General features: G+C 44.1%; 3 protein-coding genes across 5 annotated transcripts; 1 reads left to right on the top strand and 2 right to left on the bottom strand.

Annotated features, from left to right (window-relative positions):
* Window positions 1-6,754: 6,754 nt before the first annotated feature.
* On the bottom strand, window positions 6,755-82,597 carry NOD2 (nucleotide binding oligomerization domain containing 2). 2 transcript variants are annotated; one of them, XM_029608523.1, is made up of 12 exons: window positions 82,422-82,596; window positions 76,633-77,142; window positions 75,692-75,797; window positions 54,877-56,668; window positions 37,591-37,674; window positions 36,764-36,847; window positions 33,334-33,417; window positions 24,668-24,751; window positions 24,485-24,568; window positions 19,079-19,162; window positions 15,951-16,034; window positions 6,755-7,742 (listed from the first exon to the last, which is right to left on the bottom strand). In XM_029608523.1, exons 2-12 carry the CDS (start codon window positions 77,089-77,091, stop codon window positions 7,670-7,672), a joined length of 3,018 nt encoding a protein of 1,005 aa, XP_029464383.1. In that variant the 5' UTR covers window positions 77,092-77,142; window positions 82,422-82,596; the 3' UTR covers window positions 6,755-7,669. The 2 variants fall into 2 exon arrangements, with proteins under 2 accessions (XP_029464383.1, XP_029464384.1); XM_029608524.1 differs by lacking the exon at window positions 33,334-33,417 and having other exon boundaries at window positions 82,422-82,597.
* Window positions 82,598-91,405: 8,808 nt separating this feature from the next.
* On the top strand, window positions 91,406-118,818 carry SNX20 (sorting nexin 20). The gene is made up of 4 exons (XM_029608522.1): window positions 91,406-91,499; window positions 102,838-102,962; window positions 113,277-113,428; window positions 116,813-118,818. The coding sequence occupies exons 2-4, from the start codon at window positions 102,845-102,847 to the stop codon at window positions 117,479-117,481; spliced, it is 939 nt and encodes a 312-aa protein (XP_029464382.1). The 5' UTR covers window positions 91,406-91,499; window positions 102,838-102,844; the 3' UTR covers window positions 117,482-118,818.
* Window positions 118,819-241,817: 122,999 nt separating this feature from the next.
* Window positions 241,818-483,151, bottom strand: NKD1 (NKD inhibitor of WNT signaling pathway 1). 2 transcript variants are annotated; one of them, XM_029608520.1, is made up of 10 exons: window positions 482,988-483,151; window positions 482,796-482,828; window positions 482,482-482,615; window positions 345,265-345,322; window positions 302,098-302,192; window positions 289,435-289,530; window positions 262,770-262,917; window positions 254,041-254,125; window positions 245,442-245,572; window positions 241,818-242,921 (listed from the first exon to the last, which is right to left on the bottom strand). In XM_029608520.1, exons 1-10 carry the CDS (start codon window positions 483,010-483,012, stop codon window positions 242,350-242,352), a joined length of 1,377 nt encoding a protein of 458 aa, XP_029464380.1. In that variant the 5' UTR covers window positions 483,013-483,151; the 3' UTR covers window positions 241,818-242,349. The 2 variants fall into 2 exon arrangements, with proteins under 2 accessions (XP_029464380.1, XP_029464381.1); XM_029608521.1 differs by lacking the exon at window positions 289,435-289,530.
* Window positions 483,152-576,716: the final 93,565 nt, after the last annotated feature.

Below are 576,716 nucleotides of genomic sequence, written 5' to 3'. Positions count from 1 at the left end.
TGCAACAAAACATTTATTGTAAGTTCCTTCACCTAAACTGGCTTACCTGGATGTGGCAAGAAGCAGGCACCTGTTGCTGGAACTCTCTTCCAAAGGAATTGCATTTCCCTTCCATGCCTAAAGAAGTTTAAGACCGCTCTAAAAAGTTATTTACTCAGGTCTTTGGCACTGAGCGTGCCCAGTCTAGATCACAGCAGGATATGAGTTCTGCTGCTTGCATCTAGTCTTTTCTTTCTAATCATGTATGAAGGCACATATCCAGTCTCTTCTTTACAAATACGTACAAGGGTGATGCCTATTCTTTTTCATTTATTCTCCCTCGATGCCCTTTTTCCGATAAGCCAATTTCACTTTGCAAGTTCTTGTTTGTGTCATGATGGAAGTTTGATATTGTATATGTACCCTCTACGCTTCACCTCCAACATACCATGTGTAAGTGTGGAATTGAAGACTTAAAATAAAAATAAATAAAATGTCAGCCAGAGCACCAGCAATGAATTAACTTGGACCCTGAAAGACTGATGTGATTGCATGGGGAGGAAAAGCTCTCGCCCCAGGAACCCGCGGGGAATTCATGTCTTCAACAGGAGGCACTGACCTGGTTCTGAATACGGTGCAAGGGTCCAGAGGGAACAGATGTCCTCGAAGACCCAGTGGTGCCATCCTGGATCCCTTGGTGTAAAAACCTCACTCGATGCACCTTGGGTAGACTATTAATGGTTCAAACCTCAGAGGGGAAGCCACCACAGACATTGTGTTCTGTACGCCGGCAAGAACTCGACTGACCTGGAGTAAGAGGTCTAGCCCAACCACACAAGGGGCACTAAACGTACAGGCCCCTGGCCGCCTCAGATCAAAGGCAAAAAACATGACTCGAAGACTGGAAAAAGCCCTGACCACTGGGGCACAGAGTCTGTGTATCATTGCTGGACAAAAATAAAAAGGTTAAACATCAAGAAAAAAAAAATCAAAACAGACAAAAAAAAAAAAAAACCTTACCTAGGAGAGGACTACAAGGAGAAAACAAAATCTGCAGGGCCCTGTGACAAACAGGTCCTGCAATTCTAGAAACTTTCACTGCAATAACTGTGTAGAGAAGAGCTGTGGCTTACAGGTTCTGTAGAAAAGATAAGACTGGCAGGGTGCTAGCCGGTACTGCACATGACCCAGCAGGGCATGCTCAAATCTTCTAGAAGCTTCTGTGCCAGGCTCCATCTGATGTCGTCTCCTGTGCGCGAGGACTGCCATCCTGCTTGTCCTTGGAGAAAAAGTAATTTCCTATCCTCGTCAGAATTTCTCTGTTGGTTACAGATCCACATTAGATGCAGTGATAATTACAATCAAAAGTACTCACCGTTATGCCTTCTTGCAGAATTAAGGACTAATAGAACACAGTTGGTGCCGCGCAATGCACTATGAAACATATTCATAGTTTTCTGTGGTATGCAAACATTAATGACAAAATAAAAACAAAACAAAAAGATTGGGGGCCTAGTTCAGATGGTACAGACTCCTCTGGCAACTCAAAATGCAAATTCTGCAAGCGACAGAAACCTCTGCAGCGATTCTATGGTATATTTGCATGGAACTTACATTATTTAACATTGGGCAAAGCCAATTTTTTTTTTTTTTAATTAGAAATTTTTCATTTAAAATGTTTCATTTTAAAAATATTCTCTTATTGCTTGGTAGGCTTCTCATAAGATTTAGTATGGCCCTGGGTCTGGGCCAGTAGCAGCAACATTTGTACAGAACCTTATTATTTGTGCACAACATAACATTTCATCGGTTACCAAAAGATCTTCAACAGAATGCCCTGCCATGATGGGCCACCCTTTGTGCAACTGCAAACGAACTTTACGCGTATGCCAAAAGCCCAGGGCTACCAGAATTGCTTGGTAATAGTGGACAGGTTCAATGGAAGAGGCCTATCCTTCAAGAACCAATACTGCTGCCAGAGTGACAAAAGACTATTGCTCAAGGAATACATTCCTCGTCGGGGGTGGCAGAGCCCAGCACATGCTGGAGTCCAGTTAGTATCCAAAATTTTTTTTTTTTTTTTAAAAAGAGCCACTGAATTTTAAACAGTGCACAAAACCCTCTGAGTATTTCGTTTAAGAATGGAAGTTCTGTTAGTACAGCACAATCATTCTGCAGGTCTCTGATCAACGACTGACACTGCTTATATTTCACAGTCCTCATGAGTTAGATCTAAATGCACAGGGTATTTTCCTACAGGTCTAAAATGATGCAAGGAATAAGCAGAATGCAAAAAAATAAAATAAAATAAAAAACAAAACACACACAACCATGCATAACTTTTTCCGTATTCACATAACCAGCATCTAATCCTTAGCAAATGAAATAATCAGCAAAGTAAACCAATATATGCTTACAGCAGGAATAATTTATTTCACAAGATACATACTAGTATTTAAAAATGCAAAACGAAAAGATAAACAAAGGTTGACAAATCTGTACATCTAAAAAAATAACTTAGTCCCTTCCATTCACAGAGCTGACAATAGAGCAAGAGACCTAAAGATAACCATTTATGGCACAAACATTTATAATTTTTTAAAAATATTTACATTGAAATTATTTAACAAAATACAGCTGGCATGTACTGTCACGTACAGTACTGATACATGCCATGTGACAGTACATGTCACATGGCATGTACTGTCACATACAGCTGGCAAGTACTGTCACGTACAGTACTGATACATGCCATGTGACAGTACATGTCACATGGCATGTACTGTCACATACAGCTGGCATGTACTGTCACGTACAGTACTGATACATGCCATGTGACAGTACATGTCACATGGCATGTACTGTCACATACAGCTGGCATGTACTGTCACGTACAGTACTGATACATGCCATGTGACAGTACATGTCACATGGCATGTACTGTCACATACAGCTGGCAAGTACTGTCACGTACAGTACTGATACATGCCATGTGACAGTACATGTCACATGGCATGTACTGTCACATACAGCTGGCATGTACTGTCACATACAGTACTGATACATGCCATGTGACAGTACATGTCACATGGCATGTACTGTCACATACAGCTGGCATGTACTGTCACATACAGTACTGATACAAATAATTAACCTGTGGCACTAGGTAGCTTAATGATGATTACACAGCATCAATTTAAATGTTAAACCGATACAAATACAAAAAATTGCACTGACATTCAACACATTTTGGGGTAGATTTTGAAAGGTGCGCGCACACTTGTACGCCCGATTTTATAACATGTGCGTGCAGATGTTATAAAATTGGGGGCTGGCGCGCGCAAGGGGGTGAATTGTGCATCCTGCGCGCACCGAGCCGCGCTGTCTTCCCCCGTTCCCTTCCCCCTAAGCCTGACCTTCCCACCCCTTCCCCTAACCTTTCCCCCCCGTCCCTACTCTACACCCCCCCCCCCCGCCCTTTGTCTTACCTTTTGCGCGCGCACCGGCAGCCTGACGGCACGCGATCCTCCGACACAGCGGCAATGACCACTGTGTCGGAGGCCTCTGGCCCCGCCCCCGGACCGCCTCTTTAGTAAAGCCCCGTGACTTACGCGCGTCCCGGGTCTTTTTTAAATAGGCCTGGCGCGCGCAGGGTTTTAAAATCCAGCCCTTTATTTGTGTGCTAAAAAATGTGTTACCGTTTCCTTACCGCATCATGAGTTATGTTAATGCGCGGGTTAAAAAATGCAAATACAAAAATATGTGCACAAAATTGTGCATAGTGTGTACAAAACATGGTTTATTTCCTGTTTAGGGGAAAACGATTGCCAATAAGCTAGCCTTGAAAACAGGCTTGTAATACAACACTCCCATACAGTACTGGTCACAGTCAAGGTTTAATTCAAGGGTGAGCACAGTTTTTGGCCAGAGGACCCCAACAGGGTCCCAGGCAGGATGGGAGGGAGCATGGCCAGAACACAATCTCACTGCTGCAGGCTGCATGGTAACACCGTGTGGGCCATCATTCACCCCCTCCTTGTTCGCTATTTTTGGCGAGGGTATTGCGTTGGGATCAAGGATTTTAGCAGAAAAGATGACAAAATGTTTAGTGTCATATGTGCCACAGCATCACAGATGTATTCAGCTCAATGTAAAAAAAAAAAAAAAAAAATTTTAATATTTGTAATATATTATTTTAAAAATACATTTTTTCTTACAAAACACATGCCCAAAGAGAGTATTTAAAAAAATAAAATTATATATTGCAATCATTTATTTTGCTCATAGTTATACCAGTGTGTTGCGCTGACTGGTCCTGTTGGTCAGAGTGATCAGTTATCACTCTGGTTTAGGCTTTTCACCAGGCCAAAACATTAAAGGCCTGATTTTCAAAATCATGTATACACTTAAAACTTGGTTTTACATGTGTAAATGCACTTTACCCCAGTAAGGGGGCTTCTGAATTGTCAATAGGTTTTACCTACATTAAGTGTAGTTAGTATGCTACCAGTGTAAGTTACATTTACATAAGAAAATGCCATACTAGGTCAGACCAAGGGTCCATCAAGCCCAGCATCCTGTTTCCAACAGTGGCCAATCCAGGCCATAAGAACCTGGCAAGTACCCAAAAACTAAGTCTATTCCATGTTACCATTGCTAATGGCAGTGGCTATTCTCCTTTAAAAATTCACCTGCAAGACTACATAATCTTACAGTTTTACTGATAAAGAGATTATCTCCTAAGCATAAGCCTGTTACTACTTCAAAACAGAGACCACTCATTTATCTGACAACTTACAATTTGTATTTGCAAATATATTATATAAAAGTGTTCAGTAGTTAATAAATTAGGATAGATCGGTATTTACACAGAATTAATTTAGTTCCAGTGTATGACACCTCATTCAGTCTTGTCACTCCAGAACATGAGATCTACTACATGTTAAGTGAATGTGCACCCAACCCCCCCCCCCCCCCCCCATCTAGCCACGCTCTCTGTATTTTAATGGAAGATGGAAATTACTGGCGTTTAGCAATTAGCTCCATTTTACAGCAAACAGAGTGATGAAGTCCTGATTCTACGCCATGGCATGCATGCAGCTTACATAAGAACATAAGACCTGCCATGGTGAGTCAGACCAATGGTCTATTGAGCCTGGCATCTTGTCTCGGTGACCAATCCATGTCACAAATATCCAGCGAGGGTGTCCACTTCCTGTTGCTCACTCTTTCCCAAGTCTACCTGGCTAATAGTGGTTTATGCACTTTTCCCCCCCTGACCACATCCTTTCACAACCAATTCTACAGCTCCACTCTGCACGGAGTAAAAACAGGACTAAAACTGGCTAAGCCAGAACAGTCGAATTATGTGCCTTTTCTAGTTTCACTATCTCTTTTTTGAGATGGGATGCCCAGTTATGCACACAATAAAAAAGTGTGTTTGCACCATGCATTGATACAGAGGCTCTCTCTATTTTATTCCCCATTCCTTTTCAAATAATTCCTATTTCTGTTTTTTGACCACTGCTGCACATGGAGCTAAGGATTTCAATGTATTCTCTACAATGACTTCAAAGATTGTCTTCCTGGATGCATGTTTTTACTGAGCCCAGCCTTGTGTACTTATAGTTTGCACTATTTTTCCCTATACCGACATTCAATATGGAATATCACATCGGTTTACGGAGTAACGTGGGATAATATGACAAGGGTGTCTTATTATTTTGCATCGTAACAGAATAAATTAAAAGTTTAACAATTAGGAACTATCGTATAATATATGATATACACAGAAACAAAGTGGCTTAGTTTAACCATTTTGGAACATAGAGGGAGCGTGAGATGCATCACTTTGCACTTGTCCATAATCCTTTGCTGTTTTAACAACTCTGAACAATTTTTGTATCTTCTGCAAATCTGCTCATCTTACTTGTTGCTCTCTTTTTCAGATCAATTCTGAAAATGTTAAAAACAGCACTGGTCCCAGTACAGATCTCTGAGGCACTCCACTGTTTACCTTCCTCCAATGGGAACACTGCCCATTTACTCTGTCTTAACCAGTTACCAATTCACAGCAAGGTCACTGCCACTTATTAATTTCCTGAGGAGCCTCTCTCATGAGGAAGTTCATCAAACGCCACCCGAAAATCCAGATACCATAATCGACTGGCTCGCCCTTACCTTCATGTTCATTAACACCTTAAAAAAAAATCTAGCAAATTGGTAAGGCAAGATTTCTGTTTGCTAAATCCAAGGTGGTTTTTCAAAAGATAGAAAATAGCACACGTGCGGTTGTAAAATGGCCTATATGGAAGTGTGTGTGCTATTTTAAAAACCGCAACATACGTACACATGTCAGGGACCGTGAGTAAAGTTACATATGCAAGAAAGGAGGAGCCAACATTTGCTCGCAAACCTTGCTAAAGCGATGCGCCTCTCTTACTTGGTCATATATACTCCTGCTCGATATCCGGTGTACGTGATCATAGACATCTCAAAAGTGAACAGATGTCTGGGGGAAGCTTCAAGCTGAAGTGCCAGGGAGGCCTGATTGGGCGAACTGGTTGACTAATTGGTAAAACGGGGTAATTTCATTACTGCTCGCATGTTATAAAATTCCAACTTATGCATGTAAAAAGCTGACTCATAGGGCATAAATGCGTCTAAATAACGCAGTAAGATCTATCCCTTGACAATTGGAAGTACAAATACGCGGCTATATCATTTGCGTACACTTACCCAGCTAAGTAGCACCTTTGCTGCTAAGTGGACAAAATTTGAACTTGTCTGGATAAATGGCTTTTTTTTTTTTTTTTTTTAAATATCCGGTTATCTTACATACCTGGAAAGTGCTAATTAGACAAGTATTGTTTCTCAGACTTCTGCCAGATGAGCAATGGAAAAACAAAAAAAAACTTTGTGAAACAAGGCCTTACGTGGTTTGTTTTTTTCTCTTTCCAGTGGCAAGGCCATGCTATCCCTTACCAAGCCTCAAGAGGGCCATATTTACAAAGGCACAGACAATACCTTTTCATACCAAGCCTATGCTTGGAAACTTAGGTCAAGCGACAAATTGTAGGCAATACTTTTTTCTTAGACCAACAGTGCATTTGTGACGAACACTACCTCCCGTCAGGGGTCTCTAAAAACCTGCTCTTTGACCTTTACAGAACCACCTATTCTAATGGACTGGCATACCAACCCCAACAGACATGCAGGACAGACTATCCTTACGCTTGGTGGGAGTCTAGACATTTTGGAATCCACGTGTCTTTGCCAAAAACATTATGGGCTGACTCACTAAGGCTTTTCCTCCCTTCCACGTCTATTGAAACCCACGGAAATAATCACGGTTTTTCCCGTACCCCCAACATCAACACAAAAACAGTTTGCTCACGGACAACACAGTGCTAGAGTCTGAAACATGGAAACATCCAAGAAAAAAAAAAAGCCTTGGCACTGGAGTGGACCTGCACTTCCCAAGGCATTTTACAGAGAAGTAAAAAAAAAAAAAAATACTAGCTAATACCTTGTAGGTAAAGTGGCCAAAATGAAATCAAATGTAAATACTCTATTCACTGTAAAACTAGAATTCAGCAACAATAAAAAACCAATACCAACTGAATGTCAAATAAGAAGTGAAATCATTTTGTGAAATAGCTTGTGCCGCACTGCAGCCACAGGTTTACAGTCAGAATGAGAGCCTGGGGTCCATCTTGGCAAACTTCTCCGTCTCTTCTGGTGCGAGGGCATTTCCTCTTAACCTAAACAGAGAAATCAAAAGCGATAATGAGCTGAACTGAAACTGGCATCTATTTAAAATTAAGAATACAGAATCCGACAGCCCGCTTAATGAAAGCACATTAATAAGCAGAGACCAACGATTAGACGCGCAAAGCGACGCGGTTATTCAGTCAGACGGTAACCGAAAGGGCCGAGCGGGCGCACGCGTAGCTTGTGCGCAGAGATGCGGCCGTTCACGCTGTATACGGGCGTAGGATTATAAAATCAGCTGTACGTGCCAACGCGTGCACGCAACTTTATACGGACGCACTCGTGCGCGCGAATGCCGGCTCTACTACGTAAGTGGGGGGATTTTATTAGGTACGCGCGCCAATGTAGTTACCAGTTTCCCCAACTCACCCAGGTAAAGGCTAGGACTTCCTACCCCCCCAAGTTAATCAGCCTCCAACCCTTAAAACCCAGCTAACTAGCCTCGTTTGTTTCATTACTTACACGCTATCCATAGCGGAAGTAAAGTTACGCAGTAGGGGGACCCTGGCACGCGCGACTGTGTGCGTAAATACTTATACGCGCATTTCATGTTACATACCCGGACAGCTCGCGTCCCATCCATGCCCCGCCCCCTTTTTTTTTTTGCCTTTCCCATTTGTGCGCTACCGGGAGATACTCCGGCGCTTCTTAAAATACGTGCAGCGGCACCAAGATACTCATGTATCTCTCAGCTTCCGCGCACGTAGGGCATTTAAATTTTGCCTTTATGATTTTTCTTATGAAGTCGTGTCTCCAAAATGCGCTGGTCCTGCACCTACCACACGGGAATGAACTGCGCTCTTAAACCAAAGTATGCTGCTTTATGATCTGAAATCTCTCCAATTTACAGGAAAAACACACACACACACACACAAACACACACACACACACACACACACACGTGATTAGCCAAAACAAAACATACAAATTACTTTAATGAATGCTAGCAACCTCTGCCCTCCACATTATATTTACATAACAATTAAGATGTATGTTTTCAAAATACGGAGAACGTCAGCAGATAAAAGGCAGTCTGTCTCCACCTGCTGCAATACAAAAGACCTTTCTTGAGCTCTAGCTTTTGTGATAATTCCCCGCAGCCAAGTGCACTCTGTACCTGCCCAAGTTTTTTCACTTCCTATCTGTTCCATATATATATATTCACCACCCTGTCTGAGAAAATTGTCTTTCATGATGCCTATCCCCTTCTGGCTTCATAACATGATCCCCTGTTTTATAACCTCCTTTTCACCAATAAAATGCTCACTTCTTGTAGATTTATACCCTTTGTGGTATAATATTCCTCCTCTTTTCCATAGTACACATATTAAGGTCTCACTTCATAAGGCTTATGGGACAGAGTTTCTCTCTCTCTCTCCTCTGGATCCCCTCAACTGCGGGTCACGTTAGAGATGCGTCCTCTAGTATTCCAGATGAGTCTTACAATGATTTCTACAGTAACCACTCGGGGTCTGCTGTGCTGTGCTGATGGCCCAAGCTGGCCGTCTTCCTTGCTAAGACAGGACACTGATTCTCCAGAAGGAGACAGTCTTTCTGACGTCTTCATTTACTCCTGATTAATGTAAGAAACTGACTAAATTACTACTTCAAGCTGGGTAGTTTACTGGCAATCCTTTTGAAATATGCAAGTTAACTTGAGTTAGACGCAGGTGTTTTCATAACCTTTGTAAAAAAGAGCGATTTACTCTATTAGACCAGAAACAAATACAAATCTCTGCCGTATATAAAACCATTATATATTTTATGCTGCTGCAATAAAACTCATTATATACCTCTAAAAGTTGCAGATATTCTGCTCCCTTTACATAAATCGGAGATGCTTGCTATCTGATAAGTCAATAATCTGTAACTAAGAAATCCTTACAAACCAAGTGTCATAAAAATCTTAGTGCAGAGATGCCAGCATGAATACAATAAATCAATACCTTCAATGCATCATACCCAATTAAATAACTTAGCTATTAACATTCTGAAGAAAAAGCCTACTGAAATAAAAATGTCTAATGTTTTCCTAAAGAGCCAAGTGTCCTCTAGCATCTGTAAAAAGTCTGGGAGGCTATTCCAAAAGACAGGACCTGCATTAGAAAAGGCCCTGTTATGAGTCTCAGCCAGACAAGCTGAACAGGTGGAGGGTATATCCAGAAAACCAGATCTTAGGGCTCAGGTGGGTTAATAAATATGGCACAAATCATTGACCCAAGGAGAGGTATTTACACTCAAATGTTTGTGAATCAGCATTGCCAATTTATACTTTATTCTCCACTGGATTAGCAGCCAGTGGAATTGATATGCAGGTCAATTTATGCACCTGTTATGTTGGTGCATATGTTTACCCAGACTGAGTGCAGGTGTTCCTGGGGGCAAGATTGTGGAAGGATTTGCACTTATGCAAATACTTTTACATTTTCAAAAAAATATGCGTATAAAAACAAGTTTGCTTACCGAAAACCGTGTTTTCTATAGATGGGTGAATTAGCCATGCTGTCTTGGGTGCAACGTCATCTGGTGGCGTGCAGCTCAGAACCTTCTCAGAGTAGTAGAGCTTGATGCTCTGCCCATGCACGGCTGCCCATGCACGATTACTTCAGTCATTGGTCTTCAGTTGATAGCAAAGATTCCGGACAGTGTCCGGTCAAGTTATCTGGAGTCTACCAGGAAGCTGGGTGGGTCCGCATGGCTAATTCACTCTGCTATCTATGGAAAACACTTTACAGTAAGCAAACTTGTTTCTTTCTGTCCGTAAGCGAGCGAGTTGGCTATACAATCTTGGGGCGTCCCAAGCTGAGGGTTGCTGTTTTCTGAGAGGAAGCCTCCTAAGTCCCTTCTGTAAGATATAGGTCATTCAAATTGTAATTCGTACGTATTGCTCTGCAACCTGGGTCCCTAAATGGCAGTATATAATTTACTCCTACAGTGGTCAATACTGCTTTGCCCACCACACCGTCTAACTCGGAAAGTCTGTCCAGGCAATAGTGAGACATGAAGGTGTGGATGGATGACCATGTTGCAGCTTTGCAAATGTCCGTTATAGGCACATTTTTTAGGTGTGCTAAGAATGAGGCAGCAGCTCATATCTGATGCTCTTTTACTGTTCCCGAGAGAGGTATGGAAGCTGAAGCATAATAGTGACTGATACAACTTGTTAACCAATTAGCTAGGGTTCTCTTTGAGATTGCAATCCCTATCTTGTTAGGATTATAGGAAACAAAAAGTTGTGGAGATTTTCTGTGTCCTTGTGCTCTCTCTTTGTAATACACCAGGGCTCGCTTGCAATCCAGAGTATATACATTTTTTCCCCTTTTGTTTTTACACGGTTTCGGGAAATATGTTGGTAAGGAGATTGATTAGTTCAGATAAAAGGCAGATACTAGTTTAGGGAAGAATTTTGGGTATAATACTTTATCATGGAAGAATTGTAGATAAGGAGAAAAATGAACTAGGGCTTGTAGTTCACTGATTCTTCTTGTAGAAGTGACTGCTACCAGGAATAGAATTTTCTATGTATGGACTTGAGGTCTGTTGATACCAGGGGTTTAAAGGGGCTCACCATGAGAGCTGTTAGCACTATGTTAATGTCCCACGGAATCAGTGGTTTCAATACTAGTGGGAACATGTGCAAGAGGCCTGTAATTAAACGATCTCTCTCAACACACCTGTTGATATCTCATCTATCCACTTGGAGGTAAGCAGCAATTGTGCACAAATGCACCCTTACAAGATGACGTTTGAAGGCCTGTCTGGGACAGAAGGTAAGAGGTAGTTGAGTAGGAGTTTTGGAGAACATTGAAAGCAGGTCAATCGACTGCGCATGACACCATTGTACATCACGAGATCATTTGAAGGAGTAGTATTGGTAAGTGGAGGATTTTCTTGAGGGCAAGAGAACCTCTTGAATCAGGCGTGGGAAGCATAATGGCTCTAAGACCTGGTGCTCAATCTCCAAGCCATGCAACCTCTTGCGTCAAAAGGCTGGGTTGCTTTCCCAGGGGCCTCGGTGGTTGTGATGACAGTTGTATAAGATATGCACATCATGGCTGCCTCTGCCATGCTGGAGCTATGAGGCTCATTTCCACTCAATCCTGGATGCATTTTTGTACTGTTCGTGTTAAGAGTGGAATTGGCAGAAAGGCGTACAGTAGACCCCAGACCACAAGAGAAGGAACGCAAATTAAAACTCTCTCCTCGGACTGGGAAGAAGAGAGCAAAATCTTTGCAGTTTTGCACTGTATTGAGTTGCAAAAACGTCTATGTAGGGTTTGCCTCATTTGTCGAAAATGCTGTCTGCTATTAACTGATCTAGAGCCCACTCGTATGGATGAAAAAAACTCTGCTGAGTTTGTCTGCTTATATGTTTGCTATTCCTGGCACTGCTTGCAAGGAGATAAAGCTTGCTGGTTTGCTCATTCCCATATCAGAGTTGCTTCTGTGCAGAGGCTCAATGAAACTGACCCTCCTTGCTTGTTTATGTAAAACATGGCCACCTGATTGCCTGTTTGAACCATGACCACTTTTTCCCTGTTAGGATGTGTTCAAATGCTACTAAGGCATTGAGAATTGCCCTGAGCTCCAGGAGGTTGATCTGATATGACAATTCTATGGTTGACCACAACACTTGAGTTTGGTAATGGAGGAGATGCACTCCCCAACTTGTGGTGGTGGTGGTGGTGTCCATGATGAGAATTAGCTAGTGAAGAGGAGGTTGCAGGGATGCTCCCTCTGCCAGAATTTTTGGTTTTAGCCACCAAGTCAAGTCTTTCTTCATTGAAGCCATGATGAAGACTTTGGCGGAAAGAGGATGAGTCAATTGAGACTATTGTTTCTTTAAACCCCATTGTAATCTGCGCATATGCAGATGGGTCAGAGATATTACATGGATAGCTGCTGCCATATAGCCCAACAGTTCTAACAGCTTGTGTACCGTTGTTCATGTTTTGCTTCTTAGATGTAAAAGCTAGGAGTCGCAAGTGTGTCACTCTGTCTTTGAGTAGGAATGCCCATTCTCACATGGAGTCTTATGCTCGCACCTATGAACTGCAAGATTCTGGTTGGTTGGAGGATTGACTTCTCATAATTGATGAGAAAACCTAGCTCCTCTAGGCATTGGATTGTGGTGCGAAGTGTCTGTGGAGATCTAGTGGATTGGATGAAACTATCAGCCAGTCATGCAGATACAGGAAGATTTACAATCCTTTGTGATGAAGATGTGTCACAGCCACTGCCAGACACTTTGTGAACTCTCTCGGAACAGAGGAGAGTCAAAAGGGGAGTACTTTATATTGGTAATGCATATTCTCTATTTAGAAGCAGAGGTACTGCCAGCAGGATTGGTAGATTGGAATACGAGCATATGAATCCTTTAGATTGAGTGAGCACATCCAATCGCCCAGTTGTATGAAGGGCAAAATGGACCTCAGAGTTGTCATCATGAATTTCTCCCTTTTCAATGTTTTGTTGAGAGGACGGAGATACAGTATTGGGCGAAGATCCCCAGTTCATTTGGGGATGAAGTATTGGGAGTAGAGTCCCTTGTTGTTGTAGGAAGGTGGGATGCACTGAATGGCTTTTTGCTCCAATAGTGTTTTATTATTTTAAGAGATGAATTTAAATTTAGTTAAGGTGCCTCATCGATGGAGCTAGTCAAGGCAACCTTGGGGGGAATCTTGAACTGCAAATGACAATCCCGCAGAATTATTTTCCATAGCCATTAGTTGGAAGTCACTTCGGTCCAAGCTGAGAAGTGATTAGTAACTCTGCCCTGACTGGAGCTGGTGGTTGTGGCTTGGCTCTCTTCAAAAACCCTGTTGATTTTTTGGGTTGGTGTGCTGTTGTGATTTTTCATGTCTACAGTCTCACTGACATCCTCTCTGTGGCACCTGTGGAGACTAGTCGAGGCTGCTGGTAGATTGGTGCCCTATATTGGATTTACTGTTTGTAGGGTTTCTATTAGTAATATGGCTTTTCATATTGAGAAAACAGCCGTTTAAACAGGGTGGATTGATCTGGTTGCAGTGTGAGAGACTACACCGCCACATTCTGTTCCTTTATCTGTGCCACTATTTTACGGAGCTTGTCTCCAAACAAGCTGTCTCCTAAGCAAGGAAGATCTGCAAGTTTTTCGTGCACATCCTCCCTGAATGCACTTGCTCATAACCAGGTAGTTCTATGGGCCACTACTGAAGATTAAGAGGTCCTTATAGTTGTTTTGAATACCTCATAAACTGAGCGGAGGAGAGGTCAGATTCCTTCTTCTAGATCCTGGAGTGGTTGAGATGTCATTTGCGTGCCAGTGTTGGAGTGCACAAAGGGTTTGAGTTATTGTAAGCACTCATATGTATTGCACCATGTAAAATTGGTGCTGCTGAATGTGCAAGGTTAGCATGGAGCTTTGCAAACTTTTTCTTGCAGAGTCTTCCAGGATCTTATCTTTACCTGGAGGGGAGTTTAGATTTCTTTGCCCTTTAAGGCTAATTCCACCATGACTGATGCATGTGGTAGGTGAATTAGTCCATAATACAGACATTTTGAGGCGAAATGTCAAATTCCTGGCCACCAGTAGTTTGGATTGTGGAGACTCCCAAGATTTCAGAAATACTGCGTCTAAAACTGAATGTGATGGCAGGGCTGCTGGCTCCGAAGGGATTCTAAGATCTTGAAGATTCTGAAGACTTCTTTGTGGGAATCTGGGATCTTCTGATTTCTACATTTAATCTTCCTCCCATCTTTTCTATGAATTTTGAATATGTCAGAACCTCCAAGAGAAATGTATGTTCCAGAGGTTCCTCTGGTTCGTCAGACAGAAGACTTGTAGATGAGGTAGGAGATAACAGTGGAGAGTGATAAGAGAGGGGAGTCTGCTCTAGCTGATTCTTCCCTATGTGTAGGGGAACTGTCTGGTGATCCTAGGCTCCTTGGGCTGTCCACCTTGGGTTGAGAATAGACCTGCCCCTGTCGGGTGTAGGAGCATGAACGTTTGGTGGGCTGACATTTGGATATCAGGATGAAAAAAAAACCTTTTAAAATAGATGAGATCTGAGCCATTGCCTCAACTGAGCTCAGTCTCTGGAAAACCAGAGCAGGTCTCGTCATCACTTCTCTGCATGTTAGAGATGAAGGATCTGGTCTTTTACGTGGTTTTGACATAGGAATGGTCACAAGATATATATATATATATATATATATATATATATATATATATATATATATATATATATATATATATATATATATATATATATATAAAATCAGAGATTGGAGAATGTCAAGGTCTAAGGCTAAGGCTTCCAGGCTCTTCGACATCTCTTGTCTCTGAAGAACATCACCACCTGAAGCTGGGGTTCTTCATGTTTCTGTCTTGACACCCTGGACATGTCCAAATATACTGGAAAGCCATTCTGTGATGATCCTGATAAGATAATTGAAGGTGATCTCAACAGAGACAGCCATGGCCTGGGCGCATAAGTCTGTAGGATAGGCTCCACATCCACCAAGACATCTAGAGGTTCAGAGATGACCTTCCTCTCGGCAATTCCCGAGGTGCCAAGGCCTCGTTGGCCAGCCATGCATGGGCAAAACATCAAGTTCTGCTACCCTGAGAAAGTTCCGAGCTGCGTGCCGCCAAATGACATCGCACCTAAGACAGCATGGCTAATTCACTCACTTATCAACGAAAAACTCTCGAAAAATTTCTGCACATGATTTAGCAAGTATAACTCTGTGAGGGTAGTTTCAGTGGGATAATTTTGAAAAGGAAAAGTACACATGTAATTTCCCTTTGAAAACTGGGGTCACTTATGCGTGTATTTGCTATCTAATTTTTGCAGACTTACAAAATTACCCCCTTTAAATGACATTAAATATAACCTCAGATCCCTCTCCTGGAGCACAACAGCAGCGAACAAAGCATGTGGCTCCACGCGATGCAGACAGAAGCCAGATGAAGTCATCCAAGCCACAACACAACACAGAACCTCTGCAGCTGATGCAATCATGTTTTCTGAAGCCATCCAGAAAGAGAAGAATTCAAAGCCCACGCATACGATGCAGCTACTGCTGTCCATCTCAGGTTCATGCAATCTCACAAACGTTACCATAGTGATATTCTGAACTGTAAATTAAAATGTATCTTACATTCACTAATCTGACAATAAAGTACAGGTATATGTCAAAGTAATACTTGCCAGACTGAAGTAACAGAGCAATTGTGTTCAAGAGCTTTAAGGAGCGATAGGACACCTCGCTCAGTAATCCCATTGTTAGATAGCCTAGAAAAGGTTATAACAAGATTATAAAACACGTCAATTGATTTTGCAATATAATTTTTGTGGCATTAAATTTCTTTTCTACTTAGCAACTAATATAAAGCTAAAAAACCACGACACACAAAGCACCAGTAATTACCGTATTTTTCGGACTATAAGGCGCACCGGATTATAAGGCGCATTATCAATGAGCGCCTGCTAAGGCGTCCAGATTCATATATAAGCCGCACCGGATTATAAGGCACAGCAGTGGCGCAGCGAGGGGTGGGCGGCTGCCAAGAAAAAAATTGCGTTTAAACGCGCTGATGCTCCTCCTCCTTCCTGTCTGTGCGTCCCCGGAAGTAAACGTTGCCGGAGCCGCGTGGGCAGGAAGGAGGGGAAGCATCAGCGCGTGCAGACGTGGAGCAGCACTTGTGTTTACGGACCGCTGCGAATCTCAAGTCACAGCGGCCCGAGAAGAAGAAGAGGCCCGGTAGCAGGGCCACTGCAGAGCCCATCCTGCGGCGACCCGTGAAGAGGAGGCCTAGAGGTGAGTGAGAGCCTGTGCTTGAGCAAGACAGCATGTGGGAGTGAGAGACTGAGTGTATGAATGATTGTATGAGACACAGCATGTGACAGTGAGAGCCAGTGTGTGTGTGTGTGTGTGTGAGAGAGAGAAATGCATGTGAGAATGAGAACCTGTGTGTTTGAGGGAAGAAGATGGAGAGAAAAGAAACAGAGTGGCAGCAGAAAAATTCACATATAAGCCACACCGGATTATAAGGCGCACTTCCGATTTCTGAGAAAATCGTAGGTTTTTATGTGCGCCTTATAGTCCGAAAAATACGGTACATGAAGGGGAAAAAGCCTCTCACTGCATAATGCCTGTAAAATCAAATAAGTTAAATTTAAGGGTACAGCAGCTTTGTCAGCCAGTCACTATCAGTAAGCAAATTCAAGGCAATCTTTCAACTTTAATAGTAAATATTAGCTCCATTTTGTTTTCTATTTTAAAAATGACTGAGTATAAAAGAGCTGTGCTGAGGAATCTGGAGAGCCAATTTGGGTTCCCATTATGTGCTTACTGTACAATATGTACCTCACAGGCAATCTCAAGTGGTACTTCTAGTTAAGATCCTTTGCTTATCAATGCATGCTTCCTTATAAAAAGGACTGCGCTTACTGGAATCAAAATTTAATGTTGGAAGTGTGTCTTTCTTGAATCCCTGAGATTTTGGCATACTGTCATTCAAACAGTAAGTAAACAGTAAGCATACAAAAAAGAAGCCTATATAAGCAAATGTTCAAAATTATCCAGCTGCAATAAGAAAGCATCTAAGATACTAATGAGAAAACTTGGGTCACACTGCATAGTAACAAAGTAAATGATGGCAGAATGGTCAATCCAATATGCCCAGCGAGGTGTTTAGGGTTGTAATTGCCTGTGAGGGAGGAGTGTACAGAAAACTCCCTCAGACTACCGTTAAGGGAGCAGGCACAGCTGTCTCACCCGGTCCTCAAGACTGAGACCCACAGGTAATCCTGGGTGAAGGGAAGAGCCCTTCTCACCAGAGTATTATGATCTCAAGGCCTAGAAGGGTCAAACAGGCCCCCAGGAGGAGACAGAGCCCCACTGTACAAGGAGAGCTGCTGCAGTTAAAGGTTTGAGAGTGACAACTGTTAAGACCTGCTAGGTTTAAATTTAGGACTTGCCCGACATCAAGGTGAGCTGACTGCCCGTGATTGACCTGCTTTACATTAGCCTTTGTTATTTGTGAGATACCTGAAGCCAAGGTGAGTTGCCTACGTTGTTTTGTTTGTCTGCACTGTAAATAAACTGCACTTAAGAAACAGCCAGAGTCTGCCTCCTGTTTTCCTCTGGCTGCTCCCAAGCCGCTATCGCTCAAGTTACCACATTGCTACTCTGTGCAGGTTACCCCCATGCCTTTTTGTTTAGGGCTGCAACTGCCACTCAGCTGTTTGAGTGTCAGAAACTTGAGAACTCTGTGGTTCCACCCAAAGAAGGACATGTAGAGTTTTTTTTCCCAAATAAATACATTTTGAAAGCATACAGCATATTAAAGTAGGTTTTATTGTTGAATGGAATTTATGACAAACACTGATAAGATAATTTCACCAGATTTGTATATCTATGGTACAGGGGATCTTACACCAATCTGTGTACAGGAACCTCTTAACATGAAATGGACAAAATGAAGGCATTGGATCAGCACATCATTTGATAATGATCCATAAAATGGTAAAATGGGCTGACTGGCCTCACCTGTAATATCATGTCTGACATTTTATCCAGTCATTCCCCATGAAACTACAGAAAAAAGGGTTCGCACTCACAAAGCGGGGAGTAGCTGGCTTGTTACGGCGGTTACTACCCCAAACCAAATGTGCCTGATACTTCACTTTCAATGTCTTACAATTCATTGTAAGACATTTACTTGTCATTGTTATTGTTGAGAATGTAAACCGAATTGATCAATAATTCTGTTATTGGAAAGTCGGTATAGAAAAATGCTAAATAAATAATAAATAAATATCCAGCATGGCTCTCTGCTTCAACGGCATGGGAGAAAGACTGATATATCACGCATTTCCAGCATAGCTCTCTGCTTCAACGGCAGGGGAAAAGAAAAACAACCAATAAGGGCTGTATAACAGTCTGGGTAAAACAAATAAGCATGGGTGTAGCTTGCTTATTGCGGCGGTTACTACCCCTACTACCCCTAACTAATCAAGCTAGACATATCACTTGGATGCAGCTCCATCACTGCTCTCTACATTAATGGTGGGGGTGGAAGGGAAATAGAACCAAGAGCTAAGAGAAACAGATAAGTATGAGAGAAAAAATGTGTGAGGCTTGCTGGGCACACTGGATGGGCCGTTTGGTCTTCATCTGCCGTCATTTCTATGTTTCTATGTAAGATATTTTTTTAGATTTCAAACTATGTAATAACTTGAAAAATATTTGTTTCAGTTTACATGTGATGACTATTACTTGTCCACAAGTGCATTCTGCCATTTTTAAATTTAGCTATAGACGCAGGTCATACTTTAGTACTTTCAAGGCTGAGTTTTTGTAAAGTGCTCTTGCAAAGGAGAATGCATCTTCGTCTACAATTCTGTTTTCTTCAAGGCTGCCAGAAAAAAAAAGAAAAATTCTTGAAATCACAACATTCAAGAACATGTATTTAACTCATTAGAATTTTTAAACAAGAGAAAAGAAATTCAATGTGTAAATAAAAATAAGAGCTACCTCCTGGATAGAATTAAAAACCAATCTATAAAGAAATACTTTGTAAATTGAATACAAAGACACATTGATTTTTGTACAATAACCAAACATTTTGGCAATATAACCAACAATTCATGGATAAAGCAAAGTTGCTTACCTGTAACAGGTGTTCTCTGAAGACAGCTGTTCAGACACATGTTGGTCACATGACTGTACTCATCAAGCTTTCTTTTAAGGCCAAAAGGCCTTTACTATAAATACATGAGAGATTTCAAGATGCAGAAGCCCTTCTATCCCACTCAATTCTGACAGTTTTGAGCGGCAGAGAATAAATCCAAAAAGGTGATGGAAAGGTTTGTGTGATGGACGAACAGCTATTTTCAAAGAATACCTGTTACAGATAAACAACTTTGCTTTCACGCAAGACAAGCAGTTCACCATAAATCACAGAAATGGAATTACCAAAGCTAAGGGGCATCTTATTAGAGATTTGTAGCACAATTGTTTGTGTTGATAATGGAGAAATTACTTACCTGATAATTTTGTTTTCCTTAGTGTAGACAGATGGATTCAGGACCCCAGTGGGTTATGGTTCCTCTGCTAGCCGGAGTCAGATTTCAAAGCTGGCGTCACCCTAGATAGACCCCTGCAGTGACTTCAGCTCTTCAGTATTTTCTTTGAAAAGCCACTGTGGCCATATATATCGAACAACTTGATTAGAATTTGGATACAACCTGATTAAACCCTTGGTTAACAAAACTTGATTAAAAACTGGAGACCGCCAGTGTACTCAACCAACGTAAGCATCAAAACCAGCCATATTGTGGATGCCCTGAACTAGGGGTAGGGCATCGGCTTACCCATATTCATATGGAATAGAGGTTCACCTCATGGGCGATTCCTTGGTGCCTCTCCTGAGCTGCTGAGTCCATCTGTCTACACTAAGGAAAACAAAGTTATCAGGTAAGTAATTTCTCCATTTCCTAGCGTATAGCCAGATGGACTCAGGACCAGTGGGATGTACAAAAGCTACTGCAGAATGGGGCGGGAGGCTGTCCATGTTCCAGTTAGCACTGCCTTGCAAAGGCTGCGTCCTCTCGAGCCTGGACGTCCAAGTGGTAGAACTTGGAGAAGGTGTGTAGGGAACACTATGTCGCTGCTCGACAGATGTCAGCGGGCAACAGTAGCTTAGCCTCCGCCCAGGATACTGCCTGGGTCCTAGTAGAATGAGCTTTGACCTGAAGGGGTAAAGGCTTCCCTGCCTCTACGTAAGCTGCCTTGATGACTTCCTTGATCCAGCAAGCTTTGGTAGCTTGTGAAGCCACTTTGCCTTGTTTCTTCCTGCCATGAAGAATAAACAGGCGATCTGTCTTGCGCACTGGTTCAGAGTGCTCCAGGTACTGCACTAGGAGTCTGCCAATGTTTAGATGGCAAAGAAGGCGGGTTTTCTGTGTCCTTGTGTCCCTCCGGTGACTGTAAGGAGATGGATTGATTCAAGTGAAACTCAGAGACCACCTTTGGTAAGGAGGAGGGGACAGTGCAAAGCTGTACTGTTCATGGAGGCAACAAGTTGAAAATTAGAAGCCAAAATGTCCAATTTTTGGATTCTTTATTATAGAAACAAGTGTCTTTAAAAAGCTAGACTCTGGCCGAGTTTCGCCCTCTTACAGTAGGGCTGCGTCAGGGGCTTGAGTTCATCAAATAAGAATACTGAATGCACGGATTAAATATAAGGGAGATGCATCTGATGGTCTCTAAGACTTTATACCAGACTATGTTGTGCTGTAATCGGTTTGTATGCCAGACAATGTTGTGCTGGATTCTGGTTGTGTAAAAGTTTATTGCCGCGGTCAATGAACAAAAGGTCGCCGGCAGTGTTAACAGCAATTTGCATTGTTTTAATCGCTAAGGAAAGCACTGCACGTAGTGAATATGGTACCAGTGACTCCGTCTCTCTTGCTTCCTGTCCTAGTCGATCTGTGGGATGGGAGATGGCGGTGCTTCCTTCCACCCTGCACAGATTGGCATCATACTATGGTTTCTTTTCTCCTTCCTTCATAAGATACATCTCCTTGACCTTATATCCAAGGAAATTACCCTCACTGCCAGGCATGTCAGCGAACCTTTCCTGCAAATCCTCCCTGAAGCTCCCCGAAGCTGCAGGTGTCAATGCTTATAGCAGAGGCTCTTGATACCATCTCAAAAGCATCACAGGTCCAACAGACCAAGTGCTTTTGGCATACCTCACTAGCCTTGAATAAACTGAGAATTCCACCCATTTCTTCTGGTTTCTCCTTCAAGCGAATTTCTAAGCTTCTTCCAAAAATGGTGTAAAATGACTGCATCATATAGAGCATCATACAGATTTAATACAATGCCATTTGAGACTGGAGCATAGCATTTTTAATAAAAAAAATCATCATAAGGTTCAGGATTTCAGAATCCCAACCTAGAGAAAATGAAGCATGAGTTCTCAATTTCCTGGCCCCTTTTAGGGCAAATTTGACAACTACACTTCGGTGTGGCAGTTGGAGCTTCCCAAAGCCTTCAGCTGACTAGACATGGCACTTGGTATCCGCATTCTTACTGACAGAAAGTGTACTGTGCAATTTCCCACATCCTTTTCTGTATAACCTGAAGGTGGACAGGGGCTGCCACCTCATCTTTGAGAGCATCCAGGTATTTGAGGAGGCAACGAAGAACATTTCAGATTTATATGCAGAGCCACAGGATTCTTCAGAACGATAGAGAACGGATGTACTAAACATTAAGTCTGAGAGGGCTGATCCTGGAGTCGAAGATTGACAGAGCCTAAAATTTTGCTTCCTGCAGCATGAGAACCAGGCGGCACCAAGGGGTTTGTAGAACTGACCTCTCTCTCTCTCTCTCTCTGTAAGGTTAACGAGTAGCTATCAGGTCTATCAGGGATCAACTAGAGAAGGCGACCCTGGAGGGAAGGTGCGTATTTTGAAGAGGCAAGGCTGAGGCACAATGTTGGATGGAGAGCATTTCAACAGGGCAGATACCAAGAAGGTTGGTTAGCCTTCTGAAAGTTTTATATGCTGGTGTTAATTTGGGGCACACCCAGTGCTGGTCCAACTGGACTGATGCACAGGCCTGCCTAATTCTTTCTGCTACAAAGGGTAAGATTAGTAGGACTCTCTGGAAAGCCAGCAACTCTGCAGCCCCACTGCCTGAAAATCCAAGGACCATGGCGCAAAGCACTCTGCGCAACGCTAGTGTGTAAATATTTGTGGCATCGTAGCCTTCTCCCAACTATTTGTAGCAACTTTGTGTTGGACATCATCTGTTTCTACTTGGGGCAAAACTTGAAGCCAACATGTTTAAAAAAAAAAAAAAAGAAGGAGAGAACACAGCAAAAGCAAAGTAATAATCTTCAAAGAAGATAAATAACTGAAGACATGGAAAAAAACAACAAACAATGCTAATTGTCTGGAACAAAGAGACAAAACTCCCAAATCCTCATGTCAGCTAAGAGAACAAAGATGTGTAAAAAGAAAAAGGTGAAACAACTGCCAAAAACCTGCGTAAGATATCAAGATGTATTTGTTTTGAAAATGAAGACAAACACCAAATGCAGGACCATAGAAGATGTCTCCAGCAGATGAGAACAGGGATGGGGATGGGGGCTGCACTAGCATGGGAACTCTCGCACGCGTGTGATGAAGCTGTGGAACAGTGGTCTATTCAGGGCAATCGTGTGATCCACTTATGAGACTACACTGAACTGAGAACTTCGTGTGTAACAGGTATATCAGGTTTCTTAATGGCAAAGACCAGAAGTGCCAGATCTTCATCCAGTGTCCTGACCCCTATATCAGAACTAAGATAGTCAGGTTAGCAATAGGACTCCTAGGGAATACACACCAAATCCCTTGAGAACAGTAACAGTAACATGGAACACAATAAGGATATTCATTGTCTTTGAGCATTTACAAAAGTAAATGGTCACTCTGTAAATGACTGCAGAGAAAGACCATCCAGCCTGCCCAGTTCTGTCCACACTGCTAAAAGATACAACCGAGCTGCCAACCTGTGTGTGTGACCACCAGCAATATTTCTCTTTATGCAGGTCAGTCTATCATCCTCTTTTGTAATCCACCATCTTGATTAGAAGAGCATAAAAGATCTCTGCTTAACTTCCTTTAGCATCCACTGTTTCCATGCCTAAACACAAAGCTCTGCAATAATCAAAGTAACCAGAAATACCAGTGTGACTGTTGTCCAAACATCCAGCCTCTTAGGCCTCCATGCAGCCCAGACTCAGCTGCTAATCTGATGCCATCATCACAGTGTAATCTAAAACTGGGCAATGGTGGTCATCAGGGGCTCCTAACATCCCTAAGGAATATGCATTAGATAGATCTGCATGCAAATCTATTTCATGCATAGTCATTAAGGCTATCCTGAGAATCCAACTGGTTAGGGACCTTCAAGGACTGAATGTTCCCATCCCTGATCTGAACAAGCTTTCCAAGTCCCTTACATAGCCTGCTGGTCAGACCCAGCTATACGATCGCCTACATTCCCACTGGGTCTTCTAGTAACTGTAGAGTGTGCAGCCTGCCAGTCCCAGCTGTTAGTTGATTCTACCATCACAGTCTGTGAGGCAACCCGGCCATGTGGATGCCTGTGTTTCCATTAGGATTTCTAACATTACATATTAACCTCTTTGTCATATATTCTGGCAGCTCCACACTCATTGCTGAGCAGGCGAGTACAACACTATGAATGCTAGGTCATGTTTTCTGCTCTCTCCATTTTTTTACAAACTCAAGAATCCTCTCTGCTTATCCCATTCTACAACCTTAGTCTCTTTGGTATCCGCTCTTTTCGTATAGGGGCCGCAGCCTACTCAGCCTCAGGTTCTGCCTGCGTCAGCCATTAAACATATAGGGCACTGGCACTCAAATAGGTTTTAAGGTTATGTTAGGGTAGGAAGCAACCAGGCAGGCAATTAAGGTGTGAAATGAGATTTTGTGGTACTCCCGAGAATGACTCTTTATCAAAGGAAGGAGAAAAGAAACCATAGTATGATGCCAACCTGTGCAGGGTGGAAGGAAGCACCGCCATCTCCCATCCCACAGATCGACTAGGACAGGAAGCAAATTCTGCTCATGAAGGCAAGTAGAACTTTGTAAAGAAGTGAAACAATGTGGTTAGTTTATTATAAAGATGTAAAAAAAATACAATTTCTACTTACCAAAGTTCTTCTAATGTTGTGTTCTTCTCCAGCATCAAAGCTAACGACTGAGCACCAATATTCCCAATGTCATTACCAACTAGACTAAGCAAAGCAAAGAAAACATAAAAATAAGACTGAAACTTTGCTGGTGGCTTTGCATTATTTCATGTATGAAAAGAAGATTTATGGTCTATGTTTTACCTCAGCCAGATTAAGCTCCTGTTGTCGTGTAGAACTTCTGCAATCGCTTGAGCTCCATTATCGCCAATTTTGTTACCCCATAGCCTAAAAATTCCAAACAATTAAATTAGCCACAAAAAAAAAAAAAAGTTACTGCTCTAATTTTGGAAATTGGAGGGAGGGAGGCACATGAATAAAACGAGTCTTTCAAGACTTCTGCAAAGGTTGACGCCAGCATTATGCCTACAGGAAAATTACTGATGGTAGAACCAAGGGCTAACCTCTATATGATTATTCTATTTTAAAATATCTAAATGTTTGAAACAGAATATAAATCAAGCTAACAAACAAATTTGGTTGGCAACGAACTGCACTGTTATCGTCATGCCAGTGTTCTGCCAATTGCATCTTTATAATTCTGCTAGTAGGTTTTATTCTTGTGCAATTAGCAGCATGAAAATACACGTTATATTGCAATTACAAAAAAAACTTTCCATCTTTACATTACAACTATTTTATCTCTTTGCTTACATACAGTTTACTATATACTCCATAGATCAGGGCTTCCCAAACCTGTCCTGGGAACCCCACAGCCAGTTGGGTTTTCAGATATGCACAATGAATATGCATGAAACAAAATTTGCATATAGTGGCCTCCCTTGTATGCAAATCCATTTCATGCATGTTCATTGCGGATATGCTGAACATCCGACTTGTTGCAGAGGACAGGCTTGGGACGCCCTGCCAGACAGGCCGATACAGTACAGTGCGCTCCGACGGAGCGCACTGTTAGCCTGCTCTTGGACGCGCGTTTTCCCTTACCCCTTATTCAGTAAGGGGCGGAAAACGCGCGTCCAACCCGCGGCACCTAATAGCGCCCTCAACATGCAGCAGTCATAAAAGCAAATAGAACGTTAAGAATTATTAGGAAGGGAATGGTTAATAGAACGGAAAATGTCATAATGCCTCTGTATCGCTTCATGGTGAGACCGCACCTTGAATACTGGGTACAATTCTGGTTGCCGCATCTTAAAAAAGATATAGTTGCAATGGAGAAGGTACAGAGAAGGGCAACCAAAATGATAAAGGGGATAGAACAGCTCCCCTATGAGGAAAGGCTGAAGAGGTTAGGGCTGTTCAGCTTGAAGAAGAGACGGCTGAGGGGGGATATGATAGAGGTCTTTAAGATCATGAGAGGTCTTGAACGAGTAGATGAGACTCGGTTATTTACACTTTCGAATAATAGAAGGACTAGGGGGCATTCCATGAAGTTAGCAAGTAGCACATTTCAGAAAAATCTGAGAAAATTCTTTTTCACTCAACGCACAATAAAGCTCTGGAATTTGTTGCCAGAGGATGTGGTTAGTGCAGTTAGTGTAGCTGGGTTCAAAAAAGGTTTGGATAAGTTCTTGGAGGAGACATCCATTAATGGCTATTAATCAATTTTACTTAGGGAATAGCCACTGCTATTAATTGCATCAGTAGCATGGGTTTTAATGTTAGGGTAATTGCAAGGTTCTTGTGGCTGGTTTTGGCCTCTGTTGGAAACAGGATGCTGGGCTTGATGGACCCTTGGTCTGACCCAGCATGGCAATTTCTTATGTTCTTATATTCTTATGACCTGCAGAAGGGACAGAATCTCTGGGAAGAACCTCCCCTATCAGACCAAAAACACTGGTAGTCTCCAGAGTGACCACTTGCCCGAAAAGTCCAGGAAACTGGCATCTTATCCTTGAGCAAATGAGGGACCTGGGTCTCTCCCCATTTACATGCCATTTTTTCCAATTCACTGCCAAACAAAAGCAAGCCTTTGAAGTATCAGACTGGATTTTGAAATAGTATCTGCGGACCAGTTGTGCAGCCACAGCTGCCTCCTGGCCAAAATAACTGAAGCAGCTCCTCTGGAGGCTGTGCGTACAAAATCACACCACGCATCAGCCAAGAAGACTGCTCCTGGTTCTACCATAGGTCCCAGATCGGACCCAATGCCACCAGATTCTTGACAAAGATGCAAGGTAACCCAAGCTACCAAGGGCAACAAGAAGCAATTTATAAATTCATTGTTAATGCCTCAAGGGCTTGCTTCAGGATAGCCTCAATCCTCCTATCCTGAGCATCCTTCAATGCTGCACCTCCCTCTACCAGGATGGTGATACATTTCGTGACAAAACACACTAAAGCATCCACCCTAGGGAAATGCAACTGCTCTCTGACCTACGGATCCAAAGGGTATAAACCTGCCAAGACACTTCCCCCTTTAAAAGATGCCTCTGGCATACTCCATTCCAGATCAATCAACTCCTAGATGGCATCCAAGAGGGAAAAGAAACAGGAAGCATTGCACAGGGTGACCAAAACAGGATCCTCCTTCTGTGTCCCCAAGGAGTCAGACCCAGCCACTCTGAAGGTCTTCAGGGTCTGAGATATCAGACCTGTCAACTCATCTCTCTGTAGAACAGTTCTATATGGCTCCAAATCTAGGGGAATGTCCCCTTTCTCACCAGGAGAGCCACCACCATCATCATTGGTATTATCCTGATCATCCTGCATGCGAGCTCTGTCAGACCGCACTGCGCCATGGCAGTTGATCGTGGAGACAGGCGAAGGAGCATTCTGTTCATGGACCTACCTTAGCAGGAACTGCTGTTTCAGAAGACCGGCCCTGTAGAAATTCCTCCCAGGAAAAGGACTGATCCATTCCAAGCCCCATAGGCACGAACCTGACGACCTGTGAGCCAATGTCCCCTGAGGATTTGACCCCGTGGACCAATCAGGGGAGGGGACACCCCTGCAGGATCTCCCTCGGTCCCACTTTCCTCAGACCGAAGAGATGGACCATCGTCGGCAAAATCGGAAGGAGACAAATTTTCCTGGGCATCCAGGCAGCGCTAACACAGGCTTAAAGAAAGCTCCAGCTGAATGGCCCTGGTGGGGCATGCAGCACAGATAGATAGGCACTTAGTTTTCTTTGCCGTGGGCGTCATGCTATAAAAGAGTACAGTCCAATGACGAAGGCTCATGCCTAGCTTTCCCAGAGCGTACAAACACGCCCAAAATGGACGCCCAAAAAATGTGTCCAAGCCCACGCGCCTAGGCTGCTCGTCGAACTGGATGCCCAGTACAGTCCCCTAAACTAGATGCACTGCATGTGTCCAGAAGGAAGAGCGCCCAAACTGAACACACAGATGCGCAAGTGCACGCAGACTGCCTGCAGCAAAAAAGCGTGCAAAACTACTCCATGGCCTACCGCGTGGCAAAGTGGGAAAAGAACAGGAGCAGGGCCTACGAAAATGGCTGCTCAACCCGCCGTACCTGCACTCTCTCCTCACAGAACTCCCCAGAAACATGAATGAGACAGCCGAATGCCGAGAAAACGGACCCTTCTCTTGCTGGGTTGGTTTTTTGTGGGGTTTTTTTAAGTTAACTTTCACCTAAAGCTCAGCTCTCCCTGGCTGAGAACAGAACAGATCCCAGCTACACAGGGAGTGGGCTAAAGTCTTCATCGCCGCTAATTGGAATTTAGGTCCACGCCAATTGAGGCTACCGGACTGAAGGCACTCTGAGGGAGGGACCACATGGTATCACTTCAGAAGGCAAGCAGTGCTACACAAACATCTCCTTTCCAAGTCCACCATCTGCTGGAGAAGGAGAATACTGATGGGGCAGGACCATATAACCATGATGTCAGCTTTTGCTCTGTCTCCATCTGCTGGCAGAGGTCTATAACCCACTCGTTGGGACCGACCTACCCGAACGCTAAGGAATAATGAATTGTGACTTTGTTGCAATCCAGTATGCTCTTAAAGGAAATTGTCAAACATACTGTCAAACAATCTGAGTAAGTGTCATTTGTAATACACACATCTGCTGACTTTTTAAGAGGTCAAATACTTTTGCAAGCCACTGTATCTCCAATTTATGTTCACTAGCAAAGATTTTAGAAAACTGGGTCTTACAACAACTCTATGGGGTTTTTTAATGGATTACTGTATTTTAGATGACTGTCAGTTTTCTGTTCCTCTACCTTTTCGGAACACAACCTTATTAGTTTCACTTTGATACGATTTCGCATTTAGAATTGAACAAAAGGCTGTCTGAGATTGGTATCAGAGGCAGTGTTTTAAAGTGGTTCATTTATTTTCTTTATGGAAGAACTCAGCAGGTTCAGGTGGATGACAATCGATCTGGCTGGTATTTTAAAACACACAGGGGTTATCCACATCTGCAGTTCTTTCCAACTTTTTTTTTTTACATAAAACGTTTAGGTGCGATATTATCCTGAATACAAATATATCTGATTTATGCCAACGATGTCCAATTTTATCTCCCAGGTAACAAGATCTGAGAATTCCTTGCTGACTCTTAATCAGCAATTTAAGAGTATAAAAATTAAGAACTTAAATCATTCTCTCCAAACTAATTACACTAAAACTTCAGTGTTGTGGTTAAGATTTCTACCCTTTCCAGATGTCCCATTGTTACCTGTACTAGGCCGTGGTGCATTACAGTTTGTAACTGAAGCACAACATTTGGGGTAGGACTATTGAAACCTTTGCATGACGTTCTTCTCTTGATTTTCGGTTAGTAGTTCTTGTACTATCACATTTAGATTAGTGCAATTCGTTACATAGGGGTTTTCCTAAATATTTACTGTGGGGTCCCTAATCAGCCATTTAGATGGATAACTATTAAGTTATCCATCTAAACGGCATTTGAATGTAGACTTTTATATGTTTTACAATTAATCCAAAATGCTGCAGTTAGGACAGTTCTTAGTTTACAAGTCAGAGATAGCATTTTTCTCCTCACTTAAGATTTGCACCGATTGCCAGTTACTCAAAGAATTAAATTTAGTTTATTCATATATTCATTAATTTAGATTGTCTAAAGCATATAATGAAATGTTATATGCCAAACCATTCATTGCACTCTGCATCTCTGTGTTTTTACTTTGTCCTAGCATTGTCAGCAGCTAACCTGAATGTTACAGGAGTTGAGGCTTTTTCAAATTTTAGGTCCTGAACTTGAAATTCTACGCCCTGGGAGAACACACAGTGAATCAGACTATTTAAAATTTAGAAATATGGTGAAAGCATTCTTATTCTTAGAGGCTTTTAATAGTTAGGTTGTATTTTATATTTATGTATGCTTTTATTGTATGTATTTGTTTTTAAATGTGTATGTTGATTGTAATCCACAATGATTTATGAAGAACTGCAGAATAAGTAGCTTTATTTATTCTAATAAAAATAAAATGTAGTATGAAGAATTCTGTTGATGTTGCATGTAGCTTCAGCATACATCAGTTTATATATTCAGAGACACAATGAAGACTCTCAGGAAATTATAAAAAGAATGATTGCATTATATTTTAATTCAAAATAAAAGTGATAGTGTTCAATTAAATTTTGAACTTATGTTTACTTGACGAATAGCTGATTTTTGTAAATGGCGAGTTTTGTATTGTATGCAGCTTAAATATAGTTTAAAAATGTGAATGTTTTCAATAAAATGTTGACTTTTTTTTTGCATAGTCAGAATGGCAAATCTTTATGCAAAATTGTGGAAATTTGCCAAAGAATTTGGAATAACCTGCCATATAGTTTGCATCCCTTGCCACAGAATCCTGAAAAATCTGCCACAGGAAACAGTGGCTCTGCTAATAATTTGGGGTTTGATGCCTTACCCAGTCCAAGACATGTATAGCGGGACAGTATTTTTTTCAGATCCATATACAGTTGTGTTCATAAGTTTACATACCCCTGGCAGAATTTGTAAAATGTGTAGCATTTTAAGAAAACATGCGTGATCAGACAAAACACGTCTGTTATTGTTAATGTGTTTCAAATTAAACTATTATGCATTACAGAATAGCACAATCAAACAAACCATAGTAATAAGGGAAATAAAATGGTCCTAGTCAAAAAGTTCATGTTTTGTCTTATGCATCAATTACAGCTTGCAGTCTTTTGATAGTTGTGAATGAGGCCCGTTATCTTCTCATGTGGTAAAGCTGCCCCATTCATCTTGGCAAAAAGATGCCAGATCCTGTAAATTCTTTGGTCGTCTAGCACGAGCTGCATGTTTGAGCTCTCCCCAAAGTGGCTCAATGAAATTGACGAGAGGAGACTGTGATGGCCACTCCAGAACCTCCACTGAGGGGGGTCGATTTAGCCTTATGTTTCGGATCATTGTCACATTGAAAAGTCAAAGTGCACCCCACATGCCCAGCTTCTTGACTGATGAATGCAAATTCCCCTCCAATATTTTCTGATAAGATGCTGCATTCATCCTGCCATCAATTTTGACTAAATTCCCTGTGCTAACATACCACCAAAAACAGTAGAGATCCATTTTCATGCTTCAAGGTAGGGATGGTGGACTTCTCTTCACAGATCTTGTTGTTTACGGTCACAACCATAAAGTTCAATTTTGGTCTCATCACGCCAAATTATTTTGTTCAAGATATTTTGAGGCTTCTCTAGGTGCTGTTTGGTGTATTGTAAGCAAGCTTTTTTCTGGCAAGTCTACCATGCAGCCCGCTTTTGTTCAAGTATCTCCTTACTGTGCATGCTGAAACACCCACACCACTTTGTTTCAGAGAATTCTGTATTTCAGTAGAAGTTACTTGTGGGTTTTTCTTTGCATCCCGACAAATTTTCCTGTTGTGTCTGAAATCTCTCTCTTGGTCTACCTTGGTATTAACAGAACCCATAACTTTCCACTTCTTGATCAGAGCTTGAACAGTACTAATTAGCATTTTCAAATCTCTAGATATCTTTTTATATCCTTTTCCTGATTTATAACGTTGAACTACTTTTGCAGATCCTTTGACAGTTCTTTTGCTTTCCCCATACTTCAGTAACCACCAAATTCGGTGCAGCTCTAGATGAAATGCACAAGCTAAGAAATTCATTGACTATAAACAAACATTAATTACATTAAACAAGGCACAGGTATGGATACCCCCTCTCTCTCTCTCTCTCTTTTAGTTCTGGGTGGAGCTTCTTGTTATTTTAACAATCTTACCTAGTCAATGAATCAAATATTTTCATGCTTGGCTAGTGTTTTAAAAATTGCAGCAGCGACAACTTCAAAATTAATCTGGATCCAAGATGGCGACCTAGCTCTGCACAGGGTTGCAAACCTCTTTTCTTCTCGAATGTACTTCGGGTCTGCGATGCCTCATTCCGGCCGCAAGAGAAGGGCTAAGGATAGGGAGGTCTCGGTTGCCCCTCCAGAGGGTCCCTTTGTTGGGCGAAAGGTTTGTTTGCCGGGAAGGGAATCGCTGGAAGTCAGCTGAGAGGAAGAAATACTTGACTCCTTCCCTGATTCAACAACATCTTTATCTCTGGCTGAAAGGACAGCTCCTGTAAACCCTGCTGTGGCACGACTCCTCTTACTGCGATCATACTCGGTGCGTACTGATGACGCCGCAACCTGTGAGCCCTGTCCTGAGACCAGGGGGTTCTGTGACAGTTGCCCCAGAGCCCGGCACGAACATTGCTGGCTCTTCAGGAGCAGCTAGTCAGAGAAGTCTCGCCATAGTACTGGTTTCTTTAACGGAAAAATCTTCAATCAATCCCTTTGTCATGGTAAGTGATTGACTTTCAACTTCAATTTATTGACTCAGTTAAAGCTAGTGGTGAAAAAACTTACTGAGGTTAAAAATAAAGTTAAATCCTTAAATAGAATATAGCTACTAGGTGTTTGAGTGAGTCTCTAAAACAAGATTATGGGGAATACGATGGAACAACAACAAATGCTGATAAAAGAAAATCAGGCCTGACAGACAGGACTGAAAATCTGAAGAATCAAATCCGGGGAAGGAACTTACATTTTATTAACTTTCCCAGAGTTCCTTATACCTCGGCAAAAGATATGTGGAAGAGATATGCAATGGAGGCATTACAAGTGCTGGAACAAGCGATTCCTCCTACAAGAATTTACTATTTACCACCTTTTAAGAAAAAACCTGAAGGACAAAATATGCAGGTTTTGCCACCTGTACATTCTGGTAATTTGAATATCTCAGAGGTCCGATAAAGCTCGGCCAGCAACTTTGCCTCCGCCTTACTTGAATCAGATAGGGACTTGATTCTTAAAATGTTTTTTTTAGACATCGTTTGGAATCTTTTCTCCATCTAAAAGTTCGAGTGTTTCCAGATTTAGCAAGATAAACGCAGAAAAGGAGTAAGCAGCTCCTCCTAACCAGGCCCAGAGTATTGCAGCTGGGTGCCCTTTTCATTTTGAAGTATCCATGCGAACGTCTTATAAAATATCATGATGTTTCTTAGATTTTCTTTTCACCCATCTCAATTGTCTAAATTTCTTATTGATCAACTGCCTACTGTGGAAGAGATTCTGTCTTTGAGTGCCAGCTGACCTCATATTGGTTGGACGTAGTCCTTCATAAAGGATTAATATCCCCCTCATGCTAGTATTACCTGTAAGATATTTTATATTTCTATATGGAAACGTGTCTGGATCATATATATGGCATATATGATTTCTTATTTGTTTTAATTGAAGATTTGGTTTCAGGTTATTGCTTGTTAGGTTGCTGTAATGTCGTTGTTTTCTTCTCAAGTTTTTGCTTGAATGTCTTTATAAAATGCAATAAATAAATTAAAATTAAGCTTCAATGCCCTCTGCTGTCAAGCATTACATTTAAAATTGCTACTCACCCTAAATACTGAACAGATTTGTTAACTTTTAATCCTGTGGCTATCACTTCTGCTCCAACTGCAGTGATGTGATTGTTTCCCAATCTTGAATAAGGCAGAACATGTAAAAGAATAAGAAAAAAAGATATGCACTTATATTCCAAATTGCATTTTCAGGAATTAATAAATACTTGGCAGCACTTCAGGATTTGCACCTATTCTGCGTCATCCAGGCCAGTTTACAATCATATGTACTAATGGAAAAGTATAATCACTAAAGAGGCTGTAGTACTTGAGGACTTGGGACCACAGATGAAGAGGCTTATGTGGTCTCAAAAGTTAAAGGTGCTACATCTTTTTATGTCGGTCCAATAAAAGATAAATCACCAAAGCAACAACTCACCAGTGCTACCAAACAGTATCAGAACCAACAAGCTACCACAACCCCCTCAATTTCTATTTTATAGCCATCAGAGCTCTGCACAGGTCCATATGGACCTCTTTCCTTTAAGAGCGGCTAAGACCGGTTGAACGGTTGCGACAAATAAAAACCATGGGAGTTTCACAGAATTCCAAAAAGGATCTGCGAGCAAAAGCAGTTCAACTTTATAAATCAGGAAAGGGATATAAAAAGATATGCAGGGATTTGAAAATGCTAATCAGTATTGTTCAAGCTCTGATCAAGAAGTGGAAAAAAATTACAGGTTCTGTTAATGGAAAAAAATTAGTGGAAAAAAATTACAAGTTCTGTTAATACCAAGGTAGACCAAGAAAGCAATAGCAACATTTACTCCTGGGGAAATTCTGTGCCAAATAATTTCAAATTCCTCTTATTTTGTCAAAATGGCACAATATATTCACCGTTTTTGGGCACTTATTAATTTAAACTGCAATACCAAAATGAAGGTATTACTCAAATATGCAGAATTTTAAACATTTTCTGCTGTGGAATTCAAGGACTGTAATAATACATCATAAGCCTGCTCCCATGACCTCCTTTGCCTGGCCCTACCCATCCCTTTCTTTTTATCCTCCACCTAGGCCTGATGCTGTCCACCCCATTTTACATTCTCCCACCTCCCAGCCCAACCCCCACCATCTCCCCTCTCCCTCCACAGGCTACACCCCTATCTTTTTGTTCTTCACTTTCCCCCACTCCCTACCCCCTTCTCTCTCCTTCTCCCCCACAGCCCAAACGCCACTCAGCTCCTCTCCACTCTCTTACCAACTGAACCTTAGCTGCCCATTACTCTCCCAGCTTGGAAGCTGTCTACTTCCTTCTCATCGATGTGGCCTGAAGCCACCATCGCTGCCGTCTCCTTCCAGCCCACGCCGGACTGATAATGGGGCTGCTGTCCTTACCGTTTCCCCACCTGCCGTGCCAGATTCTGCATAGAGTTTTCAAATTCTGAGAGGGAGGGGAATTTTCCACCGCATCTGCACTGCACAGTGGGATGGATTTTTCCCCCAAGAATCAATGTTGCTCTGGATAGTTTAGTTGACAGCTAAAGAGTAAACAAGTTTATCGAGGTCTTAAATTCTAGATTTTATTTCATTCCTGTTTAACCACTTCCATCATTATGAGTTTAACGGGAGGTGCTGCAATGCTGATCCTTATCAGCATCCTATGTATGCATCACATTGATACACATAAACATGGCGTATTCAACCAAAGAGTGGATTCAAACTGAACATATTTTATTCCAAATAAGTATGAAAATATAATTAATAAAGGTGCCCACGCACTAAAGTGTTATGGCTAACGTGCATGTTAAGCAATGCTGATGTAGCGATGTTGCTAACGCGACTTTAGTACATCAGACATGGTTCACAGTGTGATGAAGCAAGGCGACTGTTTGAAAGCAGGCGGACTACTTTCCTTCTTTCCCTCCTCCAACCTTACCGGTTCTGTGGAGGTAGGAGCCTTACCAGGTGTAAGACGGGGGGAGAAGAGAATTGTGGTAATAAGGTGGACTTAGAAGAGGAAGGGAGGTTGACTTTGGTGGAGGGGAGGCTCTCACTGACTGGCCCCCTCCACTTTGGGCAAATTCGAGAAGCGATGTCTGCTAATGATATGCAAGGCACTGGTGCGCTACACGTGATGTGCTCAATACAGCAGTGCTCTGCATATCATTCATTAGGTAAATACCCCCTTAAACAGCAGTTTATCACAGATGTGCATTAACACATAGGCCCCCCAAATCTATTAGCAGTATAGGAAATAGACTTAAAGAAGAAACTGATCCAGAAACAGTCAAGATGATATTTTGAAGATTATGGGACTAAAAACTGAAAATATTGGAAAAGTAAAACCAACACCCCAGTGGTCAACTCTGACATCTTTAAATTGCTTATAATACCATGTTACATATCATAACAATGGCACATGATTGGCTAATTGCTTTCTTCACACAGTCTATAATACTAGCAAAGGTAGCTGGGCCTCATACATTATCCAATGCCCTTGTCCAAAGATCTACGTGGGACGGACCTCTAGGGCAATAAAATCTAGGTTAATTGAGCATAGATCAAGACTCAATACAAAAAACTATGGAAGCCCCAATGGTTGAGCACTGTGTAGTCCAGAAACATGAGTTTGAAGATCTTCGATGGACAATCATCGATCTAGTGGAAGAAAATATTAGAGGAGGTGATTTGAAGAACAGTTTAAACTTTCGGGAGCAACACTGGATATTTAAACTCAAAACTATTATCCCCTTGGGACTAAATGAAGAACTAGAATGGGCATCATTAACCCGACAAGCTACGAGGAAAAAATCTCCACAGCTGAATGAATAGAACTGAACTGAAGGTATATGATTGGTTTAAGACACGTAGACGTAATTGTAGTACCTCTCCATTGGTGCAATACAGATCTGCTGGCTAGTTTAAAAGGACAACAGTTCACAGAAGAGGAAAAGCAAAAAAAAACGCCATTCGCATCAGGGGACGAGACCCGACAGCGAGGAGATGAGATGAAATAAGGACTCCCCTGATGAAGAAAGTTGGGAGAAACTGACAGCTAAGTGAATCGGGGACATCTGAAGTGGTTTAGAAATAGCAGTGGCGTATGCAAAGCTGGTTTAGATTGCACTTAAATGAAAGTATTAACAGAGCAATAAGCTGGGTTTTAAATTTTCACAAGACACAAAAATTCACATAAAGAAAAAAATTCAAAAACTAATTGAGGATGGGAAGGAGGTAGGTTCATGATTACATTTAAGAAAATTCTGTGAGCAAGGCCGTGGAGGCATGCAACAGATAGTGTACGAAACCTTCCTCATCCCATATCTATCATTTATTGTTGGTGGGGTGTATAGTAGTTAGTACAAATTTTACCTCACTACAGGCGGAGATTTATTGTTTAGATTGTGCTTAAATAAAAAAAACATGTATTCCATAGCCAAGTTGACAGTGGCAAATAGTATAATTTAAACATCCATTTTTTTACCTTAATGCTAAGAAATTCTGTTTCTGCTTCAGAAGGTTTGCAAAACAGTATGCCGATCCATCTGTTAAATGGTTATTGAACAGCCTGGATTAGAAATAAAAATCCTATAAGAAATAAATCCCAAATAGACAAAATACCTTTACAAGTCCTGGAAAAGTATATCAACTGTCCCTTTTCTAGCAACATGGGATTTTTAATTGATAAAGATACAAATGAAGGAAGTGTCAACACTTTATGACCAATCCCACCTAAACCTTACCATGCGCTGATCCATTTTATTGGGAGATGGAGAGTGAAACGTGTCCTCTCTCCTCTTTGGTAGCTTTCCCCGTCTGTAATACACGGTACCACCCCTAGACTCCCACACTCAGGCACTCCCATCCTGAAATGTTAAGATATTCCTTCCTTTTCATAAGCTAACCCAACTATCTCATGTTCCCTCCCCCCAGGTTATTTTTTAAATTTTCTTACTGTTATCTCCCGGCCCTTTTGTCATCAGTGAAAGATACGAGAGTAGAAAAGATTTTTTTCTATTGAATGTCTGACTTATATTAGATTTTATTACACCTGCATTTTTTTATTTCACTGATTTATAGATTAAATAATTGAAAAATACTTTTAGTTTTACGGATTTTATGTTGATCTTATACTGGAATTTATTGTACTTTTTTTTCCTTTCTAAACTATGTGATGATTTTTTTGATGTTATATGTAAACCGTAGAGATAGAAACTTGCTTTCTGTGCAACGGTATATAAAACTTGCATGCAGAAATAAATAAATACTGTTTTGCCACTTCTGTTAATTTTGTGCTTCTCTGGTACTTACGCTATCTTTTGAAAGTTCTTCCAGTCAACAGCTTGATCAATCAGAGCGCAGATCCCGCTATCAGAGATATTATTGTCCCGTAAGCTAAACACATTAGGGAAAAAAAACAAAAAAAACCACATCTTTAGTATGCATTCCAGGGTTTAATATACCCGCACAAGGCTAATGCAATCTTTCACTGCATTTTTCATGGTGCTGCATACACTGAATTTCTCACTGTACTGCGTGCAAGGAAATCTGTTCTCAGTACGCACATTTTAAAAGGGTACAGTCGCAGGAATTAAAAAAAAAAAAAATCAAGAGGGAGAGGGAGGCTGCTTTAAAACCGGAATTTTACAATACAGCATCTCATATCCCAAGAATGTTTGGCTTCTTGACAAAATTTGAAAAAGGAAAAAAAAAAAAAAACCCCAAACACTACAGAGAACAGGAAAAAAAGCGGTTTCACAACAATCTTCTCTAAATTGGTCCATTACTGTCAGTTCATGGCTTGTCTACAAAAGTGAACTCATGACTCAAAAGAGGAGACAGCACAGTTAAGACAAACAGAAAAGAGATAGTGAAAAAAAAAAAAAAAGCAAATTTACAAAAATCACTCACCAGGTTTCCAATGCATCTACACAGTTGCCACTCAAACTCAACATACAACATTCCTTTTGATGGTATACAGATGATGTTTTAGTATATACTAAAATGGAGAATCTTATAAAAAGTCAAGCTACTAAGAGACCAGTGCTATAAGCTAAACATTTACCCCAAAAAATTAGTTTAAAATATTCATAAAAGTAATCCAAATCTTCAGCAATATAATAGAAGTATATTTACAAATCTGAGAGCTTGAGCACTCTGGGGAACAGAAATCAGTGCGGTCTCTACAACTCCTCACATCATAAAAAACTAATTCAGTAGTCATATGGACATGCAATGTCTCGCACGTATTTGTTGGTTTGTACTGTTCCCCCTCCAGTATATACATAAAAACATCTCAATAAATTGAGTCCGAGAAATAGTGCATTCACAGATGTTGGTGCTTGAGGTGTTCGAATCACTCTCCATACCTGGAAACTTTGATTTCCAGTCACCCTGAGATTGTAATGGATTAGTGGGGGAAAGTGGGAACACACAAACTTCCTCCTCTCTCACACACACACCCACTTACCCTTCTACCTTTTCTTCTCACTGCCCTCTTCCACTTCCTCCCTCCCCTTTCTTTTACTCAATCATTCACCCCAAAAACATGAAAGCAGAGAAAGTCCATAAGGCCCATCCATCCAATTAATTTAGCATTAAAATTTCCATCACTTCCTTAGAGATCCCCTGAACTTATTCCATGCTTTCTTGAATTCAGATACTGGTTTTGTCTCCACCACCTTTCACTGGGAGGCTGTTCCACGCATCCACCTCTTTCAACATCATCCCATAATCCCTCATTCTAGAGCCTCCTTTCCACTGAAAGAGGCTCAACTCCTCTGCATGGAAACCTTTGAGTTATTTGAATGTCTCAACCATATCTCCCCTATCTAGTCTTTCCTCCAGGAGGTATGTTTAGATCTTTGTCTATGTCCATATGTTTTACAACAAAGTCTACGGACCATTTTAGTAGCCACCCTCTAGAATGATTACATCCTGTTTATATCCTTTTGAAGGTGCACCTACAGAATTGTACACCGGTATTCCAAGTAAGGACGCCCCCACCTTCCAGTCACCCACCCCCCTTTCCTCTCACTTACCTCCTCTCATCCCTCAGTAACTATTCTACTCAGTTATTCAACCCCCTTCCCTACCCTCTCCTCTGTCACTCACCTTCTTCCCTTGCCTCCCTCTCACTTTGTTTTCCTGTCATCACCCCTTTACTCCCTTCCCTCTGAATCATGCACCCTCTCTACCATTTACTCCCTCTCTCCCATTACTCCCCTTTCCTTTCTTCCTGTCACCCCCTCCTATTTACTCCTTTCCCCGATACTCACCCTCCCACTCAGTCACTCCCTTCCCTGTGTCACCTCCCTCCCCTCTCAGTAAAATCACTCTCTCCCTCTCATTCACCCTCCTAACTCAATCCCCTTCCCTCTCACTCATTGCCCTTACCTCCTTCCCTTGCTCTCTCTCCCCCTTCCCACTCCTCACTCACATCCCTATTCTCCTTTCAGTTACACCTGCTATATAAAACTCACTCCTGCTCTCCAGGATGTCTTCTACCTACCGGCTGGATACCAGAAGCCTGCCAGCAAGTCACCATCAGGCCACAGCTGTGCGGCTCCTCTCCTCGCTTGAGGGTAGGGGTTGAGAACCCCATCAGCACACCATTGCTATGGGGGGCCTCTTCTTGCTGGCAGGGGTGGGAACACCATCTCCAAGCCCTTGTGCAGACAGACACTCTGACCTGTCGGCTCATGTGCTGATGTCATTCAAGGCCACCATCGCACATGTCATCACAACAAGGGGGATTATATTTTAAAAGGTTAATTTGTTGAAATTTTTTGATTTTGTATATAGATCGCCCAGATGCAATGATAAGTGAAACTTTGTTGACACTGGCGTTTATGTGAGATGATCAAAATTATTACCATCCGTTTAGGATATGAAGAAGAAAGTCCTGTGTTGGGCAAAATTCAGATAAGGGGACAAACTAATCTTTGATTCACGAGATGTAAAATTATTGGGTGATTTAAAATCAGCTATCAACAAATAAGCATAGCACATCAATGATCCTGTGGGATTTATGAGAAAATACATCAGGACATACTGTTTGGAAAAGGATTTTATTAAATTAAGAAAGAATCACTGTTTTTCCAAGTTAAAATAATAAAAATGAAAGGTTTTTTGACTAGTGATTGCAACAACTGGCACAGAACTCAGTTTGTTACATTTTCAGCAAGTGCTGAAGTCTTTCCTCTCCAACAATAACAATTTTTTAATGAAATCTAGTAAAAATAAAAAAAGATTTGAGTTAAAGATCAATATAGAAAATGTCTTGTTTATTGTTGATACAACATATGGGCTTACACTATCTTGTTTGTATTGGTTTGTTAGATACTAGTGATTGTATATTTTTGCAGTCAAAAAAGCAAACAATGTTAGGAATTATTAGAAAGGGAATGGTTAATAGAATGGAAAATGTCATAATGCCTCTGTATCGCTCCATGGTGAGACCGCACCTTGAATACTGTGTACAATTCTGGTCGCCACATCTCAAGAAAGATATAGTTGCGATGGAGAAGGTACAGAGAAGGGCGACCAAAATGATGAAGGAGATGGAACAGCTCCCCTATGAGGAAAGACTAAAGAGGTTAGGACTTTTCAGCTTGGAGAAGAGATGGCTGAGGGGGGGGGATATGATAGAGGTGTTTAAAATCATGAGAGGTCTGGAACGGGTAGATGTGAATCTGTTATTTATTCTTTCGGATAGTAGAAAGACTAGGGGGCACTCCATGAAGTTAGCATGGGGCACATTTAAAACTAATCGGAGAAAGTTCTTTTTTACTCAACGCACAATTAAACTCTGGAATTTGTTGTTAGAGGATGTGGTTTGTGCAGTTAGTATAGCTGTGTTTAAAAAAGGATTGGATAAGTTCTTGGAGAAGTCCATTACCTGCTATTAATTGAGTTGACTTAGAAATTAGCCACTGCCATTAGCAATGGTAACATGGAATAGACTTAGTGTTTGGGTACTTGCCAGGTTCTTATGGCCTGGATTGGCCACTGTTGGAAACAGGATGCTGGGCTTGATGGACCTTTGGTCTGACCCAGTATGGCATGCTCTTATGTTCCACATGTACTTTGTACCCACAACAATTTGCAAAGTGAAAGTACATGTATACCTTCGCTTTGAGAATTGGTGCACAGTTAGAAAGTACACAGTCTTTGTCCCAGTGCCAACAGTATGCAAACTGCTCCCAGAAGATCTATATGCAACATGACATGACAGCAGATTAGAAACCACTTGGGCCATCCAGTCTGCCTAGTCATATCTCCTATTCAGCTTTATAAGTCTCTTCCACTCTCTCAGTGATCCTCTATGCTTGTCCCAATTTTCTTGAACTCTAATACCTTCTTACGGACTTTACTTCCACCATGCAACCCATATATTTTTGTACAGTGGAACACAGTTTGCTCTGGACACAGCAAGATAATTCAAGAGGATCTCTCCAAATCTCCAATCTATATCCCCCTGAATTATGTTGCTGTGTCCAGAGCAAACTGTGTTCCACTGCAATATCCAGTGTAAAGACAGCCCCAACGGCAGCTGCTCTAAGTTGAGCAGGAAGGTTGAATTCAACATGCGATTCGACGTTTTTCCTGGAAGATTACTTTTGTAATAAAGAAAACACTGAACTCAATGCTCTGCATTAACAGCAAGCCGATCAATTATTTACGCATCAAGATCTCCCAGCTCAAGAGTATCAAATGCAGCAGCATCACATTATGATATCTTACGGAAAGCAATCAAATTCTTTGCTTTAATCCTGCTCAGAAAGGCAAAGTTCTCATTCATGTAAATTCTTTCAACAAAAATCCTTTCCCCACTTCAAACCAGCTTCAGATGTTCCACAACACAGAAACCGGCCATTGAAGAAAAGTGAAACTGTGCAACATAAGCTTTTGCATGCGTCTCAGACGTGACTGGTCCCATGACCGAACCAGTTCCTTCAGTTTCCTTAAAGCTAGGGCACTTCAAGCAATTCCAGGAAACAAGCACCACTCACATCTAATACAAGCACAACTCTCATCTCCCAGTACACCAGGACAGGTCAGGCTGCATGGTTTTCACGGGGTGCGACCGAGTGGAAGGATAGCTGAATTGTTATCACCCGGCACAATATATCATTTTATTTTGGATAATTTCTGTGTGTGCCCTGTGTGCACGATGTGTCGTTAAGTCCAAGTATGAGAATGTGTAAACACAATAGTACTGTATATCCTATGTTGGAGTGTGTATAGGGTAGGAATGTGATATATGAATGCTGGGGGCATCTATAGTTACAGAATGCTTTGGGGTGCTTGCCAGATAAGTAAGGACTTTCAGCACTGGTTTTCAAGACAAAAAGTCATGATTTGCTGCAATTATTACAGTACTTGCACATACACGCATAAGAAAGTGTGCGCAACTTTATGCCCGCATTTTCCAAACGGTGTGGCAGAAGCTGGACTATTGTTTACCCAGGGCTGCCAGTTTCTTCGTTGAAACCTCTACAACCAGGGGCAGACTGCAGGAAAATATCAGCCCGGGGGATTTTGTCAAAACCAGCCCACGGGGGTATCAGACTCCCTTGTGCATTCTCTCTGCAGTACGTGTCAACAGCTCCCTAAAGCACACCAAGTTGACTCTGGAACCTGTCAGAATTAATCCTAAATATCTCCAAAATAAATTTCACATTTTTCCTAAATAACTAAAAAAAAATAGAGCGTACTCTACAAACAGTGATAAAACAAAAGCTGTAGACCCCCATTCCATCCATTCAAATCGGTTAACATACACACGAATATCCTGGTCTGGACAACCAAGCAGCACTTGAACTAGTGAAAGTAATGGGACACCTACATCTACACCCACACCCACCTCTCAGGCATCCTCCTTCATATTGGGCCTTGGCCACTCCCGAGATATTAATTCTTTAGCGCAGAAGGAGGCGGCTCTGCTACTGCCAGATACTTTCTGCTGACCCCAGGCCGTAAGCCTCTCTCCTGTCCGTGGCGGACTGAGCTCTGTCGCAGCCCTGCGAAAACCTCGCTCAGGCGTGGCCCTGCAGAGACCTCCTCAGGGCCACGAGAGTCTGGATTCTGACATGGCCCTAGTCCGCGGCTTCGTCTCACAGGAGCTGAGATGAAGGCCACATGACCAATGCAACCGGCCCGATCCCACGATAGGTCAAGCCGCCCGTCTACAATTACTTCTGTTTTCTACAGCTCACCTGATCAGTGTAAGAAAAGCACTGATCATATCACACAAACGTGTTCAGTTTCAATGGTTACCTATTCATTTTCAAGTACTACTCATAAATCATAAGCTCCTCAGCACCAATTCCTTTTCATGGACAAATATTTATTATGAATACATCAGCCAACAAGAAACCTTAGATCTATCCTTGAGTTACCTTCAGTGAAAGCAGCAGGCTTGGCTTTGACACCAGACTGTGCCTTCTTTGTGGTCGCACCTTCTATCTGGAATACAACACCTGAAGCCTTAAGACCGATTGAATGTATGAACACTTAAAACGTGCCTAAAATCCTTTTTTTTGCTGGGACTAGCTTTTGCATGAACTGGTGCACTTGAAACTTATCAAGTTTGCAGCATTTTGATGACCGACAATGGCTGATTTTGCTTCAGAATTGTTAATTGTTCAGTTCTGTGATATTTTGTTTTAGTTTGGAGTTTTGTAAATATTTATCTACATTATTCATAACGCTTAGGGAATAGACATAAGCACTTAATAAATACAATTACTACTACTTGTGTGGCCCAAAAATGCACACATTTTATACACAAAATAAACTTTACATGCGTGTGTGTAATTACTGTAGTTTATGTGCAGAGGAAAGTATTTTATAAACTGCTTGTACTTTGCTTATTAAAACACTTTACTTGATTGCATACTTTTAGAGGGTCATATTCAGCAGCTCATATTTTCAAAGCAAACATATATATATATATGCTTTGAGAATATAGGCAGCAACTTACACCTGCTTGTACACTTACACGCACACTCAAGAAAAATCACAGGCACGTGCACAGTTTCCCTACCCCATTCCGCCTCTAAATCGTGTTCTGCGCATCACCTTTTCCCAGACCACCGCCGGGATAAATTTTCAAAGGCCGATTTACACACAGTAACAGAGGTTTATGCAAGCAAATTCTTTTGACAGTTACCCCTCTTAGACACCAGTTGTCCAACACCTCTACCGTTTCACCTAGACCCTCTGGCATTTTACCCTCCCCCCAACCCACTTAACCCAAACCTCCAATCCAAAACCTGCAGACGAAAAGCAAGAGTAAAATGTCAGTTCCGTGATTCAAGTATTAGGTGTAAAACCATGCGTAGACGTTCGGTAATGGATGACTATAATAACAGCTTACAAAATCCTAGGGATGTGCAGAGGGACGCCATACGTTGCATTCGGGATTCGTATTCGTCGGGGGGCAGATAGGTCGGCAAGGGCCGGGCCGGCCGCCGCCCCCCCCCGATACGTACATGCGTTAATTCTTATTCGTTTCCCGGCTAAAATTGAATTAAGTACGTGTGGTTTACGTTTTATGAATCTCTACCATCTAATATCCAGCAGCTGTTTCCTTTGGAATCCGCGGCTCCCATGGGAGAGAGTGCTAACTCTGCTGCTTGAATGCACATGTGTATATTTTTCCTTTTTGCCTTCCTATGTTCCGTTTTCATTTATGTTTGTTGTTGCTTTACCATATTCATATTTGTCAAAACTACATATAGATGTTATTGTGTTAAGATTGTATACTTCGCAATGCTAGGAAAGGGGGGGGGGAAGGGTGGGTGTTTATGCAGGGGAGAAAATATAAAATCAATGTCCATTTGCTGTTATATACGGCTGAGTGCAGATCAGTCGCGTATTGAAGCCACGGTAGTGGCAGTTTTGTAACTGGTTTTGTCTGTGATGTAATTGCTTTAATCATTGGACCAATAAAATACTTTGGGGAAAAAAAAATTGAATTAAGTCCAACCCCCCACCCTCCTGACCCCACCCAAGACATACCAAAACTCCCTGGTGGTCCAGCGGGGGGTCCGGGAGCCATCCCCTGCACTCACACCCTCGGCTGCCGGTATTCAAAATGGCGCCAATAGCCTTTGACCTTCTATGTCACAGAGGCTACCGGTGCCATTGGTCAGCCCGTCACATGGTAGGAGCAATGGATGGCTGGCATCACCCGGACCCCCCGCTGGACCACCAAGGAGTTTTGGTAAGTCTTGGGGGGGGGTCAGGAAGGTGGGGGGTTTATTTAAATTCGCCTCTTTAGGTGGCCGAATAATTCGGCGAAGATTTGTGGTATTCGTGGGGAATCGTGATACGTTTCGCTTCCCCATGAATACAACGAATATGGCCCTATATGTTGCGGATTACAAATACGTAGGAAACGAATGCCCACCCCTACAAAATACCAACTTGTATGAAAACTACTGAACCCCACCCCAGAATCTCTCTAAACTGCCCAGTTTTCCCTCTAACGTTTACACGCAGCACTGCCAATATGCTCATAGTTCCTGCTTCTGCCCAATACTAACTTCCAATATTACGTGCTCAAACCCTTTTAAAAATGAGCCCCTAAACCCAGCAGGAAACGACTCCAGAACAGGACATTTTTAACTATCTCTTTCCAAAGTCACTTTTCTGATCCATTCCACTGAATCACGTCCTAGGAAAATGCAAGTTACTTACCTGTAACTGGAGTTCTCCGATAGACAACAGGAGGTCAGTCCTCCAATGTGGGCGAGCCCGGCAAGGAACTTTGATTTCACAGTTTTAAGTTGTCTACTGAGCAACTCCAAGAGGAGGTGGGAAAGAGCCAGGACGACCCAACAGCCTGCTGTCCATCAGAGAACTCCCCTTACAGGTAAGTAACTTCATTTTATCAGAGGACAAGCATGATGGCAGTCCTCACATATGGACAATTCCCAAGCTACAGGCTGCCTCAGACAAAAAAAAAGGGGAAAAAATATAACCATGCCAAAAGCACTAAATGTTTTAGTTGCCCAATCTTGTTTAAAAAAAAAAAAAAAAAAAAAGGGTAAAAGCAGATTAATGAGGAGTTTGACCAATAATGGGCCCTAGGAGGGAAGAGAGTTGGATTCTACACCTCAAAGAGACTCTATAGGACAGACTGATTTAAAATACACCGTTTTGCAGCAGGAGCCCTGCCAAAAACAGGGGAACTGTAAATGTATGACGAAAATCCCAATTTGCCACTTCAAAACACCTCCAGTCCACTGAGCTCTTACATGGCCTGCTAAACCCAGGTCCTCATGGGTGAAGGAAAGAGCACAAGTCATTAACCAAGAGGACTAGAGCTCTTGGCAACAGACTTTACAGATTTCTTGATGTCAAGAAGTAACCTGGGTAGACTATCTGGGGCTGTAGAGCTTCCCAGAAGAAAACTGCAGATTACAATTATCCGAAGATTAACAGAGCGTCTGTCCAGATTTCTGCATGATGTTAGTCAATGACAAACAATGGGGCAGATTTTCAAAGGGATACGCGCGTAACCCCCAAAAAGCTGCCCCTTCCACCCCCTGCGCGCGCCGAGCCTATCTTGCACAGGCTTGGTGGTGCGTGCAAGCCCTGGGACTTTCCTGGGGGGGGGGGTGTTTCCACTATAAGGATCATCAGATCCATTGAGCACTTAAGTATTGAATTCCATTTCGCTACAAAATCTTTGTCCTCAGAGAACAAATGCGGTTCTTTATACACACGCAACCCACGTGGAATTCTTCTTATTCTCAAATACTCAACTAAAGTGGAAGCATGTAAATCGGAGCGAACAAAGCGCTTTTTCAACTGACTTAAATCAGACCAGGTGGGAGAATTATGGGATGAAATTTTCTAAATTTAAAATAAAATTATTTCTATCTTGATCTGATTCGCTATAGGCAATATGTAAAGGAACGGTACGCTGTATTGAAAGAGTGGTGATTCATCTGAGAGGGGTTGGAGAGCAAGAGTCGAGACATATCTGTGTATGCCAGTTTTTTCTGGACGCATAGGTAAAAAATGATAATGTGGTTTGAAAGAGAAATTGTTGACTCAAAAGATTTGAAGTAAAGCATTTTTTTAATCAAAATTAATTTGAATTTTTATAGAGGAAAACTGTACGGGAATATGTTGGAAATGTCTAAGCAGTAGGATATTCTTTGAAACTCTCTTGAAGAAGCCTGTGGCAAGGCGAAACATGTTGAGAGGATGAAGAGGCAATAAAAGAATTCCGTTCTAGGAACGAGAAAAAAAAATCGTGGAACAGTATACTTTCTGCTTATGAACAAATTGATTTTGAAAGATTAGTACTGTATTGCAATGAGGATTTTCATTTGTATGTAAACAATTTGTTTTGAACGTGGAGGAATTTTTTTAATGTTGTGAGATAATAGATAAAAATGAATGTGAGTGTGTAGTATGAATGTGTGTGAGTAATGTGGGATGATGGGTTGGGATTTTTAGATAAATATTCCTTGGGGTGATGTTGTGAAGATTCAAGTATTGAGTCCTTGGGAATTTTTTGTTTGAAATAAAGATTGTAATCTTACATATGTCACTATTTGTGGTTTGGTATTAATAATTTTGTGATATATATTGAGTAGCCAAAATAGTTGTATCTTTTAGATTATACCAGCAGGCAGGAGGGGAGGCTGTCATCGAGGGCACTAGATGTGATTAACTTGGGCCCATGGAGACTAACGCGGCTCCCAGGAGCATGGTGAAGACGAGCTCTCCTCCCCATGTGAATGCTCCAGTCCTGGAATCCTTCGCTATCTGAGTCTCTGTCGATGCCCAGGGATGGGACAAAAATCCATGGAACTCCGGCAAGTCACCAGGCTACAGGCCTACCCAGACCATGCAAGGACCCTGCAAGGCTGCTGGTCCCATGAGGCACAGTTACAGGCAAAAAAAAGAAACAGATGAAAGCGGAGGAAAAAAAATAAAACTCCTGTGCTGGGCACCAGCCCACATAACATGCAACCAAAAGACAGAACGTATTAATAAAAAAGAAATCGAGAAAACTCAAATAAAACAAAAAAATGACCTATCGGTACCTGAGGGAGAAAACAAAAAAAAAAACCTACAGCGCTTGCAAGGAAAAACAGCTGCAGCTCCAAAAACCTTCACTGTTGTAGCTGTGTGTGAGAGACAGCACTAAGAACCATGACTTGCAGTCTCAGCAGAAAGAATGAGACCTAGGGATCCTGACTTGGAGGCGGGGAGATGGCTATAACTGCACATGCTCAGTAGCGTGCACTCAAAACTACTAGAATCTTTGAAATCAGAGTTCTGCGGTCAGATGACGTAACCCGTAAGTGAGGACTGCAGTTCTGAGAAGGAGATGAAACAGGCCAGCTACCATGGTTTTCCCATGAGAAGAAAAAATAAAAAATTTCCTCCCATAGGAAATAATGGGAGCTACATTGTCAAAAGCAAATCCTTACTGAGGTGGATAAAAGCCACTTCTTTAGGTGGTGAATGATCCTACGGGAACAGGACCAAAAGAGGGACAGGGCCTTTAATAGAGATTATAAGTGGGCTCTGCGTCTTGCGCACTTGGAATATCTTATTTGGCCCTTCCTGTTGAGTATTTTAAAACAGCACAAATAGTAACAAAATATTCCTTTTTGATGAGAGTAAATATTTAGGAAAACTCAATATTCCATCTGCTCTTAAAACTAGCAGAGGGCCAAATCTCTGGGGGGACTGAACTCCAAAATATCTGACTGTATTGCCATCCACTTAATCCCACCCCAATAGGAAATATTTGAATTGTTGGCATTAGGGATATTCTAAAAATCATGCCAATTTATACCCCCTGGGGACCAGAATTGAACACCCCTGCTATATATTAAAAGCCAGTAGGTCTGTCAAGCTCTAGAAGCCTTCCTATTGGTAAAATTTAGGAATATCCTATTAGTCAAAGGAGCCCCAGCTCTGTTATATCAGCTGAGTAGAATTTGGACTTTGTGCCAGCAATTATGTGAAAGTGGGCAGCCTTCTCTGTAGCTCTCTTTGCTGGTACTGTTCCCCTCCTTGAACCAGCACCTACACCTAACCAATTCCTGCATGCTCTTCAGGACCACATGTACCTACTCTCAGCTCCTGGCAAAGTATACCGCCAGATAACACATTCTGTGGGCAACTGGCAGGCTGCATCATGAATTCCATGGAGAGGGTGCCCTTGTCCCTTCAGCTGGCAGGAGTGGGTTGACATTCCTGGGTGCTTGCCCAATTATGGAGGAAAGGCACCTTCGCATCTCTTTCTCTTCTACCATTCAGCCAGGCAAGCAAGGGGACATAGAAGAGAGAGCTACAGGCAAAGCCTGTCACCTCAGCTATCCATTCCCTGCAACTCCATAGCAAAACAGTACAGATCTGGAGGACAGGGAGAGGGCCCACTAAACACAGTCAGCTCTCCACAGTGAAATACAGTCATTTTGACTGTTACTTCCATCTAAGAGATCAGCTAATGCCTTAGCGCTACCCATAAAACTAATTTAGTGTCAAACCTATGGACACTTGGGAAAGTCCTGTAAGCAATTCTCAGGCCCATCTGTACCTATGCACATGCTCCTACACTGGCAAACTCCTACCCTGCCCACAAGCTATCCTCTCTGGTAATTTTAAGACACACACAGACACCACAAAAATCAAGGGTCACAGACCCTAGAAACACATCTACAGATCAAATACAAAAAATGCTGGGGATTACCAATCAATCACAGAGACAGAGCTAACAAAGTTTTATAAGCAAAACTGTGAACAGAAAAATAATTTTAATTTTTAAATAGTCAACAAGTAAAACAATAAGGATTCATACAGTTTACACTAACCAAGCAAGTTTCATTGTACTCAGTCAATACCCAATAAAGTTCAGAGCAGGCTTTCCTCACAAGAATGTGAAGAATTGGTACAGGGCCTTGGCATAGATCTGGTTCCTCTGCACTCCCGGCTAAGACTTGAAAGCTCTATTAAGTTCTGGGATAGTCACCCTTACAGCTGATACTGTATTATAACCAATGATATTTCAAGCCACTGACTTCCTAACCAAACCACATTACATAATTTTGCAACATTACACCTTCTTATGGAGACTGAGGGGCATGCCAAGCCTCACTTTGATGTATGCAGCAAGTTAACCAATTTAGTTCTAGCTGCCAGAAACTGCAGAGAACTATAGAAGTCAGGCTTCAACCTACCTGCCACTTCAATGATTGCAAGGGAAAGGAGGTCTTACTGGGGAAACAAAAAGGTCTCAGTGCATAATAAAGAATCTCAACAGGCACAAAAGGTTCCCATTTTGCTTCAAATAGTTTCTCCCATAGGGACTGCCCCATCACTTCCTGAGTAAACTTGAAGGAATGCGCAATTGTCCAGGCCATGGGACACCAGCCCTTGGGAGAGGTTTCTGCTTGCCTGGGTAGTCAGCATGATGCCTAGAAGACTTACAATATAACCAAGAAAGACGGACAAGCAACATGGCAGATTCTACTCATGAAACACAAAAATACCATGTGCTTTTCCATTGTATGCAACTCCCAAAGTAAAGAAAGGAAATAATCCTACACCCAGGACTGCCAACTCGTGAAAATGGCTTCCGAGTCTGTCAGATTTCTACCAACAGTCAAAACTTTTTACCATTGTCGTTTTGGGGTCAGTTTTCAAAAATATACTCAGTACCTATCAGGCACCAAAATTAAGGAAGATTTTCAGTCAAATTTAGAGATTTAGGTTTCTAGCTGAAAACCGAGCTAAATACAAGTACCTAAAACTTGGATTGCAGTCCTAAACTTAGAAATCTATTTGCCTAGATTTAGGAATCTACAGCAAGTTAAAAATCTAAGACGGAAAGTCAGTTTCTCCACCCCTGTAACCACCACTAATGAAATTAGGATCTTACATTTGGGTGCTCAGCCACAGTTTTCAAAGGGGCCAATTCAGTTTCCTTTCCTAAGTTAGGCACCTAAACCGTTAGAAAATGATCCCCTTTCTGCACGGCTGGGATTACTATGCTGAGGGTCAGCAGCCACAGTCTGCTTGGCTTGTTTATACACACGCGATATATCCAATCCAGCAAACAAACACAGGCCCCCCCCACCTGCTCTGATGTGTGAAAGGGAACTGCAAGCTTATCAAGTCAGGACTGTAACGCAGGTGTGGAGGACTGCGCGGTGCGTGTGAGGGAAAGGCGCACGGCCAGAGTCCTGTGTTTGCTATCCCTTCATGGACAGGACAGGCTGGAGGAGGAGGAGAATAAAGAAGAAGGTGTAGATGGGAAAAGGATGGGGGATTTTTACATTTGAGCACAAGATGATCTTCTATGTCAGCAGTTCTTCATGCAATGGAATTTGCTAAGGCACTGGCAAATTTTTTAGCTGACTAATTATGTCTGTGAATACTACGGAGCCAAGAATGGGGGGGGGGGGGGGGGGAAATAAAAAGTATTTTCAGAAACAAGGAGATACAGTGAGATGGCATGTGAAGTATGCTTCTTGCCCTCTGTCTCCACTTCTCTATAGTGGTTGGTATCACCTGAACTGCAGGTCCAACAGGGGATATTCAGGCTTGTGTACAAAGCCTTCTGCAGCAGCCCTGGGATAGACAGCTCTGCAGCACCGCTGCACAAGTCTGCAAATACATTCCCCAATATGTATTTACATAGCTTAAAATATTTCCTTATTAAAAGAATAATTCTCACCTTTGTGTGCATCTAGATAAAGAAACAAACAGAAATTGAACAAAAAAAAGTCTCCATTTAAGTTCTCTCTTTTTACGTTCTTTTTCTGTTTCTCTCCTTCTCTTAGGTACCTCTTTCTCCGCTGTGAAGGACTTCAAAGGGGCGTGGGATAAACACTGTGGATCCATAAGAACATAAGAAAATGCCATACTGGGTCAGACCAAGGGTCCATCAAGTCCAGCATCCTGTTTCCAACAGTGGCCAATCCAGGCCATAAGAACCTGGCAAGTACCCAAAAACTAAGTCTATTTCATGTAACCATTACTAATGGCAGTGGCTATTTTCTAAGTCAACTTAATTAATAACAGGTAATGGACTTCTCCTCCAAGAACTTATCCAATCCTTTTTTAAACTCAGCTATACTAACTGCACTAACCACATTCTCTGGCAACACATTCCAGAGTTTAATTGTGCGTTGAGTAAAAAAGAACTTTCTCCGATTAGTTTTAAATGTGCCCCATGCTAACTTCATGGAGTGCCCCCTAGTCTTTCTACTATCCGAAAGAGTAAATAACCGATTCACATCTACCCGTTCTAGACCTCTCATGATTTTAAACACCTCTATCATATCCCCCCTCAGTCGTCTCTTCTCCAAGCTGAAAAGTCTAGAGGACGTGAATGAAGAGTGGGTGGCTCACGGGAATGACAGCTACTGCCTGGTGATAATACCCTTATTCAATAAACATACACACGGTTAATGCGACTCCAACATTACCTCTTGCCGTTGAAGCTTAGAGTAATGTGGGAAAAAAAAAAAAAAAAAGGATTTCCAGTCACAAAAAATGTGGGGAGTAGTTCGCTGGTTACTACTCCTAACCAAATAAGCCTGATACTCACTTTCAATGCCTATCCAGCATAGCTCTCTGCTTCAAACAGCAGGGGAGAAAGTCTGTTACTTCACTTTCAATGCAAGTTAGCTCTCTGCTTCAACGGCAAGGGAGGAAGACTGATACTTCACGCATATCCAGCATAGCTCTCTGCTTCAATGGCAGGGGGGAAATGAAGTAAAGTCTTGAGGATGTGAATGAAATGACGAGGAGAGACATGGGGGTGCCTTGCGGGAATGATGGCTACTACCCTTATTCAATAAACATACACACGGTTAATGTGACTCCAACATTGCTCTATGCTTCAATGGCAAGAGGAAATGTGGGGAAAAGGATCTGCATTCACAAATAAGCGTGGGAGTAGCTTGCTTGTTGCGGCGGTTACTACCCCAACCCAAATTAGCCTGATACTTCACTTTCAATGCATATCCAAGCAGCTCTCTGCTTCAATGGCAGGGGATGAAGAAAAGAGGATTTATATTCAGACAACAACCAACAAGAACTAAATTGCAAAGGCTGGGTAAACAAATAAGCGTGGGAGTAGCTTGCTTATTGCGGTGGTTACTACTACTACCCCTAACCAACTAGGCTTGATACTTCACATTGATGCAGGTCCAGCACCGCTCTCTACATCAATGGTGGGGGTGGAAGGAAATTAGAACCTAAAAGTTGCCAATATGGGCCCTGACCTCAGTGGTCAGAATAACAGATAAGTATTTTTCTCATAAGTATAAAGCTTGCTGGGCAGACTGGATGGGCCATTGGTCTTCTTCTGCTGTCATTTCTGTTTCTATGTTATCTTTTCCTCCCATCCCCCCCCCACCTCTTCTTTCTCATTGCTCCCTCACATCCTTCTCTGTCTTCCTCCTTCCTGCTTTCTATCCTCACCCTTCCATCCTTCTCACCCCCACTCTTGCCTCCTACTACCACCACCACCTCCTCTACTGATGCCTAAAAGTAAAACAGCAATGGTGGAGAGGAGTGAAGCTGCTGCTGTGGAAAGTGAAGACAGCAGAACTGCATGCTCTAGCAGCGGCAGCAGGGAGGAAGACCCACGTGAAAGCCAGGAAAGAGAGGTAAGAGATGGGAGGGGGACCTGCGGCGGCCTGCATTCATGGAGGTGAGGGGGACACAGAGGGATGCCTGGAAGCAGCCTGCACGTGCACAAACAGAAGGCACTCACCACAGCATCGACAGGGTTAGAGAGAAGCAGGCAGGCAGGTCATGTTAAAGCGAGGAGGAGATCCGTATCAGCGATAGCGCCTAGAACAGGAGGAGACCAGGTACTTTCCTGAGATTCCATGGCAAACAGCAAAATTATGCAGCGCTTGCTGTAGCACTGTGGGGAAACTGGGGGCCCTGATCTAATGCATTTTGAGTCTTGGAGCAGGGACCCCACTTGCATTTTTATAAGTTCATTATCACCCAATTTGCTGCTTTTAGCCCTCCTGCACTGCCTCTACTCCAGCTCAGAATACAAAGTCCCCCACACACACACACACACAAACTACAGCCTTGTTTCTGTCCTCAAATTGGGTGAATCAAGCCCTTAAGTCTTTTGTAAATAAAAACAATGCAACAACTCCTCCTACAAGGGACTGTTTTCCCTCTTAGTATTTTGTGCCTGGCAGTAGATAGGACCAAAAGACAAAAGGCACAAATTCTGCAAACACTCCCGAGCTGTGTTAAGTGGTTAAACATTTGGATCTATTCAGTCTGCTTAACTTTGTCTCATGCCGAACAGACTTATTACAGCTAACTCAAAGGATAAAGAGCTCTCTACCTTGGAGATTTACTTATGGGTATGATTTCATAAGAGAGACCTAGAAGTAACAGGTATACATATGTTGATGTTACCGAGCCATTTAAAGCAAAAAAGGTTACCTACCCTCCTCACCTCATGTGTGTGTGCTGTGAATTGCCCCCTCTTTATCCCTTCGTTCTGCTTGGACTCTCAGACATGGCCCTATCAAAAGCTGGCAACACAGAGCACGGAAACGAGTTACTTACTAGAGAGCCTGGCAGATATTCAGGCAAGGCAAGAGCTGCTGAACTCCTAAATCTCCAACAGAATTGTAATCCAACTGCAGCCCAACTGGGCTCTTCAGGTATTTGAGCACGAAGGCAAGGGCAGTGCATTCGACCGGACCTATGCCACAGTAGGTCAGTTTCAAATGTTCAACTTCAAGTTTACTTATTGCAGACTTGGCTAGATTGGCATCTTGCATTTCATAAAGGCACTTTATCAACCAGATAAATTCTGGCATCGCATGCATGCTTTTCTTCTCACCAGGCACAGCAGGTGGAATAGATTTAAAATATCTCTGTATGCTTTTTACCAAATACTTCCTGGCAGACTGCTGCTTCTTGGGCAACTTCTCACTTGGCCAGGATTCAAGTAGTAAAGCACAGTGTTTCCGAGACAGCAGGCCTGCCAGAAACGTGGCAGTTATCTGAAGGTTGAGGACTTCAGCCTTTTGCAACAGGGTATTTTCTTCTTGATCAGCGAGCCAAAAGCAAGCTGGAGAACAAATGTCACCTGCGTATCCTTTTGTGTTCCTGCTGGTATAGTTGAACAAATGACAAAGCATTCTTGGACTAAGCTGATCATTCATTGTAATATATAATGCTACAAAAAAGCACTGGAAAGTAATATGAAGAAATTCATACTGTTGGTTCGATGCACCGTCATCCGGGGAAAGGCTCTTGGAGAGGACCAGAAAACCAGCAGAAACATCTTCTTCCGTTACCCCAGCTTCTCTAAGCTGCGAGAGTGAAAACACATAACAGCAGGAACCCAAACCATCAAAAGCCAATTTCCCAAGGTGCTTGATCGTGCTGTACATCTTTTGCAGTACATTGTCCTCACGCTGCTTTTCGTGTGCACTGTGCAACAAGAAATGCTGCAAAATTAGCAGGTACATATCCGTTATGGTCCGAGGAGAGCAACTACTCAGAATGAGTTCCTTATGGCATTTAGAAACTATCCAACAAAAAACAGGAATGTGACAGAGGCCATGGAGAGAGGAGTTTGCTTTCACCAAGTCTATCATTTGCTGTGCAAGCCTAGGATCATTATGGTGCTTCTTCATAAAGAATTCAATTCCTTCTTGAGAGAAACCTTTCACAGTGACCTCCTTCCGAACGTACTTCCGAAGCGAGGCCGTTATTGCGCTGGGTCTGCTGGTCAAGACCTTGGTGGCGTTCTTCAGCAGGTTTCCTTGGATAAGATTGAAAAAAACGCTCTGGACCCGGGTGGGGTCTGTAGGAGAGCAATGCCTCTCTTCCTCGTCAAAGGCGAACTTGAACTCATCAAAGCCGTCAAATGTCAGCAGCACCTGGTCGGGGTGCTCAAGGACGGACAGGAAAATCTCTTCTTGGTGATGATCAGGCCAACAGCAGTGTTCAAACAGCAAGGTTTTCAGGGAAACCTGCTTTTCGATGCCGTGCAGCCGCCTGCAGCTAAACGGGAAAATAAACGAAAAGTTGGGAAAGGCTTTGCCTGTGGCCCACAACAGGTGCATGTGTTGAAGCAACGTGCTTTTGCCACTTCCTGCTTCCCCCGATACGAGCACCGTGTCTGCATCCTTGTTCAGAAGGCTGCTGGCAGCAAAGATGTCGGCGAGTCCCGAGAGGCTCTGGGTGGGGGCAGCCCCGCCGGCGTTCGTCACCGTCTCCAAGACGTTCTCCGTGTAAACGTCCTCCAGGCATAAATTCCCAGCTCCGTCATACGTGCTGAGAAAACGGGACTGTGCAGAAATGGTGGTCTTCAACTTCCTCTGGTATTTCAGACAGGCAGGATCTAGAAAAAGAATTGAAGAAAAAAAAAAAGAATGATGTTTTGGTTGTGGGAGATTCTGCAATTGTTACCTATCTTGATGGAGTCACAATCTGAAAAGCAAGTCCCAAATTACTGTAACCTGGAAGAATGTTCAAAATGAATGTCCTCTCACTTTGTACCCCTTATAAAAAACGAATACTTAGAATTAATAATTATTGCTACCCACACTAAAACGTCTTTAAAGAAATTTCAAAAGGATGGGTTCTGGTCACCCAAATTTGATTTGGACTTTGGAAGATGAATAGTGGAAACAAAAAAACAACCACCTCTGTCACAGCGACTGTTATAAAAGTAGATATTCAGCAAAGAAGGGAAATATTCATTAAGGTCTGCATAAAGATCATAAACTGTGCCGTGCTGGGTCAGATCAACAGACCACTGAGGCCTGTCTCCTATGCTGGCCAGTCAGGCTTAGCTGAAATACCCAACACATCCCAAAGAACTCAACCAAGCTTCCCCCAACTCTCTGGCTAAGAATCATTGGTTATGAACTTTTCCCACCAGAAATTTCTTCAACCCTTTTTAAAACCCAGCTGGGCTATGTCTTGACCGCATCATCATCTACTGCTTAAATTGTCTATTGGGTGAAAAATGACTCTCCCAATTTGTTTTAAAATTGCTAACATTTAGTTCCGTGATGTATTCCCTAATCCAAGAGATATTTAAACGTAAACAACTGTTCCCCCATTTACCTGTTCCATCCCAGTCAGGATTTTATAAATCTTCTATCATATCCCCTCCAAGCTGAAGAGCCCTAGCGTTCCCTTTATCATTTCTGTTGTTCTTCTCTGTGCCTTTTCCAGTTCAGCGGTATCCTTTGTGAAATAAGGCAATCAGAACTGCACACAATATTCAATGCCTGGTCTCACCAAAGATTTATTCAGAGGTATAATATTGAGTTAGATGCTCAAAAGAAAAAAAAAAATCTGTTAGCCAGATAAGACTTACAAGGGATATTCAGCAACACAGCTATGCTTCTCAATATCCACAAATAAGTTAGAACTGCTTGATAATGACTTATCTGGTTAACTTAAGTAGCAATATTTAAATTATCGGTTATTTAGCAGATAAGCATCTCCTCCCTGAAATGCCCATTTCCCACCTACCACTTAGCTGGATAAGTAATTATGGGGCACTACGGCTACTATTTATGGAAGCTGGGATTATAATGGAGATTGCCTCAGTGCAGTAGTGCTCCTCCTCAGAGTTATAGCCTTGAACAGAAACTAATATAGTCCGATCTAAGAGCTACCAGAGTCTAAATAAAGACGGGTATGAGCACGTAAGCCATTGTAGGCCTGCCTAAGGTCAGAGCAGAATGTTTTAATGGGATGCAAATTCTGGCAGCTCCTCTTGCATTGAAACTCTCAGCTCAGTGTGCAATAGTGGTCAAAAAAAGCTAATAAAATGTTAGGAATTATTCAGAAAGGAAAAGAGAATAGAACATAATGAGATCAAAATTCAGCACCACTTAGCCAGATAAGTAAGGACTTCTCGAGCTTAGTGGCGGGCAGCTGCATATAGCAGCTGCCACTTATCCGGCTAAGTAGTGCTCCATTGCACTATTTTCTTACTGTACATATAAGAAAAGCCTCTAGACTTGACACTTCAGGATTTTTTTTTTTTTATTGAATTTTAAACAAATATACAGAACATTTGTTCCAGAAAACAGATAACTTAAAACAGTAATACTCTCGTATTAATAAAACGAGAAAAAGAAAAAACAAATCTAGAAATACCTTCTAGTTATCTGAAATAATTATAGGTAAACGGGGATCTTAAATTAACAATGAGCAGTTAATAATAAGAAAAATTCTAACTTACAAAACTTCCCTGTAGAAGTGGTTCAAGAGAACTAATATTTACCAACACCTGAGACAAATTTCAGGAATGAGAATCCAGGTAACTTCGTAACCGAGCTGGTTCTAAGAAAATATACCTGGAATCACGATAAATCAAAATACATTTGCAAGGAAAACGCAAAATAAATTTTGCGCCCCTATTAATGACTTCAGATCTCATCTGCAAAAAAACTCCAGATTCTGTATCCATGAAATATTAACTCCTGATTCCTAAGAAAATCTCTCAAAACAGTGTCTCTCTCTGAAATAAATACAAATGAAACTATCAGGGTTTCCCTTGTAGCAATTACAGTGTCCAAAGTCATTTCAAGGCGCGCAGTAGCGTTCAAAGACTCTTCTTTCCCATTTTGAATTTGTTGAATATTTTCTGGCTTTTTTTTCTTTAACCCCAGGAAAATAAAATATTTTTGAAATTGCAGGTATCGCTTCTTCAGGATATTTCAAAATATCTTTAAGATAACTTTTGAACAAAATCATGAGGTGATAGACCTTTCATCTTCGGAAAATTCAAAATCCTCAGGTTAACCTTTCTGCTCTCATTTTCCATTCTCTCAATCCTATTATAAGATATAGTCTCTGATTTTATCAAATTATTTTGGACTTCTTTTATATCGTTAATAGATTATACATTCTCTGCCACCTTCTTTTCTAAAGCAGTAATTTTTTCATCTGCAATCTTAGAATGCTGTAAATTTTCTTTCAATAAACTCGATAAAGTTTTTATAGAGGAATCCATTGATAGAAGCATATTCCAAATCATATCTGTTATCTCTTGGGGTTTAATCAAAGGAACCATACCAGTTACTTGTATTCCCGGGTTTTTCCTCCCTGTTGCCTCAGGTGCCCCAGGCTTACCATCCGCCGGGATATTCATGGCTTCCAGGTCCCCGGAGCCCCTCTCACCTTTGCTCACCGAAAGGAACGCTTCTCTTGCGTCCTCTCTCGGGACAGCTGTCTTCTCTGTTGCCATTTTGCCCTCCAGCCATTCTGCCGTGGCCTCTCCGGATAAGCTGAAAATTTTGGATGGTGGTTCTGGGGGATCTGGTGCGCCGGAACTGAGGTATAGTTCCTCCACCTGAACTCCCAATGCCTGCTCTGCATCGGGCGTTTCCGCATTTCCTCCTGCCGGCTGGCTTCTCACTGAACCTGCAAGCAGCGACTCAATCCGTGGTTGTCTGAAGTCCAACAAAGGAGTAGAAGAAAAGGAAGGCTTCAGTTTTGCCTTTCTTTTTGTGTGTGGCATGGTAAACAAAATAGGAAAAAAAATCGCTAAAGAAAGGCAATTTCAAGTAGTCACCCGCGGAGCAGAGCTGCACGCGTCCTTCCTACAGGGCGGCCATCTTGGATCCCCTCGACACTTCAGGATTTTTTTAAGTTCTGCATTCCACTCTATTTGGCCCATCATGCTACCAAGATAGCAACACAAGATCAATTATCTTGTCTTACAGTATATCAAGTAGCTCTAGAATATTGCTTACTGCATGGACCATAAATCTGACGCAACCCAACAACTTAGTTGGAAAACACTGATCCAAAACACTCAAAAATGGGATTTAAGATGTGACAAATATATCTATCCTGCAGCAATACAAATTGTTATAATGCTGGACTATAAATATTTCCTCTGCCTATACTCTTATTATCCACATTTGAAGACCATTGTTTAGACAAATCATCTTATTCAAGAAACTGCAGACAAGCTGCATGCAAGCTGTCTAACCAAGACAAAATTCACTGCCATTTATTCCCTATACTGTATGTACATGCCTGCACAGAAAGAGTAGCTAAGAACATAAGAAATTGCCATGCTGGGTCAGACCAAGGGTCCATCAAGCCCAGCATCCTGTTTCCAACAGAGGCCAAAACTAGGCCACAAGAACCTGGCAATTACCCAAACACTAAGAAGATCCCATTCTACTGATGCAATTAATAGCAGTGGCTATTCCCCAAGTAAACTTGATTAATAGCCATTAATGGACTTCTCCTCCAAGAACTTATCCAAACCTTTTTTGAACCCAGCTACACTAACTGCACTAACCACCTCCTCTGGCAACAAATTCCAGAGCTTAATTGTGCATTGAGTGAAAAAGAATTTTCTCCGATTAGTCTGAAATGTGCTACTTGCTAACTTCATGGAATGCCCCCTAGTCCTTCTATTATTCGAAAGTGTAAATAACAGAGTCACATCTATTCGTTCAAGACCTCTCATGATCTTAAAGACCTCTATCATATCCCCCTTCATCCTGGCTAAACCTCAGTTCCCTTGTATTGAGCTTCTCTGTCTGTCTGCCATTCCAGTGCTACTGACAGAAGTCTGGGCTTGCACCACAATGCTGCCACACATTATTAGTCATTTAAGAATGCTTCCCATAGAACTGTAGAAGATATGGTATATGAGGAGTCCTCCTATCTTTTACTTCCCCATCTTGCTGCGCTTCTGGTCCTTTCTGTACTTGGTCCACGCTTGCCAGTAGCTAGTGGAGCCTCTGCATTCCTGAAGCTTGAAGGCTGGCTAAAATCTTGGCTTCTGGAACAGACAGGCCACCCTTCCCTACAGGGTATGCGCTCCCCCTGAAAGTGGAGTCTTCATGGTCATTAACTTTTCTTCTGGTGCATCTCCTCTGAGGCAGATGTGGGTTATGTACAGGTGGCTCTTATAAGTAGCTGACAACCTGTTAAGCATATGAAGGTGTTAATTCACTGATAAAAGGTCCAGCTGATTGCTAAACATAGGAAAATAGACATAGTTTAGCAATCTATCCATGTTCTCTTTGCCACATCCTCATCAATTGGTCATTGAGAGATGCCTTCATAGTTTCCAGGGCTGTGAGCATAATTATGTAGATGCTCCTTTCCCCAATTGCTTTATTTTTTTTCCAGTTGGTTTCAATTTCTTTTCAAGTTTACAGATTTAGCAGATGTGATTTTTTTTTTATCTACAGGAAATTGGGTTTTAGAGTAGCAGCTTGAGAATGCCATACTTTTTCTCTTTGCATCATGTGCAAAGAGATTAAAAAGTGATCTTGAGCATATTTAAATGAGGCAGTGCAGTGACTAATGTGTGGGCAAGCATTCCTAACTTCTTGCTCTTAGTTCAAGCTGAGATTGCAGCATAGGCCTGCTCGGTGCGTTGCCCCTACCCAATTCCAGAGCTTAATGACAGCAGAAGAGCAATTCTGTATAATTGGGGGGGGGGGGGGGGGAAGAGAGATGGACATCCAATGATGATCCAAGAGAAGTGGACATTGAGTGGCAAAGTCTTGCTATGAGCCATGGGTAAGTTTGTAGGCAAAGAACCCCCCCTGAACTGTCTTCAAAAATCATAAGACACCTAAAGAAAAGCAAAAGGAGACCTAAACAAAAATTGCAAGAGACCCTGAGAAAAACCGGATGCTGCTTTCAGAAGAAGCAATAAGATAAAGCAGCAACAGCCAGACTGTCAAGATCACAGTCGATTGACTGGGTAAAGGAAAGGTTTGAGCCCCGTGCTGTAAGTGAGACCGAGAACAGAATTTTGGCTCAAGAGGACTTAAGTGACACTTTACAAGAACGCACGGGAGAATTAGAAAAATAGAATGCTGTCTAAAAAAAAAAAGGAATAAAGAATCGAGAAAATCGAGGAAGGCACAACAATGTTAGAATAATTGGTCTCCTGGAGTCTATGAAAGATGGAAAATTGGTACTGATCTGTGAATCTTGGCTCCCTGTAAAACTTGGGTTTGCCAGTAGGAGATAATCCAATTAAAGTATAATAGGAGCAGAGGATCAGAATACAGAGAAATGCTGCTCTATCACTTCCAGTCATCGCCCACGTACTCAACTAGAGAGACAAAGCACATTTAAACGGGAGTGTATAAATCTAAAAAATAAATATTAGAATACGATAGCAAGCATGCACTATTATTTAACAATTATCCGGCGAAAGCACCTGAGATCAAGAAGGAATTAAGGCTACGTAATAGGATTCATTTTGCTCTATAGTTCCTGGCAAGAATCAGTTGCAGATAAAGGTCAGAATCTGACAGTCAAAATGAGAAAAGCTCCACATCCGTTTGCAGAAGGATTAAATAATTCACAGTAATATGTTTAACAGCTGTTTACGCTGATGGATCTCTTCACCAAACACTTGCCATATAGTTCAGTTTACCATGAATCACACCTTCAAGGAAGGCATGGGATAGACTGGGCCGAGCAGAACAGAACCAGAAATGAAGGAGTACCTTAGGAGCGGCAGTATGAGAAGCAGGGAAGGCCCAGGGTTCAAATCCTACGCAGGCCTCCTTGGGAATGTGGGCAAGTCACTTTACTTTCCATTGCCAAAAAAAAAAAAAGGTACAAACCTTAGGGGTCACTTACTAAGATGTGGTATTTACCCCCGGGAGGTCCCGCAGCTTAGTAAACCCCTGAAGTATTTTCTCCTTGTGTGTGCAGAGGCCTCAGACGCTGCACAAGGCCGGGTCCTTCGCCCCGGGGCCACCATATTGTTAAAAAGGGCCATATCAACCCGACTGACCCCACCCCCACGTGTGTAACCTCCCCTAGAGGTCTTGCGGACAGTCCTGCCCACTCCCTGCCACATCTAGGGGCAGCCCTATTGTTAAACCAAAAAAAAAAAAAACTGTTAAAGTTGATGTGGTGAATGCTGCTCCCTTTACCCAACCCCTCCCCCCTTCAGCACACCTTTAATACCGGATGGCTTAGAGGAGAGGGTATAAACAGACATGTGGAAGAAGGTGAGCCAGTTGATACGGTGTATCTGGATTTCCAGAAAGCGTTTGACAAAAGTCCCTCATGAGAGACACCAGGAAATTTTTTTTAAAAAGTCATAGGACAGGGGGGCAGTCTCTCCTATTGTGGATTGCCAGCTGGTTAAAAGATAGAAAACAGAGAATAGGGCTAAATGGTAAATTTTCCCAAAGGAGAAAAGGTGAATAGATAGAGCGACCAGAGGATCTATTCTGGGACCACTGCTTTTTAATATCTTTATAAAACAACCTGAAAAACGTGATCAAATTTGCAGAGGACACAAAATTATTCAAAGTTGTTAAATCACAAGAGGACATTGCAAAACTGGGAGACTGGGCAAGTGAAATTTTACGTGGATAAATGCAGAGTGATGCCCTTAGGGAAGAGTACCCCAAATTATGGCTACAAGATGCAAGATTCCACATTAGGAGTCTCCATTCGGGAAAAGGATCTTCTGCTCAGTGGGCAGCAGCAGCAGCCAAGGCAGCAAATAGAATATGAAAATTATTCCTTACCTGCTAATTTTCGTTCCTGTAGTACCATGGATCAGTCCAGACGGTGGGTTATGTCCCCTGTCCAGCAGATGGAGTCAGAACAGAATTTTGGGAGAGGTTCTATATGACCTCATAACCCTGGTCTCTAACTTCAGTATCTAGTCTAGCCAAGCCAAACCGAAAATAACAGAGGGATCAAGTAAATATTCCGTAGAAAATTACAAACTGTATTGAAATTCAACATTAACAGTAATATGGAACTTGCCAAAAGGCAGAACTGATAAATAACAGACCCTGGCAAAAGAAAATCAGAAAAGCCAGGAGAGGATAGTCGAGCAGAGGTGACCCACCCAATAATATCTTCAAATTTATTTATTTTATTTATTTATTTAACAATTTTTATATACCGGCATTCGTAGGACACATCATGTCGGTTCACATTTAACTGAGAAAGGAAATTACAATGAACGAGGATAGAGAGAGTCAACGATATTACAATGAACTAGGAACAAGGATAGAGAGAGTCAACGAGCAAGGATACAACTTTGTAAAACGAACTGGATGATGATTATGCATGTTAAGAGTAGGTATGCATCAGGATGTAAAGGATGCATGTACCCTTAAGAACTTAACATATGAAATTATTTACAATAATAATATTAAATGTAGGGGCAGGGAGAAAGGGAAGGGGGTAGCGAGGAGGGGAAAGGAGAGGAGGGGGTAGGGGTATAGGAGAACGTTAAGGCAATGGAAGGGGAAGGGTGTCTGGACTGATCCATGGTACTACAGGAACGAAAATTAGCAGGTAAGGAATAATTTTCATTTCCCTGTACGTACCAGGATCAGTCCAGACGGTGGGATGTACCCAAGCTTCCCTCCTATGGGCGGGCTGTGGAGAGCCCTGCTCGAATAACTATCTCCGAAAGAACCGCCTGGAGGCGCTTGAACATCCAGGCGATAATGCCTCGCAAAGGTATGTAACGACTTCCAAGTCGCTGCTCTACATATCTCCTGAGGTGAGACTGCGCTATTTTCCGCCCAGGACGCCGCCTGTGCACGGAGAGAATGAGCTTTAACCCCTAGAGGAGGTTGTTTACCGACTCCAATATATGAGCCAACGATTGTTCCTTTTAACCAACGAGCGATGGAAGTCTTGGACGCCATTTGACCTTTTCTAGGGCCCGACCAAAGAACAAAAAGATGATCAGATGTACGGAAATCATTCGTAACGTGCAGATATTGCATCAAACACCTTTTTACATCCAGCTTGCGTAGCTCCCTAGACTCGTTCGCCTCAAAAGAAGGTAAATCTACCGACTGATTAAGATGAAAAGCCGAAACCACCTTAGGAAGAAAAGATGGAACCGTGCGCAAAGACACCCCTTCCGTGGAGAAACGGAGGTAGGGCTCTCGACAGGATAGCGCCTGAAGCTCCGATATCCGTCGCGCCGAACTAATTGCCACTAGAAAAATAGTCTTGAAGGTGAGATCCTTGAGAGAGGAGTTACGCAGGGGTTCAAAAGGTGGACCACTAAGTGCCCTCAGGACTAAGTTCAGATTCCAAGATGGACAAGGAGAACGTAATGGAGGTTTAAATGTTTAACCCCCTTAAGAAAACGAACAACATCCGGATGGGAAGAAAGAAGCGAGTCCGTCCCGGAATGTAAGAACGCACCTAGAGCCGCCACCTGAACTCGAACAGAGTTATACGCGAGGCCCAAGTTCAGCCCCTCGTGTAGGAACGAAAGAATCTGAGGGACCGACGCGTTAGAGGGCTGAATATCATGCGACCCGCACCAAGTCTCGAATACCTTCCAGACCCGGATATAAGTTACCGAAGTAGACTGTTTGCGCGCCCGCAGTAGAGTCGAAATGACTTCTTCTTGGTAACCTTGTCGTCTCAGTTTGCGTAGCTAAGAGAAGAAGGTCCGCAAACCAGGGACGACGGGGCCATTCTGGGGCTACCAGAATCACCGGACCTTGATGGATCTCTATCCTCCGTATTACCTTTCCCACCAGAGGCCATGGAGGAAAAACGTATAGGAGAACGTGCCTTGGCCATGGAAGAACTAGAGCGTCGACCCCTTCCGCTCCATGCTCCCTTCTGCGGCTGAAGAAGCGTGGGGCCTTTGCATTGCTTGCGGTGGCCATGAGGTCTAGGTGAGGGCGCCCCCAGCGAGAGATTATCAGATTCATCGCTTCGTCCCATAATTCCCACTCCCCTGGATCCAAGCGCTGTCGACTGAGAAAGTCTGCCTGCACGTTTTCCACGCCTGCGATGTGGGAGGCTGCGAGACGCAAGAGATGTCGTTCCGCCCAATGCATCAACTTGTCCGCTTCCAAGGAGACTTGGAGACTTCGCGTGCCTCCCTGACGATTGATGTAGGACACCTTGGTCGCATTGTCCGATAAAATCCGAACCGCCCTGTGATGCACTCGAGGGAGAAACCCTTTGAGAGCTAGACGAACCGCTCTGGTCTCCAACTGATTGATGGGCCATCGTGACTGTACCATTGTCCACCGGCCTTGAAGTGAACTCTCTTGACAGACAGCCCCCCAGCCGACAAGGCTGGCATCTGTGGTGACAACAATCCAATCCGGGACCTCCAAGGAGAATCCCCGGGCTAGGTTTTGAGGGTCCAGCCACCACTGAAGACTGTCTAGGGTTTCCCTCGGAATTGGAAGGAGCACCCGATAGTCCCGCGACGCTGGTTTCCATCGGGATAGTAGGGCTTTTTGCAGAGGACGCAGATGAGCGAAAGCCCACGGTACAGGATCAATAGTGGAGGCCATGGTTCCTAGTAGCTGCAGATAATCCCACACCATGGGTTCCAGTAGAGACGAGAAAAAAACAACTAAAAACTTGGCTCTTTAGACTTGCGTTCCCAGACCTATAATGTAACCAGGATCGGAGCTACTTACTCTGAGCTGTTTATTCAACAGTAATTCTATGTTTATCTGTTAATGTAAATAAGCCATGTTTAACGTCTTCAATGTAAAAAGTTTCAAAGTTTCAATGCAATGTTATGTAAGTTTAATGTTTTAAATGTAAACTTAATGTTTTAATGTAAAAAGCCCTGGCCAGACAAGCCCCGGGCGAGTTCCCGTTCTCTGTAAACCGGATTGATTTGTATCTCATACAGGAATTTCGGTATAAAAAAATTAAAAATAAATAAATAAATAAATAAATAAAATCAGAACTTGATCCCGGAGAGCCTGTGCTCTTTCCTGCTTGAGGAACACCATGCCCTCCCTTGTGTCGAAACGTGCCCCCAAAAACACCAAGGACTGAGAGGGAACTAGATGGCTTTTGGCATAGTTGACAATCCAACCGAGAGACTGGAGTAGTCGAAGTACTCTGCTGACTGCTTGACAGCCTTGTTTCAAGGACTTTGCTCGAATCAGCCAATCGTCCAAGTAAGGATGGACTAGAATGCATTCTCGGCGCAAAGCCGCCGCCACCACCACCATGATTTTTGTAAATACCCGGGGCGCCGTGGCCAGGCCGAACGGCAAGGCGCGGAACTGGAAATGACGACCCAGAATCTTGAACCTGAGGTAGCGCTGATGCTCCCTGCAGATAGGAATATGAAGGTAGGCTTCTGTGAGATCCAACGACGCCAAAAATTCGCCCTGATGTACCGCTGCCAAAACCGAACGAAGGGTTTCCATACGAAAACGAGGAACCTGTAGAAACTTGTTCACCGTCTTGAGGTCCAGAATAGGACGGAAAGAACCCTCCTTCTTCGGTACCACGAAGTAGATGGAGTAATGACCGCGACCCAACTCTGAGGCGGGAACCGGCACTATTGCTCCGAGGGCGCAGAGCCGGTTGAGAGTGTGACGAACTGCCAGTTGTTTGGAACGGGAACCGCATGGAGAGAAGAGAAACCTGTCTCTGGGCAGATGGACAAATTCCAACGCGTAGCCGTGCTTTAGAATGTCTAAGACCCACTGGTCCGATGTCAGCTGGACCCACTCCTCGTAAAAAAGGGCAATCCGGCCCCCCACTTTGGGGATCGGATCGTGGCTCCGCCTGGCATCATTGGGTAGTCTTGAGGGAGGTGGAATTAGCTGAGCTCCGTCCCTATCCCCCCCTACCGGAACGGCGCCCACGAAAGGGCCGGTTCCAAGAACCTGAACGATATGACGGATTACGAGGAGTTTGACGACACGTGGCCCGGGTCTTCCGCTGAATTCTGGCAGTATACCTAGCTGAGGAATAGAAGGACCTCAAAGTCCTCGGACGGTCTTCAGGGAGTTTGTGAACAGCGTTCTCGTTGAGGGACTTGATAATTTGGTCCAGATCCTCACCGAAAAGGAACCTTCCCTTGAAGGGAAGAGACCCTAGGCGTGTCTTAGAAGAGGCATCTGCCGACCAGTTCCTAAGCCACAGGAGACGCCGAGCCGAGACCGCCGCCACCATGGAGCGCGCAAGGACCCTGAGGAGGTCATAAAAGGCATCTGCCCCATAAGCTAGGACGGCCTCCAGTCGGTCCGCCTGTTGGCCTTCCGCTTCTGGCAATTCCTGCGAAGTGAGAAGTTGTTGTACCCATCTTAGACCCGCTCTCTGTGCCAAGGCGCTACAAATAGCTGCCCGCATCCCCAATGCCGAATCCTCAAAAACTCTCTTGAGGTACACTTCTAGTTTTCTATCCTGGGTGTCTTTCAAGGCGGTCCCACCCGTGACAGGGATGGTAGTATGTTTTGTAACCGCCGAAACCGCCGAATCCACTGCAGGAACTTTTAGGATATCCAGAAAATCTTGTGGTAGGGGATAGAGCTTCTCCATAGCCCTGCTGACCCTGAGGGTCACCTCAGGGGTATCCCACTCCCGGGAAATGAGCTGGAGAAAAGAAGGATGAGTACGAAAAGCTTTAGCCAGGGGCCGAAGCCCCGCTAATAGAGGGTCTCCCTTTTTGACATTAGGATCCGGACCGACCGGTTCCGGAGGAGGGTCGATGTCCATTTCTCTCAAAATGTGAGGAATAAGATCCTCTAATTCTTCAGGTTGAAAAATGCGGAGAACCCTCGGGTCATCTCCTTCCATTGGAGCTGCTAAGGTGGGATCATCCCCTGAAGTATCCCCCGAAGGGATCCCCCCCTGACCGTCAACGAGGGGTCTAGGGGGCAGAAAATTGCTCTTGGAGGGTTCAGGATTGCCTCCCGAAGGTTGAGCTGTAGTTTGAGAGGAAGGTCCCCCCAGAGGGGCTGACAAACGTACCATCTTGGGGGGCGTGGGTCCCGGGAGATCCAGCGGTGCATCCTGGTATTGCAGAAAGGCTTTGTGCATTAAAACAATAAATTCGGGGGAAAAAGAAGGTACTCCGCCGGTAGAGACCCCCGGGGGTTCCCCCTCCCGGTGTCCAGTCTCTAATTTGTTCGAAGATGTTCTTGGAAGCGGCGCTGAGGTAAACAGGGAATCCTCCTCAGACATTTCCCCCTCAGAGTTGAATTCCAAAATGGCCGCCGTTCCCGCGCTCAGTGGGAATGGGGCCTGCCGCTTCCTTGCTGCGCGGTCTGAACCGCCGCTAACGTCCCCCGCTGGAGGGCTGGCTTCCCTTTCGGGAAGGCAGCCTGAGCACTTCCCCTCAGAAGATAGGTTTTCTCCCTGCCGGCCGCAGGAAACGCAAGCCGCGGAACGCGGCATCTGACCCGGTGAGGGGAAGAAGAAAATGACTGCAAGCGCGGCAAACTCCCTCGCGCAAAAGCCTGTGCTCAAAAGAACCAGCTGCCCCCGCTAACCCGAAGAACCACCGAGGAATAGTCCCTCTCGGTAGCTGGCGGTCCCGGGGAATTGAAACGTCGCGGGGCCGCAGGTAAGCAATAATGTCCGTTGAGGGGGGGGGGGGAGGAGCTGGCACCACCAGCGTACACCCCAATGAAAGCTTCGAAGTAAAAAATAAGAAAAATGTCTACCTGAGGAAAAAAATAAAACACACTTACCCCAGTACTAATACCCCCGAGAGGGAAAGAGAATGCAAAGAAGAAGAGAAGGCAGGCCTGTCAGCAAGCTCCAGTGAAGGAATTTTTTTTTTTCCAGAGTACTAACAGTGCTAATAAAGCTTCTCTAAATTTAATAATAATAAAACACTCCCTTACTTGATCCCTTAATACTTTAAAAAGAAAAGAGCCTAGAGAAAAAACTAAGCTACCAAAGTGGGGAACTCTGGGTTCCCTGCTCTCATCTGCTGGAGTCAGAACAATACTGAAGTTAGAGACCAGGGTGATGAGGTCATATAGAACCTCTCCCAAAATTCTGTTCTGACTCCATCTGCTGGACAGGGGACTGATCCTGGTACGTACAGGGAACCTAGGGATTATTAGGAAAGGAATGGAGAATAAAACAGAGAATATCATAATGCCTTGTATTGCTCCATGGTGCGACCTCATCTTGAGCATTGTATGCAGCTCTGGTCACCACATCTCAAGAAAGATATAGCAGAATTAGAAAAGGTACAGAGAAGGGTGACAAATGATAAAGAGGATGGAACAGATCCCCTGTGAGGAAGGACTAAAGAGGTTAGGTTTCTCCAGCTTGAAAAAAAGATGGCTGAGGGGAGATACAATAAGAGGTCTGTAAAATAAGGCGTGGAGTGGGAATGTGAAATCGGTTGTTTACACTTTCAAAGAGTACAAAGACCAGGGGACACACAATGAAGTTCCTAGGTGATACATTTAAAATTAAGAGAAAATATTTCTTTACTCAATATATAATTAAGCTCTGGAATTCTTTGCCAGAGGATGTGGTGAAAGCTATTACTGCAGCTGCATTTAAAAAAGGTTTAAGATGAGTTCCTGGAGGAAAAGTCCATAAACCATTATTAAGGTAGAGTTGCAGAAATCCATTGCTTATCCTTGGGATAAGCAGCTTGGAATCTCTCTACCCCTTGGGATCCTGCCAGGTACTTGTGACCTGGATTGGCCTCTGTTGGAAACAGGATACTGCATTGATGGATCTTTGAGCTGACCCACAATGGCGAGTCTTATGTTCTCATGGTGCCCACAACACCCTCTAGGCTCCAAGGCACAATCAATTACTACTTACCTGGCAATTTCCTTAGGACAGTCAGATGAATCCAGAACAAGTGGCTTATGCACCTCTACCAGCAGATGGAGATGAACAAGCTAACATCACAGTACATATATTCCTGAAGCGACCTCAGCCCACCAGTATTCTCTTCAAAAGCCAACTGTGGACAGACTAGCAAAACACTTGATGAAAAACAGATAACCACTGCAATCCTCAGCCAACAGGCAACATTGAGCTCAGACAAGAATGTAATAACACTAGTCTAGGGACTGGAGTAACACGTAGGCACACAGGAGGATCATTAGGCGATCATATGGCAGCCAAGGGAGGGAAGCTGGATTCATCAGACTGTCCTAAAGAAAAGGAAACCGTCAGGTAAGTAGTAATTTCTCATTTCTTAGCATCCAGTCAAGTAGGATGTACCCAAGCTACTCCCGAATAGGGCGGGAGGCTGCCCGCGGTCCTGTCAAAACCGCACGTGCAAAAGTTGAGTCCTCCCAGGCTTACCCATCCAGACGATGATACCTGGAAAGGTGTGTAAGGAGGACCGTGTCACAGCTCAGGGCACCCACAGGGCAAAGGATGGTCCTGGTCCCCCAACAATTCAGGGGGGGGGGGGGGGATGGTCAGAAACTGCTGCAGAGTCCAAGCAGGAAGAGTTTCCTCCCCGACTTCAGTGGGGTGAATGTACCACCTGATGCCAGTCCTACTCGCAGACCCTCATTACTGGATATCATGTGAGGAGCTGGGTCAGGCACGGCAAATTTCAGGATGAGGCCATCACTTCCCCGGGCTCCGATCCTCTGCCTCTACCCACCTGTGTCTCCTTACAAGACAACAGAGGCACAACTTGTGGTCTGGGGCTTCCCCCCCCCCCCCCCTCTCCTGGAAGTCTCTTCTCGTCTTTCACTTCCTCTTCTGAGGTTCAGGCACTTTCCTGCTTTCAACACTGCCAGCCAGCACCATGTGCCAGGCTTATATAAAAGTAAGTTTGCAGCAAGAATGCTGGGCCATGAGGAAAAAGGTCTGCACTTATTCAGTTTAGGGTATGTACATTTACATCTGGAGCAGGATTCACGTGCTATTTAATCAGCATGCATATTAATATGTACATGCTACGGAGAATTTTTTTTTGTTAAGCATGTGCTGGAAGTTAAATGGCATTTTAAGACATGCATGCTACAACTATTTTAACTTCAGTTTTAGGACACGAGTCCTGGCGCTTTTGATAATCCAGTCCATAACCACAGTCCTTTCTCCACAGTTTGATTTACAGCCGAGGTGCCAACTCACGGTCCTCAAGAGCCACAAACAGGCCTGGCTTTCAGGATATCCACAATGAATATGCATGGACTGTGGATATCCTGAAAGCCAGGCCTGTATATGTGGCTCTTGAGGAACAGAGCTGGCCACCCCTGATGTACAGTGCTAAAAACAGCAACTAAAAAAAAATCTAAGTTAGCAAGGCGTACACGGGCAAGCACTGCATATGGATTTTATTCCCCCTAGTCTTGTACCTATAAAAATAAGAGCTTTTCAACAGCTACCACATCAAAAAAATGTACTCAGCTACAAAAGGGAAAGAATTCAGAATCACTCTGCAAAGACAAATCAGCCATTCAAGATCCTTTCATTTCAAAAAATCAAAATGAAGTGTTTCTGTATTTACAACTGTGATAATGTTACTTCTGCATTACCAAAATAGCTCATGCCATAAAAACGAAAAGGTGAAAACCTGTTATCTCAGGAAAAGAAATTTACAGGCAGATAAAAATGCTGAAGCTCCACTTTAAAAGCCTTCGTAAACTATCAGTATGGAGTACAGTAATGTGTCAATGCAAATAATGAGAGTGGATAAAGCCAGGGGAGTGGACAGGATGCATCCAAGGATATTAAGCGAGGTCACACTATTTATTTATCCGATTTTTATATATCAGGCTTTTCGGCACTTCAGAGCAGATTACATTCAGGTACTGTAGGGATTTCCCTATCCCCAGAGGGCTTACAATCTAACAGGGTCATTTATCAAATCGCGTTAGGGCCCTAACACCCGCGATAAATAACGCACTGAGAGATGCGTTTGCAAATTTTAAAAATGTTTCCCGAATGGGAGGAGTTTGGACAGAGTAAATTAAAATGAGGGGCGCTTAGCGTTGCATGCGACAGCGTAACACGTTATCGTGGGTTTTAGCACCGGATCTACACCACACCTTTTTTTTCCTGGTGTTATGCCCCAAAACGGGATTCATGCTTACAATCGAAAATCCCGGGGGGGGGGGGGGGGGGGAGGAGACAGAGACATGGACTCTCTGGAGAGGCACACATTAGTCCACTGTTTAATACCAGTGCCGGAGCAGCAACTAGTAACTCGGGGTGAGGTTTGGGGGGGCACTTTTACACACACACAGAGAGGTACGAACAGCACAGTGCACATCAGTGAAGATTTGGAGCGAGGAAAGATACACAAAGACAAGAGCTGGACAACATATTCTCAACCTACTTTGATGCACTCTCTACCTAACTACTCTCAAGCTAGAGCGAGAGTACATTGTACAGATCTCGTCTTTGTGGTCCTTTCCTCACTCCAAATAACATCAAATCTTCACCGATGTGCACTGTGCTGTTTGTACCTCTGACTATGCATGTAAAATTGCCCCCCAAAACCTAATCCCGTTACTCGTTTCCCTTCCTACAGTGGAGAGAGAGAGAGAGAGAGAGAGAGAGAGAAACACACTGCAGTATTTCGAAAATTACCCTAACCACATCCCTCCCCCCCCCTTTTGTTTTTTTACATCAGACACTATTCTTGCAAAATGATGAATCTAGGTCTCAGTTTGTATTGGAGGCAATGGAGGTAAAGTAAGCTGCCCAAAGACAAAGCAGTCGTTCTGGCATGTCCAATGAGGGCCCTTTTCAATGAGTCTTTGGGGACAGGAGCAGGGTAGATAAAAAGTGGTAAGAACATAACATAAGAACTTGCCATACTGGGTCAGATCGAGGGTTCACCAAGCCCAGCATCCTGTTTCCAATCCAGGTCACAAATACCTGGGGCAAGGTCCCAAACAGTAAACGTATCTCATGCTACCATCAGGCAGTGATAAGCAGTGGCTATTTCTTAAGTCTACTTAGTTCATAATAGTTTGACTTCTCCTCCTGGAATTTGTCCAAACCTTTTTTAAACCCAGCTACGCTAACTGCCTTAACTACAGCCTCCAGTAATGAATTCCAGAGTTTAATTGTGCACCAAGTGAAAAATAATATTCTCCGATTTGTTTTCAACATTCTTATTAACTTCATGGAATGTCTCCTAATCTTTGTATTTTTTTTTTTTTTTTGAAAGAATAAACAACAGATTTACATTTACCCATTCGAGTCCACTCATGATTTTATGGACCTCTTATATCCCTCCTCAGCCGTCTCTTCCCCAAGCTGAACAGCCCTAACCTCTTCAGCCTTTCCATCTCTCATGGGCCGACACCACTGCTCCCTGTAAGCTGTGCGCACAGACTCAAGTTCACACAGGAAAATGTAGCACACAAGGAAGGGAAAGGGAGGCTGTAAACCGTGATCTGATAAATCCCCACTAAAACTACTACAAAAAAACATTCCTGAACTAAACCATTATCCAGCAGCCTCTCAGAGAGAATTTTTCTCTGGATCTTTTGGTTTTGGGGATTCAATGTTCAGACCCTATCAATTGTGGGCCTCCCTCCTGTGTCTTTTCAAAACAGGGCCCGTGTCGGGGAACCGTGAAGTTTCTGACAAGAATGATTTGGCTTGATGCTGACAATTTGAGCTTTTTGCTTGTCTCAGAATACAATAAAACCTTGAACCTTATGGACATTGTTTTGAACCTTTGATGTACTTCCTCTACCTTAAGATCTGATACAAATAAGTGGATAAAGTTTCGGTAAAAGCCAGAAAGATGCTTGGCTGCATAGGGAGAGGACTGGTCAGCAGAAAAAGGGAGGTGACGTTGCCCTGGTGAGACCTCACTTGGAATACCGTGTACAGTTCTGGAGACCCCACCTTCAATAGGATATAAACAGGATGGAGCGGTTATTAACATGGTCAGTGGTCTTCATTCTAAAATCATATGGGGATAGACTTAAAGATCTAAACAAGTATACCCTAGAGGAAAGGTGAGAAGAGGAGATAGGATACATTCAAATATCTCAAAGGTTTCCATGCACAGGAGGGATCATGGGATGAGGGCGACAGGGGGTAGACTCAAGAGTAATCCTAGGAAATATTTCTCTACAGAGAGGGTGGTGGAGACTTGGAACAGCCTCCCAGTGAACATGGTGGAGCAAAAACCGTATCTATCCAATGCTTTATTGAATTCAATACAGAGGATCTTTAAAGGAAGTGATGAGAATCATAATGCTATATAAATTGAACGGATGGGCCTACTGGATGGGCCATAAAGGTATTCTGCCGTCATGTTTCTATCTTTCTTATTCAATATAGATTTTTTCTATAGGTACCACATGGGAAAATGTTTTTTGAACAAGGCCCTATGTTAGCAAAATAGAGATTTTTTTTAAATACTATAGTAGTGCTAAAGCAGATTTCACTTATCACACACATTCTGGTCATAAAACACCTTAAACTGCTATGGAGGCATTGCATTATTCCCAAAATATTCTCTCATTAGCATTCTTACAAGAAATTCGCCCGATTGCTTTTTAAAAGAAACAACTTTTCCTTTTTCAGTAATAACGTAATTTGGGAAAAAAAATATGCAGGCAGCATTGCGCAATCTGAAAGTGAAAATGTCAGTGGAAAAAAAAAATATAAACACAAACCAGGAGTCATGAAAGGGAGGGTAGGTTTGTGTGTGGCTCACCATAACGTAAAGGGGATGATCTGTCTTCCAAACGCTGAATGTGTTGAAAGAGGCACCGAGCCGCTTCATTTCCTTTTGCTTTAACCAGATCGAGGAGCCTTCTCGCCTTTGGAAATATCAAACAAAATTATTGTCCACAGAAGAAGGTACAGTCAATGCTTGCAGCTTCTAACAGTCTGCACCCCGCTTACTAAGGAACCTGCAAGCACAGAGTCACCGACAGATACTGAACGATGGGACCACAGGGCTCTTTAATCACTTGGGGGTTTACAGCTCGAATGGCTCATGAAAAGCAAGACAAACGTCTGAGAATGCTTTGGAACGAGCGTAAATAAAACAGGACTGGGCTGAAACGTTCACGCAGTCATCTAGGAACTGTATATTAGATAGATAATTATATTAGCATTGCTGCGATAGCTTACATAGGACAGACATGTCCCACTAATGGAGTCTACCGGTTCATACTAATACCAATTCTAACTTTTCTCAACACATACATTGGATGGGTGAACTAAGATTCAGTTTCCCAAAGACTAGAGCCAGGTGTGTCCAAGGACATTTAACATTGACTTTTCACATCTAACATTTCATGTCTGGCAGCAGATGTTTTTACAGACAGTAATGGAAAGCACCTTAAATTACTAGAATCAAGGCTTTAAAACAAAATTGGTTTAAAAAAATTTAAAAAAAAAAACCCCACTTTTAATAGCTTCTCACTTCAACTAAACATACTCTCTTACCATAATCTTTGCATTTTAGAAGGATATTTGTGTTCCATTTTAAACTCCTAAAAAAAAAAACAAAAAAAAAAACTTCTTGGGCAATTATGACCCCCAAAACGAGTTTCATTTTAAGGAGGCCAAATACATCCCTCAGCATCATAGAAAATGGTATTGTAATTTTATTTTTTTTAATATACAACAATGGACGTCTGATCTCACCTGCTGTGACGGCGTGTATATCGGCAGCTGAATTTCATCACACTCGTACCTCGTAATAAAGCCTCGGTCCAGTAAAAATATCAGCACATTCTGGACATGCCCATGTATCTTTCTGACAATAAGGGGTCTGTGTTTCTGCAAATTCTTCGAGGCGGGAGAAAAATCTTCAAAGCCTTGCAAGGCTAAGTCAAGCCCTGCAGACCCCCTCTCGGCCGCCTGGAGGGCAGCTCCCAAGAGCTCACCGCTTCTCTCGCCCTTACTCCAGATAATGTCCAAAAGGTTTCGCGCCCACCTGCACAGGGTTTGCCCCTGAATGCTCACGTTTTCATAGTCTTCCCACGTTAGCACGTCCCAGGCTATCAGATAATCGAGCACATTTTCAAAGTTCTCCACCGAGCCACCGCCTAGGGTGGAAACCAGATGACTTCTCTGTCTCTTGAGAAACTCCTGTGCACACATTACACATCCTAATGATCCTTTAGAGCTTCAGAGGGAGGGAGACTCGGGTAACTGAAAGAGAGAGAGACAGATAAAGGTTCTTTCACATGGTTTCCCGGATTCACAATGAGGCACGTGCTCCTTTCTGCTTTAAAATCAGTCAGTAATGTTGTGTCACCCTTCAATAAAACCATACAGAAATCAGATGCTATGAAAAAAGGTATAGGGGGTTGGTTATCAAGTTCAGTTAATAGAATAATGATTAAAGCTATTTCATGGCTATCAAACTGAAAGGCACACATCTGCTTTTAGCTCTCCAGCTAATGCTGTTTAAATGATCTTCATTTCCTGAAATAGTTTCTGGTGCACATACCGGACGTGCACAGAGTCGTGGCCAGCGTCTACTCCTGTGAACTCACAGTTTCAGTCAATACCAGCAGACAAGACATACAACAAAGAACAAATCAGAGGTTTTGTTCTAGAGCAGCAAAGGCTGTGGTTATAGGTGGGGATTAAACTGTGCATCAAATATGGTGGTGGAACTGAAAGCGTGTTAAAAAAAAAAAAAAAGAAGAGAATTTCAACCCCAGTACTGACTTAAGTTGAGACAGCTCATATGTTGTGACGCAAGGAACCAAAATAACCTGTTTTAGTGAAATAACGATGCAACTTAATATTGTGCAAAAATAAAAATGTATTAGCTAAAAGACTCTGTCAAGTCACGAGGGACCAGATGTACAAGACAGGATTTATCTCCTTAAATGTCCATAGGCCAGATTCACTAAACATTTTCCTCACAGGCATAGAATGGGGAAAAAACCCTTAGCTTTAAGGGGGGGTCATGTCAGCGAACAGAAAGCCTGTGGGTAGGTTTGACCCGCTGATTCTAAACTAATTTAGAAAGTGCAAGTATGCAGGAACTTTCACTTTGTGATTCCCAGGAAAATTTTTGTTTTTATTGAGGTAATACTTTGCTAAAGGTTCCTTGGACCTTTAGCAAAGGGAGGGAAAAGAAACAGGATGCTTGACTTAAAGTTGACCACCAGCCGTACTAAAGCCCAGATGCATCCTGGCCTCCCCCAGTTCCCCCAACCTCCCTTCCAAGAAGCCTGGGACTTGTGCGTGTACTGGGCTTTACGCGCATGGCTGGGACCCTTCGAAATTGGCTCGGGAGCACAAGGCCTGGCCACGCGCACTAGTGCCGGGCTTCTTCGAAGGCGAAGGCCAGGATGCATCGCTGCACAGAAATTGCAGAAAGCCCCCCTTTGCGTGCACTGCTTGCACATGGATTATAAGATCCGGAGCGCATGCGTGCACGGCCCACGGATTTTCCACCATGTGCGCGCCGGCACGCACATGGTGGAAAATCCGTGGGCCGTGCACAAATAGAAAATCTATCCCTAAGCGCGTTCAGGATCTGAGCCAACAAACTCAGCAAGACATCTCTGGGAAAAAATGAGGAGAGATCAAAGTGGCTCTCGATCACATGCAATTTCTCTCTCTTCTAGAAGTGAGAAAGCCAATTCTCCATCAGAATCCTCTGATGTCTCATGATCCACACCCCTTGAACTTTACCAGGGACAGCCTTCCTGCAGCATTTGCCTAGCGTAACTGACAAATGGGAGGCCAAAGCATGTGATCTCTACATAGTAGGTTGCTTTGCTTTCACTGGGCACCCCTGTAGAAAGGTCTGCAGGCCCTGGAAACATTTCACCCAGGAGGAGAAGGATCTATACCAGAGTCCATAGGCCCAACCTTGCCCTCTCTAACCTCTCTCGGGGAAGCCAAGGGGATGACCCAACTTGAGCAAAAGCTGTAGTAGTCAAATTGCTTTGAACATCTAAACAGCACTGACACAAATAGAGACAGAGTGAGGACTGAATTGCTATTAGACGGCAATCCTCACAGATAGCAAGGCACTTGAACCTGTTCAACCCTGGAGCCTAGCTCTCCAGAACTTTGGCTCTAGGCAGCCTCCTGTGCACACATCAATGCCACCTAGGCGTACACGTACACCCTCCAGGATGCATGCAAATACGCGTTCAACACTAGGTCGCAGTCATACGCACACAAGTACGTGTGCAAATACGTGCTCGTGTAAGCCATGGTCGTAGCCACACAAGTAGCTGTGCAAATACGCACTCAAATCTATGTCGCAGGCATACACGCTCAAATCTAGGCTGTGGCCTTATGCGCACAGGTCCCAGCGCATGCAACCGCCATGCAGTGAGAATGCACGCACACGCCTGTGCATGTGAGAAAAGAACCGCCGCAGTGGCCTACCACACAGCTAAGAAATGCCTGCACCTTCATTGCGTTTAGGCCTGGATCCGTTTAAACATCTGGCACTGAAATCATCGTCCTGAAGAGCTTCTCAACAGCTCAGGCCTCTTGACTGGCTGAGAATCCATGGAGACTGGGGCCAAGAGCCAGCATCTCGATAAACACGCTCTGCGCATAAGTAAATTGAAACCGGAAGAAGACCTCTACGCCTCCTCAGTACAAGTGCCTCTCTGCACCTCTGCGGAACAGGGAACTGCCAGCAGTAGTTGAGGAGGGGATTCCCCCGTCTCTCCCACCAAGGCTGCTAGGGAATCGAAAATGGCAGCCGTTTCCATGCTAACGGAGAAAGCCTCCAACCTAGAACGCGTCACCCTGGAGGCTTGCTCTACCAGTGCAGCCATGCTTGATGCAGACCCCTGAGTGCTTTTGCTGCATGCACGCGCTGTTCCTCCCCCACACCCACAGCACCTCAACGGCAAGCAGGGGGAACAGTCTCTCAGTGCCATGAAGCCAACACCTGGTCTCCTCCGCAGGCAGAGAAGCTGCTGAAAAACCCCCCATCGCCGAGCTCCCCTGGAACCTCGCTGCTGCACAGATTCCTCTAAGTAGCTCCTTGTTTGTTTGTTTTTAACTCTCTGAGAACAAATAAAGATAATAGAAACCAATACTTTCCAATGGTGTAGAGGTTCAGGTTCCAGGTGTGCAGGCTGCGTGGCAGATCAGAAAAAAGCCAGACTTTTTCTTCTTCAAAACTTTATCAAACTTACAATACCTACTCCCTAGAATGCTAGCAGAAAAAAAGAAAAATCAACCAAATATAAAAAGGGACAGTCTAAAAGAAAACAGCCACACTGAGCCTGTAGCTGCCTCAACAGCCTGACTGCAGAACTGCAGGTTTTGCACCATCTACCATCTGTTGGAGACAGAAAAATACTGAGGGACTGCAGGTGGCACACTGGGTTATGTAAAGTGTCGGTAAAACTTTCTCTATTTCTATCTGCTGGCACGGAGGCAAAACCCAGGAGTCTGGACTGATCTGGGTATGTACAGGGAACTCTGTTTATCCATTTGATTTACTTCTAATCTTATCTTCTATACTGGTTAAAAAAAAAAATGGCATCACAACCTCAGCACTGGTCTGCCATCATAAACAGTTATTTAAAAAATATATTTCTATACTGCTACTCAAGCCATCATAGCAGTTTACAAGAATACCATACAGATTAAAAATTGTGTAACAAGTAAAACAAAATTACTAAAACATATCTAAAATGGTGCAGAAAAAAAGGTTTCTGCTACAGAATAATTCAACACAGTAAATTTCAAGTCTGCTTTGACACACATAAAAACCACCAAGAACTTTTAATCTCCACAACTGATGTCAAAAGACCAGTGAAAATTAAGCACCACCTTTGCTATTTTGGTGTTTGTTCACTTTCCATCTGCATTTAACTATAGTTTGACTCTGTTACACAGGTTGTCACAGGAGGCATTCAAATATATATCTTGAAAATTAAAAAAAAAATGAAACAAACAGTAATATTAATGATAATATTAAAATCATCACCCCCTTTTATTGACAAACCTAAGCGCTATATAGATTAGTAATACCTGGATAGATGGTCTGGCTGCACATATTTCAGGCACTAGGACTACATAAACATTTTTAAAAGGGAGATAGGAGCTGGAGCTGTTTTCTTTATTATGATGATTAATAATAATAAAAAAAATAAACAAACTGAAGGGCAGGGAAATGAAGTAGGGTTTGTACAAGATCAGTGGTTGAAGGGTTTCTCAAATGCAATCGATATTTACGCTTACTCTGATTGCCAGCCCCTCTCCTTACTATCAAGAACAGTTGTGCATCTATATCTGAAGTTATGCATCTAAATCTTACACATGTGGATTGGAATTTCAAGACTGCTACACATTCAGTCCTGATGCTGAAAATACCCCCAGTTAGATTCAGATGATTTTGAACATTTAAAACAGAAAGGCACTTCCTTTCTGCCACTTGTGTACTATTTCTTTTACTTATTATCTATTTATATGAAAAAAAAATATATGTTTGTAAGTTTTTTGTTATACACCCTGAACTTTGGAGGAGCAGAATACAAATAATTTTAAATAAATAAAAATAAATAAGTCAAACCTCAAAATGTTAGTCACTTATGTGATAATATCCACTTGAATGAACTTGGGTGTCCAAGTTCTTAGCATATTTTATTCATAGAAACATAGAAATGAATGCAGAAAAGGACCAAACGGTCCATCCAATCTGCCTAGCAAACTTATGGTAGCTTCAAAAGTATCAGGCTTATTGGTTATGAGCAGCAACAGCAAGTTATCCCAGACCTTAAAATTTAGTGTCCTTATTGGTTGCTGTTTAAATGAGATTCCCCCTTTTTTTTCCTTTTCCCTCTATTATTAAAGCAGAGAACAATGCATTTCCAAGGACAGTTATTCTTTTTCTTAAGACAACTATCAAGGAAACTTATTAGGCAAGTACAACAGAAAGAATTATTCAGATTTGAAGTTTAAATCTGAAAATATATTTCAAATATTCAGTCATCACCAATCCATATTAGCTATAAAATGACAGACCACAATTATCAAAATAAGACTATTTTATAGTAATTCTAACAAGGTCAAAATTTAAAATTAAGTGAGAATTAAGCAAAAACAAAAACAACCCCTAAAACTAATACATCTGTGTACACCTGGGAGTCACAGAAACTTGTACTATGAAGTTAAGGGGAAAACCTACATAGTCACAAGCAGCAGCACCTAAATTAACCTTGATATTGTCAACTATCCTCAGAGGAAGGAAACGACCTACAAGTTTAAACAGTCACATCTTTGACATCCCCTGAGGCAGGAGTAACAAAGACAGAACCAAATCAAAAGGCAAGCAGACCGCTGACGCCTGGACTTGGCCAGCAAAGGAGAACGCAGATTTAATAATACACAGGCATGCAGGCACATACTTCTCATGCACAAAGGCACCTGCCAGCTGATGGCAGCAAAAAGAAAGCTCATTAATCTAAAGACACTAAATCAATGCTTACCAAATCTGCAATACCCCTGCCAGCACTTCCCGCGTTCCAGGAACAGTAACAGCGCGAGCCAAATCACAGGGCGCCGCCTCCCTCGTCCCTCCGTCCGGACCATCAACCTTGCGTGGGATGTAAACAACTTCCTGATTGGCTGATTAGACATCCGCTCCTGATTGGTGCTTTCGGATTCTTGCCCGATTGGTGGAGAAGACCCCCCCCCCCCAAAAAAAAGTCATCCGGGAAGGGCGGGGCAGGTCTGTTCGGGCGGACTGACGCGAGTGGGCGGCGGCTGCTGCTGGGTTTCGGATGCAATAGCAGGGGCACCGGTTCTGATGCCGCACCAAACTGCAACCCCAGCGGCTGTAGCTGTTAAGTGTGCGAGAAGGCTCACGCAGAATCTTGCTAGGACTCTCTAAATCAGTGGTTCTCGACCATTTTCCTGTCAGGACACACCTGAGAAGTGACGCTCACAAGCCTGACACACTGAACACATGACGATCATGGGACTAAATATAAGCACATGCTCTGCAGCCACAGGAATCTCTGCTTTCTAACAGAGCAGAACTAAGACATTGCCCTGTACACCTCACCATACAAAAAAAAAAAAATTCTGATTCTGGTGTCATCTTAATAACAGCATCACAAATTTCCTCTGTTACCAAGTGCATTGTAAAATAATACAAACAAACCCCACTCTGCACACGTCTATCAAATCTGCCATACCTCAGCAGCACTAACTCCAAGAAATTAAACAGCAATAGCCCTACCCATGAAAAGACAGAAGTTCACCGCCAGTGCAATATAATATTGAGAAAATACAACAAATACAAAAAAATACTAACTACTACTAAACTACCTCATCTCAGTCACATACACACAGAACACAGAACATCAAATATTGAATAAAAGACCACAAATTACAAATGTGGAAACAAACCTGGAATAGAAACCCCAATACCTCCTGCATGCAGGGCAAAAATGGAGACTAGAAACAAAAATATGTTTCCTCCTATACTAAGCAAAGCTCAAAGAGAGAAAAATTCATATTCTCAAAACTGACATAGGATGGCCCTTGTACCCACTCACTCCCCTTCATGCCCCCATCACCCCTCACTTCTCCCAACTACTCAATCATCCCTTCACATGCTCCTATCCCTGACCAACATTCCCGACACCCCCTGTAACCGTATCCAAAAGTCAGTAAGGAGGCCCAGACAACTGATCCGCAAAGATAGACTTTTATTGCCAGCAAGATGCAGCTAAGACAAGGGCTTAGTACAACTGCATGCCACGCCCCCTTAGGAGCAAACTTTTATACACTTTACAGTTCTTATCTTTCACACATGCGTTCTACTAACTGCTGAACAAACAATTTACAAACTGCTGAACAAGCACTTTCTAGCGTGGTCTTCTAGTAGGTGTAGCTTATGATCAGACTATTGTTTCGTCATTTAATTGACGTGTTAGACATTTTATAGCGGCGATCGTATTAATACAATACAAATTATTATTCCAAAATGGAGTCACGTTCCACTAAATGTCAGTATGTAACAGCGTCACTACGTAATACATGCCGTTTGCGTTTCAAATGTTAATACATTCAAGATGGCTGTGCGTTTCACTGCTGGCATGGTTAGTTGAAAGGTTTTCAGTCGTCTCATTCTTCAGACGTTCACAAAATCGAACTCCTTCACCCCCACCCCACATCCTCTTCCCCGTGCTCCCTCTCTCCCCTGCTCATCGCTCCCAGCTCTTCCCTCTCCCCCTTCCCTACCCAGAATACCTCTGACCACCTCTTTCCTACCCCTTCCTGCTCAGCATCCCCTACTCTCTGCTCCCCTCTGCTCCCCTCTTCTCCATCCCAGCAGTCCCATATCTCCATCTCTCTCTCCAACCCAGCAACCCCCAACCCCTTCCTCCTCCACCTCTCCCTACCCAGCAACCCCAACCTCCTTTCCCTCACCCCTGACTCCCTATCTTGCCATGCCTTCCTGCCGAGTGCATTTCCCCCTCTTCCTGGCTCCCAGCCAGCAGAAAAGACTTCAGTCCAATCCAGAGTATCAGCAGCAGATGAGGGCAAGAAGCATTGAGGAGGGGGAAGATGAGGAGGCAGCAGCAGAGGATCTATAAAGCATGTACCTTTCTCCCTCAGGCTCCTGCTTTCACATCCAGGCCCCATGGGGTGAAGAGAGCAGCAGCAGCCTCACTGCCAGGCCAGGCAGAGGAAGATAAAGTTGCTGTCCTGCCGGGCCCATATGAACAGGAGTTGGTGATATCTCGCTCTGATCTGGGTGAAGGAGGAGGGAACAACCTCCCACTGGCCAGGAAGAGGAGAAGGAAGCAAGAACAGCTTCCTATCCTACCCAATAAAAGAAGTCAGCTAACTCCTGCCCTGGCTGATGAGGAAAGATCAGTCTTCTGCTGGCTCTGCGACACACCTCCCGGGACTTCGTGACACACTAGCGTGTCCTGACACACCTGTCGAGAACTTCTGCCCTAAATGATAGATTTTATGAGAAGCAGGAAGAATTGTGCGCTCAGAGCAAGAAAATGTCGCGAAACCCACCGCTGTTACTTTCCTTATACAATTCTTTCTGGTAGGCGGCCCAAAAGGCACGGTACAAACTTTTCTTAGAAGTCTGTAAGAGATAATGGCATTCAGTGTTCCCTGTAAGCTGTGCATGCGCACACAGGAAAACAATAAGCACAAGACAAGCAAAATCGGTGCGTATACAGTCCACAAAAAAATAAATATTGCTCATGATTCTGTACGTGCACAAACTCTTTGGAGGCTATTTGTCTTGGACACACATTCCCTGTTATGTGTCCCAGCCGCGGTAGGCCCACGCCCGGGCCTTCTCACCCCAGGAATCCAGCTGCCAGCTGTGGTTCACCTTCACTCGTGGCGGTGGACAGCTGCCGCTGTTCCCCGAGCGCCTGCAGCCGCCTCTGTCGCTTCTGACTCCTCCGTGGTTCCTCCCTGCGCCTGGAGGGCCTCCCCGCGAGGGCCGAAGAGTGATGCTGCCGTCCTGCTTCCTCCGGGTCCTGACTTAGGTGTGCACGCGACTCACGCACTCTTAAAGGGGCCGTGGCGGGAAAGTAGCCTGTGGCCCTGGATGATTTGAATGTGATATTTGAATGTGATTTTAACGTACTGTTCCCCAAAATCCTTAGAACGTGATTTATCCCAGTTTTTAGAAATTATTTCATCGGTGATGGTGAATTTAGAGGAAACAATTTTAATAGGCGATTTCAACTTACAAATAAATAACGATCCTCCTTCTAGCCAAGTTTCTTCCTTTTTAAATGCTATGCTTGGCTTAGGCTGGGAACAACTGATCTCAGGTCCCACACATAATAGGGGTAACACCTTGGATTTGGTTTTTCATAATCCTTCATTATATTAATATATTACCATCTAGCTTGAAGTCCGAGGTAGTTTATGGTCAGATCATCATTTGATTTCTTTCTCAGCATTACCAACTAAGAATAAACCTCAAAATCTTTCAGTAAAGCAATTTAAAAAAAGAAAAACTGTATCTCTTGAAATAGTCATAAATGAACTAACCTCCAACTTACCGAATGAATTGGCTGAAAAAACGTAGATAAATCTTTAGAGAACTGGGACTTGGCTATTATAAAGACATTAGATCTGGTCGCCCCTTTCAAATTGATAACTCAAAAGAAAAATCCTAGCAAACCAAACTTCCCATGGTTTAATGATAGGCTTCATCTCTTAAAGACTGATCTTAGGAAAAAGGAACGTATCTGGTTAAAGCAAAAAAACTTAAATACAAAAATGGATTTTTCTGACACTTTAAAGCTATATAGAAAAGAAGTAAATATAGCAAAAAAAACATTATTATGCGGAGAAAATCGCAAAAGCCAATAATGATCCTGCTGTACTATTTAATATAGTTAAAACATTAACGGGCGGATTTTAAATACCCTGCTCGCATAAATCCGACCGGATTTATGCGAGCAGGGCCCTCGCATGCCGGCGCGCAGAGCCCCGGGACGCGCGTAAGTCCCGGGGCTTTTTAAAGGGGGCGTGTCAGGGGCGTCGCCAAATGACGCGGCGTTTCGGGGGCGTGACGCGGCATTTGGGGGCGGGCCCGGGGGCGTGGTTTCGGCCCGGGGGCATTCCAGGGGCGTGGCCGTGCCCTCCGGAACAGCCCCCGGGTCGGGTCTTGGCACACCAGCAGCCCGCTGGCGCATGCGGATTTACGTCTGCCTCCGGCAGGCGTAAATCCATGGATAAAGGTGGGGGGGGGGGGTTAGATAGGGCCGGGGGGGTGGGTTAGGGAGGGGAAGGTGAGGGGAGGGCGAAAGAAAGTTCCCTCCGAGGCCGCTCCGATTTCGGAGCGGCCTCGGAGGGAACGGAGGCAGGCTGCGCGGCTCGGCACACGCAGGCTGCCCAAAATCGGCAGCCTTGCGCGTGCCGATCCCGGATTTTATAAGATACCCACGGCTACGTAGAAATTACAAACGAAACTTGTAACCAAATTGCAAACTTTTTTCAAGGAAAAATTGAAACAATAACCCAAGAATTCAGCAACCTGCCGTATCCCAATTATGAACAGAAAGCCTTTAATGCAGAATGGTCTGAGTTTCAGGCAATTTCTTTGGACATTATACAAAAATTGTAAGCAAACAAAAAGTTTCAAATTCACCTTTTAATTCTTGTCCAGGTTCATTGTTTAGGGGCATCATTGAGAATTATCCTGATTATATATGCCAAACTCTTAACCAGTCATTAGAATTGGGAAAATTCCCAGATGTGCTAAAACAAACCTCAGTATTGCCTATATTGAAGAATAACTCTCACCCATTTTCGGAATTCTCAAATTTGAGACCTATAGCCTCTTTATCATCCTTAGCAAAAACTCTGGAATCCGTTGTTTTATTCCAGCTTAAAGATTACTTGAATGAACACAGTATTTTAAACCCTAATCAACATGGATTTCGTAAGGTCTATTCTACGGAAACTCTTCTCCTTTCATCCTTCAATAAGTTTTTAAGAGGTTTTGACTCCAACACAGACTATTTGGTAATCTTTTTGGATATCTCAGCTGCATTTGACACCTTGGACCATAAAATTTTACTATCCATTTTACATTATATAGGACTTCGTTCCACAGTATTGAATTGGTTTAAAAGTTTTCTTGAACATCGTCATTGTCAAATTAATATAGGTTCTCATTCTTCTTCCATTATTCCCAATCTACAGGTGTACCTCAGGGTTCTTCTTTATCACCAATATTATTCAATATCTACTTGCTTCCCTTGTGTCATATTCTTTCATCACTGAATGTACAGTATAAGATCTACGCTGATGATATTCAACTCTTTGTACCGTATAAATCTTCTTGGGCAGAAACATTGGCTATGGTGCAGTTATATATAAGTACCATCGAAAAATGGATGGCTCATAACCGTTTAAAACTAAACAAAAAGAAAACAGAAATTCTGCTACTGAGCTTTATATCAAATTCTAATAATGCTCCTTCTGCAAATATTAAGCTGGGTAAAGATACCATCCAAATCACCAAAATCACCCGGAACCTGGGAGTCTGGATCGATTCAAATTTATCACTTTCACAACACATTTCTAAGGTTGTGAAAAATTCATTTTTTAAATTACATGTGGTAAAAAGATTAAGACCTTTATTACTTTTTAATGACTTTAGATCAGTCTCGCAAGCTTTAATTCTTTCCGGCATAGACTATTGCAATGGTTTATATTTAGGCTTACCCGAATCCTCCATTAAGCTGGCCAAAAGTCCCTGGGGGTCCAGCGGGGGTCCGGGAGCGATCTCCTGCACTCGGGCCGTATTGCCAATATTCAAAATGGCGCCGGCGCTTACTTTGCCCTGTCACATGGTAAGGGCAAAGGGCCATCGGCGCCATTTTTTTTAGCGCAGCTGATGGCCTGGGAACGGGAGATCGCTGCCCGCGGCCCCCCTGGACCACCAGGTATGTGTAAAAAGTTTTGCGGGGGAGTCGGGAGAGTGGGGGAGGCTAAGGGGGTAATTTTAAAGGGTCGGGTGGGGTTTTTTTTTTTTTATCGGCGCAGGCCTCACTAAAAAAAATTAGTGATGTGAATTGGAATCGGAACCGATCCCAATTCACATCTCTAACGATCAGATTTCCCCCCCCCTCCCAGCCGAACCCGATCGTTAAAACGATCGGGCACACAATTCACATCCCTAATGCTGATTACATAGCCAGTAGTAGATGACAATCTCACATGAAATCTTAAGGAGGCTCAGTAGCTGGAAAGAGTTAGGCCCTCGAGGAGCGAGTACCTGGTCCCAGGGAAAGCTCTGAGAGAGCGGTGGCAACTCACGATTATCTGTATCTGTAATAGCTTCTAGGCAGTAGAGAATCTTCAGAGTCTTCAGGAACATGGGCCCTCGAGGAGCGAGTACCTGTTCCTATCTGCAATCTGAAATAGAGAAAAGAGAGCGAGGCCCCCGAGGAGCGGGAACCCTGGTAAGTCCGAGGAGGTAGAGTAGCTTGGACGAATCCGTATACCTAGACCGAGTTCGATTCATAGTCCGTAGTCCGAAGTCCTTGCTAACTCGAATAGTAAGCACAAGTGAAGACCTTTTGGGGTAGATTTTAAAAGCCCTGCTCGCGTAAATCCGCCTGGATTTACGCGAGCAGGGCCTTGCGCGCCGGTGCGCCTATGTTCCATAGGCCTACCGGCGCGCGCAGAGCCCCGGGACTCGCGTAAGTCCCGGGGTTTTTCGAGGGGGGGCGTGTTGGGGGCGTGTCAGGGGCGGGGCCGATTGGTGCAGCGTTTTGGGGGCGGAACGCGGAGTTTCAGGGGCGGGCCCGGGGGCGTGGTTTCGGCCCGGGGCGGTCCGGGGGCGTGGCCGTGCCCTCCGGAACTGCCCCCAGGTTGCGTCTCGGCGCGCTAGCGGCCCGCTTGCGCGTGGGGATTTTCTTCTCCCTCCGGGAGGCGTAAATCCCCCGACAAAGGTAGGGGGGGGTTTAGATAGGGCCGGGGGGTGGGTTAGATAGAGGAAGGGAGGGGAAGGTGAGGGGAGGGTGAAAGCAAGTTCCCTCCGAGGCCGCTCCGAAATCGGAGCGGCCTCGGAGGGAACGGCGGCAGGCTGTGCGGCTCGGCGCACGCCGGCTACACGAAATCGGCAGCCTTGCGCATGCCGATCCAGGATTTTAGCGGCTACGCGCGTATCTACTAAAATCCAGCGTACTTTTGTTGGCGCCTGATGCGCCAACAAAAGTACGCCAAGGCGCGCTTTTTTAAAATCTACCCCTTTATGTTGGAAGTGGATGATGTCAATACAGGGGGACGCCTCTGAGGTTCGCGCCCTTGCTGGTACATACTTCGGAGCGCGCGCGCGCCCTACGTCATCAGGAACCTCGCGGATCCGCAGCATTGAGCCGGTCCAGGGACGCCGGAAAGAAGCGGCATGGAGATGCCGCGGCAGCAAGCCGTCCATCAGGCCCGGAGGGAGTCGCCCCAGAGGTAGAGAGGGCGGAGCGAGAGTGAAGAGCAGGCCCGAACGCAACACCCCCCCCAAGAAGGCAATGGGGTTCTGTGCTTGCCCATGAGTTTCCCAATGAACTCCTGTGCCCAGTGAAAAGTCGGGGCAGTGGCTACATATGTATATATTTTATCCTCCACAGACTCTTCCATAATTCACATTTATCAGGGTTGGTGTTAGACACACTGAAGTCCAGGGCAAAAACTAAGGAGCGGTCCCAGTCAATGTCAGGTGCCCTGAAGCTCTGCCTCAGTAACATGACTCGGCTATACCATGGATGCTTCTTGAGGTGCTGGGACCCCGGTCAATTGCCCTTCTTGTCCCTCCCCCTCAACTGACCCTGACTTGTGAAGAAAAAAAGAAGATGATAACATAATTGCCATGTAAAGCTCTTTATTGCTAGGATGGCTCCGTGGCTCAGGCCACAGTGTTGTGGCACTAGGGATCCATGTTCGAATCCCCCTTCCACTGTGGCAAGTCAAGCCCAAATGTGCAGTGGAAATGGTGTGCTCAGACCTGAGCAGAGAAAGAAGATGGCGGCTGTTACCATGGCAGCCTCTGCTGGCCATAAGGCAGAACTGGTGGTATACCTCAGAGGAAGCATCCTTCTTGGGTCAACCAGGATCTGCCAGAGCCACAGGGCAGATCAAGAAAGGGGGGGGAAAAAAACAACCTTTCACCATTTCTTTAAAAGAAATGTATTTAGGTCTGTGTGAGAGAAATATAAACAGAATAGATAATGAACAGAGTGGCTGTTTGTACTGTGATTAATACGCCTAGTTGATATGCTTGTAAGAGCATATACAGTGCATCCCTCAATGGTTAGATCAAATTACCCTATTCTTGTTTTTGATTCTTTGACTTTTCGGCTGTTTTGTGACAGGCAGTACTAGCTTTTGAAAATATACAGAAATACCAAAGTTTATATGTGCAGGAATACAGAAGCTCATTTGGTCTCAGTCTGGGCATGTCACTTTTTGGGGAGAACATCTTGCTGAGCTGAAATTAGGCACAAAGAGCAAGGCAGGTTGCACTGCACTATTTTCAAGGGGCCTAGTTATGGTCAAGGCCTTGATGAGAGGCGACGCCAGTGCTCACAAGCTTCAAACTTCTGACAGTTCTATGTACAAAAAGAAGGATTGGCCTATGGCAACACATGACAGGTTGGACTTCATTTTAATTCATAGGCCGAAAACAGGAAATAAATCTGCGTGTGACTTGTAAAATGGTTTTAGCGAAGAACAAGAATAGTACAGGACAGTTTCCTGCCAGGGACTATGTATTTAATCCTCTTCTGAGTAAATCAGATTAGCAAACCCTGCTGGCTGGATTTCACCTATTTGTAATAAATAAAAGCAGAAGTCAGTGCAAGGTACCTTTCTGCTTTCGGTTTGTAGTAGCCACCCACCGCCCTCCGTCAGAATTATTTGTAGATTGTGGGGGAAGGAGGACAGAGAAGAGTTTAACTTCCTTTTTTTTTTTTTTGCTCTGTGCAGACAAGGTTTGCAAAGCAGAGCTGCTGCAACCAGAATAAAGCATGAACAGAGTTCCTAGTGCGGGAATTATTTAACAGGTAAGACTGGCTGTTACTCATGGTTCTTCTGATCCAGAGCGCTTTGCCACAATTCAGAGGTCAGTTGCTTTCTGGTAATGTAAGCTTTTTCTTTACAACCTTTGACTAACAATATGTTGAAAGAACAGCTTGTGTGAAACAGGAAAGATCTGCTTTCTGGCAACTATGTGCAGAATAAATTATTAGAGATCTCTTTGTTTTCAGTTTTTATTTTATGCTTTCCTGGAAATCTATCCGTGTGTATTACAAAGAGAACAAAAGCAGGTGAAATCAGTGCTTCTTATTGCGTATTACCTCAAAACTGCAAACGAGCCACAACGTAGCTCTTCAAAATGAGAAAAATTGACCTGTATGCACATCGTGTTTAATGCTACGTTGTGGCTCGTTTGCAGTTTTGAGATAATACGCAATAAGAAGCAGCTCTTTTTTTCGTTCTGTAGAACTTTGTTAGACCCAGTTCTATTGTTTGGTTCTTCTCGCTGATCCAGAAGTTCAAACCGAGGCCAAGTCAGAAGGGTGACGAGGGCTGTGGGGCACCAGAGTCACAAAAAATGGTTTCAACTGTATTACTCTACTATATCAAATCGGTTTTCAGTTCAGTGTGCGTATGAAAGGGCCTAGCATTCTCATGTTCTCACCGGTCACAGTTTTACTGGAGCATTTTCAGCTTCAGAAAGCAGAGGTCCATATTCAGATGGTTTGTCAGACTGAGTTCGGGTCTTAGCCGAGAAACCGCGGATTTTCAATTTCCTGCCGCATTCACCGCCCCCAACCTATCCAGATAAAAACTTAGCCAGATAAAGCAGGGGTATTTGAAGGTGGGGCTGACTTTATCTGGATACTAGCTGATATTCAGCATTATAGGGTATCGGGATAGGGTATCTCTGGATTAGGATTAACCTATTATAAATATGCAGACGGATGTCCTATTACAGGCTCTCTTGAGAACTCTCTCAAATTATGGGAAATATACCTTGCCTCTATAAAACAGCCCTTAACCCATATGTGTTTATCTTTAAACCAAGCCTAAACAGAAGTACTTCTAATATGCAATAAATGGACGAAAGGAGAATACTGGACATAAAAAATGTTCAGCCTGGGTATACTATAGTCAATGAAGTTAGAAACTTAGATTATAGATAGCGAGCCGAATCTAAACAAATTTATTAATACGCTTATCAGAGATGGAATTTTTTAAACTTCAAGTTTTGAAGAAATGAAACCTTTTTTTTTTTTTTACACACAAAGGATTTTAGAACAGTCCTGCAAGCACTGATTTTTGCGAAAACAGATCATTGTAATGCTCTGTTGTTAGGCCTTCCGGTATCTACCATCAGACCCCATGCAACTCCTCCAAAATGCAGCTGCACGAATACTGACTAATAGTAGAAAATATAATCATATTACACCAGTTCTCCAGTTCTGAAAGAATTGCACTGGCTACCAATTACATACCGAATGCAGTTTAAAGTCCTTTCATTAAATCACAAAACGATATTCAATGATAAAATAGATTGGTTCAACGCAGCCCTTCACTTCCATACACCGCAACGGAACTTGGGATCAGCAAACATGTCTGCTAACAATACCATCCCCATGGCTAGCACATTTAAATACTGTAAGAGAAAGAGCTTTATCCCTAGCAGGACCCAAAATATGGAACTCATGACCATCCGAACTAAGACTAGAGGCAAACCTGCAGACATTTAAAAAGAAGTCGAAAACCTGGCAGTTCCAACAAGCATTCGCATGACAACATTTGAAACCTCGACCCAATGATAAACGCCGAAATAAAGCAGTATTAAACTAAAGCTTTTACTGTTATTTTATTGTTATGTTTTTTAAGGATTTTAAGTTCGTTGTATTATGTTATTTTAATGCAGTTTAGTCATTTTATGTGTACATTGCATATCTTATTAATAATAACCGTTGTGATGGCTTCACCGAATGACGGTATATAAAACTCAACACATAAATAAATAAATAAATAAATAAAGATGTATTTTATGTATTTGCTGTATATTTCATTGAAATGTATCTGTAAACCGGTATGATTCTCCCACAAATATCGGTATATAATATCGGTATCCAGATAACGTTATTTATCTATTTATTTATTTTTCCGGTGATAAACTGGCTGAATTAACCATTACATGCGTGATGAAGTCATCTAGTGGCATTGAATGGATTTTTCTCTTCAAGGGGGCCGATGCAATAAAAGCGCATAGAATACGGGCGCTGAACTGTCAGCACCCGCTTTCTTAACACACCCCAGGCACCCCCAAAGCGGCGCCATGCAATATTTAAATTAGGGGATCGCGTTAGCAAGGAGGCGCTCGGGTCGCTTGCGTGCCCTTAGCGCCTTCCTTGAAAACCGCCTTCCTTGAAAACCGCCTTCCTTGAAAAACGCCTTCCTTGAAACCGACGCAGAGTTTATCAGCATCAGTTTTCCTAACTTGGCCATTCGCCGGTTAGGTGTTTATTTTTTAAACATTTCTTTACGTTTTTCCTCCTACTTAATATTACAATGATATTAAGTAGGAGGAAGTACTGAAAAGCAGTTTTTTCTGCTTTTCTGTACTTGTTTTAAATGGGCTCAGTTATTAATGCCTGCTCCAGGCAGGCATTAATAGCCGATAGCTAAATGTGCATCCGAGACGCACATTATTTTTTTGCATCGGAGTGAATGCCTAATAGTCTCATTCACATGCATTTGCATGTGATGAGCGCTATTAGGTTCACTCCACGTTGGACGCGCATTGAATAGGCGCTAATCCCCTTATTGCATTAGGGGATTGATTAGCGCCTATTCAACCCGCGTCCGACTGCGGGTTATATAGTGCGCTCGGCTGAGCGCACTGTATTCCATTGGCCCCCAAGATAGTAGAGGTTTGAGCTCTAGTTAACATGTGTAGGAGCTCCCGCATGGGTGTTGCCTTGCGAGCCTTTTCAGTCATTTTTTTGTCTGAGCACTTGCATGTTTGTGTATTCTGTCTCTCCTCAGAATTTTTCATAAAATCAAAATTTTCCTTAATAACTTATTCTCGGGCCGATACAGTAAAGTCCGCGGGAGAGCGGGCGAACGCCCGCTCTCCTGGCGCGCGCACCGGCCACTTGCCGGTGCGCGCAATTCTGTATTTAAATTAGGCCTGGCGGTAAAAACGGGCAAAAGGAGCAGCGGCTGTCAGCGGGTTTGACAGCCGACGCTCAATTTTGCCGGCGTCGGTTCTCGAGCCCGCTGACAACCACGGGCTCGGAAACCGGACGCCGGCAAAATTGAGCGGCCGGTTTTCGGCCCGACAGTCGTGGGCCTAATTCAAATTTCTTTTTTTTTTTTTTTTTTTTACTTTTTTTTACTCTTCGGGACCTCCGACTTAATATCGCCATGATATTAAGTCGGAGGGTGCACAGAAAAGCAGTTTTTACTGCTTTTCTGTGCACTTTCCCGGTGCCGGAAGAAATTAGCGCCGACCTTTGGGTAGGAGCTAATTTCTGAAAGTAAAATGTGTGGCTTGACTGCACATTTTACTTTCTGTATTCCGCGCGCATACCTAATAGGGCCATCAACATGCATTTGCATGTTGAGGGCGCTATTAGGTGCCGCGGGTTGGACGCGCGTTTTCCTCCCCTTACTGAATAAGGGGTAAGGGAAAATGCGCGTCCAAGAGCAGGCTGTACTGTATCGGCCTGTTAATCTGTTGCCTCACTGCCTTGGCAGCCCCACAGCAGCACTTTTCAGTGCTAACTAAAAGAGAAATAGTTGTAAGAGGGAAGGAAAACACCTACAGTTGTTTTCCCTCTAGGAGGCCTTGCCTCCTCGAGTTATCACAGAAGAAAGAGCCAACAGTGAGCAGATTTAAATGGTGCATATGCAGAAAGGCAATGCCCTTTACCGATGGCCATGAGCTGTGCTATATCTGCTTAGGCTTTGAGCAACAAAATTGTTATACCTGTGGATGGATGCCCCCACATTCAAAACAGTCCAGGGCACTCCTTAGTGAGAAGCTGTGTAAATTTCTAAGGAGTTGCAGCAGATCCTCCTCTTGCAGTGCAGCATCATCTGCATTGCTGGGAAAAGAACTGAGCAGAAGCTCCTCTGACTCCCCCAATCTGCGCAGGCCAGAGCTGTTGGGTTGTTTGGACAGCTACCCTACGTTGAAGAAAAAGTGCCACTAGTCACTGGAGCCATTGGAGCCTGCACTGAAAAAGCATAAGCACTTGAAGTGCAGTGTATCAACACTGGCACCTTCGACGACCATCATCAGCGCCATTGGTGCAGTCTACATCAATATATGTGACACAATCTGTATCAAGATGCTTGATGCAGAATTAATCGATGCATGGAGCATCGAAACGCTTAATGCACAGTGCATCAAAGCATTCGGAGCATGATAAAATTGAAGCATTCAACGATACCTTGCCACTCAAGGCAGACCGTATCAAAACACGCTGTATCAGCACACTTGATGTATATGCACCGAAGACAAAGCACTGTGCCTTGATGCATTCTAAGCATCAGCGCTCCAACTATTCCATGCACCCGGATCCATGCACTTGGGTCCCGAGACAGGAACATACAGTGCAGTGATGATGCAATTGGCTTTTTCATCAACACAGCTTCAATGCATTACTCCAGATTCTTCAACACTATCAGAATAACATCCATCAAAACAAGGTAAGTTTAAGTCGTTGAAATCCTTGAAGCATTCTACTCCATCAAAGCTCTTGATTCTAGCAGCTACTCTATCAACACAGCTGTATATGACTGATCCTAGGTCAGCCGAGGAAGGGATAAGACTACCCCTCCCTCCTCCAATCACCAGAGCTCTTTCCTTGCCAAGGTTGATGGTGGAAAGGTTCTAACTTGAGACACTAGGACCTATATGTTCTATAGTTCCACTAGCTTCGAGCCAATCCTGGTATCAGAAGAGGATGTACCACTGTCTATGGCTTATCAGAGGCCATATCAATCTCTGGATCAAATCACAATTTTGTTGAAAAGTTTCTTTACCACCCTTTCCAAGCAATCAGATGACTCACTTCAGCCTATTCTTCAGAACCTAGCATCGGCAGTTCCACTAGTAAAGCCCCGGTTTCACCCATTGGGCTGAACATGTCATCAGAGCCAAATCTTCAGGCTTCTTCTTCATCTCACTCCATGGCAGCGGAATCTAACAGGTCAGAGGTAATACATTATTCATCATCACCTCCACTTTTACCAGAGGAGCCTCCTGATTTGTCCTCATCTTAGTTACAGTCCTGGGTGAGTGACTCTGTGCTTTTGGGTTTTGACAAAGATTCTACAGGCATACCTTCCAACCCACTGCCAGAGCCACCAGACCAATTCTCACCTCTGGAAGGCCTCTCATACTCAAGATTGATCGAGAAGCTTGATCGAGAAGCTGGGAACACTCCTTGGTGTTCATACTGGGCTTACTACAAATTCTCAATAATCCATCTGAACCATGACATTACCTGATCATATCAATCCAAATACTTTACAGCTGAAAATGTGGGAGATGCCAATTCCCTGCAAGTCAAATGAGAGAAAACTAGATCTAAAATACAGGGTTCAACAATCTTCAGGATATGATGTCATTCAACTGCTACACCATTCAATAGGTGTTGAATCTACTATGAAAAAGGAGAAGATGTGAATCCATTAAAATTCACCACCAAGAAAGGCCCACAAGATTTTGGACAACTTTGGCAAGAAAGTGTATCAAGCTTTTATGATGACTGCATGCATTACCATTCATCAGTGCAGTATATTCATGTCTGTCTCCAAAAGCTGAAGCCTTTCCTCCAATCTAAGGAAGGATTTACCAGTTATCCCCAGGCATTTTTGAGTGCAGAAGAAGGCATCCTCAATTCAGTTTACAAAGTTTTTTATTTTGTTTCTAGAAAATCTGCAACATCGATTAGAGCATGTCATATGATATGGCTTTGGGCTAGCAGCATATGGGAAGACGTTCATGAGAAGCTAGCGGACCTCCCCTGTCTCAGGGATAACTTCTTTGGAGAAAAGCTTAGGGAGACGGTTGAACAGATAAAGGACCAAATCATAGCAGTTTAGACCCTTTTGATGGACTTTAAACAACCAACAGAACCGAGACTGCCCTTCTATCATTATATACAGCTGTATTTCCACAGGTTATCCTTCCAGTCTTATCAACAGTACCGTCTCCATCTTCTTCTAACTCAATGCCAATAGCCTCTTTCCACTAGGCCTAGACAAAAAGAATGCCATCAGCCAAAGACCACTCAGCCTAAACCTGGACCCAGATTTTTTTATCCCGGACAATCCATATGCAACTGATCTAGTCGGGGGCAGAATCCAGCTTTTTCTGGACAGGTAGCACCATATAACCAAGGACTCTTTGGTCTTGCGCATAGTGCAATCTGATTCCAGTTATGTTTCTCCCATCTGCCACCCCTTTCACATTATTCAGTGATCCAGATGGATCCATCACATTGGCCACACTTTGCCTAAAAGCTCAGTCACTTCTGCAACAGCAGGTGATAGACCAACTACCAATATCTCAAAAAGCACAGGGGTTTTACTCCAGGTACTTCCTCATCCTGAATAAATCTGGGGATTGTAGCCTATTCTGGACTTGAGGCAACTGAACAAGTACCTGCTATAAGAGAAATTCAGAATGAACTCCCTCAGCACGATTTTATCTTACATTCAGAAGGGTGAAAGGATGTATGCCTTGGACTTCAAGGATACTTACCTGCACATACTTATCCTTTATTCACATTAGCACTATCTTCAATTCAAGGTGAATTCTACCCATTATGCATACAGAGTTCTCCCATTTGGTCTGTCCCAAGAGTCTTCACCAAATGTCTAGTGGGAGCAGCATATTGGTGATGCCAGGAGATTCAAGTTTTCCCTTATCTGAACAACTGGTTAGTCATAGCAAGATCTCAGGTGAATATAATAAAACTCTACATGAAACAATTTCCCTCCTGCAGTGTCTAGGTTTTCTCATCAACTTCAAAAAGTTGAATCTAGTGTTCGCGCAAAGACAAAATGTATAGGAACCTGGATAGACTCAATGCAAGAAAAAGTATTTCTACCCTCAGATCGAGCAACCACCATGCATTCACTTATCTACAAATAGCTCTCTTCTCAGTGATCAACAGCAAGATCTCTGCTGGTCATACTGGGTCATATGGCACCAGCTTTCCATGTGGTTCCACTGACCTGCCTCCATTTTGATCATCTTCAATGAATCCCATGTTCCCAATGGGATCAACTATTCCAGCCACTCTCTAATGTAGTCTATAATTCCTGGGGAGATGGCTCAGGCGCTTAGGTGGTGGCTACAACCTCATGTCCTTCGATAAGGTGCTCCCCTTCATCAGCTTCCTTACCAAATAACTGCATCGACATCTCAACAAAGGGATGGGGCACTCACATTGGATCCTGTTGAACCTGGGGCAATTAGTCTCTTGAGGAAAATTAATATCAAATCAACCTGCTAGAATTATAAGTGATAAGAAATGGTTTGCATTCATGTATCTTCTTAAAGGCATGAGCATCCAGATTCAGACTAACAAGCAGGTGACCATGTATTATGTCAACAAGCAAGAAGGAACACTATTATGGCCCCTCTGCCAGGAAGCACTCAAGATCTGGAATTGGGTAGACAAGAATTGGGTTATCTTATATGCCTCCTATTGTTACGGGGAGCACTGGGAGAGCGGTCCCCATTTGAGGGAGTGTGCCCTTGGGCCCCTGGCATGATCACACGCCAAGGGTAGGTGTAGCGTGGGTGGCGAGAGACAACCTGACCCCCAGCCGGACCTGCATGCCTCTGGAACCAACTGTGGAGTGTTGGTGATGAACAGTCCTCCGACCGTTCCCGGCCCTTTCGGACCTGCCCCTGGGATGGCAAGAGGCAGCAGGCTGGACTCAGGGCGTGGGCAGACGAAGGTTCAAAAACAGACGACAAGACTCAGGAACCATAGACTGTAGACGTAGACTCTGAAGCAGGATACTGTAGACATAGACTCTGAAGCAAGATACTGTAGACGTAGACTGAAACAAGTAGGGAGGTTCAGACGTTGGCACTGTCCCTCAGGGCGCCCTACACAGCCAATACAACTGGTCTGTCACAGACCACCCTGTCCCACATCCACGGGAGTGGAACCAGTGCAGGAAAGGAAATATGCTGCACGAAGCAGTCCAGGGTAATGTACTGCACACTGGCAGTTAAAAGCGAAGTACTGCACACCGGCAGTCTGAAACAGGAGGCTGGCCACCGGCAGTCTGAAATAGGTTACTGCACACCGGCAGTCAAAAGCAGGTTACTGCACACTGGCAGTCTGAAGCAGGTTAAAACATCAGGGTCAGGAACAAACATCAAGGAACATCATGAAACATCAGGACATGCAAGACACCGGACAACAAGCTGAGACAAAAACAGAGACCTGATGGAGCGCTGGAAGAGGAGACATCCAGAGTCGAATAACTCCAATGCAAGCAAAGCATGAGTGCTGGAGCAAGGCTTTTATAGCCCAGAAGCAGGCAACTCCCTGGGAGGAGTCCAGATGGTCTGCCCCTTGCTGGCTCCATAAAAATGGAGAGGAGCCATGGGCCCGCCCCTTAGGAGAAGGGCGTGGCCCATACCAGAGCATCCAGGGTGCAGTGGAACAGGCCTCGAGTAGGCCCCAAACAACACCGAAGGCTTCCCAGACCGTGGAGCAGAATCCGGACAATTGCTCAGGCGAGGCCCTGGCTTCGGAGCAGCCTCCAGAAAAAGGTGAGATGCCTCCTGTGGCGCAGCTACAGGAGGAATCGTAACACCTATCTCCCAAGAATGTCCAACACCTTGGCAGATCAGCTCAGCTGAACTTTTCATCCACACGATTGGTCTCCTCAACAATCTGTAGCAGACAAAATCTTCAGATTGTGGAATCAGTCATCAGAGAAACATTTTGCCTCACAGGAAAACAGCAAACTAAATCAATTCTGCTTAATTCTTTCAATCAATCTCAGACTGGCACAGGACACGTTCTTCCTTGATTGTAGGACAAACCTCATGTATGCTTTTTGACCAATGCCACTCATCGCCAGGACTCATAGTAAACTGTTCTTCAAGATCATGCTTGACTGATCCTTATAGCTCCAGTATGGCCCAGACAAGTATGATATACATATCTCATACATCTTTTCAGCAGTCCTCCAATTCCTCTAGGAACATATTTTGGATTGCAAACAGGCCTTGGCATATTACAAAAGCCAAACTCAGCCACATCATCAAACCAATCAGCCTTTTGTTTCCTACGACCCGAAGCATCTGGGAATAGCAGTCCCCAAGCATACTTTATCTAATTGATTGGTTAAGTGCATTCATCACAACTATGCTTTAGCAGAGTTACAACTTACAGAGTCAGTTAATGCTCATCAAGTGAGAGCTGTGGCTTCTTCTGTCACTCACCTTTGTGAAATGCCCATTGAGGATAGCTGCAAAGCTGCAACATGGACTTGAGTTCATATCTTCATATCCTATTGCTGTATTGATAAAATATCTCAGAGTGACTGTAAATTTGGGCAAGCATTATGCATAATTTTTTCTCACTGTACTCCTATCTCCGTGATGGACTCCAGGTTGTTTACTAAAGAAACACTCCACTGCAACCCTCATCTTGGGATTCTCCACATGTAATAGTTAATTCAGCCTGCTTATTGAAGAAAAAACCAAGTTTGTTTCCCATAAATAGTGTTTTCTGTGGATAGCAGGATGGAATACCTGTGCATAGCCATGGAATACCTGCCCGCCTCCCCAGAGAGTTGACTACATAGCTAGACGTAGCTCTGGTACTGACTGAGGAGGTTCACAATGTACTGACTGAGGAGGTTCACAATGAAATGCTTGTGCAGGAATTCCCTGCACATGCTCAGTAGAGCTCAGAGCTCTACTGCACGGAGCGGCAGTAGCCACAGCGGCATTCAAACACTGCACGGAGCGGCAGTAGCCACAGAGGCATTCACGGAGCGGGATGCCAGTGGCCAGTAGTTGGTGTTCCACCTTCACGGAGCGGAAGGATGGAGGGCTGCTATTTCCAAAAAAAAAATAAAACAAAACAAAAAATAAAAACAGGGGTGGGTAAGAGTATGGGGCAAGGGGGTGGCCTGCTTGTTACAGCGGTTGCTACCCCTAATTGAGCTGGACGTTCACTTGGATGCAGATACAGAGCTGCTCTCTAAATTGGGTGGAGGGGAATTAGGGCTGGAGGGTACTGGAAGCCAATAGTAACAGGTGGGAGAGAGAAAAAGGGAAAAAAAATGGATAAAGTGCGTAGCTTGCTGGGCAGACTTGATGGGCAGTTTGGTCTTCTTCTGCCGTCATTTCTATGTTTCTATGTTTCTATGTTACTTTCTTGGAGAGATGAGTCTGTTCAGTGCTAATGGATGTTATCACCCCACATGTAATGATTAATTCATTCTACTATCTATGGAAAAAGTTTACAGTAAGCAAACCTGATTTATTTATTTAAATCATTCACTTTCTGCTTATAGCAGATTTGTCATACTAAGCGGAGCATCATAAAAATCAAAATACAATAACTTAAAATATCATATTACATAAAAAATAAATGACATGCTCGAGTATTTACACTCACAATTTTGATTTATCTGGGTATATTCAATGTTGTAGCCATGCCCCTGAATATCCGATTTATTTTAATTTATTGCTCTCTCTGAGTAAGAAGTTCATACAAGATGGGGTACAATATATTAGAGGAATAACATACATTTATCTGAATAACTTGCCTGGTCTGCCTGTGGCTGAATATGGACCTTATATTACATTAGCCTACCAAAACCAAAAAATACACAAGAAGAAAGCCACGTGGACTTTAGCCCTACATGGACCACTGAAAATTGCCCCCTCGGTTCTCAGCAGTTTCATTGCAGTGTCATCTTGATTGCCTCTTGACTTTATTGCTTCCCCTTTTTATCTTATTTCTTGTTCTCCTATGATTGTATTAGTTTAGTTTATTTCTTAAACATTTCTCTTTACTTGTGCTGAAAATGGTGAAACTCTTCTTCTAAAAATATTTTCTTCCCTTATTGCACGCTTCACTTTACATATATCAGGGTGATAACTTCAAGGGTTTCTGATGGGGCTCAGCATAGTAATGCCATGACCTCTTCATCTTAGCAGGAAGAGTTTTCAGAAGCTCAAAATACTAATAATTTCAGAAAATCAGAATGAAAAATGGATATTCATAATTTAGTATGATTTAGTTGCCAAATGAATTCTCTGTTATTTTTTTTTGCTAGTGCTATCACTTACATTTCTCTGTATTTTTCCTACAGCAGGTATATGATGGAGACTGACAATCGGTACCCTCCAGTAGATGATGTCACTAAATTATCCGTTACTTCTGCTAAAACTGCCACTGAATTTCACACCAATGATCAAGAAACTTCCAGTCTTTCAGGTTGAGCACGGATATTGCATTATGTTATTATTCTTAAGAACATGAGCACTGCCATAGTGGGTTAGATCAAGAGTCCATCAAGCCTAATATTCTGTTTCCAATCAGGGCCAGTGCAAGGGTTTTAGGCGTTCTAGGTAAACCTTCTGCCTTGTGACCCCTCCCCAACACCAGACCTGACCTCCCCCCCACCCCAAACATATAAGTAAACATTATGCATGTATAATAATAGGACATTCAAAATATAGTTTTCTGAAATAAAAATATTACTTATAGCAGTGCATGTAATTGTAATATTCATATTATATGTTTGAAAATTCTGCTAAAAGGCAAAAAACCCACTTGGAACCCATATGGTATTAGACCTATTGTAATGCATGGTGGGTATATAATGTGTGCTTGGTATTCAAAGCCATGAGTAAAAGGAATTACAATTACAATATAGTAAACCTCCCATACCGAAACAGTACTAAGTACTAGCACTCAAACAGTAACAACTCTACTTATGAAAAGGCAACGCTAAAATACCTATACACCTCCTATTAGAAAACAGAACAAGCCCAGCTACTATAGAACCCTACACAGAAACTACAAACTAGGAGAATACCTCAAGTTTGATGACACATGCAGATCACAGACAAAACCTCACCAAATACAGAATAGAGACCATAAGGTAAAAATGAAAAAATGTGCAGACAAAAACTGAACTGGAAACCATAACAGTAAACTCTGGATGGAGCACACCACCTCCATTCTTCATATAAATCAAACAATAAAATGAAGAAATATAAAACCTCAATAACAGTAAAACCATACTAGTAAATAGAAGATTTCAAAATAGCAGACAAGCAAAATGACATTCAGTAATTAAAAACTCTTAAAGACAAAATGTTTCAAATCCAAAACAAAAATTGAAGAACAGCGCAAACATTAAATATTAACACTCAATGATTAAAACTAACAGGGTACCTGGAACTTCTGATTTCCAGATACCCTGAGATTGTTGTGGATCAGCTGATGGGGTTGGGGAGCGGGAGTTGTTGCTCACAACGTTCTCCTTTCTCTCTCATATACGCACATATAATTATGCACATTTGTTCTCGCTCACACACAAACACACACAGGCTCTCCCACACATGCACACTCTACCAAACACACCAAATGCTTGCAGCCCGCCAAGTGGGATGGGTTCCGCTCGCAGCCCCACACCGATGTTCTTTGCCGCTCCCTAATGGTTGGCGCCCTTGTTCACCGTTTCCAGTGGTGGCTAATCCAGGTGACGAGTACCTGACAGGATCCCAAATAATAGATAAATTCTAGGCTGCTTATGCCCAGGGATAAGCAGTGGCTTTCCCCAAGTCTGCCTGGTTAATAACGGTTTATAGACTTTTCCTCAGGAATTTATCCAAACCTTTTTTAATCCCAGCTACACTAACTGCTTTTACCACATTCTATGGCTATAAATTACAGAGCATACTTATGATTTGGGTGAAAATATATTTTCTCAGATTTGTTTTAAATGTGCTATTTAGTAATTTCATGGATTATCCTCTATTCTTTGTATTTATTTTTTTTTAAAGAATAAACACTGATTTGCATTTACCCGTTCCACTCCACTCATGATTTTATAGACCTCTCTCATCTCAATTCAGCCATCTCTTCTCCAAGCTGAAGAGCCTTAACCTCTTTAGCCTTTCCATGGAGGGGAACTAATCCATTCCCTTTATCATTCTGGTCTCCCTTCTTTGCACCTTTTCCAGTTCCATTATATCTTTTTTGACATGCGGTGACCAGAATTGCACACAGTACTCTAGGTGTGGTCACACCATGGATCAATACAAAGGTATGATATTCTTTATTGTGTTCTTCATTCTTTTCCTAATAATTCCTAATAGTTTGCTTTTTACTTTTTTTTTAACTACTGCCACATGCTGAACTAAGAATTTCAATGTATTGTCCGCAATGATATCTAGATCCTTTTCCTGGGTGGTGACTCCTAATATGGAATCTATTATCGTATATAACTATAGCTTGGATTACTTTTCCTTATGTGTATTACTTTGCACTTGTCCAAATTAAATGTCATCTGCCTTTTGGATGCCCAGCCTCACAGTCTCACAAGGTCTTCCTGCAGCTTTTCACTATCTGCTTGTGATTTAACAACTCAGAATAATTTTGTGTCATCTGCAAATTGGATCACCTCATTCTTTGTTCCATTTTCCAGATCATTTATAAATATATTAAAAAGCACTGTCCCAGTGCAGATCCTGGGGCACTACAAAATGTACCTTCCTCCATTACAAAAACTGACCATTCAGAATGGGAGGCTACCTGGGATGGGTGTGTGAATGGGGAGCCTGTCTGGGGTGGGTGGGTGTGTGTGAATGGGAGGACTCAATCTCTGAAAGCCAGGAGTTCTTTGCATTGAGTGCAAACATACAACCCCTTACCAACTGGTAGATAATCATACATTTGGCACTTGGTGCAAAAAATCTGGAAAGGCCCCCATCTCACCACTGGACTGCTGACAGCATTTTAATATCCTTGAGTTTTTCATTATTAAGGTTGCTAACAGAGCAGGGATGCTTAATCTAATGTAAGTCCTTTAAATTTATTTGGTGTATTTAATGTTCGTTTAGAAATGACCAGCAAGGTCATTACCTTGAACATTTTTCTCATTTCATTGAGTCAATGCATCAGAGCTCCATGTATTTTAATGGGGACTTTTTTTTATAATCATCAACACACCATATTCCACACCTTTCAGGGCCAAAAATGTTTTACTGGGGACAAAAATATATATTCAAAAATAAAACTTCAATCAAACAATTGGATGTCGCCACCCTCATGAATCAATCCTTGGTGGAAGCACCTTTGGCAACAATTTCAGCTGTAAGTGTGTTGGGATAGGTCGCCACCAAATTTGCGCACCTAGATTTTGCATTATTATGCCGCGCTTCGTTACAAAACTGCTAAGCCACTTGGGAGCATTGATGGACAGCAAGCTTCAAGTCATGCCACAGATTTTCAATTGGATTTGAGGTCAGGGCTCTGACTGGTCCATTCCAGAACATTTATCTTTTTGCTCCTTTGTCAATCCAGCATAGCTTTGGCTGTGTGGTTTGGGTCTTTGTTATGCTTCTGTCCCTAGTTGAGCTTTCTTGCAGAGGGCAACAGGTTTTCTTCAAGGACTTTACTTTTCTCCATTTGTCTTTTCTTTCCTGACAAGTGCCCCAGTCCTTACTGATTAGAAACATCCTCATACCATGATGCTGCCACCAACATCCTTTACATTAGGAATAGAGTTCTCTGGGTGATGTGCTGTGTTGGATTGGCACCAACCATAACACTTTGCATTCAGGCCAAAATGTTCTATTTTAGTTTCATCAGACCACATGGCTACAATATCCCTGTAGTGTTCTTTTGCATACTTCAAAGGAGATTCTAGGTGGGCTTTCTTGAATAATGGTTTCCTTCTTGCTACTCTACTATACAGTCCAGATTTGTGGTGTGCTTGGGATATTGCACACTTTGTCCAGACATGGCTAGGAAGCCTATAGCTCTTTCAAAGTTGCCATTGGTCTCTTGGTTGCACCCCTGCTCAGTTATCCAATTTGGAAGGGTGGCCTGATCTAGGCAAGCTGTAGGTGGTGCCATACACATTTCACTTCTTAATTATCATCTTAACCTTGCTCTAAGGAATTTGTAATTCTTTTATCTGTACCTTTCCAAAACTTTGTTCCGGAGTTCTTTTGACAGCAACTTGGTGCTCATAATTCATCTTTGCTTTGAAATACACTATCCAGCAGAGAAAAACAACAGGAATTGTTGAATTTATCCTGTTATCCTAGCAATCAGTACAATTATGGACAATTAACTTGGTGTGTGCTTTTGAAAGCAATTAGTTTAGAACATAAGAACATGCCATACTGGGTCAGACCAAGGGTCCATCACGCCCAGCTTCCTGTTTCCAACAGTGGTCAATCCAGGCCATAAGAACCTGGCAAGTACCCAAAAAACTAAGTCTATTCCATGCTATTGTTACTAGTAATAGCAGTGGCTATTCTCTAAGTCAACTTAATCAAAGCAGGTAATGGACTTATCCTCCAAGAACTTATCCAATCTTTTTTAAACACAGCTACACTAACTGCACTAACCACATCCTCTGGCAATAAATTCCAGAGTTTAATTGTGCGCTGAGTGAAAAGAACTTTCTCTGATTAGTTTTAAATGTGCCACATGCTAACTCCATGGAGTGCCCCCAAGTCTCTATTATCCGAAAGAGTAAATAACTGATTCACATTAACCTATTCTAGACCTCTCATGATTTTAAACACCTCTATCATATCCCCCCTCAGCTGTCTCTTCTCCAAGCTGAAAAGTCCTAACCTCTTTAGTCTTTCCTCATAGTGGAGCTGTTCCATTCCCTTTATCATTTTGGTCTCCCTTCTCTGTACCTTCTCCATCGCAATTATATCTTTTTTGAGATGCGTCGACCAGAATTGTACACAGTATTCAAAGTGCGATCTCACCATGGAGCGATACAGAGGCATTGTGACATTTTCCATTTTATTCACCATTCCCTTTCTAATAATTCTGATTTTTTGACTGCCGCAGCACACTGAACCGATGATTTCAATATGTTATCCACTATGATGCCTAGATCTCTTTCTTGGGTGGTAGCTCCTAATATGGAACCTAACATTCGGGCCGATACAGTACAGTGCGCTCCGACGGGTGTACGCATGTTTTCCCTTACCCCTTATTCAGTAAGGGGCCGAAAAAGCACGTCCAACCCGCCGAACCTAATAGCGCCCTCAACATTCAAATGCATGTTGATGGCCCTATTAGGTATTCCCGCGTGATTCAGAAAACAAAATGTGCAGCCAAGCCACACATTTTGCTTTCAGAAATTAGCGCCTACCCAAAGGTAGGCGCTAATTTCTTCGGACACCGGGAAAGTGCACAGAAAAGCAGTAAAAACTGCTTTTCTGTGCACCCTCCGACTTAATATCATGGCGATATTAAGTCGGAGGTCCTGAAGGGTAAAAAAAAAAAAAAAAAAAAAAAATTGAAGTCGGCCCGTGGTTGTCTGGTCGAAAACCAGATGCTCAATTTTGCTGGCGTCCGGTTTCCGAGCCCGTGGCTGTCAGTGGGCTCGAGAACCAACGCCGGCAAAATTGAGCGTCGGGTGTCAAACCTGCTGACAGCTGCCGCTCCGGGCCAAAAGGAGGCGCTAGGGACGCGCTAGTATCCCTAGCACCTCCTTTTGCCTGTTTCTACCGTCGTGCCTCATTTAAATACAGAATCGCACGGTAGGGATGTGAATCGTTTTAGGACGATTAAAATTATCGTCCGATAATTTTAATATCGTCTTAAACCGTTATGGAACACAATACAATACAGATTCTAACGATTTATCGTTATAAATCGTTAGAATCGTGAGCCGGCACACTAAAACCCCCTAAAACCCACCCCCGACCCTTTAAATTAAATCCCCCACCCTCCCGAACCCCCCCCCCAATAACTTAAATAACCTGCGGGTCCAGCGGCGGTCCGGAACGGCAGCGGTCCGGAACAGGCTCCTGCTCCTGAATCTTGTCGTCTTCAGCCGGCGCCATTTTCCAAAATGGCGCCGAAAAATGGCGGCGGCCATAGACGAAAAAGATTGGACGGCAGGAGGTCCTTCCGGACCCCCGCTGGACTTTTGGCAAGTCTCGTGGGGGTCAGGAGGCCCCCCACAAGCTGGCCAAAAGTTCCTGGAGGTCCAGCGGGGGTCAGGGAGCGATTTCCCGCCGCGAATCGTTTTCGTACGGAAAATGGCGCCGGCAGGAGATCGACTGCAGGAGGTCGTTCAGCGAGGGTTCCGGCGCCTCGCTGAACGACCTCCTGCAGTCGATCTCCTGCCGGCGCCATTTTCCATACGAAAACGATTCGCGGCGGGAAATCGCTCCCTGACCCCCGCTGGACCTCCAGGAACTTTTGGCCAGCTTGTGGGGGGCCTCCTGACCCCCACGAGACTTGCCAAAAGTCCAGCGGGGGTCCGGAAGGACCTCCTGCCGTCCAATCTTTTTCGTCTATGGCCGCCGCCATTTTTCGGCGCCATTTTGGAAAATGGCGCCGGCTGAAGACGACAAGATTCAGGAGCAGGAGCCCGTTCCGGACCGCCGCTGGACCCGCAGGTTATTTAAGTTATTTGGGGGGGGGGTTCGGGAGGGTGGGGGATTTAATTTAAAGGGTCGGGGGTGGTTTTTAGGGGGTTTTAATGTGCCGATTTTTCGATTTTTCGATTTTTAACGATTTTTCACGATATTTTACCCCCCCAAACGGCAACAATACGATTCCCTCCCCCTCCCAGCCGAAAATCGATCGTTAAGACGATCGAGGACACGATTCACATCCCTATCGCACGGACTTTACTGAATCAGCGCAATTGTGTAACTATAGCATGGGTTATTTTTCTCTATATGCATCACCTTGCACTAGGGGTGTGCATTCGTTCCCTACTAATTGGGAATCCGCAACGTATAGGGCCATATTCATTATATTCATGGGGAAGCGAAATGTATCGCGATTCCCCATGAATACAACGAATCTTTGCCGAATTATTCAGCCGTCTAAAGGAGCCAATTTAAACAAACCCCCCACCCTCCTGACCCCTCCCCCCAAGACTTACCAAAACTCCCTGGTGGTCCAGCGGGGGGTCCGGGAGCCATCTCCTGCACTCACACCCTCGGCTGCCGGTATTCAAAATGGCGCCGATAGCCTTTGACCCACTATGTCACAGGGGCTACCGGTGCCATTGGTCAGCCCCTGTCACATGGCCATCGGCGCCATCTTATGCTCCTACCATGTGACAGGGGCTGACCAATGGCACCAGTAGCCCCTGTGACATAGTAAGGGCAAAGGCTATCGGCGCCATTTTGATTTCTGGCAGCTGACGGCCCGAGTGCATGAGATCACTCCCGGACCCCCGGTGGACCACCAGGGACTTTTGGCAGGTCTTGGGGGACCCTCCTGACCCCCACAAGACTTGCCAAAGGTCCAGCGGGGTCCGGGAGTGACCTCCTGCACTTGGGCCATCGGCTGCCAGTAATCAAAATGGCGCTGATAGCCTTTGCCATTACTATGTCACAGGGGCTACCAGTGCCATTGGTCAGCCCCTGTCACATGGTAGGAGCACAAGATGGGGGGGGGTCAGGAGGGTGGGGGGTTGTAGTTAATTTAATTTTAGCCGGGAAACGAATAGGAATTAACGTATAAACGTATCTGGGCCCCCCCCCGACAAATATGAATCCCAAATGCAACGTATGGTGTCCCTCTGCACATCCCTATAATCCACATTAAATTTCATCTGCCATTTTGATACCTAATTTTCCAGTCTCACAAGGTCTTCCTGCAATTTATCACAATCTGCTTGTGATTTAACTACTCTAAACAATTTTGTATCATCTGCAAATTTGATTACCTCACTCGTCGTATTTCTTTCCAGATCATTTATAAATATATTGAACAGTAAGGGTCCCAATACAGATCCCTGAGGCACTCCACTTCCCACTCCCTTCCACTGAGAAAAATTGTCCATTTAATCCTACTCTCTGTTTCCTGTCTTTTAGCCAGCTTGTAATCCATGAAAGGACATCGCCACCTATCCCATGACATTTTACTTTTCCTAGAAGCCTCTCATGAGGAACTTTGTGAAACGCCTTCTGAAAATCCAAATATACTACATCTACTGGTTCATCTTTATCTACATGTTTATTAACTCCTTCAAAACAGTGAAGCAGATTTGTGAGGCAAGACTTGCCTTGGGTAGTCATGCTGACTTTGTTCCATTAAACCATGTCTTTCTATATGTTCTGTGATTTTGATATTTAGAACACTTTCCACTATTTTTCCTGACACTGAACTCAGGCTAACCGGTCTGTAATTTCCTGGATCACCCCTGGAGCCCTTTTTAAATAATGGGTTACATTAGCCACCCTCCGGTCTTCAGGAATATGGTGATTTTAATGATAGGTTACCAATGTTTACTAATAGGTCTGAAATTTCATTTTTTAGTTCCTTCATAACCCTGGGGTGTACCCCATCCAGTCCAGGTGATTTACTACTCTTCAGTTTGTGAATCAGGCCTACCACATCTTCTAGGTTCACCGTGATTTGATTCAGTCCATCTGAATCATTACCCATGAAAACCTTCTCTGATACGGGTATCTCCCCAACATCCTCTTCAGTAAACACTGAAGCAAAAAAATAATTTAATCTTTCCGCGATGGCCTTATCTTCTCTAATTGCCCCCTTAACCCCGCGATCATCTAACAGTCCAACTGACTCCCTCACAGGCTTTCTGCTTCGGATATATTTTAAAAAGTTTTTACTGTGAGCTTTTGCTCTACTGTTGTGCTCCTCCCGTGGCAGGAGCCATGGGAGGCGCTTATCCGCGCAGCTGGAGACCGCAGAAACCGGGACCTTGCCTGGTTCCCGTGCCCGGGACCGCCATTGTACTGATGCGGCAGGAGCCGCGTCGGGGTTCTTCTCGTGGCACTGAGCTGCGCCTGTCTTTCCTCCACAGCCCAGAGGCCGCACCCGACATCTGCTCCTCAGTGGCCCTGAAGCCATGGTCCCTGGACTCGGTTGGGTGTGGAGCCTCTCCTGGAGGCCTTCCTGCGGCCTGGACAATGCCGCTTCCTCATCGGGGGCCTGCCCTGAGGCCCAGCTTCTTCCGCTCCATCTCTCCTCCTCACAGCGGCAGCATGGCCGCTGTCCAAGGTCCTGCCCCTTGCTTCATCCCACATTTAAAGGGCCAGTCAGGTGTAGCCCTCCTGGACTCCTCCCCTACTTCCAGTCCTATAAAAGGGCTCTTCAGTCAGTCTGTCTTTGCTTCGGCAAGGGGCTTGTCCTCCCAAGGACGTCTCGTCTCCAGCTCCTAACCAGGCATCCTGATCTTCATCCATAGACTTCCTATACCTTCTTGGTCTATGCCCTGATCTTCCTGATGTTCTGTGATGTCCTGATCTTCCTGATGTTCTGTAGGACCCATGCCTCCGGAGATTCCCTGCTTTTAATCTGAGATTCCACGTTCCAAGTTTTATCTTCCAAGTTCCAAGTCCTGACTCCAGAGGATCCAAGGGGTTACTGCACCTTTAAATGAGGAGTCTATATAAAAAACCCCAATTTTTTTATTTTTGCAATCAAAAGATGTTAGGACACCATCACTGGTTATAGGGTAAGCCCCAGGCCAGGAACAGGAGTTGCAGAACAGGATCTTCTGCTTGACCAGCCACCTCCCTCTCGGGTTCAGCCTTCAGATTCCGGTGGCCAGCAGGACTTCACTGGAGGTGCTGGCACAGGGACTAGAAGGCACCTATTAAGAGCAGGGCTGGAACAGGGACAAGAACACAAGGGTGCCCACAAAACCAGGCAAACAAAATACACAACAACAAGAAGGCCAGCACACACAAGAATTGGACAAGGACAAGAAGTAGACAAGGCAAGAACAGAACAAACAACAAGACAAACAAATACTAGAAGGCTACAATAAAATGGGACAAGAACAAAACAAGAATACAAGGCTGAGAATTATGGAGGTCCCGACTAGGTCTAAAGTTAGACCCAAGTTGAGTCAGTGTGTTGAAAGCCAGGCAGGCTTAAATGGGTATGGAAGTGCTGAGTCATGCGCAAACATGGCCACCAGAAAGTCCTCTAAGTTATAGGGCTTGGAGGACTGAGCAGCCAGGACCATAGTTCACTGAAGGCCCTGGCTGGAAGGAGGGCAGCACTCACAAAAGACAAGGGGCATCATTTAATACAACCCCTCAGGCAAAGAAGGGTAACCAAAATGATAAAGGAGATGGAACTATTCCCCTATGAAGAAAGGCTAAAGAAGTTAGGACTCTTCAGCTTGGAGAAGAGACGGCTGAGGGGGGATATGATAGAGATCTATAAAATAATGTGGAAGGGAACCAGCAAATGAATGATACTTAAGGTGTATGAACTGATAATCGCTTGTGGCCCATTGAGATCATAAGGATTGCATTCAATGGGGTGGAGCTGGGAGACAGAACTGTTACCCCCCACTACTCTTGCCACCACTGTTGGTGCTTCTTCATGGGTGGTAAGGCATCACTAAGAAAGGCCTATAAAGCGAAGAGACATTGAAATGAACCCAGCCGATGTATCCCATGGCCAAGAGCTATGTACAAAGAACATATAGTCTTAGATGATGTAATTATATGCTAGAAATGAACCATTTCATGTGAGATATTTATGAGTTTTTCTCTACAGTGTATTTGCTCTGATATAAATGTATTCTTTTAGATGCAGATAACACACCAAGCCCAAACTCTTCTATGACCACAAAGGAACACCAAGAATACTGGAAAAAGGTCAATTGCCAGCAAAAACCAGTCAAGCTCCTATTTGAAATCTCATCTAGCAGAATTGTAGAGGATTTCTTTTCTAAATATGTGGTAAGACAGACCATTGACAGGATATTACAGGGGTCAGTTTCTGAAGGGATCTAGCAGGCCGGCTGAGGAGTGGAGTCAGCTTAAATAAACAGGAGGTGTGGGGGGTCGGGGGAGGGAAGGAAACATGCAACGTACACTAAATTTTCAAACATAGGCGTGCATTTTCAAGCTGCAGTGGGAGCTAGAACAAATATGTGCAGCTGCTTTTACCCCCGCACTGCTTTTTATAGCTCAAAAAGGAAACTGCCTGAGAAATTCAGTAAAACTTACGCAGTGCAAAGGTACGCCCATGTAACTTGCCCCCTGGCAGTTTGTTGAAAACGGCCCCATTTATGAATATAATCATTATTTTGTAATCACTATGGACTTTCTGATTAAGAAATTTAACTCCAAGGCCAGTAGAAAACCGTGGCACTGACATTTCTAAAACTCTGTGCAATAATAAAGAGGAAGCTGGTGAAAGGGCTGACAGAAATAAAATTAATTAAAACCTAATCTGAATGGGACAAATCCAATCAAACATCTTTTTTTACAGCATGAAAAGAAAATCAAGGGCCAAATGTTTCCAGACATTCAGGCATCTCCACTGCTCAGACATTTCATGGACGTGAGGCCTAATCCGCCACTTGATCAAGTTTTTTTTTTGTTTTTTTTTTTACTTTTGTAATGCAAAGATTTATCGATCAGCGTTTACCAGAAAATTCTGCTTCTGGATTTTTCGTATGGATTTCTAACTTACCTGCGGTTGTTCAGCGATCTTACTAATGAGGCCACTGATTTGCAGTTCGCTCGGGTAATGACAGGAGACATGTTGGAGTGCTTCATTAGGCTCACACCCGAATTTTTCTCACTAGGAAGATAATTTCAGCACACGGCGTCAGTAAGGTGATTACTCGCGCCTTTATGCATGGATTTAGTTCTGCAGATCATTATTTTTAACTGAAAAGGGTTTCGCATTTTGGGAGAAGGGTTAGTTAAGATATGACTTTCTCTTCAAACCCATGCTACTAGAAGTTTTTTTTTTAACGTTTTGCCCCACCCTAGATTTAAATTCTTTTTCTTTCTTATCCCCCATCATACGTCAGAGGCTGTAAGGAATCAGGGGCTGGTTGTAAAGCATCCATGCCTGGGTGATGCTGGATGGCCCTGATGCTCCTTTCCTGCTGTAATATTTTATGAGAATGGTAGGAAGGGGCTTAAAGGCTTGCAGTATCCTTCACTCCCTGCGGAGCGGAGGCGAGGAGGGAAGAGGTGATAAGGATAAAAAGATAGGATGGATAAAGGATGCACGAACGAATGCTGCTTCAGACTGGTACCAGCAAGCTACAATGCCCCAGAAACAAACCGTGTCAGAACCAGCGGCTTGCTCGTAGCTCAGGGTATTGGCTGTAGATGTTCAGGCAGAAGCCTCTCTAGCTGATAGTTGTTTAAATGGTTACAACGCATGTTGGATTTCAGACATGGTGGGGGGGACAGGGAGGGTGGCTGTTTGAATTTGGTATGGGATCCTCTAGGCTCTTCTTTTCTTGGTTGGGGGGTGGGGGAATTGGCAGAATCCAAGAGAAAAACAAAACCTGGATAAGGAATGATGTCCTACGAGCAGTCATGCTTCTATGGCTGGCAGCTGGATGGGCCAATTGGTCCTTTTTTTTGTTTTGTTTTTGCCATCACCTACTATGTTGTTACTATATTGAAGCAGCTTGTGTTTGCCAGCGCATGGAAATCTAGTGTTCATTAACGCCATTTACCGGTCAATCAACCTCTCACAACAATATTAAAAGAGGAGAACCAGTTTTAGGTGCCCACTCTTCTTACAAGCATAAACAGAGTTTGTATTTGAAATCTATACAATGCAACCCTCTTGTTCAGAAAAAGCGACAGTGCATAGCGGCTTTGTGAGGTTTCACAGAGTTCACAATTTGCTGTCATTTCCTGCTTGAGAATGCCCAAAAAGCAGCTTTGCAAACGAGGACACGAAGAGGCACCTTTAATATATTTCTTGTAGGCATTCCAAGAAAATAAGCTGTGAGACAAGAAATAAAAAATCTTCACAGCTGCTTTCTGAAATTTCCTTTTTTTTCTTCCACATCTCCTCGGCAGCTCTTTCCTCATCTTCCTGAGCATGAGTAATACCTGGAAATCCCCAGAAGCAGATGTTCAAACACAATGTGCGTCTGTTTCCACCAAAGATAAATACGTCAGTATGAATTCAAAGAATTCGCATTTCTGTGGCTCATCACTCTCTTGCAGAACTGGGCAAATGATCCTTATTTGAGTGAAATAACAAGGGGCAAGCAGATCAATGTTTTGCTTCTGCGCAGAAACTACTCCAGATTTTGGTAAAGGACAAGTGCAAAACTGGAGAAATGTTTGCACTGAGAATCAAAACTATACCAAGGCTTTGAAAAAAAAAGTCTACCGAGCATTGAGATGATGGGGTCGGTTGTCAAAGGTTTTAGGTGCCTATGTGGCACCGTGTGCAGTCGGAATGGCCGGAGATTAGACGCAGGCTAGGCCGTGGCTGAAAATTCAGAAAGTTTGTTACTTCACTACAATAAAAACAACTCTGTATATCTTCACAACTTATAAACAAAGAAGCAGAGTGGGCCTTTCTAAGGTTCCTTCTGTTCCCTCCTGGGCCTGGCTAGACAACTTCCTAGAGGCCTCTTCCCGGACCAGGATTCCCTGTTGCCTGGGCTTAAGGTGGACCGGGCCGGATCTCCGGATCCTGTCCCTTAACGCATGCTGGGGTTTCTTGTGTATACCCCGTTACAGCCTATCTTCCAAAATTGACTAGGGCAGAGCATCTAAATTTCTAAAAAGAAGGTGGCCAGAGTTAGGGCGCGGAAAAAAAAATATAGACACGATTGATTTTTTTTTACCCCTTTACTTGGGCTCCTAAATCTAGGTAAGTGAACTGCAAGTCTAAGATTTAAGGTCGTAAGTTCTAGGCCTTTAAATTTAGATGAATTTTAAGTTTTACCCAATTAGATTATCTTTTGAAAATTGCCCTTTTCAAATGTGGCTAAAAGTACATGTGGGTTACATAGCCCGTGGACTTTTAGCAAATTAAAAGGAGGCATTCCTTTAGGCAATTATTAAATCAGGGGAGAATAACAGCTATTCACTGGCCCTCAGCTACCCACACGTATAGCAGCTGCAAAGCATAGGAATGCTTTTAACATGCATGCATTGCACTTCCTGATGTTCAAAGGGAAATCATACGTGTACTTTCTCTTTGCAGACAGCGTACGCATCAGAAGCAACTACACAGTTTATAACCTCTGCAGGCTGTTTGAAAATTGCCTACATAATGCTAACAGGAATATGTTTTTTCTCTCTGGAATAAATTCAATGTTGTTTTTTTCTTCCCCCCTCCTTCAGATGTACCAAGTCGTCATCATTAGAACAGGGAGTTTTGATAGCAAGAAGGCCTTTATCGAGCGTCGATACTCTGATTTCGAAAGACTACACAAGAATCTTTGGAGAGACTTTAAGGACGAAATGGAAGAGGTTGCGTTTCCCAAAAAAAGATTGACTGGAAACTTTACAGAAGAAATGATCAACGAGAGAAAATTGGCCTTCAAAGATTATCTCAGAGCTTTATATTCGATTAAGTGCATCCGGAGATCCAAGGGGTTTATCGACTTCTTCACAAGGGTACAGCTGCTAGAAGCTTATGGCTGCCTCAGAGGTGGACAGTACACCAAAGCATTGGAAATCCTTCTGCAAACTCTTCCTCTGCAAGAAAAACTGACCCAGCATAGTCCTTCTCTAATTGTGCCTTCGCTCTGCGCAATACTCGTCTGCCACAAAGACTTGGAGAACTTTACAGATGCCTGTGAAGTGGGAGAGAAAACACTGGCTCTGCTAGAGAAGCACCAGAGGCACAAATATTATATTCCATTGCTGGAGGCAATGATTGCTTTGGCCTATATACTGGGGAAAGATTTTGTGTCTTTGCAAGAGAAGTTAGAAGAAAGCAAGGCCAGAAGAGACCAGACGAAAGTGTTGACCCTAAAAGAACTAGCTGTTAAAGAATATGTGCACTGAGTGGAAAGGTAACAATCAGTGGATGCTGTGGAGGTGCGTTGACTTTTAGTGGGTCAACAAAAAAAACCCAAAACAATCATGCGTAGCAATGCCTGTTCATGGAAATATATAAATGCAAAAAAGAAACCTATAGAAATATGTTATTTCATTTAGGATTTCATTTGAAAAAGAAATGCAGTTCATACATCTTCATGCCAAACTGTAAAAAAAAAAAAGTAAAAAGCAGCAAATCATATGGAACCATCTCAACTGTGCTTATAATCAGCCATGGTTACAAAAAAAAAAAACAAAACAGACTACAATGCAAAAAAAATGAGTGAAACGATTTGAAAAACAGCATTCAAAGCAAAATAACTACTCTAAGCTTCAATCGCTTGTTGGTATCGGTATCTCGGAAAATTGTTTCCATTTAATATGTATATCTGCCACCCCGCTAATAGGGGGATCATAAACTATGTCGTGCAGTGATCTAGGCATGCCACAGCTGATTTACATTGTGGTATGGAAGACATAATGTAGCAGTGTATTATTTATTATTTTTTTTTTGCCGTATGTTTTATCCAACAAAGAAAAATCAGATGTTTGTTGAGCCCTGTCAGCCGGAGATGCAAACATCAAAAGATGTTGGACTTCAAAGACAGCTTGGATCTGTGTTTAAGTCTCTACCCCGCCCTGTTCTCCGCTGGCCTGCTAAGAAGTTAGTTAAGGAGATGGTTAGGAAGAGCTGAAGGCTCAGAATCAACTTTTCTGGCCAATGTCTGATCTCTGTCTATAGATTCAGAAAAAGGCTCTGCTGAGCTCTTGGTTTTTAGGCAACGTCTCCCTTTTGATGTGTTTGTTGTTAAAGCAGCAGTACTAGAAAAAGATATACGTTTATAGATTTCATACTTGACAACTAATACAAACAAGATTATTGCTCCCCTATTTCTTTTTGATTTATGTTTTTTTTCCTGAGGAGGTATTAGTGTGTAAAGCTGTGGAGAAGGCCTCCTGTTAAGCCACTACCCTTATAATGCTAAGTAAATCTGGGCACCGCTGTGCTGATCGATAGCAAAACCCCGTGCAGGTCTCACACTGGCACATATAAAGTATCACTACAGCATGAGCAATTGCTTGAAGGTGGAAGAATAAAAAAAAACCCAGGAATAAGATCTTAACAAATTCTGCTTTTCGTTTCAAACCAGTATGAGAAAAAATATTTAAGAGTATATATTTGAAAGAAAGAAGACACGGAAAAAAATGAAAAGAGGATTTAAAGGCAAGAAACAGGCAAGCATTTTGGAAGAATATAGCCATTACTGCTGCTTTAAAGTTTGCAATCACAGTTGCTGGCAGTGTGCATGCATGCACAGAAATTAGTTTTTGCATAGTTGCACAGCTGATTAAGCAAAATTAAGAACGGAGATTGTTCTATTCCAATCTTCCAGTTATTGTTCAACATTATAATCTAATACAAAGGAAGGTGAAAAAAAAACAAAAACAGAATTCTGATCTGTAGTCACTTTTAAAGTTGTGTAGTGTTGCAGCCATGACTATCTCCATGGACAAAAAAAATGTTACCTTTCTATGAAAGCTTTCCATTGAAAATTTGAGAAATATTTATTTTAGGCTCATGGCGAGTTACATTCAGATAGAGGAGGTATTTCTCCATCCCCAAAGAGTTTATATAAGTTTGTACCTGAGGCAATGGACGGTGACATGACACCCAAATTCACAAAGAGCATTGGCAGGATTTAAACACTGACTTACTGCGTGAAAGGTGGGCTGGATGGTGTTATATTACGCCATAGAAAACACACACACACACACACACACACACAATCTTATAAAAGCAAAACTCAGTTTACTAAATATGGTAAAGATTGGTAGAAAATTGTATAATCAGCAAAGATAAAATGAAAGCGAATAATCAATAATAAGCAAGCAAACAGCATCACAATAAGCATGGACTCTACACCTCCAGTAACACCCCCTGCTGCTGTTCAGTTGCTGAGCCTCGGACCTGCGACCTCCACACAGTTGCAAGCTCCGCCCAGGTACTCAGGGGAGGCCAAACAGTGCCGGTGGTTCTTCAACCAATGTTTTGTACGCTTCAGCCTACTTCCATCACAGTTCTCGTCAGATCTGGTGAAGACCAGGTATATCATTTCTCTGTTGGAGGGCAGAGCCCTGGCCTGGGCCTCGCTGTTATGGGAACGTAAAGATCCCATCCTGGGAAACTTGGAACAATTCGTATCTACCTTTAGACAGATCTTTGATGAGCCTGCTCGCAAATCTACAGCGGTTGCAGAGTTATTACGGCTACGCCAGAGTGCCCATTCGCTAGCCGAATACACGGTTGAATTCCGCACGCTGGCAACCGAGCTAGACTGGAGGGAGGACAGCCTCCACGGGATATTCTTGGAAGGACTGTCTCCACACCTTAGAGATGAGCTAGCGGTAAGGGATCTTCCAGATGATTTAGATGGAATGATCGACCTGGCAGGAAGGATCGACCGTCGACCAACACTTCCATGAAGGGAGATCTGTCCAAAGACCGGCAAACCTAGCACCCGCATTTTCTCGGCCGATGGCTCCCCCCTCCCCAAGTCTTCAAGCAGCCAAGGGATGGAGCCCATGCAGTTGGGGCGAGGCCCTCTTTCCCAGGAGGAAAGAAGATGCCGACGCTCACTAGGCCTCTGTTTGTATTGTGGCAACAAGGGGCATTTCTTGGCTCCATGTGGCGAACAGCTGGGAAACGCCAGGTCCTAGGTCTCATCGGGGAGCTGACCTTAGGAAATGCTAATATCGCTCCTCAATGCACCGTACCGGTGACTTTAGAATATCCTGGCAGTTCCTTCACTACATTGGCATTTGTTGACTCCGGAGCCGGAGGGAATTTTATCCTCTATGACCTTGTCCAGCAATTACAGCTTGATGTGCAGCCCCTTCTCCCTCCACTCCGAGTTTCTTCTATCCAGGGAACCCCCACTTCCGGGGAGTATTTCCACCAGCACTAAGCCCTTAACTCTTCGCACCGGCCTCCTGCACACTGAAGAAATATTCCTTATATTGGAGAGAGCCATTCATCCAATCGTTTTGGGCCTGCCCTGGCTCCAGAAGCATTCCCCAATTATCCACTGTGATACTTTTCAAATTGCAGAGTTCGCCCTGTTTAACTCCTGCCTGACTACGGTCTCACGGCCCTGTGTTCCGCTCTTGACTACCTCGGTGTCTAAACCCCAAGCCTACCTGGACTACATAGACGATTTCTCTAAAGAAAAAGCCAAATTTCTCCTGGAACACGGGCCCTTCGATTGCGCCATAGACTTGCTACCGGGTACCACACCTCCCAGAGGGCGCATATACCCTTTATCACTTCCAGAGACCCGGGCTATGTCTAGCTATATTCGAGAAAACTTAGACCGTGGCTTCATCCGACCCTCCAAATCTCCAGCAGGACCCGGATTCTTTTTTGTAGTGAAGAAGGATGGATCACTTAGGCCCTGTATCGACTATCATGGTCTCAACGCCATTACGAGACGAGACAGGTACCTGTTGCTGCTGATTCTGGAACTCCTAGAGTGACTACAAGGAGCCAAGATTTTCTTCAGATTGGACTTTCGTGGTGCGTACAAACTGGTAAGGATACGACCAGGCGATGAGTGGAAAACTGCCTTCAACATGAGAGACGGACATTATAAGTACCTGATCATGCCATTCGGCTTATGTAATGCCCCGGAGGTTTTCCAAAACCTAATGAATGAAGTGTTCATTCAAGTGTTGCACACTTCCGTCATAGTATATCTAGATGACATACTGATTTATTCCAAGGATCTGGCCACGCACCGCCTGCACGTTTGACAAGTGTTACAAAAACTTCGAGACAATCGTCTGTTTGCCAAATTGGAGATCCTTGGATACATTGTGTCCTCCATGGGCTTCCACATGGATCCAGATAAAGTAGCGGCTATTAAGGATCGGCCTCGATCAGTGGGGGTTAAGGCTCTTCAATGCTTCCTGGGGTTTGCCAACTTTTACCGCCAGTTTATACCGCATTACTCCCAGATGATGGCCCTGCTCACTGCCCTTACCAAGAAAGGAGCAGATGCCAAAAATTGGTCTCAGGTGGTGCAAAGTGCCTTCCAGGAACTGAAGAGAGTCATTCTTCAGGACGTATGTCTCCATCATCCAGACCCACAACGTCAGTTTGTTGTGGAGGTGGACGTGTCTGACCTTGCGGTAGGAGCAGTCCTAAGCCAAGTATCCAGTAAAGGTAAATCGCTGCCATGCTCCTACTTCTCTCGGAAGTCCTCACCTGCTGAGAAGAATTACGGTATCGGGGACAAGGAGTTGTTGGCTATTAAGCTGGCATTTGAAGAATGGCATCAGTGGCTAGAAGGGGCCCAACATCCTGTTCTTGTTTATACGGATCACAAGAAACTAGAGTTTCTGTGCCGAGCTCAAATCCTCAACCCACGGCAAGCTCGATGGTCCCTTTTCCTTAGTTGGTTCAACTTTCTCCTCCGCTACAGACCAGCATATAAGAATATTTGGGCAGATGCCCTCTCTCGCACTGCAGAGACTGAAGATACCTTCAATCCACCTTAATACATCCTAGACCCTACCAAGGTCCTCCTTGCAGCCTCAGAGGTGGTTGCCATAGGTAAGACGGATGTGCCTGCTCGCCTGCACAAGAAAGTGTTGTCGTGGGCCCACGACTCTTTGCGGGTCATTCTGGAGTCGCTCAGACCTTGGAACTATTGACTGAATACTATTGGTGGCCTCAAGTAAAGAAAGACGTGCGTCTATATGTCAATTCCTGTCCTACTTGTGCTCGACAAAAAACCCCTGCCCGGCCCGTCCCTGGGGTCTCCTCCAACCGTTACCCATTCCAACAAAGCCATGGACCCATCTCTCCATGGATTTCATAGTAAACTTGCCACCTTCAGAAGAGAAAACTGTGATATGGGTCACGGTTGACAGATTTTTGAAAATGGCTCACTTTGTGCCTCTAACCAAATTGCCGACCACGCCTGAACTTGTGCAACTCTTCACTCAGCACATCTTTCGTCTACACGGACTCTCCCTCCATTTGCCTTGGACAGAGGTTCGCAGTTCACGGCCAAATACTGGAGAGCACTCTGCAAAAAGTTTGGGGTCCAACTAGACTTCACTACGGCCTTTCACCCGCAAGGCATTGGCCAAGCAGAATGCACGAACCGAACCTTGAAAGCATTCCTTTGAGCCTTTGTAGGGGACCAACAAAATGACTGGGTGGCTTTACTGCCATGGGCAGAATTTTCCTATAACCACCATCGACATTCTGCCACCAATAGCTCCCCCTCCAGTTGGTCTATGGGAAACAACTCAGACCTCCTTTGCCCTTGCCTCTGATGGTTCCGTCTCCTGCAGTGCAACTCATAGCCTGACAGCTACGAAATCTTTGGAGGTCCACTCAGGAGAAATTACGACAGACCACTGCTACCACAAAGAAACATGCAGACTGCAACGCCCTGCTCCTGTATTTTGCCCTGGAGATAAGGTGTGGCTGAGCACCAAGAACATTCAATTGTGGATTCCCTCCATGTGCCTGGCCCCTAGGTATATCAGCCCATTTTCCATAACAGAGCGTGTAGGTGCTGTTTCCTACTGTCTACGCCTCCCGACCTCACTAAAGATTCATAATGTTTTCCATGTGTCGTTACTCAAGCCTTTGATCCTGTCAGTCTTCCACAACAAGCCTCCTGAGCCCACCCGGCAGCTGAACAAGACATCATCTTTCAAGTGAAGGAGGTCTTGGATGTGCGGTTCCTTCATAGAAGATGGGATTACCTCCTCTTCTGGGAAGGGTATGGCCCCAAGGAGAATACTTGGGAGCCGGACTCCAACATCCTGGATAAGACCCTTCTTCACCAGTTCCACTTAGACCATCCTGCAAAACCCAGGTCCCCAGGAAGGGGGCGTAAGAGGGGGGTACTGTTGCAGTCCCAGGCCATGCCCCGGTTCCCCTTCATACCTCTGGGACGCTCCGGGATGCTGCGGCCTCTCTGGGGCCTGTGCGGGCCTGGCTGACTCCTGCTCGCGGCACTCCCTTGGTAAGGGAGATGCTGCCGACGTCCTTCGAAGGGTCCTGCCCCTCTAGGCATGCGCGCAAGGACTCCAAATTTAAAGGGACCAGCGCGGGAGAATATGGCTCCGCCCCCGGCTACTCATCAGATGCCAGCAGAGATTTAAACCCTGCAGTCCAACCTTACCTTGCCTTGCAATGAGGTTCTTTCTTTGAAGTTGGCTAGTTGCTTTGTCTTGTTCCTGCATCTTCCTGGCTCCTGACCTCGGCTTGTCTCCTGGCTTTGTCTTCAGATTGTCTTCCTCGCTCTTGACCTCGGCTTGTCTCCTGACTTTGACTTCGGATCGTCTTCCTGGCTCCTGACTTCGGCTTGTATCCTGGCTTTGACTTTGGATCTTCTTCCTGGCTCCTGACCTTGGCTTGTCTCCCGGCTTTGACTTCGGATCGTCTTCCTGGCTCCTGACTTCGGCTTGTCCTTGGTCTCTGCTGTCTACTGCCTGACCTGACCCTTGGCCTGGTTCTACTTCTGGCATCTCTGCAGCCCGCCTTGATTTGGAGTTCTTCTCGACCTTCGTCCTCCGGAGACCGATCCTAAGTCCAAGCGGCTTGGGTCCTCACGGGCTCCTGCCGGGGGGATCGTGGGCTTCCAGTGGTGAAGTTCCTGTTGGCCTCCCGACTCCTTCTTCCTTTCGCCTGTCCAAGCGGCTCGAGTCCCCAAGGGCTCCTCCCGGGGGGATCTCGAGCCTCCAGTAGTGAAGACTCTCTTGGATCTCTGCTTCAAGTCCGCTTCCCGGCTACAACTCCGCTGTGGGTTTTCCTCCAGCTTTGCATCACCACCTTCTAGCCAGCCCAAGGGTCCACGATCATAACAGGACATCACTGGAAAAGATGAGGATGTTGTCCAAGTATACGACCACACACTGGTATAACAAGTGTCGCAGGATGTCGTTCATCATATTTTGAAATACGGCCGGGGCATTGCACAGGCCAAATGGCATCACTAAATACTCGAAGTGGCCATCGCGAGTATTAAAGGCCATTTTCCACTTGTCCCCTTGACGGATGCGGACAAGGTTGGAGCAGATCAAACAACTCTGAAATCAATGGCAAAGGATACCGATCCTTGATGGTAATTTCGTTCAGACCTCTATAGTCAATGCTAGGGTGAAGGGATCCATCCTTCTTGCAGATAAAAAAGAATCTTTCTCCCGCCGGTGACTTAGATGATCTAATGAATCCTTTCTGTAGATTTTCTTGAATATAGGCTGACATGGCCTCAATCTCAGATAACGAGCGTGGATAAACTCTTCCTCTGGATGGTTCTGTGTTGGGCTTCAGGTTAATTGCACAGTCAACTGATCTGTGTGGTGGAAGTACATCCGCTGCTTGTTTGGAGAATACATCTTGAAAAGACGTGTACTGGGGTGGTAGACCAGGAGGGGCAGTAGTGGTAACTGTTATGGAAACGTGGGTAGCGGTTCCATCTCTGGTGTTTTCATGTGCCCCAGAGGAGCTCCGGCAAGCACTGAGGCAGGTGAGAGGTGCCCCAGCATGAGCTGAAGATGGAGACCGATGACCTCAACCACAGCCACACCTGTATGCAGCAGAAGGAGACCCAAACAACGTAATGTTGGTCTCCGACTACTCCAAGCCCTTTCGGACCTGCCACATGGAGCAGCAACTGTGACAGGGCAGACAGTGGTCAGAAGATGAGGACATCAAATATGAAGACTTGAAGTGACACAAGACTCAGGATATGTGAAGTGGAACATCACTCTAGATATGAAGTAAGATGAGACTTCAACACATGAAAAATGCAATCTGGATATGTGGAGTGAAGAGGAACTCTGGTCATGTATATGAAGAAACTTTGGAAGGCCATGAGTTGCTTGAAGAGGACCTGGTCGGTACTGGACATCACGCGCCCTACACAACCTAGCTGGACTGGTCTCGGACCACTCAGGCAGCGTGCCCTACACAGCCGGGGTAGGCTGGTTGCGGACCACGCTAGTGGTTCCTCACACAAGTTGACAGAGATGAGTCGGTACTGCACAACACACGCCCAAATACTCAGCCAAAGAAGACAGGTCATGGACCACGCTGGTGGTTCCCCACACAGGGAAGCTAGTAGTTGAAGTGAAGACTCCGACAAAGCCTGTTCCAAAATACACCCTGCACAACTGATAAAGGCCAGGCGAGGCCATGCCGGAACAGATCGGATAATAGAGTTCATTCATGAAGTGGAGGCAGGGTGCAGACTCCGAGGATCCAGGTAAGGTTTAGGATTCAAGGGGATACCGCTATGACGATAGTTAAAATAAGAAGGTGGAACCTCTTGGAGACTTGTGCTGACAGGACGAAGATGTACCGGAATAAAGACGACATCAAGATGAGACATCTGGAGACCTTGCAACGATGAAGATGAAGACGTAGCGTGAGAACATCATGAAGACACGGGATCCCACATAGAACGAAGTGCCTTGAGAAGCAGATGACAAGAAGTCCTAAGGAGGACTGGCTCCTTACGAAGGCAAGGAAAGAATGAAAGCTGGGCCTTTTTATACTGCAGAAGAGGTGGATCCATCGATGACATCAGAGCTGGGCTTCCTCCCTCGCTGTTCCTTTAAATGCTGCAGAGAGAGCCAGCCTCGCCCCCTAGAAGGAAGCGGCAGGACCCTGGACAGTGTCCATGCAGTAACACTGAGTGCAGCAGGAAGAGCAGGCCCTGAGCAGGTCCGACACTGGAAGGAAGCTTTCCCAGCCGCAGGAGGTGGAGGAAGGACGGCTCCTTACCGCAGGAAAGCCCAGGGTTTCAGGCCCTTCCCCCAGAGGGGAAAAGGTAATGTCAGTGGCTTCCGGGACGCATGGGGGATGTAGCAGCGCGGCTCTGGCCGCGAAGGGAGGGTGTCGGAGGCCTCTGGGCCGCGAGCAGGGAACAGCATGGCTCCAGCCATGCAGAAGGCATGGCGGCGGCTCCAGTCGCAATGGCAAAATGTTGGCAGCCTCCGGGCTGCAGAAGATGGCAGAAAAGAAGGTGGAGAAGCTGCCCAAACAGGGCAGAATCGCAACAGTTACCATACATGGTAATGGAGTTACCTTTTTCAAGCATCTGTCATGGCAAGTCGGGCCCCATTGTGATAACTCCATAGAAGACCAGTTGAACTGGGGAGAATGGTCTTGCAACCATGGGATGCCAAGCACTATGGGGTGGATAGCTTTCTCGAGGATTAGAAATGTGATGGTCTCAATATGCAGGGACCCAGTGCGTAGACAAATGGGTTGTGTGGTGAGCGAGACGTCTCCTGGCAATGGCTCGCCGTGTAAGGAAGAGAGAAGCAGCAGTGTGGGTACCGGTTCAGTAAGAATTCATAGATGCTCTACTAATCTTTTCAGAATAAAATTCTTACCTGCACCAGAATTGACTAGTGCTTGTGTGGTGAATTTGAGAGGCCCAGAGATGATGGAGACCGGGAGAGTCAGTGGAGGAGATGGTATAGTCAGACCTAGGAAGAGTCCTCCGGTGGATCCTAGGTCTGCATGTTTCCCGGACAGATGGGACAAGTTTGGATTGCATGGCTGGTTTTCCGCAATACATGCAAAGGCTCATCTTCTTGCGAAAGCACCTCTCTTTTGCGATCAAGTGGCTATGGCCTAATTGCATGGGTTCGTCTTCTTCTTCAGGATTGGGTAATGCCTGGACCAGAGCTGAAGGCAAAGAGCGAGGGCGATTACCTCTGGCAGGGGTGTTTCTTCAGAGATTTTATCTCAGTAGATTGCTCTCGTATAAGGCGGTCAATCCGTCCAGCGAGGTCAATAAGAGAACTTAGAGTGTCTGGCAGCTCCCGTGCCTTCTAAGAAGATAGCTCGTTAACAACCCAAATCCCATAAAAGTTCAGAAGACAGGGTTTTAAATTCGATCACGTAGACCGGGAATGGCTTAGTCCCTTGTTGGAGGTGTAGGAGTGCTGAACCAGCTATAGACTTGCATGCGGGGTCATGAAAGACAGACCTGAAGAGAGTCAGAAAGCCAGGCGTCATTCAGGACTGGATCATTGCCATGGGACCTGATGAGGTTCATCCCAGGATACTGAAGGAGCTCAGAGATGTGCTGGCGGCTCCGCTGAGTGATCTGTTCAATAGATCCCTGGAAATGGGAGTGGTCCCGAGAGACTGGAGAAGAGCGGTGGTGGTCCTGCTTCACAAGAGTGGGAGCAGAGAGGAGGCTGGTAACTACAGGCCGGTTAGCCTCACCTCGGTGGTGGGAAAAGTAATGGAGTCGCTGCTGAAAGAAAGAATAGTGAACTATCTACAGTCGGGAGAATTGCTGGACCAGAGGCAGCATGGATTCACCAGGGGAAGATCCTGTCAGACAAATCTGATTGACATTTTTGACTGGGTGACTAGGGAATTGGATAGAGGAAGAGCACTCAATGTCATCTACTTGGATTTCAGCAATGCTTTTGATATGGTCCCGCACATGAGGCTAGTGAGTAAAATGAGAAGCTTAGGAGTGAGTGCCGAGGTGGTGGCCTGGATTGCAAACTGGTTGACGAACAGAAGACAATGTGTGATGGTAAATGGAACACTCTGAAGAGAGAGCAGCGTTAAGCGGAGTGCCGCAAGGATCAGTGTTGGGACCGGTCCTGTTCAATATCTATGTGAGCGACATAGCAGACGAGATAGAAGGTAAGGTTTGTCTTTTTGCGGATGACACTAAGATCTGCAACAGAGTGGACACACCAACAGAGTGGAGAGAATGAGATAGGATTTAAGGAAGCTGGAAGAGTGGTCGAATATATGGCCGCTGAGATTCAATGCCAAGAAGTGCAAAGTCATGCATATGGGGTGCGGAAATCCGAAAGAACTGTATTCGATGGGGAGTGAAGGGCTGATGTGCATGGGCAGGAGAGAGACATTGGGGTGATAGTGTCTAATGATCTGAAGTCGGCGAAACAATGTGACAAGGTGATAGCTAAAGCCAGAAGAATGCTCGGCTGCATAGAGAGAGGAAGATCAAGAAAGAAAAGGGAAGTAATTATCCCCTTGTATAGGCCCTTGGTGAGGCCTTACCTGGAGTACTGTGCTCAGTTTTGGAGACCGTATCTCCAAAGGGACAGAGACAGGATGGAGGCGGTCCAGAGAAGGGTGACCAAAAAGGTGGAAGGTCTTCATCGAATGACTTATGAGGAGAGATTGAAGAATCTAAATATGTACACCCTGGAGGAAAGGAGGAGCAGAGGTGATATGATACAGACTCAGATACTTGAAAGGTTTTAATGATCCAAAGTCAACAACAAAACTTTTCCGTTGGAAAAAAATAAGCAGAACCAAAGTCAGGAAATATTTCTTCACAGAGAGGGTGGTGGATGCCTGGAATGCCCTTCCAGAGGAAGTGGTGAAGACCAAAACTGTGAAGGATTTCAAAGGGGCCTGGGATAAACACTGTGGATCCATAAAGTCTAGAAGATGTGAATGAAGAGAAGAGGCATGGGGGAGGCTTGCGGGAATAACAGCTACTACCTGGAGATACCCTTATTCAATAATCATACCCATGGCTAATGCGACTCCAACATTGCTCTATGCTTCAACAGCAAGAGGAAATGTGGGAAAAACGATTTGCATTCACAAAAAAGCGGAGGAGTAGCTTGCTTGTTATGGCGGTTACTACCCAAACAAAAAAAGGCTGATACTTCACTTTCAATGCATATCCAGCGTAGCTCTCTGCTTCAACGTGTTACGTTTCGGGAATGCTAGGAGAGCGATCCCAACTTGAGGGGATGTGTGCCCTTGGGCCTCGGCACAACCCCAGAAGACTCCAAAAAGCACCGAGGGTTGGCGAGGCGTGTCCTAGCATGGATGAAGACAAAGTCTAACTCTCTGCCGGACCTGCATACTTCTGGAAGCCAACAACATTATGTTGGTTTTGAACAGTCCTCCGAACATTCCCAGCCCTTTCGGACCTGCTGCTGGGTATCAGCAAGAAGCAGCAGGCTGGACTGAGGATGAGGGCAGATGGAGGCCTTGTAACACAGAAGACTCAAGACCTGGACGAGAAGACTCTGGACGAGATGAGGCGCTCGTAAGGTTCAGACATTGGCACTGTCTCTCAGGGTGCCCTACACAGCCCCCGACACGCGTGGACCCAATGGGCTGGTCACGAACCACCCTTTCCCTGTAGCGTGCCCTACACAACCTAGAGAAGCTGGTCATGGACCACGTGGAGAATGAGACTAGCACAGGAAGGGAATCTAGCAGAGACGAGACTCCAATGACAAAAACAGGAACCGACGAGATGGATTTACCCCAACAAGGTGTCATCTGGAGAACCAAAGGAGCTGGAGGGTCAGGAGGACTCAGAATGAGCGAAGGAGGAGTGGAACCTTGAGGAGGAGGAATAGCCTAGTGGTTAGAGCAGTGGACTATGAACCAGGAGACCAAGGTTCAAGTCCCGCTGTCACTCCTTGTGACCTTGGGCAAGTCACTTTACCCTACATTGCCTCAGGTACAAAAACTTAGATTGTAAGCCCTCTGGGGATAGGGAAATACCTACAGTACCTGAATGTAAACCGGTGTGATATCTCAATTGAGATGAATGTCGGTATATAAAAATAATAAATAAATAAATAAACATCAGGAAGTGAAACATCAGGAAACCTGGACTAGGAACCTCGGAACATGAAGACATGGAACATCAGGAAACCACTGAGACGAATACTCAGGAACCAAGACAAGACATGGAGTTCCAACGAAGGCGAAGACCTGATGGAGCACTGGAAGATGAGACTTCCAGGAGCAAAGAACTCCAATGCAGGGCAAAGGCTGACATGAAGAAGAAGCCCTTTTATAGGGCTGAACCAGGAAACCGGGTGGAGCTGATTTCCGATGGGGCTAGGAGGACCCCACCTACGCTGCCCCTTTAAGAAGGGGAAGGAGACGCAGGCCTGCCCCTTAGGAAGGCAGGAACAGGAAGTCCAGCACTGAGGATACCGGCCATGCTTGCCGCTGCATCACTGGAGAGCAGAGGGGCCGCAGAGCAGGCCCCGTTGTCGGCAGTGGCTCCTGCAACTGCAGGAGAGGTCAAAGGTGGCTCCAGTCGCCAGGGGAGACTGGGGACTGCGACCTCTGGGCCATGAAGATGGAGAGAAGTCGGAGGCGGCCCCAGCCGCGTTGAGACACGGCAGCAGGGCCCGCCATGCCGGAGAGGCACCCCGAAGTCCGCAGCTCCTGCCGCGGTGAAGAAGACAAGCTGACTGCGGCTCCTGCCGCAAAGAACGACGGCGACTCTGTGCTGCGTTGGTAACAAGCAGCACAGGAGGTGAGAGGTCTGCTCGTGGGGAGTAGCTCCGCGGGCAGGGGGAAATGAAGAAAAGAGGATTTATATTCAGACAACAACCAACAAGGACTGAATTGCACAGGCTGGGTAAACAAATAAGCATGGGAGTAGCTACCCCAAACCAATTAAGCTAGATCCTTCACTCAGAGGCAGCTCCAGCACTGCTCTCTACATCAATGGCGGGGGTGGAAGGTAAATAGAACCAAAAAGTTATTAATAAGGGCCAAGAGTAACAGATAAGTATGAGAAAAAAAAAAACATGTCAAAGCTTGCTGGGCAGACTAGATGGGCCGTTTGGTCTTCTTCTGTCAACATTTCTATATTTCTATGTTTCTATGTATGTATGTATTTTTTAAAAGAGTAAATAACCGATTCACATTACCCGTTCTATTTCATGCATGATTTTCTAGACCTCTATCATATCCCTCCTCAGCTGTGTTTTCTTCCAGCCAAACAGCCTTAACCTCTTTAGCCTTTCCTCATAGTGGAGCTGTTCCATCCCCTTTGTCACTCTTCTTGGTACTTTTCCAGTTCAGCTATATCTTTTTTGAGATGTGGCCCCCAGAATTACACACGGTACTCATAAATGTGTTCTCACCATGAAATGATACAGAGGCATTATGACATACTCCATTTTATTCTCCATTCCTTTCTAATATTTGCTAACATTGGGGCGGATTTTCAGAGCCCTGCTTGCGTAAATCCGGCCAAAACCGGGCGGATTTACGCGAGCAGGGCCCTGCGCGCCGGGAAGCCTATTTTACATAGGCCTCCCGGCACGCGCAGAGCCCCGGGACTCGCGTAAGTCCCGGGGTTCTCGGAGGGGGGCGTGTCGGGGGGCGGGCCCGGTCGTCGCGGCGTTCCGGGGGCGTGTCGGCAGCGTTTTGGGGGCGGGTACGGGGGCGTGGCTACGGCCCGGGGGCGTGGCCGCGCCCTCCGTACCCGCCCCCAGGTCGCGGCCCGGCGCGCAGCAGGCCCGCTGGCGCGCGGGGATTTACGTCTCCCTCCTGGAGGCGTAAATCCCCCGACAAAGGTAAGGGGGGGTGTAGACAGGGCCGGGTGGGTGGGTTAGGTAGGGGAAGGGAGGGTAAGGTGAGGGGAGGGCAAAGGAAAGTTCCCTCCGAGGCCGCTCCGATTTCGGAGCGGCCTTGGAGGGAACGGGGGGAGGCAGCGCGGCTCGGCGCGCGCAGGCTATACAAAATAGATAGCCTTGCGCGCGCCGATCCAGGATTTTAGTGGATACGCGCGGCTCCGCGCGTATCTACTAAAATCCAGCGTACTTTTGCTTGAGTCTGATGCGCAAGCAAAAGTAGGCTGATCGCGCTTCTTTTAAAATCTACCCCATTCTGTTTGCTTTTTTGACTGCTGCAGCACACTGAGCTGAGGATTTGAAGTATTGCCCATGATGACGCCCAGATCCTTTTGCTTAGTGGTAACTCCTAATATGGAACCTAACATCATGTAACTACAGTGTGGGTTGTTTTTCCCTTTGTGCATCACTTTCTATTTCTCCACTTTAAATTTCATTTGCCATTTGGATGCTCAATTTTCTAGTCTCGCGAGGTTTTCCTGAAATTTCTCCCAATTCCCTTGTGATTTTACTACTTGGGATAATTTTGTGTTATCTCCACTGAGAAAACTGACCATTTATTCTAACCTCTCTGGTGAGCAAATCAATGGAATCACTGCTAAAACAGTGGATAATGCAGTTTTTGGAATCCAATGGATTGCATGATCCGTGGCAGCAGGGTTTTACCAGAGGCAGGTCTTGTCAGACATATCTGATCAATCTCATTGATTGGGTGACCAGAGAGTTGGATCAGGGGAGAGCACTAGATGTAGTGTGTTTGGATTTCAGTAAGGCTTATGACACAATTCCACATAGGCGAACTTATAAGCAAACTGAGCGCCCTTGGTATGGGTCTTAAAGTGACTAACTGGGTTAGAAACTGGTTGAGAGTGGGAAGAGAGAAAGGGTAGTGGTACTCTGAGGAGAGGGGTGTTCCTAGCAGTGTGCGGCAGGGATCAGTCCTTGGACCAGCTCTTTTCAACATTTTTGTGACGGACTTTGCAGAAGGATTTATCAGGAAAGGTTTGTCTTTGCCGATGATACCAAAATCTGCAGCAGGGTAGGCAGCTAGGTAAGTGTGGAAACAATGAGGCCGGATCTAGCAAAGCTTGAGGGATGATCTAAAGTCTGGCAGCTAAGATTTAGTGGCAAAAAATGCAGTCATGCATTTGGCCCGCAAAAACCCATGGGAACAGTACAGTATAAGGTGCGAAATTCTTCTAAGCATGAAAGAAGAGTGAGATCAAAGGAGTGATCATATTGGATGATCTTAGGGTGGCCAACAGGTGGATAATGCAATGGCAAAAGCTAAAAGGATACTTGTCTGCACAGGGAGAAGAATGGCCAGCAGAAAAAAGGCAGTGAAATTGATCCTGTTTAAGTCCCAATGAGACCTCATTTGGAATACCGTGCACAGTTCAGGAAACTGCATCTTTAAAAGGATATAAACAGGATGGAGTCAGTTCAGAGGAGTCAGGATGGAGTCAGGAGGAGTCAGGAGGAGGAGTCAGTTCAGAGGGTGGTCAGTGGTCTTCATTCTAAAGCATATCAGGACAGATCTAAAAATCTAAACATGTATACTCTAGAGGAAAGGCAAGATATGATAGAAACATTTGAGTACCTCCAAGGTTTTCATGCATGGGAGGTGACCTCTTTCAAAGGAAAGGAGGCTCTAGAATGTGGGTCATGGGACAAGGGTGAAAGGGGGAAGACTCAGGAATAATCTAAGGAAATATTTCTTTGCAGAGAGGGTCATGGATGTATGGAAAATGGGTCATGGAGATAACAGAGTCAAGGATGGATCTGAATTCAACAAAGCGTAAACACAGAGGATCTCTGTGGTAGGGATTGTAAACGGCCCTGGATTTGTCAGTAGGCACCCATTATGCTTGTGCCCAGGGCAGCAACAATTTAGGGGCAGCAAGCTGTCTACAGTGTCCTGCCTTCTAGCCCCGCTGAAGCTCATTCAGCAGAGAATATCCCTCTGCCACGCTGAAACAGATCCTTACGCAAGATGAGGGGAGTGAAAACACCAAAGGTGCATATAAGTGGCAAAATCCTAAATCTGTCCCTCATTCTAAAGCTGATTACAAGTTGACTAGATAGGCCATATGGTCTTTTTCTGCTGTTATGTTTCTGTGTTTCTTTACATTTGCTTTTTCAACCAGTCTTTATCCAGGGCCTCCCATACCTATTCTGTTGATCCCACAGCAAATTGGGCTTTTGGGATATCCACAGTGACTATGCATGAGATAAATTGTGTTGCCACTGTATATAAATATGTCTAATGCATATTCATTGCGAATATCCTGAAAAACCCAAATGGCTGTGTGTTGACTAGGACAGGTCTGAGAAGCCTTGCTTTATTTTCAACAATTAAAACACTGTCACACCACTGGGTGGAGCTGATGCATTTCTTCAAGAAACTATTTCTGTCTTGTTCCAAACCGTAGTGCTGAAACAGGAATAAAGCGCAAAAAAAAAATATTTAATGTCTGATGTGAACGAAATAAAGACATTTTCAATTAAAATTCTGCAACATTAAATGTTGGATGCACTTAAAATTTCATAAAGCAATTTTATTGCGAGGCAGATAATGTCGTTTAATACCTTTCTGCAGTCCTTAAGGACAATTTAACATATCCCTTTATCAGGCAGCTAGAAGCATGATAGAAAGCTAAAAAGAAAAAAAAATATTCTTCTAAGCTTTTAGACCTAGAGAGTTCAAAGGCACAGCCACTGCTGTGTTTCAGTTCTTCCAGTACCACTTCTCTCAGATCAAAAGAAACCAAGTAAAACTTCCAACTCTTAACGTAACTACCAGATAATGTGGGGGAAAACAGTAAAACTAAATGAATCTGTAAGGGAGTCAGAACAGTTCTATGGGGAGCTGAAAAAAAATATTTGCTTGTTGAATGTTCATGCTTCCAAATCAAGGTAACTTCTTTTAATTATCGATTTAAATCAGGAATCCCCCAAACTCACTCCTCAAAAGACCATGGCCCAGTTGGGTTTTCAGAATTTCCACAGTGAATATGCATGAGATCTATTTGCATGCACTACGCCTTGTTGTATGCAGATAGATCTCATGCATATTTGTTGAGGAAATCCTGGAAACCTGACTGGATTATGGCCCTCAAGAATCAAGCTTGGAGACCCCCTGATTTAAATGTATTATTCCTCTTTTCTTGACTGTCTCCTCATTGTATCTCCTTTATGTTATTCTTGTGCAGATGAGGGGTCATAGATAACAGGACAGCTCTTTTTATTGAGGAGGATGATTCTCAAAACTGTTGTAAGCTGACAGTTTTTTCTAAGGACTTTTAGCCTTCCCTCAATATGGCTAAATGTCTGCGTGATGTTGCACCCTTCCTTGCGTTTAGGTAAAGCATCCGTGGGAGCATGCTTTTGGGCGAGGTTGGAAAATAATGCACGTAGATTGCATTTTCAAGTCTATGCACAATGGAAGTGGATATTCAGCACTGCTTAGCCGGATAAGTACTTAGTGGTCACCACTTATCCAGATAAGTACTTATCCAGCTTAAGTGGTAGGCGGGAAATGGGTGTTTTGAGAAAGAGTTACTTATCCAGTTAACTCAGCTAGGTAAGTGCTGATATTCAGACCTGCTCAATAACAGGTCTAAAGTTAGCCGGATAAGACTTATCTGGCTAACTAGCGATTTTTTTGGGGGGGGGATAGTTAAGTTAACCGGATAAATCTTATCCGGTTAACTTAACTAAATGTTCATCTTTGAATATTTACAAAATCAACCCGCACAGAAATATGGTGCCTAAGCCAGCAGGCAGAGGTTTCAAAGGAAAAGTACCCGCAGACTTTGATGCAGAGCAGTTTGACGCTATTATTGTTACTGCTATTACTGAGATTATTAATTCTTCTCCACTATTTTTAGACGGCTGTGTACCTGGGATGCTTTTGCAACACAAGTTACGAAAAAAAAAAGGTCAAATTGGCTTGACTTTGACTTCACTTGGATTATTTTGACGGTTTATATAAATTGAGTCACTATTAGCTGCATTAAAGTTCTGATCGTGTGCTCCTCCCAGAAAAGCACGCGGCATTTGAATGATGATGCGCTGGGACGTTCCAAATAGAATAAAATATGGAATTTTATGCCAATTATTCTATACATTTTTCCAGCAGACATAAAAATTAAGTCATAAGCTAAACAAAAACTAAAAAGGAAAGAGGAGCAGTTGCACTATCATGGTGCATAATAAGTAGCTGAGGTGTGAAGGGGGATTCAGTTTGCAGATTTTGTTTCTTAAGAAACCATCACTTTCCATCACTTTCCTCTCTGTTGTCTCAGGTACAAGCTTGATTGTAAGCCCTGTGGGGATATGGAAATAGCTACAGTGCCTGAATGAAATCCACTTTCAAGAGCCTGAAAAAGCAGACCATAAATCAAATAAATAAAAAAAAGTCATTAAAAATGTGCCCTAAGAAATAATACCAAATCTTATTTACTAGTATTGCAAATCTGGCAGAATTTCTGCATCTAAAAGCAAAACTTGGGGAGTTTGCACGACACCAAAACAAAACCAATGATGCATTTTTGTAAAACCATCTATGAAATTAATATTGGTTTATTTGCTTCTATTTGTTAGGTGCTTTAGCAGAGAAACTGATTTTAGGCCAAAAAAAAATTAAGATAAAAAGTATAACTTTTCGAGAGAAATTTGCGCTGCCAAAAAATGTGCAATTAAAGAGTGAAGAGCGAGTCCGCATTACCAAGGTTTGGGAATCCTCAGCTCAGGGTATCAGGAGACTCAAGGAGGTTGCTGGTTCCCAGCTCTCCAAATAGGGGCAAAGTTTGTTTCCAGATTGGAAACCTGAAGGAATTGCATCTTGATGTCTGCGGAACTTGTAGCAACCCCTATGAGGTTTTACTGCTCCTCATCTAGTCCAACACAACAGTTGGAAATGACTGACGGTCTTTACTAGAGGACAAAAACTGTACTGTGGAGACCAAACTGGAAGTCTGCATTGCTTCTTCCTGCTAGAACAGGTGATATCTCAAAGCCAAAAACCCGACAGTGGGTGTTATGGTTATTACTTTTTCAGACACCATTATCCAAGACAGCACATATTACTTAATAAACCCATACAGCGTTTAATGAAGTGGGGAAAGAATGATTTATGGAGTGGAGAGGTCCCAACAATTAAAAAAAATATAGCATTGGAAGGTGAAGAATACCACAAGAGCTCTAATCTAAGACCCCTGAACAAATTGCAGTGCAGATGAGTTTCTGCTGGTGCTCCTTGAAATTGCAGCTGTGAGGCAGCTGGACCAGCCTGACCATTTTCCTTCTGACTCCAGAAATAAATCCACTTTGTAAGACAGTTAATATAATAACTTTAAGTAGACAAGGAGTCTGGAACTAAATCTCCTTTCACCACAGATCACTTCTGGTCCTCTCAATCTTAGGATCCTCCTAGACCCTAAGAAGTCTTCCAACTGCTGGAGACCTGGAAAATCTAGCCTTGTGCCCCAGTCACCCTCGTAGGATAGGAGCTAGAAGATAAGGGCAAGAAACTATGGGGTTATTTTCCAAAGGCTTATCGCACGTGATACTGCCGTATCGCGTGAGATAAACCTCTATCGCACGCGAAAAGGCCCTTTTCGCGTGCGATATCATGCAAATTAGATTGGGGGTGGAGTCGTGGCGTGGAAGGGGCAGAGTCGGCGGTGGCTTCGCTGCCAGCGATAATTTTACTTCCGTTATCGTCGACAGTAGCACGCCGAATAGAAGGTGGCGCTATTCGGTGCGAAAGCCGGCACACCATGGCCGCCAAAATCGCACCACCATGGTGTGAAGGCTGCGGGCTTTTGCAGGCCCGCCCCCCGTTTCGCAGGATTCATCATTCTGCAAAGAATGATGAATCCAGGCCTATAAAATCAGCATTCCCTGCAAGACGCCTCCCATTGGGGAGTATCTGTTGAATCTCTATAGCCTTTACAATACATCACTGACAAGAACCTGTGGAGTCACCTAGGCAAATATTAAAAGGCTTTTCAGAAACCCTTATATACACACAGTCCTTCTTCCATGAAGCAATCTAGTCAAGAACACAGACAAGATAAATAAGAAGTTCTGAATGATCTGTTTATTTAGAAAATGGTTAACTTCAAGAAGGCCATGCTCTGGAAGAGTCAGGGTTTAAATGTTAAAAGCAATCTTTAAAAGCGAGATTTGAATTCAGTAAGAAAGGGAGTATGAAGCAGCAGATCACAAAGGCGACAGCAAGCAGATGCAATGTACAGAGGAGAGATCATGTGATGGAGGAGAAAGTTCCAAATAAAAGAATATTGTGCCTGATGAAATTTGAGAGGAGGGGATGTATGGAGAAATGAGAGAGAAAAAGTATGGAATAACTGCAGAAAGAATGCACTTGTGAGTGAATATAGATATTTGGAAGTCCATATTCAGAAGCATTTAGCCGGCTAACTCCAATATTCAAAGTTAGTTGGCTAAGTCTAGTTTGGTCCAAAGAGCTGCTCTAAAGTTATCGGGATAAAATTAGCCAGCTAACTTTAAGATAGGTGGCTATACTCAATAATGTACCTCCAAAGTTACCCAGATACATTTACGGAACAAATGCAGTGATTTGAGAAGAGGAGTCATAGCAACAGCAGAGGAAGATAAGTTGTTCGGCTGAATTTTGACTAGAAACACAGATCATTGATAAGGCCTCACCTGGAGTGAGGCCATATTTCAGAAAGAATATAGAGAGGTTATGGATGATCCAGAGAAGAGCAACCAAAATGGTACAGTGTTTGTACCAAACATCCTAGTAAGACTTAAGGAACTTAATATGCATACTCTAGAAGAGAGGTGAGACAGGGGGATATGATGCAGACATTTAAGTAACTGAAAGATATTAAAGCACAGGAATCAAGGCTTCTTCATGGAAAAGAAGCTATGGAACTAAGGGTCACAATGTGAAGCTCCAAGGCAATGGATTCAAGAACAATGTAAGGAAGTATTTTTTCACATAGGAATAACTGCAGATAAAGATCAAATGGTCTATTCGGTCTGCCCAACAAGTTGCTCATGGTAGTAAATGCTGCTTCATACAAGTTACCCCCATGCTTTCTGTTATGGGTTGTAACAGCCTTTCCGTACAAGTCATCCCCACGCCTTCCATTAAGAGCACCTTTCTTCATTTCCAACATCTACGGCTCTGTAGTGTTTATCCCATGCCCTTTTGAATTCATTTACTGTTTTTGTCCTCAACATTTCCTCCAGGAGGGCACTCCAGGCATCCACCACCTTCTCTGTGAAGAAATATTTCCTGATGTTGGTTCTGAGTCATTTCCCCTGAAATTTCATTTCTATAGTTTCCTTTCAACAGAAAAGGTTCAATGTTTGTGCATCAATACTTTTCAGTTATCTGAAGGTCCGCATCATATCTCCCCAGCTTCTCCTTTCCTTAGAAAGGAGAAGCTGGGGAGATTCTTCAGCCTATCCTCATAAGTTTTCTGTTACAGAACCTACACCATTTTGGTTGCCCTTCTCTAGGCTGCTTCCATCCTACCTCTGTCGTTTTTGAGATACATTTTCCAGAACTGAACATAATGCTCCAGGTGAGGCCTCACCAAGGACCTGTACAAGGGCATTATCACCTCCTTTTTTTATTGGTCATCCCTCTCTCTATGCAGCTCAGCATCTTTCCTCTCTATGCAGCTCAGCATCCCTCTCTCTATGCAGCTCAGCATCTGGCTTTAGCTATTGCTTTGACACATTGCTTTGCCGTCTTCAGATCGCCAGACTCTATTACCCTAAGGTCCCTCTCCTAGTCGATGCACATTGGTCTTTCATCCCCACATTGCAATCAGTTCTTTTGGATTATTGTACCCCAGATGTATGACTGTACTTCTTGACATTAAATCGTAGCTGCCAAACTTTTGATCAAGCTTTCTTAAATCACTTTTCATATTCTCTACTACTTCAGGCATGTTACAAATCTTAGTATCAACAAAAAGGCAAACTTTACCTTCTATCCTCTTTTCAATGTTGTTCGAAAAGATATTGAACAGGACCAGCCCCAAAACCAAAACCTTGAGGCACTCCACTTAACACTGTTCTCTCTTCAGAGTAGGTTCCATTTACGATTGCATTTTGTCTCCTGTCAATCAACCAGTTTGTAATCCACTCAACCACCTTAGCGCCCACTCTCAAGCTTCTGATTTTATTCATGAGATTCCTCTGCGGGACCATATCAAAAGCTTTTCTGAAATCCAAGTAGATCACATTGAGTGCCCTTCCTTGATCCAGATCGCTAATCAGCCAATCCAAAAATTCAATCAGATTTATCTGACAGGAACTTCCCCTGGTGAATTCATGCTGCCTCAGATCCAGCAACCAACCAGAGTGTAGATAGTTTACTATCCTTTTCTTAAGCAGAGTTTCCGTTAATTTTCCCACAACTGAGGTGAGGCTAACTGGCCTGTAGTTTCCAGCTTTCTCTTTTTTACCGCTCCTGTGAAGCGGGACCAGAACTGCTCTTTCTCCAGTCCTGTGGCACCACTCTTGCTTCCAGGGCTCTATTGAATAGATCTTTCAGCGGACTCGCCAACACATCTCTGAGCTCCCTTAGTATCCTGGGATGTACTTCATCTGGCCCCATGGCCTTGTCCATATTCAGTTTTCCTAGCTCTTCCCATGCATTCTCTTCTGTAAACTGGGTTGCATTTACCTCACCCAGTCCATGGTCTTGTCAACCAGCATTGGTCTTTCTCCAGGGTCTTCTTTAGTGAACACCAAACTGAAGTATTTGTTTAATATTCCTGCTATTTCTTAATCTTTTTTTCATACATTGCTCCTTGCCACTTTTCAATTTTACTATATCACCTTGGGCCTTCCTCCTTTCTCTGATATAGCTGAAAAATGTTTTGTCATCTTACTTTACCTCTTTGGCAAGCCTTTCTTCTGTGTTTTTCCTTTTGCTTTCCTGATTTCTTGTCTTGTTTCTCTCAGCTTCACCAGATGCTCTTCTGTTTGGGATCCTTTGTACTTCTTGAATGCTGTTCTTTTTGCCTTTATTTTTTCAGCTACCTACTTTGAGAACCAGTTAGATTTCTTTATCCTCTTACTTTTGTTTACTTTTCTAACGTTTAGATTTGATACCATTGTAATAGCGCCTTTTAATTTGGCCTAGAATGCCCTCTCAGAGGAGGTGGTGATCAATGGTGTCTCTAAACATACGCAATTGGGGAGGGAGGGGTCAATGGGGGAGCAAGCAAGTGTGGAGGTGGGTGGGCCAAAATGACATTTCCATACTCATGGCCACCCCTACAACATGCCCTCTTGCCTTTAAATTAGCTATGAGACAATAAGAAAAAGTCTCAAAGGCCTTCTGTGCAATTTGAAAAACCCCGACTAGTTTTAACCATATAGAATACCATTAAAATTATTTGATAATCTCATTCAACCAATTCTTACATAAGGTATTAGAATAAAGTCGGTATAGGAAAGGACAGAATCTCAATATAAATCCTTCACTTACAGTTCTGAAACACACTCTGCATCCACAGAAATTCCCACAACAATGGATCTAGGGCACTGACCCATACAATTCTCCATACAAAAAAATATATATTCAAATTTTGGTGTCACCTCAGAAATATTCAGTACCAATATAGCAAACTTATCATATCATAACAGCACTAACTTCATTTTTGAAAATGCAATATTGCAAATATTACACTGGGCCCTAGTATACCAATATACCTCTTATTGCAGAAACAAACCACACTCAACATATATGTAGCAAATCTTCCATATCAAACCAGCACTGACACTCAGAACTCAAACAGTTACAAACTGGCCTATGAAATGGCAGCAATGTAAAATGTTGTGATGTGCCCTAGAATACCAATATACCTCCTATTGGTACGTGCAGAATGGAAAACAGAAAAAATGGGAGTGCTAGAGAATCCCTCACCTCAGTCACACATGCAGAGCTTCATCTAAAACAGAATAAAGGACCACAAAATAGAACCAAAAACATGCAGACAAATAGAAATCCCGAGAAACCAGAGCCTATGAGCAGTGCGGTACTGGAGAAAGGGAAAAAGAAATGCATTTTCTCCCGTACTTTGCAAGATACAAAACTTTCCCAAAGCTGGCATAATCCAATCTCTAAAAACTGAATATAAAATCTTTTCTTTTCTACCAGAATTGTTGTTTGGGAATTTTTTTTCCATAAGTGGGTGGGTCCCGTCTCTGCTTTCCTCATACTTGCTGTCAGTCTTCTCCAGGATCTCTTACCATTTTTCATTTCTTCTCTCTCCTCCTGTCTTCTTTCCCTTCCTTTTCTATACTGATCTCCAATATTGATCTTTCCCTTTAATCTTTTTCTCCATTTTTCTCCACTCAGTGCTAGATTTTAACTGTATTCTCCCCTTCTCTCACCCTCCAGTCCGTAGTCTTCCTATCAACTTTCTATCTCCCATTCTTCCTGTCTCTCCTTCCCTAGGTTCCTATTCCCCCCTCTGTCTTTCATCCACTGTCTAGCCCCCCACTTCCACCTTCTTTATGTTTCCTCTCCCTAGCCCTTATCTATCTTCCTCATCAGCCCTATCTCCTTCATCCTAATGTATTCCCGCCTGGCATCCAACCCCCTTTCTTTTTTTCTCTTTTCCCTGTACCCAACTTCCCATTCCTTCCTGAGTCATGCTCTGACATTCTCAGCCCTTTCACAGACCTGTCCCTTTCCATTTTCTTTCAACTTCTTTCCAAGTCCTCTAGATCCATCTCTCCAGACATCCTCACCCCTTCTCACCTTCTCCCTCCCTTTCCTCAGACACTGTCACCCCTTCTTTCCCTCCAGAAACCTTTCCCCCTTCCCTTACTACCTCAGCTCTTCCCTCCCCATCTCGGCTCTTCCCCTCGCCTTCTTACCCCTCATTATTTTGGTTTGTCCCTACCTCTTTTTCTCACTACCTCAGCTCTTTCCTCCCTTTTCACTCCTCAATATCTCAGTTTTTTCCCCTTTCCCCTTTTTCAACCTCTTCCCTCACTATCTTGGCTCTTCTTCCCCCTTTCCCCCCTTGCCAGGGACTTTTGGCAAGTCTTGGGGGGGTCAGGAGGCCTCCCCCCCCAAGACTTGCCAAAAGTCCTTGGTGGTCCAGCGGGGGTCCTGGAGCAATCTCCTGCACTCAGGCTGTCGGCTGCCAGTATTCAAAATGGCGCCAATAGCCTTTGCCCTTACTATGTCACAGGGGCTACCGGTGCCATTGTCACATGGTAGAAGCACAAGATGGCACTGGCCATCCATTGCTCCTACCATGTGATAGGGGCCGACCAATGGCACTGGTAGCCCATGTGACATAGTAAGGTCAAAGGCTATCGGCGTCATTTTGAATACCGGCAGCCGACGGTGCGAGTGCAGGAGATGATCTAGGACCCCCGCTGGACCACCAGGGACTTTAGGCAAATCTTGGGGGGGGGGAGTCAGGAGGGTGGGGGGGTTGTAGTTAATTAAATTTAAAGGGAACGAATGCCGAATGCAATGGATTGGGCTTTCCCCCCTTTGACCGAATGCAATGTATCTGGGCCCTGACGAATACATATCCCGAATCCAACGAATACTTTCCGGCTGCACATTCTTAATTTCTATGACTTATAGAGCACTTGGCTCCATGTCCTAGGCCCTGCTAGAGTTCCATCATACCTATGTGTCTATCTTGCAACATATGAGGGCTAGGATGTAGTCAAGTCAAGCAAGAAGGCACAAGCTATGTACACTGTGTTGGCAGTTCCTACACAAATGCTATGGTAAGACATGATTCTTTTGGACTGACATTCAAACTGAATACATCTCTTTGGTGTTAGGTTTCTTTTGTGTCTACTTTGTCTACTACTGTCTATTGCACCTATTGCTCCATTATTATGATATTGCCTAACTAAGCCTAAGTAGTTTCTGTTATACATTGACCCAGACAGAGGACCTGTGAGTAAAAGAAAGAGATGAGACCAGGTAGAACCACTTTGCTGGGCTCTTTTTTTATGGAAGGGGAAGGACTAGATGAGGACTAACAGGTAAAGTAGCATTGTATAAAACTTTGCTGAAACTGCCAGTCCATGTGATCTCCCCGGCTTCTGCAAGAGGACATGGAGGATCCTTGGGTAGATCTGGAATGATGTCTACTGAGATACAATAGCATAGAGCCAGATTATGGAATACATAGCAAAGCAGCACTATCTCAGCAACTCTGGTTGGGGGCATTCATTAAAGCCCCCCCTGTTTTGTCCAAACAGCGAAATCTACTTTTGAGGACTCCGAAGGTGCATTCTATGACACAACAGGTAGAACATTAGGCCTCATTGTACCTCATCTCCTCTGGCATGTAGGGAATAGCAATGGGTGTGAGAATCCAAGTCCTGCAACCATATCCCAAATCTCCTGCAGCAAAGAGGGAACGGCTGCATCACTCACACCATAGTGACTTTGTGATATCGCTGTTTCAATTTAGAAGCTAAGCTATCGCTTGACATGAGCCTTAAAAGGCTATTTCTAAACCCAAAGTCCATGCCGCCTTTTGCTGTGATACTATATGTATGCTATAGCTCTTGCTTATGCTGTGTCAGATATTCCTGAATGGAAAACAGCATCTGGGGTTCCTACACAATGTGTCCATGTCACTTACAACCAAACTATTCCTACCCACTTCTAGCACTCCTCTAATACTGAAACTGTACATCACAGCTGCCACACATGTCATTGTAGAAAGACATCAACCTTGCGGTATGATTGTGCATGTTGTGGACTGTTCTGCAGTATGTCCTCCAGAGACACATTTGATTGACATGATACAGAGACTAGGATTGGGCCAAAATGCACAGTCCCCAGCTTCAATTGAGCCAGTGTACCCCTGTAATTGTCAAAACAAACTGTGGCTGACATCCTGGCTGATAGAGCACTAACAGGTCACACCTGACCTGGGAGTCCCTGTATTGTGGAAACAAAAAGGTTTTGGTTGACAAGTGACATTTCAACAGCTCCAAGATGAGGGATTTGAACAGCTACTTGCTTAAAGTTAACAAGTTGACAGTCTGTAGTGCTCACGCACAGCTTTGTGACAAGTGCATTGTTTGGGCATGCAACATTAGCAGATCTCTACAGCATGAAGAGAGAAACCTGGTCGTGGCACTATGGCTTGTAGACTGAGCTGTGCAAGCCACTTGTCATGTAACCAATGCAGTTACATCCCTGACAGCTCCCCGTGTCAGTGGTGTTTGCTGTAAACACATAAAAGAAAGACTATAGAAAGAAACAGGTTCTTACCTATGAGCCAACTGTCACCATAAAGACCATCTTCAAAATTTTCAAACAGGCCTGATGGCCTAAATATAAAGGAATCATGTGCAGCTCCCAGGTACCTGACGATCACGTTGAGGATGCGCAGTCGAGCGTCACAGACCACTTACTCATTGATGAAGTGGAAGAGCTTTCTGATGTGATAGATCTCCTTCCTGCCACAGGGTTGAATGATGGGTGCGTGAGTGCAGTCAACAGCTAAAATTACATTAGGAAAGTTGGCAATGGCATAAAAACCTCTCTTCAAGTTCAGGAAGTCCTGCCTTTCACGAGAGAATCTTAATTACAATTAATGCGGCTAAGTACAGCTGGTATGACCTGACCCAGAAAGCGGGAAAATGATGTTCGGGACATTCTCCTAATGACCCCCAACTGTTGTTTAGAAAGGTCCAGATGCCATAAAATGCAGGGCAGACAATAGTTTGGTGAGGCCTGGTATAGTGTGGGATCTTTCAATGACCGGATCCAGATCCCCTCTGAGTTCTTGATATAATTCCATGATGGCCTGAGCGTTCAGGCAATACCTCATAACCATGTGTTCCTCTGGCATCCCCAGCAATGTGGTTCGTCTGTGCCACCTGCAAGCCCTCCTGTATGCAAGCTCTGCCATGGGCCAGAGGGCTCCACCGGTGGGGCTTGCAGCTTTAGCTCTGGTGCGGGTACTTCCCTAGGAGGTCTTTGAACCTCCCTTGCCTGTTGTAGTCGTTATTGTTGTTGTTGAGCAGCCAGAAGCAGCCAGTATCCCACTACTAGTACACGTTCCCCTAACATTGTAGCTTTAGGAAGACAGCACAGGTAGGAAAAGCTGTTTTTATTGGGCTAGCAGGGCTCTCTAGGTGTGCTAAGACAAGGCCTCATTTTATCATGCGTGATAATAGTCGCGATCCACGATAACGGCGGCTATGGTGCAATAAAAACCTTTTCCCAATCTACCGCAAAAAAAAAATTATTTCCATTAAATCCCGCATTATTATGTTATTTTTACCACAAAATGTGGTAGGGGTCCCTCATTTGCATAATTTCCCTCGTTTTGCATACTCATCATATTTACATGGTAACACGTGATGCAATAAACATCGCGCATCTATCACATGTTAGACCCCACTTATCGCGCCATAAAGCCCAAATGCAGCTTCATGAATGACCCAGTTAGTCAGCTAAATTCTAGCCGGCTAGCTTATTAGCCACCTAGAATTTACCAGAGACATGCCCAAAAATTCATTTAGCCGGCTAACTTCTGAGTTTAATACAATTTACACAATAGAAATATATCATTAAAATACACAACCTGACATGGCTATGCTTCAGCAATAATGCCTGCATTAGGGGTAAATTACATTGAATCCACAAATATAATGTAGAGTCTGAATAGCTGGTACACCTCTGAAATAGGGAAAACCGATTCTGAACACCTCAAACCTAGAGGTTTCATCAGGCACTGTATCTACCTCAAAAGTCATAAAACCAGAGCACATGGATGGTGGTGCTTGAACAGCTAATATAATTCAACTGTAAATCAATATGAAAAGGTCCTCCAAGCATAAAAGATTTTTTTTTTAATTAAAAAAAACTCTTAAAAACCAAAATATCCTAAAAAACGAAATATCTTAAAAAAGGAAACATAACAAAATGAAAAAAAACAAAAAGCATAAAGGTCATTCCAAGCAAGCGCAATAGATGCTGCTTCAAGGCTAGCCTGCAGGGCTCTTCTATAAAATGAAATCACGCTTCTTTGGTAATATTATATAAAACACAGGGAAACATGAAAAAAAAAAACCCTTTGTATCAAAACTGAATATAAAACCAGACCATGAATGTATGGTCAAAAATATAATTATAAAATATTAAAAAGTAGGGAAGAAGATGGAAACAGAGAACTAAAAACGGGGATTAAAATTTAATTTCAAACAAAAAAGATGTATAGGGTAAATATACAAATGCAAAGAAAATATTAATAATTGAAGATTAAAAACAAACTTCTAAAAACTGTTTTAAAACATAAATTATATGTATAAGCCATTTGCACTCTCATCTAAGAGGTATAGTGGAGCCTAATACACAATAGCATTAAAAATATATATAACCTAGAGAGGCTTTGGATAAAAACTGGAGGACCATAAATACGAGCCTTAGCATTAAAATCAAAAGAAAACAATAATGTGAAATACGATTACCTTGTGAGCAAGCCCAGGATCCAAATTCTGTGCAAAGAGTCTGTAGCACTGATATAACACAGTTACTGTTACTGTCCCAGAAGTCCCTATGTAAAGATGTTTTCCCTCCCAAAGTAAATGTCAAAAATTTCAAATGCCAATTAGACTGAATAAAAGCCAAGGAGAAACCAACCTAACAAAAAGCTACTTAACAACAACAGAAATAACCACACTGCAACCGAATGCCCTAGCTCAGCAAAGAAACCATGTACACCAAGTCCCAATAGTCAAGGGATCAAGACCCAATAAGGTCTGATATTTCATTTATCAATGTGAATTTAAATAGTTTAAAAAATAAAGAAGAAATACTACTACTACTACTTAACATTTCTATAATGCTACTCAATGTACACAGCACTGTACAAAAAATATCCAAGAAACAAACCCTGGGCAGTGGAGTTTACAATCTAATCAAGACAAGCATGCAGGACAGAAAAGGAAGTGAGGAATTTCATTTATTAACATAATAATGGTTAAAAATCAATGAGGCTGTAAGTGGGATAGTCAGGGTTAAGATTTAAAAGCGGCCTCAAAAAGGTGGGTTTTTATATGGGATTTAAATAAGGCAAGAGAGGAAGCATGATGCACCAACTCAGAAAGTCTTTTCCAAGTATATGGAGCAGTCAGTTGAAAAGCATAGAGTTGCCAATTGGCAGTAGAGGAGAAGGGCATAGATAGGAATGACTTGCCTGATGAGCAGTGTGCACGAGGAGGGGTGTAGAGAGGAAAGGTAGTGAGGAGCTGCAGAGTAAAGGCACTTGTAGGTAAGAGAAGCTTGAACTGTACGCGGATGAGATTTGTACAATGTTCTCTCAACCTAGCTTGATGTTACCCAGGTAGAGAGTCCATCAAGGTGAGAGAAAATTGTACAAATCTCATCTTTGGGTGAGTTTTCTCAACTCCGAAGGACATCAAATCATCACAAGAGTGCACTGTTCTGTTCGTACATCTCACTCTGAATGTCAAAGTGGCCCCTAACCCCTAGACTACTACCTAAACCTCACCTCGAGTAACTAGGTGGGCCTCATATAGAGGTATAAATACCTATTATGAGGCTCTTATAGTCTCTCTCTCTCTCTCTCTCTCTCTCTCTCTCTCTCTCTCTCTCTCTCAGTGCTATAAAGCCATAACACACATGAAAGATGTTTAGTTAGACTTTGCAACTTGTGAAGCCAGCCCACTTGACCAGCAATCACACCCATAATGCAGCTTGGAAAATAACCCCCTTAGACAGTAACTTTTAAACTGGCATGCGGGTACACATGTGCATGCATATGTCAGCCCATGGGCATTTTATATAGCCTGCCCTCCTGCCAGTTACTACCGACGTTTTAAACCCCTCAGGAATGTCTTTTATTTCTAACTTACACCTCATCCAGAGCAGAAGTAAAGTTATGCCTGGGCCCAGGTGCGTAAGTATTTGCGTGCACATCTCTTGGCCCAGACCTGGAACACCCATGCCTGCCCTTCCCACACCACACCTCTTAAATAAGAGAGAGATGTGCGCACTGCAGGAGATGCACGCGCACCTGGGAGGCTCTTGAAACACGGCAGGCATGCATAAGCCCTACATGCGCAGAGATCTCCCAATTTTGGTGCGCGCTGGGCTTTTAAAATTCACGTCATGGTTTTTATTTTCAAGTGCATCTATGTTTCATAACGCCCAATAATGGAAAGTGTGAATAAGAGGTTTGAGGGCCCTTTGAATTCATCCTAACAAGGGAATCTTCCTGTGTCCTTGGAGAAAAAAATGTGCGACACGCAGCTTCCTAATGAATTTAAGCAGGTCAACTCTGTAGTCTGAAACATTATATTTTGCTATAGGTGCACAGGAAAGCCCTTTATTAAGAAAGTTCTGCTTCAAAAGCACTGTGTTAGGTTGACGACAGGTGGAGCAGTTACAATTGGAGCCCCCTGTACCATCCCCTCCCTCTTATGTATCTGCTTTGCTTGCCCAGGTGAGACCATCCACGCATACATTATTTACAGTAGATCCATCATTTTTGTCCAAAAGCAATCTGTTAAAAAATCACTAGATGTAGACTGATGTTGGATGGTTGGGGTGCGAGTCTGAACAGATGGGAATAAAGAAGCAGAAGGATCATGAAGACTATTCCCTCGTGCATTTCTTGCTATGTTTTTCATTCATTATCAATTCTCTGTTCTCTGCTTCTGCAAAAGACACCCCCTTTGTTATAAAAACGTGTGGGTCTGTTCCTAGACCAGTGATAGATGAAACCTTTTTTTATTCGTTACCATAACATTTAAATGTTTCATATTTCAATTTCTTTTCTAAAATCCTCCATTCTCTCTGGTATTCAGATCACTAATTAATGTGTCATGACTCAAATCATGTTCTTTGGTACCTTTAACCACATTATCAATGTCTATTTTAATATTCTAGAAAACTGTGGAGTCCGAGGGATTCCTCAAGGTCTGTGCATAGTCGAGGAACCAAAGATCTATGATGATGAGGAGGATTTTATCAGATGTTGGAATTCCATTGGACTTGATAATATTACTGATAACTTCTCCCTAATTAACCCAGACCCCTCAAACACTTCACAGATGCCTAGAAATAGTTTTACTGAGCCTTACATCTCCATAACAGAAGAAACTTTACACTCACATATACCTGGACGCTCGCCCAGGAGCATAGGTTCTTGTGTGCACCTCTCTTGCCCCCCCCCCCCCCCACTGAAATGCCCACACCCATCCATACCACGCTACATTCTGCCTCCTTTTCCCCCCCAATTCAAGATATTCACGCATGGAAACTTGTGCCCGCGTGTGGGTGGCTTGTAGAATTCGTTGGATACGTGCATGTGCCACACGCGCGTCCACCTCCTGATATTGGCATGCGCTCAGTTTTTTTTAATTCCCCTCTTAAAATAAAGTTAAAATAAAACAGTGTTGTATACATAACCCAAATAAATGATTAAAATCCACAACCAGACATGGCAAAGTTTCAGCGACAGTGCCAGCATCAGGGTAAATTACATTGAAAACATAAAAATAAACACCTCAGCTATATACCTAGAGCTGATAATCTAGGGATCTCAGCCACTGTACCTACCTTAAAGGTCATACAATCAGAGCATATATATGGTAGTGTATGAACAGCTAGCATAATCCAACGGTAAATCTGGTATCGATCATCAGAAAACTGATAATGCAAAAAAATATATGTATAGACGAACAGAAAAGAGGTAATTGCTAAGGTCAAAATACACATGAACAGCACAAATATAACATATTTATTGAGGTTCCAAAAGAGAAAATGCTAATGTGGTGAAAGAGATGACTGTGGAAAATATAAGGTATGAGGATAGTCCCAAGGTTCCCATCAGAAGAGAAGGCAGTTCCATTTGAGACTGAGAAAGGGAGAGTGAGAGAAAGATGGATCAGTGGAAGGAGCCGAAGAAGAAGCAAATCAAATAATTAGAAGAACATAAAAGATTCAAAAAAAGAAAGAAAATGTTTAGGGAGGGAATAATGATGATGAAAAGAGAATATAAAAGTAGTACAAGTAGTACAAGGATCTAAAGGATGGGATTCAGACGGAGGGAATGAGTGTAGAGGTGATAAAAGAGTGCCAAGTGCAGGACTCTGGAGACCCTGACAGATAAAAGTCCATGAGAGAAACATGGAGCTCTCCAAGAGGACCACAAGAAACCTGACGTGTTAGGAAAGAAACTAACTTCTCTCCTGGGTCTTTGGGACTTATTGTGGGTTGTCTGTTTAGGGATTGGGGGCAGGGAGTGGGCCAAGCTCAGCTGAGCAAGACTTGTCTGTGTTTCTATTACGTCTGTATATTGTTTTATATCCATTATACATGTACTTTTTGTTCGTCAATGCTGAGAATGGCAGATTAGCGGGTTATAAATGTCAAATAAATAAATAAAGGCCAGATTCGCTAAGTTTTTTGTCCCACTGACACAGAATAGGAGAAAAGCCAAAATGGTAGATTTTAAAAGCCTTGCGTGAGCAAAAATGGCCACATATGAATGTAAGTAGGCCGTGCAGGAGCTACGCGAATTTTAAATAGCTGGGAAGGGCAGGCAGAAATTGAGATATGTGCACCCAGAAAAGACAAAAGCATTGTGAGAGCGTGAGAGAGAGAGAAACTCTTTGAAGGGCTCAGTCTGATACTCTATATATGGACCATTGTAAGGGGGCACTTTGATTCGGGGTGAGTTTTCGGGAGGTGGATTGGGGTTGGGGGGGTGGGTGTTACAGACACATTCAGAGGTATTCATTTTAAAATTGACATCAGTAAAGAATTTTAGACCTTATAAGTGATGAAAAGGTGTTTATTTGTACACTGCAGCTAGCAGAGACTTGTTAGAATTTTCATAAGGTCAAAAATTCTTTACTGATGTCAATTTTACAATGGATACTTCTGAATGTGTCTGTAACACCACCCCCCTAACCTCAACCCACCTCCCGAAAACTCACCCCTAACCAAATTGCCCCCTTACAATGGTCCATATATAGAATATCAGACTGAGCCCTCTAAAGAATTTCTCTCTCTCTCTTTCACCAGACTCCTGCACCTAACAGGGAACAGTAGCAAAGTGGTGATAAAACAGCATATATTTTTGTACATAGTGAGATACACACATTTTTGGGTGCATGCGCAGCTCTTTTAAAATCTACATTTTAGTGAATCAGGTCCTAAGAGAATAGTGCATTGTATAAATAGTCAGATGTTAAATACATACTTTAAGTAACAGCTTGATTTTTTCATCTGGAACTTCATAGACAGACTTCCAAGAGGCATTATTTTCACAGTCCATTGGGCCAGCAGTGAACTTTTGTTTCTATTTTTCATTACCAGCTGCCTTGTTGGCTTCACTCATGCTGTTATTCTGGGAATCTTCAACATTTGTCCTTGCAAACATTTTTTTTAAACTTTTTATTTATCATTTTAAATATAATACACAAGCATACACTTGCAGACAGAAATAGCCAATTGCATGATAATAATCACAGGAAAAATAAGAAAAACTAGAAAAATCACATGCCAGCTAACAGACCACCATAAGAAAGAGGGGGGGGGGGCCCAGAAAGGGAGTAATATACAGGAAAAAAGAAAAAAAATTACATTATAGGACAATATGAATCTTCCAGTGAGAACGGAATGTCAATCCAACATGTTATAAAATAGAGAAGAGCCAGCCCATACCAAAATATCCTTCAACAGAATGGAAAATCTCATATTAAACTTGATCCAGAGCTCGGGAATTAAAGGATCTAAGCTGAGTAGGATCCAGGAAAACAAATTTCTCTGAGGAAAAATTAACAATTCATTTACAAGGAAATAAAAAAGAACCAAGCCCCGAGATCAACAACCTCTTGTGGCATATCCAGACAGGCCTTCCTGCAAGCTTGAGTAGCCCCGGAAAAATCGGGAAAAATGTGAAGCCTGCTACCCATGAAAGAAATATTCATAGCTTGAAAATATAAATGAAGAATTGTCCCGATGAAAATTAGAAGAGAAAGTCACAATTAAGGTAGATCCACATGTCGTGTCTTCTGAGGAAGTCTTCGAGAATAGTAGAAATTCCCAAAGATTCACCTCCAATATTCCGAACATCTTGAGCAACACCTGATCCAATGGACCTTTTAGTTGGAAAAAGATAATAGGCCTTATGGATCGATGGAAGAGCAGATTAAGAAAGCCCTAGAACATCTTTCATATAGGTCTTGAAAAGTTCTGAAGGAGATATCATCAAGACCACTAGAAAATGTAATATCTTGAGATTAGATGATCTGGCAAAATTCTCTAGTGACTCCATCCTTTGATGCACTACAGAATTATCTTTAATTAAGATGTTATGAACAGACAAAACTTTATCGTTCTTTCCATGATGGATATTTTTTCCATATAAACAGAGGCAAGAGTCTCCTGAGTCTCTATTCTAGATACAAAAGTATTCACGATGGCTATTAGGGATTAGTACACAGAAGCAAGGAGAGTCCAGATCTTCTCCAAGGTTATGGGAGAGGAAGCAGGATAGGAAGAGCTCAAAACGGAGATTGCAGCAGGCTCACCTTGATGTAGTTTAGTTGGAACTCCTCCTTCAACAGGTTCCACGATTGTGACTGGAGATCCAAAAGAAGGCTGAGATGTCCCTGAGCCTTTATAAATCTGCAATGTTCCTGTGCCAAGTCCCTGCTCACCCGGGCTTCGGGCAACTGCTGTCGGCACCCCTTGATCGAAGTCTGGGCCATCCTGGCCCAGAGTAACAACAACAGACAGCGGCGTTTCCTGCAGCCATGTCAGGAAAGGCAAGATCTATCATCGGGGCTGAATGAGATATCCGTAAACACTTTAGGCCTGCACTCCGCTCCCTCAGAGATGGTGGCATTGAAGGCTGGCCCCAACGGAGTTGAAATGCAGAGCAGTTCCGGGATCGTTCATTGACACAGTAAGGCATTTTGCAAGGGGGCAGGGGGATCTCCTCAAAGCCTTCCATGTCTTCTAACCATACTATAAAGTAGGAAAAAGAATAAGGAAAAGAGTAATTCCAGAGCGCTCTTACATAGCATCCTCACCCGATGCCGTCTTGGATCCCACACCATCCTTATAAACATAGATTTAACTGGAGGGAAACCCACCTTTTCTACCTAGAGCTAGTCTGCCTGCTTGAAGTGGAAGGATGCCTATAGAATTTGCATCATTAACACGTCTATAATATATGCAAGCAAATCTGTCTACTTTGAGTCATGTTAGTTCTCTGAAACATGCCACCAACTGTCTTTTCTCACTTTCAACTTAGCAAATCTTCATATGGTCTTTAATACTCTTTCTACTTTTGCCATGATCAAAGAAATTGCTCTGCATTTGCTTGTTCCTCTGATGAGCGATAAAAGATATCAGGGAGACTAATGAGTAGTGCCTCCAGTTTTCCTCCAGAAAGCCCTGTAGAAAAGAACTCACAATGTATCATCAAACCTACACAGCTCTTTCATGAAATAAAGAGCGGAAACACGTTACACACCAAGGCACAGAAAGAAAGGTCTTGGCAAAAGCAACAGACTGCCACGGTGACAATCTCTGGAAATACCACTGCACTGTACAATAATAAAGAAGCAGCATTCCCCTCTTCCAGGTCTGCAGCGGCTCACCTTCCAATTTACATTATCAAGCCAACTTGTTCTGATAAATTGTTCCCGCTCCACCCTTTCCTAGTCTTCCTGGAGCTTACAAAAATTCTGATCTTAGTACGCCTGCTATTTGCAGGCTTCATTGGTTTAGCCTGTTTCCCACAACATGTCCACCACGAAAGGGAGCACCTTCAGCAACAGAATATCAGTCACGTTGTAAGAAATGAACTTTCCAGTTTCTTATGTTAGCGTGCTTTAATGCTTTCCATGTTACACTATACATAGCCAGTATGGAGATAATTTTGTAATATTGCAAATAATCTAGCTGGCATGGATGTGCACAAATGACATGGTTTTTTAAAAGTGGATTTATGTGCATAAGTCTGCTTTGAAAAATATTCCAGCAAAACTATGCACACACAATTACATTTACTATTTGGTGCATGTCCCTTTGCCAAGAGAATTCAATGCACATATTTTTCTTATGCTCCCAGATGCCATATCCTGAAATACGTCTCCCCTATGGGCATACAATTATGCACATACAAAGGTGAATTTTCAAAATGTTGTGTGCAATAAATATAGCATATATGCACCTAAGTAGCCTCTTCTCACAGACAAAGTAAAAAATATGCACGTGGTCACTTTCGCATGCACATATGTGTGTAAGTAGCTATTTTAAGACACTGATGTGTATTTTTACACCTGCTAATTATCTGGTATGTTACGCTTGGGCTCCGGTCAGGAGTCGTGAACACCACCCAGCAGTGTGGCTCCAGGTGGAGAGAGACAGGAAGCTAGAAACAGTGTCTGGTTCCAGGCTGGGTCAGGGCAGGCAGCAAGTAGCAGTGTCTGGGTCCAGGCTGGGTCAGGGCAGGCGGCAAGTAGCAGTGTCTGGGTCTAGGCTGGGTCAGGGCAGGCGGCAAGTAGCAGTGTCTGGGTTCAGGCTGGGTCAGGGCAGGCGGCAAGTAGCAGTGTCTGGGTTCAGGCTGGGTCAGGGCAAGGCAGGTCAGAAGGCCCGTAGGCCACACACACACAGAAGGCCCGTAGGCCACACACAGTAAGCAGGGCAAGGCAGGTCAGAAGGCCCGTAGGCCACACACACACAGAAGGCCCGTAGGCCACACACAGTAAGCAGGGCAAGGCAGGTCAGAAGGCCCATAGGCCACACACACACAGAGAAGGCCCGTAGGCCACACACCATAAGCAAGGCAAGGCAGAGAAGGCCCGTAGGCCACACACACACACCGAAGGCCCGTAGGCCACACACCGTAAGCAGAGCAAGGCAGGTCAGAAGGCCCATAGGCCACACACACACAGAAGGCCTGTAGGCCACACAAGGCAAGGCAAGACAAGGCAAGGAATAAGGCCCGAAGGCCGCGCAAGGCAAGGCAAGACAAGGAATAAGGCCCGAAGGCCGCGCAAGGCAAGGCAAGGCAAGGCAAGGAATAAGGCCCGAAGGCCGCGCAAGGCAAGGCAAGGCAAGGAATAAGGCCCGAAGGCCGCGCAAGGCAAGGCAAGGCAAGGAATAAGGCCCGAAGGCCGCGCAAGGCAAGGCAAGGTAAGGAATAAGGCCCGAAGGCCGCGCAAGGCAAGGGAAGGTCCAGGGACCAAATGCACAGCAAGCAAGGGAGGCTAGAGCAGGGAGCCCAGGCGAGCTCGATGCCGAAGCCCTGAGGGAACTGTCAGGCAGGGTTATAAAGGGACAGCCCAGAACATAGAGAGGAGAAGGGAGATGGACTGGGCCTGTCAGGAGATCCAGCTCTAGAGGGACCCCTGGTGGTGAGGCGGTTGCACAGCAGTCATAGCCGTAACATGGTATGTGTGATATTAAACGTACTTAATGTGTAGTACCGACAGGGTGGGAGGTCTGGGGGAAGTTCAGACTAGAGAACCAGGAGGCTCTTGATAACCTGGAGAAGGACTGAGCTAACTGGTGGACTAATTGGTAAACTGATTAATTTCTTTGATGTGTGCGTGTTTTAAAATTGACCAACTTATGCGTGTAAATCGGGACTTATACGAGTAAGTTCTAGTTTATTTCCATATGTAAAATATAAACATATATAGGTTTAAAATAGGTGGGTAAAGTACATGTGTTCAATACATTGATATACATGGTTTCAATGCATTGCATATATTCATGTTAAGCCTATTTACACGTGTATGTTGCATGGTAGAATTACATGTATTTTATAAAATGCGCCCCATTGTATGTGCACATTATAAAATACTATAGCAAATATGCGCATGGCTACATTAATGTGTATATGCCACGCACAGTTGTCTGATGTTGGGATCCATGGGTTAGTGGACCCTTGGCCTGAGGTGAGAGTTGGTACCGCCTGCAGGGAAGGAGGCCCACAGATCCTCACCATCGGGAGGCGAGGTCAGCTGCAGCAGGGACACAATTCACAGTATAATTTATTTATTTATTTTTATTTATTGAAGGCTTTTCTTTACCGCCATTCGTCAGTGACATCATGCCGGTTTACATTGCAAACAGGGAGAAAAGAAAGAAATCAGTTACAAAAAATAGGGATCAGCAAAACTGGGAGAAGTGAAATTGACATGCATAAAGAGGCAGGGATAGATGCATATGTAGGATATCATAAAAACTAAAACAGCAGCTTACAACAGCAGAATATAACAGTAGAGAACACTATTTACAGGCTGTAGATGCAGGTGCCAGATGCTGTAGATGCAGTAGATGCAGGTGCCAGAGCTGTGTCCCAGCCGCCATGAGGAATCCCTTTTAATTTGATCCACTGTTGTTCTACCTCACCCATTTTTTCTCCAAGACTTCTAGTTCTTCCTCCAGGTATGTCTCTGTTATAAACTAGCTCCTGCGAAGGCAGGAGTTAGCAATTTGTTATGAACTAGCTCCTACAAAGGGAGGAGTTAGCAATCTGTTATGCTTCGACTCCTGAGGAAGGGAGGAGTTAGCACTCTGTTAGGTTTTGGCTCCTATGGAAGGAGGAGTTAGCAAACTGTTATGATCTACTCCTCAAGAAGGGAGGAGTTAGCAATCTGTAATGAATCTGCTCCTGTGGAAGGAGGAGGTAGCAATCTGATATGCTCAGCTCCTGTAGAGGGAGTAGTAAACAATCTGTTAGGGTTTAGACTGCGGAGTAGCAATCTGTTATGAATCTGTTGCTGAAGACTCCTGATGGAGAAGGAGTAGCAATCTGTTACCAGCGGAGTGCTTGGAGAGGGCACTCAGCTGTAGAGGAATGTGGATAGGTGGATCCTTGGGCCGATGACAGATGACTGCGCCCCCAGGAGGATATCCTGAGAGGGACCACCAGCTAGGCTTGAGTATGGAGACAGACACAGATAATTCTTTTATTAGGATAGTAGAACCACCAGAGGTGGCAATAGTGAGCGATCCCAGGGTTGCTGAGCTGTAGAGAAACTATAGATAGTGAGTAGTCAGGGTATGCTGTGATCATAGCCAGAACTAGATGACAAAACTCACATAAGGTCTTTAGGAAGCTCAGCAGCTGGAAAGGGTTAGGCCCTCGAGGAGCGAGTACCTGGTTCCAGGGAAAGCTCTGAGAGAGCATTGGTAACTCACAAATGTCTGTATCTGTGATAGCTTCCAGGCAGTAGAGAACCTTCAGAGTGTTCAGGAACATGGACCCTCGAGGAGCGAGTACCGGTTCCTATCGGCAATCTGAAATAAAGAAAAGAGAGTGAGGCCCCCGAGGAGCGGGTACCCCTGGTAAGTCCGAGGAGGCAGAGTTGCTTAAGTAGAGGAACCCTTGCTAACTCGATTTGTTAGCAAATTCTGAGACCTTTTATATTGGAAGCGGATGACGTCATCTCAGGAGGACGCCCCCGAGGTTCGTGCCCTTGCTGGTACATCAATCGGAGCGCGCGCGCCCTACGTCATCAGGAACATGGCGGATCCACAGCATTGTGCACGTCCGTGGACGCTGGAGGGAGACAGCAAGAAGTCGCCGTGGCAGCTAATCGTCCATCAGACCCTGAGGGAGTCGCCACAGAGGTAAAGAGGGCAGAGTGAGGGTGTCGAGCAGTGACAGATGCAACAGTCTCCATTTTGACAAAGCCTGTATTTTTAAAATTCAAAACTCAGATCTTGTGTGACTTCTCTCTATCCTATTTGTGATATCAAACCATACCTTCTGATAATCACTGATGCAAAGACATTATCCCCATTAGTGAGCATTAGATCAAGTATCACACCCTGCCTCATGGGTTCCATTATCATTTGTTTAAGCAGAGTCCCTTGAAGGGCATCCTCTAGCTCTCTACTTCTTGTAGATTCTGCAGAAGGGATACTCCAATCCACATCCAGCAGATTAAAATCTCCACTGAGCAATACTTCTCAATTCTTTCCCACCTTTTAGATGTCTTCAACCAGATCTCTGTCTGGTTCTTCTGTTTGAGTAGGAGGCCTGTAGACCACACCAGTAAAAATGGAAGCACCATTTTTTTTCTGAGGACGGCCCATAATGCTTCTCCTCTGCCCCACATCTCTTGCAATTCAGAAAGAACTGAATCAATTGGCTTTAGCAATGGTGCCATCTAAATGAGAAATACATAGCTGTAAAGAATTTAAATCATCTTGCACCTTATTAGTAAAAGAGAAATGTTGGAAATCACCAAACAACTCTCATATGTTTTATTGAGTAGTGGCTTCATTCTTGTTTATGCTGTTAACTTCAGTGTTGTGTGCAAAGACCTTAACATGGGAAAAACTAAGAGTAATGTGAAGGGCCTTAGAAACATAGAAACATAGAAAATGACAGCAGAAGAAGACCAATCGGCCCATCCAGCAAGCTTCACACTTCTTTTTTCTCTTACTTATCTGTTTCTCTTGGATCTTAGTAACCTTGGGTTCTATTTCCCTTTCACCCCCACCATTAATGTAGAGAGCAGTGATGGAGCTGCTTCCAAGTGAAATATTAAGTTTGATTAGTTGGTTAAGCAGCAGCATAGCTCTCTGCCGTTGAAGCAGAGATATGCGTGAAGTATTAGTTTTACTTCTCCCCTGCCGTTGAAGCAGAGAGCAATGCTGGATATGCGTGAAGTATTAGTTTTTTTTCTCCCCTGCCATTGAAGCAGAGAGCAATGCTGGATATACGTGCAGTATCAGTTTTTCTTCTCCCCTGCCGTTGAAGCAGAGAGCAATGCTGGATATACGTGCAGTATCAGTTTTTCTTCTCCCCTGCCGTTGAAGCAGAGAGCTATGCTGGATATGCGTGAAGTATCAGTTTTTCTTCTCCCCTGCCATTGAAGCAGAGAGCTATGCTGGATATGCGTGCAGTATCAGTTTTTCTTCTCCCCTGCCGTTGAAGCAGAGAGCTATGCTGGATATGCGTGAAGTATCAGTTTTTCTTCTCCCCTGCCGTTGAAGCAGAGAGCTATGCTGGATATGCGTGAAGTATCAGTTTTTCTTCTCCCCTGCCGTTGAAGCAGGGAGCTATGCTGGATATGCATTGAAAGTGAAGTATGCATTGAAGGTCACATTAACTATCATCTAATATTGAAAAGCCTAATAATTGGTAATTGAATAAGCCTAATAATTGGTAATACCTATAGCCCATGAGCCCACCCCTGTTTTGTTTTTTTTTAATTGGGAGATAGCAGCCCTCCATCCTTCCGCTCCGTGAAGGTGGAACACCAACCACTGGCCACTGGCATCCCGCTCCGTGAATGCCTCTGTGGCTACTGCCGCTCCGTGCAGTGTTTTGCTGCCTCCTCTTTATACGCTTCCTCTAGACCTGATGGAGCCTTGAAAGGAAACTTCCCCCCATGCAAGAAAACCATGAATTATACTTAAAATAGAAATTTGAGATATGGCCTCAGGAACTAATATCAGGGTTTAACCATTACAGAGGTTACATTAACAAGGTATAACCTGGGATGGCCGTATCCCAATCATGAGAAACAATGAACCATGTATCTGTAATAGCAACAATGTCCAAGTCTGCCTCCACCATTATGGCCTGCAGGTCTAGGATTTTCTTGCCCAGATTACAAGCATTTGTGGTCATAGCTTTCCAACTTTTCTTCTTTGCTTTGCTGCAGAAAGGAACAACTGCAAAGTTAAGGTGTGAAGTCTTAACCTGTGCAGTTAATCCTTTCAGTTTTTTCCTAACCATTTTTATAATAGTCTCCCTTTTCAAAGTTAAATGATATCGCAGTAGAAGTGGTGATCGTGGGTGACTTTAATATGCCAGATGTAGACTGGAAAATCCCATCTGCAGAAACTAAAAATAGTAGAGCAATAATGGATGCCATGCAAGTATCTTTGTTCAAACAAATGGTGTTGGAACCCACGAGAGAAGGTGCTATACTCGACTTATTGCTCAATAATGCAGATAATGTCTCAGATGTCCAGGTGGGCGCCCACCTCAGCAGCAGTGATCATCGAACGGTATGGTTTAATATCACTAATAGAATAGGGAAAAGAACCACAAAGACCCGAGTTTTACAGTTCAAAAACACAGACTTTGAGGAAATGGGAAAGTACCTGGAGGAAGAACTTAAAGGATGGGAGAACGAGAGAGATGCGGATCAGCAGTGGACCAATCTAAAAGGAGCAATCACCAAGGCAACTGCTCTATATGTTAGAAACATAAAGAAAAGCAAAAGAAAATTGAAACCTATCTGGTTCTCAAAGGAGGTGGCTGACAAAATTAAAGCTAAAAGAACAGCATTCAAGAAATATAAAGGATCCCAAAGGGAGGAGCACAAAGAAGAATATTTGTATCAACTGAGGGAGACGAAGAAAACAATCAAGTTGGCAAAAAATCAAGCAGAAGAGAGGATTGCCAAGGAGATAAAAAATGGTGACAAAACATTTTTCAGATACATCAGCGAAAAGAGAAAGGTCCAAAGTGGTATAGTGAAATTGAAAGGTGGTAATGATCAATGTGTGGAGACAGAAGAAGAAATGGCAGAAATATTAAACGAATACTTCAGCTCTGTGTTCACTAAAGAAGACCCTGGAGAAGGACCATCTCTACACAACAAGAAACTGGAGGGAAGTGGAATAGATGAAAATCCTTTTACAGTAGAAAATGTGTGGGAAGAGCTAAAGAACCTGAAAGTGGACAAAGCCATGGGGCCTGATGGGATTCATCCAAGGATATTGAGGGAGCTCAGAGATGTTCTGGCGGGTCCGCTGTGTGACCTGTTCAATAGATCCCTAGAAACGGGAGTGGTGCCGAGAGACTGGAGAAGAGCGGTGGTGGTCCCGCTTCACAAGAGTGGGAACAGGGAGGAGGCTGGCAACTACAGGCCGGTTAGCCTCACTTCGGTGGTGGGAAAAGTAATGGAGTCTCTGCTGAAAGAGAGAATAGTGAACTATCTACAGTCCGGAGAATTGATGGACCAGAGGCAACATGGATTCACCAGGGGAAGATCCTGTCAGACAAATCTGATTGACTTTTTTGACTGGGTAACCAAGGAATTGGACCAAGGAAGAGCGCTCGATGTCATATACTTGGATTTCAGCAAAGCTTTTGATACGGTTCCGCACAGGAGACTGGTGAATAAAACGAGAAGCTTGGGAGTGAGTGACAAGGTGGTGACCTGGATTGCAAATTGGTTGACGGACAGAAGACAATGTGTGATGGTAAACGGAACCTTCTCTGAAGAGAGAGCGGTTTTAAGTGGTGTACCGCAAGGATCGGTGTTGGGACCGGTCCTGTTCAATATCTTTGTGAGCGACATTGCGGACGGGATAGAAGGTAAGGTTTGTCTTTTTGCGGATGACACTAAGATCTGCAACAGAGTGGACACGCCGGAAGGAGTGGAGAGAATGAGACGGGATCTAAGGAAACTGGAAGAGTGGTCGAAGATATGGCAGCTGAGATTCAATGCCAAGAAGTGCAAAGTCATGCATATGGGGAGCGGAAATCCGAATGAACTGTATTCGATGGGGGGGGGGGAAAGGCTGACGTGCACGGAGCAGGAGAGGGACCTTGGGGTGATAGTGTCTAATGATATGAAGTCTGCGAAACAATGCGACAAGGCGATAGCAAAAGCCAGAAGAATGCTGGGCTGCATAGAGAGAGGAATATCGAGTAAGAAAAGGGAAGTGTTTATTCCCTTGTACAGGTCCTTGGTGAGGCCTCACCTGGAGTACTGTGTTCAGTTCTGGAGACCGTATCTACAAAAAGACAAAGACAAGATGGAAGCGGTACAGAGAAGGGCGACCAGGAAGGTGGAGGATCTTCATCGCATGACGTACGAGGAGAGATTGAAGAATCTAAATATGTACACCCTGGAGGAAAGGAGGAGCAGAGGTGATATGATACAGACTTTCAGATACTTGAAAGGTTTTAATGATCCAAAGGCAACAACAAACCTTTACCATAAGAAAAAAATCAGCAGAACCAGGGGTCACGATTTGAAGCTCCAGGGAGGAAGATTCAGAACCAATGTCAGGAAGTATTTCTTCACGGAGAGGGTGGTGGATGCCTGGAATGCCCTTCCGGAGGAAGTGGTGAAGACCAGAACTGTGAAGGACTTCAAAGGGGCGTGGGATAAACACTGTGGATCCATAAAGTCAAGAGGCCGCCAATGAAGAGTGGGTGACTCGCCAGAATGATGGCTACTGCCTGGAGACAATACCCTTATTCAATAAACATACACATGGTTACTGTGACTCCAACATCACTCTAAGCTTCAACAGCAAGAGGAAATGTGGAAAAAAGGATTTGCACTCACAAAGACGGGAGTAGCTGGCTTGTTACGGCGGTTACTACCCCAAACCAAATGTACCTGATACTTCACTCTCGACGCATATCCAGCATGGCTCTCTGCTTCAACGGCATGGGAGAAAGACTGATACATCACGAATTTCCAGCATAGCTCTCTGCTTCAACGGCAGGGGAAAAGAAAAACTGATACTTCACGCATATCCAGCATAACTTCAATGGCAGGGGAGAAGAAAAAAGGATTCACACTCACAAAGCGGGGAGTAGCTGGCTTGTTACGGCGGTTACTACCCCAAACCAAATGTGCCTGATACTTCACTTTCGATGCATATCCAGCATAGCTCCCTGCTTCAACGGCAGGGGAGAAGATAAACAACCAATAAGGGCTGTATAACATAATCTGGGTAAAACAAATAAGCAAGGGTGTAGCTTGCTTATTGCAGCGGCTACTACCCCTAACTAATCAAGCTAGATATTTCACTTGGATGCAGCTCCATCACCGCTCTCTACATTAATGGCGGGGGTGGAAGGGAATTAGAACCAAGAGCTAAGAGAAACAGATAAGTATGAGAGAAGAAATGAGGGAAGCTTGCTGGGCAGACTGGATGGGCCATTTGGTCTTCTTCTGCCGTCATTTCTATGTTTCTATGTTTCTATAATGCTGTCTCTCCAATTATCTAGCCAAATTTGACCTAGAGCCTCAGTCACCTTCCCAGGATGGAAGACTGGATGAAAGAACATGAGCCACACGGAGCACATGAGTTTTGTTAAATTACCGTCCTTGATAGGACACCTCTCACAGGGAACACTATACATTCCTACTCCCTCTGACTTCATATGTTCAGTAGCTGAGGAACCAACCAGACAAGGGGTGGACATCACTCTTGTCTTATGTCTATTATGACTCAAGATGAGCAGTGTGTCGTTAATAAAGCTGCAGCCCTTCTTTGCCAGATCTGTGTGTTGCCTTTATTGAGCTATTTTGAGAGAGGGTGAGAAGCCCCAATTGTCCCAGCTGCTCCTATTAAATGCATGACCACACTTGAAAGTTTTAAATGACACATACTTCCAGGTAACCAATTAACATCTTTCGATTTATCCATTACAAGCCCTGTTTTCAAAGGATTTGTCCCATAAACACAGAATCTAACAAAGTTTGCCTTTTATGAGTTTTCACTTAGTGCATTGCCAATGTTAAATGATAATAGTTTGCATTTCATTCTACCCAAAGATCTATTAAAAAAAATAGCTCCAAACTGTGAAATACAGCTGGTAATCGCAAGCTCTTAATACTTCTGAAATGGTGTTAAAGGAGAGCGAATCCCCAAACCAAACACTGACATGGAGGTGGCATTGGTAGATGTGTCGGGTTTCTTTAATTATCTGATCACAATAGTCTAAAAGAGGATTTCAGAGTCTACTTGCTGTCCCCATAATGGAACAGAGGAAATTGCAGCTCTCTTCAGACGGGGCTTCAGTTTGACTGACTCAAATGTCAGCTTAGAGTTCATCGTATTATTTTACTTTGTAAGACTATAAACCCTTTGGAAGAAAAACAAAACAAAACCCCATATAGATAGATGACCACATTGCAAGGGTAGCCTGCTCTGAGGATCATGCCCTAAAACAAGAGTTTTAGGGCATGATCCAGCAGTTCCAGCAGTTCCTCCTAAAACACGGACCCAGCAGAGGTCCCAGTAGGTGCCAATTCCTAGCAAATGAAGCCAAACAGCATGCGTAAAGGTGCCTTTACATCCCATGAGTACTTTCCACAACAAACAACACCGTCCCTCTTTCTCTGTACACATGTCAGGCATATGCTGTGTGAATGTGCCTAATTTGTGGTCAGTGTGTGCAGTTCCCCAACCGGGCTGAAATGTAGCACTAGCCCGATGAGTATAATAAACAGAGCACATCTGTAATAATAAACATTTTTTAAAATGTTTTTATTAATAATATAGTTTAACCCTCCTCACAGTTGCCAACAAGGCTCCATGCAGTGTGAGTAATGATGTATTCAGACCGTGGTATCCAAGCTGCCATCATTTTGCAACAGAAAACATTATCTTTGATTAGATCACCACCTTCCTAGTGTCACAACTTTTATTGTGAGTAGCTGTGCCAGCAATGCCTTGGGCCTAGGAGTAGGCCACTTCCTCCCATCTGGAAGAACCCAACGGGCCAACATACAGGCCGATACAGTAAAAGTCGCACAGGCCACTCTCCTCTGCACGCGATTTAGTGTTCAAATAAGGGCCCGCGGTAAAAAGAGGCGCTAGGGACACTAGCGCATCCCTAGCGCCTCTTTTTTGACAGGCGCGGCGGCTGTCAGCGACTTTGACAGCCGACGCTCAATTTTACTGGCGTCGGTTCTCAAACCTGCTAACAGCCAGGGGTTCGGAAACCGGACGCAGGCAAAATAATATCACCATGATATTAAGTCGGAGGGTGCACAGAAAAGCAGTTTTTACTGCTTTTCTGTGCACTTTCCCGGTGCCGGCAGAAATTAACGCCTACCTTTGGGTAGGGGCTAATTTCTGAAAGTAAAATGTGCGGCTTGGCTGCACATTTTACTTACTGAATCGCGCGGGAATGACTAATAGGGCCATCAACATGCATTTGCATGTTGCAGGCGCTATTAGGTTTGGGGGGTTGGACATGTGTTTTTGGCGCTCTATTACCCCTTACTGAATAAGGGGTAAAGCTAGCGGGTCAAAGACGCGCATCCAAATGCGGGTTAACAGTGCACTCCACCAGAGCGCACTGTACTGTATCAGCCTGAGTGTTTGTAAGGACTCAGCAGTGCCCAAAGGTGAACCTCTTTTCCTAGGGGAAGACCCTGAGACAAGGTGGAAAATAACACAGATGTGATGCTGTTAAGCAGCTGATCCATTTAATGTTTTGATTGTAGACAACTCTTTGAAGCCAAGTAGAGAAGCCATGTCCCTTTAATGTAACTTTTACAATGAGCTATTTATTAATGAATATGGTAAAATGGCAGGTTTCATGCCCTATAAATTTATTTGAAAGAATATATGCTTTTCTGTAACTTCAGGCAATGTCCTAAGATACAACTTTGGAATCCATGGCCCTAAACAATTCATAGCTAACGGTTTTCTGTCTTCTTTTTTTCAAATGACTGTGTCCGCTAGGGGCGCTGGAATAAATGAACTCCAGCGTATCCTCCCCAGTGGGTAGAGTTGATTTACTCCAGTGCGTCCCTAGCGGACAGTCATTTGAAAAAAGAAGACAGAAAACTGTTAGCTATGAATTTTATAGGGCCATGGGCTCCTACGTTGTATCTTAGGACATTGCCTGTACTTACAGAACAGCATATGTACGGTAATTAACTGAACTGCCATACACCAAAATGGTGCCCCCCGCTGGAGAGGATGTGCTGGAATTAATTTACTCCGGCATGTCCCCAGCAGATGTTTTCATTTGAAGAAGAAAAATAAGAGAGAAGAGGACCTACATGGCCTGGGCTCCAGCCTTCAGGCTTGGACCTGACTCTGGGCTGAGGCCCTGGCATTGGGACCCGGCCTCTGAGCTAGGCCCCAGGATCAGGACTGGGTCTGGTCTAAGGACCAGGCATCTGGACCCAGCCTCTGGGCTGGGTTCTGGCACTGGGCCCGGGTCCAGGCCGAGTCCCAGGTGTAGGGACCCAATCTCTGATCTGGGCCCCGGTGTCAGGACTGGGTATGGTCATGGCGTTGGATCCTCAATAGATAAAGTAAGTGGAGGTAGGGAGATTTCCCAACCCCGGAAACATTTTTCAAATCTGGGCCTTTGCTTGGGTCTTGGTCAAGGCCCCAGCGTTAGCCAGGGCCTAGGCTGAGACCCCGTTGTCATGCTCAGGCATAGGCCACAGCCCCTGCATCAGGCTGCAGCCTATGCCTAGGCCAGGCCCTGGCCTTGGGCAGGGTCCTAGGCCGAGGCACTGGCGTCACTTGGGCGTAGACCGTGGCCCCTGTTTTGGGTCTCAGCCTATTTACTATGTGAGGCCCTGGCCTAATCCTAGGCCCAATGGGTGACTTTTTTTTTATTTTCAAAAAGAAACTCTGATGAAATTTCATTGGAATTTAAATCTTTTCATTTTGAAAACAATCTGAAATGAAATAGGAAATGAAATAGGAAATTTCATTCTCATTTTCTATTTCGTTTCTCCTAAATGCATATCCCTGCTGCTCAGTTTATAAGTGAAGATTTCTTGTATTTTCTACCTGAAGGGTACATTAACTTTTTTGAACTATGAAAATACTTTGAGATGTTTAGGTTATGCATAGTCTTAAAGTTCATGCATTGTCAACAGATTATCACCTAATATGTAGTATTGATCCAAAAGCAAGGCGCAGACATAATCAATCTTTTGATTTTCATGCCTTGAAATCTTGTAGCTATTACGTACCCAAACCATATCCAGTGAAAAATGGAAGAAGCTAGACTGAGCTGTTGTCAGGAGGAATAGCCAGTCTTAAATCAATACCATGAAGTAGATCAACTTAGAAGGTATTTCACAGTGCTATTTAGCCATCTGGTACCAGATGTTTCTAATATGCTCATCACATCATCGTGAACCTGCCTTCTATCTGCCTGTACTGTTGTGCTGTTTGTTTTCTGGGAACCAGCCCTTCTTGATCAGGTTATATGACTTCCAGGTGAGAAATGGTTTCATTCGAGTAGAATAATTTAGATGCCTGTGCCATGCCTTGTCTTGCTGTCAAACTAGTTTCAGTCTCTTCCTGCTTGTTCCTGGTCCCTGCCTGATTCTGCATATTCTTCCCAGCCTTTGCCCAAATCGGTTTGACTGCTTCTCACATCTGGCACAAACTTGCCTTGGAATCGTGCTAGATTTCACTTGTTCTGCCCTACTTTTTTCAAAATTTTCCAAGCATTTTTTCAGATTGTTTTTGATAACTTTCTGCTTTTCATACCCTGACAACCAAGGAAATCAAAGTACTGTGAGAGAGCACCATGTTTAAAGGATGAATAAACAGTTTAATTGCTCCTACATTTGTTTGTTGGCGCTTAGATTGTACTCGTGGAAAATCTTTTTACTGTTCAGTCTTCAAAAAAAATGGTTTCCCAGGTGTCTGAATTATTTATCTTGTCTGGTGTATATTATTCTCTGTATGTTACAGATCTTTTTGTACATCGCCTTGATTATCTGTGAAGAAAGGCAATTCATCAAATATATTAAACATTATACAATGTATTTTGGAATTATTTTGTTTTATTGATGCTTTATGGATCTTGATGTTCTATTTTTTTTTTTTGTGCACTGTTTATGGTGGGCTAACTTTACCCCTGAAAGGTGGTTTAGGAATTCCTAAATTAAATCATTATTCTTATAGTTATATCCCTGTTCAGCATTTTAAGATTACATTCATTAAAACAGTACATGATATACATTTACTATAGTGACAGGTCTACCGGTTAGCCTGTGACTAAAAGATCTGAATTACTTTGCATATTGTGCAGTCCCATTTGTATCTTTTTTGTTTTTTCTTGTAAACTTCTCACCGTATACTGATTTTTTTTTTTTTTTACGGATTACTAAGTAGTTTAAATCTTGACTACATCTACGAATTAACAGCTTTGGAAAGCTAATGCCAGCCCTGTACGTCCTCATACTTGCTGGAAAAATGCCACAGTCTTTCTGCACTTTTAGAGCCCCTCTCTCTCTCCTTCCTGCTGATAGCACTGTTGCGTTTGCATGTTGAACATTAGTTGCTGTCATGCTTCATAAAAAAGAAGGGAGAGAGTGCCAAAAGCCCCACAAAAAGGAAGCTTGCCTTTCTTTTATGGCCAAGTTGCATCTTTGAGGATATATTTTTTTTAATAAGCACTTGAAAATGTGCAAAATATTCATCAGCACCCAAATGCCTTGTTAAACTGTAACTCAAATTTTGGAAGAGCTGTAATTTTGGAGCAGTTGCTCCAAAAAGAACATTTCCCTCCCCCCCCCCCCCAAGAAATGTCAATTGTGTTTTCTAGTTGTAAAGTACTGAATCAAAAAAGAAATGCAAACTGCACTGCTCACAAAAAGTGTAAATGTACTGGCAGACACAGACAAAAAACTCCCATGAATTAAAAAAATAATTTGGGATAAGTGCGCCAAGTGAAAATGATAAGCCCAAGCATACATTAATCATGATGACAAACCAAAAGCCAGCTATGACATCTAAAATAAAAGGAATACAGGTTAACAAATATAACAACGATATCAATATTTATTTATTTATTTATTTATTTAAAAATTGATACCATTTTATGGGACTAACTTTATATATTTTTTGACTAGCCTTTGAGAAATAATACTCTCTTCTTTGGGTCAGAATTCAAATGAGCAAAAGATGGCATTACCAGGAAATATAAAGTAGTGTTGGTGCTATAAGTGATTCGTAAAAGGCATTCCAGTGATACGTGAAGGGGAAGTAGTGAAGGGGGTTTGATGGATGATGAAAAGGTGACAGGCAGTATATAATGTTATGGTTCATAATGTAATAGAAAACACGGTAACACTGTACATGCTCTGATCCGACAGGGGCAAACACCTTAAAAGTCCTGAATCGATCCTTCAGACAAAAGTGCTACCACCCAGAAATCATCTCCAAGAAGAACGCTTGCTCACTTAAAACTCCCGGGACAAATCTATTGCAACATGCAGAAAGGAAAACCGCCGAGCGAGTTAGCTTGCATACAATCCAGAGCTGGGAAAACTAAGAAAAATCATGAAAGAGATCCTGGAGGATGAAGCATTGACAGAAATATTTTCTGCCTTTGGCCTTCAGGCAACCATCTAATCTGAAGCAAACAAGTTTTTAAAAAAGTAAAAAGCAAGCTTCTAATAGAAGAAAATGGCACATGCTCCGGCCATGCACCATGCTGCAAACCATGCCAGCACATATCAATGCACCCCATAATCACCCACATGGGAAAAAACGTTCAATATGATTGGATCCAACCCATGCTTCTTCTCTAACATAGTGTACGCATACTAGTCAATGCAGAGAATGTGAAAAAGCATGTTACATTGGTGAGACAAGGCAAATATTAAAGACAGGAGTACATTCACACAGACCCAAGATGAAAAACCGCAGTGAAGACCAGGCCAACAGCTCCATGGGAGAGCACGTTCTACAGACAGACCACTGCATCTATGAGCTTATGATCAGGATAATCAAAGGAACATTCAAAACAATCCAGAAACATAAGACTTCTGAAGTCAAAATGATCAGACACTTAATAATGGATACAAAAGGACTCATTCAACGAGCCATAAAATTATATTGCCTGTCCTTTTCTGATCACTCATCAGACTCACCTCCTTCCTTCCTTCCCAGCTGTTCTCCTACATCCTATCATTGAAATGCCTTTTATGACTTCACTTATGGCAGGCACTATTTTATATTTCCTGTTAATGTAATCTTTTCTTTATTTGAATTCTGACATGAAGAAGAGAGTATTAGCTCTTAAAAGGTAGTCAAGAAATATATTTATTCCAGTAAAAAGGATAATAGGTGTTATGGGCTGTGGGCCCAGCTAGGGCTGGCGAACCCCCCAGAGGGCAGGTCAGGACATCAGGACAGATGCAGGCAGGTCTGAGGATCTTTGGCCTATACCAGCCACCTCCCCCACAGGTTGAGCCCTTGGGATCTGGCGGCTGGTAGACTGAGGCTGACTTAAAGGTGGTGCAGAACTGGAGACTTGAAACAAGATGAGGCTGGAATCAGGCAGACGTGGAACTGGAGTCTGGAACCAGATGCAAGTAAGCGTGGAACTGGAACAGATTGGAACCCTGGAGCCGGGTGTGATTAGGGCTGGAACAGACTGGAACACTGGAATAGACAGAACAGACAGACCAGGACAAGACAAGGACAGGACAAAACAGAACAAGGAACACAAAAGCCTGAAGGCAACAAACTAGAAAACAGATCTGAGAAGGCCATCAGGCAGGACTATAGCAGAAGGCCTGAGAAGGCCACAGGACAAGGCAAGGCAGAAGGCCTGAGAAGGCCAAAGTGCAACCCAATGCTGGACAGGGCCAAGCATAGAGCTAGCGAGACTCAATGACAAGTCAGTGAGCATAACCAGAAGCAGGGTTAAATAGGAAGAATCCGACTGAGTCATGGGATCACGGAGACTATGAATGAAGTGAGAGTAGGAGCAGCTCCATGGGGACCTCTGGTGGTTAAGAGGTTGCATAACAGGCAGGATCATAGCAATAGGAGAATGGGTTAATTGAGGGGAGGGGGCTGAGAGAAGTGGGGTGAGTGAGAGGGGAGGGAAGGAAAGGGAGTAAATGGGTGGAGAGGGGCAGGGGAAGCAGAAGGAGAAGCCATGGTGCAGGGGTCTCAAGAGTGTGTTAGGGGAAATCTAGAAATATTATTAATAATATTATTGGAATATTATCTGCTACACTCCTGGGAGACATGTTCTCTTCCTTTTTCAGTATTTCAAATCATCAAAGGGCCAGATATGCCCCCTGGCTCAGTAAACTGTGAGGTAGCGAGGTCCATCCCCCAGCTCCAGCCCTCTCGAATTGAAATTTCTTATGTGGCCTTTCCCTTGAAACGTTTGTGGACCCCCTGCTCTAGAACAAGAGGTCCCGGTATGAAGCTTCCACGAAGCACCGTCAGAAAACATTTCTTCATGGAAAGCATGGTGGATGCATGGAACAGCCTTACAGTGGAGCCCGTGACGACAAAAACAGCAATGGAATAAAGACGGAGAATCCCTAGATATGAACAAGTGAGTGGAAAATAACAGAGACCGATTGGCTGTATGGGTTTGCACTAGGAATACAATTCTTATCTTCTAACATGCTCCGTGGTTCTATTCTATATTTCGAGCGGGCGCACATTAATCGGTGCAGGGCTGTGCATCGCAGAGAGGCTGACCAGCTGTTATGACTGCGCAAAAAAACATTTCCATCCTTATAATGTTAACAGTCAATCCACGAAATCCAGCTGCGTCATCACGGTGAAGACGCCATCTTCCAACGTATCACCGGCTTGGCCGAGCAGATGGACCTTAACATCCCGCTTTTCAGAAGCGTACGTGCTCAGACCTTTCATCCTGTGAAACAGAACGCTGTTGCCGTTCGTCCCCCAAACAATGCAGCTGCCGTAATCAAGGTGATCCTCCCACCAGCCTGTGGGGATGTGCAGTCCCCAAAATTTACACTTTGGTTTGTTTTTTCTCAATTTTTTTTTTGGGGGGGGGGGGGGGTGGATGTTTTTATTCAGTTCTGTTAATATTTTTTTTTTTCTTGGTTCAGTTCATTTGGCAAACTGAAAAAAAAAAAATTAAACAAGAATAAAAACCCTAATCAGAAAAAAACCTCGAACTGATTTTAAAAAAAGAGGCCTCTGGAGGTCTTCCTGGGCCAAAAAACTGCCCTGAGCTGGGCCTGGTGCGGTGGTCTAGTTCTGAGCCAGGGCCTGCCTGGAGCCCAGCCAGTGCCAGGTCCTTCCTGACCCCAGGGTCACAGAGCTCCTACTTCGGCGCTCACTTACTCCCGTCAAGGATCCTGGTTGCAGAAGGCCACAAAAGCAAGGCCCAGTCACTGCCACCTGCATCCCCGTGCTTTCAAAATGGCATCGTGCTCGGAGGGTGTCGCTGAAGTGATGTCACTTCCGCACTTTTCTCCGGTGCAGATGGCACCGTTTAGAGGCGTTTTTGGCATTTGTTAGACATGGAGACACATTTCTACCATCTGATCCAGAATTTATTAGGTGTAATACAGAAACATAGGGGGGGTAATATTCATTCACTGGCCAGCTTGCAAAGTTAGCTGGATAAACTTATCCCGCTTTCTTTGGAGGGATTTTTAAAGGTGCAACCGCACTATTGAATATAGCCGGCTATCTGTAGGACTACTCTGGATAAGTTATTTGGCTGACTCTGACTTTCAGCCAGATAACTGATCCAGCTAACTTAACTCCAGCCCGGAAGGTAATCCATCCAAATTTTAGCAGATAAGGGGGGGGGGGGGGGGGGGGGGGGCGGGGAATATTGAGGAGTCAGCATTTAGTCAGATAACTTGTGTTATGCGGCTACATGCCTCTGAATACCGATCTCACAAACTAGAATGGCAGATGAAGACCATAAGGCCCATCTGCTCTGCCCAGTGTAATTACGATTACATTTCCATAGGCCCCGGTTGATCTCTGTGTACTTATCCCATTCCTTTTAATACTCTGTTACTGTTTTTGCCTCCATCGCCTTTTCCGAGGCCTTTCCATTTATTCACCATCCTTTCTGTGAAGAAATCTTTGCTAAAGTTACTCCTGAGTCTATCCCCTTTCAGCCTCATATCGTGATCTCCTGTTATGGAAATTCTTTTCAGTTGAAAAATGTTTGCTTCTTATGCATCATTTACACTTTTGAGTTATGTCCAGGATACTTTCAGCTGTCACTAAATGGATGCTAGGTAGAGGCGTAGATTGAAGAGGCTGGCCCGCTGGCTAAAAGTCGAGCAAGACTGGATGCAGATCTGCAGAGCTGGATGCGCAGCAGAAACACTAGAGCAGGAGCGTAAGGTTCAACGTAGATGGGCAGAAGCTCCAGGGGAAGTATTCCTGCAATCTGTTGAGCCTCTGTTTCTGTTGGAAATCGGGACACACCCTGTGCTGAGAACCAATGGGACTTTCCAAGGGCATGTCTAACTTACCTGGCAACTGGAGGATAAATATACCCTAGCCTTTCCCTGCAGCTTCCTGTTCCCCTGTCTTCCAGCCCCGTCAATCCTAAGAACATAAGAAAATGCCATACTGGGTCAGACCAAGGGTCCATCAAGCCCAGCATCCTGTTTCCAACAGAGGCCAAACCAGGCCATAAGAACCTGGCAAGTACCCTGATAGGTATTTGAATGTTTCTATCATACCCCTCCTCTCCTCCCAAAAAAAACTGAGCTGATCTGGGCTGCTAAAATTGCTAAACCTGCCCTGGTTATACAAGTTACTATTGATGGCATTCTTGCCCATTAGTCACAAGCTTTAAACATAGAAATATAATTACAGAAGAAAACCAGACAGTCTATCCAGTCACACTAACTATTCAGATTTACAATCCCTGCCACTCCCTTGCGGATCCTCTCTGTTTAGCCCATGCTTTCTTAAATTCAGATAGTGCCCTTATCACGCAGAGGCTGTTCCTTTCATCCACCCCCTTTCTGTGAAGAAAACATTTTTTTTTCAGATTACTCCTGAATCTACCCCTTTTTACATTCATTACATGACCTCCCATTCTAGATCCTCCTTTTCTTTGAGAGAGGCTTGCCTCCTGTGCACGGAAACCAGCAGGGTATTTAAATGTCTCTGTCATATCCTCCCATCCGGCTTTTCGTCTAGGGTTTAAATATCTCCCCTATCCGGCTTTAAGTCCGTCCCCAATATGCTTTAGAAAGAAGACTGCTGATTATTTTAGTAGCCACCTCTGGACCTCGAACAGATGTATATCCTTTTGAGGTTGAAGTTCCCAGAACGGTACACAGTATTCCAAATGAGGTCCTACCAGGGACTTATGCAGGGGAAATAACGCCTCCTTTTTGCTGTTGACCATTCCTCTCTCTATGCAGCCAAGAATCTTTCTGGCTTTAGCCATCGCCTGTTTGGCCACCTTAAGATCATCAGATGCAATCACCCCAGATCGATCCTTCTTTTATGCACAGAAAAATTTCACCTCCAATACTGTACTTCTCCCTTGGGTTTTTGCAGCCTAAATGCATACCATAGCTCTGCATTTTATAACATTAAGTCGTAGGTGCATGATCCTAGACCATTCCTCGGGTTTCGCTAGATCCAGCCTCATGTTTTCCACACCTTCCTTACTGTCTTATCCTGTTGCAGATTTTGGTATCGTTAACAAAAAAATAAACCTTTTCTGATAGTCCTTCCACAATATTGCCTACGAATCTGTGGGGAAAAAAACTGGTCCGGTGACTGATCCCTGTGGCACACTGCTAGTAACACCATTACCCTTTGTCTCCTCCCATTCAACCAGTTTCTAGCTCAATCAGTCACTTCTGGGCCCAAACCAAAGGTGCTCAGTTTATTTATAAGTGGCGTTTGCAGAGATGTAAGACCTTCCTCTGGTAAAACCATGCTGCCTTGAATCTTGTAAGCCATTGGACTTCAGAAACTGCACTACCCTCTGGTTTTGCAGCACTTCCATTAATTTACATGCTACAGAGGTCAGAGTAACTGGCTGCACTCCCCAACTTCCTCACTTCCCAATTTTTTGAAGAGGAACCACATCTGCCTGTCTCCAGCCCTCCAGAACTGCTCCCAGCTCTAAAGAAGCATTGACGACATTAGCCAGTGGAGCTGCCAGGGCCGGAATCTGTCTAAGTTCCCTTAAAACCCTTGAATATATCTCATTCCCCCCCCAACTTGTTTTCAGAAATTGGATGCAAAACCCATTCCTCGGGGTCCCATTTATGCCCATTTTAGCCCTTCCTCTCTGGAATCTAAAAATATTTTCCACACCCTACTGCATTGGCTGCTCTGACCCAGGACATCTTCTGGATTTCTGCCAACTAGCCCATTGTTTTTTGGCTTTCTTCTCTGGACCACGGTACTGCTCTCACGTACAGGTCGATACAGTAAAGTGTGCTCCGTCGGAGCGCACTGTCAGCCTGCTCTGGACGCGTGTTTTCCTTTACCCCTTATTCAGTAAGGGGAGGAAAACACGCGGCCCACCCGCAGCACCTAATAGCGCCCTCAACATGCAAATGCATGTTGATGGCCCTATTAGGTATGCGCGCGGGATCCAGTAAGTAAAATGTGCAGCCAAGCCGCACATTTTACTCTAAGAAATTAACGCCGACCCAAAGGTCGGCGTTAATTTCTTCCGGCGCCAGGAAAGTGCACAGAAAAGCAGTAAAAACTGCTTTTCTGTGCACCCTCCGACTTAATATCATGGCGATATTAAGTCGGAGGTCCCCAAAAGTAAAAAAAAGTAAAAAAAAAAAAAAAAAAATTGAATTCGGCCCGCGGCTGTCGGGCCGAAAACCGGACGCTCAATTTTGCCGGCGTCCGGTTTCCGAGCCCGTGGCTGTCAGCGGGCTCGAGAACCGACGCCGGCAAATTGAGCGTCGGCTGTCAAACCCGCTGACAGCCGCCGCTCCGGGCTAAAAGGAGGCGCTAGGGACGCGCTAGTGTCCCTAGCGCCTCCTTTTCCCCGTTTTTCCGGCGTCACCTCATTTAAATACTGAATCGCCCGCACCGGCGAGGGGCCGGTGCGCGCGCCGGGAGAGCGGGCATTCGTCCGCTCTCCCGCGGTCTTACAGTATCGACCTGAATGTCTTCCTCCTGTGCATACACCTAGAGAAAAGGGAAATCAAACTGCAAATTATTTTTCTTTCACACTTCCCCCTGTACTGGCTACTATACACTCACCTTATCAAACAGCAGGAACATTCAGCCTTTTCCCTTCTACTCCAGCACATCCAGCAGTCCCGAGATATGACTATGAAAGTCAGGACAAAAGCAAGCAGTTTTAATTTTTCCAAGCCCCCCTCCTATCTGCTGGCGTCTAGACCCTTTTCTGGATCCTTCCAAACAACACTGGCAGCCACTGTTCTTCAGCCAGCATCAGATGAATCTGGCTCTCTATCCCACCGGTGAGGTAGCACGCGTCACAATAAACAAGGTTTGCTTCTATAAACTGGCAAATTGTTTAAATTCCTAAATAGTCTGGTATTTAACTGGAATCTCCCTGCCAGTGTGTTTGCTTTCAGGCTCCTCTCTATCTCTTGGCCTCCTCCCCTCCCCCCCCCCCCCCCCCTCTCTCACTCTCTATTACCATGTTTCTTACTTTTGCTTCCTCCCTGCTTCTTTGCTGAATGTTTGCCCTTCTATTCTGCTTCCAGTTTGCTGATTTCCTCCACCTGGCTCCCCAGACTAGATTGTCCTGAAAACTACGCCACATCTGCCTTTGTCTCAGCTAGCAGAGGCTGCAGTGCACAAATCAACTCTTCTTTTTAGAATTTTCATCACTTATAAGGTCAAAAATTCTTGAATGAGGTCAAGTTTACAATGGACACCTCTGAATGTGCCACCTTCCCTAATCCCAACCCACCTCCCGAAAACTCACCCCGAATCATAGTGCCCCCTTACAATGGTCCATGTATAGCATATCAGAGTGAGCCTTATAAAGTGTCCCTCTCTCTCTCCCCCCCCGCATGTTCACCAGACTCCTGCAGGTCCTTTGTGATAGGTTCAGATGGCTCTCTTGCCCTCTTTTTTTTTTTTAATTTTGAAGAAAGACTGGTGGGGTTCACTGCTTCCCTAACTCTTCTTATGGCCATATGAGTCCTCTGTATCTGCTCTGCCCGCTCACAGCATTGCTGTTAAAGTAGATGTGCTTTGGGCGAGAATAGGTTGCCTGTTCTCCATACTAACATCAGTACTTGAGGCATGCTGAGCAGTGTCACTCTGCAGGGTCTTTGTTAGGAGCAAGCAGCAAGGGTACCTGCCTGGTGTTCATAGTTGCTCGGGGGGCATGGAAAGATGGAGGCAAGAGGGGCAACCCCTGCATCTTCCAGCCCACTTCCCTGCACTTCCAGAGCTGGTCAGTAGTGACCTTTCCAGCTCCAATGTGCAACTAGTCAGGTAGGGTAAGTGCTATAGTGAGGGGAGGTAGAGCCAATGGCAATCCTTTCCCAGGGTGCCATTTTCCACACCAGTGGTTCTGTCCTCCTGCCCCTTGTTGCATTCGGCAGTTCATGGGCTGCTCCCGAGAATGGCCAGGCTGGCCACTCTGCCTCTCATCGTGGCCGGGCGCCGCCAATGCGCTGCTGAGCACCATGCTCCAGGACGCAGCCAGCCCCAAACAGCCTTAGGTGGCGCACATGACTGACATCATCTGGTTTAAAGGGCCCATGGCAGTAAAAGCCCCATGGCTCCTCCTGATGACTCACAACCTCAGCCCTCTCTGACTCTCCCTCATTGCCTCAGCAACAGATCCAGCTACCGAGCGCAGTGCATGTTACTTTCCAAGCCTAATACTGTCTTCGTCTTCAGCCTGCCCCAGTCCTCGTCTGCCTGACCTGCTCTTACCTTGCTCCTACCTTGCCTGTCTGCCTGCCCTGCTCCTACCTTGCCTATCTGCCTGCCCTACCCATTTCTCTTCCTCTCTCTCGGACAGATACCTGGCTTGACCTTTTGCCAGGATCCCAGATACATTTGACTGCTGCCTGCCTCTGACCATTGCCTGGACTTCAGCATGTCTATTTGCTGCCTTGTCTGCAACCTTCGCCTAGCCTTGGACAACATCTACGGTCACCAGCAGAGGCCCTCATCCAAGTCCGGCTGGCCCCGACACCCAAAAGCTCAACTCAAGGGCAACATGTGCTGATAAAGGTGAAGCTATTGTCTAGCCTCTGCTTTGCCAGGGTCCGCCCGCTGATGGCGAGAACCTGCAGGCCTCCTCACTAAAGGTAGAGCCAATCTCACCTCAGCCCAAGGGTCCATAGACACAACATCCCTACTCCAGATGTGCAATATTTCATCCAGCATGGGCACATATCCAAAAAAAGGGATAATAAGCTGAAGCAAAAGATAATTGAGGCAATGAATGAAGCACAAGGCTGACACAGCAGGAGCCAATGTACAAGTTCCTTAAACCCCCTCCTGCAGAGTTACGCAGACGCTTCTAGCCCTATTTCTGAACTGAAATGCAGATGACGTTATTCCCTGGTCCCTCTGAATATCCCTGTGAGTTACATTACACACTGCTGAGATGTAGCAGTTTGTATATATATGTGTTATTACTGTAAAAGCCAGTCCCAGCCGTGGGCACAAACCTTGCTTGGTAGCTTCCATACTTCCTCGTGTTACCTCATGGATACGTGCTGCAGGGTCCCAGCCAGCATGTGGCAAGCACGACACGCAGGGTCAATTCATGTTCATTTGCTGCAAACGGAGGGGAAAGCTAGCCACGTAATGAAACTTGGTTATTTCTATCCAGAATTTCAGCTGAAAGTAGCCAACTAGGTTTTGGGCTGAAAATTGTCCTAAATCCAGCCATGCGTTTTTCCATGTAGAGTACTAGGGTAACTCGACTGACTAGTGCTAAAAAGCGGCGCCAACTGACTAAAATTCAATGCCAGTGACTTAAACACACCTTTGTCCCCCAGCCCTTTTTTAAAATCGGCTAAATGTATGCACCTCGTGCATTTAACAGGTTAGATTTAGCTGGTCAGAGGGGAAACATTTTTACCTGGTTAGGATGAACCAGCTCACTCCCAACGAATGAGCCAGGTCGGACAATCCACCAAAAGTGTCCAATAGTGTTTTTTGCAAAGGAAAGTTGCAGCAAAAGATTTTTTTTCCCCCAGTGTTTTTATTTTGTCCTTAAAGACGGTAAGGTTGTCTTTTTTTTTTTTTTTTAAGTTTCAACAAATGAATTAAAAATAAGAGCCATTCAATGGAAAGAAAAAAAAACAACAAAACTTCAATCTACTGCACCTGTATCATCTTTGCCTAACTTTTCCACACGGGAAGCACAAAGCTATTTTCCACCTCCCAGCAGTAGTGATCCACAGACTTAGATGTTACTAAAAAGCTTACAGTATCAGCAGGACAACTGCTGCCTCCATTAGAAACCTGATACTAAGATGCTGATTAATACCAGGAGGGGGGCTTTAATCAGCAAAAGCCATATGCTATTTAACTTAAGATGAAAGTGCAAATGATAATCATTATTTCAGAAAGGATGTAGTTAAAAGAAGCACTGAACAGCAAGTGGCATCTTTTTATCATTAGAGTTTTCTTCGTGCAGTTTTCTTTTTAAACTTTAGTTTAATGCTTCGTAGGCTTTCATGAACATCTGGATCATTTCTTCATTCTAAAGGCTTCCAATATTGTCATGTTTGATGTAGGAGTTTCAGCATAGCTCCAGTAAACTTCTAAATAAGCAATTAATTCCTAATAATTATAGCCTTCAAACTGGTAAAATTATCTTTCATTAACTTAATCGGGTCCTCCATTTTTATCTGAGAGTTGTCTTCACTTTTGTGTAATCCCTACAGCCGAAGCCCTGTCTAAAAGCTGTGTGTGTGATGTTTTGTTTGCTGGTGACAGCGAGAGGCTCACAGATGATCTTCATTCCCTTCAGAATTACAGCAGGCAGTGAAAGACCTTTTCAAGTTTAAAAATCCAAATTGACTTTATTCTTGACCAAGCAGCACTTGGTGAAACTGGAGCTTGTACCAGCAAGATCCTATTCTGCCTGATAAAAACTTTTAAGTTCATTTTCCCATCTGCCAGGGTGGGGAACTCATAAAAATGAAGGAGACAAGCTGAGAGCTATTCACAAGCTGGGCTCGGGCTTCCACGCCACGTAGCACTAATTCAGCACAGCTGGGTATGTACCCCACGTGATTTATGGGCCTTCACAACTAACTACCATGGTACGAAAGTTAGCCCGTGGACTAGGGATGTGAATCTTTTTTGACGATTTAAAATATCGTCTGATATATTTTAAATCGTCAAAAATCGTTAGAAGCGCGATACAATAGGAATTCCCCCGATTTATCGTCAAAAATCGTAAATCGGGGGAAGGGGGGAGGGGAAGGGGGAGGGCGGGAAAACTGGCACACTAAAACATCCCTAAAACCCACCCCGACCCTTTAAAATAAATCCCCCACCCTCCCGAACCCCCCCAAAATGCCTTAAATTACCTGGGGTCCAGAGCGGGGGTCCCGGTGTGATCTTTACTCTCGGGCCTGCGGTGCGTTGTAGAAATGGCGCCGGCGCTACCTTTGCCCTGTCATATGACAGGGCAAAGGTAGCGCCGGCGCCATTTTGTTTTTTGTCCCCCGACGTCAGGAGCATAGGAGATCGCTCCCGGACCCCCGCTGGACCCCCAGGGACTTTTGGCCAGCTTGGGGGGGCCTCCTGACCCCCACAAGACTTGCCAAAAGTCCAGCGGGGGTCCGGGAGCGACCTTCTGCACTCGAATCGTTTTGCCGTACGGCCGGCGCCATTTTGCGCAAAATTTTGCGCAAAATTTTGCGCAAAATGGCGCCGGCCGTACGGCAAAACGATTCGAGTGCAGAAGGTCGCTCCCGGACCCCCGCTGGACTTTTGGCAAGTCTTGTGGGGGTCAGGAGGCCCCCCCAAGCTGGCCAAAAGTCCCTGGGGGTCCAGCGGGGGTCCGGGAGCGATCTCCTATGCTCCTGACGTCGGGGGACAAAAAACAAAATGGCGCCGGCGCTACCTTTGCCCTGTCATATGACAGGGCAAAGGTAGCGCCGGCGCCATTTCTACAACGCACCGCAGGCCCGAGAGTAAAAGATCACACCGGGACCCCCGCTCTGGACCCCAGGTAATTTAAGGCATTTTGGGGGGTTCAAGAGGGTGGGGGATTTATTTTAAAGGGTCGGGGTGGGTTTTAGGGTTGTTTTAGTGTGCCGGTTTTTCCGCCCTCCCCTGATTTACGATTTACACGATATTTACAAAAACAAAACCGCGACGATCCGATTCCCTCCCCCCCTCCAGCCGAAATCGATCGTTAAGACGATCGATCACACGATTCACATCTCTACCGTGGACAGCATCAGGGTAAAATGCATCTGTAAGAATAAGGAAATAGCCATCACCCGTGGATTTGTCTTAAAAGACCTCTACAGTTTGTGCCTTCTGTATTGAAAATCTCTATTCAGTGGTTTGTTTTTTTTCTGTGAGTAAACCTTACCCTAGACTAAGAAAATTTGCTTAGATTTCTGCCTACTAGCACATGTTTCAGTTATGAAACAGTAAATGCCCATTTGCTGCCCTGTTTAAAATTCTCAGGGCCCAGATACTAAGGTGCACTTAAACTCGCAAACACAAGTACATGTGGAAAAGGTGCAGTTAGCAACGTGTAAGGCAGGTCTTCCTGCTGGAACAGTGCTTTTCATGCACACATTTTTAACTTTTGTGAGTTTACATGCAAAAACCCATGCTGATAAGGTTAAGGGGATGAAAACTTATGCAAAACAGCTCATTACCTATTAGTGCAACGATGAATGATATCTGCGCTAACTGCTTCGTAAATGCATTATTTCAAGAAAGTTCACTGCACCGCAGGAGGGGAGGGGATGGCTCGTTTTTTTGAGATAGTCTGTACCGTCTGGGATCCTTTGCATGTCTCTAACATTGGCCATTAGTGGGTGCGATCAACACATGCATAGACGCGTATGCACATGATATTATGTGGATTTCATTGCATGAGCTTCTCAGCTATTTTATCTGCCGTGAACAATTGTTACCTTAAAAGGGGTTACAGGCGAAAATGTTTGCTGAACAAATAAACAGTTCAGCAGTTAATTGTTTCTTAGTCTCTCTGCCTTGCCTTAGGGGGGGGGGGGGGGGAAGCAGTCACTCTGGAAATAAAGCACAGCGAAGGCTCCTATTTCGGAACTGCTGCTCTAAAAATCATAAAATCTTTCGTTCCCTCTTTCCCCAAGTAAAGAAAAAGCTGCAGCTCCACTTTGCAAACAAACCTAGAGAAAGATGAGAGGTGCCTGATGGCCTCGGGCAGGGATTTGAGTGCTGATGCTCTGTAACCACAAACACATGGCCACCTTTGTCCAAAAGAAAAAAAAAAAGAAAAGAAAGAAGAGGCTTCTGTGAGACTCTGGTTATTGTAGAGGAAACACACACACACAAAAAAAGGCTTCAAAGAGACTCCAGACACTTTAGTTCCAATTTTGTCAGAGACGGAGCGGGCAGCTTGCGTTCTGCACATCAAAACCCAGGATGGAAAGTCTGGCCTTTTATGACCATTGCTGAAAGAGCACCTGCTTTGTGTGTTTCAGGATTTATAGGGGAGAGGACGGTCGTCTTTAGTGTTCTGGTTTAAGTAAAGGCCCTGTGCATTTGCTCATAGGTCATCCCATCCACTAGCCTGTCCATTAACCTTTCTAGGTGCATACAGCAAGCTTTTCATCTGCAATTTTACTCTGAATAACCGGCTTATTAAAGTGCCAATTCTTTATTCCTGGCTGCCGCTCCACGCGTGGGGAAAACGTGACAGGCGCGCCCTGTGCCTGATGGCCAGCCAATAGTAACCGGGCAGCCTGGACACCCTGGGGCTCTAATCCGGCCCCCACCACACATGCACGGAAAATGCGACACATTATTTGGATGGAAAGGCTGCAGCACTTTATGAGAATCCCTAACATGGGAGTCTGATGAAATCCTGAGACTGGTCCATAACGTTTACAGAAAATTGTGTCTGGGCAGGTGCCGATACTTTAATTTCTGCCCACGCAGAGCTATGAGGGTCCTGTCCCTAGCGGGACCCCCCCCCCCCCCCGGAACAGGCGTCATGACCGCCAAGCACTGGAAGGGCTCCCCAGCCCCTGATGGACCCCATCCTCCAGAGGGGATCTCGGCCCAGTCGTTACAAAGTAAACCATGCTGGAGCCCCTCCCCCACGTATCAGCCCTAGATCCATCGAGGCCGTGCCCAGGCCATCAGTGGCAACGAGTGAAGGCCCAACGAGTGAAGGCCCTTAGGCCTCTCGTGCACATACTGGCACCTGCCAGTTTACTTTTAATGCCTTTGCATTTACAAATGCTCTCCTGGACTTAAGAACATAAGAACATGCCATACTGGGTCAGACCAAGGGTCCATCAAGCCCAGCATCCTGTTTCCAACAGAGGCCAATCCAGGCCATAAGAACCTGGCAAGTACCCAAAAACTAAGTCTATTCCATGTTACCGTTGCGAGTAATAGCAGTGGCTATTTTCTAAGAGGCAGATTTTATAATCTACGCGCGAGCGTAGATTTCTTCACGCAACCCGGCATGAACAAATCTACGCCTGATTTTATAACATGCACGCGCTGCCGCGCGCAGGTTATACAATCCAGGGTAGACGCGTGCAAGGGTGTGCACAATTGTGCAACTTGCATGCGCCGAGCCGCACAGCCTGCCTCCATTCCCTCCGAGGCCGCTTTGAAATCGGAGCAGCCTCGGAGGGAACTTTCCTACCGCCTCCCCCCACCTTCCCCTCCTTTCTCCTCTCTAACCCACCCCCCAGCCCTACCTAAATCTCCCCCCACCTTTATTTGAGAATTTTTGCCTGACTCTGGGTAGGCGTAACTTGCACGCGCCGGCCGGCTGCCAGCGTGCGGTCCCTCGGCATGGCAACTGTTCCGGAGGCCTCGGCCCCGCCCCAGAACGCCCCTTTTTCAAAGCCCCGGGACATACGCACGTCCCGGGGCTTGCGTGCATCACCGAGCCTATGCAAGATAGGCTCGGCACGCATAGGGGCAGCTTTTCGGGGGTTACGCGTGTAACCCTTTGAAAATCTGCCCTAATGTCAACTTAATTAATACCAGGTAATGGACTTCTCCTCCAAGAACTTATCCAATCCTTTTTTAAACGCAGCTATACTAACTGCACTAACCACATCCTCTGGCAACAAATTCCAGAGTTTAATTGTGCGTTGAGTAAAAAAGAACTTTCTCCGATTAGTTTTGACTTTATTTATTTATTTTATTTAAATTCTTTTAATATACCGATGCTCAAGACCAGGTCTTATCGTACCGGTTTACAATGAACTAGGGGGAAAAAACCAGTTAACAATGAAAGCAAGAAATTACATTATAACAGGGAATGTGGAACTTGGCTGTTAGAGAAAAAGAGGAAGAGGATAGGTTAAACAATTTCTAACTGGAGAGCAGAGCAAATAAGCAGAAACGTAAGTGCTTACGTGGTAAGCATTATATACAAATTTACATCGTGTGTAATATTAGGCAAGTTATATTAAAGTGCAGTTAGCTGAAAAACAGTTCCTTTGAGTTGCTGAAAGAGGACGCAACCGCGGGGTATGTGACTGTGAGGGTGACCCTGAGGCTTCTTCAGGGGAATGCTTGGGCGAACAGCCAAGTTTTTAATTTTTTTCTGAAAGTGATATGGCAATGTTCCTGGCGGAGATCTGGCGGGAGAGAGTTCCAGTGATGCGGACCGGCAATTGATGCACGTTTTTCAATGGTGATGTGGAGAACGGATTTTTGGGGGGGAATCTCTGTATGCAGATCTGGTGGGTCCTGCAGAGGAGTGTGGTTTGAGGGGTAGGGTAAGTTGGAGCGAGGATTTCTGAAATAAGGTTTTGTGGATAATAGTAAGTGTCTTGAAGAGAATTCTGTAGCGAATGGGTAGCCAGTGGAGTATTTTTAGAATCGGGGTGATGTGATCCATGCGGCGAGAGTTTGTGAGGATCCTGGCTGCAGCGTTTTGCAGCATTTGAAAGAGGTTTGGTAGAAGAGGCCGGGAGACCAAGCAACAACGCATTACAATAGTCAATCTTTGAGAATAGTATGGCTTGAAGGACCGAACGGTAGTCGTGGAAGTGTAGGAGAGGTCTTAACTGTTTTAGTACCTGTAGTTTGTAAAAACCTTCTTTGGTGGTGTTGTTGATGAATTTTTTGAAGTTCATTCTGGAGTCTAGGAATGCCCCAAGGTCTCTCACTTGATTTACTAGAGGTTGATTTACTAAATGTGCCACATACTAACTTCATGGAGTGCCCCCTAGTCTTTCTATTATCCGAAAGAGTAAATAACCGATTCACATCTACTCGTTCTAGACCTCTCTTGATTTTAAACACCTCTATCATATCCCCCCTCAGCCATCTCTTCTCCAAGCTGAAAAGTCCTAACCTTTTCAGCCTTTCCTCATAGGGGAGCTGTTCCATCCCCTTTATCATTTTGGTTGCCCTTCTCTGACCCTTCTCCATCGCAACTATATCTTTTTTGAAATGTAGCGACCAGAATTGTACACAGTATTCAAGGTGTGGTCTCGCCATGGAGCGATACAGAGGCATTATGACATTTTCCGTTTTATTAACCATTCCCTTCCTAATAATTCCTAACATTCTATTTGCTTTTTTGACTGCCGCAGCACACTGAACCGACGATTTCAATGTGTTATCCACTATGACACCTAGATCTCTTTCTTGGGTAGTAGCTCCTAATATGGAACCTAACATCGTGTAACTACAGCAAGGGTTATTTTTCCCTATATGCATCACCTTGCACTTATCCACATTAAATTTCATCTGCCATTTTGATGCCCAATTTTCCAGTCTCACAAGGTCTTCCTGCAATTTATCACAATCTGCTTGTGATTTAACTACTCTGAATAATTTTGTATCATCTGCAAATTTGATTACCTCACTCATCGTATTTCTTTTCAGATCATTTATAAATGATGCCTTTTGGGCATAGGGTTGGGTCCTCTGATTGGTCTGAAGCTGGGGTGATCTTAGCTGTGATGCATTACTTGATGGTGCTGTAAATGTACCAGGCTCCTCAGAATGCCAGTGCGAATGCAAGCTGGAAGATTGTAGTCTTGAGCTCACTTATTGCTAATGGGGAAAGACGCACCATAGCCGTAAACATAGGTCATAGGTCAGTGGCATTTGTACGTCACCCCGAGGCAGGGGAACCCCCTTGGTCTCACCAAGCATTACCCCTGGATGAGGTATTTGATATCTTGCCCAAATTTCACTCTCGTGGTCGTTTTCTGGGCGAGCGTGACGAATGAATGGCAGAATATCCACACAGAACGACATTAGATGACATTGTATGACAGTGGTGAGTGGAAGAACTTAGATCTTAGCATGCGGAATGAGCGAGCGCCGAAACATTTGATCTGCGGCCCTTCTTCCGCAGCCCTTCTTCCGGGAGAGTTTTCGAGCAGAGTGCCAAAAAAAACCTGGTACTGGCTTAATGTGAATTTATCACGGTGAAATCAAACAGACCATCACCCCCCCCTTTTTTTTTCTTGGTGTAGGAATGGGTCCCATGATCAGTCTTGGGCTGCACTGGTAATCTTAAGCATAAGGTACCCTCACATTAAGCCACGTAGCTGTGATATAATGTGCAATGGCTCTGTAAATTCACTAACATGTGAAGGCTCCAGAGAATGCCAGCATGAATGCAACCCAGAAAGGCGTAGCCTAGAATTCACCTATTGCTACCGGAGAGGTGCTAGCATGGATGCAATGTGGAATAGCATAGTCTTGAACTCATATATTGCTACTGGGCAAGAAGCGCCAGTGCCGTGACAGTAGGTCAGTGGCCTCTGCACGTCACGCCAAAGCCGGGGACTTCCTAACCATGTCTAGCATTGCCCTTTCTACGGCGAAGTACTGCACTGTACAGCCCGCTTCAAAGGATTCTGAAATGCAAACAGACTTACAACCTTACAGTCATATCTGTATGAGCATGTTCACCTTGCAATTTGATGTAGTAGCATTAAATCTAATCAGAAGTGTTCTACCTTGAATAAACCATTGTCACACAGGAAACAACCCAATATTGCATCTTTAGTTGCAAATAAGGGTTGGGGGGAATACAATGTTTTCCTAAATGCATATGGCCCGATTTTAAAAGAGCCATGCGCGTAAAAACGGGCGGTTATGTGCGTGGCCGGGCATTGTGCGAACCATGCGCATTTTCGGAAGGGCCCAGCCATACATGTAAACCCCGTTATGCGCCGAAGTGCTGGGCCTTTCCCAAAGGGGCAGGCTGGGGGGCATGGTCTGGATAGGGCGGGGCGGGCCAGGACTGCGCCATTTGCCGCTGTCCCGGGGGAAGTGTGCACCGACAGCCATCCTGCTCTCGGAGTCTACTACTGCTCCAAAGGAGCAGTAAGGTAAAAAATAAAAAAAATTCTAAAAGTTAGGTAGGAGGTAGGGGTCGGGGAGGAGAGGGGAAAGGTAGGAAGGTTAGATAGGGGTATAGGGAAGTTCTCTCCCAGCCCGCTCCTTAATTGGAGCAGACTGGGAGGGAACTGGGGAAGTCCTACTCGCTTCGCTGCATGTTGCTTTCTAAAATCCCCCCCCCCCCTCCCGCGCCAGCATGTGCGGGCCACCTGTGCATGCCAGCACGCCCACGTGTGCACGCCAGGAACCGCGCGCGCATTGATGCGCATGGGTGGGTCTTAAAATCGACCCCATAATTTCTTCCTCACCATGAAAATAATAATTACGCATCAGCTAACTTTCTCTGGCTGCTTTGGCCCCCCCCCCCCCCCCTCACCTTAGAAAATGTTCTGAACATTTCCCACTCATGGCCAAGAATTCACAATGCGATTGAAACAGAAAATGCTCTGCTGTGCACTTAAATGTAATCCCAGTTTCGGAGGGAACTGATTGCTATTTGTAGGCAATTAATTTTCCACTGTCAATCATGACTTTCTGGGGGGGGGGGGGGGGGGGCAGTGTCTTACGTATGGCTCTAACCAGAGCCAGTAGAGCTAATCAAGATGTCCTCTGTAACCTGGTGACCTGACCAGAGGTTCCCAATGAGAAACGCCTTCGCTTTGTTGTAGTTGCGAACGCAGGCCTTCTTACAAATAAGCCGACCCGAAGGTTCCCACCTAATTCTCAACAGACATTACATATTTGGGGCTATTATTTCTGCTTGGCGCCTTTCTATAGATTTTGCTTCATGCCAAATGTGGCCTTGGTTCGGTAACCCCTCCGGGGCCGGAATCATCTCAGCCTCGCCTACACAACTTCGAACAAGTTTGCGAGCCTGCGCCAGAACGCGGGAACCCTTCCGTCGTTTCCACGTTGATAAGGGGGGGGGGGGGTTGCCAACAACACTCTCCGGCTGGGAGTGTGGCCAGAGAGAATCAGCTGCGTATGTTAGGTGCAAGCCCCAGAGCAGCAGTGAGAGGGCAGAAGAGAAACGGGTTCTCGGTCGAGGATTTGTGACAGGAATCGCGGATTTGTGAGGAATCGGTGAGAAGCGATGCTGGCGAGAGCCCCAGAGGATGCAAGGCGGGATGGGCGGAAGGAAATAGAGGGTGGGCGCGTGCGTCTTGATGAAAGAACCTCCCTCCTTGCATAAAACAAGCAACTTTACCTTGCAGAAAACAAACGGCTTTAACAAGCGACTTCGAGATTGGCCTAGGACACAGTCCTCCGCATACCGCACAATTGACAGGAACGCTGAAGAGTCAGAACATGAAGCATGGCTGCACCACAGCCACCGGAGATGCTGTTTTTTTGTTTGTTTTTTTTTACTTGCTGCGGTGGAAATTGGTCATTCCCATTTAAGAGTGGGCCCGGACCGGCTTACCGATTTCCCGGCCTCACGAGGGAGCCGCCGGAGTGGTGGCACATCTCAGGCAGAGCTTCATGCCACCGGGGCCGGCTCCGGAGATCGTCAGCCGCAGTTTTACTTATTCATGCCCACAGATGGGGTAAGATGGGTTCCAAAGCCGGTAGCAGTGCCAAGGTTGCATTCCAGCAGGGGTGCATTTTGAAGCAAAATGTTTGAAACAACGTGAAACAGAGTGGGTTTTTTGCATTTTTCTTATCATTTCAAAATGAATGCGCGACCCTAACCAGTGCCGGATTTAAGCATAAGCTACCTAAGTCAGAGTTTCCCAACCCTCTCCTGGGCCTTATGGATATGCATAAGGTAGATTTGCAAACACTGGTTCTCCAGGGTCTGGAAACATATCTCATGCATATTCATTGTGGATATCCTGAAAACCCGACAGGCTCGGTGTGCCTCCAGCAGAGGACTGGGAAACATTGACCTAAGATACAGGACCTCAGATTATGAGAGGCGTCTACACAAAAAATTTCCTAAATTTTAAGTTGTATTTTTTTCTTGATATATCTTAGGGCATTAGTATGTCTTAATCCGGTCCTGATTGGGACACCTATATACAGTAAATCCAACTGTCTTTCTCTCCAACTTAATACATAGCAAACTGGATTTTTGTGGCTCCCAACAGTCTCCTTAATGAAGAATATTACAGCAAATTAGCCATGTAATATTCTCCGCTGCGATGGAGATAGGGCAGGATGAATTTATTAATGAACAACATTGTACGATTTATGCACAAGTAGTCTCCTCACTGAACTGCTGGCAGAAAGAATCCACAGGCTGATGCAAATTATTTCACAACCGCAGAGTATCTTCAGTTTCGCAAATATCTTTGTTTATTGCAGAATCTCCCTGTTCCTTATTTATCACTTAAACTTCTTCCTGAAAGTCATTTCCTTTCTGGCTTTCAAATAATTTGGCTTATTTCCGTGATGGGATTCCTTAAATAAGGCCTGGTCCTTATTACAAATTTGTCCTTGGAGACGTTCTGGGGGGGGGAATGTCACTTAATCGCTCTTCGCAGCAGAGGTAATTGCAATTGGGGCAGAGGTTATCAAGGATATCTGGTGTATTCCTTTAAGAGAGCAACCAGAACGAGATTAGATACATGTCAAAAGATGCTTTTATTATTATAAATGGTAGAACACAATTGCCCGACTAGGGCCAAGTTTCGCCCCCTACAACGTGAGCTGCTTCAGGGGTTACACAAACAAATAAATAAATATGCTAATATAATATTAAGATCCATAAATATGTAAAAAATATTTTAAAAGTACACACATACCATCTGAGTCCATACAACAAGGAAAGAGGACCATTCAGACAATATTTTTTAAGGATGACTTCTTCCCCATGGCTACAGGGTAGATTTTTTAAAAAATATGCGCGCGTCCATGGGCGCGCGCTACCCAGCGCACGCAATTATATAACATGTGTGCGCACGTTATAAAATCACGGGCGGCGCGTGCAAGTGGGGGGGGCAGAGTTAAGCAAAAATCGAGCGGTGACGCATCGTCAGGCTTCCCCAGTTCCCTCCCAATCCACTCCAATTAAAGAACGGACTGGGAGGAAACTTCCCTACCCCCTACTCTAACCTCCCTTCCCCTCTCCCACCCACCCCCTATCCCTATCCTAGGTACCCCGAATTTTTTTTAATTTACCTTTTGCTCCTCCAAAGGAGCAGTAGCAGGTTGTGTGTGCTGGCATCCTGCCGGCAGGCGATCCCTCGGCACAGAAGCAAATGGCCGCTGTACTGGCCGTCTGCAGCCCCGCCCCCTGGACCAATTCCCCGCCCCCCTCCCCCAGACCTCACCTTTGCCGAGGCCCGGCTCTTGTGCGCGTAACAGGGGTTACGCGCGCGGCCGGGTCCCTTTTAAAATGCGCGTGGCGCACGCAAGGCCTGGCCGCAAAAGTAATCCCTGTTTTTTTACGAGCACGGGCCATTTAAAATTGGTCTGTAAGAGTACAGCGTCAGACGTTATTCTATTAAAATCATATGTATTGTTCTCATTATTTCACATTATAGATTTAAAAAGATGATAAAATGGAACCTATGCACAGTGTCTTATAAAATGAAATATGCATATATTTCTATTTACATATAATAAATTCAGGTGTTTCCAAGCTAAATAGTTAACAACATCTAGGCTAGCAATTAAAAAAATCTATCGATGTGACACCCCAAACTGTTGCGATCCCGGGTCGGCCCCGGGATCGGCGCCTACCCGCTCGCAGTTCCGGCACCAGCCCGCGCTCCTCGGGCCCCCAGGGACCTCCACCTTTGCGGCCCCGACGTCGGCCTATCTCTCCTGGGCCTGCAGACCCCTCTACCGCCGCGTTTCTGCCCCGCCGGAGCAGCCGGCGTTCCTCGGCGGCTGGCCCCGCCCCCTAGACGCACGCGCGTGTCTCAGTCTGTAATTTAAAGGGGCCAGCGCGGGAAAATGCTGGGTCTGCCTCCGATGACGTCAGACGCTGCAGGGCTATTTAAGCCCTGCAGCTGCTCCTCTTCAGCGCCTTGCAACGAGGTTCCCAGGTTTACCTGTCTCCAGTTGCTGCGTTCCTGTGCCCTCTTGATCTCCTGTGGTTCCTGATCCCGGACTGGCTTACGGTGATTCTTGGCTTCTGACCCCGGACTGCCTTACGACGACTCTCTGGCTTCTGACCCCGGTGCGGCTTACGGTGATCCCTCTGGCTCTTGACCCCGGACTGGCTTACGACGACTCTCTGGTCTCGGACCCCGGTTTGGCTTACAGCGATCCTTTGGCTTCTGATCCTGGACTGGCAAGCGACGATTCTCTGGTACACGACTCTGGACTGGTGAGCAACGACCTTGGACTCCGTCTGACTCAGCCCCCGCGGGCCCTCCTAAGTCCCAGCGGCCGGGTCCCTACGGGCTCCTCCTGGGGGGACTCCGGCTTCCAGGGTGAATCTCCTAAGTCCCAGCGGCCGAACTCCTATGAGCTCCTCTCGGGGGAGGATTGGCTTCCAGGGCGAAGATCCTCTCACCATTGTACCAGCTCCACCATTTCATCCTTCCTTGCCACGGCCCTTGGACCACCGCTGCCACCTCGCTCAGCGGCTCACCCTCTGGTTCCGATCGGCCCAAGGGTCCACGACTCCTACACAAACTGTGAAATTTAAAACGTAAAATAAATAAGCTAGTTACTTTTAGATTGTTAAACCATTAAACTTAATGCTTAATCTAATGGAGTTCATTGCTAAGGGTATTATTTAAGTATTAACTCAGATACCAATCTCATAACCAGTTATTTATTATTTATTTGTTGCTTATTTCCGCCTTACCTTTCTTCCTGGCTACTCTAGCCCCCAAGTTCAATGCCCCTGTTTTATGTAACTTTGCTTGATTCAGCCTTCTTGTTCTTGGTTACACTTGTTTTTCCCCCAAGTTCCATGTAAACCGGCCTGATGTGAATTTCTATTCGTGAAGTCCGGTATAGAAATATATATTAAATAAATAAATAAATAAATACCATTTTATGAGCGGTTCGGATGCCCAATGAATGTCAGCTATATACATGTGCAGTCACACCGCCACTATTCAGACTAACACTGTATTCACAAACAAATTATTTTGTATTAAGACAAAACCATAACCCCTTAGACTGAAGAACTATTGTTGCATATAAGTGTTCTGTCAAACCTAGAAAAATCAAAATAAAGGACTTACTTTAGCTTAACAGCTGGTCGCAACATCTGTGCACCGGTCGGTGTGTCAGCGGACTGGAAATAAACAGCATTAGATTTCCCACCGAAATCTGGCTTTATCAACATTAAAAGAGGTGAAAAGAATTAAAAAAAAAACTAAAACAGTTAAAAATATGCTAAAAATGATAAAAAAGTCAAAAAATGTTCTAATTAAAAATAGTAAACTTAATACTTAATCTAATGTAATTCATTACTAAGGGTAGTATTTAAGTCTTAACTTAAATACCATTTTTTGAGCGGGCCTGGTCACTACTAGAAATTTGCCCTTGGAGAAGTTCTGGGGGGGAATGTCACTTAACCGCTCTTTGTGGCAGAGGTTATCCAGGATATCTGGTGTATTCCTTTAAGACAGTGCATGAGGGAGAGCCACGTGAAAGGTTTCCGTGGCTTAATAGAAGACAGTGTTGAGTATGGGAAAAGAAAAGACTCCTCCTGCAGGGAGGAGAAAGGGAGCTGTGGAGGTTCCTCTGCAGTCCAGTGCGGCCTAGACATGGGAGCTCAGTAAAATGTGCTGGGCTCCTGGGAGGTGTCTGGTGGATAGCCTGGGAGGATTACGAGGCAGAACGTCCAGGTGAGGAGCCTTTTAGGCGTGTTTGAACTACGCTAACGAGGTTCATGGTTGAGAAGAATTATATGGGTGATGTGAAAGTTGAATTTTGTTCTGAACTGAGGAAGAATTGGGCATAATTTTTGAGCTGCATGATTACTGAAACAATGTTTTGTTGTTGCTGATGTTACTAATGCTGTAAGAAGCCTGAGAAATCTGTAATTTGTTTTTAATTCCGACTGCAGATATCCCCAGACTTTGGTGAAAAAAAATAAAGGTTTGTTTGAAGATACCCTTGTGTGAGACTCTCCTTAATTCTAAGGTGTGGGAATGAAGAGGCTTCTCTCAGTGCATGGAAGGAGATGGGGAGGCTCAGTCAGAAGGGTCACAGAGGGGGGTGGAGATTTCCCTGTCCAGCATGGCAAATACAGGCTTTGCCTCTGAGCCAGCTCCACTACACCATCTGCTTGACCAGTTTTGCTATTGAACTCACGAGAGATGGGTGCGCAGGTCATAAAAACAGCATCAGGCACCCCCTCATGTGCCCCGTCAGGGGGACTACTTTTCAAATTAGGAACTATCCAAGTTTAGGACAAGCTCCCTTCACCCTAGACTCAGGTCTCCCTTTTTCCTTGGAATTCCAAGTTCAACCTCAGTATTTTCTCAGTGCCTTCTGGTAGAAGAACTAACTTTTTCATTCTTCTTTCAGGAACAGCTCAACACTTGGAGATCTGATTCTTTTGAGGGGAAAACAGGAATTAGCTTTTGTAGCCTTTCCCCAGGAAATCTTGAAGAATCTGGTCCAGGCGTTCCCAGAGTGGTGTTGCCCAATCTAGGCCTTACCGTCCAGAAGAGAGAGAATGAGGGTGATCTTAGTGACTTCCACTGGAAAAAGAGCTGGCTGGAGAGAGAAGTGCATGTAGCATTAATTAATAAAGCCCCAACATTGCTTCAGATTTCCGGCATAACGGGGAAGCACCGGCATGGAATAGAGGGGCGACTGGGAGCTGCTGGAGCGATGGACATCGCCCTGTGGTGGTAGCGGTGCAACTGGAATTGCCATAGAATCCAACCGGGCATTGAAGCGCTCCATGGAAGCTGCCAGAACCTCAAGGAAGCACTGCTGCTCCTGGATCTGGTGGGCGAAGCCTGGAATGCCCTGAAGAGTGGTGGCATCTGCCAAGTCCATGGCCTTAGCAATCTGTTAGAAATGTGAACCCTTAGACTGAGGCGGACTTGATGCAACCTGTAGGAAGGAGCCCTGCAGGTCTCCACCGTCGACATGTAGAGCTGGCAGATACAGAGGCCCAACAGGAACTTCACCAGTACCAGTCCTCATTCCCCTTAGGTTGAGCCCTCAGGTGCTGGGACCGGCTGGATTTAGGCACGGGCCTCCGTGGAGGTAAAGATCCATAATGGATAGATGAAGCCGGCCAGCACAGCAGGAAGAGAAACTGGGCAGACCACAATCTGTACAGGTGACAAGCAGCAGGGGTGGAATGAGGCAGAGGTCGGGGTAGGCAGACTCTGGAGAGGGGGGACAATTTTATCCAGGAATCACTGCTATGCCAATGTGGTTGCCCTACTATCAACCTAATCTCTCCCTGTGTCATTTCATCTGCGTACAAAGAACCTCTATCTGGTCATTTGGCCACAGCTTCCTTGCCTATTATAATGCAGATTGGGTTTTACTGAGACTATCTTCAGTTTTATGTGCTTTCTAAGGCATCTAGCCCTCTTGAACTTGTACTACCTTTGCTTAGACTCCATCAACCATCCATTGACTGGAGCACCTTACAGATTGATCAATATGAGTCCATCCTGCCGGGAGCATTGCGCTGTCTCATCATTAACTCCGGGCACTTCACTCCAAACCACCTTGCCTGACGTATCATACCTGCTGCTCCAGTGTACATCCTGTTCCTACTTGAGTTCTGATTTATGTTGTCCCTCTGCCAATGGATCCTTGCCTACAGATCAGGATCAGCCCCTGTCTTCGTCCAAGCCTCCAGCCTTGCTTTTGTCCAATTCTTCAGCTTTGAATGGCTCTTTGGTCCAATCCCGAAACCAAAGAATCTCTGGATCTCATGCCAAGACCCCCAAGCTCCCAGTTGGTAAAGAGGTAACTTCATCTCCTCAGAGGCTGATAAGAGACCTGAGGAGGGGGCTTAGAGGAGGGGGGTACTGTTACATTTGCCACTCACAAGACCTCCCCTCAAATGGTTTCACTCACCAAGATGCCACCAGTCTAACACTGCTGCTTCTCGCAACAGGGAAACGCTGCTCCTGCCCTGCCAGTAGGACCAGGCTATGGAGGCCCCGCAATGGAAAACCTCTCACCGTGCTTCCCGATGACATCACGCCGCCGTGTATTTAAACTCTGGCTGTGCAACTCAGTGTTGTCTCAAAGGTCTCCAGTCAGCCGTGCTTCAATCCTGTTTCAAGTCTTCAGTCCTGGTTCTAGCCTTCAGTCCTGCTTCCTGCTTCTTTCAAGCCTTGCTTCTCTCCAGTCTCCAAGCTTTACTTCACCAAGCATTCAGCTTCAGCCTTACTTCACCAAGCCTTCTGCTTCAACCTTGCCTCCATCAAGCCTTCAGCTACAGCCTTGCCTCCATCCATTCTTCAGTTAAAGCCTTGCTTCGCCATGCCTTCTGCTTCAGTCTTACTGTCGTCAAGCCTTCAGCTTTTATTCTTGCATCTGCCTTAGCCTCTTGGACTCTCTCATAACTTGGCCCATGCTAAGACTCACTCACCCACCATCGGCGCAAACCTTAGGGCTCAGCCCAATGGTTACACCAATTGCGCCATGGCAAGAGGAGCTACATGTTCACAACATGTAGGTGCTCACAAAGGCAGGTCTGGATGATAGAATTAATTAGCAGCTGGGTTTTTCTGTCAAGCTACAAGTACAGTAAAAACTTGAAGTCCTAGTGTAAACACCATCAATTCTGTACCCTGGTCTGTTTGGCAGGTTACGTGCTCCTTTTGTTGACTGGATTGGTGTGGTGAGTGGATGGTAGCAGGGAGCCTTCTGGAAAGGCCACAGGGAACCTAAGATGTCAGATATTCAGATAAGAGCTGCACTGGTGTTGGTGTACATAGCTTGGGGAGGTTGCAGCACATCTGCATGCTTGTCCCACCTGCCTCAGTGGTAAACTCCATAAGTCACCACAACCCACCTCAGGGTTGAGCTGCTCCCACTCTTGGTCTTCACCAGCTGGCCAGAAGGTGAATGCCATAGCATTACCTCAGGTCAGTAGATTTTTCCCTCTCTATTTCCTATGGCTCTACTACATCTAGTCTTCCTGATGCAAATCCTCCCCATTTGTATTCCCTGCTGCAAACAGCTACTAACATCAACTCTAGTCCCATTCTCTGCACTCTTTACTCCACCTGCCATTCTGTTTTCTGTCCTGTCTACTGCTCCTGAGCTTCAAAATTTTCTTCTTCTCATTCAATGCTTTCCACTCTCTGACAACATCTTATCCTTGATGCTGTCTTCATACCTCTACCTCTCTTCTCTGTATTCTCCTGCTTCTCTTCCTATTCTCTTCTGAGGATATCAATCCCAATCCTGGACATCCAACGCAATTTTCACCCCAACTGTGCATATCAAACTGTTACCCATCCAATCTTTTCCCTATCCACCTCCTCCCTCATCCCTCCTTCTTCTCTTCCTTTCTCTTGCTCTGTGGAATTCATGCTCTGTTTCCAACAAGCTTGCCTATAATCATGACCTATTCCTCTCTCATACTCTTCATTTTTTCCTTGACTGAGACTTGACTTTCCTGTGAGGAATCTGCTTCAGTTGCTGCCTTCTGTCATAGACATTATCTTTTCTCCCACTCACCTTGCACAGTAAGCCTCAGGGAAGGTGTTGGATTTCTGCTCTCTCCCTCCTATAGGTTTCAACTCCTTCTTCCATCTCAATTCAACTTTTTTTCTTCCTTTGAGGTCCACTCCATCTGCCTATTCACCCCACTACCTGTCATTTGTCAAGCCCTAATAGCCCTACCTTCTCCTTTCCAACTGATTCTGATTCTTTGAAACATCTTCCCTTTCCCTTATTCTTGGAGACTTTGACCTGTATGCTGACAACCTCCCTGACTCTTATGCTTCAAAACTCCTTTCCTTAACCTCCTGATTTAACCTCCAACTCTGCTCTACTGTTCCTACTCATAAGCATGGCCACTGCTTTGACCCAAACCTTTCTTCCAACTGCTGTCTCTCAGACTTCTCCATTTCAGTTCTCATCTCAGACCATCATCTGATAATCTTCAAACTATCCCAATCCTCTCCCTCAGCCTCATCCAGTCACCACCAGCCACCTCAAGAATCTCCAAGCTGTCAACTCTTGTATCCTTTCCACTAATGTCTTCTCTCCAATATTTCTGAGTCAATTATAAGGCAGTTTTTTCTTACAATACTATATTCTCTGCTTTAGTCAGTCACTCTTGTCCATCCCCTTATCCATCCCTGTATGGCACTGCAAGCCCCAGTCTTGGCTAATCCCTAGCATTTGCTCCTTATGTTCCTCTGCTCGCTCTGCAGAATTGTTCTGGCTAAAGTCTCATGTCAATGTCTTATATAACAAATTCATGCTGACCTTCTTCCAGTCTGCTATTGCATTTGCCAGGAAAGGCTACTATGTCCATCTGATAAACTCTTCCATCCAACGCTCACCATCTCTTTGCCACACTCAGTTCCCTCCACTTTCAGTCTTCTCTTCATTCTCTGCCCAGACTATGACTGACTATTTCCATGACAAGGTTCACAAAATTAGTCTTGAGTTCTCAAGCAGGTTACCTCTACTTCCCTGTCCTCTGCTTCATTCCTTTACCCTTCCCCTGGCCCTTATCGCCTTTTCCTCTTTTTTTAAAATCACAGTGGAGGAAACTTCCCATTTTCTCTTCTCCTCCAAACTCACTAACCTGTTCCTCTCACCACATTCCCACTCAGCTCTATTTCCCCTGCAATCATCTCTTCCATCTGTCACATCCTCAGTCTATCATGTTTCATTGCAACAGTTCCTGCTGCCTTCAAACATGTGATCACACCACTCCTCAAAAATTCCTTACTGGACCCTACCTGCTCTTTTAACTGTTATCCCATCTCACTCCTCCCTTTTGCTTCTAAACTACTTGAACATGCTGTTTAGCTCCACTGTCTTGTCTTTCTTTCATCTCAAGCCATTCTCAGTCTACTCCAATCTGTTTTTTTTCCTCTACAGTCCTCAAAAAGAGACCTTCCCAAACTCTCTAATATGGCTAAAACCAAAGGCCTTTACTCAGTCATCCTCTTTGACCTAGCTGCTGCTTTTGACGCTGTTGATCACCACCTACTCCTTGATACCCTGTCCTCACTTGGATTTTGGGTCTCCATCCTGTCTTTGGTTTTCTTCTTACCTCTCTCATTGAACTTTTAGTATTTCCTCTGGCAAATTCTCTTTTACTACCATCCCACTTTCAATTGGCGTGCCTCAATGCTCTGTCCTGGGCCCTCTTCTCTTCTCTCTGGATACTAATTCCCTTGGTGCTCTGATTTCCTCTCATGGCTTTCAATACCATCTTTATGCTCATGATTCCCTGATTTAGCTTCCCTACACCAGAAATTTCATCAGGAATCCAGTCCCAAATCTCAGCCTGCTAGTGTGATAGTGCTACCCAGATGTCCCCACTTAAACACAGCCAAAACAAAAATCCTTCTCTTTCCACCCAAACCCACTTCCCATCTCCCCTCTTTTTCTGTTTTTGTGGATAACACTGTCATCTTCCCAGTCCCCAAAACCTTGGAGTCATCTTCGACACCTCTTTCTCCTTCTCTACGTATATCATTTCTTTCTCTATAATATCACCAAAATTCATCCCTTCTTTTCTGAACAAACTTCCAGAACCTTTATCACTCTCTTATTACCTCCTGCTTAGACTATTGCAACCTGATCCTTATAGGTCTCCCAGTGATCCATCGCACTCCACTAAAATCTATCCAAAATTCAGCTGTGTTACTTATCTTTCACTAAAGTCGCTACTCCTCAAGTCACTACATTGTCTCCTTATTCATTTCCACATACAGTTCAAGCTCCTGTTACCTATAAGAGCCTTCAATCTGTAGCTCCTCACTACCTCTCCTCTCTTATCTTTCCCTATATCCCTCCTCAAGAACTCTGCTTATCAGGGGTCACTTCTCCTCTACCGCCAACTCCTGACTCTGTGCTTTCCTACTGGTTGCACCGTATGCTTGGAATAGACTTCCTGAGTAGATGCATCATGCTCCCTCTCTTGCCTTATTCAAATCCAAACTAAAAACCTATCTTTTTGAGTCTGCTTTTAAACCTTAACCCCTGATTATCCCATTTGTAGCTTTATTGATTTTAACCATTTTCTTACTAAATGAAATTCCCAAAGCCTCTTTTGCCCTTTTTGTTTGTCCTGATTAGACTGTCCTCTCTCTGTAGAGCTTACAGTATCATATTTTTGACCGGTTCTGCGAATCCCCATTAGTGCACGCTCATATTTCACTAAATCCCCATTAGTGGCCGAACCAGGACGAATTAGGCAATTTTATTGAAATTGCCTAATTCGTTCTGGGCAAATGCACATCCCTAAAGGTTAACGCTACATATCTACCCTTAACAGAAGGCATGGGGATTACTACCCTTAACCAATCTAGCTTTCATGATTTTGACGCAATGCAACACTGCTCTCCACTTCAATGGTAGGGGAAAAAAAGGGGAATTGGATTCAGACGACAACCAAATTGGATCCTGACTTTTATGGTCTGGGGTACTGATATGCAAACTTTAGGGGGAAAAGCAGGAATGTTTCTATGGACAAGTCCAAAAGCATAACACATCCACGTAGCATTGTCTGAATTATCGAGAAGGCTGCTCACCTTGTAAAAATGTTACGAGCAATAATTTTGTTATGGGTTTGACAATTGCTTGGATTTGATTGATAATATTATTACCCTTAAATATAAGGCTTGGAGGTAACCTGCACAGATCGGCAGTTACTAACATAAAATACTTGCTGGGCAGAGTGGATGGACCATTTGGTCTTTTTCTGCCATCATTACTACTATGTTATGTATGTTACTATATTACATGTTCGTGCTTTGTTCTTCATAAAAGTTCAGACCACACTGCACTTCAGTGATGGTCCCTGTCTTCTCACTCAGGAGACCCCCTTAATACTTTTCAGCTGTTGGAATGTGCAGTGTGTAGCAGCGGCAGCTAATACAGGAACAAGCAATGGAGTGTACGTGTGTGGACAACTATGTGTGTGTTAATAAGGCAGGCATGGTACTGATGAACGTGTGAAAAGTGACTGCTTCCCAAGAGGGCCTCAGTAAACCAGAAGCTAAAGTCATCCTTAATCTGGAAGTAAAGGGATCTTGGATATCAGACTCTTATGGAAAGAAAAAAAAGACATCTGTAGAACTAATTAACCGCGACTAGACAGGAATTTATAGTGTGGATTCAAATTACTTTATTCTGCAATGAACCTTTGACTCTTGTGGAGAAACAGCCATGGCAGAGAATTTATCCTGCAGTCCTGAAGAAAGCAAGCCAGAGTTTTACAGCATAAGTATACTGTTTCTGCTCTGGTTTCTATAAATTTGTACTGTTCCAAAGGTTCCTGTACTAGTGACTTAGCTTGTATGCTCCACTAATATTACCACTGGCTTCTGAGAACATTTTGAAAGGCAAAAGATGATACAAATCCTGTTTTGTACGAACAAGTCAGTGGTCTACCCTGCAGTGTAACATAGTGGAAACCGGTTAAAGCAGCGAAGCTTTTTCATATCCTCAAGACGTCAACTCGTTTTTAGGAGCTTTTTGTTCTCCTGCATCACAACTGTTCAGCTCCAGCTAACTGTGCCTGAGCTCTTTAGGAAAGAACAAGGAAGGAATAATCCCACCAAGGAGGTGGGTTGGTTGGGCTAAAAGTGTCACTGTTGTGTGCTACTTTAACAAGCCATTCTGTTTGCATCCCCTTTTGTGGTTTAATGTGTGAGCCCTATAGGTTCTTGTGCTAGACTAAAGTTGTTCCTAGACAGCATACTGATATGCACACATCCAAGTTCACAGTCCTCCTAAGTGAAGGTATTGCCCAAGTGCCATATCTCGTCATCAAATAGTGTCTCTATGAGACATCCTCTAGAGCTCCTGTTAAGATCATCAGAAAGGCCCTTTATAATATGAAATAAGGGGACTGGCTAGTGCAAGGAAATTGATACAAGTCCTTTTACCTCCAGGTGACAAACTCATATGCAGCTCTGGTCAACAATGACCAAAAAGTATTACCGTCTGAAAGCTGTTTGGTGAAATGTGAAATAAGACAGTGGCCTCGCGCCAATTCCCAGTGGAAGAGCATTACATCACAAAAAAACCCCACAATCACAAGCTTACACTATTGTTGGTAGTCTCAGTAGAGTGACCATGATCACATACCGTAGTGATGGCAAATTAAGTCTCCTAACGGGCCGATACAGTAAAGTCTGTGGGAGAGCGGGCGAATGCCTGCTCTCCCGGCGCGCGCACAAGCCACTCTCCTGTGCGCGCGATTCTGTATTCAAATGAGGCCCGGCGGTAAAAACAGGCAAAAGGAGGCGCTAGGGACACTAGCACGTCCCTAGCGCCTCCTTTTGGACCGGAGCGACGGCTGTCAGCAGGTTTGACAGCCGACGCTTAATTTTGCCGGCGTCAGTTCTTGAGCCCGCTGACAGCCATGGGTTCGGAAACTGGACGCTGGCAAAATTGAGCGTCCGGTTTTCGACCCACGAGCCGCGGGCCGACTTCACATTTTTTTTTTCTTTAACTTTTGGTAACTTGGGACCTCCGACTAATATCGCCATGATATTAAGTTGGAGGGTGCACAGAAAAGCAGTTTTTACTGCTTTTCTGTGCACTTTCCCGGTGCCTGAAGATATTAGCCTGAAGATATTACCTTTGGGTAGGCGCTAATATCTGACAGCAAAATGTGCGGCTTGGCTGCACATTTTGTTTTCTGAATCGCGCAGGAATACCTAATAGGGCCATAAACATGCATTTGCATGTTGAGGGCGCTATTAGGTTCGTGGGGTTGGACGCGTGTTTTCGGCCCCTTACTGAATAAGGGGTAATGCTAGCGCGTCGAAAATGCGCGTCCAACAGAGGGTTAACCGTGCGCTCTGTCGAAGCTCACTGTACTGTATCGGCCCGTAAGCGAGGCACCCTGTAAGGGCAAGCACAGTGAGAAAACCTTCATTGGCATTGGCCACATTGTGCCTGTTCTGTGGATAAATGGAAGACACTGGTTTCCAGGACTATCAGTCTGATACCTGTTTACATTCAACATTTAGAACTTTTGTTTAGTGAAATTGTAACTTGAAAAAAAAAAAAGGGGAACACCAGGATCCTCAAATTTGAGCCAGGTGATCTGGTATTTGTTAGGTAAGCCCTGCTAGGGGTATATAAAATGAAAACTATGTGTTGGGGGGGTTCTGATCCTCCCTGGCACGAGTCGGTGGTTTTAACAGAAAGAGAACGGTCAAGCAGATGGCGTAGCAGACGCAGCTTCTCTAGGCTTCTTGCAGTGATCCTTCTGATTGGGCAGGGAAACCCTTCACCCTCTGTGATTCCACCTTACAGATTATGGATACCTCTCCAGACCTGCCACAATGCACAATCATTTTGCACCTCAGGTGATCCTAAATCACAGGGGACCAGGATTCATTTGCACAACCTGGGGTTGGTGGTTCCAATAATGCCAAATTTGTTACACACCAAACAGGGTGTATCCAAGCAGTCCCACAGTCTCCCGCAGCAGCAAATCTAAACGGCATTTATGAAAATAAAACACCTTAGCAGCGTACCAAAGGTCTCACTATAGGGGATTCATTCCCCACACAATCCAGCCCAGTTCTTCTGAGAAAATCAGTCCTGAGGTTTGAGAAAGAATGAAACTTTCAAAACAGGCTACTCTCTTTGACGACATCCCCATAACTCCTCCTGAAAAATAGAAAAAAGCCTAGGAGTAGGGTATACATTTTACTCCCTCTACAGAGAAAATGTGCTTCCCTAGGTTTCTGGGAGTCAAAAAGACAGCAAGCAGGTGAAAAGCTAGGCAAGAGCCTTCCTATACAAGAAAGGGAGAGAAAAGGCTTCTGCACACAGTGCAAGTCTCAGCCTTTATAGATGTCACCCTGGGACTTCATCCAGGCTTGAAAGCACACATTAGACCATCTACCACAGGAGACAATGCAAGCTGATGCTTTCTATAAGTGTAGGCAGGGCCCCTGGTCTCCGGTGATTCCGCTGCCACGGAAAGGGCCACAGAATCTGCCCCTTCCCGTGGAACTTTCTGCTGCCTGTAGAATCACCGCAGGAGAGCAGGGAAGTAGCCCTTGCTTTGTCTTGTGAGTGCTGCCAAACTCCTTCCTGCTCTCCTTTCTTTGCACACACCGATGAGATTGGTATCTCTTTCTTGCTTCCTCTGAATGCACCTAAAATCACGCGCACTGCGGGAAAACTGCCCAGACTTTTACTTTCCTTGAGGAAGGGGAAAGCACCTTCCATCCTCGCAGACTGCTTCGAAAATGGTCCTCCCCCAGATTAACCTTGGCTGTTTCCAGTTGATCCCATAACCTATTTTTTTTTCCTCCCTTCTGTCATTTTAGGTCTTCACACCGAGTACATTCGTAAGCGCATAATTCTTTTTTCATTACGTTTCTTTGTTCAGAAATATGGTGGGGCCAAACGCCCTCTTTAGTTCTCCTTCCTTTCTGTGCTTTTTTTGTTTTTTTTCCTCCCCCTAGACTTCTAAAGTTGGTCTGAGCAGTAGTGGAAGGTTTGCAGAGCAGTTCTCCAGCTGAGTGTTCCCTTTCAGATATGCAATGCCTCCATGTTGGACATTCATTATCAATCCTTCCATTTGCCTTTTATCTACAAGTTCTCCTCAGTGTTAAGCATAAACTACACGGACACCTTGCAGATTGACATTTCTTCATTCATGCTTTACCTTAAACAGCATGCGAAGACATCAAAGAAGAGCAGCTGCCTTTGATGTTACAAAATGCAAAAAACGCCTCATGATTTGCCAGGATCAGGGGAACTTCTAGTCTGCACTTTTTCCCTTAAAGGAAGAAAAAAAAAATTACTTTACCCGCAGACATCTGAAAAAATCTTTGTCTGTTTCACCAAACTACTGAAAATAAGCATTTTATTCACAGCATAAAATGAGCCCGGGAATGCCTTATCCCCTTTAGAATGCTTTCCTGGTGTTCCTCACTTTTGTATTCGCTTTAAGAAATATCACTGTGTTCTCCAAGGCACTCCGGGATGCTTGCAAAGAGTGACTTATCTCGTCTACAGCAAACCTATAGGACAGTGGTTCAGGGAGCTACAGCTTCATCCCTGCCCAAAACCTCTCCAAAAAAAAAAGGAGAAAACACGCTTACTGATTCCTACGACCACTCTGCCAGGATCAGGTTTGAAAACATTATTTTCATTTTTTAATCTAAGGCTTGTCGTTTGCTGTCGTCAGAAGATGTCTTCAAAAAGAATTAAAAAAAAAAAAAAAGATGCTCATTAAGCACTGAACAAATCATAGCACTAGGAAGGAAAAACAACTGACAGCAAATCCATTCGCTGGAACTGTTTCTCGTACAAGAGAAGAACTTTATGAGCTGCCAAGAAAAAAAACCCCCAAAGACAGTTTTTCAGACATCAACCCTAGTGCTGACTTTTAAAACCCAGTAAGTCAGTAAGCACTACAGAGAATGTTCTGGAGAGAGAGAGAGAGACTGGAGCACTGAGCTACTCAAGCAACCCTAGAAACCAGTTAGCATCCACCATTAACATCCGTAAACGCAGTGTTTAATGCACATATGCAGTGATAATTAGACGCAGATGAGGCAGGTGTTACTACAGATGGTAAAGTGCATGCGTTAGTGCGGACAGTAATGCAATAATGTAATACACCTCTTTGCGTCTGCCTTGCACTTTGCACCTTTGAATATATGTACGTTTCTGATGCACAATGGGCATTTTGAGGGCCTCTCATTGCCACAGGGTTTGCATTAGCACTCATTTGCACTCTTTAAAACAGGTAATTTGATATGCATTAGCCTAGTGTGAGGGACCCTACGGGTTTTGTTGCAATTAAGCCCTGGGTAAATCCTTGTACCAGTTAGTTCAATTAGTGAAGAATGATTAGGGGAGGATCCAGTCACGTGCTGCCCCTCCCTTTAAGGGTGCTAGAGTGAATGTCCCACTGCAGAGGTTTTAGAGGCGCTCTCCCCTTAGAGCTCTGGGGGAAGGGGGCAGTACATTTGCAGTTCTGGAGGAAGGTTGTAGATTTTCTTCCTCTACCTGGGGACCTGGGCTCCATCCAGCCCGGGATCCTTCGGGATGGGTCAGGGGCTCCACTGCTGTACTCTTCTCCCAAGATGCGGAGTGGTTGTCCTGGGAATATTTTGGATTGGGGGCTTTTATAGGGTAGAAGCCTTGCTGGACACCTGGGTCTTTCTTGAACTCAGGGAACAGGGAACCCTGTGTTTGGGACGCCCAGGGATAGGGGAAGACCTGACCTCCGAGGTGATGACCCACGGCAAGAGGGGTGACTCTGGTGTTATTTCCTTTTTGGGGAAGAGAAGAAATTGTTTTATGACGATCTGGGGGGGGGGGGGGGGGGGAGTGTTTTGCCCCTCTTCCTACTCACTGAAGAACCTATGAAACTGCAGTTCCACGTCAGATCCTTCCCAACAGGGATCCCTATCATGTCAAAAGGAAAGTCCACTAACCACGAGTAAGAACCTGTTTAATCTTGGAAGCCACCCATCCAAAGTTTTAACACCCAGGAGACAGAGAGGGTTGGACTCGTGGACAGGATTTTGGACTATCTTAGGGTTACCCTGCCCACTGGGCCACCACGTTACCTAATCCAGGAGAGTGGATGGCTCTCTTCCCTGTTTAAAGATTTCTGCACAGAGAGGATAAAGAAAGCCTATGGTGCTGGTCGATTCATATTTATTATTCACTACTAAAACCACAGACCTTGAATCACTTATACTTTGGGATGGACCGTTGGTAAATACTGACTCACAATCGCAAAGAATACCAAAGTGCCCAAAATATTACTTCATTCACCAAGAACCTATGGAATAAGTGATCTTATTACTAGGCTTCATTGACCATCATAAATCGGCCCTGAAAGTAAACCTACCCCCCACCAACCAAAAGGATCCACACCCTGGGGAAAGGGACACAAAGAAGAGCTAGCCAAGGTTCCTGCCCTGAAGAGTTTACAGATTCTTGTAGGGCCCCACCCCTGCAGGACAGTCACACCGAGGTGCGATTATAACGGTTTAAGTACATTGGCTCCATAATTTGTCAAGGAGAGCTCACTGGTATAAAGAATAGGCAGACGCTTTAAAAATATCCCAAAGCAGATAAGTATGATCATATCCGTGTGTCACTAAATAGGTGAGCACAACCTTCCTTGAGTGTGAGCAGGGTTTCCAGCTGGCTCCATTTTTTTTTTTTCCTGATAGGCTTACCCGGTCTTGCTGTTAAGCCCATTGCAAGAATGGATTCATAGTTGTGATTGCCTAAGAAGAGCAGGACTGCATTTATGTGCATGCAATAGGATAACTACCAGTACTGGGTCAACCAACTACAGCCATGGAAGTGCAGTCCTGTTCTCCTGACTACGAGTCCATTCTTGCAATGGGCTAACACCAGGACTGGGTAAGCCTAACAGGAAAAAAAGAATGGAGCCAGCCTTTCACCCTGCATAAAATATTAATTACAAAACTCGGCTATTGCTGTTTTTTTGTTTGCTAAACTATTTTTAAGGTTAAGATTTTTTGAACTTTATTTCTTATTAATTATGCCACTCTCTCCCCGCCAAGAGTGCTAACTGATGGTAATAAAGACAGGAGCTGAGAATGTGCTAAATTATTTACATCTGCCTATTACTCATCTTCCTGCTCCTCTGCAAAATTGTCCTTGTAGAAATCTACGACTGTTAAAACACCGGTAGACATCACTGTTTAATGTCAAAGCAGACTTCGGGGCCTCATTCAATAAAGATTTTTTCCATAGGCACAAAATGGGAAAAAAAAGTCCTTTTTATTTTGCTTTCCAACACATGGAATGTCGAAAAAAATAAAGAGGAGGCCAGGCTCTTGTCTGTCTGTCCATCTGGGGGCAAAAGAATTCTCCAAAGAAGGAACGGAAAGTCAGCAGATTTGGCTGGCTGGAAGCAAACTGGAATATCTTAGATGAATTTGAAAATCAAAAACATCAGTATTTTGGGAGAATGAAGCCTCTCTCGAAATCTCCATTGCTCTACTGTCAATTTTAGCAAAGTGGAGTCTGTAAGGGGGAGACATGGTCTGTAGAGAATAGTGCAACATTCATTGCTCCTAACTAACCAGCACAATGCATAGAAATTTATTCTCCAAAGCACCTATTTTCTCAAAATGTATTTTCTCTCCATCCTGCCCCCTTCAACATGGAATAGACGTCATTTCCGGCTTTGTAGTTTCTAAGAAGTTTATTAATGGTGACACATTAAATTTAAGTGTTACTTGGAAGTGCCCCCCGTTAAAGAACGGGTTGAACTTTAGAGTGGGTTGAGATATGATGATTTTAGGATCCTCCTTGAAGGGATTTCATGCTGAACATATTTGGAAGTATTTGATCGCATGTTGGAAGACTCGTTAATTATTGAAGCTACGAATTTATACAGTTGGTGTCACTCATTAATATTTTGAGACGATAGCTGTTATTCATCTAAACCAGTCCTATCCCTGATGAAGCCATTAAGATAAGCTTGGCGAAACGAAGATCTTTGTTGGACATTTTGAGGACTGACTCCTGGTTTATTTATTGTATAATGTTTAAAATATGATGTGAGCATTTGCACTTTATATTATAATTGAACTACTTGATAACATTTTTGATTTTCATGTTTTTGAAGATGTTTGTTTTTAGATGTGAGTGCATGAGTATAGGTATGAGTGTGTTAGATAGTTTTAATGTTAGATAGGCTTATAAAATGCAAATAAAATATTGATGCAATTTATTGTATTCCTCTTCTGATGTATGTTGTGTAGTACTGTGGTGAAGAGGTTCTTTTCTTTGTATTGACCCTTGTGTGATTATACCCTAGAGGAAAGGCAGGATAGGGGACATTTAATGGAAACATTTAAATATCTCCAAGGCATTATTACATATGAGGCAAGCCTCTTTCACAATGGAAAGGAGACTCAAGAATGAGGGGTCATGGAATGAGGATGAAAGGGGGTAGACTCAGAAGTAATCCTAGGAAATATTTCTTTACAGAGAGGGGAGTAGATGCATGGAAGAGCTTCCCAGTTAAGGTGGTAGAGACAAGGAGAGCATCTAATTTCACGTGAGCATAGAGCAAGCACAGGGGATCTCTGAGGAAGTGGGAGAGATTGTAGGGCTGAGCAGTTAGCATAGATGGGCAGACAAGATCGGCTGTAAGGTCTTTCTCTATCATGATGTTTCTATGTAACTTCTGGAGTTAGACAAACCCTAAGATTTTTTCTCTCCTTTCTCCAACTAAATTTTGGCTTGGGTGGAAAGTGCCAGGCCTTGCAATGCAACAGGTTCCTGGTTTGATTCCCGGTTTGAGGACTTATCGATGCATTTCTTAAGGAAAGCAAATCTATAAGTCCCTGCTTGTAGTGAGGTAAAACCAGGACTGTATCAACCTGTCTTAAAAATCTGGAGCCAATTGGCATGCTTGTTTTCGGTAGCAAGTCCTCTGTGAGTTTTTCCTGTATTCAGAGAGGCAATGAGAGGAAGCAGCACAAACAATATTTCCTTTCTCATTCCCCCTTTCACTTTTACAGCAATCTCTAAGCTGGGGTAAACTCTCCAGGTTTAGAGTACACAGTGACCTGTGTTGTTTCACTGGCTTTCTCAGTTCTCATTCTGTGCATCAGTGCCTCTGAAACTGATGAACTGACTTGTGTCCAGTACGGCTTGTACCACTATACCAATGACCACTATGGTCTGTATATAAGGGTCTGACATGGGAACAATGCACTGCAACAATGTGGCCCCCACACGCATGGACCTCTTCTTTTTGATTGATGCTAGTGTCTCATGAAAAAACAAATGCTAATTTCACAAAAAAAACAAGCCCAAGTACATGTCTGTCCCCCACACACTCATATCTCCCCCCCCCCCCAGCACATCTGTCCCCCACACACTCATCTCTCCCCCCAAGCACGTCTGGCCCCCCCACACACTCATCTCTCTCCTCCCCCCCCCCCAAGCACATGTCTGGCCCCCCACACACTCATCTCTCTCCCCCCCCCCAAGCACGTCTGGCCCCCCACACACTCATCTCTCTCCCCCCCCCCCAAGCACATGTCTGGCCCCCCACACACTCATCTCTCTCCTCCCCCCCCCCCCCCCAAGCACATGTCTGGCCCCCCACACACTCATCTCTCTCCCCCCCTCCCAAGCACATGTCTGCCCCCCACACACTCATCTCTCTCCCCCCCCAAGCACATGTCTGGCCCCCCACACACTCATCTCTCTCCCCCCCCCCCCAAGCAACATGACTGGCCCCCCACACACTCATCTCTCTCCCCCCCACAAGCACATGTCTGGCCCCCCACACACTCATCTCTCTCCACCCCCCCCAAGCACATGTCTGGCCCCCACACACTCCTCTCTCTCCCCCCCCCCCACGCACATGTCTGGCCCCTCACACACTCATCTCTCTCCCCCCCCCCCCCAAGCACATGTCTGGCCCCCCACACACTCATCTCTCTCCCACCCCCCCCAAGCACATGTCTGGCCCCCCACACACTCATCTCTCTCCCCCCCCCCCCCCCCAGCACATGTCTGGCCCCCACACACTCATCTCTCTCCCCCCCCCCCAAGCACATGTCTGGCCCCCCCACACACTCATCTCTCTCCCCCCCCCCCAAGCACATGTCTGGCCCCCCACACACTCATCTCTCTCCCCCCCCCCCAAGCACATGTCTGGCCCCCCACAACACTCATCTCTCTCCCCCCCCCCCAAGCACATGTCTGTCCCCCCCACACTCATCTCTCTCCCCCCCCCACAAGCACATGTCTGTCCCCCACACACTCATCTCTCTCTCCCCCCCCCCCAAGCACATGTCTGTCCCCCCACACACTCATCTCTCTCCCCCCCCTCCCAGCACATGTCTGTCCCCCCACACACTCATCTCTCTCTCTCCCCCCCCCCCAAGCACATGTCTGGCCCCCCACACTACTCATCTCTCTCCCCCCCCCCCCCCCAAGCACATGTCTGGCCCCCCCACACACTCATCTCTCTCCCCCCCCCCCAAGCACATGTCTGTCCCCACACACACTCATCTCTCTCTCCCCCCCCCCTCCAGCACATGACTGGCCCCCAGCCTCCTGTACCTCTTCTTTTTGATTGTTGTTCACTCCCTTCAGGGTTCAAGCGTGCCGTGGTGCATAAAACCTTCCAGGATCACCAGACACTGTTTGCAGTCAGTGCTCCTCGTGGCCAGGCCTCATCGGCAGCAGCAGCAGCAGCCAATGACCGGGACAGCTGGGCTCAAGTCCCACCCACCAAGCCCAAAAAACCCCCCACGATTGACAGCAAAAAAATCGCCCAATAATAAGCAACCCACGAACTGAAAAAAAAAAAAGAAAAAGTGACTCGCTGGAGGGGAGCGGCTATGTGGACCGGGCTTGCGTGACACACTAACGTGTCACGACACACAGTTTTGGAAAGCTCTGCCCTAGACCCTGTAAACTCCTCCAAAACGGCTGTTTTGTTTTATTTTATTTTATTTATTTTACGACTTTCACCTCCTGCATAACTGAAGTAAACTTATGCATCAATGCACCTGGATGCAGGCCGGGCGTGGAAGCATTTAAGTGCCAAGCCCTGAAACGTCCACACTCTGCCGAGACCGCACCCTTTCTCGAAATCGAGTGAGACGTGCCTGCAGTGGGAGACACGTGTACACCCGGGCAGCTCTTAAAACTCGGTGGCGTGTGCAGGTCCGATTGGTACGTGCATCCTCTGATTTTGGTGCGCACGCCGAGCTTCTAGAATTCACCCGTAAGAGTCAGTTTCCTGAGGAATGAGTGCTTGAGCTGCAAGGGTAGGACTGTTGCTGAGGGGGGGGGGGGGGGGAGAATGTTTAAAATGTAAAATTCAAGGGTTTGTTGCTGGGAGCTGCCGCATACTTACAGGCCCTGGACGATCTGCCCCTTGCGGGAAGAAGTGGTGGGTCTGCTCTAGGGCCTGTGAGTTTGTGCCAGCTCTGCCCATCAGGTCCCTCTTGTTCCTCATCTATCTCATTTCTGGTATGAAAAGGCACATACAAAGGGGTTTCCGACAGCCTGGGACCTGTCGGCAACCTTTTTTTGGAACACAGAATACAATTACATTCATTAGTACCCGGCAATTACATTTTTACTGGAAATGTTTCTGAGCGGGACTGGACCGAGTACTCAGGAATCATATGCTGCAAAATCCCTGAGCTTGAAAAAACAGCTGACGAACCTGGAACAATTCAGCTCACACAGTAGATGCTCTCAGACTGCAAAAAAAGTGTATTGGGAACTAGGGATGTGAATCGTTTTTTGACGATTTAAAATATCGTCCGATATATTTTAAATCGTCAAAAATCATTAGAAGCGCGATACAATAGGAATTCCCCCGATTTATCGCCAAAAATCGTAAATCGGGGGAAGGGGGAGGGGGAAGGGGGAGGGCGGAAAAACCGGCCCACTAAAACAACCCTAAAACCCACCCCGACCCTTTAAAATAAATCCCCCACCCTCCCAAACCCCCCCAAAATGCCTTAAATTACCTGGGGTCCAGAGCTGGGGGTCCCGGTGTGATCTTTTACTCTCGGGCCTGCGGTGCATTGTAGAAATGGCGCCAGCGCTACCTTTGCCCTGTCATATGACAGGTCAAAGGTAGCGCCGGCGCCATTTTGTTTTTTGTCCCCCGACGTCAGGAGCGTAGGAGATCGCTCCTGGACCTCCGCTGGACCCCCAGCGATTTTTGGCCAGCTTGGGGGGGCCTCCGGACCCCCACAAGACTTGCCAAAAGTCCAGCGGGGGTCCGGGAGCGACCTCCTGCACTCGAATCGTTTTGCCGTACAAAATGGCGCCGGCCGTACGGCAAAACGATTCGACTGCAGGTCGTTCCCGGACCCCCGCTGGACTTTTGGCAAGTCTTGTGGGGGTCAGCGGGGGTCCGGGACCCCCAAGCTGGCCAAAAAGTCCCTGGGGGTCCAGCGGGGGTCCGGGAGAGATCTCCTACGCTCCTGACGTCGGGGGACAAAAAACAAAATGGCGCCGGCGCCATTTCTACAACGCACCGCAGGCCCGAGAGTAAAAGATCACACCGGGACCCCCGCTCTGGACCCCAGGTAATTTAAGGCATTTTGGGGGGGGTTCGGGAGGGTGGGGGATTTATTTTAAAGGGTCGGGGTGGGTTTTAGGGATGTTTTAGTGTGCCGGTTTTCCCGCCCTCCCCCGATTTACGATTTACACGATATTTACAAAAACAAAACCGCGACAATCCGATTCCCTCCTCCCCCAGCCGAAATCGATCGTTAAGACGATCGATCACACGATTCACATCTCTATTGGGAACAGCTCTGGCTATTCGGGATTTGCTAACATTAACAATGTTTTCAATGCTTCTGGATTTTTATAGAGCAGATGTCCGATTGCATTCCTGCATTTATGTATCTATGCTTACCATGTACCATCATGCATAAGTGCTACAGGAAAAATAATAGGTGGAACGTTGGCTGGAGTATAGCCTGAGATCTCCTCTGAAAGTCTTCCCCGAGTCCCTGCTGGATGTGCTTATAAACCACCCTGCTAGAGAACTAGACAGATACCGACCTTTGGCGTAGTAGTTTTTAAATAATTTAAACCGCTTCTTGAAAGATCTTATTAGATAAATACAAATTACCAGAGGGGGGGGGGGGGAACAGGACTGGCAGGCTGTGTGTCAAGGCAACATCTGGAAGAGGTGGTATTGATAAGAACAGGTATTTATGGCACAAGATCACCTGATTTATGGCACCAAGGATCACGTGAAAACTGCTGAGTCCAGATACTGAGATTGAAGCATCATAAAAATCAAGAGGGCAAACCTTAGCTCTATTTTTCCCAGGAGTTATGAACTTTAACAAGCACCTCTTTGCGCAAGGGCTATTGCCCGTGGCATAGAATTAACTCAGACTCTCAGAGGGCATTTTTAAATAGATGTTGTCCTGGGGAAGTACTGATTTAGCCAGGTTAATTGGTCTGTCTAAAAACTGGGAGGGGAGGGATAAAAGTTCATATGGGCTTCCATAGCCTGTGAGTGTGTGTGGTTTTCTGAAGTTGTTTTAGGTGTTGGGAGGAAAACAGGGTGCCTCCATGGGATTTTCAAATGCATATGTGTTAATTTGCCCCTCCTCCTCACTCCTCTCTCCCCGGCTACCCGCACAAACAGCAGGCGCGACACACACTTTATGCTAGCTAATTTTTAACGGGAAATGAACCAGGCAGTTTCTCTTCAGTAATTAGCTATGAAGTGGCCTTGGAAAAAGTAGCCGCATACTTTGCGACTATGAAGGCCACCTAAAGCTGCCCCATAAAATTTAATTTTGGTGAGTGTATTCCAGAGCCGTAGCATGCCTATGGGCAACATGGCCACGGCCACAGGCACTGCTATGAAAGGGTGCCAAGGAGAGCAGTGCGACCAGCGGGTCCTCAGAAAAACAAAAGCAGCACGATGCCGTTGAAATGGACAGCGTGGTCGGCACGGCTTTAGTAAGTGGAAAAGCAGTGCAACCCCATTGGCAACGCTGCTGATTTTGGAGGGGGCCGCGCTGCTTTTCCACTTACTAAGGCAGTGCTTAACATGCCATCAATTTTGGCAGGGCCGTGCTGCTTCAGAGGAGGAGGAGGAGGAGCGCGCGCCCTGCCGGAAGTACTCCAGTGCCCTGTGGCCAGAAGTTGTTCCCTTGTCCACGGGGGCTGAAGAAGGAGACTGCTGCTGTCTGCTAAATCAAGGAGGAAGTGAGTGAGAGAGAGAGAGCATGTATGCTTGTGTGTGGGAGAGTGAGAGATTATGTGTATGAGAAAGCATGTATGCTTATCTCCGACCCTATTTAATATCTATCTTCTTCCTCTCTGCCAACTTCTCACCAACCTCAATCTAAAGTACTTCCTTTATGCAGACGATATCCAAATCATCATCCCCATCAAAGATACATATTCTGAAACTCTTGACTACTGGGAATCATGCCACCTGAAAATCAAACAACTACTAAACAACCTACACCTCATCTTAAACTCTTCTAAGACAGAAATCCTTCTCATTTCTCCGGAAATCAACATCTCCAACACTACTCTTCCCACCAACCTACCTACCACACAAGTTCGAGACTTAGGAGTGATAATAGACAACCGGCTAAACTTCAAGGCCCATATCAACAAAACAACCAAAGACTGCTTCTATAAACTCCAGGTTCTGAAGAGGATAAGACCTCTTTTCCATGCCCAAGACTTCAGAACGATCATCCAAGCAGTCATTTTTGCAAAATTAGACTACTGCAATTCTCTATTGCTAGGTTTGCCCTCTTCCTACTCCAAACCACTACAGATGGTTCAAAATTCAGCAGCTCGATTACTAACAGGCGCAAGAAAGAGAGACATATCCCCCATTCTGAAAGAGTTACATTGACTACCCGTCCACTTCCGTATCATGTACAAAGCCATTTGTGTCATCTTCAAAACTATTCATCAACGCATCTCCCTCGATCTACAAATCCCCCTCCAAGTATACAACTCGACAAGACCTACCAGAAATGTCTACCGAGGCGCCCTCAAAGTTCCCCCTGCGAAAATGACCAAACACATCACTCTAAGAGATCGTGCCACCTCCACTGCTGGCCCTTCTCTGTGGAATTCCATTCCCACAGATCTCAGACTGGAACCCTGCCTCTTAACTTTTAGGAAAGGACTTAAGACTTGGTTATTCAAGCAAGCTTTCCCAGACACAATCTAATATCACGTCATAGATACAAACCAAGGACTTCAAATATTCAGCCATTAATCATGCCATTTTTACATAGCATTTAATTTATTTGTATACCGTTCAACCGTTTATTCTTTCCTATCTCTTCCTTCTTATCCAAGTTCTGCTACCCTTGTTATTTGTAACTGCTCCTTCGATCACCACAGTTCTAGTTGATGTATTTAATGCACTCCCGTTTCATGTAAACCAGCAAGATATGTGCTCATGATTGCCGGTATATAAAAACCTTAAATAAATAAAATAAAAATAAATAAAATGCTTGTGTGTGGGAGAGTGAGAGATTATGTGTATGAGAAAGCATGTATGCTTGTGTGTGGGAGAGTGAGAGATTATGTGTATGAGAAAGCATGTGTGCTTGTGTGTGGGAGAGTGAGAGATTATGTGTATGAGAAAGCATGTATGCTTGTGTGTGGGAGAGTGAGAGATTATGTGTATGAGAAAGCATGTGTGCTTGTGTGTGGGAGAGTGAGAGATTATGTGTATGAGAAAGCATGTGTGCTTGTGTGTGGGACAGTGAGAGAACATGTGTGCTTCTGTGTGGGAAAGTGAGAGAGCATGTGTGCATTATGTGGGGGAGTGAGAGAAAGCATATGTATGTATGAGAGGGAGCATGTGTGTGCACAACTACTCCAGTTACTCTCTGCCTGCTAATCCAAGACAATTTCAGGGCATCCGGAAATCAAAAGTTCCAAGGTATGGATAACGGGGAATTTTTTTTAAATAGTTATTTTAACTGTTGGGTGGTGTTTGATGTGTCTGTTTTGAAATATTTTATTGATGTTTGGAAGATTTTTGAGTTTTTAGTTATTAAATATTATTCTATTCATTAACTGTTTTGAATTATTCTTTTTATTTGTATGGTTTTACTAATTTTGTTTTATGAGGAATGATAATGTTTCTGTTTTTTACATTGTTGCAGTGCATATAGAATTTGGCTTGTTGCGGTTTCCAGTTCAATTTTTGTCTGTACATTTCTATTTATACTCTATGGTCCCTTTATTCTGTATTTGAAGGCACATGTTATAAAATCCAATGGCCGTGCACACACACGCACTGGATTTTAAAATCTGCACGCGGCCTGCGACTCGCACATGCAGGGGGATGAAATTTTAGAAAGCAATGCATGGTGACGCACTCGGGCCTCTCCCAGTTCCCTCCCAGTCCGCTCCAATTAAGGAGCGGACTGGGAGGGAACTGGGGTGCTTTTCTGTGCACCCTCCGACTTAATATCATAGCGATATTAAGTCGGAGGTCCTGAAGAGTTAAAAAAGTGAAAAAAAGAAAAAAAAATTTGAATTCGGCCCGCTGCTGTCGGGCCATAAACCGGATGCTCAATTTTGCCGGCGTCCGGTTTCCGAGCCCGTGGCTGTCAGCGGGCTTGAGAACCGACGCCAGCAAAATTGAGCGTCGGCTGTCAAACCCACTGACAGCCACTGCTCCTGTCCAAAAAGAGGCGCTAGGGACACGCTAGTGTCCCTAGCGCCTCTTTTTACCGCCGGACCTAATTTAAATAAATTAACTTACTGTATCGCACGCACAGGAGAGTGTCCTGTGCGCGCGCCGTGAGAGAGGGCGCTCGCCCGCTCTCCCGCATTTTTTACTGTATCGGCCCGATAGGTAGGGTTGTTGCTGTTTGAGTGGCGTCATACCCATGCCCAAGATGCATTTCAGTAGGCCTAATACTATATAGGTTCCAAGTATCTCTTGCTTTTCTGCAGGGTTTTCTGGTTGGCACCTCAGGAGTGCATGCAAATATAATATACATATTGTAAGTGATATTTTTACCTCCGAAGACTGTGCTTTGCATGTTCTTTTTCATGTAAAATCTGTTATTATAAATGCATAATTTTTAATTGAGTGTGATGGGGTGGGGTGTGCAAGGCTGTTAAGTTTTCTTAGGGCACTTAATACCCTTTTCACTGGCCATGGGCATTGCCATACAAACATTGAACAGAGCCTCCCCAGCTCGTGGATACAGCTCTGGTGCATTCCCTAAATTTACTTCTTGCTTGACAGCAAAATCTCCTCTTGGAATTTTGCCGCCCAGCTAAGGCTCTGCACTTACCAAAAGCATGATCGTCTTTGATACAATTACAGCTGGGACTTGTGTCTTAATTTAGGGCACGATTTGACTGAAATGGCAGATAAATGCATAATTCAAAGGGCATGGCGTTGGAGCTCGGAGGCTCCATATGAAAATGAAAGATTAATATTTGCTCATCACTTATTTTTTTTTTAAATCAATTTTATAAAGGTTTTTTTTTTTTCTTTTTTTAACATTGTACATAAAAAAGACCGTGGCATCAATTACCCGTAATTCCTTTTTCCTCTCCTTTTTTTTGGAAACCTCTTTGTAAGAAATTCTCATATTTCAGCAATTTGCATTGTCCGCGCACAATCTGCTTTGAAGTTCCAAGTTGTGGCAAGAAAAGGATCCACTTATCTGCACATAAAAAATGTTCAAAGCCTATAAATTCCCTGAAACAGATGCACATTATCATTGGATTTGCCTTTCTTCCTTTGCTGTTGCATGGCTAATAGAGTTTCACATGCCCCCCCCCCCCCCCCCCATCCTCATGATTTACCATCTATTCTCTACAGCAGCAAGCACCCTGCTGGGCCTATCCACACTTCAAAGCCTTCTGTCTATCTATTAGAAACAAAGCCCAAAGTGAGGACATATGGCCACTTTTAAATTTCCCACATTTAAGTCGATATCGTTTCTTTTTCTCCTTCGGCAAAGAAACACAATAAAGGTTTATCTCCTCCCTTGTCGGAGCTGCCGGCTTTTGGGGAGAAACCGCTTGTGCACGTTTCCAGTGCCATCAGGCCTGGCAGGCTCAGAGAGAGACAAATACAAAAAAAAAAAAATCTCTTCATTTTGTCAAGCCTGCTTTCATTGCATGCCATCAAGGAGATGCGTTGACGTGATACTAATTGGCCAACTGTAACTGCCTGCTTTCAGATAAGTGGATTTGAAATGCATGAAAAGGTTGCAACAAGGAGTTCAGTAACAAATAACCTCATTGTTGTCACTGCAACATCTGCCTCGGTGTTTTCTATCAGAGGGTATAGGATAGAGAAAGGCTGTTTTTTTTTTTGTCGATTCTTCCATGCATCGGATTGCATGATCATGTTTTGTTTTTCTCGACAAGCATGGCATTCCCAAGCAAAGAAGGATAGTGGGGTGCTAAGTTTATTCAGCCATAAATGCATTTGGGAAGTTATATTATTTCAATATCTTCTTTCTGGCTACAGTTTTTAAACCCCTGTGGCAGCCACCTCAAATCATTTTCAAACTTTTCGGTTAGTTCTTTCTGCAGTGCCTCTGTGTCATTGGCTTGTTCCTGAAGCAGCCATATTATCCAGAACGTCACACATGAAATCTCATACAATGACTTCTGATCAAGGACTGTGTGTATGATGTCCCTTTCAATATAAGAGCCAATTGGACTATTGGGAGTATCTGCCAGGAGAGGAAGATTTTGCTGGCAGCTAAAGAGGATTGGTAAATATTGCTAGCTAAGTAATATCACGACTTAAGTTTGGGGAGAGTAAATTGTTGGGTAAACTAACTTCAAGTGTGTATGTGCCTTGACTAAAAGTCAGGAAACGTTATTTCTTTTAATGTGGGTTTGTTTGGGTGTGGGGTTAATTAAAAAAAAGAAAAACTAGAGAGCTAAGTAAAATCTTTTCCAGGTAAGTCTTTCCCTCCTTCCCACCCACCCCTAGCTCATCCTTGGATTTATAGCAAGAGACACTTTCACATTAAAAATCAATCAGCCTTTTATCTAAAACACAGGACTGCCCCTAGCCCTTATTAAGAGTTTAATTATCTCAGTGCACGTCATTACCAGATTAATAGAGAATACACCAATAAATTTAAAGGACTCTAATTTACACATTCTTACTCCCTTAGCAACCTTAACTAAAAACTCAACAAAATTAAGATGAAGGCAGCAGTCCAGCAGCAAGGAGGCGGGGGCGGGGGCGGGGGGGGCCTTCCTGTCTTTTGCATTGAGTGTCACATGTATGATATGCACCCGGTGAAAAGTTGTATGTGTGCACCCGGTGCAAATAGCTCCTAGCTCTTAGAGAAGAGTCCAATTTCTAGAGGCTAGAATGGCAGACCTGGAAGAGCAGAGGAAAACAGAGAGGTATTTAGAGGAAACCTTCACACAATAGCCAAATCCCAACTCCAGTCTGCCAGCCCTGATGCTTCCTTGGAGGAGGAAAGTCACATGATTGGAAAGTATCAGTGTAGCAGGAAGTGATTTTAAAGCAAGGACCTACTCTCCAGTTGATGTGTTGTCCTCTCGCACCAAGGATGAGTTTCCGAGGGTTACTGCCCATGAGGGAAGGGTTAGATTGACAGTCATGGCTCCTGGTTGAGGGAGCACTGGATGGCCGGCACCATCTTTAAAAATGGCGCGGGCCATCCAGTGCTCCTACCATGTGACAGGGGCTGGCCAAGGGCACTGATACCCTGTCACATGGTAAGGGCAAAGGGCCATCGGCGCCATTTTGATTAGTGGCAGCCGACGGCCCGGGCACGGGAGATCGCTCCCGGACCCCCACTGGACCACCAGGTACCTGTAAAATGTTTTTTTTTTTGGGGGGGGGGGGGGGGTCGGGAGGGTGGGGGAAGCAAAGGGATTAGTTTTAAAGAGTTGGGATGGGTTTAGGGGTTATTTTTGTGTGCCGTTTTTCCTGCCCTCCCCCAAAACGATAAGAGAACCCCCACGATCAATATCATGGGGTTTTCCTATCGTTTCGGGGGAGCCCCCGATTTCTGACGATTTTGAAAATATCGACGGTATTTTCAATCGTCCGAAGACCGATTCACATCCCTACTAACCAATTTGGCAATGCAGTAATAATGGGAGATTTCAATTACCAACCAAACAGAGCATGAAGCAGAAAGTCCTGCACAACAATTAAATCCAACACATCCGACGTGCAAGGAATAAGTAGCAAAGTCCATCAATGAATTTATAATAAAGTTTTTAATTAAACCAAATTTTAAGGCATCAATCGTGGCAACTCCATATCATTTCAAAAGGAAAGAGTAAAGGAGTCCCCCGACACGGTCCGTGTTTCGCGGTAGCTGCATCGGGAGGGACCCGCGGATAAATTTCATCTAAAACATAAAAGACAATAAATAATGGACCTTATGAAGTGGCTAGAAAGAGCTACAACTAATAACAATTGAACATACCTTACACATTCATCCTAGGAGCGCAATGGCTCGTACATCAGGTGAATTATTTAAAGAGGCAGTTTTGGCGCCAAAGACAGAGAATATCGCGATAGTGTCAAGGGCAAAGGGCAGAAGTAGCAGGAACCCCGCCCCCACTAGAGACAATTCAGGTAAATGGAAGCAGGAGACAATTCAAGTAAATGCCGAAACCCCGCCCCCGCTGGAACCAATTCAGGTAAATAAAAGCAAGTCAGGTAAACAAGAAAGTCAGGTAAACAAGAACCATTCGATGTCTTTGTTAAGGCCATTCGGATGGACCGAGGACAATTTAAAAATCCACTTTTGTTCCCGTCGACCCAAAATTTCAGAGAAATCCCCTCCCCGAATCGGGGGTGACACAACCTCTAAAATGGAAAATTGTACATCAGCAATATTGTGGTAAAATTGGACCCAATGTGTAACAAGGGGTTCATCCATCCTGAGTAGACGGATGTTAGAGCAGTGTTCTATGATTCTAGTCTTCACCATTCTCGATGTTTTCCCCACATATAGCAAGGGGCAGGGGCACTGTATAACGTATACTACACCCTTTGTAGTACAGTCTGACTGGCTTCGAAGTTTAAACACACGCCCAGTGTTGGGATGGATAAAAGAGTCTGACTGTGTGGTATGACAACATACTGAACAGTGTCCACAGGGGCTATGCTGGCCATCCCTACCCTCCCTTAATTGTCTGTTGAAACTTGCGTGTACTAGCTGGTCTCGGAGATTGTTCCCTCTCCGGAAAGTGAACCGTAGTGGATGAATGTGTAAGGTATGTTCAATTGTTATTAGTTGTAGCTCTTTCTAGCCACTTCATAAGGTCCATTATTTATTGTCTTTTATGTTTTAGATGAAATTTATCCGCGGGTCCCTCCCGATGCAGCTACCGCGAAACACGGACCGTGTCGGGGGACTCCTTTACTCTTTCCTTTTGAAATGATATGGAGTTGCCACGATTGATGCCTTAAAATTTGGTTTAATTAAAAACTTTATTATAAATTCATTGATGGACTTTGCTACTTATTCCTTGCACGTCGGATGTGTTAGATTTCAATTACCCCAATATTGACTGGGTAAATATAACATCAGGACCTGCTAGAGAGATACAATTCCTAGATGGAATAAATGACTGCAATTGGTTCATGAACTGGCAAAGGAGGAACCTACAAAGGCCAGGGTATGCACAATGAAGTTACATTTAAAACTTATATGAGAAAATATATTTGTACTCAACACATAATTAAGCTTTGGAATTCATTGCCAGAGGATGTGTTGAAAGTGTAACTGAGTTTTAAAAAGTTTTAGATAGGTTCTGGGAGGAAACGTCCATTAACCATTATTAAGGTAGAGTTGCAGAAATCCACTGCCTATTCTTGGGATAAGCAGTTTGGAATCTATCTCCCCACTGGGATCCTGCCAGGTACTTGTGACCCAGATTGGCCATTGTTGAAAACAGGATTCTGGGCTTGATGGACTTTTGGTCTGACCCAGCATAGAAAGTCTTATGTTCTTTTTTTAGATCTAATTCTTAGTGGAAGGCAGGATTTGGTGAGAGGGGTAACGGTGATGGGGCCACTTGGCAATCATGATCATCACATTGTCAGATTTGAATTAATGGCTGGTAGGGGACATTAAGTAAATCTACAGCTCTAGCAATAAACTTTCAAAAAGGAGACTTTGATAAAATGAGGAAGATAGAAAAAAAACTGAAAGATACAGCTACAAAGTTTAAGAGTGTACAATAGGCATGGAAATTGTTTAAAAATGCCATCTTAGAAGCACAGTTCAGATGTATTCCATGCATTAAGAAAGGTGGAAGGCAGTCCAAATGACTGCAAGCTTGGTTAAAAGGCAAAGTGAAAGAGGCTATTGTTGTGCTTCCTGGCCGTGACCGCTCCGAGGACAGTCCTGCTCACCTCTCCCATCTGTGTATCAGCTCTGGGCTCACTCCCTCTGCCGCAAGTTCGCGGCGTCCTCGGCTCCCCCGCTCACCATCTCCGACGCTGACCTCACAGCGGAGCTCCCACAGGGGCTCTGTGTCTTCCTGCTCCTTGGCCCTGCCCCAAGGTGCACGCGCAGCCGACATCCTCCATTTTAAAGACCCAAGCGTGGGAAACCCAGGCCCAGCACTCACCAATGTCGTCATGACTTTCTAGTATAAAAAGGAAGGCCCGTACACTTGAACGGTGCCTTGGCAATCGGCTTGTACACTCCGGTGTCTCTAGTTTGCATTCCTGCATTCCAGTGTCTTTGCTCCTGTCTCTCCTGTTCCAGCGTCTCCTGTTCCTTCATCTCTCCATTCCTGGTAGTACCCTTCGGACTGATCTCACGGTACTGACCTTTGCCTGTTCTCTGACTACTCTTGATTGCTGCCTGACCTGACCTCTGCCGGAACTCCGACTACTCTTCATCGTGCCTAGAACTTGACCTTTGCCTGATCTGACTACGCCCGGATTGACCACTGTTACCGACCCTGCTTTGGCTAACCATTCTGGACTGATACTCTGACCTTGATCCTCGCTATAACACTCGGACACTCTCTTCTGGCCTCCTGTGACCTCTGGACTTCCCTGTTTGAACACAGACCATGCACCCTTGTTTGTAGTGGGCACTCCCTTGAACTTTCTCTCTAGGAGACCCTGCGAGGCCCACCTAAGACCAGGTGGCCCGGGTAACCAAGGGCTCAACCTGAGGGAACCCCAGGTTGCTATTGGCGAAGCTCCAGCTAGCTTCCTGTGCTCCGCCTACTGGTGGCAGGTGCTCTCCGGGTCCAACCAGAGGGCCATAAAAATCCTGCACCAGGCCAAATGTCCACCTCCAGCGCAACAAGTTGCCAAGGCCAGGGACTCTGTGGAGTCTCCCATCATGCAGGCCATCCTTGGCCTAGCTACTCATGTTCGAGAACAACAGCGAACCCTAGAAGAATTGACTTCGTCTGTGGAGAGACTACGGTCTCAACTTGAGGATTCTGTTAAGGCCAACTCAAGGGGCTGGGTTCAACCCGTGCCTTCACGAGCTTCTCTGGCCCTTCCTGCTCCACCCCATTTCAATGGGGATCCCCGCCTCTGTCGAAGTTTCCTCAACCAATGTTTTATGCAATTCGCACTACAGCCTGAATTGTTTCCAAGTGAAAATACCAAGATTACCTTCATCCTCTCACGCCTTTAAGGGAAGGCCCTGGCATGGGCTTCCCCACTCTGGGAACGTTCAGATGACATCCTCCATCATCTACTTTATCTCCGTGCTCAAGCGGACCTTCCAGGACCCCGGCCAACAGGCGGTTGTGGGTCACCAGCTCCTCCATCTCCGTCAAGGCTCGCATTCGCTCACTGAATTCATGGTAGAATTCAGGACACTAACCACAGAACTGGGATGGCAAGAGGACTGTCAACGGGCAATCTATCTGGACGGCTTATCTCCTGCCCTCAAGGACGAGCTGGCTGCTCACGAGATTCCCACATCTCTAGATGATATCATCTCCTTGGTTGGCAAGATCGATCACCGCCTACGTCAACATCAGGAGGTAATTTTTATTTATTTATTTAAGCGTTTATTTATACCGAGGTATAGCTAGCAGCCTTCACCCCGGTTTACAAGTACAACAACTTATTTCATTTAACCAGTACAGCAACCTATTACATTTCACAGTGAACTGAGATAAACTGGGGGGAAAAACCTGGAATTAACTTATTATATGCAACTTCAAACATTTATAATAGGGTATATCTGTGCTCAACCATTAAATTCTTTATTTAAGCGTTTTTTTATACCGAGGTATAGCTAGCAGCCTATAGTCTCTCGATCTCCTGCCATACGCCCAGTCTTCAGTTAAAGGCCTTACCAGCGCTTCCTCCATCACCAGAGGAACTGATGCAGATCAACCACAGGCGCTTGTCTCCTGAAGAGTGCCTTCAACATAAGAAGGAAGGTCTTTGTCTGTACTGTGGCGGTTCCGGACATCTCCTGCAAGCCTGTCCAGTTCATCCAGGAAACTGCAGAGCCTGAGCCCAGTGGGGGGCCCGAGCTTGGGCGCTACTGTTACTGGCCCCCAATTACTACTCTCTGTGTCTTTCAGAGAGTCACGGTCCTTTGCCACAACCGCCCTTGTGGACACCGGGGCGAGTGGCAACTTCATTCTGGATGATATTGTCAAACTGCTCCAGATCCCGCTCCAGCCTCTGGACATTCCTCTTCACATTGCGTCCATCCAAGGAGAGCATCTTCCTGGACGTATCACCCATTGTACCATAGTCTTCCGCCTCTCCGTGGGAACCCTCCATGAGGAGGAGATCTCGCTATATGTCCTGAAGCGCTCTACACACCCAGTAATCCTCGATCTTCCATGGCTCCAGGTGCACGGACCTCAATTCAACTGGCAAACCATGCAGTTAATCCAATGGGGACCCCAGTGCCAAAACCACTGCCTGCATCAAGTGTCTCCAGCGGTCACCGTTCTGAACTGTACAACCCTGACCGGGTTACCTGCTCCGTAAATAAACTTCCAAGATGTATTCTCCAAACAGAATGCGGACATTCTGCCTCCACTCCGGGAGTTTAATTGTCCTATTGAGCTCCTACCAGGTACCACACTTCTCAAGGGCAGAACCTACCCTCTCTCGCTGATGGAAACTAAGGCAATGTCCGTACATTAAAGAGAACCTGGATAAGGAATTCATAAGACCCTCCGATTCCCCGGCAGGAGCCAGATTCTTCTTCGTGAAGAAGAAAGATGGCAGTTTACGTCCTTGCATTGATTACTGTGGGCTAAACGCCATGATCTGCAAGGATTGCTATCCTCTGCCACTCATTAGCGAACTCTGATCGCCTCCAAGGAACCCAGATCTTTACGAAGCTAGATCTCCGAGGGGCATACAATCTTGTAAGGATCCAGCCAGAGGATATTTGGAAGACCGATTTCAATACTAGAGACAGCCACAACGAGTACAGAGTGATATCCTTTGGACTTTGTATTGCCCCCGCAATCTTTCAACGCTTGATGAATGAGATCTTCCAAGACGTACTATACTCGTTCATCATAGTATATCTAGACGATATACTGATCTTCTCCAAGGACCTGAAATTCCACTGTTCACATGTTCGAACAGTCCTCCAGTGTCTCAAGGACAACCGTCTCTATGTGAAACTAGAAAAGTGCATCTTCGAATAGACTCGTCTTCCTTTTCTGGGCTACATTATCTCCAATTGTGGTTTTACCATGGATCCTGAAAAACTCCAAAGATTCTGAGATTGGCCTCAACCAGTAGGTCTCCACGCCCTGCAAAGGTTCCTTGGATTTACCAACTATTACAGGAACTTCATCGCCAACTACTCCACACTAGCTGCCCCACCCACTGCCATGACTAGGAAAGGGAGCAACCACCAAGTTTGGAGTCCCAAAGCTCCATCCGCCTTCCACGCCTTGAAAGAGGCCTTCTGCACCGGACCTTGTCTACGTCACCCAGATCCTAATCGCCCTTCATCGTCGAAGTTGATGCCTCCGCCATTGGGGCAGGGGCAGTTCTGAGCCAGTATTCCTCCAAAGAAGCCTTAGTACCCTGCTCCTTCTATTCTCACAAATTTTTCCCCACAGAGCAAAATTATACGATCGGAGATCGTGAGCTCCTAGCTGTGAAATTGGCTCTTCAGGAATGGCGCCCCTGGTTAGAAGGAGCGCAGCATAAATTCACGATCTTCACAGATCACAAAAATCTTTAACACTTGAAGGAAGTCCGGTTATTTAACCCCAGACAGGCCCTCTGGGCATTGTTCTTTGAACGTTTTAATTTTGAACTTCGTTATCGTCCTGTAGCCAAGAACACTCCAGCGGATGCTCTCTCCCGAACCAGTGGATACACCTGCCACTCCCAGGCACATCATCGACCCAGCCTGTATAACCCTTGCAGTCACCAACACTGTGCCAGCTGGGAAGACTGTGGTTCCACCTCGTCTCCAAGAACGCGTCCTTCGCTGGGCTCATGACTCGAAGTTGGCCGGTCATCCCGGCCGGTCTCGGACCCTTGAGATGCTACTGGTGGCCTAACATGGTCAAGGACTCCCGCAGTTATGTGGACTCATGCCCCATCTGTGCACAACACAAACCTCCCACTAGTCGCCCTTGGGGCCTTCTTCAACCCCTTCCGGCTCCCACTGAGTCCTAGTCAAGCATATCTACTGACTTCATCGTTGATCTGCCCCCATCAAAGGGCAACACGGTCATCTGGGTCATTATCGACCGCTTTTCAAAAATGTACAGCTTTGTTCCACTACCAAGTCTCCCTTCAGCTCCTGAACTGGCAAAACTCTTCCAGAAGAACATATTCCGTGTACATGGTCTCCCCAAAGAGATTGTTTCTGACCGAGGGCCACAATTCGCTGCCAAATACTGGAAGTCTCTGTGCAAAATATTTGATATCTCGTTGAATCTGACTTCGGCTTACCACTCCCAGGCGAACGGCCTAGCCGAGAGGACAAACCGATCCTTGAAGACATTCTTAAGGAAGTACGTCAACGACCAACAGGACGACTGGGCTAACCTCTTGCCCTGGGCCGAGTTGTCCCACAATACCCATGTCGCTTCAGCTACTGATGTCTCTCTCATTTCCGTGGTCTTCGGTTGCCAACCACGCCTGACTCTGCCAGTACCACTTTCTGTACTCTCACCCACAGCCCAGTCTATGACGCATCTGGAATAGAGTCAAGGAAAGACTGAGCCAGGCTGCTGAGAGAGCTCAACGCTTCACTGATGCTCACCGTCGCACTGTTCCTCTATTCCACCCAGGCCAGAAAGTTTGGCTCAGCATGAAACACATTAAGCAACGATTACCTTCGCAACGCTTGGCCCCCCAGATTCATAGGGCCATTTCCAGTTATCAGACGCATCAGAGCCATAACCTATCAGCTGCAGCTCCCTAGTTCCATGGGAATCCACAATACATTTCACGTTTCTTTATTGAAGCCCTTGGTCCTGAATTGGTCCTCTCACAGACCTCCTGAACCGTCACAGCTCACCGCGGAACCCAAGGACATTATCCAGGTCAAAGAGGTTTTAGACGTCCAACAGAGGAGAGGCCATTGGGAGTACCTCCTGTTGTGGGAGGGCTTCGGGCTGGAGGACAACTCATGGGAGCCCTCCTACCACATTTATGACAAGAACCTCCTTGCGGTGTTCCACAAGGCCCATCCTGACAAGCCCAGGCCGGTAAGGGGGAGGCCTAGAAGGGGGGCTACTGTTGCGCTTCCCGGCCATCCATGTCTGCTCCGCGGCCGGTCCTGCTCACCTATCCCGTCCGTCTACCAGCTCCGGGCTCACTCCCTCTGCCGCAAGTTTGCGATGTCCCCGGCTCCCCTGTTCACCATCTCCGACGCCAGCCTCACAGCAGAGCTCCCGCAGGGGCTTCACGACTTCCTGCTCCTCAGCCCCACCCCTAGGTGCGCGTGCGTGTGGCCAACATCCTCCATTTTAAAGACCCAAACGCGGGAAACCCAGGCCCGGCACTCACCAATGACGTCATGACTCTCTAGTATAAAAAGGAAGGCCCGTTGCCTTGAATGGTGCCTTGGCAATTGAGTCGTACACTCCTGTGTGTCTAGTTTGCCTTCCTGCGTTGCAGTCTTTGCTCCTGTGTCTCCTGTTCCAGTGTCTTTGTTCCAGCGTCTCTCCATTCCTGGTAGTACCCTTTGGACTGATCTCACGGTACTGACCTTTGCCTGTTCTCTGACTACTCTTGATCGCTGCCTGGAACTTGACCTCTGCCTGACCTGACTACACCTGGATTGACCACTGTTACCAACCCTGCTTTGGCTGACCATTCTGGAGTGATACTCTGGTCTTGATCCTTGCTATAACACTTGGTCACTCTCTTCTGGCCTCCTGCGACCTCTGGACTTTCCTGTTTGAACACTGACCACGCACCCTTGTTCATGGTGGGCACTCCCTTGAACTTTCTCTCTAGGAGACCCTGCGAGGCCCACCTAAGACCAGGCAGCCCGGGTAACCAAGGGCTCAACCTGAGGGAACCCTGGGTTGCTATTGGCGAAGCTCCAGCTAGCCTCTGTCTCCTCCTGTGCTCCACCTCCTGGTGGAAGATGCTCTCCGGGTCCGACCGGAGGGCCATACCAATCCTGCACCAGGCCAAGGGTCCACCTCTAGCGCAACAGCTATTTTAGTCAAAAAACTTCCTTCAAAAATTGGAAGGAGCCATTTGAAGAAAATAGGAAAAAGCATAAACATTGACAAGCCGTGCTCGCTCAGGAGAGACCACGCTCAGGAGAGACCGCGCATAATGAAAAAGAATACAGAAGCCAGAATTTAAAGTGCTGTATCACAGAGGATGGTCGTGGACGGTTGCTATGTTGATATTGAAGTGAATCCCCTGAGGCAGGACGCTGTCCGAAACACGATCGTGTCGGGATTGGAACTCTCAACGGATGAGTATTTAAGTCCTTTTCATATTTGGCAATATAGCAAACTGTGAGCCAAAAGTTGGCGTTAAAAATCTGGTCCAAAGTTGGCGTTAAAAATCTGGTCCTTCAGCAGCATGTTGTGGAAAAAGGTTTTAAAAAAATGGACAAAAAATTAAAAAATTCATAAGAAAGTTGTTGTAAATAAAAAGTAAGGTGACCCTATACCAAATTAGAGTCTGTAGTCAACCACAGACCCTTAGAGTAAGGGGCCTACATATGTAATTTTGAATTGGCTAGGGTATTGTGTGAAATTGATATCAACCAGTTGAACCACTGTTTTTGAGTTGTGGATATACATTTGGGTGACTGGAATACATTGGTGTTGGGGTAAGATTTGTGATTCATGGGACACAGCCAGCATGGATTTAACCAAGGCAAGTCTTGCCTCACAAACCTGCTACATTTGTTTGAAGGAGTTAATAAACATGTGGCTAAAGGTGAGCTGGTAGATGTAATGTACTTGGATTTTCAGAAGGAATTTGACAAAGTCCCCTATGAGAGGCTTCTAAGAAAATTAAAAAGTCTTGGGATAAGAGGCAATCTACTTTTGTGGTTTGCAAATTGGTTATAAGACAGGAAATAGAGTAGGATTAAATGGTTTGTTTTCTCACTTGAGAGAAGTAAACAGTGGAGGTGCTTCAAGGATCTGTACTTGGACCAGTGCTTTTTAGTATATTTTTAAATGATCTAGAAAGGGGAATGACGAGTGAAGTGATTATATTTGCAGATGACACAAAATTATCCAGAGTAGTTAAATCACAAGCGGTCAGTGATAAATTGCAGGAGGACCTTTGAGACTGGGACATTGGGTGTCCAAATGGCAGATGAAATTTTTTTTTAATCCTTTATTTTCCATTTTCCAACAATTACAACAAACCAAAATAGAGTCAGGAATAAAGACTGGATGCAATCATAGACCTCTCCTCTTATGCCTTCCCCCTAACCATAGTGCTGGCAAGACCAATATTGGTACAATGGAAACATAGCTGTCCTTTAATATTCCACCTCATACTTTAACAGGATCAAGGTTTTTAGGAATGTGCCAGGAATCAGGAACTAGGTGCAAGATCTTCCATTATCGTAGTGCTAGAAGGTTATTTCTTGCTTTGGAATCTAGAGATGTTAAATAGGCACGCCAGATATCCATGAAAGAAGCATATTTCCGTGACAATGACTGGTGTGCTGACAAGTATTAAAAAATCACCAGTTTATGTAAACGTATTCTCCAGTATGTCAAAGATGGAGCCTTCATGGCAAGCCAATGATCCAAAATAGACTTTTTGGCCAGTAAAAATGCTTTTCATAGAAATATCAGTCAACACACAAACTCTGGAATTTGTTGCCAGGGGATGTGGACTGGTTAGTGCAGTTAGTGTAGCTGGGTTTAAAAAAGGATTGGATACGTTCTTGGAGGAGAAGTCCATTTCCTACTATTAATTAAGTTGACTTAGAAAATAGCCACTGCTGTTACTAGCAATGGTAACATGGGATAGACTTAGTTTTTGGGTACTTGCCAGGTTTTTTGGCCTGGTTTGGCCACTGTTGGAGACAGGATGCTGGGCTTGATCTTATCCACTGTGGTTCAGTAACAAAATTTTCAACCTCCTCCAAATGTTCAAATAAACACAGCAAAGGAGATACTAGTACCACCCAATGGAGCGAGATGCTTAAAAAACCTAGAATCTTCCTCCCAGAAGCAGTGAACAAAGGTTCCTGGAGCATCACCACATTTTATGCAAAGATCAGAACTGTCTAATTTGGCTTTAAATGCCCATTCAGTCGGTACATACATATGGCGAAAAAATTTGATATGCACTTCTTGTAGTATCACATTCTCAGAAACTTCATTAAGATGTACAAAGCAATCTTTAAGCAACTGGATAGAAACTGGAGTTAATAGCTCCTGATTCCAGCGAGTGGCCAATATTGGTATATCATGAGAAACCCACACCCTTTTAAAAGCTGCAATAAGAAAAGCACAAGACATCTTCCTCCACCATGGTGGTGAGAAAAAACGTGCCAATTTAGTTTTATCAATGAATGGAGAACATTTAAGAAGGTCGGCTACAATAAAATGCCGGACTTGTAAATAAGCATAGAATTCTCTGTGAAATAATGTAAATTCCTATTGAAGATCACTAAAACTGTGAACTGAACCCCCATCTTCTTGGACAAACTGATGCATGAAAGTCAGCCCCTTATGAGCCCATGTTAGAAAAACGGTATTACTGATGCCCGGGGAAAACCCTGGATGACCTACAATGGACAGCATAGGGGAATCAACCCAAGCGATATATAGTTTGGTACACAACATCTTCCAGGCCTGTCTATTCACCCTATTGGGTTACATTGGATATAACCAGGAAGCAGATGGCCAGGGACATGTAACAAATGCCCCACTTGAAGAGGACTACACCAAGCCTGTAAAAAAGAAAGGGGGGAAAAAGCTCCGAATCCCACACTCAATCATGAACATGTCGCAAGGGGCAGGCTATATTATACATCTGCAAATTGGGGCAGTTCATCCCACCTGTCTCCCAAGAAAACTGTAATTTAAACAAAGCTAGCCATGCTCGTTTGTTGCTCCACAGAAAACTACAAAGTGCTCTATCAAAACCCAGAACATGCTTCCGTTTGATCCAGACTGGCAGCATTTGTAAAACATTTAACCACCTCGGCAGTTCCATCATTTTAAATAGATGAATCCGCCCACTGAGTGACAGGGGTAATAACCGCCACATCTGTAACCTCCCCTTGGTCTTTCGTAACAATGGGAGTATAGAACTATCATAAATGTTCTTGATGTCAATGGTTATGTTGATCCCCAAATACTTCATCTGTTTTAGCCCAATATTTTTTCTCCTGCTGTGGTTTGCTGGTTAGGTCCCTGCCGCTGTGAAGCAGGAATTCCTTCGATTGATGTCTGGGAAGCCACGGGTAAGCTAACCTGTGGCTTGAGCCCGAAAAAAAGATGTGAAAAAAGGTAGTTTTTGGAGGGAGCCCTGGGAGCGAGCAGATCGCACAGCTCACTTGCTCTTTGGGTCACGTGGTCTCATGGCAGATGAAATTTAATGTGGACAAGTGCAAGGTGATGCTATAGGAAAAAATAACTCATGCTGTAGTTACATGATGTTAGGTTTCATGTTAGGGGTTACCACCTACGAAAAAGATTTAGGCATCACAGTTCACAATACATTAAAATAGTCTGCTCTTTGTGCTGTGGAGGTCAAAAAAGTAAACAGAATGTTAGGAATTATTAGGAATGGAATTATGAATAAAACAGAAAATGTCATAATGCTTCTGTCTTGCTCCATGGTGAGACTGCACCTTGAGTACTGTGTTTAGTTCTGGTTGTCGTATCTCAGAAATGATAGAGATGCACTGGAGAAGGTACAGATAAGGGCATCCATAATGATAAAGGGGATGGAATGGCTCCCCTATGAGGAAAGGCTAAAGAGGTTTGGGCTGTTCAGCTTGGAGAAGAGAGGGCTGAGGCGGGATATGATGGAGGTCTACAAAATCATGAGAGGACTAGAACAGGTAAATGTGAATTGGTTGTTTACTCTTTCAGATAACAGAAGTACAGGGAGGTACTCCATGAGGTTAACAAGTAGCACATTTAAAATAAATCAGATTCAATTATTTTTCATTCAATGCACAATTAAGCTCTGGATTTTGATGGCAGAAAATGTGGTTAAGGCTGTTAGCTTATTTGGGTTTAAACTTTAAAAAGTTTGGTTAAGTTCCTGGAGAAGTCCATTAATAGCTATTAGTCAAGTTGACTTATTTATTTATTTATTTAGAATTTTTATATACCGACATTCTTGATACAAATATGAAATCATATCGGTTTAAAGGCAAATTTTAAAAGTCCAAGCCTGGAGATATGCAAAATCAGGCCATTGTGTGCTGTGTGATTTTAAAAAGCTTGCGAGTGTGCATGAATCTCTTGTATGCACACAAAAAAAGTTTTGCAAAAAAAGGGGTGGGGTATGGGTGTTCCTAGATTTCTCAATGAAATCTGCGTATATGTACACGTACAACCAGGTAACTTTACTTCTGCTATGGATGGCAGGTAAGTCCTGAAACAAAAAAAACCTGAAGATGTTAGCAGGGTTTTAAGCATTAGGGCCAACAGGTAAAAGGTAGGCTAGTTAACCAGGGATTTAGGAATCCTATCCTTTAACCTGGGCGATCTGGGAACGAACTGTGGAAACTGGTAATTATGTTGGCACACATATCTACTAAAAATCCCCCCACTTACTTGGTAGACGTGGCCTTTGTGCTCACACGTGTGTATCCATATAAAATTGCGCACACGTGTACATGCATACAGCCTATTTTATACCATGCGCGCATATACATGCGTATGTTATGATATTGCTGCGTACTTTGGTGCGAGGTGGTATACGTGTGTACATGTGCGCCTGCACGGCTGTTTTAAAGTCACCTTCCCTGGGAATAGCCAGTGCTTGTTAACTGCATTGGTTGCATGGGATCTTCTTAGTGTTTGGGTAATTGCCAGATGACTGTGTCCTGGATTGGCCTCTGTTGGAAACAGGATGCTGGGCATGAGGAATGCTCAGTCTAACCCAGTCTGGCAACTTATGTTCTTATGGTCAAATTGCACGCCAGTTTTCTTTGCAAAAGGCTAATGAGTAACTAAATACATGCAAATTAACAATACTAATAATTTAGGGGTTTTTTTCCCTTCAGAAGGTGACCTAGGGGATTAGTAGTATCGACTCAGTCTACCATAACGTAACATTTTTGAAGTGCTATGATGGGAAAGCATTCCATGTTCTAATTTGATGAATGATGCAAGAAAAGGTGCTATCGTGCAATTGCAAGATGTCTTCTAAGTTACACACTCCTTATTAAGGGCGCATTAAATCATTTATAGATCTCCATCTAGCAGTCACCAACTTCAAAAGAAATGGCTGCTCTGCTTTGTAATATTTCAGCAAAAATCACAATGCCCTGTTTGGATGAGATGAAATGCCAAGGTAAAGCCAGTGACATTAAGCATTAGTAAATGCCTGAAGGGTTCTTGCTATTAGAAATCAATATTTGGTCCAAGATGGCAGACTTATGGCTGCGTGGTGTTGAGCTTTGAGAGTGGGCCAGCATACAGTGTGCACAGGTACCTAAAAGAAACAGCACAACCCTGTCCCACCCCCCCCCCCCCCGCTAGACTACCAGGGAGCATTTGGCAAGTCCGGGGGTGGGGGTGCGAGAGATTGGGCTACGGTGGCCTGCAGGGGCACTGGTTCCCAAGGCCTTATTTCTTAACAAAGGGAAGGGCTGGGGGGGGGGGGGGGGGGGTGGGACAGGCCCTATGACCAAGGGTTTATTTTACATAATATTAATTTTTGGAGGGAAACATCTACCTCCGGAGGTGGTGGGGAGATGGGGGTGGGGACGGGACAGAAGTTCTCTGAAGAGCTCTGGCATCTTCTTTTTGGTTTGAAAAAAATAATGCTTGCAATTGCATAAAATGCACACTATTTTCCAACATGCCCCAAAAAACCACAACTTAAAAAAAAAACCATAAAAAAACCCACCCAAACAAAACTAAAAAAACCCCAAACTTTGCTGCGCGCATCTCTATTTGTCTGCGGTGTTGCATGAGGAGAGTAAGCACCGATAAGAATGTAACCTCTGTCCACTTTCTTTTTCTTCTTTTAATATAACGTTGTCATCTGGCTCCTTTCTGTTCTTTTTTCTCTTTGACCCTCTAGTGTTGTGGTCTTTCCTACAAGGCTCTTTCTTACCATTGCATTATATGGTGGCTTTTCCTTTCTTTTGTTAAGCAGTGTACGTCAGTACATTGGCTTTTCCTATTATTAATTATTAAATAATTTCCTATTATTTTGAATATTCAATAAATAGAAAATGAAAGAAGTCAGTAGTTGTAGGCACTCATCTTTTTAAAAACAAGACACAAAAACACACATTCGCTTTTAGGTCAGATTGCAAGACAGATATTCATCGGAATTCTTGGTATCAAACCGAACATTCTCTTCAACTTCTAATAATATTTAACACAGCTTGGGGAAATGTATTACCCAAGACATGATCTCCATGGTTTTTGACCATTTATCTTTCCTGAAGTAATATTTCAAGGGCACATATTAAGAGCCTTAAGTTGTACGTCAGGCATCTAGTCAGTCTGAATAAATTACAAGTTGGTGTGTAACAAAATATCCTCTCCAAATTCACTTCACCAGAGCAAAGGGCACTGAAAGACCTGGGCACTTACAGGAAAAAGTGGTTAAATATTGAATTTACAGATTTGGGGAATCTGCAATGGCTTCAATCATTGTCCAAAGTTTAGTTGCCTTTTATGTTTGTTTCGGCAATGACCTAATGTGGCAGTGTGCATTGAACAAAAGTTAATAGCAATGAAATGCCATTGGGCAAGCTGGGGATAAAATCATTTGCCGCCTGAGAATGGTCCATCAGAGTGTAAAGCCAAGCCAATCTCTGGCAGACCCAACTTTCATGATTGGCAACCAAATATTATAATCCAGCAGCCAACTGAATCATTTACCACATTTTGGTTGCCAGGATTTCCTGTGGCACCAAAACATGAACTTCACCACCAAGCTCCAGGAAGAGCTGAGCAGACAAAGGGGTTAATTTTTTTTTTTAAAGCTAGCGCACGTGAAAAGGGACGTTTTGCACGCAGAGGTGCGATCGCTGCCGGCTTTCGCAGGTCCGCCCCCCCCGTACCGCGCGATTCACACTGCTGCAGTGTTTTAGAAAATATAGGCCAAAGTTAGCAGGAGGCGTAGCTCCTAATTCAGTTGCTCATTTATCACCTCACTCTATCACAATATCTACAATTAATTCAAGCAAAGGAAAAGGATATCTTTTGGGGAGGAGGAGAAAGGAAGGAAGGATATGTGACCATTCACTCAGCAACTTGAGTTATGAATTGAACAATCTGAAGCTGCGCTCAAAATCAATTTCCTTCCAAAGATAATTCCACTGGGGCAAGATATGCATGGCATTGATCAGCTGTGTATATAGTGATATGGACCCACATAACTGGCTATTTTGTGTATCCCTTCAAGAGAATGTCTCTAGTGCTCCTAGAAACTTCACATCTGGAGGGTAACTTATATATGGGCCTGTGTGGGTGCAAATGCTCATGTGCATGAATTTTATATTGTTCATGCAAGTGCACGTTATATAAAAGACGCTTAATTTTAAGCGTTTACACGAGATGTTATTTGCATATTTTCCTTAGCGCTCGTTGGCTTTTACACGTGCAAGTCAGCACATTTTTTTTAACATGTGCGCATGAAGGAAATTACAAGTTTTACCAATTAGTCCACCAGACTGCTCAGTCTATCTGTGGTTCATCAAAACCCATTTGTTATTCAGCCTGCATTCCCCGCAGTTTACCCTGACCATTCGCCCAATCAGTATTTGGCTATAAAGAGTTTTATTCTGACTTATGCCTGATAAATAGCAGAAGTAAATATGTGCAGGTACCAGCCCTATGCATCCTGCGTTCACAGGTTATAACACTGCCATTTGTGATCATAAATGTTGGCCCTGCCCTGGACCACCCTTAACTCACCCCCCCCCTTTTTTTTTTTTTTTTTTTTAATTTATGAGGAAAGTTATTTATGCACTGGTACTTGTGTACAACTTTCGGGCCGATACAGTAAAAATCGCGGGTTTGACAGCCGACGCGCAATTTTGCCGGCATCAATTCTCGAGCCCGCTGACAGCCACGAGTTCGGAAACCGGACGCCGGCAAAATTGAGCGTCCGGTTTTCAACCTGCGAGCCGCGGGCCCATTTAAAATTTTTTTATTTTTTACTTTTTTTTTACTCTTCGGGACCTCTGACTTAATATCGCCATGACATTAAGTCGGAGGGTGCACAGAAAAGCAGTTTTTACTGCTTTTCTGTGCACTTCCCCGGCAGAAATTAACGCCAGCCTTTGGGTAGGCGCTAATTTCTTAAAGTAAAATGTGCGGCTTGGCTGCACATTTTACTTTCTGTATCGCGCGGGAATACCTAATAGGGCCATCATCATGCATTTGCGTGTTGCGGGTGCTATTAGTCTCGGCGGGGTTGGACGCTCGTTTTCGACGTGCTATTACCCATTACTGAATAAGGGGTAAAGCTAGCGCGTCAAAAACGCGCATCCGAATGCCGGTTACAGTGCGCTCCGTCGGAGCACACTGGACTGTATCGGCCTGTATGTGAGGTTTATAAAATAGGACGAGCACGAACAAGCGGTATTTGCACATGCATCGGCTAATTTGAGTGCGCATATCGGGACAGATTTTAAAACCTGCGTGCAGGCACAGATTTGTTCATACAACCCGGCGCAAACAAATCTATGCCCGATTTTATAACATGCGCGCACTGCCGCGCGCATGTTATAAAATCCAGGGTCGGCACGCGCAAGGGGGTGCACAATTGTGCAACTTGCGCGCGCCAAGCCGCGCAGGCTGCCTCCGTTCCCTCCGGGGCCACTCCAAAATCGGAGCGGCCTCGGAGGGAACTTTTCTATCGCTCCCCCCCACCTTCCCCTCCCTAATCTAACCCACCCCCCCAGCCCTAACTAGATCCCCCCTACCTTTGTTTCAGAAGTTACGCCTGCCCGAGGCAGGGGTAACTTGTGTGCGCCATCCCCCGGCACAGGCCGCTGTGCCAGAGGACTCGGGACTGCCCTCAGACCGCCCATTTTTGAAAGCCCCGGGACATGGGCTCGGCGTGCGCAGGGGCATCTTTTCAGGGGTTATGCGCGTGACCCTTTGAAAATCTGCCCCATCTCTTTTAGGGTACACAGCATAAAATGTCCGGCACGAGAGTCAACTAGCCAATCCCCTGTGCAGATACCAGCAATTTCACGCCCAGCTCAATGGCGTGGTGGTAGTAGGGCTAATAGGATCAAGAATGACGGAACCACATTCCACCCCTGCTCTCACCTGAAAGACACATTTGGACCAGGATTTTAATGCAGTTCTTTCATTTGCTTTGTTGAATATCCTCAAGGGTCTCTTCATTCAGCCATCATGCTGAGAGTAATGATTTTGTTTCATTAGCAAAACGTTGAGAAAGAAACTATACTTCTATAATCTCCAGTTATCAAAGAGCATCGTACAAAAAAATGAGCCGAAAGTGCTTACTGCTACAACAAGCAACAGAAATCAAGAGAAAATGAGAGAGATTTTCCAAACTAGTAAAACTTTAATTAAACAGGGGTTTCTCTTGGCACAGTTTTGCTATTAAATAAATAAAGCATTCAATCAAAACCATCTATATTTATCATACAAAATACTGAAAAGCAAACATTGTTGAAAGATTCGGCAACTTAGAATTCTGTGAAAAGAAAATTTAAACAGAAATCTGGGCTACATGAGCAATTATTCATGCTATCTGCAACAGTATATATAAATACTGTATATGTACACATTGGTGTAAATTATTTATCGCGGGATGTCATATTATTAATATTTATGTAGATTTCACAGAATCACAGAACATTCTCTTTTGGACGATGATGAAATCAAGATCAAAGATGTAGTTTGCCACGAACCACAATACCTTATTCAAGAGCAATTTGCATTCACTTTTATTGAAATTCCTATCCAAAGCTGCTGCTGGTTTTGACAATATATTCCGTGACAGAATATGCTTGGGGTTTTACGTCCTCTTTATTCCATCTTTGCTCAAACATTAAAGCATTTCTCAAAATCTTTTCTCTTTCTTTCTTTACAAGGTAATGAGAGATAAAATAGCTTTTTCAGTTGCTATAGCTGCCATATTCTAACTTCTAAAAAAAAACTATGTAGAGCCTTTTAGGGCTGTCTCACATGGCCGTTGTCATGACACCCTTCAACATAAAAAAAAAAAATGGTACCCAGAAAAAAATCCTGTCTGTTCATTGTTCCGAGGGGGGGTCTATCAAGTTGTCTGTTTAGTATGGAAATAAATGGGGTTTGTTTCTGTGATATCTCCCATTTACTGTAATTTATGTTGAAATCAAGTGGACATGTGTTTGTACTATGAACTTCCACGGACATTGATAGTCTAAAACCTCTTCTTTCAGCATTTGTAATACTTTTAGCCATCTTGGGAGTGGGGAAGCAAGGGTATAAAGGTTGGGACACCACAAATGATTAAGTGATACATGTGGCAAATCATACTGCAAAATTCCTCTCCACCATGGAGACCATCGTAAAAAAAAAAAAAACATCAAGGTGTCAACTGCATATTTGTGCATTCAGGACAATAACAAAAACTGTAGAGTAGCAACTACCAGGACCATAGATGGAGAACCCAATAGAGTGCTAGTACTCAATGAATTGAGAAATGTTGGAAGGACATCTAGATCCCTTCTCTCAAGGTTGGCATCTCATTGATTAACATCATTATCAAGAAGATTTAAGTTTGCTTCAGTGTCCAAAAAAACAACACAATAGCACAATAGATAACTCTGAGAAAGGTAATACCATGACAGCGCCTACTAGATGGAATGTAAATTTGTGGTTTTTGCATGTGGTATAACCTAAGCCACTTGGGTATATCATACTGTTAACACTATGATACAGATAAGCTTATTCCTTCTAAGAAGCATCAGTGTGCCCAATCCATAACTATATACACATTGAAAATAAAAGTGATAAAAGAAGCAGCAAAATAGGCATATATTAGAAGAAGTCAGTGGTAACTAACCAAATGCATGTGACCTTTTCATATTTTCAGTACAGAATATTCTACATATAAATATATTTGGACTTTTTAGGAAGTTAATAAATTGAACACTGCAACCATATAAAAGTTCTAATAAATTTTAAGGAAATCATGTTGAAAATCTTTTAACAGAACACAATACTAGTAGCTTTAAAAATGGAAATTTAACAGAATCTAAACAGCCGGAGGGAACAGACAAAAAACGTGTTGGTTTCAGAAAGACAAGGCAAAATCTTACAACAATCAATAATTTAAGTCATTTTCTCCTAAGCCTGCAAGTCTACTTACAACCAGCTCTTCTAATCATCCTTAACCCAAACTGAAGGTGTTAATAATATACTCTTTCAGCATAAGGACCACTGCTTATGTTACGCATGACGATAGTGTGGCTTCCTATCCAAAGGTGTCTCAAAAAATACATTCCAGTCCTAACGGAAGGTTCCTAGGTTACCTTTCCTGATTTCATCACTACCCTAAAAGGGTACCCTCACCCTAAAATCCTATAACCTCACAATTAATATGGACAGAAGCAAAGACTATGAACAATAACAGCAATAATAAAAGAAAATTCCTGAAGTACATATATTTGAGAGAATGGTTAAGTTTTTTTATTTCACTACAACAAATGACAAAAATTCAGAAAGTATTTACTACTTGTTTCTGCTTTCATATCTGCATCCACTTGGCGGGATCTGGGGTTCCGCAAAAGGGCAGGTACCCCCAATTACCACAGCTCTCGTAAAACTCTTTTCCAACCGTGCACTCAACCTTCAATTCCTCAATAACAAAAAAAACGATCTCACAGCACTTGGGGAGGTTTCTTGTACTGGAGGGGAATGGAAGCCCCATTTGCCAGAAAACACAGGACGTTTCTCAAGTCTCTGATTGCTGTGTTTAGGAGACTAGGTCTAGGCAGAAATTACTGGATAGACACCAAAATAAGGGTAATCAAAATCAGAGTGCTGCAGGTGTCCTTATTACAAAGTCGCTGGTTTTAGAAAACAAAATTATGTTAAGTATCTTAAAACCACAGATTTTTAAACAAAAATGTACCTGAGAGTGTATAGCTATATATTTATTTATCTACAGATATCTATATATCTATCTAAAGAGATACCTCTATAGATATCTAGGTATATATAGAGACAGACTTATATATAGATATATGTATTTGCCAACATTTTAAAGTAAGAAAGTATATTTTCCGTATTCTTTCAAGGAACTAGACAGAAGCACAAGAAAGGCATTGCTCTCCTATAGCGTCCATGCACTACTAGCTTTGACAGGCATCTCCAACTTCTGCCTATTATTCTCCCAAGTGATTTCCAAGGACAGAACGCCCCCCTTAAATATCCATAAACATTAACCCATGGGAAAACATACTTACTTCCCCTTAATGAGCTGAGGAGAAATATTTTACAATCTAGCTCTGTTGACAAACACAACCCACACTTCATTATCATTAGGATAGCTGTATAGAATACTAAAAGTACTACACAAATAGGTTACATGAATACAGTATATTAGGCTCCCTCCCTCTCCTTTCTTAGCACATTACAATCAATAAAGGAAAATAAAAATCTGAATAATACTAGAGGTAGCAGCTGTTTGTATTTTCTGTTTTTTTTTTGTTTTTTTTTTCTGAGTATTTCTGGAGTCGAACCAAAGAGCGTTGCTCCCCTGATAGAAGGTTTGCGTGCAAGGAACCTGCAAGTGGCAGACGAAAAGTGCCAAATGCCTGCAGGGCTGTTTGACCATCCTCATCAGTACAACAATGGAAGGACTTGCAAAGGAAGTGCTTTGATGACTTGCATGAAATCACAACTCTAACGCTACATGGGGGGTTTTTTTGTTGGGTTTTTTGTTGTTGTTTTTTTTTTTTTACTGTTTTACAAGCTACTTGAATCCACAAGTTGTTAAGTAAGCTATTCGGTTTCACAAAACATAAATAGTATACATTTCAACGTTTTCATATAGTCTCTAAAATATTATGCGCTAGCTGAGTATTAGTGGAGTAACAATAATAAGAATAATGCCTTAATCTCAAATCACATAAAAAGGTTCCTTCATATGGTTTATTAACTTCATTGTCTTCCCTGGATCCCCCACGGTTCGCTTTTTTTTTTATGTTTGGTAGAAGTGATGGTAGTGGTGGTGGTGCTCGTGGTGGTGGTGGTGCTCGTGTCTCTGTATCATGTGCCCAACGTGGCCCTCGTACAATATGACACTCGGCAGGTCTCTCACGTGCTCCTTCTCCACGGCTGTGGCTGGGGATGGAAGGGCTCTGCACATCTGATGGCTGTCCTTTGACTTTTGCTTGTGTTTCTTGTGCGGCTGCATGGGATGGTACACAGGATTCTGGCCCACCGTGGCCGCGGCGGGAGACGCCACGGGGACAAACTGAGCCTGAAGGGGCTTGTTCCTTCCTACTTTCCCAGGTTGCACAGGAGCAGTCCCGTTTTTGCTCTGAACCTTTGGCGATCTAACCAAGTGTTTGTTGGGGTCCTGGTGGCGCGGCCTTGGCTGTACTTCAATATTCCTTGTGTGCAAAGCATCAATCAAATTGATATGGCCTGGGTCCACCGCTTGAGACCTCCTATGATGGATATGGATGGTCTCGGGTTCATGAGAGCGAGATCTAGTTTGGTTGGTAACCCTGTTTGTTGGATCATGCTTTTGAGGAGCTGGAGGAGATCCTAGGAAAGAACAGGCAGATGGTTATCCATCACCAACACGTCAAAATGTTAACTTTCAGCATTAATGACGGAGCTGGTGAAAACTGTTTTTAGAACCAGAACACAAAAATGTAAAACCAAACAGCTGAATTTACTACTCCAAACAAAATACATATATAAAACCTAACAACTGATGTTTATTTTTCTTACAGGAAACTCACAATTGCTGCTACTACTACTACCACTACAACTTATCACCAGTGCCCCCAGTTTCCTGAGGCAGATTTTTCAAAATTCTGCAGCGATTCTGAGGCAATTTTATGTAGCAAATTGGTATTTGCATAAAGCGTCACACCTAGGGAGGGCCCAGATGGGAGCAGCGGTTGGCAGCGTCTCGGCCGCCATGCGATCTGTGGGAGGCCCGGGCCAGAGTCGGAGCGCGGTGGGAGAGGCTCGGTGCTGACACGAGGATGCCAGGGGGCTGGAGAGAGCGAGAAGTGGTGGGTGAGCGATGCCGGCTGTGGGTTGCCGCGGCTGGCGAACATAAGTCCTTGTCTCCTTTCCGAGTATATGAAAATGCCCTGAGTTTCAGCAGTTTATCATTCTGTTAATTATAAACCGTATGATATGTGCACATATATTGGACACGTGGTAACAAATACAAAAAGGGGTTTAATTAGCAGAAGCTGAAACTTGTCTTCAAGGCTTCTAAGAATTGACATTAATGCATTCTCTGCCAGCTATGAATCACCAGCAGCTGCTGACTTCCAAAATACATCCAGGTCTTTCTAAATGGAGTATGACTGGCCACATGCACAGATGGATACAAGAACTAAGAGTGATATCAAAATCATTTTTGCTCTGATAAGGATTTAAGTGGTCTTTAAAAGGATCAACTATTCTGACTGCTTTCTCTGTCCAGGCCAACTTCACTGCCCCTCCCTCACCCTTCACTTCAGGACAGGAGGAAGTGGGGGGTGGGGAGGGAACAAGAGAGAGAGAGAAGGGAACGAGAGAGAGAGAGAGAGAGAGAGAGAGAGAGAGAGAGAGAGAGAGAGCTGAAACAGAAGGCAGGCAGGTTCCCTGCAGTTTTCTTCAAAGGATTGAATTAAGAGCTGTTAAAGCTTTCAAGAATGTTGATTCTCTGGCAGACTGTAAAATACAGGGCAACAAGCTTATTATGCAATTTCTCCCAGGGACTGGGACTGCATAATCGCAGGAGCCTAAGGCCACTGCTTATCACCTCTATCGCATTACCTGAAGTATGCAGCTCTTTGGAAAAAACGATTGTATTATTACAGTGTATCGGGAAGTTTGTTATTAGAAAAGATTGTATTTTATCCCTATTCTGGTTGGAAGCATACATTAAAAAAAAAAAAAAAGTATGTCAGGTTGATTTTAAAAGCATTGCTCATGGAAAAATGTCCACACACGTGCGAATGTTGGCCGAGCGGGAGCAACGGGGATTTACAAAAGCTGCAAAATACATGTATTCGGGTGTGCGTGAGGAATAAGGGGATGGGAAAGGGGCGGGGCCTGAGCATTCCAGGGTGGGGCCAAGACTTACGCATGTACTGAGGAAATCTCCAATAGTAATTAGGTCTTTGGTCCTCAGATGAAATAAAAATCACATCCCGAGTTAACGGCAGTAGGTACTGCCGTTTATTGGATATGCACACATCAAGAGAATCTCTTGACATGAACCAGTCTTATCACCAGTTTGCCGATACCTCCGCCAGTTCATCCAGCCCATCTCCAGTTCACCTAGATCCTCTAGCACATCACCCTGAACCCCCACAAGTTTACCCAGACTCTTCCACCCATAACTGCAGCCAAGAGACATGCCCGATATTATGCGCGCCAATCAATGAGCAGGTGTAAAAGTGTATGAATACGTTTGGTAAGGTAGACATGTATATCTCTTACAAAATAGCAGCCACACGTATGCACTTCTGAAGCTCGCCTTGGAATGCCTCAGCCTGCCCGTTTCCTTTTCTGCCGGTATGCACAAAACGGAAGACACGCATGTACTCTCAAGTGTTTATAAAATAACATATCCGTGTGTGCATGTTATTTTTACGCACAAAAACTCTTTTGAAATTCTACTCCAAAAGTTACAGCAATTTTCGAAAAGGAATTTATGGACATCAGTTCGCTTTGAATATTATCCGAAATTACACACACAGACTAACCTGCACAAAGTTATACCTGACCTTGGCAGAGAATAACATGTGTGGGATAATTTATGCACATGTTTTTTTTTAAAAGCAACCGTATGTGGGTAAATCTCAACTCCGCCAGATGAACATTCTGTGGTCAATCATGTTGAATGTGGCCGAGATGTCCACATGGACTGATAAATACTATTCATATATAAATATCTACGTATACATATATATTTATTGTACACACACACACACACACATATATATATATATGAATAAAAATACAGCATCTAATAACTATAATGGAATTTAACCATTTAAAAAAAACCAAAAACATTTACATTGTGTAGTAACATCTGACAAAATAGTACATTACCTGGTCCAAATTTTGATGTATAGTTTTCTATTCCTGCAAGATCTAAATAGTGGTTTCTCCTTTCAATGTTCTCATCGACACATTGACGATAACATCCGTTCTGTTCAGGATGATTGTCCCCGTGCTGATGTCTATGAAATTTCAAGAGAGGAAAAGGTCATAAGCACAATAGCATTTCAACCTCAACTGCAATCTGTAGACAGATGTTTTATCTTATTAATGATAGCAAGTATGCTTACCGTAATCGGGGTTCTCCATAGACAGTAGGATGAATTAACCATGACAAGTGGGTAATGTCATAAAACTATGCAAAATAGACACATCTCTCTAGCTCAGTAAAGTTTTCACTATGGAGCATGCGCAGGAGTTCCTGCACACATGCTGCTTCGTGAGTTCTTCAGTCAATAGTAGAGTTTAGCTTTAGCTAGGTAGTAAACTCTCTAGAGAGGGGATGGTTTAAATTCATCCTATTGTCAAAGGAGAAACCCATTTATAAGCAAACCTGCTGTCTCCTTCGACAACAGGCTGAATTAACCATGACACATGATGAGTCCCAAACTGAGGGTTGCAGTGGAGAACTTACTGAATAAGCAACTGGACTCTCCATCGAGAGAAGAATACTAAATGAACAAGCTGCACAAAACTGCTTGCCCAATGTTACTGTCAATTTGGCCAACAGTATAGGGACATGAAGGTGTGAAATGATGACCAACCTGCAGCTTTGCAGATATCTTCAATGGACATGGCTCATAGGTGAGCCATGACTCGTACTCGATGAGCCTTAATAGAGTTTCTGATCTGGAGGCCAGCCAGCGCATAGCAATGCATGATACAATCTGCACTTAGCAACAGCTATTCCCAGGGTTGTAAGAGAGAAAAAGTTGAGAAGCTTGACAATGTGGCTGAGTTCTCGGCAGATAAATATGCCAAAGCCCTTTTATAGTCCAGTAAATGAAGGGCCATCTACCCTTTCGGCCAGATTTTACAAAGCATTTACACGCTCTAAATTGTGTTTTATACATGTAAATACACTTTACTTGTGTAAGTGGACTTTTGAAAATTGCTACAATATTTGCCACTGAATTGTCAATAGGATATTTACTTGTAAGTGTACCTCGTATTCATAAATGGCTTTTTAAAATTGCTACGATAGTATGTTACACTTACATGAGTAACTCCTTTTAAAATTACCTCCTATGGGTAAAGAGAATTGCTCATAGTTCCAAGAGACTGATCTGAAAAAGATATTCTGTTGCCAACCAGATCCCTTAAGTTCAGCAAGGGCCCCTCCCCCTGGTGGACACATCTGTCTCCAACACCACCTGATGAGGCGCAGTTCGAAGAAGAGCATCTATCTCCAGGACCTGTGAATCTGGTCACTACAGAAGAGATGTTTTTCTCTCTTCAAAAAGCTTTCACAGAGTGTGACAAGGGTTGGAGTAGCTGAGGCATGGAAGCCCCACTGGAGAAAGCTCTTTTTTTTTTTTTTTTTTAATTTAATCTTTATTCAGTTTTTTTTAATATAATTACAAGACAGCTACAAGCATGTCCAAGATTTTTCAGGAAGGGCATAACATAATCAATCTCCATTAATGGAGAAAAAAATAAAAGAAAAGATTACAATTTAAACAGCAATAATACTATTTCTTCTGTCCTAAACCTGTGTTACAATGTAAAAGAGGGGGAGAACAGAATAATACAGAAGCAAAAAAAAAATTAAGCAATTACATATCCCTTTAAACTAAGTAAGAGGGAAATAGCGGGTATAAATTTAAACGCTAGCGTTTCCAGATGAATCTTCCCTGGTATCCATATGTGAATTCAAAAATAGCTCTAACTGAGCAGGTTCCATAAAGACATATCAAACATCATTCATTTTTATTATACATTTGCTAGGAAATCTTATTGTTATCTGAGCGCCTAATTGGCGAGCTCTAGGACATAACGATAGAAACTTTTTACGGCGTAGTTACTATATCCAGGTAAACCCAAATCTTTTGTCCCAAATACATCTTATTTCGATTCTGAAGAAAAGACCTTAACACACTCTCTCTCTCTGCTGGTAACTTAAATTTAACAATTATATTCCTCTTTTTTCCCACTTGTTCTTCCTGTGTTGTTTCTAAAAAAAACGGATAAATCCATCAGTGGAGATATAGTCTCAGCAGGTCCTATTCGGGTTTCAGTGCTCGCATTCATATTACCTCGCCCTTGGTTAACTTCTGAGAGGAAATACATTTTTGAAATAGTTGGTAATTCTCCAATTGGCCAAGTCAATATGTCCAGCAAGTAGTTTTTAAATTCTTCCTTAGGAGAGATAAGTTTGCATTTGGGAAAATTTAACACTCTCAAATTGTTATCTTACACTGTTTTCCAAATTTTCCATCATAGAGCCCTCCTGTATTAAACTTGCTAGTATTGTTTGAATCTGATTTATTTGGGAGTCCATTTCTTGAATTTTATTTGAATGGGCTAAAACCACCGGATTCACTGCATTAAGCTGAATTTGTGATTCTTTGATCACTACTGTTAGTGAAACTATTGCATTCTCTAACAGGGATACCGCATTCCACAGAGCTTCTAGAGTCACAACAGGAGATTTAACAAGTAATTTTGAGGAAATATTTACCAGTTCTTTTTGCTGTTGTTCACTGGGTTCCTGGGTTGATTCCATCTGGCTCCTTCCTTGTGTGACCGGTGCTGGCAAATCCACACCAGTACCACTCAACATTCCGATGTTTGCTTCATTCAAGGCAGTTAAAGCTTCTCCGCCTTGAAACTGCCCCGTCAGACTTGCAAAAGGACCTCGCTCGCAAGCCATTCCCCCCCTTCAGATGCCTTCTGTCCAGGGGTTGTGGCCAGTCCAAACGCTCTGGTATAGGCAGGGGGTGAAGGAGTCGCCGGTGCTCTGGGGCTCAAAGATATTTCGCCGAGCAGCGTCAAAGCCTGCTCCTCCTCTGGCACTGCAGCCGGCTCTTCCGGAACATTTCCTGCAGTGGCATAAAACTCCTGAATCTTTGTTTGTTGTAAGGTAGGCTTTAAGGGGAGTTGAGGTTCCCTCCCTTACCTTCCCTTTTCTTTTTTGTATGTGGCATTATTTCGAAGAAAACAGAGAACAACAAAAATTAGTCAGGAGCTCCTTCTCGCCACGTCTTTCCCTCACAGCGCCATTTTGTTCTCCCAAAAAGCTCATGTTGAGGTATGTCATCTTCTGGCATAGAAGAATGTTCCAGGTAACAGCTCTGAAAGTAAGAGGTCTAAAGTGATGCTCATAGATCCTTGCTTCCAGTCTAGAAGTGGAGAAACACTAGCCCATGACTAGTGGTGTCCTGGACTCCATCCTTGGCTTGGTTGGATTCCTCCACCCAGAGAGAGGGCTAGATCCTACTACAAGTATCTCTAAAGACGGCTCTCAAGGCATGGAGGCAAATGGGACTCCCCCTTGTGGGCACAAATGCAATATTTTGGGCAGGAGAGGTTGAATGGTGTCCTCTTTTTCACCAGCTGCTAATCAAGTAAAGGAAGTCCTCACCAATCCAGCTACCTTTTCCATGGACCACTGTGGCTTTGGCCCAGAATTGGGGAAGAGACATCTTTTTCTGAAACCAAAAGAGCAGGACTTTCCAAACCTGTCCTGGTAACCCCACAGCCAGTCAGGTTTTCAGGATATCCACAATGAATAAGGATGACATAAATTTGCATATAATGGAGACTCAGTACATGGAAATGTATCTCATACATATTCACTGTAGATATCCCGAAAACCCGACTAGCTGTGGAGTCCCCAGGACAGGTTTCGGAAGCCCTGAGGTATAGGACCATCTTCATACTGGACTCTAGGATGGGGCCCCCTTCTCATGCCAACTGTGCTGATAGTCGCATAGAGACCAGAGGCACAATGGAGCATATGAGCACCGGAATCCCCAGATGAAGCCCATGGGCTGACAGAAGTGAAGCAACTCCAGAAAGCCCAGTGTCAAAACCAAGGAAGTGAGAGGAAAACAAGGGCACCAACTTGGGAGGAAGGTAATTATAAGGAGTCTCCTCCAGGTCCTCCCAATGCTTGCTCCTGCATTGAGTGCATTGAATCCATCAATGATGCCAGGGAGCTTGGCCAAGGTCTCTGAAAAGTGATATATGAACAATACTGAGGTCCAATGTGTCAATGGTGCCGAGGCCAAATGTGTCAACAGCGCCAGAGGCCAATGCGTTTATGGTGCTGAAGGCTGGTGCATTGACACCTGCTTTGGTGCTGACTTATGCCTTAGCACTGACTGCAATGCTGGTCCGAGGAGTTGTGCTTATTTTCTTCTGCATCAATATGCCCCTAGAAGCAGGGGAAAGACCCCGGTGTACCAAAGAGTGTGCAGGCTCTTGTGCGTGATGCTTCTATACTTTACTTGACCCCTGAACTACAGTGGATCTGCAGCCTTGGGCAAAAGTTGGGGGGATTTTGCTCAAGGGGCTCTATCTTGTTTTGGTGCAGAGGGAGCCCAAAGAGGCCCTACTCTGGGAATGGCTCTGACTTTGTACTGACCTGTGAAGTTCCTCCATCTCCCTGGCCCTGTTGGGACCTCAGTGACATTCAACCACAGTCACAGCAGCTGGCTGAATGCTGGTCAAGACTGAGGCATCTTTTAGCTACAGGCTCTGTCCTTGAAGCCACTGGATGTGATCTTTTTGGAGCTGGACATAGTTATTCTTTTGATTTTTTGCCACAGCGCTGAAAAGTGCTGTTGAAAGGCTTCCAAGGCAACTTTGAAATAAGCTAGTTGAAGAAAGGAACTTCAGAAAAATGAAAAAGTTACAAAAACAAGAGAGTGTTTACATGTCCATGCAGAAGCTCGGACAAAAAAACAAAAAGACTGAGGATCTCATGAGGTAGCATGCATGCAGGAACTCCTGTGCATGCTCATAGTGAAAACTTTACTGAGCTAGAAAGATGGGTCCATTTGGCATTGTTGGATGACCTCACCCATGTGTAGCCTTGCCTGTCTTTACAAAGAACTTTGTTCTTACAGGAATAAAAGCATTTATGGTGAAACCACTGGATCTTCTACTATGCAGTGCAGTGTCGTTCCTTTAAATTTACAAATGATTTGTGACTCGGTAGACTATAAGGGCTGAATTTTCAAAATCATTTACATACATAAAACTGTGAATTATATAAGTACATGGCTGCTAGAAAAATAGCCTGGGGTTCTGTACAGGTAAAAGTATGTGCCTAATCCAGTTACACATGTACTTTTCTCTTATTTAAAGCTTCCATGAAAATCAGTTTCCTTTAGTCCCTCCTCACTCAGAAGAGGCGTTCCAGGGGAATGGGGGGTGGAGTTGGAACTTGGGACACAGACATTTTGATTTTATAAAGCTTGCACCCATGCAAGTGGGCTTTTGAAAACTGCTACAATATATGCCCACTGAATTATCCATAGGATATTTATGCGTTAAGTGCACTTTATGATAGTAACTTTCAAACCGGCGCGCAGGTGCATGTCGGCATGCGTCCAGATACGCGGCCATTTCATAACTCGTGCACACGTATGCATGCATGCTAGAAAACAGGCTGACCGCGCGTACATCTCGCTTCTACCACGCAAGTTAGGGAATTTTAAAAGGGGCGCGGCTCCATGCCACTGCCAGTTTCACCAGTTCATCCACCAGTCTGCCCCGTTAACAGCTAGGTCCTCTAATCTAAAGCCTCCCTGATTGAATAGTTTACACTCCTCCAAGTTACCCCAGACCCTTCAAACCCCTCAGGTACTGCTAGTTTTTTTTATTTATTTATTTTTTTTTTTTAAATGTGCACCTCGTCCCTGTCAGAAGTAAACTTACACGGCAGGGGATCTGGGCCATGTGCCCTGGCACGTAATTATTTACCTGCACAGCTGTGGCTCTGAAACTTTCCCGCCTCTTTTTGAAAAAGATGTACGCACAGCAGGAGATACGTGCGCATCTGGGTGGCTTCTAAAATACGGTCTGCACGTGCGAGCCCGACTTGAGCACGCACACCCCAGGGAATGCATGCACCGGGCTCTTCAAATCTGATTTTCAGCAGGTAATTGGCTTTTTAAATTGCTACGACAGTGCAGTATGTTACATAACTCCTTTTAAAATTACCCCCATGCAGGTACATTTTCAAAGGAGTCACAGAAACGTAATATACTATTGTAGCAATTTTCAAAAGCCACTTACATGGGGTAAAGTGCATTTACAAGTAAAAAACACAAGTTGGAATATCTGTTTTCTATGAAAACAAGGGAGGAATATTCTGTAAATCATAACACTTTAAACGAATTGAAAGCATAGGCTACACATCTGTAAAATATGGCTTAGAATGCAAAATGAATGCCACAGATTGGACGGCCAGTATATTGCGTAGCCAAGGGCAGAAGGAAAGAATGGCAGAGCCCAGACACGCTCCAATTACTAACTTCCCCCACCAATGACGTGACGACAACCTTTCAATGGAAAGAGGGCGATTCTAGATTGGAATCCAAAATATTATACATTCCTTCAGCGAGAAGCTCTAAACATTGCCTGCTTTATCTAATCTCTAGAAGGCAGTAACCATAAATGCAGCTGTGTATGAAACGTTTACGCCACTGGAGCCTTCCAAGCCACACTTGCAAAAACACCAATAGGAACAAAATGATTGTTTTTATGGGGGATTTTTAAAAAACATTTTTAAGGGCGAAGGGCATGTAGAAACTAAAGAAAATTCCTTTTTCTTGAAGCTTTACCGTAATAAGAATGAACCTGAAACTATTCTTAAATACTGGGGAAAGTGACAGCAATTATTTTGCTGCTTCCGTTAGGTGATTTTTCCGGCTTTCTAAGATCTGTTTAAACTAATACATTACTACCTCTGGAATGCTGAAGGCAATTACCATATTCACATTTTCAATTAGCGGGGTGACTCTTCCATGGCAAATATCTGTGCTAAAAGGAACACTTTGGATCACAAATTTTTAAACTTTGATATGGCAATCCAGTTCTGCAACCAGTAAGTAGATACAGTGCTGAGAAAAAGTTTGCGAACCCCCTAGGATGGTCTATATTTTAGCACCATTTATACTCAACATGATCAGATCTTAATCTGAACCCTGATAACCCCATAGAATAAATAACTTGGACAAAAAGAATATATTTTGATTCAATAAAAAGGTTCAACAGTAAGTATCTATGAGTGACAGAGCATATGAAACCTTCATTTGGCAACTGGTGGCACCTCCTTGAGTAGCAATAACCGCAACTAAATATGTTCATCAGTTCCTCACATCACCTTTGAGGAATTTGGGTTCATTCAATGCAGAACTGTGTCAACTCTGTGACAGTCGAGGTCTTCCTTGTATGAAAGTGCTTTCTTCAGTTCTTGTCACGACATCTCAATAGTATTGGCCAATCCAAAGCATAAAATCTCTTCTTGTCCAGCCATTCTGCACTAGCTTTACTTGAATGTTTAAGATGGTTGTCTTGCCGCATAACCCACTTTCAGCTCAGCTTCAGCTCACGGATGGACAGCCTCACATTCTCTTCTACAATTTTCTGATATAAAGCAGAATTCATGGTTCCGTCAACGATGGCAAGCCATCCAAGGTCCTGATGCTCAAAGCCATCTCGCACTATGATACTTCTACCTCCAACGCTGGCCAGTCGAGATGAGGTTCTTACTTTGGAAAGCAATGTATGGCTTTCACCAAATAAAAAGATTTAATGTGACTGAAAAGTTCAATTTTTGACTCATCTGTCCAGAGAGTGTTATTCCGGGAAGTCTTGTGGCCTCGGTCACTGAGATACTCTCTGGCAAACCTGAGGGGTGCAGCAATATTCTGTTCAGAGAGCAGTGGTTTCTTCTTACCTGTCCTCCTATAAACATCACTCCCATTCAGGCTTGTTTTTTCCCCTAATGGTAGTAGACGCATTAACCCTCACATCAACTGCAGAGAGAGAGGCCTGCAGATCATTAGATGTTTATCTGGCGTTCTCTGTGACTTTGTAGATAATTTTCCAGTTGGCTCCAGGGGTCATTTTAGCAGGATGTCTGCTCCTGGGTAGAATTGCCATAGTCTTCAGTTTTTTTACCTTTGTAGACTGTCTGACAGTGGATGGATGGCGCCTCAAATGTTTAGCATGCCTTGTAACCCTGTCCAGACAGGTGAGCACCAGCTTCTTTTTTTTCCTAGGTCTTCTGAAATGTCTTTTGATCATGGCATGAAGAGTTCCCACGGACTTTTAGGGTGAAGATCAAACTGAAAACCTTTTGGGCCTTTATACAGGACAGGATGCCCAAATCCAGTAGATGTACTCTGCAAGCTGGTTTACTCATTACCCAATTATTTAAGCATCTGATTCTAGTTACCCAAGTAATTGTGTTAAGCAATCTAGGGGCTTACTCGCTATTTCAAACACACTGATTTTTAATTAGTTGTATTGTTTCTAACTTTGCCCATTACTATGTCTCAAAACACACAGTTTTGATTTATACCTTTTAGTGCATTAAAAAAGGCAGGTTTCAATTAACGCTGCGTATCGCAGTAAAGACCTTTTTCTCAGCGCTGTACATTTCTCCATCGAAAGGTAAGTCTGCCAAACCCACCTGGCAGAGGCTCGCTGCTTCTTTTCAGCGCTTCGCATTTCTTCATTGGCTTTGCTCTCCGTTCGATGTCTTGCGCTCTGCAGATCTACCCAGCACAAAGAGAAAGACATTTTCTTATCTTACGGGAGACTTTGCTGCATTCAGCCTATCAAATATGTCTATCTGGGATGTCGTGCTGCTAGAAAACTTTGCAGCATAAAAGCGTGGTCTTAGGTGCACTGCCCCGTTTTGCAAAACAATTGCAGGCATGAAAAGGGTAAGCTGGACCGAACCCCCCCCCCCCCCCCGACAAACCTTGCTTTTTGTTACACTTGTAGGAATGCATGCCTTATGAAAAACATACAGTAGTTCAGTGACAGCAGATTCAAAACCAGGTGACATTCCAGAGAATATGAGGAAGCATTTACAAAGCAAAAATCACAATCTGGAGAACAAATCATCTGTATTTTAACGAGGCACTTCCTGTGGATAAGTCTGCTCCAAAAAATGCAATGGCTGGGAAGGTTTTTGCTGAGTTATTGTTCTGCAGTCGGGTTACTCCAAAATGACAACATATTGGGAGCAACTGTCAGTAGCCCACAGATTCCTGGGTGCACAAGGACCTGATAGGCAATTATGCCTTCTGAGAATTCACTTAAATGGATATAAGGGCACAGAAGTCCCTGCAAATGTTGTACCCCCTTTCTTCTGTGGGTGGAAGAAAGGGGGGGAAATACATACGCAATGTGAAAATACAATTCTGAGCCTGTGCTTTATTCCCCTGACCTAAACACTCCCTCAGGAATATCCGTTTTTAATGGAGATATAAGTGTGCATGTTTTGAATCCTAGACGTACTTCACAGCTGCTCTGGGGGGAGGGACACTTTACAGTCAGGCCAATTTATGCAGATAAACTGCTGTTTACCTGAGCAAATGGCCTAGAAAAATGTACCAAAGTCAGCTGGAGAACGTATGTTTACAAAAGGTTGCAGGACAATCAGCTAAATACTCCACGGGGCTCTGGCAGGCGTCAACCACCGCCGTTTCTGGACGTTATCTTGAAGCATTGCGCATCAGAATCTCGTTTCACTGTGGCACTGCCCCCGTCAACCTCAGCAAGAAACAAGAAGCTGGCACACCCAGCTCTTTAAGCAAGAAGCAACATGGCTGTGTCTGACTGCTGGTGGAACCCCATGGGGGCGCTTACCTGTCCCGTATCAGCCGTTTGCAAATATAAAATCAATTCAAAATAATAAGTTGTATTCTGCAGCAGCCACATGCTCAAGAACCAACTTATGAAAAACTCGTTTCTCATTTGTTGAGAGGACACATAAGCAGGTTGTTAATACAAACAAAAAACAGGCTTTGAAATGTCTGTATACAAATGCCAGAAGTTTAAAAAATAAGATGGAAGAGTTAGAGTGTATAGCACTGGCTGAAGAGGTAGATTTAATTGGCATCTCTGAGATCTGGTGGAAGGAGGTTATTCAGTGGAACACTGTGATACCAGGGTATAAATTGAGAGAGAGAGAGAGAGAGAGAGAGAGAGAGAGAGAGCTCTGTGGGCGGAACCCTGATGGGAATGTGAGCCTCGCTGGGATCAGGAGGCCCCCGCGTCTCCAGGAGTTTGAGCTCCTGACCCTCTCCGGGGTTTTGTGTTATAAGAGTACTGCAAAGGTAAGCAGTTATTGTTGATATCATTTGCTGGTTATGTTAATAAAGTGAAATTGCATGAGAAAGGGCTGGAGTCGGCATGGTTCCTGCTCTAGCCCAAAAGATTATCCCTCTGCCATCCTCACATATGCTGTCGGATTGGGGATTTTCTCTCTGCAAGGCACAGAGAAAACAAGTCCCCAGGGAAGACTGTAGAAGAAAATTTGTTGAGTGCATGGCCTGCCAAAAAGTTGGGAGGCAAAGCGGTGTGCACAAGAACACACAGAAGTGAAAGTAGAAAAGAAAAAAAAAAAGTTTGTGCAACGCTGCCTAAGGAAGGGGGCTGGGACAGACAAAAAAGTGATACTAGGGCTGCAGAGCACGGACACTTTAAAGCTTGCTGGCTCCAAGAAGAGCACCCAAGAAAAAAAACAAAGTGAAACAGCCTTTAAAACAGATATGTGCGGAGCCCGGAAGGAAATCAGGTTTAGGTTTACAGCAGGCAAAGGAGACCAGCTCTGTCCAGGCTGCTACTCAGTGAAGTCCATGCTGGAAAGGCACAAAGAAGCTGACAGAAACAGGGCATGTTCGTGTGTGTGTGTGTGTGCGCGTCTGTGTGCATGTAGGGTGTGTGCGCGCGTCTGTGTGCATGTAGGGTGTGTGCGCGCGTCTGTGTGCATGTAGGGTGTGTGTGTGTAGGGTGTGTGAGTGTAGGGGGTGTGAGTGTAGGGGGTGTGAGTGTATGTTTGTGTGTGTGTGTAGGGGGTGTGTGTGTATGTGTATAGGGTGTGAGTGTGTGTGTGTGTGTGTGTGTAGGGTGTGTGTGTGTAGGGTGTGTGAGTGTAGGGGGTGTGAGTGTAGGGGGTGTGAGTGTGTAGGGGGTGTGAGTGTGTAGGGGGTGTGAGTGTATGTTTGTGTGTGTGTGTAGGGGGTGTGTGTGTATGTGTATAGGGTGTGAGTGTGTGTGTGTGTGTGTGTGTAGGGTGTGTGTGCGCGCGCACAGGGTGTGTGTGGCCTCTAGTAGCAAGCTTTGGCTCTGCACAAAGCACCAGAATTCAGACAAGGGGAAAGCAGGACTTGAACAGATACGCAAGCCTTGGTTCAGAGCCTCCTAGAAGGGCAGCAGCAGCTGAAGGACACTGTCCTGAAATACCAGCGACTACGGATGAACACCTGGGGAAAACAAGAAGCAGGCAGGGCATGTACAGCTACTGGTCTGACTAAAGTAAAACCGGGACTGGACTCAATACGGCTGGCAGCAGAGAGGGTGGCAGAGCTAGCCAAGTCATCTGTCTGCTCTACCTTGGAAAGGGACACTGCTTCGGAGGAAGCTGGAAGCAGCAAGGCCGCTGACATCAGACCAGGCAGAGACGTGTGCAATGGGACAAAAAGCCATGCGGGACCTTAAGGTCCGGGAAGAACACAGGTCACAGGTTACTGTCTGCCTTGCGGAGATAAAGACAGAAGCAGAGGCTGCACCGAGGTTGACTGAGTCACCTGTCTGCAGCTCGACCCTTCAGAGGGACCCATCTCCAGAGACAGCTGAAAGCAGCAAAGGACTGGAAGGCAGAACAGACCCTGAGCTCCAAGAACAGCTTGGAAGAAAGTTGCTGTGACGGAGTTTGGGATACCAGAAAGCTCGTGGTGGAGTTTTGTAGCCTGGTCTGGAGAAGACAGAGTGCCCAGAAAGGGGCAATGCAGCAGTGATTGGCCTGTGGGAGACGCTGCAGAGGAACTGGATACAGGCACTGCAGAGAGGCCAGAGGGAGGCGCTGCCATGGGGCTGGATGCAGGTGTTGCAGCACTACAGGAAGCCCAGAGGGAGGCGCTGTAGAGTGCCCAGACACCAGCACTGCAGAAGGACCAGAGGGAGGCGCTGCAGATGACGAAGGTGTGCAGAAAAGTTAGGAAAAGCCAGGAGCAAAGTTTCTGGTGCAACACAGGGAGACGGGAGCCGAAAGAGCAGCAACAGCCCATTCAGGACATTCCAGGTTTCTCTCAGCCGGGACCTGCTCGAGTTGCTAAGGCCACCAGTAATGAAAGAGAGATGGGACCCTCTACTGGTGAGGAGTGCCAGAAGAATATGAGTCTGCACAATGTGACTGACTTACAAGTGGGCTCAGAGAGAGGAGCCACGGAGAGCCCAGAAAGGGTGTGTGGAGATCCCAGAAAGAGATGCCACGGAGACACCAGCAAGAGGGCCTGCAGAGGAGCCAAGGCACGTCATTATAAAGCAGGATCTCAAAGCAGTGCATGAATTACAAAACCCAAGTGGTGGGTTTGCAGACGGAGCTGACCGCAGAGAAGCAGTCGCGCTACCAAGCAGAGAAGCAAGAAGAGATCCTGAGGCTGGTCCTGGAAGTGATGGCATTAGAATTAAATAGCTGCCAGACCAGAGAGGACCATGGGGAGCTCAAGGGCCAGATCTCCATGCCGACCCAAGTCCGTAGCTCTCTGGCAGAGGATGCCCGAGCATCCAGTGAGCAGCTGAGTCAGGAGACTGCACACTGAGCTAAGGAAAGCATACGAGGTCACAGTCGCTGGCCTGGAGGTACAGTTGGCAGACGCAACCAGGAAGCAGGAAAACAGCCAGCTGGAAAAAAGGAGCAGCTCTTCCAGAGTGTGGACCACCTGCAGGCAACCTACGTCCTTCACCAGAGATGCATGACAAGGGAACTGCTGCCATGAAAAGTAAAGTGGTACAGCTGCAGAGGCAGCTGGGGCAACTCGTATGGAGCCACAGCCAGGAGTCAGCCAAGGCACAGGAACCGGAGGTCGCCAATGCTGAGCTTCAAGCCCATGCACAGAAGGTAGAGAACAGGGCCTGAGAGAGAGAAGGGTGCACAGCTGACTGAAGTGTATGTGGTGTTGGCACAGAAGCTAGCGGACTTGCAGCGCCGGACCAGCACAGAGTACGAGAAAGTGGCCGATCTGGAAACCACCGTGCAGGTACTGCACAAACAGGTGGCACGGGCCACAAATGTGAGCGTGATCAGGGGGGGAGATTGAAGCTCTGCGCACAGCCACCAAGGCACAGATCCGGGGAGCCAGAGCAGCGTCTCCAAGTCACGGTGAACAAACTCAGGCAGCAGCAAATGGAGCAGGAGGAGAGACTGCAGGCTGAAATGCTGCCCATTTGGGACCGGGAGCAGGTACTCGTGGCACCAGAACTGAGCAATACTCTGCAGCAGCTGCCGGAGAAGGTGACTGCTGTCCAGGTTAACCACACGGACCTAGAGTTATACCTAAGCCTGCAAGTGAGGGAAGTAGTAAAGCTTCAGCAGGAATGAGTGTCTACTAAACTAAAGGATGCCGGAGACGCTTCTATTTTTTCCAGTAAAAAAGTTAGCAGCGTGCATGAACAAAGTGCCCCACTGAACCAGGAGAATCAACAGAAGGCAAGAATGTTTAAAAGATGCTACAGAATCTACTTAAAAGGAAGTTAATGCCCTGCAAATTAGAGTGGAAAAGATTTCCAGAGAGAAGGAATCTGTGCAAGACAAGCTTGAGCGTGCCAACAAAGAGAATACAGAGGGTGACAGAAGTTTGGAAATCAAAGCTGAAGTCGGAGTCGCAAAATGTAATGGGAAGTTTAAAGATCAGCCAAGATGCAGAGCGTTCCGCTATTGCTTTGGAGCTTGATGTTCTGGAGAGTTCGCATTTAGACACCATGGAAGGGAGAAAGAAACTCGGAGCAGCAGAGACGCCAAGAAAGAAAGTGGAAATGGGAAATGTCTGGCTTCTCTGAGAAACACCGGAGATTGCCAGGACAGGATGAGAAGCCCCGCTAGTCCTGAGAACAATACGTCTGCCGAGGGTCGGTTCCAAGATTCTGCGGCAAAAGAGCTCCAGGTGCAGAAAAGACAATTGGGAGCTGTGAGAGCAATGAAGAGAAGCCACAAGAGTCCCTATTGGAGGAAAGGTGGAACTCAAGAGCTCCAGATGGTCTCAAATAATGGTCTATGGGTGGACACTGGGCAAAAGGCGAACTGGGTGGTAGCAATAGTGCTACCTGGGGTAACCCTGACCCCATGCCTAGCTGTGGGAGACCAGATGACAGAGAGTGGGGTTGTGTGCTACTTCCCTGGATGGGATCCAGGGGGAAGAAATAACGCTCAGGCTGATGGAGCTGCGCTGAAGGGGGTGTGGTGTGTAATGGAGTGATCCTCTGGAACAGAAGTCATCTCCGCACGCCAGCCCACTGCTGGCGCTCACTTCCCCAACCTCCCAGCCCACCCCTTTCTTTGGGTGCGGCACTTTGGCGTGAAATGGGGGTTAACACGCGTGGCCGGGCCCCTTGTAGAATGCGCAGGGCGTGCGCAAGGCCCGGCCACGCGTGTTAACCCCCCCCCCCCCCAATCTTAGGCACGTGTGGCCTTTTAAAATGTACTTGTTGGAGCATACACAGTAAGCAATAAAGAAATGTTAACAAACTAAACTAAATTCAATTACATTTAACGTGGACACCTAGAGCAGAGTAACCCAAATTATAGCTACTGCCAAGAAGCTGCTCTCCTCGGGGTGTTGTCCTCAGCAATTCTTTTCTTCACAGTCTGAAAATCTGTGTCCAAACACAGTCTGGGCTTCGAGATGTAAGTTAACTGTGCAGTATTCAAAAGTTCAACCAGCTTTACCTACGGCAGGCTTCTGAAATACCTGCCGATTTCAGCCCAGCAAAAAGGGTCATCACTCTTGATTCAGTTCCTTAATCATTTTACCATCCATGGTCTGGAGAGTAAATCCGAATCCCGCAAACAAACAAAAACAAATACAGGTCTAATTTTGTACAGCTTGCAAACAGCTTGTAAGGCACTCTCTAGAGTACCAGCACCACCCATGGTAATCCCAACAGACTGAGTGACTTCCATTCACCTGCAGTGGTAGGCACAACCCTCCCACAATAAGACTATTTTAACTTTTAGCCAAATGAGGCAGAGAAAGAAAACGATCCCCCCTTACTTTAAATATTGCAGGGCTGCCAGTCCCGTTATATATTCCATCTCTTCCACACCCACCTCTGGAGGATTCTCAGGCAGTTCAATCTCCATATTCTTTGCTTCACTCCCAAGGTCTGTTCCAGCTCTCGAACCTAACCCTGAGCTCTCCTCCTTCTGTCTCCCAAGCACAGCTCTCCTCCTCCTTCCATTGCTCACTAACCCCATTAAAATCACCTGATGGCAGTGTTTCCCCCTCCCGCCTGTCAGTCAGGTGATCCAAACCCATCTCCCAAGGATTCCTGGGAGATGTATTTTCCCATGACGGTTCTATCCTCTTAGCCCAAACTTTCAAGGTACCTTCCCTCTTAACGTAGCTTCTCTGTTTCCCTTTTAGCTCTTTGGGAACCAACTGTGACGAGTACAATAGCAACTCATCACATTACAAAATGCAAGGTTCCACCATTAGGAGTCTCCATTTAGGAAAAGGATCTAGGGGTCATCTTAGATAATACGTTGAAATCTTCTGCTCAGTGTGCAGCAGCAGCCAAGAAAGCAAAGAGAATGCTAGGGATTACAAGGAATGGAATGGAGAATAAAACAGAGAATATCATAAGGCCCCTGTATCACTCCATGGTGCAACCTCATCATGAGTATTGTGTGCAGCTCTGGTCGCCACATCTCAAGAAAGATGTAGCAGAATTAGAAAAAGTACAGAGAAGGGCGACCAAAACGATAAAGGGGAGGGAACAATTCCCCTATGAGGAAAGGCTGAAGAGGTTAGGACTCTTCAGCTTGGAGAAGAGACGGCTGAGGGGAGATATGATAGAGGTCTATAAAATAATGAGTGGAATGGAATGAGTAAACGTTAATCTGTTGTTACTCTTTCAAAAGAGTACAAAGACATATAATGAAGTTACTAAGTGATACATTTAAAAGTAATAATAGAAAATAATTAAGGATAATTAAGCTCTGGAATTCATTGCAGGAGGATGTGGTGAAAGCTATCAATATAGCTGTGTTTAAAATCGGTTTTGACAAGTTCCTGGAGGAAAAGTCCATAACCATTAAGGTGGAATTGCAGAAATCCATTTCTTATCCCTGGGATAAGCAGCTTGGAATCTCTCTAATCCTTGGGATCCTGCCAGGTACTTGTGACCTGGATTGGCCACGGTTGGAAACAGGATCGTGGGCTTGACTGACCTTTGGTCTGACCCAATATGGCATGTTCTTATGTTCTTATCACATTCCAATATGAAGCACTTCTTCAGGACCAGAAAAATAGACCATATATACTGTATATCTAATTTTTTTTAACTTGAAGAGTGGTTGAACTGTAAACATACATGAACAGAAATTGCTTTTAAAGGCATACACCCAATGCTGTTTTAACTCTTCTTACTCTTAAGTTGTTTCATTTTTAGTGAGATGTGTTTGTAGATCACAGACTATATAGATTCAGCCCTGGAGGTTTAGGCCTCCATTATCCGCTGAGCTCCTACTGTGTCTCCTGTTCACTCACCACGTCACACACACCTGATTATTCACTTCCCTGAGCTTTACAGCCTGAATACATGGACTCCTGCTCAGGGGGGCCTTTCTCTGCCCACGTAAGCTCACGCCTCCTTTCTTCCTTCCTCTCTGACTTCACTGGAATGGCATAGGAAAGAGTTGGGGGAGGGGGAAGGCTGCTTTCAGAGTCCTTTCTCGCTCAGTGCTTTCTGTGGCAGGACTGTGGCACTTATATCCCTGGAAAGGTCCGGACGGTTTGCTGCCTTCCTGGCAGACATTCCACTCCTACCGACCCCGCGCACCCCTCCAACCCACCCATCCAGCATTCGCACATCTCCTCCCATTCGTTCTCACAGCCACCGTTCCTGCTTGCACTAAACCTACTCAGTAACACCCGCAAAACACACAAGTCACATCAAAACCGTGTTTTCTGGGGAGGAAAGAAAAAATCCATGTCTTTCTGGTGTCTGAGAAACAGACTTTCTCAAAAATCTCTTTTTTTTTGTATAATTAAATCTACCATATGCTATATTTTGGTTTTTAAAGTGAATATTTTGTTATTTTTGAAGCTTCTGATAGGTAAAAACATCAAAAAGGTTTACATTTTCAAGCGTGCCCGAAAAAGCACGAGTTAAATGCTAGATTCTTACCTGCATGGTTTAGCACAATTGTCTTTTTTCTCTGACTGGCATCCGGTGCTACTGAAAGTTTCACCCGCAGTGTTTTGCTGGAGCTGGGAGAGTGGTTCACGGACGCATCTACTACTTCATAGATCGTGTGGAGAAGGCTGGTAATATCCTAGAGTTATCAAAACAAGAGAAGACAAGTTTGGAAACAGGTTGCATACGCCTTTGCTGAAAGAGAAAGAATAGATTTTTCACGGAAGAGAACTGAGGCACGTGGCTAGGTTTCCTTTATCAATAGGTAAGAAGTTTCACAACAACTAGTTAGATTTCTGATGTTGTGTTTCAATTCATAATTACACAGCAGTGGAAACTACCATCCCTGGAGACATGTCTTAAGGCCACAGTATTGCCTGCTTCAATGGCCTTTCTGATGTACTCTCCCCACAGGCTCGATCACACACAGGGGGGGGAGAGACCCAACTCTCTCCCCCCAGCAGGCAGCGACCCTCTGTGCTAACCTGCTCACCGGCAGACCAGTGCTTGTGCCGAGGAAGGGAGGAAGCTAGTGAGGGAGTCCAGCGTAACGGAGCCATCCTCCTCAGACATCAGTCCTGCAGAGCCAGCAGGTGGCGCTGCACCCTAACGGTCCCTACTGGGGAGGATGGCCACAGAAGCCTTACATTACGGAGAAAACGGCTACTATTGCGTGCTAAGAACATTATATTTTAGTGCAGCCAACTTTGCGACCTAGATCGCGCGCTTCTTTAAATGGACAAACCAAAATCCTATTGTTAGCACTGTTAGCTGTATTGGTTTCCTTTAAAGGAGTTATCCGTGCAGCGTGTTATGAACAGGACCATTTTACTCCGAAAACTAGTTATGAATCCATGCACGTTACTTTCTTCCCTTCACATTACTTTACTGTTCTACACTATTCACATGGAGATGTCAGTTTCCAATGCAAAATCAGCTGGGGTTTCATCACCATCCTTTGCATAGGGCATACCTTCCTTTCAAGTGCTTATACATCTTTTTGTCCAACAGGTGCTTGGACAAAGAAACCTGTAAGCGCTTGCTGACAGCCCTATGAGGAAATAATGAGACCGCGTTTCTGCCTCTCTCTGCAGCTAAATTTTCCCATGGGAAACAATGGGTGTATTTTCTAATCATCAAAACCATATGCGTTATTGCAATCTCTGCCCTCTCTCCGTTCCTGGGACCGCCCTCTCCAGTCCATGGACAAAAATGTCCATACTGTTGAACAACCCGCAAGTGGTGAGCAATAGTCAAAACCTTGATTTCTGCAAGTAAAACACATTGCTCTCCTCATACATTAGAGGTGCATAACTCCGGTCCTTGTGGGCCGCCAAGCGGTCAAGGCTCTCGGGTAACAACAGCATGCAAAATAATCTGGCTGTCAGATCAAAATGTAGGCAAATATTCCTGATGAGTATTCCTGGTAAATATCCTGATAAACAGGCCTGTTTGTGGCCCTCAAGGACAAGGGTTATGCATCTCTGATATAACCACAGTGGTAATGTGGTTTGCTAGTCTGAATTGTTTTGCTGGTATTACATGCTATTGTTTAAAGCATATATTTCTTATGATCGATTAAAGTATACTAATAAGTGAAGAGTTTTAGATGATAAAATGAGAAAAATTGTTAGAAAAAAACTGAAAGGAGCAGCTACAAAAGTAAAAAATGTCCAAGAGGCGTGGTCATTGTTAAAAAATACCATTCTAGAAGCACAGTCCAGATGTATTCCACACATTAAGAAAGGTGGAAAGAAGGCAAAACGATTACCGGCATGGTTAAAAGGGAAGGTGAAAGAAGCTATTTTAGCCAAAAGATCTTCATTCAAAAATTGGAAGAAGGATCCAACAGAAGAAAATAGGATAAAGCATAAACATTGGCAAGTTAAATGTAAGACATTGATAAGACAGGCTAAGAGAGAATTTGAAAAGAAGTTGGCTGTAGAGGCAAAAACTCACAGTAAAAACTTTTTTAAATATATCCGAAGCAGAAAGCCTGTGAGGGAGTCAGTTGGACCGTTAAATGATCGAGGGGTTAAAGGGGCACTTAGAGAAGATAAGGCCATCGCGGAAAGATTAAATGATTTCTTTGCTTCGGTGTTTACTGAAGAGGATGTTGGGGAGGTACCCGTAATGGAGAAGGTTTTCATGGGTAATGATTCAGATGGACTGAATCAAATCACGGTGAACCTAGAAGATGTGGTAGGCCTGATTGACAAACTGAAGAGTAGTAAATCACCTGGACCGGATGGTATACACCCCAGAGTTCTGAAGGAACTAAAAAATGAAATTTCAGACCTATTAGTAAAAATTTGTAACTTATCATTAAAATCATCCATTGTACCTGAAGACTGGAGGATAGCAAATGTAACCCCAATATTTAAAAAGGGCTCCAGGGGCGATCCGGGAAACTACAGACCGGTTAGCCTGACTTCAGTGCCAGGAAAAATAGTGGAAAGTATTCTAAACATCAAAATCACAGAACATATAGAAAGACATGGTTTAATGGAACAAAGTCAGCATGGCTGTACCCAGGGCAAGTCTTGCCTCACAAATCTGCTTCACTTTTTTGAAGGAGTTAATAAACATGTGGATAAAGGTGAACCGGTAGATATAGTATACTTGGATTTTCAGAAGGCGTTTGACAAAGTTCCTCATGAGAGGCTTCTAGGAAAAGTAAAAAGTCATGGGATAGGTGGCGATGTCCTTTCGTGGATTGCAAACTGGCTAAAAGACAGGAAACAGAGAGTAGGATTGAATGGGCAATTTTCTCAGTGGAAGGGAGTGGACAGTGGAGTGCCTCAGGGATCTGTATTGGGACCCTTACTGTTCAATATATTTATAAATGATCTGGAAAGAAATACGACGAGTGAGATAATCAAATTTGCAGATGACACAAAATTGTTCAGAGTAGTTAAATCACAAGCAGATTGTGATAAATTGCAGGAAGACCTTGTGAGACTGGAAAATTGGGCATCCAAATGGCAGATGAAATTTAATGTGGATAAGTGCAAGGTGATGCATATAGGGAAAAATAACCCATGCTATAATTACACAATGTTGGGTTCCATATTAGGTGCTACAACCCAAGAAAGATCTAGGTGTCATAGTGGATAACACATTGAAATCGTCGGTGCAGTGTGCTGCGGCAGTCAAAAAAGCAAACAGAATGTTGGGAATTATTAGAAAAGGAATGATGAATAAAACGGAAAATGTCATAATGCCTCTATATCGCTCCATGGTGAGACCGCACCTTGAATACTGTGTACAATTCTGGTCGCCGCATCTCAAAAAAGATATAATTGCGATGGAGAAGGTACAGAGAAGGGCTACCAAAATGATAAGGGGAATGGAACAACTCCCCTATGAGGAAAGACTAAAGAAGTTAGGACTTTTCAGCTTGGAGAAGAGACGACTGAGGGGGGATATGATAGAGGTGTTTAAAATCATGAGAGGTCTAGAACCGGTAGATGTGAATCGGTTATTTACTCTTTCGGATAGTAGAAAGACTAGGGGGCACTCCATGAAGTTAGCATGGGGCACATTTAAAACTAATCGGAGAAAGTTCTTTTTTACTCAACGCACAATTAAACTCTGGAATTTGTTGCCAGAGAATGTGGTTCGTGCAGTTAGTATAGCTGTGTTTAAAAAAGGATTGGATAAGTTCTTGGAGGAGAAGTCCATTACCTGCTATTAAGTTCACTTAGAGAATAGCCACTGCCATTAGCAATGGTTACATGGAATAGACTTAGTTTTTGGGTACTTGCCAGGTTCTTATGGTCTGGATTGGCCACTGTTGGAAACAGGATGCTGGGCTTGATGGACCCTTGGTCTGACCCAGTATGGCATTTTCTTATGTTCTTATGGTGTTGAGAAGGTGTGACCATCCATTATTCAAGTCTATAAGTATTGAAATGGGATCTGTTATGATGCATTGTGGCCTTATGTAAAAGCCTAGGTAAAGAAGTGCATATGACAAATTATAGCTTGTTCCTCTCCTGGTGTTTCGCCAACTGACCACTGAGACTTCAAGAGTTCCCCAATAAGCTGTCAAAGGGCAGGCAGGTATACATTTTGTGGAAAGGATTTTTAACATTTTTCTTTTAGTATCTCCTCCTATTTTAGATCCCTTCCCTCACACTCCCTCCCCCAAACCCATAGAGACCAACCATCATAGTGACGGTTCCTTTTGGAACTTGGTAAAAACAAGTCTCCTTCGGCATGTTTCATTCACCCCCTCCACCTGACCCAGCCAGCGTTCTTACATCGAGGTTACTGCTGGAGCTCCCCCCCCCCCCCCCCCGATGCTGGTTCCCCAGTCCCCTGGTAATCTGATGAGCATCAGACGCTTCTGGGCATGAAACCCAACTCTCTTGCACGACAGGACACACCACTGCTGCTGGATTCCAGGAAAGATAAAGCCATTTAAAACCATTTTGAGTTGGGTGCCATTTTTTTGAAAGGAAACCCAACTGATTTTTAAAGGCATGTTATTGTGAGAAATGCTATGTATCGTTTCCATAGACCCGTGCCTGCTCAGCTCCCGAAATTCCTTACTTATACTGGACAAGTTAGGGAGAGGACTTTTAATACCACACACAAAATTGCATGAACTCTCTTCTTGCCCAAAAATACAATATGAGATCGTTTGGCCAGAAATGATGACCCATAAACCAAAGAATGCAAAGTAATGGCGAAGCATTATTAGCAGACATTTTTTTAAAGGAAGATATGATACAGCATTCCCCATTTAGGTTTCTGATAGATGTAGGAATGCTCACTGGCACAGCTGCCTGAGTACTGTGTGGCTTTCTAGGCCAAACAGCTGCAACTCGCATCTATTTATCAGAAATGCTAAGTGGCCGGAAGATTTCGGATTCGAGTAACTTCTTCTTAATATATGCAGGAGTTAAAGAAATCAAGCTACAGTCCAGTTCTGAAACTGAAAAAGTAAATGGTCCGTCTCTAAAAGACACCAACAAGTGGAGAAGATCAGGAGGATGTTAGCTACTCTTTGCTGTCTTGCAGAAATTATTGCTAAAATATGATGGCAACAAAGCAGTAATAAGTAGCAAGACAGAGCCTGAGGATTGATTAAGATCACTAATCCCCTGATCCATACCTGTCATCATTCAAGTGTGGAAATAAATCACCTCTGGCCAAATCTCCACCACTAAAATTAACTAAATTCAAACTTCATATGGGAGACCTCCCGCTCTCAATGTCTGGGACCGAGATTGCCTTCAAATAATTGGGGGTTTAACAGAACTGCAGGTTAACATATCATTTCCATGTCTGCAGGTCTACAGATTGCTCATAAAAGCCAGCAATATGGCACCACCATTTCATTTCCCTTGCAATGAAGCAACTACATATGCGCAGAGAGTCCAATTTTGAAAGCAGCCTGCGGTTGGTATACAATTTGTGTTAGCATTTTATTCACTGTATGGCAGGAGCCCTACAGTTTATAAAATATTTTGCATTTCTGCCCTGAAAGTGTGCAAGTATGTTGAAATATTTGCTTATATTTGGAATGCAAGCACACATATACTTTCTCTACCCATTAAAAAAAAACAAAAACGAAAACAAACGTGTATATTTTCCGGGCTAAATAATTGTAACAGAATAAAAAGCAGAGGCAGGTATATTTTAACGTATGCACATATACTCTTCTGAAAATATTTCATTGCAAACATACTTGGAATCTCCAGTGGGCGTGTACTTCCACCCAGTTCACCTACTCCCTCTAGCACTTCACCCTGAATCGCCATCAGTTCACCCAGACTTTCCACCCAAAGACTGCAGACAAAAGCCTTGTCCAAATTTCAATGAAGCAGGAGTAAAGGTGTTCAGACAAGCTTGTACTCTACACATGTAGACGTCTTACACGCATGCTCTGGAACCCTCCTAGACCCACCCCTTCTTTTCCCGTTAAAATGCACACAAAACACTTATGCATATGCATATATTCTGTTTGTACATGGGTGACCACCACATAACTCTGAAAATTCCCTCCAGAGTGAATGGAAAAATTAGTGGGGCAAAGGCTTGGAGAACGGCGTTTTAAACAAAGTGAGAACTGCAAAGCTTTTGAAGAAAGATCTAAAGCTGGCAAGCCCTGCTCAGGATAACATTTCTTGTTTGAAAGTTTTCTGGCGCGATTTCCGATCACCTTGCTTACTACATGGTCAGTTCGTTTCAGCACCTCTCAGACTGCGAGGGGACGGACGCCACATTTAGCAAAATGCTGCATCCCAAGAGAGGAAAAATCCCTCCCCCTTTATTCACCAAACCCTGACATGGATGAGTATTTAAGATTACACGAGAAAGCACAAAAACAAATTACAGTGCAGAAAAAAAAACCAGTATGTGCGGGGGTAGAGCACTGAGAGAATGGCAAATGTTCTTTAAAAGCAGCAACCAATGTTGAAGGAACTCAATACAAAACCGCATTAGCTCAATTATCCAAGTTTCAAGTCACATTACCAATTTCCCTATGAAGATAATTACAGTGTAGCTCGTCAGTACTCAAAAGGCCTACAGTAAGGAATGAAATCTACTGGCTAAAATTTCTTATTCAATATATAAGGTATTAAAGACTTGAAAGCTTTGGCTTCTTACACAGCCAAAGAAATATAAATGACTCTTCAGGGACATTAATATTTTAAATCTAAATAATGTAAGAAAATTATATCATCTGGTAGACCAGTGATTGTGCTCACGAAAGACCGCTTGGTTTCATTTCAAACAAATCTGACCAGGCCTCATCATGGTGGGGATGAGGTACAAGCCGTACCTGCTTCAAAAGAAAATAAAAAAACGATGCATTTAGGGCACGGATGTTTTCAGTTCCCACAGAGAAACCACCCTATAATTGAATTTCGGCATACTTGTGAAGACAAGTTATTATGGGGAGTCTTGTGGGCAAAAGTACATCCTTAAAATCCTTTTTTACATGTGAGATGTAAGTTTTGAAGATGCATCCCTTACTCATCCATTTATTTTAGACAGTTAAGAATACTGTATGTACACTTTCATGGCTCTATTGGATGGATGTCCTTTTTTAACCAAAATGATTTAAAAAGAAAAGAAAATGGGAAAAGCCCACATGTAATTTAACAGATGAATTGCGATTTGAAAGGAACTCTCATGCTCAAAATTTAAGTTGTCATAGGGGCCTATGCACAAAGGGGTAGATTTTATAAAGTTGCACACACGTACTTTTGTTCGTGCACCAGGCGCAAACAAGAGTACGCGGGATTTCAATAGATACGTGCGTAGCTGCGCATATCCATTAAAATCTGGGGTCGACGCGCGCAAGGCTGCCCAAAATCGGCAGCCTGCGCACGCTGAGCCACGCAGCCTCGGAGGTAACTTTCCTTCGGCCTCCCCCCACCTTCCCCTCCCTAACCCACCCCCCCGGCCCTATTTACACGCTCCCTACCTTTGTCGCGAAAGTTACGCCTGCTCGAGGCAGGCGTAACTTGCACGCGCCGGGCCAGATGCCGGCGCGCCATGTTCCGGTCCGGGGGCTGGTCTGGAGGCTGCGGCCACGCCCCTGGATGACGCGCCGCAGCTTCACGCCCCCCGACACACCCCCCCCAGGAAAGCCCTGGGACTTGCACGCGTCCCAGGGCTTTGCGCGCGCCGGAAGCCTATGCAAGATAGGCTCGGCGCGCGCGCGGGGGGGGGGGGGGTTTGGGGTAGGTTTTCGGGGGTTAGGTGCGTAAGTTCGCGCATAACCCTCTGAAAATCTACCCCAAAGCATTTTTCCACAGACACAAAATGGGAAAAACCCTTTAGTACATCAGGCCCTTATTGTCCAGTCAGGTATAAATACCTGTTCGTAACAATACGTTGTTTTCTGAGTCAAGCCTGCTAATTTTGGGGCCCCTTTATTCTGCAGTAGAATAGGGATAGCTGTAGTACGCTGAGATCAATAATTTCTCTGGCCCAAAATGGGTGCTTCCAGAAATCTAGCAGGTACACATTAGCTCAGGACCTCCATGGGTTTAAAATGTATTGTCCAGCCAAAACAGCGCCATCACTTGGTTGAACAACAAGTGACTTTGAGCTCTGAGCATGGACGTTCTCTTTTTAGGTTTTCACATTCTGTACAACTCTAGCCACAATACAACTCAATCCAAGCACAGCTTGGGGGAGCCCAAAATAAGCTGCTCACCAGTTGGATCAGAGAGAGACCCTGAAAGCAAGCATTCAAATTCAAAACCCAGGTCTTAAAACCTATTTGTGACAGGCCCACTTCTAGCACAGGACCCGCATACAATGTTATGGCCAGATGCATTTAACACCTAATATGCACTTTAAAAAAAGTTTCCAATCCACTATTCATCAAGAGGCTATTTATGGGCTAATCACTATTATCAAAATAAAAATGAAAAAATATAGAATCCTCATCCTTAAACTTCTTCTAAAAAAAACCTAACTTAGATCCCAATGAACCTAACAACTTCCACCCTATTTCTAATTTACCTTTTATAGCCAAGATAATGGAGAAATTAGTCAACTCACAGCTATCGGATTATCTCGAAGACCACAAAATACTCTAATCTACCCAATACGGGTTCCGTAACGCACGAAGCACCGAAACCTTACTCATCTCTTTAACCGACCACCTCATCATGGGATTGGACAAAGGACAATTCTTCTTACTAATCTCCTTCTTGACCTCTCCGCGGCATTCGACACTGTAAACCACTCCATCCTCCTCGACCGTCTAGCAGACATCAGAATAACAGGAACGGCCTTTAGTTGGTTCAAATCTTTCCTTAGTAACAAAGGCTTCAAAGTCCGAAACCACAACAAAGAGTCCCCGCGCATCAACTCCTCCCAAGGAGTTCCTCAGGGCTCATCCTTGTCCCCCACTCTTTTCAATATATATCTACTACCTCTGTGCCAACTGCTAACCAACCTAAAACTAAATCACGTCTTATACGCTGACGACGTACAAATCGTGATCCCAATAACAGAATCCATTACAAAAACAATCAAATACTGGGAAAATTGCCTCCAAGAGATCAACCACCTCCTCTCTAGCCTAAACCTTATACTCAATCCAGCCAAAACTGAAATCCTCCTCATCTCTCCTGAAGACAGCAATACTCCTCAAAAGTCACTCAAAAATAACTTTGTCACTCAAGCTAGAGACTTAGGAGTTTTAATCGATAACCAACTGAATCTAAAAACATTCATTAACAACAAAACCAAGAACGGCTTCCATAAACTGCAAGTACTAAAAAGAATTAAACCTCTTCTTCACTTTCAAGACTTCAGAACGGTCCTCCAAGCTGTCCTATTCTCCAAGATAGACTACTGCAATTTCATTCTGCTAGGTCTACCCACCTCATCAACCAAACCGCTTCAGATGCTTCAAAACGCAGCGGCCAGAATACTGACAAACTCAGGCAGAAGACACCACATCACCCCAATCCTAAAAAACCTTCACTGGCTACCTATTCATTTCCGAATTCTACACAAGTCCCTTACAATTATCCACAAAACCATCCACAACCCAGCACCTCTTAACCTTCAACTCCCACTCAGACTACACACCTCATCAAGACCGATCAGAGAGGCCTACAGAGGAACCCTACACGCCCCTCCAACCAAAGTGACTCACCACATAACCACAAGAGAACAGGCCTTCTTTACAGCGGGTCCAACCATTTGGAATACCATTCCCACTGAACTTAGACAAGAACCCTGCCTAATGACTTTTAGAAAAAGGCTTAAGACTTCGTTATTTCAACAAGCCTTTACATAAATTTACTGATTACCAGAACTAAGGCCCCTATGCACCACAATGAATATTTCTAGAACTCGTAGAACTCTCCAAATAACTGGCGTTATGTTTCAAGTTACCTATGCTCTGTCTTCTTCTTCCCCCAGTTTGCTCACCCCTGTTTTTTACTTCTTTACTATGTTAACGTATTTAAGGTTATCGTTCCCCAGTTTTCTGTAAACAGACATATGACTCTGTCATGAATGCCGGTATAAAAAAGCATCAAATAAATAGAAATAAATAAAATAAATCCTAAACATCATCAATACATTTGGATAAGATTCTGTTCTCATATTTGCAATCCCTAGAATGTCCAAGGGAGTCAGGAATCTTTTTGCTTGGGATATGTATTTGTTTAAAACAAATACGGAAAAGGAGCTGAAAAAGTACTTTTTTGGCTCAGTTTGTTTTAAACTAAACAAATGTCCTGTGGCATCGAAAACCAGCCCAATATTTGGGTTATTCATTTTGGGAAATAGCACACTTTTTTTTTGCAAAGAGGTCACACTGTTTCTGAATAGCGTGTGCTAATTTGTTTCTTGTAGTATTTTTTTTTTTCTAATTGCAAATAGCGTACACTATTTGGAAATATTGCACACTATTTCCCAAAAGAAATAAAACACACAAAAAAAGTCCCACCCCAATGAAATGAAATTCAGACAAAAATCAACCTCCCTGCACACTCATATTTTCCGCTTGCATAATCTGAATACGCTCTTGTAGTCAACATTGTAAAATGAAATTCTTTATGCAAATTTAATATGCTTACTTTCCATCTGAATCAAAATGTATGCCATGTACACCTGTCCTTGCAGGAACCCTGAAGTCAAGCCATGATCTAATCACTGGGGTGCACTGGCTGGGACTCTTCCCTGCCCCCGGGGGGGGGGGGGGGGGGCTATGAACTCTGCGCCTCTGTAGCACCCCCCGGCCAGCCCACCGAGTCCAAGCCAAACCCAGCCCTCCTTCATGGTCTAAAGGTTACTGAAATAAATTCTAGTCATGAAAAAAAAATGTAGGTCAACAATTCATATACAAATTACAAAGACCTTTTTGCTGGCTGTTTGATTTTTGCTCCAGACCTTCCATGATTAACTTGCATCACTGAAAATAAAAGTATTTATTTTATATGCACCTCTTCTTCACATGCCGTTTGAAACTGCAGGATAAGTCTAATTCAGAACTTTTGTTTGCTTTACTGCCCATTGCACCATGGGTACAATTATTATTGTTGTCTTTATTTATTTATTTTAAAAGACTTATTACTTGCACTTTTCAAAAGTTTAAGGCAGGGAACAATCTAGCAAACATAAAATTAAAAAAATCCAACTAACTAAAACAACATTAATCAAGGACATACTCTGCCACTGAGCATGGAGTGACCTCATGCATGAATTAAAGTACTTTACAAAATCACGTTTCATATTTTGCAATAACTTCAAGCAGTGGTGCCTGTTACTTGTGTCAAAATAAGAACAAGTAGCAAAAGTGAGAGTTCAAATTATACTAAGTCAACGAGCAGGAATCACTGTGACCATTTTTTCAAGAGTCATTTCTGATTTAGAAAAAAAAATATTTCATATCACATCAGGGGTGGCCAACTCCAGTTCTCAAGAACGACAAGCAAAGCAGATTTTCAGGATATTCACAATGGATGTAACATTTTATTTTATTTATTTATTTATTGAAGGCTTTTATATACAGACTTTCTTGATACAAATCAAATCAACTCGGTTTACATCGAACTAAGCAGTAACTATAACCAACCATTCAACAAGAGATATATTAAAAGGAGCATAAAGTTACATTATAACAAGGATGCCTTAACTGGGAGTAGGAAAAAAAGAGAGGGAGAACAAGATAAAGTACTATATACAATAGAGTATGGGAGGGAGGCAAGGAGCCGATGAGAGATTGGCATAAAATGGAGGGCACACATCTATCTCATGCAGTTTTTATTGTGGACATCCTGAAAACCTGGAGTTGGCCGTTCTTTTGCATTAAATTATCTGAGAACTAAGAAAGTGACAAGAGTCTTCCTCAGCCATCTTTTTCATCGTATCCCATGCCATCCGCATCCACCCTACCCCCACGATCAACCGGATGCAACTTCCAAAGCAGCCAGGGTGTGGTTGATGGTCAGACGTGAACAAAGGGTAAATTATGCCACCATAGGCCATTTTCCTGCACCCCAGTTAATTTAACTTAAAACTGTCTTAAGCTGCTGTAAATAAAATGTACTATTGTGAGCACCTAAGGTGAGGTAAAATTTATGAAACCTTGAGAAAAACTTGAGGAATGGTCGAATACTTTGCAGTAAGGATGTGCAAGCTCCAAATCTTCATTTCATTTTTATCTTTTGTTTTTTTAGGCGGGGGAGTTCTACAATTGTCATTTCGTTTCTGTCCCTTATAGAAACAAAAACATAAAAAATTAAAAAAAAAAAAATCCCCAGGGTCTTCCCAGGCCCCCTCCCATAAAAAGTCCTGATGCTGGGAAGCACCAGGGCCCCCACTTACCTCGTCTATAGGGGGTCCCATCTTTCTAGGCGGGCAGGAAGGAGGCCCACTCACCTCCTGCAGTAGCTCCTCTGCATTTCAGTGGCATACTGCGACGTTAAACGGCAACACCTAAGGGCTGGCTGGCATCATTTTATTGGACGGCTGTGCAAACAGTAGCCTTACAAGAAAATGGGCTCTGGCCAGCCCCTAGATGTCGCCATTTTACGTCACAATACGGCACTGGTCTCAGGGCCAACTAGTGCCATTGAAATGTAGAGGAGGTAAGTGGGCGTCCTTCCTGCCCTCCTAGACTGATGGACAGGTAAGTGGGAGCTGAGGTGGTTCCCGGCTCCAAGACTTTTTTTTTTGGGAGGGAGCCCCGGGGGGACGGACGGACGGACTGGAGGCCCCAATACGCTGGCACCGTGGAAGCCTGGGAGGCCTCAGAAATGTTTCTGGATTGCTGCGGGGAGTTTGTCTTTCTTCCATTTTAAATGTTTGAAATGAAAAGGAAGAACCCAACGAAATTCCACTGGCTTTTCTTCTGTTTTGTTTTGAAAATGTTATGAAATGAAATATTTTTAAATGAATGCAAATCCCTACTGTGCAGTTAAGATTCAATGCAAAAAAAAAAAAAAAGGTGCAGTCAAGGACTTGGGGGTGCAGAAAACCAAGGGAGTGAGTGGTACATGATAAGGAGTGAGAAACTTGACGTGCATTGACCAGGAGAAAGGCTGGAGTGACTGTGCCTAATGATTTCATGGAAGTAAAACAGTGGAATAACGTTGTAGCCAGAGCCAGTGGCCTGGGAAGATGCATAGGGAGAGGCATAACCAGTAGAAAAGAGGAGACTATGATACCTCGTGCACAACGCTAACTGGTGCTCTCCGCAAAACCTGAAATTGGTGCTACCTACTCCTCCGGCTTCACTCGGGCCACCACCTGCAGACTCTCGCTGCCACAGCTCCACTCCCTGACATGATCTCTACTCGGTCATTCCTCATGGGGGACACATTTAGGTTTTTTTTTACCACACCTAGGCATTGATGGGGCCACTAGCTCCCACTCCCAAAAGGAGAGACAACACAAATAAATAACAATAACGTCTAAGGTCTATTCAGGATGGGAGAGAATCCCAATACAAACCTTACACCGAAAATTAATTTACACTGTGTGCACAGAAACACCCCCCTCCCTCCCAATGGGTGCGGAGCAGAATTCAAAGGTTTTCCTTACAACTCACAATACAAAAAAAAAATGTAAATTCTGGTGCCCCCTCAGTAATGAAAACAAACTTCCTCTCTTATCAGTCACTTTGTGAAGTAAACGCCAAACAAAAATTAACTCAGACTATACTGAGAAATTACTAATTACCTGTTAATTTCCTTTTCTTTACTACAGTCAGATGAATCCAGAACAAGTGGGTTAATGCACCTCTACCAGCAGATGGAAGCGGAACAAACTGACGTCAAAGTACATATACCTCTGCAGTGACATCAGCCTGGCAGTATTCTCTTCAAAAGCCAACTGTGGACAGACTAGCAAAAAACTTGATTAAAAACAGATAACCACTGCAATCCTCAGTCAACACGGAGCTCAAACAAGGAGGCGATGTCCTCTCGTGGATTACAAGCTGGTTAAAAGACAGGAAACAGAGAGTAGGATTAAATGGTCAATTTTCCCAGTGGAAAAGGGTAAACAGTGGAGTGCCTCAGGGATCTGTACTTGGACCGGTGCTTTTCAATATATTTATAAATGATCTGGAAAGGAATACGATGAGTGAGGTTATCAAATTTGCGGATGATACAAACTCACAGACTGTGATACATTACAGGAGGACCTTGCGAGACTGGAAGATTGGGCATCCAAATGGCAGATGAAATTTAATGTGGACAAATGCAAGGTGTTGCATATAGGGAAAAATAACCCTTGCTGTAGTTACACGATGTTAGGTTCCATATTAGGAGCTACCACCCAGGGAAAAGATCTAGGCATCATAGTGGATAATACTTTAAAATCGTCGGCTCAGTGTGCTGCAGCAGTCAAAAAAGCAAACAGAATGTTAGGAATTATTAGGAAGGGAATGGTTAATAAAACGGAAAATGTCATAATGCCTCTATATCGCTCCATGGTGAGACCACACCTTGAATACTGTGTACAATTCTGGTCACCGCATCTCAAAAAAGATATTGTGATGGAGAAGGTTCAGAGAAGGGCAACCAAAATGATAAAGGGGATGAAACAGCTCCCCTATGAGGAAAGGCTGAAGAGGTTAGGGCTGTTCAGCTTAGAGAAGAGATGGCTGAGGGGGGATATGATAGAGGTCTTTAAGATCATGAGAGGTCTTGAACGAGTAGATGTGAATCGGTTATTTACACTTTCGAATAATAGAAGGACTAGGGGGCATTATTAGCAAGTAGCACATTTAAGACTAATCGGAGAAAATTCTTTTTCACTCAGTGCACAATAAAGCTCTGGAATTTGTTGCCAGAGGATGTGGTTAGTGCAGTTAGTGTAGCTGGGTTCAAAAAAGGTTTGGATAAGTTCTTGGAGGAGAAGTCCATTACCTGCTATTAATCAAGTTTACTTAGGGAATAGCAACTGCTATTAATTGCATCAGTAGCATGGGGTCTTCTTAGTGTTTGGGTAATTGCCAGGTTTGGCCTCTGTTGGAAACAGGATGCTGGGCTTGATGGACTCTTGTCTGACCCAGCATGGCAATTTCGTATGTTCTTATGGCTAATACTTACCAGTAACACCCCGCAACACGTAGGCATAAATGAGGATCATTGTGCAATCATTCGGCAGCCAAGGGAGGGAAGCTGGATTCATCTGACAGTCCTAAAGAAAAGGAAATTATCAGTTAAGTAGTAATTTCTCTTTTCTTAGCGTCCAGTCAGATGAATCCAGAGCATGTGGGATGTACCCAGCTTACCCCCTGAATAGGGCGGGAGGCTGCCAGCGATCCTGTCAAAACCGCACATACAAAGTCTGTCTCCTCCCGGGCCTGCACATCCAGATGATAATACATGGCAAAGGTGTGTAAGGAGGACCACATCACAGCTCGGCAAATGTCGATGGGAGATAGCAACCTAACTTCTGCTCATTATACTGCCTGAGCCCTAGTGGAATGAGCCCTAACCTGACTAGATAACGGCTTGCCAGCATCAATGTATGCTGCCGTGATTATTTATTTATTTTATTTATTTAAAAGTTTTTATATACCGCACAAAGGGTAAATATATATCCGTCTAGGCGTTTTACATGTGGTCAGACATACATAATTTAAAATACTAACAATTGTTAATAGATTAAAACATAATATTGTTCAAATTTAGAAAGCTTGGATAAATAAGTACGTTTTCAGCGATTTTTTTAAAGTCTTTATGGTTAGAAGTTAGTCGGATATAGTCAGGTAAAGCGTTCCACAAGGTTGGGCCTGCAACTGAAAAGGCACGTTTACGGATCAAAGATAAGCTTACAGATTTTACATTGGGAATTTCTAATAAGCATTTGTCAAAAGAGCGTAACTGTCTGGAAGGTTTATAAATTCGTAGTAGAGAACATAGCCAGATTGAGTCATTGCTGTAAATCAGATTGTGTATAGTGGATAAAATTTTGTATGTTATGCGGTATGATATTGGGAGCCAATGTAGTTGTTGTAGAATTGGAGAAATATGTTCACTTCGACGGATATTATATAACATGCGGGCAGTCGCGTTTTGAATTAGTTGGAGTGGATGAATTGTTGATTGAGGTAAGCCAAGGTATAAAGCGTTGCAATAGTCTAATGAAGACAAGACAAGGGTTTGAGTGATCAGACGGAAGTCGTTTGGGAGAAGTAATGGTTTTAATTGCTTGAGCATGTACATTTTGTAGAAAGATTTTTTTACAATTTCAGATATGTTGTTTGTCAATGATAATTTGGAGTCAAGAATAACACCTAAATTTTTTGCGCGTGTTTTTATGGGAATAATTTGGTTTTCAAAAGTGAATGTTGCTGGGGGTCTGTGAATTGAGTCTGGAATAGTGGATAAGTAGATTAATTCTGTTTTGTTTGTGTTTAGTTTTAGTCTATTATGAGAAAGCCAAGTTTTTATTGAAGACAAATATAAGTGCAGTAATGAGAAGGTTTTAGACCAGGAATCAGTGAAAGGAATGGTAAACTGGATATCGTCAGCGTAAATTTTGAAATTTAAGTTCAAACCATTCAGAAGTTTGCACAAAGGTAACAGATATATATTAAATAGAAGGGCTGATAAGGCTGATCCTTGGGGTACTCCTGTAGAAGTGGAGTACCACTGTGATGATTGGTTGTTTGTTATGATTTTTTGTTGACGGTTGGATATAAAAGATGTAAACCATTGTAAGGGAGGACCAGAAATGCCTATTTGAGTTAGATTAGTGATAAGAATGTCATGATTTATTGTATCAAATGCGGCGGAAATATCGATTAATACCAGTAAGTAGTTTATGTTGGAGTCAATTCCTCGGATTATGGTGTCAAATGACCTCTTTAAATCAGCGAGTTAGTGTGACCCGCGAGGCCAGCTCTCCTTGCTTAGTACCACCGTGAAGGACAAACAGGCAATCCGTTTTCCATAAACTTCCAAATACCGGGCGATATGTCTCTTGACATCCAAGGGTCACAAGAGACAATACTCCTTTATCTCTCTCTCTGTCCAGAGATGGCAGGGAGATGGACTGATTCAAGTGAAATTCAGTGACCACCTTTGGTAAAAAGAAGGAACAGCACACAGCTGTACCGTCCCTGGAGTCACCTGGAGGAATGGTTCCTGACAAGGCAAGACCTGCAGCTCGGAAACTCTCCGTGCAGAACAAATTGCCACAAGAAAAACGGTTTTCAAGGTCAGTGATCACAAGGACAGGTTATGCATTGGTCTAAACGTAGGACCTGCTAAGAAATCCAAGATCAAATCAAGACTCCGTAAGGGTACCGGAAACCACAAGGGAGGACGAAGATGTTTCGCTCCTTTCAGGAAACGGGCCACATCAGGATGAGCCGACAAGAAACCACCATTCACCTGGCCCCTGAAACAGGCATCTGCTGCTACTTGTACCTTTAAGGAATTAACGGCCAAGTCATCCTGCAAAAATGTCAAAATGAGCGGGATCTTGGCTGAATCATCCTCGATCCTCACACCAGGCCTCAAACACTCACCAAACCCGCACATAGGCCAAGGAAGTAGAGAACTTTTTAGCTCTAAGCAAAGTGAAAATCACTACCCCCGAGTATTCATGTTTCAGCAATCGAGCCCTCTCAAATCAGATCTTTATGAACAACCTTAACAGGTTCCTGTGTGCCGGAAGTCAAAGAGGCCATCCCTTAGGAGCCACCGCAAATCCACATACCACTGACTCCTGGGCCTATCTGGAGCTACCATCCCTCTGTGGTGAGCAATCCTTTGGATCAATCTGTCTAACATGAACCATGGAGGAAAGGCATACAGCAACTTTGTCTTCCGGCCTCTCTTGCACTAGGGCATCAAGCCCCAATGACTCTCCTGCGACTGAAGAATCACGGAACTTTCGCATTGTGAGAAATCGCCAGCAGGTCTAGGAATGGGGGACCCCAGTCATCCAGAATCAACTGAAATGCCTCATCTAACAATACCCATTCTCTCCTGGTTCCAGACTCTTCCTGCTGAGAAAGTCTGCTCTTACATTGTCTTTTCCTGCTATGTGTGAGGCTGAGATCATCTGGAGATACACTTCTGCCCATTCCATAAGCTGATCTATTTCCCTGCAACATTTGCTGGCTCTTGGTTCCTCCCTGCTGATTGATGTAAGTCACAGTTGTTGCATTGTCTGACATTATCTGGACCGACCAATCCTGCAGCCTGTCGCTGTACTGCAAACATGCCAACTGGACCGCCCTGGCTTCCAGCTGATTGATATTCCAGAGAGACTCCTCTGCATTCCAGCGCCCTTGCGCCATCAGCTCCTGACAGTGAGCTCCCCAACCAAGGAGGCTTGAATCTGTGGTCAGTACTAAACAGTCCAGAGGTGCTAGGGAAACTCCTTTCCTTAGATGAATCACCTGCAGCCACCACTGCAGTTGGGAGGAGACTTCCATCGTCAGGAGAAACTGAATCAAATTGTCCTGAGACTGTGGGTTCCACCGAGACAACAGGGAGCGCTGAAGAGGATGCATATGCGCCCTCGCCCACGGAACCACTTCCAGGGTCGCTGCCATCAAGCCAAATACTTGCAGGTAGGACCATATGATTGGGTGCAAAGTGTTCAAAAACAGACGTAGCTGTGTCATCAACTTGTGAATTCGAGCTTCCGGCAGGAAAACCTTGTCCTGCTTCATGTCAAACTGAACCCTGAGGTATTCCAACAGCTGAGCAGGCTGGACTCCTCTTGGCCAGGTTTACCACCCAGCTGAGCTCCTGCAACAGGGAGATCACCTTGTGAGTCTCTTCTAGCGACATGGCTCGAATCAGCCAGTCGTCCAAATACGGTGTACGAGGATCCCATCCTCTCTCAATTCTGCCGCCACTGCCACTATTACCTTGAAAAAGGTCCTTGGGGCAGTGATCAGACCAAAGGGCATGGCTTGAAACTGATAATGGCGTCCCACAACTGTGAACCGCAGAAAACATTGATGCCCTAGTCAATGGGAATATGAAGATACGCCTCAGACAGATCCAAGGAGGTCAGAAATTCTCCCGACTCTATGGCCATTATTACCGAGCGCAATGTTTCCATGTGAAAATGCGTCACAAGCAGATGACAGTTGACTCCTTTGAGATCCAAGATGGGACGAAAGGAGCCCTCCTTCTTGGGCACAATGGAAATAAATGGAATATCGACCTGTATTTTCTTGAGACGTGGGCACTCCCTTCCCCACTGTAGCCCAGAAGGCCGAAGAGTTGCTGCTGTCCCTGCAACCCAAGAGTTGCTACTGCCTTTCCCCTGCAACCAGGCCCTACCAGTAGAAGTCCAGCACTGGAACCCAGCACTTCTAAACTTCTCCTCCTGCTATCAGTGCTTCTTTCCCAAGGGTTCGTACAAACTGAACTGAGTGGAATAGAGAGGCACCAGTGGCAGGAGGCCTTTTAAGTGCCAGACTTCAGTGCTGCTCTCCTTATGTTGGGCTGGCCTGGGGGAGGAAGAAAGCAGCTATTCAGGGGCCTCATGGTAAGCAGCTTTTATTTGACACTTAAGGGTAGTGGGGGGAAAAAGAATGGGTGTGGGAAGCAGCAGCAGCTCTTCGGCTTATGATTCCTATCAGCAGGGAGATTATCTTCATTGGTCCAGCTGGCTCCCCTAGTAAATGATGCCCTGTGCAACTGCACAGGTCGCACATTCCAAAAAACTGGTTCTGTCTGTACAGAGATCTCAATTACAATATTGTGTCCAATTTTAGAGGCCATACCTTGAAAGGATATAGACAGGCTGGAAATAATCCAGAGAAAGGCTAACAAAACAGAACAGGGTCTGCACCAAAAGTCACATGAGACATAAGGATCTAAATATGTATATATTAGACGAGACAAGAGGCAAGAGAAAACTGATAGACGTTACTCTCTTTAGGGCAGAGGCAAGGGTTGAGATGATATGAATAAAAGAAAGGGCAGATAAAGAAAGCATGACTTGAGGATACTGTAGACCTCTAGCATATTTTCTCTTTGAAAGCTGCAAGGGGTACCAAATACCTATGGACTTTTGCATCTATGTTTTGTACAGGTAGGAATTTTAAAGGAAAATAAGGTGTGAGGATTTGAAAATACAATCTGTGTGTGTTATTTCTGATCCTTCCCAAAATACGTCTCTCCTAAATGCAGCTAAAGGTAACACATGCTGTTGAACCCCATGCAGACTTATAGCCAGAATGAAGGAGGACTATATCCAGATGGCCGATTTACCTGAGTAAATGACCTTGAAAACTGTCCTCTAAAACTGCTGAGGAAAACATAAATTTACTGGGAAAAGACTGCTACCAATTATTTATATTCCTTTTCCATTCAATCATCACATTGCCCTGACCCACACTCTGCCTGCAGTTAAAGTAAGGTCAGTCACTGCTAAGGTGTTTCTATGACTGCAAAGCATGTTGGGATCCTATATGCGTTTTGTTCCAATTATTTTTTTCTGTTGGGGGGAATTATTCATTTTTTGGTTCATTTGATAAACCAAAATAAACAAATTAAAAAAAAAACAAAACTTGCTTGCTTCCTGCCAATAATCGGGTGCCTGGGCTAAGCCCTCCCTAGGCTGCGGTGACAGTCTACCTGGGCCCCTCACAAATAAGGTGGGGTCAAGGCTTCTCCCGGCCCCCACTTACCCCCTTCTGTGGGGTCTTCATCCACAAAAGGGGCAGGATTGATCCCCCAGTTGCTCCTGCTGGCTTCCTCTTTAAAAATAGTGCTGGCCTCATTTCCAATATGGCAGCTGCTAGAAAAGATGTGTGTGGGGGGGGGGCAAGATGGCCGCCGTGTGAGACGAATGGTTAGAAGGCTCTCTCTGTGTTAACTCTAAACTTATTACCTCTACGAGATATGCTGCATACTAAACGGAAAGCAAGGGTAAGGGAAGCGACAACATCTTCACCCTTTCCCAAGCAGACACAACCCAGGATAGTCCTTTTTTACCGTTCTGGCAAATTTAACGCCGGTGGAGGGGGCCACGGTTGCAGTCGGTACGGAGCAGGCACTGACTGCGCTGGCCGCTGACATCACATTGAGATCCCGGTGCACCGAAAACTCCTTCTCCTCCCATGATTACTCCTGAGGTGGAGGAAGTGTTGGGGGTTAATTCAAAGGAAGGCCGAGCCAACGCTTGGAATTCCAAGTGAACCCGCCAGGATGGAAACAACAGGAGCTGGGAACCGGCTGAAGTTCAGGCTAGTGAGAGATTTGTCTTCAGGTGATTCTGTTACCTGATGAAGAGAACTTGAATGTGGACTTGGGGAACCTGGCAGCAACGGGTGAGGAGACGACCAAGAAACAGCTGGAAGTTTTCCCTCTTATGGTGAAACCAACGGTCATTACTATGGATTCCCTGTGGAGTACTTTGAAAGGTTTGGAGACTGCAATTGTAAATTTAACTAAGATTACATTACAATCAAACTTACGGTTTCAGAACATTGAGAATAAAATTGTTTCACAAGACAGGAATATGGGACAATTAGAGGCAAGAGTTGCAAAGGTTGAATCAATGCAGCAGGAAATATTGAGGGTAGAAGCAATGAACATTAAGAAAATTGAAAATATAGAGAACTCTGGAAAATATTCCAATCTTCTAATTTTCCGTTTGTGGAAATTATATCCCCTCATGATATGTTTAAAAATTATCTTGTTAACGTGTTAAATTTATCTTCTAATATGTTACCTGTGTTAAATAGAATTTATTATCTTCCAGTTAGAGAAGGAAAATTGAATGGGGAACAACCATTAGATGACACCTTGAATTTAACTAAAGTTCTGGAAATGTCGTTGGATATGAAACTTTCAAGAAGGACTTTATTTGTGTCTTTCACTTTACCTTCAGACCGAGATCTAGTGTTCCGAATGTTAATACAAAATAAGTTAAAGGAAGTTTATGGTGAAAAAATCTGGATATACCCAGACATCTCGAGGATCACACAAGAAAGAAGAAAAAAAGTTTCTTATTATGAGGGGGCAAGTTTACCTTAAAATTCCCTTGCAAATGTCTTGTGTATTATGAGAATAATAATTATGTGTTTCTTGACCCTTTCCAATTGCGTCATTTCTTAGACGCCCATACCCAAGAGGTTCCTGACCAGGTTTCGGTGGTAGAATAAATTAGTTCGCTGGGTCTCTACACTGCGGCTTTTTCAAATCAGAAATGTTTTATTTCCTTTTTCTAATTTGTATACCGCTAATTTACAACCCTCCTCTCCTTTTCCTAGAAATAAGTACAGGTAACAGATAATTAGGTTACAGAGAAAGTGTTTTTGTTGTAATTATTGTATGGATATCTGTTTTCTACAACAAATGTAAAAATTGTTGTATATTTTGAAAATGATAAATAAAATTTTGTTTAAAAAAGGTGTGTGTGTGTGTGTGTGTGTGTGTGTGTGTGTGTGTGTGTGTGTCTTGGCTCCTGAGATTCCCAATTTTCACGTTGTCTTTTTTGTTATTTTCTTATTTAGTTATTTATTTATTTATTTTTAGCTTTTATATACCGGAAGTTCCTGTATACAATACATATCATATTGTACATATCAATACAATACAACAATACAATACATATCGTATTGTTCCTGTATACAATACATATCATATCACAATACAATACATAGTTATAGTGGTGTGTAAAGGGAAAATCCTCATGACCCCAAGAGCCCAGCTCCGCCAGACTCTTATTTCAGAGCAGACCCACATTTTACTTATGCCCTCAAGAGCCTGGTGCTGCTGGCATGGGGCAGCTTCCTTACTGGTGGCTGATGTCTTTGAGCCCTGATAAGTTGTGGAATTTAGTTGCCTCTGGCGTGAAAGACCATAGTCTGGTTGAGGGTGGAAGAATTAAGGACCACAGAGGGAGTTCGAGCTGCATCTGATAAGGTCAATCGGGCACTGATTCTCCCAAGTGAGATGTCTAAAGAAGAACAGTGCTTGCACTAGGAATCAGCAATGAAGGAGAGGCCAGAGGTGGATGTTTGTCTCCCTGGATAATGAGAGTGGCAGATCAGAGTTCTAGGCAACTTCAAGGAGTTTCCGTCACAGACTCCCTAGAGCTCTTTTCAGTCATTGAGGGACAGAAGGTGAAGGCCTTGTTAAGCCTCCTAAAGTGATCCTACAGTGCATTTGGAACACCATGGCTTCTTTAGAACAAACTGTTTCTTCTTTAGCTTTACTTTCCATAGATATTACTTCCCAGTTTCAAGCTCGAGGCCAATGTGGTTTCCCAGGGGGAGAGAACTTGGAAACTGGAGACTTGTATTTAGACAAGTAGAGTCAGTCCAGTTGGGTTTGATACATGGGGACATTGTCGACCATGAGCTGGGAAACCTTGAGAACACAGCTAGATTTCTGAATCTACACGTGCTGAATTTTCCCATTATTCCTTTCCTTGACAGCGCTTTTTAAGAATTATCTTTAAGAAGTTCTAAGTGTTCCTGAAGGAGATGTGCCCCCTTTTAATAAGATTTTTTATCTTCCCGCTCAGAAGAAATCAGTAGAAAGGGTGGCAGGCGATGGGCCTTAGTGGATGTTTCAATAGAGTGTCTGGACTCCTTTCTTGAGAAGTCGCCAGATGAAGTAACTAGCAGGACTACCTTGCTGGTCCCTTTCATGTTCCCTCAAGATTGTAACTCTATTTTATATTTGCAGTTTTAGAACCATCAATTTTTATTTAAAGGTCAGAAGATTTAGATATTTCCTTATGACTAGGCCAATGCAAGAGCATAGAAAGAATTTTCTATCAATGTGCCTTAAGGTTTTGGCTCAAGGTGCATTGAAACATGTTTAATTTGCTTTCTTTGCAAATGTATAGTGGTTTTGACAGCAGTTAAATAGATTTTTTTTTGAGCCAATCTGGCTGAGATTTTTCTTGTACTCTAAGGGATAGATATTCAAAAGCCACCTTAATGTGTAGCATTGGATCATGGACTATTACTTTAGCCTAGTAATGACCTGGATCACGGTAGGATGCTTTACTTAGGGATATTCAATGGGATGTTTTTCCAACTGCATATCCAGGACAAATTATCCGGCTATTCTTAGCTGGATAACTTGTCCATTAAAAGACCTCTAAGAAATTAGCCACTAGTTAGTACTATGTTTATCTGTATTGCCATAAAGTGATAGGTAACGGCTAAATTCAGGTAACAGATAACTTTTTGTAATTTTTTAAAATATGTTCTTATGTGCTCCCTAGGCCTTTTCTTTCTTGGATCTCCCTAAGCAGGTAATTTTCAAAAGCATTTACACGTGTAAATTGTAGCAATTTTCAAAAACCATTTACTGGCACATATTTGGGTAAATTCTATGGACAACTCAATGGAATATATTGTAACAATTTTCAAAAGCCCAGTTACAAGGGCAAAGTGCATTGACATGTGTAAAACCCTATTTTAAGCATGTAAATAAAATCAGGCCCTGCGTGAGGACTCATGTGAAGTATGTATACGTTGCCTGATTATTTGATGATTTTTTTTCATTCTTTGTTTTCTAATTTTATTTATATGCACTTTTTTTCTGTTCAAATATCTGTATATCTGGATTAAATGGACATAAAGTTGAAAAAAAAAAATTGTGCCGCTGGCCCTGAGACTGGTGCCAAGTTTTACATTAACAAAATGGGGCTGATCGCAGGGCCGGTTGTATAACAAAATGGCTATTCCTGAGACCAGCTCCAATTTGTTGATGGCAAATGCGATGCCAGTCTCAGGGCCAGCCCGGTTTGTGACAAGGAAGCCGGTGCGATAAGGAGTGACTGGGGATTACTCCTGCTCCCTCAGCGGGGAGGGGGGCCGAGGGAGGCCGCAGCCCCAGGTTATTTGCGAGCCCCGGGGTATTTGGCTGGGTGGGTGGGGGAGGTAGGGTGGAACAGGTGCCTGGGGAGGTCGCAGAACCTCAGGAAGCTGGGGGGGGGGGGGGGGGGGGGGGGGGGGGGAGAAGCCAGGAAGGCTCCCTCCCTTTTTAAGTTTTATTTTTCCAGTTTTTAGAAACACCGAAAATATCCAAAAACTTTCATATATTTTTTGGGCAAATCTTTTCGGTTTCTCACGTTCGAAACAAACTAAAAAAATAGACGTTTTAATTCTGAAACTTCGTTCATTTACAAAATGAGCTCACATCCCTACAAATCATAATTATCCTAATACAGTTGATACAACATCTGTTCTTCCTTCTTATGTATTCAGAGCTCAAAACTCCTCAGGATGATCCTGCGGCTGACAGATGCAGATTTGAAAGAAGCAAATTCTTTATTTACTTCCGTAGAAAAAAAAAAAAAAGGGCCTACTGCTAAGGCTTTGTCTGCACAACCAAGGTTTCACAATCTGAACTTCATCCCACTGACTTGATGCTAGCAAAAAAAAAAATCTTCAACTGTTTCAATCTGAAAAGCAAAGGCAGTGCCATCTGATGTTCTGAGGCACCAGAAGAAAGTGTGGAGCTACTTCTAATAACACTCTCAAGTTTTGCAAAACAAAAGGAAACAAGCTAATAGAAAAAAAAACCAACCAAACAATCCCTTTACTCTATATGCCATGATGTTTGAACCAATTCATGCTTGAATGTTGTGCTTGAGCAAGATTCAGGGTTTGCCTTCTATGGGGAAGCATTCGAAGACTATTCATGAACCGGAGTGCCCACTGTATGGTTTTTATTTCTTTCAGCCAAATGCAGACACACATGATAATAACATGTTTTGTTTTTTTTAGCACATTTGCTCTAATAGATGTTCCAAGCCATCACTTTGAAGTGGGAGGCCCATGCCATGCCTAGCTGAAGCTGGAATTAAGCAGCATTCAGCGCAAAGGGGGGGGAGGACCCAGAACATCAGCTTAGTATTAGTCTGGCGGTGGTGACATCTAAACACCTCAGCACCTAGAAATGGTACCAGGACACGCTGGGACTCATTTTCAGCTCTAAGAGGCTGTTGCAGTACTTTACCTATTTTGGGGAAAAGAAAACATCAGAGAAGGTCTACGATGCACTTAGATGGGAACCCAACAAAGAAACAGAAGGTGCCACCCAAAAACACGAGGAACACAGCGTTAATTGTGGCACCAGCACTCATAAATTGAAAAGAGTAAACGACTTATGGGACCCGATGATTAAAACCTAGAGATGATGAATTGTGCTGGCATCCCCAACTTGCTCATGAGTTGTTCCCCCTATTCTTTTCAATTTTATGTGAGTGCTGAAGCCACGGTTCATACGATCCCCAAGGAGAATCACTTGAGGATGGAGTAAAAGAAGAGAAAGAAATGTCTAAAAAAAAAAAAAATAATTCTGCTGTTAATACATAAAAAGGACAACATATGTGCTGTTTAATGCCCATGAAAATGGCAGAACAGCACAATCGATACCACTAGAAAGAAGCTGCAAAGCACAGTTGAATCTTTTGCTCACTTAAGAGAGAAGGAGCCAACATGCTACATATTTAAAGGACTTTGATTTGTCAATGGGCTTTGAAGATGCCAATCAAGGCAACCATCTGAAACAGCCAACGCTTGAAATACACCAAGTCCCAAAACACATGGAAAGAAAAACAAGCCAGTGTGGAACTGAGGATGGGAGAGTTAGGTCTCGAGCAACTTCAACTTAGCTCATTTTGAAGACAAAAGTGCGTTACACAAAGGGACTCTACTGGTTTTAGCTTCAGTAGGGGGCAGCTGTACTTTGCTTACCTCGCGAGTGACTCTTCCGTTGTTATCAAAATCATACAGCGTGAAGGTCCACTCTTGCCTGTTATCTTCCTCTACAGACACATCACACTCCAGCTCCTAAGGGACATGCAAAGAGCAACGGGTTACCCTAGGCAGCAAGCTTCTCTGCGCCGGTGGATTCATTTAGGCTTTACTCCAGCACGGGGGGTACCAATGCTGTGGCTATTTTCCCCCCCACGCTACTGCTAAACGTGCGTCTGATCAAGACACACAGCCTGCTGATACCAAAATGTTAAAAACCACAGAAGACCAAATTCAGACCCAAGTCAGCTGGCCCTGAGCCACTTTCTCTCCCAAGAACCTGCGTGCCCCCAAGCTTGCCAGTCACCACAAGGCAATGAAGAAAGCTGCAGCGCAATTAAAAGAAAAGCCGCCGTAGACGTGTAAAACAAACAGCTCCAAATAGCTTCAGTATGACTGAGCTCAAAATACCTGCTTGATCTGCTGACTTGAAACCAGTTCCCTGGAGCAGTTCACGGTACCCCCCCCCCCCAGCCCCCCTGCTGATTTCAAAGGCAAATCTTCTCTCAGTTGTAACAAGCCCATCCGAAAGGCTGCCAAGAGTCCCACACACACACACTGCTGTGGAAACACTGGTTCAGATTACACAAACATTCCCAGCAGCCTTAAAAGCCAAATCACATCCACCTCGCATTTTAGACTTCTTGCCTTGACACACTTGCATTTCAGATTCTTTAATAAAACAAAAAGCATTTATCTTTTTCAAAGTCCCCATCGCTACACGGTTAGAAGCCTTTGATTTGAAGAAGAAGGTGAAAAAAATATCAATACTCCGGCTCTTGCCGTGCAGTAACAGTTCCAATCACACACACATTTTTTTGACACAAAATGTTTATGTGCGGATGTGCAGTGCTTAGCTAATAATGTGGCAGCCTTCCCTGCATTCGCTCTAGGGTCCTAGTCCTAGACAGCTAACCTTTCTGGGCATGCCAAAAGCTACTTGGGAACAAATATCATCTTTACTGCTTGTGGAAGCCTTCAAGTTTGACTGGCACCAACCCGGCTGACAGGTGTCCCCTAATTTCCCAGCGTCAAGTCACTGAGTGAGTTTCCATGAAAACACAGTACTAGCTGGGGCACATTAAAGCAGTCCTAATGGTGCTCTGCTGCAGCTGACAAGAAATACAAGGGCCTCCTCCTGAGAGCGCCCCTCTAATCCTTCTCTTAGAGACGGCACTAGCGCTACTGCACAACAAAGCCAATTCCTCTTTTCAGTTTGTTCAGAAGTCCTCGAACCTGAAATGCGTCCATCAAGTAAAAATATACGGTTAACATCACTTTGTTTTCCCCAAGCGAAATTTCCGCAGAGAACGCAGTCAGAAAAAACATTAGCAAACATCAAGACAGTGTGGAGCGTCCCGGTTCAGTTTCAAATGTGTTACTTGTCCAGGTGTCACAGGAGATCTTAGGAAGACCAAGGAGGTTATCAGCAGGAACATGAAAGTTAACCAAGCAAATAATCTGTGTCAGTGCCGTACAGTACAGTCACACATAGAACAGATCTCATGAAGCGTTTACTTTTCGATTCCAGTTATTCAGACTGTGGTAAAGGAAGGAGGCATTCTAGGCAGTCAGAATCTATCATGAAAGCTAATACTTTTCAAATACTGTAATAGCTGGTGGGTTCCATGCTCGTTCGTGCAACAGCCTCACAGTTGAGGAATCCAAGGATTTCCATTTATGCACACGCCTGCTAAAATGTAAAAAGATGAATTGCATGCTCCTCTCTGGTGTTCTGCCAACGCCTATCCCATGTGTGCCATGAGTGAACAAGGCAGAACACAAAACACATTCCATGATGCTCACATTTGTTAAATCATTCTCTGTTCCGCAACGGATAATATGAGTCTGGCACTCTGTGATGAGAATAAGCAACCAAATATACAGGCACCTCTTGATCGCAACCCATCAGGTCAAGGTCAGAGGAGAGTCCAAGAAGGAAGCAGAAGGTTAAACCACATGCATAGCCTAAATCTTCCAAATGGAAAAATAAAGATTAACAGGGAAGTCTACAAGAGTTAACTATAGACAGCCTGCAGGACTTAAGTCGAGCTGTACTGTGACTCATTCGCTTCTCATTTTCTACAGTTAACTGGCAATGTTTTAGAATCCCTAGGATAGTACATGACAAGCTTCTTATAAGAGAGAACAGAAATCAAGGCAAATCAAGAGTAGAAATATGGCCTAATGCTTAAAGCATTAAACCGTGGGCCAACAAAAGTTTTAGTACTCTAGTTCAAAGCTCCTGCAACTACAGACTGTGCGGTGTTCCTTAGTTTAGCAAACTGTGAATAGGCAATAATGTTGCTTTCCCTTCTTATTACTACAGTAGAAGAGTACCATTTATCCAAAGACCCTTCTATTCAGAAACTCCAGATGCCTCACCTCCCCTGTAGCTGACAAGATACCCTGATGAGTGGAGCTGGTGGAGTTCAGCACTTCTTCAGAACGTCTCTCACCTATACAGTTCATAGTCTCATCTAGGGAATACTGCATGCTTCAAACAGCTGATCTCCGACTTTGAACAGTTGGGAGGGAGAGATGCTGAAGGAGTGGGATTCAGAAGCACTGAACATGATTAGATCCTAATCTAAACTCTGACAAAAGAGCAAGAGAACTCTGTAGAATAAATAACAGAGACAAAAAAAAAGATATATTCAGATTATATTTGTTCAACAAAAAGATTCAACAATTGGTATCCTTGTGTGAAAAAGTATGTGAACCCTTCATTCAGTAATTGATAGCACCTCCTTGAGCAGCAATAAATTTCAACTAAACATTTCCTGCAATTGTTGATCAGTCTCTCACATTTCCCTTGAGGAATCTGGGCCCATTCTGCTTTACAGTGCTGTTTTAACTCTGTGACATGAGGGCTTCCTTGCACGGATAGATCGCTTCAGGCCTTGCTACAACATTTGAATAGAGTTTAGGTCGGGACTTTGAGTTCACCAGTACAAAACATGAAATCTTGACTTCTCCAGTCATTCTAAACTAGATTTATTTGAACATTATCTTGCTGCATGATCCACTTTTGGCTCAGTTTCAGCTCACAGACAGATGGCCTGACTTCCCTAAAGTAGAATTCCTAGTTTCATCAGTAATGGCAAGCCACTGAGGCAGCAAAGCAGCCCCTCACCATGTTACCTCTACCATCATGCTTGACAGCTGGGGTGAGGTTCTTACTTTAGAAGGAAGTGTTTGGTTTTCGCCAAAACAACCTGTTTGTTATTATGACTGAATTTCATTTTTCACATCTGTCCAGAGAACAGTAACCCATTAGTCTTGTGGGCCATCCATATATGCTCTCTGGCAAACCTGAGGTGGGTTGCAATGTTCTTTTTAGAGATAAGTTGGTTTCTTCCTAGCTAGCCTCCCATGAACACACCATTCTTATTCAGGTTTTTTTTTCCTGATGGTTGAAGCATGGATCCCCACACTAGCCCCAGCGAGAGAAGCCCGCAGATCTTTAGATACTAGACTGGGGTTGCTTGTGACTTTATGGATGTTTTCCTCGTTGCTTTTGGAGTGATCTTGGCAGAATGACTGCTCCTGGGTAGAGTCACTTTTTCCCATCTGTAGACTAGCCTCTCTTTCTGACAGTGGATAGATGGATACCTAAATGTTTAGAAATGGTCTTGTAACCCTGTCCACACAGATCAACATCAACTAATCTTTTTCATAGGTCCTCTGAAATTTCTTTTGATGGTGGCACGAGTCCCTAGTAACTTTTAAAGTGAAGACAAAACCTTTTGGATCTTTATATTGGGAAGCGTGCCCAAACTCAATCACAGAGATTTATTCTGCAGGGTTGTTTACTTGTTACCTAATTATTTAAGCCCCTGTTTCTAATGAACAAAGTAACATAGCAAATGATAGCAGAAAAAGACACAAATGGCCCATCCAGTCTGTCCAGCAAGATTTTTCAGGAATGTCACTACTGCCCTGTGCAGGTTACCGTCATGCCTTCTGTTTAAGTTTGAAACTGCCTCTTCATGCATGTTATCCCAGTACTAGGGATCTATTGTTTTTATCTTATGCCCTCTTGAACTCTGGTATTATATTTTTTTTCCAGCACCTCTACTAAGAGAGCATTCCAAGTATCCACCACCCTTTCTATAAAAAAATATTTTCTGATGTTGGTTCTGATTCTACCCCCTTGGAGCTTCATATCATATCCCCTAGTTCCAGAACTTACTTTCTATTGAAAAAGATTTGACTCTTGTGCATTACTAATACTTTTCAGGTATTTAAAAGTCTATATCATATCCCCCTGCTTCTCCTCTCTTCTAGGGAATACATTTTTAGATCCTCAAATTTCATGTCATAATGGCTTCTGATGCAGACCCTGCACCATTTTCGTTGCCTCTAGCCTCTATCTATCCTTTCTGAGATGTGGTTTCCAGAACTGAACACAGTATTCCAGATGTGACCTTACCAATGACCTGTACAGAGGCATTATCACCTCCTTTTTCTGTTGATTATGCCTTTTCTCTATGCATCCCAGCATTTTTCTGGGTCTAACCACTGCCTTGTCATACTGCTTCATCTCCTCCATACATCCAAGGTATTGGTGGTACTCAGAGTCATGCTCTTAATCGGGTGCCAGCTATGATTAGGTTGCCATGTCATGGCTCTTGAAGGCATTTCTCCTATCCAATCTTGTTCAGCTTGTACCCACTTTCACATCCTGTTTCCTATGCCAGTCTACAATAGCTTTTAGTTGGGATGCCATGTAGTAACAAATAATATTTGGAACACTAAGACCATCTTTTAATTTGGTTAGTTACATAACATGTCCAGAACCCGGACACTCACTCAGCAAACATCCACTTCCCAGCTCTCCAAAACCCGGACTCTCACTCAGCAATCATCCACCTCCACAGCTCGCCAGCAAGAACTACTCGCAACTATACCGCAGCCTCCCTCAAACCACCACTCATTTATCAGATTCCTTCGGAAATAGGAATAGTACCCCCCATTCCTTCACACAGCTTCACAACAAGAGAAGCATAACGCAAGGCTACCCAATCCCCATCTTACACCACCGTCTCCTCGCCACTGAAAAATCACCCACGCAATCCCGGACCCACTCAACCAGGACCCTCATCCCAATCATGACCTCCCCCTTTACTCAACTCCTAGGTCTTGCACTATTCTCATTGACACTCTTCAACGCATAATCTCTCACAAAGACATCGCACATTCTCAATGATTATCTTCTTGAATCAAAGCCAGACATCTGCGCTATCACGGAAACCTGGCTCAAACCTTCAGACATAGCCTTGATAAATCAACTACCTACTCATCTTTACGATTTCTTCTCACTGCCCAGACAAAAAAAAAAAAAAAGAGGCGGCGGCCTTCTTCTAGCTGCCAAAAAAGAGCTGAGGCTTACCCTACAGCCAGTCAAGTCTGCATCTAAACTAGAATTAGGCCTTTTCAAATCTAATCTGCTTCAAATCCTACTCATATACGCTCTGCCAGGACTTCTAGACACAGATGCCTTCCCCATTATAGAAACCATAGCTAAGTATATAAACTTGGATTCCCCAGCTATGATCTTAGGGGATTTCAACCTCCACGTTAATTCAACTCCACTCTCTACCAACTGCGATGCATTTCTCACTTCTCTCACGGCCATGGGCTTCCAACAAAGTATCAACAAGCCCACCCATAAAGCTGGCCACACTCTAGACCTTATTTTCATAAACTCTGGCTTCACGCACTCTACCCCTCCCGAATGTGTCCCAGTCCCCTGGTCAGACCATTCGCTGATCTCCACAACCCTCACGATGAAAGAAAGTCCTACCTCTCACCTTCCCCAATCTACCTTTCACTTCAGGAGACCGTGCACCCCAGATGTCCTCAGCGAACACTTAGCCAAAGAACTTCTTAACCTAGATGTCTCAAACCCTAACTCAGTTCTACTCTCATGGCACAGCATCACTGAATCGGTAGCCAACAAATTATGCCCACTGTCTGCCAAAAAAATCAGCCCGACCTTGAAAAGAAAACAACCTTGGTTCTCCAATGAATTCCAAAAGCTTAAGCAAGACCTTAGTCATAAAGAAAACAAATGGCACAAGGCCCCCTGCCCCAGCATGTTAGCTGCCTACAAATCCTCCCTCCACTTCTACAGGAACTCCATCATACGAACAAAGAGAGACTTTTACGCTCATAGAATTCAAGACCTCGCGTTCGACGCCAAGGCACTATTCTCCTATGTATCTGAACTCACGGAAATCACCACCCCGACCATACCAGAGGACCAAGCACAATCCAAGGCCAATGAACTCGCAACCTTCTTTCAGTGCAAAATCTCCAACCTCTTAACACTCCTACCCCCCAGGACTACCTCATCTATCTCCTTCTCCTCATTTTCAGATATGGGAGCCATACTTGACTCCTTCGAACCTACATCCTCCCTGGAGATTGAATCCCTACTAGAGAATGAAACCCTCTACCCATCCATCCGTCCAAATCCCAACTAAACTACTCCTATTGGTGCCGGACACTATCTCAAAGCCTCTGGCTGATATTATAAACTGCTCTCTATCGCAAGGAATCTTCCCTGACGTTCTAAAACTCACCACCCTCAAACCCCTTCTTAAGAAACCGAACCTAGAACCCAAGGAACCCAACAATTTCAGTCCTATTTCCAATCTGCCTTTTGTTGACAAGATTATGGAAAAATTAGTCAATACTCAACTTGCAGAATATCTTGAAGACCATAAAATCATCTACCCAACTCAATACGGCTTCCGCAAATCGCTAGGCACCGAAACCCTCCTCATCTCCCTCACGGACCACCTCATCATGGGTCTAGACAAAGGACACTCCTTCCTGCTAGTACTTCTCGACATCTCAGCGGCGTTCGACACTGAATCCTCCTAAACTGACTATCAGACACTGGGATAACAGGAACGGCCTTCAGATGGTTCGATTCTTTTCTCAGTAAGAGAGGCTATAAAGTCAAAATCAACAACAAAGAGTCCCTGCGCATCAATTCTTCACTAGGAGTACCTCAGGGCTCTTCTCTGTTCCCCACCCTCTTCAATATCTACCTCCTACCCCTCTGCCAGTTGCTAACAACCCTATCTTTACGCCGATGACGTACAAATTCTGATCCCTATAACTGAATCCCTAACAAAAACACTTAAGTTCTGGCTGCCTCCAAGCTATCAATCACCTTCTCACCAGCCTAAACCTGGTACTTAACTCAGCCAAGACGGAACTCCTCCTCATATCTCCTGACTACAGTGATATCCCTCAGCTGTCCCACCCCAACACCTTGGTCACCCAAGTAAGAGATCTTGGAGTGATAATTGACAACCATCTGAACTTAAAGTTCAATCACACAACCAAAGACTGCTTCTATAAATTACAGGTGTTAAAAAGACTTAAACCTCTTCTACATTTTCACGACTTCAGAACTGTCCTCCAAGCCATTCTATTTTCTAAGATAGACTACTGTAACTCCCTTTTGCTGGGTCTCCCTGCCTCCATCACCAAACCTCTTCAGATGCTCCAAAACACGGCCGCTAGAATCTTGACAAATACCAATAGAAGAGACCACATCATGCCCATCCTCAGAAATCTGCACTGGCTACAAATAAGCTTTAGAATCCTACACAAGTCCCTCACCATTATTCACAAAACCATTCACAACCAGGGCCCTATCGACCTTCAATTCCCATTCAGACTCCACACCTCATCAAGACCGATCAGAGAAGTCTACAAAGGATCTCTGCAGCCCCTTCAACCAAATCCACTCATCATTCTGCCACCAGAGAACGGGCCTTCTTGACAGCAGGACCAGCCATCTGGAATGCTATTCCCCCAGATCTCAGACAGGAACCCTGCCTGTTGACTTTCAGAATAAAACTCAAGACCTGGCTGTTTCAACAAGCCTTCCCCTAACTCAGGCCAGTCTCAGACATTCCACAGTTCATATACTAATTGACACCTAATCAGTGCACTCCATTTCTGACCCTCTATATTATTTGTTATAGTTACCAAGTTTATCTTCTGCTTCTGGCTTCATCTCCCTAGTTCCATTGCCATTGTTTTATTGTAACTTTGCCTCTTCTTCTATGTTAATGTTATAACCCCTTGTTCCATGTAAACCGATATGATATGATCTGTATCATGAATGTCAGTATAAAAAAGTACTAAATAAATAAATATATGTTCTTGCTCACAATGTGTGGTCCTTGTCCAAAGTCTTCATCAGTGAATATTGAACATAAATTGTTTTTTAGGATTATTGCTTTGATTTATCTCTTTCCACACACTGCTCCTTGTCACGCTTTCAACCTTGCTATTCTACCTGTGGTCTTCCTACTTTGACCAACATATCTGAAAAATATCTTGTCATTTTGCTTTATTTCTTTTCAAATTGACAATTTTTTATTATATCATACAACAACAGACACTGGAATGAATGGCATGGTTATAAGTGTTTATCATACATGATACAATTTATATTAGCTTACCAATGAACAATATCAATATATCCCATGCAAAAAAAACAGAATCACACAAGAATCCCTGCCCCTTCCCCCCCCCCCCCCCCCACACACACACACACTTCTCCCAATAGCCATCTATATATTCTCTGTATACAATGAGTTCTGGGAGTTCAAATACCCTATTCCATTACACTGTCAACCATGATGAAACCAATGATACTAATAGTAAATGTACCAATAATAACAATAAAATGCCAATAATCACCACAGCAGAGTCAAATTACTGATGCAAGGTGGCGTTCATTTTGGCATTCCACAAATCACATTTTTCGCAAATTAGTTCAAATTTGTGGTCCTTTTGTCTTTTGACAGCAGTCAGCTTGTTCATCTTATAAACCTGATTTAACCTCTGCACTACAGATGGAATAGAAGGAGCACTTAACTGCCTCCAACAGTTTGCGTCACTGCATCCATCACTGCTAAAAAGATTTGGTTTAATAAAAATTGAGTGTTTCATGCTTTTCCTTGGGAATCCCCAATAAAACTCATTTTGGATTTACAGAAACGATGTCTCCCACTACCTCTGTATACAACAGAGCAATGTCTTTCCAAAATGTGGCTAATTTAACACACTCCCAACCACATATGAAAGAACGCGCCTTTCTGTGAGAATCCCCTCCAAAATTCTTCTTTCACCTTAGGATAGAATCTAAGTAACCTTGCTTGCATAAGATACCATCTAAAAAAAGAACTTTGTAGCTATTTTTCATCAATATAGAAATGGAAGTTTTACTAGCATTTCAATGCGAGAAGGCCTACTCAGCTTCAGAGAGAATTTCTCCCAGGCCACTGTATGCATCGGGTTTTTTATTGTTTTGATTTCACCAAATCCAAATCAATATTAGCTTTGGTTGACCTCAAGACATGGTTAACCTGTAAGTAGGCTAGATATTCTTCTCTGGGGAGATGATACTTTTCCCTACAAATATTTCCATTTCCCCACAAACCATAAACGCTCTGTGTTATTCCACAATCTTTCCAAGCTTTAAAGGATCCCAAAGATAGGCATGAGATACATTTTTTTTTATTATGAAATAAATTGGTAGAGTAAAAATACTCCCTCCTACCACAAAACTTTGTCCACCATCTCCTCCATACATCCAAGGTATTGGTGGTACTCAGAGTCATGCTCTTAACCGGGTGCCAGCTTTGATTAGGTTGCCATGTCATGGCTCTTAAAGGCATTCCTCCTATCCAATGTGGTTCAGCTTGTACCCACTGTTTCACATCCTGTTTCCTATGCCAGTCTACAATAGCTTTTAGTTGGGATGCCATGTAGTAAAAAAAACCTAGGCACATTGGAACTGCTGTCTTCAATCCATCAATAACCTGCTCACCAGCCTGAACCTTATCCTTAACTCAAATAAGACCGAAATCCTCATCATCTCTCCAGATGAAAACCACAATCTCCTCAACTCACAAAGCGCATCCCAATTCGCAAAAACAACCATCAACCACTCCTCCTCTGTCAGAGACCTAGGGGTTCGGCTCGATAACCTATTGAATTTAAAATCGTTCGTCCTCAACACAACTAAAGAATGTTTCTCTAAACTTCAAGTTCTCAAAAATCTGAAACCTCTCTTGCATTTCAGCAACTTCAGACTAGTAGTACAGCCTATCATCCTTACAAAATTAGATTATTGCAATTCTCTTCTCTTAGGTCTCCCTGCAATAACCATTAAACCCCTTCAGATGGTCCAGAATGCTGCGGCTAGACTACTCACTAACTCAAACAAAAGAGCCCACATTACACCCACACTACAAGGCCTGCACTGGCTCCCTTTAAAATCCAGGATCACCTTCAAAATACTGTTGATGATCCACAAGGAAATTCACGGCATTGGTCCTCTCAAGCTAAGCTTTCAACTTCGCACACACACATCTACCAGACCAATCAGAAACGCCTACAAAGGATCTCTATACGCACCTCTGATCAAAACCACTTTAAGAAAACGCGCCTTTTCTACAGCCGGGCCCACCCTTTGGAACTCGCTTCCTCCGGAGCTGAGACAAGAACCGTGTCTTCAAACATTCAAGAAACACCTCAAAACTTGGCTCTTCAGACAAGCCTTCCCGGAGGCTCGAGAACATTCGGACACTGGTCAAAGGACATAACAGGACATTAGGGATACTCTGGTCAATGGACTTAACTGAACCGTAGAGAGACTCAACCTCTCTAACATATCCCCTGATCCGTAGAGAGACTCAACCTTTCCAGCATATTCCCCCGATCCTGATTTAATGCAATTCATCCCCCCCCTCCTCGCTCTTCCTTCCCCCATCCTCCTCGCTCTTCCTTTCCCCCATCCTTCAACCAGATCTTCTCAATCCATCTTTCAGCCTGAGCTTCTCAACCCTCTCCTTCCTCATGGCCACCCGATTCCTCTGGACCTCTCTTAGCTCCTGACGATTTTGCAAAGCGACATACCACAAATTGGCAAAAACAGCTACATTTTCCCCTTCCTAGTTCCAAACAGTTTTCCTCTGTGCAACAGCAAATATTTTTTCTTTTAATTTGAAAATTGTGGAAGCAGGTTATGATATCCCATAGTCTGTTATTTACTCTCTGGCCTAAAGACCGATACGCTCTGTTCACTTTTATTATCACATCGCTCACTGATGATTCTCTCTCTACTGCAGCAATGATAAATTTACAGAAACATTGTACCGTCTCTGCACAATCCTTATTTTCATCACTCGGCGATGCCCATGAATCTTAAATTGTTCCATCGCGATCTATTTTCCATCTCCGCTGGCTTCTCTTTCATTGCAGAAACTTCTGCAAATAACGTTTTGTACTGGGACTGTATTTGCGATACGTTCTCTGCCTGTCCATCAGCATTATCATCAATTTCATCCACCCTCTAACCGAGATCAGCCAAATCTTCTTTAATTTCAGATATAATGCCCATTAACTCCATTTTGTTATTTTTAATCTCTTTTTTTGGAGTTCACAGAACCATTCTCTGAACTCAGCTCTGGCTGGCGTTTCCTGGGCCCGCTCACTATCTACGTCATTTAGGCCTACTTCCTGCTGCTCGCAGTCCAGGGCCTCGAGCTTGCTGCACTCCCTGCTGGCATTCTCGCCCTATTTGGTGTGCAAAAAATGTCTAAAATCCACCACTTTTTTCCTTTGACGCCATTTCTAAGACTCTATTTTCACAAATGAACAGTTTTGAATCTCGTCAGCTGACAGATGACCACAATGAGTCAAGGATTAAGCCCGAGGAGAGGGGACCTCTGACCCTAAACTGCCATCGGGCCCACTGACGTCACTTCCTCCTCCATTTTGCTTTATTTCTTTGGCTATCTTTTCTTTTGTTCGTGGTTTTTATCATCCTGATTTCTTTCTTTGTCTCTTTCAGCTTTACTAGATATTCTTCCCAGTGGTGTTCTTAGGGAGAACCTTTATACTTCCAGAATGCCAAATCTTTTTTGCCTTTATTTTTTCAGCCCATCTTTGGAGAATTGCGTCACTTTCCTTTTTCTCTTATTTTTATTTATTTTTTCAACATAAGGATTTGTTACAATTTTTATGGCTGTTTAGTTTGCTCCACTTTTTTTTTCTCTACCCTACCAGCACCCACTTACGATAATTTGTAGCTCAGGACTTTGAGCCACTTAACTGTACTAAGGAAACTTGGGACTCGCTTACTATTTCACACACACATGGATTCGGAATTAGGTTTGTTTTTTTATTCCTACTTTGTACATTCTTCTGTTTTAAGAAACATGGAATTGTTTATTTTATATCCTTTTTACTACATAATTAAACAAAGGTACCACATGCTAATAACTTGTAATTCTCATTATTATGTGTTCACAAACTTTTTTCTCAGCACTGTAATTCCAAAATGTTCTTATAGCACAAAGGAACCAAGAATCTTGCCATGTACCCATCCACCGTGCGGGCCAGTAAGGTGTTCCCCCCCCCCCCCCTCCATTTTGCATCTATGGCAAAAATGCTCTTTAAAAGGTGGAGAAATTCATCGGAATTAGGTGATAGGAACACAGGCTGCATTAGCCAGTCTTGCTATTTAGTTACATCAGTCTTAAAGTCCAAGGAACTTACTTCAAATTTCAGCTGTTTCTTAGAGTCTGTATGCAAGTCACTTTCCTTCTCATATCCAGAAAAAAGTCCATCAGTCTTCTCTGGAGGCAAAGCAACTGAAAAATAAAGATACATTTTATGAAAAAAATGGCAGGCCTTTATGTTCTGTCAGTTTCCACCTGCTCCTCTGGGTTTCTGGTGCAACTGGAACTGGTCTCTAACTGAGGCCACAGTGGCACGGTTCCTAATTTACCACCACATTGAATTTTTTTTTTCTCTATTAATCCTGCCTTCACCCTTCCATCTAGCCCAACCATCACGGTGACAGGTTTCCAGCCAGGGTCCAGGCACCGTGGGCCCCGCCTCTGAAATCCGGAAAGCACACGTGCCAATTCAGATCACTGGAAGTTGCCACTGCGTGACGGATGACACTCCCTCGCTCCCCAAGGGGCTGGGACCACAGCCCCCCCGCCCCCAAGTCCCAGCTGGGCCCGAAGAGCGGAAATCAAGCCAAGACCTCTGGCACCGCAGCGGCCGGCTCCAGAGATTTCACCAATATAAAAGCCTGAAACTGGTTACACGTCGTCCCGTGGCACCCTGTTATGTGCCACGACACGGAGGTGTGTGTTGGGACACTTCATTTTTGTGCTCACTCAACTTTAGCACTTCTGAAGACTGGCTGGCAGTGCTGGAATATGAACTGTTTAGGGATGAAAACAGTTCCAGTAAAGGCAGACAAGCACAATCTTCCAGCTTCTACCCCACACAGGCCATCTCCAAACCTGAGTGGGCAGTTCATTGTGCATTTCATTTTTTATCTTTAGTTCAACTGACAAATACTGGCTCAGTTAGACTGATAAGTTTTTGGCCAACTTTAACTATGGAATAAACTTTTCTTAAGGTATCAGATATCATGAATTCTCAGAAATGGGTACTGTTGCTTTAACAGATAATAATACAAACGGGAAAATTGAACTTCTGGAAAACGGAGTTTTCAGTAACAGACGTCTACTGTACTAAAGAACAATGGGTCCCTTTAAAATGCCATTCCAACCACCTGACTCACTGCCTCATTCAACTGGACTAAAATACTAACGTATATAGTTAAATGGAATATAATTTCTCCTTTTAAGGCTACACAGAAGTGTATGAAACACACTCTAGGAGCATTTCAACCCAGCTGACTTTTGAGTTTCTTTTGGCAACTTATGTGCCACCTTCGCTCTTCACTGAGGTCTATAAACTTCGAACTATAAATACTTTTTGGTCCTTTTGTTAAACCTTTTTTTTTTATTGGACTAGGTTATTTGTTTTTACGTCAGCATGCGAGGAAGAGAGAACGGTTGAAACTATATTGCTGTCTTGCTCTACTTAGCAAAGAAAGTAAGGTCAAATGTTGACAGCTCCATAGTCACCCGCTGGGCAGCTAGCAAAGTTTGCTTTAAAAACTTATCCAGCAAAACCCTGCAAGGATATTCAGTGGTGGGGGCGAACCACTGAACTGTGTTAATGTTCAGCAGTGCTAAACTTATCTGGCTATCAGGCCAAGCCACACATTTTACTTTCAGAAATTAGCACCGACCCAAAGGTAGGCGCTAATATCTTCAGGCACCGGGAAAGTGCACAGAAAAGCAGTAAAAACTGCTTTTCTATGCACCCTCTGACTTAATATCATGGCAATATTAAGTCAGAGGTCCCGAAAGTTTCCAAAAGTAAAAAAAGAAAAAAAAATTTTAAGTCGGCCCACAGTTGTCGGGTTGAAAACTGGACGCTCAATTTTGCCGGCGTCCGGTTGCCGAGCCCATGGCTGTCAGCGGGCTCGAGAACCAACGCCGGCAAAATTGAGCGTCGGCTGTCAAACCCGCTGACAGCCGCCGCTCCGGTCCAAAAGGAGGCGCTAGGGACGCGCTAGTGTCCCTAGCGCCTCCTTTTGCCTGTTTTTACCGCCGGGCCTCGTTTGAATAGAGAATCGCGCGCACAGGAGAGCGGGCCCGTATGTTAGCCAAAAAATGCTGAAAGCTGGCATTTATCTGCTTCATTAAGCCGGATAGCTGGCTCTGTCCCGCCCTGCCCCGGGCTAGCTGAATAATTTTTTTTTTAGCTTATGAAAAAATCAAAAAGAGGTGGGGGGAGAAAAATAAATCATTCAGAACAACCTCCCTCCCAAATATTTCCCAGCAATAGCCATGACACTTCATTTCCCAATGCGCCCATGGCCACTTACTAACCTGTATGAACCAAACAATGTAATGGACCAAAGCAAACAGGAAAACGGAAATAAATATAATTTTATCCAAAAGAAAGGTAAGCAGTTGGGAAGGGTTGTATAAAATGTATTTATTCCTTTTAGACTGAACATTTGCAGGGGAACATAATAATAAAAAAAAAAAAGTGATTCCAAAATTCTTCCCGCTTCAATGTAATTGAAAGAGAAATTCAGATTTTACCAGCACCCAGGGAAACATCTCAGTTCCTAAAGTTACATTTTAATGCCAAGTCCTCCTTATCGGCATCCAGTCTGAAGGAGACCACCACAGTAGCATGTGTAGGGATCCCATCCAGAGCGGACTCAGGAAAAAAAAACATGTAGGCTTATCCACGGTTATTACCATATCAAAACTTCCCTCTTTCACATTAACAGCCATTTTAGAATTAGGGACATGGTACAGTTTGGTTTCTCTTGAGCGTGGATTTATAATAGTTCCCATGGGGAAAGAAGCTTCGTCTTAGGAAGAGTTAAGCCGTCTCAAGTTCCTAACACTGGATGAGTTCTCCACAGATCAGGAGTCTGCAACCTTTCAAAGAAAGAGTCATTTTTGATTTTGGCCAAAATATTTTGAGAAGCACAACATTGCACACTTGAATATTAATACCCAGACGCATACATGAAACATATGGGGGTAATTTTCAAAGGCATTTACTTGCATAATACCGTGATTTATATGCAGAAATAGCTCATTTGCAAATATGTCAGCCTTTACCTGTGAAATCTTATGAGGTAGATTTTCGAAGGCTTGTGCGCAGCCAAACCGGGAGATTATATGCAAGACTCGCACACACGCGGGCCCATGCAGGTTTTAAAAGGCCCACGGCCATGCTCGTATACGCCGGTACACGGATTTAAATGTTTGTTTTTTTTTTGAAAAAGGGACAGGGCATGGGAGTGGTCTGGGTAGGGCATGGGCGTTCCTGATTTTCTCAACGACACCAGCGCGTAACTCTTATGCACACAAGCGTGCGCCGGGGTCCCTTCAGCTCTGGATGGCATGAAAGTAGAAAAATAAAAAAAATCTTGCCTAGTCAGCGGGGTTTTAAGGGTCAGGGCAGGTAGAGGAAAAGAAAGGCAGGCTAGCTAGGGGAGTATGGAAGTCCTAGACTTTAAATGGGTAAAGTGGAAACATGTATTGGCGCCATCTACTAAAATCCCCCTCTCCACTTACACGCGCACATGTGCGTGTCCATATAAAATCGTACACTCGTGTATGCACAGGTAGCAGATTTGATAACATACACGCATAAACGCGCGCATGTTAGGCAATTGGCGTGTCAATGTGCGTGCGCTGGCAAACGTGCACACACGTGCGCACACGGGTTACTTTGAAAATGATCACCAAAGCATGTAACTCATTTTCGTGCGTCTTTTTTTGCATGCAAAAAAGAGGCGATCTGGGGTGGGGGGAGGGGCAGCGTTGGGATTTATGCGCATACTTTTCCATTTTAAAAAGTATGGTCAAGAGCAGCTGCAACTTTGTGCAGGGAGTCTCGGGGGGAGAAATTTTAAAAAGCCCGTGTGTGCAAAAACCATACAATTGGCACGTTCGTGCGCGCGCGCCGGGAACTGTGCGCACACGGACGTGCGCGGGTCTAAAAAAAAATCTACCCATCTGTGCGTACTTTCAAAGCGAAAATATGCACACGACTTCACTTTGAAAAGCTGTGGAAAGTGGGTGAAAATTCCTCTCTTCCTGAGGGCAACTTTCAAAGCTACTTCTGCAAGTAGAAATGTTTATCCGCGGAAATGAAAAAATCCTCACTCTCTACTGGAGTAACAGTACGCGTACTGCCCGCACGCACGGACGGAAACTTTCATACCGGCGCACGGTCGGTGTGTGCATGCTGGCACACCCAGGGATGTGGCAATTTTATAACCTGTGCATACATAACTTGCATGCGTTATAAAAAGGTCTGGACGCACACACACACGTGCCCCCAATTTTAAATGGGCATGCTTCTAGGCACGTCAGTCGGGGGATTTTAAAAGGGGGGCGTGTGCCCACGTCGTTGCTAGTTTCATCTGTTCGTCCACCAGTTCATTTACTAAGTCCTCCAAATCCCCTTTGCTTGAATAGCTTGCACTCCCCCCCCCCTTACCCCAGACTCTTAAAACCCCTCCTGAAAGGCTAGTTTGTTTTTTGTTTTTTTTTAATTTGTACCTTGTCCCTAGCAGAAATGAAACTTGTGCAGCAGTGAGATCTGGGCGTGCGCCCAGGCACGTTAAGTATTTATGCGCACATCCCTTGGCCACGCCCCCAAATGCTCATGTGCCGCACGGACTGCACCCATGATTCGCCCCTTTTTGAAAAGTTTTGAGATGTGGGCGCAACAGGAGATTCGCGCTCAGCTGGGCAGCTTTTAAAATGTGGTGGTCAAGCACAAGTCCACTTGTGCGCATTATCTCCCAAATTTAAGAACATAAGAAGTTGCCATGCTGGGTCAGACCAGGGGTCCATCAAGCCCAGCATCCTGTTTCCAACAGAGGCCAAAACCAGGCCACAAGAACCTGGCAGGATCCCAAGGGGGGGGGGGGAGAGATTCCAAGCTGCTTATCCCAAGAATAGGCAATGGATTTCTGCAACTCCACCTTAATAATGGACTTTTCCTCCAGGAACTTGTGCAAACCTTTTCTAAATGCAGCTGCACTAATAGCTTCCACCAAATCCTCTGGTAACAAATTCCAGATCTTAATTATGCGTTGAGGAACAATATTTTCTCGTATTAAACGTGTTACCCAGTAACTTCATTGTGTGTCCCCTGGTCTTTGTAGTTTTTGAAAGAGTAAACAACCAATTAACGTTTACTCTTTCCATTCCTCTGAGCTCCCCCAGGCCTCCCACCCAACCAAATATAAACAACAGATAAGTCTGATATCAATTGTGCAGATAATTAGCAAGTGTGAAATGATGAGAATAAGTTGAAAAATGTACACACAAGTCTCTTATAAAACAAAACCGTGTGTACATATTTCTTGGCCTCAGCACAGAGTGTCTCTAGACTGTCCCTTTTTTGGGGGGTGTAAATGTCCGTGCGAGATTGAAAATTTGTGCATACGTTTGACGTTTTTAAATAGCATGTACGAGTTACCTAGGTGCATATATGCTAATTTTACATACACAAATGTTTCGAAAATTCACCCCTAGGAGTATGTAACTTGATATTATGAGTGGCATATTTTTTGTAGGGGGATGGGGTGGCAGGGATTTTATAGGGATAAGTTTATGTTTATGAATGTGTATCATTATGTGACTAACATTTACTTGCTGCTATTGTATTCCATTTGGAGTGTATCTTTGGATTCATTAAGTGGCTTATAAATGCAAATAAATATATATTACAGTTCTTTCAATATAACCGAGACAGGATTTTAAAAAGTAATGAACACCAGCCAACACATCCTGAATGCTTAACATCTGGCTACATAGCTAATGGCTAGCTTTGTAACACATGCTGACATGTGTCAAATCCTATAGTTTCGTTGCAGTAGAAAATGCTGTGCCTTTACTGTTTTAGAAAATATTTTGCATAGTCAATACTGATTATCTGGTTGGCACTTATCCTACTCAAATATTCTATCGGCTCTGGCAAGCCTCATGACGCGTACTTCCATGTGGGAGATTAGAATTTGATACCCGAACCCTACTCCTGCTCCCCATGCCTGTTGGGGATGGGGCTGCTTAAGAAGTGGACTTCTCAACCCTAGAGAGGAGGCGGCACTCCCAACCACTGAACAACAGTGACCCCTAAGGCTCAGACTTAGGGTGCTTGCATACTGGGCTTTTAGAGGGATGCACAATATTTGGCCCCTGGCTGAAGGAAAGTGGCTGGGCTAGAAAGTGGCTGGGCTAGAAAGTGGTTAACGTTTGAGCGGGGGGAGGGAGGGGGCCATTGTGCTATAGCCCCAGTAGAGGCTTAGGTCCTACAGAGCTGGAAGCCCACAGGAAGAGAAGAACACGGACAGGACAAAGACAATATATTCTATTAACTCAGCGTCTGGAGAGTTAGAGCTCTGTCTAAAACCAAGATATCTAAAACGTTTTATAAAAATGAAAGGTTTATGAGCAAAAGTCACATCCCTTTGAGCCTTTAATGCTTCTTCACCTATAAAGACCTATAATCACAATACAAACTGTATGGCTGGTCAAACTCAAAAGCATAGATATCTTCTTTCAAACTAGCTATATACCTATGTAAGAGGACCTTACAGCCCATGAAAGCATTTTGCTTGCATGAAAGTTCAAACATTTTAGTAGCCACCTTTTGGACGGAGTCCAACTGATTTATATCCAGTCCAGAGGGTGGCTACTAAAATGGTCAGTGGTCTTCATCTAAAGCATATAGGGACAGACAAAGATCGAAACAAGTATACCCCTAGAGGAAAGGTGATATAGGGAGATATACTAGAGACATTTAAATACCTCTAAAGTTCCCATGCCAGGGGGTGAACTTCTTTCAAAGGAAGGAAAGGAGACTCTAGAATAATGGGTCATGGGATAAGAATAAAAGGGCTTAGGCTCAGGAGTAATCTCAGGGAATATTTCTTTACAGAGAGGGGAGTGGATCCATGGAACAGCCTTCCAATGGAGGTGGTGGAGTCAAACACAGAGTTGTAATTCAAGAAACATGAGATGAACTCAGGGGATCTCCGAGGGGTGATGGGAATTGTAAAGCTAAATTAGTTGGGAGATTGGGCAGTCTAGATGGGCCATACAGTCTTTTGCTGCCATATTTCTATGGTTCTATTGTGCAAATTACTTTCAGATTCCACATTCACCTTTAAGAAGAAAAGAAAGATGATCCAAAAAGAGATAATCATTACAGCTCCTCTTCTTTAGATATTCCAAAGAAAATATATGCAAAGTCATGCACCAAATAGAACTAGGCATTCAATCATCAAATCCTCTTATGGTTCTACATGAGCAAGTACATACGGAAACAGGTTTGTTTTGGGTCAGTGCCAAAAACGTGTGTTGAGTTTTCTCTGGCTGAAAGCTAAGACATGAATTAGATACGCCCTTTCAAACAACATTAGGCTAGGCTCTCTCCTGCTAAGAGAAATGAATTGCCCCTCAGAAGTCTGATAGAAAAGGACTGCGGCCTTCAGTATGAGTTACAGCCACTGGCAAGTCTTCAACAAAATTCATGGTGGGCCAAATTTGAAATACACAGGGTTAGAATGAAATCACTTCTCAATATATTTCAGAGTTTCCTGACTTTCCGAACACATGGGTGGAAAATTAAAAAAAAAAAAGGTATAGTGGTAAAGGAATGTCAAACCTTAGTAAGGTGCAAAGTCACAAAACGTCTGGAAAGAAACTAAAATAAGGGAGTAAAGGAAACGATTGGGGGCAAGACAGTGGTGTACAGAAAATCTGGATTGAGATTTTACTTGAAGCAAACTCAACTCAACCTGCTCTAAATTCCTAAGATGGAGAAATGGAGTTTGCTAGGGGCCATGTTATTTCTATGGAGAGTGTAATAACTTTAGGATCACCACAGAATCCAGATATAATCAATTATTGGCTACCATTCCCCATTCTTTACAGATCTCGTTTCACCATGTGACATAATTATTTCTGAGCACACAAAAGGTCGGAGTCAAGTTTGTAACTTGACTGAGAGCTTTTTATGTGCTCACAAACATTTTCCTGACATCCCTGTGAGAGAGAGAATTATTTCTGACACATAATTCACTTACAGTATAAATGTAAACTCTTAATATAAACATGTGCATTCGTTTGGAAAAACCTTTTCAAACAGACACATGACAGCAGACAAAATCCATACGGCCCATCTCCTGCTCAGCTTTACAGACCCTTCTTCTCCCATCAGCAACTCTGTGCTGCTCCCAAACTACCTTGAATTCGGACCCTTCCCTCCTTTCCACCACCACCACTTCCACGGGGAAGCTGCTCCATTGTGTCCAACACCCTTTCTGTAAAGAAATATTCCCTTGAATTACTCTGGAATTTCTCCCCTTTGACCTCTATCCCATGACCCCCGACCTCGTTCCAGAGCCTCCTTTTCACTGAAAGAGGCCCGCCTCCTGTGCATTTATAGCTCCCGTTTCCCTCCAGGTTATACATATTTAGATATTAAACGGTAAATTTTAAGACTCGCGTGCGGGTCTCCACCTGCCTGCGGATGGACGCGGCGATTTTATAACACGCGTGCGTCTATGCGGCTAACTCTGGTTGGACATTAGGGCTGTCCTAAAGTTAACTGGTTCGACATAACTGGCTAACTTTAAGAATAGCCGGATATATTCAGTGATGCGACTGCCCCGCTGAATATACCCTAGTTAGCCGGATATATTTTTAGCCGGCTAACTAGCCAACCCTGACAGTGGCTGAAAATGGACCTCATGGAGTTCAGCCATATGAGATTTTTGAGGTGAAATTGGTGTGCTCTATTTGACACTGGTAGAGGAATTTTTGTCCAAAAAAAAGTCTTCAAAGTTAACATTCTCCAGGCGAGAGAAGATGCGTTGTTTTGTTTTTCAGTTTGTGTATATATGATGGGGTACTTGGTTCACTAATTGTTATTTATTTCATTTTAGTTTTGTGAATTTTTGTATTACATGTGTAAGACAGTATTATTTGTATATGCGCAGTTTTTTTGTTTTTGTTAAATTTATTATGAAATCATACATTACATAAATAACCTTTTAAAGGTCAATACTGAAAGCACGTTGGGCACTGTTCAGCTGGATAAGTGGGACTTATGCGATTAAGTAGGGGCCACTGAATGGGGCAGATTTTAAAAGCCCTATGCACGTAAATCCAGCTGAATTTACGCGCTTGGGGGGGGGGGGGGGTTATGCGCGCTGAGCCTATTTTGCATAGGCCCAGCGACGAGTGCAAGCCCCGGGGCGTGCGTATGTCCCAGGGCTTTGTGAAAGGGGTGGGACCGAGGCCTCCAGCACAGTGGCCGTGCCGGGGAATCGCACGCCAGTACGCGCAACCTACGCCTGCTCAGAGGCGGGCGCAACTTATGGAATAAAGGTTGGGGGGGGGGGTTTAGGTAGGGCAAGGTGAGGGGTGGAGGGAACAGGGAAAACCATTGGGGCTCGTGCGCATGTTATAAAATCGGACGTAGATTTGTGCATGCCGGGTTGCGAGCACAAATCTATGCCCGCGCGTAGGTATTAAAATCCGGCCCTATATGCGCATACGTTCAGTGGCCACCACTTAACTATATGTGCATACGGCTAAAATGTATGCACATAAAAAGTGGGCATGCATGCAGTGGAACAGGGTGGAGCGAGTTAGCTGTATAACTTGTACACCTAACTACACCTAACTACTTGGGATTTACTAACCACCTTTTTCAATAAGAAATTCACCCAAAGTAGTTTATAGCATATTAGGAATAGCAGCAAATAAACAGAGGTTAATTGCATCTTCACAATAAGAAAGTTGTAACGGCATACATCACATACTACTTTGGCAATAAAAGTATGCTTTAGCACTAACTTTGATAGATCAGCACACTGACTAAACTCTGCTAATACAGCAGAGATACTAGTAGTTAACTCAGAAAATAATCCAGCAACAAAGACATGAGTTTGTTGCAGCATATTTATAGTATTTGCGATGATGCCCTGCAATTTTCAAAGTCTTTGAGTTCTGGATTGGGCATTAAGAAATTTGACAGAAAAGCTAAGCTTTTATTTACTTCATAACATATAAGTAGTCATGTATTTACTGGAGATCTTCCAGCAGAGAGTGCCAGAAGGCAGATGTTGTTCCTGTGGAGGATCTGTTGTAGGTATCGATTCTTTTGATTTCCTCTGACATCAGAACTGACATTGAGGATCTGAGTGAGGATTTATTTGATCCAGGAGGGCACATAAGGATAGCCGTTCACTTAGGTAGGAAGGGCCTTCTCTTCTAGAGTCTTGAACACCAGTGCTAAAGTTCTGAATTTCATTCTGTATGCTATTGGTAACTAGTATAGTTTGTGTAAGACGGGTGTGATGTGGTCACACAGTTTGTATCCTTCCATCAGTCATGCTGTGGAATTTTGTATTATCTGGAGTTTCTGGAGGCCTTATCTATTAGGCTGTTGCAAAGTGCATTGCAGACGTCTAGCCATGTGGTTACCGTGGCATGTAAGTTCATTTTCTCAATGAGTGGCCACAATTTTTGTAAGTTTTGTAATTGAAAATGGCTGCTTTTTACTGTTGCCTGAATTTGCAGTAACATGGAAAGTTCAGAGTCCAGTAGGACTGCAAGGCTTTTAGATTTTCAAATCTTGAACTTGTCTATGTACGTTTTGTACCCAGAAAATCTCCATTTTATTGGGATTCAGATGGCATTTGTTTTTGGTCCAATTCTTGGATGGCTATAAGGCACATGCTTAGCTTGTTTATATGTTTGTGGGTCTAGTTCCACTGGTAGTGTAAGTTAAAGGCCAGCATATATATTTCCTTTTTGGCCTAATTTTTATATATTATTTTTTATATAGACATTAGCAGTAAATGGGTTTTGTTTGTTTTTTAGGTAGATCTAATCTTTCCCATTTCTTTCTTTGAATTCTGCTGACTTCTAGCAGATGTCCCAGTTTCCTCTGCCCAGCTGACCTTTCACTTTTATTGTCTATTATCTTAAGTTTTTTGCTACTTTTCTGTTGTATGAGATAAGGAAAGAGGGAAAGATCATTTTTCTTAAGGGAAATGGTGGGTAAGATAGCAATCACAAGATGAGCTGTTAATTAGCCAAAGGCTGTGAAACTGCCAGAAGTTTAAGTCAGTGGTCATCAACTCATCAGAAATGGACATTTGAAACTATAAAGACAGCAAAAAAACCTGTTGGTCTTACAAAGTACTGAATGTGTTACTTTAATAAGTGAATCATATCAAATCCCGGACATCGGAAACATCAGCTATCAGATGGCAAGTAACCTCTGCTGAATTGGAAAAAGTTTTCCATTTCTTGCATGGACAATGTTGGTATGATACTACAGCAAGATTTCTGCTAATTGATTTGGAAAGCTATAAGCCACTAAGAGACTGTTGCTAAAAGAACACTTATTCATTCCTGAAAGAACTCATTCTTGAAGGAACTTCTTACTTACTAACCAATTCACTTACACGCAAACAGCTGTGCATAACTGCAATAAGTTTCAACATTTATGTGAGTGACATAATGGAAGGATTGTCAGGAAAGATTTAATAGAAACATAGAAATGACGGCAGAAAAGGAACAAATGGTCCACCCAGTCAGCTTATGGTAGGTTACCCCCATGCTTATCAGTTTCCCAGACCGTAAAAGTTAAGGTCTTCATTGGTTGCTGCTTGAACCCAATTCCCTGTTACCCCCAAGCTTATAAGTTTCCCAGTGCAGTTCCTAGAACAGTTACCAACCAGCTGTAAGAGAGATTCACAACACTAGTGATAAGACTAACAGCAATGCAACAGTCTCTGGAGCAGCCTTATCATCACTGATACAGAGAGAGAGACCCATATGAGAGAACTTCAGGACATCTGGAAAGAGATGGCTGCTGGCAATTCCCAGTTTTTAGCTTGTGGGTGAGAAATTTCCATGAAGGGTGGAATTTGTAAATGTTTTCCTATTTTAGAGACATCTGGAAACATAAATATTCTCTGACCACAAAAATTAAGATCTTTACGTTTGAGAAAATCTCTAAACAATCTTTCTTTGTCTGACTCTAAATATAGAGAAGACAAAAAGGGTAGCTTTTTTCTGTATGATGTCTATTGACTCCTCGAGGAACATTGATACTCCAATTGTTGAAGTCTCAATTTCTTCCTCTTTCTGTTTTGCCACTTTATCAGAAAAAAAAAAATCTTAGAAATTAATGGCAAATCTTTATCTCCATACTGCAAAATATCTTGCATATTTTTTCAACATTTCTATTGGAGATAGAAAATTAGTCAGACGTAAGTTTTTATACCTCATCATATTTTCTAATTTTTCCAATTCTTTATGGGTAGATAAACTCTCTCTTATATGTATGGTTTCAGTATCTTCTAAAAGTTTTAATTTAGTTGTCACTTTCACCATTTCTTCCTTTAAATTAGAAACTTCCTTTTTTTGTTCCTCAATTTGCACCTTATTTGAATTTACAACAGCAGACAAAGACATATTCATTTGTGAAACATTTTCGTTCATTTTTGACAACATTTTCCAAATGTCTATTAATGTTACATCTTCAGGTGGGTCAACTGGCCACTGCTCTGGCCTCTTTGACTCTCCATCAGCATTAATAATTATCTTAGCATTACTGGAGTCAGTGCAGTCAATTCCTTTAGGTAGACTGCCTGAATCCAAATGCAAAAAGCCATCTGGTAAAGCTGCCAACGGTTGTGGGGGGAGTGATGGTCCAGCGCCGGGCTCAGGGAAGCTGAAAATTGCCCTCCTGAACTATCCCCTGATGGCAATTCAACCCGTCTGAAAACGTGGTTGTCCATTGGTCCCCTTGGTGTAATCGGGGATATGGGAAAACTTTTAACTTTTCTCTTCTTCCCCATTAATGGGTCAGAATAGGCCAGCAAAGTCCACCAATATCCAAAGTGAAGCTTAGACTCACCCACTGCTTCTCTGGACTTCCGGTTTTCTCCGGGCGCGCGGCTTAGGTGCGCGCCGGCGCTGCGCCGCTTCCCTGCCGATTTTATGGGCAGTCTCGGGCCGATGACGTCACTGGTCCCGCCCCCTCCTCGGGGCTCAGCTGATTTTTGCAGCGTTTGAAAGATTTTAAAACAGGCACAAAATCCAGGATCACTGGGGGACCTCTCTCTCTCATCTCCCAGCAGGCTCCCCAGTCAAAACGCCGCTTCTCTGCCAATTTTATGGGCAGTCTCGGGCCGATGATGTCACTGGTCCCGCCCCCTCCTCGGGGCTCAGCTGATTTTCGCGGCATTTGAAAGTTTTAAAACAGGCACAAAGTCCAGGATCACTGGGGGACCTCTCTCTCTCACCTCCCAACAGGCTCCCCCAAATGTTTTCCTATTTTAAAACAGAGCTAATCACACATTTAAAAGGCAGTCTCAAGTTTAAGGTAACAGAAAACCAAAACATTGTTTCAGAGATAGGTTTGATTTTAGTCTGGGAAGATATAGTATGATAAATTGTTGGCCAATGACAAGGTTTTAAATCAGACTGGGGGTTGCTGAAAATGTTATAATGTTGTCTAATGGTATATCTTGTCTACCATTATGAAATATTTTGTTTGTCAGGGAGCTTTATTAATAAATTTGGATGACTTCTTTTTTTTCTGCCTAACAGTGTGGTTACTTTGGTGTAGGGTATAACCTTAAGATAAACAGGGAGAAGTTTATCACCGTATTCTCACATCAAATTAGTGGAAGAGATTTGGGAGAGAATTTAAAATAATTCACCAGGGTATTTTTCTTAGTAGTTTGCAGTAGCATGAGTTGGACATCATCCACATAGATGTAGGTTTTTCATGCCAAAAGTTCAGATCAGTTGTGCAAGTGGTTTGAGGTCTATGTTGAACAGCAATGGTGACTCCACAGTGCTGCCGTGGAGTCATCAAAATGTACAGATTGTTGTCTGTGTGACAGAAAAGAATTTAACAAGCTTAGGACCTTGTGGTTAAGCTGGCTTCTGCTAATCGAGATAACATATCATCATGATCTTTGGTGACAAAGACTGCAGAAAAATTAAAAAGCAACAGCAAAGCTGCATGGCTTCTATTGTGATATCTCATGAGATCATCCAGTAGGACAATGATTAGTCTCTGTTCCGTGATCTTATTGGAATCCAGACTGATACAGGTTTAACCTTTTTTCTGCTAGCCAGTCACTCAGTTAAAGTCTTACTGATTGTTCTATTTTTTTCTCTAGAAACGGGAGACTGGACACCAGGTAGCAGATTTCAGATTTGTCTGGATCCAGATTTAACTTTTTTATTATTGGCCACTCTATGGGGTTTTTTTTTTAATCTATAGGGCTTGGGGTGGAGAGGAGGGGGGGTCAGTGATTTAACATTTTGAATATTTTGCATAACCAAGGAATGGGTGAGGGGAGGTCAGTGCTAAATCTTCAGACATATTTTTAAATTATACTTGGAGGGGCAACTCGGCCTGACAGGACATATTTTTAGCATTTTCACTGGGTGTCAGGGAATTGGACCATTGACCTGTGTGGAACTTTTTTCCAAGTGTATGGTCACTTAACTGGCTATATTTATTTAACAAATGTATCCACTGGAACACTCCAAAGTGTCTTTAAAAATGTTTAGAGAAAAAACTGTGATTTTACTAATATTTAAGTAATTAATATGCTTACACCTATGTTTGCTAGTTTGAGATTTTTTGGGGAGCCAAATTTTGTATTACAATAAAAAGATACATAAATAGTTGACATAAAACCTAAAAACATTAAAACAAGTACAGCAAACTCCAACATACCTGAGCAAGGCTAATCATAATATAACAGACTGTGTGATGAAGAGGGCCATAGCCAGGCCATTTGGCACCTATAGCCAAGTGAAAAAGTGTGTCCTCACCCTGAACACAACATAAAACACCACAAGGAGGGAGACTCTGTTAAATATAGAGGGCTTTAATTTTTATTTTGACCCAGCAGTTTCCTCCTGCTCCATTGGGCTTCCAGCTCATTTGGAACCAGTAAAGAGATCCTGGTGCCATGAGCCTTCATTTACAGCTATCAAAGATACTTTTCCAAACTTTGTTTACTCTAGTTATTGCAGTGGCAGTCTAGGGCTGGGGGCCATGCACAAGTTTCTCTTCAGAATCCTTCAATAATGGGCTCTTAATTCAACCACTAGGTGTCACCCCACTCCTGGTCAAGCCCTCCCACCCAGAATTTATTTATTTAAAAACTTTTCTATACCGTCGCTGTTATATACCATCACAACGGTTTACAAATAGGCACATAGACTAAGGTAAGTAAATGTAGGATATCGTACATTCTAACAGGTGCCAATAAAGTTCAGTTACAATTTCATAAATAAAATCATTATTTGAGTACTGTTGGTCAAGTCCAGGTATATTATTGTTACTATCTCTTTGAAATATTACTTCTTAAATGTAGGATTGAGTAAATTCATTCTCATCTGCATTACCCTGTACTTTCATTCTCTACCCTCCACACTCTTTAGTGAAGGCTTTTTTAAAGAGCCATGTTTTTAAATTTTTCTTAAAAGTTTTGAGATTATTCTGTAATCTGAGTTCAGGGGGCATCGTGTTCCATAGTATGGGCCCAGCCAATGATAAAGCCCTTTCTCTCACTTGGGTTAATTTTGCTGACTTTACTGAAGGGATTGTTAGTAGTGCTTTGTTTGCTGAGCGGAGGTTTTTTTGTGGAACGTGTACTCGTAAGGCTGTGTTTAGCCAGTCTGCTTCTTTATCATATATTAGTTTGTGTATGGTGCATAAGGCCTTGTATTTTATCCTGTATTCGATGGGTAACCAATGTAAGTCTGCTAGAGTTTCGGTTATATGGTCCCTCCTCTTTTTTCCCCGTCAGTATTCTGGCTGCAGTATTTTGAAGTATCTGGAGTGGTCTTATCGATATGCTTGGGAGTCCTAGTAAGAGTGCATTGCAGTAGTCAGTGCTGGAAAAGATGCGTTTGCAATACTGTTCTGAAGTGGGCAGGTGTGAGTAATGGTTTCAGTCTTCTGAGGACCATAAGTTTTGCATAGCCTTCTCTTACTTTTATAGATATGTGTTGCTTCAGGTTGATTTCTGGGTCCATTATTACTCCCAGATTCCTTACTTTTTCGGCTAGCTCAATTTTTTTGTTATTTCTTAGGGTTATCGGTGTTTGAATGATTTCAGTATGTTTTCTCTCAAGGTGAAGGAATTCAGTTTTGTCAATGTTGATAACCAGTTCCATTTGGTTTAGTAGTTGTTTAATTATGTCTAGGTACATGTTAGCTAGATTTAATGTTTTTTCAATTGTGTCGTCTATTGGTAGAATTAATTGAATGTCGTCTGCGTAAATGTAATGTATTATCCCTAGGCCTGCCAGCAGATGACATAAGGGTAGCATATATATGTTTCAAGTTTAAATTTTTCTGATAATGTGTTTTTTATCTGGACTTGAAAGAACCTGTTGTTTAGGTAAGATCTGAACCAGTTTATTGTTTTGTCACATAATCCAATTTCTTCAAGTCTTTTTGGTAGTATTTTGTGGTTTACTGTATCAAAGGCTGCAGATGTTGTTTAAATGGTAAAGTTTATTATAATTACACCCCTGTTTCTTGTGAACCAGCATGATGGGACCACCGTCTTGAATGTTGGTATATAAAAAAGTTAAATAAATAAAAATAAATAAATAAATAGATAAGTCGAGCATTATAAGGATGTAATGTTTACTGTTATCAAAACCTCTTAGTATGTTGTCTGTTAGTGAGAGAAGTAATTATGCATTTATAATATCAGATTTTACAAGAAAAGGACATTTTTAGGTAAAACTTTCACTTTTAAGAACACATATTAAGTTTACATGCATTGTTCTCATGCCAATCAGAAAACCCTGCGAAAAAATGTAAAAAAACACTTGTAACCCATATGGTATTAGTTCTATTGCAATGCATGTTGGGTATAGGCTTGGCCTTCAGAAAGCCATGAGTAAACTGAATTACAAATACAATATAATAAACCTCCCATACCAAAACAGCACTATCTGCCAAAACTCAAATAGTAACAACCCATCTATGAAAAGGCAACATTACAATATTACACCAAACCCTAAAACACTAATACACCTACTATTAGGAAACAGAACAAGCCAGGCTGCTATAGATCTCAACACAGAAATTATATGCTAGAACACTTCACCTTATTCACACATGTAGAAAGTAGACAGATCCTCACCAAATACTGAATAAAGAAACCATATATGTAAACACAAATATTCAGACAACTGGAACTAGAAACCACAACAAGCCAGATTCTGTATGCAGTGCAATAATGGAGAAACAAATAGCACCATTCCTCATAAAACATCTAACAATAAAATTAAGAAATGTAAATCATATTAGTAAACCATACTATTTAAAAATGATAAATATAAAAATCTTATAAAGAGAACATCCAATAATTAAAAGGGGCATGTGATAATATTTCAAAACAGCTGATTCATTAAATAACACCTAATATTAAAACTTACAAAAAAAATGCAAATAAAATCCCCTGCTTTCACACTTGGGACCTTCTGATTTCCAGGTGACCTGAGATTGTCATGGTTAAATGAGGAGAGGTATTGTTGCACACAAACTTTCTCCATGCTCTCTCTCAGACATGCTGAATCATATCTATATATATATATATCTATATATATCTATATATATATATATCTATATATGATACACACTAGATGACAGAACATCCTTCATGAACAATGGATCTCCATACTACCTCCAAGTTCTGAATAAGAGCCTCCCCTGACTCAGCAATTGTTTATACTATTTTTTACTACGCTCTTAAGCCTTTCTTTCCAGCAGTCTACGCTTCCAAGTTTACTATCCTTGCTGAATGTAACTTTTTGTTCTTTTTGTTTTTCCTGTTCCAACTATTGTTTTTGTTACAGTTCCCCAATTCGATGTAAACCGATCTGATATGGTCTTTCAACCATGAAGGTCGGTATAGAAAAGTGTTAAATAAATAAATAAATATATCTATCTCTCTATATACCTCTATCTATCTAATCTATATCTAGAGAGAGAGAGAGAGAGAGATACACACACAAATGCTCGTTCACTCTCTCAAATGTTCAATCATATATACATACACACGCTCAATGATATACATACATGCTCCATCATATACATACACACATACTCATTTACTCTCTCTCTCTCATGCTCAATAACATACACATAAGCTTATAAGCTTATATTTTCTCTCTCACATGTTCAATAACATAATACACATACATATGCTCTCTCAATTACACACACACACACACACACACATGCACCTCATATGTTCTCTCTCTCACAATCACATGTAAGGGTAGATTTTAAAAGCCCTACGCGGGGGTGGGGGGCTGGAGGGAGGGGAGGGAAGACAAGGGGGAGATGAGCTGTTTCATTGCAGAAGCATTGTCTTTGTGCGTTTCTGTATTAAGCTTAAGGCAGCTTATTGTTGAGACATAAATATGTTTTTTGATATGGGTGTATTATTGTTTTGGATTGTATGATGATAAAAGACAAATAAAGATATTGTGTAAAAAAAACAAAAAACCCCAAAAGAAACCCTCGCGTGTAAATTCCGGCGTTTACACTCGTGGCAGGGTCTTGTGCATGCCGGGCGAATCTTCAAAGGGGCCTGGCCACGCACGTAAATGCCGGTATACGCATACGTGCTGGGCCTCTTTAAAGGGGCAGCCGTGACAGCACCATTGTTCGCTGTCCTGAGGACTCGGCTCCCAGTGCACGCACCTTGCTTCAGGTTGGGCCCTGAAGTAAGTAATAAAACAAACAAAAAAAAAAAGAATAGGTAGGGTTTAGGGGGAGGCGAGGAGAGGTGAGGGGAAGGGAGGTTAGGTAGGGGGGTAGGAAAGGTCCCTCCCAGTCTGCTCCTTAATTGGAGCAGACTGGGAGGGAACTGGGGAAGGCCTCACAGGTTAGAAAATAGCTGCGTCCATGTGCGCGCGCACGTTTGAACGTCTACCCCTAAGCCTCTATTTGTGCTGCTCCTGCTTCTGACTGTGGGAAGGAGGGCCGGGGCGTGCAGAGGGAGGGCAGTGCTTCTTGGGCCCCGCGGACCATGCGGCTCCTCCCTGTTTGGCAGGGGGGGATGGAGGTGAGGGACGAGGTCAATGCTCCATGCTAGCACCTCACTACAAGAGCGGGGGTGAGGATGCACAGATGGAGGAGGAGGAGGCAGCGGATGCGTCTTTTACAGCCCCACAGGCTGCGCGGGGAAGAGGAGGCTGATATTTCCCATGACCCCCTTTGGCCTGGGCTGCTTCTTACTGCTGGGGTAAGGGGGAAGGAATAGGCTGATGCTTCTCGCATGGCGGCGCCCCTGATAAGATGGCACCTAAGGCTGAGGCCACATCGACCGTAGGCTGCTGGCTACGGCTCTAGTGATGGACATGACTGGTCCCACAAGAGCCAAAACACCGCTACACTGACGTGAGGATGAAAAAGTATTCGATCTTATAAACACTCAACTTCAAGACAAAAAAATCTTCTTAATGGCTGTATAACGAGAGAGCTTTCTCTAAAGGCTGATTCATATTGTGGGAAAGGTGGTTTAAACGGCCAAGCTTTTCTATTTGATAAGCCATGTTTTTTCCTGTATTGTTTTCGCACAATAAAGTACTAATCTTTAAAAAAAAAAAAAAAAAGCCAAGTTTTTAAGCCAAATACAGCTGCACATCATATAATATACGCAACTGCTCGGGCACTTGAGTTCCATAAAATTGGCCCCAAATCAGGAGAAGCACATTCTGTCTACTGTGGGGATGGTACCTCAAGCAGCCCTTTATTAGCAGATGTTAAAGTTTGTGCCGGTGTGTAAACAAGCAAAAGGGATGCTCTCCAAGGCGTTGAAGTGTTGTTATTTACGTAGCCATCAATGCCTTGAACCTACTTCTCCGACGGACAGTAAGCCAAATGTAAGGAGAATCGGACTGGCGTAATGCGATCGTGTGACCCAACACCTGTTAAAACATGAGCAGCAGGTTTCTGAGGAATTTAAAGTGATCTTAATACATTGTCCGGAAGGCCCACGAACAAGGAACTGCAATATTCAATTTTGGAGACAATTAATAATTGAGGGATAGCTAAAATAATACCAGAGCTCTAACAGTCGTCTCAGATGACATAGCATTGGTAATTTAAAATATCCTCATTTTATAAGACTCTTTATGTGTGTTTTCATAGGTGTCTGGGTCTAAAATTACTTCTGGATTCTGAACGTGACTAGATAGCATGTGCTCCTGAACTTCCAAAGTTGATGAAGTGTTATATAAAAGGAAATCTAGTTAAAATATAAATTTCAGTCTTGAATATATTTAATGCAAATTTATTGTGCTGCAACCAACTTTTAATAGCAGTCAAACAAATGGTGATATGTTTAAAGGTGTAAGAGACCAGGAGCACTCAGCAGGGAATAAAAAAAAAAATTTAAAATGTAAAGCCAAGCCATTCAGAAGTTTACACAGCAGGGCTATATAAATATTAAAGAGTGCTGCAGATAGCGCAGACCCCCGAGGCACCCCCAGTGGTAATAGCATGCCAAGTAGATGTCGTGGTCTCTATACAAATCTGCTTCCTATAATGAAAGAAAGGAGCTAAACCATTTTAATACGGATCCCGTACTCCAATTTCCTGTAATCTCGCGATCAAAATTTGATTCTTTAAAGGGTCAAATGCAGCTGGATAAACTTTACCCTAAGCAGCTATACTGAAATGTAACCAGTTAGGTTTGAAAGTTACCTTGCTAAGGTTAGCTGGATTACTTTAATCGTGGCTGTTCTGTGGGACATTTATCCCGCTGAATATTCTAGCTAACGTTAAGGGATAAGTGAGCTCTTTTAGGGATATCTGAATATTGACCCCCATGGTGACCACAGCTCAGAACCTCACAAAACTAGAAAAGATACAAAAAAAAGGGGCAAAAAAAAATAGAGGGAATGGAATGGCTCCCTTATGAAGGAAGGTTAAACAGGTGAGGGTTTTTCAACTTTGAGAAGAGACAACTGAAGGGGGATATGATAGATGTTTATAAAACTGTAAGTGCTGTGAAACAAGCAAATCTGGTAATGGTTACTCTATGAACCAGATGACTCTCCATGAAACTAACTGGTAGCGGATTTAAAACACATTTAATAAGTATTTTTTCAGGCAATGCACAATTAAATTGTGGAATTTGTTGTCCAAGAATATGATGGAGTCTAGCAGCATTAAACGGGTAGAGAAAGCAGCAGAGGTACGGCTTTGGGGATGCTTTCTAACCCAGATTGGTAGACGTGATGTGAGTGTGTGTGTGTGTGTGTGCGTGTGCGTGTGCGTGTGTGTGTGGGCAGTGTGCTTGGGAGGAATGGAGGGTGGTGTCGGTGTGGGGGGAGAGCTGAGTGTGCATGGATTGGTGGGTGGGGCAGTGAAGGTGTACATTTGGAGATGTGGGACTGGGTATTTGGGGGGGGGGGGGGTCAGGGCCAGTGCTGTTTTCCTCCCTGTGCAAATGATTTATAATGTTAAGGCCCCCCCCCCCAACCAAACCCTCATTGATTCTAACGGAGACGTTCATGAACGTCGCCTTTTTCCTAACAACGCGCGAACATTGTTAACAGGTGCGGTGAGGATAGAGTAAGACCACCAGATTTCAGGTGGGAAAATTTGGGACACCCTTCCCCCCCCCCCCCCCCCCCGAAGTGCCAACAACGGGCAGTTAGCCCATTTGTGGGAAGGAACAGTTATCTGGTGGACTGTCTCCACGGAAAATTGCAGTAATCTAGTCTCAAAATATACTTAAAAGCACATTACTTGAGTTCTGAAGCCACTAAATATTTCCACCCCTTATACAAAGCCTCAGGGCTGACAGGGAATTAATTATGCACCAGAAGAATCCAAATCAGCCAACAAAATCCAGCTGCTCTCAACATGTAAATTCTAAGACAATTCAATAAAGAAGTAGAATAACGTCTCCTCACGCCCCCAAACAATAGAAACTCAGTGTGCGAGACAAGTCTCGGTCAGACAGTCTGAACTGGGTGCCAGGCTGCTTTATCCCGGGGCCGGTGCAGGGAAGGCCCTGCGCTCCTGCTCTGACCCACCCCCCCACTAATGGTCCACTCCACACACAATTACAAATTAGGCATTTATAATAACAGACTTTCATGAAAAAGGCCATTCAAAGTATAAGCTTTTGAGGTAAAAAATATCTCTAACAACAACATATATATTGTAATTCCATGCACACTGCTGTAGTGCCAACCAGAAAATCCTGCAAAAAAGCAAAAAAAAAGAACCCATATGGTATTCGGCCTATTGTAACGCGCGATGAGCGAGGGCGTGGTCCTCAAAAAGCTATGAGTACAATGAATTACAATTACAATATACTAAACCTCCCATACTAAAACAGCACTAACTGCCAGCACTCACACAGTAACAATCCTACCTATGAAAAGGCAATGCTTCAAATAAGGCATTTAAGAAAAGTTTAAAAACATGGCTTTTTAAACAGGCATTTTACAAGGAGACGGGAGAATAGAAATTATTCAGGAATAAGCAGATAAGCACCGACACACAATACTTAGGACGATACAGTAGAGTAGTCTATGAACCCCACATCAAAACTAGCATATTGATCATTATGTATGATAAATTACCCGTAAAAGTACTTTCAGTACACTCGGTCATGACCCACTTCTCTAAAAACTATTTTGCCTAATGATATATTGTAACCGAACCTTTGACGGCACCTGTTAGAATGTACTATAGTACACTTTTACATACATTAAATTTGTGCCTACATGTAAACCGTTGCGATGGTGTATAACTTAGCGACGGTATAGAAAAGATTTTAAATAAATAAATAAATAAATAATACACCAGGCCACCTCCTAACAGGAAAACAGAACAAATCAGACTGCTATTCACCCCTACACAGAAACTACACACTAACAGAATACGTCTCCTCGGTCACACAGGCAGAACACAGACAGATCCCCACCAAACACAGAATAAAGAGACCACGGCGTATAAATATTTATTTATTTACAAATAAATAGGAATGAGCAGACAAAAACTGAACTGGAAACCACAAGAAGCCAACCTCTGCATGCAATGCAAAAACAGAAAGTTGACCATTCCTCAGAAAACATGAAATAAAATCAATAAATATAAAACATTAAATCATAATAGTACAACCATATTAATAAAAACAGCCAACAAAGAGAATCTCTGATAATTAAAAACTAATTTAAATTTGTTTTTTTTAATTTCTCAAACACCAATAAAATATTTCAAAATATCAGACATCAAATAACATGCAAAAATGAAAACTAATAAGGATTAAAAAAATATCACCCCATCCTGCTCTCCATACCTGGGAACGTTTGATTTCCAGTCACCCTGAGTTTTGTCATGGATTAATGGAAGTGGGGGTGCACAAACCTTTTGATGTATACACAGTCACGTTCATTCTCTCACACACACACACACGAGCTCCCTCTAACACACATGCACTCTCTCAAACACCCCCTCTCTCTCCCATTTCTACATGCTCACATATCCGTGCCGCTCCCTCTATTCTTTGGGTGGCTCCTCCAGCAGCCGCAGGCACCTCCTCTTCACTTCAGCTGGGTTGAGATCCACCAGGCAGTCCCTCAGCCGCCTCATTATTTCTGCCGCCAATGGGCAGCCCTTCTTAACTTTGCCTGCCAGTGGGTTGGGCCTTCTCCTCACCTCCTCACCTTAGCCACAGCTGGGTTGGGGTCTGCCAAGTAGCCCTGTTGCCTCCTGCTGGGCCGCTGGTGGCCCTGAGGCCTACACTTTGGCCTCTAGGTCACCACCCCTTCCGAGCTGCCACCCTATGCAAGTGCCCAACTTGCACAGTGGGTTCTCCAATGCTGGGGGTATAGAACTGTGTGTAGTGTAAGGGTGTGTGTAGATTATCTGGGCAATAGATTTGCAGGGGTGTGTATGATTTTTTGATGGGTAGGGGCCTGTGTGGGTGGGATGGGTTGTGTGTATGTGGAGGTTGTGTAGTTTGGTTTTTTGGCTGCGTGTCTATAGATAGTGAATATGACTGTGAGAGAGTGTGTGGGGGGGGGGGGTTCTGTATAAATTGGATATGTTTGGGGGGGTATGGGTGTGTATCTCTATGTGAGGGGTGTAAGTGGATGTGTAAGTGTTGGGAATGGATGTGTGTGCTTCATTAGGTTGGTGTGGGTATATGTGTTGGTGTTTTGTATGGCAGGGTTGTGTGTGTGAAAGGGGAGCTGTGGGGTGTGCTTTTATTTTTGGGTATGGCTGTGTGTGTGTGTGTGTGTAGATGGGAGTGTAGCTGTGGGATAGTGGTTGGGGTACGTATGTGTGTAAGGTGTGTGAGTGGGAACTGAGTAGAAGAGTCATTTATTTCACGTCTCTGTGGGGGGGGGGTGGAGTAGGTGTGAGTGGGTGTGGGTGTGCTGGGAGCAGGTACGGATGTGGAGGAATGTGTCTGCGAGGGGTGCACTATGTACACAGATGATACATGATCTATATCAGTTAGCAAGTCACAGCCCAGTGCCATATTCAGCTCCGCTTCATTTTAAACCTTGCAGTAATTATTCTGTGCTGTGCCACAGTGCTTGCACCTCCCAGGAAGTTCTACCCATGGGCTCCCCTGTGTCCCAGGCTCCCAATGCCTTATCTGCTTTATTTCAATCCAGCTACTTTCTCATAACTAAATAGATTTCTTCCCCAAATCGAGCATTTCAGGCAGTTTTCTTCACGCAGGCTACCAACTAGTTTACAATTTCTCTTTGCAATTAGTTCCCAGACTGGGCCGACTTCCATCAGCAGCAACTGCCAGATTAAATGCCTCACTTCACCATCTTCACCCAGGACACTTTGATGTTCAGTTCTCAAGCTTCAAAATACCTTTTGGATGCAGATCAGACAGCATTAAACAGAATTACTAATTAATTAAGCAAAGTTAAATTTTAAACACTGTTTGTTGTGTTGGCCAAAAGACGGAACAGTACAGCCTGCTTTTTTTTTTTCCTTTTGCTGCTCCTCAGAGATCAAAGACTATCTCCTGCCACCCTCCCCAGCCCAGTTTGAGAAGAGGGAGGGGGAGAATAAGTCTTACTAAGCTTTGGCTAGGATAGCTCAGGCAAAACAGCAAACGAAACTCGCTTTTGATCAGTGGGCATATCAAAAGCCACATTTATAAGGACGCAATCTGCTATCCCCCCCAAGCTTTACCGTTTTTAAGCTCAGAAAGCACAGCTTCACTGTGAACCGTCACTTTATTATGGGCCACTTATGCTTTTGTACTGATGACATTCCCACCCGAGGTGCTGAATTCTGGCAGTGCCAGCTGGCAAACGTTAGGAGTGATGAACAGTATCACAAAATTATAATATGAAAGTGGCTGATCGCCCTCTGGCCCACCGTGACAGCTAACGTGTTCCAGGCATTAATGTTTCTGCTGGGAGGAGTAAGGAAGTGCTTATGCGCGCCCGGGAGGGTCGATTATGAGGCATTTCAGATCTGGCTTGCACAGCACGCAACCTCTTGTTTTACATAATAGAACTGATAGCAACTTAGTCCCTGATGGCAGATAAGGGTCAATGTGGGCCCCACCCGACCTGCCTGGCTGTCCCCCACTCTACTGCTCTTAGCTAAGGATCTATCCCAGCTGCCGGCCCTATAAGCCTGACCTGCCTGCAGGCGATTGCTCCTTATTCAGTTTCTGTTGCCCTTCCCTCTTTGGGTTTCAACCATTCCGGACAGACAAACATACAAGTTTCTACACTTTAAACTCTAAATCAGTGGTTCTCAACCCTGTCCTGGGGACCCCCCCCAGCCAGTCGGGTTTTCAGGATATCCACAATGAATATGCATGAGAGAAAATGTGCATACACTGCCTCCATAACATGCAAATTTTCTCTCATGCATATTCATTGTGGATATCCTGAAAACCCGACTGGCTGGGGGGGTCCCCAGGACAGGGTTGAGAACCACTGCTCTAAATTCAGATACCTCCCCCTACACCACTAATGTTATGCCATCAAGAACAGGGCGCTATCTCTAAGAACCAGCCCAAGGGCATGGTGGCCCCCTAGAAGGAGAAGGGAATAGCGCTAAAGGCTTCTTGGCATCTTGGTGCTTCTGCTGCAGGTCCCATTCAGCATCTGCAGCCCAGAAAGGTCTATCGGCAGGAAAGGATTTGCATGCATGGGTGGGATGCATACACTGAATCCTGTTGTACTCAGACACCGGGATGCTGGGCCAGCAAATCAACGGCAGGTGAGACTGGTGGAGTGTACTATAACCAAATAATGGTTCAAAGCATGCCATAGAAATAACTGCTCTTATCCCCGTGAAAATATCAGAACTCACCCTTTTCTCAAACAAAAAAAAAAAAAAATCAATAGGACCGATGAAGAAAAAGTGTAGCGGCGACACAACGCCCTTGCCACTTTGTTTTGAAGGTCCTCTTCTCATTTCTCACGAAGTTTTGTGGTGCGCTTGTTGTGAATTTGAGATATTTATGTAGTGCTGATAACATTTCCATAGTGTGGAGACCGAGCGATACTAAATTATCATCATTCCCTTTTCATATTATTACATTTATTGGTTTCCTTTGCCATCCCCAAACTATAACAGGAAAAAAAAAAAAAGAAAGCAGCAACAATTTGGCAAAGCAGCACCCCAGTTTGGAGAAATCTCACTCTCTATTAAATCTCTGATGGAAACAAAGAATACGAGCCAATGTATTTGTCAAAAACAAGATTGGTATAGCAATTTTATTTATAGTAAATACTGTACAAGAATTACTTCAAGGGACAAGATTAAGTTTTATTATGGCTCTGCTAATCTGGACCATGTAGAGGACAACACACCTGCTGGTTCTGACAGCCCTGTTACGCGTGCTGCCCGCGGCAGACCCGCGGCACGGCCCTCTCACCTTCTTGCACGGACTCCAGCTCCTGGTTCCTCTTCCCTGGCGGAGGTGGGCCGCCAGCTCCGACTTCGGGTCACCTCCAGCTCTGCCATATTCCCCAGTGTTGCCAGCCAAGATGCCCCTGCTCGTCGGGCCTCTCCTCGTGGCCCGCAGAGAGACACCGCCATCGGCGCTGCGCCCCTCCCCCTCCCTAGGCACGTGCCGATGAATAATTTTTGGGCCGAGGTGGGGTTGGCGTAACCCATAGGTAGCTGGAGATAGGCTGGTAAGTACCCAAGAATAATTTTTGGGTACTTACCAGGTTCTTATGGCCTGGATTGGCCACTGATGGAAACAGGATGCTGGGCTTGATGGACCCTTGGTCTGACCCAGTACGGCATGTTCTTATGTTCTTATCTTAAAAGGCAGATATTCTCTGAGTCAAAAGAAGATATGCCGGTGACTGGCTGTGTCAATGCTGCTCGGAATTTCCTTTTGTTGGTTGAACTAATAATATGCCTCCCATCCCCAAAGGAAAAGTTAGGGCTTACCCTTCGGAGCCCTCTCTGCCTTCTGGATTGCGTTTGATTTCCAATTTTGCGGTAACATCATCTTTGGAAGAGAGGGCGATATCCCCTTTGCTGGGCCGGACAGCATATAGACACATATGTTATAAAATGGCCGTGTCTCTGAGTGTGCACAGATGCACACACGCGGCCACCCATTTACGCTTGTATATGGGCACACACAAAGTTGCTACTATATTTTATAACCTATGCACAAAGGATATGCGCAGATTATAAAATATGAGTACATACACATATACAAATGCTCCTGTATGTAAAACCCACAAGCCGTGCAAGTTTGGACTTTATTCAGATAAATGCCGATTTATCCAGCTAAGTAGCAACACATAGCCAGATAAGTTCAAAAAGCACTGCTTAGTCAGACAAATGGCACTTTTCAGACTTATCCAGCTATCGGCTCGATCCAGTAAGGCCGCGGTAAAAACAGTGAGGTAGTGTCAGGCGCACCCTTCCTCCCCGCACGCACAGTTCTCTTCACTAACTCCCCGATACTCTCCTCTAATCGCATGCAAATGCATGCCGCGGCTGTGAAGCGTTAGGGAAGGGTTATGCCCGCGCAACCCATTTTACTGTATAGGCGCTGTAACAGCGCCTATACAGTAACCTGGGTGCGCTGGTACCTGTCATTTCAAATGACATTTGAAATGACAGGCACCAGGAAGTGTAAAAAAGTTTAAAAAGTGTAAAAAACAAAAATACCTGTGTGTTATATAAAAAAATAAAACAATTTTAAATACCTGTCGGAGGGCCGTGGGTCCAGGCGGCCGGTGGGCGGCGGGCAGCCATCAGCGGCATCCGGTAGTCCCTTCTCCCTTCCTCCCTCCCTCCCCTGCCTGGATGAGCGCCAAAATCGCACGGGCGGGTCGGCAGCGGGGGGGGGGGGGGGGCGGCAGCAGGATCTGGGAGCGGCGGGTAGGCAGCAGCGGGGTCCGGGGGTGGCAGCGAGATCCGGGGAGCCAGCAGCGGCAGCATGTTCGATCGCGCAGGCAGGTAGGTGGCAAAGTAAAGATGGCCGCCTGCACGGGAAAATCGTGCAATTGGCCGCTGAAGACGTGACGTCACACCCCGTGACGCCAAACGTCGTGACGTCACGTCTTCAGCGGCCAATTGCACGATTTTCCCGTGCAGGCGGCCATCTTTACTTTGCCACCTACCTGCCTGCGCGATCGAACATGCTGCCGCTGCTGGCTCCCCGGATCTCGCTGCCACCCCCGGACCCCGCTGCTGCCTACCCGCCGCTCCCAGATCCTGCTGCCGCCCCCCCGGACCCCGCTGCTGCCTACCCGCCGCTCCCGGATCCTGCTGCCGCCCCCCCCCCCCCCCCCCCCCCGCTGCCGACCCGCCCGTGCGATTTTGGCGCTCATCCAGGCAGGGGAGGGAGGGAGGAAGGGAGAAGGGACTACCGGATGCCGCTGATGGCTGCCCGCCGCCCACCGGCCGCCTGGACCCACGGCCCTCCGACAGGTATTTAAAATTGTTTTATTTTTTTATATAACACACAGGTTTTTTGTTTTTTACACTTTTTACACTTACCATAGCAGGCCCGAGCCTTGCTACTTTTTCGTTTGTTTTTTTTTGCCCTGGTCCCGTCCGGTCTCCTGCAGCCCCGTCCGGTCCGGACGGGGCTGCAGGAGACCGGACGGGACCAGGGCGGGTAAGCAATGTTTTTACCCTACACTACACTAACTCCTACTAGGGGGAGGCGGTAAACTAGCAGGTTAAGGCCGCGGCAGAACAGCGGGTTAGGGAGGAGATAATATCAGCGCCCGTTACAGTATCGCAGGGGAATAGATAATTCCTTCATTATACAGCTTTTTCGTTCATTTACATGCCGGGTGCGGAAAGGGTTATGCGTCTGTTTTCAGAAGCGATACGGACGCGTGAAACTGGAGACTGTATCGCCGAACTGCCTTGCGCGCCCGAATTGTGCGCTACGAGCACGTTACAGACGGGCAATCCTCGAGCGGACGATACTGGATCGAGCTGTATGTAGGCCTGCTGCTACTAAGCTGGATAAATCAGAATATAGGCAGATAAATACTGCTACTTATCCAAATAAGTTCAAATTTCTCTGTCAAAGTAACGGGAAAGGCGCTATTTAGTGGAATAACTTGGAAATTAGATAAGTGTTCACAAATCATATACTCGGATATTTGTACTTCCAATTTTAAAAGGATATGCGTGGAGATATTAATTGCGTACCTCCCCCCCCCGCCCAACCCTGTAAAGCAACTTTTACATGTGCAAGTCGGGGGATTTTCTAACATGCACGCAGCCATGAAATAGCCAGTTTTACCAATTAGTCTACCAGTTCTCCCAGCCCATCTGCAGCTCGTGAACTTCCGCCTGAAGTTCCCCCCCATTGCACCCAGACCCTCAACCCAGACATTTTTTCACTTTAATAATGTTTACGATTGCTTATATTGAGCAGAAGTGAATATATGCAAGAAAAAGATGTATGCGCATCACTTTGGCAGGTTTTAAACCAGCAATTTATGGAAATGTTGGCCCTGCCCTGCAAGGCCCCTGGCACATCCCTTTCTTACACATGCAAAGTTACTTGCGGACCCCGATTTACACATGTAAGTTGCAGTTTTGAAAATAGCATGCATTCGCATATGTGCTATTTTATTCGCACAAGTGCGAATTTTTACGCACACAATGAAAATTCATCTGTAAGCCTATATTAAAATTAATTCTCCTAAGGGTGCTGGGTTTTGTTTTATTTTAAGAAAAGAAAAAAAAGTGCTTTGATAGTGTACACCAAGCAAATGTCACTGGATATCTAGCTCAGTTGGAATCTTCTCCAACTCTACAAACCACCAGGAAAGGCCTGAAACTAGAACTTAAGAACATAAGAAATAGCCATGCTGGGTCAGACCAAGGTCCATCGAGCCCAGCATCCTGTTTCCAACAGAGGCCAAACCAGGCCACAGGTACCTGGCAGATCCCATAAAGTAGATCTGTTACTCACTCCCAGGAATAGATAGCAATAGCTTTCTTTAGACTACCTGGCTAATAATGTGTTATGGACTTTTTTTTTTCCCTCCAGGAACTTGTCCAAACCGCTATGCTAGTCACTTTGATCACATCCTCTGGCAACAAATTCCACTGTTTGATAGTGCTAAAGTAACACGAGTACACATTAGTTTCAGTCAATATTCCTCCTGTCTGTAATCCAGTCCCAGCTGCTATTGTGACAAGGCCACGCCCAATAAACATAGACTATGGCACCCATAGGAGACTGGTACAAGTGTACTGCTTAAAATGATTGACAAATGCCACTTGCAGACTGCTCATTCTCTTCCTCTATGCTAAAAAAAAAAAAAAAATCCCTTGACCCCCTTTCTTTCTGGGCCATTATACTGACGAGCCAAAAATCTCTTTTGGGTCATCTGTTTAATATAGAATTTTCTGTCTTTTGCTAGATCAATACAACTCATGAGAACCTAAATGTAAGTCTCTGCAGTAGTTTAACCAGAAGACACATTGGGAACCTTTCCATATAGAAAACAACTACTATCTTAAATAACATTTATTAAAACAGAAGAGAAGATAAGCCACTCTCCCAAGGATTCTTAGGGGCATTTTCATGTTTTCTCAAACAAGTTCTTTGTATTTTAATACATAACAGCTGAGAAAAACGTTCTCCTTGAACACTGGATTCCAGGAATCTCTTTTGCAGAAGAAACTGGATTTCAGACTTTGCGTTCTTTCTGCAGAGCAAAGTGTTTTTATCTAAGCACAACAGCTGAAAGCCTGCTCATAGAACAGAAATGTCTCCTCATATTCTTTCCAGAAACCCTGAGGGGGCCACACTGATGAAATACGTGGAAGCCAATATTCAGTGCTGTTTGATCGGCTACGACTGGATTTAGTCAGGCAAATTGCAGGACATGAAAATCCCTCTGCACTGATTGGCCCTGAGACAGCCGGACAGCATGTTATCTGACCACCTTAGGGGCATTCCAGGAGGATGCTGGTTATCTGGCCAAGCTGGATAAATGCCGCTTTTCAGCATCACCTGCTGGTAACAGGACTGCTGAATAGTTAAGCCAAATAGACTTATCTGATTAACTTTAAGCTAGCCAGGGATATTCAACGGTGCAGGTACGCTGATGAATATCCCCAAAAAAAAAGAAAGCACTAATGCAGTTTATCTGGCTAACTTTGCTGGCCAGACAGCAGCTGAAAATGTACCTCATTATTTAATTTAAACTGGCAGGGAAATCCTCTGAACACAATGCTGTTCTGTATCTTTTCCTCTGCAGGAGAATGAAGTGAAATGGAATTTGAGGTTTAGATATAAGAGAGACGAAACATCTGCTGGGGGGAAAAAAAAGGCTAGAGAAAGTAAAACAGTTTTTTGGCTATAAACAATCATGTCTCGCCCTCATCACCTCCAAACAAACCTAAAACAGGTGATGGCATTTAACGTCTGAAAACACAACCCTGGAGCTACTTGAAACTATAAAAAAGTCTCCTTAGTATCTGCAGCCAGAATTTCCACTGTTCAAGCCTCGACTTCAGAAAAGCTGTAATGTTTCTCGGTAACAAAAGGGACTTGTTCTGCTTTTTTTTTTTTTTTTAGGTAAAATCTTGGCCTTATTTAGCTGCTGGAGAAGTACCGAGGAGCACCTGACCACAAAACCCTTTGTATTCCGGAGGGTATTAGTGGGGGAGGGGAGAGAAATGAGTTTCACTCCAGAGTATTATCTCCATGCACGGATGGCAACGGCGCGGCAAAAAAAGAGCCGGCGGAGCACACGTTTCGAAAACCGTCCCCAAAATTACATGACCCTGTTTTCTTGCACAGAAAACTACCAGATTCTCCTCACATTTATAGGTTGCTTTTGTCACAAAATACTTCTTCAGTCTAATAATCTGAATGAACCTAGCGCGGGCTTCTGCGGGAGCTTTCCCCTTCTGTTTGCAATGACCATCCTCCCCCACTCGGGACACATGTAAGATAACACTCTGCCGCCAAGGAGAGAGAAAGGCAGAGCCGCAAAGTATGCGTATATCTGTACATAAAATGTAGAAATGATGGCAATAACCACAGCTACTTACATTAAGAAAAAAAAAAAAAAGTAACAGTTGTAGTGAATGAAGAGCATCAACGACCAAGGGGTCCATACATTTTTTGTCCAACACATGCTACTGTGAACCTCCTTGCTCACGCTAGCATGTTTGGAATATAATTTGCAGACGGTGAAGGAACATAATTTTGCATAAAAAAAAATTCCAGCGAGGAACCGCGTCGTCGGCGCACACCGGAGATCCTGGCTTCATCTCACGAGCCACAGAATAACCGAGAATTTCAGGTCTGCTATCTCCAATTTCCGACGAGAGGCGGGTGGGCAAGTGGGATAGACAACAGCAGTCAAACTGCAACTTCCCCGCACAGGGCTCAGTAAATAAAAAAAAAAAGTGGCTGTTCCTGAGTTTTAGCCTCCCGTCACTGCAGCAAGACCGAGTCTACATTTCGCTCTCATGGCGTAATGCTTTCCAGGTTTACTTTGTTCTCTCTCTCCTTCAAAAGAAAAGCACTAATGCAGCAGGTCCTCTTACCAAATGCAGTCTTAATCCGAGAACCGAGAACCTTTTACTGTTGGCCAGTTAAGTCTGTTAAGGCTAAAGGATTTGATCAAACTTTAAACAAACACAGAACTTAAAGCCAGTTTCTTTCTCGGCTGCTTGAGGGTTCATTTTATCTCCTCTACTTCAAAGGCTTTATATAGAGAGACTGCCAACTATATTTACACCCACACACACACCCCCCCACACACCCTAGCTGAAATCTGTTGAAATTCTCTGAAGGCCCCTATTAACTCTCTATCCCAGTCTGAAGCCAGCACTCCCCTTCCACCATCCACAGCCCTAGCCCAACACTTCCTTCCCCTCTCCCCACCTTGATCCCAGCAGATGTTGACCCTCCTCCCATTAGCTGAAATAACAGAAAGGGCAAAACACCCCCAAACCATAATCCCCCCCCTGAAAAAATATGCCTTTTCCCTGTTCAAAATAAGCACCCACTGCAACCTCCTCTCACCCCTGCCTCCCCCACCCCACCATCGCAGCAACATGGGACTTCTGGAGCCAGGAATGATCACCAGTCGCTCCTGCTTGGCTGTTCCTGCATCTAAAATGGCAGCCAGTCAACCCAAGGATGGTGCCATTTTAGAATACGGTATATTACTGCCGCGCAACACAATGCTACTGACCTTGGACTGACCAGTGGCCATTTTGTAATGCCGAAAAAGCTGGGCAGGAGCAACTGGGGATAGTTCCTGGTGCTGCGAAGACCTGGACCCGAGATGGGGTGAGGCTGGAATGGGAAGAGGTCCAGGGATGCTGGTGCAGCTTTTGTTTAAGTGGGGTTTGGTGGGTGGAGGAAAGGAATTACAAAGCTGGAGCACAGGCAGGAGTGATGGAGGATGGCGCCAGCCCCCGTGGAACCCCCTGCTGCAGAACCATGATGGGGTAATGGCTGAATGATGGGAAATCAGTGAGGGTGTTCCTCGGGGCCCTTGGTTAGAGCAGGTTCTGTGGGCAGGAGGAAGGGCGACAACTCAGACCTCCAATTTCCTGGTTAGTGGCTGGTGGGGAGTGCATGCACACTCACCAGCTGCCAACAGACACCACAAGAGTAGTGTGTGTGTGTGTGTGTGTGTGTGTGTGTGTGTGTGTGCGTCTGCCAGCCACTCTGTATAGTTTTGATTTTCCACCATTAAAGGACTACAGATTACAACACTTCACTATATCTGCTGTTGCATGGCCATAATCACATTGTGGCTTGACCTTCATTTTTCCATTTAGCAAGGAGTTGCGCGCATCCGTATGCCGATGCTGAAGGTATTTCAGTGCCTTTGAGAAATGTCCAAGTCTAGGGGTGCAATGTGAGCTGATGTGTTTGCGAATGCCCACTTTCCAAGATGCACTCATTTACATGGAAGGGATGTGCTATTAGGTTTCAAAACAGAACAAAAGAAACCCCAACAAAATTCTGTTTGTTTTCGTTCGTGTTGTTTTGGATATTCGCTGCCACAGCCAAATTAAAAAAAAAAAATCTTTGGATGTAAGTCCCGAATCCTCCAGCCACCCTCCACCTCCCCCAAACCCAGCCCTTATACCATTGTGGGTCTGCAGGTCTGCCAGGGCAGGGGCAATTCACAGTTGGCTCCGGGCCTGCATTATTAAAATGGACACCAATCAAGCAGAGGCCAACGCCATTATGTTGAATGGCAGACCCACGATGAGGTAAGGGCTGGGGTGGAGGGGGATCAGGGAGTCATGGGAAGCGAGAGGGCCTTTGCTTAAGGGGGGTTTAGTGGACGATGGAGAGAGATACTTTTGTTTCATTTTTTTAGCATGTTTCAATGCTGACGACAACCAGCTCCCAGGTACATTATCAGTGCCAATGGCTCAGTTATAATTAATATTCTGCTGGTAAAATAAGGCTCTTGTCACATCTTTAGAAAGAAGTATAAAGTGACCATCATATGATGTCTCTTTGTGCAAACGGCTTGTGGAAAAAGCCTTCGAAGCTCAGCTTATAGAGGAAGCCTTAAGGCACGGAGGCTAAATTTAATCATCGGTCACTTATACTGTGTTCATGAATTCTCTTGACTGGGGCTGAGAATGTTGTACCTCTGAGTGGTGCACAATTATTGAAACTATTATGTGCACTTATCTCTGGCAGACTTTGGTGGTCCTGAAGACTGGTCCTGAAGACTGGCCTCCAACGCTGCAGGGTTTCGGAGGACACAGCTCCTTCTTCAGGGAGCCTCAGGAATAGGATGCTGCCTGTGAGTAAAGGTTATTCAGGTGTGGACAGGTCTGGTTTATTTTGAATGGCTCAGTTACAGCAGGCTCTGTATAACATTTCAAACTGGCCACTTCACAGTGAGTTGGCCCTGAATTAACTAAAAGCCGAGCTTCTGGTTGTCAGTGAAAGAGGACCCTCTTGGCACCAGCAAATAATAAAGTCTTGGTAGATTAGGGGGATTAGTAAGTTGTCCCTGTGGAGCAGGCCAAATCTTTGGGCGAAAGGCCTGATTCTTCTCTGTCATTGGAAAGTCATATGTTCCAACCAATAAAAGTTGGGTTTTTTTTAAAGGTTCAGCACGTGTGTCATCTTCGTCCAATTCTATGTAACAGTTTCTATACCAACTGGCAACAAACACAGTCGACTCCCTTCAAAGAGGTAGGATCAGATTCTTAATATCCAGATAATGTGCTGGACTACACATGCACACAGTTGTTACATCCAACATAATCTTTTATTTATTTATTTTATTTTCGATTTTTATATTCCGCTTTTGTTCAAACAAATGATGCCATCCTCCAATAGGCAATGCATACATTATAGAGAGCTTATGGATGTTACGTCCAGTTTTCATCTCTTTCATTTGGAATTCCAACACCTTCTGGAACACAGAATGGGTCTTAGTATAGTTGGCATAAGGGAGATCTTTCACCAGCTGATAGTCTGTATCTTGACAAAGCTGCTCATCTCTCCATCTTTCAATACAGTCCATGATGTTCAGGAGCACTTTTGGGTACGGGACCCCAAAAAGTCGCCATCACTATGCTTCAAGTCTGCTTGTGACAGACAAGTTAGTGTACGGTCTACAGGAGAATTAGCTGGGTTTTCCAAGACTCTAGCAACAGTACAGTAGAGAGGTCTACTTCAGGGAGAGATGACATCTCGTTCCAGTCCTTGGTGAAACTCTTCCATCCTAGCTGCAGTTTCTCCTTCCTTTGAAGGGTGAAAATCCTCCCGCCTTCTGCTTCCACAAGCTTCCCTTGCTAAAACCAGATAAGAATGGTGCATATCCTGGTTCATTTGTAAAGTCAATATAATCTTGAAAGGTCTCAGGAATAGGAGTCAACAGTGGTGTGTCTTTATGTGGATTAGGGATTTCTGTACAGATAGTGTCCAAATGTAACCGTCTCTATGACGCCACTCAATCCCATCTCTCTGCTCCCAGAAAAATCACTGGAACCATAGCTTTGATTTTATCCAGTTCTTGCTGGTAGATCCAGCACAGATGACTTCAGCCCCTTCCAAGGGATCACAGAATAGATGACAGTGAAGATGATCTGCGCTCTCCACTTGCACCATGCAATTCAGCAGTGCTGTTGCCTATAGGTGGCGCTGAGGTTAACCTCCCCTCACTATGAGGCTCAGGTCTGGACCTGAATTTAGTTTTTTTCTGCTTATGCAGCTTCTTTCAAGGGAGCATCCCCAATGGTACAGGGCAACTGGTGCTCAGGTTCCCTGAGTAGAACTGCGGTCTCATATGGGCTAGGGAAGAGTGGAAAGGTACCTCCTGCTGCAGCGGGCCCTGTAAAATCTTTAGGCCTGGATGGTTCACCTTCAATTTTGTTGTGCAGATTTCCACTTTCCAAAGAAATGGAGGTCTTGATTGGGAAATATTGATGCACAGCGGCTGCCCCACCAGATGGAGGAGATAGGTGACATGGACGTCTCTTATGAAAAGTTTAATTTGATAGGCCTCACATTGCAAAATTACCTGGAGCCACCCCTGTCACAGATAACAATCTCTGCATCCATAACTTATTTATAGTGATGTGCCATCCAGGACTAACCACACGCAGCCTTTCATACGATATGCATTTGGATTTTCAAGTCATTTTACTATATATATATCTTGTTGCAGGCAACTCAAGTGACGGGAATGTTACCCTTAGGACAAGGCACCTGATGGTACCGCCCACTTGGACTGGCATAGCTGCAATTGTTTTTTTTCTGTTCGCTGAGCAGTCTTGGTTAAGAGATCACAATGCTAAACTCAAGGTCCAGCTTTAGATGAAGCCTTTTTCCTTTCCGACAGCTAGCTGCTTGGCTCTCGTCTCTCTCACTCTGAACCGCATGCTGGTCCTTGTGCTTATCACACTCTTAGATTACCTACGTTATTTGTGTAGGGATTGTGACGACATAGCATCCTACGATTTTGAAGTTGATTGGTTGGCAAATGCTGATGTTTCACGTTGACAAACGGTCGTATGCAATACAACATTCTTCTCGGCTGATTTTGGGCACTTGACTCCCAATGGCAGCCCCAAGAAGGAAATGGTGGCCATCTTAAGTTAATGTTGCAGTTCACAAAAGCATTGTGGTTTCAGTTCCAAACAAGGCAAAGTGTGATAACAACAGCTCAGCACATACTTTCTTCAAGTAAAGTTACAATTTCAATGCATACAGTGTCCTTTGTCCAGGTACCAAAATTGTGTAATCCCCCAGCTGCTGTCCCCTTGCAAGACCCCATGGATTACATCTCAAATACAGTTTTAGCTATTACTGTCCTCTCTTGATGTTAATCCCCTCTAACAGGCCGATACAGTACAGTGCGCTCTGGCGGAGCGCACTGTTAACCCGCGATTGGATGCGTGTTTGACGCGCTAGCGTTACCCCTTATTCAGTAAGGGGTAATAGCGCATCGAAAACGCGCGTCCAACCCCCCCGAAACCTAATAGCACCCGCAACATGCAAATGCATGTTGATGGCCCTATTAGTCATTCCCGCACGATACAGAAAATAAAATGTGCAGCCAAGCCGCACATTTTACTTTCAGAAATTAGCGCCTACCCAAAGGTAGGCATTAAATTCTTCGGGCACCAGGAAAGAGCACAGAAAAGCAGTAAAAACTGCTTTTCTGTGCACCCTCCGACAATATCATGGCGATATTAAGTCAGAGGTCCCGAAAGTTAAAAAAAAAGTAAAACAAAATAAAATTTGAAATTGGCCTGCAGCTTGAAAACCGGACACTCAATTTTGCCGCCGTCCGGTTTCTGAGCCTGTGGCTGTCAGCGGGTTTGAGAACCGATGTCGGCAAAATTGAGCGTCGGCTGTCAAACCTGCTGACAGCCACCGCTCCTGTCCAAAAAGAGGCACTAGGGACGCGCTAGTGAAGTGTTCATGTACACACCTCCAATATGTGGCTTTTAAAGCATGTTAAAACTGCATTATTACAGATTAATGGTAATACTCATAACATTACTGATATCAAACACACAAATCCGGTTTAACACAAGCAAAATATTAATGAGCTACATCGCACGCAATTGCAGGCATTAATTAAAAGGCTTAACTCAAATCACAATAAATCTCACAGTCTGCAATAAGCCTTTCAACGTTAACTACACCTGCCAATGTTAGCAAGGCTCTCCCTCCCAAGATGGTTAAAATGTCAGATAGCTCAGCGTTCACCCCTCTCCCCAAAGAAAAGCTTTCCCACTCATGGCACCCCTCATCCTGGCATAACCCCCAATGCCCATCCAACAGAGCTAGCTGGGAGCCCCCACCTGCACTGGGCTTGCAAAAGAAATTCAGCCCGGGGTCCCCCCCCCCGTTAACCCAAGAACTACAGGAAGTCCATGGTGCAGGAGCAAAAAGCCATCACTTCTGCCCCACCAGCGCCAAAATTCAAAATGGTGACTACCGAACCACGGCTCGTCTTGGCCTGTCACATGCAGGGCATAGGGGCGGCTTGGGCCGGCCAGCATCATTTCGAATTTCAGCACCAGCGAGACAGGATCGGGTGGGCATTACTCCTACTGTATGGACCTCATGCAACTCTGGGGAGGGGATGGCTACGTTTTGGGGGCTATTGGCTTCCTGTGTTGGGAGAGTGAGGCGGTAGGGGTGTTATGCTGGGGTGATGGGAGCACAAGGGAGAAGCTTTTCTTTGGGGATGGGAGGGATTTGGTGCAGGGGGGGAAAACTTGGGGCTACTTGCCCCGTTTTTCACAGCCCAAATGGACCACCAATGTGCACTTCCACAGGCGCGAATGCAAGGATATGCCTACTTGTAAATCTGTGGAGAAATGACTTGCGTTTGAAGTGGAAAGTTAAAGAGCCAAAGCTTAGCAGACAGGCTTCCCGGTTTGGGGGGAAAAAAATCAATTCCAGCTTCCCCTCCCCCACTACCCCCTCCTCTTCGTCTGTCAGAAGGAAGGACATCCGACTCTAAACCACGGAAATTCTCTTGGTTAAAAAGTGAAACATCAAAATGAAAGCACTAGTACAGCATGGGAATGCAGTCTAGAATCAGGGGTTTCTGGCGGTTACCCAAAGGCACGTGAGAAACAAAGAAGAAACAGGCACAACATGGGGCCGGAGCACTAAAAAGAACCAGACTGATGGTGTAAAAAGCTCACTGTCACGTGGCTCTGAAGAAAAGACCCGGAGTTTCTGTCCTGCAGATGATGCGGACTTTGGCTGACTACAACCGATTTTTTTTTAAAGGCCACTTAAAAATTAAAAATTGTTTGATTTCATGCAATAAGGTACAGGTGATTTCAATAGAGGAAGTGAGCTGAAGTTCAGTTTTTATTTATTTATTTCAAATCTACTTTTATTATCGCCAATAAAATATTGCCAAGAACCATCCAGTGGTGCTGAGATAACAAATTAATGTATTTTTTATTCAGCTAAAGCATTAGACATCCCCTGTTTTAGAACTGAGCTCATTATCATTATATTTGGGGCAACTGACACACTTTCATTTGCACTGTTACATGGAGATGGCAATACAGGAGACCTAAGTGCAGCATGCGTTAACGTTTATCATTTGTCCATTATGTATTGCTTTCTTTTTCATGACTGATCTAAAAATCCTAAACAGTGCTTTAAGAGAGTTTAGCAAATAAAGCTTAATGCAAAAAAAGGTAGCCTTTAATTTGGGATGCAGAACCCTACTATATGATCCTGTTTCCCACCTTCTCCACCACACCCGCCCCCAGTCCCCACTCATCCCCAAAAAACGTGACCAAAGCTTCTTCCGACTATTATCCCACTATCTGATGTCAGGATAATAGTCTTACTAGAGATGGAGAGGATCCGCCAGTAAATCAGCCAGTCAGCGAGCCCCCCCAGGTTTATCTGTACGTTTAGGCATGACTTAGCCCCCCTGGCTTACAACTATAATAAATGCAATGCTACCTCAAGGCCCCCTTTCCCACTCACTCAAAAAGGGCAGTTAACAAACCTATTCTGATGAAACCCAGTTTGGACTGGAAAGTAACTGAAAATTTTCGGCCAGACTTCAGCCTTCCTTTCTTGTCCAAACTAGTGTAAAACGTGGTCTACCTCCAACTACCTAGAGAGGAAGACATCTTACGCTGCCACCAACAGGCTTCAGGAAGGGCCATGGAACTGAATCCAATCTCCAATAACACGCTGATCCTTTTCCTATTGGATCTTCCCACTGCCCTTGAAACGGTCAACCACCGATTACTGATTCATCGCACTGCCCCTTAAATGGTTTATATCATTCCCTTTTAACTGGATGCAATCTGTTGCTTAGGATAATACTTCCTCCACACCAAGGGGTCTCATGTGCAGAGTACCACAAGGCTCGGTCCTCTCCCCGATCCCTTTCAAAATGTATATTTGCCCAATCTCTCCTATTCAAAGATCCCGACCAGGGTATTCAACATCTGACAAGATCTGTTTATGATGCTTTTCATGTGGCTTCCTGCACCTCGACTGTGTCTATAGCCACAAGGAGACTATACTAGAAGCATGCAATCAAGCTAAAGGAAGACATTCATGAAAAACTGCACTGGCTCCCAGTTCAAAGCAGAATAAAATATAAAACTTTCTCATCTTCAAGTGCATGAATAAACGGGCTCCAGAATACTTAGGCCAACTTCTTCTGTCTTATAAGAGAGCTCTGAGCTTTACTGCAGCCCCTTCCTTATTTTTTTTTTTTTTTTTTTTAAGAACTTTTCTATACCGGCATTCGAATGGACATCATGCCGGTTTACATTTGAAACAGACAGAGTGGAAATTACATTATGACAAAGGTCTAAAGTAACTGGGAGGGGATCAAACAAAGAAAGAGATGGAAAAGGCAGAGGAACTATAAACAAGATAAATAAAGATGAACTATAAACAAGATAAATAAAGTGCAGCATAAATGTGTAGAGTGACAAACCAGGTATTGGTGAAGTTGTCAGTTAAGGACAGGGTACAAGGACATGTGGGAGAGGGGAGGAAATGAGGGAAGGAGGAGGAGGAGACTGGGGAGGTAGAGGTGGGTTAGTCCGGGTAGGCTTGTGTGAACAGCCAGGTTTTAAGTTTCTTTTTGAACTTGAAGGTGCAGGGTTCTAGGCGAAGACTGATGGGTAGGGCATTCCATCGTGATGGGCCAGCAATTGAAAAGGCCCGGGCTCTGGTAGAAGAGAGGTGTGCAGTTTTGAGGGAAGGTACGAGCAAGGTCCCTTTATTCATTGATCTTCCTTCCTCCTCACTGCTGGCCTCTGCCTGAACTTTCTGCACTAGACTTTGGGCCTTCAGTTGCTAAACCCCAACATTTTGGAATAAGTTATCACTGGCCCTATACCTTGAACTCAACTACCGGTACCTTACTTTAAGGATAAAAACCTAGAGTATGGCTTTTCACCCAGGCCATCCTGGCTGAAACCTCTAGTCCTCTTACCTAACATGAGTAAGGACTGCTAGTTATATACCACTGATTCTTAAAACTTTGCTAACTGTGAACTGATATTAACCAAACAGTTAATTCAAAAGAATTGTCTTTTCTAATTTTGTTGTAATCTGCCTCGAGGACATCCCTGGTAACAAGTGGAATATCAAATGGCTAGAAATAAATGAGTTGTACATGGGGACTCAAATACGGATGAGTATCAAACAGAGGAAGGTCATCGGGGGTGAATATAGCTGATGAGCTCATTGTTGACAGAGGAGTTTTCTTGTATCTGCTAATTCTCTTTCTTGGTCTTTTGCCAGTCTGAAGAAAAACCTATTTGGTAAGGATGAACCCGCCAAAGTGTATGGCCTTTGTTTGAGCATAATGTGCACATTCTAATTTGACTCAGTTAATTTTGTTCTTTTAAAAGCCAATATTCAAAGGATTTGGCCAGGTAATAAAACCCAAGATCTGAAAATGTCCTTTTGTACCCCTGCTAAATTTCGGTTAGGTAACTTACCAGTTCAGTGGAGGATGAAATGTAAAGTTGCCCTTTTGGTTCATAAACTACTTTCACTGGAGTCCCTTCCACTGGACCAATGCAATGCTCAAGATTTACAATCTTACTAACACATTGCACTCCTCATAAACAGGGTTTATAGATGTTCCCCTTTAGGCATTTTGCATAGTTAGCAGACACGAGAGAATGGGCCTTTTCTATTGTGGCACCGATATTTTGGATAACGTTAGACCTGCTCTCCGGCATGTCTAGAGATAGCCGAATAATTTATCAGGCTAACTCCGAATATCAGAGCCAGATAAGTTATTTGGCTAATTCATCCCTGCCCTGGAATATCCCCAACACACCCCTTTCTTATTTTGCTAAATCGTAGCCGGATGATGGCTTAAAACTGGCTACATCTCAGCTAAATAAATAAAGGGGATATGTAAAAACCTGTGAGTTATCTAGTTATATAGCTTTGAGTATTGACCCCCAAGGTATTTAGCTACAACTGGCAGTGAGCCAATGAATCAGTTTAAATCTTTCAGCAATCAGATGCATAGAAGGAAGACAACAATATTTAGTATCTGATTACTATTGGCAGGCACGGAGTATCAGCAGATTACAAAAAGTACACCTGTGACCCTCCAATATGCCAAATCATTGCCAATATCCACTAACAGCCTACTATGACTAGACAATTACTTTCGGGGCTCACCTAGCGTCTCCTGTTTTCTTATTAACCGCTGTAATAATCTATATACACACACATTACTAGTAGAAGTGATACAATACCTTCTAGATGAAAATGCTCATCGCCAATTGTTGCTCTGCAAACATCTCCTGATGGGTCCTGTAGTAAAACAAAACAAAAACATCTTTACAGTAATTCATTCTGTTACAACATAAATATTTATAATTAAGAGGCTTATTTTTAGGTGTTTATACATTGTAAATTTAGATATTGTTTTCCAGCTAAATAAGGGTTCTCCTGAGGATACAAAAAAATAGGGAATATAATTTTCAAATACGCGGAGATCTACTATAGTATTTTATAACCTGTAAATATCAGGTACACACAGATTATAAAATACATGTATGTCTACTTCCTAACATACTGCAGATATTCCTTGCACGTGAATATCTGCAGGTCATTAAAAGCGCGTACTTTTCCTTCCTATTTTTTAAAAACATACGTGAAAAAAAGCTGCGACTTGCTCTTATTTATGCATTGAAGTTGTTATATTCTAAAATGTGTGCATAACTGAAACCACCGGTTTGCTGAAACCTCCACCAGTACACCCAGTCCTTCTCTAGTCATCGATACACTCCTAGTTCTTCACCATGAACTCTCCCCCAATTCAACCAGACCTCCCAACCAACCAATAGCAGACAACGGACGAGTTTGGTATCAATTATGCAAGACAATTAGCAGATGTAAAGTTATGCAGATAAGCTGCCAAATGTATGCGCGCAAGCCTCTTATAAAACAGCAACTTGGGCGCATGCTTTCTGTCCCTGGCCCCAGAATGCCCCAGACTGCACCTTAAGAACATAAGAGCATAAACGTGCACACAAGACGAAAGTATGCACGTAAGTTTGATGTTTATAAAATAGCGAATATGCAAATACAAGCTACTTAAGCTTTAATATGCTAACTTTGTGTAGATAAAGTTTTGAAAATTCACCCCATACAGGCTCATTTTAGAACGAGCACACGTGCACCCATTCACGCACGCATATCGGCACATGCGCAGAGAGTTATTGGAATTTAAATCATGCCCGCACTTGCGCGCTTTTCACGGGATACTTGAGCAAACCTACATCACGTATCTTCCATAGGCCTCTGCCAGCTTTTACGTGCATATGTTAGCAGATTTTAAAACATGCTCATGCGAGGGGGTCATTCCCAGTTCTTCCAGCTAGTCCACCAGTTTGCCCAATCAGTCTTGAAGTCTCCCAGACCCTCTAGTTGTTCTTCATCCTTCACGCCCCCCACCCCCCCCCAAGCGGACTTGGACCCCTCGCCTTGTCGTGTAAGCCCTAAAACGCAAGCCCTACAGACTCGCTCCTCATCAGGAGCGGCAGTAAAGTTACGCGGATAGCAAGTCGACCCGCACTGTGGCCTCCGGTTTTAAAATCCAGAGTTACGCGAGTAAGTGTTGGCCCCGCCCCTTTACTTTCGGCGCGTGCTCGGGTATATATATATATATATATATATATATATACACATGCGCATAAATGGCAGCTTTTAAAATCCGCGTTGCTCGCGGGCAACCCAGATGCGCGCGTTATGTGGGCATCTTTGCATGAGCGACGCTTTTAAGATCGACCCCATAGTGTTTCTCAGTGTTTCTGGGGCACAGGTACCATTGCTGGGTACTTTCTCCAGCTGAGTTTTCATAACTCAAAGGCACTGCCTTAACAAACCAAACCTCGCATTCTCCCAATAACCCACATTAGCACTGACGTTCCCCTAGCCTCCAACACATGACCCTCCCCATGGCCCTAACTCTCTTCTTCTACAGAACACAGCTCTTCCACACTTCACCCCATCCCTGCCACTCTCAAACTCCCCACTCTCGCTCACACTGTCCTCTCACCACCTGCAGCGAGGCTCGCTGTGCCGTGCAGCCAACAGGAAGAGGAGGAGAATGGAGTCCCATCAGCTGCTAAAGATGTCAGCACAGTGAAGAACCAAAACCAGAGTAGAGGCTCGAAGGCAGACAAGGGGAGCAGAGAGCGAGACTACCAGGCACAGTGGCGTTTTTCCCAAGGTATATCCATTAGAGACTGTTTTGCGGCTCAGGGGTTTTATCAGTGTCCATCGGTTAAGACCTAAAAACAGAATCCCTATTGGTAATATGTTGCTTCGTTAATTACATCATGCTAGTACTGGAGGAATTTGAATTTTCTGCGCAAGTTAAATTATTACAAGAAATCTAGTTTGATTTTTTTTGTTTTTGTAGTACTGCTGGGACTGGAAATGAATGACCGCTGGAATTCCAAGATCTCAGTGGGGTTTTGAGGTCACCCATGGCGGACAAGTGGTTTACTAAGAGCATTAAACCATGAGTGAAAAGATTATATTCTGCCACTAACTTCCTGTATGCCCTGAACATGTCACCTTGCCTCCTTTGCTATGGGACCCAGTAGAAAAAAACAAAAGCATTTGTCTTCATTGGGCTTTCATTGTCAGCAAAGTAAAGGAAAAAAAAAATCTCACTTGCAGTAAAAAGTCTATTTTCTAATGTTCCCAATACATCTCGATTTTCCATATTCTTTTAGTTATATCACTCAGCAGACCTTCACTATGAGCAGCGGGAAGCTAACTCTGCATTTCCCATTTATGGCCACAGTGAATAAAATACAGCCCAATGCATCCTGTTAATGAAGTTAAGCATTTCTTGTGCGGGGGGTCTCTTCCTCAGGAATGAATGGCTCCGTGGTCTAGTCTCTTGCACGCTTATCTTCCGCTCATGCATCTTTTGCTTACAGAAACACACATCTATAGAGAGAGAATAGGACGGCCCATCCAGTCTGACCAAGATCTCTGGCTTTCCTGCCACTTTATTCATCTTTATTTATCTTGGCTTCTTATCGCCAGTCCCACTTTTCTGCTGCCAGCAACTATGAATTTAGAGAACTGGATTTCCCTCCAACATTCCAGAACATCGTACATAACCATTTCCTCCATACGACGAGACAGATTAAGGGGTAAGGGCCAGATGCACAAAAAGGGTTCTCTCATGTCGTGCCTACGGGAAAAAATGCTTTGTACATCTGGCCCCTTGACGTTCAAAAGTTATGCAGTTGTGCATCTACGCCAGAGGTTAAAAAGAGCAATTTTCCAAAGGCATCTCCCACAAGTAACCAACTGGGTTCTTTGCTAGCTGCCTATCCCGTCTCACACGTTACTTTAATGAATTCCTTAGGAGGTGGAGTAGAGAGAGGGGTCAGCACTTGCGCAGTATGAGTCCAGTTACACGCATAAGCATTACTTGCATAACACTGCTAGAAAAAGTGCGGGCGCAGGTCTGTGCATTCACTTTATCTGACCCAGTTTTCAAAAGTAAGGTTTTTTTCCCTTTCAAAATTGACCTAAAGTCTGTGGATAAACAATAACCGCAAGCTTTACATTTCTGTGCAGTTTTTGAAAGTTACCCTCTAAGAGGGCAGGGGAGGTAAAGCCCAAATTCTCAAAGTGAACTTATGCGCTTTGCCCTGGTACACTCGCAAGCTCACCCACACAAAAGTACACCAACTTGTGCCGGTTAACTTACGTGCATACCTTTTTAAAAGAAAAACAGTAAGTGCCAGCAAAGCTCCCTGGAATGTAACAGTGTTTGCAAAACGTCCGCTCGCACTGAGCCTCGGGCTATTTTAGAACAGTTATTTGCACCCAGAAAACTGTGTTTTCTGGGTGTCAATGGCTTTGAAAATCAGGCCCTAAAAATCTGTATTTTCAAAGGGGTTTGGTGGCTAAGTAATCTCCAAAATTAGGGAGTAACTAGTATCAAGTAGATGAAGAGTGACTAGTACACTGAAACCATGAATTATTCAGGTGAATCTCCACCACGTATGAATAGAGGTTTATGCTGAACAATTAAAATGTTATCTTTTATTTGCATTTATCTAAAAAAAAAAAAAAAAAAAAAAAAAAAGAGACTAACCCGACTTAAATTTCGTGCCCAGCTGAACATGTAAATTTTCACTGGGTAAGTCATTTTCTAGATAAAGCTGAGGTTTTGTTGGGGGCGTTCTGTGTGCAGGGCTTAAACGTAGCTGGGTACTGTCGATCTTCTGGACACCTGCTCATGGTAGCACGCAGGTCTAAAGGTATCCAGGTAAACGCATCCTCCCCTACCCCCTAAAATCATTTTTTAAATGTTGGGGCACTAAGTGCCCTATCCACCTTGCAACCCCCCAAGTTACATTGGCAGGCTATGGCAGCCTTCCTGCCCCCGAAGTTTCAAGGAGATGCACGTGTCCCTTGGCCCGAGCTCCCCCTTCCTCGATGAAGTGTATAAAACATGTATATATATCACGTGGCCTAGCTTCCCCACTGCCAAAAGTTTAAAATATAAAGGTGCCTCGCAGACGATTCCCCCGTTCCCTTCTCCAAAAACATTTGGGTACCACGCCCCCAAAAGCATCCCTGCAACCCTGCAGGAGAAGGCGCAGCTCTTACCCCCTTCTGGCAGGGGGGCTGTCTCAGCGGGTGGTACGGCTGGCACGGGTACCAGTGCTTATTCGTTCATTCACTTTTCCCATGCCAGGGTTGGTTCGTTCATTGACAGTTTTAGGCAGATAAAATTACTCCGTTCTGAAAGGGGCTTGCTCCTTCACCCACAGCTGTCTGTGAGGGAACCAATCACTGGTCTTTTCACTTGAAGCAAAGTGAATAAATGAATGCTAATGTGCCAGAAGCCATCAGCCTTATTGCACTCACAGGCCGATACAGTACGTTTAGCGCCCTTTTGGCCGCGCATTTTTTGACTTGCTATTACCCCTCACAGTATAAGGGGTAATAAGACCGCGTCGAAAACTTGCGGCCAACCCGCCGAAAACTAATAGCGCTCATCACATACAAATAAGTGATTTATCCAGCTAAGTGGTGCTTGCTGACCGTAGCAGGATATTCAATGGTGCCCCCTAGCTGTATATGTCCGACTTATCCGGAAAATCTTTTTTTAAATTTCGGCTCAAAAAAACTCAGCTCTCACCAATTTAATTTAATTTAATTTAATTTAATTCCAGAATTTATAGTTCACCTTCCATGGCCATTGCAAGAGGGATCACATACTATTAAAAAAGATAAATATGGACAATAATAGAAATAAAAACAATAATGAAATAAAAATAAATGCAATATAGAAAAAAAACTTGTGAACACGCATACCTGATCCCCATCTAAAATGACAACCAAATTAAAATACAATAAAGTAAAAGATACCAGATATGGTCTCTTCCCATACTTGGGTGTGATGCAGCCAAAATCCAAGGTCCACTTGACTTTAAAGTCAAAAAACAAAATGGAATATCATGAAAAATTTGTAATTCACTAGAAGACTTTTTCATATACACTGTGCAACTAAGATCCCAGAGGTTCATATTCAGACACAGTCTGGCTAGCAAAGTTAACCGGATTAACTTATCAAGCTAATTTAGGAGTGAAACCACACTATTGAATATAGCTGGTTATCTTACAGCTAAGCTGGTTAACTATAGCTACCTTAGGACAGCTTTTTGACTTGACCAGACTTAGCTAAATCATCCTGTTAACTAAGAATATCGGAATTAGGTGGCTAACTAACCAGCTAACTCAACCCCTCCCAGTTACACCCCTGGAACGCCCCTAACTTAGCCAGATAAATTCTAGCTGGTTATCTTATTAACCAGCTAGAATTAAGCTGGAGAAGTGCCCAAATAATCATTTAACTGGCTAACTTCTGAGTTATACTGTGACAAACCAAATATATCAAGAAAAAACCACCACAAATTACAGCGATCCTCAATAATTAGGCGTAGATCAAGAGAGGAGGCTTGCGATTGAGAAGAATCAACATGAGGTGGTAAACCTTATTTAATAGAAATGAAGGATCAGTGTGCGGAGAGGTCGGAACCCTAAAAGGTTGGTTATATACTGCCATCACATTCCCCTGAGGAAAGACCATCGTCTGAAACATGAACGGTTTGCGTCGGGATTACTATTAAAGGTTTGACATCACTTACCAACGAATTTGGGAAGTCGGTCGTGGACCCGCTTTAAAATTCACTTCGAGCCTCACAGCTTGAATTGTATTTATTCCGTAAATAAGTTCAACGTCTACAGTGCCACGGAAGAATCTGATTTTCTATTTGGACTTTCATTAAAAAATTCTAGTTTCAAAAAAAAGCTCACACGGAGGAGGCGGCAGGTTGATGATTATAATCACGTATTGGTGCGGGGACACCTACACTGTATATGAAACCTCCCTCCTACTCCATAAATATATTTTTGAGTTTTTGAAAATTTTTCTCTTTGGAAATCACATAGCTCCACAGAGTGTAGGTGCATGAAGGTTATTTTTAATAATTTAACAAAGTTTGCATAAATGTTTTTCAAAAAATGATAGTTTGTCAGCAATAGAGTTACTCTTGATCTACGCCTAACTTCTGAGTTAGCCAGCTAAATGCTTTTGAATATGGACCTCCCAAATTTTCCAAATCTATCTACAGTACAGCATTTGATACCTAAATGAATGTGTGGAGATTAATGCTCGTGTTTTATAAAATGTGTGAAGGGACCGTATTTCTATTCCACAAGCGCATGCACATGTTTCATTATGTGCATATATTTTTAATGCATATTTCCTTTACCTATTTTTGTTGTCTATTCCTTGCCTTTTAGGATTTTCGTACAGATTCATTTTTTTCCCCCCAAAGATTAAGGCCTATATATATATATTCTGTCTTTTGCTTTTTTTTGCTTGTTGTTTTTTTTTCCTCCTCCTACATCTCTCTTCTGGCCCTCCCTCTTTACCCTCTTGTCACTTCCTCCCTTGCTCCTCCCTACCTCCTCCCTCTACCAAGCCTGCTTTCTATGTCCATCGCCACCATCCTCCCTCCCACCAGCTTTTCTTCTGTGGGGCAGGAAGCAGCATCAGGCCACAGGTGGCAGCTGCTCTCTTCCATCCCACCATAGCACAATGGCTTCTCCGAGACTAGAGGCAGCACATTTTATGTGCTTGGGTGATGTGGCACCGGGGAATTTTCCGTCCCTGGAGTGAAGCTCAGATTACCTCAGCAGCTCTCCTACTGACATACAAATTGCACGCTGCGCTATTAGTCCTATATAGTAATCTTCTTTCCGATGTACTGCGTATTCAATCCCAATATGTAGGCCAAGCTTCAATTATTTATGCAGTCACATCTGGCTAATATTCCATTTATTTACAGCAGCAGTAATTATGTACTTTTATTACAATAATATTTTGCCCCTCACATGAACAATTTGCATCCTTTTATTTCTAGATCTTCTTTCATTCGCATCATAGCATAGTTTAACTGCTTTTGGACGGTGAAAAGGGAGAAGGAATTAAAAATGCATGCACACTGCAACAGAGATGCACGTTTTCATTACAATTAGTTACATTTTAACATGTGCTATTCCAAATTACTGCACAGGGAGCCCAATTTTATAACATAGCACCTAGGGCTGACGTCCGCCTGTACAAACTTGCTCCACCAGCCATAATTTGCAAAGCGAACATAGGCATGCAAGTCTGAATTTGAAAGTTAGCAGGTAAGCGCGAACCTTTGTGAGGCATACATGCACACGCATTTACGTGTGTTAGTGGGCAGGTGTAAACGTGCACATGCACATTTATTCGCATACTTTTGATTTTAGAAAGTACATGTGTCAATTATTTCCCCGCCCTAGCTCTGACCCCGGGAAAATTGTAGGCCATGTGCTGTAAGAACAAAAAATTTTCATCCTGCATATCCCTGCATTGTAATATGACCACACTGGCCACTTCTAAAAACAATCTTTCCACTCTTCACTTGTTTGTATTCTACTACTCGTACTTTCCTTGTATAAAGGCAATGTATGCATGGGAATTCTGATAAGCCACCCTCCGATTCACTTTGATTCATATTGGCAGGAGTGTATAAATGGAGAAGCTTTCAAAATGTTTAACCACCAAGACTGCCTCAAAAAAAACAAAACACAAAAGAAAAATCAGACCAGAAAGCTGAATCTCAAATTATAATTTTTGTTTTAATGGCTGGCTGAATGATCTATACAGAGATTTGGCTAGTACAGTACTGTTGAGTTAAAGTATCTGCAAATAAGCTCAGATGAATTTATACAGTTATTTAAAAACAATTTTATAAGATTGTGAGCCTCTTTAGGGCAGCAATCTATCTAATGTACCTGAATCGTAACTTACCTTGAGCACGGGTTTAGAAAAGGGAGTAATTAAATTCAAATTCACATACAGAAAGTTGAGGGTTTTGTTTTGATTTTTGTTTTTTTACAGTGAGGGCCATATTGCGCCACAGGCTAACTTATACCAGATAAACAGCAACATGTCCATTCAGGAACATCCCAGACCACCACTGACTCATCTAGATAAGTTGTTATATAAGAACATAAGAACATGCCATACTGGGTCAGACCAAGGGTCCATCAAGCCCAGCATCCTGTTTCCAACAGTGGCCAATCCAGGCCATAAGAACCTGGCAAGTACCCAAACACTAAGAAGATCCCATGTTACTGTTGCTAGTAATAGCAGTGGCTATTTTCTAAGTCAATTTAATTAATAGCAGGTAATGGACTTCTCCTCCAATCCTTTTTTAAACCCAGCTATACTGACTGCACTAGCCACATCCTCTGTCAACATATTCCAGAGTTTAATTGTGCGTTGATGAAAAAGAACTCTCTCAGACTAGTTTTAAATGTGCCACATGCTAAATTCATGGAGTGCCCCCTAGTTTTTCTATTATCCGAAAGAATAAATAACCAATTCACATCTACCCATTCTAGACCTCTCATGATTTCATATCCCCTCTCAGCCGTCTCCTCTCCAAGCTGAAAAGTCCAAACCTCTTTAGTCTTTCCTCATAGGGGAGCTGTTCCATTCCCCTTATCATTTTGGTAACCCTTCTCTGTACCTTCTCCATTGCAATTATATCTTTTTTGAGATGCGGCGACCAGAATTGTACACAGTATTCAAGGTGCGGTCTCACCATGGAGCGATACAGAGGCATTATGACATTTCCCGTTTTATTAACCATTCCCTTTCTAATAATTCCCAACATTCTGTTTGCTTTTTTGACTGCCACAGCACATCGAACCAATGATTTCAATGTGTTATCCACTATGACGCCTAGATCTCTTTCTTGGGTAGCAGCACCTAATATGGAACCTAACATTGTGTAACTATAGCATGGGTTATTTTTCCCTATATGCATCACCTTGCACTTATCCACATTAAATTTCATCTGCTATTTTGATGCCCAATTTTCCAGCCTCACAAGGTCTTCCTGCAATTTATCACAACTGAACAATTTTGTATCATCTGCAAATTTGATTACCTCACTCATCGTATTTCTTTCCAGATCATTTATAAATATATTGAAAAGTAAGGGTCCCAATACAGATCCCCGAGGCACTCCACTGCCCACGCCCTTCCACTGAGAAAATTGTCCGTTTAATCCTACTCTCTGTTTCCTCTCTTTTTAGCCAGTTTGTAATCTACGAAAGGACATCGCCACCTATCCCATGAATTTTTACTTTTCTTAGAAGCCTCTCATGAGGAACTTTCTCAAATGCCTTCTGAAAATCCAAGTACACTACATCTACCGGTTCACCTTTATCCACATGTCTATTAACTCCTTCAAAAAAGTGAAGCAGATTTGTGAGGCAAGACTTGCCTTGGGTAAAGCCATGCTGACTTTGTTCCATTAAACCATGTCTTTCTATATGTTCTGTGATTTTGATGTTTAGAACACTTTCCACTATTTTTCCTGGCACTGAAGTCAGGCTAACCAATCTGTAGTTTCCCGGATCGCCCCTGGAGCCCTTTTTAAATATTGGGGTTACATTAGTTATCCTCCAGTCTTCAGGTACAATGGATGATTTTAATGATAGGTTACAAATTTTTACTAATAGGTCTGAAATTTCATTTTTTAGTTCCTTCAGAACTCTGGGGTGTATACCATCCGGTCCAGGTGATTTACTACTCTTCAGTTTGTCAATTAGGTTCACTGTGATTTGGTTCAGTCCATCTGAATCATTACCCATGAAAACCTTCTCCAATATGGGTACCTCTCCAACATCCTCTTCAGTGAACACCGAAGCAAAGAAATCATTTAATATTTCCGCGATGGCTTTATCTTCTCTAAGTGCCCCTTTAACCCCTCGATCATCTAACGGTCCAACTGACTCCCTCACAGGCTTTCTGCTTCGGATATATTTAAAAAAGTTTTTACTGTGAGTTTTTGCCTCTACGGCCAACTTCTTTTCAAATTCTCTCTTAGACTGTCTTATCAATGTCTTATATTTAACTTGCCAATGTTTATGCATTATCCTATTTTCTTCTGTTGGATCCTTCTTCCAATTTTTGAATGAAGATCTTTTGGCTAAAATAGTTTTTCACCTTCCTTTTTAACCACGCCGGTAATCGTTTTGCCTTCTTTCCACCTTTCTTAATGTGTGGAATACATATGGACTGTGCTTCTAGAATGTTTTTTTGTTTTGTTTTTTTTTTTTAACAATGACCACACCTCTTGCACACTTTTTACTTTTGCAGCTGCAAAAGCTGCAAAAGGATTTGGTGAGAGAGGTAATGGTGGTGGGGCCAAGTGGCCCCACCGCTGTTACCTCTCTCACCAAATCCTGTGCTCCACTGAGAATTAGATCTAAAATTGCTCCCTCTCTCGGTTCCTGAACCAATTGCTCCATAAAGCTATCATTTATTCCATCCAGGAACTTTATCTCTCTAGCGTGTCCCGATGATACATTTACCCAGTCAATATTGTGGTAATTGAAGTCTCCCATTAGCGCACTACCAATTTGGTTAGCTTCCCTAATTTCTCTTAGCATTTCACTGTCCGTCTCAACATCTTGACCAGGTGGATGGTAGTATACCCCTATCACTATAGTCTTCCCCGACACACAAGGGATTTCTACCCATAAAGATTCAATTGTGCATTTAGTCTCATGCAGGATATTTATCCTGTTGAAACAAGACGGTAAGCGGTCTAGGAAAGCCACGAAGTGAAGAAATAAAAAACTAGACCGATGCCTTGGAAAGATTTTATTAGATAATGAAAGTGCCCGACTCTGGCCAAAGTTTCGCCTTATGGCTGCATCAGGGGCTCTACAATAAAAGTAATATACATTTAAAAAAAAATAATAACATCCATAATAATAGAACAACCCAAAAAAAATTGTACAGGAGGAGAACAGATAAGTTAAAGAACAGAGAAGATATATTCACCATTACCTTCGGTATAATCTAAGTGCAAAGACGAGGCTCAGTGTCTTTATATCAGCTGGTATCTGGTTATATACTACTTAAAAGAATCCACATATCCTATAAAATTAATAAAAAGATGTAATCAACGATGTTAAAAAGTCAGAGAAACTGATCTAAGAGGAAATTTAATTGTATGAGTCCACTTAAATTTACAGTAAAATTACCTTTAGAGTGAATGCAATACAGTCACTTGTACTATCACAATCCTTTTTGTGTCCAAAACAAGAGTGCATCGATGTTTGTCAACCAATTAGGTTTCTCTCATTATAAAAAATGTGATTATAAAAAATGCAAAGATAATTCTCCAGAGTTTTTTCCCTTTAAATTATAATAGATACAACTGCTTGTGGAAACTTTTGGATTAACATTTTAATGGTGATGATAAATCTGTACAAGCATAAATAGCCTGTTGGACCTGAACCCAAAATTGCTGCATCTTTCCAGAGGAAAAGAAGCAGTGCGACATAGTCCCATTATCTTGATGTCGTCAAGAACGTACAGGAGAGGAAACTAGTTTCATGTGACATCGCCCTAGATCTCCCCAGTATGCATTGTGCAAGATCTTGAACTGCATTTCCAGCAAGGACATATCAGCATATACTCTGTGCAAATCCTGACATATCTTCCCCATCTCTTCAGGAGCAATGGCAGTCTGCAGCACAGTACTCCAAAAACTACTCAGTTTGAACAGTGCATCCGTTTGAAGCTGGCACTTGCATAGCAAAGTCCATTGAGAGATTGAATTTTTAGGTTCCCTCTATGCTTTGCATCCTATCTGCCAGAACCGATTCATAACGCAATCCCTCCTCTGTCCATTTCTATGAATTTCAGTAATGTCATACTTGTAGAAACGCGAAAAAAAATGAGTATGTGGTATTTCAAACAGGTGCTGCAAATCTTGAAAGAGCAAAGCAGCAAAAGATCATCATCAGTTACAGGTGCCGGCACAGAGCAGCTTGCCCTCGCCTACTGTCCCAGCTGAAAAGCCTTGCTGCCCAGCAGGCCTCCCCCAATTACTAAACCAGCGCCATGCTTCAACAGCCATCCAAACGAGAACATTACTGGCTGCCAATGTTTTCATTGGTAACATCTTATCATGCATCAGATACAATGGTACCACGGGGCCACCATGGATGCAATCATATCTTTTTTTCTCAATTAATCTTCAGCCCAGCGAAAGCCTGAAATTGACGAAACAGTTTTTGAATTTTGAGTATACTTCTATAAATATCATCTGCAGTTTTTCATCCCCTTCCCTCCACTGATATACCTTTAAAGACTCTATACTGTTGTAACTTCACCGCTATGGGTTCTACTGCTAAAATAAACAAAAGCAGAGAGAGAGGGCATCCCTGCCGCACTCCCCTCCCCAACTGAAAACAGATACAGAACCATTAATAAGAATTCTATACAGGGGTTATTATAAAGTGCTCGAAACCATTGTAGAAAGGGCCCCTGAAATCCCATATTACCCATAGCCCAAACATATAATCCCATATTAAGGAGTCAAAGGCCTTCTCCGCATCTAAACTTAAGATTATAGCTTTCCTATTTTGTGACAGCGTTGCTATTAGTCTCCGTACGTTTCTGACACCTTGTTTACATTGTACAAAACCTGCCTGGTCAGCCGCTACAAGAGACGAAAACACTGCACTCACACAGAAAGCCAAAATAGACGCAAACTGTTGTGCTTCCCGGCCGTGTTCGCTCTGCGGCCAGACCTGCTCACTTTTCTCGTCCGTCCACGAGCTCCGAGCTCTCACACGCCGCAGCCAGTTCGTCTTCGGCTCCCCCTGCGCTCAGGCTGCTGTCCAGGCCTCACGGCAGGGCTCTGCGTCCTCCGTGGCATCGGCCCCACCACTAGGCACGCGCAAGCGTGCGCGGACCACTCGGCCTCTTAAAGGGCCAGGGGCAGATCCCACCTGCGCGGCGCGCCCTGATTGATGGCGATATTAAAGGAAGTGGTCTGACACCACTTCCTCGCCTTGGCAATCGGGTCAAACACTCCGGTGTCTCTAGTTTGCCTTCCAGCGTCTCCTGTTCCAGCGTCTCTCCATCCCTGGTGGTACCCTTTGGACTGATCTCACGGTACTGACCATTGCTTGCTCCTGACTACTCTTGATAGCTGCCTGGACCTGACCTCTGCCTGACCTGACTACTTCCGGATTGACAACAGGTACTGACCCCTGCTTCGGCTGACCATTCTGGACTGATACTCTGGCCTTGATCCTCGCTATCCACTCGGACACTCTCTTCTGGCCTCCTGCGACCTCTGGACATTCTTGTTTGGACATCGACCGTGCACCCTTGTTCGTGGTGGGCACTCTTCTGCACTTCCTCTCTAGGAGACCCTGCGAGGCCCACCTAAGTCCAGGCGGCCCGGGTAACCAAGGGATCAACCCGAGGGAACCCCGGGTTGCTATTGACGAAGCTCCAGCTCGCCTCTGTCTCCTCCTGTGCTCTGCCTCCTGGTGGCAGGCGCTCTCCGGGTGATAGACAAAGCATTTCTGATTTTATTTTTCTTGGAAACATAAGCGATAATATGCCCTCATGACTGCTTTGCTAGCTTCCCACACTAGTGCCGAACTTGACTGACCATGACCGCTCAGAATGTAAGAAACTACTAAAAACTCATCTTTTCTCCAGTGCATATAATCTATATTAAAATCTTCACACAACATTACAGTATATAACTTCAATTTGTTCAAAGTATTGTAATTATGTTTTAATATGTGACCAAATTATGTATGTTTGAATATGTGAACCGCCTAGACGGATAGTTTACCTACCCATTGTGCGGTATATAAAACTTTTAAAAAAATAAATAAATAATTTAAATAAAATTAAAGGCTACGTATTCTGCCCAGTTTGAATGCAAATAATCATGAAACTGATGGTCCTGAAATAAGCTTGGGCTCATTCTCCAAGTCATTGCACTGACCCCTGTCTCATAATTTCAGACCCAGCATTACTGGAGCGTGATCTGATATGGAAATTGCCTCTATTTTTGCCTCTCCCGCCTTCGGAGAAATTTCTGCTGACACTAGTAAATAATCCAGTCAGGAAAAACATTTGTGAGGACTGGAATAAAATGTGAAATCAGATTTCCTATGATGCAGAACCCGTCAGATCGCCACCAAATCCAACTTTGCATTCATGAAATTGACTCCCATTTTTCCCTGGGCCAGTTTAGACTCCCTCGTGGGCCTACAGTCTACCCTTGTGTCCGCAACCCTATTGAAGTCCCTGCCCACAATCAATTTGTATCCGGAAAACCACTGCAATACAGACACCAGCTCTTCAAAAAAAAATGCATGGTTATATGTCTTAAGGGCATAAATATTACAAAAACCCAATTTTTGCCCCAGCAACGTTCCAAAGATCATGACTTACCGGTATCTACCTTCTTCCTTAATTTGATACTCCACTTGAAATTGCATTTGCTTGTGAATTAGAATTGCAACCCCACGTTGTCTGCGTGTAAATGAGGAAAAAAAAAAAAAGACACTGTCCCCCAATCTCTTTTTAATTTAATGTGTTCCTCTTTGGTTAAATGAGTTTCCTGAAGCATAACCAGCTTTGGTTTTTGTCTTTTAAACAAACCAAGCAATTTTTTCCGCTTGATTGGGGAATGGATCTAGTCAACGCTTAAAGTAAATATTTTCCTATTAGCCGATAGGCCCCCCCCCCCATAGGTTTCTCGCAGCTCCGACAAACTGGAACTGAGAAAATATCTACATAAACCACCCAAGTATTGCCCAACCTTGGCTCTCAGGGATTAACCATCCATGCCCAAAACCCCCAGAGTGTACGCGCGACTATTCCCAACGATATTAGTCTCTGCTCACTCACACTCACCAACATCCAAAACAAACCTGTCCATTCATTCATCCTTACCCCCTCATATCTTGTCGTGACTCGTATTCCCAATCATCTCCAAGGACCACACTCCAATCACTCTTACTCTCGTACAGGGTGTACCCATATTGATTCCCCCCTTTCTAGTATAGGAAAAAGCATGTATGAATGAACATTAATTAACTGCCCTTCCAAAACAGCTATATTAAATATTAAGCTGTAGGCTTTACCCCCTTAGAATAGGGAGAACAATTACTGGCGGGTAACAAAGTTTTGCGGCCATAATATCAAGGCTGATAGTCAATCTCAGTTTAACACATAGCTTAAGAACCGGAAACAGCAAACAACACAAAGAGAAAAAGAAAAAAAAAATACCAGAAAAAAATGTTTTACTGTCAACCAAAGTGAAATATCTGGCCATTCATTTGAAACTCAGTTCCAAGTCGAGCTTCTAACATCAATAATAAAATATATAAGATCCATACCTAATGCAGCAATCATCTCGCTACACCAGTAATAATAACCCAGGATCAACAGCCTCATAATGCCAAGCTCGTCCATCACTGCCTCTTTCTCTGTAAAGAACTGCGTGCGACCATCATGATGGGCTCTTAACTTTGTGGGATACAGCAAAACAAACAGAAGGCTCTGCATTCCACCATAAAGGCAAACTTGAGCCATTTCTTTACGCAACAGCACAAACTTGCTCAGAAAAATCATTAAACGGCAGTAAACGGTGTCCATTATATTCCAGTGAGGCCTTTCTTCAGTGTGCCTGCAATAGCTGAACCTTATGAGTCAGTCCAGTTAAGAATATAACCGATAACTGGGCCTCTGCCGTGCATTTTGATCTCTCTGCGGCCCAATTCTGTGCACACACTTGCATACAAGTGGCACATCATGGCCGTCAAGGCCCAGCTCGCGTGGCAGCCATGTTTAAAAAATGCCGACGAGCTCAGAGGGCTTTACCGTCTCGGCCAGTCCAATGACCCGTAGGTTGTTTCTGCGCCCACGGTTTCCCTGCTCCTCCACTTGCTCCAGCAGCCGGCGATGTTCGGTTTGCAGCGTTACCACTTGCTGCTCCCATTTGTGCCGTTCAATCCTCGAGGTCTGAGATTTTTCTGCTCGGCCACATCCCAACCGCCGGACCTGAGCCCTTTATCTCATCCACGCCAGCCTGTAGTTTAATAAGTCTCTCATCCAGGGCCGCTGACACTGCAGTCGAAATCTGCAAAAGCATTTCTTCGGACATGACTGCAAAAAGGTCTATCGCTGTTTTCCGGTAACGGCAGGCGTCACCTTCTCCCGCTCGCGGTTTGTCCCTAATGGCAGGCTGCGTTTTTGAGCTCATATCCTCAGCTTATTCAGGCAGCGAAGATGACTTGTTGCGGTCATGAAATGCTCTCAAGTCCGCAGTCTGCGGAGAGAATCAGTCCAGAGCTCTCTCCCCACGTGACCTGCGGCCATAACCGGAAGCCCCAAAACACATTCTCAGTTGCTGCACTAATTGTGTAATTACTCACGCGTGACTAAAGAGGTACAAAGTAGGATGCATAGTCCTTTTTAGGAGGCCATCAAATGTTAAAATTATCAAATTTAATAACGTTTCAGTTTCCAGTACCTTTTCTGAGCAGTAAAAGTGGTCCTAGAACAAAGAAGGAGTTGCATTGTTTTGAAATAATTAGTAGATCTGAGAATACATTTGGGGGCCCCGCCATCTCTTATTCCCATAAACCAGTCAAGAGCGTGTCACATCTCTGGGCAGCATCAGCCTATGAAGGACGGACGCCCACAGAAGAGAAGTGTAAGGGATTTCTGGGATCAAGCCCCTCGCCCTCACTCTCGGGGCATTGCTGAGCCCTCTTATTCTGATCCTACTAATCACAGACAGGCCCATGAGTCAGGTTAATGCTGCACCATCAGCAAACCTATCAGCTTACAACAAAAAAAATAAAATAAAATTTGAGGGAGGAGGGGGGGGGGGGGGAAGGCAGTGCGGTTTAAAACAAGAAATTCCCAGCGAGAATGAAGAGGTCTGCTTTCCAGGATGTGTGCATGCAAAAGCGTTCATGAATATGCATGGAGCCAGGGGGAAACCCCCCCCCCCCCCAACTCTGCCAGAGTCTTCAGGTCCCCTCTCACACCAGTGCTGCGAAAATAGGGACGGTAAGTGTAAAACGAGCGTACGAGTGTCTGCACACATGCGTATGGGGGCGCGAGCTCCCATATGCTGGGATTTTAAATCACTCGTGCACGTGTACCGTTTAAAATAAGCCCAGAGCGCGTACGCGTACCCCTAAGTTTAAGCGGCGACGCGAGGGAACGTTATAAGCGGACATCTTTCCTTAGGACTTGCCGGCTTCCATGCGCGCGAGCGAGCTCGTTTGAAAACCTGCGCGCGAGAAGGAAATAACCAGTTTGAGCACTGAGCCCGCCAGTTTGCCCAGTCTCTCTCTAGGTCACCAAGACCCCGCCGGTTCATCAGCCTGCCTTCCCCCCCGCCAGTTTACCCCAGGCTCCTCACCCAGTCAGTTTTTGGCTGCAACGAATTTTATTCTGATTTACACCTGAAAAACAGTAGAAGTAAATATGCAATATATATCGGCCCGACATGCGCTGCGTTCGCTGGATTTAAAATCAGGATTTATGCGAATACATGCTGGGCCCACCCCTGAATGCCACCTGCTCCACTTCAAAACAATCTTTTTTTTTTTTTTTTTTTTGCGTTGCTCTATTGCACGTGCCCACATACCCGTGTAAAAAAAAATAAGAGTTGCTCATGCTCGGTCCACATACTCCTGCGTATATGGGCCTTTTAATGCAAGGAATTCTTTTAAAATGTAGCCGTTAGTGTGGATAGGACATTACGCACACCGAGACATAGCGATTGCATAAGCCTTTTTTTTTCCTTCAGACAGTAGGCTATAAACACCAAGAACAGCAGCAAAAAAAAACCAACCCCCAAACAGCAGAACGTATAGGGTATGTCCATAAAGTTTACTTTTGCACAATAGTTTGCAGTAGAGTACCATGGACCAGTGCTGGCAGATTAAACAAGAGAGGGACCAGCAAGCTGGGCCTGAAAATCAAAAGTCCCTTTCTGTTACTGAAGCCCAAATGCCGTTTGAAGTCAGAACATCTCTAGTCTGTGCCTCAGTTTTGGGGGGGGGGGGGGGGTTTGAGATGAGGACCTGAGATTATTTGGCAGCCTCATCCACCGGCAGATCTTCCAGAAGACCTTTCTTCATCTCCTCCGAAGGTTAACATCCAAATCTCCCTTTTCTTTTGAGAAACACGCCATGGGACGAGCACGTTCTCTGCGTTCAGAAACCGCGGAGGCCACGGTGCCAGCTGCCTTCTAATATCATTTTTCGAGCGTGAGAAAGGATAGGGGGGACACCTTCCAGCGGATCCGAGGCTACGTGGGTGGCTCCTTCCCTGCACCGAAAAGGTTAACTTCGCGTATAATAGGGCTTTGTCTGTAGCACTCTGTGCTCCATAAGCAAAAATGATCTGCAGCCTTGAAGGTGAAAAAGCAGCAAGGCAGGAGGACCTGGTGGCTGAATTAGAAGTTGGTTGTGGCTTATTCCAACCCAGGAGAGGGTTGTGCATACTCACTGTACTGTCAGGCACTTGCAGCCCTGAGTCGGTGCCGTGAGCTGGGGACCTGCTGGTTTGTTTTAGATATTATAGAGAGAGCAGTAAGGGCCCATGTAAGTCTGCCTGATTCGTTTCGTCATGCCAGAGATCACTGGCTTTTCCCTTCACTTCTTTTTTTCATTACTTAGGGACTGCTTTTCAGCCCTTAGCTGAGGGCCTGACTTAGCTGCTCAGATTTAGAGCAGTTAATTCAAGCCCATTTTCAGGAAAATCAGCCTAAATCTAAGTGGCCAAAATAGGTCACAGCCTGGGTTTAAGCCACTCAGACTCGGGAGCCTAAAGTTAGTGGACTCAGAAATAGCGCACTCCTGGACAACTCCCTGGTCCCCAAATGATTAAAAACAACATCACCCCCAACTCCTACCTGTTGTCCACAAATAAAGTCCCCTGACGCTCACTCTCCTATTTCCTCTTCCACCCACCTGATGACAAAACAAAACGAAGCCCCCTGATCCCCCCACCCACCCGTCTGATCTCAAACTCCCCCCTCACCCCCTGCCCACGTACTCCTGCAAAAAAGCTTCCAGCGTCGTGCGTGCGTGCGTGTGGCATACACGCGCGGGCAAAATCATCCATCGGATCCACGGCTGCATCCGTTTCTGAGACGCTAAGTCAGCGACGATGCCGATATCTTAAACGCGGATAAAATACGGTGCCGGATACATTCAAAATTTAAAATTATGTTCATAAACTAAACCGCTGCAACCCGTGCACAATATCCTCACCAAGGCTGTAACGTTTAAGCGCAAAGTCCACCACAAATATTGCGTCTGACATGTAATAAACACACTCACTTTGAAAAAAAAAAAAAAATTATGCGCTTTGCCCATTTCTTCTACATCAGTGTTAACTCCCCTTCACCCGCAGACTACTTCAGAATTCGTCCCGAATGTGTACTTCTTCCTATCTGGGACCCTAAAGCCGGCAAGCAGCCCCCCCCTCTTCAAGAAATGGAAACCGGTCGCTTCTCTGCGGCCAAGGCAGGAGGCGCTAAGCAAGAGAAGGTTAAACTGCCACTCTCACCACCTCTAGGCTCCTGCCTTTCTTTGATTTATATTCTTTTTTTTTTTTCCCAAAGCAGATTTTACATTTAAGGTACCGTAGGCATTTCCCTATCACCAAAGGGCTTCACGATCTAAAAGCCTGTGGAACTCCCCAAGAGACAAGAATTTAATTTCTGAGAACTAACAAGATTTAAATTTTAAAAAATAAATAAATAAATAAAAGCAGCCCTATCTGTAGCTATATAACGCTGCCTGGAAATGTTGCTGTGTGCGGCGGGGTACACGATGCAACAGTTTCTGCTTAAGAGCAGGAATTCTGTTGTAAATCAGCAGAGAGAGAGAGGCACTGGAAACACAGGGACCCCAGTCAGTCTGCCCATGCACATTTCCTTAAAAGGAATCCCAGGCACACATCCAGTACCACATCAAAGCTAAAAACTAAAAGCAGATTTTTTTTTTTTTTTTTTGTTCATTCTGAGCCTGAGACTCTGTACTCCAGGATTTAATATCTCTTTTTTTTTTTTCTCCCCCCTTTCCTCCTCCTCCCCTCATCAACCCTTTGTCTGGCCCCTCTGTTCTCTAAAAGCTAACAGATGTTGATGCCACAAAGTATCAAAGAGAACTTCTGATGCCCACATAAAAAAAAAAACCTCTTAAAAAATGAACATATTCTTAGGAGAAAAAAAAGAGAATCTTGCAGCTCAGGAAACAACTGGCGTAGAATAGAGGCAGCAGCGAGGAACAGATAAGGGCATAGTAAGTGCAATATTAAAGAAGAAAAAACAACAAAAAAAACTGTATGCAAGCAGGCTCCAGGGGCCATCTGAAAATGCAAGTCATTTGTCAGCTCAAATGATTCGAGAAAACGTATCCCGCGTACACATTGACTCCCACTACAGCCTACTGCCTCGGCACAAGAAAGATGGAGCTCCATATTCTCTCATTAGTACCCATCTACTAACCAGAAAGCACATTCAGTGGACAATTAATTCTATTTATTCGTTATCTGACCAGGCAATAAACCACAAAAAGGTGTGCTTATTCCAACCTAGAAAAAAAGTTCTTTATCTATGTCGTAAGCGAGCAACTAATTACACATGCCCTGCCTCAGATCTTCACTTTAATGCAAGGTGCTCGTCTTTAAACAGAAAAAGCCATTTAAAAAAATACAAAAAAAACCCCCCAAAACACAGTCACATTATTTCCAGGTTCAAAATGAGAGTGCATGTGCCAATCCAGCAAAGTGCAAGACGTTTCCAGCAGCCTTTGGGCAGAACATGAGTGAAGTTCCATTGCAATCCTGATACTTCTTCTTCTTGTCCATATGCACAGGATTTAGCAGCACAGATTAATAAGTCAGTCTAACTGTTGCAAATTAGAGCTGGAAACTTTTTGGCTAATATTTTAGCTCCTCTTTCTTCCTTGCAGCTGCTTCCTCCCCTCTTTAGTCTTCACAGGAGTAACAGGAGACGGCGTAAAAAGATCAAGTTACAATGCCACTAAAGACGACTGTTTTATAGTAAATGGTCCAACTACAACGCAGCAGGATGACCCAGCAGCAGCAGCGCTGTGTCCCGGAGAGTGACTGTGTTGGGGAATCCAAATGGAGGCACGTTTCAGAGCACCGTCACCGAGTTAGAGGGGAGAGGGGGTTTAAAAAAGCTCATGGTCACTGGAAGTCCCTGACAGCCAAGGATGATAATCTTCCACGACTGTCCTAAAACGTAGATCCATAGATGACTGACGAGGCCATAATCCAGGATTAAACCGTACCGCAGCTTTTCCAAGTGGCAAAAGTTGTCCCTAGATAGTTTTGGTCTGTGGTAAGCTGTAAGGTTACAAAAAGCGCAGAGATCCTCCCAGCAGGCCGAACGCCATTTGACGTGATTCTGAGCCACAGTTTTCCCCACACGCTAAGGTTGATTTGCACTTGTGTTGGCCTTGAGGATGTTCTTAGAGCGCATTCTCTGCTCTCCTCTTGAGAGTTATACCTTGACTGAGCTGGAAGAATAAAATATTGCTTCAGGAGTCTGGAGACAGAAAGCTGGTCAATGGGTTTGCCCACAACCAGATGCCGTAGGTGCTATGTCCGTCTTCTGACTGGATGGCGAAACGCTAAAGATGGAGCCTCATGGAGCTGTTGCACAGCAGACACTGATTCTGGTTCATCTGGAAGCGGCAAAGGGAGCAAGAGGATTCCCTCCAATCTGGACCCCTCCGAAATAATTATACATGGATGCAAACAGAGCTCAGGGCACCCAGTCCTATGTGCAAGCTTCTTGGATACAACCCAGATCTCTAAACAGATTTGGAAAAATCATCTGCAAACTTAAAGTTTGAAAAGGGGCTTTGAAATCAACTTTAGTGCATCCAAATTAGATTCAACCAGAACTTCAGTTCAGTTAAGCCCAGCTTAAAGTGAAAATGTTAAAAAGAGAAGCAAAATACAAATCAATGGTTTCATATTTGTTTGGTTACCAAATATAGATATTCAGTGAAATGCATGGGAATTACAAGTGAAAAATAAAAGTTTGGGCCAGTGTATTAGCTGAGCGATGGTATTGTGCAATGTCATGTGCAGGAATCTGGGTTTAATTCTCAGCCCAGGTCTTCTGCTCCAAGGGCTGACAGGGGCTGGAGTTCATCACCATTGTTTATTTATGGCACACTTTTCCAAAGAGAGCTTTCTACAGTATAAAGTATTAGGCAGGTGCAGCTGGAAAAAATTAATTTTGTCTTTAAAATTTCTTTTGTGGGGACCCACATTAATTTCTTTAGTTTCACATACAAAAAAAAAACAAAAAAAACAATTTTTAGTTTGATTCGTTTTTGTTTGCCATTAAAGTCGATAGGGGAAGAATTACAGGTAATTTTCAGCCTATATGGGGCTCCAGGGTTTCTGTAATCAATTGTCGTAAAACTTGTTGGAAGAAATCAACAGAAGGGGGAAAGAACTCCAAGGTACACCAAAAGACTGAGGAGACTGGAAAGTGGCACCAAAAGGGGCATGAATATTCTACGACTCCGTAAAGGGGAAAAGGAGTATCAGCACTGGAAGGATTTCATGAAGTCACTGTAAGAGGAGCAAAGAAGCTGGAAATGTGGGAATAACAACCTAAAGCTCCAAAACAGGGCACCATCAACAGTGCCACGAACCCCTGATGGCATCTTAAGTAGCAAACTGGCGCTGAAAGTGGCTTTAGCATCCTAAGGCAGCATGAAGGGCGAACAAAGCAGAAAAGATGGCAGTAAAACCTCTAAGGCAGGCACAGATAAAGGGGTCAAGGAGCACAGAGTGGCTTCAAGGTTCCAGACCACCATGAGAGGTGCAAAGCAGTTCTCCCAGACTGGCAAGGGTTAGGGCTCTGGGATACCAATTAGCTCAGGGGCAAAGGAAACTGGGCATGGAAGCAAAGTTGCATGGCACAAGGACCCCAAGGTGCAGGGTGAAATTTAGGTTTTCTTGTGGAATGGGTTTGCCAAATGTAAAGGTTCTTATCACAATTAGTACTTCATAATGGTTTCTCTAATAATTGTGTGGTGGTCTTCCAGGAAAGTAGCAAGGACTGCTTTATTTACAGACCATTTCCCACATTATTGAGCTGCCCCTCAGCCTGTTCCATTGCCTGATTTTCTGGTTTTGCATGAAATCTCCGGCATTACTTCACGTGTTATCACAATCAGAACGTAAAATGGTTATGCTTGAGCATCTTTTGTCTTGTGCCAACTTTTTGTCCAGAATGAGGGCTTTTTTGGGCAAAAATATCTTCCCAAATCCTGTACCTGAATGCTGTCAAGTTGGTTTTGCATGAGTTCTCTCTTACTATTTTAACCTTTTAGGGTGTTCAGTTCAGTAAATGGTTTCTCTTGAGCATCATGTGTCTTGTACCAGCAGTTCTTCCTCTGAATGAGGGCTTTGTTGGAGAAACTACCCCAGTGTAGTGAACCATACAACAGGGTGGGAGAACCAGGCTGAGAGTGTTGAATGAAAGGAAGACCTAACAAATGAACAGGTGCCGCCATGCCCATTAGTGAAACCTGTGTCTGCATTTATTGACTTTTTTTCAAATTTTTCTGCTGGGGACAAACACCATAGTATAACAAACCAAGAAGATATTAGATAAGGGAGGAACACCCCAAGGCTCTACAAGAGAAGTTACTATTTACCAGCAACAGTGCCATAAACACTTGATGGCATCTCAAGTGGTAAACTGGCACTGAAAGTGGCATTTGCACTCTAAGTCAACATAAGAGAGGAACAAAGCAGAAAAGGTGGCAGTAATATCTCCAAGGCGGGGACTGATAAAAGGGCCAAGCAGCACAAAGAGTGGCTCCAAGGTTCCAGAGCACCATGAGAGGTACAAATCAGTTCCCCCAGACAGGCAAGGTGTTAGCTCCGGAGTACGACAGCAAGGCACAGTGCCAAAGGAAACTCCAAGGGCATGGAAGCAAGGCTAAAGAGGCAAAAAGGCCTGCAAGGTGCAGGGTAGAATTTAGATTTTCTTGTAGAATGTGTCTGCCAAATGTAAAGGTTCTCATCACAATCAGTACATCGCAATCGTTTCTCTAATGATGGTAGGGTGGTCTTCCAGGACAGGGCTGCTTTATCTAGAGACCATTTCCCACATCACTGAGCTGCCCCCTCAGCCTGTTCCATTTCCTGATTTTGCATGAAATCTCTGGCACAACTTTAAAAGGTAGATTTTAAAAGCCATGTGCGCACAAAAATGGCCACATACGCTCGTAAGTGGGCTGCGCTGAGCTACACGGATTTTAAATAGCTGGGAAGGGTGGGTGTACATTGAGGCACTTTGATTCAAGGTGAATTTTCGGGAGATGGGTTGGGGTTAGGGGTGGTGTTAGACACATTCAGAGGTATCCATTGTAAAATTGACATCATTAAAGAATTTTTTACCTTAAGTGATGAAAATTCTAACAAGAGGAGTAGATTTGTACGCTGAAGTCTCTGCTAGCTGCAGTGCACAAATCAACTCCTTTTCAACACTTATAAGGTCTAAAATTCTTTACTGATGTCAGTTTTACAATGGATACTTCTGAATGTGTCTGTAACACCCCCCACCTAATCCCAACCCACCTCCCGAAAACTCACCCCGATTGAAAGTGCCCCCATACAATGGTGCATATATAGGGTATCAGACTGAGCCTTATAAAGAGTCAGTCTCTCTCTCTCTCATACACACACACACACATCAGACTCCTGTACCCAACAAGGAGCTGTGGCATGCATACGTGTGTACAGCTGAGGACATAGTGCACGGTGAGATACGCACATTTATGGGTGCACGCACAGCCCTTTTAAAATCTACCCTTCAGTGTTCTCACACTCAGAAATGGTTTTGCTTGAGCATCTTTTGTCTTGCGCCAGTTTTTCGTCTTCAGAATGAGGGCTTTTTTGGACAAAAAAAAAAAAAATCAGCATAACAAACCAAGAAATCCCTCTTCAGTTCAGTGCAAGACTATTTTTTGGGTTCCTCCTGGCACTGCCATTGCCAAGCTGCTCAATTTTGGACACATTTACATTTACTTCATCTGCTCTGCCTTTCCTTGTCCCTGACATGATTGTTTTTATGGCATTAGGGATGTGAAGATTACAACAAAGATTGGATATTTTGCAGTAGTATTGTATTGTAGTATAGTATTTGCCAGGCAAACAGCGAGTGTCACTCTGTCTACTGCCTGCACTATTTCCATGACACAGTCTGTTATGATGCACTCTCTGCCCTGCCCTCACTTATGCCTAGTACCCACTGCCCACACTGTGCCCGCTGTCAGCAAACAGAGAATAAAAGACTAATCTCAAGCTTCAATCACCAGAAAGGAAAAACAGAACATCAACTGCAAGCAAAGCAACACAAATCTGCAATGAGCCACAGATATTGTGATGCCTCAGCGCTTTGCTTTCCTCTCTTGTTTGATGGGCTGGCACAGTGGGAGGCTTTACCAAGACCTCAGAGAAGTCTCAGAGCTATGCTGTCACACAGACAATGTCTTGACAAGCACTGCAGAGCAACTCTCTGACATGCTCAGTCTTCAAGTTCAGCGTTACTGTATCCAGTCCGCAGTGATAGGTCAGATTGGCAAATTGCTTCGCTGTGATCTGTCAGTCCTCTTCTTTCCTTGACAACATGCCCATCCTACCCTTCTCTGACTGCTGTACACTGCATCCATTTCTAAGTGTGCACGTGCAACTGTTGCTCTCCCTATGATTCCATTGGCTTACAGAAATCATTCCTTCTAACAAATTAGACTAATAGGATTCATTTCATTTGTGGGGCTCCTTCAATTCATTTTGGGGCCCAATGAAAGAAACGAATTGGCCCCTATTTGTTTCGTTTTCTAATTTAGTTTTAAACGAATGTGCAGCCCTGAAAGGCATTACTGAGGCAGCCTTCACAGCTCCCGGGGTGGGGAAAGAGTGTCACTGCCATAGCACAGTGGTGACTCTCACTGCCTCGCTTCAGAGCCCACGACTGCACCGTTCTGACAGGCGCCCTGGCAGACAGCTCCCAGACAAGAACGTAAGAAATTGCCATGCTGGGTCAGACCAAGGGCCCATCAAGCCCAGCATCCTGTTTCCAACAGAGGCTAAAACCAGGCCACAAGAACCTGGCAATTACCCAAACACTAAGAAGATCCCACGCTACTGATGCATGCCATGGACTAAAATGGGGAGGGGATTCTAAAATCGGGGGGAAAATCCCCCAAATACTTGCTAATGAAAGCTCTTGGTGCAAGAATTCAGTCTTGGTTGGATTGATTTGTTTTCTCCAAAAGGAGCGGGAGAAAACTGCTGGGTTTGGTCAATCAATTAATCAATGTTTGAGTTCAAAAGATTTCCCAATGAACCTGGAGCTTGTAGAAGGAAGCAATCTGAAGGCCGGGGGCAATTAATTACTTACCCGTACAACAGGTACTGACATTCTGCGGTAAAACACATAAAAGCTGCACTGAGATAATTATGAAATAAACAGAAGTCCAAAAAAAAATTAAAAACATTACATTTTAGGCGTGGGATCGCTGTAAATGAAGAACTAAGTACAGAATCCATATTCAGTCTCTGGCCTGCTAAGAATGTTAATCAGCTAAGATTATGCGGCCAACTTTAGGGATACTCTCCAGCTGCCCTAAAGTTATCCAGCACCACCCCCGCCCATGAGCTAACTAACTTTCTAGCTGAATAATACGTTCCCTAGCTATCTCAGGGCTGGTCAGGACTGTGGGATTTTCAAATTCCAACATTTCTCCGGCTAAGTCCAAATTTAGCTAAACAAATAGGGCTGAATATCAGCCTCACCAGAAATTCACAGGTGTACTCTTAAGATTAGAGCATTCTGAATTTCCAAGAAAGGCTCATCCCAGTCCCCAGGACCCGCCTGGCCAGTCTGGTTTTCAGGTTATCAGCAATGATTATGAATGAAATATATTTGCCTACAATGGAAGCAGTTAATGCAAAATATGTATATTCACAGAGCCCAATTTCATAACAGCGTGATTTTTATTCAAATTTCATTTTGCCATTTTACTCTGCAGAAAGGTACTGCTTTCGAAAACCGGTTCAGGCTGGTAAGCGACTGCAGGTTGGTACATCCAACATCTGTTTTGAGAACTAGGTGAAGGGAGCTGGTGGCCTTGATCCAGTTCCCATTGTGAAGTGCTGACATTACACAGGCCGGATTTATAACTGGCACACACACCAGTTAGCAGTCATAATGATGGGTTAGAGGATGTCAAAGACCTAACATCCTCATGGGTATTAAAGCAAGTCTATCACCATCCACAGGTTCATGCACACACTGACTTACAATTTAAGGAAGTTTGCACTCCTGTTGTCCAATCTATTCTAAATAAGAAACCCTGAAAAATAAGCTAAACTTTCGGAAGAGCAGTGGGATTTTGTGTCTTCACAGTCAATTTTCAATCTGAATTAGAAGTCCCTTTAATAGGTGGAACTGGCATTTTACCATCTTGAAGATTAGTGGAATGCAACCAAATTGCAAGGCTGCACTTCAAGACCACCCACTTTTTTTGGTCATCTAACTATTTAGCTGTTTAAATTGCATCTCTGAGACTTAACCGAAGTGCATACAGACTTTAGCCCAAATTTCCAAAGCAGACTTTTGCATTAAGCCTGCTTTAAAACTGAACATGATTTGTGCATACTTTTGCATGGCAGAGGAATGCACGTTTAATCCTGCTAAAGAGCACACATGAACTGAACATCATTTTCCCCGCCTCAGCTCCCTTCCCTGGGGACGCCTCTTTGCAGTACTCAGAAAAGTATGCAAGGAAGTGCTTCAATGTATACGTTTACCTTGACCACCTCTGAATAATATTCAAAAAGCTCTTTTACGTGCATAAATGCATCTGAAAATTATTCCTGTTATGGATAACCTGAAAACCCAATTAGACAAGGTATAGGTCGCAAGGTCCAGATTGAGAACACTGGTCAAAAATATACCCTTCCGACATCTGGAAACCCGAGAGAGAGATGATGGAATTTACTGGAATGTTGGGGAAAAAAAGTAAGGTATCAGAAAATGTGCATGGTGTTTTACATGATCCGTTACGTTTTTCAATTGTTAATTTTCATTCCCATGTAACTTTCTTTTGGCCCTGTAGTTCCTCTTTCCTCCTTACAGCTCAACTGGGACCAGCACTGGGATCCTGGAACCAGAATCTTTTATTCACGGCTAACGAGGGACTTTGCCCTTACTTTAATCAACCCTGACGTCCACTGTGACTTGTCTGACCGTTGCAGCAGCTGCCCTGTGGGCTGGGAGTCATGCACCACGGCTCCTTCCAGAACCTTGTACCGTGGGCTCTAAACCTGGACACCACGTGACAGCCATATGGATGACCAGGCTTCATTCCACCCAGGGAACCAAGAATGCTGCCTTTGCAGCATCCCTTGCCATAATGGAACTGGGGTGTGAAGACTTGATTTGGGAATCAAAACAGGGACCCTCTGCATGGGAGCAGTAACCAAATTTCTCCCTTTAATGATTCATGCCCCAGGCACTGTAGCACACTTGTTAACCATGTCGGCATAAAATAAGCCAAGCAGGATGCATTAAGGGAATTAGGTAATTATTAATTTGCAGGAATTTCATGGAAAGCAAAACAGAAAAGTAAATCACACGTTTGTCATACTATATAAAAACTATGGCTGCACCTAAACGTTTTCTGGTAATCTTCAAAAGTTTGAGAGATCACGGTTTAAATTCTGAACTTATCAAATCTTCAAACAACATTCAATCCAATAATTCACCAGTTTGATAACTACTTTTGAAATCTTATTGGGAATGGCTTTCCTGATCTAAAATCTTATGCAGCCATTAAACTTATCTTCACGATGGCATGAGACACTCAATTTAAACCTTGACATGGGTTGATCAGAAAAGCTTTACTAAGGCACAGTTCAGGGAGATGAGCAAAGGCTGTGCAAATGACCAGAAATCTGCTGAAGGACAACTGCAGCTTGAAACCCGAATAACTGCAGACCTCATTCTCAATCTGAGAAGAATATGCAAGTTCCAGAAAGCAAAAATCTCATACTTTATGCATAATATACTGTAACACCTAGATTTATGATTATCGCTATAGGTCGGTCAGACAGGCGCCTAGCCGGGGGGTGGGGCACCAGAAAACGGAGAGACGAAGGATGAGCTATGCACCACTGCAAAGCCCTCGCACATACTCCCCCTTCCTTTCTCTGGACGTGTCCTTGTTCTCCCCGGGTTGGCCAACAGTGGCCCAATCTGCTCCGATATGGAGGTGGTCTACAGGCACCGCAGCCTCAGCCGGAGAATGAGGGTCATCCTTTCTAGGGCTGCCCAAGGTCGCCAGCAACAACAGTGCCCAGGTTATGGAAAAACATCTAGCTGCTTGCTTTCTGTTTTGTTGCTTCCTCTTTTGATTTCAGGATGGAATAAGCACGCGCGTTTTATCAATCGACACAATTTTCAGCCTTTGGTGGTTCAAGCTCTGCACAGAGCAGTGCGATTTCCATGCCGGGTTCTGATCAGGCTCATAATGGCAGGACTGGTGAATTAGGGAAAAAAAGAAAACCCTATGAACATCATATTTTTAAAGAATTAAAAAATTATAGAAAAAAGGGCAAATGTTATTTTAAATGCCATGTGAATTTGTTTAAAAAAAAAAAAAAAGACAGCAATATAAAACTTAAAAAGCTCAGTTGACAGGCACAAATAAAGTAAGCCTTTTGAAAACGGAGTCCCAAGCTGATAAGTGACTGCAGATCAGTATCACCCAGCATCTGAAGGGAGCTGGTGGCCTTGATCCAGTTCCTAGTTGTAATGTGCCGACATCACACAAGCCGGTTTTATAACTGGAACACCAGTTAGCAGTCACAATGATGGGTTAGAAGACGTCAAATACCTGAGTTTAGAGACCCCTTCCCCCCCAAATGAGGTCTCCACCAGCTGCCAGCCCTTGCTTTAGTCAGCGGTAGAGGGGCAGAGCCTTCCAAACTGTGGCCTTCCGGAATGGATAAGCCCTGACTCACAAGGGGGGCTAGGACAGAAGGCAGTGTAGAGGTGAGAGAGTAGGGCGTGTCACGTGCTCTCCCAATTTTAGGCCCCGGCCTAGAGAAGGAAGGAGAGAGGAACTGCCTTGTCAGATCCTTCAGGGCTGGCAGGGAAGCTGAGAGAGGAACAGTTTTTTCCTTAGGTTTTTTTTTTTTAGTCTTTTTCCTATAAGAACTGTGCCTTTCTGGGAGGTTGTATCCCCCTGTCCAGGAGGGGGCGATATACTTCTTTGCCCCGTCCAAGGGGGGGGGGGGGGTTTGCAGCAACCATCAAGGTAAAGAGAGAAGAATTTTTTGCCCAAGCCTGTGTTTTGTCCATCGGAGAGGGAAGGAAGTCTTGGGTTTTTTTTTTCGGCCACCCTTCCTTACCCCCGAGCTGGAAGCTTTAAGACCTGTTACCAGTGAAAGGCTCTCCCTCAAGGAAGGCCTGCATCCATCTGATCTGAAGAGGAACTCAAGGGAGAGAAAAGAGGAGAAGGCCATCTGGAGACCCTCAAAGAGGTCTCCACCCAGGAGACGCAGGACACTGCAGACTGGAGGTTGGGAGTACCTGCGGGACCTGCAGGTAGTGTGGGGAAGGGGATTCATCCACACCTAGGTTATCCCAGCCAACCTGTGATAATTATTTTTCCACCCCCATGGAGGATAAAAGCAAGTTCCAGGCCCTTGTACTGAAGAATATTTCCACAGAGGTAGAGACACATTAATTCTCTACTCCCATAAGACTAAAGAACCTGGATGCAACTGGACATTCCATTATTTATTCATCTTAACTCTTTTCTAATCAATCATAGAACATTTTATTTCGAATACCCATCCAGTGAGTCCAACCTGTTTCGTCAATGTCCTGAAGACACAATAGTAACAAACACACAAGGGATTCCACCTAAGCTCTGGGCCTTGAAGGATATGCTCCCCCCCCCAAAAAAAAAAAAAGAACCCACTCCCCGGGGGCACAAGGACTAGTGACTGAACACTGGACTTCTGCCCTGGAGTTTTTATGGCCCCGCTGAGATTCAGCCCATCCACTGAACTGCAGTTACATGAGGTACAAAAGTCTGAATTATCCTCATGGCTATTAAAGTAAGTGTGACACCACCAACAGGTTCAAGCACGCTGACAATTTATGGAAGTTTGTACTCCTGTTGTCATTTTATCCTAAATAAAAAAAATACAAACCTAAAAACTTTCCGTATAACAGTGGTGCACCTAGCTGGGATTTTAGGTGCCTTCAGAGTCCATTTTCAATCAGAATTACATGTCTAAAACTTTATCTGCATATTAGATTGCATCCTTAAACGGGGATGCCGACTTAGATGCCTAAATAACTGGAGCAGTAACAAATTCATCCAATCTAATCAGCAGAACCAGGGGTCACGATTTGAAGCTCCAGGGAGGAAGACTCAGAACCAATGTCAGGAAGTATTTCTTCAAGGAGAGGGTGGTGGATGCCTGGAATGCCCTTCCGGAGGAAGTGGTGAAGACCAGAACTGTGAAGGACTTCAAAGGGGCGTGGGATAAACTCTGTGGATCCATAAAGTCTAGAGGACGTGAATGAAGAGTGGGTGGCTCGCGGGAATGACGGCGACTACCTGGAGATAATACCCTTATTCAATAAACATACACATGGGTAATGCAACTCCAACATTGCTCTAAGCTTCAACGGCAAGAGGAAACGTGAAAAAAGATTTGCATTCACAAAAAAAGCAGAGAGTAGCTTGCTTGTTACGGCGGTTACTATGCCAAACCAAATATTTATTTATTTATTTATTTTGGATTCTTATATACCGACATTCTTGTATAATATACAAATCATATCGGTTTACAATACAACAGAACAATCGCAACAGGGCGTTACATTGAAACATAAAAACATAGCATCTAATAACATAAAACATATAACATATAATACAACCGAATATACGCTGCTAATGCGTAACATGAACTATAGTGTCTAAAAGAGTAAAAAATATGCAAGCATATGGACTATTACTAATGTGGTATAAAATAAGCCTGATACTTCACTTTCAATGCATATCCAGCATAGCTCTCTGCTTCAACGGCGAGGGAGAAAGACTGATGCGTCACACATAACCAGCATGGCTCTCTGCTTCAACGACAGGGGAGAAAGTCAGATACTTCACTTTCAATGCATATTCAGCATAACTCTCTGCTTCAATGGCAGGGGAGAAAGTCAGATACTTCACTTTCAATGCATAGCCAGCATAACTCTCTGCTTCAACGGCAGGGGAGAAAGTCAGATACTTCACTTTCAATGCATATCCAGCATAACTCTCTGCTTCAACGGCAGGGGGAATGAAGAAAAGTAGATCTATATACAGACAACAACCAACAAGGTCTGAATTATTTAGTCTGGGTAAACAAATAAGCATGGGTATAGCTCGCTTATTGTGGCGGTTACTACCCCTAACTAATTAAGCTAGATATTTCACTTAGAGGTAGTTCCAACACTGCTCTCTACATTAATGGTGGGGGTGGAAGGGAAATAGAATCAAAAGGTTACTAAGAGCCAAGAGTAACAGATAAGTATGAGAAAAAAAAAAGTGCAAAACTTGCTGGGCAGACTGGATGGGCTGTTTGGTCTTCTTCTGCCATCATTTCTATATAGATGAATTGGCATCTTACCCTCTTGAAGATTAGTGGAGTATATCCAAGTACAAGGCTGCACTTCTAGACCACCTAATGTTTTTGCTTATTTATTTTAAAAACATCTAGACTGCCAATCACCATTTCTTGGTGGTTTACAATAAAATGTACATAATCATCAGAACAAACACATCTTCAAAAATAACATAAAATCCAAAACCAAACAACAAATAAAAGCATGACTAATACACAGATATTAAAAACAAATTGTCCTCCCTATTCTTGTATGCTGTTACGCTATTATGCAAATTCAATCTGCCTAGATGAAAGAACAGACTCCCTCGAGCATATATTTCTCTTATTTTTGCTGCTCTATTTTACCATTTTTATACAAATTTTAAAAAACAGATATAAGTTGGCCAGTATTAATTAAAAACATATCCATGTTTACAATCTAAAAGGAATAGTTCCTATTCACAAAACTAAAACAATCTTACAAACAATTCATTGCGTTATAGTACAGTAGTCAAATCAGTCAGACTAAAAATGAAGAGAAAAAAACCTTTACTTTCTAGCTGTCAAATCAGATTACATAAAGCTTGTACATAAATACAATTTTTTTTTATTAATTTTCTGAATTTTAACATAGCGAGCTCTACCTTGATAATTGGGGAGAGCATTCCAGATAATAATCGGAACCTGGACATACACTAAACGCTCTCTAAATTCTTCCAATCTAATTATTCTAAAAGAAGGGACACATAAATTTTGAGTTTTGGAGCAAAGGCAATGCACCCGCTGGTATAGTTTCAAGGCTGCATTAAAATCGGAAAAGCTAACCCATATTTAGACGCTGAACATGTTTCTCCGAAAATTTACCAGATACCTAAATAATTCCCTTTTAAATATTTACATTCCAATTTTAGATGTTTACCTGCCCTGCGGACCTTTGAAGACTTAATATTTTGTCCTTTCAAATAATACTGGCATATTTCTTTCAAATACAAGAAATGTTAGCAAAGCACTTTTAAAAAACAAACTTCTATATTAATTTTCAATTTGCACAATTAAACCACAACAAATAGAAGCAAAATACATTCCCCAAGAAGGGAAATCAAATTAAAATAAGGGAAGTGTAACAATTAGAGTCGTACAAAAGGATAAAAGGGAAAGAGTGCTCTTCAGCGCAAGAAATCACAATATAAAATGATCATGTGATAATTACCACATTAACCAGCAAAGTTTTCAAATGCCACATATAATAAAATCACATACTTATTTTTTAAAGTGCATATGTGATGAAAAGCATCACGTGGACATGAGGACAGTGGCATGCTCAGTGTGCCAGTCAAAGTTTCTAGAAACTCTGGCAAATGTTTTTCGTGACGGGCTCCATCTGATGATGTCACCCATGCACGAGGACTACCATCCCTGCTTGTCCTAGGAGAAAAATAAAAATCACATACTTATTTTTTTTTTGACGTGCATATGTGATTAAAAACATCACTCAAAAATAAAAATAAAATTCAAGAGTTGCTCATAATTTCCTTAAAAATTGTTCAGCATAGCCTCACAAAAATATTTTTAATACACACGTTAAATTGTTACTTCATGGGTGATGCATAAGATTTAGCATGGGCTCAGTAAAGAATTTCCCAGATAGCATGCTCATGCCATTTTGTATAGAAACCCAAAAATAAAAAACTGGCTAAAAAAGCATAAGCAAGTTAATTTCTGAGTGGAAGCTTTGTAGAATGATCACACTAAACAGTGCATGGACAGTTCTCTTTTCCTTTTGGCTTTTCTTCCTTCTTGTAAAGGGTACAAAAGCAAGCCTGACGCATGGGGGGTTGTTTTTCAGTGCTGAGTTAAGACGCGGGAGAGCTGCCTATACTCAGAGCATTATGGGTACTGGGTGGCTCCAAGAGCGGGATATAATGCAGGCTCAGAAGGGAGCAGGGAAGAGGCTTGGAATCTTGAAAGGGAGACAGCAAGCACGAATAGAGAGGGGAGGCAGCTCCTGGAAAGTAAGAGTGTTAAATGTTTGCGGTTATGAAAGGCTAGGTGAAACGTTGAAGATTTGAAACAATATAAAAAAAAAAAAAGCATTGAGAAAAGCCTTGACCACTCATCTGTTGGCAGCAATGGGATTTTCTGCACTAAACAAGGTACAGCCAGAGATCTATGCCTCAGTAGGAAAAAAAAAAAAAAAAAGAGAAAGTTTGGAAATCTGCTTGCTTTAAATGTTGTACGGAGTAGAGACTAGGTTACAGAAGAGTCTGAGCTATATAGCAGTGCTCAAGCCTCCAGGGAAGGAGAAAGAATGAAGAGGAAACAATGTTTTCCACTGTTTGAGAACTTATTTTACTAAAGAGGACACAGAGCCTGACTTGTGCACGGGAAGCTCACAGCAGAGGGAAAACAGTAAAGGAAATTTTCCTGAGCCTAGCTGAAGAAGTAGTCTAAAGTTAAATAGTTACACGAGTAGTTTAAAAAATAACAGGCCAAGGAGAATAGCTCCATCTGAGGGGGAAAAAAAGTGAGTTAGAGCTAGATAAGCTGGGTTTTGTTTCTTTTTAGAAGAGAAAAAAAGAAAAAGTTTGTGTTTAAATAGGGCATGGCCACTGAAAGAAAAGTTTGGCTGCCAGAGTGTTTCTCTGAAAGAGAAAAAAAGATGTAACTAAGAATAAATTCAGGGCTGCCAAGAAAAGTCTCAGCCAGGAGCTTAGGAACATAAGAATTTGCCATACTGGGCCAGACCAGGGGTCCATCAAGCCCAGCATCCTGTTTCCAACAGAGGCCAAACCAGGCCACAAGAACCTGGCAATTACCCAAACACTAAGAAGATCCCATGCTACTGATACAATTAATAGCAGTGGCTATTCCCTAAGTAAACTTGATTAATAGCAGTTAATGGACTTCTCCAAGAACGTATCCAAACCTTTTTTGAACCCAGCTACACTAACTGCACTAACCACATCCTCTGGCAACAAATTCCAGAGTTTAATTGTACGTTGAGTGAAAAAGAATTTTCACCAATGTGTTTTAAATGTGCTACTTGCTATGGAGCACCCCCTACTCCATCTATTATCCAAAAGAGTAAATAACTGATTCACATTTACCTGTTCTAGACCTCTCATGATTTTAAACACCTCTATCATATCCCCCCTCAGACATTTCTTCTCCAAGCTGAAAAGTCCTAACCTCTTTAGTCTTTCCTCATAGGGGAGCTGTTCCATTCCCCTTATCATTTTGGTAGCCCTTCTCTGTACCTTCTCCATCGCAACTATATCCTTTTGAGATGCGGCGACCAGAATTGTACACAGTATTCAAGGTGGGGTCTCACCATGGAGCAATACAGAGGCATTATGACATTTTCCGTTTTATTCACCATTCCCTTTCTAATAAATCCCAACATTCTGTTTGCTTTTTTGACTGCCGCAGCACACTGAACAGACGATGTCAATGTGTTATCCACTGAAATGGCTGTACCACACAGTCTGCCAATGCCTCAAAGATCACAATAATGAGCTCTGCATTCAAACCAAAACATTTGGCCAACTCATAGAAGCTTTTGAAGGTCAGACTGCTGGTCAGGCTCAAGCCTCTTGATTACAGTGGTCTTTGGATACACTAACAATATCAATGACAGCAAAGACCCTTATCCTCTGAAAACCTTTTACTTGGAAATATATTTGTATTGTGTAAAGAAAGGTGGATTTATTTTTGTAGTGCTCAAGTATTTATTGGTGTTTCTTCTCCGTCACGTCTTTCTGTTTCTCATTCTCTCCCCTTCCTGTATGTCTCCCTTGCTCTGCTGTGGCCTGTGAAAACTCTCTTTTCATACTGGGGAAAAGCCTTGTAGAATGAGAATCCCTTCTTTTGTGACTTGCTAGGAGGTGGGGCTGGGACCTTCACACAAAACTGCTACTCATGGTCAAACCTCTGATTCCCTGCAGTTCTCAGTGGTCAGACTAACCACAGCAATAACAGCAATGATCCTGGCAAACCAATAGCTTTGAAAACTGTTCATTTGCACACCACTATGGAACTTTTCGACCTTGTACATTGTAAGGTGTGGTGCATGCAATATTTATACGCTCTGTGATTTGTAACTGTTTTGTCTGAGTAGACATATTTGTCATATAAATGTGTGTAAATGTATTAAGAATTCCAGGAAAAAGAGTGTTGATTGTGTTTTGGTCTGACAAAATGTGTTAAAATGTATGCAGCCTCAATTTTACAGTGTCACCTCTTATGCATGGCTTTCATTTTTTGGGCAGTTAGCTGAGCCCTCTCAACAGTGTTCATGTTAACAAGTTATCATCTGGAACAAGTCAGGTATAAAAGAGCAGGCCATTAGTGAGCTCTTAGAGAGGGTGAGCAGCTTTTTTTTTTTCAGATCTATGACTAGCAATCACAAACAAAGGGGTTTATATTTTGGATGCCCAGGTTATGAGGCCTCCCCACTTGCAAACTTCACTAACTTTGATGGGAAAAGACTGAGAGAGTGCGCAGATTGTTGGACGTTAGACTTTCTCCCTTTTTTCCTCTTCTTAGAGGCCTAGGCATTGAACTTTATCTCCATGTTAAGGCCCTCCCTTGCATGCTAAAAGTAGTTTGCTAGGCAGTAGGCCTTTATTAGGAATGCTAAAGTGGTGGAGAAAGATGTTGGCACAAGCACACTAAAATGAGTGGCTCCATGCATGTAAGAAACATCATATGCGAATGTGCAAGGCTATGATTCGGCTATTACTAAAAATGGGCATCCTGAATCCAGGGAAACCTGAAAACAACCACCCAGTAGCTTCTGGGGAAACCAGTACAGCAAACAGTGTGAACTAATCTAAACAACTGGCTGGCCTCATCGACCTATCAGATGATCTCTGAACTTTTGATATTAAAAAGCTTACATTTATGCAGATGATGTCCAGCTCCTACTCACAACGGATCCAGACCCATCAGCAGCTCTAAATAAAGCTAAGTACATGTCTCACAGCTATCCAGGAGCAGAATGAAAACCACCACCTCCATCTGAATCCCAACAAAGTGGAGATTCTCTAAATACAAACATTAATACACATGTTCCCGATTTGAAAATGCCATTCAAAACCTGTGAGCTTCTTCTAAAAAGTACAGATAAATAGCCTCGGAGCCCATGCCCCCCACAAATCCAGGCAAGCCTAAAGAGCCGCCTTCTTTCAGTTATAAAGCTTACTAATCACAGTGCCTCATGCCACAGTAAACACATGGTTAGATTACCGTAATGCCCTGTAGAAGAGTCTGCCAAACTCCATACTTCTCCACAAACTCCAGCTAAGACAAAACTCTGCTGCATGATTGATAAGAGGGATGCAGGTTGTCCAACCATAATCACACCTGTCCTACATAAACTACAGTCTCCTGCAGAACCAAATTCAAAAGCCTGATGCTGATTTTCAAGGCTTGAAATGCCTTAAGAGAAAGACTGTCCTTCTATAGGCCTTCCAGACCACGATGATCCTCAAAAGGAGCCTAACTTTCAAACTTATTCCTGGTACTGGATTTGTGCATAAACTGTGCAGCTTGCTGCACAGTTTCTAAAATACAGTTTAGTTCTGCTCTGAAAATATGTGAGTGTGTGTGAATACTGGCAATGCAATGAATGCACTTACTTTCTCTGTGTCTATATTTTAGGTGCATACAAATATATACATAAAAACAGGTGTTTTATAACATATCTGCGTATACCATTTGAAAATACTTACTTGCATGCATACTTGAAATCACCAGTTCGCCCATACCTCTGCCAGTTCACCCAGACCCTCTAGCATTGCACCTAGACCTCCCACTCAAATACTGCGGACAACAGATAATTGTACTCGTCAGCAGTTGTAAAATATAATCAATATGATTAGAGCAACTTCCATGCATACCTCTTGACCCCTCCCTGGAATACACCCTTTTTTTCTGCACCAGTAAATGTGCACGCGAAAACAAAAATACGTGGGCACTTTCAAAGTTTATAAACAGCATGAACTCAAATACAGGCTACATACATAAATAAATGCTAATTTTCTGCATGTAACCCCTTTGAAAATGTACTTATTAGAGTGTCCAAAACAATTCTGTCAAAAAAAGAAATCAAGAGAACAAATACCCATCAGTGATCTTTCTCAGAACGCTCTCCCAGAAGAGCTCCACCAAATGCATGACCACTCCCACTGCAAGAGGCAGATAAACACTTGGCTCTGTTGCGCTGAAGGTGGACCCTTGTCTGGTGCAGGATTGCTATGGCCCTCTGGTTGGACCCAGAGAGCGCCTGCCACCAGGAGGCGGAGCACACAAGGAGACAGAGGCTGGCTGGAGCTTCACCAATAACAGTCCAGGGTTTCCGCAGGTTGAGCCCTTGGGTACCCGGACCGCCTAGACTTAGGTGGGACTCTGGTGGTCTCCCAGAGAGGTATCGGAGAGGTGTGCCTACCATGAGCAAGGGTGCATGGCTGATGCAGAGCGGAGAAGCTAGACCTGAACCGGAAGCTCCGGAGACCTCGGAAAGGCAACAGTTCAGAGAGCTCCTCCGAATGAGACAGGCAGCGCCTGCAGGTCTAGCCACGTGGAAGCCGCGGTTGTTATCCACGTACGTTGGCCTGAAGGTCACTGGGGGCCAGAAGAGAGTGTCCGAGTGAAGCGCAAGGGTCAGAGCCAGAGTATCAGTCCAAGAGAGGTCAGACAAAGCGAGGGTCAATACCAGTATCAGTCTGTGCGTAGTTGAGGCAAGCGAGGGTCGGTTCCAGGTGGCAGGCAGTAGAATGGTCAGGCAAGCAGAGGTCAGTACCAAGAAGTCAGTCCAGATAGGTATTACCTGGGAAGGACACAGGAACAAGGGAATGCTGGGACAGGAGACGCTGGAACAGGAGACACTTTGAACAAAGGCAAATTAGTACACCAACAGTGTCGACCCGATTGCCAAGGCAAAGAGCGGTAGTCTGAGCCCTGCATATATACAGGGCTCAGGCGACGATATCGGGGTGCCCCGCGGATGGGTTTCCTGTGCTTGGCCCTTTAAATGTCTGAGAGTTCCGCGCGCGCTAGGGGGCATGGCCAATGCCAAACCCCGGCGCGAGGAGCTCTGCGAGAGGGAAGACCCAGATGGGCCTGGGGACGCCGCGGACGAGCAGCGCTGGCGGAGGCTGCAAGTGAGGAGCTGGTAGACGGGCACGCCAGGTGAGTGGGCCCGGCCGTGGCACCAACGTGGCCGGGAAGCGCAACAGGCTCAATCTGCCAGGCCTTTAATACAAAACTCATGACTCCTTCCCTGTGCTGCAAAGCAACTGAAATTTGTTCCCCTCCATGCATTCAAATTAAACTACCTGGCACCATTATGAGTTCCCTGGACATGTTTATTAGGAAGTTGTTTATTTTGTTTAGTCCTTATTGTGGATTTATTTCAAGTTTAGTTTAGTTCTTACTGTCCACTCTCTTCAGACTAGAATTGTTGCTCTCTTATTGTGTGCTGCCTAATTCATTAGCACAGTAATGGCGGGAGAAAGAGACCAGATGGCCCATCCAGTCTGCCCAGCAAGATTCTTATGTTAATATCTGCCGCTCCATGCAGGATACCTCCATGTTTCTCTCACGTGTAGGAACTGCCGCTCCATGCAGGTTACCCCCATGTTTCTCTCAAGTGTAGTAACTGCCGCTCCATGTAGGATACCCCCATGTTTCTCTCAAGTGTAGTAACTGCCGCTCCATGCAGGATACCCCCATGTTTCTCTCAAGTGTAGTAACTGCCGCTCCATGCAGGTTACCCCCATGTTTCTCTCGTGTAGTAACTGCCGCTCCATGCAGGATACCCCCAAGCCTTATGAAAAGGGTAATAATATTCCAATTAATGAAAACTAAGGCACTGTCAGACGCATAAATTACTGCTAGCAACATTTTTACTGGGTGAGGAGCCTTCGTAATAAGAAGCAATGCCTTTATAAGCAGCTCAGGAAACTGGTTTGTTGTGAAGCAGGTTTCTTCTACCAAGAATGCATACGCGTGAAGAGGCAAGCTGGTTCATCCAAACTGCAAATTCAAACTGTAAAAGAAGCCAACAGGTTGCAGCTGGTACGCTTTCACTACGCCGATTTCAGACATAGATAATGAACTTCTCAGAGCTGTATAAATCTGATAGTGGAAGACTGCCTCTCAAAAACTAGTTATAAAATGTATTCAATGAAAAATGGTAGAGTAAAATTGTTAATAGTTTTTCTACACCTAGAGGGGGTTAACTTTTTAACACTGCAAATAAGTTAGCCAGAAAATATGCACATAAATTCCGCTTTGAGAATTATCCCCGCAAAACTGCATGCATACATGTGCAAGTTTCAGAAGTCCATTTACACACTTAAAAGTGAACTTACACACAAAAAACCTATGGACAATTCAATAGCATATATTGGAGCCATTTTCAAAAGCCCACTTGCATGTGTAAAAGCCCAGTTTTAAGCATGCAAATCCTTGTGAAAATTGATTTGTTCTCTATAGAAATACAGTTCACCTATATTCGTTAGCTTATGCTGCGTTACGCTTAAACAGCAAATCTCCTCAATTTAATTCTCCTAACTGAACTTATTCTCCTTTGACAGGGCTTCTGGTCTGCTTTTTATTCAAGAAACAGAAGAGTAAACATCAGAGGGGGAGCAAAGAAGCAGCACAGTGAGATGAAGGAGGCTTGGGAGGTATTCAGACTACTGTAGTATTAGAATCTGCCACAACAAATGTTACTATCAACTTATATGAAACTGCTCCACAAACTGTCACCAGATGAAAAAGACACTGATGGCCAAACAAACGGCACGAGGTTTAGTCTAGTGGCACTGCACAGATCTGCAGATCCTTTCACCTCATTTGTCTCTCCACATTTTAAAATGTGCCTTGGTTCGCCCAAACACCACTGGGTAGGGAAAACTGCTGTAGACCATTTTTGATTTCACACTTAGGTTCTTCCAACTAATCAATTCTTGACGGGAAATCGAAGTGTACAGTTCTCACTTTTGCAGTGGAAAAAATTTTAAAAAACCAAAAAAACGCGTACCGGCTGGGCCCCAAGTTTAAATCGTGCCCAGCATTCTCTCTCCCTTCTCGTCCTTAGCAGAAGCCGTGCAGATCGCCACTAAAAATCTGTTAGCAAAGCTTTCCGCTCCCGAGATGGCTGCGTGCATGTCTGCAAAGTCTAAAAGGCCCGCGGGGAGCCTGTGTGCACTATTACTCTTATTAAAGGTCAGAGTATTTGGGGCAAAGAATTAAAGATGCAGATTTGTAGCCACTGAACCGAATAGAACGTGACTTATAATTTACTTTAAAGCAAATTAAAATGAAGCTGGTTCAAAAGCAGACCACCCGATGACATCAACGTACTACAATTTAGTTGTAGACATGTATGAAAATAAAACACATTCTTCCATATGCACCAGATGAAAGGACCCTGGCATCCCGTTTAAAGCAGTAGGCAGGCCTGAGCGTCAGCTCCCGGACTCCACCTCCACTTCCTGACTTCATTGGATCTGCATAAACCAGCTTTTGGGTTTCTTTATACCTAAATGGCTCTCCCTCGTAAGGATTTATGGTAACCGGACTACTTTCCCACCCAGGAGGGGAGCTAGCGGCACTAGCACGTCCAATAGGTTTTCTGCTGATTGAATTTCTGGAGACTTGCAGCTCTTCAGAAATGTTTACTCTCGCAGGAGCTGTCAGAGGACAAATTGGGCGCAGTCAGTTTTAAGTCTGCTGCAGGCAGCCGAGCAGGTGGGTTCCTCGTGCACCGGGCATTGTACATTTAAAAAGTTAAAATAGCAAAAAGGGAAAAAGAAAAAAAAAATAGGTTGCCACACAAATGAAATGGATAAAATGAGGAATTCAAACATTTTGGTCATGGAAATTACATAATGCAGATCAGAACAAATACATCAACCTCGTATATCACTCTTGAAAACTAAGAGCTGAATGACCACAGAGTGCATTAGCCTAAGCCACATTATTTAAGACTGTGGTGGTATTGTACAAGCCCAAAATTCAACAACAGTTTATGGAGTATTTAAATGATCACACTGGCTAATTCTCTCTTGCTTTCTTTCACTCTGTTTTTCTATTTTCCTCCGAGGCTAACATCTGTGTTTCTAATCAGCGCAGAAGCTATGACAGGCCCTAGAAGATGAAAGAGAAATGGATTGGCTCGGAACCCCAGTAGAAGGGCCACTTGACTGATCAAAGGCACGAGGCACTGTTTGCACTGTATTAGTTTAATGAACCCCATTAAGTGCTCAACTGATTTGATAAACAGTTGTCAGCCCGTTCCCAGAAAGGCCAGTGCTTTCCCCCTTCTATTTTCCTCTTGTTTTGATTTTATTCTTGTTTGGGGTCAGAGAGAGAGAGAGAGAGTGAGTCAGAAGGGAACGACTGACACAAAAAAAAAAAAAAGGCATCCAGCTTCAGAATGTACTTTTTGACTTTGATCACAGGGCAAGAAAAAAATGATCCTCTGGATAAATTTCTATTCACCTCATCGCTAAGCTGCTGTTACCACTGCCGTTCCAGAAAACTCAACTATATTAAGGAACTAATGTGATGTTACAGTACGCAGTAAGTGAGTGCGTCCTCTGGACAAGTCCGTTATTGACAGTTCAGCAAAGTTAAAAGCTGTTTACTCTGTAACGAAACATTGTCAACTAAATATAATGTAAAAGGCTGGGTGAAATAGACAAATTACATTACTGGAGACAACACTTCCTTCTGAGGACTCTAGGAAACTGCACATATTGAAATGCATTTTTCGGTAAAGCTCAGGGTTTGCAAGCTGCTCACCAGTTTCAAACTTGTACAAATTCAACTCTTTTTTTTTTTTTGGGGGGGTTTGTTTCTGTAAAGACAGTGGCATGATTAAAATGCTCAGCAATCCCTCTTATAATCTGTAACCAAAACACTTCTGTCACACAATTTGCAACGCTTCCACGGCTTCCACAAAGAAATCCCTCTGTATGATTTCCCCCCCCCCCCCCGTGGCTCCTATGGAGTCAAACCTTGATTCAAAAATGAACATTTGTTTAGTGAATCTGCAAAATTCAAGGGGGTCCAGACAGTGTTCCCCCTGAGAGCCGCACGTGTGACTCCATATAGCCGCTCCTGAAAAGGTAAGGGTGGGCTTAGCATCGAAGCTTCCTTGGCGAGAACAGTGTGTGTGTGTGTGTGGGGGGGGGGTGTCCTCACATAATTATATGACTTTTCTGACAATAAGGACAACCAACCACACTGGAAGAAAAAGCAGCAGAAGCGTCCAACCACAAGAGGTCACAGCATTCAAGCCAGAGTGACAGGTTCAGTTGTGCCAGATGTTTGGTTGCACCGCGCTTCCACCTCCAACCCAATGGTGCCACTTGGGAGCCTTCCATGGCCTTGATTAAAGGGGCAGAACTTCTTCTTCTGAGCTTCGGTGTCCTCCTCAAAAATACTTTAGGGAATACATAAATTTAACAGGAATCTCTCGATTTTAAGGTCTCCCCTTCTGGGCAGAGAATTTTAGACGCGAGAGAATACTAATAACTATTTCTTTTATTTAATATTTATTAGATTTCTTACCCACCTTTTTGAAAGAAATTCATCCATGGCGGGGTAAAACAACTTAAATAAGCAGATACAGGTGAGACAGCACAACTTGAAACCATTCCACATCCCCAGCATCCTCTCATTCTGTGCCCAAACCCTGCAACATCCAGATTTCCCTCTCCCCAAGCCCCAGCAGCATTCCCCTCTTTCTTTCTCTCAGTCCTCCGAGCAGCATTCTACTTTCTCTCTCCTCCAACCCAGGAACATTTCTCTCTCTATCTCCCTCCTCCCCCTACCCCAGAGCATTTCTCTCTCTCTCTTTTCCACACCCCTAGGAGCATGCCTCTCTCCTTTCTCTACCCCTCCCAGTCCCAGAAGCATTCCCCTCTCTCTTTCTGCTCCCCACCAGTCCCAGGAATATTCCCTTCTCATTCCCTCCCTCCCCTTCCCTCTGATCAGTTCTGTCTCACCTGGGCTGGGCTCAGCTTTTGTAGTGCAAGTGTCAGCCTTGCAGGTGCTGAAACACGTTTTGGGGGCGACAGCAGTAGCCATATGCCGCAAACAAAGATGTCTGCCTTTCTTCTCCCAACTGTGCTGCTCTTGTTGCATGCACATCTCTACACATGCTCAAGGCGCAGGTATAACATGATACTATGTGAGAAGCAGACTCCTGCCTGCATCAGAACATGACAAAAAAAAACAACTATCACCCACTAGTGGATAACCCAGTTGGCACCGGCCTGGTTCTGCTGCCACTGCTGCCTCCAAAACAATGGCATTTTAGGTAGCCGCCAAGTTCACCTAGTGCTTCCACCAGCCCTGTTTACATGGACATTGTTACATGCAAATACACCACATAAATAATATGGTATGTGTTTGCACAGCCAGAATTGCATGGAGATCATCCATGGCAGTACCATCCATCTACTCTCAGTCAACTCGGGATGCAATCCTTAAAGGGGCCTTTAGCTCCTACTTACAAAGCTCCTGGCACAAAATACCCCTTTCCAAAAAAAACCAAAGATTCAACCACCCCATCCCTCCTTCAGCATAACCCCGCCCCCCCCTTACACTCCCGAACAGAGATCATCACAGCAAACCATTTCCCCACCTAACTTTCAAAAAAAGATGGCCTCACTCCAGGTCACTCAGGTCTATTGGGCAGGAGTGATACCCAATCATCCCTGCACCATCAGCGCCAAAATTAAAAAATGGTGCCAACCTATCCAAGGCTCCCCTGTGCCCCACATAGTTCTCAAAAACTAGTCACAGATGAATTAAGGTAGTCCAATAAAAATATATCACCTACAACATGCTGGCTGATCCTTATTTACATGCATTCAAGTAGAGTAACACAGTAGAGTAATACTTTATAAACAACAAAGAACAGGAGAAAGTTAATAGCTAAATGTAATAGAAAACACTGAATGTATCTCTTTGAGGCTTGTGGCTAAGATATTTCATGGAGTGATCAGTCACTAGGAAAAGCTTTGCAAGCATATGCTGTTGTATTTTGGAATCTAAATGGGCATATTCAACAGCAGGTCATGCCAACCCATGAAAAAGGTGCACCCATTAAGGTCACAAAAAAAAGTTCGGTGTTTACATATGTAGGCAACAACAACAACAAAGATCAAAGAGGCAACAAAGTGTACACAAATGTAAATCCAAACTAGCACTGATATTTCAAAATAATGAACGAAAGATTTCAGATAGTTGACAGTGAATACAATTCAGCTATTAGGCTTATATCAATCATTAATCTGACGAACCTCCTATAAATTTTATGAATATATATATTTTGAGAAACGTCTAATCTTAAATTTGAATTCTCAACTATTATTGCAATTCCAAAAAATGGTCCAAAGTAGTCTAGATGTGGCCAATGTTTCGTCCCACAAGCTGTACTCAGTTATCTGAAGTCTTTTCCTCCTTATTTGCAAATATCTATGCTATGGGGTAGATTTTCAAAAAGCGCGATTTGGTGTACTTTTGTTGGCGCATCAGGCGCCAACAAAAGTATGCTGGATTTTAGTAGATACGCGCGTAGCTGCGCGTATCCGCTAAAATCCTGGATCGGCGCGTGCAAGGCTACTGATTCCGTATAGCCGGCGCGCACCGAGCCGCGCAGCCTACCTCCATTCCCTCCCCTCACCTTCCCCTCCCTTCCCCTACCTAACCCACCCCCCCTGGCCCTGTCTAAACCCCCCCTTACCTTTGTTGGGGGATTTACGCCTCCCGGAGGGAGACGTAAATCCCCGTGCGCCAGCGAGCCGCTAGCACGCCGGGACGCGACCTGGGGGCGGGTCAGGAGGGCGCGGCCACGCCCCCGGACCGCCCCGGGCCGTAACCACGCCCCCGAAACGCTATGTCCCGCCCCGAAAACGCCGCACGGATCGGGCCCGCCCCCGACACGCCCCCCTCGGAAAACCCCGGGACTTACGTGAGTCCCGGGGCTCTGCGCGCGCCGGTAGGCCTATGTAAAATAGGCGCACCGGCGCGCAGGGCCCTGCTTGCGTAAATCCAGGCGGATTTACGCGAGCAGGGCTCTTAAAATCCGCCCCTATGTGTGTAATTACATCGTGAGGTAATAACTCATTTTCTTTTTTTGTCTACAAATCTACACCTACAAGCATCAATTATAATGATTTTTAATTAACATAAGAAAATTGCCATGCTGGGTCAGACCAAGGGTCCATCAAGCCCAGCATCCTGTTTCCAACAGAGGCCAAACCAGGCCACAAGAACCTGGCAATTATCCAAACACTAAGAAGATCCCATGCTACTGATGCAATTAATAGCAGTGGCTATTCCCTAAGTCAGGGGTTGGGAACCTATGGCTCGCGAGCCAGATGTAGCTCTTTTGATGGGTGCATCTGGCTCGCAGACAAATCTACCTTATAAATGGGCTCTGACCGACGGCCCGCAAATGTGCAGTAGAGAGCAGCTCTACCGCGCATGCGCGGGCGAGCACGTCAATCAGAGCAGAGCGTGCCTGAAAAAAAAATGGCGCTGGGAGGAGCAGTAGCGGCGGCGCACGTGAGGCAGGGACACCCCCCCCCCCAAGATCTTCCGTTTGCGCCATCCGAGGGAAGGGGTTGTGGATGAGCTGAAAGGGGAGGGGGTTGAGAGAGGGGGAGTGACTGAGGGGAGGGGGGGAGGGAGGAGAGAGTGACTGCGGGGAGGGGGAGGGAGGAGAGAGTGAGGGAAAGGGGGGAGGGAGTGGGAAGGAGAATGAGTGGGAAGGAAATGGACCGAAATGCGCAACATACACGGGTCGTTGTGAGGTCAGGAAGTAAACTTCCCTCCTTTTAATCAAGTAGTCAGCTAGCTAATTGCAGAAACCCTTTTATCGAAGAAGATGGCTAAAAGAAGTCACATTAATGGTAAGAAGTAGTTTATTCATCATTGGTTAGCAACAGCATAACAACGTTATTAAAAAGAATTCAGAGACTTATTGAACTTTAAAAGTGTTGGTCTTACATAAAGGGGCAGATTTTCAGAGCCCTGCTCGCGTAAATCCGCCCAAAACCGGGCGGATTTACGCGAGCAGGGCCCTGCGCGCCGGTGAGCCTATTTTACATAGGCTCACCGGCGCGCGCAGAACCCCGGGACTCGCGTAAGTCCCGGGGTTTTCGGAGTGGGCGTGTCGGGAGGCGTGTCGGGGGGCGGGGCAGGAGCGTGCGGCGTTGCGGGGGCGTGTCGGCAGCGTTTTGGGGCGGGTACGGGGTGTGGCTACGACCCGGGGGCGTGGCCGCGCCCTCCGTACCCGCCCCCAGGTCGCGGCCCGGCGCACAGGAGGCCCGCTGGCGCGCGGGGATTTACGCCTCCCTCCGGGAGGCGTAAATCCCCCGACAAAGGTAGGATGGGGGTTTAGACAGGGCCGGGCGGGTGGGTTAGGTAGGGGAAGGGAGGGGAAGGTGAGGGGAGGGCAAAGGAAAGTTCCCTTCTAGGCCGCTCCGATTTCGGAGCGGCCTAGGAGGGAACGGGGGTAGGCTGCGCGGCTCGGCGCGCGCAGGCTATACGAAATCGATAGCCTTGCGCGCGCCGATCCAGGATTTTAGCCGATACGCGCGACTACGCGCGTATCTACTAAAATCCAGCGTACTTTTGTTTGCGCCTGGAGCGCAAACAAAAGTAGGCTGTTCGCGCTCATCTGAAAATCTACCCCAAAATGCACACATTTACCTGTATTTAGTTTTAAACATATTGTATGGCTCTCATGGAATTACATTTTAAAATATGTGGCGTACATGGCTCTCTCAGCCAAAAAGGTTCCTGACCCCTGCCCTAAGTAAACTTGATTAATAGCCTTTACTGGACTTCTCCTCCAAGAACTTATCCAAACCTTTTTTTGAACCCAGCTACATTAACAGCACTAACCACATCCTCTGGCAACAAATTCCAGAGCTTTATTGTGCGTTGACTGAAAAAGAATTTTCTCTGATTAGTCTTAAATGTGCTACTTGCTAACTTCATGGAATGCCCCCTAGTCCTTCTATTATTCGAAAGTGTAAATAACCGAGTCACATCTACTCGTTCAAGACCTCTCTTGATCTTAAAGACCTCTATCATATCCCCCATCAGCCGTCTCTTCTCCAAGCTGAACAGCCCTAACCTCTTCAGCCTTTCCTCATAGGGGAGCTGTTGCATCCCCTTTATCATTTTGGTTGCCCTTTTCTCTGTACCTTCTCCATCGCAACTATATCTTTTTTGAGATGCGGGGACCAGAATTGTACACAGTATTCAAGGTGCGGTCTTCACCATGGAGCGATATAGAGGCATTATGACATTTTCCATTTTATTACCATTCCCTTCCTAATAATTCCTAACATTCTGTTTGCTTTTTTGACTGCTGCAGCTCACTGAGCCGACGATTATAAAGTATTATCCACTATGATGCTTATATCTTTTTCCTGGGTGGTAGCTCCTAATATGGAACCCAACATTGTGTAACTACAGCAAGGGTTATTTTTCCCTATATGCAACACCTTGCACTTGTCCACATTAAATTTCATCTGCCATTTGGATGCCCAACCTTCCAGTCTTGCAAGGTCCTTCTGTAATGTATCACAGTCTGCTTGTGATTTAACTACTCTAAATAATTTTGTATCATCTGCAAATTTGATAACCTCACTCGTTGTATTCCTTTCCAGATCATTTATATATATATTTTGAAAAGCACCAGTCCAAGTACAGATCCTTGAGGCACTCCACCGTTTACCCTTTTCCACTGAGAAAATTGACCATTTAATCCTACTCTCTGTTTCCTGGCTTTTAACCAGTTTGTAATCCACAAACTTTTAATGTTATCTGCCTGTTGTGAGTCTTTTCTTTTTGACTATTGGCAAAGGTGGGTCTAGGAATGAGCAAAGCTAACAGAAAAAAAATATTTTCATGTTGAAATTACTGATCATAGAAAGGGAAGACGTGCAGGGAAAGCCCCTCTCGAGAGAGGGGTGGAGAAAGTCGGTAAGTTGACTGCAGCACAAAAGAAACAATCCTGCAGTTTGTTGTCCAAACAAACCTGTATGAAATTTTAGAAGTGAATGGATATAAATCAAAGTGGGGGGAAAGTAATAAAACGTTTCTCAGCAGACTTGATGACACATTGATAATGTTCTGGTCCTGGAGCCTGGAAATGATCTGGAGAACGCAAGTCCACATTCCGACGATCTACTGGCCCCGTGACAGCTTTCATTGATCCACAGCCAGCAATTACTGGATCCCATCCCACTGCCTATTTCTGTATCAAGACTCTGGCTCCCTAACAAAATGCTAGGTTCGCTTATCCACAGTTCATGTACCAACTATGAACTGGGTTCTCCGGGTCAACGAAGACGGTCTTGCAAATCTGGCAGGTCTTGGGGGCATACCAGTGCTTCCCACAAGCATACATAAAAAAAAAAAGAAAAACTGAAATAAAGAAAAAAACGCAGACAAGCTAAGGAGCCCCAGTCTGTGGCGAAACTGCAGTCTGTGCACAGGAAACACGTTCCAGAGGGGGGAAAGAAGCAGCCAGAAACATGAAAGTCGAACTACGTCTATGTAAACAAGGACCTTCTTTGTAGGATCTCACTTGAGTTTCTGAAGTGTTTCCAACAGGAGGCTAAACCAGTAACACTCAGAATTAACAAAATGCTAGCACCAAGCAAACTCTTGCAAAATGCAACAGTTAGTTTTCATCAGGAATGTCTACACTGGAGAAAAAGAATATGTATGGAAATATTTAACTAGGCATGGGTCCTGACCAATCTTAAAGACAGTTTGGATAAATGCTATACATGTAATTGTCTAGTGACCATGCTCAAAACTCTTTTCCTGGTGTTTTCTATTGTTTTTAAGCTCTGCAGCTTTGCTTTCCCAGGCCCTACTTGGTGGACAAGTGCTAGACAGCCCTGGCTCCATTATTTTCTGTTCTACAAAGTAAGCCCTCCACCCATTAACTGCCCATCTCAGAGGACTGAGCAGAAAAATATTTAATCCAATTAATTCCAAAATTAAAATGACTGCACTTTTCACTCCAGTAACCTGACTCATCTGCTTCCTAGGGCAGTGTTTTCAGCCTAGTCCTTGGGATCTACCCAGTCAGTCTGATTTTCAAGGTATCAATAAGAAATTTGCAAATAACAGATTCATTATGGATATCCTGAATACCAGTCTGGCTGAGTGAATCCCAAAGATCAGGCTGAGAATCACTACTCCAGAGCAATTCTATTTGCCTTGTGTTTTTAAATTAAACACACACTACAATGACCACATTTTATATCCTCACTTAAAATGTCTAGTATTTATTTTATGTATTTATTTAAAATCAATTTAGAACCCACATACATCCTATAGTTTGTAGCGGTTTACAATATAAATACATAGCTAAGAACACTGAAAAATCAAGTCAAACAGTACAAATAATTCTGCAGAGATATTTACATCTGCAAGAAGTTAGAATTTCTTAAGTAACTTCAAAGGCTTGCCTAAATAAATCTGCTTTCAATGCTATCTTAAAGCTTTTGGTACAGGAAACTATTCACTACTGCTCTGGGAGGGAGTTCCACATTTCAGGTGCGGCCACAGAGAACGCTCTCTCTCTCTCTCTGGTTATGCCCCGCATTTATTACAGAAGCCAAATTCTGCAAAATAAATCCCCTACATAAGAAATGTAAGAACATAATATTTGCCATACTGGATCCGACCAAGACCCTTCAAGCCCAATATCCTATTTCCAACAGTGGCTAATTCAGGTCACAAGTATCTGGCAAGGTCCCAGGGAGAAATATATTTATATAGCACTGCTACCGCACAAGCAAACAATGCTATGCAAGATAAATAATGTTACTGTTACCCATCCCTCCCCCAGAAAAGGCCTTCCAGTCTAACCTTGAGCAGACAGGTCACTGTGACTAAGGTCTCACAGGGTAGTAAGGCGAACATTCGAACCCAATCGTCCACCTTTCACGGCTCTCTGGAGAAACTAAGAGCGATACTGAGTGAGGGCAGGAGATCTGTGGGTTTGCTAATCTGCTCACGCTGAAAGCACTGATCTAAGGAAATGCCATTTTGACATTGAGAAGGCAGGACTTCTACCGAGAGGCAAAGTTAACCGAGCCAAAGTGTATTTCTCTTTTCAATCCCCCGTGATCGTGAAGATACGCCCGCAAGAGACGCAGCCGAAGACCGCATCTCTCCGCCCAAACTCTGTAATGCAGGCCGCGAGCCTCAATACATAGCACAGAGTTTGTAAATTTTCAAAGGGAAACCCAAGATTATAAACCTCCGACTATTTTAATAAAAAAGTGGCCACTGGGTCAATTACAGAATTAGATTTGCTGTTTTCCAGGTTTTGTCTGTTGACAGTAGGTTGATTAACATTACTTCTGCCTTTCCAGTTTCTCTCTACTGGAACAGTGGGATGCTTCACAATACATCACTTTATTTCTTTGCTGGCCTTCCAGGCCTATTTTGTGTTAAATTTGATAAAGAGCAATAAAATATGTTCTCTCTTACCTTCTACCTCCCACCAAAGAAAATCCAACACAATAATAACCATTTCAAACATATGTGAAATATGACCTCTCTGGATGCCCCCTTTTAGGTTGGTCACTCACTTTGAATCTGGATTTAATCTACTCACCCTTTCCAAATTTGTGTTCAAGTTGAGTTAAAAGTCAATTACATTATGTAGGTCACTGCCCCAGAAAGGGCTTGCAATCTAAATTGATACCTGGGGTAATGGGGACTTAACCAAGTCACAAGGAGTATCAAAAAGGAGAATTGATCCTTGGTTCTAACCACTAGGCCACTTCTCTGCTCTTGACCATGTTGTCTCTCCCAGTTAAGATCTTGGGGCTTTCTCTTCTCTGTAGCTTCATTCTGGATTTAGTAGTCCTTTTTTCTTAATGGCTCCACATCCCTCTACTACTGCTTTACCCCAGGCTGACGAATTCCAACCCTCAACTTTCCAGACCTCCTCCCATGAGGAGGATGCCTATTCCTCTTCCTGAAGTGGTTTTTTTTCCTGCTCTGCAACGTTGGACTCTTATCCCTGGGGGTCTTTGTTGTTGCAGATGTCCTAGCTAGTCTGCATGTTTCATCAGCTCTCGCTGTGGGTATATAAATCCAATATATACCTCCTCCCTCAAAATGTAAATGTTAGCAGACTTGGCAATAGGCAATCCTCTCTTTTCTTGAGACATAAAATCTGCATTGAAATGGTTCTTCTCTGGTTGATGCTACATCTTAAAAATGTACTGCTGCAGCATCAGGTACCATCAGGTGACTCTTGTACTGGGTGTATTTCATTACTTGTAGCCACTTGAGGGTGGCGTGCTCTCTCGCTAGGGTGAAAGCTCAACCCTGTAAGTTGTATCTGAGAAATTAAACGGTGTATTCTTTTTCTACCAGAGAACAATTATGTGCTTTGGGGGAACAGCTACACTTCAGGGTGATTGGTTTTTGTGAAAATGATTTTTATTCTGTAAGATGCATGCTCCAACAAGCAACGTCTTCAGATGGATTCACTAGGTTCAGAAAAATGGTAACAATGCAGAATGAACTTGCATATTTGCAGTTTTTATACAATATAAACAGAACGCCAAACCTCAACCCCATATTAAGTGTCCATTCCATTCATCCATCTACCAACCTTCCCTCGTTATTGATACTCTACACTTCCTTTCTTACCACAACATACACACACACACACACACACACAGTCCATGGAAGGGAACTAAACATAAAGTAACCTATTGAAAAAGGAGAAAAAAAAAGTAAAATTGAGAAAATATTTAACCATGTTTTACTGGGCCGAACTTACCCATGCCATGCTCTAATCTACAGTTTAGCCCCAAGAAGTCATACTCTTTGTCAAGTCGTATGGTAACTGAGGAAACGATTGCCTCCATGCTTCTGCACAGGCCTCAGGTGCTTTATGTAACCCTGGCGAGGGTCATTAGAAAAGGGAGTGCTGGAGAGTTCCTGGCCTCGGAAGGGGTTTAACAAAAGGACAGGGAGTTCTGTTTCCACAGTGCAAGATCCTTCCTGTGTGGGAGGAGTCTGGAAGGAATCACTAAAGGTCGCAGCTAATGTTGAGTGATAGTAGGAGGTGTCATTCCCCCAAAGGAAATAGGTTGGATGAAAGGGCATAAAAGTTGCCGTGTATTGATGTGTCAATAAAATACATACCCTCTGATGAACGCATTTGGGACTCTGATATTCACTTGCACTATCGTAGTGGTTGTTACATGGGCATGGATACCCCCATCACAACATAATAATAATGGTTCCCTGATAATAATCATGAAGTAGTACAATCCTTACTCCTCCTCCTTGTGGGCTGAAGCTTTTATTCTGAATAAAGATATCTATACAGGTTCTTTTAACCTCCCCTCCCCCTTTCATTTTGATATCAATAGGTTTTGCTCTACAACTGAAACATTTTGTTTTGTCTCGTTTTGTGGTAAAGATGCTAACAGGTGACAACCCACCGGTTATGCCGGCTTGAGGAAAGCAAGCTCTGCCCTGCCAAACCCTAGAACACGGGGGGAAACGTAGATCTGTTTCGCCGGCTCCTGCAGAAACTGCTCCTGCTGTCTTCAAAGGGCCCAAAAACTGGGTGCCAGTGCCTATTTTTAAAGCACTTCCCAAGTGTGGTGACCCATGAGTTTGTGCATTCTGCGTCTGATGGACTGAGCTAATTAACCACAGGTCCGCAAAACATCAACAGGCCGGAGGACAAGGATAGTGGAAAGGCAGCTGAAGATCACCGGACTAGGGGGCTCCTCCCACTCCTCCTCACCCTCCCCTCCCCCCTCTACACCACCGTCTTCAGGAACAAAAGTATTTGGGGGGGGGGGGGGGGAATTGCTTTTAGTTGAAATTTTGCCAAAATGTAAAGCCTGCACGGAACTTGATTTGAAAAACAGGCTTTGCTTAAGTGTCCTGCATAATGCTGCCGTGCGATTCCTTTTGAAAAAACACAGCACTTTGGGGCGGATTTTAAAAGGCGCGCGAATAGCCTACTTTTGTTTGCGCTCCAGGCGCAAACAAAAGTACGCTGGATTTTAGTAGATACGCGCGGCTCCGCGCGTATCTACTAAAAAACCTGGATCGGCGCGCGCAAGGCTATCATTTTGTATAGCCGGCGCGCGCCGAGCCGCGCAGCCTACCCCCGTTCCCTCCGAGGCCGCTCCGAAATCGGAGCGGCCTCGGAGGGAATCCTCTAACACCCTCCCCTCACCTTCCCCTCCCTTCCTCTACCTAACCCACCCGCCCGGCCCTGTCTACACCCCCCCCCCTTACCTTTGTTGGGGGATTTACGCCTCCCAGAGGGAGGCGTAAATCCCCGCGCGCCAGCGGGCCTCCTGCGCGCCGGGCCGCGACCTGGGGGCGGGTACGGAGGGCGCGGCCACGCCCCCGGACCGCCCCGGGCCGTAGCCACGCCCCCGTACCTGCCCCCAAAACACTGCCGACACGCCCCCGAAACGCTGCGACGACCGGGCCCGCCCCCCGACACGCCCCCCTCGGAGAACCCCGGGACTTACGTGAGTCCCGGGGCTCTGCGCGCGCCGGTAGGCCTATGTAAAATAGGCTTCCCGGCGAGCAGGGCTCTTAAAATCCGCCCCATAGCTCATAGTGTGACAATCTCTACTTTATGGCAACTGTCCGAGCCCATACAACAAAATCTGGAAATGAGAAGGATAACAAAATGTGCACACTTTCAAAACATCAGCCCTAAATATTGTTAAAGCCCAGTTTTAGAATAATACTCCAGGGTCAGTGCTCTGACGTAGTAAACTGTGTGCATGTAGATAACAGCCAGCAGAAATGTTCAGGTCGTGGCTTTTACCTTCATACGAGGAAGGCCATCAAACACTACTGCTGAATACTGCAACATAGTAAATGATGTTAAAGACATAAATGGCCCATCCCGTCTGCTCAGTTGGGGTTCATTCACTTTGGATAGATGCTCATATAACTTCCTTTATGCAATCCAATACCAAGTCCCCTGTGTCCTTTTCCTATCGCTGCCCTCCAGACCTGACCCAAGCGTACCCAACATCTCCCACCGTGACGGCCTCCACCTCCTCTGCTAATAAAGCCATTTCAGGCCTTGCCATCTTCAGCTTTACTCTTTACAAACCCAATACTTAAGCCAGCACCCCAAGCCTCCTTCTGTCTCATTACCTAAGTTTGCAATAATCCTTATAGCAATCAATTTTAGTGAGACTGTTTTATAAATGTCTTCTTCAGCATTTGTGTCAAAAGTTATAGCGTCTGTAGTCCTGAAATAACTAATTGACTTTGTTGAAGAACATCAAGTATTACATCAATTCCAATTTGGATTTCCGCACTCATTGAACACCAAGATTCTTCTGTTATCTCTTTGATTCAATCAGAAGAGGATTAGATAATGGTAAAAGTTATGTGTTGGTAATGTTAGATATTTCATCAGTGTTAGACACAATTGACCACAGGATACTGCTTTACGGACTTGAGATCAGAATTTCTGGCATGGTAAGGAGTAGGTTCCAATCATATTTGTCTGACAGGACAAATAAAACTTGATCCAAGACGTATTCGATGAAAACTGGGGTGCCACAGGGATATGTATTATTAACTCTCTTGTTCAACATCTAATTGGCACCCATATGCAGGCTACTGTCCGGACTGTGTGATGGCTTCCGCTTATACGCAGATGACATCCAATTCTATATTTTGTTGGGATCACCTTGGTCAGAGGCCTCATCTGTAATTGTTCTGTGCCTGAATACCATAAAGTGCTGACTTACCCACCACAAGCTTGCACTCAATTTAAGTAAAACAGGTTGTATCCATTCAGCGTAAAGACAAGGCCCCAACCCCCTTCACACATTCATATCAATGATGAAGACTTGAGAATAGTACATCATGCAAGAAGTCTTGAAGACTTTGACGACTCTAAACTAGCACTTATGGCTCAGGTGAAGGCAGTTGCTTCTATAAATTACGTCTATTGCATAATGTGAAGCCTTTGCTCCAGTCTTCTGACTTTTGTTCTGTTGTTCAGGCAATGATTCTACCAGCACTACATTGTTGTAATTCTTTTTATCTAGGTCTTCCATTAAAGAGACTTCACACCTTAAACTTGTGCAAAATGCCACCGCTCACTTAATTTCTGGGCATGGCAGGAGACAACATATCACACCATTATTATCTGACCTCCACTGGCTTCCAATCCAATGAAGGATGAAATGCAGAATCACTACACTGGTGCAACAAGCTTCTCTCTTTAGATTCCATCCCTTGGGCAGACATCATGTTGAAGATCTTCAACCCAGCCAAAACCCTTTGGTCTCAGAGAGGTTTGCTAGACGTTCTCTCCACCAAGCATGCTAGATTGGTCGAGAGAAGGGAAAGGGCATTCTCAGTGTCATCTCACACTTTCTGGAATACATTTCCGTGAGGGATGTGAGAAATGGATAGTGTAAAAACTTTTAAATCACCTTTGAAAACATTTTTATTTAGGTGGACGTATATGTAATATCTTTTTGGGGGCATTTCTTTCCGAGTCATTCTTAGTTCTCTGATCTTCATTTACTGTTTATGTATGTTATATTATTATGTACACTTTCCTTGCTCACCACCTAGAGCCTTGGTACAAGTGGTATAGAAATACTGCAAATAAATAAAAAGTCCAGCTTACCCATGCAAGTTGGGTTTTAATCATGGTTCCTCCATACAGGTCATCCCAGATTTCTCAGAAGGTCAATAATGTAGTAGTACTGCTATGTCACTGCCGTATCATGCAGGTTACCCCAATGCATTCTTGGATGCCTGATATAATCATTACACTCCATGCCTTCTTGGAAGTAGAAAGTACTATCATACCACTGCAGTTTGTGGCTGAACTGCCACTTGGTACAAGCGACCCCAATGCTTCCTTAACATCTTCATATCACCGGGAATCCTTTGGGGCCAATGCAAAATAGTGCGCTCAGCCGAGCGCACTGTTTAACCCGCAGCTGGACGCGCGTTTTGGATGTGCATCCACAGCCCCTTATGCTCTAAGGGGATCAGCACATCCACAATGCGCCACAAAACTAACAGCGCTCATCACATTCAAGCAAATGCATGGTGATGAGACTATTAGTTATTCACCCCACATGCAAAAAAAAATTGGCGATATTAAGTCGGAGCTATCAAAAGTTTAAAAAATAGTTAGGGAAACGGCACTCAGTTAACGTGCGTCCATTTTCCTAACTTGTGGCTGTGCACTGGTTAGGAAGACGTACGCTCGTAAAACTGAGCGTCCGCCTTCCTATCCCACGCACAGCCAACCTGTCCTGGGGCACCCGCTGCCAAGGAGGCGCTAGGGGTGCGCAATCGACCCTAGCGCCTCCTTGGCAGCGTGACCCCTCATTTAAATAATCGCATCGCGCACCCAGGAGAGGTGCCTAGGCGCGCCTTAGAAAAAGCGGGCGCTCAACACGGAGCGCCCGCTTTCTACGCACTTTTATTGCATCGGCCCCTTCGTGTTTATCCCTTGCTTTTTTGAATTCCGTTACTGCTTTTTATTCTCCAACACCTCCTCTAGGAGGGCAATCCAGGCATCCACCACCCTTTCCCAACCTATGCTCGCCCAAGTTTTCCTCCCACCAGCTAATCCCCAAGACACAGAATGAAATAGAACGTTCCCAGCAAGAGGTTTTTAAACCCTCCTGTTTTAGGAAAAGTCACACTGATTCCCAGTTTGCTCTCTTCGGTACAGTCGCCTATCATAAAACATCATTTTTATTCCTTCAACACCTCTTTCCTTTTCACCTCAGGGATGGGAGTAACTGGCTCAGCACCTGACAGGATCTTGTAAGCACAGAGGAAGCGAAATATTCTGCACAGCTCTGTAGCACAGCCACTGTAGCCTCTTATTTGATCTTCCTTCCAAGTGCTGTTCAAAGTTTTGGGAAGATATTCCTTTGGCTGCGCATGCAGGAACTTGGGTTGATTAGGATTATAATCTTATTGAAATAGATCCAGAGTTCTTCTAACGCTTGGCAAAGTTCTTAGAAGTCGGATCCATTCAGCGTCGGATTGCTGTTCCTGTGTGATTTATATTCCACTTCTCAATAACCTTCTTGCCATCCTCTTTTACGTTTACTCCTGCTGCAGATCCTAACGAGCAGCTATTTAACTTTGCATCATGCAATTTATCATATTTTTACAGACAGGCTCCCCAGAAACTTCCAGGTTTCAGTTGGAAACCAGCAATTACCACTGGACGCCCTTGACCAAGTCACCTAAACTCAATGCACTTCACTTGGCTTCCCCCTTTGCTGTTTATAACATCTCCTAGGAGGTTCTCGCTTTAACCCTGCATGTGCACGTACAGTAACCATTGCAGTAGCTCCACGTGGCTTGTGGATCACATCCAAACCTTGTAACACAGTGTTAGACAACGCTGCTGAGCAGCTCCATGCAGCTAGTTTTCTTGATCAGCTGCATTGAAGTTCTGTTTCAAATAAAAATGCTGCACTCAGAGAGACACCGAGGACCACCTCCCGCTCTGTCCTGCCAAGCTTCTCCTGGGAGGACAGGTCAAATTCAGCCTTTCAGTAATCACTAGAACAAAATAATAAAGAAAAAAAAAAAAAAGAGTATAAAAGAGTATAAAAGGCCGGAAAGAGTATAAAAGGTCCGGAAAGTTAAAGGAAGGTCCCGTGCTTACCCTGCACCCCCAAGGAACCTAACTAGCTTCAGTACTGATGTGCTCGGCACGCGTGGGAACGGACAGACTGGCTATCTCTGGGGGGGGGGGGGGGGGGGGGGTTTACGAACTAGCACTGACCCCACCCTGGAGCCGCAGCATTTCTGGGACCGAAAGCCACGAAAGCGGTAGGAGCGACTGCGATCGGCAAGCCCCGGGCACCCGGTGAGGAAAAGGCTGCATGGACACACAACCTGGCCTCAGAAAACCGTTCAGGAAACGAAGGGAGTTCAAAGCAGCTCAACAAAGCTAATGAGAACCAAAGTTAGCAGTGGAGTACAAGGGCCTCCATTACAGGCATTTTCACTTAACTCCTGCCCTGACCCAGGTGCTTAAAAAAAAAAAAAAAAAGCCCGCTTAGAAAAACCCCACACTAACCAATCTCCCTGCTAGCACAGCTCCCTGCACGGCCCGTGAATAGATAATTGCCTCCTTTACATGCCATTTGCATGCATGCACACAAAACCTGCCATGGGCGTGTGCACGTGTTTTTTTCCACGCTAAACACGTTATTACGTAGGTGCATAAGATTAGTGCAGAAACCCGTGGCAGGTTTTACTCAGCTTATTACATCGACTCCCCATTGCCTCCTTGAACCTAGGGGGTACATACATGCCAGTGACAGGACCACAAGCCTCCTGGCAGTCAGGGCATAATTTGGGGGGGGGGGGGGGGGAACGGCCTGGAAGGCCATTCCGGCACGAGCAGCAGGGGGCAGGGAAGAGAAGAGGAGGGAGTGAGCCTAGAGCACCCAAACAGACCCTCTCCTCGTGCACACACACACACACACACACACACACTTCTCCTATATTGCAGGGAAAAGAAAGGGAAGGGGGTGATACTGAAGCAGACACTGAAGAGCAGAGAACAGACTCAAAAAACAAGGGTTTGAACTAGTACAAGCTTGAAATCTGTAAGCAGCAGTGGCAATTGCCAAGCCTTCAACCCCGGCCTTAACGAATGACACCACCACTCACAACTTTCAAATCTGTGCTAAATCGTCAAAGGCCCTTTTTGCGTTCATTACCGAAGGCTTAATTTCTGGCAGAACAACCCAGAACAGCGTTCTGCCCCCTTTTTTTTTTCTGGGACCCAAGAAAGCAGAGCGGGTCCTGAGGAAACAGAAGAGATCTAGTGGTTGCATGGATTATTTACGGCCCTCCAGCCCTAGGGGGAAGCAGAGATCCGAGACAAGGGCCGCCACATGGCTTGGGTTGGCGTATACGAGTACGTGTGAGAGTTCACACGTGGCCCCGGTCCCGCCCCCCGCACATTCCACCTTCTTTTTGGCTACAAATTAAGCCCCGCCTTACACTAAGTAGATGTGATTGGCCCAAACTGATTATAATGTCACACAGCATACACTCCCCTCAGGAACCAATCCAATCCATCCGACATCTGCAACCCTAGGATTCTGGAGAACATTTTAAAAGAAACTCAGTAAAGAGTTAAGCAGTTAAAAAATAAATAAAGAATGACAGAAAGATAGAACGAAAGAATGAAAAGGTTTTCTGAGAAGGGGATCCTTACTACGTGCCGTGTGTGCTTTTGAAATAATTGCACAGCACACTTACGGCCTGACTTAACTAAGGCTTTTTTCTCATTCTGTGCCTATGGAGGGGGGAAAAAAAAACACCGTAGTAAATTAGGCCTTAAAGAGTAAAACATCATTAAGAGGATTATATTATTACACAAATAACATAAGCTGTGCATGAACACCTTGGTAAACGTATGTCGCATGCCAACCCGCACTGCTTTGAGGCCTTAAAATGATAAAAATGTAATAGAGGAATTCCTGTGTGGAAGCTTCAGTATTACTAGGTCTCGGGGAACCCGCTGAACTAAAAGGTGGTTTGTGGTGCCGTTTATGGAGCTTTACTGCATTATGGAGGATAGAGCTGTACTCTTCTGGGCAGGCTATAATTTCTGATTTAGCCAAATAGCAGGGTGAGAGGGCTAACAGATAAGCAGCTTCGGTAATTGCTGGTTGAAAAAAAAAAAAAACACACACAGGGGGAAACCATTCCCCCCTCCACAACGTTAAATCGTCAACACTGCCAAACGTAGAAACGAGGAAGATGTCAGCCCACAAAAGGTCCACGTGACCCAACCCAGCTGCCACAAAAATCCAACTCCATTTCTGCTCTCCCCTTGCAGAGACCATCATGAAATAAATTAGACGGCCATCAGAGGCAAAGAACAGGAGGCTCCTGTCTGAGTTTCTCTCATCTCGTTCCCCCTCCCAAAAGAAGTGATGTCCTACTTCTCCAAACATTCTTTGGCTCCGCTGCTCTCGCTGCCGTGATACTGCTGTGCTGATCCTCGCAGGAAACGTCCGTAACCATCCCTAAGATATTAAAAGAGCACGAATGCAAAAAAAAAACAGAGAGGAAAACGGATGTCCAGCTATGACGCTGAGATGTAAAATATATTACGGGGAAATAAGGAAAAAAAAAAAAATATCCAGCGTTTGTCTGAAGCCGTACGCCGCCAGTAAAGGTAAAGGTCTATCCGGTGTTTGCACGGAAGACCTCCAAGGTAAACCAGCGCAAAGCGCACGGAATCATCGCAATTTTTTAAACAATAAATCCAACTGTGGCATCCAACTGAACATCTATCTCACTGCCCTGGCGTAACTACAGGCGGGGCTTTTGGCAAGGTTTCTGGAGCTCGCTGGCGAGGGCGAAACACTAACCCCCGGCACAGCGAATTCGCTGCATGTCAACGGGCACTTTCAGGTCTCCCTCCCTCCCCCCTGTAATTCAGCGGCCACGCCGCGCTCTGCCACGGGGAAATGCTCCCAGCTTGGTACGGACCTGCGCATCTTACGCCCCCTCGTCCAGCTGAAGCCTGGAGTGCCGCATCCTAAATTTAAAAAAAAAAATTTTGGAAAACGCTCGTCTTTAAAGGTTTCAAACTGAAACCACACACACACACACACTCCTCCTGGTTTACAGCTGTAAGCGCTGCAATATCACAGGAATAATAATTTTTTAGAATCGCGAGGTTCTCTGTTCAAGGTTCTGACCAATCGGAATATTCTCAGCGCTGCAGATTTCTGCGCGCCACAGCCTTCCACGCTGAGCTCCTGAGTTTCCCGCCCCAATTCTGTCACAACGTGGTAAGTGAAAAAAAATCGAACCATAAACCAAACCAAGCCTAATTTATTTTCTTTTTGGGGAGGGGGGGGGCAGGGGAAATAAGGCTGGAGGGTGTGTGTTGGCAGCAGGGAACGAGGATTACAGGACCAAGGGAACCCATGTAACAATTAAGTCCCAAAGATAAAAAAGTTTACCGATTTCCAGTACCCTGCCAGCCTAATGTATGCGTCAAACTGCTACCAGATCCAGAACAGCATCAATGCTGCAAGTATTCAATCTCGGTTTCACAAATCCCCATCTTCCCTCACACACCGTTTTCTGTACTTGGGGGGGGGGGGGGGGGGGGGGAACGGATGTGAGAGGCAAGTTAAAGGACAAATGACACAATAAAAGGCTGCACACAAGTTTTAAGCCTACTTAAAATGAAACCACTTTTCTCCAGAAAAAGCAGACTAAAGATTGTTAAACTGACAGGACGCAACTAAAACCTGCCATCCTTGACTGCAAAAGTGCAAATGCATTTGGATTAGTTTATTGGTGTCTGTCGGGTTTCCAGCATGGTTTAGTCTAAACCCCAGTTTTTTTTCTTTGCGGTTCGAACCTGCAGGGTTCGTTTCAAGCTCAGAGTCCCCCAGACGGCAGGCACGTTCCTTCGGCACAGTCATCGCAAGCTTGCACATAATCTCTTCAAGGTCATGGAGCCAGGACACTTCTCAGTCTCTTTTACTTCAGAGCTGGCCCACCTGCCCCAAAGACGACGAGAGATAGCGGGGCTAAGCCAACAAGGAACAAGTCCAGCTCAGTTCAAGCCCCCTCTCTTGCAGGAAGAAGAAGATAAAACTTACAGGTCAGGTATCGGAGCCGTAGGACTAGGCAGCCTTTATGGTGAGTAGGCTCTGCGATGGCTCATCGGCCCATCAGGTTGGTGAGCACCTCCCTTTCGGAGGGGCCAGGGCCTGATCCCACGAGATGCCTGGTGGGAGGCCAGCCCTGACAGTCACCCGTGGCTTAGGAGAAGTGGGCCCTGCACCATGAAGTCCTTTTCGAACGAGGTAACACTGACAATGCACAGCTGCTCCTGGAAGACGGCGGTGACACCTTATATACCCAGGGAAGCTCTTAAAACCTGACAGAAAATCTGTCTGAAGATGGAATGTACCCCACCCTACCCCCGCGCCGACCAGTTTGTATGAAACTAAATTATAACACCGCACACACAAAGAACAAAAAAAATGTAACATGAAACAAACAAAAAAAAAAAAAGTAAGTTTTCCCAGCAAATCAGGGTCTTCATGCACACCAAATGAACTCTCGCTGGTGGCGGCTTTTTTTTTTTTTATTATTTGCTGCCCTGGGCAAACAATTATTGTGCTGTCCCCGCCCCGGTTCATTCAGTCTTTGCCCCGCGCCCATCAAAAAAAAAAAGCCCAGCTCCCTTCCAGCAATCTGTATTTTTAATAAGTGACACGCACCCCACACCCCCCACCAGATTATTAGGTACCCCCAGCAAAACCTTCCAGCCTCGCACCCATGCTCCCCTACACCTTCTACAGACACACAAATTATGCATTCATAAAGGATTATACATGACAAAGAACATTCAAAAGTACAGTCTTCTGAGGCAAAAATAGCACAACATGCATATTTATTTTTACATGCACTACTGTGGTGCCCAGCCAGAAAAACTCTGCAAAAAAAAAAAGACACTTGGAGCTCCTATGGAATTAGACTTTTCGTAACGGGTGTGCTGGGTGTGGACTTGCCCTCAGAAAGCCATGAATAAATGGAATTACCATTACAATATGGAAAGTCTTCCATACCAAAAACAACTCTAACTGCCAGTAACAGTAACAAACTTATCTATGAAAAGGCAACATTTGCACATATTACACCAGGCCCTAAAACACCAATATACCTCCTATTAGAAAAACAAAACTAATCAGACTGCTATAGGTCCCTACACAGAAAACTACATTTCAGAAAAATACCGCATCACGGTCACACACGGAGAACACAGACAGACCCTGCCCAAATACAAGAGACCAGAAACTATAAATAGAAACATGCAAAGAACTGAACTGGAACCTCACAACCAAGCCAGCCTCTATCTGCAGAGCAACAATGGAAAAACAGAAACATTACCATCTTTCATAAAATATTAAAACAATAAAATCAGAATATAAATCAATCATAATAGTAAAATCATATTCATAAAAAGAATAAACATTTCAAACCAGTTAAACAGAATATCCAAATTACCCAAACACCAATAAAATATTCCAAAACAGCAGACATCAAACAAATAACTAAAACAAATAAGATTTTTAAAAATCCTCTCTCTCAATGCCTGGGAATTTTTTTTATTCCAGATGCCCTGAGATTGCCATGGATTAATGGGAGAGGGGAAGGAAAGACTCTCACAAAACACACACATCCCAGGCAGGCTCCCATTTAGCCATACACACAAACCCCAGGAGGCTCCCATTCACACACACAACCCAGGAAAGCTCCCATTCTCTCTCACATCCCCCCCCCCCCCCCACACACACACACATACAGGCAGTCTTCCTTTCTCTCACAAACATACACACAGGCAGTCTTCCTTTCTCTCACAAACATACACACAGGCAGTCTTCCTTTCTCACACACATATGCAGGCAGTCTTCCTTTCCCACACACATATGCAGGCAAGCTTCCTCTCCCACACATATGCAGGCAAGCTTCCTCTCCCACACATATGCAGGCAAGCTTCCTCTCCCACACATATGCAGGCAAGCTTCCTTCCTCTGTCTCTCTCACATACACACACACACTAAGGCTTCTGTTTATTTTATTTATTTATATTCCGTCTTTCAGCCACTTCAAAGCGGATTACATTCAGGCATCCCTGGCTCTAACCAATAGGCTTCTTTCTTCTCTCCACAAACACAGTCAGGCCAGGCTTCCTTCCTCCCACACATGCACATACACAGTTAGGCTGACCCATGGTCGCCACCGGCGCTGCAGCTGATGGGTTGGGCTCCGCCAGCGACCTTGTGGACTCTCATCTTCTTTGGTTGCCAGCAGGTGGGCCTCGGCCTCTCCTGCTGCCGCCATCCCCCCCCCCTCCCCCACCCAGGCGTGCCGTCGCATACAAATGCACAACATGCACACCCAGTCACCACGGGCCCAGACCTATAGTTTTCAGCAGACAAACACAAATGGAGGGGTATGCTAAGCGAGCAACCCTGGTTGTCAAAATTGTGTTCAATTAACATTTTCTTTTTTAAATAGGTAGAAAGATTTACTCAGTAAATCGGCTAAAACTTTTTTTTTTAATTTACTATTTTCAAAGTTAAAATGCCAAAAGGTAATGTTTTTTGCTCAACAATCCTTCTTTATAACAGCAGTATTAACTTTAGAAACAGCTATTTCTTGTTGGAGAGCAGGAGTTGGGTGGATCTCCACATTCACGTCTTGACCCGACCAATCACGCAGATGCCCGAGTGTGAGGGTAATAGCACTTTAAGGGAAGACAGAATATACTTAGCAAGAAAAGAAAGAAAAGGTTAAGTATAGGTCTACAGATTATTTCTAAAAATACTTCTGTTCGGCTATAATTTAGAAAGTAGCAGTTCTGCAGTGGGAACGAGCTATGGCTTCACACCATTTTGAGCTCCCAGAATGTCAAAAGACCAATCCTTTAACGTTCGTTTTTCCCTAATTTCATCAGCATTGTCCAAGGTTGAGTAGGAGAAGCAGCCTAGTGGTTACAGCAGCCGGCTAAGAACCAGGGAAGCCAGGGTTCAAATGCCGTTTGCTGCCACTTGGGACCTTCAGGAAGTGACTTCACCCTCCGTTGCCTCGCGTACAAAGAGGGTCATTTTCCAAGACCTTTGGGAGGGCAGAAACCTGCTACAGTATTTTACAGCCTGCACGTAATCTGGTCCCAGCAGATCATAAAATATGCACATATCCACCTCCCAACATACACACTGTATGTTGCACTGGACTTTCTTAACCTATTTTATAAGCATATGTGCAAAAAATATAGATACAACTTGTCCGCATAAAACCCTGATTTATACGTGGAAGTAGGTCTATTCACAAACATGCGCACATACTTGAAATCACCAGTTTGCCGATACCTCCACCAGTTCACCCAGTCCTACGCCAGACCACTGAGACCCTCCTAGTACTTTTACCTTGGACTCCCCCCAGTTCACCCAGACCTCTCTCCCAACAGCAGCAGACGAGTCTGATTTCAACTGTGCGAGATAATTAGCGGCTGTAAAATTGCACAAATAAATTGCCTAATGTTTCCACGTAAATCTATGAACCAGCAATTTATGGGCGTGCCTCTTAGCTCCACCCCAGAATGCACTTGGACCGCCCCCTTTTTTGCTCGGGTAAATGTGCACGTGAAAGCAAAAATAGGTGCATACTATTGAATTTTATAAAACAGCACGTATGCGAGTACAAGCCACTTGCACACATATGCTAACATTAGCTGCCTAACTCCTTTGAAAATGAACTCGTTAGATTGTAATCCCTATGGGGACAGGAAAATACTTACTGTCCCTGAATGTAAGTCACCTTGAGCTACCTATGACAAAAAACAAGACATGAGCTAAATAAACTAATAATAAAGTCTATGACAGAGTGCAATCCCTTAGCCAGAAAGGCCTGACTTGCATCCTGGGAATATATCACCATTACGGATTGGTTTGAAGCAAATGGTTGGGAATAACGGCATTGAACGGATCTACACATTTGGTAGCCCTGAAAAAAAATTGCTTAGCATGGCTGGTGTTATATGTTTCAATACAATTACATACATAAATCTGATATTCCCCTACTTGAAATTTGAAAGACACTTTGAAAACCTGATCATGGATACATGAGAATCAGACACTTCCACAGGTGGGGGGATAAGAAGAACCTAGAAGTATAGTGAAAAGTAAAAGGAGATTGCAAATCAGTGAGCTTTGTCAGCACACTCCAGATTTACCAAGATGGGCGTCCAACAAAACCTTTAAAGCTTGACCCACACAAAGTCTTTCACCGTGCAGCGTGGTTTACGTTCTCACAACTCCCAAACCTTCACAGGCAGGTTCACTATGTCAGGATTTCTCGGCCTAATCCACTTTTCACAGATAGGAATGTGCGTCTCGTTTAAGGAACCAGACATTTCAACCTTGGGCAAACCGTCTTACATCAAAGAGGCTTTAAAGGCTGCTTTCATCTGCAAACCAAAATTTAGCATCACATCCCATTAAAAAGTTCAGAGACAGAGCCCGCGTGCCTGGGCCACATTGCCATTCAAGTTCTATGCTTTAGCCCATATTCCTCGTAGCGCCTGTCACAAGGCAAAAAGCAGACTTTGCTAATCCACCAGGCAGCAAACCCTGTCTTCACTTTCAACTGTTTCTCGCTCCAATACAACACAAAAGGCAGGGGCAACCCAGCTGGGTAACACTGCCAGAGACGGGGACCGTATTCACAGGCGAGGAAACTACAGCAAGGAGCCCGTGCTTCATCGGAGGGAGAGACACGCGAGTGGAAACATTCAGGTAACACACATGAAATGCTTTCTTTCTCCAAGAGAAAAAAAAAAATCTATATATATATATAAACCAAAATTTGGCAATGAATACCTAGCTAGTGCTTAGTATAAACTACAAAAAAACCCTGAAAAGGGGAAGGAAAAAAGCACCTATGTTATTGTATAATGTTGAATACCACAAATGTTTCTGTACTATATTAAAAATTCATATTTATTAGAAACATAAAAAATATGGTTTACATAAAATATATATTCATACATGAATTTAATATAAAACTTCCTCATTTACTTCATCACCCCTCCTCAACCCTAAGCTATAACCAATCTCACACTATTACCAATTTGACCATCCCTATATATCAACTCAATTCATTTTTAATTTATTGTAATGCTATTATGCATAGCGCATTACCATTAAATACATACAAAATGTACATACAATACAAGTCACTTATTTACTGCATATCACATTCATCCAATTTTCTATCAATAAATAACAGTACATTACTGAAAAAATAACTTCTTTACCAAGTTATTATAATTAATAACTGTAATTTGCCCACTGTGTGGTTTTGGTGGATTAATCACGTATCTCACTTATCCCCGTCAGTTTCCCACTGTATCTTTTGATGGCGTGTGGGTGAGGTGACTAAGAATAAGAAGGTAGCGTGTTTATATGGTGTTGGTTTTTTTTCAGTTTTGGTATAGAGAACCGAAGTAAGAATTATGAGACCACACTAAAGAAAGCGAGATACCAACATCTCCCTAGGGGAGCCCCTTCCCCTCTCTAACCCACCCCCAGCCCTACCTAAATCTCCCCCACCTTATTTCAAGTATTTACGCCTGGCTCTGGCAGGCATATCTTGCGCACACCGGCCAGCTGCCAGCGCACCATCCCCCAGCACAGCCACTGTGCCGGAGGTCTCGGTCCCGCCCCCGGACCTGTGCCCCGCCCCCGCCCCGCCCCTTTTTCAAAGCTCCAGGACATAGGCTCTGCGCGCGCAGGAGGGTTTTTAATAAAGTATTACGCGCGTAACCCTTTGAAAATCTACCCCTAAGTGTATTTTTATGGGGTATGGGTGGTAGGCTTGTGTAGTCTGGGTATTTAGAAATAAAGTCGGTATGGAAGGGCTAGGGGACTAAAAGTATAGCGCGTCAAAGATTGTTAAAGTGATACCTGTCCAGAATTTCAAAAAATATTTTGTCTTTTGTTCTATTAGATACAGTCACAACTGATATTGAGGCACTTTGTGTGCAACTGATGGTTTTGTTTGAAAATAAAAGTTACCCTGAAGAAGCCGTATAGGTGAAACAAGGCCTTGTTAGGATAAGTGAGATACGTGATTACACCATCAAAACCACACAGTGGGCAAATTACAGTTATTAATTATAATAACTTGGTAAAGAAGTTATTTTTTCAGTAATGTACTGTATTATTGATACGACTGTCGCCACCCGAAGTCTCCACTCCGCCCACTTTACCTTTTTTGCGACTCCTCCTGCGGTTGATGGACGTCTGGCTGCTGCGGCGTCTGCCTGCCGTCCTCTCCAGCGTCCCCGGTCCAGCTTGGGCGCTGCATCCCGCCATGCTGTCCAGGTACCATAGGGTGCGCGCGCCGCGCGGCCCTGCTTCTTATTCTCTTTTTGGCGCGAACCCTGAGGGGCGTCCCCCTGTGATGACGTCACGCATCCCGAATACTAAAGCCTACACTTTTTGCTATCTAATCGAGTTAGCAAGGGATCTCCTTACGGATGGCATTCGCTTTCCATACCTAACTACTTTGCCTTTCCAACTTTTGGACTTTATCCTAACAGGGTACCCGCTCCTCGGGGGCCTCTCTCATTTCTTTCAGGTCGCTATCAGGAACCGGTACTCGCTCCTCGAGGGCCCATGTTCCCTGACTCGCTGCCTGAACTTATCGCTTCTGCTTGGAAGAAACCGCTGCCTACATCATAAGTGAGTTACCAACTTTACTGCCTCAGAGCTGTTCCCTGGAACCAGGTACTCGCTCCTCGAGGGCCTGCCTCAATTCCAGCTTCTGTGTCACCTTCCGGGAGAAACTGCCGTGTGAGTAACTTTACCAACGAGGCTCTATACCAGAACTCTGTGTATGCTCCACCGTACTCACTATCTGTTTTCTCCACTACAGCACAGCCATAGAGGGAATCGCTGTTCCACTCTCCTAAGGAACCCTAAGCCCAGCCCGGCTTCATCTCTACTCACTACTGCCACCTCTGGTGGCTTCTCAACTCTGTCTCATAAAAGATATAACTCTGTGTTGTGTGTCCCAAAGCTGAGCCTGGCCTGTGGCCCCTTACGGGACTTCCCTCCTGGGCATAGTCAGCTGCCACAGTGTCCAAGGGTCCACCCAAAACCTTATAAACAATAACAATTATTTATCGATAGAAAATTGGATGAATGTGATATGCAGTAAATAAGTGACTTGTATTGTACGGTAATGCGCTATACATAATAGCATTACAATAAATTAAAAATGAACTGAGTTGATATATAGGGGTGGTCAAATTGGTAATAGTGTGAGATTAGTTATAGCTTAGGGTTGAGGAGGGGTGATTAAGTAAATGAGGAAGCTTTATATTAAATTCATGTATGAATAATATGTATTGTATGTAAACCATATTTTTTATATTTCTAATAAATATGAATTTTTAATATAGTACAGAAACATTTGTGGTATTCAACATTATACAATAACATAGGTGCTTTTTTCCTTCCCCTTTTCAGGGTTTTTTTGTATATATGTGTGTGTCAAGAAATAAACCCCATCCTTTTTGCAATGAAAACTCACTTTCTTCAGCAACTTGCCCTGAGACTATACTGAGGCAACCAAAATAAAATCAGGGCTCGGAGGATATCACCACAACCACGGCGGTGTCTGGATTTCAGCAGGGCCTTGCAAAGTCCAGCATTACAGACTTTAGCTGTTAAACCTCTTTATGAGCGCGACAACACATTTGCATTTCTATATTAATCAATGATCGTTCAAAAACATAGCCCCAAGGGCTGCAAAAGCCATTGTGCTGCTTAATGAGGAAGGGGAACCTATTAGCATAGCTTGCCGCGTCAGAACAGAAAGGCTGATGTCACATCACCAAGAACTAATGGGCTTAGGACAGAAGTACAGGACAAGTGGCCTTCCAAAAAAAAAAACAACAATGTGCAGACAATGCTCAGTTCCCGGCTGTCCCCATCTGAAAGGCGTTCTGCCAAAATCTTTCACTGGAAAGCGGAAGCTGATCTTCCATGGCCATAGCACAAGGCAATGTATCCTTTCAGTGCCTCTCCGGCATCACCCCAAGCTTTGCTATGGAATACGCTGGCAGGTTTTTGGGTTTTTGGATTGCTGCCAGCCTCTCTCTCTCTCTTTTTAAAGCATTGAGTTACAAGACAAAACAATGAATAATTAAGGCAAATATTAACAAATAAACAGTGTAAACAAACAGGTAGACTTCAAGCCCTTTATTTAAAATGAACTTTGCTTTCCTAAAATCCAAAGCAGAAGCGTAGACATGGGTATTATGATGGAAGCCCATAATTTTCCACAGAAAAATGGTAAATACGAAAACTTAATACCACATCATAGGACTTACTTAACTACTTATAAGCTATTCCTTTATCCCACTGAAGGCTGCTGGCTACAGTAAATCCTGGAACAAGCCAAAAAGATCTTGAAACACAGGCAGGTCAGGTCCTCTGCATGCACAATGCCAAGCCGTTTGGGGGTCGGAGTGGTTTGTGTTTGGCAAAGGGAAAAACCCAGGGTTTGGTGAAGAACAGGCCACAGTCTGAGCAAGCACAGGCTGCTTGAGGGGGGCCCGCGGTGGAGGGCTGGCAAGGGCCAGAAACCACAGGTGCTGCCTCTGCATGGCCCTAACGTAAAAGAGCTGCGCAGAGGGAAGCAGAGGCACGGAAGCCGAGCCAACACGGAAAACAGCTGGAAGGATCTGCTGCTGCGTCAGGCGAGCCGGGAGAATTCCCATCATGTAAACACAGTGAGAGACCCTCCACCCCCCCACTGACTGCATTCTGCTGCAATGTGTCCTGGTCTCTGATTCTGAGGGACCCGTCTTGGGGTGCACAAGTCAGTGAACATAAGAACATGCCATGCTGGGTCAGACCAAGGGTCCATCAAGCCCAGCATCCTGTTTCCAACAGAGGCCAAACCTGGCAATTACCCAAACACTAAGAAGATCCCGTGCTACTGATGCAATTAATAGCAGTGGCTAAGCCCTAAGTAAACTTGATTAATAGCAGTTAATGGACTTCTCCTCCAAGAACTTATCCAAACCTTTTTTGAACCCAGCTACACTAACTGCACTAACCACATCCTCTGGCAATAAATTCCAGAGCTTTATTGTGCGTTGAGTGAAAAAGAATTTTCTCCAATTAATCTTAAATGTGCTACTTGCTAACTTCATGGAGTGCCCCCTAGTCCTTCTATTATTCGAAAGTGTAAATAACCGAGTCACATCTACTCATTCAAGATCTCTCATGATTTTAAAGACCTCTATCATACCCCCCCCTCAGTCATCTCTTCTCCAAGCTGAACAGCCCTAACCTCTTTAGTCTTTCCTCATAGGGGAGCTGTTCCATTCCCCTTATCATTTTGGTCGCCCTTCTCTGTACCTTCTCCATCGCAATTATATCTTTTTTGAGATGCGGTGACCAGAATTGTACACAGTATTCCAGGTGCGGTCTCACCATGGAGCGATATAGCAGCATTATGATCCTTCCAATTCGTAAGCCGCAGGCTTCTGGGACTAGTTCTATTACCAACCAAAAGAGAGTTCTCCCTATCATTATCGGAAGGCTGCAAACGTGCACGCACCATATTATTTTTATGTTTCCAATCAATTTTGTGCTCCTCCCTCACTCCAGTTCTCCCCTCAAGCTGTCCGGATCAGAGGCCACTGGGGCATTTCTTCTGACCAGGTTCTCTCTTCCTTTAAGAGAAAAAAATGGGAGTTTTTCCCTTCAACCTGCCTAAGCCTGGTTTACAGGTAGTTCTGGCTGAATAGGGAAATAACTCAGGGAGCTTAGGATGCAGTATTTAGCAGGCTGGGGGCGGCATTTCCCAGTCTTGATTAGCAGGGAAATGTATTACAAATGTGTTTCCCCTTTTGTGAACTTTGCTGCTTTGTATGATAAGAATCCACTAGCAAGTGCGTGTGTTTCTGCAATAATCTCAGGTCATTTGCTCAGAGGTTTCTTCTCACTTCTGACCCAACTAATACATTTTTTTGCTGACTGTTACCGACTTGGCCTGGTGTTTCTGCACACAAGCAGTGCTACTGGACAACTCTGCAGAAAAAGCATCGGTCGAATCACACCACTAAGACTGGTGAGGGAGCAGGGAAAGACTGAGCAAACAAAAATCAAGTCCAGTTAAAAAAAAACATTTAGATTGGGCTTTTGATCTTAAAAATGAAGCCCTATTCTACAATCCTTATTTGTAGGAGGGCACCCCGTGAAAATAAAGCACTATTAATTCAAACCCTGGCTTACTAAAATGTTCAATAAACAAACAAATGAAATCTGGAAACCATCTTTTTTTCCTGGCTCCCTCTGATCCAAGGCTCTATTTGCCCTAAGCTGTGGGCTACAGACGACAACTTGCGCCAAGTCTTACTTTCCAGCAGGGGATTTAAGAAGCAGGCCACAAGAGAATTCTGGGTTACTGGTAGCAAGGTCGCGTGGCCTTTGCCAATTGAGTGATGAGGTTTATTCTGGGGCAGGGGAAAGGAAACCAATTTAGAAGGGCACAGCTGACACCCACACACCCACACACACACACACACACACTCTCTCTCCAATGAAATTTAAAAGCCGCAGTGCTGTCCTTGTCACTGCAACAATGCATTCTGCAGCAAGCTGGAGGGTAAGAGAAATACAAACTATTTCTTCCAGGCCGTTCCACAAAAAGTGGATTGGAACGGTGAAAACAAAGCTCGTGTGAAGCAAGTAACTTGGGTTGTGCCGGTGATTTTTTCAGAGAGATAATAATGTGTCGGATCTTTTTCCACCAGGAAACCTTGTGTGGGTCCTTATCTGCTATCGTATAAAACACTTCAAGAAGGATGGAAAAGGAAGAAGGGGGGCACGTCCGTCGACGCAGAAGCAATCCACAGACCCCCTCCAGAAGAGCTGGACAGGAGATCTAATCGATGCAATATAAGGGGAAAACCATGCCAGTGGCAGATTGGAATCTACCTGATATGGACTGAAGCATTTTATGTGCAGAATCACTTGGGAGTAGAGAAATCCCATCATCCTTTGAAGGAAAGCTCCTCAGGCAGATGGCAGCCGAAAAAGAGAAGTCTTGTGATCACGGGGTAGTTTGGTTCAATATAAGAGCCAAGGCAGAGAGGGAGGGGGGTCCCACAGACTTTGATGAAATGGGAGAGTACCTTAAGAAGGGGGGTGGAAAAATCTTTTAAGGTCGATTTTAAAAGCCCTATGGGCGCCACAGCCGGGATACGCTCGTGTCTTGGGCTGGCGCGCGCGCGCTGCATGGGTTTTAAAAAGCGTGCCAGTGCGCGCGTTATCTCCCAAAAAACGGGGTAAGGGCATGGGCGTGCACCGAGCGGAGCCCACGCGGGCCACGGGCGTTCTGGAAAGTTACTTTGAAAACGTGCGCGTAAATATTTTACTCGCGCGGGCGCTCACCGGTGTCCCCTACCACGATAACGTTACTTCTCCCCTATGGATGGCCGTAAGTATTGAAATAAAAATAAAACTTGGCGAGTTAGCGGGGTTTTAAGGGTCGGGATTAAAAGGGTAAAAGGGAGGCTACATAAACCGGGGAGGGGGGAAATAGGAAATCCGATCCACTAACTGGGTGAACTGGGAAGAAGGGCAAATACGTCGGCACACGCAGCTAATAAAATCCTCCCCACTCACGCAGAAGAGCCGGCCTCTGCACGTATCCGTATAAAATGGCCGCATCTCTGGGCCTGAGCCGGCGCGCGTGCACGCATGCATGCCCGGGCGGCTGTTGGATTTTAAGAAGCACCCGAGTGTGCGGTACGCACTCAAATCAAAAAAGTTAAAAAAGGGGGCGGGGAATGGGCGTTCCGGGAAGGTGACTTGAAACGTGCCCCTAAGTATTTACACGCACAAGTGCGCACCGGGGTCCCCCTATACCGCACGACTTTACTTCTGCTATGGAGGGCGGGCACGTTTGAAAATAAATCAATCAGCGGTGTTGGAAGGGTCGGGGCTAATAGGGGAAAAGGGAGGCGATCTAGCTGGGGGGGGGGGGGGGGTTAGGAAGTCTTCTCCTTTACCGGGGCGAAGCGAGGAACAGATATTTGTGTCAGTGCTCGAGCCTTGCAAAATCCCCCAAATTACCCGGCACAGGCAGCAGTTGCACGTGCCTGTCCATATAAAACCGCGCGCGCATATGCACGCGCGTACCGCCGATTCTATAACACATGCGACCATGCGGGCGGGCGCTGTGAAATGGCCGCGTCCCTAGGCGCGAGCCGGCATGCACGCTTACATCTGCGCCCGGGTGGCTGTTTAAAAAAGTCACCATCCTCGTGTAGTGAAAGAACGGTGGCCCTAAAGTAAAAGAAGCTCTATTAAAGGGCCACAAATCTTTAGGATGGAAGGCGAATGAAAGTAAGAGGAAACGGGGCTGGCTGAAAAAGTAAGGACAAAAAAAAAAAAAAAAAAGATTCGCCTTCACCAGGGATTTCAGAACGAAGGAGACAGAAAAGTTGAGAGAGGCCTGGAAGGTCGTCAAGATGGCAAAGATGCAAGCAGAAGAGGTAGCACACTGGTAAAGCAAAGCTGCAAAGATGTTCGTCAAGTCTGTCCGGCAAAAGGAGGAGGTGAAGAGGTGACGGCACAAAAAGGACTGTGAGGAGGAGGATGCCCAGGAAAAAGCAGAAACACGATACAAATACTTTGTTCAGCGTTCACCAAAGGAAGGACAGGGCAAGGAGGGCAGACCCAGGGCCGCGGGGGAAAAAGTGATGGAGCTCTACAAGGAATCAACACGAGGAATGGAAATTACCCTCACCCCCCTCCAAGCTGTATGAACAGATACACACGCATCAAGTCAAAACTGAACCCACGCAGCAGAAAATCAGTTCATAATTATGAAAGCGTTACTCCATAAACCGAACAGTAAATAAAATGAGGGCCTAGAATGCTCCGGCATGAAAAGCAAAGCCTCAGGATGGTCGGGTAACTTTTTCTGTTACAATTGGGACAGGGAATGTCTTGCAGTCTCCGGCGGGACAGCTGTCAAACCCCCTGGGTTCCTCGCGATGGCCCTGTGCTGAAAGGTGACCATGCGGGACTTCAGTTTTAGTATTTTACCCAGTTCTTTTATTTGGTTTTCTTTCTGCAAACACTGTAGCATTTTTGCTTTGGGGGGGGGGGGGGGGGTCTTGTTTTAAACTATTGATTACATGGTTTCTGGAAGGTCCTTTTTCTTGTTTTACATAATTATTGCATGGTTTTTCAGACATGCAATCTTAACCTTTCTCTTGGTCCATACGAATGTATTTAAACTTTGGGAATTTCTGCTCCTCGTGCTTATCCATTCCACAGCTTTATCCCTCGGCATTCCTCATCACAGTGGTACTGCTTCTCTCTTACTCAGTGGTGTAGATGTCACATTTACAATAACCCAATTCTGAGCAGTACAAAAAAAAAGACATGTGTGTGCATTTCTTGTTAGAGAGACATTACGAGGTATGAGAACAAAGACCCGAAATGTTGGAGCCAGTATTTCAGCTTCCACATACGAAAGGGCTCATGTATAATTCGTCGGTCTGCAAAGGAATTATAGGCCAAATAACTTTTTTGAATTTTATATGATGTAAATAAAAACAAACAGTCCCTTCCCTTGAAGACGAGTGCTTGAATTGTGCCAACCTCAAAGACAACCCAAACCCCGACGTATGTTACGAGACGAGAGAGAGGCTCTGCATCAGGGGTTGGAAACTGCCAATGCCGTCCAGCATTTAGTGGCAATTGTTAAGAAAAGTGCTGCCCTTACATAAACCGATGAGCCTGAGGGTGGACTGCACTGGTTGAGTGACAAACGACGGTAGATGCTGGTAAACGGAATTCACCGAGGAAAGAAGAGTGAATAAAACGGAGCGCCGCATGGATTCGTCCTGAGGCCAATTCTGTTCAATACCTTTGTGACAGATACTGCAAGTGGGTAAAAAACGGTAAGTTTGCCATTCTGCAAATGACACCGAGGTATGCAAAAAAGCGGACCTTCTTGAGGGAGTAGACCAATAAGATTTTTTATCTAAGAAAGCTCGAGGTCAAGTGTTTGGCAATTAAGATTTAGAGTGCCTTGGTGTTCGCGTGCATATCTTATTACTTTCTGGCTCCTGTAGAACAGTGTTCCCTAATCTTTTCAAGCCCAAGGCACACCTATATTAACAAAAAGTTATGCTGTATACCAGCCTCCATGGGGCAGGCATTGGGGGCATGGAGAAACCTCCTATGGTCAAATGAGGAACTTCCAAATTTAAAATTTAAAAAAAAAAAAGACAGAAAGGAGGCAGAGACATAACGAATTCGTCACAACGAGCCAGTTCCCTCTAAGTGCAAGAGAGAGGATAGACGTTGGTGAGGTGCAGGCTGCCAGCTCAGTTATTTACCCAAGCAGTGCCCAGTGCATGCTCTCACTTGGCCTGGGGAAACACAGGAAGAGGAGGCATGCTCGAGCACACATGCTGTCAGAAAGGAGCTCCTGCATACCGAAGAGCCCTCACCGTTGTGGCTGTGAGGAAGTGCTGGATCCCAGCATCAGGCCCACCGGAGCAAGTCTGAAGGCTCCCAGCGAGCCCTGGCACACTGGTTGGGGAAACACTGCTATAGCACAGGATTGGATGTTTGAGTGTATCTACCTAGTCTGCACTGAATATATCAGTAGAGTTTGCAGAATATAAAAGTATTAAATAAATGTAATAGAAAGTCATGCAGAATTGTGCATTTGGAGTGCAGAAACTCATGGGAGCAGTATACAAGGGGGGGGGGGGGGTGCAGGGTTGATATACTGATCCGCCTTTGCAGAACAGGGACTTTGGGATGACAGCGTCCAATGGCTTCAAGGTAGTGAAACAATATGATACAAAAGGCAGACATGGAGAGCTCAAGTGGATGCTGGAGTGCCTAGGGAGAGGCACAGTCAGCAGGTGATAACGCCTCCATGCAACTCATGGGTGGGACCTCATCTAGAATACTATGCTCCATGCCAGAGGTCGCACCTCAAAAGGATAACGAATAGGGAGGCAGCCCAAAGAGCGGTTACCAAAACAGTGCAGGAAAGGAAACATAAGCTCTAGGGATGTGCAGACCCTAAAAGTAAGCCAACTGGGTTTCTGTCCAGTCAATGACACAAGGGTTTATACAAGAACAAAAAAAAAAAAAAAAAAAGGACCTACTTCTCACAACTGCCCATCTTCATAACAATTTACAGCAATGACTCTCGCACCCCCAGCTCCCAACCCATGAACAATAGCCAGAGGTCACCTTGTCTGGCTCCTGAGCAGGCAGGTTTCCACGCAGACTCATTGCTAACTCTCTGCTTTACTCCGGGTGTCGTCAACGTGAATTAAAATGGAGAGCGCACACACACAACAGACTGGAGGCGTGGAGGGAAGGAGCAGCCTGGTGGTTAGTGCAGCGGGCTGCGAACCAGGGTTCAAATCCCACTGCTGCTCCTTGTGACCTTGGGCAAGTCACTTCCTCCGCCACAAACCTAAGATGGTGAGCCCTCTGGGACAGGGAAATATCTGGGGTACCTGAACGTTAACCCCACTTTGAAGTTCCTGAAAGGCAAAACATAAATAAATAGAAACAAACAATGGTGCAACAGATTGCAGTAAAGTCTTGTGGTGTCTTTCCTCATCAAAAGAGAACAGAAGGCCATTGCTATTGCTAGCAGAGCTGTGGTTTGTTGACTTTACGTCAGGCTCTGAAATATTTCAGCACATAATAATACCCCCTATTGTACGTGGATCTGCCCCCTAAGGCAGCAGAGGGAAAACATTCCTTTTATACTGAAGCCCTTTGAAGAGCAACGCAAGCTTAAAAACAAAACACAATGGGCTAGACGCAAACACCCAAGACGTGGAGTCTGAGACCTCACTGTGTAGGCGTCCACGCCAGAAACCGTCCTCCTCCCCTTACTTCCCTTGTTCTTCTGGATCAGGAACTTCGTGCACGGCTCCAGATTACAAAAGACCCATGCACCGTGCACAATGCAAAAAAAAAAAAAAAAAAGACTTGGGAGGCTCCAGCGTATCCTTGTGATTTTCTCTGAAAACCTCCACAGATGGGAGACCTGCTGCAGGGTTACTGTACAGGGGGGGGGCAGGGTGTCCGTGGTTTCCTGCTCGTGGCTCGCGACGTGAAACCTTTTTTTCCTTTAGGGAGGAGCCAAGCAGTTTCTAGAACAGGTAGCGGGGGCCTCCGCCAGGGCTAGGGTGCCCCGCCCCCCCCCCGCCATCAATCACAACCGCTTCCCCTTCCACCCCAGGTCCCTGCGAGAACAAGGCTCCAGCGAGACGGCGATTCGCGGCTCCCACCGGGATCTGGCCTGTGGAAAACCCAAAAGTCCTAGCGCCTCGGCTGCTTTTGCGACAGTTGGGATGTCTTTCCCCTCAGGACCCGGGAACACCGCTAATAAAATATGAAACTTACCCATAGAGATCGACAGATATAAGAAATTCAGAAATAAATCAAAGTGAAAAAATAAGTGCCTGGCCTGTCCTCTGAAACCTCTGAATTTACTGGTGCCCTTTTGGGAAAACGTGACAGCATTTTCAATGGAAGACTTTTCAACCTGTAAAATCATATTTCAGCCTATCCAAAAGGTGTTAATTTCAAGCACTGGGGGTGGAAATATCGCCGTCAGAGACGAGATACTGCCTTAGACTTTGGAGTACTAGAAATTCCTGATTAAAGTAGCCTTGTCGTTCTGTATGTTGTTTTAAAGTGGATGAAAACTCTGTTTCCCCCTTATTGGTGGCAATCCAGGTCCTTTTAGGGTCCTAGGAGTGTTTCTGTGCTCCACAAGCCGCACCCCTGCAGAGCTAATCAGAGGAAGGCAGGATCAAAGGAAACAGGCCAAGCTTTGAAAACTTCAAAAAGGCAATAACGTTTTATAAAACAAAGGGTCTCTCTTCACAAGGGCGCACGGCGAGCGCTACACAGTCATTAGCAAAAATGCCCCATGATGAACTTGGGTCATCTTAAGAGATACAACTCTTACGCCCTCGATACAGTGGATAAACAGGGCCAAACAAGGGACATGAAAGCACAACTCGTTGGCACCAGAAAACAGTCTTACTGAACCCCCAATCAAAGCAAAAAAAAAAAATAAGCAGAGTTGTAAAACATCAAACAAAACACACTCCATCACGGGCCAGCAGCTCTCCGAGCTTACAGGCAGGCCTAAAAAAAAAATAGGCAAAGTATTTACAACCATTTCTTTTCTCCCTCTTCCAACTGTTTTGGCTATGATTTTCTCACACCTTGAAACAAATCGGGCCAACTCCTGTTAGCCAGCAGAGCCTCCCATGTACCCCCTAGTTATTTTAATCTGTTTACGCGACCTATTGTAAAGCTGCCAGGGACCCTCTGCTTATCCGCTGCTTTTCAAATGTACTGTAAACCGCTCTGGGCGGAATTCTGTACTCAAGAAAAGGCAGGTAATAAATCCCAATAAATAGATTCAGATATTCGGAGGGGGGGGGGATGTAATTAATTTTCACAAAGGGATTTCCACGGGAAAGTAGGCGCCTGCTCGCGGAAAAAAAAAAAAATCCTTTGCAAATCGAACCGTCTCTACGCGGAGAAAAAACACGCGGCGCGGAGGGTGGGGTAGGGCGCAGTAACATGCACATTGTCATTTCACTCTGAAATCCCCTCACGTTGTCTTGGACGGCGGACTCTGCGCCTGCAAGGCGTACGGGGTAAAGAATCCCCTTGCTGACCGCTGCAGGATTTTCAAAGGGAAAACCCTCTAGGGAGCTTCCTTTTGATAATCAGGTTGCAAGAGTGCGCAGCTTGAAAATGACCCTCTCCGTTAAAAGTTTAAAACATAATGTATGGACGTGGAGAGCATTATTTGAAAGAATATACCTCAACCGAAATAAAAAGTGTGCTGCGTTCGTATAGGTTCACATTGGGGGTGGGGGGGATGGCAGGGAAGGCCTGGGATGCTACCCGTCACAAGTGTCACCCATCAGAGCCTCAAATCGGGATACTGAACCCCCCTCCAATTAGTTGTGCCGAAGGTAATCATAACTGATATCTTTTAATAGAACGACCCTATTTTCACTGCCACTTCAGACTGGTGCCCCCGCATTGTGTGTGCACTGCCCCCCCTACAAATTGCCCGAATCAGGAAACTGGAATCGCAAAACACTGTCGCCACAGAAAGAGAGAAATATGAAGGCAGAAAAAAAAGAGACCATACGGCTGATCTAGTCTGCCCATGCACACCAACCGCTCAGCTCTACAATCCTTACCACAGTCAGAGATCCCCTGTGCTCGTCCCGTGCTCTCTCGGATTTGGATCTGTCCTTGTCTCCACAACCTGACAGCAAATCGCCCTCACGGCCTGGGGCAACGAACAATATCATTCCAGTCTCCACCTCCAAGTAAAGACGACCTTTCCCCTCTCTCCTCCAGGCCATCCAAGCAGAGTCAAATGGCCAGTTCCTATTCCTAGTGGTTTCCAGAGAGGAGAAACCTACAAAACGTACCCAGAACCTCCTCCAGAGACCGCATTTGGTTGTTCATCCCCCACAAGCCTGATCAAACAGAAATTAAGCAAATCCACTTATATTCTTTGTCATTCCTTCTAGGAGGGCCCGATACGCACCCTGTGAAGCCAGGGCCAGCAGAAGTAAGTTAGGGCAGGATTTAGCCAATCATTAAATCGCACTTTAACTTCAGGAGGTAGTAAGGGTGGTAAGGGATGCCTGGCTCCTGGTTGGGTGCTAGAAACCAGACCAGGTCATCCTGACCAACCTCCCCGTAACGCCATAGGGGAAAGTCAGGAACTGGGGCAGCCTCATTGGATGGGATTTTCTCCCACAGGATAAAAATTCCGAGGAGCGAGGAAGAAGGGGAGGCAAGCAGGCCAGAGCTAGGCCCGAGGCGGCAGTGGAGAGATCCCACGGAGGCAGACTGGGAGGGCTCTTTTGCCCCTGCAGGGTGGCATAAAAAGTTTAAGTTCCCAGAGAGACACAGTGACTGGGTCTGCAGTACTAGGGGGGGTGGCTAGGTGAGAGCTTTCTTCAAATGTGCTGTCATGGATTCCCTTCAGTGTCTGGCCCTTTCCTGAGAGAGAAAAAAAAAAGGATCTGCAGCCAGCCCCAAGTGAGAGAGGGACAGCAGGCCCAACAGTGAGAGAAGCCAGATCCAAGGCTGATTAATTACAATTTTAATCCTTAAACTAAAATACAGAAACAGACGTTCCCACATAAATTATTTACACAAATCATCTACAAATAGACAGATCAAGAGAAGGTAAACAGAAAAAGAGTTGGCATATAGACAGAAAAAAAAACAAACTGTAAGTTATTAGACTATTACACCAGTTAGCTGGCTACGTGTATTTAAAACCTCACTGCGGTCATCACCAAGGGACTCTAGAGCCGAGGGTTTAACCAGCAAACGAGATGAAGCAAGGCTGAAGACTTTCAAATTCTCCAGTGCAGTCTCATCTTCTTCAAGCCCTGTATACTACACATTTTCCTCCACAAGCACAATCAACCTGGGCAAACCCCTTTAGTGCATGCGTCTAAGAATGACACACAGCTCATCACCTCAGAGGCAGCTGGGCGAGAAAGGAAGGATGCCACATTGGGCTACCACATGTTGGCAAGTCAAAACCTTTAGAGCAGAGGAGGGCAGCATCTCCTGATCCTCATGCGCATTTAATAAGTGTGTGAGAGTGTGTGAGAGAGTGTGTGAGATTAGCAGACTTGGGAGTTGGGTTCTGTGGTCTTTAGCCCCAGCTCGGGTTATAGGAGTGTGCGGCATCGGCCAGAGAGAGAGAGAGAGAGAGGAAGCAGCATGAGAAGCAATGAAACTCTGGCTTGTTGGGAGTGGGGAAGGCAGGAGACAATGTTTTAGGTACTTTTTCCCCACCCCTTTCACTGGAGCCTCGGAGCACAAAACCTGCCTCTTCCTCTTGGCCACTGCCACCTCCCAGGCTGATTGGGACTGCAAGGGCTCCTTCCATCCTGGACCCCAATCGGAGCTGAAGCCTGTGACACCTGCTCTACGGAGAACCTCGCCTGCAACGAAAACCCACTCGCCTGAGTTTGGAAACCCTGGGCGTAGGAGCTGGAGGAATTTTTTTATTATTATTTTTACATATACTGGCATGAGAAGTTTCCCTATGCCCCTCCATTCTCCTCTGGTTGTCACCCCCAAACCAGACAGGCAAACCAACACTCACCGCCGATCACCGAGACTCCAGAAACACACGTCAACAGATTCCAAATTCAAGCACGCTAAAAGGGAAAAGAAAAGGCTGGAATCTGCTCTCCATCCCAAAACGCAAAGTTTCTCACTCTCAGAAACCAAGGGGGTTTTTGTGGCAACATCAAATGACAGGACTGGGACACCTTTGCCATCTACTCCAGCAGCCAGCTGAACACCTAAGCCACAGAGATCCCCAGCCCTGCAAAACCTAGGGCTTGCGCCTCGACACGGCTGATTTTACATGGGTACCGAGGATACTCGCTCTGCAGGCGCAGGGAAATGAATCAATTCCTTGATGGCGTACCTGGAGATTACACCTCTAACTAAAGTGAGAAATCTGAAAGTCGAAACAGAATTGGACAAGTTTAGAAATTTATATGGTTAAAAAAAAAAAAAAAAAGATATGGATCTTGACAGATCTGTAGCAATGTCTGGCTTTTCCTAAATTCTTATGATTTTCGATTCACATCTCAAGTTGGATATTTAAAACAAATAAATGTCCTCTCCTAGCCACTATTCTCCCTCACCCAGCCAGCCACATTCCTCTGCTGGCCTTCACTCTATTTAAAATTTCTACTCTTACAATTCCCTGAAAATGCACCAAGCCCTTTCTGATATTAGCATGAAATCGAGTGCATTTAAAGTTTATATTCACTTCTTTGCTTTTTTTCTTTCAGGAACAGAATCATGAGTGCTTCCGAGATGCACAAACTGACAATATAGCTAGGGCTGAAGCCTTAACAGCTGGTAATACTGCTCACAAGTTTCAAATTCAACCCCCTTGCTGTTAGGGATATGCATTCGTTTCAAATGAAAGAGGAAATAGCGGTATTTCCTATTTCGTTTCATTTCCTTATTTAAAAAAAAAAAAATGATAGAAAGAAATGTTTATTTTTTTTCCCCCAAAGAAGCAATATTTTATTTAAAAAAAAAAAAAAAACCAAAACACTTAAAGGACCCACCCCAATCCTCTCCCTTTATTAAAATATTCACCCCCCAACCAGCTGGCCCACCCGTAATCAAAATATCCCTGATGGTCTAGTGGGAACCACCGCCTGCTCCTGGGCAGGGAAACTGCCAGTATTCAAAATGGTGCGGGCCACCTTAGCCCTACCATGGGATAGACGCTACCGGTGCCATTGGGTAACCCCTGTCACATGATAGGGGCAATGGACGGCCCACACCATTTTGAATAATGGCTGCCACCGGCTCAGGTGGTTACTGGTCCCCCACTAGACCCCCCCCCTAGGGACATTTTGGTGAGTCCTGGTGTGGTCGGGTCAGCTGATCAGGGGTGAATAAAGGGGAAGGGTAGGGGGCAAGAACAAAAAGAAAAAAAAATTGATATGGGGGGGGGGGGGGGGAGCCAAAATGGTACGGGCATGAAATGAGATGCCAAAGGAAACTAATTGCTTGGTTTTGGGTGTGTGTGTACACACACACCCAAAACCAAGCAATTCTGTTACCGTGTGCCCCATATATATGCGTGCCTTTTATTCCACTGAGGAGGAATTTAACTCCTCTCTCTATCCTACTACCAGAGCTCACAGACTAATAAGGGACCCAGGAGAAGACTGATCATGAAACCAATTAATTACGATTTGGAAAGCGTGCATTCCATTTGTTGAAGCCTCACCCGAGATGTTAGGTTTTCGGTTATAAAAATAAGAGCATTTGAAAAAGAAAACCATCTTATGACAGATGAATAAGGAAAATGTGTATCTGATTTAAAAAACATCAGGTTTTTTTAAATCTGTACAGAATCCTTACAAAACCAACACATATCATCATTCTCCATACGTTCAATAAACAAGCACAACTTGTGAAATAAAAATGAGTCAGAAATTAGATGTAGCCCAGAGGGTTAAGGCATCGCCTGTACCTTAGAGCAGTGGTTCTCAACCTTTTTTCTGTCGGGACACACCTGACAGATGGTTCTCACATGCGTGACACACTGACCCATGATAGTCACGGGGCTAGATGTAAAAGTACAGTTTGCATCCACAGGAACCCCCCTGACCCACAATAATCTATGTAAAGCAGAATTATGACATTCCCCGTACAACTCACCCTACAAAAAAGATATTCTGGTTCTGGTGTCATCTCAGTAACAGCAACACAAACTCCAACTACCAGGCTCAATAGCCCTACTTATGAAAAGACAGCAGTTTACCACCAATGCATGTCCTCTTGAGAAAACACAACAAATAAGACTGATACAGTAAAATACCTCACCTCGGTCATATATACAGAACCGACCTAACATACTCCCAGGATCTGCAGTAATGCACATAAACTAATCCGCACACAGTTACACCTGTATTATGGAATACACTCAAACAGGAGCAACGCTATCTATGAAAAGGCAACACTACAAATATTAAATCAGGCCCTAAACACCAATACACCTCCTATTAGGAAAACAGAACTAGCAAGCAGCTATAGATCCCAACACAGAAATAACTGTATAACTATACTAATAATAATATTTTTTTCAAAACAACTATGACGAGAATAAGATCCAACAATTAAAAACTCATAAAAATTATTTAAAATTCTCCAAACACCAATACAATATTTCAAAACAGCAGACACACATAATATTCAGTAATTAAAATGGCAGTCAATCAAGAAAAATAAACTTAAAAGGCCATCTTTACTAACCCCCTCCAGCAGCTCTCCTACTCCTCTTCCATGCAGGCCAGTAGCACACACCAGAAGCAGTAGTGGCTGAGGCTCTGAAGCTCTATACTCATGGTCCTCTTCCTTAGTGACCATGTCTCTCACACACACACCATACCAGCCACACCCCCATGACCAGTTTCTGTCTCTCACACACCAATCATCTCCCAACCAGTCTTTGACACACATACCAATCACCTTCCTGAAGTCTCTCTCTCTCATACACACACACACACACAGGCTTCCCACTCCCATGCTGTGTCACACACACCCAGGTTTCCTTACTCCTATACTAGCTCTCGCCACATGCACAGGCTTCTCATTCCCATAATCACTTTCTTTCTCTCTCACAAACATATACCAGTCACACTCACATACCAATTTCTGTCTCTCACACACCAATCATCTCCTGACCAGGCTTTCTCTTACACCCACATCAGTCACCTTCCCGATCAGTCTCTGTCTCTCTCTCTCTCATGCACACACACAGGCTTCCCACTCCCATGTTCTATCTCACATATACATGCTGTGTCTCACACACACCCAGGTTTCTTACTCCTATACTAGCTCTCGCCACATGCACAGGCTTCTCATTCCCATAATCACTTTCTCTCTCACGCACACACTCGCATACCAGTTTCTGTCTCTCACACACCAATCATCTCCTGATCAGGCTCTTACATACAGACACACCAGTCACGTTCCCGAACAGTCTCTCTCTCTCTCTCTCTCACACACACACACACACACACACTTCCCATTCCCATGTTCTCTTTCAGATATACAGGCTTCTCCCTTCCATGCTGTGTCTCACACACACCCAGGTTTCTCACTCCTATGCTAGCTCTCGTACATGCACAGGCTTCTCATTCCCACAATCACTTTCTCTCTCACACACACACACACACTCCAGTCATCTCCCTGACCAGTCACTTTCATTTTCTCTCACATATACACACATCAGCTCTCTGACCAGTTTCTCTCAATCCCACACATGCTTTCTCTCACACTTTACATAGATGATCTCAATCAAATGCTCTCACACACAGGCTCTCAGTCACAGTTACACATGCACACTCTCAATCACACATACATTCTCTCACTTACTGGCTGGCTGTCTCTCTCTCCCCTTCCTGCCCTCCCCCCCAGCACAACTGGTAGCTGCAGCAGCCTCCTCCTCTAGCCCCACAGGCCAAGAAAGAAGAATCCCATCGGCCACGAGAGTCTAATTCTGCTGTCTCCTGTGCCGATTTCTGGCTGCTTCTGATTTTGCTTCGGGTCGCCGCTGCCGCCACTACTTTTTCGTGCAGCATGGCTCTTTCTTCTTCCCGCGCACCCCACTGCACGTCACTTCCTGTTCCGGGCCAGGGTGCAGGGCAGGTGCGGGAAGAAGAAAAGGCCCAGCCGCAGTTGCCAGCCTCCACTGACACTGCTGCCGCTCCCATCCGGGCTTGAACGTGCCGATAGCCTGGGCGGCAAAAGCAGCAGTGGAAGATAGCCTGCCTCTCGCTCGGTGAAGGGGGAAGAGCAGCGGGAGACCGGTAGCACGCGACACAACCTGCCGCTGCCCGGCAACGCACCGGTTGAGAAGCGCTGCCTTAGAGTGTAGAGCTTTTTTTTGAACAATGTTTGTTGAAGTCAACCTCCTGGGTATATGAGGAGGGCAGCAGACAGCCTAATAAATCTTACAAAATACTTTTTTTTTTGCCAAGAAAAGTGCTCACCAGCCTCACGAAGAAACAACGTTCCGGCTTTCCAAAGAAATATTGGTTTCAGAAGTCGCTTATTGTATCCTGGATGCAGGGAAGTTGTATTAAATCAGGCTGTGAAAAGCACCGAGGTCGTATATCGGAGCACACAGACCTTATAAAAAAAAAAAGTTGAACAAGATCTTGGAATACAAGAAGATAAGGGAGAGATCTGAGTTTCCGATACATTTTGGAAAGAGGAAGTCAAAAGCTTGGGTGATCTCTTCAAACCTTGCATTGCACAAGGCAACGGGAGATTTGTTCGGGGATCTACCCTTTCACCCTAGGAACCTCCCGTTCTTTTGCAAAGGATTTAAGAAAACAAAGTCTTTTAAAAAAAAAAAAATCGTACGGTTACTCAGAAGTGCGGCAAGGCGCTAGGCAAATGCTCAGCCCCCGCCCCGTCACCCGACCATCACCTTTGGCAACGCGATACAACTCATTAGCTGCCCTGCTCATTCCCTCTCAAAACGTCTGCCCACAGATATACAAGTTAATTAACTCAGACAACATCAAATAAGACTAAAGTGCACTGTTGTCAAAGGCTTCAAGCACAGGCCTGGGCTTCTTGGCACAAGCTGTTTAAGAGAAGAACATTAAAGATATACAATCCTTCATAATTAAATTCTTTATGAAAAAAGTCAGTGGAAAATATTTTTCTTGCCATCTGGGCAGCAGTTTTGTGCAAGCTTTTAAAGACGTTCCTCTATTCTGGGGCTCACTTTTACTTGATGGGGAAGTCTTTCTTGCCCGCACGGCATTTAAAAGCTGCACCAAAAGAAAAAAAAAGAAAAAATTGCCAGAAGCAGAAGGCCCCGACCAGAATAAGCAGAAGGAACCATTTTGGGTTTTTTTCTCCTAAAGCACTCCTATTCCACCCAGAACTAGTGGAAGTCTGCTTTCCAAGACACGAATGTCTGTGCCTGTGCCTGCACCCGAAATAAAAAAAGGAGGAGAAGAGAAAAACGGAAAAAAAACCAAAAAAAAAACCTACCATCCACCCCTGAAAGCTCGATTTTGTCTACTTTCAAAACATAGCAATTCTGGCAGGATGCTTATTGTTCAAAAAGCTTTCTTATCTTCTTCAACTGGACCAAAGTTGTGGAACAAACACCCCCCCCTTTTTTTTTTTTAATTTAAATTCATGGGGGCTAAGGGTCAAAACACCTTTGTAGTGGAAAAAAAATGTCACCCACTCCTGTATCTTTCTGAAAACAGAAGCCTGCAACTGGATGCCTACGTGAAACACAGGTGCCTGCATAGCTTTTTCTCTGAGGGCGCAGCGTCACACTATTTCGGACCCTCTGCATTTTCCTTCTGCAAAAACAGCAGCAGAATAAGAACATAAGAACCTGCCATACTGGGTCAGTCCAAGCGTCCATCGAGCCCAGCATCCTGTTTCCAATCTTATGGCCAATCCAGCTGATTGTATGCATGCACTATTGTAATCTGCTGAGAGTGGTAGATTAGCGGACTATAAATATTCTAAATAAATAAGGTATATCGCAGGATCCCACAGAGCAGATAGATTCTATGTTGCTTACACCCAGGGATAAGCAGTGGCTTTCCTCCAGTCACTGTTTAATAAAAGTTTATGGACTTTTCCTCCAGGAATTTGTCCAAACCTTTCTTAAACCCAGCTACTTTAACTGTCACATCTTCCGACAATGAATTCCAAAGATTAATTGTCCATTGAGTGAAAAAGTATTTTCTTCAATTTGTTTTGAATGTGCTACTTAGTAACTTCCCTCCCCTGGGCTTTTTATTTTTTGAAAGAGTAAACAACTGATTTGTATTTACCTGTTCCATTCCACCCTTGATTCTCCACTATCATATCTCCCCTCAGCCTCCTCTTCTCCAAGCTAAGCAACCTAACCTCTTTACTCTTTCCTCATAGGGGAACCATTCCATTTCCTTTATCATTTTGATTGCCCTTCTCTGAAAATATTCCAGTTCTGCTATATCTTTTTTGAGATGTAGCAACCAGAACTGTGCACAGTACTCCAGATGTGGTCGCACCATGGAGTGAAACAGAGGCGCTATGATATTCTCCATTTTATTCTCCATTCCTCTGTTAATAATTTCTAACATTGTTTGCTTTTTTTGACCGCCGCTGCACAGTGAGCTGCACATTTTTAACATACTGCCCCCCCAATGATGCCTAGGTACACTTCCTGGGTAGGGGCTCCCTGTATGGAACCTAACATCTTGCAACTATAATTTCAATTACGTTTCCCTACTGTGCATCAATTTGTACTCATCCGCCAGTTTTCCAGACTTGGAAGGTCCTCCTGCATTCCACCCTTGATTTAACAACTCGGAATAATTTCTGCAAATCTGACCACCTCACTCCTTGTTCCCTTGTCCATATCTTTTATAAATACATCAAAAAGCAGAGTGCCCAAATACAGATCCCTGGGATACTCCACTGAGAAAACTGACCATTTAGTCCTACTCTCCATAACCAGTTTGTAACCTGCAATAGGTCATTGCCTCCCATCTCATGACTTTTTAATTTTCTCTGGAGTCTCTCATGAGGTACTTTATCAAACACCTTCTGAAAATCCAAATACTCTATATTTACTGCATCACCCATCTTCAAAAAAATGTAGCAGGTTGGTGAGGCAAAACTTCCCTTGAGCAAATCTATGTTGGCTATGTCCTATAAACCATATAAGAACATAAGAGCATGCCATACTGGGTCAGACCAAGGGTCCATCAAGCCCAGCATCCTGTTTCCAACAGTGGCCAATCCAGGTTAAACGTAACTGGCAAGTACCCAAATATTAAGGAGAGTCCATACTACTACCGTAATGCCGGTAATAGCAGTGGCTATTTTCTAAGTCAACTTAATTAATAGCAGGTAATGGACTTCTCCTCCAAGAACTTATCCAATCCTTTTTTAAACACAGCTATACTAACTGCACTAACCACATCCTCTGGCAACAAATTCCAGAGCTTTATTGTGCGTTGAGTAAAAAAGAACTTTCTCCGATTAGTTTTAAATGTGCCCCATGCTAACTTCATGGAGTGCCCCCTAGTCTTTCTACTATCCGAAAGAGTAAATAACCGATTCACATCTACCCGTTCTAGACCTCTCATGATTTTAAACACCTATCTGTATGTTCTGTAATTGTGTTCTTTAGAACAGTTTCTATGATTTTTCTTGGCACCGACATCAGCCTCATCGGTCTAAAGTTTCCCAGATCATCTCTGGAGCCCTTAGAACAAACTGATGAAAGAATAGTAAAGAATCCCGACCTCCTGTAACATTTCCTGAATGCCGGGAAGGTCATTTTATGACAACCCGCGTAACTTATGCATTTCAAAAGCAAAAGTTATGTTAATTTTCAAAGCAAATTTGTGTGATAAATTTGAAAACTTACCCAAAATAAGAAACACAAACTCACCCACACAAAGTTACATCTGCTTTTTTGTGGAACATACCTAGTGCGTGTTATTTTACACCCGTGGAACATACCTAGTGCGTGTTATTTTACATGCATACTTTTAAAATCAAAAGCCTGTGCAGAAATCCGAGCTCTGCCACCCTTCCCCACCAGGATCTTTTTGTGTAAAAATCAGGTTATGCACATGCTTTTATGTGCACGCAACCTGGGCAATTTTAGAAGGAACCATTTTTGTGCATAAGCACATATTTTATGTGCAGAAATGGCTTTGAAAACTGCCCCTGAAATGAATTCATTGCACAACTTTTTTTGGACTAACATAACCCATCAACTGAAGCAAGTGCATGGTCATTTGCATCCTACCTGATGCTGCTCCATCTGAACGGGGTTGACAGTGCTTTATGGTTTAGTCGGTTTTTACTGGGGCTGTCTGAAGGCAAACTGGATCTCTTATGGAAACGGTATCTAAACATGAGCTGACAAAATCCTGGGCAACCAGTCGCCTGGCTGCCTAGAATTCAACCCCTGCAGCTGTGCAGAAGGTCCGGGGAGGAGCCACGGCTGGCCTACAAAAAGAGGGGAGTGAGAATAACTGAGTACAATAAAATAAAAAAAAGAAACTCAACTACAAAGAACCCCTCTCCCCTGCCAACTCCGAAGAATTGTGGCTTGCTGCTAAGTTTTCTAAAAAAATTATATCCCACCTGAACCATAAAAAAAATCTTGTCACAAGCAATGCTTGTGGAAACTGAGCAATGCATGGCGCCTTTCTTATGCAAAGTTTTGTTATCTGTAACACTTCTTGGACGGAAATAACATCCTGGAATCTGGTGAATTGCATGCACAGTCCATAATGAATACGATTTCAAATAAATGTATGGAATGTGTGCATATATATAGGGGTGTGTGTGCAATTTAGTCCAAACTTCAGACAGTATAAATTATGGCCTGATTTTTCTCTCTCGCTCAGTTTTCAGTGGAAAAAGCAGGGGGTGGATCCCGGCTTCTGCTGAATAAACTTTTAGCACCCACTCACCTTTTTCCCTAGGCGAAGGTATCCAGGGAAATGCTACATTGCTTGAAACTAGATGGAACGATGTCTACAGGAAAGTACGGTGACTTTCTTAGCCCAAGTTTAATTATCCATAACCCCTGAAATAGGCGCAGGGTCATGGAATGAAGTCATCTACGCGTACTTTCTCCACTTCGGGGGAATTATGGAGAACAAAACTCTGGCGTGAGAAAGTTTACTCGCCAAGTCTTGACAACAGCATTCTCTCTCTCTGCCTTCGAACCATGTAGCACACAAGAGTCTGCTACCTTATTGTGCTCCTCAAATCTTAAGCATGGGATAAACGGAGGGAGAACAGTAATCACCAGATGTTGTCCTGCTATAACTGGTCCCCCTTCTCTTTCCAAATATTCAATAATGGCAAAAAACGAAAAAGCTAAATGTTAGGGATGTCATAGGGAAAAGTCTATTTTTGTCCGAAGCATCTGATTAGCTCCTAGTTTATTAAACATTTTGTATACAGCACACATCATAATACATTGCGGAGCGGTTCACAACAGGAACACACGAAGCAACCGTGACAAACGAGATACCAACAACCAAATGAAAATGCAGTAAACAAACATCAGACAATTTCTGCTGATTATTCATTAAAGGCCTTCTTGAAAAGGTCGGGTTTTAAGGCCTTTTTCAAAGATTTTACGGGAATTCCACGATATGGGCCCTGGTGACATTAAGATGAACTTCCTGAAGGCTCTTTTGTACAGATCAGAGGGACCTGGGAGGGCGATAGACTTTTAAGATAGAGCTCACCCAGTTAAAGTGGTCTAGATTTAGTAAACTAAAGTGACTATCAAAGCTTTCACAGATCTTCTCTGTACCGTATATATGTTTATTGTCCTCTAATTGGCTCTGCCGGTCTGATCTTTTCTCTATCTTGCATCCTATCCTGGACTACTCTTTTCTGTCCTTACATTGTCATCCTTTTCATTTTTCTGATCTTTCCTTACTGCCAGGGTCGGATATGAGACTTTGCTTGTAGGCAGGATGCGGGGGGAGCCCCTGGAACTAGAGAGTGAGGGAAGGGAAGTCCCGTGGCTGCCCCTGACTAGGAGCCCTCCCCTCCTGTACACACTCCTTTCCTGGTCCTCTTTCACCACTCCCCTTCTCCACCCAGCCCATGGCAGCAGTGGAAAGAAGTTAGCCCGGTCGGTACCTGTGAGCAGGTGTGCTCGCAGATCTCTCGCACGGGTTTCCTTACTAACAATGAGCCTGTGCAAAAGAAGGGGGCTGCCGCGGAGGCCGTGAGCACGTTTCTGCTCACAGACCCCGTAGGCTGCACCAGGTGCCATTTGGATCCCTGCCAGCAAGGTTCAAGCTCTAGGCCAACGCCAGAAACAGAATCGGCATCCCTAGGAACTTTTGAGGTATGGTCACCCGGAGGTTGCTGCTGATTAGTTGAGTGGGAGGGGCATGGGAATACATATCCAGTTCCTCTCTTCCACTCACTAATCCATGCTCTCTCTTTCTCTCACGCGCACACACACACACATACGCACTCTCTCTCAAAACTCTTCCCTTCCCATAGTCCTCCATACAATTCCACCAGCTTCTTCTTCCTGTTGCCCTCTACAAAATCCTGATACCTTTCCATCCCTGCTTTTCCTCGTGTTCTCCTTTAATTATTCTCTCATCTTACTTCTCCTTTTCCTTTCCCCTCTAATTCTTCTGCAATCAGTACACAAAAGGCTTAGGGCATTGGAACTAGTCCCTTCTCATTCATTTATTTATTTAAAACACTTCCCGGTCTATCATCCATTCTAGGCGGGTTACAGTTTGATATTCAAATAAAATATATAACAAGTAAACAACATTGGACCACCTGATAAAATCTTATCCTGTCCAACCGAATGATGTAAAACGGACTAAAATGGAGGGGTAGCCTAGTGGTTAGAGCAGCGGGCTATGAGCCAGGGTAAAACCAGGGTTCAAATCCCACTGCCACTCCGTTGCCTCAGGTACAAAATTAGATTGTGGGGACAGGTGAATACCTCCAGTACCTGAATGTGATCCGCTTTGAAATGCCAAAAAGCAGAATGTAAACATCTAAATAAATCAATATATCAACTACCAATGTGTGCTTGGGCAGAGTATGATTTTAAACTAAACATCACTCAGTATAAATCCACAGAGTAATAATACTCAAGTTTTCCTGAAAGCCTGGGGAAATAGAGCTGTTGGCTCTTCCCTAAATGTCACCGCACATGATTCAGCCATTAAGTCATCGTGCAAGGCGTTTCACATTGTTGGACCAGTTTCACAAAGGTGCAAGATTCAAGCGGGTCATTATTTCCCAACCAGTGAGGTGCCTCACCAGTGGGGACTTTTTCCACGTGTGCCACGGAAACGTCACCAGTTCTTGATGCTTAAGATTTAAGCCAGCGCCTGGGTTCTGCTCTTAGCGCCTTGTAGCAACAAGAGGCAACAGCGGAGGCTCTTAAACATGGCGGAGCTTCTTTCTGAGAACGTGTGCAATAATGCCTGCCTCTTCCTGAGCTCTGGAGCGAGGCAGGCTGGCAGGACACATCTCACCCAGCACCGTCTCCTTGTCTCCCTCCTTGGAGTCCTTTCAGCCTCTCTATCCTATCCCTGGGACGAGGGTGATGGACAGAGCCCGATGGATGTGTGCTACTCCGAGTAGGGAACCAGAAGCAATTAAGATAACTAATTGAGCCAATGGCCCACAACACTTTGACTTCTCCCTTTTCCTGCACTTGAGTATGGAGGGAACTGGGTTCATGTATGCCTCTGCCCCCTCCCCCCCCGGGACGGATGCAGCTTTCAAATGTTCCCTAGCTCTTCTTGTGGCCCATACGAGTCCTCTCCATGTCCACAGTGCCTGCTCCATGGAAGATGGCAGGTTGATGTCAGACCTGACACAATCATAGAAACTGCTGCTTTATCCAACAGGCTTTCACCATGGCAGGGGGAGGGTGAACAGTACAGCTAAAAGGTAAATAAAGAGGCTTGACTCTCAAACCAGGCTGGCCTTTCCCCTAAGACTGCTTTATGTTCACTCGGAGCCATCAATCACAGTTCAGGATCTGCATAAAAACTGTTTAACAACAAGAGCAATGTTTCTACCTGCAGATTCAACAAAATAAGAGATGAATACTGCAATAGTTTGGGTCCAGTTCAGATGCCAATGCTATATAAAAATCTTAAACCTCAAATAAGGCATCTGACTGTGCCTCTACAATACATCAGAAACATATTTTACCCATGGCCTAATGTATGCTCCCCTGCAGTGTCCAATCCAATTCTATTTTGATACTGAAGGAGAACATTCTCAAATAAATAAATACAATGCACTTTTTGAACTGAGTTGATATTAGTATTGTGTTTATTAATATGTCTGAATTGTGAATTTGTGTCTACTCTTATTTTATGTATTTTATGACTGCCCTGTATATAAATTATGGAAGTGGAGAAGAGACGGCTGAGGGGGGATGTGATAGAGGTGTTTAAAATCATGAGAGGTCTAGAACGGGTAGATGTGAATCGGTTATTTACTCTTTCGGATAGTAGAAAGACTAGGGGGCACTCCATGAAGTTAGCATGGGGCACATTTAAAACTAATCGGAGAAAGTTCTTTTTCACTCAACGTACAATTAAACTCTGGAATTCGTTGCCAGAGGATGTGGTTAGTGCAGTTAGTATAGCTGTGTTTAAAAAAGGATTGGATAAGTTCTTGGAGGAGAAGTCCATTACCTGCTATTAAGTTCACTTAGAAAATAGCCACTGCCATTAGCAATGGTTACATGGAATAGACTTAGTTTTTGGGTACGTGCCAGGTTCTTATGGCCTGGATTGGCCACTGTTGGAAACAGGATGCTGGGCTTGATGGACCCTTGGTCTGACCCAGTATGGCAGTTCTTATGTTCTTAATATTTACCAATCATAACTGGGCCGACCTTGCAGAGAGCTCTACAATTTTCACCTTCATCACAGATAAAGATGGTTATAGATGGGGTCTGCTGACTGAGCTCAAGAGATGTTTGTTGCACAGGTTGAGAACAGTGGATGTCATTTCCTGTCACAACCCCCAGCGTTCTCAGGAGTGACCCTTTCAGAAAGATGGCCATAGATTTTTAGCTCTGTAAACGTCATAGAGATAGCTTCTCTTTTCTAGCCAACAGCTGCCAGTTTAAACCTGGAGTTGCAGCAGAATTTGTTTCAACAAGCAATCCCTATACCAATATATTCATACACCCTCCCCCCCCCCCCCCCAAAGAAAAAAGATCCAGAATAACCCAAGGGAAAACACTTTTCTACCATGAGTCCTCCAATATCCTCCCTATCATAATATATTCTACATATAGGAGTGTTACAGATTATACTGTTTTCTAGCTTTGGGGAAAGAAGGTCAAAATTAAGGAAACCCTCACATGTGTAAAGTAGAAACAGTGTATGAACAATGGGCTAAAAGTAAGGGATTAAAAAAAACCCCAAAAAACAGGAAGTGTGGCCATATCAAAAGCCGCACACCTTTTGTTCCGCAAAGAATCCTATGAATAAAACCAAAAAAGAGCCAAGAAACATGACAGAGAAGCTTAAAAGCCATCTAACATGGCTGCCTTCCCAACTCTCTAATCAGATCTATGAAAGTCTGCAGTGGAATTGGGAGGCGATCAGAAAGTACAAATCATGTGTAACCTGCCACTGAACGATCCTCCCAATCGAGCAGGAATTCATCCAAGGGGATAGGCTTTGGATGTACGTTCTGTCCAGTCCCTCCACCCTCCATGCACTCATGTGAATTCAAATAAAACAATGGAATCCACCGTGAGTCCGTCTTGTTTACTTCCTGACACACTCAAGACACAAAAGATGCAGGTTCCAAACAGGCGGCAGGTCAATACGTTCAATACAATCCCAAAATGTCTGCGCATCATTAGATGGCTTTTCCAACTGATGCATTTTACTCAGTCCCACATGAGACGATGGTGCACATGACCCCATGGTACTCGCGTGCAAGTGCATGGCCAGAGGAGTCCCAGAAAGAAACAGTCTGTATTATCTTCCCTGGAGCGGAGTTCCTCTATAGCCTCCATGGAATGACATTAAAAGAGCATGCCCCAGCATTGGTATAGTAGCAAAAAATGCAAAGAGTTGTCACTCGGAGACACTGGAATACAATGCAGTTAGTAACCATGAGCTACTCAGTCTGACAGGTACACCAACATTTTACAACCTTTGGGAAACAGATGATAAACGCTATAACGTACGCAGCTGCAAACCCACTGAAACAGCATCTCATTACCTGGTCCGGTCATCTGTCACCTATATTGTGACACCATGATCTAAGACGTAGCTGCATCGCTCATCTAAAGGCTACCTTCTGTGCCGAAAGCTACCACTGCGACAGCAACCAACTAACCTTGGCCATCCAGATCTGCATAAATGCTGCCATGGCAGCAGATATCACTGTACCTTGAATGTATATTCACAAGGCAAGGCAACACTGATAATGATACAATGGGGGTATCCCCTCACACAGATGTGACTCACCCTTAACCACAAACCATGTGAAGGAATACTCTCAGCGAAGCTGTGACACAACTTAACCACTGGCTATACAGAGAAAAAAAAAAACCAACCACAGACCTATGACAAAAACAGAATGGGTTAATATATAAAATACAGTAGAAATAAAACAATTGGATTCAAAACGTTTCTTTTCTATTAAATCTCAGCTCATCATAAAAGCAATGATTTATCAAGTATTACCCAACAGGGTAAATAATAGCTTTGCTTAAATATCAAATACAAGCTCTAAAAAGTGAGAATTAACAGAGCAGCTGATATTTCTGGAGCCAACAACAAGAGCATCGCATCAACTGAGAACAGGAACACAGTTCATCCCTAGGAGAATCCAGAAACCAGCTCCTTCGCCAACACCCAGCTCAGCACCTGCATGAATGCAAAAACAGTCCATAGTTTTACGGGCATAGGGCCAACTGGGGAGGCTGGTTTCATCTCAGAGGTTTCATCAGCTTTCTCCGAACCATGTAGTCCTCAGAGTCTAATCATTTTTAAACCAAGCAGGTGAACTCAGAACTTTAACAGTAAATTTCCTCTCAGCAGATGTTGCAATTCAAAGTGCTTTAGCAGCATTGTCACGGATACAATGGGCACAGTGTTTGGGATCTGGCTTTTCCACTACTAACCCAGCCTTCTGGTCATAATGGCAGCCCTTTCATCACCTTCAGGTGTTGCACCACCACCTGCCTCCCCACATGCCAAACTCTTAGTGTCACTGATCAGCAGCTGGGTAAAAGGTCGTTTCCTCACGTAAATGAGCCAGTTTAGGATCATCCTTGACTTTTTCCACAACCTTATGATGGATCCACTGGTCCCAGTTTATTTCAACCACCTCTATGGCCCGTTCTGGGACATAAGGGTATTTATAGCCCCAATATGCCTTCCGTCTTCTGGATCTCACACTCAGCCCAGTAAGAGCCTCACTAAGCTGCAGCTGTGAGGTTTCCCAGGCTCCAGCCATACGTCTTCCAATGTCCCCCAGATAATGGGTTATGGTACAGCTTGTTTGGAAGGTGCCATCTGCACCTCTACTCCTTCAGGAGGTTCATAGCAAGCCACAACCTCCATAATACTCTCCAACCAGTGGCAGCTGACACTCGTCTTGCTCCATGGTCCTGTCGGGGTCCACAGGCACAGCTACTGCTCTCGCTGAAGGATTTCTCTCAGACACCGTCAGCTGCTCAAAATGACTTCTCAGCTTTAAGCAGAGCAGCGATCCCCACTGGTGAGCTAGGGACTCTGGCAGCTCAGCTTCAACTTTACTCAGAGCCTCCTGCAGTGCGCGGCGCACGACACGTGCCACCTCCCACATCGCTGGCGATGCCACCTTTTCCCTTTCCTTAAGAGATTCGATCGTCCTTGAGTGGTAGCAGGAGAGTAGTAGGGGCCAATCCTTCCTTTTCCAGAGCCGCTCAGCAATTTTGCTTTCACTGATCAGCAGCTGTCCACCCGCACCTTCAGACTTCGCTTCCTCCTTTCCCTGCCTCCTTCCTTCATAGGTACTACTGTGGTTTTGTACCTCACTGACCACAGGGATGTAATCGCACCTTGACTGGCTCCACCCCCATGAATCCCTGGCTCCAGCAAAATGTTCCATAATCGGCCCAAAACTCTGCCAAGGGTCTGAAATGAAGGGCATGGCACCCATGACAAACAATTTCCAAAGCTAATGGTCTGCTGGGTGCTAGACAAAACTAGCACGCTAAACTACCTCTCAACCCAATTTTCCAGGGTATCCATACCCCATGATGTTTGATTTTATGAGTCGTTCCATACAGTTCTTCCTATGTGCTCGTTCACCGCTCCATGCTGCACCATAATCCTGTGTGCACCAGATAATGCCTTGATCCATATATGTACATGATGACATGATGTATGCAGATAGGCGACACGCAGTGACCCACTTTATACACAGAGAATGCAATGATTCTAGAGAATTATTTAGTTGGCGTAAACTCTGTGAGCCCTTCTTCTTAACTAAATTTTCCTCAATGAGAAACTCCATGGCCATCTTAGGCCACGCTTGCACCAACAGTCTGGAACTCCATTTTGCATCCAAAAGCCTTACAATGAGTGCCAATTTGTAACCTGCCGCTTAACTATACTTCCAATTGAGCAGGATTTCATCCGAGGGGGATAGGTTTTGGATATACACTCTGTTCAGACTCTCCACCCTCCATGCATTCTTGTGAATCCAAATACAACTAAAGAATCCACTCTTAAATCCAACAGTCTCGTTTCTTTCTGACACACTCACATCACAGAAAGCAGAGTTGCTTACCTGTAACAGGTGTTCTCCCAGGACAGCAGTATGTTAGTCCTCACGCATGGGTGACATCATCAGATGGAGCCCGGCATGGAAAACTTGAGTCAATGTTTCTAGAACTTTGACAGGCACCCTGAGCATGCCCAGCATGCCACTATCCACGCGGGGGTCCCTCTTCCGTCTCATAGTATAGAATTCGTGAAAAATGAAATAACACAGGAGAAGCCCGTGGGGTGGAGGACTACCATCCTGCTATCCTAGGAGAATATCTGTTTCAGGTAAGCAACTCTGCTTTCTCCTAGGACAAGCAGGATGGTAGTCCTCACATATGGGTGAATATTAGCTACAGGCTGCTCCCAATATAAGGAGCCAGCACTTAACAACAAACTGTGCTACTGCAACCTGGGAGACAGTCTGAATCCAACCTAAGGGCCTAAGTTTAGCAGGTTTCACAGCTGAAAAATGATTACAGAGGACTGACTGACCAAAACTGCTGACATGTCGGCCATCTTTATCCAGGCTGTAATATGCAGTGAATGTAGGGAGAGAATTCCAGGTCACAGCCCTGCAGATCCCGCCCACGGGCACCGCAAGCAAGTGGGCAACCGATGATGCCATGGCTCTTACAGAATGAGCCTTAACATGGCTGCAGCCCCGCTTGTGCACAGCAGAACAAAATACAATCTGCCAACCAGTTTGATAAGGTCTGCTTAGACACTGCAACTCCAAGTCTATGTTTGTCAAACAAGACAAAGAGTTGCGTGGATTGCTGTACACTCTAGATGAAAGGATAGGGCCCTCTTGCAGTCCAGAGCCTGCTCACCCTGGTATGAGTGTGGCTTTGGAAAAAAGGTTGGTAGGACGATAGACTGACTGAGATAGAAGTCTGTCACCACCTCAGGAAGGCACTTAGGATGCATGCGCAGAACCTCCTTATCTTGAAAAAAAAGTTTTGTAGAAGCAGGATGACACCAGAGCCTGAAGTTCGCCAAACCTGCATGCAGAGGTGACCGCAATCAGGAAGATAACCTTCCAGGAGAGATACTTCAGATCAACACCGCAGGAGCTCAGATGGGGCTCTCATCAAGTGGTTCAAGACCACACTGATGTCCCACAATACCGCCGGTGGCCTAGTCGGAGGCTTGATCTGAAGTAGGCCTCGCATGAAGTGCCCCACCAGCAGCTGCGTTGAGATGGCTGAGCCATCCACCCCACTGTGGTAGGCCCCAATAGCACTCAGGTGGACCCTCATAAATGTGGTCTTCAGGCCAGCCTCTGAGAGGTGCAACAGGTAGTCCAGAAGCTTTGAAGTGGAACAAGAGAACTGATCAAACCCATGTCCCTCACACCAGACCAAGAACATCTTCCACTTCAGACTGTAAGAGTTTCTAGTGAAAGGTTTCCTGGACTCCACCAGGATCCGAAATACCCCTTTTGAAAGGTCCTGGGCCTGCAAGTTCATCCTTTCAACATCAAAGCCATGAGAGCTAAGGCCCGGAGGTTGGGATGTCACAGCCTGCCCTAATCCTGCGTGATCAGGCCTGGGGAGGTCCCCAGGATGCTCGGTGCCCAGAAGGAAAGATCCTGCAGAAGAGGGAGTCAGATCTGCCTCGGCCAATAGGGCTCATTTAGGATCATGGTCCCCCGATCCTGTTGCAGCTTCAGAAGAGTGTTCAACAGTAGTGGAAGCAGTGGGCACGCATATAGGAGGCTGGTGCCCCAATGGTGGGCGAAGGCATCCAATGTTGGTCTGGTGTTCCCCCTGACCAGGTAGGAAAAACGATCTAGCATCATGTAGCAAGGGGAAGCAAAGAGATTGAGATCTTTCTAATGAAGACAGGCGAGTTTCCTGTAGACAAGACACAGATGCACTAGACCTATGCAGAGCCTGTGGCACTATTTCTTTTAATAGAGGAGCCGAGCCCATTAACATTCCAAGAAATAAATCTTTAGTATGTCACCCATCAATAGATCGGATATCTATTTGAAGAAAAAATAAATATTGCCAAATTCTTGGAGTCAAAATCCCCAGCCTTATCCTGACCCCAGAAGAAATAGATACTATAATGTTATTAGGGTGCTTCATGTTAAGAGCCATTTCCTAGTATGAAACATCCCCCCATTCCCAAAACCCTGCATCTCCCCTCGTCCCCCCTAATATCTGCCACAGTGTGTTCAGAGTTCTATGTGACCAGAAAACAAGGAGAATCCCTCCCCCCCCCCCCCCCCAAGAGGCGGAAGATTAGATCCGCAACCTCCTGCTTGAGGGAGCATTTATGGTGGTTAAACGAGCAACTCAGAATGTCCACCGTCATATTTTCTGCTCCCGGCAATTGCATGGCATGAAGAATTATGCCCTGGGACAGTGTCCAGGACCAAATCTGGACAGTTTCCTAACAAGAGTACAAACGACCCCATGCCTCCTTGCTTGTTCAGGCACATCGCCACCTGATTGTCGGTCTGAATCAAAACTACCTTGTTGGTTAGGTGATCCCGGAAGGCCCACAGAGCATACCAGATTGCAAAGTCAGTCCCCCTTCCATAGGAGAGGGATCAGAGCCCCCAGCGAAACCATTTTGAACTGCTCCCTTGCAAGGAATTTGTTCAAAGCCCTCAGGTCCAGGATAGGACGGCGGCCTCCTGTTTTCTTGGGAATCAGAAAATAACTGGAATAGAACCCAGTGCCTCGCCAACTTAGCAGCATGGGTTCGACAGCTCGAGCCATAAGGACGGAGTATTTGCTGGTTTGTCGAAAATCCCCATGAGGGGCACAGAGAGGATTTCAGGGGGACCCTGCGGAAGTTCAATCTGCATCTCCGATGAATAATAGATAGGACCAACTGGTCGGAGCAGTCTGCAAAGAACAGGCTGCTGACCTAAACTCCCTCCCAACCAGTCAAAATCCCGTGGCAGGGCTCTGCTGCAGGGCTGGCTGTAGCTGAGGGATGCACGGTTGCCGCATGCGTGTCCTAGGCGTAGCAAGCTACAACCTCGCTCTGCCCGCTGGAAGATAATATTTCCTCCGGTACTAAAAGGGACATCTCGAACTCTGCCTTAATGGCTTCTTGCCAGAGGGCGCGACGGGGAAAAATGGAAAGAGATAGCTTTCCACAAAATTAGCCATGAGCTCAACTGCAGCAATGCGAAAGCTTTGCGGAAAAAGAGAGAATGAAGAAGGACCCCAAGTGGACGCGTGGATACTGGCATTCTGGGCATGCTCGGTGTGCCAGTCAAAGTTCTAGAAACTTTGACAGAAGTATTCCGTGCCGGGCTCCATCTGATGATGTCACGCATGTGTGAGGACTACCATCCTGCTTCTCCTAGGAGAACATGTAGGTTCCACACACAAGGTAGATGAGTACATTCAATATAATCTCTGATGCAATTTATTTAGCCCCGCATCAGACAATGCTGCTCATAACTGAGAATTCACTAATTGTGGAACTGCTGAAACCCCATGGTATTCACAATCATCCTCAGCTAGAAGAACGCCAAAAAAACAGTTTGCATTATCCTCCCTGGAGGCTCCAGATTGCTCTACAGGGAGCTGGGATCCTCTATAGTTGCATGCAAAGGATGTTGGAACCAGATGTTGCTGGTTCCAACGCCTCCATGGAACGACATCACCAATGCTGGCGCATGCTCTCATATAGTAACAAAAACACAGAGAATTACCATTGGGGGCCACTGGAACACTATGCAGTTAGTAACCATGGGTTACACAAGCATTTCTTTCTACAGAATAGCAGGTTACTAAATGCTTTGGAGTGGTAAAACAACTCAAGCACCAGTTCGGCAATGAAATCCACCTCTAGTGATACCCAACTGCATTAACAGCTTAAATAATCACCTGCATACAAATTACTACTACTAAACATTTACAGACTGCTACCAGGTGTACACAGCACTGTACAAACACATAGGAGAGAAAGTCCCTGCTCCGAGGAAATTATAATTTGATTGACAGACAGACATTGAGGACAGATGGATATTGAAGAGACAACATGTCTCCTGAACTGTAGTCAGGAATCCAAATAGCTTTCATGTAAAAGTACAAATAAAATCAACACTGTCCTTTACTGGCCTTGGGAGAAACTTGGATTTTTGCAAGCCTCTGCCTTTTATAATACAGAAAAACATAAAATAGAGGAATCTATGAGCTCTGGAGCCTTTCCAGAAAAAAGAAAAATGGAATAACGGAGATAAAAAAAGGTTATTGTCGATTCTAATTTTTTTTTTTTTAATAGACGTTTCAAATAAATACAACATCAAGAAGATCTTGAGAAAGAAATCCACATAACTAATCAATCTATAGCAAAAATAATCTCAAAAATAGGAGAGAGACACATGATCCTAAACTTTTGGCAATGCATGTAGCACTGCAAACAAACAATATCCCAAATCCCATATGCTTTTAAAGAAAGAAACTTCATTTGGCAGATTGCAGAGTAGGATTTAAAGGTAACTAAACATTAATATAAATTAGTCAAACTCTGGCAGACTCCGTTAATATTAAGTATCATTGATGCTGCTAAAGGAGGCTCAGTCTCTTTTGATGGTACCAGTGATTTATCTCAAATTGCACTGGGAGTGTGTGTAGGGGGGAGCGGGGGGAGGTGGGGGAGTGCGGTTACATAAGGGAAAAGGCCTTAGATCTAGCAAGCCGAACAACAATTTACCAACCCTTAGTTCTTAAGTGCACTACATTAGCTTTCAAAGTTGAAAAAGGATTTAAAAAAACAAGGCATCAGATGCAGGAACGCCACGCCACAGATGCACTAGATTTAAACACAAAGTCTGGGGGCTTTTGTTTTTTTGTTGTTTTTTTTCCCCTTCACTCAAGCACATCATTAAACTATCGCGGCCAAAAGGCTCCAGCCACCTCGAAAAATCCAATCCAGTTTTGTAAACTGTTTCCCAGTAAAAAGTCTTAAAGAAACAGGCCTCGGGGGGGGCAACACGGTGCACCGTCAGGCAGAGGACCTAGGTTCCGTTTTCAGGCCAGGACTAGGGATGCTGCAGAGACAGATTTTATTATCCCCCAAGAGGGGAGAGGAGGGGTGTGGGGGTTAATGGGGAAGGAGTTTGCTTAATTCAACGGGGATGCCTAATGGCCAGACTTAGGGTCCATCTTAGCCAGGTTCTGGAGTGAGCCGCGATTTGTGGAGCCTGGCCGAGGACCATTACTGAGAATGGCTGGACCGAGTCGGGTAGGGGGACACTGTGCGAAAATAGGAGAACAAATCCTGGGAGTAGCTGCAAATGAAGGATCATGGTGCTGTAGCTCAATAGATGCTGGTTCTGATTGATCAGGATGCAAAAAAAAAAAAAAAAAAAAAAAAAAAAAAGAGTAAAAAGAAATGTCAAGCCAAAAACAAACAAACAAAAAAAAAAAAAGAAATAGACCTCATTTTTCAAACTTTGAGCCTAATTCATATAAAGTAAAATAAAATAAAAAAAATCTAGGCTAGTCAGTGGGATTTTAAAAGTCAGGGCTAACAGGGGGAAAGGAAGACTATTAAACTAGGGGGGTTGGGAAGTCCTATCCCTTAACTGGGCGAACTGGGAACAAACTGGGAAAACTCCCTATGAGGTCAGCGGGCGTCCCTTATAAAATTCTCCCACTTATGCGGTGGAGGCGGCATTTGCGCGCGCCATATAAAACTGTGCGCACGTGCGTGCATGTACAAATCTGTTTTGTACCATTACAAAATGGCCACGTCCTTTGGCGCGAGCCGGCATACACGCGTACATTGCTTTAACGTTACCGTCTTAGTAAATCAGGCAGCTGGACTGGACTCTTGAGTTAATACCCACATGATCGCATATGGGATTAACTTTCACTTTCTTACTTTAAGCCAGCGTCCCTCTTCATCCAAACACTTAGGGCTGGATTTTAAAAGGGTTACGCGCATAAGGTACACGCGTAACCCTTCCAAAACGGCCCTGCGCACGCCGAGCCTATTTTGCATAGGTTCGGCAGCACGCGCAAGCCCCGGGACGCGCGTTAAGTCCCGGGTCTTGCAAAAAGGGGCAGTCGGGGGCGTGGCCGAGTGCCCTGACACAGCGGCCTGTGTCGGGGCCTGCCGCGCCAGCGCGCATAAGTTACTACTGCCCGGAGGCAGTAGTAACTTTTTCAATAAAGGTAGGGGGGGGGGGTGGAAGGAAAGTTCCCTCCGAGGCCGTTCCGATTTCAGAGCGGCCTCGGAGGGAACGGGCAGCGCGTGCAGGGCTCAGCGTGCGCAAGTTGCACAAATGTGCACCCCCTTGTATCTTATAAAATCCGGCGTACTTTTGTTCACGTCTGGTGCGCAAACAAAAGTACACGCGCTCTTTTTTAAAATGTACCCATTAATTTTTCGCAGCAAGCACAAGATGACGGCAATGAAAACATGTTTCCGACTGGCAAGTCTCCACTAATAAGCATAAACAGTGATGCTAAGGACATGAGATTGGCTACAGATTTAGTGGTAGGATCTGCTTGAAACAGTAGGGATTCGGTGCCATAGTGATTCCTGTAGGATGGGATACTGCACGGTTGTCTTTTAGAACTGAAGATATAGGGAGGTACTATTACAACTAAAGATATAGAGAGAGTACTGGGACTACTGTAAGGTTAAGGATTTAAGTTGGCCAATGTGACGATAATTTTATTGTACCTATGGAGATCCTTCAGGATTTAGTTTGCGTTTGTTTCAGAACTGTTGGATCTACTTGGATTGTGCTCCATCTTGAATTATCTTTGTAAGACAAACAAGAAAACTAAATAAATACTTGGCAGTAGCCTAGAGCAAGAAAAACAGTAACTTGTTCCACAGGAAAGTTTCTCAAGCATCAAGAAGATTCTTGAAGAACAAAGATTTCATGTTCCTTGGCATGTGTGGGAATTTATCACGATGGTATCTGCAAAACAGGCTCCAAGTTCCTATTCTGGGGTATGGGGACATCAGGCGAATGAGAACTAGTTATATTGTCTGCTATTCGAGGAGAAAGCTTTAGCCAAGGACGGTGTATGCCAACGATACCTAGCAATGAAAATCAGTACCTTTCGTGTTTGCCCCATACCAATGATTCTTCTCTCGACATTATATTGCTTCCAATATTCCTATTTCTCACATCGGTTGACAAAATGCATCTGACAAACTCACAGAGCCGCAGTTTCTCAGCTCACCTTGCTAAAGCCCAAGAATGTAATGATCCACAGATGTGCAACGTTTAGCCCTCAGGATAGCACACGAACAAAGAGCAACAGTCAAATTCCGAGAAGGAATGTGGCTGTCCTCCAGTTTTCCTCTCTAGTAGTAAACAATGGTGGCTAATCAAAAAAGGTAGGGAAAAAATGACATGATACCTAGCCAGAAGAAAACTGAATTCAGAAGAATACATCTGCACTTTGACAGATTCCATTCTTCCAGATGTTCTATTATTTCAAGCTATTTTCTTTTGACTCTAGTTAAGACGTCCCAGCCTTATAAAAGCCTGCCAAGATCTTCCAAAGGGTACTTTACAAAATGATTGCAGCAAGCATTCTTGGAGTACCTTAAATATTTGGAAAAATATAAATTAAAAAACTAAATGGTTACTAAGTCTCTATTAGCAGAGCTTCCCAAGCCTCCACAGCCAGTCAGGTTTTCAGGGTATCTACAGTAAACACGCATGAGATTAATTTGCATACACTGAGTCCTGTAATAATTCCTAACGTTCTGTTTGCTTTTTTTGGCCACTACACCAGGGATTTCAACGAATTGTTCACAGTGATGCCTAGATCCCTTTCCTGATATGGAACCTAACATCATGTAACTACAGTTTGGATTATTTATCCTCTATGTGCATCACTCTCCATTTGTCCACATTAAATTTCATCCACCATTTGGATTCCCAGACTTGCAAGGTCCTCCTGCAATTTCTCACAACTTGGAATAATTTTGTGTCAGCTGCAAATGTGATTGCCTCATTGTTATTCCCTTTACCAGATCATTTATAGATCCCTGGGGCACGCCACGATTTACTTCTTCCATTGAGAAAACTGACCATTCAGCACAATCCACATCAGGCCATTGCCTCTTATCCTATGCCTTTTTAAATTTCCTCAGGAGTATCTCACGAGATACTCTGTTGAAACACCCGAAAAGTGACAACTAAATGTTGTGACTTGAACTGATTTTATTTTTGTGTTTCAATTATGATCTTATTTTATGTAACTGATTTGAATCTTTGTTGTAAATTGCTTTGGAAGATTTGATCAGGAACATGATTATTTTTTTATTTATTTATTTATTTAAAAGTATTTATTAAACAAACATATACACTAGATCCATCAGATCATCATTATCTACATGTTTACTGACTCTCAAAAGATGTAGCAGATTAATGAGGCAAGGCTTCCTTTGGGTAAATCCATGCTGTCTGTGTCCCATTAAGCCATGTCTCTCTCTTTATTCTTTAGAAGAGTTTCTATAAAACTTTTCCCGGAACGGACGTCAAGCTCACTGACCTACAGTTTCCTGAATCATCCCCGGAGCTCTTTTTAAAGACTGGCGTTACATTGGTCACCCTCCAATCTTCAGGTACCATAGATGATTTTTAATGATAGTTTATAAATGACTAGCAATAGGTCTGCAATTTCATTTTGGCTACACTGCAATCCACCACAAACAGCAGCATTTGGTACCAATACCAGCTAGATTCTTCAGAGTATGCACGCCCCTGAGTCTAGGTTCAATTGCTCAACTTTTAGTTATAGTCCTAGACCAATTCTCTCTTGTCTAAATATATTTTCTTATGTTGTACACTTTTGGGGGAACAAAAGGAATGTGACACTTATTATGGCCACATCTCCAGATTCATTTCAGCCTTTGGCTATCCATACATTACTCCTTTCCATATATGTCAGTGTGATGCATACGTAGGGTTCTGCCGACAGACGGCCATAATAACAGCCAGCGAAGCTAAGCAGGAGGAGCTTCCAAGCAAACTCCTTACAATCTTTATATCCCCTCCAGGACGAAATAGAAATCTGAATGAAAAGGCGGATCTCCATGCTTTAATACAGCTGCCACCTGAATTACCATAAAAACATTTTAAACAGATACAGCACCCTAAAGGAGCAGGCCAGGAAGGATTTCCAACAAATCATGCTTTGTTAACTAAAATGTACTGCTCAAAATGATGCTCTGACTGACTCTCTCTCTCTCTCTGCAAGGCATCAGACTGCACTGTGTCATGACCAGCACTGCAGGAAGACGGCCTGTCTCTGGACACCGACACCCGCCCCCCAAGAATAAAAATAAAAGTCCTGGCAATTCCAAAAAGTTTAACTACATCACCGTGAACTATTTGCTAAAACGGACAGCCAACAGATTTGGCTCAGCACAGCACCAAGAGCCAGCATGAAGACAGACACTAATGAGTTATCTGGTGTCCTAATTGTTAACTTGGAAAAAGATTTCTTGGCTTGCAAATCTTTCCTATAGTTAGTATCTTCAAAAGCAGTCAATAAATTGTCTTAGGTAAGGGCTTTTTTTGGTTTTTTTCTTGAAGATACGATTTGTAATAATAAAACGTGTCCAAATAAAAGTCTAGCACTAAGCAGGGAGTCCGGGCCAACGTGAATATACGCAACTGGAACGAGACCTCTGCTGCATGCCAGGAGCCAGACACCTGTGGAATTCATCTGAAAGACATGCAAACGGTTATTCATAGGCCTGGGATATGTTCAGCTCCATCTCATAACACAGCCCGCACAGGGAAGATTATTTGGTGGCTTTACCGGGGCTCATGTGCAAACCGTCTGAAAGGCTACAAACTGAACACCCCCGGCTTCAATAGCAACACGAGCTTTACAGTGCCTCAGAAACCAAGGGGGTAATTTCCAAAACGACCAGTTTAAAATCGCCCTTTGATAATTTTACCCAAAGGGGGTTGTGCGGAGAAAAGTGCGCTGTCACGCAGATTAGGCGTGTCGCGGGGGGCCGGAAGCAGTTAGGTGTGTGCATGCGCGTGACGTGCAGAAAAAGCTAAACCTGCTCAAGAGCAACTCTGACTTCCCGTGCATAGGCTTGCGGACGCACATACTGGGGGAAACTCGGGAGTTAATGGCCCGCACCCATAAAACACAGGGGGGTTACGTGCGCGGCTGGGCCCCTTTTAAAATGCGCCCAAGAGCCGGACCTCGGCAGAGGGGGCAGGGCAGGGATAGAGGCTCCCGTTACAGCGGCCTTTTGCCACAGGAGCAAAAGGTAAAAAAAAAATAAAAAAAAATAGGGGTACCTAGGGTAGGGATAGGGGGCAGAGAAGTTCCCTCCCAGTCCACTCCTTAATTGGAATGGACTGGGAGGGAACTGGGGAAGCTGGACGATGCGTCACCGCACAAGTTTTGCCCATGTCTGCCCCCCCGTGCGTGATTTTATAACATGGACGCACACGCATTCTTTTTTACAATCTCCCTCTGTGTGTGTTAGGTCTGCTTTGAAAATTTGGGCTAAAGTCTGCGGGTCCTCTCTGTCCATAGACTTTAACCATACATAGGCTGCTGATGGTGCCCTCCCTGAAACCATTTTCAAGGGGGCTTCCCTCACACAGGCCTTTTCGCAACCAGATGTCTGGATCCGAGGCAGCATGGTTTTTACCAGAGGTAGCTCTCGTCGGGCAAAGCTGATCAATTTCTTTGACTGGGTGACCAAAGAGATGGATCACGGAGTGCACCAGATATAGGGGCGGATTTTAAAAGGGTTACGCGCATAAGTTATGCGCTTAACCCTTAAAAAAAAAAAACAAAAAAAAAAAACCCCTGCGGGCCCCGAGCCTATTTTGCATAGGCTGGGCGGCGCGTGCAAGCCCCGGGACGCACATAAGTCCCGGAGCTTTGCAAGGGGGGGGGGGCGTGTCAGGGGGCGTGGCCCAGGCCTCCGGACCAGCCCCCGGGTTGGGTGATGGCGCGCCATCGGGCAGGCGTAACTTTGGCGATAAAGGTAGGGGGGGTTTAGACAGGTCTGGGGGTGGCGAAAGGAAAGTTCCCTCCGAGGCCGCTCCGACGTGCACCCCCTTGCGCGCGCCGACCCCGGATTTTAAAAGATACGCGCGTATCTATTGCAATCCAGCGTACTTTTGTTTGCGCCTGGTGCGTGAACAAAAGTACGCGCTCGCGTTTTTTTTTGTTTTTTTTTAAATGTACCCCATAGTGTACTTTGATTTCAGTAAGACCTCCGACACGGTTCCACATAGATGACTTATTAATAAACTGAATACCCTTGGCATGAGCCTCAAAGTGACTGACTGAGTTAGAAATTTGTTACGTGGGAAGCAACAGAGTGTGGTGGTAAATTGTGATATGCTGCAGCTATCGGTCCTTGGACCAGTTTGTTTGGGGATTTTTTTTTTTTTTTTTTTTTAACATTTTCATAAGCAATATTACGGAAGGATAATCAGGAAAGATGTATTGTTTTGCACATGATACCAAAATCTGCAATAGGACAGACATTAAGGAAGATATGGAAAACACGAGGAGGTAATCTGGCAAAGCTTGAGGAATGGTCGAGAGTCTGGCAGCTAAATTTTTATACTATAAAATGGAGAGCCATACGTTTGAGTTGAAGAACCCCACGGGAGCGGCACAATATACAGGGTGAAGTTCTGCTAAATATGAAACCAGAGCAGGACCTAGGTGTGTTCATATCTGATCATCTTAAGGTGGCCAAACAGGTGGATAAGCTGACAGCAAAAGCTATAAGATGCTTGGCATAGGGAGGGAGAGGAATGGTCAGCAGAATAAAGGGAGATGATCTTTATTATCCCTGTATAAGTCCCTGGTGAGACCTCATTTAGAATATTGCATATTATTCTGGAGACTTCACCTTTAAAAGGATATAAATCAGATGGAGCCGGTCCAGAGGATGGACACTAAAATGGTCAGAGGTCTGTCATACAGCACATGAGACATCCATGAACATCCAAAACACAATGGTAATTGCTTAATTAGTTTTTGTAAAATTATTTTTTGTAAATTTCTCAACATTTTTTATAGAAAAAAGTTTGTTTTTTTTTAGATTAAATAGCTGTCTAGCACCAACTATTAATATCTGAAATGCAGAAAAAAAATGTTTTACTTCGAAAGATAAAACCTCAGACAGCGACTGTGGAAAACTTCAACTTCCACAATATTTTAGCATCAAGCTTGCATGAAAGCTGCCATCATGGGAAAAAAAAACCCCCTTTCAGAGAACCTCCATTTCCTATTCCATTTGGTGAAATACATTTTACAAATGACTCTACATGTCCTTGAAAATTTTCTTCAATTGGCAATGCATATTCTTGAAATGGTTACAAAATACTGTTTCACTTTAGTGCTATGGTACTTGATCTTTCATGCATGCAAAAACGTATTAAGAAAATCGTCCAACAGAACAGCAACGATAGTACTAGTCGACATGACCATGCTTTGCTAGTTGTGCTGCATCAGGACTGCCACGAAGGAAAGAGAAAAGGAGCAGCCGCCCAGAAGAGGAGATTTAAGATGGCCAATTAGTTGACAAGACCAGCACATGGAGGTTGCGGAAAGGTTTTCTGGTACGGCCTAATTTATTTTTACATACAAATAAAACCTAAGACAGTAACTTTTAAACAAATCGCACATGCGCGCGTTTGCCGGCTCATGCCCAAGGGACGGGGCCATTTTATGACATACACGTGTATACGTGCACATGATATAAAATAGGCTGAATGTGTGCACATGTGCGCGCAATTTTAAGTAGGCAGGTGCCTGGGCACGCAAATGCGCTTCTACTACTAAGTAGGGGGGGGGATTTTAGTAGACACGCATGCCAACGCAATTACCAGTTTCCCAGTTCGCCCAGGCAAGGGATAGGACTTCCAAATCCCCCTAGTTTAATAGTCTCCCTTTTACCCTGCTAACCCTGACCTTTAAACCCCCACTCACCTCTTTACTTTTGTTTTCTGACTTGTGAGCCAACCACCACAGAAGTAAAGTTATATAGTAGGGGACGCCGGCATGTGATCAGGTGCGTAAGTATATACAAGGTAAAGTTTCATCGTGAAATCCAGGAACGGCCACACCCCATCCAGACTACGCCCCGTTTTCGGGAAAAATGTATTAGTGCGCATAGCGGCAAGGTCACATGTACAGGGGCACCTTTTAAAATCTGCTTGGTGTGCACCGATCCGACTTGTGTGTGTATTTCCTGGTTCTGGCGCGTAGGGCTTTTAAAATCTACCTGATAAGATTTATGATATATAATCTTCAGAAACATCCTGATGCATTTATATGCATCCCATGCATTTATATCAAGTTCAAAGATGTAGTCCAGACCGGTTAGCCTGACTTCAGTGCCAGGAAAAATAGTGGAAAGTGTTCTAAACATCAAAATCGCAGAACATATAGAAAGACATGGTTTAATGGAACAAAGTCAGCATGGCTTTACCCAAGGCAAGTCTTGCCTCACAAATCTGCTTCACTTTTTTGAAGGAGTTAATAAACATGTGGATAAAGGTGAACCGGTAGATGTAGTATACTTGGATTTTCAGAAGGCGTTTGACAAAGTTCCTCATGAGAGGCTTCTAGGAAAAGTAAAAAGTCATGGGATAGGTGGTGATGTCCTTTCATGAATTGCAAACTGGCTAAAAGACAGGAAACAGAGAGTAGGATTAAATGGACAATTTTCTCAGTGGAAGGGAGTGGACAGTGGAGTGCCTCAGGGATCTGTATTGGGACCCTTACTTTTTAATATATTTATAAATAATCTGGAAAGAAATACGACGCGTGAGATAATCAAATTTGCAGATGACACAAAATTGTTCAGAGTAGTTAAATCACAAGCAGATTGTGATAAATTACAGGAAGACCTTGTGAGACTGGAAAATTGGGCATCCAAATGGCAGATGAAATTTAATGTGGATAAGTGCAAGGTGATGCATATAGGGAAAAATAACCCATGCTATAATTACACAATGTTGGGTTCCATATTAGGTGCTACAACCCAAGAAAGAGATCTAGGTGTCATAGTGGATAACACATTGAAATCGTCGGTTCAGTATGCTGCGGCAGTCAAAAAAGCAAACAGAATGTTGGGAATTATTAGAAAGGGAATGGTGAACAAAACGTAAAATGTCATAATGCCTCTGTATCGCTCCATGATGAGACCGCAACTTGAATACTGTGTACAATTCTGGTCGCCGCATCTCAAAAAAGATATAATTGCGATGGAGAAGGTACAGAGAAGGGTGACCAAAATCAGGGGAATGGAACAGCTCCCCTATGAGGAAAGACTAAAGAGGTTAGGACTTTTCAGCTTGGAGAAGAGACGGCTGAGGGGGGGATATGATAGAGGTGTTTAAAATCATGAGAGGTCTAGAACGGGTAGATGTGAATCGGTTATTTACTCTTTTGGATAATAGAAAGACTAGAGGGCACTCCATGAAGTTAGCATGGGGCACATTTAAAACTAATCGGAGAAAGTTCTTTTTTACTCAACGCACAATTAAACTCTGGAATTTGTTGCCAGAGGATGTGGTTAGTGCAGTTAGTATAGCTGTGTTTAAAAAAGGATTGGATAAGTTCTTGGAGGAGAAGTCCATTACCTGCTATTAAGTTCACCTAGAGAATAGCCACTGCCATTAGCAACAGTAACATGGACTAGACTTAGTTTTGGGGTACTTGCCAGGTTCTTATGGCCTGGATTGGCCACTGTTGGAAACAGGATGCTGGGCTTGATGGACCCTTGGTCTGACCCAGTATGGCATATTCTTATATCAAAACCCGTCTGTGTTGGGTTTTGGATTCTGTTGATGGCATATTACAACAGTGCCTATTTCTGCACTACATCTTTGAACTTGATATGAACTCATGGGACACATGGCCGGATTTTCTGAAGATATTATAAACTATGGATTTATTTGTATATTAAAAAATTAGAATACAACTGAAGAAGTATGTAATAGCCATATGGACACCGTGGATTGACCAGTGATTAGAGCATTGTATGACCATTTGAGCAATACCAGTGTTGTCATACATTGATGAGGTCACAGTCGCACACAGTTATGAGGTCACAATCACACATTCGTGTTGATGGTTAGGGTGAAGTGAATCTACTGTGTACGCAGCTGTGGTGAAAATTCTGCATTTTAAAAACCCTTTCCAATATATTTTTCCCCCTCCCCCAGCTCTTTCATCAGAGTAGACTTAGTTGATGAAAATGTGGTCAGGCAGCTTCCCATGTGAATATATAGCTACAGCGTGTCCAGTGATGTCAGGATGATCAAAACGATGGAGTCAGGGTACCGGCTGGGCCATTACCATACGCATGTCGACTGTGGCCAGAAGAGTGCGAGAATGTCTCTGAGCACACGTGAAATACAGTAAATCCCCAGAAAACTGTACTATGATTATGGAAAGTGTCATTTGCAGTATACAACTTGCAAAATGATAATTAGTAATTAACACTATGCCGACTTTCTGGATGATGCAGCATTAAGAAAACACATTCCTGGCGCGTCCACTTGGAAGGTGGTTCTGAAGCTCGAATCTTTAAAGACAAGTGATGGAAGCCAAAAATCTGTTGGCCTCATGCAGTAGATGGCCTCTCCTACATTCAGTTAAGAGGGGAGAAAGTGCGTTTGATTTACAGACTTAACTACAGTCATTCCAGCCAGAGCTGTTTTGCTTTCCAAAACCACACCACTCTTGGAACAAAACCACCCACATAATCCAATTTTCATCAGAACTTGGCTTTATTAGTTTATCCTAAGTGTGTAAAGATGCTGTTAACCCCTTTTCTCTGTAAAGTCGGAAAGTTGCAGCTTGATCTGCACTTTCAAAAACAGATAGGCTGAGGTGGCATTTTATTAATTTCAGAAAAGTTTATTGAAAATCACTGTTAATTGGCAGGCTAATTCATCCCCATGTAACAAACAGCAAATAGGTTTTCTTTTATACAGTGAGCCTTCTGGAGGGGAGATTATAAATTTCTTATAGAGAGGTAGTGGTAAATACTGTATGAGCATCATTTTGGAAGACAAGATTTTTGTTGATTATCGTAAAAGGAGGATGACTGTCTTTTTCTGTGACCACTAGAGTACGATGGAAAGTGTTTTTTAAATCTATCATCCTAATGCCTGGGTATAGCTCTGCACAATTAGCAATGCAGGGATTTATGATTTCCCTAGGGGATACAACACAACCAAACTATGTGATTCAATAGTAGGACACTCCTGGAGCACACCCAAGGATACAACCTTCTTATAGGTCTAATTCAGAGCTGGACAAATCTTAGGTCCAGGATACCATGATGCCCAAAAATCAGAAAAGCAAAAAATAAAGTTAAAAGAAAACAATGCAAAAACAAAATGAAAGAAAAGATATAGAACAAAAAAGTAAAATAAGACAAAAAACAAAATAAGCAAAATTTTAAAAAAAGTAAGGAAAATAATGTTCCCTAGCTCCTAAAACTTTTTGACTGGCAACTAAGGCCTGGATTTTCCATTCTCGCAGAGAATGGTGAATCCAGCAGTAACGGGGGGCGGGCCTGCGAAAGCCGGCAGCGATTGCACCACCGCAGTGTTATCGCTGCCGGCTTTCGCACCCAATAGCGCCACCGTGAAAGGCGGCGCTATTGGGCCTGCTACTGGCGACGATAACGGTGCTTACCTTATCACCGCCAGCAAAAACACCGCATCCTCGCCACCCCGACTCCGCCCCTGGCAAGCTAATCGCACGCGAAAAGTCGCTTTTCGCGTGCAATAGGCTTAGAAAATGACCCCCCTAAGTTACCTAAATATATTTCCACAATGGTCTAACACACAAAATATGTGAACTGCATACAAAACAGATTCAACCAAACCACATATAATCTGCATGCAAAAACATAAAAAATACTTTTATTAGAAAATGCATTAAAAATATAGGTTGCTAGGGAGTACAAGTAAATCATGTATAATCAAATTAGAGAGCCAGAATATGGGCCTGGCGTGGGCCCATGGGGAGCATTCCAACTTGTGCAATTTAGTAGGGGGGTCTGACTCTTAATTAAATGCCTAAAAATATTCTTTGAGCACATTTTATCCAACTGCTTTGGCAATGGTCAAGACATTATCATGAAGAAGGGAGAAAATTGGCAAGGTGTTTACCCCCCATTGGGCCTACATTCTCAATCTCAGCCAAAAGTCCAAGAAGTAAGTAAGGATGTGCAGGCCCAAACTTTTTGGCTCAGTTCATTTTTTCATTGGGGGGGGGGGGGGGGAGAGGGGAAAGATTTGTTTTTTGGCTTAACATTTTTACAGTTTGGTTTCTTTGCTGAAGTAAACAAAAAAAAAAAAACTGAAACCATTAAAAACAACCCCCCCCCCCAAAAAAAACAACAAAAAAAAGAGCCAGGCCTCCTGCAGCCCAGGAAAAGTCCTTCCCACAATTTAATCCAGAGCCTGGGCCACCCCGTGCCTCCCCATATCCCTCCAACCCCTACTCCCACCACAAATCTAGCCCGCCGGGGCCTACATGGGCCTACCCAAGGCCTCCCCAGCCTCCTTCCACCCCCCATCCCCCAATCAAAACCTGCAGGGACTAAGAACCTCCTCCCCCAGTCCCCTTCACGTGGTTCGGAAGACACAGGAACAAAGGCCACTCTAGGCCCTTTATAAAATGACCCTGTTCTGTGGCACCTTCTGGGCTCTCACTCACCCCCAAGTGACAATCGCTGGGCTTGACGCTCTTTGGCCAGGAGAACTCCCCCAAGTCCACCTAGGCCCCTTTCACCGCGATCGTCTTCTGGATGGTTGTAACGATGCAGAACGCTCAGCACGTCTGCCACCTAGGATCTCTTCGTGGGCTGCGTTCACCACAGGATAGTGAACTTTGTCTGTACGCAGAGAACTAGGAAGGAGGCCTTTTCAGGTGTGGCTCTGAGTTATCCAACTTCTAGGAAAGCAGGTAAAGGCCTGGTTATTTCGCTGCTCGTTTAATTGATTTTGGTGTGTGTTATATATTTTGAAGGGCAGAAGTTGCTTTGATGGACTTTACGATTGATGGTATCTTGTCTTAAATTTGTTTATGGCTGTATAATGGAATTTGGAGATGGGGGTTGTGTTGAGGTTAGCATGGGAGTGTTTTAATTGCCGTGTTTAGTATTTATTTGCACTTTCTTATTAGATACTGTCTTCTCTTAATAATTTGCTTCTTGTCTACTGTCTGATTTTGTATGAGCCATTTGTATTATGTCAAGCGCTTTGAGACATTTGTTAGTAGCATTGGCTAAAGCTGGGTAATTAAATAAAGGCCAAGATGAGGGTTATTGTGAGGGACCTGATCTAACAGTCTGTCATAAAGCTGCTCCATATGGTGACCCTGATACGGCATAAGAAGGTGGATTTTTTTAATGAAGTTTTTCACTTAACGTACGACACTAGAATGTCCCACTTTTGATTCTCGGAATATTTCAACTCAGCAATCGTTTAAGGCTAAAGTGCTGGAAACATATCACCATTTTGAATAACTACAATTCATACTTCTTACTGAGATGCCAACATTTTTTTTATTACCTCTTTAATGCACAGAAAAAAGGATTTTGTAATCCAAAGTGCGTGGTAAACTGCACCTCCTGCTGCCTCCCTAAGGTCCCTTCAGATTTGCATTCCTCGCCTCCATGAGGGGTCATCCCCTGACCTCGGCTGAGACCAATTGGCACCGCCTCTTTGTGGCCAACCTGACAACTCACTCCATGTTCTGCCTGCTCTCTGATCCATCACACACATTAGGCCAGAGACTCCTTTAACGATCCCTGGACGGGCCCTGTCCATATCACTCCAAGGCCTCCTCTGGTTTTCCTCGTCAGGTTTTTCCGGGATCCTCCCAGCACCTCTGTTGGCTCTCTTCTTCTTCTCCCTCCTGGGTTACCCTACAGGCTGCTTTTCCATACCCTTCCTGTTTCTTGAGGCTGCTTTCCTGAGTCTGTCAGGTGGGGTTTAGGAGTTGCTCTCTGTTCCTGACATCCAGCCAGGGTCTCCCCTTTCTGTAACCAGTCTGGTCTTTGGTTTGTTTTTTTTTGGCTAAACTTTAATTGTCCTTTTGTTCCTGGGTTGATGCTGCCCTTCTAGTAGCTTTGGACTGTTCCCTCATTTATTTATTATTATTATTTTATATATCGACATTTGATCCGAGATATCACACTGGTTTACATTCAGGTACTGTAGGTATTTCCCTGTCCCCAGAGGGCTTACAATCTAAGTTTGTACCTGAGGCAATGGAGGGTAAAGTGACTTGCCCAAGGTCACAAGGAGCAACAGCTCCTAGTTCGTAGCCCACTGCTCTAACCACTAGGCTATTCCTCCTCCCTATATCTATATTAAGTAGGAGGCAGTACAGAAAAGCAATTTTTCTGCTTTTCTGTACTTGTTTTAGATGTGCTCAGCTATTAACACCTGCTCCAGTTAAATGTGTGTCCGAGATGCACATTTTTTTTTTTGCGCATAGGGAGTGAATGCCTAATAGCCTCATTCAGGTGCATTTGCATGTGATGAGCGCTATTAGATTCACTCCACGTTGGACGCGCGTTGAATATGCACTAATCCCCTTATTGCATTAGAGGACCGATTAGTGCCTATTCTACCCGTGTCCGACTGCGGGTTAACAGTGTGCTCGGCTGAGCGCACTGTATTACATCGGCCCCTTAGGCAGATAAGTTATCCATCTAAGGCTGAAGATCACTATTTGGCCAGATAACTTATCCAGCTAAGTAGCACCGCCCTGACCTGCCCTGCCCATTGCCCGCCCACAAATTGACCGGCTAAAAAATAGCCAGATAAGTCATTTATCTGGCTAACAGCCGCTGAATATATCCATCCTACTTATCCGGCTATCTGCCAGCTGAATATCAGGTCCCATTTGTCGGACGTTCAAAAGCAAAGTCATGTTCCAAAACACTAGCTCAAGGTAGCACATCTATTCATTAATCTGTAAAAAAAACAATAGGTAAAATATGTTCACCTTTGAAACTGATAACAATCGCCTTCCCTCTCATTCTGACTTTATAATTAACAAAAACAACACAGAGATTATTTCAGAAGGCAGGAAGGGCACAAAAAATAGAAAAATGGGTCACTCTTCCTATAGATACCACTGCCACCCAGTTATCACTCTTCCTATAGATACCACTGCCACCCAGTTATCACTCGTAATAAATTATTTGTAATACAGATTTCACCTTTGGTGTAGAACAGAGTATCTATAGCCACCAATATTTATCATAAGCTGCCAACTGACTCAATGAAAAAGCAAAGTATATAATCTAGATAAACCGTGAGTCTTCCATACCAACGACAAGCACAAATAAGAACACACAAATTTCAGCTTTATTGGGCTCACTCACTGAAATCTTTTAAGTCTTTCAATAGATTTCTGTCCCTTGCTACAGGAGTTTGGCACTAGATGTAGAGCCCCCATTTGAAGAGGATGTATTAGATATCACATCATGGCATGATTTTTATAACAGGCTTCCATAACACGGGGAAGGCTGAAATTCAAAGTGCTGCAGGGAGAAGGCGAAGCTGCGGGCAGAGCCGAAGGACCCTACACAGCGATCTCACAGGCTTCCTTTCCCTTCAGACTGCAAGCCCGAAAATGTGTTTTACCAGCACAGACGTCAGGAGAGCACCTTAAGGTCCTTTGATGCAGCAGGACAACCTCTGCGTCTGCTGGAGTGTCAGAAAGATTTTGCTGTGCCTTACTAACCCCAGAAAAGACTTAACACTTCCAGATGCACATCTGTAACGTAGCAATGCACCCTCTCCCTGATGCAGAAGTTCAGAAAAAGAATTATAAATAGATGGTCACTAGGCTGGTTTGTCTTGTCTTTTTTATTTTTTGTTGCTGTTAAGAAATATGGACTCGTTCAACCCCTTTGATCTCAGTATATTTATCTAATTGAATGCAGAACCCCCCAGTTCTGGCCGAACACTGCAGGCATGGTAAGTTTAAGCTTAGCCGCACGTTCCATTTGAGCACAGGGGTCAACGCAGCTTTAAGAAAAATATCGCATACCAAAGGATTACCACACGATTAGAGCACGTCGGGAGCGGAGAGGAGCCGCGCACGCCGTCTCGGAGGGCGCCCCCCCCGAGCCAGGCTGCAAAAAAAAGGCCCCTTTGAAGTTAGAAAAACATCCTCTGGTCAGAGTACATTTGTGAAAACCACGGGACAGGCGCTTCAAACAACATTCACTGGGAGATCACCTGCGGTGCGCCAACAGATTGGCGCCTGGCTTCGGCTTCAGCACACAACTCCCCCCTTATATCCTCCCAGAGAATAATCCTTCTGCAGAATGTCAGGCCGGATCACCAAACAGCAATCCAAGCTGTACTCAACCCTAAAACATTAATATATATGTATATATATATATCACATGGAAAGAACTTTTCAATATATTACAGTGTGTGCATTTAGCTATAGGAGGCTGGGGGTGTGTGTAGGGGGGACGGACCCCTTCTGGAGAAAATGAACAGAAGTACTTGTGATGTCTGCTCAAGGATTTGGTGAGCCCAGAGGGCGAAAGGCACATCACTGAAAGAAAGGGATGAATCACTCTCTCTCTCTCTCTTTGAAGTAGGCAGCAGCGATCTGGAGCTGCTATCTCTAAAATGATAAAATGATAGAGCACCGGCAGCTTCAGATGGCTTGCACCCCCCCCCCCCCCCCCGCACTCCTCTATGCCTGGTTTTTCCGAGGGAAACTTGGAAAGAAATGGAGAAAGCCAATCTCTCCGGCCTGCAGGACGACCCTCGGATTCTCCCACTTGGGTAGGAGAAAGCTCACAATGGCCTCCGAAACAAAAAACACCATCCGAGATTTTCTCTCTTTTTGCGATTCCGAAAAGTTAGGGCACACCTTGTGTAATCCTCCCTCTTCCTGGCAGACTGGAGTTTACATTTAACTCTATCCCTGAAATGAGTTCTTCCAGCTAAGGGCCTGATGCATCAAGGCATTTTCCAATACAGACACAGAATGGCAGAAATGCCTTTAGTGAATCAGGCCCTAAGTTTCAAATGCATTTTGGGGGGAAACTACGCAAAGCCAAAAAAAAAAAAAAAAGAAGCTTTAATTTCTTTCTCAGTCCTAGAAATGGTACTGCGCGCGCCGCCCTACGGACGATGCGGGTTCCGTTCCAGAGCCCGGCTTCTCCTCTCTGGATCGGCTAGGACTGGGGATCCTGCAGAGGCAGCGGTCACAGCTCCTGGGGAAGGGGTGGTCCTCAGCCACTGCGCAGACGGCGACACCTAATGGTCAGGACTCTCTGTGCACATGCACCGGATGCTGGAGGCAGGGCCTCAGTCTGTGGCCCCTCGGCCGAGGACCATCTGCAATGGCTATACTGGACAAGGGGGGGAGGGGCAATAAAACAGTGGGAAAAAAAACAAAACTTAAAAACGGGAGCAGACGAAGATTTACGGTGACGTGGCCCAAGGGAGGCCAATTGGAAATCCCCAAAGAAATAGGAGAGAAGTGCCAGCCCCCACCAAAAAAAAAATGCATTTGGTGGAAGCAGACAAATCGGAATGATGGAGCCACCACTGGAAAACTGGGATTATGAAATTAAACTCTTACGGCGAGTAACCTACACTTCCTTGTGGGGAGCAGCACAGCTCTTCCCCTAAGGGTTTAACATGGGCAGCTCCCCTCAAAGGCCTCTGAAATGCGACAGGAAGCGGAGGGTTAAGTGAAACTCCACCACTTCCACTTGTAAGAAAAAAAAAAGAGTGGCACAATTATTAAATCAGACACAGCGCTCACGCGTCCTGGGTCATTTCTGATTTCTTCTCTCTCTCTAGAATTATTTGAACATCCCCCCAAATCAAGGTTTATTCCAAAGCTGTGACAGGCTCACGATTCTCTTCCTAAAGGATTCCTAAACATCCCCACCTTAAGAGACGCTCATCTTTCAACTACACGAGAAAGAGCATTTTCCATTGCTTCCCCCAAAACTTGGAACACCCTACCCATAGAACTGAGGACCCAGCACATCCTGAAAACATTTAAAAAAGACCTAAAAACATTTTTATTCCGCAAACTCTATTCTAACTATCTGACACCTGATCATCCCAGCACTCAACAGAACTCGCAAGCATAATCCTCCTCCTTCATGCTCTCCTGATGTTCCCTCCTTTTCTACCCCTCCCTGCTCACTCCCTTGATCCGTTAAGTTCTTTGAAAATGTTCTCCGCAATATTCTGTTATTCAACGACTAAGAAAATATGTTGAATTTTCACAAAACCCTACTGTTCCCAACTACTATGTTAACTCCATTTGATTGTAAGATAATTGCATATGTTGGATGATGATTGCAGATTTGTAAAACGTTATGATGGCTCTACCGAATAACGGTATATAAAACCCTACAAATAAATAAATAAAACACCCAGTGTTCAAATGCTTTGTCTGGCTAAGTTCGGGGACTTGGTTGGACAACACGGGTTTTAAATTTCTGGCCGATCTCAAAGCCTCCAAAATATCTGGGCTATATAGTTTGTATAAAAGTCCAGCAGACAAGTCAGAGGCATTCCGAGCATAACCGTGGCAAAGTTAGGTTAGCCGGACAGTTTCTCTCGCAAACTCCCGATATTCAGAGCTAACAGGACGACTTGCCGGACGACGTCTGGTTGTCCCAGACAGCGGCCCTCGAGTTGCCCAGACAGGTTTATCCGGCTATATTCACAGCAGGACGCCCATCTGGCAGCGCGCGGTGCAGAATATCTGTGACAATTCAGCCGGCATAAACTCTTGTTTGCCAACGCCGCTGAGCAAGGACCTCAACAAACGTGCAGTCCTCGCGTTTCCAAAGAACCATCAAAACGCATTTTAAACATCGTAGGTAGAAAGCAACGGGCGATATTGGTGAAGGCATCCAAGAAACGTTCTGCGGATGCAAGAAGCAGCAGAGCATCGATCACCTCAACAAAGATAACACCTTCCAGATTTTTCTACATATTAACTTGCATGTTTTAAGGGGGCCCTTTCCTGGGTTTTTTTTTCCTGACTGTATATCTAAGCTCCATTTCTTTTTTTTTTCTTGCTCCGATATACGTTCTTATATTCTTAAGCTTCTGGGGTGAGGGGCGGGCGTGGAATACAAAGGTATGTGCTATTTATTCTGGCCATCTTTTATATTTTGTGCTACCTCTTTGAGGCTCAAAGTTTTTATTTATGCTTTTTTTTTTTACTGTAAGCCACTCGGTAAATTGATGAGGGGGGTTAATAAATGTTATTAAATAAATACACAAATCTGATGCTGGGCCGGGCCTCCAACAAGCTCCGCGGCACTACCGAGGTTCATAATCTCGGATTTAAAAAGGGAGCGTCCTCAAGATTACGTTGAACTAATGAATCCAAGCTGGTTCTGCTACTTTCTTGTGTTTGTTAGTTGGACTACCTTATAAATGGGGGCTCGACCTTCTCGAGGTCGCAGGGGGAAATCGGACTGGAATTTGGGGTTTCAGTGCAAAGCACCAACCACTTGTCTACAAACAAACTTTCCTACCCGTGCTGGCCTCCGGCATCCTCAGATTTGGAACACGATGCTTCTGTTCCTTGGTGACATTCCCAGGACGTTAATCTAAGGGTAGAAACGAGATTTGCCCAAAAAGCGTAGATGTAAACTTGCACGTCAACGTAAACTTTATTTCCATTGTTAACCGGCTCGGTCTGATGAAGTCGATGGTTTCTCAAAGCTCTATCAAGTGTACTGTCTAAAGAGGCTGCAATTACCGTTAGCAGGGTAGATGCAGTTTTTCCTCCACTGGACGTCTGTCCACAGTAATAAACTGATGGCAAAAAGTTAGGGATTGCGGCAGAGTTTGACCGACCCTAGCAGAAGTTAAGCACTATTAAAATCTAAAAACAGAGCCACGTTTTCCCCGAGCCCGTCCCGAAATTCCTATGTGGTGTACATAATCTGTTTTACAAACAAGCTCTTGTAAGCAAGAGGGTATTTCAGTCGTCGGCACCGTTCACTTCAGCATAAAAACAAATCATTCATCATCAATCTAGACAGGGTAGGGTTTCCATAGGCGGGAGGAGGAGATCAAAAAAAAAAAAAAAAAAAAAAGCAGAATTTATTTTTCTTTTGAGGGGGTTCTTATGAAGGCTCCACCTGGGTCTCTTACCCGCAGCCACGGCTCGTAAACACTGCACGGTTCTAGGAACTATCCCGCGTTTGAGTAAGAGCACATGGTGTTATTTTATCCACTTTTCATGTACAAAGTCGAAAACTAACCATAAAAAAAAAAAAAAATAGGCAGCCTCCCAGTATAAACTGAACAGAATTCCATCAAAGACCTTCCTCTCGGATTACTTCAGTGCTTTTCAGAATGGCTTCCAGGATATTTTGGGGGCAATTACATTAGCTCTCCCTCCATGAGACGCTTGTTTATTCAGACGTTTCGTTTTTAGAAGGTGCACAAATGCGCACTATTTAAAGTGACCTCCCTAAAAGATAACAAATCCTTTACAACCAAAGGAGCAGCATCTCCAGAACTCACGGATACATAAGGGGGTGATTTTTTTTTTTTTTTTTTTTTTTAACGTGCGTGCCAACGACCACGAAAAGATAACGCGGGGCTCAGAACGTTCCCCGATTTCACGCGCACCGGCGATGGGCGTTCTGGGGGCTGAAGGAGTTGGGACTTATATGCATGCTCTTTTTTTTTCCAAAAAGTATGCGCCTAAATTAACCTGAGCGAGTTATTCCCTGCGAAGAGAGAGATTTTGGGTGCACTGAAGGGCCCTCACATACCCGAGCGTTTGCAGTAGCGAGCTAATGAGCATAAGTTGGTGTTGAAAAGGTGCAGTAAAGTCTTTATTGCTGCCCATATAAGTTACATTTCTAGGAGGGCAATTTTTTAAAAAGCATTTATGGGGGTAAAGCAGTGTGTCTTGTAAAACTGACCACTTGATATGTGGGGAAGAACGTGTAATGTTCACCTTGTGAGCTTGTATTTATCCCAGACGCCTTCTGGGGGGTGGGGCAGAGTCAAGATGGGGCGTACAGTGAACTGTAAATGTTATATACTACCATAGCAATCTTCAAAAAGCCAATTCACGCGCTAAAAGTGCACTTAATGCGGGGAAAACCTGCGAACAAATCACGGGGATACGTTGTAGTAATTTTCAAAAGCCCACTTAGATGGGTAAAGCACATTTACGCGCAGATAACACAGTTTGAAGCGAGTAAATCCTTTTGGAAATGAACCCCGTGCCTGTTCGTTTTTAAAGCGCAGGCGCGTAAATTCCACAAGCGGAAAGAGCTCACGCACATCAGCGGGTGTGAACGGGCACGGCGAGTTCTCCCTGGGGTGATTTTCTAAGCGAGGGTGCACGTGCACGTTTCACTTTGGAAAAAAAAAGTCGGTGCAAAGTCTGTGGGTAAAATAGTACCTGCAGATTTTACCCTGGGTAAAAAAAAAGATACCCCTCCCAAATGCAGAGCATACACGCGCGTCATAAATAAAAAAGCAGTTTACGCTCCGCAGTCGCACCGCACCCACTGTATGGATTTACTTTCATTGCAATGTTATGAAGATATCATACTTAACGTGAGGCTCTTACATTACCCCCCTGTGCAGCGGGAACCCATAAATCAAACCTATCATGACACTGCCAGTGACACTACATACTTGTGCCCCTCTCCGCTCGGCATGACCTCTAAAATGCAGCACGATATAGACATTATATGCTGTCCTTATACACACACACACAAGCATCTCGCTCTTCAATCAGGGTGGCAAGCAGTCGTGTGCTTCCTTACCAGCTGAAGGGCGAATGTACCAGTTCATAGAGCTGCGCCTGACCCACGCCATAAGACAGCGCGTCAGCCCCGAGACGCTCAACCAGCGGCTCCGGCCTACAGAGGAAAAAAAAGATGACTCCCGAATTCTTGTCGCCGGGACCCACAACACATTTTTTTTTTACAAATCGCCGTATTTAATTTTGTAACGTGCTCTCCAGAATCCTTCACCGCGCGGCCTCTCTCCCTTACCCCGATGATCCCCCATCTTGCTCTCATAAAGAAGCCGCAAAGCCTAAAAACTTTCTAACCTGCTCACGGCACTGGATTTTGCGCAGGCGCGTGGACACGCAATGCCTTATCCAAGGGTGAACAGCTTATCGGATGAACTTTAGAAAAAAAAAAACAAACCAAAAAAAATGTTTTATGACGACCGTACAAAGCCCATAGGAGTGCCAGGATACAAAGCAGCCGTACTCTTTATCGCCTCAGGAGGACCAGCAACAAACTATCGAGAGCGCAGACACGCGTAAGCTGGAATTACGCAGAGTGCCAACAAGATCTAACTCAGTGGTTCCCCAAGCTTTGGGTCGTGACCCAAAATGACAGTGGGGGGGATAGAAAATCAGAGTATCAGGGCCAAAACAACCCAACAGAACTGCTCCCCCTCCCTCTAGATTTCCACTCCTAATGGTAGTTAGCATGGGAGGGGGGTCTGTGAGCCAGGGGCCCCACTCGCTGTCCATTTCTCCCCGTGAGGGCTTCCTGTTAAACCCGACCCCTGCTCACAACCACCAGGTCCGGTGAGCACGCATCAGCTCACAGACCCCGCACCCATGACTGCTGCTGCTGCTCCCCTGCTTTGGATCACCGGGGGAGGGGGGGGGGGCGGACACTGGCTGGAGTCATATGAGATCTTCAGCATTTAGAGATCATAAAAAAAAGTTTCCATCTACCAAAGGCAGATTTACCAATGCAGACAAGGGAATTTTAATTTAAAAAAAAAAAAGGCGTTTTCTGTGGCTCCGAGTGGTAAGGACGCACGCGTGTGTCGGCATCTCTGCTTCCTGGAGGTTTCAAGGTAGCCAGCAAAATTATAAAAATCGCACTTCCAGAGACTGTCCACAATTTTTCTGCACTCCCTGTTCCCCCTCTAAGAACATCTGAACCATTCTCTCAATTTCATTCAGTCAGAGCGGCACCCGTGATCCCCACCTCACCACTCGTCGTGGGTTCCTGGTGCCCTCAACCTGTAGGATTTCCTTCTTCTTCTTTTCGTTTCCTACAGGGAAACCTCCAGGTCAATTCGGATGAAAACCACGGTCAGGTCAAAGCGCCCTGTGACGTCACGGAGCGTTTTGAAAGCGGCCCTGCCGTTTGGTTGAAAACTGAACATTGACAGAGCGAATTTTCAAAGGCCTCCCGGGGATTACGCGTGTGTGGCTGGGCCTCGCGTGCACAGCGCACGTTTCGCTTCTGGCCCGGCCACGTGCGTAAACTCCGGTGCAGGCGCAAGTGCCGGCCGAGGGGGAAAAAAAAAGGGGGCAGCGCCATTCGCCGCTGTCCTGGGGGGGAAAGCGCGCGCCGACAGCCCAACCGGCACGCGCAGATTACTTCTGCTCCAGAGGAGCAGCAAGTACTGAAATCAAAAACTGGGGGTTAGGTTAAGGTTTAGGGGGCAGGCAGAAGAGGGAGGAAGATTAGGTGGGGTGGGGGGCGGGTAGGGAAGTTCCCTCCCAGTCCGCTCCCACCCGCACCAGCGCGCGTGTATTTTAAAATCCGGCAGGCATGTGTTATAAAATGGGCCGCGCGCGGCTTTTTAGAAAATCGACCCCTAAGAATATAAGAGGTACCATGCTGGAACAGACCAAGGGTCCTTTGAGTCACTCCTGAGTCACAGGGAAGAATCCATCTTATCCTAAATAGCAAAGTCCATTCCCTATTGCTCATCCCCAGAACTGTGACATGGAGACACCCAGTTCCATCTGGCTAATAAATGTATGGACCTGTCCTCCACAAACTTGTCCACACCTTTTTTAAACTCAGCACTGCTACTAGACATGGAGATTAATATCCATACTGTCTATAATATGGAGTATTGGAGACTCGTATGTATCCCGGTGTGATATTTCAAATCGAATATCGGCATAGAAACATAAATAAATAATAGACTTGACCACATTCTCTGGCAACAAATTCCATAGTTTAGTTGTTAACTGACCGAAAAAAAGAAAAAAGCCTTCGTAAAATCTGATTTAAATCTGTTACTTTCTAGTTAGTTTCATGGAATGTTCTAGTTTGACAGAATTAAAAAAAAAAAAAATGTTCTGTTAACTTGTTGTACACCACTCGTAATTTTATAAACCTCTACTGCTTGTCATTGGTCTAATAGTCAATAGTCCTATCCATGTGCACGTTTCTGTCCCAAAGAAGGAATCTGGGCATCGCAGAGCGTTCACACATCCTGTTTTAAGCTGACTGAATCATGAATTCTTTCGAGAAATGATTGAATGGATCAGCTGAAGCCTTGGACAATTTGAGACTACTGCTCACAAGTTGGTATACCTGTCACGCTGTATCCAATATGTGCGCACACATATTTTATGTGCTGTTAAAAATAACGTAACTTATCCAACTTAAAAAAAAAAAAAAAATCTTAAAATAAAATCACACCATCATAAACAAATAAATAAATAAGATAGAAAAAAAAAAAAGCCACAACCAATGATTTTTTTTTTTTTTACCATGTAATGTACTTTACAAAATCTATCGATTTCCATCAGAATTTCACGAATATCAGACAAGCGTACACACCACTATGACTCCCATAAAATGCCTCTTTCCCCCTAAACGAGTAACACGCTGACAAAACAGGCAAGTGAAACGCCTGTGCCTTTACTTTGCTTCTAGTATGGCTCTCATAAAGAAAGCTAAAAGAACCACCAAGCCTAGCTGTGACCTGGAGAAGATCAGCGTCCAGAAATAGCTCCTGAATTTTAAGTCTATAGTTTTCGCCCAGAATTACAGGAGGGACCTTTTATTGTTAAGTAACACCAGTGCGAAGGGACTATACCCATGCACTCAAAAACGAGGTTTTTTTTTTTGGGAAGAGTTTCAGTGTAAATCTTCAAGAGTCTCTCTACCCAGGAAAGAAGTGATTACCACCAGAGAGGAAGCCATTACACCGTATACAGGACTGCACACCAAGGAGTCTCACATTTCGTCGCCACACGGAAAGGAAGAAAAGGGTTGATTTCATGTTACTTCCCTTCTCTCTAAAAAGAGATGTAATCTTGTATTTTAAACACCGGCTGAGACATTCTTTCGGAGAGTTCAGCAGACATAACCCTTCCATTTCACTCAAGGCTCCTATCATGTTCTTATGTTCTGATTTATGTTATATTCTTATGTTTTGCCACTCACAACTACAGATCATTCAACTTTCAAATGCTTTTACTTTCTCTGAATCTTTTTTTCTTTTTTTGTCTGCCAAAAATATTTAGCTGTGTTAGTGACGGGGGGGGGGGGGAGGGGGCAGAATCTGATCAAAATATTAGTGCATGGGCTCGAATTAAGCATGCATCACACGGCACCAGCATCATGACGTAAAGGCGAAATACAGAGCCCCCTCTCCCCTGGGTGCCTCCTTCAGATGGCTGAAGTATGTCAGCAACTTTTTTTTTTTTTTTTTATGTCACATCAGAACATTGTTAAATTTATGCTCTTCCCATGTATTTCAATGAAACCCTCCGGTGCGTAGCTTTGAAACCATGCAAAAAAATGTCTTAACGCTTTCCATATGGTGGCTGAGCTGGGCCTTTTAAAACTGCACCAACTGGTATCATTCAGGGCTAACTCCCCTGGAATGCAGCTTTCTGCCTCAGTTATTGGCCAACGCACTAATCTCATCACTGGGCCGCTAACATTTTCAGAGGCACATTAAAAGTTTTCACAAATCACAGCTGTCCAGACATACTAAAGTACACGCCAGTAATTCAATCATCTTGCATTGTTTAAAACCCGAGATTTCAGCAACATTTGGTCTCCCTCGCTCCCTCTGAATGCTCTGCAAAAAAAAAACTGCTTTTAAATCAATACCTTCTGCAAATAGCTCCAAATCCATTCTGCGGAAAAAAATATGATCTCGCTATTTGATCAACCGTGCCCGCCAACGGCAGGCACGATGAGCACTCTCACGTCCTCCTCTCCGTGGTACCTTCGGACCGTGGTTCCGGTTTCAGTCTCCGGTGGACCAGTGCCTGTGGGCTTGAAGACTGAATCTGATTGGCTGAGCCAAGCATTCTCTGATCTAAAACCGAGTAATGAGACAACTGTTGGCACAAAAGAATAAAATGGATTTTCATAAGGCATCTATTAAAAAAAAAAAAAAAAAGGATTTTTGGATCAGATCATTCTAAGGTACTTTTTAACAGTACTGTGTAATAGGAAGGTTTGCACTGCTTTCAGGTGGATTTTCTTTTAAATTAAATCTGTTAGGTGCACACAGTTGGCCTTGAAGTATTGTAGGAGTGATCTGTAGGCATGTTAATTCATTGATAGTGCTGCAGTCCCGGACACAGTTAGTTATGTTCCAACGTCAGTTCCACCTTGGTGTTTGCTGCTTCTCGGGCCTCTCCTTCCTGCTTGCACCGCCCCCCTGGCAGAGGCTGCGCTTTCAGTCTGAACCTCTACAGCTGAATTTTCAAAACTGTCTGCAGTGCACCATTGGCAGGTGCGAGTGGGCCCTTGGAGGTTTAGGCTAGGATTTTATAAACTGTGTGGTGGGAGCTGCACGGTTTACAAAACCCAGTGCTTTTCTGTTCCAAACTTAAGCAAGCATGTTGCAGTGCCCGTGCTATCTCTGCCAAGCAGAAACACGCATGCTTTCTCTACACATTTTCTAAAGCTCCGCGTGCATATTTTACACGTGCAACAACTGTACCAATTTGTGTGCAAATAGCCCAAAATTAAAGCACGGAGGCAGGCATTTGAAAAGTCTGCAGCCACTCCACTTCTGAAAACTCTTACTGGCAGGCCACCTTTCCAATCGCCAATCTGCCGACACCTCTACCAGTTTGCCCAGACTTCACCCCAGCACTTCACCCTGAGGCCCGCCCACCCACTTGGACATCCCCACAAAAAAAAAAACCAAAAAAACTGTAGAGAAAAAAAAAAAAAAACAAATCCGATTTCAATTGCGCAAGTCGATCAGCAGGGGTAAAAGTGTCCAGATACTGCGAGCTTTTGAATCCCATCCCGGAACGCCCCAGACCACCCCCTTCTCCTCCTTCCCCCATTAGATTTGCGTGCAGGTACGTGCATGCTCTTGAGGTTTACAGAACGGCATATATTTGCATACATGCTACTTACACGTGTATATGCTATCTTTATGCACACAATCCCCGCCTAACTCTTGGAAAAATACCTGAGAATCACAGTCTTAAATGTACTTCTTGATATTCAAGCATGTCAGACACATGCTCCAGATGCTAGTTACAACCCAAATCTGCAAAAGTATCTCTGCCACAAGTGTCCTGCTCCTCCTTGTAAAAAAAAAAAATGCATTTTGCTGCAAGGACGACAGGTTGACTAATGGGGATCATACCTGTTGGGTGGTGAAAGGGTGTACTTTTATAACTAATGCTACCCTGAGATATATTTATCCCCTGCTGACCTAGAAGGGTCAGCGACTCCTCATGTGAGCTGCTGCTCGGCCTGTCTGCCTCTTCTTCTCACTCAGCAGATCATTTACCGATAATAAACCCAGAGAGGTCTTTCACTGGCATTGCCTTTGCTGCATGGCTTCTACTGCTTGCTTAGCGTTCAGAAACAGGAGGGAAGATAAGCACTTTGTGAATGCTGGGAAAAAAAAATCAGCATTGCACCGAACCCTCTCTACCTATCTTCTAGCTGAACCAGGGCATAATATCACAGGAAGGGGGCTGCCAGGACCCCTCCCCCCCCCCCCAAAAAAAAGCAACATAGTAAACTTAGGACATATTTTTAAAAATGCAAATGGAAAAAAATAAAGAACTGTAAGCAGAGGTCAAATATAAAGTGGTAATAAGAAAAAGGGATTTTTTTTAAAAATTAAAGTCCCACCTTGAAAGGCTTCCTCAAACATAAAGACCCAAATGATACAAAATCCTGGTAAACTTGGGTCTGACTACACTGAGACAAGATTTCACCTGCTGTGTTTTGAAAAAACAAAATTCCCATAAATTCATCTACAAAGAACATTAGTGAAACATTTTTTTGTTGTTGTGCTTTTACCCAAAGAACGTAAACATACCCAAAAAATTATTATGATCCAATTACCACTGGTACAACTTCCACTGCTTTGGAAGAACAAGTGGCTAAGTTGACCACCCTGGGATTTGGGCCTGTGAATCGGAAGATTACACTCATGCACACCTCGGACAGCTAACCCCATCCCTCGGGCATGTAAATTCCCTGTGCCTCTGGCTTTGCTGCTGCTCTGTACAACTTTTGTAAGCTGCTGCCATGCAAAAAAAAAACAAAACAAACCAACCACCTTTTATAATAGTCTGAATAAAGACTAACTGAAGTTAAAGCACAGATCTGAGCTTTAGACCAGCTATCCAATGAGCTTGCTGAAGAGAGAGACATCACTTATCCTTCTTATTTATTTATTTTACTATTTTCTATACCGGCTTTCACGACCAAGCGTCACATCAAACCGGTTTACATTTAACAGGGCGTGCATTGTACAGAGAACTCGAGCAACTATAACTGGTGCAGGAATTGTAGTTACAATAAACAGGGAAGTACACAACTGGGAGCAGAGGAAGAAGAAGAAAAAAGAGAGATTGATTGAAAAAAGAATTATTTACAATGCATATTTAAAAGATGCAAAATTAAATCCAAAGTGGACTGAATGAAGTCGTGATTGAAGTTGATGACAGAGTGATGGTATTTACTTCCCAATAAGCGTGACAGATGCAAAAAAAGTTAAGAGAAGGCATCCGTCTGTCACTATTCTTGTAACTCCGCGATCTAGCTAGAACTACTTCCATTCACCAAATAAAAACCGTAAAAACTATTAAAAAGTGACTCCTCCACCTCACTCCGCCCCGCTGAATGGCATCAATGGTTTATTAAGATCCAGGTTCTTCTGCCTAATCACGACATCACTTATCGGGGGTCCCGTTTCACCTCCATCTTTACAGCACTTTGCTACTCAAGCATCCTTCTCAGATGGCTGAGGTGTTCGGGAATTGTCAAAGCACTCTCTGCTTGCTGTACTGATGATACAGAATTAGGCAGCAAAGACTTTTGTAACATACGGCCCAACATCCAGTCTTCTACAGAGTTCAGTTTATTCTGGCACTGCCAAGCTAGATGCCATCAATAACTTGACAAGCTCTCTTCATATATGTATGGTCAGACCATCTTTCATTACTGTATTAGCATATAGCACAAAAACTAGAATTTATCTGTTTGGTATTTTACCAAAAGGAATAGCAATTATCACCACTGTAGTGTTTCCTGTTGCAGACTTCAGTCTACAAGCTTCTTGCACCTCCGGAAAATGTCTATTTCACTAGATCTTCAAAAAAGGAGCCACATTTCACATTCAGCTAAATGAAAATTCAGAATATATCCAGAAAAAAAAATAGCCAATGCACCTGATCAGGAACAAAAGGGTTCGAATTAGAGAGATTTCTCAACTCTTAAGAAACTCAACCAAAACCCAATAAAAATTCAAAAAAGTCTCACATTTACTTTAAAATGGAACTCAAGTAGTCATATTGGTAATGGAGAAAACTGGATTATTTGCAGGTTGTAGTACTAAAGCCAATACAAAAGAACTGTTGAAACCTATGGCCTGTGCATAAGCTTTTGAGACCATACGGTGACATACTTGGGAAAAAGGAGCACCATCACCATTCACCTGGGCTAGAAATCCCTACTTAAAAAACACACAAGTGCATATTCACACGTCTAACATCAAAAACAGTTCAGAGTAGGACTGACTTGGCAAACAAGTTACCCAAAGGGTCCTATGCAACATTCACTGGACATTTCTTTCACAGAATTCTGCAGCAGATTCCAAAACGAATGACAGCAAAGCATTTACACTGGGACCATAGCATAACAATAGCTTACTTATTAAAATGGAATTGCAAGCTCTGCTTATATTTTTTATTGCACAGGTTTCATGAGCACTTTATATTTGCACAAAGAGGCTAGTTTATAAAGCACGCACAACAAGCGTAAGGGCTTTTTCAATTTTGCCTTTTTAAAAAAAAGGCAACTTTTCTTACATAATAGGGGTATCCTTCAAAATACTTTAGGCCAATGTAACATTTGTTGTTGTGTCCCCTCACCATACAAACTCTCACATCTGAAGCAGTTATAAAAAGTGTACCAAAAACAGCTGGTTAATAGTTCAGAGGGAGCCCGAAGCCTTGCATTATATGAAACTAAAAACAGAATTTGCTCCCTTCCAGAATACCTGCAATAAGCACCTGTCATTTGCCAGTCCAAGCCTTCTGGATTTTACTGTCTGAAAATCTCAACTTTTGTAGGTGCTGTCAAACCACCTTGGCTACCACCTTCTCCTGAAACTTTTGAAGCTAGTCAGGATTAAGATGATCAAAGCACTCAGGAGGAAGGCTGTGCTACAGGAAGTCAGGCTGGTGGCTACCTGCCCCCCTCCGTGCCTTCTTTCAGATGGGACCTTCCACAGAAGCCCCGGCTCTCTGTACAAGCCCGAGAAGGTAAATCTTTGTGCCTGGTCTGCTCTGACCCAAATAAAGAATCAGAACACGCTTAGGAAAAAAAATGTTGCTCCATTCTATTGTTTCTATCCACACCACACTCCAAAGCCCCTTGATTAAAAGTGCTACACAGAAACGGATTGTTTAACAGCTTGACCCCCCAAAAGTTAGTTCTGGGGGGGGGGGGGGGGGGGACAGGATCTTCACTTTTTCAGGACTTTGGTTTATTTGCTCAGTAGTGTGATGCCTGTAGATCTGATGGGCTGTGTTCACTGTTTCTCATGGGCATAAAATGAAAGTCCCTTAGTTTTACGTTTACTTCCCTCCTGTGGCAAAACTTCTAGCAGGGAAATCACTTGCCTGCTAACTTTTCTTGGTCTAAATCAAGATCCATCAGAGTGTGACGATCCTCTATTTCCTCGCGCCCCCCCCCCCCCCTACAGAATTACAAAAATCATGTAATACTCAAGGCATAACTTAATGTAATACACAAATGATTTAAGTTTTGAAATTGAAAAATCGAAAACAAATCCTTACACTTGCTCAACTTAGAAAGCAGCCATGCATTTAAATCCTTATGTTTGCCCTTTCTTTGTCTCTATACGGGTCCCATCAGTTACAAGCATGATGGAAGGAGACCGAAAAGCAGTACATGAAACCCAGCAAAGAAAAAAAAAAGTCTCCAAGGCAATTTTTGGGATAGCACAAACAGTACACCCGAAAACATAACTAGGACAGGACACGACCTTAATGAAAAGATTTCACATAACTTCTAAAGCCAGCTCTCATCACATCTCTGTCCCCTGTGCAAAACTGTCACTATCCAACTAGGAAGCTTCCCGGTGAGCAAACTGCATGCACTCCACTGCTCGGACGCGGATTTCTGCGCGCCTTTCCAAATATAGACATTTATTTTGTAATTTTCATCAACCCAAATCAAGGGGTGTCAGGTGGGCAGCAGAGTTTCTCCTAATTACATCGACCACCGAGCTCCACACTCATCGGAAGGACCCTGGAAAGTGCCATCTGGAGGCGAAACAGACCGCGCTTGCCCCCCCCAACCCAAAGTGAAAAGGCAGTTCGTATGTACCCTGTGGCCGAGCCTGCAGGCAGCCCCGTGCTGACAGCCCTGCTGGAGTCCCGGCGAGGAGCTGCACTTCTGCTTGGCGATCCAGTCCTCGATGCCCTTCCGAGCCAGGCAGGCGCTCACCGCGAAGCTATCGCCTGCAGGAGGAGAGAGAGAGGGGGGGCACAGAGAGACGACACTTCAGGCCACCGGCGGCAAAACGAAAAACACAAAACGAATCTCAAGGGGAAAAAAAAAAAGTTTTGGGGGAAGAGAGAGACGGGGGGGGGAGCAAAATTTCTGCAAAGAAAATAAAAGGTGGGAGGGAAGGTTCCTACCTTCGGGGTTTTCTCTGGGTTTGCAAACGGCAGCTGTTGATCGCATCCACGGGCGGGGGGGGAGACGCACAGAAAGAAAGAACAAGAAGGGAGGGGGATAATTAGTCACTGTTCTGTTACCCCCCCAAAAAAAAACAACTGGGAGAGGCTGCGAGGGGGGCTTAAGGCAAGGGAAAAGGAGAAGGCACTAACCATGTTTCGAATGAAGTTTCCCCATTTCTCTGCATTGGTCTGGTTAAGAAGCATTGGGCAGTCTGCGATTCCGAATGCAATCCAGTGTTTGTTTGTTTTAAAAATCCATGTGTTCTCGCTCCCCCACCCCCTCCAAAAAAAAAGCCCAAAAAAAATGTTCAAAGCACGTACACAACCCTCGCCGTCTCCTGCATCCTCTGATCCCAAGTCTTGTTCCTTCCTTCTCTTTTTCCCCCCAAAGACAGAGGCGGTTACAAAAGACCTTACTTCACCCACCGGGGGGGGGAGGGACGTGATTGACACCTCGTCGAGATTAGACCACTTGCAGGCGGCCTCTGCTTGGCTTTCCTATTGGGCAGAGGCGGCACATGAAAGAGAACAAAGATCCTTTTGGAGTCTCCAAAAAAAAAAAAAAAAAAAAGGAGCAGCTCTGTGTTTTACTTGCAGCCCAGACGCAAGCAGCCGATCGCAGAGCAGCCGAGCAGGAGCCTGCGTTCCGGAGCCTGCCAGGGGGGCGCTCCCTGCAAAACCTCCCGGGCAGGACACACATCCTGCAAGCGGCTAGAGAGAGTAACATTTCGGTTACTTTCTTTTTTTTTTTTTTTTTGGAGGGGGGACTTTTTAACTTCTAAAACTTAAAAATCTGCAACATCAGCACTGAAATGCAATAAAGGCTGCATCTTGGTTGTCACTTAACACGTTGGGCTCTTGTTTAGAAGGTGGCTGGAGAGCTCCGTTATAAAGGGGGGGGGGAATGAGCCAGACCTGGTTTATAGCCCCCCCCCTCCCCAACTATTGACTTCTGGATCGTGCTGTCCTTAGAAAGCCAGGACCTAAGAGTTCAGAGATGCAGATGGGCTTTTACGAGGACTGACTCGCCTTCTCCCTCTTAACACGGAGCGGACGAGTCACTTTATTTTATTACTGTTTCCACCATGCAAAGGGCTCTCATTTAAACACTTGGAATTCTTTTAGTAGCCTTCTGTGTTCAGAGTTACTACTTTTTTTTTCCGGCTTTAGGAGACGGGCTGTCCCTGCCTGAGCTAGAAAAACCAAAATGCTACCATTTCTCCATGGTTTCCCGCTTTAAAAATACATTTCGGTGGCACGGCAGTACCTTCAAAGACGATTTATAAATATGCCAGTCGGCAGTAACTGGAAAATAAATGATTAAATGTCCTTTCTTTTGGATTGCTGCTTCCTTCCTAAGAAGGGGAATAATTGAAACTTTTTTTTGGAACCTCTTCTTTCTGAGCCACACCCACGTGTAGATGTAAGTAAATATAGGTACTGCTGCTCTGTTGGTCATCCTCAGAAACCCGTGCTAGTATCGTCCAGTTACATCTGAAATTTGAATTCTTCATTAACGAACTGGAAAAAGGAGCAATGAGCAGATTGTGAGGAATTGCAGGAGGATCTGGTAAAACTGAGGAACTGGGAATCTGAGTGGCAGATGAAATTTAATGTGGACAAATGCAAAGTGATACACATAAGAAAAACATGTCTTATGTATACAAATTGCTGGGATTCATATCAGGAGTTACTACCCAGGAAAAGGAGTCATTATAGCCAGCGGCAGACAAAAAAAGCAAATAGAATGTTGGGAATTATTCAGAAAGGAATGAAAAACAAATTTGTGAATATTATAACTCATCTGTATCAATCCATGGTGTGACCACACCTTGGGTACAGCTCCGGTCATCACATCTCATAAAAGATAGAGAAGAGCTAGAAAAAAATACAGAGAACGGCAACCAAAACGATAAAGGGGATGGTACGAAGAAAGACTATAAATGGATTAGGGCAAGAATGTCAAACTACAATCCTGGAGGACAGCAAAGCAATCTGGTTTTCAGGATATCCTTAATGAATAAACATGAGATATATTTGCCTACAGTGAAGGCATTCATATATCTCTCTTGCATGGTCATTTGGAATATCCTGAGAACCTGACTGGTTTGCAGACCTAAATGGTTGTGGTGGTGGTGGTGGCAGGGGGAGGGAGTTCAGACCTGTGAGGAGAGCCTGAAGGATCTGAACATGTAGACCTTGGAGGAGGTGCAGGGGAGATGTGATGCAGACCTTCGGATACCTGACAGGGATTAACAATTGCACAAACTTCAAACCTTTTCTGCTGGAAAGGAAATACGAAGCTCCGGGACGGATGGACGGATATTTCTTCATAGAGAGGGTGCTGGATGCCTGGAATGCCTTCCCAGGGCCAGGTGGTGAAGACGAGAATAGTTAATCGATTCAGAGGGGCACGGGACAAACGTTGTGGATCCCTGAAGGCTTAAAGAAAGGGATGGTGTAATATTTCTGCATGGGGATAACCAGGACGGAGCAGCAGTTAGTAACATAAGCAAATTGACGGGCAGAGGAGATGGACCTTCTAATCTGCCATCTTTCCAGTGTTAGGGTGATACCCTCGGGGTTAAGACTCTTCAGTGTGGAGAACATAAGAACTTGCCATACTGGGTCAGACCAAGGGTCCATCAAGCCCAGCATCCTGTTTCCAACGAGGCCAAAACCAGGCCACAAGAACCTGGCAATTACCCAAACACTAAGAAGATCCCATGCTACTGATGCAATTACCCAGATGACTGAAAGGGGGGTAGATGTTTCTGAAATCAAGAGTAGTGTGGGCAAGTTAATGAGAACAATTACTCCATCAAAAAGTACTAGCGCCAAGCAACACTTCATGAAACTAACTGATAGCAGATTTAAAAGAAATTATAGAAAGTGTGGGGGGGGGGTTCCCCGTCAACACACAATCAAGCTATGGAATTTGCTGCCAGAGAGTGTGATCTAGACGTGTGGTACAGCTGAGCTGAAGATGCATTTGGACAAGTTTCTGGAGTATAAGCCCATAAATAATTATTAGCCAGAGAGACCTGGGTGTTTCCGCCACTTCTGGGAACAGAACAGTATGGAAGGCCTTTTCTATTAGGATGTGCTGGGGACTTAAGTGACCCAGACTGACACTGTCAGAGACAGGATGCTGGGCTCAATAGACCATCGGTCTGACCCAGCATGGCACTTACGTTGTAATGATTTTTTATGTTCATTAAAGAAGGTGGCCTCAAACTCAAAGACCAGCCCAGGGCTTCCCAGTCCCATCCTGGCCGGGACGTCAGGATATCCACAAGGAATATGCAAGAGATAAACCTGCATACACTGGAGACCCAGGAAATGTATGGATATCCTTTGTGGATAACCCGAAGACCGTGGCAGGTTTGGAAAGTCCTGTTTTAACCTAGGAACATTATCTTATTTTTATATTCTACAGATTGTGCATTAACAGATGTGCAAGGTAAATACCTATGGAGAAAAGAGAAAGGCAGCATTAAATATGAGAGCAACAAAGGAATGGATGTGCAGAGAGAGAGAGAGTTAAAAGTGATAATCCCAGCTTATCTACTTTCTCTTTCTCTCTTGCATTTCCTCTTTTCAGATATTTCACAGGCAAGGACCCACATTAATTTTTTTTCTAAAGCCTAAGGGACTTTTCTTATGAGCCAACTAGAAGTATTCACATCTGGTTGAAAGCTCTATAACCTTAGCCAGTGCTGGTTTTAATCATAAGCATACGTTTTGAGTTTGACAGAGCAAGCAAAATGTTCTAAAAAAAATCAGATATAAAGACCAAAAAACAGACTTCTAAAGAGAGAGGAAAGCACATGCAGACCCTATGAATGTTGACCTGGCCTGGTGGCACAGACACAGTGTGCACTGCTGTGCAGAAGATCCAGATGGGTTTGGTTCCCAAGCCCTGTTTTCACACTCTGTACCACTGGCAGAGAGAGGCGGTCAGAGGGTGGGAGAGGGCAGAGAGAGTCCCAGCCATTGCTCAATGATGACACCTACTGGCTGAAAGTAGGGTGCACAAGTACCAGGTTAAGAACATAAGCTATGTCATTCTGGGCCAGACCAAGGGTCCAGCAAGCCCAGTATTCTGTTTCCAGCAGTGGCCAGTCCAATGAATTCCAGTGCTTAACTATGCGCTGAGTGAAAAAGAATTTTCTTTGATTTGTTTTAAATGAGCTACTTGCTAACTTCATGGAGTGCCCCCTGATCCTCAGAAGGTTTCAGAAGGAACTGCATGGTCTGTGGCTGTTGGTAACGTACAGTCAATGTAATGGTTAAGCTAGAGATAGTTATAAAAATAGGTGGAAATACCCTTATTTATTTAATTTTTTACATTTATCCCATTTACCCCATGTAGTTGTGAATGAAAACATTGTGCCAGTGCCCAGCAGAGGCCAGTTCTGACTGAGGGCCTGGTGTAATAAGGGGCACTCAGCAGAGCACATGGCTTTACCCACAGTTCTGCACACATTTGTTGTGTGCAAACTTTACTTCCAATGCAGCAAGGAGTTTTGTGCACAAAAAAATGTGAGTGTAGAACCGTATGTTGTTGCGCGTCCCAGCCGCACTGGTGCCACGACCGGGCCTGCTCACCTCGGGCTCACCTCTGCGGGTCCCGGTTCGTCCTCCCTTGCCAATGCTGCCAGCTCCTGGCATCCCCAGCGCCTACCCCGGTCGTCTCCGGCTTCCTCCGTGACTCAGGCCTCTCATCAGAGCTCCCACAGGGGCTCCACATCCTCAGCGTCCTCAGCCCCGCCCCCTAGGTGTGCGCGCGGTCAACCCCCCATCTTTTAAAGGGCCCAGGGTGGGAACCTCAGCCCGGGCGCCTCCCTATGACATCACCTGAGCACAGTATATAAGGCGAGGCCATTTCCCCAGAACCTCGCCTTGGCAAAAGGGTCGTCACCTTCGGTGAAGCTAGTTGCCATCCTCGTGCATGTTCCAGTGTTCCTGCGTTCCTGTGTTCCTTGCTTGTTCCAGTGTTCCTGCATTCCTGTATCTGTTCCTGTGTTCCAGCGTCTGTTCCTGAGTTTCTTCGTTCCCGAGTCTTGTTCCACTTTCCACTACCCAGGTAGTACCTCCTTGGACTGATCACCCGGTACTGACCTCGGCTTGCCTCTGACCTCGCTTGGACTGATCACCCGGTACTGACCTCGGCTTGCCTCTGACCACGTTTGGACCGATGACTGGAACTGACCTTGACTTGCCTTTGACCATGCTTGGACCGACACCTGGAACTGACCTCTGCTTGCCTTTGACCACGCTTGGACCGATACCTGGAACTGACCCTTGCTTGCCTCTTGACCACGCTTGGACTGACACCTGGAACTGACCCTTGCTTTGGCTGACCAGTCTCGGACGGATACCCTGGCTTTGACCCTTGCGCTCCATTCGGATGCTCTCTTTGCTCCTCCTGTGACCACCAGGTCCACCTGCCTTGAAGCTACCTGCGGCCTTCCTCGAGCTAGACCACTAGGCGCTGCCTACTCTGCCTGGAGGACCTTCAGTTCCTGCCTCGTACCCGTGGTCTCCGGTACTCTCTGTTCCGGTGTAGCTCATCTGTTCACCATCAGACGCACACCCTTACTCTTGGTGGACACACCTCTTTGCTACTTCTCTGGGAGCCCCCCAGAGGCCCACCTAAGCCCAGGCAGCCCGAGAATCCAAGGGCTCAACCCACGGAGCCACCTGGCCATTATTGGTGAAGCTCCAGCTTGCCTGTCTCCTCGTGTGCTCCGCCTCCTGGTGGCAGGCAACCTCTGGGATCCCTCAGAGGGTCGTACCGATCCTGCGCTAGGCCAAGAGTCCACCTCCAGCGCAACATATGTACTGCTTAGCTACCACTTAACTATTTATTTTGATTTACATTCCACTTTTCTACATCTTATATCTATCACAGTGTTTAGGAAAAAAGAAAGGGAGTCTAAATTGCAGGATTTGTTGGAAACTATTAGGATCAAAGAACAGTTGCATAAGAGGAATGGCCACAATTTTATATTTAAAGAACTGTGTCAGGTAACCCGATTTTCTATTTTAAGAAACTTACTAACTCTCAGTTTTTTGAATATAGTCATAGGGCAGGCAATATGTTAGCACATCAGTTACGGGGGACAAGGGTGAGTCGTATAGTCCATGAGCTTAAGATAGGAGGGACAGACTGTAGAATCTCTCTTGGAGATGGCTAAACCTTTAAAAAAATTTTATCAAGAGCTGTATCCCTCAGCAAAAGAGTGGAATGTTGCAGAGATTCGCTCTTTTCATGAGCAGAGCAATCTCCCTAAACTTTCCCAGGAGGTCAAAGATAGATTGGACTCCCCTGTTAAGGCAGGAGACGTTTTATATGATATTAAGGCCTTGAAGGGAGGGGGGGGGGGAAGCTCGTGGGTTTGGGGGCAGACTATTACAAAACGTTTTCTGGTCTGCTGTTTCTCATCTTGGTGAGGTTATTTCAGAATGTTGTTGGGGGGATGGAGGGTTCCCTCGCTAGATCATTCTATGAAGTTATTACTGTAATTCCCAAGGAGGGTAGACAGAAGACAGAGTGGGCTTCCTACCATCCTATTTGTTCATTAAATAACAATATGAAGATTTTGGCTAAGATATTAGTGATCGTACTAGATAGGATTCTGGGGAAACGTATTTATAGGAATCGAGTTAGTTTTAATTCTGGGAGACACTAAAGATAATTTGTTGCATACTTTGGGAATTTTAAGTGCTCGGGCAGCTCAGGATGGAGGCTCTGCTATTAGACACAGAAAAAGCCTTCAGCAGGATTGAGTGGAACATCTTAAGGGAGGCACTGGGGGATTTGGGGGTTCAGTTTTGAAGGAGGATTTCTGAAATGGGCGCAGGTGCTTTATTGCTTGCCACAAGCTGACGTTAGACTTCATGCGGTCTCCTCTGGTTCCTTTGAGTTATTGAGAGGTACCACAGAGGGGATTGCTCTTTTACTTTTATTGTTCGCTTTAGTAATTGATCCGCTGGCAAAGCAGATAAGGCGATTTTCCCATATTAAAGATATAATGACACAGGGGCAAGAACACAAGGTGGTTTTACTATTCATGTCCAGTCTCCCTCTATTTCAGCTTTATTGGATTTATTGAATACTTTTGAAGCTGTCTCCAGTTATAATATTTATATCATTAAGTCAGAAATTAGGCCCTTATATTTGCCGTTGGATGGGGGCTTTTCGTTAGGTGGCAACTGCCCTTTTAGATGTGCAGGGAATTATTTGACGTCTTCAGGGATACAGTTGTCAATATGCCTGGGAAATCTGTTTCACCTCAGTTATATTCCTCTTTTTAAAAAGTTCAAGGAAGAAGCTCTTAAATGGAAAGATCTATATCTTAATTGGCCAGGCAAGACAAAACGTGGTTAGGATGGTTTGGTTACCAAGGCTCCTTTATTTGTTTTTAATACTGCCGATTGCATCCCTTCATCCTTGTTTCGTGCTTTGGATACAATTGCATCTAATCTGTTTTGGAAGGGATCAATGGCTAGGGTAAGTTAAAAACCCTTGCATAGGCAGGCGAGGAGATGGAGGTTCTCATTTACCGCATTTTCATGATTACTACAAAGCAGTCTTATTTAATATCTTGGCTCAATGGAACTTTCTCACCCCTAGTCAACATTGGATCGAATCTCAGCAAAGAGACGTAGGTGCTTAGAATGGTTGGTACCCTTGGACCAATTTTGAAAAGGAAATTGTATAATGACTCTGACATTGCTGCTAGGGTGTGGTGGAATTATGTTAAGTGGGTGTGGTGAACGGTGAGTACTGGAATTGATGCCATGTTAGGATGTGAGGAACTATGCAAGGTCTGGCCTTCCTCTATACCTGATTTGGTCCATAGATCTACACTTCATACTTTTCTCAATTATTTGATCACAGGATTTTTTTTTACAAATGGTATGATTTTAAAGCTAAATTTGATCTGGAAGGGCTTCCCCTCTTTGCTATTAGAGACATAAGAACATAAGAAATTGCCATGCTGGGTCAGACCAAGGGTCCATCAAGCCCAGCATCCTGTTTCCAACAGAGGCCAAACCAGGCCACAAGAACCTGGCAATTACCCAAACACCTAGAAGATCCCATGCTACTGATGCAATTAATAGCAGTGACTATTCCATAAGTAAACTTGATTAATAGCAGTTAATGGACTTCTCTTCCAAGAACTTATCCAAACCTTTTTTGAACCCAGCTACACTAACTGCACTAACCACATTCTCTGGCAACAAATTCCAGAGATTTATTGTGCGTTGAGTGAAAAAGAATTTTCTCCGATTAGTCTTAAATGTGCTACTTGCTAACTTCATGGAATGCCCCCTAGTCCTTCTATTATTCGAAAGTGTAAATAACCGAGTCACATCTACTCGTTCAAGACCTCTCATGATCTTAAAGACCTCTATGATATCCCCCCTCAGCCGTCTCTTCTCCAAGCTGAACAGCCCTAACCTCTTCAGCCTTTCCTCATAGGGGAGCTGTTCCATCCCCTTTATCATTTTGGTTGCCCTTCTCTGTACCTTCTCCATTGCAACTATATCTTTTTTGAGATACGGCGACCAGAATTGTACACAGTATTCAAGGTGTGGTCTCACCATGGAGCGATATAGAGGCAGTATGACATTTTCCGTTTTATTAACCATTCCCTTCCTAATAATTCCTAACATTTTATTTGCTTTTTTGACTGCTGCAGCACACTGAGCTGACGATTTCAATGTATTATCTACTATGACGCCTAGATCTCTTTCTTGGGTGGTAGCTCCTAATATGGAACCTAACATCGTGTAACTACAGCTAGGGTTATTTTTCCCTATATGCAACACCTTGCACTTGTCCACATTAAATTTCATCTGCCATTTGGATGCCCAATCTTCCAGTCTTGCAAGTCCTCCTGTAATGTATCACAGTCTGCTTGTGATTTAACTACTCTGAATAATTTTGTATCATCTGCAAATTTGATAACGTCACTCATCGTATTCCTTTCCAGATCATTGATATATATATTGAAAAGCACCGGTCCAAGTACAGATCCCTGAGGCACTCCACTGTTTACCCTTTTCCACTGAGAAAATTGACCATTTTAGTCCTACTCTCTGTTTCCTGTCTTTTAACCAGTTTGTAATCCACGAAAGGACATCGCCTCCTATCCCATGACTTTTTAGTTTTCGTAGAAGCCTCTCATGAGGGGACTTTGTCAAACGCCTTCTGAAAATCCAAATACACTACATCTACCAGTTCACCTTTATCCACATGTTTATTAACCCCCTTCAAAAAAATGAAGCAGGTTTGTTAGGGCAAGACTTCCCTTGGGTAATCCATGTTGACTGTGTCCCATTAAATCATGTCTTTCTATATGCTCTACAATTTTGATCTTGAGGATAGTTTCCACTATTTTTCCCGGCACTGAAGTTAGGCTCACTGGTCTATAGTTACCCCGGATCACCCCTGGAGCCTTTTTTAAATATTGGGGTTATATTGGCCACCCTCCAGTCTTCAGGTACAATGGATGATTTTAATGATAGGTTACAAATTTTAACTAATAGGTCAGAAATTTCATTTTTGAGTTCCTTTAGTACCCTGGGATGCATACCATCCGGTCCAGGTGACTTGCTACTCTTTAGTTTGTCAATCTGGCCTACTACATCTTCCAGGTTGACAGTGATTTCGTTCAGTTCGTCTGACTCATCACCCCTGAAAACCAACTCCGGAACTGGTATCTCCCCAACATCCTCACTAGTAAACACGGAAGCAAAGAATTCATTTAGTCTTTCTGCAATGGCCTTATCTTCCCTAAGAGCCGCTTTAACCCCTCGGTCATCTAATGGTCCAACCGACTCCCTCACAGGTTTCTTGCTTTGGATATATTTAAAAAAAGTTTTTATTATGAGTTTTTGCCTCTATGGCCAACTTCATTTCAAATTCTCTCTTCGCTTGTTTTATCAATGTTTTACACTTAACTTGACAATGCTTATGTTTTATCCTATTTTCTTCAGATGGATCTTTTTCTTCCAATTTTTGAAGGATGATTTTTTGGCTAAAATAGCCTCTTTCACCTCACCTTTTAACCATGACGGTAATCGTTTTGCCTTCCTTCCACCTTTCTTAATGCGTGGAATACATATGGACTGCGCCTCTAGGATTGTATTTTTAAACAATGTCCAAGCCTGTTGAACACTTTTAACCTTTGCAGCTGCACCTTTCAGTTTTTTTCTGACTATTTTCCTCATTTTATCAAAGTTTCCCTTTTGAAAGTTTAGTGTTAGAGCTGCAGATTTACTTATTGTCCCCCCTACCAGTTATTAGTTTAAATTTGATCATGTTATGATCACTGTTGCCAAGTGGGCCCCACCACCGTTACCTCTCTCCACCAAATCCTGTGTTCCACTAAGAATTAAATCTAAAATAGCTCCCTCTCTTGTTGGTTCCTGAACCAATTGCTCCATGAACAGGGAACAGACTCTCCAAACCAAGACTCCCTCAGTGGTAGAAAAGATGATTTTTGGCACTGTACCCTCTAGAGGGAGGATTGGTAAAATATATAATGTTTTGCAATGGGCTAAATATTTATAGAAAGTTATGGTTTGGAAGGGATGGGATAAGGAAATGGGAGATGAAACTGAACAAACAATAGGATCAGGTGATGGAAGATATTTGGAAATGCTCACGCTCCTTTGGAAATGCTCATGCTTTTATTATCCTATTGTATGTGAAGGAGATTGCGGGCAAAACGGGATGCCTTCTCATGTTTTGTGTGCTTGCTCAGCTATTAAGGTCTTTTGGGATGCCTTTACTGGTGTTATATGGATATTTTTGGGGTATCTATACCTGTTGATCCCAGGATATATGTACTTTTCCCTTCCCCACTCTGGCGTGGGTAACCAAATACTGAAATTACTTGCCATGGGACGAGAGTGCTCAATGATTGTGCAGAGTCCTCGATGATTAAGGATTGGCTTTCTGAGTTGAGCATCTGGATTGAAATGGAACTTTTATCTGTAAATTGGCATTCCATGTCCACAGGGGGCCCCTCAAGGTTCAGCCTTGTCAGTAGCCTTTTTTTAATATTTACGTGTCTCCTTATGCACCCTATTGTCCACCTGATTGGTGGAGTGTGGATCTGATTGAGACAAGCTGGTTAGATAAAAAAATAGTAGGGTTATACTTCTGGGCCTAGAATCAAACTTGGCGCCAAACACTTGTGAAGGAAAGAACTGGAATGTGTAGTCTTGGTACTCAGTGTGCTATATGCTGGTTTCACAATATTTTTATGGAAATATTTCTCTTTTAAAGTTACTGCCTTTTGAAGAAATATGAATGGCTCCCCTGATGCAGACACGATTTATGAAACCTGGCCCGTGTCAGGATTAGATATTTGAGTGGACTACAATTTTATATTCTCTAGCTGCATTGCTTGAAGTCAAAAACTGTGTCAGCATTTATGAGACAAGAAGTTCAAAGACAAGTTGAGAAAATGTTATTTGCAAAGTATTTACAAAATTTGTTCATGAAAATATGTTAAAGACTGTGGGATCAATGATTATTGAGAAAGCAATGAAAGTTTTATGACCGGTAGTGCTTATTACGATGGTGCATTATCTAAATTGTTTATACATTTTTCCTTTTCCTTTCATGAGTTTGTTGGTTGTTAAATAACAATTATGTTGTATGGGTGGATCTTTGGTGCCAAGTTGTGGTTAGGGCTGCCTAGTGAGCAAGCCTACTAGGCCCACACCATCATCTGGCAGACTGGCCCTGTTGCAGGACTGGCTGGAGCTTCGTTTATACCAGCTGCCTCCCCCGTGGGTTGAGCCCTTGGGTTTTGACGGCCAGCGGGTCTTAGGTGGGTCCCTAGGGTGATCCAGAAGCGAGAGTCCAAGAGAACGCATAGATCAAGGCAGGCAGCAGACAACAGGAATGAAGAGCAGGCCAGAGGTTGGGGCAGGCGGCAGACAGGGCGAGGTTAGATCCAAAGCAAGGGATCAGGTCCGAGCAGCAATTAAGAGAGATCCTAATCCAAGCGGAGGTCAATCCAGGAAGAAAAGTCAAGGAAACTAAGACCAGAGAACAAGATGGACCAGACAAGCAGGACAAGGAAATAAGGCACAGAAGAGACAAAGGCAGGGCACGTACAAGGCAAAACCAACAAGACAGGGTACAAGACAAGGCAGGCACAAAAAAGCAACATGCACTGGAAGAAGAACCAGGAGACCTGTTGCAGAGGCAAAGAAAGACTGACTGAAGGGCCTTATAAGGGCTAAGGCTGGTTATGTCATAAAAGGGTGCCTCAGCATTGTTCCCGCCATGGGCCCTTTATGAGGGTGCTTGTCGGGCATGCACATGCCTAAGGAAGCATTAGGGGAACACGACTGGTGGCATTTCTTATCGAGTTGAGGGTCCTCATCAGAGGCAGCGCCTCTGCTGCAGGTCCTGCCTGGCGGCATCGGGAGTAAATGCGGTGGCTCATGAGGCTGTCCCGTGAGTCACCAATCGTAACACTATCCCCTCTCCTAATCCCCCTCCCTAATCTTCTGGGCCTGGATTTTTTGGGGAACCTCATGTGGAATTCTTGAACGAGTTATGGGGCTTGGAAGTTGGAGGTCGGCTCCCAAGAGTTTTCCTATATCTCTTGGTCTATATCTCTTCCAGGAAATGAGATACTGGAGTTTGCTTTGGACTCTCCTGACATCTACTGTTTCCTCCACCTCATCCACTGAGATCTGTGGAGGCTGCCTGCTTGGCCAGGAGGAGGAGACCAGTTTTAGCAGGGAGATGTGAAAAACATCATACACCCTGAGGGATGGAGGCAGACAAGTTTATATGCCAGGGGACCCAGCTGTCGTGCTAACGGGAAGGGTCCAATGAACCAAGGTGAGATTGCTTAAGACCATTTAGAGATTTTTGTAATTTGCAACAAGAAGTTCTTTTTCCTATTTAATGCAACCTTCAGGTTATACCATATACAGCTTCTCTTCAATATCACCATTGAAAAAAGCATTTTTAATGTCATAATATTTCACTTCCATATTTCTCAAGGCGGCTATAGCAATGACAGTTTTGAAAGCATTTTGTTTAGCCACTGGTGCAAAAGTAGCATCATAATATTCCCCATGTTTTTGAGAAAAACTCTTTGCCAGTAATCTTACCTTATACTAATGGACTTTACCTTCAGAGTTGCTCTTGATTTTGGAAATCCATTTACATCCGACAGCATGTTTTCCTGGGGGTAACTCTGTAAGTTCCCATGTCGAGTTGTATAAGAGATTCCATCTCTTCATCAGAAGCTTTAATCCATTTTTGTCTTTCAAACGCAGGCAATTTTTGCATGTCTTTCTGGGATCCTGGCTCAGGTTGTGGTGGTATCTGAGCAATGTAGGATAAACATTTAGATGGGATACCCTTGTTCCACCTTGAGTAAAGTTGTTGCTCCACGTCCTCTTCCATATTAACTGAATCATCTATAGCAACTTCAGTATCTCTTTGTTCATTTTCAGATAGAGGAATTTGAGCTTCTTGCTTAAGCTGTACTTGTGATATTTCATGAAAGGTTAGAGATACAGAATTTTTGTTATGTTTGGCAGTCTGCAGGCTGCTCCCGTAGACTAGACACTTAACCTTCTCTGCCCTGCCCCTGCTGGCTTCCAACGAAGACCAGCACCAGCACCCTCCATGCGGCGAGACCACCATCCACCAACGTGGCTAGATGCCGCCAGCCTGACCAGCCATGCCTCCCCTTGGACTCCACCAACATACGCAGCTGGACACCACTGGCCTCTGAGTGCTGCACCTCTCCCTAGGTATGCGCGCGAGCCTTTTGCCAATACTCAAAGGGACCAGCAGGAAATCCCCCCCAGCCCCTATTGATGACATCAGCACCCGGGCCCTATAAAAAGGCAGCACTCCAAACACAACTTGCCTCAGCAAAGGGTCCAACTACTTCCAGTGTTTGGTCCAGCCTTGTCTTCAGTCTGCATCCAGAGGTCTCCAGTTTGTCTTCTGTCTTCAGTCCAGTCCATCCACGTTGCTCACTTTTGTCCTGCCGGCCTGGCACCCAAAGGCTCAACCCAAGGAGAACGAGGGCTAGTACAGGTGAAGGTCTTGATGGGTTTCTGCCTCGTCAGGATCCGCCTGCTGACTATGGGAACGTGCAGGGAGGAGGGCTCCTCCCTACAGGTAGTGTCAATCTTGCCTTGGCCCAAGGATCCACAGACACAACAGTTTTCATCAATCACAACCTTCTAGTTATCTCTGTGCAGAAATTCTGTAACCCTTTTGTGACTCACTGTAGCCAACAAGCACTCCTTCTTGTGCACAAGCATCCCACTTTGCGCACTTTTCTTTTGGAACATGTAAACATATTCTGACCAATTTTAAATGGCTTGTGTGCGCCAAAACTGGGAGATATGTGTGTCTCAGCTGCACGTGGACCATGCGGAATTTAAAAGGGCCGTGACAATGCGCATATCTCCAGTTATGTGCACAAATATTTTGCGTGAAAAAGGGGCGGGGCATGGGCATGATCTGGAGGGGATTGGGTGGGCCAGGGCTGAGGCATGACTTCTGCGCATACCAATTCACGTGCACAAGTGCACTGGGCTCCTCTACTGTATAACTTTACTTCTGCTATGGACGGTAAGTAAGTCATAAAATAAAAACATATAGGGCTGCTTAGCATGGTTTGGGGGTCTAGCCTAACAGAGTAAAAGGTAGGCAAAGTAATTGGGGGGGAGGTTAAGAAGACCAATTTGTTAACTGGGTGAACTGGAATCAAACTGGGAAAATGGGCTCTAGTGTCAGCACGCATGTCTAGTAAAATGCACCCCACTTACGTAAGGCAGCATTTGCGCACATGTGGGCGTGTCAGTATGAAATCGTGCACACAGGTCTGCGTGAATAGCTGATTTTAAAACACATGCACATTTGTTTTAAAATCGACGCATCCACGTGAACTCGCCGGCAAACGTGTGCACATGTGTGCTCGCACGTGGCTCTTAAATTCTACCTCTTTGTTTCTAAATATTTTAACACGTTGCAGTTAGGTTTCTTCTTATTCCATAACTCATATGGAGTCCTTTCAACAAGCTTTCACCATAAGCGATTTTGGAAATAGCAGGCTGTCATGATGGCTTCTCCCCAGTAGGTAGCTGGCATATCTGCACCAAAGAGCACACTTCACCCACTTTCCCATTCATGCTTTCAGCCACACCGTTTTGTTCTGGGTTATATGGAACTGCTACCTGGAATGCAAGCCCGCATTTTTTGCCACTTGTATATTCTGTGCCATTATTTGCACGTAGTACTTTAAGAAAACTGCCAAATTTGTTGCTTACATGAGCAAGATATTCAAGTTTTTCCGAGACGTCATCCTTGCTGTGCAGCAGATAAACTGTTGAAAATCTTGAGAAATCATCGATGAATGTAAAGAAATGTGTTAAGAATGTAAGTCTCATTTTTCATTGGACCACACACATCTTTGTGAATCAGATCCAAACACCTTTCAGCTCTGCTATTACCGATTTTTGATAAAGGTTTCTGACATGTTCCCTTTTAAGCAGCTAAGACATTTCATTGCTTGACTGCACGGATCAACTTTGATAAGCATGTTGTTTTTAGGCTAGCTTCCTGTTATGATTTTGGCTGCTGTGCAGCCTCCCTTTTACCAGGAAACCCTAGTGAGCATAGTCTACAGGCTGACAAACTCCTCCTTCCTGCCTGCACCACACCCAGACTCCAGCCCTACTTAACTCTGTCTGTCCCATGCTTCAATGCTTCTATATTGAGTCTCCTTTGGCTTCCTCCCTTAGCCATATTTAATCTTGTGGCCTAACCAGACCTTTCCTCGTCTTGCCTTATGGTTCCAGGCCTTTTGACCTCAGCCTTGTCTCGTGGCCTCCAGACCTTCTGAACTCAGCTTTGTCTCGTGGCCTCCAGGCCTTCTGACCTCAGACTTGTTTTGCCTTGCCCTGTGGCCTTTGGGACTTCTGATCTCAGCTTTGCCTTACATTGCCTCATTGCCTCCGGGCCTCCTGACCTCAGTCCTGCCTTGCCTTGTGGCCTTACGGCCTTCTTGCTCTCTACCCTTGTTTTGTGGCCTTCCTAGGCCTTTCCCTAACCTCTGGCCTATCCAAACCTTGCCATCTATCCTCAAAGGAAAAGCGTTGTCGTCAAAGATCTGGCCTTTTCATGTATTATGGTCAGATGGGTCATGCGGTACCTTCCTGTCCACTCTGTACAGGAAACTCCCAGGCCTAGGTTCTGCCGGAGGACTTCTCCTAGGCCTGATCTCACCCTCTCCTCCATTAACTCTGCCTGTCTCAATTAACATGGAAGCCCTGGAATTTCACACCTTGGTATTGGTGGACTCCGGGGCCGGTGGAAATTTTATCCTAAGACAATTCATGGAACATTGTCGAATTCCCACCGTCCATACACCAACGCCATTACTGCTGTCATCCATTCATGGCAAACAAATTTTAGATGTAACAAGTTGTTGTAAATGTAAACCGGAGTGAAGGCGATTTTTGCTATACCTCGGTATATTAAAAAAAAAACCCAAAACTGCTAAATAAACAATTACCAGGCAAAGTTACTTTCTCCACAGTCCCCATCTGACTCTGCACTGGATCTCTGCACATGGAGACCATCTCCTTTCTGGTACTGGACAGGGCTATTCACCCTGTGGTCCTTGGACTGCCATGGTTAAAACTTCAGACTCCACAATTCGATTGGAGCACTCTACAATTGTCCCAATGGGGCAATGCCTCCCATAAAAAGTGCCTGGAGGTCGTATCCCCAATACCTTGCCTAGCTACTATGACCTCCCTTCCGGGTCTCCTGCCGCAGTACTCCTCCTTTTCAGATGTGTTTTCTAAGAAAGCTGCGGACACCCTATCTCCTCACTGCTCATTTGATTGCTCTATAAACTTACTGCCAAATACTGAGCCTCCCCGAGGAAGGGTCTACCCACTCTCACTAACAGAGACAAAAGCCATGTCTGAATATATACAAGAAAATTTGGCCAAAGGATTCATTCAGCCTTCGTAAACTCCCGCTGGAGCAAGATTCTTTTTGTGGGGAAAAAGGATGACTCCCTCCGGCCATGCATAAATTACCGCATCTTAAACGAGATTACCCAGAAGGACTGTTACCCTTTTTGACAGGCTCCAGGGGGCCAAGATGTTTACCAGATTGGACCTCAGAGGAGCTTACAATTTGGTCAGGATATGCAAAGATGATGAATGGAAAACCACATTTATCACCCATGACGACCATTTTGAATATCTGTAATGCCGTTTGGTCTCTGCGGTATTTCAAAATATGATGAAGGAGATCTTCAGAGACATGCTCTACAGTTGCGTCGTGGTCTACCTGGACAACATCCTGGTATTTTCACTAGACCTCCAGAGCCATCACCAGGACATCGCCAACGTCTTGCAATGCCTAAGGGACAACCAATTATAGGCCAAGCTGGAGAAATGTTCTTTTGACCAGGAGACAGTCCCTTTTCTCGGCTATGTGGTCTTGAGCCAGGGTTTCCAGATGGATCCACAAGACCAAGAGTATTCACGATTGGCCTCAACCAACGGGCCTTAAAGCAAAGATTCCTTGGGTTTGCAAACTACTACAGATCGTTCATCCATAATTATTCAACACTGACTGCCCCACTCCCGGCCATGACTCGTAAGGGAGCCAACCCCTCTCAGTGGTCACCCAAAGCCGTGTCCGCCTTCCAGGAGCTCAAGGAGGCATTCCTACGTGAACCATGCTTGCGTCTCCCCAACCCCCAACGACCCTTCATCGTCGAAGTAGACACTTCGGACATCGGGGTTGGAGCAGTACTCAGCCAGCATTCAGCCAATCACACCTTGCACCCGTGCTCTTTTTTCTTCTGATGATTTTCCCCAGCTGAGTGTAATTATGGAATCGGGGACAAGGAATTACTGGTGATTAAACTGGCCTTCGAGGAGTGGCGTCCCTGGCTCGAGGGAGCGCAGCACCAGATCATGGTATATACTGACCACAAGAACCTCTAGTACCTGCACCATGGTCAACACCTGAATCACAGACAGGCCCGCTGGTCTCTTTTTTTTACTACTACTACTACTACTACTACTACTACTACGATATCGGCCAGCTGATAAGAACACTCGAGCCAATGTACTCTCTCATTCTTTCACCACAGAAGACGTTCCGGACATTCCACGGCACATCATTGATCCAACTAAAGTTCTCCTCTCCCTCACACTCACAGTGCCATCTGGGAAGACAGTGGTTCCCCGACCACTTTGAAGGAAAATCCTCCGCTAGGGGCATGATTCCTTGCTGGCAGGTCACCCCGGACAAGCTAGAACTCTTTCCTCTCTCCAGAGATTCTATTGGTGGCCAACCATGAAGAAAGATGCTCAAGCATATATGGAATCATGTCCCACTTGCGCCCATCAGAAGCTGCCGATGGGTCGTCCTTGGGGTCTCTTACAACCTCTTCCCACACCTAGTGAGCCATGGACACATATAGCCACAGATTTCATGTGGACCTACCTCCTTCCAGTGGCAACAACATTTGGGGTTACAGTGGACCAATTTTCAAAGATGGCCCACTTTGTGGCATTATCTGGTCTTCCTTCAGCCCTGGAATTAGCAAAATTGTTCATTCACCACATCTTTCGCCTCCACGGACTCCCGAGACATATACTCTCAGATCGAGTTGTTCAATTCACGGCCAGATTTTGGAGGTCACTATGTAAAAAGTTCGATATTGCCTTAGACCTCACATCGGCCTATCACCCGCAGGCCAATGGTCAGACAGAGAGGATGAACCAAACCCTGAAACAGTTTCTTCAGGCGTATGTGAATTCTCGGCAGAATGACTGGTCCGACTTACTACCCTGGGCCGAGTTCGCCTTAAACTGTCACCAGTCTGCATCTACCAGGTCATCACCCTTCCAAATAGTATACGGACTCCAGCCTCTGCCTCCTATTCCACTACCTCTGTCTGTGTCTTTTCCAGCGGCGCAGGCTTCTGCACTAGGAGTTACACCCAGCTTTGGGAGCACACCAAACAACTTCTACAGCAAGCTGCCCAAAAGTCAAGAAGTTCTACGATGGCACTATTGTGAAGAATGGGTGTCTTTGGATCATAGGTCTTATTTTACCTGAGCCAACTCTGTACCCTTTGTTTCTGGGTTTCTGAATCTTTTGTGATTGGTGGAGGGGTGGGGGATGATTCCTGAATGCTGTAAAGTGGGTGAGGCTTCCTTGGTAGTTGCTAATTCCATTTTTATTGTAGCTAATTCGGCTTTAAGGTGAGATAACTCCATTTTCATTGAGAATAGTTTTGAACAAATAGAGCAAGCCCTAAACTTCCAGATAGTTTGTTTCAAGATAAAGGCTCTACAATTGTTACATTGAATAATAGTCATCTTGTTCATTTGATCTGATAGAGAACTTGTTGCGCTGGAGGTGGACACTTGGCCTGGTGCAGGATTGGTATGGCCCTCTGGTTGAACCCAGAGAGCACCTGCTACCAGGAGGCAGAGCACACGAGGAGACAGCGGCTAGCTGGAGCTTCTCCAATAACAGTCCGGGGTTTCCGCAGGTTGAACCCTTGGGTACCCGGACCGCCTGGACTTAGGTGGGCCTCAGATGGTCTCCCGGAGATGTAGCGGAGGGGTGTGCCCACCACGAGTAAGGGTGCGCGGCTGATGCAGATAGGATGGACTCGACCCGAACTGGAAGCTCCGGAGACCTCAGGGAGGTAACAGTTCAGGAAGGTTCTCCAGGCGAGACAGGCCTGCGGGTCTAGTCAGGTGGAAGCAGCAGGTGGATTCCAAGCAGGTTGGTCTGGTAGTCACAGTAGGCCAGAAAAGAGTGTCCAAGTGACACGCTAGGGTCAGAGTCAGAGTATCAGTCCAGAAGTGGTCAGCCAAAGCAGGGGTCAATACCAAGGTCAGTCTGAGCGTAGTCAAGGCAAGCGAGGGTCAGTTCCAGGCGACAGATGTAGAGAATTGTCAGGCAGGCAGAGGTCAGATCCAGGCAGCAGACAAGAGAATGGTCAGGCAGGCAGAGGTCAGTACCAGAGATCAGTCCATAGAGGTACTACCTGGGAAAGGATACAGGAACTCACGGAGACTCTGGAACAAGGAGACACTGGAACAAGGAAACCCTAGAATACGGTTAGGCAAACTAAAACACCACGGTGTCGACCCGATTGCCAAGGCGAGGTCCTGGGGAACAGGGCCTCGCTTTTATACGGAGGCTAGGTGACGTCATCGGGCTGCTCCGCGGAGCTGGTTCCCGCCCTTGGCCCTTTAAAGGGCCGGGCAGTACGCGCATGCGCGCCTAAGGGCGGGGCCGGCGCCGGAGAGGACCCCACACCCCGGCGTGGAGCTAGGCCCGAGGTGGAAGGCATGGGAGACACCGCTGCGGGGTGCTGCAGATGGGAGGTACTGGCAGCGGGAGAGGACGAGCCGGGGCCCGTTAGCGCAGGAGCAAGGTGAGCAGGCGCGGGCCTAGCGCGGATTGGGACGCGCAACAGAACTCCTTTAATCCGATAAAAAAAATTAGCAAATTATCTTGTTGCCAATTATGTACCCAGGGTAGACTTCATTAGAAAAGCAACCTCAGGGGCAGGCGGGGTAGAGGGGGAGGGAGGGGCTTTTAACAGTTGAGATTATCAATGATAAAAATATTCCTTGACATACAATTATTCTGAGTTTATCTAATCTACTGAAAGTTAAGTTTTTTGTTTTTTTTCTCAAACTCAGAAAGGCAGTCTAGATTGCATACTTTTTGGTTTCAGTTAAAGTCTGCCCCCTCCTAAAAACCAAGGCACACAGTTATGCACTTATACACAACTTCTGTACCAGACGCAAATATATATTAAAGAGTAAAAGTTCACTTAGCAATTCTGGAAGCTTTGTGAATCTATGAATACCTGCAGTCTTGGGCTTGAAAAGGTGGGGGAAACCCTGCTCTAAGATAACATGTTGATCCTTCATGTGCTATATCTTTCAAGTGTAACAGCAAGACCACTCTTCACACTTACCTGACATGAAAACATTCGTGTTCACTTGCTTTGAGCTTCTCTTCCCTTGGTTCGGATTCCTTTGCACCTGACTAAAGTGAGATCAACTAATACTGTAAGGTGCCGAGTAGAAAAAAATCACTTTTAAGATGTAAAACAAAAAAATAAACAAACGAAAAAGTAATCTGCTGGCATTACTAATCAACTTTTCCTCTTAGCATCAGATTCCTGATGAGCTGGAAGGTTTTGATATAACGCAGAATGTTTATTTGCATTTTTTTTTTTAATCAGGCACTTTATACAGGTTACTGTTTTTTTCTCCCATCATGTTTTGTGGCTCAATGACAAGCACCTTTGCACAAAGGGTTTTTCAGTTATAGCTCCCCTGCAGCCTTCGGCACACAGATACAATAGGAGCATTGAAAGACCAACAGTGGGACATCGCCTTTGATCTTGCGTTCCTAATAACTTGTGTATGTTTGTGTCCACAAAAACAGTGCTTCCAGGCTTTTCTGTTGAACGTCTGCCACAAGCGAATACAAAGGATGCTCATTGCAGTAGAAATGTAATAGTTAAACTGCGTTCAGAAACGGAAGAGGAGACTGTAATCCCCGCCAAACACTTTGATGACCAAAAATAGCCCCTAAACAGAATGCAAAACATTGATGGATTTCAAAGAAGAGGCGTGCAGGGTTGTCAATAAATCAAGCATGCTTTTTTTTTTTTTTATATCACATTTAAAATAAAGGGTTGGAAATCACTTGCATAGACAGATAAGCCTTGCTTGAATTAAGAAATCTACCTGTTCTCATCCAATATAAAGTAGTATGGTTGCTGTGTTTGTCCGCTTGAATGCATGAGTATGCAAGTTAAAAGCAAAAGAATGAGGTGATGCCGTTTCATCGGAGTGTCTTAATGCAAAAGATGGCATTACCAGAAAATATAAGTGAATCCTAAACGGCATTCAATGATAGTGTAAAGGGGAAAGGAAGTTGGGAGAGGGTGATCAGAAGTTGACAGGCAGCACAATTTTATGTCTCATAATCGGATTAAGAAATTTCGTTTTTTTGTTTGGTCTTTTTTTTTTGTCTGTTCCAAAGTGTCTGATCATTTTAACTTTCAGAAGTGTTCCTGGATTGTTTTATCCTGACCAGGTTCCTCCTCTTCAGTACAGTATATATTATTCTAATCAGCAGATGCAAAGAAGCATGCCAAACTGATGAGACAGGAAAGACTCAATTCACACAATAGGGTTCCCAAATGCCCAGTTTTGGACCGGACAGCCAGGTTTTAAGGCACTGTATGCAGCGTCCGGTCACATGTGCCAACCGGGCACTAAAAGTCTTACTGCTGGCTCCACCTCCCTTCCACAGCCTCCTACTTAAACCTATTTTTAACAGGTGGATGCTGGGATGGAGCCACTGTAAGGTGAGTCTGCCTCAACCAAGAAAACCAGTAATAGTAACCGTGATGCCACAATTGTGGAAAATCATGTAAATAACAGAAACCAGTCTGACCATTACAACTGGATGTCTTAGCTGGTACTTACAGCACAAATGAAGATGGAGAAATGATGCGGTACACACAGTGGGGAAACCACAATGTATTAAAGTGTAGCGCCAAGATACGTGCGGACCCTTAAACTTCAAAAGATGAATCAATCAATGACAGGTGCCAAGTGACATCAATCTTTAATGAGTAGAAGTATGTCGTCTACATACAAGTAAGTCCCCCGACACAGACTGTTTCGCCACTCCGGCTGCATTGGGAGGAACAGAAGCCCAAAAACTAGTCATTTAACATGCGACATAAGAAATAATGTAACTTGGCATCTCTAGGTTGCAACCCCTGTGGATCCCAGTATTAACCCTTCAGATTCCTTAGTTCATGCTTATGAGACTTTGGGGACCAATAGTGCTCTTTCAAGCCACCCGGACTTCTTCACCCTTCTTTCCTGAGACCTGGATGGTTAGTCGCAGAGTGTATTCCAGAGCAGTGGTTCTCAACCTTTTTCGGCTGGGGACACACCTGACAGATGGTTCTTACATGCGTGACATGCTGAAACATGTGACCATCACGGGGCAAAAATGTAAGTATACATTCTGCATCCTCAGGAACCCCCTCGACCCCCAAAAATGGGTGCAGAGCAGAACCAGGGGCATTACCCGTACAGCTCACCATCAGGTCTATCCAGTACCGAGCGGTAGGAAGAGCTGCGTTAGTGCCTACGGCACCCGCGGTTACCGCCCCACACAGTGCAGCTCACCTACCGCTCGATCCTGAACACTAATTTTATTTAAATGTAAACCGCGTCCGAAAAGCCTTAGACCCGCGCAACCCATTTTACTGGATAGAGCGCCTATACAGTATCCTGGGTGCGCGGGCCTAAGGCTTCACGCCACGCTGGTATCTGTCATTTCAAATGTCATTTGAAATGACAGATACCAGAAAGCGAAAAAAGCAAAAGCAAAAAGTAAGTCGCTTCGCCGCTTCACTCTTCCCTCCTCCCGGAGCAGGGCGCGAAAAGCAGCCTTGCTCTGGGAGGAGGGAAGCGGCGAAGCGACTTACTTCTTGCTTTTTGGTTTTTTGCTTCGCCGCTGTCAGTGTCTTCCCTTCCTCTTGGAGCAGGGCGCGAAAAGCAGCCTTGCTCCGGGAGGAGGGGAGAAGAGACACGGACAGCAATTTTGTTTTTTTTTCAAAAAGCTAAAAGTAAGTTGCTTCACTGTCAGTGTCTCTTCTTCCCTCCTCCCGGAGCAAGGCTGCTTTTCGCACCCTGCTCCGGGAGGAGGGGAGAAGAGATGACAGCGGCGAAGTGAAAAAACCAAAAGGGGACCCGACCGACTTACTTTTGCAGCCGTCCGGCATCGCTGCTCCCCCGCCTCGTCCGGCATCGTTGCTCCCCTGCCTCGTCCGGAAGATGGCTGCCAGCACGGGGGAAAGCGGCCCCTGTGCATTCAATTGGCTGCCATGACGCCAAAGTCGTGACGTCACGTCTTGAGCAGCCAATTGAATGCACAGGGGCCGCTTTTCCCCCGTGCTGGCAGCCATCTTCCCGGACGAGGCAGGGGAGCAACGATGCCGGATGAGGCGGGGGAGCAGCGATGCCGGACGGCTGCAAAAGTAGGTCGGGTCGGGTCCCCTTTTGGTTTTTTCGCTTCGCCGCTGTCAATCTCTTCTCCCCTCCTCCCGGAGCAGGGCGCGAAAAGCAGCCTTGCTCCGGGAGGAGGGGGGACACTGACAGCGAAGCAACTTACTTTTAGCTTTTTGAAAAAAAACCAAAATTGCTTTTGGTTTTTTTTTTCGCTTCGCCGCTGTCAGTGTCTATTCTTCCCTCCTCCCGGAGCAAGGCTGAAAAGCAGCTCCGGGAGGAGGGAAGAACTGAAGCGGCGAAGCAACTTACTTGCACGGGGGAAAGCGGTCTCCGTGGCAGCCCCAGTCCTCTCCCCTCCTCCCGAAGCCAAAAAAAAGCGAAAAAAACGTTGCAGCCCCCCTCCGGACATCGGAAGGGGGCTGCAACGTTTTTTTCGCTTTTTTTTTTTTTTGGCTTCAGGAGCAGGGGAGAGGACTGGGGCGGCCACGGAGACCGGCACCCAAGATCGCGGCCGGGGCAGGTGAGTGGGGGCTGGGGGAAAGCTTGCCATCTACCCTTACCCCTGCCTCTACCGCAGGGGTCAGGGTAGGCGGTAAGTTAGCAGGTTAAACGCGCGACAAAACGGCAGGGAAACTAGCGATAGTCCTGGGCGCGGGTTACGGGATGCTAGGGAATAGCTAATTCGCTCGTTTGCATGCAATCTACATGCCGCGGGCGGAAGGGGGTTGCCCGGGGAATTAGGACGCGGTAGGAGTAGGTTAAAGGGGATGCGGGGATCGCAGGAAGGGCTACGCGGCCAGGAACGTGAGTAAAAAGCGGCTTAGGAGCAGAGTAAAACGCGGCCGCACTTTACAGGATAGGCCTGCATACAAAAAGATATTCTGGATCTGATGACATCTCAGTAAAGCAAAACAAACTCTCTTTACTGGCAGGCACAATACCCCTCCTTATGAAAAGAGAGTAATTTACCACTACAAATATTAACCAGGCCCTAAACACTAATACACCTCCTATTGGGAAAACAGAGCAAGCCAAGCTGCTATAGATACCCACTTAGAAAGAATAGTAAAACTATACTAATAAATGTTACAAAACAGCTGATGAACAGAATAACATCCAACAATTAAAATCTCATAAAAATTATTAAAAATTGTCCAAATATCAATAAAATATTTCAAAACAGCAGACACATCACATAATACCCAATAATTAAAATGGCAGTCAATCAAGAAAAATAAACTTAAAAAGCCGCCTTTACTTACCCTCTCCAGCAACTCTCCTACTCCTTTCCCTTGCAGACCAATAGCACTCACCAGAAGCAGCAGTGGCTGCTGAAGCTCTGTCCTCACGGTCCTCTTCCTTAGGGCCCACAACCAGTCACAACCAGTCTCTGTCTCACACAGACCAGTAACTTCCCTAACTAGTATCTCATCCTCACACACACACCAGTCACCTCCCTGACCAGTCTCTGTCTCTCCTTCACACACACCAATCACCCCCCTGACCAGTCTCTGTCTCACACACACACCCACACCAGTCACTTCCCTGACCAGTCTCTCTCTCTCTCACACACACACACACACACACACACACACCAGTCACCTTCCTGACCAGTCTTTGTCTCTCTCTCACACAGTCACTTCGGTGACCATTCTCTGTCTCTCACACCTAGACACCCCAGTCACCTCCCTGATCAGTTTCTGTCTCTCTCACACACACACACCAATCACCTCCCTAACCAGTCTCTCTCAATCACATACATGCTCTGTCACTTACATACAAGCTCACACATACTCTGTCACTTACAACCACACACAACCACACACACTGCCACTCATGCACCCATTGTACCACACACACACAAGCTCTCACTCATGCACCCATGCACGCATTCTACCACACACACACTGCCACTCATGCACCCATTGTACCACACACACACACACACACACACATTGCCATTTATGCACGCATTCTACCACACACACACTGCCACTCATGCACCCATTGTACCACACACACACACACACACACACATTGCCATTTATGCACCCATTGTACCACACACACACAAGCTCTCACTCATGCACCCTTTCTACCACACACACACTGCCACTCATGCACCCATTGTATCACACACACACACAAGCTCTCACTCATGCACCCATTCTACCACACACGATCCATGCGGCCAGCCAGATCAATGAGATCGTTCAAGTCGTCTGGGAGATCTCTGGCCACCAACTCATCCTGATGTCTCGGGGAGAGACTTTCCAAAAAGATGTCATGCAGGCTATCACTTCCCCAGTTCAATTCGGCAGCAAGAGTCTGGAAGTCCACGGCGTGTTTAGCCAAAGGCCGGTTACCCTGACGCAGCTGGAGCAGTTCGGATGCGGCAGTAGGTCTGCGGGAGGACTCATCGAATATCTGTCAAAATGAGGAGACGAATTGGCTAGGTGGGAGTCCTGACGCTCCCACAGGGTGGAGGCCCACGCCAAGGGTCTCCCATCCAACAGGGAGATAATATAGCTCGTCTTGACCCGGTCCGTCGGGAATTGAGCTGGAAGCAAATTGAAGCGAATATAGCACTGGTTCAAGAACCCTCGGCAAAGCTTCGCATCTCCTGAGTACTGCGAGGGTGCTGGCATCTGTATGGGTACCGCTGGTCCGGTATTGGTCTCCGCTGCTGGTACCAGGGAACTGGAAGCAGCGGCTCTGCCAACGCGGTCGGCTAGCCCCTGCACTGTTACCATCAGGGAGTCGAGGCAAGTTTGCTGCTGTTGCAGCCTCTGTGCAAGAAGGCTTTTAAGCCTGCAAGATCCGCCGGGTCCATGGCCTTGCAAACTGTTACGGTCGTGGACCCTTGGGCCGGCTGAGACTGTAGATGGTAAACTGTGGGAACCCACAGGAAGTGTCACAGCCGGGAGGTGGCGATGAAGAGACTCTGGAGAAGACTTCATCACTGGAAGTCCGTGGTCCCCCCAGGAGGAGCCCGTAGGAACCCGGACCTCTTGGACTTAGGCGGGACCCTATGCGACCAAGGATCCGGGCAGCGGCCGACGAGATGGACGATGAGGCTGGCTGAGCCCAGGAGGCTGGATGGATCTTCACCCTCGGAAGCCCGCGGCTCCCCCGGGAGGAGCCCGTGCGAGCCCGAGCTGCTGGGACTTAGGAGAATCCTCTGGGCCAGCAAGTACCGGATACCTGAGGTGATGGAAGAGGCTGAAGTCGGAGTCCAAGGGCGAAGCCGGGTCAGAAGCCAGAAGTCAGAAGACAAACCAAAGCCAGGGGCAGAAGCTGAAGACGTAGTCAGGGAACGGAGCCAGGTCAGAAGCCAGAAGTCAGCAGAGACGATCCAGAGTCCAAACGCAGCATCTAGTGACTCAGGGGAACTGAGCGAACCTTGTTGCAAGGCAAGGTTTAGGCCAAGCTGCAGGGTTTCCCTCGAGGTGGGAGCACCGCGGCTGAGGCCTGGGAAGGCCGAATCAGCAGCCCAGCGGCCTGGGCCGGCCTCGAGGTGAGTGAGGGACCCAGGGCACGGCCCAGGGCCGTAACACCAGTTCCCCCCAGTCTGTTCCAATTAAGGAGCGGACTGGGAAGGAACTTCCCTAACCCCCTGCCTAACTTTTCTTCCCCTTCCCCTTTCCCTCTCCTCCCCTCCCCCCAAACATAACAGACCTTACCTCTTTTCTTTTCTTTTGTTACTTGCTGTTCCTGAGGAGCAGAAGAAATTTTACGCGTGCTGGCAGCTGTCCTGCCCCCCCGGCCCACCCCCTTTTCAGGGCCCGGTAATTATGCGTGCATTTTCAAAAAGGCCCGGCCACGGGCATGTGACAATATTTGCGTGCGTGGCCAATTTAAAATTCAGCTGTTACTGTAGCTGGGTTCAAAAAAGGTTTGGATAAGTTCTTGGAGGAGAAGTCCATTAACTGCTATTAATCAAGTTTACTTAGGGAATAGCCACTGCTATTAATTGCATCAGTAGCATGGGATCTTCTTAGTGTTTGAGTTATTGCCAGGTACTTGTGGCCTGGTTTGGCCTCTGTTGGAAACAGGATGCTGGGCTTGATGGACCCTTGGTCTGACCCAGCAGGGCAATTTCTTATGAGAAAGGTGAAAGTTTGTGCCTCCCATTATCCCCTAATAATTCACGAGCTAAGAAATGGGGAGCAGCTGAGTGGCAGGGGCCCCTTCTTTTGCTCTGACAGGCTGAAAGAGAAACTATTGCCTGTGTGCGGCCTGTTAGCTCAGTATTGCCCTTTAATACGTTCATAGATACACTAAGAGGTTCACTGGCGGGATGTAAATTTTATGCAGATGATCGTGGTGGTGGTGGTGGTGGGGTTTTACCATCTCTTCCCCAACTCCCCCTCCCCCCCTTTTTCTGGTCCTCGTGTCCAGTCCTGGACTGTGGAAAAGATGGCAGCCCTAATTTGCACAGACATAAAATCCAAGCCCCCCCCCCCCACCAGATGACCAAAATGACATCTCTGTGGAGCAGGAGCACAGCCTCGGGAGGGGTGGGTAAGCCCTGTGCCCGCTCACCTTTGTCTCAGACCCCTTCCTCTAGCAGCAGGGTCTGTCACATTGCAGTCAGCCCTTAAAGGTGCAGCAGTGAGAGGGTCAAGAGTTACTGGAATCACTGGCAGTCCCTGCTAACTTGAATAGTGAAACAGCACTGCCCTTGGGCTGAGTCCTCTTCAGATTTGAGGCCATAAAAGTCTTTGTTTACTTTTGACAGGTAATTATCCTCCCCCTCCTCTCAGCACCTTAAAAGTGCAGCAGTGCCTGCTGGAAGCCTGTTTACATAATTGCTCTCTAGCAGCCTGGGAGATTAACACTTGCAAACAGTACCTGACATAAGCACAGGGCAATAGTGGGAGACAGCCAGGGCAAGGAGAGTAAAAAAGATACAGTGGTGCCAGAAATTAAAGGCTTTTGTAACCACCACTGACACCTAGGTTGGGATAAGGCATAGGGCTGAGGTGGGGGGACTAGCACAGTGGCCCCCTCATGTTAACCTTGGGCTGCCCCAAAGACTCAGTTCTGACTATGTCCCTACCATGGGGGAGGCACTTTTTTTCAAAATCAGAGACCACTGACCTTATGACTAGGATAATCAAAGGAAATTTAAAAAAAACCCAGGAACTTAAGACTTTTGAAGTTAAATGATCAGGAACTTGGGAACCGACCAAAAAGGGCTTAACAATATGGGCCGTAAAATTATATTGCTCGTTACCTGCTGCTCACCCATGGAACACAACCCTTCCCCCCCCCAGCCAACTCCTCCCTCACCATCTCCCCTCCCTCCTCATATCATTATTGAAATGCCTTTTGTGATTCACTTATATTTTCTGGAACTCTCGTCTTGCTCATTCTATTCCGACCTGAGAAAGGAGTAAATAATTCTCAAAACCTGACCAAGAACTGTATTAAGTTAGTTCAATACAAAAAAAAAAAAAAAAAAATCACCTTTTTTTTTTCCTGTTTGTTTTAACCCTTTACTTCTGCTATGTTGATGACAGGTTTGTGATCTGAACTGAGGGAGACTTGGGGCAGGGGAAACCTAAAAAGGGCTGGAAAGAGAGAGCAGAAGGATCCCAGTCAGTCTGGAGGCCGATGATCAACAGAAAACCGACGCTTAAACTGGGCCACTTTAAATGGTCCTCCTGCCACTGCTCTGCCTTTCAGAAAAATGGCCAGGACAGCCAAACGCCAACCGGTTGGTACGAAGACAAAAACTGAATTCTTCTTTTCACTGCTGTGCACTACAACTTTATCCCTCCCCTGCTATTCCCTGAAGATAGGAGGGGGCTGTATTGGGGAGCAGAGTGGCTCTGCTTTGTTCTCCAGTTTCTCCTCCAGGCTCGCCACCCCTTCCCTCCTGTCCCTCAATAACAGGAGGGGAAGGGTTGGATTAGGCAGCAGAGCGGCTCTTCTGCCAAACCTTTTCTGATGGGGTTAGGAATTGTTGATCCTTGGCCCGAGGCGGGGTTGTTGCTACCGGAAGGGTTGGGCCCCCCAAAGGTCCCCGCCGTCGGGAGGTGAGGCTGGCCGGGAACAGAGGCGAGCTGGGACTTCACCTGTGCCGGCCCCTCGTTCCCCGCAGGTTGAGCCCTCGGGTTGCCGGGGCCGGTAGGACGTAGGAGCGCCCCCTGAGTGGCTGGTCCCGGAGAGGGTAGGCGAGTGAGTGCAGAGAGTGTCAGAGAGATTGGGCACAGTTCGAGACCGGAACACTCTCGGAGGGGAAGAGGAGAAGGAGTGCCAGGGAGTGCAAGACCACTGCAGCTCTGAAGGGAGTTGAGCAGGACCACGTGGGAGTGGCCTCGAGGAGAGGCGGTGCAGATGTGGAGAGATGAACTGTAATCCGTTGGATAGGAGCTAGAGCGGGAACCCGCTGTAGACAGTGCCTGGAGAATGGTTGTGCAAGCTACTGCCTGGGACATGGCAAGCCGGTGACAGGAACTTCTGGCGCAGCAGTGTAGAGGGCTCCGAGGCCCAGTCTGTAGGTGTGTTGCTCTGAACCCACTCCCGGAGAGAGCAGGCAATGTAGCAGATGTCCTCCAGGAGAAGTACCGTGGGAATACCCAGGAGTAGTGGACACTGCCGTTGGAACTCACAAGTAGACTGGCGCTGAGCCTGGCCCCGAGGAGCGGGAAGTGCTGGGAGAGAGTCCTGGATAGGTTGCGCTGAGCCAGGGCCCGCGGAACGGGGAGCACTGAGAGAGAAACCGGAAGAAGCGCAGAGGTCCGATGACAGGAACAATTGGTCCGAGGAGAAGTGTGGCACCAAAGAGGGAACCATGGAACTCGTTGCCAAGTCAATTAGAGAAGGCTCCAGGTGAGGTTTAAATATCCCGGGTCGATGATGTCATCAGGCGGGAACGAACCCGGAGTTCCCGCCAAGGAACCTTAACGAACAGAGCAGGTAGCACGCGCGCCTAGAGGGGCCCAGGAATGGAGTGCTGGTCGGCGGCGTCCCGGCCGTCACGTGGAGTGCAGGGAGCCGGGAGAAACGCGGCAGTGATGACTGGCCACTGCCACGAGAGCACCAGATGTAGAGGACCAGGCAAGACATACAGTGAGTTGAGCCTGCTGCAGACAGCCGCAGCCGGTGGACAAAACAGATGGAAAGGAAACTGTAGAATTCCATGCCGGATAGACTCAAGAATAATGTCAAGAAATATTTCTTCACAGAAAAAAGTGATGATTGCATGGAATGCCCTCTCAGAAGAGGTGATGAAGACAAGAGTAGTAATGGAATTCAAAAGGGCATGGGGTAAACACAAAGGATTCCTAATGGCTAGAGGACGGAAATGAAGAGAAGAGGTAACCTACAGCCAACTTTAGATGTAACATTTCTGAATGGGGGTAGCCTGCATGGAGAGGTTGTGTTACTAACCGTAACAGAAGGCATAGGAGGTAATCTATATGTAGCGGCATATTTGGGTCTTCATCTGCCATAATTTACTTTGAGGTCCATATTTAGAAGGATTTAATGAATATTTGAGCACTACAAACAGTACCGACCATTAAATCTGCTAAGCTTAGCCAAGTAAGAGAACAAATTATATCAATAGCAGGAACAAAATTATGGAACTCTCTACCCGTTTCGTTGAGATTACAGCCAAATAAGAAAAAGTTGAAAGCAGAGTTAAAAACATGGTTATTTAAGCAAGCGTATGCAGAAAATATGCAAGATCTCTAATTCGCTTTTACTTTCTCTCTTAATTTTAATATGTACAAGAGCTGATGGTTGTTTTATTTTATTTATTTTGTTTATTAATTTTATTGTGTTTATTTTAGATATTTTACTATTTTGAAGTAATTTTAACAGCTAATTTATTTCCGTGCTTCATCTTTATTTCCGTGCTTCATCTTTTAGTATTTATAAAAGATAACAGCTAAAAATATTGTATTTCTTATTCTAATTATAAATTGTACACCGTTGTGAATGCTACGGCTGATGTGACGGGCTAGAAAATCAATAAACTATAAACTATATCCAGTTAAATTCTTGCCAGATAACTTATTATCTGGCTAAAATGAGGCTGGATAAATTAGAGGCATCCCAGTGGCATAATAGGGAGGAGCAGAATCAGCGTTATAAGTGATCCAGTTAACTCTAATATTCAGAGATAGCCGGATAACTTATCCAGCTAAGTCTGGTCGTTCCGTAGACCTGTTCTAGTTAGCCGGATAGACAGGCTAAGTTTTGCTCTCCTTCCTTACGGCAGGGCCATGGTTCCAAGAGATGCAGAGTATGCCTCTGGGCAGTGTTAGCCACCTGGGAGGAATCATGGCTTTTCAAGTGGCCAACTCCATTCCCATGACCAGGGAAGATTTTAAAGGATTGATTTATTTATTTATTTATTTATTTAACTTTTTTCTATACCGGCATTCGCGATGGGAATCGCATCATGCCGGTTTACAATTAACAAGGTGTGACAAAAGGAAAAAAGTAAGAACATTAACAAGTGCTAAAAGAAAAAATAGCAGTTACAATAATACAGTGACATAATACAACTTGGAATGGTGAAAAGGCGATAGTAAATTAACAGCAGTTACAATAAAACAGGGACATAATTTGTGAGTACTGAAGCCTTTTCTTCTGAAGGGGATGGACTAAAGGCTGGTTCTTAAGCTGAAAGGGAAGGAGTTGATGCTATGCTAGGAGGGATTCTTGGAGGAAGTGTGTTTTGGTGTTTGTGCTGCTACTAGGGATGTGCATTCGTATTGACCGCATATGTAAAACGCTACTCATATTTTTTTTTAACTTAAAAAAAGGATTCGACATATACGATCGGATTTCCCACATATCCAACATAGCTATGTTGGATATGTTGGAAATCGCGATTGTTGAGCCAAAATAAAAATTTAAACCCCCTCACCCTCCTTAATCCCCCCCCCCCCAGACTTACCACAACTCCCTGGTGATCGAGCGAGGAGTGAGGACGTCATTTCTGCAATCCTTGGCGAGAAGCATGTGACGTCGCGCCACGTCGAGTGACGCGGCGCCACGTGATTCCCGGCGAGTTCGCGCCGGAAGGCTCGTTCGACCCAAAAAGAACTTTTGGCCAGCTTGGGGGGACCTCCTGACCCCCCCAAGCTGGCCAAAAGTTCCTTTTGGGCCGAACGAGCCTTCCGGCGCGAACTCGCCGGGAATCACGTGGCGCCGCGTCACTCCGACGCGGCGTCACGTGATTCCCGGCGAATTCGCGCCGGAAGGCTCGTTCGGCCCAAAAAGAACTTTTGGCCAGCTTGGGGGGACCCTCCTGACCCCCCCAAGCTGGCCAAAAGTTCTTTTTGGGCCGAACGAGCCTTCCGGCGCGAACTCGCCGGGAATCACGTGACGCCGGCGTCACTCGACGTGCCGCCGACGTCACATGCTTCTCGCCAAGGATTGCAGAAATGACGTCCTCACTCCTCGCTCGATCACCAGGGAGTTGTGGTAAGTCTGGGGGGGGGGATAAGGAGGGTGAGGGGGTTTAAATTTTTTTTTTTGCACATATGGACATATACCCAACTCATTTAATTTTTTTAATGTCCATATTGACCGCAAATGGGACCCCCTTTGGACATATGGACATATGGACATAAACTTTTGCTCTGCACATCCCTAGCTGCTACTAGTCCTGCAAGAAACCTGTGTATCCTGAGGAATCAGTGATTTTTATGAGTTTTACTCTGACTGTTGGTAACCCCAGAATTGTGAAATAAAAGGTTTTGTTTGAAGATACCCTTTGAAGTGAGAGCCTCCTGTTTTCCAAGGTGTGGGTTCAATAGAGGCTGCTATCAGCTGTTGAAGAAGTTGGGCAGCAGTCAAAGAGGGGAAAGAAACATTTGGAGAAGCCTTCCCTGTCCAGCAAATATAGCTCTTGCCTCTGATCCAGATCCACTACACTATCTACTTAACTATTTTTGCTTTTGAATCCCCATAAAGACTAGTGCTTAGCTCACAAATAGGCATCAGACCCTTTGTCAACAAGAGGTTACATTCTCAAAAAAATTCATTTAATTCACACCATCCTTCAATCAGATTTAAATCACATCCGAATACCCAGGTCCATTGGACGAAGACAAGAAATGGCCATATCTGTCCCATTGCCTCATAGCATTGGATCAATGCCTTGTCGAAATGTTGGAAAACTTGGAATTGATGTCACTGTTGGATTCCCAGAGACCATGGATATAGCATCAGCAAGGATGAATTGGTAAGTTCCCTACAATACAAGAACACAAATTAGGAACAACACAGCAAGAGCTCTCTAATGTTGTCTTACAGGCCCTGACTTTTCTAATGAGCCTGTAGGTTACAGTCTAGAAAGTAGAGGAGTTTTTAAATGAGTGGAGGACCTAGTGGGTAAAGGAACATTTGGGATGGGAAAATGTGGGTCAGTATTTTTTAGGAAGGTTGGGGACTTGGTGAGACACTAACAGCCTCGGCAGATCCATCCCATTGATGCCAAGAAGGAAACTAACAACCCAGACTCAGGAGAGCTACATCATCCAACCATCCTCCCTCAATGAGCAAGCCCAGCCCTGCTGGGTGTACAAGTCATGCAATTGCATGGGGAAACACATCCAGGGATGCTGGCATTGATATTCAGTGATCACAAGTTGAGTGTGAAGAATTGGAAACATGCCTCTTGTAGCTGCCCAGTGAAAAAAAGCCCAGTTTTGGTGATCTTATGACTCTTACCCCCTGAGTCTTCTCCTTGCCCATGGCCTCCCTAATATTTTTTACCCCCGTCTGTGGCTCCAAAATGTCCAAATGGGGCAGAACGATCCCCAGGTCCTCCTTTTCTGCCTTCTGGTATTTGAAAATGGTGCCGGTTGTCCCAGTAGTCAGCACCATTTTGTTGTAGCCTTTTTGTTTGAAGGACTCAGTCAAGATTTTGAGGTGTTCTCTGTCTCTTGGGTCAGAGCTCATATGGTGATACCATGTGACTTAGCTGTATATAATGGATGTGAAGGGTGAAAGCTAGAAATGTGAAAGTAGCTGCATCTATCAGTCTCCGTATACAAATGCCTGTAGAAGGCCATTGTTGACTGAAAAGGAGTTTGCAAATAGTTAACTCTTTCTCTGGAATAGAGGGTCTCTATTTTCGTTAAGCATATATGATGTACTAACTCTTGTATGTTATGGCCATGGTATTTCCTTGACTGTACTATTACTTACTAGTATTGTTATTTAATTATTTTGTAAAACCTGTTATAAATAAAAAGTTTAAACAAAAAAAAGGTCTTCCAAACAGAAAACTTCCAACAGTCTATTCTAAAAGTCTCAAGGTGTCAAAAATCTCAGAAATCTTCACAATCTTCAACCTCTGCTGTTTACTGGTTGCAAAGGCAAAAGATCCAGAATCCAGCCCTTCTCTCACGAACCTGGTCCACAATCCTAAAATAGCAAAATCTTCCAAAAATCTACTCTGCAATTCTCCTCTCTAGGTCAGTCCGCTAGCAAGTGTCAAAGACTACCACTTGATCGCCCCTTCTGGGGAGAGGCCATGACCAACACCAGAGAAGACTTCTCACCCTCTGGCTATGAGCATGCTCATCAGCCATCGCCCACAAAAAGGTAGGGGGTAAAGCAAGGGGAGGGCTCCAAAAATGCAAGACCCCTCTCTAGATGGACAATATAGGGAACAACATTAGTGACAGGCAAAGCCCAGTCACATTTGGAACCAAGAATTCCAGTATGGACTGAGTTATTTTCCAAGGTTTGGGTTTGACAGAGGTGAAGGTTGCCTGCTGCTGGATGTTTCTGAAAAGAAGCCACTCATTAAGGGGGTTAACGATTTCAGTCACAGACGGGAATGTCTCCCTTTCCAGTACAGAAATCACCTTGAGCATGGTCTACTATGACTGTCCGCCACCCTTTCTAAGAACCCAGTAGTCAGAGAAGAAGTTTGGACTATCCTTTTCCAGTACCTGGTTTCATTTCATGTACCCTCCCTTGGGGTTACACAGGCTTTTCTTGGATGCCCTCTTCGATAGTGATGTTTTATGTATGCCATGATCCTGGGGTGATTCTGAAACTGTTGACGTCAGATGTAATTTCTTTTCAACTGTGCTCCTTTGCTGCCAGGGATTTTCTTGTGGAGTATCTCCCACAGAGCTGACTGTTGTTCTTCAGTACCAGCTCCAAAATGTGGTGATTGTTTTTGTCTAGAGTGAAGTGCAACATCCATGGCTGTTGTTGGGCCCCCCTGTCACCGTAGTGCATGGTTCACCTTTCAGCTCCTCCTCTTCTTCTATAACATTCTCTACCTCCTGTACAGATGGAGAAGGCACATGCTTTGGGGACTCCTCCATTTCCCTTTATTCCTTCCACTGGGCTTGGCCTGGGCTATTTTGGGTCCCTTCCCCACCCCATCTGCCCCATTGCTGCCTCTCTCTACACTATAGTAAGCCTTCTTCCTATAGCATCCACTTTCCTCCTGACACTATCACCCTTCTCCCTCTCCTACACTTACCTATACTTTCACCTATCATACCCCTTCCATACCAGTGCACATGGGCAGTCACACAGCCCCCGTCCTCGCGCCACTCTCTCAGCAACCATGACCTCTCACTCCATTCTTTCAGGACCTTTACTGACACAGGAGGTTGATGAACAGGAGCATGCACTCATTCTCTCTCCTACAGACCTGTAACAATGGACAAACAAAGATTAGGGAGTTGCTAATTTGCTCCTTAGTGCTCTATCAGAGGTCTCACTAGACCCTATATGTAACACTTACTGCAGAGGAAGAGTGGTAGGTGATCGGCACTCCCCAGTGGAGGGTGTCAATATTTTAACAAAACTCCTGCACCCATGTGAGTACAGGTTCTTCCTGGTCTTTCTTTTCAAGAGACAGGTTGTGTTGGTCTCTTCCTCCAAGGGGAGGAGATGCGGTGCTGGGTGCCTCTCTCAATAGAGAGATACTGAAGGAATATCCTGTCCTAGTAGGGTGGCTGGGGTCCAATTTTGGGGTACCCAGGTCTCTAGGACTAGACTGTTCCTTCTGAGGAACCCAGAGGGAGATTCCTAGTTTCTTGAAGATCCAATCCAGAGTGATTTCTTCAGAGCTTGGAAGAAAAGGATTTTGCCTTGGTGGGAATCCAAGGGCAGACTGCATAACAGGGGAAAGGTCCCAAGAGTTGCTGGTTGAAATAAAGTTATCAGCCAGAGTCTCATCTGTTTTTTCTGCTATTGAAGGAAAAAGAAAACTGAACCCCAAGAAACAGGGACCAAGGGAAGAACCCAGAAGAAAGAGGAAGTGCCTGACCCATAGAGCTTATTTGCCAGAGTGTGCAGCATGTGTTTCCAGCTGAGATACCGAGTCTATTTTTATTGCTAACGGACTTTATATTTTCTGTACTGAATAGTGCACTGAGACTTAGTGTAATGACTGCTGATTTGGTTTTCCTGCAATCAGTGACCAATAAAGAAATTAATTTTTCAGATAACATCTATTGTGGGAAGCTTGGTTCTTTTGACTTTGGCTGGACTGGTTTGCAGAAGAGCTCCAGGAAAGGAGTGAAAACCCTACAGTCTTGAAAGATTGACTCTTCCCCCCCCCCCCCCCCCTGTTGTCAGGAAAGAATCTCCAGGAGTCATGGGCACTGCTCTTGCCTATGACCTCCCCAATGAGCTCTGGTGCCCAGCCAGAAGTCAGGGTAAGGGGTTGTACGAGCCACACAGAAGTCTATTTTTTTTTTCCCCTTTCTTCAACCTATCTGCTCCCTTTTAATGTCCCTTTCAGGGGTTCAGTTTCTGTCCTCCTCCTTTCCTCAAACTGAGAACCAGCCACAGGTGCTGGATTTAATTTTATCCAGTTTTCAAGCAAGGCGATGGAATTACGAGGGAAAGAGTACTGAATAGACTCAGTTTAGCGTGTGCACGCTATTTTGAGTAGCGGCTTTGTGCTATTTAGCGATCAGGTAGGAGTAACATGCTAACAGTACCCTTCATATGATGGTGTGCATGTTAATTGCACACATGCTATAGGTGCAGTATTTTAGCCAGAGCACTAAAAATGAATGCATCACCCAGGAAGAGCCATTTTAAAGTGCATGCTAAAAACATTTTTGCACCAGTTTTAGTTTATAGATCTCTTAGTATAAATGCTTTTCTGAATGTGAAATCTTCCTAATTCTGCAATAGTACTTTTCCCATTCTGAACTGGGTGTTTCCTAAAAAAAAAAAAAGTAAGGTAGCATTCTAGTAACTGTATTCGCACTGATGGAAGCTGTAATCTTTGTAGGTTATGATACATTTTATTGGACTGACAAAAAGATGTTGTATATTTCTACAAAGACCCCCTAAAAGCCACAGTTTTGTCAGGAGTCACCATCTTAATGGCCTTTTTGGGTGATTTTCAGAATGTTGTCAAATTGTCTCATGTTTATATATGTTAGCAAGTATAGTGGAGTACAATGTTACACAGTATACATACATAGATCAACCAGCAAGCTGGACTGGTGCGTCCCCATTTGGTTAACTAGGTGATCGCCTAGGGCACCAACCATTAGGGGGGTGCCAAAGAGCAGCCATGTGGGGCCACAAGCGGAGCCTATCCTGCTCATGTCAGAGAGGAGTAGATACTCAGCAGGCCGTGAACAGTACCCATCCTGCTCGCGGCCAGACAAGCATACGCACTTGGCAGGCCCTGAGTGGCGTCTTAGCAAATGAGGTAGAAGTCGGGACCAGGGCCAGGACCCTGGGGTGGGCTGCCAGCAAGTTATCCATGAGAGGGATGGCTATGAAAGGTAACTGTTCTATGATAGTTTATAAACTGAATGGCAGTCAATCAAGTCAAATAAATAATAATAACATCCCTAACAAAAAAAAAACCAACCCTCACTTGTATCCCTGCTTTCCCTCATCTTTGTGTCTCCAGATTCCCTGAACATTAGCACTGTACTTGCTTGCTTTAATATGGTGCCATCTCCTATGCAGTAAGAAATAAGCCATGCCACAATAGAAACATACCTGATATTTAATGGCATCTTCAGAACCGTTTTTTGTTTCACCAGAAACATTACAGAATAGGGATGTGAATCGTTTTTTGACGATTTAAAATATCGTCTGATATTTTTAAAATCGTCATTAATCGTTAAAGAGTGCGATACAATAGAAATTCCACCGATTTATCGTGAAAAAATCGTTAATCGGGTTAGTGCACACTAACGGGAGTTAGGACACAACCTAAAAACCCACCCCGACCCTTTAAAACTGCTCCCTTAGCCTCCACCACCTCTGCTTCATCTGACTACATTATTGCCTATCTCTGTGATCAGACCTCAGCCTTGCTTGCCACTGCCTTCAGATTGCCGCCAGCCCTGACTCAAGCCTGCCTTTGGACGCCTCTCCAGCTTACTCCCTGGACATGGTTTCTTCAGACTTCGGCCTGCTTTTGCTCGAGCACCCCCTGTCTTCCTTCGTTCCATTGGTGCCCGAGTTTCCAGGACATTACCCAGTCCGGAGTAAGACTGTACCTACCATCTCTCACCTGCTGACTCTGGGCTGAACCAACTCCTACTGCAACTACATACAGAGGCCCACCTAAGTCCTGCCAGCCCCGGCACCCAAAGGCTCAACCCGCGGGGAATGAGGGCTGGTATAGGTGAAGCTCCAGCGGCCTCTGCCTATCAGCCCACTCCGCCTGCTGACAGTGGGAACCCATAGGTCCCTACCTATGGGTTGCGTCAACCCCATCTTGGCCCAAGGGTCCACCCCCGATGCAACAATTTGATAAAGTCCCCCATGAGAGATGCCCTGGCTAAAGTGCAAGAAACAAAGAGTAGCCTTAAATGGCCAATTTCCTCAATAAAGAAATGTGTATAGCACATTGCCTCAGGGATCTGTGCTGGGACTAGCATTGTTTAACTTGTTCATTAAAGATCTGGAAAAGGGAGCATCAAGTGAGGTGATCAGATTTGCAGATGACACAAAATCATTCTCTTCCAGCTTGAGAGGAAGTACAGGAGAATCTTGTGAGACTGGGGAACCTGGCATCTGCATGGCAGAAGAAACCTAGACAAGTAAAAAGTGATGCATATATGGAAAAAAATTCCTAACTATATGTTGGGTTCCATATTAGGATTTTGGAGTCAATGTGGATAATACATTGAAATCCTCAGCTAAGTGTGCAGCAGTGGTCAAAAAAAGCAAATAAAATATTAAGAACTATTCAAAAGGAAAAGAGAATACAACTGTAAATATCATTAATGCCTGTATCATCTGTTTACAGCATGGCAAAGCATTGCTACCACTTAGTAAGTGACCCTTTAAGTTTGTACTCAAGTCAACAGATGATTTACCCAAGGAATATTGTTAGTAGGAGAAGAACTTTTGGTTTATTTGGTTTTCAGCCTGCTGAAAATAGGTGTGGGGTTCACCATGTCTTATGCCTGGGAGTGAGCAACAGAGAGGAAATCTCCCCATTAGGATCTGTTTTTACTTCCAAGTGACCTGGATTGGGCACTGCTGGAAACAGGGTACTGGGCTCAAGGGACTATTGGTCTGAAGCAGCAAAGCACGTCTTATGTTCTTATGTCTGTTTTGAGACATCCATACAACTAATCTCTGGTGCAATTTATTTATCAACAGGGCTCCAGCTAGCAGGGTTCTGGTAGTATTTTCAGGGTCGCATTTATCACATAATATATTTGTTATTAGGGAAGCCTTGCTGGAAGAGCTGCCCGAGAGAAGCGGGGTGCAAGGGACCGAGCCCGGGAGAGAGAATCGGACTTCCGCCCTCCCTCCCCGACGTCATCCGGGAGAGACAGCCGCGACTATTTAAACCGAGTCGCGGCATTAGGTCAGTGGAAGCCTTGCTGGAAGAGCTGCCCGAGAGAAGCGGGGTGCAAGGGACCGAACCCGGGAGAGAGAATCGGACTTCCGCCCTCCCTCCCCGACGTCATCCAGGAGAGACAGCCGCGACTATTTAAACCGAGTCGCAGCGGCGCGCAGCTGCCGGCACGCTGCCGAAGCCGCGCGCCAAAGGGGCACGCCCCTGGGGAAAAATCTGCTGTCGGACTAAAATAATTCGACCTGATGGGGAAGAAGCGGAAGCTGAAGCCTGCGGTATCTACACCAGTCGCAAAGGAAGTAAGGGGCCCCATGGATATCCACCTAGCGAGAAGGGTGAGTCAGACTTCGAGGGAAGTCATTTCCGATATCTCTTTCTCGTCGGGAGCAACAGCTAGTCCCACCCCACACCAGATACCCAATATGTCTCCAATCAATAATGGGGTTAGTAACGGTGTAACTACCCCAAAATTGACTGATGTAAGATCTAACAAGGAAAGCAATAATGTTCCATCAGTTCAGGATTCTGTAGTCACTGTGGAAAGTAGAGACAATCCGGTTGTAGAAATGACTGAATTGCCAATACTCCCAGATCCAGACCCTGAAAATATTACTCTCCTTGATGTATGGAGAGCTGTTACCAAGATAGAGAAGAATTTCTCTCTGTCAATGGCTCAGTCCACCAATTTCTTAGCCCAGACAAAGGAAACGCTGAAAGACTATGGGACACGAATTGAACGTATGGAACAAACAGGGGCTGCTTCGGCAGCACAAATCACATCACTGCAGACAAGTGGAGCCACCTTCATTAAGGACTCTTTAATGTTATATAAGCAAGTTGAAAATTTAGATAATAGTTTAAGGAGTAAAAATGTACGGTTCTTGAATTTTCCTTACACAAGGTTGATATCAGCACAAGAACTGTTTAAAAAAATATGTAAAAGAAATTTTGGGAATATTAAGTGATCTATCGATTTCCAAGATGTATTATATTTCAAATATGAGAAGAATAGAGGGAACATCAGAAGGTGGTATAGACCAAACTTGCTGCACAAAGTCCTAACTTGACTTCATTTCTTGAAGCGTCGCAGGATGATATCCAAACAAGGGCCACATTGATTGTGGCATTTGGTTTGGAGCAGGAGAAAAACCTGGTAATGCAGAAATACTTTAAAAACAGAAGCTTTAAATTTTGTGGCCAAATAGTTCAGGCTTTTCCGGATGTCTCAAGGGCTACCCAGTCAAGAAGAAAACAATTTCTTGAAATGAGACAGAGGGTGGCTTCAATTGGAGCCACCTTCTTTCTCAAATTTCCATGCAAATGCATTATAATATATCAAAAAAATAAGTTTATCTTCTTTGACCCAGCACATTTAGAAGTTTTTCTTATAGATAAGAGTGGAGGAGGGGAATCTAACAGTTTATTGGGTAATATAACTGGTATAAAATAGATAGGCTCTTGTATTCATAGAGTGAATTTTCCTTTTTATTTTAGCAAATATTTTCTATATTTGATGACTTCCCATATTGTGGACTTAAAAATTGGGAAAAAACATAATTGAATGTTTTCTTATATTATAATTGCTTTCAAAAGTACAGTGTGTTTTTCCAAAATGTTACTTTCATTTTCTTTGTAAATGTATTAAGAAATTGAATAAAGTATAAATTAAAAAAAAAATATATATATATTTGTTATTAGATAAATAGTCCCCGATAGCAAGCAAAGGTTTCTATCAAAATTTGCTTTTCTTTACAGGGCAAGTATTTCTGTCTACAGGAATCCAAAGAAACCCTTATGTAAATTGGCAATGTTTTCTATTCATTTAGAGCCATACACATGAAAGGTCTGCTTATTTTCAAAATAAGCAAATGTACGCAGACACTCATGGAAACAAATTATAATGCACTATAGTGGCATATATCATGTGTTCTCATTCATTACGTCGCACAGGCATTAGCAGTACACTGAAATGTATACTGTCAGTGTGCGCTCCAAATGTCTTGCACAATCACATGAAGCAGTTTCTGCTAAAAATAGCAGCAGCTTGGCAAACCACATTCATATTCATAAAGCAACAAGTTTATCAATTTGACTTGTACAGCGCAAAAATAAATACAAGTTTCTTTGCATCCCCTTCTCCTCCCCTCCCAATATGTCTAGGGTATGAAGCGCAAACATTTTGGGATATTAAGCTGGTAACTTTTAAACAGGCGCTTGGGTGCACTCGTGCGCGCATTTGTCAGCCTGCGCCCAGGGTCGCGGCCATTTTGTAACATATATACGCACACGTTATAAAATAGCCTGAACATGCACATAGGTGCGCACAATTTTAAGTGGACGCGTGCCTGTGCACGTAGATTCCGCTTCTACCGCTTAAATGGGGGGGGATTTTAATGGCCGTGCGCGCCAATGCCACATTATCAGTTTTCCCAGTTCGTTGCCAGTTCGCCCAGATAAAGGATAGGACTTCCAAACCCTCCCATTAGCCCCAATCCTTAAAACCTTGCCAATCTATCTATCTTTATCTTATTACTTTCACGTCCTCCAGAGCAGAAGTAAAATTGCGCGGCAGGGGAACCCCGGCGCATGCCTGTGCGAGTAAGCATTTACGCGCTAATTTGAAACTTAAAATCCAGGGACGCCCGTGCCCTGCCCAAACTACTCCCCTGCCCCACCCAGTTTTTGGGACTTTTCGTTTGTGCGTGCAGCGGGAGATTTGCATGTACTCGGTCATCTTGCCAGCCCAACACATTTCTGTATCTCCCGGTCTTCGTGTGCATCGGACTTTTAAAATTCACCTCTTAAGATTTTGCCAGGCAGACGATAGGTGTCATCCAAAGGATAGCATGCAAAGACCAGGTAATATTTTTAATAAAGGACCTAAATCTACCAAATGTAAATTGGAGAGTGCTAGCTACGGCAACATCTAGACATAGGAACACAATGGACTCCTTGCGAGTCTTTCTCAAGTCACTAGCTGAGGAGTCCACTCCTGGTATAGCAAAACTGAATCTTGTACTGGTGCTGGCAACTGGAGACCAGTGTCATTGAGATTATGGTAGGGGACAGACAGTGGGGTCCAGAGATTCCCACGCTGTATGCTTCAGTGTTAACACCGAATCAGAACCAAGCTAGAACCAAGCAAGGATCTGAGATTTCAGAAGGTCTGACTTTAAGAAAAACAAAAAAGGGACTACTACGCTCACAAGATACATCACCTCATCTTCGATTCAAAAGCCCTCTTTACTTACGTCTCGAACTTAACTCAACCCAATTCTCCGGACATCCCACTCAACCAAGCGCACGAAAAAGCTGAGGAGCTGGCCATCTTCTTCAGTAACAAAATTTCCAACCTGCAATCTCAACTAAAAACGAATACCCTAGCCCCACCCAGCACATTCCGCCATCACTGCAATGACATGGCTATACAAGCCTTCGAACCCATTGCAATATCAGAGACCAAGTTAGTATTGAAGAGAATGAAACCATCATCCCACCCATTTGACCAGATCCCTCCCAAACTACTGCTGCTAATTCCAGATACCATCTCCAAAACCCTAACTGACATTATCAATTGTTCCTTAGCCCAAGGAATTTATCCAGACGACCTGAAAGTTGCTTCTATCAAACCCCTATTAAAAAAACCGAACCTTAATCCTAAAGATCCATCCAACTTCCGCCCAATATCCAACCTTCCTTTTATAGCCAAGGTTACAGAAAAATTAGTCAACACCAGATTATCAGAATACCTCGAAGACAACAACATATTATTCCCCACTCAATACGGCTTCCGAAAATCTTTAAGTACAGAATCACTTCTCATATCTCTGACAGATTACCTCATCATGGGCCTCGATAAAGGTCACGCCTACTTGCTGATACTCCTCGACCTATCGGCGGCCTTTGACACCGTGAATCACTCCCTTCTCCTAAATCAACTAGTGAACATCGGAATTACAGGCTCTGCTCTTGCCTGGTTCAAATCATTCTTGGGAAACAGAGGATATAAAGTCAAAATACATAACAAAGAATCACAGTTTTACCCTTCTTCGCTAGGTGTTCCACAGGGCTCCTCTCTCTCCCCCACGCTCTTTAACATTTACCTCCTACCCCTATGTCAACTATTAACTAATCTTAACCTCAAATACTTTCTATACGCAGATGACATCCAGATTGTCATCCCTATCAAAGAATCCCTTACAAAAACTATCAAAATCTGGGAAAACTGTCTTCAAAATATTGACAACCTCCTCTCCAGCCTAAATCTAATCTTAAATTCCGCTAAAACCGAAGTCCTCATAATTTCCCCTGAAAACAGTAACCTCACCTCAAATCCTCCAACCGGCTTTCAAACTTCACATGTAAGAGACCTAGGAGCCATTATCGACAATCGGCTAAATCTAAAATCTTTTATTAATCAAACCACGAAGGACTGCTTTTATAAATTACACGTCTTAAAAAGAATCAAACCACTTTTCCATTTCCACGATTACAGAACAGTTTTGCAATCAATAATCTTCTCTAAGTTAGATTATTGCAATTCTATTCTATTAGGTCTCCCGTCTTCTCATACTAAACCTCTTCAGATGGTTCAGAACACGGCGGCCAGAATTTTGACAAACACAAGAAGAAGAGACCACATATCTCCGATTCTCAAAGACTTACATTGGCTGCCAGTGCACTATAGAATCTTATATAAATCCATTACTACCATCTACAAAGCATTCCATCAACTCTCTCCGCTTAACCTCCAAATCCCATTTAAAAAACATACCTCCATCAGACCTATCAGAGAGTCCTACAGGGACTCATTACAGGCGCCTCCTGCAAAAACCTTTAACCATAGGACTCTCAGAGACAGGGCTTTCTCTACAGCAGGACCTACCTTGTGGAATTCTATACCACCAGAACTGAGACAGGAACCTTGCCTCCCCACTTTCAGAAAAAGACTTAAAACCTGGCTATTCTTGAAAGCCTTTCCAGACACCAACTGAACCCACTCTCAACTTAAGCAACTAAGAACTCCCGTCAGAGTAATCAACAACCTTTGACAACTCAATAATGTTCTCTCTTTTTTAATGAGGCAGGTTTATTTACCTTGGTTCTATTTACCTTGGTCATTCTTTTGTTATCTCAGTGTTAATCTCTCTTTTGCCTTCTCTTCATTCCAAGTTGCATTTTATCCCTGTTTTATTGTAACTGCTACCTTATTCTTCTATCACATGTTAATGTTTTTAAGTTATTAAGTATTTATTCTGTTGTCACACCTTGTTATTTGTAAACCGGCATGATGCGACTCCCATCGCGAATGCCGGTATATAAGAAATTTAAATAAATAAATAAATAAAATAAGAAAATAAATGGTTGTGTTAAGGAAGCCTTATTTTATTTTATTTTATTTTATTTCACAGACTTGTATTCTGCAATTCGCAAAGCACCCATGTAGATTACAATCAACATACATAGAAATAAAGATATACAATACCAAAAATAGGTATGCAAAAAATCATTATTTATTTGTACGTTTTTATATACCGAAGTTTAGCTAGAGGCCTTCATTCCGGTTTACATTTACAACAACGAATTACATGTGCAGAGACCATTGGTATAACAGAACAGTAAACTGGTGTAACCATGAGTTACATATAATGAAATAATTGGTATAACAACATAACAGGTCAAACAACAGATGAGAACAAGTTATAACAACGGTTATGAGAATGGATGCAAATGGGTTCTAGTCAGCAGCTTGTCTAGCGGCAAATTGGGTTTATCGTTAGTGGAAAAGTCCGTAATATGGTTTAACTATCCGTAATGGTATGGGTTGTTAATTATGGTGTGGGAGATTATCCGATCCCATCTTTGAAGGCTTGTATGAAGAGCCAGGTCTTGAGTTCTTTTTTAAATGATTTAGTGTTATTTTGTAATCTTAGGTGTTCCGGTAGTGAGTTCCAGAGGTGAGGGCCTGCTATGGAGATGGCTCTGTTTCTTACAGTGATAAGTTTGGCGGTTAAAATTGATGGTATGTCAAGTTGTAATTTGTTTGTTGCTCTCGTATTGCGTTGAGAGACGTGTTTCTGAATAATGTTATTTAGGCATGTGTTTTCATTGTTGTGAATTGCACTGTGTATAAAGGTAAGAGTTTTATATTCGATTCTCTTTTCTACAAGTAACCAGTGTAGGCTTTTTAGCACAGGAGTGATGTGGTCAGATCTTTTGTGACCGGTAAGGATTCTGGCTGAGGCGTTCTGTAGCAATTGGAGTGGTCAAATAGTAGATTTGGGTAGGCCTATCAGGAGTGAGTTGCAGTAGTTGAAGCTGGTGAATATGAGTGATTGAAGAATGGTTCTGAATTCAGGGTGGTACAGAAGAGGTTTAGGTGTTTGAGGATTAGTAATTTGTGGAAGCCTTCTTTGATTTTCGATGTGATGTTTTTTGAAGTTAAGCTCTGGGTCTAACCATATTCCGAGATCTTTCACGTTGTCCTTTAATTTGATGTCTGTGTTGTCAATTTGTATAGTGTGTTTCATGTTGATTCCGGAGTATTTTCTCTCAAGTAGTATACATTCAGTTTTGTCCATGTTGAGACATAGCTTCATGTAGTTTAGCATGTTTCTTATGGTGTCGAGGTAGGTGGCTGAAATTTTCATTGCATTTTCGATAGTGTTAGTTACGGGTATGATTAATTGTATATCATCGGCGTACATGTAGTATGTGATGCCGAGACTCGTGAGGAGCTGGCAGAGGGGCAGTAGGTATATACTGAACAGGGTGGCTGATAGTGTGGATCCTTGAGGTACTCCGGTTTCAAGAGGTATGGCATTTGAGTAGTGGTTGTTGATGTTTACTTTGAAGTATCTATTTTTAAGGAAGGATGTAAACCAGTCAAGAGTTTTGCCGGATAGACCTATGTCAGCTAGTCTGTCGATTAGGCTTTTGTGGTCTACCATGTCAAATGCGGCGGAGAGGTCGAGGAGGATGAGGATGAATTTTTGGCCATTGTCGAATCCTCTTATTATTGTGTTTGATAAGTTGAGTAGCAAGGTTTCTGTGCTATGATTTTTTCTGAAACCGTGTTGGGTGGGGTGTAAGATGTTGTTGGTTTCGAGATGATCATTAATTAAATGCATCTAAAAACAGGAAAGTTTTCAATGCCTTTTGAAATTCATCCATGCTAAAATTTTGAAATTTTTCAGGAGTAATGAATTAACGAGATACAAAAGTAACGGTGGTCAGCAATAAAAAGGAACATTATGAACTGGCAACAACTCATTGTGTCTGCCATGTTAGGAAGGTTAAGGGAATGAAGAGACCACTATGCTTCAGTAAAGGAGAAAAAAGTGAAAGCAAAAAGAACAGCACTCAGGAAATAGAGACAGATGTAGGAGGAGAAAGAGGCAAAATTAGAAGCCATAGGAGGCAGGAAGGGCAATTAGAAAAACTAATAGAATATATTGTCCAATCTGTAATGAGGAAGATTAGAAGTGGAATAGTAAGAATTAAAGGAAAGGTGGTGAGCCATAGGCCTGACTGAATTTCAGTATAGCCTTTGATACTGTTCCACATAGAAGCCTGGACTGGTTCTTCCATTTCACAAACTAGGCGATTGACTAGAGTGCTATAATTTTGGGGACATGAGGAAGGATACCTCTTTTGTTTTAGGCAGCATAAAATAGCTGCTGAAGTCCCTCCCCTCCTAGATAGCTTGCAGGGAAACAGTAGTGGGGGGAGTAAGGCTGGAGAGTACAGAGCACGGTACAGCAAAGGAAAATGACTTTTCTCTGTAATTCAGCTCCTCCCCTTCTGTTGTTCCTCAGCCCCTTCCCTTCAGGTCTGGCGGAAATAGGAGGAGATGGGGGTAGAGAGGACAACAGAGCAAAGAAGAGTTGTCTGCATATTTCTATTTGCAATTTGTCGTCACTTATTCTGCATTTGGAAGGGTCTGTGTTCTGCTTGTATGACAAAGGTGAGGTATTTAGCTAGCTTTTGTGTATGGATCTGTAGCAGTCTGGCTTCTTCCATTTTGCCCAATAGAAGGCCTAATGCCCTATGGGTTCCATGTGTCTTTTGTGTCTTGGGCGAAGACGGCTGAGGGAGTGAGACTGCTGGAGAACAGTGAGGGTGTGGGTGTGGGCGCGGTAGGTGTGGGAGGGGAGAGAGGATGGATGGAGCGAGATTACTGGTGGCTTGGAGGGGGGCAGGTTGGGAGCAGAGAGGGGGGCTAAGGGAGAGAGACTGAATCCCCTGCTAAAAAATGTCACTGAATGCCACCATGGGGAGGGCATGGGTAGGAAGGAGATAGGGATGGAAACGGAATATAATAGCCCCCCTAAACACACACACACACTCTTGCAAAGTTATACGGGCAATGGTAGTACACACCCCCTGTAAAAAAAATTATAGGGAACGTTAGGGTGGAAAGGAGCAATTCTCAAGTGCTCGCTCTCCCGTTACCATTCTTGGCTGTAATTATGGGTCTAACAATAATGCTGAATTCTAGATTCTCACTTAAGAATTACCAGTAATGTTATAAATTTACAAACATCTAGCTCCCTGTCATCATCTCGGAGGAGATGTATTTGCATGATATTTCTCAAGTCTAAGTTTAGAAAGAACGGGGTCCGTATTCAGTAGGATATTTAGTGGGCAAGTTATCTGGCCAACATGAGCCAGATATCTTGTCTCGGATATTCAGTGGGATAACGGTCTCACTGAATATCCCTGATTAAAGTTATCTGACTAACCATAGCCGGATAACTTACAACATAACCAGATAGTCTTTTGACTGTCGCCGGTTATGTTGTAAAGCTATTCGGTTATGGTTAGCCATATGTACTTTAGACTTGACCGGATGTATTAAAAAAAAGAAAACATCTGGTTAAGTTAGTTTCCTTAAAAAAAAACCAAACCAAAACATTGTGGCCTGTCCCCCACCTCCCTCCGATCCCGGTCGCAAAGGCCCCACGGGGCCGAACTAACCACCCCTCCAAAATGGCCCATTTAATGTAACTAGAAATGTATTTGCACCGGGGCTTGTGAGTTATCCGTCTAAATGTCTTTTAAATATCTACCCCAATATGTTTCCTAGGTCTATCACTGGCAAATAGAGAGGGGCCATTAACAAAGAGTGTGCCTGATCATATACATTATCTTTTGTCTGTGATTTTAACAATGAAGCAGCTATCCTTGTTTTACTCTCCGTCTGGCCTGAAAGTTTTCTTTACTAACAAAAGCTCTTCACCATTTTTTTAAGAAGCCAGTCCCTTCTAGATCTGGGCGAGGGGGGGGGGTTCCCTTCCTTTTTAGTAGTGATAATTGCTATTGAAATGCCAGCTCTTAATGAGGAGTAATCTTGAATGGCGCAGGGAGAAGAGAAATGCTGGAGGCCCAAGTCCCAGAAAGCCAAAGAGATTTCAGAGTTACAGTACACTGAGGAATTCGGAGATTGCACCTCATCCATGGGGCCAACTCATAGCAAGAGATCAAAGATCTTATTATGGCAACAAAGAGCGATGTCAAGAAGAAAGGCAAACAGGCTGTGGGTTGAGCTCTAATATCCACATGCCCCATGTGTTGACAGCACATTCCAGACACCCCAGAGTCTGTTCTTCATGCCGTCCGATGCTCTGAAACTAAAAAAAATAACACAGGTACATCATATTTTGCTTTTGCAACATAAACATTTTCATTCTGTTGTAAAGTAACACGGCATACTTTCAAAGTTGTGATAACTTTTATTGGACCATTGACAGCAAAGTTTAGGCCTGGATGCTATTGTATATTTGCATTTGGATCCTCATAGATCCCCTTTTCTCCTGATGATTTTTCAGTACAAAGAAGAAATATTTTAATTTCTTCAGTAAAATCTTCCTTCTCTATTAACTGCTGCAGGGATATCAGAAGAAAGGACAAATAAGACCCTGAAAACGAATGCATAATTTCATCCATGTATCTATGTTACTGGTATAGTAAGCGAGATTAGATCCTCCTATGTGTCTTATTTTTTTCATGGCACCACTAAGGCCACCAACATTATGATCAGTAAAACAGTACATTGCAGTTCCTCTATAACTTTTTTTCCTTAAGAAAGGGCCTCCCTGGACTGCAGTGAGAGAGGCTTCCATTGTCCCTACCTGATCTCAGCTCTACTTCTGCTTTTTCTGCCCGCTGCCATCATTTGGGGGCTGCCCTACTGCTTGATAAAATCTGAGCTCTGAGGCATGTGCCGGTCAGACACCAAAAGGGCGTGCCCCGGGAAGAAATTTGAGCTGAGTTACTGTCCTTTCCCTCCGTGTTTGCTTTCTCCTTAAGTGATCTATGGGCAAGAAGAGGAAAGGAGTGATTCGGGTGTTCTCAACCAGCCCTGCAGTACTTCCTCTGAAGTCTCAACTGACAATGGTGGCATTTTTTCCAAATCAAGGTTCTGTTGTTGGGGTTAGTGAGCCTGAGGTGTCTTCTGCTCTCAATGAGACCCATGTCTCTCTCGACCCTAACAGCAATTTTCCTTCCAAAGTTGTGGTGGAGGAATCAACAGGGCCTGAGGATGGGAGGCTGGAAATGGATTTTACTCGGATCCTTGTGATGGGAAATCCCCTGTTAATAGGAGGGCAATTGGTTGGATGGGTTTTCAACATAAACCCACTCTTCAGGAGGCCCAGCGTTCAGCTGCTCATTCCACACATAAGAAGCCATCTGGGATATCTTTGGAAACTCTATGTGCAGCAATAATGGGACATGAAATGAACCTAACAGTTAAGATTGATCAAGCTTTGTCATTCTTGGAGGAATTGCATGATCAGGAAGACTCATATTCTCATGTTATTGAAGATTTTGGTGTTAGAATTTCAGCTTGTGAAGCTCCTTAGATAATAGGGATATGGCTCTGATTAAGGATAGTGAAATTTTACGTCGCATATTGGAGAATATAGAGAATTATTCAAGGAGACTTAATTTACGTTTCTTAATTTTCCTAAATCATTTTTATTATTTCCATTAGATATGTTAAAAAATGTTATTTGGAAGTTTTGAAGGCTCCCTCAGAGTCCATCCCTCCTGTAACTAAAGTATTTTATTTACCTGCTCGTCATAATGTAGAGCCGGTATCAAATGTAACTCCTTCTGATACTCTTGACCTAACTTAATATTCTACAGGAATCACAGTTGGATATTTCCTCTAGAGTAACTTTGCTAGTTACCTTTGCATTAGTGCCAGATAAGAATTGGATCTTAACATTGTTCTTTCGTATGAAAAATACCTTTTTTAGGTTAAAAATAATTGCCTTGTTTCCTGATGTAGTGAGGGCTGCATAACAAAGACATAATTTTTTTCTATTAAAGAAACAAAGGGTGACGGCCTTAGGCACCACATTTTTATTAAAATTACCTTGCAGATGTTTAATTAAATTAGGAAGTACCAAATATCCTTTTTTGATCCTGAACAATTGGAAAGTTTCTTGCAGAATAGAATTCCCATTAATTCAGCTGCTTCATAGAGCAGATGTTTTGAGCATTGGTTGTTTAAGGATAGTTCTTGGTGCATTTGTTCTTTTATTTTCATATATTATTCTCCCTTATTGAGAGGTAGATATGTGATGATTTTTCTTTTATTTTTGTAAATTTCTTGATTCTGTTTATTCAATGTTATTCATGCCAAGAATTCTTGATTTTTGATTTGGTAAATTAATAAAGATGAATAAATTTAATAAAAGGCTTCCAAAACTTACCGTAGTGACTCCATAGACAGGTTTTTCAGGATATTCACCATGAATATACTTGAGATACATTTGCATATAATGGTTATCCAATAGGCCTAATGTCTTTTAGTAAATTCTGTTTTACTGAGAGGCAGAAGATAAAGCACATTAAAAACATGCATTAAAGAATCTCTTATTAATTCTGACACCACATAAGCTCCTTTTGCAAAGATGGATGTGTTGTCTTTTGGTAGATCTTCCTCCATTGCTATCCCATAAAAAAGAAAGTCTATCCTATTATCAGTTGGTGTGTCCCAAGGCTTTGTTTTGCATTCTCTCCTCCTGCTTGAACTAATGCAACTTCCTCTGTACATGTCTTTCTGCTGAACCAGGTTTCTCAGCTACAGTCAATCCAAAATTAATTTGCATGATTTATCTTCCTCCGGTTATATTATGACTATGTTATTCCTTTTCTTATAGCATGACATTAGCTTCCTATCTGCTTCTGCGATTAGTTTAAACTTGAAATAGTCACCTACAAGTGCAGCTCCATGCTACCTCTTCTCTCTTCTCTGCAGCCCTATGTATCTTCTCATGATCTCTGTTCATCAGGCAAGTTGCTCTCATCTACAGTTGCTCCATTGCTAATTCTAGATTCTACACTTTCTGTTTTGCAGCAAGTTCTTGGATAAGTTCTTGAGAAGAAGTCCATTAACTGCTATTAATCAAGTTGACTTAGGGAATGGCCTCTGCTATTAATTGCATCAGTAGCATGGGATCTTCTTGGTGTTTGGGTAACTGCCAGGTTTTTGTGGCCTGGTTTGACCTCTGTTGGAAACAGGATGCTGGGCTTGATGGACCCTTGATCTGTCCCAGCATGGCAATTTCTTATGTTCTTATGTTCTTATATGCCTAGAATGGCCTTCCTGAGCGGATAAGAGAAGAACCATTTGGGAGAATCAGAGTTCTCTAATGGGAATGCAGGGGAAAAGACATTGGGAGAAATGTTGGTGGTTTGTTTATTCATGCACTTGAGGCAACAAAGCAGAGAGTTTTTCATATAACCTGATATCAACTGGGAGCTAGTGCAAATGGTGTAGTATCGGTATTATGTTGTTAATTGCATTGACCCCTAACAGAATTCTAGCAGCTATATTCATAGAAGCTAGAAGCACTTCAGACTGTATTTTGAGAGCCTGTTAAATAGAGAGTTGCAAAAGTCAATTTGGCTGCTGATTAACACATGTATCATGGTAGCAAAGTTGGAGTCAGTATTCAATGCTGATGAGTTATCTAGATAAATATCAAGTGTTTTAATATTGGGCCACTAACCAGCTAGATTTTAGTCAGATAAATTATTATCTGGCAAAAATATAGCTGAATAAAAAAAGAGGCACCCTGTGGGTGTTGCATGGCTAAGTTAGCTGAATCACTTAGGCCTTCCTCAGAGTAAGTCTAAAGTTATCTGGCCATGTGTAGCCGGATAACTAAAGACTTAACCAGCAATATTCAACCAGTTAAACGGACAGCAGTTTTTTGTTGGGTTTTTTTTTGTAAGAATATTGTGGGCCTAGTAGCCCTATTAATGCCCCCCTCCCATACGATCTGAGCTCTAAATCCAGAAGTTCCCCCCAAAACCTCTCAAACTCATATTGAAAAAGTAAATTTTAAAAGCCCAGTGCCAGCCTCTCCCTCCACGTCCACTCACCATTCCTGCCAAAATCTATTCTCCTGGGCTTCTCTCTCTCCTCCTTCCTCCCCTCTCCCCAACTCTAACCCTCCTACCCTTCCAGTACTGTAAAAATGAATGATCTTCAGCCCAGGTTGTGTATACTTCCAGCATAGTTTCTCTATCAACACTAGAAGCACAACACCTGAAGCCTATGTTTCCAGAGTAGCTCCCCTAGCAATGATAGAAGCACTGGGCCTGGGTCATGGTAGGGCTGCTATCTCGATCCAGGCTGAAGATCTTTCATTTTTACTGTACCAGGATGGTTAGAGAGTGGCAGAGAACCTTGGGTAAGAAAGGCATTAATTATGATGATTAGCCAGGAGACTAGATCGTGTTTCAGGTTACAGATGAATCTTGTAAGGATAGGGTCTAAAGGACATATTTCGACTGATTCTTTGGAGGATCTTCTTTATTTCTTGTGGAGAGATGTTCAGAAGTCAGACAATGGGATACTGTAAGTAAGGAATTGAGTTGATGTAGTCGAAGAAGGGCAGTTGTATTACTGGGCAAATTGGGCCTAGAGTGAGCAAGGTAGAAGTGATGTCATTAAAAGTGAAACTAATAGTTTAGAATTTTTCCATGAAGAATTAAGCAAAAATGTCTGCTGTACAGTCATCAGTAGTGGTAGAAGGTGTTTGAGATTCAGGCCTGAGAGTTTCCATACCAGTTTGAAGAGTTTACCTGAATAATTCATGGAGTGTTGCAGTTGTTTGGAGATGTATTCTTTTTTGTTTGTTGAATGGTTGCTTTATATTTTTTGGAACACTTTTTTGCAGAAATACAGGTTGGTGTCTGTTTTGTGTTTTCACCACGCCCATTTGAGTTTACAGGACAGTTGTTTGTGAGAAGAAGATCTTCATGGAATCATGGAGTTTTTGGGGGTTCTGATAGGGTTGGATTTGAAAGGTAATAGAGACTCGATGGTTGTAGTAAATTCATTTTTCCATTGTTGGATTAGGAATTCTGGTGGATTTGCAGTAGTTTTAGTTGTTGATATGTTGAGGAGATTACTCATGCTTTCACTTGTAAGAGAAATTTCTGATGGGCTATTTAGGTGTAGGGCTGGCGTTGCAGACTAAGTGGTGGTTTGATCAGGAGATAGGATCTACCATTATTGTGTAGGGGTCTACCTTGATATTTGTGGAATACAAAATCAATTCCAGAGAGTGGCCATGCTATAACTATCACGCAGCATTGCCTTTGAGAGAGGCCTTTGGATGATAGTCTCCTAGTACAAGAAGTTTGTGGGTAGTAGTAGCAGCAGCAGTGTTGTGTAAGAATTTGGAGAGTTTAAGAAATGAGTTTTGATTATCAAGTGGGCAGTAGATGAGGGCAATTTTTTAGTCCTTTATTACCTTGGATTTAGGTATAAGACAGTCGGATTTGCCTATTTGTTAGCAACTAGTTAGAAGGCTAAGGAGTGGCTAGGTAGGGTGGTCTTGCTGAAGCACAAAAGTGCCAAAGATTATGACTTATGGCCAATTTAAGAATGGCACAATACACAGAGGAAGGTCAAACCTCAAACATACGGAGAGTCTTAAGAAATTAAACAGTCCCATTGATAATTAGGAGAAACCTACCCAAAATCATTCAGTCTGGAAAAGTCTGATTAAGATGGTGCAGCCACCCCTGGCTGGGGCACATGGGTAAGTCAAGAAACAGGATGTGCTTCAAATTCCCTCTCACAGCTGGATATATAGGCATCGCGGTAAAGTTTGCTGTTTGTGCTTTGCGCTCTAGTCCCACATCTTGACTGATTGACTTTGCCCCATTTCCTTTCATCTGACAAGAATGACAGCCATCACGTTGTGTGATTATGGAAATGATTTCATATTGTAGACCAGTCATGACTGGGCCTCATCATCTTTATGGGCCATCATGTTCTATCTTTCTACATTTTACCTAGTGCTATGAGTATTTACGGTTAGATGAATTATGCTTATTAAGTATTAGAATTGTTTATTACTATTATTTCAATACTGCTACTAGGCCTGCTTAGTGCTGTGCACACTATATTGTAAATATTGTACTGGATCCATTTTGTAAAATATGTGCCCATTTTGCAGGTTACTGCATTTTTGTTTAGCAGGGATTTTTAAAAATGCTAATTTTTGTAGCTGCACTCCTAGCTTGACTATAAGATTGCATTTTTCTCAACTCTACTATTTTCTATGTTGGTTTCCTCCTTAAATTTCCTTATCTTTTTGGTTGTAGTATATTTTATATATAGTTTTGCAAACTTTTAGAATTAAAAATAATTTGTTTTTATTAAAACTACACCCCATTTAAAAATATAAAACCCTTTTCTTAAATAAAGTCTACTATGGTTCATGTTAAATGTATATGTTACGTATAATGATGCAATGCTTACACTGGATTCCAGTGAGGATCTGATCAACTTTTACTAAATTTCTTAATGGTTAAAGTAACTTTCTTTGACTGGAGAGATGGTCTAAAAATGTTTTAACTGAATAGAAGGGGTTTTAAATTATATTTTCTGTGCAGGAACAGAATGAAAATCAGAGAAAAAGAGGATGAACCTGATAATTTTGTGATTTTTAAACTGTTAAACCAAATTGTATTTCTTTTTTGCTTCTATTACTTCCATTCGTGAATTCAGTAAGTGGAAATTTAATACGACGGTAAAATCTTAGTATAGTGTAAGAGAAAGGTACATAATACAGGGTACACTGCTCTGCATCTACCATTGCGCCTCTGTGCTAATGCTGAATTCCACTTGTACAAAACAAACAGGGCAATAAATACCAGCATTGGCTGGAAAAGAGCAGTGCAGTGTTTGGAAAGGACACAGATACTCACTGCTAATTTGGTTTATTTGGTTCTACACTGGCTCAGGCTCCCCCCGCCCCTAGTCAGTCACAGAAGCAACACTTACAACCAGTCCTGTTTCCAAATGCCTATTCACACCAGCTCCCCTGCATGCAAGCACAATTAGAGCATTCAGGGTGACAGTAGGAGTTCCCCCTTTGATGCCGGGATAAAAAAATGAGGATGTGTATGGTTTTGTCCGCAGTGACAACCGTCCCGGGTTTACTAATGGGTATCTAATAGAAAAAGAGAATTTTATGATGCTCATTAACTTCCAAACCTGTCATGTGCTCCTGGCCAAAAAAAAAAAAAAAAAAAGAGTAATCCTCTTCCCCCAGATTAGACAGCCAGCACAAAGGGGGCTTCAAAAGATTCTCAGGGGCCTCCTCTGAGGGCTGCCTTGGGCAAAGCTCCACCACTAGCAGTATTAAATGAAAAGTCGGCAGCCTCTCACCAACCCTCCTTCTCACAGGCAAACCGGCTTTCTGCAGGCACTCGTGAAGGCCGCCTTCATTTCAGCTAAAATAATAAAAATCCCATAAAGCGCGCCCACGCAGTTTCTAAACATAAAACGTATTTGAAACAAGATCATAGTAACTATCCTTAAAAAAAAAAACAACAACAAATTATCCGTGCTCTCCTCTGTGCTATGTTATTCCACTTCATTCTGAGGGGCAAACAAAATGATGCAGATTGAAGAGTAACATAAAGTTGCAGAGATGTCGCTCTTCTTATGGAGAAATGAGTATCACGCACACTGGTTTTCGGGGCGATTACTGGGAGCTGAAGAGAGATCTTAAGAATACCAAGAGAAAGCTCCAGGGAAGCCTAAAACAAGAAACATAGCCATCCCATGGCATCTGGAACAGATGTTCTGCTGACGGAGGAGAAACTGCCGGCAGGGCCACTTTAAGGCAGGGGTTGTACAGGAGCTGGGAGATGGTGGGAGGCAGCAGGACTTCGGTAATTAAAGCTACAAACAAGCCGAGGAACAACACAGAAGTAAAATATCGCCTTTCCAGTAACCTTTCTCTGCCAGCCTTTCCCTTTCATTGATTATCCCTGTGCACATCAAAGCATATTGAAAGGCATTTATTGCAGTCAGCTGCAGTTTTTACAAAGGCCTAAGACACAGTGAATATCGAAAGAAGAACCAGCAAGCAAATTGCAGGAGATACCTTTAGATTGGACTAACTTTAGAACATTTTGGGGGCCTAGTATGTACTAAGCATTTCTCACAAATGGGAAAAGCCCTTCAGTACATCAGGCCCTTTAATCTAGCTTTTCTTTTGAAGAGCATTATTCCTTTTATATGCAGACGTGGCTCACTAAAGCAAGATTAAAGACGACCTTTTCATTAAGCAAATTTACAGTATCCCCTGATATTTGTTTTCAAGAATCCTTTTGGTTGCTGAACTGTTTTGTTCTCCGCGCATATAAAAACTGTTGTGAAAATAATGCTTTCTGGCTTTTTTGGGGGGGGGGTCCATTTTCAGCCGTTGTGGGGCTTGGCTAGATAGCCGGAAAAACATATCCGGCTATCTTAAAGTTAGCCGCTTATGTCTTGTCTAATCGGACAGCCCTATGGCCACACAGGCTAAGTCTGGTCGCTGTAGGGCTGCGCTAAAGTTGGCCGATTGCGCCGCTGTATATACCCTGCTAGGTAGTGGGATATGTTTATCCGGCTAATTAGCCAAGCTATGCAGCAGCTGAAAATGGATCCCACAAAAAAGCCAGAAAGCATTATTTTCATCACTTTTTTTTTGCTTAAGTACAAAACAGAACAGTTCAGCAATCAAAAGCCTCCTGCCCGCCCCCCTTCTTATCCAGGTAAATTCTTTAATTTAGTGGGATAAGGGCTAAATATAACCAGGATAAGCCGTTTAGAAAACTATTGTGTTATCCATCTAAATGGCTTTTGAATATCGACTTATATTTTTCTATCTCCAGCTAATTTACTGCACTGGTTACAACACTACTACATTTGGCAGAGGACGTTTTTTTAAAGCAAACGGACTTTGCCCATCAGCTCCAAGTACAGATGGAAGAGAGAACCCAGGAGAAAAGTTAATTTTGAAATCGACTGAGAATTCCCTGCCACTTTATGGGGAAGAGTCTAGAACCAGCGATGATGCACATAAGCAGACGTTGTGGGCACAAATCCAGACTGCTGTCAACAGCACTGCGTGGCCTGTCAGGAGCAGAAGGAGCTTGAACGTAAGTGGAAGGATTGGTGACCCATTGGTGGTGACAAGGGGGCCTAAAGCCAACACTGACAGTGTGCGCAGGACACACTGAAAGGCACTCTCTTTAGTCACACCAACTCACAAATTTTGTGCATGTGGGGAGAGGGGTAATATATGGTCCTGGGGTAGGAATGCACTGAAATGGTAAAGAGGAAGACTGTAAGGGAGATGTGAGGGGTAGGAGGACACAGGGTAAAAATGAATAAAATAAGGAGAAGATGTGAAGGAAGAGGGCATAGAAGGAGTATGCATAGAGGTCTGTGAAGTCTTCCATTAACTTGTGGTGCTGCCTGCTTTCAGACTGCCCAGAGGGGTTAATCCTGCCTATAAGAGGAAACATTTTTTTTTCAGGCTGGAAGCATCTGCATGCGGCACAGGAGGGTTTCCAGAATTTGGTAGAATAAGTCACAGTCAAAGTGCTAGGTTACCGAATCTGCTCAGTTTCTCTGGGTTCCCATTACACTATACACAGAATAACAACATTTATACAGAAGCAAGAACCTGCATATAAATGAAGGCAAGTATTTCGCCACATGTGTGCATTTATTTATTTATTTATTCTATTCAGGTGTTTTAGATCCCGTCGTTCCAAAATAAGATCACAACAGTTTAGAAAGTCAACTTTCAGTTACTGGGTTAAACATCCCAATCTGTTTCAATGTTCAAATTCCAGGTCAATAACACAGCAATGGCATTTTCTAGGTCATATTTATACATAATCTAATTCATCTCAACAGCAAATGGGTATTCTGTAGGAAAAGGACAGTTTAAATAAGTTCAGCAATAGACTAGCATGTGTTTTTCTTTTTATGTTTCTGCCATTCTCATGAAGAGGACATGATGCAACACTTTTACAGGTATTAATCTACCATAATTATGGGCTCAGGGCATGCAATCACACTGTAGTAAGTGAGATATTGTGAGATCATGTTAGGAGATACAACTGATATGATATTTACAGCCATTGACATACTAACTTTGAGTATGTGGATCTACCAGATGAAACTAGTTTTGATGGAATGTTATCTATGGACAACTGAGGGGGGATATGATAGAGGTCTTTAAGATCATGAGAGGTCTTGAACAAGTAGATGTGACTCAGTTATTTACACTTTTGAATAATAGAAGGATTAGGGGGCATTCCGTGAAGTTAGCAAGTAGCACATTTAAGACTAATCGGTGAAAATTCTTTTTCACTTAACGCACAAAAAAGCTCTGGAATTTGTTGCCAGAGGAGGTGGTTAGTGCAGTTAGTGTAGCTGGGTCCAAAAAAGGTTTGGATAAGTTCTTGGAGGAGAAGTCCATTAACGGCTATTAATCAAGTTTACTTAGGGAATAGCAACTGCTATTAATTGCATCAGTAGCATGGGAGCTTCTTAGTGTTTGGGTAATTGCCAGGTTCTTGTGGCCTGGTTTGGCCTCTGTTGGAAACAGGATGCTGGGCTTGATGGACCCTTGGTCTGACCCAGCAATTTCTTATGTTCTTAACTATCCAACTAGGTGAGGTGAAACCTGAAGATAATGAAACAGAAAAACAACATAAGAACATGCCATACTGGGTCAGACTAAGGGTCCATCAAGCCCAGCATCCTGTCTCCAACAGTGGCCAATCCAGGCCATAAGAACCTGGCAAGTTCCCAAAAACTAAGTCTATCTCACATTACTGTTGCTAGTAATAGCAGATCAGTACCACAGATCAGTCCAAACTCCCGGGTTTTGCCTCCCTGCCAACAGATGGAGACAGTTTCACTGACACTGTACATAAGAACATGAACATAAGAACTACATAAGTTTGCACCAAGCTTAGAAGGCCACTTGTGAAGATCTGTCTAGGGATAGACGATGAACAGTAGCTGAATGTTGAACGCTTAAACTGCTTAGACTCCTGCATCCCCAGTTCAAACATGATGTGTTTCTTTTACTAACCCGCTCTCCTTCTACCACCCTAAATGAGCAATCTATTCTACTGTTCCTTCAGTTTTCTTATAAGCCCCTCCATCGTGTTCCCTATTTTGATTGTAACCCATTATACTTTTGTAAGTCACTGTGAGACTAGCCTGAAAAAGATGGAATATCAAATGCTTATTAATAGATAATATGCCACATGACACTATACAAGGGCTACTTTTCCTAGATAATGAAAAATAACAGTGACATCGACTAAGTGATGATAGCAGACAGGACAACCACACAGGCACTGAGAAAGTTGTAGCACACCCAAAGATCAATAATAAACAATGGAAACGAAATTAATTCATTGATAAGACAATCATATTTGTATTGGGGAATAAGTTTGTAATGCTGTCAGTACTGCAACTGAGTAAGAACAAGAGAAAACATTTTCAGTGGCTTATGGGTGTCACATTTGAAAGGAGGACAGGAACATGTTCATCAAGGCAGAAGGCAAGAGTGCTGAAACAAAAATTGAAAAAACCAAAACAAAACTAAAACAACATGAAAACCAAAACAAAATGAAAACCTAGTGTTTGTTCACATTTCCAAACAGAAGAGGGGATCCTGGAGCCATAACCAGGCATTTTAGCACTCGGGGCAAACAAGCATCTATTTGTGACTTGCTGCTCCCACCCTGTTCCCTGCTCCTCCCTCCCTCTACTCACTTCACTCTAGTCCCCAGTCCTTTTCCTCTCTCTCCCTCCAACCTGGATTGTAGGAGGACTGTGACATTCTCCCTGCCTTTTTATCTATTATAAGCTCATACTTGTATTTCAGTCGTTTTTCTCTTTGTAAGGTCTTTGCACTCTGGGCAGTTGCCCTTCTCACCCATACTTAGTTACAGCCTGGGGGGATCAAAATTGATTGCTAGGGCTTACAAAGGGACACTTGTGGGATATGTCCTACAAGAACACAGCAAGAGGGTGTGGGTACCAAAATGACAGCATGTTGATGAGTCAGACATTTTGGTCTTCAAGGAAGATATAAGTAGGGCTACACATAAGAAGACCTAATAAGCATGTTAGTTATATTATGTTGTTGGGGTTAATTAAGATGAACTCAAAGACAGTGATGAAGATGATTGCCAATGTGATAAAGAAGATGATCATCGCTGAATGGAGAAGCTCATTTAGATGATGCAGAGTCAGAAGATGATACCACGAACATTCAAGAGGCCACTAAATGATCACCCTTCTAAAAAATAGAGGGATACCTAAGAAAGACCTCTCAAAACATAAGCATCCCCACCATAGAGAAGGCATCTGATGACTCTGATATTATGCAAATTTTGTAATTGATGTGCATCTCTTTGGGTGGTTCTGTGAACCAGTAAGCTGATATAAAAGTTAATAAATGAAACCCTCCAGAAATAGAGAAAGATTGTTCTGGAGAGAATGGAACTTCTAATGAACTTCAAGAATAGAGTTTATAGAAGAATGAAGTAGCCGAGTCCACCTTGGTACTGATATATGGCACAATGGCTTGAAACAATGGATGAGAGAGAGCTTTCATTCCAGTTGGACCAGGCACAATTGCCACTGAACTGAGACAAATAAGATGTCGTCAAGAAGCCATTACTCATCCCAAAAACTTATGTGGAAAATTCTCAGACAAAGCACAACTCCATCAAACATCCCTTCATGCAAAAGGTCAGAGATGGGACTATAGAGCTGATGTTTATGTCAAGTAAATAAAACAGTGCAGATATTCTCACCAAGCTACAGAACCGGGATTGCCAGGTGAAGTTGGTCAACTAGCAAAGTGATTGTTGAGTCAATGAGTAGGGGACTGAAGGAGAAGAAAAGTTGGATGAATTCTGTAATATATTTTTTTCTTTTTTTAAACTCTGCTATTCTTCTCACAAAGGTGCAATGTGAAATGTTTGCAAGCATTACACCAAAACATTACCTAGCAATATTATTCATCTGTTGCATGTGAAGAAAAAAATCCTTGCACATTCTGTTCCTGTCTATGGCGATCATAGTGTGCAGTAAGCTAGTAATGTTTGGGAAAGCATATCTTGTGCCTCTTTGTAACCAGTTCACAAATGAACATACTTGCATTGACATTGTATTATTAACCTAAATGGCATGAAGAGCAATTCACAAGGGATGAGTATTTCCAGACTTCATTTGTTCGTGTGGTTATTCAGACATGTTAGAAATTGTTTCGGTGATTAAGAAGGCTTGATCGCAAAATATGTACCATAGCAGGATTTGAGTCAACCACCAGATTATTTTTACTTGTAAATCTCCAAACATACGATTGTGCAAATAATAACACAAGGAAGCAAGACCTGCAGCTCGCTCCTTCCACTCCCCCATATACAAATACACGGAACAACGGTATGGATTGAAAACAAGGCCAGTTTATTACGTACATAACCCGAGCCCCTCAACTTATTATACAATATAACCGAAACATATGACTCCCCTCCTTATTTCCTTCTTCCCCCTCTTCACTTACCACCGCATCCCAATGGTAAGACTCCGTCGACATTCCCCCTCTCGTACCCTGCCGCTGCCCCCAGCGAGGGTAAGCGCACGGCCTGAGCATCGGCCCCCCCCCCCTTGCTCGTAGGCCTTCCCATGTAGCAGCCCCAAGATACACGAGACTTTCCCCCTCCCCCTCCAATGTCCTTTACAATACAATACACCACATACCACTTAGGGCTCGGGTTTCCGACCCCACTGCGACAAGAACATCAGTGTCAGAACAACTCCTCCAATACAGAACTTATCAGGAGGGAGGGAACGCAGAAAACCTGCTGCCTGCTTCGCTGCTACTAGCTGACTGATGTCAGCCCCCCACGCCAAAATCCCCTAATCCTTTGAGCAACCAATGGCGATGCAGCAATTCAAATTGTTGCCATCGGTTACTCGCCCCCCGCCCCCCAGCGACTCGCATGCTTCCTGTTCCTTTATCTGCAGCAGCACGAGATGAGTTCATGCTGCCTTCACTTAACTTTTTTAACCGTTTGGGGGTATGATTTCTGCCTTTTTGAATTACAAAAGCATGATTCTGCTAGCTGAAAGACTTTCAAGCCCAAAAAATACAATTTTACAGAAAAATTATCTTCTCTATTATTTTAATTGATATTTTAGATTGAAAAAAACTTACATTTTAACTTTAAAAATTTATAAGACTCAGTGTCAAGCTGGTCCTGTCTTCCTTCCTTGATTAAACTGTAGACTGTATTTTATCCTGAACCTTAGAATATTCTAAAAGATGACCTTATAAGTATAATAATGTGTAGTATTTTCCACAAGTTAGCTACCATTTTGCAAAAATTTCCTGTAAATGCAAATGAGCTCATTTTCACATGAAATGTTCTGTCTGCTCCCAGCTGTGGCAACACCTAAAACATTTCTTTTGCTGCTGGTCCCATTGGTGGCCATCATATTTTAAAGCAGTTGCATGACCCATTGGCCCCCTTCCCACCTCCCCGTAATAACAACTCCCTGGTGGTACTAATGCACCTCCCCATTCCCCCATTCCAATCCCAGAGCTATTCATCAGCAAGAATAGGTAAAAGCTGCAGGGGTTTTTAAGTCCTGCCCTTAAGCTTCACCCCTTTGTCCCACTCTAAAATACTGACTCGTTGTTGGGGTTCTCCTGTCCCTCCCACTACTTTAGCCCTCTGGGGGAGAGGCTTCTGAGGGCAGGTGTGATGCTTATTTGTTCCTGCCCCATCGGCATTATTTTCTTAAATAGCATCAGACGATCAGCTAACTCCCAAGCACTCCTCTGTCATGTGACAAGCATACAAGAGAGAGAGAACATCAGAGTAAGACGATTTAGTTTTAAGGATGTTTTTGAAATAATCGTGATTATGGTTTTGTTTTGTGATTTACTCTTTTTCATAAAAATTATATGACGTGTTGTGTCTTTCAAAATTAGTCATATTTTTCGCAAATTTTCCTTGATGACGCCTATTCGGCAATATGTGGACCATGTTGGATCATTTGAAATGCATTCAATGTTTCTTCTTCTGAGGAGCTCTTGAAATGCATCAGATGTTTACCATTCTGAGAAGTTTGTTTCAGATTGCCATTTTTCAGAGGAATTGATCTGAGATATAAGCTATAGCCATATTGTCGATTAGCTTTTTATCAAATCCAGTTATGGAGCTAAGTACCTTTGACTTCCATGTCTGCCAAAGTGCTTCCGAAATGAATGTAGTCAAACTTTACTAAATCTGGGCCACTGAGAATGAAAATGATACTTAAAATTGTTTTTTGGCTTTAGTTTTCAAGATATGCTACTGGGTCAGTATACTGTATATGACCTTTGAAGTGGGAATTGTGGAGGATAAGTGCGTTAGTAAGGGAAAGGATCTCAAATTAAACATGAAATGACTAATATACATATTTGACTGAATCTATGAATATATTTATGACTGGGTTTGGACAGTACTTGCTTTTTGGGCACAACAATAAATGATGCAATCGGAAGCTTGTATTGCGTCATACATGATATGAATTGTATTGTTATTTCTAGTAAAGATGTGCATCGAGTGCCCAAGCTGTTATGGTTTTGAGGTGTTTGAGTGGATTCTTGGGTACTGCGGAGATGGCCATTCTCACTGGGAGGAGCCCCATGAGGAATCGCAGTACTAGGCTAGACTCTATACCACAGACCCAGAGAATTCGTGTTTATTATACAGCTTGGTGGTACTGCCCAGGGATGGCAGCAGTGAGATAACCCAGTAGAATAGTCCAGGGGGTCCTCGGCAGAGGAGACCCATCCCACACTCCAATGATGGTAGGCTGCGCTGGGTAGAAGAGAGAGTCCCGGATATTGACTCGCAGCGCTGAAGCTGGAGGTGAGACAAGCTGACAAAGGTTAGTTTACTCACTGAATAGATAGCTCTAGTTGTTGAAGATCCTGGCAGGCAGAAGTAGTTGGTTTGCAGGCACCAAGGCAGGGAGAGCAGGCCCTTGAGGATCGAGTACCCAGTATCCCAGATAGTCACCTGAAAGAAAGCATAGGGCCCCCGAGGAGCGGGTACCCAGGTTAGAGGAGATTGGCCCTGGAGGGCAGAGAGAACTTCCAGCAGCAGCAAGGAAGCGGCAGAGTACCTTAGACCGGAGGCAAATCCAATCCTTGCTAACTCAGTTTGTTAGCAAACAAAGGGCAGGCTAAATACCTGGATGGCGTGATGACACTCGGAGGAGCCGCCCCGGCCATGACGTGGATAAAGACGTGGGTGGCATGCGAGCGTGCACCCTAGGAGGCCCTCAGGAGAAACATGGTGAACACCGTCGCTGTAGCAGTTCCGGGGACGCCGGAGAGAGCGGCATGATGACGCGGCAGCAGCCATCTTCCCAAGGCTAGTGGAGAGAGAAGGAAGAAAGGTGAGGTACAGAGGTCGACGGACGCAACATGATCATTTCTGCTTTTGGTTTCGTGTAGCCGTGGGAAAAGTTCGTATTCCCATGGATCGGCATTTGATTTGCCTAAAGTCTGGGTATTTGCCATGTACTTATGACTTGGATTGGCCACTGTTAGAAACAGGATACTGGGCTTGATGGACCCTTGGTCTGACTCAATATGGCTTATCTTATGTTCTTAGGAGATTGGCACATTGATTCTGGAGCAGTAAGTTACATGACAAGTAATAAGGATTTTTTTTTTCATGAAATAGATTACAGTCTGAAAGATAAAGTATATCTAGCAGATTGGAGATGTATCCCTGTGATGGGGAAAGGAAAATGATTTCCGAATTATCCCAAACAACTGAAAAGCAGGTTGTTAAAACAAACAAAAAACACACTTTGAAATGTCTGTATGCCAGTGCCAGAAGTCTAAGATGAGCATAAGGCTTAATGGTTAAGGGTAGTAACCGCCACATCAAGCAGATTACCCTGATGCTTGTTTACCCAGACTGCACAGATCAATGCCTTGTTGGATGTTGTCTGAATGTAAATCCTCTTTTCCACATTTATCCCTGCTGTTGAAGCAGAGAGCAACACTGTATACACATTCAAAGTGATGTATCAGGCTTAAGTGGTTTAGGGTAGTAACCGCGTTAATAAGCAAGCTACTCCCACACTTATTTGTTTACCCAGACTGTGAAGTTCATTCTTTGTTGGTTGTTGTCTGAATGCAAATCCTCTTTTCCACATTTCCTCCTGCCGTTGAAGCAGAAAGCAATGCTGTATATGTATTCAAAGTGATGTATCAGGCTTAATTGGTTTAAGGTAGTAACCTCCGTAATAAGCAAGCTACCCCCTACCCCCACGCTTGTTTACCCAGACTGTGAAGTTCAGTCCTTGTTGGTTGTTGTCTGAATGCAAATCCTCTTTTCCACATTTCTCTTGCCATTGGAGCAATGTTGGAGTTGCATTAACCGTGTGAAGGCTTATTGAGTAAGGGTAGTAATCACCAGGTAGTAGCCTCTATTCCAGCAAGCCACCCCCATGGCTCTTCTCTTCATTCCCATTATCTAGCCTTTATGGATTCACAGTGTTTAACCCATGCCCCTTTGAAATCCTTCACAGTTTTAGTCTTCACCACTTCCTCCGGAAGGGCATTCCAGGCATCCACCACCCTCTCCGTGAAGAAATACTTCTTGACATTCCTCCCTGGAGTTTCGAATCGTGACCCCTAGTTCTACTGATTTTCTTCCAACGGAAAAGGTTTGTTGTTGATCATGGATCATTAAAACCTTTCAAGTATCTGAAAGTCTATCATATTACCCCTGCTCCTCCTCTCCTCCAGGGTATGCATATTTAGGTTCTTCAATCTCTCCTCATAAGTCATTTTCTGAAGACCATCTACCTTTTTGGTCTCCCTTCTCTGGTTCGCCTCCATTCTGTCTGTCCCTTTGGAGATACAGTCTCCAGAACTGAACACAGTTCTCCAGGTGAGGCCTCACCAAGGCCCTGTACAAGGGGATCATCACTTTCTTTCTCTTACTAGATATTCCTCTCTCTATGCAGCCCAGCATTTTTCTGCCTTTAGCTATCGCCTTGTCACATTGTTTCGCCGACTAGATAGTTAGACACTATCACCCCAAGGTCTCTCTCTTGCTCCATGCACATCAGCCCTTCACCCCCATCAAACACAGGTCTTTCGGATTTCCACACCCCATATGCATGACTCTGCTCTTCTTGGCATTGAATCTCAGCTGCCATATCTTCGACCCAGCTTCTTTAAATCCCATTTCATTCTCTCCACTCCTTCCAGCATGTCCTCTCTGTTGCAGATCTTAGTATCATCCGCAAAAAGACAAACCTTACCTTCTATCCTGTCTGCAATGTCGCTCACAAAGATATTGAACAGGACTGGTCCCAAACCCCAATCCTTGCGGCATTCCGCTTAACACCGCTCTCTCTTCAGAGTAAGTTCCAATTACCATCACACATTGTCTTCTGTTCATCAGCCAGTTTGCAATCCAGGCACCACCTCGGCACTCACTCCTAAGCTTCTCATTTTATTCACAAGCCTCCTGTGCGGAACAGTATCAAAAGCTTTGCTGAAATCCAAGTAGATGACATCAAGCACTCTTCCTCGATCTAATTCCCTAGTCACCCAGTCAAAAAAGTCAATCAGATTTGTCTGATATGACCTTCCCCTGGTGAATCCATGCTGCCTCTGGTCCAGCAATTCTTCCGACTGTAGATAGTTCACTATTCTTTCTTTCAGCAGTGATTCCACAACTTTTCACACCACCGAGGTGAGGCTAACTGGCCTGTAGTTTTCAGCCTCCTCTCTGCTCCCACTCTTGTGAAGCGGGACCACCACCGCTCTTCTCCAATCACTTGGCACCACTCCTGTTTCTAGGAATCTATTGAACAGGTCACACAGCGGACTCACCAGCACATCTCTGAGCTCCCTCAGTATCCTGGGATGAACCTCATCAGGCCCCATGGCTTTGTCCACTTTCAGTTTCCACAGCTCTTCCCATACATTCTCTACTGTAAATGGAGTTACATCTACTCCACTCCCCTCCAGTTTCTTGTTAACTAGCGACAGTCCTTCTCCAGGGTCCTCTTTAGTGAACAGTGAACTGAAGTATTCATTTAATATTTCTGCCATTTCTTCGTCTCTTTCCACACATTGATCCTTTTCACCTTTCAATTTCACTATACCACTTTGAACTTTTCTCCTTTTTCTGATATATCTGAAAAATGTTTTGTTACCTTGCTTTACCTCTTTGGCAATCCTTTCTTTCGCTTGACTTTTTGCCATCTTGATTACTTTCTTCATCTCCCTCATTTCCACCAGATATTCCTCTCCCTTTGGGAACCTTTATATTTCTTCCACCATTAGGGCTTGCAGATCTGGGATTTTGTTGCCAAAACTATGAGCATTTGTACTCATAGCTTTCCAGCTTTTCTCATTCAGGTTATTGCTTTTCTTGGACTCCTTTTGTGACTTATTTAGTTGAGTTTTGTTATCCACTTCACCCTTTTCTATTGCATTTGTATTTGGGGGGGGGGGGGGGGGTGACATTCTAATCCCTCGGAATCTAGTTTAAATGCCTTATGACATAGGATTTGAATTTATCTCTTAGGAGCCTTTTTCCTGCCACAGACAGATGTAAGCCATCTTTGACAAAGAGCTTTTTACTGTTCCATACATGGCCCCAGCCCCCAATAAATCCAAAACTTTGTTCCTTATACCAGGATTTGAGCCATACATTGAAGTTATTAATATGGCTTAGCCTCTCCTTCCCCTTTCCATGAACAGGTAACACTTCTGAAAAGGCAATGGTTGTCGCCATGTGACTAATCTGCTTCGCTAAAGACTGGAAATCTCTCTGCACTGCTTGGATGTTGTTTCTAGCAAGGTTGTTGGTTCCCAGATGGATGGTAATATCAACTTTAGAGTCTTTGCTTTCTTCTTTGATCACTTTGACTATCTGAATAGCATTTCTGCTGGTCGATGATCCTGGGAGACTTTTAACAGTAGTGTTTCCCTCGCTAAGAGTTCCCAGATTAGTGCCTCTGATGACAGAGTCACCCAGAACAGTGAGCTTTTGCCTTTGTTTACTGATTGTATTATGGAATTTCTGTATGCATTGGGTTTTTTTCTTTCTTTTCAGATAACACTTCAATCTCTTTCACAAGAGCTTCTTCATTACCTAATACAGAGAAGGCGTTTTGTACTTGTGTCACTTGATACAGTGTGTGTGCTCCGCATCACAGGTCTAATTCTACCAGAGCCCACTGTAATCCATGAAAGTCAGTGATAAGCACCTAACATTTTTCTCTTGGTCTAAGTCCAACCCCCTGGGTTTGAGTACCTAAATTTAAGAACTCAAACCCCAGAAAAATTAAAAGGGGCTGACTTAGACGCCTAGCTCTCAAGGTTAAGCATCTAAACTCTTTGAAAACAGAACCCTAAGAGACCATTTATTTTGATTTGATCTTCAGACTACTCATGGGCCATCTGTGATTCATAGGGGGAACTTCATATGCCAAAGTATCAGTGTTACTAACAACTCATTCCAACAACGTAGCTTTTATTGTCATATGAATCTCCACTTGATTCAGTTACAGCGTGATCCCTAAGTTACAATTTCTGAACATATTTTTCCCTTTGATCTAGGTCATCTTGATTATTTATTTAATTATTACTAGGCTGCTTTGATCGCAATTGCTTTTGTACATAAATGCATGACAGCATCCACTAAAATAAACAAAACTGCATAGACTATAAAAGAAAAACAGCTTGTCCCAGGGCTTGAGTCATCTGGTGTGCCTGCCTGTTTTACATTACAGTCCAGTGTATTCCACCAAAAATGTTTACCAGCTGGGTACATTCAGGGAGAATCATGTGGGTCGTATGATCTGCCCAGCATGGTAGCACCCCATGCTCTGGTCCTTGTAGAGTATCACATTTACGTAAATGCATTTGCTGCCAACTCTAGTATTGCTATTGGGAAGGTGCACTTGGGAACACTTATACCTTTTTTTTTGTTTTGTTAATTAGTGCTTCTATATAGTATTTAGCAAAAAACAAAAAAGGTAATAATATAATTTATAAGGCCAGCTTCAAAGCTGAATCTCTTCCACACAGTGGCCAAATGCATTGCCAGTATTTATTTTATTTATTTATTTATTAAAGGCTTTTATATACCGACTTTCTTGATACAAATCAAATCAACTCGGTTTACATCGAACAAGCAGTAACTATAACCAACCAATAACAAGAGACAATTTGAAGTATGGAAGAGATATTGAACAAATAGCTGAATATTTTGTGAATATAATATTTTTTTTTCATGGTGACATACAGTGCTAAATAGAGACTAATAATAAGGGTTAAAAAGAGAGCAAAACACTTAGAAAATTTGGCCATGAATGAACAAAAAACCAGTTATTCCGTATGCAAAGAGATTTACGTAGGTAAACATGGGTTTATGTATGTAGATCCTAAGGTTAGAAAATTTCTCCCAGCACAGAAGTCTAAATATAGTTGTGTTGCTTCACAACATGGATACATTTAACTGCTTTAAAAACAGACATTCCTGGGGCAGTATGGTGTGGTCAGGAACTTATGCATGTATATTTGATATTTAAATATTTTCTTAAAGCGTGTGTTTCTCATTTTTTATATTCTAAATTCTTCCTTTTTTATTTTTAAACAACAAAGAACTAGAGTTAAGTAGTACTATATTTTATTTATTTATTTATTTATTTATTTATATTATTTTATATACCGAAGTATAGCTGAGTGCCTTCACCCCGGTTTACAGTGAAACAACTTCATACAGAGAATGAGTTATAAGTTGAAAGTAATTACAGATAATATAAATATAACATCTCGGCAAAAAGCAGAGTAGAACAAGTTATCAGTAGGCAATATATAACTTAATTAGAAAAGGCTTGTTACAGAAATCAAGAAGTAGGATAAACCAAGATTTATCATATCAGTCTGTGAATGATTGTCTAAACAACCATGTTTTTAGTTCTTTTTTGAAGGTTTTGGGATCTCTGATAGAGCTTAGGTATCCTGGGATAGAGTTCCATATTATCGGTCCTGCTATCAAGAAGGCTCTATCTCTAGTGGCAGATAGTTTCGCAGATGACAGGGGTGGAATGATTAGAAGTAGTTTGTCAGAAGATCTTGAAGCACGGGGTGATTTGTGTATTGAGATCATGTTGTTCAGAGAGGAATTGTTGTCTTTGTAAATTTCGTTATGAAGAATGGTTAAGGACTTGTATTTAATTCTTTGTGAAATAGGTAGCCAATGAAGGTTTTTTAGGGTTGGAGAGATGTGATCAAACTTCCTTTTGCCAGTGAGCACTCGTGCAGCGGCATTTTGCAGTAATTGTAGTGGTTTTAGAGTAGATTTGGGTAGCCCTAAGAAAATTGCGTTACAATAATCCAGGCTTGAGAAAATGAGGGTTTGAAGAATTGTTCTGAAGTCGTTTGGATACAAAAGAGGTTTGAGGTGTTTGAGAATCTGGAGTTTATGAAAGCCTTCTCTTGTTTTTATAGCTATACAATTCTTGAAGCTCAGGTCATTATCTATCCAGATGCCAAGATCCTTTATTGGATTCTTCATTTGAATATTGGAATTATCAATTTGAATGTAGGGTATTTGTGAGGGTTGGGCTAAGAAGTTTCTTTTTATTAGGATCCATTCGGTTTTATTCATATTTAAACATAGTTTTAGTTGGTTTAGAAAAATTTGGATTGATTTGAGGTATTTTACTGTTAGGCATATGGCTTCTTCAATAGTAGATGTTATAGGGATTAGTAGCTGGATGTCGTCGGCATAGAGGAAGAATGTGATGCCTAGATTAGAAATGAAGTGGCAGAGTGGTAGAAGATAAATATTAAATAGGATGGCAGACAGGGCAGATCCTTGCGGCACACCTGTTTCAAGTGGGTAGGGATCAGATGAGCAGTTATTAAAGGTGACTTTGAAAAATCTGTCTTTTAGAAATGATGTGAACCAACTAAGGGTGTTTCCAGTTAGGCCTATGTTGGCAAGGCTAGTTATTAGTAGATTATGGTCTACTGTATCAAAGGCAGCAGATAGATCAAGCATAATTAATAAGTGATTCAGTTTGTTATCAAATCCTCTTGTCAATTTATTAGTTAAATTTATCAGAAGGGTTTCAGTGCTGCGGTTCTTTCTGAAACCATGTTGAGCGGGGTGAAGTATGTTGTTGTTTTCAAGGTGCTCATTTAGTTGAAATAGAACAGTTTTCTCAATCAGTTTGGCTAGTAAAGGAAGGTTGGAAATTGGACGATAGTTATTTAGATCATTGGGATCAAGGTTCTTTTTCTTAGGGATCGGATATCTTATAGCGAAGTAAGAAAAAAAACTGGACATGACTTATAACACCCACCAAATAATATTTATTGTGAAATTATGTTACAGTATACTGATGGCACCTGTTTAGAATTAGAATTCCAGACACTTTATACAACATATAATTTTTGTGCCCTATTGTGAACCGTTGTGATGGCACCCGCTTAACAACGGTATAGAAAAGATTTAAACTAAATAAATAAATAAATAAATAGTGTACATGCATCATCCTTCAAGGTGAGGACATCAATGCCTCGACTTCTGGTGCCTGCCAATCACCTCCCCACTATCCTGGCAGCCCAACCATGAGAAGCCCTTCACCTGCCCGATATTCGGTGCTCCCACCCCATGCCCCAATCTGCAAAATTCCCTCTCCCCTGACTTCAGATTGGCCTTTCGCACAACTCTCAGTTTCGATCATGACTCCTTCATTCCTCAATAAGGTCAAACCCCTCCCACCCACTGGCGGAAATCCCTGGTGTTCAGTGGGAGGCCCCCCCCCCCCCCCGATAGAAATCCATTCTGTCTAATAAACACCTCACACTACCACCACCACCACCACCACTCTTCCCCTTCAAGATCCATCTCTTACCTTTCACAGATCTCCAACAAAAGACTGGTAGCAGCAGGAAGCCTGTCCTGGATTCATTAAATTCAAAATGGTGCTGACTGATCTCAACACTTCACTATGCCCTGCATGTGCAGGGCATAGTTGATCATCAGGTTGGCTGTTGTCATGGGTACTTTACAGTGCCAGCAGAGCTGTGGTACTGCATAGTATGAGACTGCAGGGATCATAGACTGCTGCTCATTATCCGAGTCCCCATTATGGCAAGGGGAGGGAGCGGAGCCAATCACTTCACAGATGCCAGTACCCAGCTGTCAACCTTCCTGCAGCTGGACTACTCCAATCAGTACTGTGACCACAAGGACTTCCCACGACAAGCCCTCATGTAAATATCCATGTGTTTTCCTCTTCTGTTTCCTGTGTGAAGTTTAGGGTTCTCATGCCTTATTGATGGGTCGAAAGGGTGAGAGTGAGCAGTACGAGAATTCTGTGGTTTGGTATGACTTAAATGATGTTTTGTTTGTTTATTTAGGTTTTCCTGGACTCAGTCAACCTCAGCTTGCTAGTCTGGGGTTCGTAGTGAGGCCACCTTCCTTTATGGTTCATAGGAGGGCAATTTATGGACTCTTAGGTGCCCTGATGACTTCTGAAGGAATCAGAAGGGCAAAAGGGACTGTGATGCCATCCTGCATGACTACCCAGCATGTCTCTTGTTGTCCAGTAAGATGACTTCTGTGTGAGATGGGTGGGTGAGGGGGATAAAATGTTTTTTTCGCTGACTGGAGTGCTGGTTTGGCAATTGTGTTGAAATTATGTATTGTTGTGTGATATGGTTAAGGCTCTTACACACTGCATGACATATCTGTCCTTTGTGCCTGTTTGTGTATTGGGTTAACATTTTGATTCTTTGTTGTGGATCTGGTTCACTATTACATACAAAGAAGAAAAGCATGTGCTGCTGTGTACAGAATGAATACTCTTTCTGGTATGGCTACAATCTGCTATGTCTCTAATTATATTATCTTTCTTTTCTCTTTTGTGGATTCTTGCTTTTCATTTTAAGCCAGTGGTTATGCGCACTTCCAGCTTGAATAGTCTTTTCCCCCTCTCATTCTGAAATTTTTTTTAAAAGTAAAGATGGACAAATAACTGCCCCTCTAAAGTTACCGACTCCTCCAGTTCAGGTTCTCCAGCAGTAAATGGACACATACATGCACTGGGGATGGGGATGCCCCCTGGACTGAAGAAAGGGTGGGCTTTTCGGATGTGTAGCCCTCTACTTTGGGTTGTAGCCTGAAATATCGGGGAACTCACTCGCGGCTAAGTCCTTACACGGTCTCACAACAGCCCCAGAATGTGGGCACTCTGAGTGGGGAGGCGGGGCCTCCAGGGATCCTCTGTTCCTTCAAGTGCATTCACAATTGCTGAATCATCTGCACGTTTATGCCACAATACCAGTAACTCACTGGATGCTTGACTGGTTTGTGTGTGAGGGGGGATTTAAAAAAAACAAACAAACCCTTTACCGAAACAAATCTTCAAAGTGAATCAGATGGCAAGCACTCATTTGATCTTCAAAAATAATCCAAGTGGTAAACACAGTCTCAGTCCCGCTCCTTTGAATGAGTACCCCTCAAGGTGACAGGGCATTAGGGAAATCCTTTCCTTCAGGCGGTGGAAGCCGGGCTCCTAATAGGGTACCAGAGTCTCCCTGATCTCTTTTAGTGCTGCTCAACGGGATCTCTCGGATGGAAAATCCAAACTGCAGCAGCAGCAGATGAAATCCCAAACTCTTCCCCTCAAGCAGGCATGACAGGCAAAAATATCTCCCAACAAAAAAAGGAACAAAAACATTCTCCAATATCCAGAAATATTTTCTCTGTGGCAAGCAACTGCTGTCCCTCCACATGTGTAGAATGGGAACCACAGCTCTTTTTCCCCGATCTTCTCCAGACAGGGGGAAGAAAAATCCTCCCATGACTCTGCCTCTTTCAGATGGAATGGGTACTGATTATGGATGTGAAGAGGCAAAATTTTCATTTTGGTTTGTTTATTCATTGTAGAGGTCATCTCCATTTGCATCTTAAGCTTCAAACAAAAAAACCCCCCATTTTTTAAAATTCATTTTTTTTTTTTCATTTCCCATTAAAATCAATTGGGGAAGCAATTCAGCCTATTTTGAGCTTCAAGACTAGGGTTTTCTCATCAGTTCTAATAAAACTGCCGGGAAGACAACATCAGAAAAGTGAAGGCATGAATAACCTTATGAATAACCTAAAGCACTGTAAATGGGCAAAGAGGTACTAGCAGTGGCAGGAGTTCTCCAAGACACCATAAGAAAAGTAAATCAGCATCAAGAGGGTCAAGAACACCTCAAGGCTTCCAAAGAGGGCAACAATAATAGAGGCATGAACCCCCTCAAGGCTGCATGAGCAGGGAAAGCAGCAGCACCAAGAGTATCATGAACATCCCTAAGGCACCATAAAGGGGGGAACAAAGCAGCAAACATAGCAGTAAAAAAAAAGATTAAAAAAAAAAAAGGTACTGATAGAGAAACAAAGCAGTACAAAGACTCTAAGACATCATGAGAGGTGCAAAGCAGCTACCCACAGTGGCAAAAAACAAAAACAAAACCTTCCAAGGTGCAGAGTTCTGGGTTATGGCAACCAGACTGAGTGGCAGCGAAACCCCCAAGCTGGTACATTAGAAGCATGGCAAATAGGCAGAGTAGCAACAAGACACCCCCCCTCCAAGGTGTAGAGTACAGGGTATCACAAACAGCACAAAGGCATCAAAACTACTAAGGTATACAGTGGAGGGAATCACAAACAGCACAAAGGCATCAAAACCCCCATGGCAAAGGGAGGGGCAAAGGGAACCAACAATAGTTTTTATGAACAGGCCCAAGTCAATTAAGGCAGCACCAACAATAGCAAAATGGTACCAACGTTGCAGCTTTTCTCTCCAGCACCATGAGAAAGCCAGGAACAGGTGGTGGTGGTGGTGGGGGTAATAATTGCAGGGTTAGACAGCATGGTATAAAACCAGAAAAGAGGTGGGGTGGGAGAAGAAACTTGTTTTTTGTTTTACTTTTTTCACATTTTTATTTTGGGCAAAAGCATTCCAGTAGAACAAAAAAACAAGCAGAGTGAATAACTAGGCTGGGATTGAAGAGGATTATAACAAAACAGTAAGATGTAGACTGAACCAGAAAGAGGTGGGGGTGGGTAGAGAAACTTGTATTTTTTTTTATTTTGGGGATAAAATACTCCAGAATAACCAAGACAGAAGCAGGGTAGGATAAGTAGGGCAGGATTGTAAAGGAATACAACATAACAGTAAGGTAGAGAAAAAGAAAGGTGGCAGAGTAGGAGAAGAAAGTTGTATTTTTTTTCTTTATTCATATTTTTATTCTGGGGAGGAGAATTTGTCCCAGGTTGTTACATCTTTGGTGTAGCAGGTAGGCAGATTGGCAGAAAGATCCACAAGGTGGATTTGCTATTGTCATTTATTATTGTTTTCATATATGATATGGTTTTATGTTTTTGGTTGTTTTTTTTTAAAGATTGAAAACCGATGTGAAGGTTAGGTCCATAACACCGGTATAGAAAAAAATTGTTAAATAAATACATCTGGGGATATGGCAGCTGGCAGACTGGCGGCAAGACCTCTGAGGTGCTTTCAGTCATCTTGCCACTCACATGGAAATTTTGGAAAGCCAATTAAAGCCAAGATAGATTTTTAGAAAGATCTGTTTTTCCATCAACTGAGACCCCCTTGGCCAGGTCTGGCCAGATCATGGGTTTATATGCTCAGTTATGCCAGCACATCCATGTCCATGTCCTCAATGGGCTTTCTTAGCATGTTCATAGGTTAGATGCTGGGACTCCCTTTCATCTGTGAATTACAAAATGTGGCAAGCGTGTGTGAGTATTGTTTTCTGTCAGAGGTTTTAATTGCCTTGCACCTGCTGCTGCATGGCCTCCACAGGCTGCAGCACTTCCACTTCCATTCCTTCTTGCTCCTGGAAATCCTCTGTTTTCCTCCAGAACAGTGGTTCTCAACCCTGTCCTGGGGACCCCCCCAGCCAGTCGGGTTTTCATGATATCCACAATGAATATGCATGAGAGAAAATTTGCATACACTGCCTCCATAACATGCAAATTTTCTCTTATGCATATTCATTGTGGATATCATGAAAACCCGACTGGCTGGGGGGGGTCCCCAGGACAGGGTTGAAAACCACTGCTCCAGAACATTTACTATGAAGGTGATCCTGCTCAGGGTGGCCCTTTTGGAACTCAAATCCTCCATGGCATCTATGGAAGACTTCAGGATTTGTATCAGCTGTTTCATCATTACCCAATCATTACACCCCAGGGGGGTGATCCACGCCTTAATGTGTTTCCAGAGACAGACCATGAAGGGGTGTCTGTTGCACTAACAAGTATGGGGGGCGATCTTACATATCACCTTAATTACAGAGAACAGGTCTTGATTTTTAATGTAAGCACTATACATCCTTATGGCCTCAATGACATTGATTGGTATTCTCTGCTATGAATTGGGATTTCATTTCAAGTGCGTTGAAGTTTTTTTTAACACGTTACTTCATTTGATTGACAGGCCACGATCCAATAAAAATGTTAGGCACCAGTGAGCTGTAATTCATTTGGACTTCTGGTAGGAATGCCACTCTGCAATTATTTCAGTGAGTCCATGACCAGGTATCATTTATAAGTTTGATCTTTTTTATATTTTACTTAAAAAAGAATTTTTAGATCAATTTTGAGATTGCACCCTAATGAAGAATGGAGGTTAGAAACACGGACCTGTGTAGGGTTAATTTGGAGAATATGAAAGATAAGTCTGTTGGACATTTTTTTTCGATAATTGTTTTATTTGCAAGAAAAAAAATAATTTTTTTATTTTCTATTATAACTCTTTAAGGCAGAAAACATCAGTAATGTTTTGAACACATTCACTCTGATGACGCTTAGTGTGATAGTCTGATTCATCCAATGCTTTATTGCTGACGAGATAGGTTACTAATCTATTGATTAATCCATGATGCAGCCACACTTTGAATTCTGAGTGCAAATCTGGTCACTGCACTGCAAAAAAAGACAGCAGAAGTAGAAAAGTACAGAGAAGGGCAATAAAAATGATTACAGGGAGAGACAGATTCCATTATGAAGAGACACTAAACAGATTAGGACTCTACAGCTTAGAGGAAATGGTAGATGTTTATAAAATTATATGTGGTACGGAATAGATTAATATGGAACAGTTATTTATAATATCAAATAATACTAGAACTAGGAAACAGTATCTGCAACTAAGAGCAGCAGACTTAAAACAAATTTAAGAAACTATTTTTTCAGTCAACACACAATTAAGATATGCAATAGGGATGTGAATCGTGTGCCCTATCGTCTTAACGATCAAAATCGTCTGGCAGGAGAAGAAAATCGTGTTTGGCCTAACCCTGACACCAGGGGTGTTGTGATCTTCCTGCACACAGTGCCCTATCCCTATTAATACCAGGAGTGTTGTGATCTTCCTGCACACAGTGCCCTAACCCTGATACCAGGGGTGTTGTGATCTTCTTGCACACAGTGCCCTGACCCTGATAACGGGAGTGTTGTGATCTTCCTGCACGCAGTGCCCTATCCCTGATACCGGGGGTGTTGTGATCTTCCTGCACTGAGTAGGGATACGGCACTGCGTGCAGGAAGGTCACAACACTCCCGGTATCAGGGTTAGGGCACTGTGTGCAGGAAGATCACAACACTCCTGGTATTAATAGGGATAGGGCACTGTGTGCAGGAAGATCACAACACCCCTGGTGTCAGGGTTAGGGCACTGTGTGCAGGAAGATCACAACACTCCTGGTATTAATAGGGATAGGGCACTGTGTACATGAAGATCACAACACCAGGCTGGAGTCAGTGTGTGCAGAAAAGATGACCTGTCTTTTCCCCAAGCTGGAATCAATGTGTGCAGTAAAGGATACCTGCCTTTTCCCCAAGCTGGAATCAATGTGTGCAGTAAAGGATACCTGCCTTTTCCCCAAGCTGGAGTCAATGTGTGCAGTAAAGGAGACCTGCCTTTTCCCCAAGCTGGAGTCAATGTGTGCAGTAAAGGAGATTTGCCTTTTCCACAGCTGGAGTCAGTGTGTGCAGTAAAGGAGACCTGCCTTTTCCACAAGCTGGAGTCAATGTGTGCAGTAAAGGAGACCTGCCTTTTCCACAAGCTGGAGTCAATGTGTGCAGGAAAGGAGACCTGCCTTTTCCCCAGCTGGAGTCAGTGTGTGCAGTAAAGGAGATCTGCCTTGTCTACAAGCTGGAGTCAATGTGTGCAGTAAAGGAGACCTGCCTTATCCCCAAGCTGGAATCAATGGGTGCAGTAAAGGAGACCTGCCTTGTCCCCAAGCTGGAGTCAGTGTGCTGTAAAGGAGACCTGCCTTTTCCACAAGCTGGAGTCAATGTGTGCAGTAAAGGAGACCTGCCTTTTCCCCAAGCTGGAGTCAATGTGCTGTAAAGGAGACCTGCCTTTCCCCAAGCTGGAGTCAATGTGTGCAGGAAAGGAGACCTGCCTTGTACCCAAGCTGGAGTCAATGGGTGCAGTAAAGGAGACCTGCCTTGTCCCCAAGCTGGAGTCAATGTGTGCAGGAAAGGAGACCTGCCTTTTCCACAAGCTGGAGTCAATGTGTGCAGTAAAGGAGACCTGCCTTGTCCCCAAGCTGGAGTCAATGTGTGCACATAATGCAATGCACAGGAAGCAATGATGTGACTGCTGGAGTGGTGCACTGCCTGCCTACCTAGGCTTGAATATATTAATGTTGCAGTACTAATAAAAATAAATTATAATTCTGCTAAAATACCACTAGCCTCACCAATGACACTAGGCTAGTAGCCTAGTCAGACATTCACCACCACCTAATAATAATTAATTATTAATTCAGTGATATAATAAATCATTTAAAAAAAATTGAGTAGGTTAATATAATAGATGACTGTAGTAGATTGAATAAAGATCTGATGTTTCTGCTCTCCTCACACCAAACAAAAGCAACACACAAGCAGAGAAGCCCTTCTTATAAAGATGAGCTAGTGAGTTAAGTAGGAGGAAAAGTAAACATACTGGTGGCCAGTGTGCTACTTAAAAAATACACTTACCAACAATCAATTACCACATATATTTGAAATGTGTACTTCCAGCCAGGACCACCTTTCTAAAATGCACAGTGATTGGCAAATTCAACATGCACTAGCATTTCACATGCCTGCTAACAAAAATAATAAACAAACAAGTTCTAGTCACATGAGTGATGATCATCATATTACTTTTTTTGTCAAGCTTCCAACTGTTTCCATTTCACATCCCCCCAACCATTACCTCAGTGGGAACCTTGGTAACATCAATAGATAAGAGCACAGCCAGCCAATAGGAATACATATTCATTCCTAAGTGACCTTTACTGACCTGGAAGTGTCAACAATTTGTATCATTTTCTGTTGGTGTTCGTGAGTTTCCAGTTCCATTTCCCATCCCCCCAACCATCACCTCAGTGGGAACCTTGGTAACATCAATAGATAAGAGGGCAGCCAGCCAATAGGAATACATATTCATTCCTAACTGACCTTCACTGACCTGGAAAGTGTCAATTTGTATCATTTTCTGTTAGTGCGCACTAATGGGAGTTAGTGCGCACTAACACGATTTAATGATTTTTAACGATAAATCGTTAGAATTTCTATTGTATTGTGTTCTATAATGATTTAAGACGATATTAAAATTATCGGACAATAATTTTAATCGTTGAAAAACGATTCACATCCCTAAAATGCAACTTGTTACCAAAGAATGTGATTCAGGCTAGTAGTATAACTGAGTTTCAAAAAGGTTTGGACACGTTTCTGGAGGACAGACCATAAGTAACTATTATCCAGTTAGACCTTGGCTTCTTCATCTCTAAATTCTTAGGAAGAGCAACATGGAACAGACTTTCATATTGGGATTTGATGGGTAGTTCCAGGCAATCTGGAATGGCCTCTGTCAGAGACAGGATGCTGGGTTCAATGAACCATTGGTCTGACCTAGCATGGCACATCTTATGTTCTTAGATTCTTTTGTGGAAGTTCATGGGGGAAGTAAAAGGCATCTATGATGGCCTTTCTTCTTGCATACTCTCAATGATTAATGAACCATGTTGAACATTGCTTCTCACATGTCTCCGAAATATACCCTTTTAAAGTAGTTGACATTGGGCAACATCCAAATTTCCTTAAATGGTTACCCTCTGAAGCCCCAAAATATCAGGGGTAAATCAATCCCATGATGATCAACTTAAATCATTGGATTAAAACTTCTCCCTGACACCTAACTACAGTATCATATCCATCAATCTAATTTTCTTCCAAAATTTTGTCCAGTATTCTTTTGAAACAATTTGATGCTGTAGCCATTATTGTCATTAGCAAAATGTCCCCTGCATTCACCATTCCTTGAAAAAAATTCCTTTCTGGGGGCTTTATTTTAGTGCCAGTGTGATATAGTGGGAATGGCCCTCAGCTTGGGGAGTATCTGGACACAGAAAGTCCAGATACTCCAGCTATTTCAAAGTAAAGTGTTCAAACATAAACAGTTCAGACATATTGTCTGCTTTCACCTGCTTTCCTGAGTCTCCCTGTTCCCTCCTAGGCCTGTTCTTTTATCCCTTTCCTAGGGAAATGCCCTGTGGCCAGAATTGCCCTTTGGACTGAATCTTAAGGTGGACTGGGCTAGATACCAAAAGCTGGTCCCTTAAGATATTCTGGGGCTCTATTCACACACCCTTCCCCCTCAGCTCAGCCTTCCCTAGTTGAGAACCTGACTGTACCAGGGATATTCCTCTGAATAGAAAATCAATACTGGCATGCTCCTTCCTGGCTTTGTGTCACACCTTGTGGTTGAATGGCTGAAGGGCCAAAATCTAGCTCATCATCCTGCCATTGGACTCATTTCATGCAATCCACATGAGAGGTTGATGGACTGTCACAAGTGTGAATTGGCGGCTCAACAAATAATATCGGAAGACCTCTAAGGCCAATTTAACTGCTTTCTTCTCAATTGTTGAATATCTTTTCTCCTTGGGCATTAGTTTTATGCTAATGATGGCCACCCGGTGTAACTTGCCTTCTTTCTCTTGTGCCAGAACTGTTCCTAAGCTCATATATGAGGCATCTGCCTGGACCTTGAAGGGCCTAGTGAAGTCCAGGCTCATCAGAACTGGGTCTGAGCACAGGGTTTTCTTTAGACTCTGGAAGACCTCTTCAGCCTCCTACAACCAGTTGATCTTCTTTAGGGCTTTCTTTTTTAATAGATATGTAAGGGGTTCAGCCTTTTCCGTGAAATTCAGTATGAACCTCCTATAGTATCTGATGAAGCCTAGGAAGGCCCTCGTCTTACTGTTCATCTGTGGAACAAGTACATGGATGATTGCCTCTTTTTTCCATTCCTGTAGATGGGCCTGTCCTTTTCCAAGAAAGTATCACAAGTATTGCACTTCTTAGCCCTCTAGCATGCATTTCTTGGGATTGGCCTTCAGTTTCTGCAGGCTTGTAGATTGTTTTCCAATTGCCACTGTAGATAACAATTGCCAATTGCCACTGTAGTGACAGTGTCATCAAGATAGGCCTTAGCATAGGTGGTGGTCAATCAATTGCTGGAACATAGCTGGAGCTCCATGAAGTACAAAGGGCAGTTGCCGCATTTGTTGACAGTAGGCCCAGGGCATCAAAATTTGCTCAAAGATTCCCTTTGGCCATTCGAAATACTGAGTCCCTCCTCAGTATGAAGAAGTGGGTGTTGGTATATGGGTCTCAGCACAGGGACTGGCTTCCTGTATACCAACTTTATATGTTTCCAGGCAAATATAAGTGACCCATCTTTCTTTGGACATTCCTATAGTTACGAGGGTTACCTTCCCCATTCCATTCTGGGGGAAAGACTAAGGGATCTTGAAGTGCTTAAGAATCCTCTTCCACCCAAGGGACTCTATCTATGGTAGTTTGTAGATGCCAGGAATAGTTCAGTTTCTCCTGGTGGTGTTGTTGTCAGAGTTTTGGAGTGTTTGGTTGCCTTATGAGAAGACCTCAGAAACAAGGTCTCTTTGTTGGCTGAGCTGGCTGGAGCAGATGTAAATCAGCTCCAGAGGGTCTCAAAATCTAAACAATCATGTCTCAGGATGATGGGGTATGGGAGTCATGGAAGTACTCCTACTTCTATGTTTTCTTGTCCAGCTGGAGTCTTCAGTAAAACCTGGCTGGTCAGATATTGCCACTAATCTCCAAGAATACAGGAGAGGGTCATTGTCCTTTCAAAATGAAGCTGTACTCTCTTGACCAGCAACCTTCATGAGTCTTTACGCTTCCCAAGTCTACCAGGGGAGCCATCTAGTTCCACCAGAACCACAAAAATGGAGAACCCTGAGTGGGTAATGTACACAAAGTTGCAGAAATCTGGGGTCATCAGATTCACATCTATAGGTTCATTCCCTGTCCAGTGACAGTCGCAGGTGAAGTAGCCTCTTTCTCCACAATTGAAGCAGGATGGAAGAATTGGGTCCTGAGACCAGTACAAGGAATTGGGCCAGTCCTGCTCTGAGGTCTGCAGTGGATGTCTTGCTTTCTGACTGCAGCATCCTGGTCCGAGTAGGGGCAATATCTCTGGTAGTGTGGAGTGCTCTAGCATCTACTGGGCTTGGTGAAAGGTATCAGCTACTTCCATGGTAATCTCCAGGGTGCCAGCATATGCATTGTCACATACGATGGTCTAAACCATCCAAAAACTGCTCCAAGAGGACAGGCTACTTCCATACCTGTCTTCCCTTCAGGCTTCAGCCATTTCCAGCCTATATCTTTTAGCTGGTAAAAGAGGTTCTGTGTACTCTCCCCAGGCTGGTGTACTCCCTGCTGGAAACTATTACCAGTACACTTCTGGGGTGCACTCAGTTCTTTCAAGGATGGTGGCTTTGCCCTCTGCTCTTCTGTCTGGGTTTGCAGCTTGGAAGGTTGCCTGGTTGCTACCTGTCAGCAGATTGCCTAGATCCACATGGACTCTGACCATCCTGCCAGCTGGGCAGTTTTTTCAAAGTTCACCAAAAAACAGTTTGGGTCATCTCCTGGAACCATCTTAAGTATTTCTGGAGATAGTGATGCAGGCTGGGCTACAGCTTGTGCTATTTGTGTCATCCGAAGTGATGGGCTCTACCTTAACCAGGGTGGAACCAGACTGCTGGCGCTAACCTTTAAAAAGGAGATAGAGCAGCTTTTAAACTAGAACAAAGGGGAAAGCCGACAGTCGCTCAGCAGCGCATGGTTCAGAGGGAGGTATCTTCAAAGGATACTAATGATGCATTAGAATTAGGGCATCCCAACAGTGAGGTTCCAATAATAAGAAAAGTAGTCCAAGTGCCTGTAACTAAAAACTCACCTGAGCTAAAAAATTCTAACTTATCCCTATCAATTAAAAAGCAGAATGAAAATACAAACAAAAAACAAACTTTGAAATGTTTGTATGCTAATTCCAGAAGTCTAAGAAGTAAGATGGGAGAATTAGAATGTATAGCAGTGAATGATGACATAATTGGTATCTCAGAGACATGGTGGAAGGAGGATAACCAATGGACAGTGCTATACCGGGGTACAAATTATATCGCAATGACAGAGAGGAGCACCCGGGAGGCGGTGTGGCGCTTTATGTCCTGGATGCCCTCCCCATATCCCTGCGTTGAGCTGTGGGGCTAAAGCTCAAGGCCAGGGCTTGACCTCACTGGGGACGAGGCGGGTTAAGCAAGAAAAGAATGGCGGATTATTGCTTTACCACTGGGGTGAGGTGGTAGAGGTCTCAAGGCCGGAGGTATAAGGGGGAGGAGGAAAGAAAGGGGTGAGGGTTTGCTATAAGTGATAATGATACAAGGTTATACCATTGTATGGGCTTCGGTTAGGTTAATAAGCTGCAGTCTGTTGTAATGCCAAATTATCTCATGTCTCATTGGGGGATAAGATGAGTGAGCCAAGCGCAGGTCTTGACTCCTGTGTTATTAGTTGAAGGTAAAAATGTTAAGACAGATTATTTTTTTTTTTCGAGGCTTTTTTTTACCGAAGTATAGCGGGATGCCTTCACTCCGGTTTACAGGATAAACAACTTATACATAGTGGTGACCAATCTGTAACTTATACAAATACGAATATAACATCTTATATAACTTAAATAACTTGGTAAACAGATTGGTGACTAAAACAGTCACTGGGGCACTCTAGCAGGGAGCTGAGATAGGGTGGGGGGGGCCAGGGGGAATCAGCTGAGGCGGGCTGGATAGAGGGCTGTGTAGCAAAAATTGAAGAACAAGAGACAAGGAGGAGAGGGCGGGAGGGGGGGGGGGGGGTGAAGGAGGATGGGATGCCATAGGGGTGGTAGGGAGAGGGGAGGGGTGGGAGGTCAGGGAGGGGTTGGGGGAGGGTAGGACGGGGGAAGTAGGTGGAGGTGTTCGGGTATTAGTTAGGGAGGGGGTGGTAGAAGGAAGGGAGGGGGGAAGAGGTGGGAAGAGGGATGTGGATGGCTTAGCCGACTCCGTCGCGGAAGGTTAGGTTGAAATACCAGGTTTTGAGTTCTTTTTTGAAAGATTTACTGTCATTGAGTGATCTTAAGTAATGGGGAAGGGTGTTCCATAATTTGGGTCCTGCGACGGAGAATGCTCTGTTCCTCGTGGCTGTTAGTTTGGCTATGCTGGGGGAAGGTATGTCTAGGGTCATTTTGCCTTCTGTTCTGGTGGCCCGTTGTGCTTTGTGAAGGTGAATCATGTCAATTAGGGCGGGGTTGGCTGCATTGTAGATTGAGTTGTGGACAGTTGTTAGCGTTTTAAATTCAATCCTTTGTGCTATGGGAAGCCAGTGTAGGCTTTTCAGGGCGGGAGTGATATGATCTGATTTTTTCTTGCCAGTTAGAATTCTTGCGGCGGCGTTTTGCAGCATTTGGAGTGGCTTTATGGTGGATTTTGGGAGGCCGATCATCAGGGAGTTGCAATAGTCAAGGCTGTTGAAGATTAGAGATTGCAGAACTGTGCGGAAATCTTGCTGGTGGATAAGTGGTTTCAAGTGTTTCAGGAGGTGGAGTTTCAGAAAGCCTTCTTTCGTTTTCATGGCGATGTTCTTTTTTAGGTTGAGGTCGCTGTCAATCCAGATTCCAAGGTCTTTTGTTGCGTTTTTGAGTTGGATGCTGTGGTTGTCAATTTGAAGGAAGTGTGGTGCGGTAGTTGATCCAGGGTTGTGTTTACCTATGAGGATACATTCGGTTTTATTCATATTGAGACAGATCCTACAGTCTTAAGATCAGTGGCATATGCATTACTCTTGTCTCATATTGACTATTGCAACACTCTGTACTTGGGGTTGTTAGGGAAATGAACGAAAATACTACAAGTGACCCAAAACATGGTGGCCTATATCATCACTGGGAACACTAGACAAACTGCCGATGGCCCGAGAGCAGGAGATCACTCCCGGGACCTCCGCTGGACCACCACGGACTTTAGGCAAGTTTTGGGGGGGGGGGTCTGGAGGGTGGGGGGTTTGTAATTAACGAAATTTGAAGGGTTGGGGTGGGGTTTGGTTTTTTTTGGTGAAAATTGCTGAGAAAAAAAAATGACCCGATGGAAAACAAAGTTTTTCACGAGTTGGCCCACCCATAGCCCAACCCGGCATAAAAAAATGAAGCACATCTCTATTAAGAAGAGTCACGCTAGCTCTGGAGCTGATGGGAGTCCAGGTAAGGGGACAAAGTGGGCCATTTTTTGAGAACCGGTCAATTATAACCCAGATTACCGTATTTCCTTTTGAAGGAGGCAGATCCACGATGAAATCTATGGAGAGGCTATACCAGGGCTCGGTGGGCTCAGGAAGTGGTTGAAGAAGCCCCCATGGATGGCCAGTCGGAGGTTTCTGCTGTGCGCAAACTGGACAGGAGTCCACATGTTCTCGGGAGTCCTTTGTCATACCAGGCCACCAATAGTGCCTTCGGAGCATTTCGAGGGTTTGGGCTCAGCCAGGGTGACCGGCCAGCTTGGAGTCATGAGCCCAACGAAGAACACGTTCACGGAGACGGCAGGAAACCACCGTCTTCCCAGCTGGTACCGTGGTGGTGACTGCAATAGCTATGCAAGCTGGATCAATAATTTGCCTGGGAGTCTCGGGTATGTCTTCTGGCTCAAGGGAGCGAGAGAGTGTGTCTGCACGGAGAGTTTTTGTTGCTGGGTGATAGCGGAGCTCGAAGTTGAAGTGTGCAAAGAATAAGGCTCAGCGGGCTTGTCTTGGGTTAAGTAACTGGGCCTCCTTGAGGTGTTCCAAGTTTTTATGGTCGGTAAATATTGTGAATCTATGTTGCGCCCCTTCAAGCCAGGGATGCCATTCCTGGAGGGCAAGCTTCACCGCTAGCAATTTGTGGTCCCCTATGGTATAATTATGTTCTGTGGAAAAAATATATGTAAATAAAAGGAACATGGAACTAGGGTTCCCTTGGTGGAGAATTGGCTCAAGACTGCTCCTGCTCCAATGGCTGACACATTGACTTTGACTATGAAGGGGCAGTTAGGATCTGGGTGATGTAAACACGGGCCAGTACAGAAGGCCTCTTTCAAGGCATGGAAGGCTGATTGGGCCTTGGGACTCCACACTCAGGGATCACATCCCTTCTTTGTCATAGAGGTGAGTGGAGCGGTCAGTGCAGAGTAATTGGCAATGACGTTTTGGTAGTAATTTGTAAATCTAAGGAATCTTTGTAGGGCTCGGAGGCCCACTGGTTGAGGCCAATCTCGAATACCCTGGAGTTTGTCGGGGTCCATGGTAAACCCATGGTTGGAGATGATGTAGCCCAGGAATGGGAGACTGGGTTGTTCAAAAATGCACTTCTCCAATTTATCATAGAGATGGTGGTCTCTGAGATGCTGGAGGACTGTTTGAACGTGGGAACAATGAGACTTCAGATCTTTGGAGAAGATTAATATATCGTCCAGATACACTTTGACGAATGAGTACAAAATCTCTCGGAAAATCTCGTTTATGAGCCGCTGGAAGACTGCAGGGGTGTTGCAAAGCACAAATGGCATTACTACGTACTCATAGTGTCCGTCTCTTGTGTTGAAGGTGGTTTTCCAGATGTCTTCCGGCTGAATCCGTACTAGGTTATATGCACCACGTGGGTCTAGTTTAGTAAAGATTTGTGTGCCCTGCAGGCGGTTGAACAGTTCACTGATAAGTGACAGTGGGTACTGGTCTTTAAGGGTTACTGCGTTCAAACCTCTTTATTCTATGCATGGTCTTAGACTGCCATCCTTTTTCTTTACAAAGAAGAACCCAGCGCCTGCCGGGGAAGTAGAGGGTTTTATGAACCCTTTGGCCAAATTTTCTGTGATGTATGCTGACATCGCTTGGGTTTCTGGGCGTGAAAGAGGATAGGTTCTGCTCTTGGGAGACATGGTTCCAGGTAGGAGTTCTATGGGGCAGTTGAACTTCCGGAGTGGAGGCAGGATATCAACGTTTTGTTTGGAGACCACGTCTTTGAATTCCAATTATGGAGCAGGTAACCTGGGAATGGGGATGCCGGGAGCTGGCAGCAGCGGCAAGACTGGAGCTCTTAGAGAGCAGTGCATGGTGAGCAGGCCTGGTCGCGACACCCACGCGGCTGGGACGCACAAAACCCTTGCCACTTTTACATGCTGCTTTAGAGGTGCTCACCTTTTGAGAAGCACTTCTTCTGCTAAAGTAAGTGTCGCACCCCTATAAACTGTTTCTCTTCACCTGTCTTCAAACAATTTTTCCTTCCTGTTGCAAAATATAAGTCCCTATCTTTGGGTATTCAATTAATAGTAAGGTTGCCCTTCAGGATTCCTCTTATTGAGGAGTTTTGTAGGAACGAACGGTGATTCCCACAGGCCTGGAGACAAACTAAACTGACTCCAGCCTTCTTAAAACAGTACACTTTATTATAACTTCACACTTGCACAACCATAGACTTCTCCTCAGTGTACACTCATTACTTACTGTGTGTTGATTCGTCTCAGTTCAAGGTTTGGACAGTATTGCTTACAGGAGTTGCCTTCCTCCTAGAGACCTGGCCCTGGTCTGGTTATCCCCACCTGGATCCCAGCTCTTATTCCTCAGTCTCTGGTTATGCCCTCTGAGCCCCACCTGCCCCGCCCATAGAGCATACTCTTCTTAAGGCATTTAAGGTGGACCGAGCATCCAGCCTGGTCCTGCACAGGTAAATAGGGGAACACTGCCTCAGAAGGTTGTACAGAACTGATTCTGTAAATAATTAAAGGCTCTTCAACTTGAAATTGAATCTGCGCATTTTAAGAAAATTAGAAACTTAATAGGGACAAATTTTAAACTTCCTGCTTAGGCGCATACTTTTTCTTTGAAAATTAATCTATGGCTCAGCGTGTAGCATAACTACAACATTATCACACCCAGAAGTAACTATGGTTAATAGACAATGTGGCTCAGTAAATCATAAAGCTATGCTACTGACTGAGAGACTGCTTGCATGATTATTTTCTCTGGGAATGTGACCTAAAAAAGTTGCTTTCTCTGGAGAAATTAGGTCACTAGGTGACCTTTATTTTCTCCGGCTGCTCCAGGACTTTTTTTTTACTTGACTTTCTTGATGGTTATTCTGAATACTGCAAAAATGACTGTTTCTGACCCACCGCTGTTTATGTATTATAGTACAACAATTCAGAGTAGCAGCACAGGGAAAATCCAGTGGTCCATCAAAACAAGTGAGTGCAGCAGCTAGAAAGCCAAAGAAACTATTGCAACCTTATTTTTGGAAGTTGGACAGAAATAATACAAGATAATTTTGTACTATTATTGTTATTTCTATCTAATTTCAAATTAAATGCATTTGAATTATTTTCGAGAAAATACAAAGCTATCTCTCAATACAAATAAGAATACAATAAAAATTAGAAATGAAAACTCACATAGTTTGTCTCAAGGTCCCCACCTTAGGGCAAATATAATAATATAAACTTCATGTTCAAATTAAGGCCAAGACCTGGGCACCTCTTGTTAAAAAAAATGATAGGTGCACACCTTGGTGTGGCTCTCCTCTACTGAAGAACAAATAATTAAGTAATAATAACCATCAACAGAAAGGCCAGTTCTTGGCATATCGTGCAGGCAATTTTCAAAGGCGTTTCAGAAAAGGTCCCTTTAAAAATGATCCTGGGCCCCCAGCAGGGAAAAGAGGCAGTGCTGGGGGCGAGGCTAGGGCTGGACCAGAACGACAAGCATGTGAATTTATTTTCAAATTCCCCCAAATCTGCTTTTCATACTGATTTAACCTGCATACCTTGCAGCACTGCTGGATTTTCCCCTTTGAAAATTGACTTGCAGCCCCATTGCTTACAAAGTGCCCATGGGCCTGGTTACTGAAAATTGTCCTCTTGACGTCCTATTGAGTTATATAAGAAGACCAAGGCAAATTTACCAGATCATTGACATAAAATGCCGAATGCTGGGGACCATTTTTACCATTACATACTACCCATCGCTTAAAATAGGGCAAATTTAAAAATTGCTTTATAACTATCATGATGAAAGATCTATTTAATGCACGGATTATTATCTGCCAAATAATAGGCTATCGAAGTAAACAAAACGAGTGCCAATCAATTCTGAGTCGCAGTTCCTTTGTTCTAGGGCCACTTACACTAGGTTTATAATAGGTAACTTGTAATAGATGGCATCCATGCTGGATTTGCCCACTAAGCAGAAGACATTGATCTTAAGGAAGATGAGAGAGCCAAAATGGTTAGTGCATTAACCTATGAAACATGGAAATAGCAGTTCCTATTTACAGTCTACCATTCTGATATGTGTAATTTTGAGCAAATCAGATACATTTTCTTTACTCAGACAGACTGTGTGGGGCATTGTCAGCATGTACACAGAAATGCATACAGGGAGATCATTTTGAAGGGGACTTCTGTGGGTAATGCACAAATGGTCCTTTAGACACTTGTGTGACACTGATAACATGTAAAATTATGAGCGTACATACTGTATGCATGTACTTCTACAGGCATAAGGGAGAGGCAAGGAGTCAGTACATAACTTTTTATTTTAAAAAAATTGCACATAAATAATCTTGGAAAAACTGAGCACACATAGGATTGCCAACTGGCTCCAGATTTTCAGGACAGGCTGATCCGCTCCTGGTTTTTACCCTATTGCCTGCATGGACTTGCAGTTGTGGTCTCAATATTGATTTCCTTGGAAGAGCACGCCACATGTCCGTGCAGGCAGCGGGGATAAAGCCAGGAGTGGATCAGCCTGTCCTGAAAATCTGGAGCCAGTTGGCAATCCTATGCATACTATTTAGCAGGTGTAATTAGATTTGCCTGGTTTAGCCAGGATAATTTTCAAAACGTAATTATGCATGCAAGTCCCCTTTGATAACTGGTGTTTAACTTCTGCACATATATATGAGCTAACTTATCTGCAGTGTTAGAAAATTACCCTGGATGGGCCTGTATAAATAAAAATTAATCTTTATTATTACATAGCTGTGAATAAATGGAAAATATAGCCAGCAGTAGTGAAGAGTTAAAAGGAAAGGGCCCCCATAGAGCTCTTATCTTTAGCTATGCTAAGGAAAAAAAAATCTCAACACAGAAGAGAACTGACTCCCCCCCCCCCTCGGGAGGACAGAGTAGATGTGGGGAGGGGGGTTAAATGTCTGTTTTTGCAGCAGTTTTTATGACACTGCTTTACTCTTTTGTGGGCCAGGCACTCACACTCAGCAACAGGAAATTAATAATAGGTTTTCAGGCGATTGAAAGTAAATCCATTACTTCCCTGCAAATACTTGAGACTATAGTGTAAGGCCTGTAAAACATTTTTATCTTGTAGAAAATGATACATACACATAGAAATTACATTTGTAAACATATATTTGGGTATACAAATTATAAATTAGAAAAGGGTTGATCCCATTATTTGCAACAATCCAAGCCTAAGATCTGTTTCCCACATACTCTCAAGCCGCCCCTTGTAGCAAAAGTCTAAGAAAATCACAATTAGTGCCACATCTGATTCTGAACCTTCAGGCGATTTCATTAGCTGGTAGGGATGTGCAGAGGAGCCGCATACGTTTCATACGGCATTCGTATTCGTCGGGGCCAGATACGTTGTATCCGTTCAAAGGGGCCCCCCGATCCGTTGATACGTGCCATTCTTATTCGTTTCCCTTTTAATTTAATTAACTACAACCCCCCCCCCAGACTTGCCTAAATTCCCTGGTGGTCCAGCAGGGGTCCCGGAGCATCTCCTGCCCTCCCTCCGTTGGCTGCCGGCGCCATCTTGTGCTCCTACCATATGACAGGGGCCGACCAATGGCAGCGGTAGCCCCTGTGACATAGTAAGGGCAAAGGCTATCGGTTGCCAGTATTCAAAATGGCGCCGACCGTCGGCCCCTGTGACATAGTGAGGGCAAAGGCTATCGGTTGCCAGTATTCAAAATGGCGCCGACCGTCAGCCCCTGTGACATAGTAAGGGCAAAGGCTATTGGTGCCATTTTGAATACTGGCAGCCGACAGCCC

This window comes from Rhinatrema bivittatum, chromosome 7 (genome assembly GCF_901001135.1).
Source record: "Rhinatrema bivittatum chromosome 7, aRhiBiv1.1, whole genome shotgun sequence".
In the NCBI taxonomy this organism is placed as follows: domain Eukaryota; kingdom Metazoa; phylum Chordata; class Amphibia; order Gymnophiona; family Rhinatrematidae; genus Rhinatrema; species Rhinatrema bivittatum.
This window is presented reverse-complemented; position numbering and strand designations above follow the sequence as displayed.

Excerpts from the sequence above, each read along its gene's own strand:
- NOD2 (XM_029608523.1), bottom strand. The coding sequence starts at position 77,091 with ATGTGTGCACAGGAGTTTCTCAAGAGACAGAGAAGTCATCTGGTTTCC. Across the intron at positions 37,675-54,876 it reads AATATCTGCCAGGCTCTCTA|CTTACGGGACAATAATATCT; the intron begins GTAAGTAACTCG and ends TAATGTGTTTAG. Across the intron at positions 24,752-33,333 it reads AAATCTGTTCAGTATTTAGG|GCTATGGGGTAACAAAATTG; the intron begins GTGAGTAGCAAT and ends TGGAATTTTTAG.
- SNX20 (XM_029608522.1), top strand. The coding sequence starts at position 102,845 with ATGATGGAGACTGACAATCGGTACCCTCCAGTAGATGATGTCACTAAA. Across the intron at positions 102,963-113,276 it reads AGAAACTTCCAGTCTTTCAG|ATGCAGATAACACACCAAGC; the intron begins GTTGAGCACGGA and ends GTATTCTTTTAG. Across the intron at positions 113,429-116,812 it reads ATTTCTTTTCTAAATATGTG|ATGTACCAAGTCGTCATCAT; the intron begins GTAAGACAGACC and ends CCCCTCCTTCAG.
- NKD1 (XM_029608520.1), bottom strand. The coding sequence starts at position 483,012 with ATGGGGAAACTTCATTCGAAACATG. Across the intron at positions 289,531-302,097 it reads AGAAACAGCTGAAATTTGAA|GAGCTGGAGTGTGATGTGTC; the intron begins GTAAGTTCCTTG and ends CATGTCCCTTAG. Across the intron at positions 245,573-254,040 it reads AAGCAGCGAGCCTCTGCCAG|ACATCAGCACGGGGACAATC; the intron begins GTGGGTTTGGCA and ends GAAATTTCATAG.